This window comes from Lepidochelys kempii, chromosome 2 (assembly GCF_965140285.1).
Source record: "Lepidochelys kempii isolate rLepKem1 chromosome 2, rLepKem1.hap1, whole genome shotgun sequence".
NCBI classification, from domain to species: Eukaryota; Metazoa; Chordata; order Testudines; family Cheloniidae; genus Lepidochelys; species Lepidochelys kempii.
Window position 1 is genome coordinate 262,460,589 of NC_136381.1, and position 558,668 is coordinate 263,019,256.

A 558,668-nucleotide genomic window follows, 5' to 3' on the forward strand; every position below is an offset into this window, starting at 1 on the left:
CCTGAGCCTTACACCTTCAAATACAACCGGTTCCTGAACCAAGATGGCACCAAAAAAGATTTCTACAAGAATGGGAAAAAGCTGAAATACTTTAACATGCCCTGGGGGGCAGGCACCTCAATCTGTCCTGGACGGTTCTTTGCTGTCAATGAAATAAAACTGTTTGTGTTCCTGATGTTGTCTTACTATGAGTTGGAGCTAGTTAACGAGAAAGAGGAGATCCCTCCGATAGACGTGAGCCGATGGGGATTTGGTTCGATGCAGCCCACTCACGATGTCCAGTTTAAATACCGTCTGCGTATTTAATTTGAAAACATGACCCCCTTCTGCTGCAGCCCTGTTGCGTACTGGCTCCATAATTCAGTCAAGAGGGATTGATTTGTCAAGCTGAATTGCAATAAAAGTTACAGAAGAGATTGGTCTGTGTAAAGATCTTCCATACCTGTTAGATGGTTATTATAACCTGTCTCTTTATTTGGCAACACAGCACTGCTCAGAACGTTAATGTTCACTCTACATGTTGCTCTCACCTTGGAACTCTCCGACTCACTGCAGAAATTCCCCTATCTCCTGTTACAGAATTGTAAGGGGCTGTGTAAGTGAATGCTTGCTGACATGCAAAGAAAACAAGAGTGTTAGTGAATTTCCTGAAGGAAAATAGGAATAGGGAGAGTTTCCTTAGCATGGATTTATGGGTTTTTATTTCTTCCACTCTTCTTACTGTAAATCTGAAATGTCTGACTGTGCATTTAGATATGGGGGGAGGGATAGCTCAGTGGTGTGAGCATTGGCCTGCTAAACCCAGGGTTGTGAGTTCAATCCTTGAGGGGGCCATTTCGGGATTTGGGGCAAAAATTGGGGATTGGTCCTGCTTTGAGCAGGGGGTTGGACTAGATGACCTTCTGAGGTCCCTTCTAACCCTGATATTCTATGTTTCTATTAAAATATATATTGAATGGACATAGGACAAATACATTCTTTATATAGGGATTAGGAACAAGGATACCAGAGATTAATTTAAAATTGTCTTGACTATAATCCCGCTGTACTTTGCTAAATTTTATTTTTATTAAAAGAATGCTGTCAGCCTGTTTAGGTCCCAGGAATTATTATTCTTTAAAGCAGAGGTTGTATTTGGAATGAATCTGGCAATTTGGCACAGTGACATTTTCCTAGGACTTACTTCTCTCCTCCCAATACTCAGCTTGATAAGAAAATGGAACAATCCAGAGGTCTTGCCTGTTTCATTTGGCTGCTCCACTTAAGTGAGCAGGAAAAGGACTTTTACAAATATATCAGAGCAAAAAGTAGTATATGTACAATTTTCAAAAGTGCCTAATTCCCATTTTCAGTGACTTAGTGACCTGTGGACAGATTTTTAAAGGTATTTTCAAAAACGTAGCTGCTTTTGAAAATTTTACTCCTAGAAAAGTAGTTCCATTAATAAATTAGGAGGGAAATAAAATTGAGGAATCACAAATACGTGAGCTATTCTGTTCCTTTTCTAAATCTAGCCTCAGGAGTAAAAGTCTGTACAATTAGGAAGCAATGAAAGACAAGCTTTGTAAAATACCTCTTGATAAAAAATTGGAAAATTTGAACATACATAAATCAGTCAGTCCAGATGACAGGAAAAATTTTCACCCAACTGCCCTCAGCTTGTGTGTTACTTATTTGGGCTTTGATTTAACATTTCCCCATGATTTTACTGGGAATAGAAGGGAAGCTTACTGGACATGTATGGTCAGACTAACTCTTCTTGCTCCTTTGCACTCAAACAAAATTTTACATGCTGTGTCCTAGGCTGTTAAAGGAATGAACTATAAAGCTTCGTGAACAATTGACAATTGGTTTTAAGAAGTTATGAAGATCTGGGGAGGTGACAGAAAACTGGACAAAAGGAAATATGGCATGAGGTAAGAAGAGTGTTCCTGACCATTCATGTTTAGTAAGGTTAACTTTTATTTCTTGTAAAATAACAAACACATCTTAAGAGAAGAATCACCGATCATCTACAGGCAATAAGAAGAAAACTTTTGGAAGGAATGAGAGAGTTGGTGGAGGCAGGGCTTGACTTGTGTTTAGAAGAACTTACAATTCAGAACCATCAAGCTGTGCCCATAGCTACCCCTAGGTAATCATGTAATCTTATTACTTTTATCACCAGCATCCCATCCCACTCCTCTCCTCTTGTTTGTTACCTGGGCTGTAATTTAACAAAGCTGTTAAGCAAGTACTTAACTGTAAGTCAAAGGATTTAAGCACATGCTTAAGTGCTGTGCTGAATCAGGGCTCACTTGAGTAACTAACAAGAGAGGAAAGGAGTACTTGTGGCACCTTAGAGACTAACCAATTTATTAGAGCATAAGCTTTCGTGAGCTACAGCTCACTTCCTCAGATGCATATCGTGGAAACTGCAGCAGGCCTGTTTCCTCTTGTTTTTTCCTACCCCCCCCCCCAAGATGTTCTGGTTTAACTTGGATTTAAACTTGAAGAGTGGTCAGTTTGGATGAGCTATTACCAGCAGGAGAGTGAGTTTGTGTGTGTATGGGGGTGGGGGGGATGTGAGAAAACCTGGATTTGTGCAGGAAATAGCCCAACTTGATTATCATGCACATTGTGTAAAGAGTTGTCACTTTGGATGGGCTATCACCAGCAGGAGAGTGAATTTGTGTGGGGGGGTGGAGGGTGAGAAAACCTGGATTTGTGCTGGAAATGGCCCACCTGATGATCACTTTAGATAAGCTATTACCAGCAGGACAGTGGGGTGGGAGTAGGTATTGTTTCATATTCTCTGTGTATATATAAAGCCTGCTGCAGTTTCCACGATATGCATCTGAGGAAGTGAGCTGTAGCTCACGAAAGCTTTTGCTCAAATAAATTGGTTAGTCTCTAAGGTGCCACAAGTCCTCCTTTTCTTTTTGCGAATACAGACTAACACGGCTGTTACTCTGAAACCTAACAAGAGAGGGTAGATGATAGAACAACAGCAAGATTACAAGGTTAGGAAGGCACAATGGGATGCTTTTAAATCATGTATATTTCTATCTGCAGCCTCCCACTGACCTTCTCACGTCTCATCAGTCAGGCTCCTGAGGCCTTATCTACAAGAGATGTTACTGTACAGCAAGCCAAAGTGTGAACATAAGAACAGCCAGACTGGGTCAGACCAAGGCCCATCTAGCCCAGTATCCTGTCTCCCAACAGTGGCCAATGCCAGGTGCCCCAGAGGGAATGAACAGAAGAGGTGATCATCAAGTGATCCATCCCCTGTCGTCCATTCCCAGCTTCTGGCAAACAGAGGCTCAGGACACCATCCCTGCCCATCCTGGCTAAGAGCCATTGATTAACCTGTCCACCAGGAACTGATCTACTTCTTTTTTGAACTAGGTCAACTGAATTTACCATACAGCAGCCTGCCACACCCTAACTGGCCATGTGGTCCCTGCTACTGTGCACTAAATGTTCCGTAGCGTGCTTTGACTGCAGAACTTTTAGTGCACAGTAGCAGAGTCCATATGGCTAGTTAGTGCACGGCAGAGTTCTGGCTTGCCATGCACTAACTCACTGTGTAGGTAAGCCCTGAGTGTCACTTTCAGGTCCAAGTGACAATCACTATAATAGCAACTGATCTAAAGTTGTTTTTACAGTGTAATTCCTACTATGTCAGGGGAACAAACTATAATGCGACACTCCCCTGACCTGGGTAAAAAATGTGATTCAGTCTTGACCACATAAAGGGAACTGAACTGTGTTTCAGGTGTGTCCTGGGCTAGGCTAGAACCTTGGATGATTCATATGATTAAAGAACACAACATGGTTCAGTCTAACAGCAGGAGCAAAGTATACTTTATCCTCATCAGGACACACCTGTGTTGTGTCTGGGGCCAAGGAACCAGCTATTAAGTACAATCAAGCCTAGGCAACAGAAAATATTAACTGGGAAGAAGTTCTAAGGAGATCCTAGAGTATCACCTGCAAGGAAATCTGATGCATTCCAAAGATATAACCAAGCACATAGGTGCACTACATTTAATTGGACCATAGCAGCAATTAACATTCTCTTTAGCCAATGCAACTTTCTACCTCTCTCTCGCTTTTGTTACTCTTTTTTCTCTTCCTTCCCCTGTTTGCTCTTCGGTTTCTTCCCTACCAGAGATCATATGGTATGTGTATGGTAACACCTATTGTTTCATGTTCTCTGTGTACATAAAATCTCCCCACTGTATTTTCCATTGAATGCATCCGATGAAGTGAGCTGTAGCTCACGAAAGCTTATGCTCAAATAAATTTGTTAGTCTCTAAGGTGCTACAAGTCCTCCTGTTCTTTTTGTAGAGATCGTACCTGTATCTTTTCCCATGTTGTTATCTGTGTCAGTTGTGAGAGCTCCTTGTTACTTTTTCCCCTTATACCCAACAACACTATAGAATTACACAGAGAAGAAGCAGGTTCTGTTTTCTGAGCTGAACTGCTCCTGAAACAATTAACAGAGCCTCACTATTGCCAAGTGGGAATGGGAGAAAGCGTTTACCCCTTGGACTTAACCCACTACTGTAACAAGGTTCTTTTTAACACCACCATGAGGTGGGGTCTGACTCAATAGGATAATGGGCAATGTAAAAAAAAAAAGAACATCATGCTGGGAGATTTAGGTTGGACATTAGGAAAAAACCCATTGCTGTCAGGGTAGTTAAGCCCTGGGACAAATTACCTAGGGCTACTGTGGAATCTCCATCACTCATGGTTTTTAAGAAGAGGTTAGACTAGTGGTTCTCAACTTGCAACCCATTGGCCGCTTGTGGCCCAGTCAGCACAGAGCTGCAGCCCATGTGACATCCTCAGGGCCATTCAGGTAGTATTGGATGCGGCCCACAATGGTAAATAGGTTGAGAACCACTGAGTTAGACAAACACCTGTCAGGGATGGTCCCTCAGTGTGGAGGATGAACTAGATGTCCTATTGAGGCCCCTTCCAGTCCGACATTTCTATGATTCTATGACAGTGATCGATGAATACACCCCGCTCCCCCAAATTTCAAAGTTCAATTGAGTGCCCTATATTTGGATTCTTAGCCTAACTTCTGGTGTTTGCAAAAGTGGAGTGAGAATCTCACAAGAATCGGTTTCTTTGCAATGTGTCTGGCGCAACGTTGCCAACCTCAGTGATTTTTTGTCGATTGGGCTACTTTTGAAAGGTCTCAACGACAAAAAAATCTCGAATCGATGATTGGGCTAGACCTCATTTGCATTTCAGTTATGTGACAGTTTGGGCTATTTTGGTTAACATACAATAACGTTTTGAGTTTGGGGGCAATAAAATGCTCTTAATCCTGTTGGGAAAGGAAGGCACAAGAGGCTGATATCACATATGCCTGATATCACATAGGGGGTCACCCTAACCATGTTTGAGTCTTACCTAATATTGTTAGTTTGTAAATTGTAGCTCCCCCCCCCCAGTTCATTCTGTTGTGTCCCCTTTATTAAAGTCCTCTTGGTTTCAAATGCCTGGACTCTGGGCTTGGGGGTGGAGAAATATTGCCCTTTGGGGCACCCAGGATGGTGTATAGTTTCCCAGGTCTCCGAAGGGACTTGAGCTGGTGGTTTGTAAGTCATTAGAAGGATCCCCTGGAAAATTGAACCTGGCCCTTTTTGCTGCCGACAACACCTGGCAGAAGGGGGGGGTGGAGTGTGGGTGGGGCCACACCTGTCTGTTTGGGGAGGCACCACCTCCCCTGCCCAGCGCGGTCGGTCCCAGAAGTGATGGATTTGTCACTTCTGCCTCGCCCCTCTAGGGACGGCCCTGTCTGTAATAGACCCCTAACCTCTGGTTGAGTTACTGAAGTCCTTAAATCATGATTTAAAGACTTCAAGTTACAGAGAATCCACCATTTACACTAGTTTAAACCTGCAAGTGACCCCATGCTGCAGAGAAAGGTGACAAACCCCAAGGGTCTCTCTGCCAATCTGACTTAGGGGACAATTCCTTCTCAACCCTAAATAGGTTAGGTCCAGGCAGCGAATCAGGCACACAGAACAACTGTGTCTACCTTGGAACCTGGAATGAGCCCAGCCTGTGGAGAGTTGCACTTACCAGATACAGCAACGCATGGTGATTCCAGTGTTATTGACAAGTTCTCAGAGAAACTGAAAAGGTAACCACGGGGGCCAGGCCCAATGGGGGGGTGCCACGCCCACGGGGGCCAGAGGCAATGGGGGGGTGCCACGCCCACAGGAGCCAGGGAAATGGGGCTGCAACTCCCACAGGGGCCAGAGGCAATGGGGCGTACCATGCCCACGGGGGCCAGGGGAAATAGGGCTGCTACGCCCACATTACCTTTCACTATCATGGGAGCCAGGGGGGCCAAAATATACGTTTGCCCAGGGCACCATTTCCCCTAAGGCCAGCCCTGCTGCAGCATCTACTGAGCACCTGGACTCATTTCCCAGAACAGCTGCCGCAACAAAGCGTTGCTCCTGGGAAATCCTGGAGTGGTGCCACTCTAGACCCAGGGGTAGAGATCACTTAGAAAGATTCCTTTTTTTGCATTTCAAAAGCAATCTCACATCCCTTTAAATCACAGCGCTTAGGCTCTGGGACAGAGTTTGTGGGCATCGTGGAAGGGGCGGCGGGATTGGAATGGGGCCCACTGAATGCATTATCTTTGCATGGACATTTCCTGATATGTTGCTTCTGTGTTCTGCACCCAGCTGTCAAGTCTGAAACAAATAAAATAGGATTCCCCCTTTCCCCCAGCTCTTTGCGAAAGGAACAGCCACAGGTCACGAATGTGAGTCATTCGATATGATTGGTTAGCTGGATTCCTGATTGGGGTTTTGCCTGCTGATGTATTTCCCAGTTGCCTTCACGTTTGAATGTGCTGGAAACCAATTCCTGGGTGGAATAAATATTAGCGAGACAAGGTGGGGAAGGTAAGATCATTTATTGCTCCAACTGCCGTCGGTGACAGACACATGCTGTCCCGTTTACACAGAGCTTGTCTTCAGATCTGGGTGAGAAGAGCGCTGTGCGGAAAACTTTCTCTCTCTCTCTCTCTCTCATCAACAGAAGTGGGGCCAATAAGAGATATTGCCTCACCCACCTTGTCGCTCTAATATCTGGGGCCCAACGGGGCTGCAACAACATGGAATAAACATTGGATTTGATGCGTCAATCACCTGGCTGACTGGTACGACCTTTAACCAGAGCTGGACTAGATTAATGATCTACTTCCTGCAGTAACCCAGTGGAGTGATCTCTGATGCATTGGGAGGGAAGATGCTGCACCAGCGATTGGGCAAGGACCGTGGGCCAGCCCCTGGCTTTGGAGGTGCATTGGCAGGGCTTCTCCCAGCACCACTTGCTGCAGGGCCCTTCCCTGGAGTGGGGCAGGGCAGGGCAGGGGGAATTCTGGAGCAGGAACTGAAGTGAACCAAGAGGTTGCACGGGGGGGAAGCGAGCAATGAGCCGCTGGACTCGAGCGTGTGTGGGCTGCCCAGCCCAAGAGCTGAGCCTGGAGTGCCCTGGACCTGAGGAGGGCTTGGCAGAGACTCTCCCGCAGGTCCAACAGCCGCTCTGGTGCTCCCGGGGACCCCCAGCTGGTGCCTCCCTGCCCCGATGCCCATCCCCGGAGGATGGGGATTTGCTAGGGCAGGTGCTGGTTCCCTCTGCCCACGAGCGGTGCTGCCTGTCCAGGTGAGGCGGGGGGGCGCTGGGAGCCCCCTGGCCCCATGGGGTGCAGCAGCAGGATGGGGGCCGAGGTCTCAGAGGTGGAGGAGGGCTGGGCTTTCCCATGGCTGCGGCTCCTGTGCAGCCCAGCCGGGCCCGCTCTGCCGCAACAGAAGGGAAATTGACCGAGTCTTCAGGCTGGCTGCGCCCCACTTGCTTCCTTCCCTCTATTGTCTCCCACGATCCCCTGTGTTCCTTGGCTTCCCCTCCTCCCTCTGTCCCTGCTCCCTGCAGGAGCCTGTATCCTCTGGTGGATATTCCCCCACATCCCTGCCCTGGAGGATTGTTTCCCATGGCACATAGTTTTAGCCACGAGATTGCCCTCAGGTCTATGGCTTCACTGCAGGCTCAGGAAAAGGAGCCAGAAAGGAGCATGAGTCCTTATTTCAAGCATATGCTGTGACTTGAAAACGAAACAAAACAATGGGGTTCGGGGCTGGTGTCCAGAGGCATTGCATCACGCAATGGGGACTTGGTAGTACTTCTCTCTCTGGCAGTGGAGAGACCAGTACGGTGTATTCAGTCTGGGCACCGCGGTATGTGAATGATGTTGATCCAACAGAAAGAATATGAAGAGGCGCAACCAAAATGATTTGGAGGCAGGAATCGTCCTAAGTAAAGAACTAAGTATGCATCCAGCTAGGATGTGTTTGTGCTGTGCCTAGAACACAAGGGCCCTGAGTCTGATTGACACACCTGAATGCTACAGTACTATAATTATAGGAAAAGAATAACAGCAAAAACTATGGTCTAACTTCTTTGTCAACATAGTTTATTTAACAAAACAGTATTGAGTGCACAGACTTCTGACATGTTCAAAATGCATGCAAATTAGGGAAGCAAACTCAGTTAATTTGAATTGCATAAGAAAGAGAAAAGGGATATGAGCCCAGGTCTTGATATATGTTAACCTACATTAAGAATCTTACTCTTAAATGGGTTTTCCCTTCACAAACTGACCCCTCTCCACCTTAAAAATCAAACCAAAGCACGAGACTGTGCCAATCTAAAGCACATCTGATTGCTATGATATTAAGTTGGAGGGAAGACAGCATCCTGAAAATCTATGGGCCAGATTCTGATCTAAGTAACACCAGTATCAATCCAAAGTAACTCCTCTAGCTTCAGCGGAACTCAGCTCAGAATTGGGCCCTAAGACCTAAGCACCCTCTCCTACACTGGACTATGGCGACAATGTAACTTTGAAATTCAGAGCTTCATAGTCTGTTGAATCTGTGTCTGCTCTCCCCAGTCTAGTTAAACGTCCTCTAGTTTCAGCCGCATTTCCTGTGCTGCTTGCTGTACAAGCATCATAAGGAACCTTACTGCTGTGCATTTTAGGATCTTACCAATGTGCATTAAATATGACTGGAAAGGCTGTCACCATTTAAACACGCTCACTCTTTCACGATCTTATGAAACGGTAGCACATGAGGAACTGATTTCCTGCTCCCATCTCCATTAATGCTTCTGGATACAGAACTATGAGCAAAACACCGTTTGTAATGAAAGTCACCAAATGGTATTTGGTGAAATAAACCGACCACACCAGAACCAATAGACACATGAGTCATTTCACATAAACGCAGAGATTATATTCACAAAAGAAATACAATGCTAAGACCATCAAATGTAAATGAAAACAATCCTTGACAGTTTTTAGACACAATGGAAGACACTAAACTCCAGGATGTTGTGGCCTCTATTTAAAAATCAGACTGAAATACATTTTCCAGTAACTCTGTTCCCACATCTCCCAAATATATCAGAAGAGCTACAAATCAACAGCCCAGGCGCCCAAGTGGCAGAATGCCTTTAGACATGCAAATTCTGTACTTAATGAGGTCAAGGTCATTGTTGTGACATGTGCCTTTGACTGCTGTACAGCTAGTACCAACAGAAGCCTAAGTTAAAGCAGGGGTTAACCCATGTGATAGTGGTATTACAGTGTACCTATTGAGCTGATGATTTTCTATTAACATCTTTCATAATGGAAGAGTTAGCATGGACTCGGCAGTACAGTGGTGAGTTCCACCTAGATACACCTAGAACATTCAGCAGCATGGGGGTGTTCCACCTAGATACACCTAGAACATCCAGCAGCACGGGGGTGTTCTGCCTAGATACACCTAGAACATTCAGCAGCATGGGGGTGTTCCGCCTAGATACACCTAGAACATTCAGCAGCATGGGGTGTTCCGCCTAGATACACCTAGAACATTCAGCAGCATGAGGGTGTTCCACCTAGATTCACCTAGAACATCCAGCAGCACGGGGGTGTTCCACCTAGATACACCTAGAACATTCAGCAGCATGGGGGTGTTCCGCCTAGATACACCTAGAACATTCAGCAGCATGGGGGTGTTCCACCTAGATGCACATAGAACATTCAGCAGCACGAGGGGTGTTCTACCTAGAACATTCAACAGTATGAGGGGTGTTCCATCTAGATACACCCAGAACATTCAACAGCATGGTGGGGGGTGGGGTGTTCCACCTAGATACACCCAGCACATTCAGCAGCATAACGGGCACATTCTAACTAGATACATCTGATACATTCAGCAGCACAGCAGGTGTGTTCTACCTAGATATACCAAGCACATTCAACAGCTGTGCTCCACCTAGATATTTCCAGAATTCTCAGCAGCTTAACAGGTACATTCTGCCTGGATGTGTCTCGTACATTCAGTGGCACGACAGGTGCATCACACCCGGATGTACCTGGCATCGCCAGCAGCAGGCAAGCACTGCTGACAAACGGTCTAGCATAAGTGATCTTTGCTGTGTAGAAGAAGCATAATGGAAAACATTGTGCTACTTTGATTGCTTCAGTGAAAAGGCGTGTGTTGTGTGTGGTTGATTTAAAAGGCTATGGTTGGCATTAAGGAAAAATGACCCTAACTTCATCACTGCAGATTCCTGCGGTTGTCACATCTCCCCCGAGCATCTGTGGAACTGGTGTTTGTCCCGGGGAAGAGCTGTTCCTATGAAAGCCACCCCATGAGTGGGCATTTCCTCTGTACCCACGGACACAGATCAGTGCAGCCAACAAAGGTAGCATGCAGAGGTCACTTTCGACAGCAAGCCAGGCAAAGTAGAGTTCACTGCAATGAACCACTCACTCAAGGCCCAGAGTATGGCCCTTTGCAGTTTCAGAACAGTCTCTCCCAGATGTGGACAAAAGTTTTCTTTCTGAGAGTGCTCATTTGAGAGAGAATGCCTCGCTCTAAAATCCTAATTGTGCCAAGTCTCTACCTGCAGGGGCCACCTACCCTACAGAAGCCGTATCAATATATCATGGCAGTGACCTGCAAAATCGGCATAAAACTCCTAACAGAGTGTTTTACATTTTTAAGACAACAGATTCAGATAAAGCAAGTTGGGATTGCTTTAAGCTACTAGGTGTCTGATATATTTTCCCTCCGATCATAAAGACTGGAGACTTTAAATACCTGTCCCAAAGCTCATATTCACTGTGGTTATAATCACGGTAAGGATCAATCCTTTGAGGATTTTAGTCCGTGCTGCATATATCACAATGCACAGGGGCATGTGTAGACCCCCCAATGATGCATGCTATACATTCTGCCACTCTGTTAGTGCATAGCAGAAGAAATTGGCTTGTGTCTGAGACGGCATGATCTGGGCCATCCATAGGAGTAGCATACAAAGGGCTAATTTGGTCTTCCACTGAAAAATCAAGACTATATCAGTGCCTTTTCTCTTGCACGAGCAGGAAGATGGCCACAAATGGCTGTTCTTGAACAGGCAAAACCATGTATCTCCTGTCGTACAAGGTACACGCAAGACTGACTTCCATTGGAAACAAACGTAGCATGGCTCATTCTGGCCTGGTCAGAGGGAGGCTTACCTGGGACAGTTACTGTCTAGGCACCATGAGACTCCCGGTTACAGTCTTGTCTGCGGTAATGTGCAGATTGTGCATGTAACACTCCTGTATTGAGTGTGTTCGTGCCTCCCTCTAGTGGCAGGCTTAGCAGCCCGCTACTTCCAGAGGAAAGAATTCTTTTTCAGTGTGCGTGGCAGAGGCCTGTGTTTTGTCTTGGGTTCAGTCCTCACGGATGACTATGGTGGCTGTACGTGAACACGGCCCTGGTACGTTACACACTGGGTCCAGTCACTGTTGCATGCTGATTGTGTATGTCAACTCTAGCCCCTGCTACTATGTGACAGACACATCAGATGCCCTATTGAACAAATGTTATTTATAGCTCCAGTTACCTACAACTCTGCCTAGAAGACACACACACAAACACACACACACACTACACATTTCATCTGATAGCCACACAATGGATTTTTTTTTAAACAGTGAAGATGTATATAGTCTGATTCCATCCTGGGGCACTATCATTCAATAGCCTCCTCTGCCCCAGCTCAGTGCTGCATTCCAAGGGAAATCTTTTACTTACTCCTTATGGTTTTGAGAGACAAACTAGACCTGCATATCACATGAGCACAGGTGATCAGAAGCTGAAGCTGCTGTTATCGCAGGGGGTCTGTTTAGTAATGTCCGAAAGGCTCATGATGTGGCTGGGGGTCTGGTATTTCTGTGCTGCTGCTGGACCTTGTGGGGAGGTCACTGAGCGGCATTATGTGCAGTCTTGGAACTCTAAGGGAAGGATTTTCAAAGCAACCCAGAGATCCAGCTCCCATTCACTCATGTCTAATGGGACCTGCTCACTCAAATCTCTCTCTAAGGCGTCAGGGTCACTGGTTTACTGCAGCAGGTCTGTAACCAGATACGACACTTAGGTTCCAAACCCCCAGTGCAAGTATTTGTCGGGGTGGGGTGGGGCAGGGGAGGGGAATCTATTCTTCACTGGGCTACCACCCAGTTCACTGAGCGATCATCAGCCCATACTTTGAACACAAGAGGCTCCTTTTCTTCTCCCGTTCTGCTAGGAAACTCCTCAGCTTGGCGGTGGAGAAAGTGACTACCACTTGCTGTCTGCCATCCAATCCCGTCTCCTGGAGCCATGGAGCCTGAAGGCATTCCTCTACCGATGGCCTCCCCCTAGGATAGGAAGAGAGCTAGAGCGTCAACAAGAGTCTGGATCAGAGGGAGACACGCAGTGAGAGGAAGTTAGGTAGCTGGCTAGAGAGAGAGAGAGAAGAGAGCAGTAACTGGGCCCTGCACAGGTTTGCAGGCTGGAAAGCAAACATCCTCTTACCAGGGATTTGCGCACAGCGTGCTTTGAAGAAATGTCACGGCCCCCCCGGACAGACCCGCGTAGCATCTGGTAAGTTTCACCTTCCCTTTCTTGGTGATTCTCAGAAAGTCACAGGCTACATCAGAACTGAGGGGGTAGTCGGCACTCAGCCTAACACAAAAAAGGAGGGTAAATCGACACGCGAGGGGAAAGGCCTCTTTGTAAATGCAACTGACTGTTCCCAGTTCCTTGCTGAGCACTCCTGGGAAGTGCTGGGCCAGTGCGAGGAAGCAGACCCCACCTGTGCTGTGAAGCATTGTATGGGAAGAGGAAATGGAAGACGAGATGATTTATTGGAGGAAGGGTTCATTAGAATGCTTTGTTTGCCTTTTTACTTCCTGTAGTTTTAATGTGCTCGTGCTGGCTGAGTTTTATTGGAGAGCCGAGCCATGCACGAAAGGTGGGTGTGGGTTGATTCTGTGTTGCAACATGGCCCCTTGACACCAATCCTGCTGTGCAAAGAGCCTATAAAGGCAGCCCATCGGGGAGTACTCCTTTCACCTCAGACAGTGTGGAGCCAGCATAGACAGCTTTAAACCACTCTATTTCACAACCCTCGGTTCTGGGTGTGTGGCCAGGGAGGAGGGACGTGGCTGGAATGCCACTGTACTCTGGCTATTCTGAGCTGATGCAGTAGGCCCTTAGTGCATCTCTGCTGGTGGATCTCCTTTGAAACTCTAGTGGATTTAAAGCTGCCTTCCACTGATGCAATCCACAATTACAGAAATGCAGGACTGGAAGGGACCTCCATAGGTCATCTAGTTCAGCCCCTGAACTGAGGCATGACCAAGTATTATCTAGACCATCCCTGAGAGGTGTTTGTCTAACCTGTTCTTCAAAACCTCCAATAATGGAAATTCCACAATGTCCCTGGGTAATTTGTTCTGGTGCTTAACCACTCTGACAGTTAGCAAGTTTTTTCCTGATGTAAGCAGTGTCAGGATGAGCTCCACCCTGACATCTGGTGGTGAGGTGTGGCAAGGTTACACTAATGTGCAACCTAAATCTCCCTTGCTGCAATTTAACCCATTACTTCTTGTCCTATCCTCTGTGGTTCAGGGGAACAATTTATCACCCTTCTTTTTATAGCAATCTTTTAAGTACTTGAAGACTGTTATGTCTTCACTCAGTCTTCTCTTCTACAGACTAAACAAACCCATTTTTTTCAATCTTTTCTAGACCATTAATCATTTTTGTTGCTCTCCTCTGAACTTTCTCCAATTTGTCCACATCCTTCCTGAAGAATTGGACAGAATACTTCAGATTATGCCTTATCAGTGCTGAGTAAAGGAGAAGAATTACTTCTCATGTCTTGCTTACAACACTCCTGCTAATACATAGCCCTGGTCTACACTAGGACTTTAGGTCGAATTTAGCAGCGTTAAATCGATGTAAACCTGCACCTGTCCACACGATGAAGCCCTTTTTTGACTTAAAGGGCTCTTAAAATCGATTTCCTTACTCCAACCCTGACAAGTGGATTAGCACTTAAATCGGCCTTGCTGGGTCGAATTTGGGGTACTGTGGACACAATTCGACGGTATTGGCCTCCGGGAGCTATCCCAGAGTGCTCCATTGTGACCGCTCTGGACAGCACTCTCAACTCAGATGCACTGGCCAGGTAGACAGGAAAAGAACCACGAACTTTTGAATCTCATTTCCGGAGACCCACTGGGAATTGTGGGATAGCTACCCACAGTGCAACACTCCGGAAGTCGACGCTTGCCTCGGTACGGTGGAAGCACTCTGCCGAGTTAATGCACTTAGAGCATTTTCTGTGCGGACACACACACTCGAATATATAAAAACGATTTCTAAAAAAACAACTTCTATAAATTCGACCTAATTTCGTAGTATACACATACCCATAGAATCACAGAAATGTAGGGCTGGAAGGGACCTTGAGAAGTCATCGAGTCCAGCACCCAGCACTGAGGCAGGGCCAAGAAAACCTAGACCATCCCTGATGGATGTTTGTCCAACTTGTTTTTAAAAACTTCCAAGATCTCCTGATTAAGCCACTGTGGTGTTTTACCATAATCCCTATCTCTCCTACACTTTGGGGTAGTTTGTTCTTGTCCCCTTAATGTCTCTTTAAAAAACTGCTAGCTCTCCTGAACTCTTTCCCCTTTTATTTGCTTCCCACAGGATCTTAACTACCAATTCTCTGAGTTTGCTAAAGTTTACCTTCTTGAAATCCATTATCTTTAGTCTGCTGTTTTCCTTCCTATCATTCCTTAGAATCATGAGCTCTGTCATGTCATGATCACTTTCACCCAAGCTGCCTTCCACTTTCAAATTCTCATCCAGTTCCTCCTTGTTCGTCAGAATCAAATCTAGGACAGCCTCTCCCCTAGTAGCTTTTTTCACCTTCTGCAATAAACAGTTGTCTCCAATGCATTCCAAGAATTTGCTGGATAATCTGTGCCCTGCTGTGTTATTTTCCCAACAGATGTCTGAGTAGCTGAAGTCTCCCATCACCACCGAGTCCTGCGCTTTGGACGATTTTGTTAGTTGTTTAAAAAAAGCCTCATCCAGCTCTTCTTCCCTGGTTAGTTGGTCTGTAGTAGACCCCGACCATAACATCACCCTTTGTTTTTACCCCTTTTATCCTTATCCAGAGTCTTTCAACAGGTCTGCCTCCCTCTTCTATCTCAACCTCAGTGCAAACATACACATCTTTGATATACAAGGCAACTCCTCCTCCCTTTTTTCCTGTCTGTCCTTCCTGAACAAGCTGTATCCTTCTATACCGATATTCCAGTCGTGTGAATGATCCCACCACTTTTCTGTGATGCCAATTGTGTCGTCATTGTGATTATTCACTTGTACCTCTAGTTCTTTGCAAGGCAACAACTTACATGATGAAAGCGGTGATGCCGACAGCCCAGATGTCAGTCTGCGGGAGGGCTCCTTGCTCTGACAGCAGTTCTGGAGCTACAAAGGCACAGCAGTATGAGTTGAGTTTCCTTACAAGATGGAACATTTATTCTAGCAGAAAAGCTCAGTGTGATAGTTTTAATCTTTGCTATGCTCCCAAGAGTCGAGGAAGAGAAGGTCTGTTACAGAGGACAGGTTGATGCATGACACCCCATGAATATCCTGAGTCATTTAAGAAGCCAAACAAATGGAGACCTACAAACACATCTTCAAAAAGCTTTGTCTTTACTAGGTATATATTGCAAATCTAGTGCTGTGTTCATTGCTTTTGCCCATGCAGTGACTGCATGATGAGACATTGTGCTTCACAAGGGTTGTCTCACATTTTAAATCAACCAATGTGATATTTATGAGTTACAGTCACTGAGTCAATGGAACGAGCAAGCTGGGAAGGCTGCTGTTTCCACTCAGTTCTAGCCACTGCACCAGCCAACCGCAGGCCAGGGCTAGCACACAGGCAGACTCAAAACCTTCTGAATTCCAGCATCATCCAGACCAGGAAATTCACGGTGAATTCTGGACACTGCAGAAACATCCAGTTCTATAACCTCCATTATAGCACAAGTGGGAATAATTTAAGAGAATTGAGGCCGACCTCAATTTCCTGTTAGCTGGCAACCAACGGGAGCATCTGCCAGGCAATGAATGGGAGCATCTACAAACACATCTATGAAGTGTCGCTCCCACCATTGTCCCAGTTTGACCTTCCATCTAGCAGGGGCCCGAGGCCATGCTGACGTAGCACTGACATACCGTACTCACCCATGGTTTCTACGTAGTCAATGCACCTATCCATGGTAATGACTCTGTCTGGCATGTAGAACTGCGCGTTGCCAAAGTCCAGGAGTTTAAGCAGGTTGGGTTCTGTAATTATCATGTTTTCAGACCTCAGATCCAAGTGCAGGATGTGGTGTGCGTGGAGGAACTCAACTGCACTGAGGATCTGCCATAGATAGTCTCTGACCTCCACCTCTGAATAGGATGTCCTGATAAAGGAAACAGTAAAAATCATAACTGTCCTTCCTGTGTATTTTAATGGCCTGTTCCTGTTCCACTGAAGTCAATAGGAAAATTCCCATTAAGTCCTAATAGGATCAGCACTTTTCATCAGCTTCAGATACTTCACAGTCATTAATAATTAACCCTCATGAAGCTCCACTGGGGGAAGGTAAGTAAATATTGTTATGCCTGTATTACAGATGGACACCTGAGGCTGAGAAATTAAGTGACTGGGCTGCAGAGGGCGTCAGTGGCAGAGTGGGACCAGAATGCAGCTCCTGTGGTTAGATCATGGGCTTAGCCTTCCCTTCTTACTCATTAGATGTCATCTGATCAGTTTTCAGCCATTAGGGGGAGGCTGAAGGAGAAATGGGAATAGGTGGAAAGGCTGCCTGAACCACACACAATCACCATGCCATCTATTGTACATTTACACCTTAAAGGTAGGATTTACACTCGGCCAGAACGAGCAGCCTCTTTATGGCCACTCGAGAGCTGGGATTTAACGAGAGACTGTGGGAATCAAGGCAGCGAACAGACGCATTCAAATAATTGATGCCCTTCATCTCTGGTGGTGCTCCATAGGTACTGGTTTTGTGGCTGATCCACGGAAGCCGAAGATCCAAACAAGTCTCAGGGGAGTAAAGGAGATGTATCACAAGTGTAGTACGAGATTAGACTGGGGGAAAACCTGGTGGAAGAAGATGCTCCAGAATGAAGAGGTGGGCAAAAATCCACAATACAGATGCTTCACTAGCTACACCAGCCTCAAAGAAAGCAGGTACAGTGGGATGTGTACCTTTCAGCCAAACAATGGAGTAGCTCTGGCCCCACGCACAATTCCAGGATCAGCACTAGGTGCCGTGGGCTCACGTAGGCTCCTTGCAGCTGGACTATATTTGTGTGATGAAGCTTCCTCAGGACTTGATATTCCTGGAGCACAGCCTGCTTGTCTTCTTGCCGGTAGGGGATAATTTTGGCTGCCTGCGCATTTCCGCTTAATTTTTCCCTGCACTGTTTGACGATGCTGAAACGCCCCCTGGAGCAACAAAAGCACAGGGGCAAGTTAAACTTCTCCTGCTGCTCTTGGAACAAGGTAGCCTGAGCCAGGTTCTGCCCTACCTTAGGATCAACAGCATCCTACTGCTTGTTTTGCATCCAGACCCTGGAGTGAAAACTATGATCATGCTGGGCTGGCATGAGAGACCGTAAGTCTGCACTTCCTTAAAGTGAAAGTGTATGGCTACTTTTAATGGCAGCAGCAAAAGCCTGACCTCTAGTGCCTGTGAATAATATCCGCCATGCATAGGTGTAATGATGGGTATGTTTACATGTTATGTTTGGAGCTGGGGGTGTGAAGGAGCTAGCATGCTAAAAATAGTAGTGTCTTCGGAGTATCACAAGCAGTGTCAGCATGGGCTAGCCGTGCCGAGTACAAACCTGCCTGAACTCCATGGGGACGTACTCAGCATGGCTGGCCCATGCTGCTGCTCATGGCTGCCCTACTATTCTAGCGTGTCAGCTCGATGACAGCTAGCACCAATCCGTCTCAGTGAACTGGGACTCGTCCTCGAGCTCACAAGCGTAAAGGTAGCCTAAGAGAGAATCCTTTACCAGCCCAGAGGATAGCTGGGCTGTACATTATTGGGCTTCTTAGCAAGAATCCAGTGTTTAGACCCCACATTCTGATTCAGTGTCTTTTACCTTTTAGGACACTGGCTAATTCCCAGATGTGAAATTCCTTGGGGATGGGCTAGTTCCTAAGTGTTGGAGGGGGGCCTCTACAAGGTGATGGAGACTCTTGCCCGGAGTGAGTCCTGAGTGGCCCCATCTTCTCCTCCGTCCCACCTCTTGGAAAGCCCCTCTCCTCTGCCACAGTGTGGGATACAGTAAGGACAACGAAATTCTGGGGGCCTATGGATCTGTTACAGTTGATGTCTGGCTATTGGATTTGAATTGCTATGAACCCCAGGCGCTCAATGGCAAGCTTTATCTACCTGGAAGGAGTGGGATCTGCCCTGGTTGGTGAGTACGTGTATGGAGTTAGTGAGAGACCTACACATGTCCATTTGAGCAGGGTCTGGCTCAGGATTCATTTAATGATGGCAATATCAAGTCAGACAAGAGGAGGGCAACCAAGCAATGCCCAGTATCCTGTGCTACTGGAGATGTTTTCATTAAAACAAAGTGGTAAATGGGCAGGTAACAGGTGGGTGGCCGGTAGGTTTATAAAAGTGACATTTCTGAGTTTTAGGGTCCAAACTGAAGCATTTTCCCCTGAACATTTGAGTGTTTTAACTGGGGGTTTCTGGCCTTTATACCTTTTGATCTCTGTCTGGAAGGCGTAGCTTTGCTGGGTTGGAAAAGGCTCTGCTGGTGCCATTATTTCACTCTCACCCTCTGTAGCAGCTGGGAACGTCTGCTTTGCAGATTGAAACGCTAGAGGGAAAGAGAGACATGGATGTATAAGAGAAAACAACACTAAGTTCAGTTCAAATCCTTGCTTTGTCATCCCTGGGTATCTTCTTGTCAATAGAGATGAAGACAGGCAGCTACCGTATTTCAGACGTCAGCAGGCACATTTGTGAAATGTCTCACAATAGAGGCACCAAATCACATTCTAGTGCAACGGTTCTCAAACTGTGGGTTGGGTCTAGGTTGGGCTTGCTGGAGCCCAGGGCTGAAACTGAAGCCCTGAGCCCCACCACCCAAGGACGAAGCCTGAGGGTTTCAGCCCTGCATGTTGGGACTCAGGTTACAGGCCCCCCACTTGGGACTGAAGCTCTTGGACTTCAGTTTTGTCCCCCCTCCACCGCCCGGGTCAGTGGGGCTGGGGTGGGCTCAGGCTTTGGTCCCCACTCCTGGGGTAGTGTAGTAATTTTTATGGTCAGAAGGGGGTCGCGGAACAATGAAGTTTGAGAACCCCTGTTGTAGTGCAAAGAAACACCTTCAGGATTGAACACAGGGTTACTGACACTGGAGCTGGAGGTATAATTTCCAGCTCGGGTGGACATTCACAGGTTAGCTCTGAACAAGCCAGCGCACTAAATCAGCAATGTAGCTGCCATGACACAAGCCACCCCAAGTATGTACCTAGGTCTCTGACAGGATTGCACTCAGGGCAGCCAGCTCGTCATACCGCTCATGGGCCTGCAGCTACACTTCTATGTTTAGCGTGCTAGCTCAATCAGAGCTAGCATGGGTAGGTCTACCTGAGCTGGAAATTCTACCTCCGGCCCCAGTGTAGACATGTCCCATTACGAGTTTCCTCTGGACTAGCCTATGACATAGACAGGTTAGAGGACCAGTGGATCTAATGGAAGAACTTGCTGCTCTGTCTCACTGCAAATGGCAAGCAATTAGTCTATATTAGCCTAGGCCACTGGTTCTCAACCTGCCACCTGGTCACAGCCCTCAATGAGATGGCAAGACATTGCCTGTGGACCGGTAACCTGCTTCTACTCCATGTTTCGTTTTATCAGCTGAAGCAGAATTTCTGCAGTCACTTGCCATTGGTTCTTCCTGCATATTCCTCTGGAATAGGAGCACCGTATGAAACATGATGGCACCTCCTTGGAAGCACTGTGTGTACTGGCATAAAGAAATTTGGATCATGGCTCAGGAGAGATTGTGAGATCACAGTATAAAAACGGTTGAGAATTCCTGGCCTAAGGCAAGCATATAGGGCGAGGGTTGGTAAATTACATTGAGATGGGCAAGGCTATTTCTCTGGTGTAGTGGAATCCTTTCAATTGTCCTGGTGATGTCAAGCAATTATGACGTGATTGGAATAACAGAGACTTGGTGGGATAACTCACATGACTGGAGTACTGTCATGGATGGTTATAAACTGTTCAGGAAGGACAGGCAGGGCAGAAAAGGTGGGTGAGTAGCACTGTATGTAAGGGAGCAGTATGACTGCTCAGAGCTCTGGTACGAAACTGCAGAAAAACCTGTGTCTCTGGATTAAGTTTAGAAGTGTGAGCAACAAGAGTGATGTACTGGTGGGAGTCTGCTATAGACCACTGGACCAGGGGGATGAGGTGGATGAGGCTTTCTTCCGGCAGCTCGCAGAAGCTACTTGATTGCACGCCCTGGTTCTCATGGGTGACTTTAATTTTCCTGATATCTGCTGGGAGAGCAATACAGCGGTGCACAGACAATCCAGGAAGTTTTTGGAAAGCGTAGGGGACAATTTCCTGGCGCAAGTGCTAGAGGAGCCAACTAGGGGGGGGAACTTTTCTTGACCTGTTGCTCACAAACCGGGAAGAATTAGTAGGGGAAGCAAAAGTGGATGGGAATCTGGGAGGCAGTGACCATGAGTTGGTTGAGTTCAGGATCCTGACACAGGGAAAAAAGGTAAGCAGCAGGATACGGACCCTGGACTTCAGGAAAGCAGACTTCGACTCCCTCAGGGAACGGATGGGTAGGATGCCCTGGGGGACTAACATGAAGGGGAAAGGAGTCCAGGAGAGCTGGCTGTATTTCAAGGAATCCCTGTTGAGGTTACAGGGACAAACCATCCCGATGTGTCGAAAGAATAGTAAATATGGCAGGCGACCAGCTTGGCTTAACGGTGAAATCCTAGCGGATCTTAAACATAAAAAAGAAGCTTATAAGAAGTGGAAGGCTGGACATATGACCAGGGAAGAGTATAAAAATATTGCTCGGGCATGTAGGAATGAAATCAGGAGGGCCAAATCGCACCTGGAGCTGCAGTTAGCGAGAGATGTCAAGAGTAACAAGAAGGGTTTCTTCAGGTATGTTGGCAACAAGAAGAAAGCCAAGGAAAGTGTGGGCCCCTTAATGAATGAGGGAGGCAACCTAGTGACAGAGGATGTGGAAAAAGCTAATGTACTCAATGCTTTTTTTGCCTCTGTCTTCACTAACAAGGTCAGCTCCCAGACTGCTGCGCTGGGCATCACAACATGGGGAATAGATGGCCAGCCCTCTGTGGAGAAAGAGGTGGTTAGGGTCTATTTAGAAAAGCTGGACGTGCACAAGTCCATGGGGCCGGACGAGTTGCATCCGAGGGTGCTAAAGGAATTGGCGGCTGTGATTGCAGAGCCATTGGCCATTATCTTTGAAAACTCATGGCGAACGGCGGAAGTCCCGGATGACTGGAAAAAGGCTAATGTAGTGCCAATCTTTAAAAAAGGGAAGAAGGAGGATCCTGGGAACTACAGGCCAGTCAGCCTCACCTCAGTCTCTGGAAAAATCATGGAGCAGGTCCTCAAAGAATCAATCCTGAAGCACTTACATGAGAGGAAAGTGATCAGGAACAGTCAAAATGGATTCACCAAGGGAAGGTCATGCCTGACTAATCTAATCGCCTTCTATGACGAGATAAGTGGTTCTGTGGATGAAGGGAAAGCAGTGGATGTATTGTTTCTTGACTTTAGCAAAGCTTTTGACACGGTCTCCCACAGTATTCTTGTCAGCAAGTTAAAGAAGTATGGGCTGGATGAATGCACTATAAGGTGGGTAGAAAGTTGGCTAGATTGTCGGGCTCAACAGGTAGTGATCAATGGCTCCATGTCTAGTTGGCAGCCGGTGTCAAGTGGAGTGCCCCAGGGGTCAGTCCTGGGGCCGGTTTTGTTCAATATCTTCATAAATGATCTGCAGGATGGTGTGGATTGCACGCTCAGCAAATTTGCGGATGATACTAAACTGGGAGGAGTGGTAGATACGCTAGAGGGCAGGGATAGGATACAGAGGGACCTAGACAAATTGGAGGATTGGGCCAAAAGAAATCTGATGAGGTTCAATAAGGATAAGTGCAGGGTCCTGCACTTAGGACGGAAGAACCCAATGCACAGCTGCAGACTAGGGACCGAACGGCTAGGCAGCAGTTCTGCGGAAAAGGACCTAGGGGTGACAGTGGACGAGAAGCTGGATATGAGTCAGCAGTGTGCCCTTGTTGCCAAGAAGGTCAATGGCATTTTGGGATGTATAAGTAGGGGCATAGCGAGCAGATCAAGGGATGTGATCGTCCCCCTCTATTCGACATTGGTGAGGCCTCATCTGGAGTACTGTGTCCAGTTTTGGGCCCCACACTACAAGAAGGATGTGGATAAATTGGAGAGAGTCCAGCGAAGGGCAACAAAAATGATTAGGGGTCTGGAACACATGACTTATGAGGAGAGGCTGAGGGAACTGGGATTGTTTAGTCTGCAGAAGAGAAGAATGAGGGGGGATTTGATAGCTGCTTTCAACTACCTGAGAGGTGGGTCCAGAGAGGATGGTTCTAGACTATTCTCAGTGGTAGAAGAGGACAGGACAAGGAGTAATGGTCTCAAGTTGCAGTGGGGGAGGTTTAGGTTGGATATTAGGAAAAACTTTTTCACTAGGAGGGTGGTGAAACACTGGAATGCGTTACCTAGGGAGGTGGTAGAATCTCCTTCCTTAGAAGTTTTTAAGGTCAGGCTTGACAAAGCCCTGGCTGGGATGATTTAATTGGGGATTGGTCCTGCTTTGAGCAGGGGGTTGGACTAGATGACCTTCTGAGGTCCCTTCCAACCCTGATATTCTATGATTCTATGAAACAGAATGCCAGATAGGCCATTATCTCAGTTCTCAGAGGGATGCCTTCAGCTGCTGGGAGAGTCCTTCTCATTTAATGGATTTCTTTAAAAATAAGCAACAATACAAACAAACCATTAAACTATAGAGAAAAACTATGGGATAAGTTTGACTCGCTAAGCAGAGAAATAGCCCAAAATGAACAAAGGGAATTTTACAGACGCAAACACCAATTCACATCAATGAACTACTGAGTTGTGTCTTGTAGACGGCACCAGGGCCATGGCATTTCAATGGACTTTTCACCACTTCCATAGGTGTACTATTAAGCCTACGCTTCACTCAACTGAAACACATTACTCTGATTCTGTTCCCTGGGGATCGCCAGAATTAAATGAGCATGCTGGAGCATTAAGTGATCTCACTTAAATGAGCATTAAGTGGTCTTTCCTGTACAAGTAATCTACAGTTTCAATCCCAAGATGCCAAGGCTAGGAGTTCTCACAACTCATCCTGCTGTCAGCTGAGGGACTATCTATGAACAACAGCACCTAGGATTCAAAACCCTAAAACACACTGGAGGCAATGGAGTTCCTCCAGGTTTATGCTTCATTTCCCCTGAGTGTACACACAAAGAAGGTACGATAGTGTAGATGTTCTACCACCACCCAATAGCTTACCTGTTTGGTCTTTTTCACCAATCTTTACTTTGGCCGACGGGCTGCTGTAAGGTCCCATTCCAGCTTTACTGATGCAGGCTGTCCGGAAGGCATAAACCAAGCCCCTGGAGAGATTACTGGCATAGTAGCAGCAATCAGCCATGTCAGTAACAAGGGTCTTCCATTCACCATCTTGGCCAAGCAAAGAGAGACACAGGTTAGCACTTGTTCTAGGGATTATCGGGTGTCTTTTGTGCCACCAATTACTGCTATTCTGGGAGTGCAGAAAATTGGTGGCATATTTAAACGAACCAGCTGGGGCTGAAATTATAACCTCACGTTGCCTTGTCATGTTTGAAGTGATCTCATATTTTCACTTCTGAAGCCAGATATTTTATATTAGAGCCATGCAATGCTCATTGCAGGGGGTGGCTGTGAATGCGTTTGTAGTTTCAGTTCATGTAATTTCATACCTATCCTCCCTGAGCTCCACTTTGAGATTTGAGGTTCAAACATGAACCCCAAACTCAAAGCAAAACCCTGCTCAAAAAAACGCTGTACTTTACTTAGCTTCATGATGAAAGCAAGGAAAACCGAAAACATCGCACAACTATAATTAAGAACCATAAATAAATCCCCAGAATAATTTAAACCTGGGCCCTAGATCACTCAAGGTTTGTTAGGTTGGATATTAGGAAAAACTTTTTCACTAGGAGGGTGGTGAAACACTGGAATGCGTTACCTAGGGAGGTAATCTCCTTCCTTAGAGGTTTTTAAGGTCAGGCTTGACAAAGCCCTGGCTGGGATGATTTAGTTGGGGATTGGTCCTGCTTTGAGCAGGGGGTTGGACTAGATGACCTCCTGAGGTCCCTTCCAACCCTGATATTCTATGATTCTAAGCTCAAATGACCTTTCAAGGACTCTAGTAAGGGTTTTAGATTTGTAATGGAATCCCGATCCAGATGAGTCTCATGTGATTCTGAGTTTTGTTGAGAACATTTCACATAACTCTACTTTTTATACATTCCGGTTTGCATACTGCAGTTACACATTGTGTTATATAGTATTGTTGTGTCAGCAGGGAAATGGATACACCACAGGCCCAGGGTTAGGGAACAACAGGAACAGATTTATTCAGGTATAAACCCTCATAGAGGAACAACTCCTTACCTAACTCATGACTATCCAGAATGAACTACATATGTATTCAGTGGTTCTCAAACCTATATGATTGCACCCTGCTTCTTTGTGTAGTAGTTTACACACACACCCCGTGACACAAGTACATATACTGATAAAAAAAATCAACATGCAACTCTCACTAAACATTAAAAACAGTAAGGCATTGATTCAAACAGAGCCATTTAAGTACATAGCAATGTAAATTTTAAGTGAGATACTGCTTACTGGCATCACATTCTTGTTACCAGTGTGATGGGTTTGCCTATTTTTTGGAGCACAGCAATTTCCATCCTGGGTTGGATGCTTGAAACAGCTCTCCAGAGATCCCCTTCTACCTTCAATTAAATGGGCACCCCGCGTGGTAGCAAACAGTGGCAATGACTTTGTGTAATGCTGTGCCAGCTTAACAGAAATCCGCCAGAATGCACAGCACCATCTGGAGTCCAATACACAGCATCATCCGAGGACCTGATATGATTCTGGCCGAATCAGCGTTGCTAGTTATTCATTGCTGTGGGCAAAATGTGTGCAGTATGTTCTTTTCCCCGAAAGTTTCTCATGCCCACCCCTCCCAGCAGAATACCTTCCATGCCCCCCAGTCTGAAAACCTCTGATATACACAGATCTAGAGGAAGGCACATAGGACAACTGGGCCCAACTACATTTGGGTGAAATTTTTCGGACAAAACTTTTTTCCTGACAAAAAGTGCTGAATGGTGACATCTAAATGTTTCATGAATTGATGTTGATTTTACTGAACTGTTTCAACTGAAAAGAAGCTAAAAAAATCAGAAAAGCTCAAAACATTTTATTTCAACATTTCAAAATCAAATCCGCTGACTTTTGTTCAAAACAATTTTGCCTTTCAAAATTTTATTTTGGCCATTTTTAAGCATTTTTAATTAAAAAAATGTTTTAAAATGGTCAAAATAAAACCTTTCCATTTAATTAATGCCAAAACAGTGTTTGACCTGAAATTAAATTAAATTTAGTTTACTCTACAATTCTCCCAAAATTTCAAAATTTTTTGCTTTGGGTTGACCCAAAATGATCTTTTCCCCCTGATTTTTTAGAATTGCCATGTAACCAAACATCCGTTAGTTGCACAGCTCTAGGCCCAATGTGGGTGACCTGTAGGTGCTACTGCAAGGTAAATATTTAATATTATTAGTAATAATAAAAGGAACTCAGAGAGGTCAGGCGCTAAAGGCTCTGATCCAAGGCCAGCTGAAGTAAATGGAAAGATTCCCAGTGACTTCAGTGGGCCTTGCATCAATCTCTGAATGAGTCAGGCAACCCAAATAATATATGACTAAAGGTATAATTATCTCTGAATCAAGGAGACTGTCATTGCACAGATCTTGTACAGGATACTGATGGGAAACTACGTTCTTTGGCACATGGACTGTCTTTTTATTCTGTTTGTACAGCACCTAGTACAATGAGGCCTTGATCCATGACTGGGGCTCCTTGGCACTATGATACTACTACGACTGGACAATCATGATAACAATAATGAGAAGTGGAGACTATCTAGTTCTGCTTTACCTTCGCTCTTGCACTGTACAGTATACGTAACCACGGTGTTAGATTCCACAGGTTTCCAGACCACTTGCACTCCATCCTCATATACCTCCACAATATCAGGGGCGGGGGGACTAGCCAGAACTTCTGTGAGGGAGGCACGGAAAATTAAGGATGTCATAGACAATAGACAGACATGAAGGCCTAGACCCCTCTTCCTCTAACAGATGAGTAATTTTACAGTTGTAGATTTTCTTCCATTCCAAACAGCTGATCCCTTTTGGAATGGTAAACTCTGTTTGCCTGATTTCAAACCTATCAAAAACTTGAAAGTTGGATTCAAACTAGAGTGTTATTGACTTTCCATTCCACTTAGGAGAGACTCTGAAAAAAGGAGCAGAGAGAAAGAACTCAAGGCAAACTGCAGCAAGCATGGCGGAAACAAACACATATATAAACTCCTCTATATAAGGAGCAGAGATAGGGAGGAGAGAAAAATTCCATGGAAAATATAAACACAATCTGTCAGATGCATGCTTGGTGTAAACTCCATTAACTTCAACAGACTTACATCATGGAAGAATCTGACTCAGTATATACAATGAATACAAGCTATGCATTTGCACCAACCTAGTTCTGGGAGATAGGTGAATTCTTCGTAGGTAAAAACATATTTTGGTTGTTTTCTAAAACAGAATAATCTTTGAAAAACCCAGGAGTTTGAAAAGGTATGCAATTTGAACTAGTTTTGTGAACATCAGTTTACTAACCATCACATTCTATCAGATCCGCCTATCCTTACTTCTGAATGTCACTTGCTTTAGTTTTTATAATGATCTTACTTGCTAAAAAAAAATGGTATTTGTATTTCCAGCCTCTATGTTCCAAGGTCTTCCAGTTCCAACCATCTAAATTAAGGTTTCTACACTACGGTCAATGCGTCAGCTTTCACCAAGGCACCTTGAAGCATCTGTACTATTGGGGTGTTGAGGCTAAAGTGCAAATGGAGACGGATACGTCGCCTTTGCTGCCTTCCCATCTGGAACTTTCTCTGTGAGTTCCCAGAAAATGAAGTATCCCTCAGTGGAAGAAAATCTATTATGCAACATGTCTGCTAATTCTGGATATAATCCTCGAGTGAGAGCTGTACAAACCAGGCATCTACTTCCTTGAATTACTTCCAGTTCTTACCTGCCTTCCTTATTACACAGGAGGTGGATGCTGTACCCAGGGAGTTGCTGGCCGCACATGTGTAAATACCAAAATCCTCATCCATAACCACCAATATGGTTAAAAGCTGAAAGTTTTTGAGTGTGGCTGAGATCAGTATCCTACTGCTGCTGCGAATGGGCACCCCATCTGTAAGGCAGAAGGAATAAGTCCTTAAATTCTACTGAGATGGCTAAGCCCTGGTCTACACTAGGACTTTAGGTCGAATTTAGCAGCATTAAATCGATGTAAACCTGCACAGTCCACACGATGAAGCCCTTTATTTCGACTTAAAGGGCTCTTAAAATCAATTTCTTTTCTCCACCCCTGACAAGTGGATTAGCGCTTAAATCGGCCTTGCCGGCTTGAATTTGGGGTACTGTGGACACAATTCAACGGTATTGGCCTCCGGGAGCTATCCCAGAGTGCTCCATTGTGACCGCTCTGGACAGCACTCTCAACTCAGATGCACTGGCCAGGTAGACAGGAAAAGAACCGCGAACTTTTGAATCTCATTTCCTGTTTGGCCAGCGTGGCAAGCTGCAGGTGACCATGCAGAGCTCATCAGCAGAGGTGACCATGATGGAGTCCCAGAATTGCAAAAGAGCTCCAGCATGGACCGAACGGGAGGTACGGGATCTGATCGCTGTATGGGGAGAGGAATCCGTGCTATCAGAACTCCGATCCAGTTTTCGAAATGCCAAAACCTTTGTCAAAATCTCCCAGGGCATGAAGGACAGAGGCCATAACAGGGACCTGAAGCAGTGCCGCGTGAAACTGAAGGAGCTGAGGCAAGCCTACCAGAAAACCAGAGAGGCGAACGGCCGCTCCAGGTCAGAGCCCCAAACATGCCACTTCTATGATGAGCTGCATGCCATTTTAGGGGGTTCAGCCACTACTACCCCAGCCGTGTTGTTTGACTCCTTCAATGGAGATGGAGGCAATACGGAAGCAGGTTTTGGGGATGAAGAAGATGATGATGATGATGAGGTTGTAGATAGCTCACAGCAAGCAAGCGGAGAAACCGGTTTTCCCAACAGCCAGGAACTGTTTCTCACCCTGGACCTGGAGCCAGTACCCCCCGAACCCACCCAAGGCTGCCTCCTGGACCCAGCAGGTGGAGAAGGGACCTCTGGTGAGTGTACCTTTTAAAATACTATACATGGTTTAAAAGCAAGCATGTGAAAGGATTACTTTGCCCTGGCATTCGCGGCTCTCCTGGATATATTCCCAAAGCCTTTGCAAAAGGTTTCTGGGGAGGGCAGCCTTATTGCGTCCTTCATGGTAGAACACTTTACCACTCCAGGCCAGTAACACATACTCGGGAATCATTGTACAACAAAGCATTGCAGTGTATGTTTGCTGGCGTTCAAACAACATCCGTTCTTTATCTCTCTGTGTTATCCTCAGGAGAGTGAGATATAATTCATGGTCACCTGGTTGAAATAGAGTGCTTTTCTTCAGGGGACACTCAGAGGAGCCCATTCCTGCTGGGCTGTTTGCCTGTGGCTAAACAGAAATGTTCCCCCCTGTTAGCCACAGGGACGGGGGAGGGTTGAGGGGGTAGCCATGCGGTGGGGGGAGGCAAAATGCGACCTTGTAACGAAAGCACATATGCTGTGTATGTCATGTTAACAGCAAGGTTTACCCTGAAAGAGTGTAGCCACTGTTTTATAAAATGTGTCTTTTTAAATACCGCTGTCCCTTTTTTTTCTCCACCAGCTGCATGTGTTTCAATGATCACAGGATCTTCTCCTTCCCAGAGGCTAGTGAAGATCAGAAAGAAAAAAAAACGCACTCGAGATGAAATGTTCTCCGAGCTCATGCTGTCCTCCCACACTGACAGAGCACAGACGAATGCATGGAGGCAAATAATGTCAGAGTGCAGGAAAGCACAAAATGACCGGGAGGAGAGGTGGCAGGCTGAAGAGAGTAAGTGGCGGGCTGAAGACAAGGCTGAAGCTCAAATGTGGCGGCAGCGTGATGAGAGGAGGCATGATTCAATGCTGAGGCTGCTGGAGGACCAAACCAGTATGCTCCAGTGTATGGTTGAGCTGCAGCAAAGGCAGCTGGAGCACAGACTGCCACTACAGCCCCTGTGTAACCAACCACCCTCCTCCCCAAGTTCCATAGCCTCCACACCCAGACGCCCAAGAACGCGGTGGGGGGGCCACTGGCCAACCAGCCACTCTGCCACAGAGGATTGCCCCAAAAAAAGAAGGCTGGCATTCAATAAATTTTAAAGTTGTAAACTTTTAAAGTGCTGTGTGGCATTTTCCTTCCCTCCTCCACCACCCCTCCTGGGCTACCTTGGTAGTCATCCCCCTATTTGTGTGATGAATGAATAAAGAATGCATGAATGTGAAGCAACAATGACTTTATTGCCTCTGCAAGCCGTGATCGAAGGGAGGAGAGGAGGGTGGTTAGCTTACAGGGAAGTAGAGTGAACCAAGGAGCGGGGGATTTCATTAAGGAGAAACAAACAGAACTTTCACACCGTAGCCTGGCCAGTCATGAAACTGGTTTTCAAAGCTTCTCTGATGCGTACGGCGCCCTCCTGTGCTCTTCTAACCGCCCTGGTGTCTGGCTGCGCGTAACCAGCAGCCAGGCGATTTGCCTCAACCTCCCATCCCGCCATAACGTCTCCCCCTTACTCTCACAGATATTGTGGAGCACACAGCAAGCAGTAATAACAGTGGGAATATTGGTTTCGCTGAGGTCTAAGCGAGTCAGTAAACTGCGCCAGCGTGCCTTTAAACGTCCAAATGCACATTCTACCACCATTCTGCACTTGCTCAGCCTGTAGTTGAACAGCTCCTGACTACTGTCCAGGCTGCCTGTGTACGGCTTCATGAGCCATGGCATTAAGGGGTAGGCTGGGTCCCCAAGGATACATATAGGCATTTCAACATCCCCAACAGTTATTTTCTGGTCTGGGAATAAAGTCCCTTCCTGCAGCTTTTGAAACAGACCAGAGTTCCTGAAGATGCGAGCGTCATGTACCTTTCCTGGCCATCCCACGTTGATGTTGGTGAAACGTCCCTTGTGATCCACCAGAGCTTGCAGCACTATTGAAAAGTACCCCTTGCGGTTTATGTACTCGGCGGCTTGGTGCTCCGGTGCCAAGATAGGGATATGGGTTCCATCTATGGCCCCACCCCAGTTAGGGAATCCCATTGCAGCAAAGCCATCCACTATGACCTGCACATTTCCCAGGGTCACTACCCTTGATATCAGCAGATCTTTTATTGTGTGGGCTACTTGCATCACAGCAGCCCCAACAGTAGATTTGCCCACTCCAAATTGATTCCCAACTGACCGGTAGCTGTCTGGCGTTGCAAGCTTCCACACGGCTATCGCCACTCGCTTCTCGACTGTGAGGGCTGCTCTCATCTTGGTATTCATGCGCTTCAGGGCAGGGGGAAAGCAAGTCACAAAGTTCCATGAAAGTGCCCTTACGCATGCGAAAGTTTCGCAGCCACTGGGAATCGTCCCAGACCTGCAACACTATGCAGTCCCACCAGTCTGTGCTTGTTTCCCGAGCCCAGAATCGGCGTTCCACAGCATGAACTGCCCCATTAGCACCATGATGCATGCATTGGCAGGGCCCATGCTTTCAGAGAAATCTGTGTCCATGTCCTGATCACTCACGTGACCGCGCTGACGTCGCCTCCTCGCCCGGTTTCGCTTTGCCAGGTTCTGGTGCTGCATATACTGCTGGATAATGCGTGTGGTGTTTAATGTGCTCCTAATTGCCAAAGTGAGCTGAGCGGCCTCCATGCTTGCCTTGGTATGGCGTCCGCACAGAAAAAAGGCGCGGAACGATTGTCTGCCGTTGCTCTGACGGAGGGAGGGGCGACTGACGACACGGCTTACAGGGTTGGCTTCAGGGAGCTAAAATCAACAAAGGGGGTGGCTTTACATCAAGGAGTATTTCAGGCAGGACTTCATGGAGGGTTCCAATAAGAAATGGTGCACCTAAGTTATTGTTCTTATTGGAACAAGGAGGTTAGCCTGGCCTCTGATTGATACATGGCTAGATTTACCACGCTGCACCTTCTCTGTAAGTGACTGCAGTGTGACCTAGAGGAATGAGTCCCCTAGACGGGGGAGGGGAGTACAAAACAAATCTGGTCTATTTCTTGTTTTGATCCACTCCATCTATCTTTTACATCTTTGGCTGGCAGCAGACGGTGCAGAAGGACTGCATGCCATCCACATCTCATGGCTGCTCGGCAGAAGATGGTACAGTACGACTGCTAGCGATCCTCATCTCTTGCCTGCCCGGCAGAAGATGATACAATACGACTGCTAGCTATCGTCATCTCTTGCCTGCCCGGCAGAAGATGGTACAGTACGACTGCTAGCAATCCATATTGCCTGCCTGCTCACCATAAGACAGTTCAATAGGACTGACTGCAGGACTAAAGAGAATGACCTGGTCAAGTCACTCCAAATTTAGTCCCTGTGCCCATGTCTGCCCAGGCGCTCCCAGCTGATGTGGCCAGGAGCACCTCGGACATGACGATGACGGCTACCAGTCGTATTGTACCGTCTGCTGCCAGAAGGCAATGGGTTGCTGCTACTGTGTAGCAATGCCGTACCGCGTCTGCCAGCACCCAGGAGACATACTGTGACGGTTACCTGAGCGGGCTCCATGCTTGCCCTGGTATGGCGTCTGCACAGGTAACTCAGGAAAAAAGGCGCGAAACTATTGTCTGCCCTTGCTTTCATGGAGGGAGGGAGGGAGGGAACGGGGGCCTGATGATATGTACCCAGAACCACCCACGACAATGTTTTAGCCCCATCAGGCATTGGGATCTCAACCCAGAATTCCAATGGGCAGCGGAGACTGCGGGAACTGTGGGATAGCTACCCACAGTGCAATGCTCCGGAAGTCGACTCTAGCCTCAGTACTGTGGAAGCACTCCATCGAGTTAATGCACTTAATGCACTTAGAGTATTTTCTGTGGGGACACACACACTTGAATATATAAAACCGATTTCTAAAAAACCAACTTCTATAAATTCGACCTTATTCCGTAGTGTAGACATACCCTAAAAGTCGCTTCTTATCCACTCCCCTTAACCTTCTCCTGGAACTTAGAGTCTCAATCATCTTTATTGTGCTATAACTCCAGATCCTATCATTAAATTGTCCCAAGTCCTCAAATGAGAGTTTACATCACCTCTGAACCAGTCAATGTGCAGAGGGAAATGGGCAGACGTTTGGCAGGACAGAGTCACAGACTGCCCCAGGGCAACATCCTGATCCGTGAGCTCTTCTACAAAAGAAGGTGCTGAAAGAAAGAGGGAAAGCAGCATTTCAGATAGATTAAGACAATTACATATGTAAATCACAAGCAACATAACAGACAGCGTCTTTAATCAGACTAGCTTTCAAGGAGCGCCGATGGGAAAAAACAAACTTCTTTCACGCTCTTGTATGCATTATGCCATCCCTCCTCTTTTTAGGCCCCAGTGACCACATAGTAATGTGACAGTTCAAAAAAAAAAAGTCCTGCACGTCATTCAATGTCTTTTCACGGTGTGCCGGCCCAGACCCTGGAAGGGAGATTACATTACAAGCAAGCTGCCTAGAGAAGACCCAATAGCTTCAGAAGGTAACACAGATATAGTAGTGATATGCAGCATACTTTTTCTTTAGTAAGTGTAGCACTTGTAATCAGTTCAACAGTTCTTGGAAAGTACGTTAGTGCTTTGATAGGACAGTGATGAGTGCTCTAGAAATTAGCTGATGATAGATAGAGAGATAGGCAGACTGACAGATACAGAAGCCCTCTCTTTAGCCAGTCAGCAGCTATACCATAGGCAGCAATGGAAAAGTTTCCTCCCTATAGCTTTGCCAAACGTCATATGTCTCAGGAGATAATTAATGTTAGCCTTCTGGCTAAACTAGAGGACAAGCTAAAAGAGCCAAGAAGGGCTACTGAAGGTCTGAATGTTCACAAAGTCCAGTGAAGGAACTAGAAACTCTTACGACTGTGCTTATTTAAGTCCTGGATTTACCCCTACCCAGCTTGGAGGAACCTTCTGAGTGGCAGCTGGCCACCACCCTTGCCACTTCCAAAATACTGTGCAATTTAAAAGCTCCCAAACAATTCAGAGATGAAAAGGCAAATCAGGCCCCTTTGAAGTCCTTCTTTAGAAACATAACTTTTGTGGCATTTATGGTATCCTTGTCCTGCAGTCCACAACTAAACAAACCTTCCATTGGCTTCAATGGCAGTCTTGCCTGAGTAAGGAAAGCTGGATTTGGGCCTTCATTTGTAGACATATATTCTACAAAAGGACATTTAACAGTAGATGCCATTTTGCTTTGAAATGTGTTCATCTAAAAAAGCCCTGGACACCATGGCAGTTATTTTTTCCACCAAAAAAAATGATTTTGCATTTCAGGTCAAGAGCTATACTTTAAGCATCTGAAAACCGCACAAGGTGATGGAGTTGCTGCAAAGATGGAACAAAGAGAACTGCTGGAATTCCTGCTAGTGTGTGTAAATTACCAAGGTTTTCCTCTACACAATTCTTACAAATCTTGCAAGTTACATCTCTCTCAGCTTCTCAAATACTAGCCTGGTACAATTATATTCCTCTGTGATATTTCACAATAAAACTAACTGCTAACTCATGCCATAAAGGTACCTTTCTCCCTTGTTTTGAGGCTTGATAATTTCATTGATTCTAAGGCCAGAACAGACCATTGTGATCATCTGATCTGACCTCCTGTATAACACAGGCCATAAGAACTTCTGCCAAAAAACTACTAGAGCAGATCTTTTAGAAAACATCCAATCTTGATTTAAAAAGTATAATGATTGAGAATCCATCATGACCCTTTGTATATTGTTCCAATGATTAATTACTCCCAATTTAAAAAATGTATACCTTATTTCCACTCTGAATTTGTCTAGCTTCAGCTTCCAGCCATTGAATAATGTTATCTCTCTCTCTTTGCTAGACTGAAGAGCCCATTTATTAAATATTTTTTCCCCATCAAGTCAGCCCTTAACCTCTTTGTTAAGCTAAATAGATTGAGTTCCTTGAGTCTATCACTATAAAGAAAGTTTGCTAATCCTTTAACCATCCTTGTGGCTCTTCTCTGAACCCTCTCCAATTTATCAACATGCTGCTTGAATTGTGGGTACCAGAACTGGACACAGTGTTCCAGCACCAATCGCACCAGTGCCAAAGAGAGGTAAAATAACCGCTCTACTCCTACTCAAGATTTCCCTGTCTCTGCATCCCAGGATGGCATTAGCTCTCTTGGCCACAGCATTGAACTGGGAGCTCATGTTCTCAGAATTAAGGGAATGGATGGATGGATGAATGGATCAATGAAGTCCTGATTTTCTCTTTTAATACCCTGCAGCCCCATTTAGAGACTCTCTTTCTGGTATGTCACTTCCCTGCTTCTCAATGCCTATTTCAAAGAATTTAATAGTAGAAGCCAGTCTACTAAATCAATGACATTTTAATTGCAGCATATAATTACTATTATCTGTGGTTCATGTGATTAGTTTAGCAGTAAAAATGCCATGAGTTTCTTATTAATGAATTGCCAGTTAATACCAAAAGTCATGGCAAGTTTAATAAAAGGCCCTGGGGCGAGGATGATATTAAGCTGTAGTAGGGCGGATGATCTGTGGCAGAAAGACACACTATATGGCACAACCTAGGTGCGGGAAAATTGAGCGTATAGACAGATTCTATTCTCCAGATTCTGGTCTCATTGATGTAGGTATAAATCTGGAGTAATTCCACTGACTTCAGTGTAGTCACTCCAGATTGACATCAACTTCACTGAAGGTCAGAACTGTGCCCCATGTTTTACATTCAGGGCTAGAGAGAATACCAAATATTATACTGAAATAAAACACTTAGCCGCAGAGGATGGAGGGAACTCCACTAGTCAGTACAGCCGGATCCTATTCCTATTGATGTTCCTGGGTGTTTTGCCACGGGGATCAGGATATGAAGGATTACCCCTCTAGGTAAGTGGAGCGGCTGATGTTATTTCATACTTAAACCTAGCTTAAAGCTTTTAAATTGCATCTGCACTTGATTATTGCACACAAGTCGAATGTATAAACTGATGAATATAAGAAGTGTGGAGGGGAAAGAGGAGAGAGAAGGGGTAACAGAGCCCATGTATATTGTTAGGCCCATTTACACCCTCAATGAGATTTTTACCTTCCTTTTGCTCCGGTTCAGGGGCTGGCTTTCCTTTCAGGATTCTTGAAATATGGGCAACAGAAGCTTTTACTTTCTTCTTCAGAGTCTGCTCTACTGACTGCTCCATTGAGTGCGATCTGCCATAGAGTTTAAAGAGTCCTGATTTGCTGTGTGTGGAGCTTCTCTGCTTACCATCTGAGTCCTTTTGGAAACCACACATTGTCTGGGGTTCAGTTGTCACATGGCCCTCAGCTCCTTTTCCCGTTGGTGGTTCGGAACCTTTCCCCAGCCTTCGAAGGGGTTGCCCGACATCTTCGGAAATGTCCAAAAGGTTTTGTCTGGTTTCCCCCGTCGTGGCATCTTGTGAGTTATCTGAAGGGGATTTAACGTCCTCCTGAATGCACAGTCTTTTATACTGATGCAAATGTCCTTTAGTCGCAGGAGGTAATTTAACCTTTTCGCCGAAGGGCATAAATCTTTTACCGATTGGTTTGGTTGGGGGCTTCTTGACGTTCATAAATTCAAATGGAAAATATACAATATCGTAGAGATCTGATAGGTTCAAATATGCAGGCTCTACCTCAGAGATATCAAATTTTGAAGTCCCGCTGCCAGTGCTAGGCATCTCTTCTGAGAGGTCTTTAATCTTCACTAAGGAAACTTCAGAGTGTTTGTCAGGTTCCTGGCTATCAGAGATATGACTAGATCTTTTTCCAGAACCTGAATGATCAGACGGGGATATGCTTGCTTTGCTGGAACGAGTGCTTTTGATTGCTAAATCCCCTAGATGTTTACATTCATGAGAAGCCACCTTTCCCTCCTCAGTGACTACACTCAACAGAGCTGGCATACTCAACTTATCTTCCACTGCAGGAACTGGTGCAGCTGATTCTGTAAGATCAGCCTGGTAAATGCCCTCTTCTCTTTTACTCCATGGCACAAAATGAGTGGGATGTCTGGTGGCTGTATGACCAGCTGGACCTTGGTAGAACATTTCTTTTGGAGGGGAGAAGTGCTTTTCACATCCCTCTTGAGTAGAAACGGACTCTGCTAAAACATTCATATCTTGAGAAAGACAAACCATCTCTTCAACCAAGTCCTCCAGGACAGCAGACTCTGCCTTGCTGTAAACAGAAGGCTTCTGATGTGAGCGTTCCTGGCTTTCACCCTCGACAAGTGAAACAGGGGAAGTCTCTAGAATAGCTAGGCTTTCACTCTCTGAGTCTGCAGATTTCACCTCGCTGCAAACTGAAGGCTTCTGAGGTGACTGTTCCTGGCTGTCACTCTCATAGACTGGAAGCGGGGCAGTTTCTCGTTGTGGAATTGTGAGAATAAAAAGGCTTTCACCCCGTAGAACAGCAGACCCCACCTTAATGTGAACAGAAGGCACCTGACAGGAATGTTCCCGCCTTTCACCCTCACAGTCTGAAACTGGGGCACTTTCTGGTGGCGGTGTTAGAATCATTGGATGTTTTCCTGCCAAAACAGTGGAGGCTGTGCCCAAGTAATCAGAAGGCTTCGGATGTAAGCATCCCTGGGTTTCACCCTGGCAGACTGAAAGTGGAGCAGTGTCTGGTTGTGGAGCTGTTAAAATACTTGGGCTTTCACCCTTACAAGCTGGAATTTGGGCAGTCTCTAGGAAAACTGGGCTTTCACCCTGTAGATCAGGAGACTCTGCAGCACTGTGAACAGAAGGCTTTGGCTGCTGATGTGCGCATTCTCTTCTCTCACTCTCGTGGCCTGATATTGGGGCTCTCTCGGATTCGGGAACAATCAAAACGGAGCTTTCACCCTGCAGAAGTGTAAACTCTGCACCACTCGGCTTCAGTGTCAGCTTTAAATGCTCTTCACTTTCACATGTGTGAGCTGACACTGGGGCTGTGTCTGGCTGCTGAGCAGTTAGAATCAGGCTTTCACCTTCCAGAACAGCTGGCTCCACATCCATGTCAATGGAAGGTTTTGTCTTTTGATGTAAATGCCCCTCACTTTCACCCTGGTGGGCCGACACTGGGACCTTCTGTGGTTGAACAGCTAGACCCGGGCATCCTTCATCACCACACTGTGCAGAAGGGACTGGCTGTTCTTCTGAACAATCCTTCCTAGCTTCCCTTGAGTCCTCCTCCATCAAATGCTCCTCAGGCCAAACCTTGCCAGAGTCAGTAGATATGTCATGCTGCTGAGCTAGTCCAGGATAACTCCCCTGTGACGTTAGATCACAGTCTTCTTCCAGAATGTCTTGCTCCTTGGCTAAACTTACGGCTCTTAGTCTGTAATCATCCAGGGAACGGCTTCTGCTGGACACCTGAAGGGTGTGACGTGAGGGTTTCCTCGCAGTATCAAAGGAAGCCGATTTGGTCAGAGGGCCTGTCACACCTTCTCTGCTTTTTCCATATTCTTCATCACCAGACATTCCTTCTTCTTCTTCTTCTTCCTCCTCCTCTTCTTTCAATTCAAACTGTTCTAGAAGGGGTTCCCGTAGACCACTCAAGGGTACCTTTAAATACCCTGCTTTCCTGAAGGCTCTTCTTGTTCTGTCAAGGTACCTTCTGTAGTCTCTGCCTGGTGAGACAGGTAGACGTGTAGGAGCCTCAGACGCTTGGCTGTAGAATGTGCTTTTAATGACACTCTGTCTGGGGACACACAAGGGTGGTTTCTCCATTGCAGCTCCAGTCTTTACGATTTTGTCTTTGTCCGGTAATAACGTGTCTGTTTTTCCTTTTGGTGGTGCCAAGTCCGATGTATCTAAAGTGGCTGCCTTCACCAATGAAGGCTGTTCTGCATCACTCTCTTGGGACTGATCTTCTTTTTCATCTTTGATTTCTGAACTGATCACCTCTGCTTTCTGAGCAAAGGCACCTGCCATTAGTACTTTGCTTTCTGTAGGTGGCTTATCATCCAGCTCACTTTTCACTAAAGCGTATTTCCGTCTCATGGGTTTTACTGGCGGCACCAAGACCTTGGAACGTTTCTCTTCTGCCGCATAACTTGGAGGTTCTTGATACCTTGGTGAATCAAACACAGGCAAGTGCAGTTCTGGTGTAGAGCCAAAGTGCCCTCTCCTGGGGAAGGATGCGTTCTCATCGTCTGAAGAGGAGCCAGGAGTAGTGGAAGAACTACTTTCTGCAACCAGGTGTCGGGAGATGCCTAGCGACGTGTTTTTGTGAGTTCTCTGTAGGATTTCTGGAATGGATCTCATTACCAGTATAGATTTATAGCACATGAGCGAACGCTGAAAACAGAAAAAAATACAACATAACCAAAAAGCAACCTAGTGATGAGAGTGGTGTAAACATACACGGCAAGAATTATGCTATATATCCTCAGAATTGTTAACACACATAAGAGCTGCACAGCATATTGGCATTATTTCTTTCTGTGCAATATGTTTTGACAGATTCATTTCTGGGCTGAACTCTCCTCTCATTCACTGACTTCAGTGGAGGTATTGCTAACTTACACCTGTGTGAGTGGAGAACCAGGCTGCTGATTGACATTTTCAAAGCAGTGCAGGGGATTTAGCCACAGGTCACTTATTTCTATTGTTTCACTGAGTTTCTTAATTAAACATACAAGGCCAGATCCTTAGGTAAAGTAAAATGGCATAATTCCACTGCAATCAGTAGCACTCCACTGACATACATCAGCAGAGAAGCTGGACCCCGGCGTGCTTCCTTATGTTATTATGTACTTCATTGTTTCTTTGGGAACCTTTTTGCTTCTGTGTTGCTACTGATTGCAGGCCTTAAAATGAATAAAACATTTAAATAGATGTAAATACCCATATTCCACATGTGTTATATAATACAAAGGGATATGGGGGTATTCAAAACTACTAGGCCTGGCCCAAAGTTCAAAGACAGATTATCAGAGGTTTCCACTAATAATAATAAGCACTCACATAGTACTGTTCATCTACAAGGTACTTTACACATATCAGCTAATGAGTTTATCACAACATACCCTTGAGATAGGCAGTGTTATTCAATTTGTGCAAATGGAACACGTGCGGCTGGGAGGCAAAGAACTTGTTCCTACTGACAGAATGAATCAGACTCAGAGAGGAGATCAGCAATCAGAAGTTCCTGAGTCCCAACCCCATCCTCAGACCAATCTTAAGAACACACTAAAATACAGGTATCCAAATTGTTGAGGTAAAATCCTGGCTCCAGCAAAATCAGTGGCAAAACTCCCATTGATGTTTATATGGGGATTTCACTCTTGGTCTTTAGTATTCTCAGCATTTTGTGCATCGAAGCACAAAGTCTTTTTGTAGATTACGAAACAAGTCATCTAATATTCAGAAGTCATTGGTGACCTCAGGCTAAGCTATTACCAGCAGGACAGTGGGGTGGGAGGAGGTATTGTTTCATGATCTCTGTGTGTATATAAAGTCTGCTGCAGTTTCCACGGTATGCATCCGATGAAGTGAGCTGTAGCTCACGAAAGCTCATGCTCAAATAAATTGGTTAGTCTCTAAGGTGCCACAAGTCCTCCTTTTCTTTTTGCGAATACAGACTAACACGGCTGTTACTCTGAAACCTGTCTTTACTCAATGTCCAGAAGGGGCTTCCCTCTTTCATTGCCCTGGGCTGGATCATGCCACAGAAGGCAAAACACTGGTGAGAGCTGGAAGACCTGTATTTTTTCAGCCTGGATATCTTATTTTTGCCACATCCACTGAACCTTTGCCCTTTGACCGTATTCCCTTCTCAGAGGCACACTGAGGAGACCTCTGCTGCACACCCTGCACTTGCGCTGCAGTCTTGAAAAGAAGAGACTTTTTTAAAAAAAGAGCAAAATAGACTGAGGACTGCTGACCTGCCACTTGCTTCGAGCCACAATGAACTTCAGCTGTTTTGTGTTAATAAAATGAGCCTCTTCTAGCGGGAGATTATGCTGCAAAAAAGAAGAATGAGGGAAAAAAGTGTTGGTCACAAAATCTCAATGACATTTTCAATGGCGTTTAAGATTTAGAAACACAGGTACATAGGACTAAAAGGGACCTCCAGGATCTTCAAATCCAGTCCCCTGCTATTGTAGGAAACCCCTTCCTATCATCCTGGTCAGATTTCACTCTCCAGGGGACACAGCATATTTTAATTCAAGGAAAGGTCCAGTTGTTTAGCTGCAATGGGCCAAATCTTGAACTCCTTATTTAGTGTTGGCTCTATCTCTCATTGTGGACCAATAAGAAGACATCTTGAACAAATTTCCAATGAGACCAGAATCAGGCCCTCATCATATATATACAGACACAGTGTCAAGGACTGCAGGTCCCAAACCCAGGGTCACAGGGCGCTTAGGCATCAGTAAGCGCCAACCTGCCACCCAGTGACCTATTAATGGTTGCCGGAACTACGAACTCAGCACTGACAGAGGAGTCCAGTGCTGGGATCTGACTGGTGGAACTCTAGGGGTCCCGACTCATTCCCTGCTTCTATTTAAACCAAGCAGAGGAAGAGGAAGTTGTCTGTGCAACTGGGTTTCCCCTACTTAGACTGCTTCAGTTATGCTACCTGCTCCTGCTGCCTAATCCTGATCTCCCAGTATACAACCCAGCCTGCCTCCTGACCCTCAACTCATGCTCCAACCACTAGGTCAGGCCGCCCATGTCCCAGTCATCACACATACACACACAAACGCACACACATACACACAATAATTCGATTCTTCATTCCTTTCAGCTTTTCTCCTTCATTAGGGGTTCCAGGCACCCAAATATGAATTTTAATTTCTCCTTCCGCAAAAGGGCATAATCTCCTCTCAGTGCAAATGTGTTTTGCCTATTAATGTTAAGGGGAGTTCTTTACATGTTTTGAAAAGAAAAGACCTGAATGACCATAAACCAAAATGCCGCTTATTTCTGCAGGATGGTTCCCCAGCATCTATATGTACAAAATAGCTTCTACAAGAGAAACACAGTTGCTAGCTGACTGGGAGAGAGACTGGGTAAAATCCAAACAAACTTACCAAGAACCAGTTGTGTGAGAGACATTCCAAAGCACTAGGCCTGGTTCTGATAATAGAAAAGATACACATTTCAGCTGTGATCATCAGCATGACAAACCCAAAGGGATGTAGCTTCCTTGAAGATCAAGTGCCACCCAGATTGCTCTCTAGCTAGGGCCTTAAGACATCTGAGCCTGGAAGTCACTTTAAACAATACCAGCAAGGTTCTACAGATTGCCCTCTACCAGGCAGGCTCTGTTATGGGGCAGTAAAGCCAACCAGAATGAACCTTTTTAAGCCAATTTTTTCTCCTAAACGGTAAAACACGTTTTCTCTTTTAATCTATAGTATATTTCCCAATGCTCAGACTTCTTGCAGGTCCCTCAAGTCAGGGACGATGGCAGTTACCACAGCATTCTGCAGGGCCTGCAGTGCCTTCCTTCATGATACCACAGGGGAAGACCAAGCTTCATGTCTCTACACTGCACCTGACTCGAGTCTCTGCAGTGCAGTCTTGACCAAAACAGAAATGACTGAAGTGTTTCTAATAAGGAAGGCTGCATTAGAAGTCACAGAAGGCACCTTTAACTGTGGGTTTGGCTTAGCCTTCCACACTGGTAGCTATTTGGGATAAGCCTAAATAGTGGAGGCACCAGCCATTCAGAGCAGAAAAAGAAGCTCCCAGTTTCTGGCCTTCTCCCATGCTTGGAATATTATTATTATTTAGCTGTGTTCTAGAACAACCAAATTAACATGGTATGATATTCTAATTAGGTTCTTATAGTGCCCCATCACCATAGTAACCAACTTCTCTTTCAAATAATTTCTGAACACCCACCTGTCTATGAGTAATAACATCAAGACACTTTGCTCATTCGCTATACACATTCTTATCTTTTGATTATAAACTCTTCAAGGTAGAGTTTTCTGGTGACTATATAAAGATGGATTTGAACTCAGCTGCATTCAGAGGTGAAAGGCTGATACACTAACTGACCATACCAACTTTTCCAAATTTTGTACTTCTCAGAGTGAATGTAGGTCTGATGAGCTGAGAATTGGCAGCTCATCCCACAAACATCTGGTACAATATTTTTGGAAAACAACAGAAATGTACTCACTCAGGAGAGAGCTGTAGGATCTGTCTGATAAAATCCTTCGCTTCTTCACTTAGGTGAACAAAGTCAGGGATAGTCCATGAAACTGTCCCGTTCTGGATATTTAGAAGGGTTGCTCTGTCATTTTCCCCAGCAAATGGAGACTTGCAGGTTAAACTTATTGTATTAACATTATAAAATAAAAGGAGACATGATCTGTTAGTATTTTATTGCTACTCAACCCTCCAAAAACATAAATGCATGACAAAGGTTTTAAAGTGGGAGGCAGATTCAAAATGAGAGATGCACAGCACAAGTAATAATAATATTTGCACTTTTATAACATCTTTCAGCCAAGGTTTGTGAAGCACTTTGCAAAATTATTTATCTCCATTTTACAGCTAAGGCACCTGAAGAACAGAAAAATTAAGGGTTTGATTTTCAAAACCGCCCTTGCAATTTAGCTATGTAGACGTGGACACATGCCTTTACATTAGGGAAGGCCAAAATATGTATCCATAAGATTGTATCGGTCATTGTGAAACACTTAACTCAAAGCTATGAACTGACTGTTACTGACTATAATATTCATAGAAGCTGTCAGCTCTTTGGAACAGGGACATCATCTTTAGAACTGAAAGTGCTTAGAATATTGTTGGTAACACACACATTAAATAAATTATTAAATAACAATCACCACCACCTCACTCTTTACTCACTCAAAGCTCCCACTGAAGTCATTGGAAGTTTTGCCTGAGTTAGGATTAAGGAAAGGGGGGGAGGGATAGCTCAGTGGTTTGAGCACTGGCCTGCTAAACCCAGGGTTGTGAGTTCAATCCTCGAGGGGGCCATTTAGGGATCCGGGCCCAAAATTGGGGATTGGTCCTGCTTTGAGCAGTGGGTTGGACTAGATGACCTCTTGAGGTCCCTTCCAACCCTGATATTCTATGAAAGCTAAATAGGGCCCTTAAAGCAGATTATTTACCTTAAATAGCTGATGACTCCAGCAGCCCTGGGAAGAAAAGAAACATACTTATATCAGACAGATATTCTTGCTTCTCCCCCTACCTCACCGTATAGCTTCCCCAATTTCAGATGACAATAATCCAAATAACTGTACAATAGGATCAGCTTTACCTGCCCTATAAGGATTAGCTTTCTAAAGGTGAATTCTCACTGTTCCTTTGCATTAGTCCTGATTTTATCTTTACAAAACACAGGAAACAGTTTTTGCACAATTTATTTAAAGGTGACTTAGGAAGGATTTAAAACAAAATCAGGTTTGTGTGCATTTTTCTTTTTTATTATGTATAAAGAAGAAATTTTTGTTAGTTTTTATTTATTAATTTAAAAAAAAATTTTTTTACTGTAAACATATCAGGAATGTCAATTCTGGCTGTCCCTGGCTTTGCGGGACTACCCATTGGATGTCTCTCAAACAAAGATTTTGTTTTCTAGTTTGCCATTAGCGTTCAATAAATTATATCAAAAACAGACAAAAATCAGAGTTTTTAACATTGTGGCTCAAGTCCCCTTACCCTCTAAATTGCTCATCTTTCATTTTTAACTCTAAATTGTCCCGATCATTGTACCAGTTCTGCAGTAAATCACTGGTAGAAATTCCCCTACCATCCTTTTTTTAAAAAAAAACCACTTCTTTATACTGCATAAATAGATTACAAGCCCAATTTCTTTAACCCTTCAAGCAATTAGCCAGATGTTGCATTGAAAACATTTTGTATATGATCAACAGTGTGTATTTCTACATATCAGACATTCAGTACTACACCATGACTTCAGCAGAACTGAGGATGCTTAGCAACTCACAAGATAAGGCCCTTCCAGAGCAAAAGTGTACAGCAAAATTAAAATACATAAATATTTGCAATAGACAATGTGTTTATCCCTCTACAGTACATGCTTCCAGTGTATCAATCAATTCATCCTGAAGCCCCAAAGTTATGTTGTTAGGTGTTATAACTTTAAAAAAAAGTGACAATTTACCAAATATCAGATGCTTTTGACACCGGGGACTGAGAGATAATTTCTGGGGATACAAACTCTGGAGATCCGTATTTGCTGTACTGAGGCTCAGATGGATTTATCTTTTGAGCGAACCCAAAGTCACAGATCTTAATGTCTTCTCTTTCTGGATAAATCATCAGGATATTTGGAGGCTAATGAATCAGAATACATGGAGAAGGTTTATTTGCAAAAGGGCATTATTTTTAGATATAAGTAAATCTTTAATATATAGTCTGAATAAAGCACATCAGTCTCCTGACCGACATGCAATAATGGCTAAAATAAGGTAGATTTTCCTTTGCGGGTTACCTTAATATCCAAGTGAAGTACATTATTGTCATGGAGATAGCGGAGTCCTTCCAAAAGTTGCTTGATGTATAATTTAACCTTAAAAATCAAAATCAGTTACAAAATATTTTCATTTGAATTGTACAGTGGGTCTACTTAAAAAGTTAATTCACGGTTCAGAGGGATTACCAATTCCAGAAATATTCCCTATAAGTAATATGGGAAACAAAAGTTTGAACTGATCATTAACGCTAACTGGAAAACAATTTCATTTTGTGACAAGTTTCCAGGTTTCAAAAGGTTTTTTCTTTTCAGTGCAGATTAAAAATGTGACCTTTTGAAGTTTTTCACAAAACACCCCACAACCCATATGAGAAAGCTCCAGCCACCGCAGAATAGCGAATAGCCCAGTGATTAGGGTACTTGGAGGGAGTACGTGAACCTCAGTCTTCCATGTTCCATATCAGTGTCCTAACCTCAGGTCTCCTGGCTATTCTGGAGTGGGACCTGGACATGGGCCTATCCCCACCAGTGAAATTCCATTCTAGATCTCAGAAATGGATATATTTAGTGAAAAAATTTCCAACCAGCTCTAATGGTAACACCTCTACAAAAGAGAATAAACTTTTTAGTGAGACTATTTAATGTGAAACAGATGGGGAACCAAACATTAGAACATAGAATTCAGACACAGCGGCTAAGGGGATGTCTACACAGCCCATGGCAACAAGCCTCCCAGCACAGGTCGACAGACTTGGGCTAGCAAAGCTCATACTAGCTCTCTAAAAACAGCTGCGTAGACAGCGCTTTGTAGTTGCAGCTGATGCTGGATTTTGGGCTCTGAAGCCCATCCCCATTTCCTAGGCTTCCGAGTTTCTTGATCAAGGCTTGGGGGCTTGCTGACATGGGCTGCACAGACATACCTTCCACACCAAAGTTTTCCATATGTTAGGGAGCCTGAACTTGAAAAACAGAGATGCACTTAACAGGGGAAATGAACACCCCGAAACTTTGGGGGAAATTCCAATCCAGATTTCAACAGTATGTCTCAGGGCCTTGTTTAACACAGTTTGTTTGGTCTGTGTAGACCAGGCAAGCACATTTTTAAATAGTGTTAGAAAGCCATTTTTTAGATCAAGGACAGATCCTAATACGAGTAAAATTTCACCATGGGTGGGGGTTTAATATCCAGACCCAGTTAGAAGATAATTTAGCCTTGCCTCCACAGTTTTATCTGATGTTTCCTCCAAGACCTGAGGAAAATAAAAGTAGCCCCTGGAATGTAGGAGACTTGTGTTCCAGAACAAGACAGACTATGGGGCTCTTATATTTTGAGCTAGAATGGACTGAAAAAAACTCAGAGGACACCATCTCAGTTCTTGGCTTGGGGAGCGCAAGGAAGTGAAGAAAAACACAATCCCTAGTGAACATGAAATTATTACACAAGTCAAAACACATGGAAGCTACATGACAGAAGTTCTGGTGGGGGAAAGTGGCAGAGTTATGGAGACAATATGTTCTTGGGTCTAACACGGAAATATAGAATTTGGCTGAGCACGTGTATCATCAAAAACCATCGGCTTCTCGTTTCATTCCCTTGAGAAGCTATCATTGGGAACGAAAGATTCAGGGTGGGCACTTAAACAATTCATTCTGGTTTGACGGACTGAGAAAATCCCCATACTTAAGATGGATAGTATAAATAAAGCTGCCATATTCTGTAGAACCAGAATGAATTTTGGAGTGCACCTACTATACTTTGAAATTTTAAAATGACAAGAAATTGGTACCTCTGCTTCAGTAACAACACTCTTCCTGAATAAACGGTCCAAGAGCTCCTCATTGGAGCACCTAGCAAGGACATTAAGGAAAACTAAGACCATTGGTTTAGTATCATAATTTACTAGCATTCTGCAACAAATACAATCTTTGATAAAAAAAAGAACAGATCAAAGAGGGCAGCATATCCTTGGTGATGTTAAATCCTCTCTCTTTGCCAGGAATTGTCTGAAGGTCTGTTATAAAAAACCTCAAATACAGAAGGAGCTAGGGCAGTCCTCCTATGGGAAATGGTAAACTCAACAGCTGAAAATCTTTGCTCCTTAAAAATTAAATGAAACCCATGGAATTAACAAGCTGCTCTGTGCTAAAATTCTCCCATTAGTCATGTTGGTTGGTTGCTCCTCACCATCTTTCCTCTGTGCTTGCATATTGTCCATCTAGACTATAATCCCATTGGGGCAGGGACCTCAGCTTTCATATATTTCAGTAAAATGCTTTGGCGCTATATAATCAATTGGTGCGAGAGGTATTTTTCTAAAACAGCTTTTTCTATTGTGAATCCACCCATCCTTGGTACTTATATGGCCCCCATTCCGATTGTATCTGAGCACCTTCCAATCTTTAATATGTTTATGTTGTACAAAAGTGTACTTTTATCTCAGGTGAAAAATATAAATGCTTATATTTATATTGACATGGGTTTCCCTTAACTGGCACTTCCCAGCATTATCTGAGAAAAAGAAGGGAAGAAAAGGATACAACTCCAAAATCAAAACCAAGGTTTTCCTTGTTTCAAACTCATCCAGCAGCTGGGTGATTTTATCATGGGAGAGAGTGGCTAGGATGTCCCTCTCTTGATAGGACTGGGTTCTTGTTTTGCTTCGCAGAGGTATGAACTTGGCAGCACAGGATACTCTGTTCCCTTTGTGCACAACCCGTTTCACAAAGCTGAAAGAGCCCCTGTACATAATCAAAAAATATACCACATTGAGGTTTTGCCCTGCATCCCCTTGCATGTCAGATTCACAATGCTTGCGTTCATTTTCTACCCCCATGCAATCCTCTCTCAAAGCCTTCCCTCCACATTCACCTTAAACTCAGTCTAATGTAACGATCTGACTTTATTGTATGTGAGATCATGTCTCCCTCTGTTGACTGGCCCCCCAAAACTGAACAGCCTGCTATTCACTGCCAGTTAACACTTACACCTTTAGCTCCAGTGTTAGGGGCATGTGCTGAAGGCCCGAGGTTCACTCTTGGTGGACAGACAACATGGTGTCTGTATGTACACATTCATGGGTCTGTCACAACAAGATAATGCCAAAATAACGTATCTGGGGCAAAATTCTCCTCTCCATTACACCTGTACAGCCTCACTGAACTCAACAGGGTTGCACAAGCGTCAAAGCAAGTCCATGGAATTGCACGGGGTGTGACCAAAGGCAGAATTTGCTCTATCAATGCTGTTTTCTCTACACGGTAATACTTCACCCAACTTTGGGGTACACCCTGAGATGGTTTTATCGTCCCTTCCATCCTTTATTAAAAATCTCAGGGAACACCCTGCACACATGGAGCAGGGATGACCATCCCATCAACTCCTGTGCTTTAGACATGTCAAAACTTGACAAAACTGGGCACAGTTCTGCCCTCGGTTACTTAGGTATGAATACCATTGACTTCAATGTGTTTAAGTGAAATCCAATCAAGTTGCAGGCATAGAAATGAAGGAAAAATGCAGACCAGTGCAATTATACTGCACTTGCGGAAACCACTGAGATCCCACAATACCAAAGACATGGAGTGAACTCCTGACTCCACTGAAGTCAATGGGAGTTTTGTCATTGACTTCATTGAGACTAGGATGTCAGCCATGGTTTTTACCATACTAACTACTATAGTGCAAAGTGGACAAAAAGAAAAGGTGGATCAGATTAAGTCCTGGGATAAGTGGGCTCAGCAACAAAGAAAGTCAACGAGAGCTCTGCCCACTTGTGCCAAACCTGAATGCAGCCTGGATGCTTAACTAAAAATAGGAATGAATAAAAGAAGATGTGAACAACAACATAGTGATAGCCTAGGGTGATGCGCAGAATGGGTCCGCACGTGTTTGGGAAGGCCTGCACCATTCACTCATGCCTCCTCTCAGAAGTTAGGTGGTCACCCCAGACTCGGGTTTCATAGCTCCTCACACCATTGTGTATTCTGCTTTGTTTCTCCCATTAGCTGCATTATATGAATTTTCCTGTGAGTGGAAGGGAAACACCTTCCCTGTCACAAGACTGGGATTAATACTGCTTCATGAACTGGCTACCACATTGCCCCCTCTTCCCTTGAAGAAAAACTGTCCCTGCTCCCCTTTCCACTTTCCATATGGGGAGTGAGATACCCAGGATGCTCCTAATCTGATACACTTCCACTGCAATGCAATGTGTCCTCCCTTTTTATTGCATATGCCCTCAAATGTCCATGTCTTGGAGACCCTCCTCCTGGTCAAGTGAGGGATACAACTTCTTCAGGAGTGCAGTAGTCCTGGTTCCATGCTCTGGCCAGAGAGCCGGGATAGAAGCTCCCTTCCTTAGAGTTTGTGGAGCATGCCGACTCTCGATCAGTAGTTCTCTTCATATTAAAAGAGATCAGACAGGCACTTATACATTCCCCTGAAAGGACATTTTAAAAGTGAAAAATCACACTTACCTTCCTATCTCCTGCTTCACCTCATAGAAGGAATGGAGTTTCCTTCGGGTGCTCTGTTTCTTTGTCACTTGGTCTTTCTTAGCTTTGGTAACCAAAGAAAAAGTTTGTTATAGTGTTCAGACAACACGGCCATGGCACAACATGCAAAACTATCATGCTGACAATGTTCTGCGGGAAATAATATGATCCATTTTCTAAGCTTCTGTTTAGAATTAGGCACAGAGGGCTATTGAAGGTTTTTGGCACCATACACAGGGGCCCAGATTCTCAGCCGGTGTAGATAGCATATCTAGACAATATACCACCAACCAAGCCCTAGCGTGGCTCCAGCTAGCAAGGTGCTAATAACCCTGGAATATGGCTCCAGAAGCCTAAGCGTTAGACATGAATCAGTGCACCACAATTCTGGATGTGGCTAATGGTCATGGGGAGCCAATATAGCAAACCTAAGAAATGAAGTTACCCTCATGTACAACAAGCTCTGCTTTGCACAAGACCTCCCCTCCTGCATTTTTGGCAATGCAGGTATAGACGCCACCATCTTCTGAGGCAACATCTTCCAGGATCAAAGAGTATGTTGTGCCTTCTTTCACTTGATGGATCCTGTTGCTGTCAGGCAACAAGGAATTATCCTGGAAGAATGAGACACTACTTCAGTATTAAAGTGCCAGGGTGAAATAGGTCCTGGTACACTGCAAGGATTTAGATCAGTGATATTCAGACCTCAGTGGTTCAGGAGCCAAATTAGCGATCAACATTACCCAAAACAGCCATACTAGTGTGAATTCATTGTTTCATTTACACTCTCTCTCTCTCTCTCTCGATATTATTCTCACAGCAAATAAGTTAATAATTTAGTGCAAGTTGATAAATTAATTGGTTAATAACATAGTAAAAGCATCCTTATTGGTCAATAACTTAGACTGGTTATAATTAAATCACACAGCGTTTTAATATCATGTGCTGCAAAGAGCCGCAGGAAACGCATTACAGAGCCATTTGGGACTCGCAAGCCTTAGTCTGAGTATCCCTGATTTAGGTAGAACAACAGTAGCTAAAATGGAGATCTACTGTGCACTTAGAATATAGAAGTTGCTTATATTTCAGAGAAAATTTTCTATGCCCTGGTACTGATGTTCTGTTTTCAATAGCAACTTGGACAGAGTAAACCCAGTGCAGATAAAATAAGAATGAACTCAAACCTTTGCCTAAAAATCTAAATCTGAAGCCTTTTTTTTTAAATTCCCAACTTCTCAGTTTTAGCCAAGACCAAAAGCAGAAATACCACAAAAAAGTGGAGCTCTAGGTATTTTCCATTCATGACCAAGTAGTAATGGAAGTCTCATAATACAAGCTTTTTGTGTGAGATTTCCAACTCAATTTCAAGACCAAAGAAGTCTGAATAAGCAGGGGTTTAGTGGTTAGAGTAGAGGGTTAGGAATCGAGACTCCTAGGTTCTATTTCTTATTCTGACACTAGCTTCCTTTACTCCCTTGGTCTGACCCAGTCTGGCAATTCCTACATTCCTATATTTGCATTATTCTTTAATTGACTTAACAGTCAGAAGTTTTAACCTTGGAAATTCATCACTTCTTTGCCGGCAAATAAGACCAGCCATTCTCGTCCCAACAATAAATACAGGAGGCTATTTGAGCCTATTATGGCTGAGAAAAAAGTCCCCTATGGCCAACTGTTTTCTAATTTCTCCGTTATTTGTTAATTTCGCCACACCCCATTCTTTTCTGTTGCACTCATCCACTATGGGAAACATCTTCTACCTACCTTATACCATGCAATAGTAGGCTGGGGATTTCCTTCAATAACCGCATGAAATTTGGCAAGCTCCCCAGACTGAACCTGCACATCCTCAATGGTCACTTGCATATATGGAGGGCCTGGGGAGACAAAAAGGTTTACATTGCTCAAAAGAGAGTTCAGTTTTGGTAGACTCAAGCTGGGGCTCAACGAATGGGAGTTTTGGTTACATTTTGTGAGATGCTCAAAGATTACCAACCCAAGATGCCCCAAAAGTCATGTGAGTGGCTTAAAAACCATGAGATTTTAAAGATAATACATCTGCACTTCTTTTTGTTGGCTTTTGACCCTTTGGGCTTCACATTTTCAAGCTCACCTGAGCTGGAGCTTTAAGAAAACCACCAAACGTGATAAATTTGCAACCATTGGCAAAATAATGAGACAACCATGGGAACTGAGACAGAAGGGTAAAACGATGCAATTTCTTACTTGCTGCGCTCTTCTCCTCTGTTTTATAAACGCAGGTTCTTTCTGTGGTCTCAATATAAATTTGACTCTGGACATCCCAGACCACGTCTGCCCCTTCTCTTTTACACCAGTCTGCTCCTTCTGTGACTGCTGATGTTCTTTTCACATAAACCAAGAGGCAGAGTCATTACTCAGACATCCTTCACCTCAGACAATAATAAGTACGATCTACAAAGCAACTTAAACAGACCAGGCCACAGCATCCTCAGATGCCTCCCACTCACTAACTCACTGCTCATAATGAAATCTTAAAAGACATCCCCACCAGCTGGAGTATAGAATAATAGTAATTATAGCCAAGTGGTGCTACTATTATTCACTGATCATGGACATTTTAGGATATAAATTATGGCAGAGAAAAACCCTGCTTTGTTGTGTCCTTGGCACAAACAACCAGCTACAACATAAATGTGTTTGGAAACTCTAGCTGCTCTGTACTCCTGCAATGTGCATTCATGTCTCCAAAAACAAGCAATGAATTTCACACACGAAACAGAAGGGATAATACAGCCATCTAGGATTATATCCTGCCATTGTTCTGAGTGTTTAACTACCAGTAAGTTCAATATTTACTTAAAACCGATTACAGGATAGTTTTGATTTGGGGACTTAATTACTCTCCATGTAGTGTACCTCTCAACTGTCCTCTGTCTTGTTGACATATGACAAACATGCACGACACTTTAAAGATAATGCTAAACCCCAGTAACAGTAATGGGGGATTCGATTATTAGAAATTTCTATACTATCTAGTTGGGTTTGTGATGACCAGGAGAACCGCATGGTAAATTGCCTGTTTGGTGTGAAGACTGAGGACCTCTCAAGACATCTGGATGGACTTATGTGCAGTGCTGGGGCAGAGCCAGTGGTCGTGGTACATGTAGGTACCAATGACAAAGGGAAAGATAGGAGGAGAGGACTTGGAGGCCAAATTTAGGCTGTTTCCTGCAGCTCTCATTGGCCAGGAACGGCAAACCACGGCCACTGGGAGCTGCAGGGGGCCGTGCCTGCCCACGGTCAGCAAAAACAAAATGTCTCACAGCCCGCCAGTGGATTACCCTGATGGGCTGCATGCCAAAGTTTGACGACCCCTGCTCTATAGCCTACTAAAAAGGAGAGGATAGATGTTAAGAAAGTACAGGTAGGAACTGAAGAGAAAGTCAAACAAAAAGAGTCCCATTCAATTACATTGCACGAAGGCAGATAACTAAATATTGACAAATTTTATAAGTGCTTGTTTACAAATGCTAGATGTTTAAATACTAAGATGGATGAACTTGAATGCCTCATATTAAATGAAGATATTGGTATAACAGGTATCACATAAGTTTGGTGAAACTAAGATAATCAATGGAACACAATAATACCAGGGTGCAAAATATATAGGAATGGTAGGATTGGTCACACTGGTGGGGAAGTGGCCCTATACATAAAAGAAAACAGAGTCAAATATAGGAAAAATCTTAAATGAATTAAACTGTACCACAGAACCTCTATGGATACAAATTCCATGCTTGAATAATTACAGCATGTCCATATGCATATACTACTGACCACCTGACCAGGATGATGACAGTGATTGTGAAATGCTCAGGAAGATTAAGGAAGCTACAAAAACAGAAAACCCAGTAATAATGGGAGATTTGAGTTACCCCCATATTGTCTATACATGTCACCTCAGGAAGGATGCAGAGATAAAAATTTTAGACACCATTAATGACTGCTTCGTGGAGCAGCTAGACCTGGAACCCACAGGGGAGAGGCAATTCTTGATTCAGTCTTAAGTGGTGCACAGGATCTGATACAAGAGGTGAATATACCTGAATCGCTCAGTAATATCAACCATAATGTAATTAAATTTAACATCCTTGCAGGGAAAAAAATACCAAAGAAACCCAACACAGCCGTATTTAACTTCAAAAAGGGGAACTACACAAAAATGAGGAAGCTAGTAAAATAGAAACTAAAAGGAACAGTCACGAGGGAAATGCCTGAAAGATGCATGTAAACTGTTTTAAAACACTATGATAGAGGCTCAAACTATATGTATACCCAAAATGGAAAAAAAAAAAAAAAGTCAGAGGATCAAAAAAAATGACACTGGGTCTAACCAAGAGAGTAAAAGAGGTGGTTAGAGGCAAAAAGACATCCTTTAATAACTGGAAGTCAAATCCGACTGAGAAAAATAGAAAGGCACATAAACTCTTGCAAGTATAAACACATAATTAGGCAGGCCAAAAAAAGAATTTGAAGAACAACTAGCAAAAGACACACAAACGAACAGCAATTTTTTAAAGTACATCAGAAGCAGGAAGCCTGCCAAACAATCACTGGGGCCACTGGATAACTGAGGTGCTAAAAAAGCACTCGAGGAAGATAAGGCTGTTGCAGAGAAGCTAAATGAATTTTTTGCGTGAGTCTTCACTGCAGAGGATATGAGGAAGATTCCCACATCTGAGCCATTCTTTTTAGGTAATAAAGCTGAGGAACTGTCCCACACGGAGGTATCAATAGAGGAGGTTTTGGAACAAATTGATATATTAAACAGTAATAAATCACAAGGACCAGATGGTATTCGCCCAAGAGTTCTGAAGGAATTCAGATATGAAATTGTAGAGCTACTAACTGTGTTTTGTAACCTATGCTTAAACCAGACTCTGTACCGGAGGACTACATCATAGCTAATGTAATTCTTATTTTAAAAAAAAGACTCCAGAGGTGATCCTAGCATGCCGGTAAACCTAACTTCAGTACTAGGCAAATTGGTTGAAATTATAGTAAAGAACAAAATTATCACACATATATGAATACTGTATGTTGGAGAAGAGTCAACATGGCTTTTGTAAAAGGAAATCATGCCTCACCAATCTATTACAATTCTTTCAGGGAATCAACAAACGTGGACAAGGGTCATCCAGTTGACATCGTGTACATGGACTTTCAGAAACCCTTTGACAAGGTCCCTCACCAAAGGCTCATAAGCAAAGTAAACAGTCATGGTATAAGAGGGAAGGTCCTCTCATGGATCAGTAACTGGTTAGAAGACAGCAAACAAAGGGTAGGAATAGATGGTCAGTTTTCAGAATTGAGAGAGGCAAATAGTGGTGTCCCCCAGGGGTCTGTACTGGGACTCATACTGTTCAACATATTAATAAATGGAAAAGGGGGTGAACAGCGAGGTGGCAAAATTTGCAGATGATACAAAATTACTCAAGATAGTTAAGTCCAAAGCTGATTGTGAAGAGTTACAAAGGGAACTCACTAAACTGGGTCCCTGGGCAACAAAATGGCTGGTGAAATTCAATGTTTGTAAGTGAAAAGTAATGCACATTGGAAAACATCATCCCAACTATACACACAAAATAACGAGTTCTGAATTAGCTGTAACCCCTCAAAAAAGAGGGCATGAAGTCAACAAGCTAACAGAATCTTGGCAACTATTAGAAAAGGGATAGATTATAAAATAGAAAACATTGTAATACGCCTCTGTATAAATCCATAGTACAGCCACACCTTGAATACTGCGTGCAGCTCTGGTCGCCCCATCTTGAAAAAGATCTATTAGAATTGGAGACGGTACAGAGAAGGGCAACAAAAATGATTACAGGTAAGGAACAACTTCCAGGTGAGGAGAGATTAAAAGGACTGGGATTGTTTAGTTTAGAAAAGAGATGGGGGGAGGGGGAGATAGGACAGAGGTCTATAAAATCATGAATGATGTGGAGACAGTGAATGAGGACACGTAATTTACTCCTTCACATAACACATGAACCAGGGTTCACCTGATGAAATCAATAGGCTGCAGTTTTAAAACAAACAAACAACTACTTCACACGATGCACAATCAACCTGTGGAACTTGTTGCCAGGGGATGTTGTGGAGGCCAAAAGTATAACTGGGTTCAAAAAAGAATGAGAGAAGTTCAAGGAGGATAGGTCCATCAATGGCTATTAGCAGAGATGGTCAGGGATGCAACCCCCATGATCTGGGTGTCCCTCCACCTGGGACTGCCAGAAACTGGGACTGAATGACTGGGGGTGGATCACGCAATAATTGCCCTGTTCTGTTCATTGCCTGTGAAGCATCTGACACCGGCCACTGTTGGAAGACAGGATACTGGGCTAGATGGACCATTGATCTGACCCAGTATGGCTGTTCTCATGTTAAATCTACTCAGGTCACTTCAAGCTACCAGCTACAACATTCAAGAGAATGGATTGTAGGGCAGCTTTTTCAAGGACAAAGACACATTCAGAATTCCATTCAACACTTTGAGCGTCATGATGTTTATGCTTACCTGGTAATGGGAATAGTGCGTTCCTGACCTCCTGCAGCTCCAGCAGTCGTCTCTTTTTGGGAAGTGGTTGGGCTTGACTTTGTTTCACTCAGTTTCTCATCCGGAATTTTCCCAGTGCTGTCTCGCACTTCACCTGAGAGTGAAAACAGGACCTGTTAGACTAGTTACATAGGACAACATGGCTGAAAACAAGGGCTGAGATCAATTTCTGCTCTGAGTTCCAGCAGAACATCCCATCAGACTTCAGTGGGGTTCAATCACCGTAACTAAGAGGAGAATTTGGCCCTTTTCAGAGGATTATGTGAAACGAAGTGTTCTCAGTGAAATAAAAATCATCGATGTTAGAATATGGCTGACTGGGCAAAAGCATCAGGATTTTTGTTGTGAGGAAACACCCAGGCATGAATAGGAAAAGTACAAAGAAAATTTAAATAGAAATGAAAAAAACCCCAGCATGTGTGAAGCAAACAAGTTGATCAATTACATACATTCACGGAAAATAGTTGGCTGAGTGTTCTCCAGCTTGCAGATTGAATGAAAATGACAAATTTTGGCTCTGTTGATAAATTTCAGTGCTTCCATTATTAGGGTACACCAACAATTACTGGACTGATTGTCAACTCACACTGGTATAAATCAGAAGTAGCTCCAGTGAAGTCAATAGGGTTATACTAATGTAAAACCAGTGCATGGGAGATAAAAATCAGGCCCTAATACGTGCTACTACTGTCAAGACGGCCTAGTTGTGCCATCACACCTTTTACACTGTTATAACTCCCTTGACTTCAATGGACGTTCTCCTCACTTACACAGCTATGAGTGGGACCAGAATCAGGTCCAGAATCTCTTTTCCAGAAATATTACGAAATGAAAAGATGAGTGGGTTCTTTAACCAAGCTGTTTCCTCCAGAATGGGCTTGATGTTCTATTCCAGCAAGAACTAATCACCTTGTGATACGTACCATCAGGGTTACCTATAAGGGTGAAGAATGCCATTTCCTGTGCAATGTAAGCATGCAAAGTGCAGAGGAAGAGAAGCATTGTCATTCTTTGGTAGGATGGTTGGGAGATCATTAGTGATGGCTTGTATTGGAAAGAGAAGTGACTCTTCCTAGTAAGCTAATTGGGCAGCTTTACTAGAGAGCACTGTTATATAATGGCATCCAACAAAAGACCACAGTTCACCGATGAGTAAGATCTTCATTCAATGATTTCTTACTGACAGTGCTATTGAAATATTTGCCTTCTTGTTCTTATTCAAAAGCAGGTGATCAAAGGGACACATGTCAACATAATAAGCCTCTGTTTTTAAAAAACACATACCCATGTTAATAACGTCTAAGTCATTGAAAATGAAAGAACTTTAAAAATACTTAAATTTACTTTTTCACCTTTGTATGCCGCTGGTTTCCTTTTTTCCACTTCCCTGAGCTACTGTCAAGGAACTAAACTATTCTGTTTCACTTTCTGCTTACAGTCATTTTCTGGTTCTCCTACACTGGCAGAATGCTACTGTTTTGGGTTTCCAACACTGCAGCGGAAAGACTTTGAATAAATAGCACCCAAACTTTTTCATGTAATTTATTTTGTTTGAATCCATGAAATGTTTGCATGCTCATTATGTTGTGTAACAAAATATTTTTTTAACAAAATCTAGATTTGGGGGCCGAAAGGTACTAGACAGTGTCCCTTTAAGACCATACTGGATTAAGAACAATTATTTGACTTGACACAAAATGACAATGGGCTAGACAAAACGGTTCTCTAGTTATTATGGCAGCTAGTAAAGATGAAGAATGAAAGGGCTGTAGTATTTACCAGGCTTTTTACAAGATTTAAGAAGTGAAATGTATTTCCCATTTTTAAAAAATAACATACAGTAACACAAATATGAAAGCTTTTGTTCTCTTTGCAAGACATAAATTGACTCTAGTTACACAGAGCATTATTTTTACTCCTGAAAAAAAATGTCCCAAATTCTATTAAGGCTACAATGTTAATCGAATGCAAATAAATCCTTAATACCCTTATAGCCTAAAAAGTCTGCAGCACTTAGCCAAGGAATGTCAAGTAGAAAGGCCTGAATCACCATGTTGTTTATGACATGCAGTAAACATAAACAAACAACATATTCAGGGTCTAAAATTCAAGATGACCCCACGCTAAAATCCCAGACATGGAACCATCCCCCATCCATGAACTCTGGAGACATTCAAAGTCCAAACTGAGCTTCAGATCCAAATTTGCCAGTGCCCCCCATTTACATCAGGAGCCCTGGTATTATTTACATCATGATACCCCCACAATTTGTGGTGTCTGAATTGTGTGTCTTGGACACATCTCTGTTTAGAACACAAAGAAATATAGAATTGAGAAGAGCTTCATTTTTTGGTCTTGGCAACATTTGTGTCTAACATCCACATGACATTTCCCAAACTCAACCCAAACCTACCATGACCTCCAGCACTTTGGGTTTGCGTGCTGACTTCATGAACTATCACAGGATGTCTATTTTCTGTATCTGAAGCTGTGGACTCAAGAACGCCAAAGCCACCAGCCTTTCCTCTCATACTTGGAGGAAGAGTCACATGCACTGATGTGGAATCCACGAGTTTCTTCAGGGCTATCCTTATCTCCTTGTCTGCACGTTCAAGCGAGGCCCGGACAGAATTCTCCAGCTCTGACTGTGGTGAGACCTCTCCTACAGACAAGAAGAATAGCTTTTCTCTCTTCAGAATAAAACAAAAAAGTTCAGTACTGATCGACCCACAATGTGATTCGGAGCAAACATTTGCATTCAAGTCTCCCCCCCCGCCACCTTCTCCAGTAGAGAATGTGCAAATGTTTATTTCCAGGAAGATGGAGTCTAGCTAGACTTCACAATGAATGTCCAGTAGACTCTGCTCATCGTGCTGCAAATGGCTTAACACACTATGTACACTCACATCTTCTCACCAGATGCGACGGAATTTAAGTGATACATAGTGGTGGAGGTGACCAAACTGGTGACTCAAGCTAGGGAGGATGAGTGAGAGGAAAACCACACAGTGCTAAGTTCATCAGATCAATAGAAGGAACCCTGGTTTGACTCCTGTGCTAACACGGTGTTTTATGCAACAAAACTCAAGTTATTATTTTAAATGAAAGCTATACAACTGGTTTCTTGCATGGAGAGAAAGAAGGAGTGAATAGGTTACAGGATGACTTGTGCGTTGAGAGAGGAGAGGAAGGAGAGAGGTAAGGGTATGTGTCAATGTCATTACTCCATCACACTAAGAGGGGCATGGCTGGGGGAGCACGTGGAACTGTCCCCAATACAATATTTTGATTATTTCTTAGCTTGTGATATCATATTTTATGTTACCATTTGCCTCAGGGAAACCTGAGAGGAGCAGTGGGCTTTGCACTAAGGGACATCTGAGAGTTATTTTTAATTTATTTTTATTAGATATGTTTCTAAAGCAACATGCCTGTGCAACACACTGCAGGGGATGGGCAGTACCGAGGGGCAGCACAGGACTTAAGGGAGGCTCTGTGGGGGAGCAGTCCTTCAGAAGAAATGTAGAACCCAAGTCCCTCTGTTGCTGGTGGCTGGTCTACTAGATTATTTGCTGAATGGCAGCAGAGTATGGAGGAAGACCTGGCGCCTGGCTCAAGGAGCTCACAGGCTAGAAAGATAGGCAGAAGGTAAAAATCTCCGAAAATAGCCAAGATCTTTCTCACTCATTTAAACTGGCTCTCAAGCCCAAGGCTCAGTTTCTGAGCAACAGCTAAGTACATAGTAGAGTTTCCTTTCACAGTCACAGCACAATCAGTATCTAACTCAGTTTAAATCTATGAGATTGTATGGGTATGACATGCTGTACAAATGTTTCCAAGGCGTAAAAGAAGGGACAGGCTCCTCCACTCCCCAGGTATCTGCCAGAGGTCGGTCAACGAACCCAGGAGAAGGCTAGACACTGTGTCTGCAATTTGACCCCCATTTTGTAAGGCACACTAGCATGTCTCAAGTGTAAAATGAACAATGCAAACCAAATGATAATTTACTCCACGCTAAGGTTGCCTAATAGTCTTTATTAAAGCCAGGTTTCAGAGTAACAGCCGTGTTAGTCTGTATTTGCAAAAAGAAAAGGAGTACCTATGGCACCTTAGAGACTAACAAATTTATTTGAGCATAAGCTTTCGTGAGCTGCAGCTCAGCTGTAGCTCACGAAAGCTTATGCTCAAATAAATTTGTTAGTCTCTAAGGTGCCACAAGTACTCCTTTTCTTTTTATTAGAGCCATTCATTTTCAGTTGCTCATCACTTCGTTATTCTAAATATACTTCCCACCTTTTAAAAAATTCTATTCCTATGAAACTGGTGCTCCTGTGAAAAAGAGTAATTTACAGGCAGGCCAGGCACCAATCCTGATTGGTCACTACACAATGTAGACCCTACAGAGAATGATCTATAAATGACAGAAGGGCCAATCCGACTAGCCCACTGGAGTCAATGTGTAAGGACTGCTTTCAGGTCAGAGTGAGAGAAAGAGAGAGAGTGTGCTCATGCATGAAGTAGGAAATACGATTACTAGTTTTATCAGACCAGCAAATATTTTTACCAATAAATATGACTCCTGTGGAATGGAGAAAAAATTAACTGTGTTAAGAGCAAGATGGTCATATCACCAATATCAACAGCTCTTTACCGCTAATGGACTGTACCGAGTGTCCACCTCCATACAGAGTCCCCGCTGGAAAATGTCATTTTCTTCAGTCTATCTTTTCCTGTGAATTTCTCCTTGCTTCATTCACGGGGAATTCCAGGCTCAAAAATGGTTTTATTTCCCCCAACCCATGAATTCAATTGTTTTTAGTATTGCTCAGGAGTGCGGATGTGTTTTATTTCATATTCACAGAAGAAGAAACACTGCAGCTTTTGTTCTGATTCTGCTCCCTTCCCCTCTTACAGAAAATCATTAGGGCACATGAACTTTACACACAAACCTCAGGGAGAAAAAAGGCAGGTCCCATCTTGGCTCAGCCCTCTTTGATGGTGTCGCCTCTTAATTTCTTTTTAATTTTCTTCATGTGAGTATAGCGGTTATGAAAGGTGCTAGACCTGAAGACCTGGAGACTGAAGCCCTCTGTTTATCCACAGGACAGTCAAGCTTCCCTCAATTGCATACCATACCACCCCACCTGTGTGCATTAACACTGATCTAGAAGCACCATTTCTGAGACTACCCACCAATTAGTGTAATGTTGGTTTCAGCACCCACCTGAAAGTGAACTGTTATGAAATGAGTGGAATATACTTAGTGGTGAACACTGTCCCTTTAGGAGAAAATTTACTCCGATTTAAGTAGGATTAATTTCACAAGGATAATTAAACATGATCAGACATAAACAATGGACACTGTAGACAAAATATACCCAATTCTTCAGCAGGACAAGCTTAAATCTTATTACTTCACTGCTGTGTTAGCTCAAGGGATAGCTTGAGTGTTGTCGCTAACGCAACTTCAATGCGCACCCAAAAGTGTCTAGCTCCTGTAAATGGTGCTTTACACTTAAGCTAACTGGCCTAAGATATTGGTTGAAACATGAGAGCTGCTGACTAGTAATGCAGTGGGAACTCATCACTCTGTGTTGCTAATACAAACACTGTGCAGCGTGAGTGTTCTGCAGTGTGACTGCTCTCACTTGAGCGAGGCTGACCCAAGAGAGTTCACTCTCGTGCACATAACCAGAGCTAACAATGCAGTGAAGACAAACTCTTAATGCACCTTCTATTTCCCGGTTGTAAAATCCTGAACTATTGATTGTAAACCTTAAACCTGATGTGTCCCTTTCAGTGCCCTGTACATTTAACCTGATAAGGAATGGCAGTAGCTCAAACATGTTGAAGTTCAAATTCAACTCAGAGAAGCCCCTGAGATGCTGACACAAAGTTCCCAAAAATTCTTCACTTCACAAAACGGCTCTCTCACAATACTTCAGCACTTTTCCAACTCAAGTGCAGTAGCCCTGAAATACTTGAGTGCAGTTGGGGTCCCAACTAACTCCGACTTATGTTCATGGGCTCTCATTGACTTCAAGAGAGAGCCAGTTACCATGAAGAAACAAAAACACATAAGCAAGTGAGATCAATGATAGCTGATGCAAGACATTTATTGATATGAACTTGAGCATCCTATAACATCTTGACTTAGATTTATTTTAGTTTTTTGTCTCTCAAACAAACTGAAGTTTCCACCTTTTTCACACCCTTTTGCCTGGGGGAATTACAGTAAAACATTCTGTGTGTTAATTTTAATACAGTGTTATGTCTTCATCTACAGGAAATAAACCCCCACGCATATCCTTAGTTATCTACAAATTTTAAATCACTTACAAGCATACTTTTTAACCTCTGGGAAAATACTTTGAAAATAAACGAAAAGGACTTTTAATATTTTTTTCATTTTTTTAAAATAGAGTACCGTGATAGGATTTTTAATTCCTTTTTCACTTATATTTTTTGTTTAAATTTCCAAAGAAAATGTAAACAGATGTTATTTACTTTTGGTTGATCACCAGAAATATAAGTATTTCTTTGCTACAAGCATTTGAAATGCAACTCTACTTCATTAACAAAGTCATTACTAAGCAAAAACCAGGTCAAGAGAAAATTAATAACTCCACATTCCGTTGTATATCTTGACAGACCTAGATCTCTATTTTATTTCTGCTTAACGATGGCTATGGGCTAAATTCTTTTCACAGTTGCATCTGTGTAAATTTGACTTCAGTGGAGGTATTCTGGATTTACATCAGAGTAACTGAGATCAGAATATGGCCCAATAAAACAGAAATATTTTCAGTTCAAAAATATTTCCTCCCCTTGTATGTCTGTTACTCTCCAATGTACAGTAGTGTAATATTTCTCATAAGTGAAGAACTAATATATAGCCATTGTATAGCTTAAATATAAAAGATACAGTATAAACCAATGAGGTGTTATTGAAAAAATGATAGTACCATAAAAGAGGTTTTATTTCTTTCACCACCTGTAGTCACTGAGAAATTTTAAAACTTCAAAAATGTAGTGCATGTCTGTATACAAAATATATCCTTTAGATACTGAAATGAAAAAGAACGTTAAATTACTGAATTAATTTTAGCCATCACATGTTCCAGGTTCAGCTCTTGAAACAAGAATTGTAATTTTTGTGAAGGCACCTTTTTAAAGTTAGCTGTACCTTTTCTAAGGCAGTGCCCTGCAGAACACTGGATCAAGTTTCATACATTATCTAGTTAGGTAACATCAAGACTGAAAACACTGGCATGTGATATTCTAAGAGAAAACTCACTTAATCCTCTTTAAGATGATTAGCAAGCAAACTGTCTCTTAGCATTCTTGTAACATCCTGATCTGTATTTCATCCAGATAAAAGTTATTGTGTTTTTTTAGCAACATTACCGTACGACTCAACTTACATAAGGTTTTGTTTCTTTTTCTCATATCTTCTGTCACATAGACAATGTCAGACACCCAGGGCCAATTCCTGGTCCTATTGGTATGTCTACACTGCATTTAGAAATTAGTGGCTGGCCCGTGACAGCTGACTCAGGTTTGTGGGGCTCAGGCTAAAGTGCTGTTTAACTGCAGTGTAGATATTCAGGCTCTGGCTGGAGACCAGGTTCTACAAGTCTGTGAGGTGAGAGGGTCCCAGAGGTCGGGCAAGCCCGAACGTCTACACTGCAGTTAAACAGAGGCTTAGCCTGAACCCTGAGTCAGCTGGCACAAGCCAGGGGTGGGTTTCTAATTGCAGTGTAGACATATCCATTGAGAACAATGGCAAACTTTAACTGACATCAAGTGGGACAAGAACCTAGCTGTAAGGACTCAGTCTCATCAAGGGACTGAGCACCTTCTGAAAGTGCTATGCAACATCAATTTTCACTGAAGCTAGTGAGAGCTGAGGGTGCTCACCACCTCTCAGAGGCACTCAGCACCTTGCAGAATTATACCCTTACTGGATTAGCCATCATCATGCATTTGAGATCTCTCTGTCAAAGCTCTAGAGAAACACAACTGTCTATGATAAAGGGTGACCTCTACAACACAGCTAAACCAAAGTGGCTACAGTATAATGGTACATCTTGCACTGGGAGTGTATTCAAATGGCATAGTACACTAAAACCCCATAAACAAGTTATTTCTGGAAGAAGGTTTTAATTGTATTAGTACTCCTGCAATTTTAATATGGTTCATGGGTAAATTTTCATTAGGAGATTAGGAAACTTTAACCACTAACGCACTGGTGGCGAAGCTTAACCATTAACATGTACAGGAGACCTAATTAACCATTCTACTCACATAGTAATTATTCATTTATGAAATAATTTATTTGTGGTTCTACACATGTTTTTAATCTGGATTGTAGATATTGTATTAGCCTGTCCATTCCTTTAATCAATACTCTTTTAAGTGTAGATAAAGCAAACCTCTATCATAATTTAGGATGATTTATAGCGTTACTGAACTTGAATAAAGAATGCAGAACCATAGAAACCCATACGTCTTAAAGGATTAACAAGAAGTAGTTGATTAACAATGATGGCCTTTTTAATAAAGGTGGAACGTAGTTGTACCCAGACTGGGCTCTGTTGAAGTCAATGGGAGTTTTGCCATTGACTTTGGTAGGGTCAGAATTTCACCCAAAATGTTTCAGCAGTCTCTTAAGTCAGCAGTGTTGCCTAATAAGTGTAGTACCTTCTGTAGGTTTCACTCTCTGGAAAAATATAATAATAATTTAAACAGAGTACACAATCTGAAAGGTTTATGAACACATTTTTGGTAGAGCTAATTTGTCCCATCAGCATTTAGTAAAAGTAAAGCAGCGCAAACTATTTTGCTGGCTGTCTGGCATGTACAGTGACAGAAGATATGCTTACATGAAACTACCCTCCCTTCTCTCGATGGCTGGAAGGTATTGCCAAGCTGAGATACCTTAAATGTCTCACCACTGAGTGACTTCTCAGTCTGAGAGCTGAAGTAATTTTTAAACTCTCGAAGAAAAATGTGTTTGCTTATTTATATTTTTGTCACAAGTAAGAGAGGCAGGTCACCCTAAGTCTATTTGCCTCTCACTCTTTCTCTATGGAATGATATGCTTTCACCAGGATCAATTATAAACTGAACTGACAGAAGTGTTCCCTTTAAGACTGGAAAAGCTCTACATATCACGGTCTATATGTTTTCCTTAAGGTATTTTTCTGTTAGGTGTTTCCCTAGAATTCTCACCACCAATTTCACCCACCCTAGAATGTTTTTGTTTGTTTATGTATTTTTTTATTTGATTTTAAGAATGCTGCTTGTATCTGCTCAGCTCTGGGAGGGGTCTTCCGTGCTGATGTGCAACATAACAGGCTCGCCGATAGTTCCATAGCTGAGGGTTCTTGTGGAAACTTCAGTTTTAAAGCTGGACTGTCCGTTGTCTGCTGAGAGCTGGACTCCGGTACAGAAAGACGGTTTCACTTGGAAGGAAGGTCCAGGTGAGGCTGCTGGTGCCGCTGCACGCACACCAGGAGCGGCTGCTGTGGTGCATGTCTCACTCACATGGAAAGAAATGTTAGACGGACCCACGGACTGCACTCCTGTTACTCTGGATGCCGACATGAACATTCCTTCAGGACGGTGCTCCTTGAACTTGCTGAAAAAGCTTTGCCTTGGTTTAGGAACAACAGGTCTCCCGAGATTTAGCAACACAGGCTTCCCCACCGTCGGTTCATTAATTTCTGTCTGGAGCACAGAGATCTCACAGGGTTTGTCTTCTGTGTAGTTTTGATCGTCACATCCATAGGTCTCACCTTCTTCAGGAAAGTAATCTTCAAGGTCTTCCAGAGTTAGCACTTTTCCATTGTGGGTCAGGATTTTGGGGTCTCGGTTGCCAATGTCATCTGTCTCTAGCTCCTCTGGCTCATCAGTTATAACAGTATCTTCCTCTGGAAGATCCTCATCTTGTACTGTATCAGGTACTCCCCCTTCAGCAGTCCAAGATGTATCTAACTCATCAGCTTCTTCTTTAACCCCTCGGCTCATCGGTGAAGGTGGAAGTTCAGGCTTGCCTGTATCAGCTGTCTCCAAGCTAAAGACAAAGGGTTCACCCACACAGGCAAGCAGTGGGGAAGTAGCTTCTGAAACATCGTCATTGCTTGCTTCCTGCATGCAGCTCTTTCCGTCAGTCCCACAGTCAATGAATGAACTACTTCCTAACTGTTCAGACCCACACTGAGAACTTATGTCTTCTTCACTGTTGACTGGAGCTCCTTCCTGGTCAGCTCCATATGCAAGGGTTGGGATGTCGACATCTGAAAGATTGTCTCTAGGCAGGGAAGACTTGGCCTGCTCCACTAATTTATTGTTGGAGTTGTTTGTGTTTGGGTCATCTTCAGAGGAACGCCTAGGTCTTGGGTCAGGCATAGTGAATGTCAATACTCCTGAGTCATCTTTTTCTGGTTTTGCTGGGGAAGCGCCTCTTTTCTTCGCAGGCTTGGGTGATTTTTTCACCTTGAATTCAATGATTTCCTCCACTTCGACCCATTTGGGTTTTTGTTCTTCCGCCTTGGTTTCTACGACAACAGGTCTAGCTGCCGCTCCTTGTCTGTCCTCTGGCTCTGTCACAAAGAACGTAGGGATGACAGTCTTCCGTGTGGCCTCCGGCTCATGCCTGTGTACAGGCTGCCTGACCTTTGTCACATAAACTGGCTCTGGGGTCAGCAGCTCTGATCTTGGAGAGCGGGAGAGAGAGTAACCTGAAGGAGGACGGGCGGGAGACATCTTTCGCTTTTGCCTTGGGGTCTTCACCACAGTTGTTATCGTTTCCTCTCTGATGACAAAAATGGTTGAAATGGAGTTTGCGTGAAGCCAAAAATCGTTCTGGGATCCACACTCCCTCAGCACATGCCCATTGTGGACAAAGCCACCCAGGTGGGGTTAGTTTTGTGAGCACTCAATTTTGTGAGCATTTAAGTTTCAGAGGGACACACACATACTCAACTCACTTTCAGAATCAGGTTTTCTGTCAAGAGAGCTCTGCACTGTCCCATCCAAATGGTTTCCAAATCCATTAACACTTGGAATGCACAGAAGCATGTTGGGTATGTCCAGCTAAGGAGCTCTCTTTTAGATGCCTGCTATATTGCATGCTGCTTCACTGACTATTATCAATGATTTTCTTAGAACAGGAACAGTGTTACTTTGCAGTCATATAGCAGTTTCATCCAAAGATCCCAAAGACAGTCAGGAGCTCAACCCATTCTCCCTGATCCAGTCTCCTTGGGTGAAATCCTGGAGCCAGTGAAATCAATGACAAAAATCCCATTGACTTCAACGGGTCAGGAATTCACCTCTTATTTATAAACATATTCTCTCTTTTTGTAGGTTAAAATGAATGGTCACAAAGAAAGGGTTTGTTTACCTATCAATCAACAGCGTGGACTACAGACCTGCATTTTCACACACACATAAAAGCAGTGTTAGAAGATCGTTAAGCACATGGGGAAAACCAAGAAAGGAAAGACAGCTGAAATATTTCCTGAAGAAGCTATTCATGCCAAGATATTAGTATTCCCTCTTGCTATAAGTGTGTGTGTGTGTACGTGTGTGTGCATTTATTTTTCTCTTTATTTTTACAGTAAAAATGATGATGGGCTAGCATACTGCACGGAACCGGATCCTACCCTCAGTGTGAGTTTTACCTAAGAAGTACAGGATCAGGCCCATAATGCATGTTCACTATTTCTCAGAATAATTCTACTGGCTTTGCTGTGGGTACGGTGAGGTGCCCAGAACAACAGGGACTTCTGCACATTGAGGTCTACATTATCTGCACTTGGATACATACACACTGATGTCAATGGGATGCACCTATCCCAGGGCAGAATTTGACCTTAAACATGCTGCAGTACAGATTGGGATAAATGTCTGCTTCCCCAGACTTCTCAGACAAATAAGTCCTTTTCCCTTGACTTTTTCCTGTAGACATAACATTGAAAAAGCCATAATGAAAGTCACGTGTAAAAATGTACATTTCAAATAGCACAACAGCCTGCGTTTAAAGAGTCTCATCCCCAAATTTAGAGGTGGCTGCTCCAGGGGAAACAGAAGAGGCAAAGCCAAGTTTGTTTTTCACTGAGCTACAGCCTCTAGCATCAAGTGCAGAGCCAGAGGCCGAAACGGAAGCAACCGAAAGATCAATAAAGAGGACTGGACCCAGGAAGGAATGAATATGAATTCATATTTCCAGCCTCACTCCCCAGCTCCACATGGCAGTTCCATGCCTCAGTCTATAGCCCCAGCAAGATGGGCCTGCCATCCACAGAACATTCCTTGCACAGGAAATCCTCCTATCTCCTCCACCCTTCTCATAGGCTGTTCTGCACAGGGAGATGGGAAAGGATCAAGGACTCTCCACTAAGAGAACTTCTTCTGCTCTTGTTTGGCCAGGACAGGGACTTAAAGATTCAGAGATCTGATCTACTTCTCTCTTCTAGCATCACCCTATCACGATGTGATTCCAGCACCTCCTTCCATGAGAATGTGCCCATGCCAGTATCACCCTCTCTTACTGAGTATATATTTCATTGCAGCATTAGCCTCTTCCATTGAGAATGTGCCTATCCCCGTACTTACACCTCTCACATTGAAATGATCTCACCCAACAGCACACTTTCCCACTGAGAGTCTCTCCCCCTAGCCTCAGCGCCACTACCTTCTCACCATGCCTAAAGCTATTTCTCATGTTGGGATTGCTTGCTTCCAGCCAGGGGTCACCAGCCTTCACTGTTGGAGAGTCTTTAAGGTCTACATTGTATGTGCATAACTCTCATCAATGCCAATCAAAGGTACGTGTGAAAATCTCTGGCAACCGAGTTGAGAATTAACCTTTATATACTTGCATTAGATATGGGTTTGAGCCTGAGCTGCAAAGTTAAGACCCACATATGAGTACGCTCAAGGTTTGGGGGTTTGCACAGCCTGGATTTTGGTTCTGTTCCATCTCAAATTTATGCATTAACTTGCTCCGTGTTGGTAAAGTTTGAACATTGCTATCCTCATAGATACATACTTAGGGCGTGACTCATCTCCCATTGAAGACTTTAGTAATAGTTGGGTCAAGCCCTCAGAGGTTTAAATCAGTACTCTCTGTAGAATTTACTTATGAGGACCTTAGTAATCAGTTTACTGAATGGCACTTTGTGTTTGCTGAATGATATTTAACAAAGTGTATGACTGCTGGAGAGAATTACAAGACAATTTTAAAAAGAAAGAACTAGAACAAGATTGCTGACATCACCAGATGACTGAGAAGAAATCCAAAACAAAATGCTTTGTCCTTCTGTCTACTGATTTATTGCAGCAGAGGCTCATAAAGGTAAAAGCTTTAAACTTTAAACTGTTGCATGGCCTGACCCCGAGCAACCCCTGGAAGAGCAACAAGGACTCATTTTCCTGGGCTACTTCTGAATCTGTTCTCTAAAACTGTGTCTTGCATAATCTTTAGCTAACCCACTTGTATTTTACACACAGCACACAACAATTTGGTATGGACAGTAACACCAGGGGTTCTGCTCTTTGCAGAAGTAAAACTTTTTCACAACTGCCCAAAGAGCCCAATCTAGCTTCCACTGAGGTCAAAGGAAAACAGCAAAAGGCAGCACCTCTTCCCCACTTTACCCTTGTCTGCCAATTGGCTATTTAGTTTGAAAACTCTTAGGTGCCCGGACCTGTTGTCTTACACACCTACATGGTGCCATTGGGACCCAATGTGCTATATAAATGAATAGAAGATTATAAGAATATACAATAATAAAACGAGTAAAAGATGGTATTCAGCTTTTGTTTCTATGTATATTTCAGTTGTTGTTTCATACACACTCATCATAATTTAACAAAGGTACAAGGAAGTCAATTATCAGTATCTGCTTCATGTCCAAGCCATGAACTTGCTTCTAACAATGTCATGTGTCGTGTTATTGAGCCAGATTCTACCGTCTCAAACTCAAGTGCAATTTCCATTGACATCAGTGGGATCTGTGCTCATATATCTGAACGAAGAATTTGGCCCAGACTGAGTCTAAACTCTAGTGTTCCTGCTTTTTGAGAGGGATGGCTACATTTTTCAGGTTGTTACATTTCATAACACAAAATACCAAGAAATCGGATGGGATGGGAATGAACACACTTGCATGGCCAACAAACACAGGCTTGTTATTGGATCATGCATAGGCAGCAAGTCAAAACATGACTGTTTAAAAAAAAAAAAGCACTTACATGATGATGGTTTTCTTGGGCACTTTAGTCTCTTGTTCAGTGACTACAAAGAAAACAGTATGAACAGCATGGGGTTAAAGAAAGGCAAAAGCTGAAATGATTAAATTAACTTTGTTAAGTTAATCAAGAGAAACTTGAGTGAAAAAACGCACGTATCATCCCATCCGTGCTTTCTGTGGTTATCTGCAGTGATATCCTTAGTGTCTCTGATCAGTACTGAGGATTCCCAGTGTGGCCTATTTTTTCCCACTTTGATAACCTGGCATTTGTCTTTGGAAAATCAAAACTTCTGCAAGCTACCATGTGAGAGATCAAAATATGTCTCTATAGGGAATATTCAGCAGAGCTGGAATCCTTTAACCTATGATTGTCATGTTTCTGGAAAAGGAGTTTCCCGGACTAAATAATCGGTCAGTTTTCAGGCTTCTGCAAACTGGATTCAAGATCCAAGCTTCTCAAAATGAAAAAAAAAATTATAGAAAATTAGCACAAAAAAGCCCCACAAAATGAGAGTCCATCTATATACCTACAGTATGCATATGTCTGCTCCATCCATGCATATTAACTCTGTATAGCTCTCTTTCTATGGCCCAATAATATAAACTACTGCTTTAGAGGTGACTACATAAAGATTTCAGATAGGATTTTTTTAAGTTAGAGATTTAATAAAAAAGGAAAAGCAAAGTGGTATAACATTTCAAAAGCTAATAGAGATTTTCATCATTTTTTCTACCAATCTGCTGGTACAGCGTCATGACACCATATGAACTAGATTGTATTTAATGCACTCTGAACTGCTGACTATAAGTGGGATTTTGCAAAACAAGACCCCAAGCCCCTCTCTTTGTTCAGTGACAAGTTAGTGAGCTTCTAAAGGGCTAAGTTTTCCTTTGAATTATATTTCCAGCAACCAGCTTAATAAAGCAAATAAGCTCCAGCATTGTTGTTATTTAGTTTGTATAATTAAAAAAACACTTAAAAAGTGAACTGCAAAATTTTCATTGTTGTTTTTGAAATAAAGCTGTTTCTTGTCCCAAGTCATTATCTCTACAGTAACAGTGGCTGCCGTCCAAAAATTACAGTTACCAAGAGTTACTACACAGCAATATCTGAGATATCACAGATAGTTCCTGTTCAAAATATGAGGGGGACGGGGGCAGGGGAATCTAACCTCTGTTACATCTTTTAGCAAATCCTGATTCTTTAAATGGTCACCAACATATCTATAGACTAAAAAATTCAAAATATATTTACATTATAAGACAGAATATTCGAAATTTAATTTCACCTTCACTTAACTTACAAGGGCCCCATCCTGCCATTATGCTAAGCATGGAAATCCCACTGGGGTGAATGAGAATTTTGTGCAGAAGTTGATGTCAATATCTCAGTTGCGTATAGAGTTCCATGTTTTCCCTGCTGGAGTGCTAGTTTCACAAATGCCTGAAAAAAGAGAGCAGGTGGCTGTTCCATGTTGTCTTCCAGTTTCTGTTAGGCAAACACAGACGGCCAGATTCTGCTCTCAGTTATACCTAAGTAAAACTAGATTTTTTTCATTAAAGCCAATGGAGTTACACTATATTTACACTGGTTTAAATGAAACCAGTGTCGGACCTAGAATCTAGAATTTAGACTGTAGCTATTAAATATAGGAAGAAATTATTTGCAAAAGTTTTGTCTTCAAAATTAAATAAAATTTTAAGCCTATATAAATACTTTGTTAGTAACTTGGAAAACTTTTGAAACTATTTAAAATTTGCTTTACATGGAAGTTGGACTGGGCCCTTAAACAGTATTTTGCTTTTGCATCCAGGTTAGAAATGTTCATAAAATCAGGAACCCTTTAAGTCAAGATTCCCAAATAGATAAACAATGTGGATATAACAAAACTAACAGAAATACTCCTCCAGATGGGACCTATTCTTCTCATGTCAATGGGGTTACTCCTGATTAAACCAAAGTAAGCAAATGAGAATCAGGCCCAATATATTTATGAAAATTAATTAGTGTGCAATAGATATACTATGTAGATAAAAGATATTTTATGAGGTTCTTTTAACAGTTACTGTATGTTGAATACTAGTTGATCGTTAAAAATGTATTTAGTGAATATCCAAAATTGTCTCACAGAAAAGAACTGTATCAAATGTTCAGTTAGGAAATATCAATAAATATGTGTCATTAGTAACTGGTATTTTATTGAACTGCACCTTATTAAACCTAAATAAATATACTGCCAAACCTAAATACACTGTTCTCTGTCCTTGCACACAATTCCCATTATCAAAGTCTGATCTTGCACTCCTTCCAGCTGACAACAGTCCCAGTTGTTCTGCATGCATAACTCCCAACTGATGTCAGTGGAGATTTTGTATACAAAAGTTCTGCAGGACTGGGCACAAGAGCGCCAATCATAAATTAAATGGGGTATATGGGCCCTAAATATTTAAATTAAAACTTTAATTTAGTGCATGGCAGTTTATATAGACTCTCCGAGATATGATAGGTTTGAAGCAATCCCATATGAAGGATAGAACCACATGAAAGTAGGATGAGGGAATTCAGGAACTATTCGTAGGATTTATCATTTCAACTTTTTTGTAGCATTTTAGAAAAACAGCTTTGCAAAGCAGAAGATCCTGATAAGCAGATTAACAGCTCTAAGCATTAGGTTCAGCCAACGAGTCTACGTTTTTTGTTAATATGTTAAACCAACAGCGCACACATTATGAAATGATTACAAGAATGCGTTTGAAGGCAAATAGAACCCTCAGAACTTTGAGATGCATGAAAGATGATGTCCAATGTGATTTTTCTTACAATCTGTAAATCCTACCTTGTCCCCCTCAGAAAACCATAATATCCCATTGCACAGTATGCGCTGATCATGTATATCAAGGAAGATGATTACTGAATTTCCCCCCCTTGATCTACCAACTGTTGAATCTAATTACACTGCAGACAATTCACAAACAGAACAGAATTTTCTAAACTGCTCTGTATGAAATACAAGTATTCTACTTTTTCTGTAAAGAAAAACAACTGTGGTTGGAAAAGCAGTGTTATAGCTTTAGAAGCCTTTACTTGGAAACAATACTGTGTGTTTGCTATGACTGAGATGGACCTAAAGACGTTCTTGTGCACAGTACTGTGCTGAACACATTGCCAGCCCTAAACTAAAAATAAACATCAATAATAATAGTAAATTAATAATAAGAGAACAATGAAAATATAAATAATATCCTGATCTTCACCCTAAAAATGGAACTATTAAAAAGTCTAGGGAGCAAACCCACATTCTCTAGCTCTTCGGCAGGATAGTGGGAAAAACAGAACTAAAAATACTGTGTGCTTCTTCAGCAATCTTGCCTTCGAGGATCTCAAAACACTTAATATTATCCTGTGAGACAGGTATTACCAGGCAAACTGAGGCACAGAGTGATTAAGTAACTTGTCAAAGGTCTCGCATGGAGCCAGTGGCAGAGGTAAGAACGGAACCCAGGAAGCCGGATTCCCATTTTCCTGCTATAAACACGCTCCATCCCAGTGTTCAGTCTTCTGCAAAATCTTGCTTATTTCCACTTGTGCTACGATTATTCCTGCTAATAAAAAGCTTTACATTTGTCGTTTCCTAGTCTGTACCATGCCAGTCAGAGATGATGGGAATTCAATAACTTTCAGAAATGTTGCCATTTTGTTTTTAAAAGTGAGTTGATTGCAAGTTAGTGAACCTGGGTTGAATAATTTGCTGAATTATGATGTTAAACATGAAAGCTAGAGCCATGACGAATCAGCATGTCTTTAAAGATTTGCGACATCTAAATTAAGCAGCAAGGAGATTGGTTGCAAAGCAGATATTCAACTTGAACTCAAATAGAAAGGTTCACGCTCTCTCTCTCTCTCTTTAACCCTACAAATAATTGTGTGAAAGTCCTAAAATTCTTCCTGAATTTGGATTTCTGTTTTTAAATCAGTTCTCAGTTGACTTCAATGCCAGGTGCTAACTGAGGGCAGAATTTAACTCTACAAATTGCAGGCTTGGTGCCTGGATTGCTAATTGTGGACAACAGGATTTACTAATTTAATACTGTGAGTAATAAACAATGTTTGGCTCAGTGAAATAAACTGAGAGGTAACAGTAAAACAATGGCAAGGAAAAAACCAATAGCAACAAAAGTCTCTGTGAGAGTCACAGGAAGAACTGGCAACCATCACACCATACAGCCAACAGCAAACAACTATTAAATAGGTAAAACTCTCAGAAACAGTGCTGGTGTGTGGGAGCGGGCCAGGTCCAATGCCTGTTCTCCAGTGTAATAATATCACACTGTGATAGCTTATCTTCCTGCTGAAGTCATAAACAATAACATCGCCACCAATATGCAGAATCATAAGGATGGAAAGAGATGGCTCTCATCAAGTCTGTCTGTCCTTCTGTTCTTTGCCAGGGGAGCCTGGCTTCCCAGCAGATATATCCAGATAGATTATTGGATGTTAAATAACCAATAGTTCTTTTCTCAGTTACACGTATTAGGCCAAATTCATCCTTGGTGCAACTCCATCGAATGCAATGAAGCTATTACAGGGATGACTTCGGCTCATTTTAACATTTTGCTCTGGAAGGCCCTGAACCATCTTTCACTGACTAACTGCAGTTGCATTGGGACCGTATTTCCTTCGACAATGCCAATTTGAACCCAATAACCACTAGTCACAACCAGTATCTCTCCAGTTTAAACAACAAATTGTTTTATTTCACAGTACTTCTGGTGCCCGCAGGCAATTGCCGTGTTAGATTTCTTCAATCAACGCCACAAAATAATTTCTTTTATATGAACTATACAAATGTATGATATACAAACATGAGTAATTCCAACGTGAATTTAAATGCTCACAACGCTATAAACTAAACAACACTTTTAATGCAGTTTTGCAATTCTTACTTTTTATTACAACATCTTCCTCTAACTTGCTTTAAATGATAATAAATTGCAGTTTAGCCTCCTACAAGGTAAATGCACCAAGATATGCCACGCTGGTGGTGTTTTGTACATTTTTATCAGCATTCTGGGTTCAACATATTCGCTCCCTGAGTAGGGCATATTACGGAAACAGCACCCCTCCAGCCGATTAAGTTATGGTATTGATAATCCCAATAAAGTTCTCCCCTGCAGTCCTCAGTGATTTGATCACCATAATACAAAGCCACAATGGAAGTGAGCATAAAGCAGAGGAAAATAATTATGTGTGTATGTATGAGATTATCTGGGTTTCTATAAGAATTCAGGTTTCAGAGTAACAGCCGTGTTAGTCTGTATTAGCAAAAAGAAAAGGAGTACTTGTGGCACCTTAGAGACTGACCAATTTATTTGAGCATGAGCTTTCGTGAGCTACAGCTCACTTCATCGGATGCATACCATGGAAACTGCAGCAGACTTTATATACACACAGAGAATATGAAACAATACCTCCTCCCACCCCACTGTCCTGCTGGTAATAGCTTATCTAAAGTGATCATCAGGTTGGGCCATTTCCAGCACAATGGCCCAACCTGATGATCGCTTTAGATAAGCTATTACCAGCAGGACAGTGGGGTGGGAGGAGGTATTGTTTTATAAGAATTCAGAAGCTTAGGGGGAATAATGAATAAATTCCAACTTTTCTAGGTCATTAGAAACATATAACGATTCCAAACAGGCTAAATAAATTATAGGCCTGGACACTAATCTGGGTAGTCTATGGTTTCTGACTCCCAACATTAACACTAGCTTCAAGGCAAAAGTAATTGTCAAGAGTACACTTCTCCCAGTCATGGCCCCCATTGAAATCCTGAGTGCTGTCACTATTCAAATGCCAGTGACGTGAAAAAGTGCTTACTTACCTGTACAGTAACCCTTGTTCTTTGAGATGCGTTGGGCACATATACATTCCTTTACAGCTGCATGTAAGCCCAATGCACTCGAGCCAGAGACTTTTGCCAGCAGTACCAATGAGCATTGAATGTGGCCCTACTCTCGTGTGATCAGAGCAGAGAGCACAGAAGGCATACGGCTATCACCTCCCTCTCCATTACTTTGCACCGCCATGTATCTAACTCCTGAAGTAGCGGTGAAGGTCATGGACTGTATGTGTGCACAACACATCTCGAAGAACAACCGTTATTGTACAGGTAGGGAACCATTTTTTCCTCCCCAAGTGATTGTGCTTGTATACATTGCCCAGGAGGTGACTCACCAGCAGTTTTCCTACAGATGGTGGGACTGCAGATTACTAGAAAAGAGACTGCAACACCAAGTTGCCGACGCTGACATCCTCTCAGGAAGCCTGTGTAATAGCATGGTGTCTGGGGAAGGTATGTACCCATGATCATGTTGCTGCTTTGCACGTCCCATATAGGAATGTTGCTCAAAAAGGCTGATGAAGTGGAATGAGCCCCAGTGGAGCACAGTTATCCTGCGTGAAAGGGAGACCTTAGCAAGATCAAAGCAAAGCTTGATGCAGTCAGAAATCCATTATGAGATACACTGAACTGCATCTGATTTTCCCTTGATTCTTTCACTATAGGCTACAAAGATTCTGGGGCAGGATCTGAAAGATTTGCATAGTCTATGTAAAATGCCAAAACCCTACATACATCTAAGGCATGAAGCTTTTCTTCAGCCTTAAAAGGATGAGGTGTTGGGGAGAATATTGGGAAATGAATTATCTGATTAAAGTAGAATCATAGAATCATAGAATATCAGGGTTGGAAGGGACCCCAGAAGGTCATCTAGTCCAACCCCCTGCTCGAAGCAGGACCAATTCCCAGTTAAATCATCCCAGCCAGGGCTTTGTCAAGCCTGACCTTAAAAACCTCTAAGGAAGGAGATTCTACCACCTCCCTAGGTAATGCATTCCAGTGTTTCACCACCCTCATAGTGAAAAAGTTTTTCCTAATATCCAATCTAAACCTCCCCCAGTAGAAGGTTGATACCACCTTTGGCATAAACTTAGTGCGCAACCTAAGGGAAACTTTGTGTTTGTGGAAAACTGTGAGAGGAGGGTCAGCTAAAAGTGCTAGCAGCACTAGACTCACCTAGTAAGAGGTAATTGCTAACAAGAATGCTGTTTTCACTGATAATAGTGAAAGGGATGATGTTGCCAGAGGTTCAAAGAGGGGGGACCCATTCAATGGGTCAGAACTAGATTCAGATCCCACAAAGGTACCCCCAGATTGGACATGAGAAGATACACATTAACGAGACCCTTTAGAAATCTGGAAGCCACGAGATGCAAAAAGATAGAAAAGCCAGCCACTACAAGGTGTACTGCAGAGACAGATGCCAGATGGATTCTCAGTGAACTGAGAGATCAGAAAATGTTAGATGCAGTAGGTAGTCCAGTATGTGTCTAACCACTGTAAGATTTGGTGATAAATGGTGAGATTCTGCCCAGATCAAAAACCTTTTCCATTTCACTGCATATGTCACCCAGGTGGAATCCATTCTCTTGCTTACCAAGATCGCTTGGACATCTTGGGAGCATAATCTCTCCTGATTACTCAACAAGAGATCATCCATGCGGAGAGGCGGAGAGATTGCCAGTTGGGATGCAAAGACATTGGTTTTGAGCCGGAGATTGTCAACAAGGGGTAAAGTTATGAGTGACCAAATGGAGAGTTGGTGTAGGTACATGAACCAGTACTATCTTGGCTAGGCCGGCACTACAAAGATTATGGTTGTCTTGTCTTTTTTTAGTTTCCTGATCACCCTCAAAATGAGAAGGACTGGAGGTAATGCATACAGCAGATGGCTTGACCAGGGAAGAAGGAAGGCATCCATGACAGAGCCCAGGCTGCGGCCTGCTCTGGAGCAGAACTTCCTGTACTTGTTGCTCAGGCTAGTCTATTACTGAGTATTCCAGGCAGGGATGCCCCGTTAGCTGGGGCTGGGTTTGTGAGAAAAGGTTCCTGACTAACTGTGGCTACGAGGGAGACAGGGTCCCCATTCTCAGGGGCTGCTCATTTCTCTGGCCTCGAGCAGTGTGTCGTCCTCAAGAGACAGTAGGATCCAGGAGGATGACTCCAGGTGGTGAGTTTCTTGCCTTCCTTCCATGTTTCTTTCTCTCCTCTCTAGTGCTTATCTGTAACTAGGATTACGCCTTGTATACAGGGGTGCTGGAACAATTTTTATAGTGGGGGGTGCAGAGAGCCATTGAACCAAACTGTAAACCCTGTATATAATGGAAACCACTTCAAGCCATCAGGGGGTGCAGCAGCAGCTCCCCTAGTTCCAGCTTCTATGCCTGCATATGGCACATTGTTTGAATCTTGGGGATTTCTCCATACTAAGCCCCCAAATGAAAGAACTAACTATCTAATAAACTAAACCATACTAAACTATCTTAAGCCTAAACTATCATTAGAACCATATGCATTTAGAGAAATCTCTGTCTAGAGATCGGCTAACTGAAGCTAAGGAGCCACAGGGAACTCCCAACTCTCGCCACAGAAGTAACTGAGAAGGAGGCAGCAGCCATGCCCCTTTTATGCCCTCAGGTCTGAGCACAAGGGAAGCAGGGGGCATGTGCCCTCTAGGGTACTGCTGGCAAAAGTCTCCCACTTGAGTGCACTGAATGCACATACAGCTACAATGGAATGTATCTATGCACAATCACTGGAAGGAGAAAAATAACTTCCTTAGTTGTTTGCAAACCTCTGACATTCAGTGTTGCCTAAGCACACTTAAGAAGGGTGTAGTTTGTTTTCTTTACATATTTATGGTAGAAATAATTCAAAGAACAAGATAACTTAGGACAACAGCCCTCTTAAGAAATGAAGAGAAAGACCTCTCCACTGGATTCTTACCAATTTAAGTTAAATAAACAAACCAAAAACACTCATAAAAAAGGAATGGATTCCATGAACATGTGATGTTTAATATCAATATATCTCTTGCTAACAGATAAATTAATACTTATTCACACACGTGCTTGGAAATACAGCTGATCCATCAGATGTATTTCTTTGACAATTCCACATATTCTCCTGTGTCATTTTAGAGACCACCGTATTTCTGCTGTGCTTTAGTTATTGAGTCCGGTCTTTCCTCAGTGTAGCTCATATCACATTCTGCCTCTAGACTGAAACACTACTATTGCTAGATCAAATGGAAAGAATCACAAAATCACCAGACTTAGTGGCAGCAAAATAAGCTGCTCCTCCTTTGCCATTTAATGGATTCCATAAACATTATATGGTAAGATAATCCATTGATTTCATCGGCTTGGAAATGAACTAAGTACGTGATGGGTATACATGATCTGCAGTATACGCATACACACATAGATGGACATACAGACACATGTACGCTGACAATCAACATGAATAAGACTGTATGATAAGATGGCAAATATATTCAGCCCTCAAGATGACGACTTTAGGGTAATTCAATGATATACTTACAGAGCTGGCAAAGGGTCATACCTTCTATAGTAATGGCTTGGTCTCCTCTCTTCTCCTGGGCCAGTAATGCTGCACTCTGCTGGCAAAGATCCGCTCCACTCCTTGCTGAACCTAATCTGTTCGTCAGCTAACAAGAATCAAGCAATACTCAGTAAAATGTAGGATAATTTTATACAGTCAATCCACACTTTACCCTACTGCAGCCAAGGCCATATGTGCAATACAGGACTGCATAAATGGCTGAACTGAATCCAAGGGCAAGATTCAAGTAACTTCAACAGAAGTCAGCTGGATCCCGCAGTAGAAGAATCTGGACCTTGGGAAATATACTCATGAAGCAGATCCCTTGAGTGTGCACATCCCAGTTCAGTGCAATTTATGTTACTTATTTCCTACTGGTTTCAGAGTAACAGCCGTGTTAGTCTGTATTCGCAAAAAGAAAAGGAGGACTTGTGGCACCTTAGAGACTAACCAATTTATTTGAGCATAAGCTTTTGTGAGCTACAGCTCACTTCATCGGATGCATACTGTGGAAAGTGTAGAAGATCTTTTTATACACACAAAGCATGAAAAAATACCTCCCTCCACCCCTGCTGATAATAGCTTATCTAAAGTGACCACTCTCCTTACAATGTGTATGATAATCACGGTGGGCCATTTCCAGCACAAATCAAGGGTTTAACAAGAACGTCTGAGGAAGGAGGGGGGGTATGGAAAACAAGGGGAAATAGGTTACCTTGCATAATGACTTAGCCACTCCCAGTCTCTATTTAAGCCTAAGTTAATTGTATCCAATTTGCAAATGAATTCCAAGTCAGCAGTCTCTCGCTGGAGTCTGGATTTGAAGTTTTTCTGTTGTAATATCGCAACTTTCATGTCTGTAATCAGAAAAATTGAAGTGTTCTCTGACTGGTTTATGAATGTTATAATTCTTGACATCTGATTTGTGTCCATTTATTCTTTTACGTAGAGACTGTCCAGTTTGACCAATGTACATGGCAGAGGGGCATTGCTGGCACATGATGGCATATATCACATTGGTGGATGTGCAGGTGAACGAGCCTCTGATAGTGTGGCTGATGTTATTAGGCCCTGTGATGGTGTCCCCTGAATAGATATGTGGGCACAGTTGGCAACAGGCTTTGTTGCAAGGACAGGTTCCTGGGTTAGTGGTTCTGTTGTGTGGTATGTGGTTGCTGGTGAGTATTTGCTTCAGGTTGGGGGGCTGTCTGTAGGCAAGGACGGGCCTGTCTCCCAAGATTTGTGAGAGTGTTGGGTCATCCTTCAGGATAATTATCTTTGAAAACTTGTGGTGAACGGGGGAAGTCCCAGATGACTGGAAAAAGGCTAATGTAGTGCCAATCTTTAAAAAAGGGAAGAAGGAGGATCCTGGGAACTACAGGCCAGTCAGCCTCACTTCAGTCCCCAGAAAAATCATGGAGCAGGTCCTCAAAGAATCAATCCTGAAGCACTTACATGAGAGGAAAGTGATCAGGAACAGTCAGCATTGATTCACCAAGGGAAGGTCGTGCCTGACTAATCTAATCACCTTCTATGATGAGATTACTGGTTCTGTGGATGAAGGGAAAGCAGTGGATGTATTGTTTCTTGAATTTAGCAAAGCTTTTGACATGGTTTCCCACAGTATTCTTGTCAGCAAGTTAAAGAAGTACGGGCTGGATGAATGCACTATAAAGTGGGTAGAAAGTTGGCTAGATTGTCGGGCTCAACAGGTAGTGATCAATGGCTCCATGTCTAGTTGGCAGCCAGTGTCAAGTGGAGTACCCCAGGGGTCGGTCCTGGGGCCGGTTTTGTTCAATATCTTCATAAATGATCTGGAGGATGGTGTGGATTGCACTCTCAGCAAATTTGCGGATGATACTAAACTGGGAGGAGTGGTAGATACGCTGGAGGGCAGGGATAGGATACAGAGGGACCTAGACAAATTGGAGGATTGGGCCAAAAGAAATCTGATGAGGTTCAATAAGGATAAGTGCAGGGTCCTGCACTTAGGACGGAAGAACCCAATGCACAGATACAGACTAGGGACCAAATGGCTAGGCAGCAGTTCTGCGGAAAAGGACCTAGGGGTGACAGTGGACGAGAAGCTGGATATGAGTCAGCAGTCTGCCCTTGTTGCCAAGAAGGCCAATGGCATTTTGGGATGTATAAGTAGGGGCATAGCGAGCAGATCGAGGGACGTGATCATCCCCCTCTATTCGACATTGGTGAGGCCTCATCTGGAGTACTGTGTCCAGTTTTGGGCCCCACACTACAAGAAGGATGTGGATAAATTGGAGAGAGTCCAGCGAAGGGCAACAAAAATGATTAGGGGTCTGGAACACATGACTTATGAGGAGAGGCTGAGGGAACTGGGATTGTTTAGTCTGCAGAAGAGAAGAATGAGGGGGGATTTGATAGCTGCTTTCAACTACCTGAGAGGTGGGTCCAGAGAGGATGGTTCTAGACTATTCTCAGTGGTAGAAGAGGACAGGATAAGGAGTAATGGTCTCAAGTTGCAGTGGGGGAGGTTTAGGTTGGATATTAGGAAAAACTTTTTCACTAAGAGGGTGGTGAAACACTGGAATGCGTTGCCTAGGGAGGTGGTGGAATCTCCTTCCTTAGAAGTTTTTAAGGTCAGGCTTGACAAAGCCCTCGCTGGGATGATTTAATTGGGGATTGGCCTTGCTTTTGAGCAGGGGGTTGGACTAGATGACCTCCTGAGGTCCCTTCCAACCCTGATATTCTATGATTCTATAGGTTGTAGATCCTTAATAATGCGTTGGAGGAGTTTTAGTTGGGGGCTGAAGGTGACGGCTAGTGGCGTTCTGTTATTTTCTTTGTTAGGCCTGCCCTGTAGTAGGTGACTTCTGGGAACTCTTCTGGCTCTGTCAATCTGTTTCTTCACTTCCGCAGGTGGGTATTGTAGTTGTAAGAATGCTTGATAGAGATCTTGTAGGTGTCTGTCTCTGCCTGAGGGGTTGGAGCAAATGCGGTTGTATCGTAGAGCTTGGCTGTAGACAATGGATCGTGTGGTGTGGTCAGGGTGAAAGCTGGAGGCATGTAGGTAGGAATAGCGGTCAGTAGGTTTCCGGTATAGGGTGGTGTTTATGTGACCATCGTTTATTAGCACTGTAGTGTCCAGGAAGTGGATCTCTTGTGTGGACTGGACCAGGCTGAGGTTGATGGTGGGATGGAAATTGTTGAAATCATGGTGGAATTCCTCATATCTTCTTTTCCACTAACCCAGAAACCTATCCTTGCAACAAAGCCCGTTGCCAACTGTGCCCACATATCTATTCAGGGGACACCATCACAGGGTCTAATAACATCAGCCACACTATCAGAGGCTCGTTCACCTGCACATCCACCAATGTGATATATGCCATCATGTGCCAGCAATGCCCCTCTGCCATGTACATTGGTCAAACTGGACAGTCTCTACGTAAAAGAATAAATGGACACAAATCAGATGTCAAGAATTATAACATTCATAAACCAGTCGGAGAACACTTCAATCTCTCTGGTCACGCGATTACAGACATGAAAGTTGCGATATTACAACAGAAAAACTTCAAATCCAGACTCCAGCGAGAGACTGCTGACTTGGAATTCATTTGCAAATTGGATACAATTAACTTAGGCTTAAATAGAGACTGGGAGTGGCTAAGTCATTATGCAAGGTAACCTATTTCCCCTTGTTTTCCAAACCCCCCCCTCCTTCCTCAGATGTTCTTGTTAAACCCTTGATTTGTGCTGGAAATGGCCCACCTTGATTATCATACACATTGTAAGGAGAGTGGTCACTTTAGATAAGCTATTATCAGCAGGGGTGGGGGGAGGTATTTTTTCATGCTTTGTGTGTATAAAAAGATCTTCTACACTTTCCACAGTATGCATCCTATGAAGTGAGCTGTAGCTCACGAAAGCTTATGCTCAAATAAATTGGTTAGTCTCTAAGGTGCCACAAGTACTCCTTTTCTAATTTCCTACTAAGGATTTACTACTGACTTACTACAAAAAATGAAGTGCAATTTCTTTTTTGAAGTAATTGAAATTGCCTGCCCTGACATATATGATTTGATTTTCTTAGTTACTTCCTGCTAATCTTTTGAAATAAAAGAGAATTTCAATGGTTGCCCTTTTGGCTGAAGCCCAAAAGTGCTTTTTCTTGTCTGGATGTTTGTCTGGATCTCTTTCATTTAGTGATGGGCCCAAAGCAAAACTCCACATCAGAACATTTGAATGTTGCCTGGGGTAGATTTGGAATCTAAACTCAGCTCTGACTCTGATTTCCAAACTGCCTCATTGTTATATTAATTGATGAACCAAAATCTCAGATCAGAGTATCCCCGAACAGTTGGGTCCATCCCTCCTTTATTTTGAGCTTCTTGGTACGCTGTGTGTAACACTTCAGATGCAATAACACAGTCAAAAATCTGTCCCCAGAGAGAAGAAATTCTTACATTATGATGAGTCAAACAGCAGCTGTTGAAATCTGTTTGAACTTACTTCACATTCATAGTGTCCCATGTCTTCCTTAGAAGCATTTTTGATCACCAAGACTAACACGCCACTCCGTGGCTCACTAAAAGTCTGGTATTTATTGATGTCTGTCAGCAGGGCACCATCTTTATACCACCTGTGCATGGAAAATAGCAAGTCTAAGGCAAAACGTGACATTTCAACGAGTCACTCGCCCATCAACCCAGTCGGCAGAGCAAAACACTCCCAGGCCGGAGATACAAGTTTAGGTCCCAGCTAAAACTCATGCTCTCTGCATTTTCAGGGATGTGAATCACTGTGGAGGGAGCACACTCATCCCCCATGGAAAACCAGAGTCTTACGGTGTTCTCATGAAATGCCTCAAGCCAATGCATAGAGCAGCATTGCCAGGCTTCAGAGGATGCTGTACTGAGTTTCCGCTGCTAGAAAGAATGTCATGATGGACTGCCCAGAACACTTGGTTGGTGAAGTGAATGCATGCTGGGTGAGGATAGTTAAAGGAACCCCAAAATATACATCAGCACATTAGATCTGATAGAGTCCCATATCAATTATTATTTGAAGGTTTTTCCCTCCCACACAATTGCTACAATAAATTTCTTGAGGAAACCACCCAAACATTTGGTTTCTGTCAAGAAATAACTCCAAGAACTGACCTGCTTTGAGGATACGGTGCTCCTTCAATGGTGCAGGTAAACTGAACATCTTCATCTTCAACATAATAAGCATTTCTAACCTTGTTCACAAACCTCGGTGGCACTAGAAAATAAGAATAAACTTAATAAACACGACAACAATCAAAACATACAACACAGGTCTGTGGCCTGACTGCATCCCTCCCATTGGTAGCAGACCAAGAAAGAGATTTGACTTTCTGATTCGCTATTCCTGAGCTATCAGAGGGTGCTTCAAAGAGGACATGCCAGGAACGTAATGCAGAACTGCCTGCATGTTTTAATGCACATACCTAATATAATACACAGCAGGGAAGTGGTGAATAGCACTTTAAAACAATGTATCTGTATAGGACTTTACCTTGAACAAGGATCTTTCCTAGTGTACTGGCATTACCAGCCGGACTGGTGGCAAAACACATGTACTGTCCTGAGTCAATACCCGTCAGAGTGTCCAGGATCAATGTACAGGAACCATCAGGATCTTCTATTATAATGTGATGGGGATCCATCTCCACTGGTTTGCCATCTTAAAAATAAAAGAAAGAAAAATCCCTCATTAAACGCAGCATCAGTTTACATCCTCTGTTTGGGAACTGTACCTTTTTCTTCCACTTTGGACCTTGGCTATCCCCAGGATAGAGAAAGGCATAGAGATAAGGGGGCTTAAGGCTGTATTTGCCTTTCTAAAAACAGCTACACATTGCATAAGGTCAGAATGGCTGAAGAATGAGCTCTTCATCTTCCTTCTCTGCAATGCACCCTGAGAACACAGCTGAGGAGACATTGTATCCACCATGAGCTAAATCCTGATCTCAATGGGCACTGCAGGTGCTCATCACCTGTCATGCTTTGTCCTCGTGTAAACACGAAAACTCTCCTGAAGTCTCTCCTGTGTGGTGAAGGATCTTGTTGATTATGGTGTGTTCTAAAAGGATGTAAAAGATGGCCTACAAGCTAGCAGGAACAGTATCCCTGATAATGTCACGGCAAACCTGGTGGCTGACCTTAGTGACTTTGTCCTCACCCACAACTATTTCACATTTGGGGACAATATATACCTTCAAGTCAGTGGCACTGCTATGGGTACCCGCATGGCTCCACAGTATGCCAACATTTTTATGGCTGACTTAGAACAACGCTTCCTCAGCTCTCGTCCCCTAACGCCCCTACTCTACTTGCGCTACATTGATGACATCTTCATCATCTGGACCCATGGAAAAGAAGCCCTTAAGGAATTCCACCATGATTTCAACAATTTCCATCCCAACATCAACCTCAGCCTAGATCAATCCACGCAAGCGGTCCATTTCCTGGACACTACTGTGCTAATAAGCGATGGTCACATAACACCACCCTATACCGGAAACCTACTGACCGCTATACTTACCTACATGCCTCCAGCTTCCATCCAGACCACACCACATGATCCATTGTCTACAGCCAAGCTCTAAGATACAACCACATTTGCTCCAATCCCTCAGACAGAGAAAAACATCTACAAGATCTCTATCAAGCATTCTTAAAACTACAATATCCACCTGCTGAAGTGAAAAAAACAGATTGACAGAGCCAGAAGAGTACTCTGAATTCACCTACTACAGGACAGGACCAACAAAGAAAATAACAGAACGCCACTAGCCGTCACCTTCAGCCCCCAACTAAAACCTCTCCAGCGCATCATCAAAGATTTACAACTTATCCTGAAAAATGATCCCTCACTTTCACAGATCTTAAAAAGGAGTACTTGTGGCACCTTAGAGACTAACCAATTTATTTGAGCATAAGCTTTCATGAGCTACAGCTCACTTCATTGGATGCGTACTGTGGAAGATACAGAAGATGTTTGTATACACACAGACCATGAAAAAATGGGTGTTTATCACTACAAAAGGTTTTCTCTCCCCCACCCCGCACTCTCCTGTTGGTAATAGCTTATCTAAAGTGATCACTCTCCATACAATGTGTATGATAATCAAGGTGGGCCATTTCCAGCACAAATCAAGGGTTTAACAAGAATGTCTGAGGAACAGTGGGGGGCGGGGGAAGACGGAATAAACAAGGGGAAATAGGTTACCTTTTATAATGAATCAACCATACCCAGTCTCTATTCAAGCCTAAGTTAATTGTATCCAATTTGCAAATTAATTCCAAGTCAGCAATCTCTCTTTGGAGTTTGTTTCTGAAGTTTTTCTGTTGTAATATCGCAACTTTCATGTCTGTAATCGCGTGACCAAAGAGATTAAAGTGTTCTCTGACTGGTTTATGAATGTTATAATTCTTGACATCTGATTTGTGTCCATTTATTCTTTTATGTAGAGACTGTCCAGTTTGACCAATATACAAGGCAAAGGGGCATTGCTGGCACATGATGGCATATATCACATTGGTGGATGTGCAGGTGAACGAGCCTCTGATAGTGTGGCTGATATTATTAGGCCCTGTGATGGTGTCCCCTGAATAGATATGTGGGCACAGTTGGCAATAGGCTTTGTTGCAAGGACAGGTTCCTGGGTTAGTGGTTCTGTTGTGTGGTATGTGGTTGCTGGTGAGTATTCGCTTCAGGTTGGGGGGCTGTCTGTAGGCAAGGACTGGCCTGTCTCCCAAGATTTGTGAGAGTGTTGGGTCATCCTTCACAGATCTTGGGGACAGACCAGTCCTTGCTTACAGACAGCCCCCCAACCTGAAGCAAATACTCTCCAGCAACCACACACCACATAACAAAAACACTAACCCAGGAACCTATCCTTGCAACAAAGCCTGATGCCAACTCTGTCCACATATTTATTCAAGTGACACCATCATAGGACTTAATCACATTAGCCACGCCATCAGGGGCTCATTCATTAGTCTCTAAAGTGCCACACGTACTCCTTTTCTTTTTACATCTACCAATGTGATATATGCCATCATGTGCCAGCAATGACCCTCTACCAGGTACATTGGCCAGACCAGACAGTCTCTACGCAAAAGGATAAATGAACACAAATCTGACATCAGGAATCAAAAACCGGTAGGAGAACACTTCAACCTCTTTGGCCACTCAGTAAAACACTTAAGGGTGGCAATTTTGCAACAGAAAAGCTTCAAAAACAGACTCCAACGAGAAACTGCCAAGCTTGAATTAATATGCAAACTAGATACCATTAACTTGGGTTTGAATAGAGACTGGGAGTGGCTGGGTCATTACACATATCGAATCTATTTCCCCATGTTAAGTATCCTCGCACCTTCTTGTCAACTGTCTAAATGGGCCACCTTGATTATCGCAAGAAAAGTTTTTTTTTCTCCTGCTGATAATAGCTCATCTTAAATAATTAGCCTCTTACAGTTTGTATGGCAACTTCCACCTTCTCTGTATGTGTATATATATATCTTCTTATTATATGTTCCATGCTATGCATCCGATGAAGTGGGCTGTAGCCCACGAAAGCTTATACTCTAATAAATTTGTTAGTCTCTAAGGTGCCACAAGTATTCCTGTTCTTTTTGTAAAAGGAAAAGACTTAAATGCAGTGAGAGGCACGTGAAACGGCTTTGTATTGGGTGTCAACTTTCAGCAAAGATGTTTTCATTGCAAGTAAAAACTAATTATAATGTTGCTGGGAAAACATGCAATTCAGTTAAATGATCAGCTACCAAGAACTTGGGATGGAGCAGTGTGAGTGCCACATAAACTAGGAGTACATATCTCATGACAGCACAATGCTGACTATACCTTTATACCAAGCGACTACTGGCTTAGGAGCTCCTGTCACTTTGCAAGCCAATTTGACAGTTTCACCCAGCTCAGCTGTACAGTCAGCCAGTCCTTCCTCAAAATCCGGAGGAACTGAAAGAAAAGAGATTTATTAGGCATTTTTAATGGTTCTGTCTGAAGAATGACTAATGCAATGAAGGAAAAGGACACGCAGGATGGCTGAGTTTTGCAAACCTTAAAGTTTCAACATGGGATACCTGAAATGGAGAGTTTATTAACCAACGGGTACTAATGACTTCACGGTGTTGCAAATTGTTTGTGGATAAACAGAGATCACCATGTGTTGGCTAGTGATTTTAGACCTGGGGGACAGGAATGCTGAGTTTTATCCTTCGTTCTGACTCACTCTATAGCCTTCGCAGTTCCTTCGGCCAAGATTTTCAAAACTGACTAGTGGTTCTGGGAGCTTCCATTTTTGGCTGCCCAGTGTGAGACACCTTAAAGAATCCTCTTTTTCAGAAAATGCTGAGCACCCAAAATGTATTTCTGCTTCTTTCCACACTAGTTTATTCTGCACTGAGTACTGTCAAAACACTTTAAGTTTTGACCTTTATGTATATCAAGAAGTTATATAAAAATTAATTTGGAAGGCTCACTTTATAAGAACAGGTTATTAGTAAAAGTTAAAATACACAGCCTTATTTTCTGTGCAAATGTAGTAGAAATAGAAGCCAAATTTTCTTAGGCTTTATCTGTAATATATGCAAGTGTAGGTGCTCACTCAGTAGCTTACTAAATATGCTATAAGCCCATTGCATGCAATTACCTCTTTGCACCTGTGAATGCATATTTTCTGAATACAATCTGGGTACTTGGGATCTAATTCAAAGTCTTTGTTATAGAGGTTTTAACAGCCATATTTCCTCACCCAGCAACAAAAGTTCTCTTGATTTCTATGGGACTATTCAACTGTGCTGGAGAATCATAGAAATATACGGCTGGAAGGGACCTTGAGAGGTCATCTAGCCCACCCCCTGTCCTGAGGTAAGACCAAATAAACCTAGAGACCATCCCTGACATGTGTGTGTCTAACCTCCTCTTAGAAACCTCAAGTGACAGAGATTCCACAAAAAGAAAAGTTGTACTTGTGGCACCTTAGAGACTGACAAATTTATTTGAGCATAAGCTTTCGTGAGCTACAGCCCACTTCATTGGATGCAGCTATAGCTCACGAAAGCTTATGCTCAAATAAATTTGTTAGTCTCAAAGGTGCCACAAGTCCTCCTTTTCTTTTTGCGGATACAGACTAGCATGGCTGCTACTGTGAAACCAGAGATTCCACATACTCCCTTGGAAGCCTATTCCAGAGCTTAACTACCCCTAGAGTTAGAAAGAGTTTCCTAATATCTAACATAAATCTTATTTGTTGCAGATCAAGCCCCTTCGACTTGTTCTACTTTCAGTGGGCATACAGAACAACTGGTCACTGTCCTCTTTATAACATTCCTTAACACATTTGAAGACTGTTATCAGGTTACACCTTCAAATCTTCTTTTCTCAAGGCTAAACAAGCCCATTTGCTTTAGCCTTTCCTTACAGGCCAGGTTGTCTAAACCTTTTATTGTTTTTATTGTTCTCCTCTGGACTCCCTTCAGCTTCCTAAAGCATGGACACAGTTCTCCAGCTGGGGCCTCACCACTGCAGAGTAGAGCAGGACAGTTACCTCCCGTGTCTGACAGATGACACTCCTGTTAAGACACCCCACAATGACATTAGCGTTTTTCACAACTGCATCACGTTGATTTATATTGAGTTTATGATACACTATCATGCCCAGATCCTTTTCAGCAGTACTGCTGCCGAGTCAATTATTCCCCATTTTATCATTCCCCATTTGTAGCTGGACATTTGATTTTTTTCATTCTTAAGTGCAGGACTTTGAACTTTTCTTTTTTGAATTTTATCTTGGTGATTTCAGACTAATTAGGCTGAGCAGTGCAAAGTGCCCTCTGTGTAAATGAGAATTAGGCCCACCGTGTAGTGCTTTGTGTTGTCTACCTAATGGTACATAGCAAACAGGCAGCTTAAAGTCTGACCCCTGTGAATTATTATGTTCAAACTACCCTCCTTGGGTCAATGATGTGCGTCCTCATCAGGAGACCGTCCACCGACCTAAGAGGGGCAGTGGTGGGAGCTCAGAGCCTGGTCTCTCAGCTCTGCTGGCAGCAGCCTGCCGGGAACCTGGCAGGCCCCCACAGGCTCCTGGAGGGCTGTCCCCCCACCTCCACTCCCTGTTCCCAGTGGAGAGCTGGGGGAAGCTTCCCTGGGCTTCTTACCCCTGGGGAGAAGGGTCCAGAGGCCCTGGCTTCTCCCACTCCCCTCTCCCCCTGCTCCCAGACAGGAGCAGGACAGCCATGTCAATTTTACAGCTCAGGGAGCCCTGACATTAACAAGGCTGCCTGACTCCTAGCTAGAAGCTGGGGTGGGGAGAAGTCACCTGAGCTTCTTGCCCCGGCTCCAAGCTGGGTCCAGCTGCCCAGGCTTCTCACCCTGGCTCCCAGCTGGGAGAGGGATCCATTCTCCCCCTGGCTCCCAGCCGGGAGTGGGGTCCCTCTGCCCAGTTCTCTAAGGGATCTGGGGGCAGCAGGGCCCTAATTGCCCGGTTTTCTTGTGAATTTCACAGGTCCTGCTGTGAAACTGACGCAACAGTCAACAGTCAATGTAAGGGACAGTGTCTACACAGACCCTGTGTCACCCTAACTACACCAACTAAGACTTACACCTCTCATGGAGGTAGAGTTATGATGTCGGTGTAGTATGGCACTTACATCGGTGGGAGGAAGGCTGTAGTGTAGACCCTGACATAATTAGGCCAGCCCTTAGTTAAGCGTCAGAGGTATAACGCTGGCCGTGATGGCTCTCCCCTCCTTGCAGAGCTAATCTTAGCAACAAAGCCATTCATCACTTGCACTTCTGAACTGGAGAGGCATCAATTAGTTTTAGCAGAGGTTCAATCGATCTTCCTGACTATACTCACTCCACACAGGCAGGCTGATACGTTGCTGTATACCACAGATTTCCTTCACCCAGGAGTTCTTGATGATGACCGTACGAGCTTGAAGTAGGTACTTGCGGACAGAGTCTTCTCGCTCATGCCAGATCTCAAATGCCCGGTCATCTCCTTCCACCAGGTCGTTCACATCTATGTGGGACAGCTGGGTGACCAGGAGGACAGTAAGAAAGTCAATTAAGTGTCTTCAGTCGCATGACAGAAATTAGACACGAGTCTGAACCAAAGCCCTGGCTCCTAACAAAGCCCCAACATTTAGGAAAGTTCAGATCTAGATCTAATCTTTGAGAGTCAGAACCACCTCCATAAAAATGTAAGAGGGGTCAATTCTATTAGGTGTCATCTAATCCCCCATTGCCAATGCAGAGTTGTTGCCTAGAACACAGTGGCCCTGCTTCTCATTTACATCAAAAGGGCATTAAAGTGAGTGTAAATGTAATTTACACCCTCTTGAAGGTCCCTTTCCGCTGCCTGAGCCATGCAAAGTGGCCTATGTGTAATTGAGAATTCAGCCCACTATGTAGTGCTTTGTGCTATTTACCTAATTGTATATAGCAAACAGGCAGCTTAAAGTCTGACCCCGGTGAATTATTATTTTCAGGAAAAAGAATTACTTAATGTTAAAAGAATATTCCACATGATCTACAAGCCAGCATCAACAGAACAGCAACGCTGAGATCTTTATTCTAGAGGATGATTCATAGCGAGAAACAACACAGGCTACTAGTAGCAACATGAAGAGAAACTGCACAGCAGATATCATACGGAGAGCAAGACAATCCAGCTGGGAAACACAGACCGTGCATGTGATTGTCAAATAAGAATGAGATGGGGATTTTCAAAGGGGCCTATGGGAGTTAGACCACCCAACACCCATTGACTCTTAGTAGGAGTTGAGCTCTAAAAATCCACTCTGAAAATCCACTCTGAATTTCTTATAATTATACACACAATTAACCTGTGGAACTTATTGCCATTGTTGTGATGGACATGGAGAATAAGGCCATCAATGGCTATTAGCCAAGATGGTCAGGGATGCAACCCCATTCTCAAGGTGACCCTAAACCTCTGACTGGTAAAAGCCAGGAGTGGAAGACAGGAGCAGACCATTCCCGAATTTCCCTGTTCTGTACACTCTCCCTGGAGCTCTGGTCCTGGCTACTGTCAGAGACAGGATACTGAGCTGTGTGGATCATTGGTCTGACCCAGCATGGCAGCTCTTATTTTCTTATGTGATGTTCTTATACTATGGGGACAAATGACTTAAGATGGGCCTGCCCAATTCTTTTGTTGGCAGAGGACAATTATTGGAAGTACAGCATTAGACTGAAATGGAAACTATTCCAATTTACTGACTTGAATAAACTACAGAAACCGCCTCAGTCCAAATTTGCCACCTGGCTAATTTCATTGGCTTCAGTGGGCTTCCTGCTGGGATGACCATAACATCTTATATGTATCCTCACTACTGCGCAGTGAAAGCCTGTTCGTTTGCTCTCTGGTGGTTTATGACATATATTCTACCTGACTTGGAGAGCTAACAAATGTATTTCAGTAGATAATGCAGGTTCTATCTGTGTTGTAGGGAAATTTGGAAACAAAAGAACAATTTGAAAGGATAAGTGAAATGTCATGTTTTCTGATGACCAGCAACTGCATATCAAGAGAGAGAGAAGTAGACTGAAAAAAAGAGAGCAATTGTACTAGTGGGGAGGTAAAAGTAATGGTTAGACCTTCATCATGTTCTTGAAGATGTAGCTGTAGGTGTCTGTCTTGGTGTCTCGCTTGGGTTTGCAGATCAGGATATAATTCTTGAAGAGGAAGACATGTCGGTTGTGACCTTTCCATGCCATTCTGGCTCCTGGAGCTCCTTCCCACACTATGAAGTGACCCTGGAAAAGAAAGCAGGAAATAATAAGTAGAAATGATTGCTGAACTACTTTCATGGTGTCTCTCTATCACTGAATAGCAATTGTTCTGTGTTTCATCCTCCATCCCATCCACCTTGGCTTTTATTGCAGCATAGCAGATGATCGTTACCATTACATGTGATGCATTCAAAATGGCACTACTCCTAATCTGCGTACAGTTTTAGTCCCAACATTATCTTTTAAATTACTCCTTTGCCTACAAATAAATACCCGATATAAATCTCCAGGATTGCCAGCCAGGCATCTTTCACCAGGGCTAAAGCTACTAAAAAAATTAAATATAATTTCAAATTATGTCCTATGTGGTATCTTGAAATCCATCCATTCATTTCTAAAGAAACAGGTAGAGAGGCAGACAGAGCTTCTGAAATTATATGGATTGTGAGGGCTAAGATATCGAGAAACAAATCTTATGATTTCATATAAAGCATATACAATGTTACCCACGTTGACTTGAATGGATATGCATTTTAAAACTGAGCTTTAAAAACAAAAGTGTATTACTTGGGGAAACATATGCAATGAAATCTTAAGGCCAAATTCTAGTTCCATAAGTGTAATTGGAAAAGTCTCATCAACTTCAATGAGAATAGGATTTGGTCCATATATTTTTGACAACATATACTGTGGACAGCTTAATCAGCACATGGGTGCACGACATGAGCCATTAAACATGCCCCAAACAGGATTTCCTGCTGTTTGGATGGTGAGTTGTGAAGACAAACACCTATATACCCATGGGGAGGGGAGTTACTTTCTATGCTCAGAGGCTCTCAAGCTTAGTCAATTCAGAAGGTCCATCTCTGTCACATTCTGCAATTTATTATACGCAACAACACAGAATTAATGATAATCACTTTGGTGGGTGTTAAGCTGATTTTCTGTTTCAAATGACAATTTGTATAGAAGCCACTAAAGAATATGGACCACTTAAGGCCTATCAAAGGCAGGAAGAGCATTAAGCACTGACTGTCCTCATTCAGAGTTTCTAATTACCTGTCGGATGGGTTCTCCTAGAATTTCCAGGGTCCCTGGATAGTTCTCAATGAGTGAGATATGGAGGTTGTTTTCTGCACGCTGGGTGAGTGCGGACACAATGGCATAAGCCTGCTCCAGCAATGCACAGTTTTGGCTGTTTCTTGCTTTATTTCGGATTAATTCCTACAAGTGAACAAAGCAGCTGTTACTGGACATTTCCAAGAGTTTGCATTCTATTGGTATCCTCATGCAGTCCAGACATCACCCTGTGGGAGTCTGTGATCCAGCTCTCCATGCGGGGCCACCTTTGCCCCACTCTTTCACCACTTGTTGGTCAGTTTCTTTCCATTCCACATGCATGGCCTCTTTGACTAACCATGCCACACCGCCCTTCAAATAGTTATTACTGAGTGGAGACATGGCTGAAGTGAAGCCCACAAGTAGGATACTTGTCTGGCTGACTGAAAACTGAACAGTGAAGAGATCCACATACTTATCAGCGTATTTCTAATTTAATTATTACAATGGTATCAAGGCACCACAATGAGTCAAACAAGGGATGGTGCTAAAATACAACCGTCAATGCAGTGAAAGTAAGAAGGGAAGGGCATGCAGCAAATATCTATCAACGTCAACCTACACTTTTCTGCCAAAATGAATGTAAATATTACATTTGTTCTTCTCTTTCATTTTCAGGTAGTGTTTGTACAGTGGCTCCGAACAAGCATCAGGAGAACCTTCAAAAATGTTGGTGTGTATGACCAGACAGGTGGGCATAATTCAAAGGCATGTTTGAACCTTCTCCAAACTATTTAAATCTCTTAAATTTGTAAAATCTGTATTTGTAAAAATTTAGCAATTTTGGGGGCTCCTGATATTATTTCCTTCTACTCAGACTGAAAGAACTACAAGAAGGGGTATTTTGACACTCTGCTTCTGGTCCTGGCTGGAACATGGAAGCATAGAAGAAGCCCAAAAATAGAATCAGGGCATCTTAGAAATGTAGCGCTGGAAGGGAACCTCAGGAGATCATCTAGTTCCTCCCCCCAGGTTGAGGCAGGACCAAGCAAACCTGATGATCCATCACAGGTGTTTGCCAAATCTGTTCTTAAAAACCTCCAGTGACAAAGATTCCACAACCTGTCATAACCTATTCCAGAGATAAGCTATCCTGATAGTTAGAAAGCTTTCCCTTGCTTCAGATTAAGCCCATTACCTCTCATCCTATCTTCACCATCCTCTTTAGAACAGCCCTTAACATATTTGAAGTCTATCAGGTCCCCTTTCAGTCTGCTTTTCTTATGACTAAACATGCCCAGTTTTATGTAGTATATAATAAACATTACAACAAATATTATGTATGTGTGTATGTATACATATATATATAAATTAAATCCTCAGATAGTGAAATGTTTCAGAACCTTTAGAAATGATTTGCTTTGGGCTCAGCTCTTGAAACAGCAAAGATTTGCAGTAGGTGGGAAGGTAGCTCTTACATTATCTGCCTTGTCTTACCTTGAATTCTGCCTGAAAAAACAGGGAGGGAAGTTACCTCTGTTGACAAGTCAATGACTTATGCATTGAAAACTAGTTGCTTTTATAACAGATATGTTGCCACACGTGGCGAATTTATATTCTTCATGGATGTAACCATTTTTAGAGCATTCAGCTAAAGCTGGGCAAACCGTGTGGTGTTTGAGACTTTGTGAACTTCTCAAACGACTTAAGTCTACAAAACTATTCAAGTGCACGAACTTTGGCCCTGATTCTGATCTCCCTTGCTCGAGAGCAATTCCAATGGTGTTATACTAGTGTGAAGCCAGGGTAACTGATCAGGTCCATTTTCTCCAAAGGCTCTCCAAAATGGAAGGCAAATCCATCACACTAGGAGTGGTAAGAATCTATTGGAAGCTCCTTACCTTGATTATAATTTGATACTGCTGGATCCTGTTTATGGGTCTCTCTAAATAGTGCTGCAGTGGAGGTATAGGTGGCTGGGACGGATCCTCACTGGCTAATGTTTCCTCTGTATATCTCTGGGGGAAAATATACAACTATAAAGAATGCTGTGATGAAAAAAATGGCCCAAAATGACAAGATCACACAACACTGACCTATATACCTTAGTCTTCCCAGCAAGTCAGTCTGAGCATAAGAAGAAAGAGTAAATCCCACAAGCCTTAATCCCCTCCAAAACTGTGAAGCCTCACCACTCTACCCCTTTGCTTTCTTGTTGCATCCCTTCCCTGTTGGTTGTCGACTTGGTAAGCTGCTTGGGGGCAGTGACTGTGTCTTTTCACTTGCCTGTAAGGCACCCAGCACACTGTTGATGCTATAATTAATAATAAAATGCAATATGCTGCTTAGAAAATGGCACAATATGATGGGAAGGAGCAACACTTCTTTCCTCTACCCGTAGACATCTGGTTAACATTGTACCCTTGAGTCCACATACAGTGCACGTCTTAAAGGCACCATAGCTCTCGTCAGATTCTGTTAACTATTATTGCAAAGTCTCTGTGTATTGATCAAGACTCCCAGTACTGGCTGGCCTAAGACAGGAACAGGTGGATCATTACTAAGATCTAAAGGAGCTTGTGCATTTTCAAATGAAACGTCCTAGGTTTGATCCTCCTTGACAATATGCACGTATGTGGCTATGGCTCTTTACAGTAATATTACTCTGAATTTTTCTGCCACTAATGAGAGCTTCATCCCACTGTGAAGATTACTAAACCCTGTTTTTTAATAATTTCCTACCTATCTAATAATCCTATTATATTATATTATATATGCAACTCCAATGGAATCCCTAGATATTCAGTGGTATGACCCACCATTGGGCTTTGCATTTCATAAAGCAGTGGGGTTATACAAGGCTTCATTCCCGATGTGTGGCATGTACTTTGGTTAATATGCTACCTTGTAGAACTCCTGAATGGCTTTGCTGAGAATGACAGACTCGGCCTGTATCCGCCCCACCAGGTACTGGATGTACTTATCAAAGTCCTCCTCATTCTTAATGAAGCACATAGCTACGTCGTCATCAGTGTCACATTTCTGCAGCTCTGGGAAGAAGGAACTGTGGAGGTGGAGAAAGAGGGACATCTGAGAAGAAGCTGGCACAGAGAAAATAGAACACAGACGTGACAAGAACCTCACCAGAACGCTACACCTAAATACATATTCTCTCAGTTTAATCCAGCTTGATGAAGTGATCTGTGTTGTCAGAACTGCAATTGTACCCAGAGGTAAACTTTTAAATGCCATTGGGCAAGAATTTAATCACACCTGAAATTTAGACAGAAGACCCTCCTGGCCGGCTTGAATTTAAGGAATGCTTGGAGACAAAGGAAGAGAAGTTCTTAGGGGCTCAGACTGAAGCAGGGAGTTGGAACCTTCTGTCCCTGTGCTTCAGTTTGAGTGTCCCTGAATTCCCATGTGCGGGTGAGTGGAGATTTCCCCTCCTCTCTCTATACCAAGAGAAGAATTTGGCCAGGATGAAGGGAAGTTGTTTTGTGAGCACTGCATCTGAGGTAAATCTCTCCTCAATGGAGCGGGGCTGTGGCTGAGTTTGATGGCTAGGTATCTTGGCTACATTTGAAAGGAACATTGTGCGAGGGGTTGAACTTTTAGCACATTTTATGCCCCCTTCTGCTCAGGCTGCTGGGAGGAGAAATCTGTGCTGACCGTGTGCAAGGCTTTTGCAGGATGGCCAGAATGTAAGTCCATTGCAAGCATGATTTTTGGCCCCTTTTGACTGTAAAACAACAATGTGCCACATTTTGTGAATACAATTGGGTCATTCAAAGTAGGTATTGGATCTACACTGGCTATCTCCATCCTTAAATACAGCGTCGGAGTCTTAAAGAATCATCTCACCTGAGAGAAGGGGCTGTGTATTTTATAGGAATTTTATAGTTATTCATTGAAATTCGCCTTGCAGGGCAAAAAATGCTCAGCAGAACAAGAGGAATTTCAAGACTCTGGGATTGTATTAACACTACTACTTTCTGATTCCCATTCCTGTGTTCTTGCTCTTGGCTCCTAAAATTCTCATCCACCCCCTTCAATCTTAGCATTTTCCACGGCATGCCTCATAACCAAAGCAATTCTGTCACTAACACTGGTAACGCGTCCAGGAATACCTACTTGGAATGGAAGCTCGCAATAGCACTGACATTTCTGAAGATAGTAGATTTCTGACTGGCAACAGTTTCTGGAACATCCGGACAGCTCTCTATGTACTGGAGGTGATGGGTCTGGAGGAACTGCAGATCTTTGACAAACTCCTCCTCAGAGTTCAGCAGTTCCTGAATAATGACGCTACAGGAAAGACAAACAGACAAAGGGAAGAGCAATTACAAATATTGTTCTTGACATGCTGATTTCCAAGAGGGGCAGGCTCTGTTCCTTCAGGGCCCCAGCTGCAGTGTGCTGCACACCTCGACTGGCCCTGAAGTTAGGCAGAACTCAGGGTGTTCAGCACCTCATAGACTCAGGCCCTCAGAGAGGAGACTACATAAATCAGTGCCCAGCATTAGGGATGTAACCAATAACCAGAATGAGGCTGCGGCTGCTTTTCTCCCTGTTAAGTCTGAGTTAACAAGAGGATTTCAAGAAGAGTGGGTAACTGCAGCACAGTCCCCAGGCTGCGGTGTGGCTGCTGTGTAGAGGCCATACAGGTAAATATTTTTACCAAGGAGATGAGCACTCTGTTGGACCACCCTGGCAGTGCGGGAACACTGCACATGGCCCTTATATGCTACCCTTCAGCTCTCCCTTTAAGTTATTATATTATGACCCAGAGCACCCGCAGGGCAGAACTAGTTATACTGGAAGGGACCGCAGAGCCTTCTATGAAATCCCAAGGAGTTAACTACTCAGCCATAGGACAATATGCGAGGAACAAGCAGGTTGGACAAGAAAACAAATCTTGCTCCCAAGCTGGTTTAGATCACATGGCATTTCCCCCAAACCTAAATCAGTAGAGACTTAGAATTCAAATGTTTAAACCCTGCTGTAGGTTGGAAGCCTCAAGAGCTTAGCGGGACTCTGGGGGAGGGGAGCGGGTGAGATTTAGCAGCAAAGAAATTGGGCTTTCATCAGACAGTCCTAGAGGCGCAAATGGAATTTGCGGATCCTTTGGGAGAAGCCTCAGACCCAAGCATCCCTGTTAGTTCACATGGCACTATCCTGAAAGGCAGCAGTGCAAATCAGAAAGTGCTCACCTCAGCTTCCTTTTATATTCATCTTCTGAAACAGATTCGCCGGGGAACTCGGGAGCTTCCGACGTGCCCCACTCTGGTGACAACTAACAGACAAACAGGAAACATCAGTTCTCTAAGGAACAGAGCGGGAATGCCTGTATCATGTAACTGAAGCACGTGTGCAGAATAACTTCAGGCATGGCGCTGTCACATGCAGCTTGTTTCTGTCCCTAACCAACAGCCACAAAAAACCATTTTTGTAAAGGTTAATAATCTGCCAGTAACAAAGCTGTAGATCACTGCCAGACAGCAACACCAACAGGGTTTCAAACAGTGTTACTTGGGGCAGGGCTTGCACTGGGAGACTCTTCTGGCTCTGGGAGGGAGGAGAAAGGATAGGGAAGATGTTTTACAGAACAGTGAATCCACATGTCCGTGACTGAGTGTCTGGGATCATCTTGCCCGCCTTCTGGTAGCTGGACCCATCAAGAATAGCAGACTGGTACATACAGCTGATGGAGTTAACCTCTGAAGCTCATCTGGTAGGGGTTTGTGCTTTTTGGTGCTGAAGGTCCCTGGTTTGGGTTCCACTGACAACTGAACTGGATTTGTTCCATGGGAACCTACACTCTGTCACACACCACTGTATTAACCTGAAAGTGCTTAAAGGCCAAAGGGATAATGGAAGCAGAGATTATGGTGATGGGGTGCCAATATAAGAAACTAGATGGATGGACTTTGGGGTTCTAGCTCCAAACATGTGATCTTTTCATTGAACTGGGCACATGTGTTATTTCAGACTGAAGAACTCTTGACTCTTATTGTAAGGAGCCTTAATTCGGTGTAAAAAGCAAATAGCACATCTCATGAGACTAGACTAGTTTAATACACACATTTTTAAAACAACATTAAATTAATAAGTATATGGCAATACAAGCTAAAGAGAGGGCAGTGGCTACGCAAGTGTGTAGCTGGGAACACAGGGAAGCTCAGGGGAATCTACCATTATTAGGAATGATAACTTGTCTTACAGAGATGATAAAACAGGAAGGGGCAATTAGCAAGGGCAGCCTGTCTCCAAGAAGAAGGGCTTAGTTTGGAAGAAGGAATACTGAGCAATGTTGTTTCTCTGCATAAAACATCCCAAACTGGGGAGACCCATGTTTCCTTTGGGGGCAATGGAGCACTGTTGCTCAAATGCAGGAGGGCTGAGAATTTAAAAGTATCATTATACCATGACAAACTACTGTGTAACAAGACATGATAGGATGCCGAGTGTATTATATCTGTGACTCCCGGTCAAACGCACTCTATTTACAAATAAAAATATGGCCTTTCTAACTGCCAGCTCTGCAAATGCAACATTCATAAACCAGTCGGAGAACAGTTCAATCTCTCTGGTCACTCAATCTCAGACCTAAAGGTCGCAATATTAAAACAAAAAGACTTCAAAAACAGACTCCATCAAGAGACTGCTGAATTGGAATTAATTTGCAAACTGATACAATTAACTTAAGCTTGAATAGAGACTGGGAATGGATGTGTCATTACACATTACAATGACATTACACTGTCATTACACAAAGTAAAACTATTTCCCCATGCTTATTTCCCCCCCTTCCCCCACTGCTCCTCGGACGTTCCTGTTAACTGCTAGAAATGGCCCACCTTGATTATCACTCAAAAGGTTTTCTCTCCCCTCCCCTCCCCCCACTCTTCTGCTGGTAATAGCTCATCTTAAGTGATCACTCTCCTTACAGTAAAAAGAAAAGGAGGACTTGTGGCACCTTAGAGACTATTATTAATCTAATAAATTGGTTAGTCTCTAAGGTGCCACAAGTCCTCCTTTTCTTTTTGCGAATACAGACTAACACGGCTGTTACTCTGAAACCTCTCCTTACAGTGTGTATGGTAACACCCATTTTTTCACGTTCTGTGTGTATATAAATCTCCTCACTGTATTTTCCACAGTATGCATCCTATGAAGTGAGCTGTAGCTCACGAAAGCTTATGCTCAAATAAATTGGTTAGTCTCTAAGGTGCCACAAGTACTCCTTTTCTTTTTGCGAATACAGACTAACACGGCTGCTACTCTGAAACCTGAGATCTGACTGTCAAGCTGGGTTCTTTTCTTCTTACTCACCATCCACTGGGCTTCTGCAGGGAAAATCAGCCCATGAGTTACGTCGGAGCAACCCCAGCATAGCCAATACGACCAGTGGTTAGGGCACTCCCCTGGGATGTGGGAGAGCAATGCACAGGTCCCTGCTCTGCCTGATTTGGGTCTCCTACCTCTGGGCTATTGGCATTCTCAAGTTTTGACCAGAAATTCCATCCTGGACCTGAGGCTCCTTCTCAGTGAAAATTTAGTCAAAACTGTTATGCTTCTGCAAAACATTTTGTTTTTGATGGAACAGAATTTTTGATGGAGGAAAATTTTGCTGACTTTTTTGACCCGCTTTCCTTCCAGTTATGCCCTCAGTGACACCTGTACAACCTCTGGGGAAAGGCATGGGGGGCGTGGGTAACACAAATATACATGATTGGATTTTGGTAAATAATTCTATTAATGATACACAAACCAGACTAGATACCAGCTCACTTCCTCGTAGCTGTGTTGTTTCCAGGGCCAATTGCAGTAAAAACCAACAACCACACACAGTTGTCATTGAAGTCAGAGGACAGGACTCTAGCTAGGTACAGGGAGCAGAGCTGATGAGTACAAGGGGCCATTTTTACATACTCCCTTTTCAGAGTAGAACTGCCCCTCATGGAAACTCAGCGACAGCCAAGGCAAGCAGGGAACTGCTCTACCATGCAAAGGAAACAGTTTCCATAAAAAAAATAAAACAAGGAAGATCAATCACCTTTAACTTCTTGTCCAGATAAGCCGGCGACACCCATCCCTGCCGAGAGGGGCTGGATTTAGTGGGTTTGGTCCTGACTAGCCACTTTAGAGGATGAGCAGAGTCAAGGACTTCCACATACTGCCCTTCTTTCAGAGTGATGGCTTCCCTGTCAGCTCCAATGGGCACATAGTCAGCCGTGACCATGTAGATGTCAAAAATCTACAAGCATGAAAAGAGAGTTATTTGTGTGCATGAAAGCAAGGTTCTGATAATAGCAATAGCACGCAATTAACACGTTTTACCAGTGTTAAATACTTCATCCCCACCACCCCTGGAGGACAGAAGAGAATCACTACCTCCATTTTACAGATGGAAAACTGAAATTCAAAAACGTTAAGGCTGAATTAAAAAAAAGAAAAGTCCACTAACTTGAGTGGCCCAACTTGAGATACCCAGGCCCTGATTTTCAGAAGTGCTGAATTCCTGCAGCTCCCGTTGACATTACTTGGTGCTGTGAGGGCTCAGCACCTTGAAAGTCAAGCCCGGAGCGTCTCAAGTTGAGTAACTAAAATTTGAGACCCCCAAATGAACAGAAGCTATTGAAAACATTGACCTACGCAACCTGTTTGAGACCATGCACTGCGTGCGAAAGCGTGACTTTATACCCTTAGTCCTGTGTTCCATGTATTAGACCATTCACCTTAAACCACTGACCTCCTTTTAAGATGGAAACCCTTAAAATACCCTAGATTTGTTTACTCAGAATGATTAATCCTTTCGCCTAGTAAACACTTGTGTGACGTTTATTCGTGTGTGCACTGTACCTCCCCTCTAGAATCCCCATCCTCAGATTCAGAGGAAGACTCCTGAACAATTGAGGAAGGTCGAGATCTGCCATGGCGTGGAGATGGGGATGGCGTCTTAGATTCATCATCACTGTCTGCTCCAGGCACTCGAAGTGTGGCTGAAATGAAGAACAGTGGGGAAACAGGTACACAGATGAGAGACTGCTCTCTTGTGAAAATCAAATAGGGTTCAAATCCATAGGATTTTTTTAAGTCTTCACAAAATCAAATATCCCCAGGACAGACCTTTTGCATCATCCAGTACATAAGCTCCTGTTAATAATTGTGACGGCATATGCATATTGGGCATCTGAAGTCCCTGAGATTACATGATTTACTTCAGTTGGATTGTAGAGAGATAACACAGCAGGATGAGGGCCCATACCATCACTGTAAATTCAAACACTGCTGAAAGAGCAACAGGACTATGAAAGATTCTAACTTTCATATGGACCTAATTCTCATTTACATGAGACCACTTTATATCTCCCTAGTCATATATATGGGGCCTGAAAATGCACGTAAATATAACCTATTGCCATTCTGAGGCCTATTTATATTGCCAGAGTGGTGTGGAGCAGTTTTTGTGTCAATGAAATTTTGGCCGACATAGCTTTGGTAATAATAATCAGTAGTTAGTACTTACATGGGGTTTATATTATTCACAGCGCTACCTGATTAACCCTCACAACACTCTGGTGAAGTAGATACACAAATATCATTAACCCCATTTTACAGGTGAAGAAACTATGATTAAGAGAGGATAAATGATGTGCCCAAGGCTACATGGCAAGTAATGGCAGAGCAGAGATTAGTGCTCAGGAGTTCTAGTCCCCTCAGACACATGCTTATTCCACTGGATTAATCCTCTTTAGCCTAGTAATTCACAAGCATGGTAAAACATCTGAAAAATACGTGAAAATTTATTCAATTTGTATTTTCACTAAAACAAAACTGAAAGTTTATGCCTGTATGGAAAAGTCCCTTTTCAACTCTAGATACTAACTTTCCTGGAAAGAAGTTCCAGAAACAGCATAAAGAAAAGTCAGGGAATTGATCTCTACCTGATGAATCTCTTATTAGTGTTATATTATTATTGTTGTTATTATGTGCAAAACAATTGTTTCATAGATGAGATTTAAAACTCAACCCAAACCTGATGATTGACTGCTCTGCTTTGTATTCACACTTGCCAACTACTTATGTAACGCTAGCAGACCCCGGTCGGTGGCGGGCGGGACTGAAACTTGGGCCTCTGGAGCTTAGTCCATGAGCCTCTACTGCATGAGCTGAAAGCCAACTGGCTGTTAGCCAGGCCTGTAGAGCAGATTCATTTTATCTCTCTCTCTCTCTCCATGGTCTCAGTGCCACTAGATGGGACAGAACACCACACCCAGAAGGTGTGTGGGTTACACTTACCCTGACTTATTTTTGCAGACACCATTTCTGTGATATGGGAGGTGAGTTTCTGGAGGAATTCTTCTGTTCCAACATCAGCTAATGAAATGTGACTTCTGGACGCACCTTCAGCCTCACCTTCTACAAGCTCTCCTAGAAAAGGGAGAACATGCTCTCAAGCCTGTAGTATGCCATCTGAAAGTCCACTCCAATGAACCAGATATGACTGACTTGTCCTTCTGAAACTGATGTCAGTGATGCTGTGGTGTCCAGACAAGAGCAATTTGGAGTTTAACTCCCCACAGACACAGTGGAGAGCCACCTCGACAGTGAACCCAGCCTCTCAGTGGATTGGATGGGTAGCATGTAGTGACTGAGGCAGGAGTCCACTCACTGAGCAGTAATGATAAAAAATAAATATTGAACAGTTGCTTTATCCCCTGTGGACAATACAACCTATGCAACAAATGATACACTGTCCTGATCATATAATTAAGGACCAGCTGATAATGCAGAAGGGGGCAGAGTTAAGGTTGTACAGAACAAGTGCTCAGATTCCAGGGTGATCGGTGTGGTGTAAAAACCTTAACTCTTCTCCCTTGTGGGAATGAACTTTACCTGTGCATTCCTATGGAGTCTTGCCTCCCTCAGGCTGAAATTCACCCCTGTACAGTCGGCATGAGGCCTAAAAACCACTTAAGTTCCATTTAGACTCTATTTTGAAGAGTTATGTGGGATTCAATAGCTGAACATTCCTTATGCTAGCCTTCTGCATAGAAATAAATTGTACCCTCAATGTGCAAACCTAGGGTACATTTTTGAGTCCACAGCTAGACTGGCCAGGATTGCCTGGAGCACAGCCTGATGTCCTTCCAAACCAAACCATTGTTCCAAAAAAGGTGACAAAAGTATTTTGTGATGAAAAAATGTGTGTGTATATTTTCCCGCCCAAAATCATTCATCCTTGGCCTGAGACCAGGCCTGAAAAATTTCAATCTGATAGGTCAGAATTTCAAAAAGTTCTAAGGAATTAAAAACAGAAGGTTACAATGGAAACACATTGGCAACCTTAACTATAGATGTGTGGGCTTCTCCTACCTTTCCTCGGTTCAGGAGGGTGGATAGAGATACCAACTCTGAAAAAGAGAAAGGGGGAGTCAAAGGCCAAAATGACAAGTGTGATCATGGGGGCTATTTACATCAGGGATGAGTCAGAACCAGATGCCCTCTCACTCTTCACATGGTCTTGGAGCATATCTGGATTTAGGACCCAGATGTGAACTTTAAAACAGATAAACTCTGAACATGGAAACCACAATAGTGCCACACTCAAACCAACGGCGTGGCATAGGTATGGTTATTCCTCTTGCATGAGGTTTAGAATAATAGAATCATAAGGTTAGAAGGGTCCACAAGGGTCATCTAGTCTAAGCCCTTGCCAAGATACAGGATTTGTTGTGTCTAACCATCCAAGACAGATTGGCTTATTTTAACATGGAGTTTTAGAGGACCGTATTGCCCGGGGTATAGGTAATGGAACATGGAACCATTCATCTCTAGGACACTGGTTGAAATATAGCCCAGGTTATTAGTGAGTGAAAGAGGATTGAATAGTGACTTATGTCAAATGAGAGTCTAGTCTCAGTTCCAGCTCTCAGTGAATTTATGTCCCTATCGCCAACTATTGCCCTGGTTTGTAGTTATAATAGAGAAACCAAGGACTGAGGGATATGCAGACTGTCTGTGGACCTGCCCACAGAGGAGGTCCCTGCAGATCAGGATTGAAGTATATTGGTGGGACAGTTTGGGGGGTAAACTACCACTGCCAGTGCTGTAATTATTCTGTGAGTAAAAAAAGTTTTCAGGCTATGCAGGGCTGCTAGTCTGACACCTTTCACCAGCACAAAATTCACTCAGCCCAGGAAAAAAACAAACCCTACATTTTAAATTCTGAATGAAGTTGGTGTTCATGAGAGTGAAAAACCAACAGCTCTAGGCTGAGTCAAGCATCGCATGGAAAGACACTGTGCAAGGTTTTCCCACAGCACAGCTCTGCTAATGAACTTCTGTTCTGACATGCAACACCCCTGCTTTCCAGCGTCAGTTCTTTCTGAGACAGAGATTTCCATTTGTGTCAAATCATGCCAAGTTGTGTGGTGTGCAGATCCTGGGTTCTTTCTAAGACTCATTACACATCTTCATTTTCTTAAGGAAGCAATGCTGGAGCCTTCTTACACTAGGAGAAGCAAAACTAGGAAATAAATATAGTTACAGAGCCTATCAGAGACATAGTCTTGACAAGCAAGAGATATTGACATTGTCCCTTTGATTGAATGATTTTTAAGTTGAGAACCACCAAATTTTATTGCCAATGTACCAGACAGGACTTTTAAATAAAAATTCCAGCTGTAAACCTTTTAAAATGTAATGACTAGTTACCGGTATTTATTTTTCTCCTACCTAGTATGTAAGATCAAGATGGCAGAGTTGGAGAATTACGTTTCAGTTAAATTTGTAAACAAGCGGTTTAGTGGTCATCCCATGTAAACTCAGCGGTTGTACCGTCTGACTGGAGAATTGCTAACATAGTTCCTATTTTTAAGAAAGGGAAAAAAAGTGATCTGGGTAACTACAGGCCTGCTAGTTTGACATCTGCAGTACGTGAGGTCTTGGAAAAAATTTTGAATGAGAAAGTCATTAAGGACATTGAGGTCAGTGGTAACTGGGACAAAATACAACATGGTTTTACAAAAGGTAGATCGTGCCAAACCAACCTGATCTCCTTCTTTGACAAGGTAACAGATTTTTTAGACAAAGGAAATGCAGTGGATCTAATTTACCTCTATTTCAGTAGATATGGTTCCACATGGGGAATTATTAGCTAAATTGGAAAAGATGGGGATCAATATGAAAATTGAAAGGTGGATAAGGAACTGGTTAAAGGGGAGACTACAACGGCTCATACTGAAAGGTGAACTGTCAGGCTGGAGGGAGGTTACTAGTGGAGTTCCTCCGGGATCAGTTTGGGGCCAATCTTATTTAATCTTTTTATTACTGACCTTGGCACAAAAAGTGGGAGACTGCTAATAAAGTTTGTGGATGACACAAAGCTGGGAGGTATTGCCAATACAGAGCAGGACCAGGATATCATACAGGAAGATCTGGATGACCTTGTAAACTGCAGTAATAGTAATAGGATGAAATTTAATAGTGAAAAGTGCAAGGTCATGCATTTGGGGATTAACAACAAGAATTTTTGTTATACGCTGGGGACGCATCAGTTGAAAGTAACAGAGGAGAAGAAGGACCTCAGAGTATTGGTTGATCACAGGATGACTATGAGCCGCCAATGTGATATTGCCGTGAAAAAAGCTAATGCGGTCTTGGGATGCATCAGGCGAGGTATTTCCAGTAGAGCTAAGGAGGTGTTAGTACTGTTATACAAGGCACTGGTGAGACCTGGAATACTGTGTGCAGTTCTGGTCTCCCATGTTTAAGAAGGATGAATTCAAACTGGAACAGGTACAGAGAAGGGCTACTAGGATGATCCGAGGAATGGAAAACCTGCCTTATGAAAGGAGACTCAAGGAGCTTGGCTTGTTTAGCCTAACCAAAAGAAGGCTGAGGGGAGATAGGATTGCTCTCTATAAATATATCAGGGATGTTAGATGGGTGGGATCTGAGTTACTACAGAGAATTCTTTCCTGGGTGTCTGGCTGGCGAGTCTTGCCCACATGCTCAGGGTTTAGCTGATCGCCATATTTGGGGTCGAGAAGGAATTTTCTTCCAAGGCAGATTGGCAGAGGACTAGGGGTTTTTGCCTTCCTCTGCAGCATGGGGCACGGGTCACTTGCTTGAGGATTCTCTGCACCTTGAAGTCTTTAAACCACGATTTGAAGACTTCAGTAGCTCAGACATAGGTTAGGGGTTTGTTTCAGGAGTGGGTGGGTGCAATTTTGTGGCCTGCGTTGTGCAGGAGGTCGGACTAGACAATCATAACGGTCCCTTCTGACCTTAAAGTCTATGATTCTATGATCCCTGTCATCCATTTTTTTCCTCAAGCTGTTACTATGTTTAATCCTATGCAACTGAAATTCAGAATTTGAGTATGTGAATTTTGCCTGCTTTGGAGGTGAATGAGGCACACTGTACGAGAACAAGAGTTTTCATACAACTTTACCCATGTCCTTTTCTGTCCTTGTCTTCATACCTGCCAATCAAGAAGAAACTTGTTACTATTAATACACTCACTTACATATTCTCTTTTATTGGAGGATCTTGAAGCATCTAATAAACCTTCAGAAATTACCACATGCCTCTAAGGTATTTAACTAAAGTATTAGCCCCATTTTACACATGGCAAAGTTGAGGCACAGAGCGGGTACAGCCAACATTATCAAACTTTAGTACCCCAAATTAGGTGCCCAAGTCTATAATTAGGCTTCTAAGTGAAAGTGACCTGTTTTTCAGAGGTGCTAAGCAACTACAACTACCATTGACTCTGAAAATCAGAACATTTTCGTTTAGATGCCTGTTTTAGTTCCTAAAGTTTGACATAAGAGAGTTTTCCAAGCCTAGGCAGAAATTCCATGTCAGGACTAGGAATAGAATCTAGATCTCCTGACTCTCTCGAAAAAAACCTTCATGCATTATGCAAGCAAAGTGCTACCCTTTAAAACACAGATACTGGCAGTGTGCCACGCACATATTCAGCATCCTTTGGCTCTGCTGAACTATCTCACGAGAAAACCTTCGTTACGCTCTTGGCCACTCTGTTTACAAGTCTAATTCTGTACCTGCCCCACGTGAGAAACCCCATTAACAACATGTCTTGGAAGCAGTTGCAGAATGGGGATCTATATGAATTGGCTGGATTATGAACTAAACTAAGTCTAAGAATTTTTTAAAAAATCCTTTATTCTTAACCTTAAGTACAGCTCAATATTCAGATGTGAAATGGAGCTAAAGTCACATTGTTCCGAAGAAAACTATTACAAAATTAACGAGGAGTCTGCTGCGTTGTTTTTGTGGATACAGACTAACACAGCTACCCCTCTATTACAAAAGTAAAATTAAATATAAAATAGAGACACCAGGTGTTAGTTCAGAATACTGGGTCGGATTCTCCACCGCCTTGCTTCTTGTACAGCCACTTATACCACTGCAAATGAGTGCAAAGTGAGTGTAAAACACCATCAAATCAGAATTCATCACTCATTTACACCAGAAGAGGCATTTTACACTAAATCTGCACAGGTGTGATTACACACAGTTCCACGGGTGCGCGTGGCAGTGAAGAATTAGGAGAATTTAACCGTAGAAGCTTTGGCGGTGATACAGGCTTTAGCTCTGGTGGAGAACTGGACAATCTTCCTAATCAGAAAAGGAGGGAGAGGAAATCTGACTGGATTGGAGAGTGGTTTCCTGCAGTGAAAGGCAGGCCACTAGCTCACTGCATCATTTTGTCCCTGGAAATAGTGAGCTTTCAATAACCTCTTGCATTTAGCTTTCCGGAGCTAGACTCAGGATTTTAAACACTTGTAATCAAACAGAAGATTCCCTCTAGTTAAGGCTTCAGGCTGGGGCCAAACCTTTTAGTTGAATACTGGGGGACCTTCCCAAACAAACCAGCACCATGACTCACACACTTCCAGATCTTTGGAGAGCTCAGTCAGTCTCCCATCCGATCGGAAATGTGGGACTGAAGTGCAATACATTCTGTAAATCCATCTCAGTGAAATCTAGAGGACTCTTGTACACACTCTTCTGGCTTAACATACGCTGCCCTTGCTTACCCCAGCGTGGTCATTATAACATCTGTCACCATCATGCGCTCGCGGGTCAGAACTTCAGCCTCTTTCACTGCAAGATCAGAGTCTATAATCAGAGGGTCTTCGCCAAAAGAAGGTATTTGCTAAACACTGAGGGGCAGATTCCTCACCCTGCCAAACCCTGCCCTGGTACAGTGGAGATGGGGCCTGCAGCTCTGTCAAGGTTCCTCCCCCACTCTGAACTCTAGGGTACAGATGTGGGGACCTGCATGAAAAAACCTCCTAAGCTTATCTTTACCAGCTTAGGTCAAAACTTCCCCAAGGTACAAAATATTCCCCCCGTTGTCCTTGGACTGGCCGCTACCACCACCAAACTAATACTGGTTACTGGGGAAGAGCTGTTTGGACGCGTCTTTCCCCCCAAAATACTTCCCAAAACCCTGCACCCCACTTCCTGGACAAGGTTTGGTAAAAAGCCTCACCAATTTGCCTAGGTGACTGCAGACCCAGACCCTTGGATCTTAAGAACAATGAACAATCCTCCCAACACTTGCACCCCCCCCTTTCCTGGGAAATGTTGGATAAAAAGCCTCACCAATTTGCATAGGTGACCACAGACCCAAACCCTTGGATCTGAGAACAATGAAAAAGCATTCAGTTTTTACAAGAAGACTTTTAATAAAAAATAGAAGTAAATAGAAATAAAGAAATCCCCCCTGTAAAATCAGGATGGTAGATATCTTGCAGGGTAATTAGATTCAAAAACATAGAGAACCCCTCTAGGCAAAACCTTAAGTTACAAAAAAGATACACAGACAGAAATAGTTATTCTATTCAGCACAATTCTTTTCTCAGCCATTTAAAGAAATCATAATCTAACACATACCTAGCTAGATTACTTACTAAAAGTTCTAAGACTCCATTCCTGTTCTGTCCCTGGCAAGAGCAGCATACAGACAGACACAGACCCTTTGTTTCTCTCCCTCCTCCCAGCTTTTGAAAGTATCTTGTCTCCTCATTGGTCATTTTGGTCAGGTGCCAGCGAGGTTACCTTTAGCTTCTTAACCCTTTACAGGTGAGAGGAGCTTTCCCCTGGCCAGGAGGGATTTCAAAGGGGTCCACCCTTCCCTTTATATTTATGACAAGCTCTAAATTACATCAAGGCAGAATAAGGTTTGGTGGAGCAGAGCTCTTCCAGGCCCCTCCCTGCCTTGGCCATGCCCCACCCCCAGAATGCCCTTAACATGTCCCTTCCCTCCCCTCCTCTCACACCAGGGAGTGGGGGAGAGGAGGCTGACACAAGAGATGGTGGAGAATTTCTCTGCGCAGCAGAAATTCTCCACTCGCCTGCCTCAGGTGCTTTAAGGCATAGATGTGATGCAAAACAGACTTAGCAGAGTGAAGAATCCAGTGTTCCTAAAAAAGGTAATGTTTGGGGCCTGTTTTCTTCCTTTTTTTCCCCTCTTGATTATTCTTTAGTCTCTTGTTTTGTTTATGCAAAACCTTACCACACTTTTAATTTGACGCATGGACCAAAGCCCTAGACAGTAAACGTTATTCTTATATTAGGGGCATATAATCATTTTCTATCAAAAAAAGTAATAGAGATATACCGGAATCTCTGTGAAATGTATGTACTTGAGTTGTAGTTTGTTGAAATTCATTGTATTTTCACATTTGCTCTTCATTCAGCAATTATAGACATATTATAATGATGAGATACCATTCATCTACACTATATTATGTTTAATATTATAGGGAAAGTGTTTGTAATATTGCAAAAATTTACCATCCAGAACTTCTAGGGAGGCAGTGCAGATGGATTGTCCAGCCTTGTTAGTAGCAATGCAAGTGTAGGTTCCACTATATTCCTTTCCAACATCCAGCAGGATTAGACTGTGATGCATGTTGGAACTGGCGAGCTTGTAACCAGGAGTCTCTGGTTTGATCCACAGAACATCTTCATGAGATTCTTCTTTCAACCAGGTAATTGTGGGTGCTGGATGTCCTAAAGAAAAGAGCAATAACCTCTTTAATTGTCCCACTGGTGTTCCTCCCTTCTTAAAACCCTGTGTACTACATTGTGAGTGAATCCTACTTTCGACATGTTTGCTGATTCATTTCCAATAACAGTAATAAATCATAAATGAATACTTGCACTTCTAGAGCATCTTCCATCTAAGAACTTCAAAGCACTTTACAAAAATGAAAGATTAGCCCTCACAACACCCCTGTGAGATAAGAATGTGCTATTATCCCCATTTTATACATAGGAAAATTGATGCAACAAGAGTTACACGTCTTGGCTAGGAGCATCCAAAAGTCTGTTACAAAGATGGGAACAGAACCCAAATCTTCTGACTCCTGCAGTAGATAAGGCCTTCAAGATTTGGCCCAATGAGAAGACAGGATACACTGGGAAGCTCTGCAAATTAAGTAACACAGAAAGAAAGTTGTGTTTAAGCTCCATTTACCTTCAACCTTCACAGAGAAGGTGATACTTGCACCTTTCCTGACACTTTTATTGGTAAATCTCTCCAGGAACCTGGGTGGCACCAGCTGTTCTTGAGCATCTGAAAATTAAAAAGTTCATGATGAAGTGGTACAAGTGAGGCTAAGACTATTGAGAAGTTATTCGTAGTTCTATTATCACTGATTGTGCTGCTCCTCTCACCTGTTTCTGGCAGTTCTTCCTTCTCACCAGGACCTGTAACACAGAAAGACAAATCATCCCACTATGAAACTACATCTATAGAAAGGACAAATGTCTCCTTTCTGTGAATTGTGCACTCAAGCATGTGGTCAGGTGATATCAATGACTTACTCAATACAATATGGACTACACACAAATTACATTTTTATTAAAAATTGTTATTCATCTCTTTAGTAGAATATATCTAAAAGCCATTTTATAATATAAGTGACATGTACATGTACAGTAACTCTGCACAAGAGTGACTAAAATCTGTTTTAATCTTCTATTAATATATCATACATTTGAACAAAGATCATTTTGATAAATTACACCACAAAAACATTCGGCCATAAATTACTAACTCCATGAGTACTGATATTTATTAATAAATAAAGAAATTAATTAACCAAACATCATCATCAAAACACCACACTGGCTCTATACCTATCTGCTTCTACAATTGAGATAAACTCAACCCTTATTAAAAGTACTGCAGTATTCTGCAGTTATGGCCTCAGATATGGACCATATCACACCCTTAGTTTTTAAGCACAATTCCCCAGTGAAGGCATTAAGGACAATGGAGTTAGAATGCATGTGCAAGTAAGATCAGAATCAGGTAAACAGAGAGGTGATACGACTTCCCTTAAGAACACAGTGAAGATCCATGGAAGATTAGTCAGGAATAGAACACAGGTTGCCTGATTCTCAGTCCAGTGCTTTAAATACAAAACCATCCCTCTATCCTCAGTTTATGGCCCATTTTATTTTCCAGAATATCTTGCTGTCTATAGGCTTTATCAGGAAAAGTAAATATTTAAACCAGAGATAGCCACTGGCAGAAAGCACCAATAACTTACCTTTGACAACCAAACTGGCCGATGAATATGCAGAACCTGCAGAGTTGCTAATAAATACTGAGTATTGACCAGCATCCTCCTTAACGACATTGAGGATTTCGAGTGCATGAAATTGCTTCTTCTCAGTCTTCAGGATTCGGTCTGAGGCCTGTAATGGTTGCCCATCTTTGAACCAGTAAAGACGAGGTTCTGGGTACCCTACAAGAAGCAATGTAAGAAGGGGTGACTCACTATTTTGGAGCCTCTCAAACCAATCATACACTTCAGTGTAATCAAAGAAAGGTCCATTCTTACCAATGCTGTTTGTTCAAGGTTCTACAGTGTCCACTTGGAAACTAACCCACATACAGAGAGTAGTTTGATTCTGATATTTGTGAATGCTATTTAAGAATTAAAATTCTATTATGTACTTTTCAGATTCTAATTCTGCCCCATCACCTTGGTATCTGAGTGCCTTCCAGAGTTAGAACATTGATATTTGGATCTGATTTTCTACAAATACAAGGCCAAATCCTAAAATCCTTACTCAGGCAAAATTCAGACTGAAGTCACACTTTGCCTGCATGGGGACTTCGAGATTGGTCTCATGGCCATTTAAGCCAAAACAGTCCCCACTCTTTCCATGAGCAGGAGCAGAACAACCCAGTAAAAGTGCTCCAGGAAAGCACAGATGGGGGCAGTGACATCTCTGTAGTTTTTCTCCTTTATCCACCCAGATGTTGTAGACGTTTCACTGTGAGGTCAGGGATACACACAGGTGGAATGGGTGGGCCAGTGGAGGGAGGGTCTAGGTCACAGAGGTGGGTTGGGTACACATCTACTGTGTAGGTCTTCTACAGATAAGGGACAGGAGATGGGACAACAAGAGATCCCAGAGCCGGGGCGGAGGCACTGGGCCTTTGTGTGGCTTTTGGGGAAATCTGCTGGTTCTGGGGGGACAAACGACCTTTCTGCTTTTTTGGGGGGAGGGGTAGGGATGGGATAACCCCCTTCCCCCCACACACACACTGATGGAAAGATCAAGAAGAAAGCACCATGATTTAGCAAGGCTTTCTGTCCCCTATATAGGCTTATCCCAAGTAGCAGACAATTTGGGCCTTAGCTACTGTCACTTGAACTAATCATTACATAGTACATCTACCCTGAAACACTAATGAAAGGCAGTGGTTCATATTTGTAAGCATTATTTTTAAAAACTAGCATGCCCACACTGTACTTTTCATTCCTGGCAACACAGCAATTAATGCATTTAGAGACTAGTTGATCTTCATGACCGAAAACCTAAAAAAAAAGAGTTATAGGACTAGATTTCCAGAAATGTGTGCATGCAATTAATCACTGAGGATATGACCACACAACTGAATACTTACTTTGCATGAACTATTGCCCAGTTAGGTGCTGGTCATCTATGCATACACACACTTGTGACTGCTATTTCAAATGTGCTATTTGAGTGCACAAATTACGAGCACAATTGCATGCAAAAGCATATGAGAAAACCTTGTCCACACACGTTCACAGATATCAAGATGGGACTGATGTAAATGTCATAGGTCCCCTTACCTTTGACCTTCAGGTGAAATTTAGCCAAAGATGCTCCAGGGGCCACGTGAATATCATGAAGCTCATCTAGGATTTGAGGCAGCTGCTCCTCTTCTGTGGTGGATTCTACTCCCTCTTGTTCTCGGCTAGGTATAGATTAGAGTCGGAAAGAAAGGAGGAGTTGGCATATTCCATTTTAGGCTCTACAGAGGAATGCACTCTAGTAGGCACAGACTCTTCTTCGACTCCCCCCAGGCATGATCCCTTCTGCCCGATCTCCTCCAACCTACCCCTGTCCCAGTCTTTTCTCTTTTCCACCGAGGGCCCACCCTCCCAGCCACATTCTCCTCAAGCTTCTCATCCTAGTCCCAGTCTCCTTGTACAGTCAGTCTATGTTATCTCCTTCCTGACTCCTCATCCAATCTGTTTCTCTCTTCCACCCTGCCTCCAGATGCCTCCCCCTTTCTCCACCCCACTGGCTCCCAGTCCTAATCTTCCTCTCCAAGCTCTTCAGCTAATCTCAGGGTCAGCCCTTTGGCTCCTTATCCCAGTCTCCTTCCCCAGCCACTCCCAGTCTCCCCCACCCCAACTTCCAGTCCCCTCCCTCCTTCTACACTCCTTGTACCAATCTACTCTCCCCAAAACAAGTCCAACTCTTGTCCTCACTGCATTCAAATCAGGCAGCTTCCTCCTCCACACCACCTGGGCCCATCAGGGGGGTCATTTAGAACATAGGAGAGACAGTCTTGCGGTTTTCAATTCAGGTGCCCAGACCCAACATGACCCACAGCAGCCTAGGGCCCAAGTATGGATGGAATCTTTATTGGCTTTAGCTGGTAAATTCCAAGGAGTCTCTCTTGAGCCTGTGTGAACTGGGATTTTTCAAAGGCTTATCAATTGGTCAAATTTGGGTAGATTTTCATGAGGACTGCAAAAGACACATCCCTGACAAAAGGGAAACACCCCACCCTCTGCCAAATTTCAAGTTCCTGCTTCGAATCATGGGAACACTAGAGCTTTTAAAAACAAAGGTAGTCAGAATTTTTTTAACATCATCAAAACAACACCCCCCCAAGCCCCATTCTCAGAAATGACAGAACCATTTTGGCTGCAATTTGGGGGGGGGGGGGGGAAGAATCAGGCTGAGCAGACATTTAGGACTCAAAAATTTTAGCCCAAACGATAAAAGTTTGGTAGAGTCATAAGCAGCTGAAAACAGGGTCTTATAATGGGAATTGGTGGGCAACCTGAAAAACAGGCAGTGTTAACAGCCCCATTCACAATACAAGCTTTTTATCTGTACATCTCAAAGTGTTTTACAAAGGTGGGAAAGCAGCGTTATCCCCACTTCATAGATGAGGAACCTATGGCACAGAAGTTAAGGAAACTGCCTGAGGTCACACAGCAGATCAGTGCCAAAACAGGAAACAGAACGCCAGGATTCCAGCCATTCTACATGTGGCTGAAAAGTAAAATCAGACATGCGTTAAATCCCATCGAAAACAATTGGCTAAAATCTCAATGATACACCCGGCACTGCTGAGAGGTTGGGGACAAAGAGGACTCTAAGGTATAAAGGTGATTCTGGATTGGATCTCAGGAACAGTCAGAGCCATCTCGGTCCCTGGTATAATTTAGAGAAGCCATGAGCACCCAGCTACCAATGACCCCTAATGGTCATTCCTGAAGGCAGTGCAGCAGTTTCAGCTTCACTTTCTTTTCCTGGCCACTCCCAGTCCCAGACTCAGACTGAGGAGTTCATTACACCAGGAAGGAATTCCCATGGGGCTGAAGCAGCCAGGCTGCTGGCTGTTTTGCACTGAGGGAGCAGCACAAAGCAGACACAAGAGGGCTGATATTTCACTGTAACCAAGCCCACTATAAGCAGGTAGCACTGACATGAAATTACATTCACAGATTACACAGCCTTTGCTTTACCACTGTAATGATTGTCGTTGTCTGATTCCCACTGAACCCATCTAAATCCAAACACTCATGAATAAAAATGAGCATTGTGCCATGTTTTCCAGTCACCGCGGCTCTGTCATTCATATTTTACCTTGAGAGATATCCTTTGGCACTGTAATATGAAGATGTCTCTGTCGCGTCTGCTGCTGTATCATAATCAGTACTGGTCACTGATAAAGGAAAAATGGAAATTCTCCATGATCCACACTTTGTAACCACTGCTGTTCGTAACAGTTACAGCTAAAGGTCCTTGCAGGATCTGAAATTTCATTATTGGGAGCAGCAGCCTCCGTGATTCCCCTTCTTAATACTCATTCATCTCCCCCATTTGACCTGATGCCCCCTCCAGACAAAGGACAGCTAGATGTGTCTCCCTTTGAGCCCCACCAATGCTACTGCAAGAGCCAGCCAGAGGGCATTGCAAGAGAGAAGCCACACACGTTTTTCCCCAGGAGTGAGTGTGCTGTCTCCGTAAGGCTTACAGCCTTCGTGGAGAGAGAGGGAGCTGGGAACTCAATCTCAGATCGCAATGCACTGGGTATGGCCCTATGGTGCATTTCTCATGTGAGATTTCTCCGACCATGGGGAATGAATGTGCTATGCTCAGCAACTAACTAATACAGTTACACTGGTGACAACGTTGCCAAAAGCTGCATCACCCTCAAACATGGGTCATGATAATGGGAGAAAATACACCCCACAAAATCATTAAGCTTACGGCTACTTCATCTACATTTTAATTAACAAATGATTTTCCTGCCAATGAGATTCACTTATTCAGATCAGCCAGAATAAATATGCATCTTTATTCAACACCCATTCACACTCCCCTACTAATATTATGCATAATATTATAACAAATGTGCAAATATGCATCTTATTCAAATACCACTCACACGCCCCATTAATATTATAAAACATTTTGTTTCATAATATTCAGTCTTTTCAATCATTCCTCAAGACTCACAGTCCACTCGCAGCTCCGCCTTGCTTGAAGAAACTCCCATGTTGTTTTCAGCAAGGCAGCGGTAGACACCCATGTCAGTAGGAACCACGGCGGTGATGATCAGTTGGTGGCACCCTTCCTGGTCCTCGTTGATCATATAATGGTCATCTTCTTCGATAACTTTCCCATCCTTGAACCAGCGCACCGTGGGTAAAGGTTTGCCAATAACAACACAGTCAAAGCTGACTGGGTAGCCGTCTTGCACCTCTTGGTTTTGAAGCTCAGTTATGAACATGGGAGCTGAATATGGTACAGTTGGAAGAGAGAAAAGGAAACAACCAGCTGTGTTAATTGGTAAAGATGCACTTCAAGAACGCTGCTGTGCGGTGTGTCAGAGGAAGGGACTTGCAGTGATGCTGATTGGCACATTTTAAAATAATAGAGAAGTGCCCTTCCTCCATAATATAAACAGTGAAGGAGTAGCCTAGGTTGGGTATTTTCCAGTGAAATGTTTTTTCATCAGCAAATGCCACTTCCTCAAAACCAAAACTTTTTGTGTGAAAGGGTCAGTTTTGACATGTTTTATGACTTGGAAAATGTTTGAATTGTTTTGAATGGTTTAGTTTCAACATTTTCAAAAAGACAAATTCCAGTTTTTCAATTCTAAATGGCGTTTTGTTTCAAAATGTCAGTTAATTCTAGTAAAAAAAATTGAAAATGGTCAAAATCGAAACAAAATGTTTTGAAATTATCAAAACAAAACATTCCAAAATCATTGAAAGAAAATATTTAGATTGAACCAAAAGGATTTTTTCCCCTGATTTCCAGTTCATAAAAATTTTCAAATATTTTGGCTTTTTGCCCCAGTTCAGGACTGGAAAATGTTTTGATATCTTGAAATCTTCAAGGAATGGGAAAACCGCTTTCCACCCCTTCCTTTCCCAACTCTACTCAGTAGAATTTGCCTTATAAAAAGGACTAATTTATTCTCCAAGAGCTGTTCCAGACACTGCAGCATCACCACGGTAAAGTAAGGCTTGGGTCAAGTCCCTCCCTCTGTAAAACGGGGCTGAGAATGCTTTCCTATCCCAAAGGGCTGTTCTCAGAACTGCTTAGTTAACTGATGCTTTCAAAGCATTGTATGAAAGCGATTGTGTGTTTTGTTATTAGGGTGAGTAAAATTTTTTCCCTCAAAACATTTTTACAATGCAAAAAGGATTGGAAATGGAAATTTTAGTAAAAGATAAAAATTTCTGTTTTCAGGTTTTCAAACCCCCAAACTTTAAAGAAAATTGTTGTGGTGAAAAATAATTTCCAAGTGAGCTCTAAATATGATTATTAAATAAGAACCTAGCAGGCCTTGCTAACCTGTGTCGGAAGTCAGTAAAGGTGGTGGAGGTCTTTTCACCAAGGGTTGAATCTGCCCTGGAGCAGGAGATGCTGCTTTCCCTATGCGAAGCTCTATTTTTTTAAGGCCTTGGTCCAGGATGTCAATCTCGACTGGGATACCCAGTGCAGCAAACATCTCTCTGAACCGGCCGGCTGCTGTTTTTGCTTCCGCCAAGATTTCAAACTTGATGTAGATGTATTGATCATCCTCGCGATACGTCTGGTGATCTACCACCTCCACCTCCCCTTCATCCGCGCTGACAAAGAGTTCCTCCTCCACATCAGACATTTCCGTTGAGATCTTGGACTTGAAGAGCTTGTGAAGCCTCCTTCCCGCTTTACGGAACGCATCATCCAGTTCGCTGCCAGAAGAGCTCTCTGTTTCACTATCAGTGAGGCGTTTCACTTGCTTGTGCTTACGAAGACCATCCGGTGCCCGGGTACCAACCACCACCTTAGCACTCTGGGAAACCTTGCCAAACTTATTAGATGCCTCACAGGTATATTTTCCCGTGTCTTTCATGTCCAGGCCAGTGATAATCAAGGAGCAAGTTCCATCACTGTAATTGTCTATATGATAATGGCGCCCATCTGAAAGTTCCTCATCGTCTTTCAGCCAACGGATCTTCATATCAGTTTTGCTGAGAGCCACACACTCAAGGTGGAGAGTGCCTCCTGGCTCACCACAAAAATCTTTGAGGGTATCACCAAACACGGGACATTCCTGCTGTTTGATCTCCTTCCTCACTTTGTAGCCTTTGAAAGCAGCCTGAATTTTCACAGCTGCTTTGTTCATGGAAGGATCATCTAAATCTTCCATGATTTCTGGTTCAGCAGGCTTGGCAGGGAGTGCAGATTCACTAGTCTCGACGCCCGACTGATCCCAGTGTTTCCAGAATTTACTGGTGGAGACCGTCTGAACCTTGCTACCAATGCTAACAGTAGATTTCCCGGCCTTTTTAAGGTAGTTAACTAGTGAAGGCGTCCCAGCCCTAGACTCATCGTCTGAGCTTGTGAAAGAGAAGTCTGCTTCTCCAGTTTTAGTCAGCTCATCACAGGTGGAGTATTCTTCTGAATAATAATGAGACTCCACTTCTTCCTTCTTCAGCTTATGAAGTTTATCATCCTCTTCTGGCACTTCACTGATGGAATCCAGGGTTGGCTCCCTGCTCATTCTTCGCTTCTTGGCAATAGCCTCCCACAGGAGGTGAAGGTCCCCCTCCTGAGCAGCTTCGGGTGGCAAGCTGGGCTGGAGATGTCCATCCACCATCTCTTCAAGTTGAATCACGTCACGTGCTTCCTGGGCTGCCTCTTTTGGCAGTGCCACTGTGGGAACTAATTGGGATTCAGTTAGTAAGATGGTAAGAAGGAGCATGTGAATAAGGCAAGAGAAATCACCTGAAAATGTTACTCCAAATCCAGGCAGTAAAATATCACTGAAATTAAAATTAACCACTGCATAAAGCACAAATCACACACGTTAGAAAGAAAATATGGCCAGTCCTTGAACAAATTCCTCCCCCTCCCCCATGCATAAAAGTGATGGGCCAAATCCTGCCTTTGTTTGTTTATGCATCCCCCAATGTCTGACTCAGCTTCTTATATGCAGTCACTTTATGAAACTGAAAGCTGTCTAGCTTTCTGCTGAACATACTCCATGGAAACAATGCCCCACAGAACCTGCAGTGAAGACCATAGGAGGTGGTAATAACATCAGAATGGCCATACAGGATCAGATCAATGGTCCATCTAGCCCAGTATCCTGTCTTCCACCAGTGGCCAGTGCCAGATGCTTTAGAGAGAATGACCAGAATAGGGCAATTTATCAATGATACATCCCCTGTTGTCCATTCCCAGCTTCTGGCAGCCAGAGGTTTAGGGACACCCAGAGCATGGGGCTGTGTGCCTGATCAACCTGGCTAATAGCCATTGATGGACCTATCCTCCATGAACTTATCTAATCCTTTTTTGAACCCAGTTATATTTTTGGCCTTCACAACATCCCCTGGCAATGAGCTCCACATGTTGACTGTGTGTGTTGTGAGGAAAAAGTACTTCCTTATGTTTGTTTTATGTTACATCCTGGATCAACCTGCAGATGATCAGTGAAAACATGTATTGTAAGAACACAACGATTCTCACTGGAGAATTTGAGAGGAAGTCATACATTCTTCACCTGGCTCTACTTTATGCATTTGTCTGAGGGCGCAGAAAAAATATTTTCAGCCCAAAAGGTTTTGTAAACACTATTTTTACCTACATTATCTGTTTTCAGCTTTACTAATGCCATTAGGAAAGTGTAGCATTTTTTAAGAGGTGCCCTGGCACTGAATGGGGAAAGTCTAAATTGCAATGTAAGAACTCTGCCTCTTTGCCTCAGAGTTGCAGCAGCCAGTCCCAGAGGAGATCCAGGCCCTGTGCTCTCTCTCTTTAAGTTTGCTTTCTCAAACTATTTTTCCTAACAGGAAAGTAATTCAGAATGAAAGCATATGGTTGCCTCTTGTGTAGGGAATAAATACACTTACTTTGACTTTGATTTCCCTCCCTCTTGAGGAATCCAGTAAACTCAATTTTAATTCTTTCCCACCATCCTTGGTCTCAAGTGAGGATGTGGTAAAAAAGCATTTGAGAAATTTTCTAGTGTGGTGAACACCATTTTTCTTATAGTGTTTTAATTTACCCACAGCTTATCTGATTAAGCTAGTTTTTGTGAAACAATTCTCTTCCTTGCATTGAGAATCCTCTCTTATCCATTGGATTGCACTGAGAGCTCTATCTCTGCATGGAAAAGAGCTAGAGACTTATTTTCTTTCTTTAAACGAAAGCTTACCAGTAGGTCTCCAGTAGTCATCTGGTGACCCTTTTTATGGCTGTGGGAGCCAATGAGACACTTGGACATCACCATTTAAAATATTAATGACTTACAATTAGAGTTTAATCAACAGTCTTGAGCACTAGGATGTGGCTATATTACTCCAGTGAACTAAAATGTCTCACTTCTGTTTTTGTGTGTGTTTTGGTTTTACTCTTCCCTATAAAGTGGCAACAAAGTTTTGGACTCTGGTGAATGTGTCCATTTTTAAATGTATCATTGATAAGGAAATTCTTGTCTGATCACTTCAAAACCCATAGACAAATTGTATCTCGACAACAGACATGATGTCCTAATTTTGAGGCTTATACGTCTTTGCTTGTGGATTTGCATGAGGAGAAATATTGAGTTTATAATGCAAACTGAATTCCCAATATTAACAATGGAGAGGCTATTGAGTGTCCTTAATCTGAACTAATAAAATCTCTTAGATACACATTTTCTGTACCTTCAAGAGACAGAAGGGCAGAGGATCTGACATCGGGAGAGATCATGCAGGTGTACAATCCTTGATCCTCAGGTTTAAACGCACGAATAATGAGTATCTGCTTCTTGCCATCAGACTTTATTTCATATCTCCCTCCAGGCTGTAGTTGTTCTTTTCCTTTGACCCAGATTGCCTCTTGGGTCTCTCTTGAAAATTCACACTCCAGGACAGCCACCTCCCCTTCCAAGACTGACTTGCCTTCTAAGGGACGAGTGACTGTAAATGGAGGCTCTGCAATTATAAAAATTAGGGCATTAAAATAAATGAATGCACCCGTCTGCTGTATGGACCCCAAAACGGGTGGAAATTAGAGCCTGTGAAGCATCCAAGCTTTGAATTTTGGTGTTTTAAAATTTTTGTTCAACTGCTGCAGCCAATCATTGGAAGGTAAATGGAAAAAGTGCTGTAATTTAGAGTTTACAACTTCTAAAGCTCTCCAAGAAGATTAGATCACATTAGTTTACAGCTATATGCAGAAGCCATTGCACTTTCCCCCCTTACGTTTTTGTGCTTATAGGTCATCACTAAGGCTACGATTTTGTCATGGAGGTTGTGGAAGTCACAGAATCAGTGACTTCCAGAGATCTCTGTGACTTCAGCCTGTGGCAGTTGGGAGCCGCAGGGTCCCCCCACTGCCTACGGTGGTCAGGAGCTGTGGGGACCCCTGGGAGTTCTGGGCCACCGCGGGCTGTGTGGTGACCCTGCAACTGAGCTCCCCATTTTGGCACAGATATTTTTAGTAAAAGTCAAGGACAGCTCACAGGCTTCCGTGAATTTTTCTTTATTGCCCGTGACCTGTCTGTGACTTTTACTAAAAATATTCGTGACAAAATCTCAGCCTGGTCATCACCCACTTTTGCCAAGTCTCTCACACAGTCTCATACACCCCACCAAGACCTAGCCCATAGTAGTCTCACAATTCCTATATGCTCAAAGTGTGAATTAGAATCGTAGAGCCAGCTGAAGTGGCGCTCCCTTAAGCTTTTGAAGAAAAGATCCAACATAGAAAAAAGATTTTGAAAGCTGCCTCCATCTCAGGTTTTGAAAAACATGATGAAACCTTCACTCTTGTTACTAATGACTGAGCCAGCAACTCTTAAATAGTGAGAAAATTTCTTGTTATGTTCATCACTTTGATAGATGACCTTCTAATAACATGACAATTGCATGGCACCAGTATTTAAAGTGCACCTGAGTTCAGCCAGACTTGACCGAAGAAAGAAACATGGGCAAATATGTTTTTTAAATGTTCTTTTTCCCGTCTTAGGAATTTAACATACCAGGGGTTTTCAAAAAAAGATAAGAAGAAATTATATAAAGCAAACACGCACCATTGCAATAGAATGTAGAGAGAGGCTTTACAAGAAAACAACTTAGAGGAAACTGAAATGATGGTTCCCTATCTCTCCATGACCACTGGGGTTTCACAAATAGTCACTGGAGCAATTGTGAATTGGTACCCACAGATACATTGTCAAGGTGTTAAATTACAAGAGATATACAAATATCAGAGAGAGAGAGAGAGAAAGAGACAGAAAGAGGCATTTTAAGGAGGAAACACTGCCTCTCCCTTGCATGCACACTAAAAGTCTCGGTTGCCATCAGTCACAGTAATATAGCCATTCCAGCATGCCCTGCCTCAGTCATTCCATCTGGTCTTCATGAGAAAAGAATCTTATGTTGATCAGACAAAACTCAGAGATGCATTGCAAGCCACGAGATTGAGTGCTACGGTATGGAGAGAAAGATGTCAAGCAGATAAACAACACAGCAGGTTTCACTTTGCTTCTGCTCAGAACAATTTACCAACCTTCTCTCCAAGACTCAGTATTTTGTGTTTGCTACAAAGCACCGAAATATGCTCTAGTGTGGACCCTTAGCTCTCATGTGAGGTCCCTTGAATGTGTGAAGCGGACATGCCATGTGAAATACAGGCCTATAACAGCTCTTAGTGCATAATGGGACTTCTCTAGTTCTCGCCTAGCTGAACAGCTTGAGGTAAATGCACTGGTTCACCAGCACCAACTTTGTTTACAGTGGAAATGTGGAATCTGTAGGGTTCGCCTGGTGAGAGACTGTCCCCAACAAACTCTGTGTTTTGAATAAGTTCCTTGTTGCGTTGCTGCCAGCCACTACCAGGCGTTTTCCTCTCAACATTGTAGCCTATGATGGCACAGCCATCATCACTCAGCGGTGTGAACCAGGACAGAGTTACCGAGCAACTGCTCTTACTTAAAATCTCTGGATCTTCCGGGGGGTCAGGGAGGGCTGAGGGCACAACAGAGTTCCAATGATGTATAAAATAAGTGCTGTCGCTTTTTAGTGAGATTACAAATAAGCCCTCATTATAAACAATAAGGAGAAATCTAAGTGACACTTTCAGGATCTCTCTCACCATGAATCGGAGCTGCGTGAAAATCAGACACATCTTCACACAACTGACAACTCTCTGCAGACCTGTGCTGTACTGTAATCTACGGTGGGGGTGACATATAGAGCAGGGTCGAATTTTTGGAGTGAATAATTTATTCAACCAAAAATGCATTTTTGCCTGATCCGAAACTACTGGCAAACATGACTTAATTAATACCTTTGGGAAAAAGTTTTTTTTTTCTCATCAGCAAACTGTGTGTCTAAATCTGTCCTTAGCCCAGCGGTTAGGTCACATGCCTAAGATGTGGGAGACCCAAGCCTGAATCCCCACTCTGGAGCAGGTCTCCTCCTCCCAGGTAAGCAGCCTGGCTATAAACTATTCTGGGGTATGGCTGCTCTCAATCTCTCCTGTTGAAGCTGTTCCACTTCATATAAACACTTACATAGTCATTGGGCCAGAGAAATAGTGTGAGGATGACTATACCTTGCTGATCAAAGCACCTAGGAGGTAGGAGACATGGCTTCAAATCTTCTGTTTGTGTGATTCAGAGCAGGGATTCAAACCCCGGTCCCTCACAAGTGCCCTAACCACTGGATTAAAGGCTATAAAGGGGACACACACATATTTGCCTGCCTGAAACCAACTTTTCTGATTTGCCGACCATTTCCGAAAGTCTTCAGAATGAAACTGAATATTTTCCCTGATTTTGCGGTTTCCAGGCCAAACCAAAAAAAATTAATTATTCACCCAGCTCTAATGACAAGCAATAAACTCACCGCAACCACAATAGATCTCCTAACATTTACCAAGAAACCTTCCCAATTCTTGTGATTTTCAATGCCACCTTGTCCAATCAAAGACAAAGTACAGATGAGCCAAAAGCTCCAAAAATCAGGTCAGAATGTGCCCAGAGTTCAGGGATGGTCAGGCCCAAACTTTAATTACAGTCCATCTCTAATGGAAATGGAGTGATCACAGGATTGCACAAAAACTCTCGTAAATCTCATGGAAATTGCTCCAATGCTTGTGTAACTATGGTGTCGCTCTCCACGTAAACCAGCAAATAGAGCATAAACGCACGAAAACATTGGAACCGTGTCCCTGCAGATTACTTGGGGACTGATAAGTACTCTCAGCATATCCATAAGGATTTATCATGCAATATACACTCTGGTTTAGAAGACAGAAATAGCTCTCTTAGAATCATAGAATATCAGGGTTGGAAGGGACCTTGGGAGGTCATCTAGTCCAACCCCTTGCTCAAAGCAGGACCAATCCCCAATTTTTGCCCCAGATCCCTAAATGGCCCCCTCAAGGACTGAACTCACAACCCTGGGTTTAGCAGGCCAATGCTCAAACCACTGAGCTATCCCTCCCCCCTTGAGTCTGACCAATTTATTTGAGCATAAGCTTTCAATGAAGTGAGCTGTAGCTCACGAAAGCTTATGCTCAAATAAATTGGTTAGTCTCTAAGGTGCCACAAGTCCTCCTTTTCTTTTTGCGGATACAGACTAACATGGCTGCTACCCTGAAACCTCTCTTTAGTCTGAAACTACATGGGCATTTTCCAAGAAAATTACTTTCCACTAGGTGGCATTGCAGTGTCTCTTACTATGAAATTAAGGGCCAAATTAGACTGTAACCTAGTCTTTAATTTTGGGCACCCAAAACCTCCAATTTGACTGTCCAAGTCTTGGATTCACAATTTATCAGCTTCTTGTTTGGGTTTACATCTACAACTCCCAAAGTCTAATAACCCTTTCTGCATGCACAAATGCTGTTTCCTTACACACCCCAATAATGGGGTTCCTAAAATTTAGAAGCCATTACTGAAAATTTGTCCCATAATGACAAACAGGACCTAAAAGGTCAACAGTTAATTTGTTATTAAATATGAGCAGCAAGATACCCGTGCACTGTGAAGTAAAGTATTGCTATACATCAATCAGATTGACCATGAAAATCTAGAATCAAATATCAGAGGGGTAGCCGTGTTAGTCTGTATCCACAAAAACAATGAGGAGTCCGGTGGCACCTTAAAGACTAACAGATTTTTTAGGGCATAAGCTTTCGTGGGTAAAAAACCCATTTCTGAAGAATAAATCTGTTAGTCTTTAAGGTGCCACCGGACTCCTTGTTGTTTTTGTAGAATAAAATAGCACATTTTCAAGTGCTTTTATTTTCTTGGTAATTTTTCCTCACTGACTGTAATTCAATTTTCCCTAAGGCTGGTAAGTTTGCAGAGTATTGTTTTAAATAAAGATAGAGAGAGCTTGCTCAGAAAATTGGTTTCTTCACAAGTATGTACAGTTCTAGTTAGTACTTCACAGAAGCATCGTAGGTTACAAAATGGTGGATTTCAGCTAAGGAAACACTGAAAAAAAAATCTCTTCACTAGTTGGTTTAAATTTTCATTTCATGAAACAGTCAGAGCAGAATAGCACAGCAGCAATTTATCTAACCTGGGGAAGCTGGTGTGCGCATCTGTGGGAAGGAGAAACAGAAAACAGCACAGATGTAAGAAAATCAGAGTGATACAGCTCGATCCTGTAGGCTGAGAAGCATAGAATCATAGGGTTAAAAGGGATCACAAGGGTCATCTAGTCTAACCCCCTGCCAAGATGCAGGATTGGTTGTATCTAAATCAACCAAGACAGATGGCTCTAGCCTCCTTTCGAAAACCTCCAGTGAAGGAGCTTCCACGACCTCCCTAGGCGTCTGTTCATTGTCCTGCTGTCCTTACAGTTAGGAAGTTTTTCCTGAGATTTAATCTAAATCTGCTCTGCTGTAGTTTGAACCCACTGCCTCTTGTCCTGCCCTCCGTGGTACAAGTGCCAATGGACAGAATTTGCAGAAATGTACACCGGATAAACCTACCTATTACAGATAACGTGGCTGATGCAATTGCATCCCTTGCAGCAAAAGTCACCTCTCCAGCATGATGTGGTTGGGCTTTCTTCAGGATCAGTCTGTAGCTGTCTCCATCTGCCTGTATTTCCCAGTTCTCGTCTGGTTGGATATCCACGTCATTAACATACCAGGCAACTTCGCTGACTGGTACTGCTTCACTTAAAACGCAGCTAAGTGTAGCTTGGTCCCCAGCAGTGACTTCAGTGTCAACCAAAGGCTGCAAAATTTCCAGGCGCCATCCTGCAGGTAAAAATATGTAATCAAACCCCAAGATTTAAGTGTCAAGGTTTATCCTTAATCTTCTTGCTGAATCTTTTGGCAGCTAGACCACATGGGCTGGCAGAAGAGCCTGATGAGTTTTCTAAGGTCTAGGTTATGCAATCTGGTTAAAGGTGACAGAGATCTTAGAAGCTAGACTGCCAAAGCTATCAGGAGATCTCCTTCAGATCTGTGTGCTGTAACCTCCTGTTTTGGTCCAGCTTTAGCCCTGATTCTGCATGCTCATGTGTAGGGGGATCCCTTTACTTGTGCAGAACCACATTAAAGTCACTGGGGCTCCGTCCTGGTGCTAGAGTCCATCTGTGCCAACAGGCTTCAGGAGAGGGGTCTTTACTGGATATAAGGGCCCTTTTCCCAGTTTAGGCAAAAAATTCAAAAGCACTTTTCTCACTTGGAGCTTGGGGAGTTTTGCACAAGCAAATGGCAGTTGTCTCTGAAAAAAGATGACTATTTCCTGACATTTTATGAAAATAGCAGCAAAATTCATGAAATGATGGTGAATTCTTAACACTCCACATGCTTGCTGGTGTTGTGGGTACAACATCTGTAAAGCACAAACTAAAAAAGCTTCTAAGCTTTAGTAATCTCCCTTCATGCCCACACTTACTTCACTGGTTCATCCTCACCCTCTCTTTTCCCCTTTTCTGTAATTTAATTTGGGATTCATTCCCTCGCTGTTTTCCACTCAAGGAGAACACATCACAATTGTTTTTTGTCTCTGTCAGCAAATAAAAACGACTGAAACAATGTCTTCCCTTTACTCTTTTCAAACAGAGAAGAATATCCATAGAATGATATTAGGGGGTTTCAAATGGTTTCACATTTTGCTCTTGAATTTCTTTTCCACCTGCAACCTACACTATTTCCATGTTTTCCCTATTGAGTGGTTTGTGAGTGCTGTCAAGAGCAGAAGACGACGGACCTTGAGTCCTTTGAATTCAGCTCCTCTCTTTCCTACTTTTTACTCTACTGTACTATTTTCCCTCAATGAAATTCAGTGAAGGACACTGGGTGAAGTGACATGACTGGACATCCTGAAGATATGTTGGATTTCACTTTTTGTGCAAAATTATTCACATACTCTGGGTTTAGCTGGTAACGTACAACTAAGGGTGACTAACATAATTAGGGTTTGCTCTGGATCAGATCTTCAGTTTCTTTCATGGAACATGCCATTGGGCACATATCACTGTGAGACACACGATGCCCAGATACGAAATGGAGATTGTGAGAGTGTAGCCAGACAGGGGCACTAATGCTCCTAAGAATTATAAAGAAATGTTGAGTAGATAAATGAATATGCTCCTCTTTATATCTAGTTGAAATTATTTGGTTGGACAACTGAGATTGAGATAGGTACTTTGTACAACTGTGAGAGCTGTGACTGTGAATCCATTTCCCGCTCACAAAAAACTGATATTTTGTGTATGTCACGAAGATAAAAGATTTATCTGAGCCCCGAGTTCCCAAAACATTATTTTAACTCTACATCCTGTATAAAGAGCTTGATTAATTTCTGTCTGCAGGAGAAGCAGACGGGGGGAAATGATGGAAATGTAGAAGGCATGGAAGATGCACTGCTAAGTTTACAGAAAACATCCGGTTCAATCACAATAGAAAAGAAGCGAAGATCACCATAGACAGAAAAGAAACCTGTCATAGACAGAAAAGAATTAGGAGCTGTTGGGGAGTATAGCTGTTAGGATATAGATATTCAGGCCTGTCTGTAAAGGCCTGTACTTTAAGAATTTAGGTGTATTCTTATCACTTGGCTAGTTCTAGAGGTATAAAAGAAAGAATCAAAATCACTGTCTGCTGGTGTAAGGGCCTTCTCTTACTGTGACAGTCTGAGGCCCTGTTCTTAGGCTAAGGCCTTTGGCTAAGCAGCAGAGGCAGCCATAAGCTGGGAAGCGAACAGTCACATCCTCACATTCCAAACTAGTCACATTGAAATAAGGTGCTATTGGGCTGTTAGGCACTATAAGGACAGGATTGTATTCCTATCACCTCCAGAGGAATGGAAGTGCCTAGAAAATGTAAAAGGAAACTTAGTTTGATAGCATCCTGTCTGGCAAGAACTCACTTATCAATAGCTGGGATGTGAAATCCTCTCTTCTGTATTGTTTTGTCATTATAGTTCCCACTTTGCTATTGTTTGTCTGTATAATCTCTGTCTGGTTCTGTGATTGTTCCTGTCTGCTGTATAATGAATTTTGCTGGGTGTAAACTAATTAAGGTGGTGGGATATAATTGGTTACATAATCATGTTACAATATGTTAGGATTGGTTAGTTAAATTTCAGGAAAATGATTAGTTAAGGTATAGCTAAGCAGAACTCAAGTTTTACTATATAATCTGTAGTCAATGAGGAAGTGAGTGGGCGTGGGTGGGAGGGGATGGGTGTGTGGGTGGGGGGATGGGAACAGGGAATGGGGGTGCGGAAATTGGAATCATGTTTTGCTAAAGGGGGAAATGGGAACAGGGAATGGGGGTAAGGAAATTGGAATAATGTTTGGCTAAGGGCAGGAATGGGAACAGGGACACAGGTGTAAGGCTCTGTGGTGTCAGAGCTGGGAAGGAGGATACTAAGGAAGGAAACTGGAATCATGCTTGCTGGAAGTTCACCCCAATAAACATCGAATTGTTTGCACCTTTGGACTTCGGGTATTGTTGCTCTCTGTTCATGCGTGAAGGACCAGGGAAGTAAGTGGGTGAAGGAATAAGCCCCCTAACAATAGCTACCCAGCCCAACTGAGAGATGCTATTCCTCACCAAGAAGATAGACTGGAGGGAAACAAAACTGTGGAGAACCTTTGAAAGATAGAAGACACAGTTCCACCTCTGTTTAAAAATTAGATTTTCGACATTGGTGTACCACCAACCCATGAGCTGTTACACAAACACTACAGCAAGAAGGTTTGAAGAGCAAGCTGGACTGTGAAGCATGGGAGGAGGTATGCATGGCTTATATGGAAAAAATATGAAAGCACATAAATGGATAAGAGAAAAAAAACAAGATGAAAGACCAGTTGAAAACTCTGATGAATCAAAAATAGCATTGAGCTTCCAGTAGCTGAAATATAAGGCAGGCTGAAAGACATCGTATACTTACAACTGGCAACCGAAAGATGAAGATGGAGAGACATGTTTGCAACCTATGTGGCTACATTTAACCAAGAAGCAGCATGTTTGTCAATGCCATGAGGCGATGCAATCGCTCAAATACATAAGCCAGGTTTTATTTAATATATATTATGTATGAATAAAGGTTTCTTATTACATGTAAATTTGACATACCATTGTCACAATTTAACCACTTTTTCCAAATGTTGACTAGCAGTAGACAAGGCAGTCCCAAATAATTCTTCAGCCTGTACTCATTCCCTACAGGAAGAATTTTCTAATGGTGCCATAGAAGTCTTGCTAAAAGACTATCAACAGATGGAATTTATACTAATGACTAAGTAGCCACAGTAAGAGAGAAGACCCAGATGTCAAAGTGTCGTGAGTTAATTTACAGTGCATCTTTAAATGTAACTCAGTTATATTATCAGCTGTGATTGTAAGATACTAAGCCATACTACACCTGATAAAGAATTGTAAAAAATGTAACAAATTAAAAAGAGTATGATGAAATAGCCATAGTTTAGATTGTTAGAAGGAAAGAAAACAAAAATTAAATTAAATTATATTAAAAGTTCAAACTCAGTAAAGTAGAGATTGACCAGATCCTCAGAGGTCAAGGGTGGCTTTTGCTTTGGCTTACTATAGGAAACACGTCAGCCATAAAAGTCAGATGTAGGTTCAAACTCTTCTGAAATTCTTGGGCGTTTAGGATCTGGGCCAATCTTTACTGAAAATCTCAGACCCTTTTGCAATTACCATTGTTCATCCTTTGAGTTCGAAGATGACCATGACATGGTCTGAACACAGAGTAGCTGATCAGGCCAATTTGAGCTTTGAACTGTCTGGCACATTGAACAAGAGATGCCATCCTGGGTTGCTTGATTTACAGCTAACATGCTGCTGTTACGAAATTTACGCTGCAGGTACTTCTGCTCTGCCTCAGCAGTTCTCCTCCACTCACAGACTGTTGCTCTGGTATGGGTGACATTTCGCCAAATAGAACTACCATGAAGAAGGTCTTCCCAGAACTCGGGGTCTGTGCTGAAACCCTCCAAGGATAACTTGAGGGAGTTTTTGAAATGTTTCCTCTGGCCTCCCTGAGAGCACTTTCCCTCCTTTAGCTTGCCGTAAAAGATCTTCTTTGGCAGTCACTCATCTGACATTCTGGTGACATGGCCTGCCCATCTCACCTGTGATTTCATCAATGGAGTATGGATGTTTGGAATGCCTGCCCATATGAGAACCTCAGTACCTGGAACCTTGTCTTGCCATCTTATCCTCATCAGTTTCCTCAAACAGCCCACGTGAAAGTGGTATTTTGTATAATTATCATAATAGGCATTTGACAGTGGCTCTTTTTAAAGCCAGCTCACTAAAATAAAGGCTGTTTTCTAACATAAAATCTAGAGAGAGACAAGAATGTATCTGCCACAGATTATCTTCTCTCACTGGCATTGAATTGAAGTAGGTAGGTAAGGACAAAAGGGAAGAACAAATTAGGAATTATCAGGGAAGGCAAACAGCTGATTGAGTTTGTACATAGTCCTGCACTGGTTTCCAAGACACAAGAGGGACAAGCAGCATTCACAGAGGTTACAGATGAATGCAGGGAAGATGAAGATCAGACTAGTTGTACAATGGAATTCAAGGGAGGATGGATTGTTTGACAGATAACTAGCACAAAGGAGTTCACATACCTGGGCACCCCAATTAGCATAGATGGAGAGGTAGTACATGAAATAAATACATAAAAGAGCCACATTTATTCCTAGTGCAATCATGGGCAATGACATTGGTTTCAATAGAGTTGCATCTGTTTACAGCAGGGCTGAATTTGTTTTAATAATTAGCAGTAGATGCATGTAACTGATTCAACAAGATTGGGCAAGCAGAAAACCGAAGCTAAAAACTCCAACATCCTGCAACCATAATTTCATTATGTTGCATGGCTGTGAGATTCTGTGTCCGATTGAAAAATGGAAGCATTCCCTCATAGGAAGAATGCTTTGCAAAGCTCATGAGTATAATATCGTAAGATAAGTTAAGGTGCAGTTCAGGAAAACAGTACACTGGAAAGCATACAAGAATAGAGGTTATTCTGGTTGGGCCACATCAATCAAGATGTATAATGAGCGAATGTAAAAGCAAGTCCTAAAATATGGGAACACAAGTGATGGATAGTCAGACCACAGAGAAACGGATAAAGCATGTTTGAGAAGGATTCACCTCTGCTGAGTAGCAGAAAGAAATGTTAATGGTTGTGTTCCACAGTCAACAGAAGTTATGCAAAGTATACTCACCTCTGCCATGATGCCTGCAAATCAGTCAGCAGTGGCTAGGCTGTTTGGCCTGCTGCTATTTCTACTTAATAGGGTTGCCAACTCTGACTGAAGCTATTCCAGGAGATTTTTTTTCCCCCAACATGCCAATGTCATTTTCTTAAAATATCCTATTAAAATCTCCCGGATTGCTTTCCAATAGTCACCGGCAGATCAGTGCCGATTCCGGAAGACTCCAGGCCAAACATGGAGGATTGGCAACTCTATTACTTAACCTAATCAGGACGGTTTCACTGTTTACCTTGTTGTCATCCTCATTTGTTTGTTTAATACACCCTTTGTTGTCTTGGTATGCTAATAGATTCAAAGCTCTTTGGGGCAGTGGCTGCTTTTTATTCTATGTCTGGGCATTGCCTAACTGACTGGGGCCTCTAGGAACTAATGTAATTAACAGTAATAATTATGATGATCATGATGTACATTGTAATCTATGAACCCTTGAAATATCTATATCTCTGACCCACTAGAATACTTACTCTCTGAATGAATGTGGCTTGTTTCTAGCTAATTTGCACAATTTATAAGCATTATATGAGACGTGGCATATGTCACTTCCTACACATAAGTGCTTGTCACATGAAACATAACTAGTAAAGTATAAAATAAAAGATTTCTCTGTGTGAAGCAGAAGTAATGCATGGAGCCCCATGACCTATGCTACTCATGAACTATCCAGCTCTGGCACGCAACAAATATTTTTCTGGGTTGTCCAGCCTTTCAAACCGGAAAGATAGCACTCCAAGCACAGGTCTGTCATTGTTACCTTTCACAGTCAGGAATGCAGATGTCACAGCATCACTAGTCAGGAAAGTCACCCTGCAGTTGTCCTGGGGAGTGAGGTTCTTCAACAGGAGAAGATGCCTGCGTCCATTTTCAAAGTAAACCATCTCAATGTTTTCTGTGGTTTTGGCAGGCTCATCATCAATCAGCCAGTTGTAATTGTAGCACTCTGGTTTGGAAAGGTAGCACTCAAACAGAGCTTCACCACCTTCCATGGCTTCCACATTCTCCAAACCCTTGACAATACTGTTCTTGGCTAATGGAAAAGGAAAATGATCAACAACATTAGCTATTTTGCTTACACACTTCTGAGTAGTAGCGAGCCTTAGAGCACACTATATAATTCCCATCACCCGGAAGCTGATATGAGATCATATGGGGAAAGTTAGCTTGTGGTTTCTCCTTTTAAATTTCAGTGGCATCCAAACACAACATGATGTTTAAAATACATCCACAACAGCGATGTGGTCTAACAAGTAGTAAAATAACTCTAACCCGGTGTTTCCTTCTGGCTTTATTCAACATTTATCCAATAACCTGACCTATATCTTTATAAATGAAGGACGAAATCACATTGTTTGTATGAACTGAATAATTGTTCAATGGAAGCGAATACAACAAGCCTTTCACAGTCCAAGAATATAGAGTATAACCAGTTTCCATTTGCGTACAACAGGAATCCTCTTGCCAACCTCCTCCATATGTATAATTAACATCATAGCTAGAAAGATTTGAAACTGATAGGGAGCTCATCTTAAAATCTTACCACCTTTTATACAAAACATGTCCTTATCCCAGCAGCAGACTACTGTTGGTCAATGCAATGATATTTGAAATCTAAGCCAACAAGAGATTTTTAAAATTGTACTATTAAAAGCCATTTGCAAAATTACAATTTATTGCATCGGCAACACTTTTTTTAGTAGTAACTTTCTAATTATTACCAAATTCTTCTGACATATGTCCAGGACCTGATTTTCTAATCTGAGTGTCGGGGGCTGGGGCCATCGTGTGTGCAAAAATGTGCACAGATGTGCATGACCCATTTGCACACAACTACTGCAACTGCATGCACCAACTGATAATTGCACACAACTAACCAATTTGATGCACATATCCCCAATTTGTGTGCACAACCAGGTTAATTGCATAGACACATTAGGCACACACTACTGTACACATTTATGTATGCTGAGTTGGGTGAGCACAGTTTAGAAGCTGAAACCCACAATGCTCACATGAGTTATACACCATGGTCCTCCTGATCAACGTTCTAATATAGCACCAGAATAATGGGCCAATCAATCCTGTTTAGTAACCACATCAATCATTGTAACTTCTAACCCACGTGCAATTGCTTGTCACCTAGAAAATGTATTCCCTAGCAAAGCCAAATCAGTTTTTCTGAGGTTCCAGAATTTTCCAACTTGAACGTTTAAAGAGAACAATGGTCTTGTGCCTAGGGCAAAGGACAGGAGTCAGCGGCATGACTGCATTCCTGTGTGAATGTATCTATGTCATTTAATTTCTCTGCGCTCCACTTTCCTCATATATAGAATGCTGATACTTACAGATCCCTGCCCTCCCCCCCCACCAGGGCGTTTTAAGACTACATTCATTAATACTTGGTAAGTGCTTTTAGACCCTAAGATGGAAGGAGCTACCAAAGTGCAGAGCATTATAATCAATAATAATATGGCTTTTTAACTGAGCACAATCTCACAGTTCAGAAACCAAACAACAGCTCAGAAACCAAATATTTCTAACCATAATAGCGTACCCAGTAATTGAAAACAAGAATTCCATGTGCAAATAGCAGAAACCTAGTTATTAAAACATTATATCCGCTATGCTCTACTGTTGTTTGCTTTGATCACTTGGATATTTTGGTTCTTTAAAGGCTTTAAATGGCAGGCTGTGGGTCACGTTCTGTAGTTGCTCCCACTGAAGTCAAGGAAAGTTCCTTACATGGAGCAGCTGCAGGTCAACCCCCTCAATTAGTTAATACTGGCAAACGTATGGTAGTTTTCTTGGAAGTATCCTACGCACCATCAATTCTAAGACTGAGATCAGGTGTCTTTCACCTTACATGGGACACCAAACGCTAGATTGGTCTTTATGTATCTCAAAAACCCGTGGAGGAAGATTTTCAAAAATGCCTACAGGTTACAGTATCACAACTCCCATTTAAGGCCAATGGGCCTTGTGCTACTAAATCTATTAGGCCTTTTTGAAAATCATCCCTGTGATGTTTGGACAATTATTTTTTAAAATATATTCATTTCCACTCTGTCCTAAATTGAAAATAAATAACTATAATAAAGACTGTGTGGCACTTGCATAGCACAGTAATGGAGGGAATACAAGTACCTAAGATAGAGACAGAAAATAGTGACTCTTGAACGCAGACTCCGAGCAACTGAGTCCAAGACATATATAAACACGGCTCTGTTAATTAGACCAAGAAAGGTTACATATGGGGCCAGATCCTGATCCTACTAAAATCAACGGCAAAACTCTCATTAACTTCATTGGAAACAAGATTTAGTCTTTGGTGGGAAAAAATATAAGAACAGGATACAACAAACCTTGAAACACTGTTTTCTGTAAACCTAAGAATCAAGCTGCTCTCCTCATCTTTTCTATCACAGACACTTAACTACACGTAAAATAATATTTCTATTGTTTTTCCACTTTTTGTCTCTCAGGGACACTTACAATATCTAATTTCAAATTACATGAGGCTTTAGAAATTATTATTTTAAATAGATATAAAACTCAAGGAAGGTGAACTGTAGATTAGATTAACTGAAAATAAAAAAATACAATGCCATTTTATCCTTTAGTTAATTTTTTAAAGCACTTTGTATGTGAAAAACACTATATAAAAGCTATTATTTTTCAAGTCCAAGAACGCCACATCTGCAGCATGACAATAATTCAGCAGAACATATCCCATTTGATTAGTGCTACCTCCAAATTCAGTTAATTGGAGAGCAGGCATGATTGCCTATACGCGTTTGGAACCGTTAGTGGGCATTAAATTGAACTAGTTGCCAACTGAATTTTGTGCATTTTCACATTCAACTCATGTTAACACCAAACATGTTTCTCATTATTATCGATATTGGAATGAACACCCAATGAATAGGTAACGATTTGCCACTTATTGTCAGATGCGACTGTGATTTGCCACTTGGTTGCTATTTGGTCCCCTTAGTAGTCTTCCTTCTGTGCTGGAAGACCTCACCTTGAACATCAAGCATAGCCACAACTTTAGTGCTTCCAGCTTCACAAGAATAGATGCCACTGTCTTCTGGAAGGGCAGGTTTAATTTTTAGCTTGGCTACATTCCAGTCCTGCTCGATAATGACTCGTTGCCCATCTGCAGAAACTTCCTGATCATTTTTCTTCCATGTGGCTTGCACTGGCCTAGAGTACTGGCATATGAGCTCTGCTGTGCCATCTTCATCAACGGTAATGTCCTGCATGGGACTGACCACCTCAATAGTTGGATCTGTCAACCAACATGTCAGGAGGGACATGTATTAGTGGATCCTTATGGAAAGGGCAGCTTAGATATTGTCAAGCACAGAGCCCGCGTGGAATGGGAAGCAAATGAAATGAAATTACAAGCATAAGGCTGCCCAGATGCGCTACAGGCTAGCAGGTTTAGCGTTTGCTTGTGTCAGCATCAAGCCGCGTGGAAGCAAACAGGGTATATTAGGATAGCTGTACTGTCAGATAGTTCAGACCAGTGGTTCTCAAACTTATTTGATTGGGCCCCGCTTCTCTGTGTCTGTAGGTGCTTGCGTGCTCCTTCCCCCGACCCCACAAGAAGGCAGAGCGGAGGCAGAGCGGAGGGCAGCAGCACCTGCGCCAGCAGAAGTACGGGTGGCCGCGTGAAAGGTGATATCTGTCAACATCACTTTTCACAGCAGACTTAGTGTCCCATTGCCACCCTTACTTCTGCGCTGCTGCTGCCACCCCAGGTGAGGGATTGAGTGGAGGGGAAGGAGAGCCCAAGCCTAGGTGGTGTGGCTCCAGCTATCAGCTCGGGGCTTCCAGCTGTCCCCTTTATTCCTGCCTCCCGGGTGTGCACGGCCCTTCTGCACCAGCCCCAGCCACCCGGGGCTGACAGAGCTCTTAAATAAAATCACACAGCTCACACCTCCCTTGACACATTTGCCCCATAGTTTGAGAACCCCTGGTTTAGTCTAAATAACTAAGATTTATACAAAGATTCTTGAAGGCTATTTTTCTTTGGAGAGCATCCACTGGGATTTTCTCCCTCTCCGTCATTTCCTCCCCACAATGACACATATCACAGGAGCCCTCGTTCCACCACGGAGCACTGAACGTGGCTCACTCTCAAGTATGTCAGGGCTTCTCAGAATCTGTCAGGGGTGGAGATAGCGAAGTGGGATGGGTGAGCTGCCTTGAGAAGACGGCTGAGTGACTTAAAAACAGAAAAGTCAAAATGAACATATTCAGCAAGATTGGCTGGGGTTTAGCAGGGTGACTCCAATTAAACTGGGAAGTCTGGGCTAAAAATGAACCCCAGTGTGATTATATGTTCATCTGATTAAATCTGGCCAGGAGTTTTCCAGCAACAAACCCACAGCTTCTAACAGGATGTGATATGATGGTGCCTTTACTATGATACTTCTGAGGCCCAAAGGAGAGCAGCAGTGGTACTCAGGACTGTCTGGAAGTTCATAGGAGCCTTTCTCTACGTGAACAACCTGTGAAAGCTACTTGAAATGAAATGTATAATTACATTAGGCATTCCGGCTTGTCACTGGTCATAAAGTCTGTCAGAAACCCACACGCAGTAAGGCAAGCATGGCACTATAGCTGGGCCACCCTATTCTGGACCTTCCAAAATATCATGGAGAGAGCACTCCACAGAAGAGAAGTGCCCAGTTTTTGACTGATCTTGTGTCTGCCTGTGTATACAACAAACGATTGCATGTAGCCATCTAACTAGTCGATTTGTAAAGTCAATTGTGTAACTACAGTAGAACCTCAGAGTTACAAACACCAGAGTTACGAACTGACCGGTCAACCAACACCTCATTTGGAACTGGAAGTATGCAATCAGGCAGCAGCAGCAGAGACAAAAAAAATAAAATAAAAAGGCAAATACAGTACAGTACTGTGTTAAAAGTAAACTACTAAAAAATTAAAGAGAACGTTTTAAAAAAAGATTTGACAAGCTAAGGAAACTGTTTCTGTGCTTGTTTCATTTAAATTAAGATGGTCAAAAGCAGCATTTTTCTTCTGCATAGTAAAGTTTCAAAGCTGTATGAAGTCAAAGTTTAGTTGTAAACCTGAAAAAACAACCATATCGTTTTATTCAGAGTTACAAACATTTCATTGTTATGGACAACCTCCATTTCCGAGGTGTTCGTAACTCTGAGGGTCTACTGTAGATAACTCAATGCTACCATTAGTTCCCATGGCTCATTGAAATCTTGAATTGAGGAACCCAAGAAATCCTGGAAATGGTCCTGGTAGCTGACTGCTCCCGCTGAGAAAGGTGATACCCATGCCCCTGCTGTTGAATTTTGATGGTCTTTACTTTCTTTTAAAATACCACTGCTGAAGATAGCTGCTATGGTTATAGGCATAATACAATAAAGTAAAGAAAACAAAACTGAAGATTTTGCAAGCTTCAAAAGCAGGCATAGGGCATCCTCCTAGATGCTACTTTGTATTCCCCCTCCATGAGAGTATTTGCAGGCGATAATATTTATTGTATATATTTGACCAAAAATCTGAATGGCAATTGAAATAGCAGCCTCTCAGCAAAGCCCTTCTCCCTGGGAGCACAGCTATGCTACAAAGGACTTGGTAGGTGCGAAGCTATATAATCAATTAGGTTAAAAAACTAGTAGTCATTGAAGGTCTAGACCAGAAGGAGCCTTTATCTTAAGAAGCAGAACTCATTGCAGCCTCGCTAAAATCAGGTAAACTGGACCTGTGAGAAAATGCTCCTCTCAACAACGTGTGCATTTCACGGACGTTAATGGAAATTATATGCATGCTTTGGCATGCAAAGGCAGCCCAAAGATGTCTGCTGAAATCCTCCTGCTCAGCTCAGTTCTGTTCCCTAGGGGCTTTATTATGGCTTTTAATGGCACAGCTCCCCTTGTGAGAAATGTGATGGCAGCTCCTGAGGCCATTCTTGCTGCTTAGGGCTGAGGAGTTGATGGTGTAACAGAAAATTGATGAAGTGAGCTGTAGCTCATGAAAGCTTATGCTCAAATAAATTGGTTAGTCTCTAAGGTGCCATAAGTACTCTTTTTCTTTTTGCGAATACAGACTAACACGGCTGTTACTCTGAAACCAGAAAATTGATGGCCATTTCAGATTGCGATTACACATCTCTGACTAGTCCTGTTTTAGTTAAAGGACACAGCTACCCAACAAGACAGAGGATTTTAATGGAAAGAGTAGCTAACCTGCTATGCCTCTTGGGATGTGACTCCCTTCCAATAATACAAGAAAGACAAAAATAATTTTTTTCTCCATGCAAAAGCAAAGTAAAGTCTCAGCTTTTCCCGAGAACTCTAAAGGATGGTGTATGTGCAGGGGATTTCTTTATTGTAAAGTCTGGAGTTCAGCTTTATTTGCAGTTCATGGCTACCTTTACCAGATCTAAAACAGCATCAAGTCAACAGCCACAGAACGTTCTCACTACAGTACTAACCAGCAGTACATCGGTAACAAATTAGTGGGCCCAAGTCACCATTGTGTTACTGCAATTTTAGGCCTGTGTTATTCCACTGCGATCCATCCAGGCACCCCGACTCGTTCTGCGTTCCCATGCACAAGAGCTCGCTGGCATCGATGTTGATGGAGTTATGCCATGTCCACACTCCAGCCACACACTGATGAATCAGGCCCAATATCTGCGCTCGCGTTTCTTGTGGAGCAGTAGCAGGGTGATGGTTATATGGTATTGAAGTGGACACAGTGGCAAAACGAGGACAGACACATGCATGGAATTAAGCCGCAGGCTGCAACTTTAATTAAACTTTAAGATGGGGAGGGGCGCTATCCACCCATCCCCCACGCTCTCCTATATCATGTGTTTAATTGGTTCCAGTGCCGGGGTTCCAGGGCTTCCTACCATATGACCCATAATGTGTGGTATGTTCTCCTCAGCCTGCCCCCCAGGACTCAGCTCATTGAGTTCTAGCACCCTGCCCTCCTTGACAGGGTAAAGCAGGGTGGGGACCTCAGTGTGCAAGGGCAGTGAGGTCTCTCCCTAGCACAAGCCCAAGGCTCATCACCAAAATCCAGGTCTTTTACCTCTGGGAACTGTTCATTTTATCCTTTTTACCACACTGGAAACCAATCGCAAGTTGCGATGAATAAACACCACCACTCCAGTACCTCAGCTGGGTACTAAAGGTTCCTACTTAATCCACTGTGCCTTGAACGTGCTGCAAGGAAGGCAAAAAACTCCCTGGTCCTACACTAGTTGGCCTATGGGAGAAAAATTCCTTCCTGACCCCGTAAATAGGCCATCGGTTAGACCCACAGCATCTGTCAGGCCAGGTTCCCATGCCTAGTTTGAGTGGGTAGGGTGGGCTGCTGGAACGGAGCCGAAAGATGCTCCACATGGCCCCCACACCAGGTTAAATAATGGACACTGGGGAATGCTGGCCAATCAGCACTCCTCTCTCCTGGCTGGCCAATGGGTGCCAAAGTCTCACGGGGGTTGGGGAGCTACCTATTGTCTATTGGCAACTGTCTCCCTCCCTTGCTGCTGGGGCTGTCCCCCTTTCATCGCTGGCCCCATCAAGTTCTCCCACTTATTAATGTGAGTGGGTGGCATTTATGGTAATATCATTCTCGTATGGTCCTGGGGAGGACAAACACCCAGGTACCACAATGGTAAGATTAAATCCTCACCATCTGTTTCCAGAGTTTGAACAAATCCTGACTGTGCTGCCCGGTAAAAGCCACAGGCCTGATCCTACAACCCTTACTCAGTTGAGTCACCCTTATTCACAGAAGTAGGTCTGTTGAAACCAACAGGTCTACATGCATGAATATGGACAACTTGCATGAGTAAATATTACAAGCCTGGGCCCTATCCTAGAGTCCACTAGTTATGAAAATTTTATGCCACTGGCAGAATACTAACAACAGTATTTTGGAGGAATTTCATACAGGTAACCAGAAGGCAGGAGTGCTAGTATGGAGAGTAATTTGGGGGATGGACATCTGCATCTTTCTAAAAAAAAAATACCTTTGATTAATAATTTAGCTGAAGATATGAGGGACCCAGCTCTGAAAGTCACAATCCCCGAATCATCAGACCCCAGGTTCTTTAGGGTCAAAGTGTGGATTTTTCCATCTCTCACAGCAATTTCATTCACAGAGCTGTTCTGAAGGGGAGATCCATCAAGCCACCACTGTATGTTCTGCACCCCCGGGTGCGAGAGCTCGCAGGTGAAGGTGGCCGACTCACCCGCAAAGACATCCATGTTCTTTAAACCACAAACTATCTCTGCTTCCTCTTCTGTATAACAGAGCAAGAAAACGGGTACACCAAGGGAAAACAAAGGACAAACATATACACGTTCCTTCCGCAGAACTGATCTAAAGTACAGTTCTTAGATTCTGTGAACTACATTCAAACTGTCCTGCATAAATAAACTTGTCACACTCATTCAGATAAACAACGCATTTGCCGACAAACATAGTGGGTTTGTTCGGACATACTATTTCAATATGAGGACAGTCTACGAATTTCGTGATCCATTCATGATTTGGTGTCCTGTATGGTGTCATCTGCACTGATATTGTAAACAATTTAAGCCAGGGATCTTCCCGGTGATTTAAGTACTGTGTATACTTACAATGCTATAAAATAACATAATAATAATTAACAACATGGTATTCAATATCTTCATAGCAGTCACCCTAAGCAAATAGCTATTTAAGCAGGTGCTGTTATACCATTTTACAGACAGTATGGTCATTGTTTTTGAACTCCATTATATGATAAATATTGGTCCATATTCACGCTTGGTATAAAAGTGTGCAACATCACTGAAATCAAGCCAGAAATTGGTGGAGTCGCACCTACTTACACCAGGGCTAAATCTGGCCTGTTGACTGAAGAACTGCCTGTTTGAACTCAACCAGAAACGTGAGGTCATTTGAAATGATTTATTCTTACCTTGCACGTACACAGAGCCTGTGGTCAGCTCATACCCAGTGCTACAGGTGTAGGGTCCGCAGTCCTCAACCTCCAAGTCATGAATAATTAACTCCACTTCGGTGCCGTTCTGACGCATCTCATACTTGTCACTGGGCTGAAGTACCAGCGCTCCTTTCCTCCACTCCACCAGGGCACCAGGTCTGGAGGTCTCGCACCGGAGGACAGCTGTTCCCCCTTCTTCGGCCTCGATGTTCTGCAGCTCCTCTTTAAAGAACACTGATAGCACTGCAGTGAGAATGCTCAAGCATGAATTACTGAGGCCTACCGAACCAGTCCATTAATCACAGCCCCCCCTCCCCCCGGGCCACCTCTCTCTGGGTAGTGGCTAGTTGTGGCCGAGAGAGATGGAAACCTGTAAATGCCATCCCAATACAGTGCTTCAAGTTGCACTATGGCCAAAGCCCCATAGGGACTGGCCACTGACAAAACAGTAACAGTAGATCATGGTTGTTCAGTGCAGGGCTGCTATGAATTATGGCTTTTTAAGGGGCCTGTATTTGGCCTTTGTTTTCACACCCACAGTTTGTGGCTACAATCACCTATAAGCACAAAGATGCAGGTGCAAATGATAGTACTTGGACATCTAACTATCTGAATTGCATGTGTAATGCAACACCCCTGGGTGTGTCATCAGTAACAGACACTGAACCCAGCACTTCTGGAGCTGGCAGCTTAAAGCCAGTAGCAAACTCAAACCTCTAACGGCTTAGCCATTAGAGGGAAACAGAGCGTGACACTGCATAAGCGTGGGTTGTTATACAATCAGGGGATACTGGTGGCCATTTCTAAGTCAATATTTGCTAACTTTTAACATACAGCAGTATGTCATATGCAGCAGTATTCCCCCATTCTAAGTACAGGGAAATACTCTTATCTCAGATAATGTCACGTAGTAACAGTCAGCAAATCTCAATTTCATAGAAGCTATAGTTTATGCCTACTGTCAATAGCATCTGCAATTTTGTTCCAGTATCCAGTTGTGAGATTGAAAATGCAAGTACAAGAATAGAAGTGGTTTTTAAAAAAGTTTGGTCCACCAGGTACAAATAACTGTGTAGTGATACCCTGTATCATTGTTATAGTAAAAGGAGATTTGCTGGCGGATAAACGTTACAGATAATTCTATTTTACCAATTTTGGAGGACAGCCAGGGCCTTTATGACTATTTACCACAAATCAAACCTTTTCCTACCTTTTACTAGCAGTGCTGCAGTGGTTTGTTGATCTCCTGAATCACATGTGTACTCCCCAGCATCCTGAAGTTCCACGTCATAAATAAACAGCTCAACAAAAGTCCCCTCTTGCCTGATCTCATACTTGTCACTTGACTGCAGCACCACATCTCCTTTCCTCCATTCAATTGGAGCACTCGGTTTTGTCAGCTCGCAGCGCAGCGCGGCCGTACACCCTTCCTCGACTTCCTCATTTTGGAGCCAACGTTTGAAAAGCACAGGTAGGGCTGACAGCATGAATTAAGCAAAACAAGAGAGGAGGTTTGTTTTGTTAAAAAATGAACTGATAACAGCTTGAACAATAATGGAATTCCTGAAGACAACAGGCCAAATTCTGCCTGCATTTACTCCCAGTCAGGGTGTAGGAATGCAAACAAGGATAGAACCTGGCCTATAGTCATGTCAGAATTGTTGATAGTTCTCTGGTAGAGCAACTATTTGTTGTTAGTTAGTAACAAAGTTTTGCAAAGTAGTTTGTACTGGGGGATCATTTAATACCTGTGTCTTTACAATTCAAAATGATGAAGGGATTCCAATGGGAAAGGGGGGTTTGGTTTTACATAATATTGGTCAGGCTTCAGTTCTGTAAAAAATCAGAAGAATGTCTGATTCAAATCCAGGTTCAATTTATCTGAACCTCCAAAGTTTGGGTAGTGAGGTCTGAATTAGTCGCTCCAGTTTTGACCCATCTCTATTGGTCAGATCTCTACTAGCTAAATGTGGTTTGCAAAGTTTTGTCAGTCACATTTGGGGTGATAACCAAAATAAGACCCAGGGGCATTTTGGACTGGAGCTCTATTTATCTGAAACACAAGATAGTTTTAACCACTTTTTTAAAAAACGGAGACTAAAATTGTCCAACAAACCATCATTTCATTTATAGTACTTATAAGAGGCTTATTTTTAAATGAGTAATGCTGCAATCTACATGTAGTCCATTTTCAAGGTAAGATTGATGATTGCCTATACATTCAATAATCTCTACCACTGCAGATGAATAATTACTAGAGATGAGCAAAGATCAGAATTTCTGCCCTGTGGCAAATTCTGATATTTCAACATTTGTTTTCATCCAGAATTGGAGTGCAAAATCAAAACAGGGACTCGTGTACAACAAAAAATTCTGAAAAAAATTGATTTGGAAATATAAAAATGTTCATTTTGACATTTTCAACCAAAATGAAATGTTTTGACATTCCCAAATCAATATGTTTTGTTTCAAGTCATGTCAGCATCGAACTGCATCTGTGTTAGGTGCCAGTCAATTTTGTGCCCTCATTCTTCCTTATTGGCCGGGTCTCTGGCTTGACTACAGGTCCCATGTTTCACTGGAGTCTTGTGACTCATCCTGCACTACTCGGCTAAATTAGAGGGGAGATCATGGGAGATGTAGTCCAGTTAGGGAGCCCAGCCCATAGGAGAGAATGGGAACACAGTGCAGCCAAACTACACCACAGCACGCTAGGCAGATGCAGTTTAATGGTGACCCAACCTGAAACAAAATATTTAGTTTAGATTCTCCCAACAGAACACCCAAAAATTTCATCAAATTTTCCTATGGAAAAATTCCCATTTTGCAGAAACCGCATCTCTCTCAAAAAATCATTTTGACAGAAAATTCTTAACCAGCTCTAACAACAATTATTAAAGACAAGATTGTTTTTCACCCCCAAAAAATGAAATCCTTGAAGGCAAGAGGAGTGATCCCAGAGCACAAACACCTCCAGACATAAAAAATATAGCATTTTATGAATGGCTTCAGTGCATGGCACTCTCGAGACACCTTCTCACCTTTAATATCTAGTCTGGCAGTGGTCTTCTTGTCAACTGTATTACAGCTATACTCCCCTGAGTCCTCAGGTTTTAAATCATGGATGATCAGAGTATGTACGTTCCCTTCCTTCTTGATTTCAAACTTCGTACTGGACTTGATCACAGACAAAGCTTTCTTCCATTCCACTGGGATGTTAGGCTTAGATAGCTCACACTGTAGTTTTGCAGTGTCACTCTCTTGCAGTTCCTGGTTCTCGAGCAACTTTACAAATATGGCTGGAGCAACTGTAGAAAGGGGAATAAAAGCATTTTGCACATGTATAATCAGGCATGTAGATAGGAAACTCTTTAATACAGGTTATCATAAGAAATGCACAGCAGCTCAAGATTTAAGTCTCAGATTTCACGTTTTCACACACAGGATCACATTTTAGAAAAGCTAAATGTAAGGTCATACCTACAGAAGAGGGAAATGTATCCTGGAAAGCGGTGACTCTAAAAAGGATTTAGGGATTGGTCATTCAATACTGGAACACTGTGTCCCAGTTCCAGTGTCCACGTTTTAAAAATGATATTGAAAAATTGGAGAGGGTACAGAGAAGAACCCCAAAAATGATTCAAGTGCTGGAAAAAACCACCTTTCAATTAACGACTTCAAGATAAGTTGGTGTTGGTCCTGCTTTGAGCAGGGGATTGGTCTAGATGACCTCCTGAGGTCCCTTCCAATCCTTATATCCTATAATTGTAAGAGCTCAATCTGTTTAGCTTATCAAAAAGAAGACTGGGAGTTGACTTGATTAGAGTGTATAAATACCTTCACTATAAGAAAATACCTGGTGCTAAAATGCTCTTTAATCTAGGCAAGAAAGACTTAACACAAATGAATAGCTGGAAGCTAAAACCAGACAAATTCAAATTGGGAATAAGGCACAAATTTAACAGTGAGCGTGATTAACCATTGAAACAAATTGCCAAGAGAAGTGGTGGATTCTCCATCTCTTGAAGTCTTCAAATCAAGACTTACCTTTTTGGAAGATATGCTTTAGTCCCACACAAGTTATGAGGATCAATATAGGAGCAACTGGGTGGAATTCTCTGGCCTGTGTTATAAAGGAGGTCAGACCAGATGATCTAATGATCCCTTCTGGCCTTAAAATCTACACATCTATGATTCTAACTCTCCTACTTGTTCCCACCTGCTGGATGCAAGAAAAGAAGCTAACCACTTAAATTAAATAACTTTCCTAGTATTGATTTTCCATGTAGGCACTTGCTCTTGTTGCCGCAGTAATGTTATACTATGGTGAACTGGAGAGAAGGTTTTCACAAGACAATCTATCGGTTTGGATGTGGTCCGTGCTATAAAAAAAGATTGTGAACCCATGGAGTATGATAAAAGCCCCTCGCCCTTCCAATGAAAGATTGTTCCCTACATTTGCTAGTATTTTGTCTCATGAAGCATGGATTTGGGTGTAGAGGAGAGAGAAGAGTGAACGGGAGGAGACTACACAATGGCCCTGATTCTGATGACCTAGCATAATTTTACACTAATGTGTTGTGACTTCAGAATCAAACTCTATGAAATAGAAGTTTTGGAGGGAAAAAACCATAAAAAAATAATGGATCTGATTCTGCACTTACATCAGTGTAAAACTGGCATAACTGAAATCAGAACTGACTCCTATATTGGCACTGTAAAATGAGATAAAAGAAAAAGAAACCGGTGGCACATGGTGCTGACCAACCCTTAAGATTATTTTTTATTTTGTACCATCACAGCTTGTAAAAGAACAAGCAAGTAGTATCCAATGCCATCGTAAGTGGGAGGTGTCTAGAAAAGTGCTTGGTTATGATGGTGACTGCACAGAGAATTTAAAACAAACAAACCTCCTATAGAACTGAAGCAATTGTTATCTCAAAGGGGTTGTTTACTTACCTTGGACTGTTAGCTGTGCCTCTGTGGTATTTTGCCCTACTCTGATACTGACAGACCCAGAGTCTTCTAGGGTCACCCTCCTCAGGGTCAAAGTGTGAAGCTTCCCTTGAACTGTTATCTCGTTCATTTCATTGGGCTGGAGCGGTACGCCACCCAGGCACCACTGCACGTCCCGAGCTTTCTCCCGAGAAACCTTGCACTTGAACACTGCGTCTTCTCCTTCATATAAGGTGACGTCCTTTAGCACCTCCACTATGCTCGCTGCTGGTTCTTTGGTAGAAAAAGTCACAACTGTTTTAAATCCATTTTCAAGCACCTTACCCCATTTTTAGACATTATTATTATATTATTATTGGTAAGGCAACTCATGCCCAAAGGATTCTGGGTACTTAAAACAATATTATAATACAATATACAAATATTTCTAACAGAAAGATTACACACTGTAGCTAAGTAATATTAATGTGAAGCCCTCTAATCCCTGAAGGCCCTGAACCCACTGAAATCGCTGACCAAATTCCTCTTTATTCTACCAGGCATGGGACCAGGTATAGTGGGATTTCCCTCGACACTGCTATAGAACTCTGTTTTGTCATGGTGCCAGGATCATGATTTTAAACACAGTTCAGATACTTCCAACGGTATTGACCAAAAAGGAGTTCAAATCCTACCTTTCACATATACAGCTGCTGTGGTTTGTTGGTCTCCTGTATCACAGGTGTATTCCCCAGCATCAGCCTCATTCAGGTTATGGATTGCCAGCTCAGTGACAGGGCCAGTTTGTTTCATCTCGTACTTGTCACTTGGTTGCAGAACTTTCCCTGCTTTCTTCCATTGCACGGGGGCATTGGATTGAGAGACCTCACAGCTCAGGGTGATGATGCCACCCTCTTCTGCTTGCTGGCTCTGGAGTGGTCGTATAAAAAGTACTGGCAAAGCTAAACAAAGATAAACAGGGAAACACATTTGCACTTCATTAGTGACTGTCTTTTCCTGACTTTCTGATATGAACTTGCCCCTGCTTTACAGCTGGTCTTCTATTTTTCATATACAGTTGTGAACATTTTGACTCGTTTCCCCACCAAAATTACACACCGACAGACACAATGTACTAATTCCTTTTACATCACCATTAGCAGCAGTCTCTTGGAAGCCTTCATAGACTGGTAAGTCTAAGTGGAGTTTACATGAAATCATGGCACCCTGTAAGATATTTCTTTAGCTCATGTTGCAAAATACATTTTTAAAAACCCACATGGGGAACAAATGTAGAGCGCTTGATTTTCAGAGGTGCTGAATCGCAACAACTCCAGCTGAAATCAAGGATGACCTTAGCAGCATCTCACAGTGCCCAGTAGCAGGAGCCCATTTTAAAACGTGAGCACTGAAGTTTGACACCTAATTCTCCATTTGGGTGCTCAAGGTGGAACTTAGATGCCTCAGCTAGGGATTTAGGGTTTTTTTTTTATTTGAATGCACAAATGAGGAAATGGGCATCTTCCTTTAATCTGCCCAGCTTTCAAAATCAAACTCCAGAAAGAAAGGAGAACTAGAATTATTTGTATTGATTTAGAGCATAGATGGGTACATCTGTATGATTCAGAGATGAGCTTTTGGGTTTTGGTTTGGAACATCACAAAGTTTGGGGGCTCAGCTCCCGAGTTTTGGTTCAGCCTGTTATTATGCGCTAGTGGCTCCACAGTGAAAGGGGAGATTTGCATGGGCAGGAAATATGGTTCTGAGTGTGTATGGAGAGCTAACAGGGATGGAAGGTGGCTGCCTGTAAGAGGGGAGGGTGGCTTCTGGAGGTGCCTGGGGTGTATCTGAGGAGGGATGGTTGCCTCTGAGAGGCAGCTGGGTAATGGCTGGGGTGAGGTTTTGGGGCAGCTGTGTTCGGGGGTTGCCGGTGGGGACAGGAGAGTGGACTGCTCTCATCTTTTGCACTGCTCCCTCCTCCTGGCCACTGCTCCATGGAGCCAGCAGAGGACCAGGGAACAGTTGGTGGGGCTGTGTAACAGACAAGCTGCTTGCAGAACAAGTGACACAACAGCCCCAGAATGCCGTCTCTCTGCCTTCAGCACAACTGGACGCATGGGAACCCAGCTGGACTGCAGGAAGGCAGGCTAGCATGTGGTGTGGAGTGGGGGCTGCAGTGAGTGTCATGAGAAACGCATGACACTTAACAGCGTTCAGCTCAGGGGGACTGGGCTCACTGGTCCAGTGTCCCTGAGCCTAGCATCATGTGGAGCACTGACACATTTATCCTTTTCCATAATTCAGGAAAATCCCAAAGGGATGTAGCCTCCTCACAGATTGAGTGCCACCTGGATTGATGTCTAGCTAGATCCGTAAGACTGGCTGGTTGGTCTAGCTCAATCACTATCAATCTTATCACACTACCAAAGCTTTTGGTGACCACATGATCACTGGACAGGTAGCAGCATTCCTTGGTTAACATGCTTCATAATTGATTGGTCTTCCATCCCAGTAATATGACTGCTACATTTAAACTAAACTAGAAATAGCTACAATTAGGAGAAATAATGTTTCGGTCACCTTTTACCAACAAGGACGCTGTAGTCTGCTCATCGCCAGAATCACAAGTGTAGTCTCCAGAGTCTTTCAGCTGCAAGTCATGAATCAGGAGTTCCACGGCAGATCCCTTCTGTCTCATCTCGTACTTGGCACTAGCTTGGAGCAGGACTGAACCCTTTCTCCATTTCACTGGGGCATTGGGTTTGGAGAGCTCAGCGTGTAGGGTGACAGGGGAGCCCTCCTCAGCTTCTTGGCTCTGGAGTTTTTGTTCAAAAAGTGCTGGAATGGCTAGGTTCCATAGAGGAAAAAAATAGGGTCAAGTATCATGCCATTCAGTACATCCCCTCACAGTACAACTGCATTTGGATTTGCTTGGTATCACAAGCAACAGTTGGAATCTGGAGTTAATATTATAGTCGGGCAAAACTAGTGAACACTTTTCACGGGGAAAATTTCCATGTGAAATTGGAAACATTTCATTTCTCTTGAACTTTGAGACTGACTCTTTGTTGTAGCATATCTAATACTAAAGGTAAAATAATACAGATGCAATAGCAAACTATCCCGATAAGAAGGAAAAATAGGAAGAATAACAAGAAGCCAATGCGGCTGTATGAGAAGTTCTATAATGACTTGAAAATCATAACAGAATCCTACAAAAAGTGGAAGCGTGGACACATCGCAAAGGATGAATACAAAAATATAGCACAAGTATGTAAGGACAAAATCAGGAAGACTAAGGCACGAAATGAATTACACCTAGCAAGGGACATAAAAGGTAGTAAGAAGAGATCCTATAAATACCTTAGAGGCAAGACAGAGAAGATGAAAAGTTGTAGGTCCATTACTTAGTGGGGAAAGAGAACTAATAATGGATGACACCAAAAAGGATGAGGTGTTTAATGCCTTTTTTGCTTCAGTCTCCACTGAAACAGTTAATTGTGACCAGATACTTAACACAAATAATATTAACAATAATGGGGAAGGAACACAAGTCAGAATAGGGAAAGAACAGGTTAAAGAGTTGGGGCCAGAGGCTGGCCAGCAGCTGGAGTCCCGGGGACGGGGCCAGCAGCCAGGGCCAGAAGAGGAGCTGGGTAGTGCTCCCTCCCCGTCACCCATGGGGGCTGGCCCAAGCCGCAACCACACCTCCCCCAAACATTCCTCCATGTTCCCTAGTGGAGCACGCCCCACAGTTTGGGAATCTCTGGCCAAACTCATGGAGGATACATGAGGTCCCAGAGAACTGGAAAGGGCAAACATAGTACCTATTTTAAAAAAAAGGGAACAACGAATACACAGTCAACTAGAGACAAGCCAGCCTAACTTTGATACCTGGAAAGATACTGGAACAAATTATTAATCAATTTGTGAGCACCTAGAAGAAAACAACAGAGTAATAAGTCACAGCCAACACGGATTTGTCATGAACAAATCAAGCCAAACCAACCTAATTTCCTTCTTGGAGAGGGTTATTGGCCATGTGAATGGGGGAAGCAGTAGACAGGATATATCTTGATTTTAGTAAGACTTTTGATATAGTCTCACAAGGCATTCTCATAAGCAAACTAGGGAAATGTGGTCCAGATGAAAGTACTATAAAGTGGATGCACAAGTGGTTGAAAGTCCATACTCGAAGAGTAGCTATCAACGGTTTGCTGTCAAACTGACAGGACATATCTAGTGGACTCCCAAAGGGATCAGTCCTGGTACTATTCAATATTTTCATTAATGACATGGATAATGGAGTGACAAGTATTGTTATAAAATGTGTGGGTGACACTAAGATAATGGAGGTGATACTGCTCTCTCTTATGCCAATGTAAATCAAGAACTCCACTGAAGTCAATAGAGTTACACAGATGTAAAAATGATATGATCACTGTTAATAGCTTTAGCTATACATTGGAGCCTGGACTCTGGGACCTTCCCCTATTGCTGGGGTCCTAGAGCTTGGGCTCCAGTCCTAGCTTGAATGTCTATATAGCAATTTGATAGGCCTACAGTCTGAGTCTCACAAGCCCGAGTCAGCTGACAAGGGCCAGCTGAAGGCGTTTAATTGCTGTGTAGACCTACCCTAACTGTACAGTCAGTTAAGTAACGGAATATGCTTCCAAAGGCGGTTGTCAAATCTCCATCATTGGATATATTTAAGAACAGGTTAGACCAACTCTTGTCAGGAATGGTCTATGTATATTTGGTCCTGCCTTAGTGCAGGGGGCTGGGCTGGATGACCGCTTGAGTTCCCTTCCAACCTTCATTTCTATGATTCCATATCACACATTTGAGTCAAAATGGTATGTGTTACTCACTCTTGGCCCAAAATATTAATAATAATATTGCAATCTGGATATGGAAATTTTCCCCACTGAAATATTATTTCTATTTTAAGAAGAGGAAACATTAAGGGTTTAGGTGATTGGCCTTTGTGGCGCTGTAGTTTAGTGGTGGAGACAGGTGGATGAGAATCAGATTATCTGGTTTCTAATATTCGTCTAACAGTGTTTTACTATGTGAGCATAGACAAGCCATTTAGGCCAGTTACTTCAAAAGAATTCACTAATCTAGGGTGTCTCAATGTTTGGGTGTCCACTTTAGACACCTTGGGTCTGACTTTCACTAGTGCTGATCTCTAGCATCTCCCATTGACTTCCAGTGTCTAGCTAAAGCTATTAACAGTGATCATATCGCTTTTTACATCAGTGTAATTCTATTGACTTCAGTGGAGTTCTTGATTTACGCTGGTGTAAGAGAGAGCAGCATCAGCACCATTATCTTACCTTGCATAATCCTTTTTTTGGTGTATATTGACTAAGGCCAATGCAACAGAGAACTCTGAATGTCAGGACTGAGGTGACAGAATCATCACTGGGCTCAATAGAGTGTGACGGTGAAATTCTATGGCCAGTGTTATGCAGGAAGTCAGACTAAATGGTCCCTTCTGGCCTTAAAATCTATGAATCTGTGACCAGGGTTGAGGCCCAGAGCTGGACTAGAAGGGGGCCTCTCAAGTCAGGAATGAAGTTCATTGACAGAGATGTACTGGAGTAGTTTGCAAACATTTACTCAGAGTAAAACTAGCTCTGTAGCCAGAACCTACTAGTCCCTCACTTTAAAAGTTATGATAGTAACCAAATAAGATATGAAAGCGGATGTACATACACAGTAACAAATTTCCATAATTTTTGTAGATGTTCACAGAGAGAATTCATTATGGGGCCATTACCACTTTCATATGCAACATCCAGTGGAAATAACGTAACTACTAAAAACAGAGGTCTAGAACCTCAGCAGTATAAATCAGAATAGCTCCCCCGAATTCAAAGGACCAACTCTGTCCCAGTGCATCTGATAGAAGTAGGACTGTGCTTGTTAACTAGAACAAATACGTCCTTTAAAAATCATTCAAAAACCTACCTTTGACAGTTAAAATGGCTGTAGTTTGCTGATTTCTGTTATCACAAGTGTATTTGCCCGAATCTTCTGGCTTTAAATTATAAATCTTTAATGTATGGATTGTCCCCTCTTTCCTGATTTCATATTTGGAGCTCGGAGAAATCACCTGGGAGCCCTTCCGCCACTCCACTGATACATTGGGCTGAGAGACCTCGCACTCCAGAGTGGCTGTAGCATCCTCCTCCAATTCTGCGTTCTTGAGAATCTCTTTAAAGACTGGAAGCGGTACTGAAATTATAAATATATGGAGGATGGAATTGCAGGAGCTTGTAATTACCCTAGTCTAGTTTTCAAGATTCTGCCTTTGGCAGTACATTGTCAACCACTCAGCTCTGAGCCCCTTACAATGCTATGTCAACATAATAACTGGCGTGCAAATGATGCAATGGAACGTTTAAATACTAAAAAGTGTTTTAACTTCTATGCAGGTTTTGTAAGGCTATTTTTGAAGCAAAAGCCTGCCTTTTGGACCTCAGCTACTTGACAACATCTCTTAAAATATCATATTGTAATGAAGCATTAATCAGTATTTTGGCTGGCTCAATGTCATGATTAATAAGTACAGGAAGGGAATACGGTTTGATTTTGCAAGTGCAAATTTCTTTGCAGCTATGAAGGGGCATTCAGGGAGAGAATGGCACTATGAAATGGAGAGAAGAAGGTTCTATCAAAATCCTGATCCTAATCATCCTTGGTAATTTCATTTGATAACAGTACTGCCATTACTGTATATGGATGACACCTTGAGAAGCTGCACTCTACCCACATCAGCTTCTCACTCAGGCCATGGATCTTGTTACCTTTTACTGTGAGCTCTGCTGTGGACACGTAGGGTCCCACTCTGAAAGTGATGGTGCCCGTATCCTGCTGGGTGGTTTTCCTCAGCCTAAGTGTGTGAATCTTGCCTTTTTCAACAGAGATCTCATTCATTTCATTGCTCTGCAGTGCAACATCCTCTAGCTTCCACTCCACATCCCTTGCGTTGTCATGTGAAACCCAGCACTGAAACATAGCATCTTCCTCTTCAAACACCACCACGCTCTTCAGGCCACTGACTATGGTCACATCAGGCTCTACAAATGTTGCAATGTCCATTAGTGAAAGAATAAATGGCTGCACATGGACCAAAATCGCAAGAGCAGCTCATCATAATTCTAGAAAACTGTTCTGTTTTATGTGGGTTCTTATAACATGTCCATCACATTGGTATCTGAGTACTTTCCAGGTGCATTAAGTGACATGGCTAACATCTTTCACATGTGGTTCTCTCTCTCTTCCTCTCTCCAAGGATAAAATTGTATGTGCCTCTTTTAAAATAGCGCACCATGTGCTATCATAAAATCATAGGACTGGAAGGGACCTCGAGAGGTCATCTAGTCCAGTCCCCTGCACTCAAGGCAGGACTAAGTATTATCTAGACCAGTGGTTCTCAAAGCCGGTCCACCGCTTGTTCAGGGAAAGCCCCCGGCGGGCCGGACCGGTTTGTTTCCCTGCTGCGTCCGCAGGTTCAGCCGACGGTGGCTCCCACTGGCCACGGTTCACCGCTCCAGGCCAATGGGGGCTGCAGGAAGGGCGGCCAGAACATCCCTTGGCCCATGCCACTTCCCGCAGCCCCCATTGGCCTGGAGCAGCAAACCGCGGCCAGTGGGAGCCGTGACTGGCCGAACCTGCGGATGCTGCTGGTAAACAAACCGGCCCGGCCCACCAGGGTCTTTCCCTGAACAAGCGGCGGACCGGCTTTGAGAACCACTGATCTAGACCATCCCTGACTGGTGTTTGTCAAACCTGCTCTGAAAAATCCCCAATGATGGAGATTCCACAACATCCCTAGGCAATTTATTTCAGTGCTTAAGCACACTGACAGTTAGGAAGTTTTTCCTTATGTCCAACCTAAACCGCCCTTGCTGCAATTTAAGCCCGTTGCTTCTTGTCCTATCCTCTGAGATTAAGAAGAACAATTTTTCTCCCTCCTCCTCATAACAAACTTTTATGTATTTGAAAACGGTTATGTCCCCTCTCAGTCTTCTCTTCTCCAGATTATGTGTTTATATTATTGAAAGCAATGTCAAAGAAGCTTGACTTGAACTTGGCATGGAAAGTAGTGAGGTGGGAGGTAGTTTTCAGAAACTGTGGGAGTTGGTTCCAAGGTCTTGGATGAACCCACAAGAAAACTCTGTCTCTCGTAGTAACACTTCAGTAACTTCACACTTGCCATACTCTATTACCTTGTGACAACTCTTTTAATCATTTTTTGAAGATGAAACACTGTATTATATGCAGTAACTATTATGATGTTGTGAAATCTCACCATCTTGTACTGAAAAGCAACCGCACAGTAAAAGGCTCTTACCTTTCACAGTCAGCATTGCAGAGGTTGTCTCATCCCCAGCAATGCAGGAATACTCGCCGGTGTCTTTAGGCTCCAGGTGTTGAATACATAACTCATGAATGGTCCCATCCTGTCTGATTCCATACTTGGAACTTGACTGAAGCACCCTGCCATCTTTCCTCCACTCTACTACAGCATTAATTATTGTGACCTCACAGCGTAGCTTGACCATTCCTCCCTCTTCCACTTCCTCATTCTTTAGCTGTTGCTTGAACAGAGGTTTAATGGCTGTGGAGTCAAGAACAGTCAATAGACAATCCATTAGCTATGTGCTTATATGTAGAAAGATGAACCCAGCTACACACAAGGAGGCTGGCTGCCTGTGGCCTCATGCTGCAGAACAAATATGCATTTAATAATGTCAGAGGTAAATAAACCACTTGTGATCCCAGTATATAAAGAAAGGCAATTTCAGTGCAATTTCCCTCAAGGTTTTATTGCACACAAAGTTCAGCGTTTCTTTATCAGAAGGAGCTCTATTATGAGCCTTCTTGTGATGTAGAAGATAGCATTAGGAGTTAGGATGCACTATTGGCATTCATTCTAAATACAGAGTATACTCTTCTTACTAACACCAGTGTAACTCCATTGACTTCAATGGAGTTATTCCTGATTTACATCAACTTGAGAAAGAGGAGAATCAGGCCTTAAACACACATTCTGTTGCATCACTGTCTTTCCAAAATCCTTAGACTCGCAACAATAATCCCTCGCAGAAGATGTAGCACTATTGTACGAGAACAAATTCCATCCAACTACTTGGACAACAGCCACTGAACTGTTGGGAGGGTAGTTAATTATGTGACTAGCCACCCACTTTATTTTTGTTTTGTTTAAATGCTCATGCCTTTCACTGCAGTTTATTAAAGACGAAAATCAGTAGGTAATCAAAGTGATTCTATAACTTGCTTATGCATGATGATTCTATTACTGCACTGGACTAGAAAATAACCCAAACTACCAGATCTGAAAAATTAACATTTGTTAAAATCATGGAATCTTCATCCAGTGTGAATTTTCTTGCAACTGTTAAGGGACACATGGAGGTCATTTATATGCAGTGAATTATGCATCCTAACAGGCATTCTAAAAATGTCCCTCCACAATCCACTTTTGTGCATTCTGATTCGTGGTTCTGCATCTGCTTTTCTCTTATTCAACTTATTACTAATTTGTTGTATTCACGAAGAAATTCAGAGTAACTTCTCTAACATGTCACTGATCATGTTTTTAAATTGTGCCCCATTTAGGGTGATGCTAACCATTCACTCTGAGGTTGGCTGTGCTCCGTTGATCTCCAGTATCACAGGTGTAATCCGACGTGTCCTCTGGTTCTGTGTTATGGATCACAAGTTCAGCTATGAGACCATCTAATTTCATTTCATATTTGGCACATGGAAAGAGGTCTATGGTGCCTTTCCTCCATTGCACAGAAGCCGCGGCCTTTGTCAGCTCACACTGGAGTTTTACTGTAGCTCCTTCTTCCACTTCCTTGTCCTTGAGCTCTTTTTTGAAAAGAACTGGGAGGGCTAAAAGGAAATGAAAAAAAAAACAGGGGCTTTTATTTAACCCCAAATCAAGTACCTGTTAACATAACCAGACACTGACGTTGTGGGAAAGGTAGCGCCTGATTTTTAAAAATACCCCCCAAAGTCACTATCATAGAACGTATACTGCCAACTTGTACATTATAATGGTAACTGATTCCATTATCTTCAAAAGAGGCTGTCTGCAATTCTGAAGTTTCCTTCAAGTACTCTTTGACCTTACGTCTTCCCTTGGTTGAGTTCTTTGAGCTAAATTAACTTTGAACCGATCCCAGAGATATGTCTGTATTCAGAAATGAATCTTCCTAGGGCCAGACCCTGGGAAAGTCCCACATTGGTCTCATTCCAGTTACTAGATGGAGAACTTTGTTTTTGTTTAATATTGGAGAGGACATCAGTGGTGCATCAAGACAAATGTCCAGTGACATTAAGTTGAATCATTGCGGAGCTTCCCTCTCAAACTCTTCCCAAATGTATGGGAAAGTTACTCATGTTACAAGCAACACTCAAGTGCTCTGTGACAGAGCTTCCTCTCTGCCTCTGTGGGTCCCACGCTTCCATTTAGCGGCGGGCTGGGGTATTCCTCTTTTCCCTCAGAATTTTCCCCATGCCCCTGGGTTTACTGTCCACACCCTGTCAGAGCAGGGTCCCTCCCTGATGGGGCGGGGGGGAAGGAAGGAGAGCCCCTCAGTCTCTGGTAGCCCCTCTGGTCATGGTGGCAACAGACCAGACACTCGGTTCAATCTCTCCGCTCTGGCAGGGTCTCTTCCCTCAGACCTCTGGAGCCCAGAAGGGCCATCCACCCTGTTAGGCAGGGATTCTCCCACTCTTCACCTCTGTACCTGCGTGGCTTCTCTCCTAATGCTTGTCAGCCTCTACACTGCCCAGCGCTCCAGTAGCTTGCCCTCCCCACTCAGCTCCTATTGCATGCCCTATCTGGCTGGAGGGAAGGCTTTTAACAGGTTCTGGCAGGCCCTTGATTGGCCCCAGATGTCCTAATTAACTTAGAGTAACCCCTGTTCAGCTACCAAGGGAAAAGGGACCTGCTTATCCTGGGGCTAATATATCTGCCTTCCAGCACTCTCCTGTACTGCGGGAGGCTCCTACACCTTCCCAGAATCCAATAGGAGCACACTCCTGTAGCTGTCTGGCCCGACCCTGTCCCAGCTCCTAAAAACAAATACGATCTCTTAAAATAAAGTACCATCTCCTCTTCCATACCACTGTTCCCTTCAGGATAATGGTGCCGGGCGACTTTATTTTTAAAGAAAATCAATAAGATTGAAGGGAAAAAATCATTATACCCCAAAATTATATAATTCAATCATGTTACTTTTGTGTGCTGAAGCAAATCAATTGTTTCAGGAGCGAAGTCAGCGAGGGACTCTCATCACCTACCTTTCACATATAAAGAAGCCTTTGTTTCCTGTTCCCCAATATCACAGCTGTATTCTCCTGTATCTTCGACTTGGAGATTATGTACTAAGAGCTCCACAATGCATTCCCTCTGTTTCATTTCATACTTATTGCTAGGCTGCAGCCCCAGGCCTCCTTTCCTCCATTCCACTGGAACTTTTGGTTTTGACAGCTCACAATGTAATGTGGCTGTACCTCCTTCTTCAGCCTCCTGATTCTGAAGGGGTTGCTTAAATACAATGGGCAGGGCTGTAAAAATTGAGAGGTAAATATTTTAAGTGCATGTTAGTCCCCAGATGAAGATATCTACCAGGGACCATAAAGAACAAGCTAAACCAGGGTTTCTCTAACACTGGTCTGTAGACCACTTCTTGTCAGTCTGTTTCATGAACCGTTTCTGAACCTAGAAACGGTGGTGGGGTGGGGGAAGGACTGTGGCATTAGGAGCAGAGTTTCTTCATGAGTAGATCTGTCTCACAAAGTAGTCCACAAAATGAACAAGTCTGAGAGCCACTGATCTAATCTGATCAGACTTTTCTATGGAAGCATCTCTACAAGAACAGAAGAGGCTGCATTTGAAGAACACAGTACCTGAAAGCAAGGGCTGAAGTGGTAGTGAATTTGTCCTCCTATGTGGTCCCTTTCCCTCCTATCAGGTTTTAAGATTTACAACAGCCTGTTGTGTTTAGCTTAGAGAATCTTCTCCTTTAGATTGTAAACGAATGCATCCGATGAAGTGAGCTGTAGCTCATGAAAGCTTATGCTCAAATAAATTTGTTAGTCTGTAAGGTGCCACAAGTCCTCCTTTTCTTTTTGCGGATACAGACGAACACGGCTGCTACTCTGAAACTTGGGACAGAGACTATCTTTTTGTTCTGTGTTTGTACAGCACAAAGCACAGTGGGGTCCTGGTCTGTGACCAGGGCTACAGTAATATAAATAAATAATACTAGTAGTAGATAAATTCTCAGCCAATGCATAACAGGCAATGTTAAGTTTCAAAATGTGACAGTGGTTAGTTCAATGGGAGATGAATGTAATACGAATGGAATTGGAGAAAGTTTCAGCTTTCAGAAAGGACCTAGTTTAGTATGACACCGGGGGCTCAGGCAGGCAAGTCGAGCGACACTAATTGCATTCAAACTCTACCGTCAGTGTGCAGCACTGACTACTCAGAACATTTAATAAATATCTGTTTCCTACAACTCTACCTGCCTGTCCTACCACTTATTATTAATGAAAAAATAAAAAGAACAGCTCGAAAAAGAAAAGGGAATTCAGCAACAAATAACTCATCTTTGGGTTTTCTCTCATCAACACTTAAGTTATATGGTAGCTATAGTCAATATTTGATTGACAGCAAAGTTTCTTTCACCAGATAGAGCTTTTCCCTTCTGGGCAAAATCTTCTTGAGCTGAAAAGGCCAACAATTTTTGCAAATAAATTTTCCTGTCGCCATAAAAAAAACCAGCTGCTCATGATGAAAAGTCAGCTAATTCTGCCACATAAACTGCCTTTCATTTGCATAAAGTAATTTGAAGCAAAAATAAAATTAAAAAAAAACTTTCAATTTTCACAAACCCATAAACATGGCACTTTTACCCATTTCACTAGTAGTGGTCATTCCCTGCCCTATGGATTCAGACGACATCTGAAGTTGGACCAAATTAATTATGAATGAAACTCCACGGACTTCAGCTTGGGTTACAAAAATCCACTTGGGAGCATTCAGCGTGAGAAACATTTTAAATATGGGGTCACCCCCACAAACAGCAGTAGCTATAATGCCATTATAGAAGAGCTCACCAAATTCTCATTTGCTGTCAACTTCACTCACTCAGACGGCTTGGGTGCACCAGTACCTTTACATCACCAGATTGTTTAACTGCTTTGCTGCTGCTTAAACATTTCAGGTATGCCAGGCAACCCCCTCACCCCCAAGACTGGCACATGTGCCAGATCTGTGGGAACAATCCATTCAGATTTCAGTGGAATAGGCAGGAGTGGGTGGGTGAGATTCTGTGGCCTGCGTTGTGCAGGAGGTCGGACTCGATGATCACAATGGTCCCTTCTGACTTTGGTATCTATGAATCTATGAATACACCAAGAGCACAGCAGAACATACACTGGAATAGAGGACCAGCAGCAAGGCAACTAAAGCAAAATTCGAAGGACCTTATTTCATAGCACATTTATGTGGCCACTGTTGCAATGTTCTGCCTACCATGTATGGTCACTGCAGCTGTTGTCTGTTGATCCCCAGAGTCACAGGTATATTTTCCTGTATCGTCCAGTTTTAAGTCATGAATGACCAGCTCAGCAATGGGCCCTTGTCGCTTCATCTCATATTTCAGTCCAGGGTAGAGAGTTGTAGCTCCTTTCCTCCACTCTACAGGAGCACTAGGTTTGGTAAGCTCACACTGCAGTGTGACTGTGCCACCTTCTTCTGCCTCCTCATCCCGAAGCTCATGTTTAAAAAGTGCTGGTAGGGCTATGAAATAAAAACATAACGTGCATCATACCACAACTGGGCTTTCTTGGGGGAGAGACAATGTAGAAAGAGTTTGGACTCTGTAACCCTCTACAATGAACTATTTTGGTGTGTCAAGACCTCAGGAATCTACAGTAGTAGATCCCAAAGAGGTAATGTGCATATTTTCAGAACCAGAAGGTATCTATTTCAGGAAGCAGCTCTTGCTATGTATTTTGCTCATTCTTAACATGAACCAGGACCTACAGGGGGCAGGAGGCTTTTATTGATACAAAAGTAACAAATGTGCTGGGTCCGCCCCATGGTCTTGGAAAAGTTCTTGGGGCTGAAGAGTTGATCTGAACATCTGCAATAAGGAGTAAGCATTTCAATATTTTTTCCTAAAGGAGGGTTTTACGGACAAAATTAGAGTTACATGGCCCATCTTGGGGCCTGCACAGGATTCTGTGTTGCAATTCCCTTTTGCTGCATGGCCACTCTGTTAGGCCATTTGGGCTATGCTCTTGTGCTCCCCTTGCGGATTTAATTGTATTCCTGGCCCAAAACTGATGCAAGCTTGTCTGAAACTTGGCCCAGTTTTGCCAAAGAGTTTGTGAAGCTCAGTGAACAATTCAGTTCACCTGGGCTGCGTTTTTTGGTTTGTGTGATGTACTTGTACAATGAATTGCTCTAGATCTGTTTAATATCTCCTAAATTGCAAACATGATCCATCACAAAAGACTGTCCATAATAAAAATTACTATAGTACACCAAGGGTCAATTCAAAGTAAATGGAGGAGAACCTGAGTCACAAACATACATCCCAGGCTGGAAGTACAGAATACAGCACACCAGAAAGGAATATTGGTCAAAGGCTTTGCTCATACTAGTCTTCTTAATGAATCTCAAGGTAGCTAGCAAAGGATGCAGGATTCAGCCAAAAATTTGCATAAAACCACACCTCTCACATAACAACAATAAGAAGCAGTATTCCTAAAAGAGCAGAAGGGGACGCAGGGAAATTGCAAGAGGCACTTATATAGGATGCCCAGATAATGTACAGAGATAAAAACATGTCACTTTCAGAATTAAAAAGGATGATGAGTCATATCCTTCTTTCATTTTAGGAGACTTTTAATCCCTTCTCTTAAGACATCTTCTCAGTTTAAAATGCATGAGGACTCTAGCACAGTATTATTGAGAGCTATTTTAAACAGAGTCCCCCAGCCTTATAGTTGTTGCGTGCTGGAGCATTACTGTATGAGTACAAGCCTTAATAGCAAGCTTTGCATCCCATGACATTATTTCAATAAGTAAAGCTGGTATTAAAAATACTTCAGAAATTATTTTCTTTTCCTTTTTACCATGCACTGTTAAGGCAGCTGTGGTCTTCTGGTCTCCACACACACAGGTGTAATCTCCAGCATCCTTCAGATCCAAACCATGGACCACCAGCTCCACAATGCAACCTTCCTGTCTCATTGTGTACTTGTCATTCGATCTGATCACATTGTGACCCTTCTTCCACTCCACTGGGGCAGCGACCTTGGTCAGCTCACAGTGCAGGGTGACTGTTCCACCTTCTCTGGCTTCCTCATTGCACATTTCTTCTTTGAAAGATGGAGGCAGAGCTGAAGGATGCAATATATACACTGCATTACAAACTGATGGCAATTAGCTGCTGTAGTTGAAAAAACAGGAGGTGGAGGGGAAAGCAGAAAAGAGTGAAGGAGGATAGGGCTTGAGAGGAACGGAGAAACAGCAGAGAAGTAAAAAGTGATATTATATCCCAATTGAAATGTATGTCTGAATTCTTGTACTGTTTAGTCTGATTTTACACTAGTGAAACGTCACTGACCTCAACAGATTTACTCCTGACTTACATAACATAAGAACAGCCATACTGTCTTCCAACAGTGGCCAATGCAGGTGCTTAAGAGGGAATGAACAGAAAAAGCGATCATTGAGTGATCCATCCCCAGTCATCCACTCCCAGCTTCTGCAATCAGAGGCTAGGTACATCCAGAATATGGGGTTGCATCCCTGACCATCTTGGCTAATAGCCATTGATGGACCTATCTTTCACGTCAGGAGGGGGAACATTAAGACCATAATCTTTGGTATCCTCCACCTGGATCCGAGACAATTAGCTCTGTAATGGCCCCCTTCTGTTTCATTTGTATTTCTCGCTTGCTTTTAGTTCCTTCTGCCCCCTTCTTCTACTCCACTAGAGCTGCTTTGGTTAGCTAACAGTGAGGCATGGTTCCTTGCTTTGGTTTTCTCTTCATTTTTTAGTTCTTCTTTTAAAAATGCATTCAAGGCTGATGGGCTCACCATGAGCAGAGGAGTAATCCAAACTCCACAGAACTTTTAACCCTAACTTGTCCTCCTTCCCCAGGATATGATTTTTCTGTTTACACGTTCCTCATTTATCTGCTTCAGATATCTGTCTTGATACATCTCACCCACCCTCTAAAGATAACAATCCCCTCTAAACAATGTCTGATAACATTTTCATGACTATTGTCTCCGATTAACTACATGGATTAGTATCTCAACTTTCAAGTTGTAATGGGCACAGTCTCAAATTGGAAAAGAAACAAAACATTAAAATGTAAAGGTTGGGTCAGACCAAAATTCCAAATTTGAATCCCATGTCCAAACTATGGGCCTAAATCCAAACTCCTTGGATGTGATGTATTTCCCACTTAAACTAGTTTGAAACTGAGGTACCAACTTCAACCATGTGACCCCTGATTTTTATATTAGTGTGAAAATAGAATAAGATCATATCAAGAAATCATCATTATCTCCTCAGAAAATCAGACTTCAAAGCAAAGCCATCTGAATGGACAATGGCTGCAGGAACAGAACCCTAGTGCAAAACAGTTCTTACAGTAGATGTTTTGTCTAAATTATTCTTGTGATCAGAGTAGTATTTATTTTCCTATACAAATAGTAGACAGACGGGGAAAGAAAATGCCAGAAAAGGAAGACAAAAGAATTGTCAGAGTTGTGTTTTAGGAAAGGAAATGGCAGAAATTGGATGTGTTAGATGTTCATGAGGATGCAGAATGGGATTTTTCTATACAGGTAGCCTCCAGTTTATCAAAGCTAAGGAATGTTATTCTAAAAAAATGGAGCTGCAGTGAATGAAGCAGACATGACAGATAAAGGAAATGTGGACACAGAGCCAAGTTTTCCTACCAAGGATGCAGGTGATAAGAAAAATTAGACATAGTTCATGACAAAATATTATTACCATGTACTGTTAAAGCAGCCGTGGTCTGATGTTCTCCACACACACAAGTATAATTTCCTGAATCCTTCTCATCTAGATCATGGACAACCAGCTCTGCAATGGCACCTTCCAGTCTCATTTTGTATTTCTCACTTGCTTTGAGTACCTTGTGCCCTTTCTTCCACTCTACTGGAACAGCCTTGGTCAGCTCACAGTGCAGAGTGGCATTTCCACCTTCTTTAGCTTCCACATTCTTTAGTTCTTCTTTAAAAAGTGCTGGCAAGGCTGAGGGATGCAACATGGACAAAGTGGGCATCAAAATTCCAGAGTTTGAACCCTAATTTCTCTTCCTTTCTCATGCTATTTCCATTCAGACATTTCTCATTTATCTTGTTCTAATATCTGCTTTGATATGACTGACACACCAATCCTTAAAAGAAAGCAACTCCTGGTTCTGTTTGACCATGTTTTTACTTACTGTCCCTAATGAATAACCTCACCTCTCACAAGAACATTACAAATGAGATGTAGTGCCTATTGACAACTTACACTGCTAGATGTAATCTTATTCTATCTATATGGACATGATCTCTTGGAGGCTGGTCCACCGATAAGTTTTCAGACAACTTACAAGCTAAAATAATGAAAGAAACTAGACAGCAAAACATAAATCACACACTTCTGGTTTTAAATCGAGGTGCATGGGAAAGCCTCTAAAACATGCCCAGAGAATGTTGGCTTCTCACTTATCTTCTCAGGAATCTTACCCCAAAATAAAAACACCCACAGGAGACACAAACAAGGTCTATAGAAACAAACCATAGTGCAAATTTCAGTCAAACCCGCCCCATGCATAACAACTGTTAACTAAGGAAGGAGGACAGGAAAAGAACATGGCCTAGAAAAGAAGTCAGAAGAAAGGATAAAATCCATGTTTCAGGGAAGGACAGGGAGCATTAGGATGTGGTCGGATAAAGCACAATGAGACAGGATAGGATAGGATCTTTTTGTATAAACAACCTCCATGTCTTCAGAGCCAAGGAATGTTATTCCAAACAAAAGGAGTTGCAGTAAATGAGGTGGAGAGCAGTGAAACAGATTAAGGAAATGTGAACACAGAGCAAGGATTTATTTCCAATTTTGTTGCAAAGGAGGCAGCAGAATAAAACAGAATAATCACTGATAGTATATTAGCTGACAGTTTATTTTTACCATTTACTGTTAAGGTAGCTGTGGTCTGTTGGTCTCCACACACGCAGGTATAATCTCCGGTGTCCTTCACCTCCAGAGTGCAGATAGCCAGCTCTGCAATGGCACCTTCTTGTCTCATTTTGTATTTCTCACTGGCTTTGAGCACTTTGTGCCCTTTCTTCCACTCCACTGGAGCAGCCTTGGTCAGCTCACAGCGCAGAGTGGCTGCTCCATTTTCTGTAGCTTCCAAGCTCTTCAGTTCTTCTTTGAACAGTGGAGGCAGGGCTGAAGAATACAAAATGAATGGAGAATGCATGAAAGTTCACACTGGCAGATGGCTGGTGTGTTGGGGAGAAAGTTGAATCCTACAGTATGAAGGCCTGGTCCAATGTCCATAGAATGCAATGGAAAGCCGCCCATTGGCTTCAGTGGGAAATGGACAAGGACCTTAAGAAGGATATAAAGTAAAATGGAAGGAGAAAAGGTAGCTAAGAACATTTGCATATAGACAATTCTTTTCCCCATTATAAACCATAGGAAGAGTAAGGCAAGCAAATTATAAGGGCATGTAAAAAGACAAACTAAAACCATGGGAAAAGAACACAACAAGCTAATAAAATCCAGCTAACGAAGAGCTTGCAATGGAATAATACTGCTGTCATAATAAGACAGTAAATAAAAATGCATACATGTGGTGTCTCATAGCTATTTATTTTACCATGCACTGTTAAGGCAGCTGTGGTCTTCTGGTCTCCACACACACAGGTGTAAACTCCAGCATCCTTCAGGTCTAAACCATGGACCACCAGCTCCACAATGCAACCTTCCTGTCTCATTGTGTACTTGTCACTCGGTCTGAGCACTCTGTGCCCCTTCTTCCACTCCACTGGGGCAGCAACCTTGGTCAGCTCACAGTGCAGAGTGACTGTTCCACCTTCTGTGGCTTCCTCATTGCACATTTCTTCTTTGAAAGATGGAGGCAGAGCTGAAGGATGCAATATATACAGTGTGTTACAAACTGATGCAATTAGCTGCTGTAGTTGAAAAAAAGGAGGTGGAGGGGAAAGAAGAAAAGAGTGAAGGAGGATAGGGCTTGAGAGAAACGGAGAAACAGAAGAGAAGTGAAAAGTGATATTATATCCCAATTGAAATGTATGTCTGAATTCTTGTATTGTTTTGTTTGGTTTTACATTTGTGAAACGTTACTGACCTCAGTAGTTTTACTCCTGACTTACATAACATAAGAACGGCCATACTGGGTCAGGCCAGTATCCTGTCTTCCAACAAGTGGCCAATGCAGATGCTTAAGAGGGAATGAACAGAAAAGGCGATCACTGAGTGATCCATCCTCAGTCATCCACTCCCAGCTTCTGGCAATCAGAGGCTAGGTACATCCAGAATATGGGGTTGCATCCCTGACCATCTTGGCTAATAGCCATTGATGGACCTATCTTTCATGTCAGCAAGGGGAGCATTAAGACCATAATCTTTGTATCCTCCACCTAGATTGGAGATCATTAGCTGTCTTAATGGCCTCCTTCTGTCTCATTTTGTATTTCTCACTTGCTTTCAATTCCTTCTGCCCCCTTTTTCCACTCCACTAGAGCTGCCTTGGTCAGCTGACTGTGAGGCATGGTTCCTTGCTTTGGTTTTCTCTTCATTCTTTAGTTCTTCTTTTAAAAATGCATTCAGGGCCAACGGGCTCACCATGAGCGGAGAAGTAATCCAAACTTCACAGAACTTTTAACCCTAACTTGTCCTCCTTCCCCAGGATATGACTTTTCTGTTTACGCATTCCTCATTTATCTTCTTCAGATATCTGCCTTGATACGTCTCACCAACCCTCTAAAGAAAACAATCTCCTCTAAACAATGTCTGATAACATATTCATGACTATTGTTCCCGATTAACCACATGGGCTAGTATCTCAGCATTACAAATGAGATGTAGTGCCTACATTAATGGAATTGACAATTTACGCTGCTAGATATATTACTATTCTATCTATATGGACATGATCTCTTGGAGGCTGGTCTACCGATAAGTTCTCAGACAACTTACAAGCTAAAATAATGAAAGCAACTAGATGGCAAAACATAAATCACACACTTCTGACTTTAAATTGAGGTCTACAGGAAAGCCTCAAAAACATGACCAAAGAATGTTGGCTTCTCACTTATCTCCTCAGAAATCATATCCCAAAATAAAAACATCCATATGAGACACAAACAATGGCTACAGGAACAAAACCCTAGTGCTAAACTAATTTTTATGATGCAAATTTCACCCAAATCTGCCTCGTGCATAATGAGTGTTGACTACGAAAGGAGGACAGGGAAAGAATACTGCCCAGAAAAGGAGGAGTCAGAAGAAAGGAAAAACCCATGCTTTAGGGAAGGACAGGGAGCATTAGGATGTGTCACATAAAGCAAGATGGGATAGGATAGGATTTTTTGTATAAACAACCTCCATGTCTTCAGAGCCTAGGAAAGTTATTCCAAACAAAAGGAGTTGCAATGAATGAGGTGGACAGAAGTACAACAGATTAAGGAAATGTGTACACAGAGCAAGGATTCATTTCCAAATTTGTTTCTAAGGAGGCAGCAGAATAAAACAGCATAATCACTGATAGTATATTAGCTGACAGTTTATTTTTACCATTTATTGTTAAGGTAGCTGTGGTCTGCTGGTCTCCACACACACAGGTATAATCATCAGTATCCTTCAAATCTAGATTGTGGATCACCAGCTCTGCTATGGCACCTTCTTGTCTCATTTTGTATTTCTCACTGGCTTCGAGCACCTTTTGCCCTTTCTTCCACTCCACCTGAGCAGCTTTGGTCAGCTCACCGCGAAGAATGACAGCTTCACCTTCTGTAGCTTCCTTGTTCCTCAATTCTTTTTTGAAACATGCAGGTAGAGCTGAGGGCACAATAGATCAGATGTTAACACTTATGGAAGAATCACAATTGGCTGGGGTCAGCTGATGAAATGGAGGTGGAAGAAAATGAGAAAAATACACAAGATGAAAGAGCTTGAGAAAAACTGAAAGGAACTTCCTTTACTTTCTCCTTGTTGAGGGGTGGGTTGGCAATGCCCAGGAATTCTGACCCAAAGTATTATCCCGTACAAAGAAATGAATAGTAAGTAGGATGGAAGAAGCAACAGAGAAATTGCAAATTAATATCGAGTCATTATATGATTCCAGTGTCTGACAGTTTGAGTTTCAGGAGTGATACTAGAAAATTAGTATTCATATTAGTATTGAATATTGACAGGTTTTTTTTTACCATGTACTGTTAAAGCAGCTGTTGTCTTCTGATCCCCAGACACACAGGTATAATCTCTAGCATCCTTCAGTTCTACATCATGGATAACCAACTCTGCAATGGCACCCTGCTGTCTCATTTTATATTTGTCACTTGTTTTGACCACAATGTGCCCTATTTTCCACTCCACAGGAGCAGCTTTGGTTAGTTCGCAGCGCAGAGTGACTGATCCGCCTTCTGCAACTTCCTCATTCTTTAGTTCTTGCTTGAAAAGTACAGGCAGGGCTGGGGAATATGAGGTAAACAGACAATGCATTAAAACTGAAAAGTCTGTGGTAACTGGCTGGTACCATGAACTAATTCTGTAGCCTTTCACCTCTCATAACTTAGGATCAAATCTGGTTAGTTTGGATTTCACTCTGGCCAGTCAGATTGTGGTCAATATCATTATGTCCTGGAAAATAAAGTTCATATGACAATCATGGCACAGAGGAAGCTCAACATACAATGGATCAGCTTGGTTTGAGGTGGATTGTAAAAAGTGTGTGGGGAAGTGTATATAACATAGAATCATAGAATATCAGGGTTGGAAGGGACCTCAGGAGGTCATCTAGTCCAACCCCCTGCTCAAAGCAGGACCGATCCCCAATTAAATCATCCCAGCCAGGGCTTTGTCAAGCCTGACCTTAAAAACCTCGAAGGAAGGAGATTCTACCACCTCCGTAGGTAACGCATTCCAGTGTTTCACCACCCTCTTAGTGAAAAAGTTTTTCCTAATATCCAACCTAAACCTCCCCCACTGCAACTTTAGACCATTACTCCTTGTCCTGTCCTCTTCTACCACTGAGAATAGTCTAGAACCATCCTCTCTGGAACCACCTCTCAGGTAGTTGAAAGCAGCTATCAAATCCCCCCTCATTCTTCTCTTCTGCAAACTAAACAATCCCAGTTCCCTCAGCCTCTCCTCATAACTCATGTGTTCCAGACCCCTAATCATTTTTGTTGCCCTTCGCTAGACTCTCTCCAATTTATCCACATCCTTCTTGTAGTGTGGGGCCCAAAACTGGACACAGTACTCCAGATGAGGCCTCACCAATGTCGACTAGAGGGGAACGATCACGTCCCTCGATCTGCTCGCTATGCCCCACTTATACATCCCAAAATGCCATTGGCCTTCTTGGCAACAAGGGCACACTGCTGACTCATATCCAGCTTCTCGTCCACTGTCACCCCTAGGTCCTTTTCCGCAGAACTGCTGCCTAGCCATTCGGTCCCTAGTCTGTAGCTGTGCATTGGGTTCTTCCGTCCTAAGTGCAGAACTCTGCACTTATCCTTATTGAACCTCATCAGATTTCTTTTGGCCCAATCCTCCAATTTGTCTAGGTCTTTCTGTATCCTATCCCTCCCCTCCAGCATATCTACCACTCCTCCCAGTTTAGTATCATCCGCAAATTTGCTGAGAGTGCAATCCACACCATCCTCCAGATCATTTATGAAGATATTGAACAAAACCGGCCCCAGGACCGACCCCTGGGGCACTCCACTTGACACCGGCTGCCAACTAGACATGGAGCAATTGATCACTACCCATTGAGCCCGACAATCTAGCCAACTTTCTACCCACCTTATAGTGCATTCATCCAGTCCATACTTCTTTAACTTGCTGACAAGAATACTGTGGGAGACCATGTCAAAAGCTTTGCTAAAGTCAAGAAACAATACATCCACTGCTTTCCCTTCATCCACAGAACCAGTAATCTCATCATAGAAGGCAATTAGATTAGTCAGGCATGACCTTCCCTTGGTGAATCCATGCTGAGCCTGTGCCCTGCTCCACATCTACATTCAATCCAGCCAGTCTCCACACTGGATGATCACGAACATTGAATACTTTTTTAAATTTACCATCTAAGTCATATGGAAACAAGAAGTTCTCCTTCTTCAGCTATACACAAATTAATAAGAGCCCAAGAGAATTAGGTGAATCTTCTGTGGAACAATAATAAGTTTCACAGGAACAAATGGTAAAGTATTAAGCGTTAATTTGGAATATATTATTTACCATTTACTATCAACGTAGCTGTGGTCTGCTGGTCGCCACACATGCATGTGTAATCTCCTGCATCCTGCAGACCTAGATCATGGATCTCCAGCTCAGCAGTGACACTATCCTGTCTCATGCTGTATTTTTCACTCGCCTTGAGTATCTTGTGCCCTTTCTTCCACTCCACTGAAGCAGGCTTGTTCAGCTCACAATGCAGAGTGGCTGTTTTGCCTTCTGTGACTTCCAAGTTCTTCAGTTCTTCTTTGAAAAGCGCAGGCAGAGCTGAGGATCACAGAATGGATGGACAGTACATTAAACACTGTAAGTGCCAGGTGGCTGGTGTGATTGGGGGAAAATGGACAAAAATTACACTGTAAAGAGGAAACAAGAAAAGCAGCATGAACAAAGGAAGGTGAGAACTCTTTGCAATCAGCTCCTTTCCTCACAATATATTTCAGGACTGTTAATGCACCCAATGAAATTCCAAGAAATAAGACAAGCGATAAAGAGCAAAGTAACACAAAAATTATAAATGCATATAAACAATCAACTACTAAAAAAAAAAAAAAAGCCCCAGACACAGATGCAGGTAAAAATTATAGCAGATGGGGTGGTAGGCAATTGAATTTTGATTTTTTGCTTTACCATGCACTATCAAGCCAGCAGCTGTCTTCTGGTCTCCACACACACAGGTATAATCTCCAGCATCCTTCAGTTCTAGATCATGAATAATCAGTTTAACAACAGTGCCCTCCTGTCTCATTTTGTATTTGTCACTCGCTTTGAGCAAACTGTCCCCTTTCATCCACTCTACTTGAGTGGCTTTGGTCAGCGCACAGCGCAGAGTGGCTGTTCCACCTTCTGTAACTTCCTCGTTCTTCAGTTCTTCTTTGAAGAGCGCAGGCAGAGCTGGAGGATGTAAAAGACAGAGCATTAAAATGGAGCTCTGAGCACAACCACCAGAGAATAGGTGGAAGAAAGGGGCGTAGAAAACATCACAGGCTGGAAGAAGGTGATAAAAAGAGAGAGCTGTCTTAGGGCATGTGATGGGGTATACTCCCCACACTGGTGCTGCAAGAGCTGAATTGGGCCAAGTGGGTCCAATCAGCCAGTTAGGCTGCAATCTGGGAGCATTAGGCCTGGGAGGAAAGCCCTAATTAGGGGAATCTCGACTGTGTGGGAATGGGAGGGATTTATAGAAAGACAGGAACTTGGAAGCAGAGGGGGCTGCAGGGAGGTAGTCTGCAGTCACTCCCTGGGAGAAGGGAGGTGTGCTGGGTGGCAGGGGGGTGGGGATGACAAATACCTGCTGGTTACACCTTGGGAGGAAGGAGTTGAGAGGCTGGCAAACCCCAGGGAGTGGGGAGGGCCAGGAGGAAAGGAAGAGGCTCAGAGAAAAGCAGCAAGGTGCAGGAAGGAATCACACTTTGGATGCTGCTTAGAGGGTCCCTGAGCTGGAACCCGGAGTAGAGGGTGGACCTTGGTTCCCTCACCAGCCACAGAGGGAGTGGCACCTGGAGCAGAGAATGGGAGGACTGCCTGAGATTGCTAGTGAGCAGGGACTTTGACACACATCCCCAGAAGGGAAACCACACAGTGGCCTGGCTGGACAGCTGAGTCACAAAGCAGAGGCTGCAGTTCCTGGAGTCAGAGAGGGACCACAGAGGGAGAAATAGACAGAGTGTAACCCCAAGAAGGGGCATGGGCTGCACAGAGCTAATTCCCAGAACGGGCAGGAGGGGGACCGGCCTGCCGTGACCAGAGCACCCTGTCACATGGCCTGATCCCACACTTATTCTGTAATGAGTGGTAACTGGATCAGGCTGTTAACACAGATATTGTATTATGGAGTTGGGGTTCCGGGGAGGGAGGCTCAACAAAAAACAAATTAATTACTATGACTCCTATATGCAACAAATATAATAAAGGAAAAAGTACAGAAATGACAAATTACACAAGGACAGATGTTTGAATCCACTGGATGAACCTGAAAATTATTAAAGTTATTAGAAAATTATTAACTTCATTATGATACTTGTAATTACCATGTACTGCTAAGACAGCTGTGCTCTGCTGATCTCCACACACACAGGTATAATCACCAGCATCATTGTCATCTAGATTGTGGATCTCCAGCTCTGCAGTGGTATCCTTCTGCCTCATTTTGTATTTGTCACTTGGCTTGAGCACCTTGTGTCCCTTCTTCCACTCCACTGGGGCAGCCTTGGTCAGCTCACAGCGCAGAGCGGCTGCACCACCTTCTGTAGCTTCTTCATTTCTTAATTCTTCTTGGAAAAGCACCGGTAGGGCTAAGGAACAAAGAGTGAGGGAACATTCTCACAACCTCCAGAGATGACAAATAAATTCAATTGATGGTCACAAGCTTCTGTCCATGTCTAAATATTCTTCCACTCATTACGGAATTGGTCACCTCATAAGAGGTTCAAGACTGGAAGAGCAAATGTCTTGTTGGTCAGGACGATGATGGAAGGAGGAGAGTCAGGCAAGAACAGAGATTCAGGAGATCTGAATTCAGTTCCTGGTTCTAGAACAGAATTTCTTTGTGACCTTGGACAAGTGCCCCATGGGCACGATGATAATACTTCCCTACCCGACAGGGAGATTGTGCAGATAAACCTGAATAATGTCTCAGATACTGAGGCGACGTGGGCCAAATAAGTAGACAAATATGCAGGATGTATTGTTAGAATTGTAAGAAAGACTGCACAGAACCATCGCTTGCTTGCAGTATTACTATCCTGAGCCCTTAAAACTGTCAGCCAAATGTTAAATTATAACCAAAGACCTCTCTTCTCATTTAAGAAATATAAAAATTCCAGCCCCACCTTCTCTCCTGGCTCATTCTGAAACAAGCAACACAAAAACAATGCAAGTAAGTGAAATCCTTCCAGAAGAAGTATAATGTAAGCACGAAACATGCACAGATTAGATGGAAAATAGAAAAACACACAGGGTGTTAAGAGCTAGTACAAGAAATAGGGCTCCAGTGAGTTAGATGGAGATCAGGAAAAAGGAAGGAAAATGTATTATAGAAGAGTCCGATTATGGTAAGATGAGAATGGGAGCTTAGTGGCTGTCAGTATTGAGTTTTCCAAAGGGGATGGTAGAAAAATCACAAGTTTAAAAAGAAAATTCTGATTATTTTTTTTTACCATGCACTATCAAAGCTGCCATTGTCTTCTGGTCTCCACATACACAGGTATAATCGCCAGAGTCCTTGACTTCTACATCATGGATGACTAGTTCTGCAATGGCACCTTCCTGCCTCATTGTATATTTGTCACTTGGTTTGAGTGCCTTGTGCTTCTTTTTCCACTCCACCGAAGCAACCTTGGTCAGCTGACAGCGCAGAGTGGCTCTCCCACCTTCCGTGGCTTCCTCATTTGTCATTTCTTCCTTGAAGCGTGCAGGCAGAGCTGAGGAGTTCAGAATGGACAGAGTACATGAACATTCACATTACGGCAACTACCTGGCACAGACATCAAACACACTAACCCACAGAATTATCAAATTGTGATCCATGGACCACCATTGGTCTGCAAAGCCTTCCCTGAAACAGAATTAATCATACTGAGGACCACATAGTGGTGGCTTGGGAGGTTCAGAAAAGACCCTATCCTAAGGCAGATCTCTCTTTTTATAAGGTGCCCCACAGAATGAAACAGCTAGAGAACCATCCTCGTCTTTCAGATCCCCTTCAGGGCAGGGACCTCCTTTTTACTGTATTTGTATCGTGCCTAGAACAAATGATTCCTAAACCTGATTGACGTTTCTAGGAGCTAGTGTAATACAAATAATAAATAAACTAATAGGGTCACAAATGAAATGGCACTGGCTGACATGTCCTTTCTCATTTAGATGTGTCCTTGCAATATGCCTAGTTCAATATAACACGACTGTCAGTACCTCCCCAAGGAAATTCTTCTTCTTCTTTCGTATGGCTTGGGTGAGTATAAATTTGTAATTGTTGATATCTAGATTTGATAGCCAGCACATTGCTGCAGCAGTGTGCTGGTGAATGTCCTTCAGGCCCCTGGCAAAAGAACGAAGGAGACATTCAGATATGATGTGCTCCATTGCTTATGCCTGGTGACCACAGTCGCATACAGGTGTTTGCCTCATTTTCTATTTAAAGAAAGTTTCAAAGAGCAAGACAACAACCTTCACACGGTGCTCCTGTTAAGTGTTGGTGGTTTTCGTGCTTTGTGCAAATTCACTAACATACCAGTGTCATCAACTAGCCACTGGATGTCGCATTACCGACCTCCCAGAGAGAGTAGCAACGATTATATTTCCTGCCAAGGAAATTTAATACACTGTTCAAAATTGATAAGGAAACATGTCTCTTATCATGGTGTTGGCTGTTATCATGATATCCCCCGTTCTTGGAATGTAACATCATAACATTTATCGTGATAAAATTAACGTTACTGTTTTAACACCTACTATTTAACATGAAAATCAGAAGGATTTGCCGTTGAAATTGAGGTGTATTTCCCAACTCTCTGTGGAAATTTCTGCAATGAGTGCATGACCAACATCTGGTCCAAACAATGCCAACAGTCTATTTCTATTTCCGCTAAAATTTTGCTAAATTCATCAGCAATATTTAAGAAAATTATAGCATATGGATTTTAACTTTTTAGATATACAGACTAAATTATCGCAGGCTGAAAGTAGGGCTGTAATCCAGTTGATGATACCATTATTTTTCACAGAACAGATAGTAGAAAATTATGCACTTAATTTGGGATATATTATTTACCATTCACTGTTAAGGCAGCTGTGGTTTTTTGGTCTCCATACGTGCATGTATAATCTCCAGCATCTGTCAGATCTAAATCATGGATCACTAACTCAGCAATGGTGCCTTCCTGTCTCATTCTAAACTTGTCACTTGGTTTCAGCACTTTGGGACCCTTCTTCCATTCCACTGGGGCAGCGACCTTGGTCAGCTCACAGCACAGAATGGCTGCTTCACCTTCTCTGGCTTCCAAATTCTTCAATTCTTTTTTAAAACGTGGAGGAAGGACTGAGGAGCATAGGATGAACAGAGAGTGCATTAAAATTCAAGAACTAATTGCAGCTGGGTGGCTCCAGGAGATTAGTGTATTAATCTTCAGTCTCTAGTAATTTGGGTTACAACATACAGTATCTAAAAAACAAATTAAAATGATTTCATGGGTCTCATCTGAGTCCTTGGTTGACATTTTTCCAGTGCACGAAGTTCAGCGCATTACAACCAAACTGGCAGTCTGTTCTCTGAGACAGTCAAGCTCAGTGTTAGAACAGCTGCAGTGTAGCAGGTTAGGACTGAGAGGCATCGTCTGACATATACAATAAAAGAAAGCTTGCCCTGAACTTTCAAGAAGGTACGCCTAGTCTACTTGTGCTGTTATTAGGTTAGCATTTAAAACGTATCCAATGTACTATTTAAAATTGCAAGCTATTGTGGGTCAACTTGGTTTCCCACTCATCTTCTCTCAAGTTACCTATTAAAATAAATGAAATCTCAGTAATATGATTAAAGAAATTAATTAAGGGGAAAACTCAAACTGTTGCATGTAATTTTGCCATGACTTAATTATTTACCCCCAAATTCTATTAACATGACAAAAAGGAGCAGAAAAACCTCCATAACGTTGTACCAAACCCAAATTATGGACTTAAAGTGAAGAAAATGCATAGTGGTTGTTATAAATACAGTAGCAATATAAAATGACAGATGATATCAAGATCAGTTTGTGATCCTAATCGCAATCATAGAGGACATTGTAGAAAATCTCATATTATTTTTTGTTTTACCATGCACTGTCAAGGATGCAGTGGTCTTCTGGTCTCCGCACACACAAGTGTAATCTCCAGCATCCTGTTCATCCAGGTCATGGATTGTCAGCTCAGCAATGGCACCCTTCTGTCTCATTTTATATTTGTCACTAACTTTGAGCACCTTTTGAGCCTTCATCCACTCCACTGGAGAAGCTTTGGTCAACTCACAGTGGAGAGTAGCTGTCCCACTTTCTGTGGCTTCCTCATTTTTGAGTTCCTTTTTGAACAGTGCAGGCAGAGCTGGGGGATGGAATAGGGACAGAAAGTGCATCAAAATCCATAAACTCAGACTTTAATTTATACCTTTCTTTTAAATTACTAGATCTTGATTTATGCAGTGTTGTGGTAGCTGTGTCGGTCCCAGGATATTAGAGAGAGAAGGTGGGTGAGGTAATATCTTTTATTGGACCAATTTCTATTGTTGAGAGAGACTAGCTTTCAATCTTACACAGAATCTCTCTCACCAACAGAAGTTGGCCCAATAAAAAAATATTACCTCACCCACCTTGTCTCTTTAGATATTGATTTAGCAGCCTAAGCATATGTATGGCATTAAGACATAACTTCCAGAACATGATAATTGTCAGTTCGGTATCAAAAATACCTTTCTTGAGAAGTATTCAAACAATCGGTAATAAGGTTTTTAATGGGCTTATAAACAAATGTGCAGAAGATTGTTTGTGAGGAAAAGGAAGCGTGGGCTTGGTGTGAAAGAGAAGACTGCGTTTGGGAGAGAAGGAAGGAATAAAATGCAGGGAAAGGGGACAGGACATAGATGTGCTGCAAAGGTTGAACTATGATTTCAAAAGCATCTGAACTTTGAGATTTATCTAAACTGAACAGGGTCTCTTAAGATTTATCCATTGATCAGCACTATAAATAAATTAACACCGCTGATAGTGTAATTAAGACTGTTTTGTATCACTCACCACCAGGGGTGCTGGAACAATCTTTATAGAGCGGGTGCTGATGATGAAAACTGTGGAAACCATGTATTTGGCTTTTGACTTCAAGCCAGGGGGTGCGGCAGTACCCCCAGCACTCCTAGCTCCAGGACAACGGCTCATGACAGCAAAACTAACAATAAAATTACCATCGGCACCCATCAGATTGGATGTTGTAATTTCATCATTAGCACATATCATGGTTACCCCCAAGAAATACTGGGAACCATTTAATCCTGAGGGTCTGATTTCTCCAAAAAGTCCATAACCAAATGGAAGCCAAAATTTTCAGATATGGTTTCCTCAAGTCAGGCACTGAAATCCATTGACTTCAATCAGAGTTGCGAGTATTCAAATCTTCTGAAAATCAGGCCACTTTTATTTAGAAGCCTAAGTACATTCTTGGGGCCTAGAAAATGTTGGCCTTACTAAGTACATATAAAGTTTTTACTCTGTAAAAACACAAAATGGATCTAGAAAAGGAAGGCATCTGTACCCCCTTTTAGTTCACAATAAGGAAGATTATTTTAATACCAAGAGACAAGGTGAGGTGAAATGAAATACAGATGGGCACTATAGAAAGAAAAAAAAGGAAAAGTGAAAACTAACAGTAAAACAGGTCAGGAAGGGAATTCCAAAGGGAGTGAAGCTCTCTGGAATATTTCTCTTGTAAGGTGGAATTTTTGTTTACCATGGACTGTCAAGACAGCAGAGGTCTTCTGGTCTCCACACACACAGGTATAATCATCTGTATCTTGTACATCCAGGTCACGGATCAACAGCTCTGCAATGGCACCTTCCTGTCGCATTCTGTACTTTTCACTGGGTTTGAGCGTTTTTTGCCCCTTCTTCCACTCCACGAGGACAGGGACTTTGCTCAGCTCACAGTGCAGAGTGGCTGTTGCACCTTCTGAGGCTTCCTTATTCTTCAATCCCTCCTTGAAAAATGCAGGCAGGACTGAGGGACAGCAATAAGGACAGTTGGATTTAAAAATGCGAAAAGTAAAAACTAAATGTTCCCCTCATTTTCCAGTTAATTCCTCCTGAGTTATCAGAACTGGACCATCAGCTGTCATTAGATCAGCTTCACTGCTCTCATATAATCAATATGAGGAACAAATAGATAATCAGATAACCCCCATGCCCAGAAATGCAGTATTGGTAGAAAGGAGCAGAAGCCTCACAATCGTCACAAATCATTACAGAAGGAAGTGGACAAGAGGATCAGAAGAGCAGGTCAAAAAACCATGTTTTCCCCCGTGAAATTTCAAATGAAAAAATCTTCATTCAAAACTTTTCAGTTGAAACATTTTGGTTTTCCCATGAGAAGTTTCAAAATGATTTTTTTCTTGTTTCAACCTGAGATTTCTACACAAAACGAAATGACATTCTACGTCAAAACAAAACAAAGCCTCATTTTGAAATGTTAATTTGAAAAGGAAATTTTGTTTAGAAATATCCTGAAGGAAACAAAAAAAAATTTCACCTGATTTGACCTTATTCCCCATAAAAATAAATGTCTGTTTCAGCAAAACTATATTTTTCAGTGGGAAAACTTTCCACATGAAAAGTTTTGACCCGCTCTCATTGTGAGAGCATGGGAACTCTACAGCAATGCCCTTTACATACAGGACTGTATGTAATCACTTTTCTGTCTCAAAGCTGGAGCACAGGGAAAGAATCAATTTTTCTTAAGGACAGAATGGGATGCAACTTTTCGGTTTGTTGTAAAGCCTAAATATGAGTCAGGCTATAGGCCTTACTAAGCTAACAGCTTATTGGGAGCATGAGGAGAACAGTAACTCCAACAAAGAAACTTCCAGTGAAGAAACAATGGCCTGGAAACAGAAAAGCAGCAGCAGTTCTGGCTATGCAGGGTCCCATTCTTATCTATTTTCACTGTTTTGTGTCTGTGTAAGAGCTTGATCCAAACCTGACTGAAGTCAGTGAGCACCTTTTCTTTGACTTCTATGAGCTTTGGATCAGGACCTTAGCGAGGGATGAAAAAGGCCTATAGGTTACATCAGGAAAGGAGTGAGTCTATCCAAAGCAATGGAGGGGAAAATGGAATTATTTTTAGCATGCTTCTTCTTTTACCATTTACAGTTACAGCCGCCATGGTCTGTTGGTCTCCACACACACAGGTATAATTTCCAGCATCTGTCACTTCTAGGTCTTGGATTATCAACTCAACAACAACACCTTCCCGTCTCATTTTATACTTGTCGCTCAGTTTGAGGATCTTGTGTCCCTTCTTCCACTCCACGGTAGGAGCAACCTTGTTTAGCTCGCAGTGCAGAATGGCACTTTCACCTTCTGTAGCTTCTTGATTCTTCAGTTCTTTGGTGAAAAGTATAGGCAGAACTGCAGAATGAATGTGATATGGACAGAAGGGTATCAGAGCGGAGAAACTCAGAACTACAAATGCTCTCCTCTGTTAGTTATCTAAATCAATGCTGTCACTGTAGCCCCAAAGACTTTTTTTTTTTTTAAAGAAAAAGGTCTCAGTCGGGCTTCTGATTTTGTGCCCTCAATTGCGTAGGGTTATTTTATAGCATTTCAACATCTATCAATCTGATCGGTTGATAAAAATCAGGTGATTATATATCAAAATGCTACATAACCATTAGTATTTGTCTCAGCAAAATCACAGGAGTATAATCAGAGACCGCTTTTCAATATCAGGCCCAAAATGTTTTCCCTTGACATAAATAATACCCATGCAGATTAGTGTCTGTGTTCTCTCTAAAACAGAACTCTTTAGAAGGGAACATAACTAGAAACCATGGTGTCAACTTTTTGCTGCACTAAAATATTTTAGAGGGGCCAAGAAACAATTCAAAATAAGTGACAGAATCTACAATAGCATAAAAAAAAGTCGATCATTTTCACTAAACTATCCTCTATGTAATGGCATAAGATGATGATTACCATCTGGTCACCGTAGGAACACAGACCCAACATTCCACGTAATCTGAAGTGAGATAATATAGTCCCATTTTATAACACAATCCCTAAGGAAAAACTTTCAAACCACCACATATATAGACCAAAAAACTAGACTGAATTTGTATTTGAGTTGGGGAAAAGAAACATTTAGGTGTCTGTACTGCCTTTGATATTTGCACATATAATGCCTATGAATGCAATTACATGCAGCTCTCAAGAGGGAGAATGCAAAGAAAGATAAAGAAATTAAATACACAGGGATACCGGGGGTGGAATGAAGGTGAGGATAAAACATTATATTGGAAAAGGAATTTTAAAGGGGAGGAAATTATAGAGTTATATCATTTTATCTGGGACATCTGCTGCGTGTTTCTTTTTACCATTCACTGTCAAGGTCGCTGTAGTCTGCTGTTCTCCACACACACAAGTGTAATCTCCAGCATCCATCAAATCCAGATCAAGGATCAACAGTTCAGCAAAGGGACCCTCCTGTCTTATTTTGCATTTTTCACTTGGTCTGAGAACCTTTTGTCCCTTCTTCCACTCCACTGGGGCGGGCTTGCTCAATTTACAGTGCAGAGTGACTGTCTCACCCTCTGAAACTTCCTTGTTATTCAGTTCTTCTTGGAAAAATGCAGGCAAGGCTGAAGAATGCAATATAGACAGAGACTGTATCAGAACCAGAATGCAGTGAGTAGGATTTTTTTGTGTTTTTTTTGTGATAACCCATTTTTTTCCAATCACACATTTCAAAGCCCTAAAAGAAGGAAACTAAGTAAAATATACAGTTAAATACATGTGCATCATTCTTAGAATGGAGACAGCTTGTAGCAATAAGGATGAGAATAAGTTGTGCATAAAGAAGGAAAAGAAATGAGGGAACATAGCTGGACTGTGGCAAACCAATACCACACGGGGGAATGTTCTTTATCAAGGTGACCCAGTGTCACCACAAAGCTGAGGATATGAGTCCTCTTTCCAAAACTGCAGCGAACAAGGGATCAGAGGAGCAGCCATGGATCAGTGTGAATGCTGAATGCCAACATCTTGAGTTCCATAGAGGAGATAAATATAAAACAACCTATTTAATTTTGGGCACATTTACCATTCACTGTTAAAGCAGCTGTTGTCCTCTGGTCGCCACACACACAAGTGTAATCTCCAGCATCCGCCAAATCTAGGTCTTGGATAATCATCTCAGCAAAGCGGCCTTCCTGCCTCATCCTGTATTTGCCACTTGGTTTCAGCACCTTTTGATCCTTCAACCACTCAACTGAGTCAACAGCCTTGGTCAGCTCACAGTGCAGTGTGGCTGTTCCACTCTCAGTGGCCTCCTCATTCTTCAGTTCCTTTTTGAAACGTGTGGGTAGGGCTGAGAGACACAAAACAAACAAATATTTCATCCAAATGCCACAAACTTGGAACTGTGAAGCATCTTCCTCGGACAATGAGTGAACTGTAATTTATTTTTTAATGCCATGGGCCTCACCACAACACTCTTACACCAAGCATGATCTACCATTTGTCTAGCTGCAAACAACTGAAACCCAGAGAACAAGCCACCTGAAAACTAAGTCCCCAGTAAAGCAAGGCTTTTGTGACAGTCAACAGAGGAAGTGATTGACTGTACTTAATCCCCTTAACAGAGAGGTTGATAACTGCCCAGGGGGTCTCATGCTTCAGTACCAATTCAGTAAAATACACACACATGCTCTTTGCCTGGTTAGCGTTCTTTAGAAGACTTTACACTGTGCGTACATGCACTGAATTCTGTCAGGGTAGAGGACAAATGGACATAGGAGGCACAGCATGATGTGCAAAGAAGAACAAAGAAAAGACAAGTAGGACACAGGTAAATTTTGTTCGGAAATAGGTAAAAGGGGGAGGGGGGAGACTCTCAGGAGTGTCATTTTTTTTATGACTTTTTACCATTCACTGTTAAGGTTGCTGTGGTTTTTTGATCTCCAAACACACATGTGTAATCTCCAGCATCCTTCAGATCTAGATCATGGATGACCAGCTCAGCAATGGTGCCTTCTTGTCTCATTCTGTATTTGCCACTTGGCCTGAGCCCCTTGGGCCCCTTCTTCCACTGCACTGGAGCGGCTTTGCTCAGCTCACAGCGCAGAGTGGCTGTTCCACCTTCTGTGGCTTCCAAGTTCTTCAGTTCTTCTTTGATGAGTACAGGCAGGGCTGAAGGAGGAAACAGGCATTTATATGATGTGCATCCACGTAATATGGTTGCACTGTATATGGCATAGACTGAGACAAGGAACAGTTACATGACTCTCTTTCAGTGCCATGACTTTATAAGGATATTGACAAGGATGGCATGGGCGAAAGGCTAAATAAAACGGGAAAGTGAGCTGGGACGTAAGGAAATGCCTGGATAAATGGCGGGGTCTGTCTCCAGAGCTGATAAATTGGCATATTCATTCGCACACAGTTAATTTTTGGGGGGCGGGGAAAGAATTAAACACAATTTAAAATAACTGTTGCCAAGCAGTTACTTTGCCAAAGAACCTGCTTTTTAACTCCCTGCAAAAACTCCCTGTTCTTTAAAATCAGACATCTTGCCCCACAGGGCCTTTCAGCTAGACTGTCAAGTTCAGCCTAGTGCCTTACTCCAGAGCAGAAAAGAGGTTTTACTGCAATAATTATTTCAAAGCCATTGACAGATATTATGTCGTCAACAAAAGATCATTTGACTGATATTCCTGGATAGGAGGGTTACCTAGAGAACACAACAGAAAAGCAGGACCAGCCTGGGCTGCCTCTCCCTCAGACCCTCCACCCGACCTCCAGATCCCGAACTGTGCAGGGAAGGCCCCCTGCTCTGGGGCCCATTAAGACCCTATACAGTGGCCCTCCTCCCTCCAGATATGTGGCTTTGGTGAGAGAAATTGCAGGGAGGAGTTCGCCAGAGACTCAACCTGTTAGGACTCTTGAGAGCCTCTGCAGAAGCTGTTTAAGCCGGGGACTTTGAACACTGGCGATGTCATCAAAATACTTTTTACAGGTTTGACTGGACATTTGCTGCCTTGTGCTGATTGGCGGTTTGCTCCAGCCCTCTCTCACGGACTCCTCACCTCAGCATCACTCCACATCTGCTCCTCATAGTCTCCCTCTTTCCTTCCTTGCCCAACCATCCCCTTCCCTTCAATATTCCCTCTCCCTTCTTTTGTCTTTGTATTTTTAAAGCTGCCAACTAACCTCTCACATCCCTCCCAGAAAACCTTGGAACTAACACGATGTTTGCCACCGATTGCTCTGCTCATGTATTACATCCTTACCCCCAACCCGTCATCAGTCTTCTCTATCTAAACCATCAGCTCTTTGGGGCAGGGTCTATTGGCCCCTCTGTGTTTGTTCAGCAGCTTGCACAATGGTGCCCATTTTAGTCAGCGCCTAGGCATTACCATAATAAACATGATTAACAACAACAACAGAAAGTGATGAAAAAACCTCTACCGTGGATTTTGACTTGAGCAGTCGTCTGCTGGTCTCCAGTATCACAGGTGTATCTTCCAGCATCCTCCAGCTCTGCATTGTGAATGAGCAGCTCTGCCACACAACCCTTCTGCTTCAGCTCATACTTGGCACTCTCCTGGAGTATGGCTCCTCCCTTCTTCCACACCACTCGGGCATCGGGTTTAGTGATCTCACAGTGCAAAGCTACGGTGCTCCCCTCTTCCATTTCTGTGTTCTGCAGGTTTTGTTTAAAAAGGACTGGCAGAGCTAAAATATACAACCAGAGGTGATCAATATTGTGTACAGACCATGTCCACCACTCCCATATGATAATGCTCTGATATGGTCTACCCTTTCAACAGCAGTCAAGAAAGATGGCCAGTATGTTTGAAACTAAGAGGAAGTATTATTATTATTATTATTGGACTTGTGACTGGCAGTGTGGTGTATTTGGGTGTGAAACAAGTGCAAATTCCTTTCAGTTGTACAAAACAAACAAAAGGAAGAACTTCTTTGCACAATGCACAGTGAACCTGTGGAACTCATTGCCAGGGGATGTTGTGAAGGCCAAAAGTATACCTGGGTTCCAAAAAGAATTAGATAAGTTCACGGAGGATAGGTCCATCAATGGCTATTGGCCAAGATGGTCAGGGATGCAACCCTATGCTCTAGGTGTCCCTAAACTTCCAAATGCCAGAAGCTGGGACTGGACAACAGGGGATAAATCACCCACATTGCTTTAGTGTAATGTGAAACTGCACTAAAGTAATACAGATATTACTGAGTACATATATTATTGTTAAACCTTAACTATGGACCCATAACTGGCCCCTCTATAATAAAGAACTGCCGTTAAATTATAGCACACGTATTAAGTACTGCATAAGTAAAATAAATTGAAATCTACCAGCTCTGCCTACCATTTACTTTCACCCGAGCAGTTGTCTTTTGTTCTCCAGTGCTGCAGCTATAGTCTCCAGCATCTATTGATTTGGCATCTTGAATAATGAGCTCTGCAACAGTGCCGTGTTGCTTTAACTCATACTTGTCACTGGGTTGTAGAACTGTATCTCCCTTTGTCCATTTCACTGGGATGTCAGGTTTGCTCAGCTCACAGGTCAGTTTGACTTGATTTCCTTCTTTAGCTTCCTCATTCTGGAGTTCTCGTTTGAAACGAACTGGCAGAGCTAAAAATGTAGAATTGCAGAGTGTGACCATTGAAGAAAACAAGAGTGCCTGGAAATCACTTTTCCCCTTTTTGCTTCATCCCACATGAGCCCTTTCACGTAAGATGTAGAATCACAGAATGCCAGGATGAAAAAGTGCTTAGATTCTAATAATCCATCTCCAGCTGTCAGTGCAATATATTATTAATAACACCACAAATATTATTTAAATGGTTTAAACAATTAATAGCATGAGATCTTGGCCTCTCGTTATGTGGAGACTCTCTACGGGCCCAATCGTGAGAGAAACTGGACACCTTCAACTCCCCTGTAACGCTATTTGCATGCCTGCCTCATGCTGTGAACTACTGAATACACAGAAGAGGGGAACTGTTTTATACCATTTTTGTCACTGCGGTTAGTTAAAGGTATCCTTTCTCTAGTACCACATTTTGCAGATGTCAGTCAGGGATGTGAGAAGTTGGACTACACTTCGGACAGGTGTTCAGAGCTAGCCCACTGCCATATAAAAAAAGAGAACTAGCAAGGTAAAATAATACATACAGAAAGAGAACACAAGGATAGGACAAACAGCATGACAAACAATAACTGACACATTAGTTTTCCCAGTCAAGGATCCCTTCTCCTTATAGGAAGATGGACACATTTTTATCAGACATGAAGATGTACTAATGTAGCAAACACTGCAAAGCATACACAGAGAGAAAGGTGAGCAGATAAATAAAAGAGTCCCACTGAAGATTCCCACACAGCCTCTGTCCGAAACAGTGATTTCAGATTGCAAAGTGAATTAGTGAAAAGTAGGTGGCATCCAAAGTTTCTGTTAGTGTTGACTGTGGAAGAGGAAAGAGGAAACATCTGGTGGGGTTTCCTGCTTCAGATCAGTCACAGTAGAAAGTGCTGTTGCTTGACGGTCTCTGTTTTCACAAATGTGTTCACTACTGTCTTCTAGCACAAGGTTATGAATGTGTAGCGCGGCACTTACACTTTCTGATTCATCACACACTAGTTGCTTGGCTGAAGAACGACAGCTCCTTTCCTCCATTCCACTTTCAGCCCTACTTCGGTGCACACACACCTTTCACGGGGCCCTGCCTTTATCTACCACTTCATCATTCTGGAACTCTTGAGTAAACTTCCTGGGTTCATAGCTGGACGGGGCATGGCAGTACAATGTGTTATAGCATGTGTCCTTATCCCATGGGCCATCTACATCTACTGTTCCACTGGGGATCTCTTAAATCCATTTGCTTAAATCCTTTAACACTCAAGAGGAGAAATTTCAAATCTATTGTAGTTGCTATGTAACATAAAACATTGCATTTCTTTTTCTTGATAAAAAAAATCCTCTCCCCCCAAGTGTCAGAGCCAGTTCCTATTGAAACCAATGGGAGTGTTTCTATTGTCTTTAATGGGAGTTGGATCAGTCCCCTAAGTGTGGTAGAAAAGCATAACGAACAAATGAAGATGAGTAACAACTACAAAGCTCTCCTTCGTCACATTGTTAAGATAGTTCTTCCTTCCATTCTTAGGGCAAAATCCTGCATTCCCTCAGTTCTAAATGGTGCTCTCCCCACATACCTGGAGGACTCAGTGACATTCATGGGAGATGAGCACACATAAGGAAGCTGACTGAAAATCAATGTGCATAACTGAGAAGGGTATTTTCCTTTCAGTTCAGTAAACTACACCCAGCTCCAGCCCCTGCCTATCCTTGCACTCCGAAGCTCATTTCAATCTCAGAATAAATGTTTTGTCTATTTTACACTTTTTCACCTGCCTGGAGGCTGTCCAGCTGAGTTAGTCAGAACATATCTTGTATTACAGTGTGAAGAGATGGAGTTAATTTTCAGTTCAGTTGCAGCCAGGTGTTAAATTGTTATTTTGACCTTTATGTTAGGCAGCATCACTCCAAACTTCCTTACCCTTGACAGTGACAACTGCACTATTTTTAGCTGTTCCAGCCTCACACTCATATCTGCCACTGTCTCTCTCTTCTGTCCCATGAATGACAAGCGTGGCTTCAAATCCCGACCGGCTGATCTTATACTTAGAGGAGTTTCTAAGGGTCTTCCCATCTTTGTACCACTTTACCGGGCTGTCTGATTTGGAGGTTTCACAATGAAGAAAGGCATCCTCTCCCTCAAAGATTTTGGCATCAGCAAGCTCCTTTGTAATGATGCAGGGTTTCTCTAGAATCACATAAAACTTGTCTGAGATTTTCAGAGGGAGGGGAGCAGCACTTTCCTTACATGTGATTATTTATACCAAAGATATGGTTCAATATTCTGCAACGTCATTATCGCAAAAGAACAATTTGGGGGTGGGAGGCATTAAGCCCTTATAGTGGGGCTTTCTACCTGTAGACATGGTTTTGAAAATGCCTGGTACAGTATGGCAAAATCCAGGGGCCAAATGTCTCTGTGGAAGAATATGAATCAGGGATAAGTCATCTAGAACAGGCATGGTTTAACATTAACTAGGGAGAAGCATGAATTTCACTACTTCAGGAAAATTCCCCTAGATCCTCTTCAATATGAAAAATGCACAGCATGATGCTTCTGCCTAAACAATAAGTGTACATGTGCACAGTGAGAAAACTGATCCGATACAAAGCACATGGCAATGCAAATTTGTCAGAACCAATCAACTGTTGACTTTTGACTTCTCAGTGGTTTTTAAAGAAGTGAATCAGAAACTGGTTTCTGCCAGCAGATCGTCACAAGTTTTTCCCACTTAAATGCCAGGGTTTTGCTAGTAAAAGCGGCTTTTTGCTTTCTGAAAACAGCTGCCCATTCTGCAGAACAATGTCAATTTTATAAAACGGTGCAAAGTTTCACCCTTCCAAAACTGTTCATGTGATTCTTCAAAAAGTGTTCAATTTGATGCAGCAGAAACCAAGTATTTTACTCAGCTCTGCATACTGAAGAATTATTTTATGACTCCAAAAGGTACACAGTATGGATCCTGAATTCATAACATTCAGGTCATGTGGCCTCATTGACGCTCTCCATTTGCCTCTCTCTCTCTCTCTTCCTTGTTTGTCAATACTGACTTCTCTAACTAAAGAACTCATATCACAGGACCTAATTTATAGCATTTACTGCTATCTATCCATCTGCACACATATACCACTACCCAGTGCTGGCCTGTACTCTTTATCCTTTCCTGTGGCCTTTATGCTTGAATTACCTTTAACAACCAAACTGGCAGATGTTTTCTTATCACCAGCTTCAAAGGTAATGACCCCCGAATCCTTCAGTGACAGTTTTTTCAAGGTTAGCAAGTGATATCCTCCAGGATGAGACTGGATGTCATTAAGTTCATTGGTATGGAGTGGGGTTTTATCCAAAAACCACTGCACATTGCTATATTCTACTGGAGAGATTCTGCATTTGAACATGGCAGATTCTCCTTCTACCACATCAACATCTTCCAGATCTTCAATTATTAGTATTTTCTGGCCTGAAAGGAACACAGACATATCAATTGCTGGACTCCTTTGCTTCTATCCCTGTGTTCAAATAAAAGCAAAGGGGAATGCCAATGACATGACCTCCAGCACAAGTGCTTTTGTGAAAGGAACACGATTCTTGGTACAGAAGGTTTAAATACCATTCCACTGTTATTGATCAAAGAATTCAGCGAAAATAAACATTTACAGGACACACCAGAACAGGATGAAGACAAATTCAGGGCACTAGTCTACATGTCATTGATTTGTAAAGATTCCAGTACACACTCAGGGGAAAATTACAATTCTAATATTTTAATCTCCCCAGAATTTCAGAAATGAAATCCACTATATGGACCTGAGAAAAGAATGAGGCCCTCAATATGCCATGTGTTCTGGACATCTAGGTTCATTGAATGGATGTTCCCAAAACCCCTGTCTGGATTTATCATATTTTGCTAGACCACATACAACTTTCTTCTTTAGCGGTGCTACCAGCCAGATTCCAACTTCTCTGTAAACAGCCAAATGACAAACACACTGATGAATGGAGATTTAATTTGGGAACTATGTTAGTAATTTATCTGTCAAAGGAAAAACAAGAAGCAGTCCTGGAAATCAGTCTAAGAACAAGAAAAAAAAGATTATATATACATAAAGATATTCCGGATGTCAATGTGAATTACAACACAAATTCAAGAAGTGTTACTGAACCACAAAAACCAGAGTACTCCCATAGTTTTCATGGACTAAGCTTGTTCCACATTTTCAGTCATATATTTGAGCTTAATAACATTGTCCTTTCTAGTGGTTAAATCAAATATTTTATAGGTCAACAAAGTTGTTTAAAGCTGGCATTAGAAATCTTTCACACTGTGCAACAGATGCTGTACGACATCTTAGGCAAGACCCTGGGTCCTCCCTATTTTAGGGTAATTTGGTGCTTTTGGAAAGCTAGAAGGTTGCACACTGTTTCTTTTGTAAGCTCAACTGGCAGATAATGGGAGGATGTAGTGCGGCAGTTGCCCCACTCCAGGAGAGCAGGGGTTAAAAGCAGCCCTTGGAGAGGGCTATGGCTGGGACCTAACTAGAAAAGGGGTTAAGGGCAACCACAGCTGTGGCCACACCCAATCAGGTCACAGCTGGCCTTAATATAAGGGCTAACAGAGGAGCTGGGTCAGTCTCACTCCAGCCTTGGAGTGGGAAGGACCTTGCTGCTTGAAGGAGCACAGGGTACCTGAAGCAGAGCAGTGCTGGGGAAGGGCAGGCAGAGCTGGGGAGCTCAGGCCTGGCACGTCCCCAGGCTGAGGCCTTGCTGAAGGCCAAAGGAGGTACTGGGGCTGCAGGGAGACAGCTGGGCCAAGAAAGGCAGCGGGTCCAACCCCCTTGCTAGTGATGTGTGGCCATCACAGACTGCAGTTTCCCCAGGGAAAGGGGGCTAGATGACGATGGGCAGTAGCCACTGAGGCAAGGTGGGCTTAGAGGGTTGGGAGTTCCCCTGGGAGGAAGACCCAGAGTGTGGGGGCACTGCGGTGGGCAGAACCCCAAGGGAAAGGGGCACCAGGGTCCAGGAGGGACACAGGGCCTGAGGCAGGAGAGACACCAGCCAGCAGGGGGTGCTCCGAGTGCTGGAATCGAGCTAATTCCCGGACGACCAGCTGGAGGCACTGCGCTGGTGAGTGCTTGATCTGCTACAGAGGGGCAAGAATGCAGTGTCTATCCCTGAATCCGTAGCAATTTTACAAGACACTGCCACGGAACCTAAAATTGTACTGTTAAGTCATCTGAGCTGTTCCTCTTCTTCTCTTTGTTGTTTCATCAGTTTCATTTCAATAACAATTTCCCCCGGATAGCGCCCTTTTGGTGTTGCAATCAGAGGTGCGTGAGGTCCTCTGAACATTGTGACATCAGAGGTAACTCAACCAATCACCATTCACTCCCTCCAGTAACCCTAACCCTAACCTGAAAACCTTAATGCTGCTGCTTGCCTTGGTCACCTTTCCCATTGACAGTTGTTATTTGGTGCTGAGGAATCCCTCTTCCTGCCCCACCAAATGGGCACCGTTTAGATTAACTAAAACAGTTTTGACTGGGCAAAGGTACATAATCTTGCCTGAGGCAGGAGTAGTGTGGAGGGTGTCTCAGTGCAAATCTGCAGCCTCACCTTACCTCGGTCAATATAGCTCCAGATCTGAAACAGCCCCTGCTATTCCAGTCCTGAACCCCCACACCCTCCAATTCTGTCAAAGCACCTCAACCCTGACCTGCAGTTTCATAGAATCATAGAATATCAGGAATGGAAGGGACCTCAGAAGGTCGTCTAGTCCAAACCCCTGCTCAAAGCAGGACCAATCCCCAATTAAATCATCCCAGCCAGGGCTTTGTCAAGTCTGACCTTAAAAACTTCTAAGGAAGGAGATTCTACCACCTTCCTAGGTAACGCATTCCAGTGTTTCACCACCCAGCTAAATCAACCCAGCCAGGGCTTTGTCAAGCCGGGCCTTAAAAACCTCTAAGGAAGGAGATTCCACCACCTCCCTAGGTGCTTCATCACCAGTGCTTCACCACCCTCCTAGTGAAAAAGTTTTTCCTAATATCCAATCTAAACCTCCCGCACTGCAACTTGAGACCATTACTCCTTGTTCTGTCATCTGCTACCACTGAGAACAGTCTAGAGCCATCCTCTTTAGAACCCCGCTTCAGGTAGTTGAAAGCAGCTATCAAATTCCCCCCTCATTTCTTCTCTTCTGCAGACTAAACAATCCCAGTTCCCTCAGCCTCTCCTCATAAGTCATGTGCTCCAGCCCCCTAATCATTTTTGTTGCCCTCTGCTGGACTCTTTCTTATTTTTGCACATCCTTCTTGTAGCGTGGGGCTCAAAACTGGACACACTACTCCAGATAAGGCCTCACCAATGTCGAATACAGGGGAATGATCACGTCCCTCAATCTGCTGGCAGTGCCCTTACTTATACAGCCCAAAATGCCGTTAGCCTTCTTGGCAACAAGGGCACACTGTTGACTCATATCAACCAATTCATTTCAACCAATGGGACTGAAGCATGCAAATTAACTCGATGGAGGGAGTGATGATTGCTTGAATTACCTCTGATGTCACAATGTTCCTGTGCCAGCAGCACCAAAATGAGCACTATGTGGAAATCAGGCTTTCCCCAAGTTCTGTTGTTTTTGACTATCTCCAAAATCAGTAGAGCTCATCCTAGCAGCGCCTAGAGCATTCTCTGAGATGTTAGACTTGATCAGAGGTGATATTCAAAGGTTATTGCATTACTGACATAGACACAGAGGAGTTTTAGGCCTCACTTTGTTTGGCCACCTGGAAGGTCACACAATTCATTGCTTCTGTAGGCTAAACTCATTGCACTCCTGTGGAGTGTTTAGATTTTGACGAATCAGGATATTCTGATGGAAAAATCTCCCATCTCCCCATACCTAGGGCTCTGTGAGTTCCCCATTTCCAGCTGCCCCCTTACTAAGGTTCCCACTGTCTCCTCCCACTCTCTCCGCAGGTCAGGAGATCTGTGTGTGCCCCGTCTCCCCCATGAATGTTATCACATTACAGACAGACAAAGAAATGCCACTGAGTCAAGCATTAGGCCTCACTTCACCTGGCCAATTCATATGCATTAGTGCACAACCGACACTAAATTACAGAAGGGTACAAAATTAATTCAGCTACTTGAAAGCGCAGAATAAAATGTACCAATGGGCCAAAAATATGTACCTTATGCCTGGCCCAAGTGCACAGGTTTGGGACAGAGGTTTGCCACAGGGCTCAAGAGAAGCAAATCCTTCTTCCGTGGCAGCAGAAGGATTCTCCAGCTATTACCACTTCCTGAAGACTGCAGCAGCCACTCTGCATACAGGCCCTGTGCTGAACTAACCACACACACACCCACACCCCGCCACCACCCCTTGGCTCCACAAATCCTATCAATCACATATATACACACACATACTCGTGCCCATTTTTTAAATTTCACCCACAGCATTTCAGGCCTAAATTTTCAAAAGTGAGTAGTGATTCTGGGTGCCCAAATCAAGTCACCTTAAAGGGGCCTGATTTTCAAGGGTGAATGCTCAGGCAGTTTCTGAAAGTCAGCTTCCTTCAAGGAGTCTCAATCTGGGCACCAAAAAAAATGGAGGGGCCAAAAATCACTAGCCACTTTTGAAAACATGAGCCTCTAGGCTGTAATCCGATTGGCATCCCTTAACTCACGCTGCTCAGCTGCCAGTAAGTTGAGCTCAGAATTATAACACACACACTTCCTGCCATCCGTCAATCGTGCAGTACTTGGTCATGCATTCAAGCCGTTCATACCTTGCACGATCAGCTTGGCTCTAGACTGAGCCTCGCCAACGTCACAGGTGTAGGTGTCGCTGTCACTTTTCTCTAAGGCATTAATAGTGAGCTGCAGGATGTTCCCTTTCTGGACGATCTCATATTTCTTGCTTGTCTTGAGCTCGACCATCCCTTTCCGCCAGGTCACTGTGGGTGCGGCTTTCTCAGTCTGACACATAAAAACAGCGACTCCTTTTTCATCAGCTTTCAGATCTGAAAGCTCCTTCAGAAAGCGATTGGGTTTTTCTGAGGAAAGTGACAACCAATGGTTAGCCCAACATAGTCCTCAAGAACATTCTAAACACCCTAGACCGAAATCTCCACTGCTTTGCAATCATTTACAGCTGTCCGAAGTGAGATCCGATCAGAACGGTAGCACTTTTACATCTACCATGCACAGGTGTGTACACGACTGTACAAGGAGCAAAGCTGTTGAGAATCAGATGCTTGTAAAGAAACAAAATGTCATTAGTCTTCCTTCTCTGTGGCCACCTGTATTAGGTATGCCCATAGTCTGTTATAGAATTCATAGAATCATAGAATATCAGGATTGGAAGGGACCTCAGGAGGTCATCTAGTCCAACCCCCTGCTCAAAGCAGGGCCAATCCCCAGCTAAATCATCCCAGCCAGAGCTTTGTCAAGCCTGACCTTAAAAACCTCTAAGAAAGGAGATTCCACCACCTCCCTAGGTAACCCATTCCAGTGCTTCACCACCCTCCTAGTGAAAAAGTTTTTCCTAATATCCAATCTAAACCTCCCGCACTGCAACTTGAGACCATTACTCCTTGTTCTGTCATCTGCTACCACTGAGAACAGTCTAGAGCCATCCTCTTTGAAACCCCCTTTCAGGTAGTTGAAAGCAGCTATCAAATCCCCCTTCATTTCTTCTGCAGACTAAATAATCCCAGTTACCTCAGCCTCTCCTCATAAGTCATGTGCTCCAGCCCCCTAATAATTTTTGTTGCCCTCCGCTAGACTCTTTCCTATTTTTCCACATCCTTCTTTAGTGTAGGGCCCAAAACTGGACACAGTACTCCAGATGAGGCCTCACCAATGCCGAATAGAGGGGAATGATCATATCCCTCGATCTGCTCGCAATGCCCCTACTTATCCAGCCCAAAATGCCGTTAGCCTTCTTGGCAACAAGGGCACACTGTTACTCATATCCATCTTCTCATCCACTGTAACCCCTAGGTCCTTTTCTTCAGAACTGCTGCCTAGCCACTCGGTCCCTAGTCTGTAGCAGACAATGAAAGACAATGTACTAAATTCCACAGCAAGAAATTCTCTCTCTCCCTGGTGAGAAATGCAAAGATTTCCAGATGTAGTTCACTAGCTCCTAGTACTGAAAAGAGACATGTACAATGAGTTTAGGGATAAATCCGGGCCTCCACTTGAATTATAACTGCTGGCCTGATTTTCATAGATTTCAAGCCGCTCTGAAAATCAGGTCACATGATAACAATATTACCTCTTGAGACCTGGATTTTGGATTGCCTTGGAATTGGTTTGATACTTTTCAAATCATACAGCACTGAACACACTGTCAGAGCTTGATGTATTATTATTTATCATTATTAACATGAATATTTTTTGCACTTATTCAACACCTCAAAGTGCTGTCCAGAGATGGAGAGGTGTGTCTCATTCATCTGTTACATTTTGGTTTTTAGATTGCAAACTCTTTCGGGGAAGGATTGTAATTTATTATCGGTCTGTTTTGTGCCTGGGGTAATAGTTGTGGCCTTTAGGTGTGCCGTAAATATAGAGGGAAGTGTAGCATAAAATCCCTCCTTGGCAGCTGTACTGAATTGCCTTATCTGTAAGCAGTTAAGCAGTTCAAATAAACTACTTGGGCACCTGACCAGAAGGACCAATGAGGAAAGGAGATACTTTCAAATCTGGTGGGGGAAGGATTTGTTTGTTGCTCTCTTTTATTGTTCCCTCTCCCGGCGGAGGGAGAAGCCAAGCAGGTACAGCATCTTCTGAAAATAGACCTGGAATAATCCATCTAAAACCACAGAAATTGTAAGTAGGGCAAGGAAATGCGTTAGGTTATCTTTTGTTTTAGCTTGTAAATTTTCATATGCTACAGAGGTAATTTTATTCCTGTTTTTGTAACTGTGAAACTGAGCCCAGAGGGGAATTGCGGGGGGAGGGATAGCTCAGTGGTTTGAGCATTGGCCTGCTAAACCCAGGGTTGTGAGTTCAATCCTTGAGGGGGCCATTTAGGGATCTGGGGCAAAAATTGGGGATTGGTCCTGCTTTGAGCAGGGGGTTGGACTAGATGACCTCCTGAGGTCCCTTCCCACGCTGATATTCTATGAATCCTACGTGTTTTAAATCTTTTTATTACCCTGTAAAGTTACCTTCCATCTTGATTTTGCAGGTGTGATTCTTTTACTTTTTTCTTTATAATAAAGTTCTTCTTTTAAGAACCTGATTGATTTCAGCGTCCTGAAGACAAAGGTCTGGTCTGTGCTCACATTGCTAAGGCAATTAGTTGGTATATTAATCTCAAGCCTCCCCTGGAAAGGGGGTGAAAAGGCTTGGGGGTATATTTTGGGGGAATAGGGATTCCAAGTGACCCTTCCCTGAATTTTTGTGTAAATCACTTGGTGGTGGCAGCAAAACCGTCCAAAGAAAGGAAAGGAATTTGTGCCTTGGGGAAGTTTTAACCTAAGCTGGTAGAATACAAACTTCAGGGATCTTTCATGCAGGTCCCCACTTCTGTACCCCAGAGTTCAGAGTGCGGGGGAACCCTGACAATGTGCTACTGTAATATAAATGTTAAATAATAATAGTAATAATAATGGTGGGCAAGTGTTGTTATTTCCATTGTAAAGATAGGGAAACCGAATCACAAAGAGGTTACCCAGAGAGTCAGCGGTAGAGATGAGGATAGAGACAGTTGCTTCTAAATCCCAGTCCCCTGTTCTAACCCCTGGACTCCTCTTTGGCATAGATTGTGGTCTTATTACTCTGGCGTTTAGGGTACAATTAACATTAATAAAGTTCAAATAGTTTTTCATTTATATCATTTTCAGTGTGTGTTTGGGGGCTTTCCCTCGCCATCGCCCATGCAAATCAGTCAGTTAAGTCACACAGTAAGATTCTGCAAAATTGCGAAGTTTTTTTCAGAAATTACTAATCTAAAAAAAAAGAAAGATAGATAGATCTGTACGAAGTTTGGAAAAACAAAAAAATTGGTCTGTTAAATAAGGCCAGTGGAATAATTTTGCAGTTTTTTGCCCTACTCTACATACTTTCAGGCTCCCGGGTGTTTGTCCACTGACCTTCTACTGTGACCGATGCTTTAGTTTTAGATGTCTCTGTCTCACACGTATATTCCCCAGTATCCTTGGTCATGGTATCATGGATGACAAGTATGGCCCATGTTCCCTCTTGGCGCAAGTCATATTTTTGGCTTTTCCGAATCGCTTTGCCATCCTTGTACCACTTCACATTTGTGTCAGGTTTGGACATTTCACAGCTCAGGCTGATGTCTTGTCCTGCTGCTGCTGTCTTATTCTCCAGCTGCTTTATAATCTCTGCTGGTTTTTCTAAGGGAAGCAACAATATCTGTTAAAAATCCATGTTCTGGAACTTTATCATTTTTTGGAGCATTAGGCTTCCTTCTATCTAAAAAATCATTTAATATAGATTCACATAACAGAATAAATTCACATTACATTACTGATTTACTTTCAGATAGAACTATCTGGGGAAAAAGCAAGTGCTCATGTTTAGTGGACATTAATTTTGTTTATTGGATGTCAATGAGCAGCAATTGGGAACTGACAATTAATTACTTACAAGAATGACAGAATGGGACTTATTTGTAACAAAGGCATTCACTTTGATGGCTACCATTTTTGCATCCATAGTTAATTATGGATGCTGTTACTGTGGGTGCAAATTGAGTGGCTAGTCATCTAACTGCATTTGCACCTGCAATAATCTGCACCCATAATTTTGGACCTGTAATTAATAGTACTGAGAAAACTGCAAGCAGAGATGAAGCCACTTTAAATAGTCCCTTCCCTCCATAAACATTTATTTTAAAAGCTTTAAAGCAATATAAATGTTTCAATATTTCAAGTTGTTTTTAAGATCAGTTCCTCATCCAATTGAATTCAATGGAAGAGTTGCCATTTACTTCAATGAGATAAGGATTTTGCCTTAACCAATTTTTTGACATTGCTCCAACTCTGAAATATCTCTGCATTCGTTACCTTTCACAACCAGGGAGGCCTTGGAGTTTAAGTTGCGAGCAGTGAAGACTACTTCCCCAGCATCAGCAGCAACCACATTCCTGATGTCGAGGGTGTATTTCCTCCCTTTGTTAAAGGTCTTAAATCGTCCACCACTGTGCACTTCATTCCCCTTCAGCATCCAGTGGAAATCGCCAATGCTTTCATGGGACAAAATACACTCAAAAGTACAATTCTCCCCTTCTTGAACTTCAGTGCTCTTCAGGCGTTTAGTGATACCAATGTTCAACTCTGGAAGGCAAGAAGGCAGGTGCTACATTTAGGATTGGAGAAATGTGGTATTGTATAGCAGTCAGAGGCCTAAGAGGGCAACCGACATATATGGAAAAGCTTAAAATTCACATGAAGAACAACACTGAACACTTGCTATCTGAAGGGTTAGGAGAATGAGAGATGGAAAAGCACCACATTCTTCATTTGCATATTCAGTATTGTGGAAGAACTACTACTAAGTTATCCCTTAATGCCCAGTGTAACCCCTCCTCCTCCACTGAGTTGTAAGGATGGGAAAGGGACTTGACAGAACCTGGACAACTTGCACTAGAATGAGCATGCTCAGGAAAAACAAGCATCCTCTGTGAAATGGAGTCAAGATTTCATGAAAGCTGGAGAGAAGAATGTCAGTCAGGAAGCCTCTACAACTGGGCATGCGGTGAAGGTCTCCGCTCACATTGGCTCTGAGAAATGGGATGTTAGTGATTGTTTGCCATGTTGTGACCTGCCCAAGTCCGCTCAGAACACATAGGCATTTGAAAGACTTGGGACACTTTCTTCCTACAGATAGTAATAAGGACTGAGGAACAGGGGCCTGTGGGTATTTTTTTCAGATGGAGGATATGTTTCCTCAGAATAGACTCTAAGCTAACATCTGAAACATGTTAAATTCCATGTTATTTTCTTTAAAGAAACCCATATTTCTTCTCTTTGCATGCATATGTACGATCAATATTTTTATTAAGGAGTTTATTTGTCATTTTGGCTCATGATTTTTATTAATAACAGAAGGTTCGGAAGGATTTGCTCCATAGCTCAGTCCAATAAACAGCTGAACCCAGCAGAGAGGTGTGCAGCAATTTGCACCTCTGCTATACTAAATGCCTCATAAACTAAACGAATGATAAATACGAGGGGAAATGATTGGCCACCTTATGAAAGTTAACCATAAAATATGCCTGACCTAGGAAGAAAATGAGCAAATAAAGTTCCTGAAAAATGTGCAGGTCTACAATGTCTGCCACTAAAATGTTTTGAGCTGCCAACAGGTACCATTCAATGCTATTTGAGATGTCATAGTTTTTCCCTATGCTTAGAATAGAGAATAACTGTGATTGCAGAGACATCTATGTATCATTTGGTAACTAGTGACATCTTGATTTTAAAATGGAGACTACTGTGCCTCATGAAGGAGAATATGTGACTCAAAAAGAAGAGGCAGGCAGCACTCATTCATAGCACCATTTAAAAGAACACAGTCATTTTCAGCTGCACCTACCCTGAATGCTGACCCGTGACTTGGCAAGGTCAGTACCAATATCACATGTGTATAAACCAGCATCATTCTTGTCCAGATCGTGAACAATGAGACACAGTGTCTTCCCAGCTTGCATCTGCTCATACTTGTCGCCAGGGGTGAGCTCCACATTGTCCTTCTTCCAGATGGGGTTGACCTTTGGTTTGGAGAGCTCACACTCCAGTGTGATCACACCACGCTCCTCCCCAACAACATCATCCAAGGACTTCATGAAGACGATGGGCTTCTCTGAAGGAAATTAATGTGGGGGGAGAGGTGGAGAAGGAGAAAAAAAACCAGGACATTCAGACAAAACAACTTGCAGTATATTCCAGTTGATTGAAGAGGGCTTAATCAAACCCTTGTCATGCTCAGTGCAGCCATGACCATATACATATGGAATTGAAGGCACTCTCACACCTCATGTCCCTGGAATTTATTTTGGAGAGAGGGGGACCACAGTTTTCAATAACCCCTTTGTTGTGGGAGGAGGGGTGTAGAGATGAGTGGGAGCAGCTGATCTGCATCTCCATGCCATGGACAGTTATTTGCAGTGCTGAGGTCCCACGGAATCGTGGTGCTCCTTGAGGTGTACTGTGGCCGTTATGAATCATATTTCTCTCTGTAGTACAGTGCCTTTAACTGGGCCTTGGGGTACAGGTGCACACCCCCATGGACCTATTATGGCCCTTGGGCCCTTTAAAACTGGAAGTTGTAGCCACAGGACACATGACTGGGAGCAAGCATGTCGTGTCCATGCAGGAAACCAGCTATAAAGCAGGGGTAGCCAACAGGAGAGACCTAGGGTCAGGGAAGCCCTAGTGTTGGTCTCTCCATTGTAGCCAGGGAGAATCAACACAAGGGAAGGGAACTGGAAAGAGTTCAGATTGTTAATACCCAAGAGTGTGAGTTGATTGGTTCTGGTTTTGAGTTTGTGGTTTAGAAAGAAAATGAGCCCCGGAGAAAAGGATGTGACTTCATTTTTCCACACACACACCCCCAGCTGGAGAGACTGCATATCACTCAACACTCAATGCAGCATGTTAGCAGCAGGAGAGAAACATAGTGTGCTCTCTCTCATGGAGATTCTACTTCCCCCTCCAACATCTTGTTATTTTCCTTAATCTAATTTAAAATACATTTTTACTAAAAGTGCATCTTTGCTCTTTGTGTATAGAAAAACAGAACAACGTCTGACTGTGAGGGGACAGGGGAGTAAACCCTTCAGCGTCTCTGAGGGGACATGGGAAGTAAATCCCTCAGACGCTCTGAAGAGGACATGACGGGGGGGGGGGGAGAATATCTCTCAGATTCTCTGAAGGGAATTGGGGACTAAATCTCAAAGAACCTTCAGTTCCAGCTTCTCCCTCTGTTGTCTTCTTGCCAAAGGTACATCCATAACCATGACAAAATATTTCCTTGCTTTTGAAACAGTCTAATTCCAGAATAGGTTTCTTGAAAGGAAGGCGTGGTCTGCTGTGCCCCATTAGATACACACTGGAGTTTAGCTACAAATAATCAAAGGCCAATACAAGATAATCATCTATAGATTTTTGAAGGGTGGTAACATTCAGCAGAGGAAATAATTTTTCAGACTGATCCAGGTCGCAGCAGTGAGAAGTAATAGGATAATGCTGAACAAGGGAAATATTTGGCAGGATACCGGGGTCGAATTTCCTAATCATTTCAGTTGGACTACAGTATTCACACCTAAGGGAAGAGGTAGAATCCATGTTTATTAACTACTCAAATTCTGGTAGAGAATCATAGGGCCTATAGGGAGCTACACTGCACTGGCAGGGAAAGGATGGGGCAACTGAATAACTCTTTTCCATTTCTTATTTACATTCTTAAATAATTCCATAGGATTGGGGCCATTACTCACCTTTCACCTTCAGCTGAGCGCTTTCTGACACCTTCTCTGTCTTGACAGTCACCGTTCCTGCATCGTCCGGCGTGACTTGCTTCAGTGTCAGAGTGTGGTACTTGCCGATCTTCTTGATCTCATTACAGCTGTTGGTGTAGAGGACAGTGTCATTCAGTAACCATTCCACTTCCTCGTCGTCATGGGACAGCTCACAGGAGAAGACAGCGCAGCTCTCCTCCTCAGTCTCCACATCCTGCAAGTGTTTGGTTATCGCCACCTGCCGGGCTGCAAGAAACCAAAGTTGCATAAATAAACAAACGAATAAGTCATCACAACAATGATGATAATTAATTAATAAAATCATTAACAGAATCACAGATCTGATAGCGTTTAAGGCCAGCAGGGACCAATAGATCATCAATTCTGACCTCCTGTACACCACAGGCTGTTACATTGCCTCTAGTCACTCATGTATTGAGCCCAATAATAAGACATCCAATGCAAAAGCCCCTTCTCATATTGTGCAGCACCATCTATTCTCCTTGCAATATACAAAACTCTTTTTATTAAAAAATAATTAATTCCTTCTCAAATGATAGGACCTCTCCCCTCCCCCACATGGTATAGCCACATATTATAAAGTAATATTATTACATCTAAATGTGCCAACTGGGATCTAGCTCTCACTGTGACACACACACACACACACACACACTAAAAATCAGCCTTTGCTTCATAAAGCTTACACTCCAAACAGATAAGGCAGATAAAGGGTGCAAGAAAGAAAATTTAATTATCCCTATTTTACAGATGGGGAACTGAGGTATACAAAGATCAAGTGACATGCCTAAGGTCACACAGGAAGTCTGTGACAGAGATGGGACTTGAACCCCTTTCTTTTGAGTTCCAGATCAGTGGCTTAACTAGAAGATCACCTTCCTGAAAGCCAACAGATCGTTGAAATGTTATTCTTCACAGGACTGGCTGATTAAGGGGATTGATTAGCAATATGGAACCTTTAAACTGTAAGCCACTAGTACGAATCTGATTCTGGTCAGTAGCATCTAGATGCTATCAAGTGATGGCTATATGACTATTAAATTAAATTAATCACAGGCCTAATTTCCATTGTTAGTGGAAAGGTGCCATGTTCCTCCCCCCTCAAAAAAATCACAACAATCACTCAAGACTGCAGTTTCATAGACAATGTGCTAACTGGACAGAGATAATGAGTTACCCTAGGTTGCACCTCTAGGTCAGGGATGAAGCCTATCGCAGGGGAAGCATGGTGAAAACACAAGAACATAAGAATGGCATAACCGGGTCAGAGCCATGGTGCATCCAGCTCAGTATACTGTCTTCCAACAATAGCCAATGCCAGATACTTTACAGGGAATGAACACAACAAGGCCATTATCATGTGATCCATCCATTGTTCAGTTTCTGGCAGTCAGAGGCTTAGGGACACCCAGAGTATAGAACTGTGTCGCTGACCAACCTGGCTAATAGCCATTGATGGACCTGCCCTACATGGGCTTCTTTAATTTTTTTGAACCCTGTTATACTTTTGGCCTTCACAACATCCCCTGGCAATGAGCTACACAGATTGACCGTGCATTGTGAGAAAAGGACTTATGTTTCTTTTAAACCGATGGCTGCCTATTCATTCCATTGAGTTGCCCCTGGTTCGTCTGTTATGTGAAAAAGTAAACTCACTGTCTCCATATCATGCATAATTTTATAGACCTCTATCATATCCCCTGTCTGAACAGCCCCAGTTTTTTGAATCCTCATAGGAAAGCTGTTCCATACCCCTAATCATTTTTGTTGCCCTTCTCTGTACTTTTTCCAATTCTAAAATATCATTTTTGAGATGGGGTAACCAGAACTGCATGCAATATTCAAGATGTGGGCATAACATGGATTTATATAGTGGCATTATGATATTTTCTGTCTTATTTTCTATTCATTTCCTGATCATTCCTCACATTTTGTTAGCTTTTTTGACTGCTGTTAAATATTGAGCAGATGTTTCTGAGAACTATCCATGATGACTCCAAGATCTCTCTCTTGAGTGGTAACAGCTAGTTTAGACCCCATCATTTTGTATGTATAGTTTGGATTATGTTTTCCAATGTACTTTACTTTGCATTTATCAACACTGAATTCCATCTGCTATTTTGTTGCCCAGACACCCAGATTTGAGAAACCCCTTTATAACTCTTCCCAGTGAGCTTCAGACTTAACTATCCTGAGTAATTTTGTATCATCTGCAAACTTTGCCACCTCACCATTTACCCTTTTTCCCACATCATTTGTGAATATGTTGCACAGCACTGGTCCCCTAGAGATCCTTGGGGGACCCCACTATTTACCTCTTTCCACTGTGAAAACTGACCGTTTATTCCTACCCTTTATTTCCTATCTTTTAACCAGTTAATAATCCATGAGATGACCTATCCTCTTTTCCCATGGCTCCTTACTTTGCTTAAGAGCATTTGGTGAGGGACCTTGTCAAAGGCTTTCTGAAAATCCTAGTACAGTTTATCTACTGGATCACCCTTGTCCACATGTTTGTTAACCCCCTCAAAGGATTCTAACAGATTAGTGAGGCACGATTTCCCTTTACAAAAGCCAGGTTGATTCTTTTCCAACATATTGTGTTCATCTATGTATCTGATATTTCTGTTCTTGACTATAGTTCCAACTAATTTGCCTGTTACTGAAGTTGGGCTTACCAGCCTGTAAATTGCCAGGACCACCTCTACAGCCTTTTAAAAAAATCAGTGTTACATTAGCTATGCTGCAGTCATCTGGTACAGAGGCTGATTTAAGCTATACGTTACATATCACAGTTAGTAGTTCTGCAATTTCATATTTGAGTTCCTTCAGAACTCTTGGGTAAATACCATCTGGTCCTGGTGACTTATTACTGTTTAGTTTATCAAGCTGTTCCAAAACCTCCTCTACTGACACTTCAAATCTGGGACAGTTCCTCAGATCTGTCACCTAAAAAGAATGGCTCAGGTATGGGAAACTCCCCCTCATCCTCTGCAATGAAGACTCACACAAAGAATTCATTTAGCTGCTCTGCAATGGGCTTGTCTTCCTGGAGTGGTCCTTTAGCAACTCCATTGTCCAGTGGCAATTCATCATGCAGTTCTCCAGTCACCACAAACCCAACTATCTAATAACCAAATCCCCCATTACTATTACCACTCTCTTCCTAATAGCTGCCCCGCCAGGGGTATCCTCAAGTGCGAGAGGATACCACTACATCATCTGGAAGGAGCATTCCAACTATGGGATAATTTCCCTCCACTCCAGCTTGATGTTCTCCTTTCCTGAGACTTTCCTCCTCCTCCACGCCACTGAAGCTGTCAGACTGAGTGTGGGACTGCACTACTGTGTCCCGGAAAGTCTCGTCTACCTACCTCTGTCTCCAGACCCTGTACTTTTTGAATAATGAACCTCTGGCACGTATAAACAGACACTGCACTGGTCATTGGGATAAAGCCCAGGACCATCAGCGCCCAAAACAGAGCTTCTAGGACTTGACTTAAGAGACTTATTTAGCTGAAAGTACCAGATACTCTAGTCCCTCAGACTAGCCACTAGAATGACATGATCACATGTATAATGCCAGAGCATTGCACAAGCACTGCCCCTGTACATGATTTCCCTGTTCTGTGGATAGGAACTATAATTCTGTCTGCTGGACTATCAACACAGCACCATTAAAATGCACTGTAATGATTTTGAAAAATAGCACTTTTCACTAATGATTATTTACATATTAAAATTGCAGAGGAGAAATATGCGAATTTCTCTGTGGTCAACAAAAGAAACCAAGCAGAGAATCTTCAGAGCCAAAGGTGCATATCAAACCATACAGATATGTGCTGGGCAAATGAGAAAGCCATCCCTACTGCAAACCACATACCTTCCACTGTCAGCGTGGCTTTGGTTTCTGCATTTCCTGCTCGGCACTTGTATGTGCCGGAATCTTCAGGTGTCAGTTTCAGAATTTTGAGTTCTGCTGTGTGCTTCTCCCACTTGGGTTTGTATTTTTCAGAGGGCTCAATGAGGGTGTGTCCCTTGAACCACTCTACAACCTTTGGAGAAGGCCTAAAATCACAGGACAGGACAACTGAATGGCGTTCTAAGGCAGTCTTATCCTCCAGCTTTCTGGTAATCTGCACGTTAATATCTGTAAAAGAGGGTTGTGAAGGAGGAACAGGTAAGAACAATTTGAAAATAGAGGTGCAATTTTATCTGTAATCAACGGCAGTTAATACAAGGACCACTCTGAATTTCTGTTAGAGGTTTGACTTGCCAAGGGGCCACGGGTAGCAGAATTTACACCAGGAATTTCTGCTGATATGATTCCCCAAGGGATTGTTGAATATTTACCACCAAATGCAGAGCCAAATTTCGAAAGTTTTGATGCGTTGTTTATTACTCAGCAAAATTCTTACTGAGGATTTTGTCTAAATAAGGGCTGAGTGGGGACTTCAGGATTTAGCCCAGGGTATTTAGCATATGGAAAAATTAAGTTCAAAAGACTGGGAACTTTTTCTCAGCTAGAATCTACAAAAATGTTGCTGGTCTCACCAAGCTTATCCAAATTATATTCAGCACTTATGGCACACAACACATTTCATTTTCAAAGCACTTTACAATCATCATCATCAACTTAATCTGAACAAAGAAAAGGAGTACTTGTGGCACCTTAGAGACTAACCAATTTATTTGAGCATGAGCTTTCGTGAGCTACAGCTCACTTCATTGGATGCATACCGTGGAAACTGCAGCAGACTTTATATACACACAGAGAATATGAAACAATACCTCCTCCCACCCCACTGTCCTGCTGGTAATAGCTTATCTAAAGTGATCATCAAGGTGGGCCATGTCCAGCACAAATCCAGGCTGTCTCACCCCCCCCCACCCCCATACACACACACAAACTCACTCTCCTGCTGGTAATAGCTCATCCAAAGTGACCACTCTCCCTACAATGTGCATGGTAATCAAGGTGGGCCATGTCCAGCACAAATCCAGGCTCTCTCACCCCCCACCCCCATACACACACACAAACTCACTCTCCTGCTGGTAATAGCAGGAGAGTGAGTTTGTGTGTGTGTGTGTGTGTGTCCCTGGGAGGGAAAAAAAGGGGGGGGGGCGAGAAAGCCTTTCTACTGAAACTTTTCCTTTCTAGAAATGGGCCTGGAAACCTGCAAGAGGCTTTACTGGAAGGTTTCAGCCTTTTTCTGTGCTTGGGTGAGTAAAACCACATTGGGAGCAGCCTCTCTTAGTATTTCTTTATTTCTGACCCTGACCCAAAGCAGGAAGTATAGAGGGTATAGACTACCAGAAGCTGAGAGTGGAAGACAGGGTTGGCTCACTCCATAGTGGCCCTGTTCTGTACAGTTCTCCCGAACTTCTGGTATGGGCCACTGTAGGAGACAGGATACTGGGCAAGCTGGTCCATGGTATGAATCAGTATGTCAGCTTTTATGTTCTTATGGGATCTTACTGTGACTGTCCTGGTTTTACATTCATAGATTTTAAGGCCAGAGGTTCCCTTGCGATCATCTAATCTGACCTCCTGGGTAACACAGACAATATAATTTCACTCACTGATTCCTACATTAAACCTAATAACTTGTCTTTTAGAAAGACATATCTTTTAGAAAGACATCTCAGTTTAAAGACTCCAAACGATGGAGACTATACAGAAAACAGTTGCAAATTAGGCTGAAATTATTTTTGGGTGCGTGGGAGAAGGTTCTGAAGGAGTCTGGGCCATGCTCTAATTAATTCTCACATCCAGGGCACATCAAATTACCTCTTACAAGCAGGTTTGCTGTGGATTTTGATTTGCCAATTGCAAACTGAATGGTGCCTGTCATGTCAGAATTGGTCTTCCACAGAATCAGCCGATGGATGGTGCCTTCTTGCTCTATAGAAACGTTTCTACCAGTCTGTAAGACCTCTCCACCCAGAGACCATTTGGGAGGCTTCACTGATGGAATGGAGATCTCACATTCAAACTTGGCTTCTGTGGGCTCTGTCACATCCACATCACTTAACTGCTTTACAATATTAATGGATTGCTCTGGGATGGGGGTGGAAAGCAAGAAGAGGAATATATTAGACCAGCGGTTCTAAGTTCTCAAAACTTTAGCAACCCTTAGGATCCTCCCTTCCCCAAGCACGCCCTGTCCCCACTCCCTCCCAGCATCTCCTGTACACTGGGGAACAGCTGTTCCGTGGTGTGCAGGAGGCACTGGGGAGGGGGGGGAATTTATCAGTGGGGCCAGAGGCCCCGCACATGATTCCACCCCCTCCCTCAAATGCACCCCATTCCTGCTCCTCCCACTCCCTCCTAGTGCCTCCTGCACACCGCTGAACAGCTGTTCCCTGGCACGCAGGAGGCAACGGGAGGGAGGGGGAAGAGTTGAGGAAGGAAAGGGGAAGAGTTGATCAGCGGGGCCTGCGGACCCCCTAGAGTATCCTCGCAGACCCCAGTTTGAGAAACACTGTGTTAGGCCATGCATTTAGGAATAGACTTTTTCATATTAATTATAATACTTCATGCCCAGAGAGGTCAACAAAGTTAACAAACATTAGTGAATTAAGCCCCACAGAACTCCTGTCAGGTAGGTAAATATTATTGGTTCCTTTTTATATATGGCAAAACATGCAACTGGTGAATGGTCAGACAGCGAGCCTGGGACAAAGGCCAGAATCCAGGTCTCCTGACTTGCAGTCGTATTCCTTAACCACAAGACCATCCTTTCTGTTCTGTTATCAGAAACCAAGAAATATAAACCGAAATAGAAGGTTCAGAGAATTAAACCTTCCCAGTGATGGGAAACACATCGGGCATCCAGTTGAAATCCCACTGCAAAACTAGCCTATTGTAGGGAATAATTCTTTCTCCACTCTAATTGGAAAGGTCTCCAGAATGGGGATTCTAACACTTCCCTTGGGAGGACAGATCACAAGTTCATATTCCTGGATGCGCCTGCCCCCCATAGCCTAGGGGCTGCAGAAATAAAAAAATGATCAAATGCTAATTAAGTTACATGTGTAGATTAAATTTCAAATACTTTCTGGAACTATCCACTCTCCTTCCAACAAGTTGAAAGAAAATAGTCCAGTACCTTCAACATAGAAATGAGCACAGCTTGTGTCATCAGTAGCATCACATGTGTAAACGTCCTCATCCTGAAACTCGGCGTCGTTGATGATGAGTTTCCTATAGACACTGTCACTCACCAGCTCATATTTCTGGCTGGGAAGAATCTCAACGTTCTTCTTATACCATTTAACTTTGGCAGTAGGACGAGACACCTGACATTCCAGGACACCCCGGTGCTTCTCAATAGCAATCTTATCCCGCAGAGGCTTCACAAATTTTACAGGCAGTTCTAAGGAGGAGGAATAAAAAACAAATTGTGTGGTTGTAGTGGATGGTGCCAGATGAAGCTCATTAGTAACATTTCCTTCATTATCATCATCAATTATTTGGAAATGATTGGATGACCTGCAGCCGGTTTACTTCCGAACCGCACCAAGCACAAATCTGTACATGCTCATGCCCCATACTCTCCATTTCCTCACCCTCGTGTCCCACCCCAATATTAAGTAGCAGGAACTATTGCCACCCGTTGAGGGTGAGGATCCCCGATGGACCAGTCTGTATTCCACCTTGGTCCCATGGCCCACCGGGGATATTAGTTGGCGGCTCATTCATGGCATCATGAGCATGGGCGTGTATCCGGCACGGTTCACCCCTATCCCAGATGCCTGTTCCTTTTGCGGCATTAGGGAGGTCCTGGCACATGCTTATCTTGAGTGTGCCAGGTTGTACCTCCTCTTCTGGCTCCTCCTGAAGCCTATTTTTACGGTTCTGGCTGCACTTCTCCCCTCACCTTCTTATCTACGCACATCCCATGGTCCCTCAAAGTCGCAAGACCTCCTCATCAACCTCCTAGCAATGGCCAAAGTGGTCCACTATAACACTAGGGAGAGGATGTTGACCGAGGGGGCACTATGCAACTGTTGGAGCCTATTTCCATTCCTCTCTCCATTCACATAGCTGGGCAGAGTTCCTCTGGGCGGCGTCCGCTGGCTCCCTTGACACATTCAAGGAGCAGTGGGTGGTGTCCAGGGTTCTCTGCTCAGTGTCCCTTTCAGGTTGCCTACTTTTGACCCTTTGACCTTCACACCTGTCCTTGTTTTGGGTTTTGTTGTCCCCCGTATTTATCTGAGTCCTGGACCCAGTGGCTTGTCCCCTTGCGCCCACCCACTTCCCGGAACCCAATAGGACCACCCTCTTGCAGCTGCCCAGTCTGACACATTGTCACACAACTTAAGTGTAAAGTAGCAAGGGACAGTGCTCACAAGGCAGAAATGGGGATGCCTTCTTGAAAGAAAACATTTCCCTCCAAAATCTACACATGGCCCTTTTTGTCTAAAAAAGGAATAAAAAAAACTGTCCGTATCGAGAGGAAGACTTGTATGTTATTTAGCAAAGGTAAATACCCAGCAAGGAGGCTGATTCTTGGTACAGGGAAACCCAGACAGTGGTGTTCCATTTTTTCCTGTTCATTTCAATGTAGCGAGGCTGGGATTTTCAGAAGTGCTAAGCAGCAGCTTCGCACTGTTCCCACTGAAGTCAGTGGGAGCTGGTTAATTTATTACAAAAAACTGTTTTAATAATGCTGTCATTACTGTTAGACTTACCTTTAACTCTAAGTTGCGCTCGAGATTCTGCCTTTTCTGCTACAAATTTGATCTCTGCAGCATCTTCCACATGGACACTTTTGTAAACTAATGCATAGGTTTTTCCTGTGAATAAAAATACAACCATACACAAGCCGCTGTGAGCAGATGGTTTTATCTTCCGAGGTTAAATGCTGCTGGTATAAGCAGCCACTATTCCATTAGCTCTAACAGACCAATAGCCACTTTTGATAGTGGTGAATCTGACCCCCAAGTCACAGTAAGTGCACGTTCCTGTAGTGGTTAGAAAAGTAAAACTGACTCCCTGTAGGACTGTAATGGCTCCCCCATTCTGAGTTTCCATCTGGAATATGGATAGGCAGACTCAGGTACATTATCACACACTCTAACTCCAACCCAAATCCTTGTGCCTTCGAGGGACTGAACTGTACTTAGAATTATTTAATAGTAGGGATGGTTGAACTCATCTGGAGTCTCTCTCTCTCTCCCACACACACACACACACACACATCCACACATTTTCCCTTTTTCTGTCTCAAGAAAACTGAAAGCCCCTCTTGCATAAGTGATAGGCACCCTTGCTGGAGAAAACTGGACACAGCTGCTTCCAGAGTCAATCAATGCGAGGTAACGGCTCACTCCCTCAAGGAACCAAGTGCATTGCTCCTGCCTTGGAGTGCCATGAAGGCAAGTGATCCATACTCACATCCCCCTTCATGTTGCCACTACACTGCAATGCTGCTCCTCTTCCCACTTTTCTCTGCCACAGACTCATTAACAATACAGCGTGCAACACCCTACTTTTGCACCCTACCTTCTTGACGCATCTTAATGTTTTCTCCAGCCCTCAGCTTGGTGTCATTTTTGTACCACTGGGTTTGGACTTCATCATGTGAAATCTCACAGGTGAAAGATGCACTCGCCTTTTCATTCACTTCCACATCTTCCAGGGGCTTTATGATCTTGATATCTCGGGCTATGGGATCACAGAGACATGTTTATATTTGATTCCTCCATAGCTTTATGAAGTTGGTTTATTTTTCACATAATCCACACTTGCCCACCTTTCTCTGTACAAATCCTTCCATAGCATATTAGACACATTTTACTCTTTTAAGTGTCTGTGGAATTACCAATGACTTCATACTAGTAGCTGTGCATTCCTAGGGCAAAACTGTGCATATAATAGGATAAAATTTGGTGCGAAAGCAAATTTGGCCAGTTAAGTATGATTCATCTGAAGCCTTTTCCAATCTGCCCTGGCCACTGAGAATTCCTCAGAGTGTTTTATTTTAAAGACACCATAATAGCTGGGTTTCTATCAGCCACCTCAATCTATTCCCCTCTCAGAAACAACAGCTGGAAAGTTCACATTATCATAGGTAATTTGTCATGATTAATACTCTCAGGAGGAGCCTAGGATTCATCTGCCAAGAAAACATAATCAACTAAGTGTCAAGCTTTAAGATGGTTCTCCTTGATGGTCAGGGTTAAGTCAAGCATTAATTGAGCAAGCTGAGGAAACTTATACCATGCGACAATGGGTGCCTTAACCAGTCACTTGCTAAATACACAGGCCCTGCTCCTGGTTGGCCTGCAGCTGTTTTGTACTGCTAGCATAAAGCAGCCCTGAACATGGCATAGCCAACTATGGGATGATCCAACTCAGTATGGGGGTGATGGGGAATCCTCCAGCATTGCAGAGCCAGTGTAACAGCTCATTCACCACCCCCTTTCTGCAGCTACTGCAAGGGGTTTGGTCCAGTAAAAGTGGGCATGGACAAGGCTTCCCTGAACCCCGGCAATCCACAGCCCTCAGGACAGCCCCCGTGGGCCAATGGCAGCCAATACAAGTTAGAGCAACCTAAGTTATGCCAGGGGACTGGACTGACACACAGCAAGTCCCAGCACTGGGACAGAGCACTGGCAGCTCTCCGGCTCTGTCTCTGCACTGTCCTCTTTGTGCCTGGCCACAGCCAAGGATCAATGGCACAGCCTCTGTTTGTGTTTCACAACCACAATAAAAAACATAATTTCCACTTAGAGAGGTTACAGTCATTGGAACTTTGCAGCCCAAATTCAGCCCTGAGGCCTAGTTTGAAAGTCAGCTGTGCAGGCTTTACAACCACAGGTGTTACTGTAACTTCATGACGTCACGTCTGTGTTACGGTCTACTGAAATCAGAATGAGGTCTCTTCTGTAAGCACCTGCACAAGTCCATTGACATGAGTGGAGTTGCAACCATTTACACCAGCTCTGAATCTAGACTGGTCTATTTTATTGGAGCCTTTCACTACCCAAAGGGAAGCACCTCATACAGCCTGCATTAATCTCAGAATTGCCTGTGACTATATTTCTATCCTTATATGTAAATGAACCAGCCTCCAAAGAGCAACAAATCCAAAGTGCTAACTCAAGAAGAAAGGGTGAGTTTAACGAAGGGCAGGAACGGGACATTGTCTAAAAACATTTCTGCAACTTGACCTGGAGTGGCTGCCAAATGGCAGCATAGAACAGGAAACAAAAAAGGGCGGTTATGTTATATTTTAATATGACTGATTATAGCCCAGACCGCTACTCAACGCAGTTCCAAAACCTCCTTCAGCACTGCTAAGACCTGAAACTTCAGAGGAAGATGAGAAATTCTATCAGTATACAGCAGTGGTGCACTGCTGTACACAGAGGACAAAATCTGGTCTTGACATCTATGGCAGTAAGCTAAACTAATGAAGCATCAGAGGGGTAGCCGTGTTAGTCTGGATCTGTAAAAGTGGCAAAGAGTCCTGTGGAACCTTATAGACTAACAAACGTATTGGAACATAAGCTTTTATGGGTGACATGCATCCGACGAAGTGGGTATTCACCCATGAAAGCTTATGCTCCAGTACGTCTGTTAGTCTATAAGGTGCCACAGGACTCTTTGCTGCTAATGAAGCATGAGATTTTATTTTCCCATTTTAGCATTTGTAGCTTAAAGTGGAACAAATACTGGGACCCCAGCTTAGTTTTATCCACTCCTGACTCTGGCAAACTCTCATTGACTCAATGGTAGAGTCTAAACTAAAACTTGGGAGTTCTAACCATTTGACCATGATTGTCTACCAAGCAGTACTGTACCTCGTCTCTTGCCAATCATTTGTCATAATTTGTTGGTTATTATACAAATCGATAAACAAAGTTTAAAAGAATAAGGAAAATGATAAATTGCCATGAGCCCTGGAAAAAAAAGTTGGCATTTACTTGCAAAAGTACCTACAGAAGAGAAAACCGAACGAGGCGGAATTCTGAACTCTAGGCAACTTATTAGCAGACGAGAAACACAGAAATCACCTAGGAAATACACCTCCAAAGCAGGGGACCTTTCCTCTATCTATCAAACATACCGTGGACAATAAGGGTAGCGGAACTCTTGTCGTCAGCTGCATCGCATACATAGGTTCCTTGGTCGTCATAGTCACACTTGTGAATAATGAGGCTTCTCTTAATCTCCTGGGAAATAATTGCCATTTTTTTACTTGGCCGGAGCTCAGATCCATTCTAGAAGGAAAAAACCAAAACAAGATAGTCACTTATTACCGTTATATAAGCCTTGATTCAGCGCAGCATTCACACGTGCCTAACTTTATACACATGCTTATGTCTCGCTTACGTCAATGGGACTTACCGTACGTGTGTGAAGTTAAGCACGTGTGTGAATGCATCACCAAATAGGGATGGACTTAAGCATGTACTTAAAACTGTGAGGAACTGGAACCGTAGTGTACTCATCCAAGGGCCTCAAAGATCTTCACAAACAGTAAATAATTAAGCCTCACAGCACCACTCTGAGACTTGTCACTATTGTCCCCATTTTACAAAGGGATGAACTGAGGCCCAGGAGAGGCTATCTAACATGCCCAGGAGTGCAAATAGAACCCAGGAGTCCTGGAACCCAGTCTTGTATTGTAACAATTTGACAACATGCCTCATAGTTAAATGAGTCAGGAGACTGGACCAATAGTCATCAACAAGCCTTACCTAAAAGCAACAAAAATCTGGAAGTTTACTGTAAATTCCAGAAAAGTTGAAATTTGGGACTACCTCCATGAAAACACCCTTAAAGACCTGGTAAATAAATATTCTAGGCAGAGGTAAGGTAGACTGTACGAGCTAATGGACACAAAGAAAACTGGGGAGTTTTGATTAATATTGGATAACCAGAGCTGCATAACAGCCCATATCCATCTCCTTTTGAAGTTAATGGAAAGGTGCCCACTGACTTCAGGAGAAGTTAGATCAGGCCCTAAAAGAGAAATGAAGATGTTATTGTCTGCTAAGTTTTGTACCTTAAACCACTTGACCTCCGCATTAGGCCTGGAGAGCTCACACTCGAATGTCACCTTATCCTTCTCAGGAGCTTTGATGTCAACCAAAGGCTTGCTTATTTTCACAGGCAACTCTGCCAAAAAGAAAATACAGTAAGAAGAGGATTGGGTTTGGTAGGAGTACAAGACTCAGAGAATAATCAGTAAATAGATTACATCTTAAGTGATTACTATATCTTGTAAGCAAAAAAGAAAATGAAAAATTTGTTTTGCATATTCTGCCATTGGCTCACAGCCCATATTTAATTTATTCAGTACATAATGTCATTATTATTAATTATTATTTGTTCCTGGTAGCAGACAGAATGTGCTAAGCACTGTATAAATAAAAAGGCAGACAAAGACCCTGCCATGACATTCAGATACAGACACATCAGAACATACACAGTTTTAACGACAGCATATACATTATCTATATAAAGAGCTAAAGACAGTCATAAATTACCCTACATGTATACCATTATAGTTACTGGTAGGCAACAGAGAAAAGGCAGGTCTTTGGGAGGGATTTGAATAAAGGAAAGACCAGCTCAAGAAGGGAGTTCTATGCACAATAAGGGAAAGGATTGCCTTCACTTGGTACCTTAGACAGCACCAAGCAAATTGTCAGTACTTAATAACAGATAATAATCAATCATAAATAATAATAGGTGGGGATGTGTGAAAGGGTATATTTATGTCAGTTTTCTCTGCTGTTTTCTTGTGCATCTCAACAGTAAATACAGAAGCGAGGTATGAACTCCACAGTATGAGCTGCAGAATATTGACATGCACGGCTCTGAAAACCTCAGGCATTAACAACTAATCAAAGACATGCCCAGATGAACTGCGTCATTGGCAGTCAACCTATGGCATGCACTGTCTGTTCTACAGGAACACATCCCAAGTGGAGTTCCAAACTGCAGGGTTATATACCTGTTACTATAAGCCTCCCTGAAGAATGGATGCCTTCTGCCTTGAAGGAGATGAGTCCTGAGTCTTCTAGCTTCAGGGATGAAAGTGTCAGTGAATGTTTCTTCCCCAGGACGCTCATGTGGCAGTTCTCCCCTGGTTTCAGTTTCAGGCCATCCTTCATCCAGCTTCCTTCCACATCCTCATGAGACAGCTCCAGCTCGAAGGTGACAGTCCCCTTTTCACGGGCTTCCAGCGACTGCAGGCCTTTCACCAGTTTGATCTGCCTCACTGAAAAACAAACGATATTGAAGGGTTGGAGACATTGCATTGGGAAGCAAAGATAACTCTCCACCCATTCACTTGGAGTAAATGTAACAGATCAGTCACTTCAAACGAACAAACAAAAGTGAATCAAACCACTCACAGATACTGGCCAGTACCAGATGCTCTAGAGAAGGTAATTTTTGTTATTTATTGGTAGTGCTTAGAAGCCTCTGTCATGGACCAGGACCCCACTGGGCGAGGCACTGTACAAACACAGAACAAGGAAACAGTTCCTAACCTGAAGAGTTTACAAGCCATATACAAATGAGAAACAACAGGTAGGTACACCAGACAGATGTGGGAGTGCAAGGAACAAGGAATCAGTACTGATCAGCATTCCAAAAAGGATAAACTATGAGGCAAAAATAGCAGGTAAAGAAAGAAGTGAAAAATTTGAATAACAAAGTCTCTCAGTACACAGTACAGTGCCTAGGACATGCACTTGAACCAGCCTCGCTTGAGGGGAGTTTTACTTACCCTGAATGCACAGCGCCAACAGCCCATCAACTAGAAAGATCAATTTAGTATTTAAAACTGAATCACCCTTAAAAATGGATTAAAATAACAGAAAAAAAATTAGGATATTTAACTTCAGTAAAACCATGAAACACACACAAAACTTTAAACTCCACAAGGCTGAATTGGGAATAGTCCAGCCTTCTTATGTATCTTCAGAAGAGATGAACCCAAGCCACAAAGTTCAGATATGGATCCAGATATCCAAGCATTGCCAGGAGTTCACATGGGTGCTCAGTTCCATGGTTGTGACTTGGGCCCGACTCTTACTCTCAGGTGTCCACTGTCTTCTTCAAGACGCAAAACCCTCCAGCCATTGATGTACTCCTCCCCATAGACTCCAGAGCAACTGCGGAACTGCTCCATGGAGCCGCTTCTGAAACTACGCCTAAGTAGTTCTATGTGGCCACAACCCCTTCTGCCTCAGGAATAAAGCCAAAGAATCCATACAATGATGGATCCTTTGGCTCTTCCTACTGTGTATTGCTGCCCTGTTCCTCCACACAGCAGGGGATGTGCAGTACCCACAACAAATCTCTAAATCTTACTCAATCTCTGTCCAATGGAACTGCACTGGTTCCTCTGCCAAGGCATCTTTTCCACGGCCACTGAGGCAGAGACAAGATTTGTCCCCCGGGACATTCTTTGCACATGCCCCACGAGGGGAGAAGAGACATTTTCCCAGGAGTTTGCACTGTTGCTTCCCTCTCTCGGACACAGATTCTGAAGTCCATTCTCTCTAAGGCTGCATTAGTCCTTGGCTCTTCATCTAAGTTTACAGCCATTCCCTCCCTGCTCTGTGGTGTCTTATTCTTTAAGCTGAAAGATGTTTCCAAAGAATCCGGTGTGCCTGCTGCTGTGATGACCTTTCCTCTGGTTCAACAGATACTTCAGCATTTTGAACAGGGAATGTGCTGAAGTTGCTGGGGATGAGCTAGAGGGGAAGGGATTAGCAAAAAAACACTAACTCAAGAAACGGAGCAAGTTCTCAGCAGACGCCCTCCAGCCATATAGTACAGATAGGCCTGGGACAAATTTCTTCTTTTGCAAACATCCTCCCCCATGAGGGCAGCTGGGGAAAAGCCTTTAAAGGGTTTCCTTTAAAAGAAAATATTACAGGCTGGAATTATGTCAAGAGATCTGCAATCTTCCCTCTCAATATTAATATTCTAGTCACTGCTCTCACACTGCTTTCACAATGGTATAACTCAATTGACTTTACGGTGACACCTCTGCATTTGCACTAGTGTAAATGAAAGCAGGATCAGGCCAAATGGTATCAGTGCAGATCAAGATTTTTAAAAATGGCTTCCTAAAATCAAGCTTCTTAGCCCAGTGCAAAGTATCTAAATAAGTGCCCCAATTTTCAAGACTACTGAGCACTTAAACTGACTACTGAGCACTGTTAGGTGTGAACTGGGCAAACAATTTTTGGCTGAAAAAAAAATGTGGCCAAAAAATGCAGAATCAGGGACTAGGTAATTGCCATGCTTATACCTAAGAGCCCAGAAGTCAGAGATCTCACCTGGGTTGTGGGAAACTGAGGTTCAAAACCCTGCTCTGGCGCAAGGACTTGAACCCAGTTCTCCCACAATCCAGTTGAGTGCTCCAACCACTGGGCAAAATTGGATATAAAGGGTGGTGGAGTGGTAACCACCAGCAGCAGCAGCTTCTCATAGATCCAGCCCTTCATTCCCTCTGCTGTTGCTAAAATGTTCACAATGAAAAATTTTGTTCAACCCAAAATTAAATTTTTCTGATTTCCTGAAAGTATCAAAAAAGTTGGTTTCTCTTCTACCCAAATCAAATCAGTCAGTCATTCTCACAGCTCTATCCAGCACTTTTAAAAATCAGGACATTTATTTAGCTACCTGAATATGGATTTAGGAGCATAACTTTAGGCCTCTACTTTTTAAAATCTTGGCTCTGGTGTAAAACCAGCGTGATATCAGAATTAGGCTTATAATCTTTGCATTGTGACGTGTATGACTCTTATAAACATTGCATACCGTATAGCTGAGATTTCCTTAAAATGGACACCTTTCCCTATGCCTTCTTATAAATAAAGCATGGCTGATCATATGCAAAGAGAATCCCCTTGGTTTTCCTCTGTAAAGTCACAGTTTGTTTCAGATCACCTTGTACATTTTAAATCTCATTGTGCATTCAGTTCCAGCACTCACTAATCTGTAACCATTAACATCCCTATTTAGAGCTATCTCATGTAGAGAAGCTAAGAATAACTTTGTTAGTCTCTAAGGTACCACAAGTCCTCCTTTTCTTTTTGCGGATACAGACTAACAGGCTTGCTACTCTGAAATAAGTGATGAAAATGCAGCTAGATATATGGGAAGCACAAGGGCGGGGAGGTGAGGGGGGATCATCCGGCACAGAAATCACCTCTTGTCTTCAGAACGGGAAGTTAAAAAAAGAGAGACATGAAATTAGCCTTGCACAGTACAAAGCATGCAAAACCCTAAGGAGTAAAACCCTTTTTGCAGCCATTAAAAGTAGCCAAGTCATTACAATATAAGTAGTGATCGGGATGCCAGGGCTCTTTTGTTTTTAACAATTGGCCATGATAACTAGCCAGTGTCTAGAAAAGAAGTAACAGAAGCCTGAGCTTCAGAACAGTGGAAGTGACAAACAGACTTGTTGGAAGGAATGCTGAATGTTTCCTATAAAGTATAAAGTGTTTTCAGGCACATTGTGTGAAAGATGAGAGAGGAGCAGACTGTATTGTGTTCCACTGCATTCTACCTCTCTGTATAATATTGTGTTATATTTTAAATTTACTATGGGCATGGAGCTAGCCAAACAGTCTAGTACAATTAAGACAGAAGGCTGGGGATTTCTGTACATAACTTCTTGAGTTATAGCTAAGTTCCACAGTACAGGTTTTCTAAGTGTCATAGAATCATAGAATAACAGGGTTGGGAGGGACCTCAGGAGGTCATCTAGTCCAACCCCCTGCTCAAAGCAGGACCAATCCCCAATTTTTGCCCCATATCCCTAAATGGCCCCCTCAAGGATTGAACTCACAACCCTGGGTTTAGCAGGCCAAAGCTCAAACCACTGAGCTATCCCTCCCCCAAATGTGTCATAAACACTGATTTTACATTATAAATATTAAAGGGACACTCGGGTTAAAGGTTGCTTAGTTTTAAAAAGTTACTAATAATGTTTACAAAATAGATTTTAAATTGTTACTAACAATGCTTGAGATTATTTTAATTGAAACAATTTTTAAATACCTAATTTACTGCCTACTATTTATATAAATTCCGGCTCTAATTTAAATGTGAATTTACTTTGTCCATATTCTCACTGTTTTTGTGGGGGGTTTTCCCCATGAGCATGCAAGTAATCTAAGTATATTAGCACAAATGTTCATGGAACATGAAGGTTAAGTTTAACCTTACAAGTGTTCATGGAAAGTGTTCATGAATTTCCAAATATTCTGTGCTTATTTATAACTTGTATTATTAGAGTGCCTATACAACCGAACTTAGATCCGGGCCACGTTGTGCTACACTGTACATACACATGGCAAGAAACAATTGCTATCTCTAACAGATCACAATCTGTTTAGACAAGGCAAGGGTTATTATCCTCATTTTACAGATGGGGAACTGAGGCAAATGAGATTAGATAATTTGTGTAGGCTCACACACAGGAAGTCTATGGTAGAATCAAACACAGACTCTCCTAAATCCTAGTCCAGTATTGTAAATACAAGACCATCCTTTCCCTTGCATTTGTGCTGAAAACCTAATTGCAAAGAGTAATGTTCATCCAGTCAAAAACAGTGTAATGTCATGTGATTGATGTGAACAACCCCAACTAACACAGAAAATTCAAACTTGGAATACCGTGTACCAAATATTTTTTGCATGTCTACTGTCTGAATCTCTTACACTGTACATCCCCTTAATGAATAGGTGGGTTGAAGATTAATCTTCAAAGTTAACAAAATACAAAATTTCAAATTAAAAAATCCTTCTTTTAATAATGAATAAATTTGAGGCATCACTATTTGCTTGCAGATGTACTAAAAGCAGGAAAACGAGCCAAATTCATTGTGATGCATTCACGCAACTCTATTTATGTGGTTTATAAATTTATAGCAGCTTGAGCAATGAACATGCTAATCAGTTTCACTTTTAGTTAAGGTTATTTCACATACAAGTTGTCCTGTATTATTCCAAAGTTACAACGCATGGGTTGCAAGCACTGATTTAGTTGGGGATTAGGTCCTGCTTTGAGCAGGAGGTTGGACTAGATGACCTCCTGAGGTCCCTTCCAACCCTGATATTCTATGATTCATGATATGTTTATGTGGCTTTGAAGAACTGTTTCTGCTGGAATTTATTGTTTAAGTCATGGGAACATTTCTGTTGGTCTGAGGTTTTGTAAAACACATTTTTACAAAAGCCAAATTTTGAGCCAAGTTTGATTTGACAATGTTTCCCTTTCCAACGTATTCTCAATAAAAAAAGATACTGGTCCAGGGGACTAAAGTGATGCTAAACTCTCAAAGCCTGTAAAACTCAATATACTCCTGGTAATATATCAAAAGCTGCTCCAAAGAAGGATGCCTTCTATTGTATCTAACTGCCTTCTCCGACAGCTTGAATTGTAAAGGTTAAACTACTGAAAAAAGTCAGCTTCTGAAAAAAGATATATGGTACTTGCAGAAAAAACAGGTACTGCATACATTTTGTTCTTTATCATTCTACCACTGCATGGACCCACTAAATATCCCTGCCCTCTAACTGCCTGGTTGGTACTTTTTATCTTCCTCACCACAGCCAGAGTCTGCTGTTTCCCAGGGCTAACCAGTTTGGTGTCGGTTGGATGAGCAGCTGCCACCAGAGCTGATAACTCTCCTGTATCTGGATATTAAAACAGTGGCTCTTGCCAGAGGACAGCAAGGAAGACTCTGAAGAGGAAGAAACTATAGAAACAGTGTGTGAAAGAGATTACACAGACCTGGCTTTTTCTTTTCTTTTTTTTTTTTAAATACATTTGGGCATCAGTTTCTGATACCTTTGATTGCTAATCTGGTCTTAAATGCATGCAAACAATACCAAACAGCATGCGCGCACTAGTGTTGGTATACAAAACAATTGGTGTGCAATAGAAATATGTTTGTATAAACCAAGGAAGTTATAATATGGATTAAAGTGAGGGAGAGTAGAGGGGGTGGGTGACATGGGAAAAGACAAATTTGGAGTTGTAGGCCAGAGGGGTGCTATGCAGAATTACAATGGGGTGAAATCCTGACCCCAAGAATGTCAATGGCAATTTTAGCATTGACTTAATGTGGCCAAGATTTCACCCCTAATAATTAAATCTGATTCAGTGTATAAAGGGGAACCTGTGGAGAGATCCAAAGAGGAGGGGATTGGTGATGTGGCCACGGTACAACAAACAAAGCTTTGTATCAAACAGAGAGCTATATCAAAGAACCTGTTAGTGAAGATTCTGCTTGTGGTATGTACAAAGCTATAAAATAAAAATTAAAATGGAGGCCCCAGTTTGTATAAGGACCTTTATGTGACCCAAGGACCTCTGGATGGCAATTGGCCATCTCTAAGGAAAGCCTGTGTCACAGTGGTCATCATCATTATTGCAAAACATGTATGGCTGTTGTGTAAGGAGTTATGTATATATACTGAAAATTATGCTCTTAAGGTCTGTGACTAGGGGCTGGTCACGAGAAAGGTGAAAAGCGAGTTTTCTTTCTGGTAAGAAATATTTATCTGTCTGTCTGTTTACATTAAATTAAGTATTGTATGGTTCACAATGGGTATCCATTTACATTCTGAGCCTGCTAATGAACAATTGTGAAATCTTCTAAGAAAGGAAATATACAGGAAGACGTGAAACAGCAGGGCAGAGCCCTGTTTACAAATAAGGACAATGAACTTTTGGGGGGCATAACAAAGGGGTACAGAGGTATAACCTCATTCCTTCCACCTGCGAGGACAAGCCACCAATGGGCTTGGAAATGCTGGGGAAAGGACATGGGTAAGCTATCTTGTAGGGGATAGGGGAATGCACTGAGTCAGCAGTGTGCCCTTGTTGAGTCAGCAGTGTGCCCTTGTTGAGTCAGCAGTGTGCCCTTGTTGCCAAGAAGGCCAATGGCATTTTGGGATGTATAAGTAGGGGCATAGCGAGCAGATCGAGGGATGTGATCGTTCCCCTCTATTCGACATTGGTGAGGCCTCATCTGGAGTACTGTGTCCAGTTTTGGGCCCCACACTACAAGAAGGATGTGGATAAATTGGAGAGAGTCCAGTGAAGGGCAACAAAAATGATTAGGGGACTGGAACACATGAGTTATGAGGAGAGGCTGAGGGAGCTGGGATTGTTTAGCCTGCAGAAGAGAAGAATGAGGGGGGATTTGATAGCTGCTTTCAACTACCTGAAAGGGGGTTCCAAAGAGGATGGCTCTAGACTGTTCTCAATGGTAGCAGATGACAGAATGAGGAGTAATGGTCTCAAGTTGCAGTGGGGGAGGTTTAGATTGGATATTAGGAAAAACTTTTTCACTAAGAGGGTGGTGAAACACTGGAATGCGTTACCTAGGGAGGTGGTAGAATCTCCTTCCTTAGAGGTTTTTAAGGTCAGGCTTGACAAAGCCCTGGCTGGGATGATTTAACTGGGAATTGGTCCTGCTTCGAGCAGGGGGTTGGACTAGATGACCTTCTGGGGTCCCTTCCAACCCTGATATTCTATGATTCTATGAATGCCTTGCTAATTAAATTTAGGACCCAGAAAGTGTGTTATGATTTTGTTTTATATGTAACCATTTGTTTCCAATATTCTGACTTTCTCTCGCTAGAATCCATGTTCTTTGTTCTTATAGTTTTCACTACACATCTTTGTGTGTTGTGTGTTAAGTCAAGTGGTCCCCTTGAGTTGAATCTCACAGACTGGTGTGTACTACTCCTTTGGGAATAGCAGGTCTAAGAGTTGTGTGTCCATTGGAACAGGGGCTGGACGCTGCAGGGGGTCGCTCAGAGGTCTCAGAGGTTGGAGTGTGTCTATCGCTAACCTGTATAGAGAAAGAGCAAGGCCCGCAGAAGCCTGGCAGGCAGTGCTTGTGTTGCCAGAGGCTGGCGGTTTCAGGGCAGCCACAGCAGGCACAGAGAAGACCTGCTCATGCTAAGGGCTGGTCTTAGCTAGGTGCCTCACAACCCTGGGTACCCCTGGGAAGCATCACACTTTATAACTTTGGGATCTATCCTAGCTAAAGCTGCTCTAAGGCCAGACACCTTACGGATGTTTCACAGCAGCTGCTTTGCTTTTGATCCATGTCCATTTGCAACCTCTAAACTCTGGGTCTGAACAAACCCAAAATCTCCACAAGACTGAACGTCACCTGGCTTTCCACTGAAATAACTGAAATCACAAATTTCACAGGATTTCACTGCAAAGCCATAAACTGGCCTGGGTTTGTTCAAAACTGGCCTGGGTTTGTTCAAAACTCACCGCAAGGTTTTCAATCTTTCCACAGAGATCACCTGAGTTTTGAATTTTAACAAAATGCAAAGCCAGGTGAGTGTCACATGGTTTCTGGTCCTGGTAAGAATATTTCTCACTGCTGAACTCTTATCCCTTTGGATGCTATGGATTTCCTGTATACACACTAGATACAGACATGAGCCAGAACACCATATCCAAGTTCAGCAGAACTCGCCAAGTTCATGTGCGGGTCTGAACCATTACTTAAGGGCTCAGCCTCTCTAACATATCTCTCCATCTGTTAGATATTCAAAAGGTGCCTAAATATCATGCATTATTTATATAGCACCCCAACTGCTAACGGTGCTTTACAGACATATAACTAGACAGATCCTAGCCCTGAAGCACATACACCCTAAATGAAGATATGGCATTACAATGAAGACAAAGGGAATGCGGGGAAGGAGGCTGAATTACAGAGGTTACAGACTGAAGAGCGTTAGTTTATTTGAACACTCAAACACTTGTTGGTAGAAGATTTGTTATTTTAACGTTACTTGCATTTCAAGAGCTGTGTTGTGGGGGGTACTGTAAGGAAGAGAGGTGGAATATGGAATGGTGGGAAGAGGAATGATTTCACATGAGCAAACGCATGGGGCAAAAGACAGAATGAAAAGGTGTGAGGGAATTTGAGGGGAGAAGGGACAAGCTCAGAGGTGTAATGGTGAACAGGGGGAGTGAAGCCAATAGACACGGGACTGTGGTAGATGGAAACAATAGAAGGGGGAGGTCAGAGCAAACAACCAGTCAGCCCCTGTGATAGCTCCAGGGCTCACGTTCTCCCACACAGTCATTTGACTGGCAGCATGCTAAGCGGAAAGACCCGCATTTCCCAAACCAGCCTCCTAACATTGGCTACAGCACAGGTGGTCATTCAGCATCAGCTTACTTTGCACATTCAGCTTGGCCTGGGTCTTATCTTCGAGAGTCTCACAGCAATAGAAGCCCCGGTCGGCAAAGGTGATGTTCTTAATCATCAAGCTGTGTTTCGGCCCCTCGGCCTTGATCTCAACGTTGTCACTGGACTGCAGCACGATGCTGTTCCTCATCCATTTCACCTCCATGGAAGGCTTGCTCAGCTCTACCTCCAGGGTCACCGTGTCCCTCTCCTCAACCGTTTTGGGCTCCAGTTTCTTCTTGAACGTCACCGGCGCCTCTGGAAAATGAGAGGAGACAAGAGTAAAAGTTGAGTGACTCCAGAAAACTGGCTCTAAAGTAAGATTAAAACGGTGGCTTCTGAGGAAATCAAAGCTGGGGAAAATCCACATGAACAGAAGCAGCATCTCCAGCACTGCAACATTCTGGGCACTATTCTAACATGTGGAACACATGCCTTTTGCATCCCCATGGCCAAGTCAGAAAGTTAGTAGAAGGAACGTACAAAACAACACATCCCACAGTGTGGATGACAGTCAGTCAAAGGGACCTAACTCCCTCACCTCGGACTGTGAGGGTGGCTTTGCTTTCCACACCCTCTGCATTGGCTGAGATTTCTGCTGCATCCTCCAGAGTCAGGTCAACGATGGTGAGGCTGTGGTTGGTGTCCTTCTGAGAGATCACGTGTTTCTTACTGGCTTCAATTTTGACACTGTTTCTGTGCCATGTAACTGCAGCATCGCTGGGGGAGACGGTGCATTTGAATGTGGCCTCTTTTCCTTCTTCAGACACCACGTTGTGAAGGCCTGTAGTGAACTTCACCACTCTAGGAGCTGACAGAGAAGAAGGAGACATTTTAGAAGCACATGCATGAGAATCCCCCATACTGTGAGCACCTCCAGAGGGCAGACTGGCTTAGCAATATTGTCAATGGCATGGATCCAAATGGCTTTGCCATGGATATTTCATTGTGTGACAGTGTGCTCATGGTAACATAGTCACATTACATCTCACTGTCCAACTTTTAAATAGGGAGGTGCCATCTCTATGATAGGAGCACGCGTGTAAGGGAAAATCCTGGGTCTAGATTCAGGATCCTTAACCCCAACCTTACATGCAATATCAGGGCCAACAAGTCCATGGCCTATCTAACATGAGACCTCCAACTCAGTTTGTCTCAAAGTCACAACAACATTCTTTGCAAAGAGAACCTTCACCACTTTTGCAGGAAGGTAGCAGAGTTCCGCCCTTCACTGTATATGAAATCAATTGAAAACAGAGCATCCAAATGCAGAATCTGAACAACCTCTTAAACTGCCATAGTTCAAATTGGGTCCTAGGAGGAGACTTTTTAAGGCTCACATATAATTTGGACTTTAAAGTGGACATGGTAAGGTAACAAACTGTGGCTTCACATATACTAATACCAAGGTTGCCCGCAGGGATTGCCCCTGGGACTTTCACCACCAAAATCACAGGGCTCTGCCACGTGAGAGAAAAGAGAAACTTGGTTAACTCTGCATAAGCAGCAAGTTATATCGCTGTGGCTTCATCCAGTAGAGGGTGATACAATCAACCCATACTAAGCCCACATATTACTTTAGCAGGACACTGCACTAGCTCTTATTGTTGCTGCTAGTTAAATTTATAGAGTTGTATCATTGTTTAAATATTATTTAAATATCATTTCTAGGGATCTTCTACCTACAACATACATTGCATTTCTCTCTTTCAGAATGGCAGTCATGCTGTCTATTCATTAACCTCAAGATGGTAGCTCTTATTTTCCCAGCTATAACATACATTTCTTCATGCTAGCGACAATGTCCCCTGCCCTCTTAACACAGGCAGAGTTTTTTTAATGCAGCTCTTTAGCACTGTAATGGAAGGAGAGGGGAGCAGAATGTCACAAGTAATGTCATGGATCTGGCAAGGTACCTTTGGGGGTGACCTGAATGCTGCTTTTGTCATCCCGGGATTCACAGGAGTACTCTCCCTTGTCTTCGGCCCGGAGTCCCTTTATGGTCAGGGTCCGCTTGACACCATCCTCGCTAATCTGGAAGCGCTTGCTGGGTTTGATCTCAACTCCGTACTTGTACCACAGCACATCCCCCTTGGCCTGGCTCAGCTCACAGGTCAGAGAGATGGTCCCTCCGATCTCGGCACTCACCGCTTCTAATTTCTTTGCAAACTTCACAGGGATTTCTGAGAGTCATTGGAAGGGAAAGAATGAAAGCAGAGCAGATCAGAAGATTGTTTTCTTATCCCCCACCTCCTTTTTTTTTTTTAATAGGAGCGTTTTTGGATCAGAGGAAGGAGGGAAATTCAAGAGATTGTCAGCAATAGAAACGACGTCACAAATTCTGACTCGGTAATAATAATAACAACATTTCATCTCCCGTCTCAAAACACGACATGAACATGAGTAAGACACAAAAAAACCCATTTTACACCGGTGGACACTAAGATTACAAAGCAGGTGAGTGACTTGCCCAGGGTCACACACCACAGTAGGTCAGGCATAGAGCCCAGGTCTCCTAACGGCTGATCCAATGCTCCTATGGGCTGACTGCCTATCCTGAGAGAGTGGGAACGGACACACAGCCGAAAGCATATTTATCAAGCGACAAATCCATCAGATTCTTACAGACCATTGAGTTGGCAGCTTAGAGTGAACCCTTTAAAGTAAAATAAAATACAAAAGAAATCTTAGACCCCTTTTAATTCTGGAAGGACAGGTGTCAGAATGATGCCTTAAAATGCCTGGTTTGGGGATTGTCCTCTCCTTTTTCCTTTTTGTTCTCCCTTCCACCTGATAAACCAAACTTACCTGCTGAGCTATCACATCACGTGTCTCCTTGACAGGGGGATGTTGGCATAGACTCCCTACCATCATTGCTTTGGGGTAGGAGATGATACAGCCTTTGTTCTGTGGCCCCAGGATGTGAAATTCACCCTCCACTCCCAGGTATCTCTCTCCACAATCTCTCTCACCTCTTTGACATCTATCTATCCAAGGCCCGTATATCGCCCCCATTACGTGGGTGCCTCACCCTCTTTAATATATTTACCCTCACAACTCACCTGTGAGGTTGGGAAGTAAAGTGGATGGCCCTCAATAGCAACCTTGATATTAACAACTTCCAGTTCATAGCAATATTGTGCTGGGAATCCATCCTGTCCCATCGACTTTAATTTTCATGGGATTGGATATTGGCAACGATGTGCCGCTTACTGAGAACTTTTTCTAGAAGCGAGACCCCCTGCCTCAGGCAGGTTTGCGGGGTGTAGCCAGGGGACGAAGCGCTAGGATGGGCCATCCCTGGATGGCCCCACCAATCTGCTTGCAGCCCGTGCTTGGCATGTTCCAGTGCTTCCTTCCCTGGCTGCAGCCCCGCAATCCTGCCTTCTGCTTATTGGCAATAGCCAGACCATAGCTACGTTTTGCTGGCAGCTGAGGGGTTGCTAATGAGTAGAATCTCAAGTAAACGGGGAAGTGAAGTACAGAGAGACTAAGTGACTTGCCCAAAACCATTGTTAGAGGTTAAAGTAAAGGGGTGGCCAGGGGAGCAGCAGCTGCCCTCCTCTCCCCAGCCTGGGTAAGCAGAGCTCTCCCCAGAGCTCCCCAGCTACAAATCATTCCCATAACTCAGCCCTGCGAGGTAGATGGGAGAATCCATTTGTTTCTGAGCCCGCGCAACTCCACCACTCTAGGCTAGACTGTCATCTTCTACAGTCTGCCTTGATAAAGGGACACAGAGAGCAGCCCAACCCCAGAGACACGGCAAGGGCCAAACTGTGTCTCAGAGCCACGTTTCTGTCCCTGCTTTCTCCATGGGGAATTAAGCTATCCCCTACACCCTTCTCCTTGCACAATTTATGCCCACCTCCAAGCTGGCCCGCACCCCACCCAACTGTGAACGCATTGGAATAGTGCTCTCCCCCCGTACAGCTACCTGTAATATGGATAGCAAGCCCCGAGGAATAGGGGGCACCTTATGACTCCCTTCCCCCGACACGAGCATGCAATATGGGCCAAGAACTAGCCCGGTGGGAGTAGGAAGCATCTTGCTTTGCTCTGTGTGGACATTTAGGGAAATGGATCCGCTGGACCTTGGAGCCAGAATCACAGCAGCCACAACACAGGGGCCCTGAGAGCTGAGCAATGGTGAGGGGGTGGGGGGTGGTTTTCAAGTGCAGCCCCTTGGCCCCCACTGGGAGGAAGATCCATTTGACTTTGTTGGGAACGAAGCTGACACGCCTGCTGCTGTTCCTCTCACCTTTCACCTGCACGTTGAACTCCTGCTTGTCGCTCTTTGTCTCGCAGGTGTACACAGCACTGTCTTTGCCCTCAGCCAGCTTCACAGTCAGAGTCCTGGAGGCCCCGTCAGCCTTAATCTCATACTTTTTGCTTCCCTTGATCTCAGTTCCATCCCTGAACCACTTGACTTCGGCTGTTTCAGGCATTACTGAAGTGGACAGCGTGATGCTCTCATGTTCCTGAGCAACAATCGGTTCTTTCTGGTCAAGTTTCTTTTGGAATTTTGCCTCCGGTTCTAGAGAAGTAATGAAAATAAAAAAACAGGCTGGTTTCCTGCTCCCTAGAACAGTGGTTCTCAACCATTTTTTGCTCCATGACTCACAAAATGACCCCAAAATTGTCCTGTGATCCACCATATCCAAGGGATATGGCTGAATGTTTGCAACCTGCTGTCTCTTTTCTCTTGGATTGAGTGGGAAATGATCAGTTGTTCCTTCACAGAAGTAATTTCTTATAGAATCAAAGATAATGAAAAAAAAATACACATGCACATAAACATGCATCTGGGATCCTCTAAGATTCTTGTTTCATAGTGTATGAAAATTACTCTGTCACCATGGTCCTAATTCAAAATCAACTCTGTGGACGTGCTGCACCCTCAAAAAATTTCCTTGTTTGTACCTACTACCCTATGGGCTCACTTTTCTCCTCCTCTCATGGCCTCATCTCTAACTCCCATAACGCATCACAGCCCTTTAACACATCCTGCTACTCCATTTAACTAGCACCATTCTTCCAAGTCACCATTTCTCCTCTTTAAAACCCTTCCACTTCTATCTCACTTTCAGCCCATTATCTCTGTAAAACCTTTGAGATTGTGTCTGTGGAGGAGACAATGAAAAAATAAACCATGTAGCACCGTGTTATACAACGTAAAGATTATCAGCCAAATTCTGCCTTCAACTACACATACCCAACACCAACAAAGTGAATAGGATTAATTAATCTGTGGTATAGCTTATTTGAAGTCAGTGATGTAACAACCAAGCAGATCTTGGCCTAGTTGCTCCCAGGCATTAAGAAATAAATTCACTCCAAGCACATGTTTTACAGATGAAAAGTCTGACCTCAATTCTTCCCAGAATGAGTGTGCAAGAAAACACTCACCTACTGCTTCAATTTTGAAGGCCAGTTTCTGGCCGGCAGCCTCACAGGTGTACTCTCCAGCATCCTCCTTCTCCACCTGCTCTACTACCAGACGCCGGGATTTACCCTCAGACTCTACTTTGAGTTTCTTGCTAGGGGTGATCAGTTTCCCGTCCTTGTGCCATTTCACTTCAGTCTTGGCATGGGCCACTTCGCAGGACAGGATGGTGCTCTCTGTCAGCACAGCTTTCACCTCCTTCTGCACCTTCTCCTGGTTTACAAATGCAGATTCTGGCTCTGAGTGGGAAAAAGAAAAGAGAAAAATGACTGATTAAAATAAAATTAGCCCATCTAACAGGTCTTAGCACATCCACGTGCACCAACTTTGGAAATTCTGAAATTTGTCATTTGCCAACAATAGCAGTCACTGCTGGAGAATGTTTCTATTTATTTATTTGCTTGTTGCTAATTAGGCCATACAAGGCAGAAGTTCTTCCTTCTTTGATCATGTTTCCCTCATAAACCAACACGATAACACAGTCTTCCAGAACGGTCTCTTAGTGATCTTGCCCATGGTCATTCCCAGCAGGAACCTCTCTTTCCAAAGAATACTGTTACTAGTACAATACTCTGATCATTAAGGACCTGATTTGGCAAGATACACAAGTGTACACATGTTTAATTTAAAGCAACTGGCCGTCCCTTTGACTTCACATGCTTAAAGTTACCTAAATTAAGCACCTTGCTGAATCAGGTCCAATCTTGCAAATTGCAGGCAACTTTCAGGAGAAGAGGGCATTTAATATATGGCAGGTGGCTTGCAGCATCTCATTGGATCAGAAGCAAAAATATACTATGAAAGGACCTCAGAAAATTCACAGCTTTAGATCAGTTTGGATGAGCACTCAAAAATATGGATGATTCTCCAAAAAACACATCCCAGCATCTTCAGTCTTCAAAGCCAGGCTGGGAATCTTGCAAGAAGAGGTTTTTGTTACTTCTGGCTTCCTCTGAGGCTGGAAATGCCAAAGCCTAATTCAGGAAAGCACTTAAGCATATACTTAAAGTTAAGCATATGCTTACAGGCTTTCCTGAACAAGGATGCTGTCCAGTGTCAGGCGCTAGAAGAAGAACCTGTTGTGATAATTAGGTACTTTACACCTGAATATGGGAAAAGCAGCAGCAGCAAGCAAATGAAACACACCGTCTGATTGTTTTTTAAAGTCCAACATTTTTGAACTTCAAAAAGTTTGGTCCAGATTCGGTTTGAATTCTGAGTGACAGTTTGGGCCAGTTTCCGCACTGCTTCACCCATCACCAGTTAGGACTAGCTTCTCCACTAGTGTATATCACTAGGGCTCCACGGACTTCCAGCTCACCAGTGTGCGTGCAAAAGCCATCTCCTCTGCAGATCTTGCCAGCTGGAACAACCCAACTGTGCCTCTCTCCCCTGGCCTCTTTTCAAATCTCAACTGAGCAGTTTTCTTTATTCCCTTGTCTGTGCTTCTTAAATTTACTTCTCCCTCTGTGACTCGGCCACTCCCATATATTATGCATTATATATAAAAGTATCATGCTGTTCTGCAAGGAGTATATAATTTTTATTACTTTATCATTATATCTCCAATTTAATAATCTGATGCACTCTTATCACATACTGATACACCCTGATATTTTGGTATATGCAAAACATTAGGGCAGACCCTCCGCTAGCATAGATCAGCCTAGCTCCTAGCCTGCAATGGAGCGACACTAATTTATGCAAGCTGAGGGTCTGTCTCACTGCACACATTTATTACTGTTGTTGTTAGACCATTTTCAGACACGACAGTATCGTTGGGAATTCAGGAGGGTCTTTCTCCCACCTGTGACATTAAACTTGAAGGTCAGTTTCTGGCCTGCCGCCTCACAGGTGTACTCTCCAGCATCCTTCTTCTCCACCTGCTCCACGAGCAGACGCCGGGATTTGCCCTCAGACTCCACTTTGAATTTCTTGCTGGAGGTGATTAGTTTCCCGTCCTTGTACCATTTCACTTCAGTTTTGGCCTGGGCCACTTCGCAGGAGAGGGTGGCGCTCTCTGTCAGCACAGCCTTCACCTCCTTCTGCACCTTCTCCTGGTTTGCAAATATGATTTCAGGCTCTGAAAAAAGAGAACATTTCAAATTAGGGGAACTATAACCTGAAAATTGCCAAAACTTGTATCAGGGCCTAAGGGGAACAGTTAAATCCACGTCTCCAATCTGACAACATGCATTTAAAGTTCTCACATCACCACGGAACACATTTTCAGGTTTTCTTATACGGTAAACTTCCTGTTACTGTTTCACAGGAGCTATGACAAGACAGTTAAGGATCTGTGTTAGCATGCCAGGAAGGTGGCCACATTGCTGACCACCACAGTATGCTCTCATTCCCAGTCCCATCAAGGCAAATCAGATCAGCTGGGCAGTTCTGACTAGTTATTCTAAGGATCAGACCAACTGCAGTTTTCAGCAGCAGGGCCTTGACTATGCTATTCCCTTCCTGAGGACATGAGCTAGAATCCCACGGTGACTGCAGAACTCCTCATATTTGTTGTTATTAGCAGCAATGGTATTAAAGAAGCACCTAGAGGCAGGACCAAGCTAGGTGCAGCACAAATATACTGGAGGAGACAGTCCCTGCACCAAAGAGTTTACAACCTAAATAGGCAAAGGGTAGCAGGGGAAACAGACACACAGAGGGAAAATGACTGGACCAAGGCCACACAGCTGGTCAACAGCAGAGTCAGGAATAGAACCAAGCTCTCGCGAGTCCCCAGTCCAGTGCCCTACCCATTGGCTCACATGCCCTCTGTGCAGTTTGGTTTGCTTGAATGATGACTGTTTAATCTCCCCTGTTCGCACCTGCATGTCTCTGCAAATTTGGGAGAAGGCTGTCTCCTATAGCTAGGACAAGGTCTGGTGGACTTTCTAGCTGGCCCACCAAGCTGAATTTATGATTCAATTACTGAATTTGCTTAAGGCACAGCACCAAGGGGTGACCGGGTAACAGGTGCTTAATACATTGTTTGAAGTCTTTCTGTATATTGCTAGAGGGCTGAGATCAGATGGTATACTCTATACACAAGGCTGGATTGTGGCTTTGCAGCCCTGGCTCCACTAGGATATGTCACAGAGCTGCACCATCTGAGAGGCAGATGCCAGAGCTGTCATCCTTGTAGCCTACAGAGACAGAAAGGATGCTTCCCCGGCACCGGGGTGCAGACTGCATTCTCACCATGCTACTGGTCATCTGGCTACACACCATCCCCTTCCAGCCAGGACCCCTTTGGGGCATGGAGCATCTCAGACTGTACCAGCCTGCCCACCTCACACACACACAGCCTTACGCTCGGGATGAAATGCTCATCTCCCACATAACGCTGGAGTAATCAAACTGACTGCAAAGGACCGTGGATGAGCTGGGCAGGTGAAATCCACTCTCCCAATCAGACGCCCAGGCACCAGACCTCAGCGCACTTCACCGTCTGCCCCTCCGTGCCACTCGCATGGGGCGTTAGGGCCACTGCATTTGTGTAAAGGCAGATCCCCATCCCTGTGATGTCCTTCCCCACCAACGTCTCTTGGGCAGACACGGAGAGTACCCATCCATGAGGGGCAAGGAAGTGCAGATACCCCCGCAGGGCCGCTCTACCATGCCCCCCTCTGCAAATTCACTAGGGTTGAGAGTGGCGTGGAGAGCCATGTGCTGGCTCTCTGGCATTCTGGCTGCATCGATGGATTTACGGGAGGGGAAGGGATTGCGGCACTATTATTATTCATGTATATTCGGGAAGGGTTCACAATATACTGGGCATTTTCCAAACATACTGAGAAGAGGCTCTCCCTGCCTTAAAGATCTTGCAATCCATTACAAATATATACATTTTCTTAAAAGTCCCCCCAACTTCTGCACCAAAGCAACAGCCGCCACTCTCTGACCCATAATTTGCTCCTAAAAAGGTGGACAATATTCTTAATAAAATAAAATCACTTTAGTCTCCTAACAAAAATTTAAAAAAAAAGAGTTTCTCCCACCTGTGATGACAACCTTGAAGGTCAGTTTCTGGCCTGCGGCCTCACAGGTGTACTCTCCAGCATCCTTCTTCTCCACCTGCTCCACGACCAGCCGTCGGGATTTGCCCTCAGACTCCACCTTGAATTTCTTGCTGGAGGTGATCAGTTTCCCGTCCTTGTACCACCTCACTTCAGTATCGGCCTGGGCCACCTCACAGCTCAGGGTGGTGCTCTCCGTCAGGACAGCCTTCATCTCCTTCTGCACCTTCTCCTTGTTTGCAAACACAACTTCAGGTTCTGAGATTGAGGGAAACAGTTTAAAAAGTTAACTCCCCCAACTTTGATCTTCATTACCAGCAGGCAGGTTTATGAAAATTTTTCCAAATTCATATCTCCGGAGTGCCCATCTCCTGAGTCATTTAAACTAGACCACATCAACAAGTGGTAGGAGGAACACTCCTTCACTAGCAGCGGAGGATGGGCTAGGTGACCTACAAGGGTTTTTCCATGTCTAATTACCATGATTTTCTAAAATCTGCAATGGAAGAAACTAATGCATTTGTTAACATTTGTCTATCAGAACTTCACTGAATATCATCAGTTGGATGACTGTGCTGTAAGAAAATACACACTAAATCATACAAACAAGAGGAGAGATGCATTTTATCTTGCAATCCAAAATAAAGGTGGTTTAAGGGAAAAAAAAGAGTCTACATTCTGGATTTCATGGTTAAACTTTCCAAAATTTCACAGGTGTTCTCTAATTAAAAACAAAAAAAATAAACCACCCACCTCTGTTACTTTTCCAGAATTATGCCAGGCCAGAATCAAAGACTAGTCTAATGCATAAACTCCTGAACTTTTCAGTTGGTTCGTTGGTTGGTTTCAATTTATCATAAGCCAAACTGGCTCTGTTACTGGCTACCTGAACAACAGGTCACTTAACTTTTCTGTGCGTCAGTTTTCCAATATGGAAAATAAGAGAGAAATCAGTCTCTCTCACCTGTGACGATAACTTTGAAGGTTAATTTCTGGCCTGCAGCCTCACAGGTGTACTCTCCAGCATCTTTCTTCTCCACCTGCTCCATGGCCAGCCGTCGGGATTTGTCCTCGGACTCCACTTTGAGTTTCTTGCCAGAAGTGATCAATTTCCCATCCTTGTACCATTTCACTTCAGTCTTGGCCTGGGCCACCTCACAGCTCAGCGTGGCGCTCTCTGTCAGGGCGGCCTTCACCTCCTTCTGCACATTCTCTTTGTTTGTAAACACATCTTCTGCCTCTGCAAATAGGAGGATAGGCGATAGTCAAGAAACAAACCTTCCTTTTGAAGCAGGGGGTTTCAGATTCCCCATTAATGACTGCAGCTGGTTTAAAATAAATCTAGGTTTGGCCATTTTAATGTAGCGATAAGATGGCAGAGGTAGTATTGTTTACTGGACCAACTTCTAATGACTTCATTTAATAGAAAAGCTGGACAGAACTCTGACCTCGGATCTTTTAAATGACAGAACCTACCCTTAGCAAGAACTGCTTGGGGGGAGAACTATCCATCCTGTCAAAATATAAAAATATAAAACCTAGCTCAGATCTCTTCTTTAGTATTTAAACTCTGCCACAGTGCCAGGAGAACTACAATCGAAAGAACGATAGGTCTGAATCAGGACACTGGATCCACATCCCCTTGAATTTGGGGGAATTTTAGATCAGAATCCAAAATTTCATGTCACTGGAACTCCAGATTCAAAACTTCCTTGAATTCTGTGAATGTTTGCACTTTAACACAGCTCCAGAGACAGGTTTTGCAGTTGCACACCATCTCCAGAGTGAAGGAATAAAGGCGATTGCTCATTCAAGATCCAATCCCAGCAAGATGCTCGAACTTCAAAAAAAAAAAATTTTGGAAGGGCCATGAACTCTCATGCAAAGCCAAATTCTAACTAATTGGGGTCAGAAAGAGACTTCCCAAATGGCCAGGCTATTCCATAATTGCCCACAGGTCAATATGCACCTTCCTCTGAAGCAGCTGGTACTGGCCACTGCAGAAGACCAGATACTGGACTAAATGGACCATTGATCTGACCCAGTCTGGCAATTGCAATAGGCCTGCCATCATAGCTCTGTAAAACGATCACAAGGAAACCTCATACCACATGCCTGAACCTGATCCAAAGTCCACTGAAGTTAATGGGATTCTTTCTATGGACTTGTATGGGCCTTGGACCAGAACTCAAGCTTCAGGTTTTGTGATAACCTTGAAATTCAGTCCAGATTCATCCAAAAGGTTTGCTGAGATTTACAAAACTTTTCAGCAAAGCTGGACACAGTTTTGGTCAAGCCTGGGCTGCTTTGTAGCTTGGCACCCAAATGCACATTGTTTTATGTTTTCAGTGGGAAATCAAGAGAAATATGGTGGGTTTAAGCAAGCAGCACTTTTAGATATTGAGTTGTTTCAAACCCAAAGCTTAAGGCAAAACACAGGTGGAGAAGGGATGAGGCAGACCCATCCAGACTGAAACCATGAGAAATATTCACACAAATGCCTGTTATATGAAACCACCTAGTTTCGCAGAGCTCGGGCCATGGTGATATCCAGTGCTGTTCACCATTGTGAGGCAGGGCCTATCAATTATTTAGATGGTTCTTTCCATAGCTCCTAGAATGGATGGGATATAATCTTGTCATATGTGATGCATGCAGAGCTTCCTACAGCACCTGTAAATCAAAATGACAACTGATTCTCCTTGGAATTAGAGCCCTCTAAGTTCACTGTGTTTTCGATAAGCATTTGGCCCGAAAGGTTAGGCACAGAGTGATTTTCCAGTGCGGGTAAAGGATGGCTGACGTGTTCTGGACCCTCTACAATAAAGAAGATCCACAAGGCTCTTTGTGTCACACCTATGAGTATGCTCATTTCTCTGCAAAGACCATGAGGGAAGAACAACTGTATTCCTCTGGACTAATTCGTCCCCACTGGATCCTGTCTTCTGAATCTTGGGAGAGGATTTTATATGCTAAAACAAACCCAACATAGCCGCTAATATGTACAATTCATGTCATTCCATTATTATTATTTGTGTTATCGTAGAGCAGTGGTGCCCAACCTTGTTACACAGGAGGACCACATAAAACCTAAGCACAACCTTGTGCAGGCCAAACAGATTCTACATATTTTAATATGATTTAAAGGCACCTGTATTGATTTATATTTTAAGTTCAGCTTGTTTCGTATGTATTTAGATAGGCTGTTTCTATGTACAGTATTATCTATTTACACACTTGTGTGAACTAAAATGATGTAAACATGGCAACAAAATGCTAATGAATCAGCCAGTAGTATACTGTGTTGAAGCAGGCTGTGGGCCCTTATGAAATGCTCTGGTTGGCCATGTATGGCCTGCAGGTTGGGCACCCTTGTCGTAGAGCCTAGGAGTCCCAGCCCTAGACCAAGAAGCAACCGTGCTAGGGGCTGTACAAGCAAAGAACAAAGAGACAGTCCCTGCCCCAGATGTATGGAACTTAATTTTAAGTGATGGAGTTCTTCCCAGTTGCAAGTTTCAGTTGTTTGGATTTACCTGAGTGGCATGGCACTTGCTCACACCAATTCTCTTTGGTGAATTCACTTGAATTTCACCACAAATTAATACCAAGAGATGTGGAGGAAGGACGATCTTGGAGTTAAGGCACAGAAGGAGGAGTCAGAAGACCTGGTTTCCATTCCTGACTCTACCACAGATTTCCCTGTGACCCTGGGCAAGTCACTTAGGATGCCAAAACTGTTGCCATTGAAGTATTTGGCAAATCTCCCATTGATTTCAATGGGAGCAGAAGCACATCCTGATTCTCCCTGTGTTTCAGTTTCCCCATCTGTAAAATATGGATAATACCACCTATCTCACAGAGGCTCAACTAATTTGTGCTTGTAAGACATGTTAATAATGTATCTAAGCTACTTATCTGGCCCCTACTACTACAGCGTCTGAGCATCTCACAATCTTGTATGGTGTTTAGCCTCACATGGCAGAGCCCAACCTGGTTTGCCCGAGTCGCAGGCTCCTGTCTTAGCCCCTGGACCATCCTTCCTAGCAACATGCATAGAACAGGTAGAGGAACCTTTGTAGGTAAATGGCACCCTTCATGTGAGGATTTCAGAGCCCTTTGCACACACCAATTAATTCTCACAATGCCCCTGGGATGTAGGGAAGTATCAGCATGCCCATTTCCAGCTGGATTAAAGGCAGTTACATACAGGTTAAGTAACTTGCCCAAAGTCATGCAGGAAGTGAGCAGCAGAGTAGAGTGGAGCCTAGCACGTAACCACCAGACCCATTTACACAAACAAACCTATCATGTCTCAGCCTTATGCCAGAAGCCTTGAGTAGCGGAAAATCCTTAGGCTTTCATCCAAGGTTACAGTATGTACTCATGCAAAGCTCTGGTATTTCAGCCAGAAGCACTTCATCATCCATCATCTTGAGAAAACCTTTGTGCTAAAGCTATGGAGCTCTCTCGTATACATAGATGCAAACAATCAATGCCTCTTGCTGGAAGTATTGCATTGTTGTGTGCACTGCCCAAGTAGGAAACGGCAATTAGCTCCTGGCTTTAAAACAAAAAAAAACAAAACAAAAACAACGATGATCCGCCACAGGAAGCTAACATGAGCTCTTGTTTCAAAGAGTGTAATATGATTCTTGGCCAATTTCTGCCTCTCAGTCTCGTATTTATAATCTGTCATAATTTTCCTCTCCCACCTTCACTAATCACTAAAGATTGCCTTGTCTAAAATAAAAAAGTGATCTGTGATCTCACACCCTCCACCTGCACCTCCTACTTAACCCTGCAGCCAAGTCAGAAGGCTGAAATGATGTTACAATCATTACCATCATTTTCGTGGAGGAAGTGTGGGATAACACAAACACAATATAATGACCCAGATTTGGCCCTGACTTACTCCCAGGACAATTCCAGTCACTTACAGCTAGAATAAAGATATGACATAATAAGTGAGGATAAAATCCAGTAAGCCCCTACAATGCACAGAAAACGTTTGGCAAGTTTGGGAACTACGGTGGTAGAATCTAGTGCTGGGTAAATCAGTTCAGATAAATAAAAGAGGAACAGAAACTTTGCCTTAAACACCAACACAATTTTCTGTCCACTTTTTGTTATTTAAAAAAAACCCCACAGGTAACTTTTCACTTTCTGGTTCAGACAGCAAATAGATCAAAAATTACCAGAGCACAATGAGATGGCCTATTCTCACTGTACTGCTGACCTTGCCAAAAGCAGGAAGCACCAGAAGTGTTGTGAGATAGCCTGTTTTTGTGAGATTTTAACATGACTAAATAGCAGAAAGAGACTCAAATAAATCCTCTTACGTTCAGAGGAGCTTCTGAACTACTTGGAGGTTCATCTGAACCCAAACGCCAAACCTCAGACTTTGCATTTCACCAAGACCACCATTCAGCAAGCTACTGCAGGACCTGCATAACTTAACGGAGAGGAGCAATCCCACTGAAGGCAGCAGGACTACAACTGAGCTGGAAGTTATACACACCCAGAAGGCCTAGTTGCACACTGCAGTAGAGTGCTTATAGTGGGGCGGCTGCCCCACTCCTGCAGAACAGGGGATAAAAGCAGCCCTGGAGAGGGCTGCAGCATGGAAGAAGCGTGAGAACAGCTGGGGGAAGCTGAGTGAGTAGCTGACCACAGCTGTGGCCAGCTCAATCAGGGCCCAGCTGGCCCTGATAAGTGGGCTCTGGGCCAGAAGCAGAGGAGTCTCACTCTAGCCCTGGAGTGGGAAGGGCTAGCTGCCTGGGAGTAAGGTACTGAAGCACAGCAGGGCTGGGGAATAGGGCAAGGTAGCTGGGGAGCTCCAGCCTGGTAAACCACTAGGCTGCAGGCCTTGGTAAAGGCCAAAAGGTACTGGGGCTGCAGAGGGACAGCCCAAGGACAGGCAAAAGCAGCAGGTCCTACCCCCTTGCCAATGATGTGTGGCCATTACACTGCAGTCTGCCCCAGTGAGCGGGGGCTAGATGATGACTGGCAGTAGCCACTGAGGCAAGGTGGGTTTAGAGGGTTGGGGGCTCCCCTGGAAGGGGAGATCGAGTGTGTGGGGGTACTGCTGGGGCAGAACCCTGAGGTAAAGGGACACGGTGCCAGCGGCAGGCAAGACACCGGCCTACAGAGGGTGCTCCGTAAGCTGGAAAAGAGCTAATTCCCAGATGACCAGCAGGAGGTGCTGCGCCGGTGAGTCTTCGCTTCACTACAGTGCCAGAGGACCATATATTGCTTATTTAACATCCCATAACTCACAAAGAAACGCTCCCAGAAGAGCGGACAATAAAATAACAAATAAAAGTAAGCGTCTCTCTCACCTGTGATGATAACCTTGAAGGTCAGTTTCTTGCCTGCGGCCTCACAGGTATACTCTCCAGCGTCTTTCTTCTCCACCTGCTCCATGACCAGACGCCGGGATTTATCCTGAGACTCCACCTTGAATTTCTTGCTGGAGGTGATCAGTTTCCCGTCCTTGTACCATTTCACTTCAGTCTTGGCCTGGGTCACCTCACAGCGCAGGGTGACATTCTCTGTCAGGGCGGCCTTCACCTCCTTCTGCACCTTCTCCTGGTTTGCAAACACCTCTTCAGGCTCTGCAAGGGGGAGGGGGAGAAGCCATTTAAAAACCTAATGCCCAGTTAGAGCTGCACAAAGTACTCCCAACACAATGTAAAGCCCAGGAGCGGAGCTGCGTCACATTCCATGCAATTTTGAAATGGGCCCCATTTTGTTCAATTCAAGCCCCAGATGCAACACTTCTCCTTCCACCAATCAGGTGTTTCTGATGCTACATCATCCAGAAGAAATGAAAGGCTCCAGAAGAAATACAGTGCCTTGTATATGTAACCCCAGCCAGCTCAGAGTGCCACTTTGGCTCCCTCTAGTGGTGGCTAGGCCAGCTAGAGATGTGTTTTTTAGGTGAACAGGAGAGGCTCACTTGTTTAGCTGAAGAGGTCTTAGGTTTGATCCCCAACACAACGAATGACGTGGTCAGCGTTACACAGATATAATGGGCTTGAACAAATGTGCATCGAATTTGAGAACACAGCTGGCCCAGTTGCTCACACATCGGCATTTCTGAATGCCATTGATCAGTTAGACTCACACCTAGCCACCACGGTGGTAACTGCACTTATGAATTCGGTACGCAGTTATAGCTTCCAAATCAGATAATGTCTGTATTGTCAGGTGATCTCAAAATCCAAGAACATGAAATTTTGTGTTTTCATAAAATGAGGGTCTGATTTCTCTCTCACATACGCCTGCACATCCAAAGTACCTCCTTTGAAATGAGTGGAGTTACAGTGGTGTAAACTCAGTATAAGTGAAAGTCGATTCACACCCCATGGTTATTAATTGGGCCTCCCCTCCAAATGCTGTCCTTGTTTATACCCTGACGTCCATTCACAAAATAACACCAAACTCATTGAAATTCATCCTTATAGACCTGATCCTCTGCTGGTATAAACCAGCATTGCCACACTAAGGTCAAGACAGCACTGCTCATTTACACTAGTTAGGGATTGGGCCCCCATCTGTCTTCCGTTCAACTGTTCAGAATAAAACAGCAAATAATATCACATCGTTCAAATTAACTCAAAATATTTGAAGAAGAAAATCAAAATGGCAGGTCACAACAGAGAATAGCAATGTAAACACCTCTCTCTCACCTGTGACGATAATTTTAAAGGTCAGTTTCTGGCCTGCAGCCTCACAGGTGTACTCTCCAGCATCCTTCTTCTCAAGCTGATTCACGACCAGATGCCGGGATCTCCCCTCACAGTCCACTTTGAATTTCTTGCTGGAGGTGATAAGTTTCCCGTCCTTGTACCATTTCACATCAGACTTTTCCTGGGCCACCTCACAGCTCAGGGTGGCGCTCTCTGTCAGTTCGGCTTTCACTTCCTCCTGCACCTTCGCCTTGTTTGCAAACACTTCTTCGGGCTCTGCCAATGGAAAAGGAATTACAGGGTGAACTCTGTCACTGATACAGTGCCATCCAGAGACTATTAAAGGAGAAGGCGTGGAGAAGCTGACAGCTCTTCTTCCTGAGACAGTATTAGCTGCATGTCTCCCCCACTTTGCCTGAAATTTCAGCCTTAACTAAGGAGCTTGTATGGTATCTCCTTCCTAAATCAGCCAACCTGAATCCTCACATTCCACATCTCATGATTGCTCTGGAGAGTGATCATTCCCTAAGGAGTGCTACACTGGCATTAAGGAGAAGCCAGGGTGGCTCATATGGATGCCATGAGACGTTCAAAATCCCAACCTCAAAGGAAAATCTTACACTGCTGCTGCAAAACACCCACCGACTACAAAGATTCAGGCGCCTTCCCCATTTTACCTGCTTACTCTGAGAATTTATTCTTAACATTGTGGCAAAACGCAACATCTCTCCAAAAGTTCTCTGGACTCAGAGCCGAGGTGCCAGCAGGACAGGAAATTCAGCTTACTCTAGAATGTTTCAATCAACAATGGCAGCAAATCAGTCCTTAAGTTGAAAGAAAATACTCTCTCCTACCAGTGACAAGAACTTTGAAGGTCAGTTTCTGGCCTGCGGCCTCACAGGTGTACTCTCCAGCATCCTTCTTCTCCACCTGCTTCACCACCAGATGCCGGGATTTGCCCTCAGACTCCACTTTGAGTTTCTTGCTGGAGGTGATCAGTTTCCCGTCCTTGTACCATTTCACTTCAGTCTTGGCCTGGGCCACCTCACAGCTCAGGCTGGCGCTCTCTGTCAGGGCGGCCTTGACCGCCTTCTGCACTTTCTCCTTGTTTGCAAACACATCCTCTCTCTCTATCGTGGAAAAGGAATTACAAGGGCTTAAACTTCGTCATTGATGCAATGCCACCCAGAGAACAGAGAAGGAGAAGGCAGGGAGAAGCTGACAGTTCTGCTTCCTTAGGCTGCTTCCTGCACGTCTCCCCCACTTTGCCTGATCCCAAACAATATAGCGACAAGTACAATTTCAACCTTAACTATGGAGCCTGTAGGGTGTCTCCTTTATAATAAACCAACCCGAACCCACACATTGAAACTCTCAACTGTGCTCTAGAGAGTGACCTCAGATCCAGATCTGAACTTATCGGCACAGGGCTCCCTTTAGTTTTTCCACCAACATCTTCCTTACAAACCTTTCCCTCCTCTTAGAAACCTGAATGGACACTGATCTTCTTTCCTTTAAGAAGCACTGTTGGTTTTAAAAAGTCATTCATTGTGTATCACTCAATAGGAAATGTCTGAGCCAAGATACCACCAGTGCAGGATATTCAATTTATTCTACAATACTTAAACCAACAACAGCAGCAAACTGTTGAAAGAAAATATTGTTTCTTACCTGTGACAACAATCTTGAAGGTCAGTTTCTGCCCTGCGGCCTCACAGGTGTACTCTCCAGCGTCCTTTTTCTCCACCTGCTCCACCACCACACGCCGGGATTTGCCCTCAGATTCCACTTTGAATTTCTTGCTGGAGGTGATCAGTTTCCCATCCTTGTACCACTTCACTTCAGTCTTGGCCTGGGCCACCTCACAGCTCAGGGTGGCGCTCTCTGTCAGGGCGGCCTTCACCTCCTTCTGCAACTTCTCCTGATTTGCAAACACATCCTCTCTCTCTGCCAGAGAAAAGGAATTACAAGGCTTATACTCTCTCACTGATGTGATACCATCCAGAGAATCGAGAAGGAGGAAGCAGGTAGAAGCTCACAGCTCTGCATCTTAGGCAGCTTTTGATTCACATCTCCCACCTCTGCCTGACCCCTCCCAACATCAGTGCAAGTCCACGTACAATCTTGACTGTGGACCTGCCAGCACCTCTCCTTTGTAATAATCCACCCCAAATCCCCAGACTCCGCTTCTCATGATTCCTCTGGAGCGATCTCAGATCCAAATATGAATGTACCACCTCAACCCTCCCTTGAGCTTATTTGGGCTGAGATGTTCCTTGCAAAACTTTCCCACCCCTCTGATAGCTGACATGACCAACATTTGTTCCCTCTGAGGAGCACTGTTACTTTTTAAAGTAAATGAAGGCATTAAAGAGAAGCCAGAGTGGCATGTATGGATGCCCTGCAGGGTTACCACCTGGCAGATATTTGACAGGCCTGGTCATTGTTTTATGGATTTGCCAGTTGCCAGAAAAATAAATTTCATTTCCCAGGGTTTTTTTACATGGGTCTAAAGATTTGCATTATTATCATAACACAATGGGAGATCTAATGTTAAAAGTTTCTGTGTCCAGCTAAAGATGCTGCAGTGTTCCCAGTTCTGCCGTTTAAGCGATAACAGGTCAAAGGTGTTGAAAACACAGCAGCTGGCTGCCCACCAACACACAAGTGCACCGGCCGTGGGTAAGAGAGATGGTTTGAGTCACGCAACAGTGAGGAGATGTACGATGTTATCAATCTTATCTATATGTGTTACTATAGAAACTATAAGCTGCTGTTGAAGGGGGACTGTGAAGTCGCCTTGTGGTTGGAGTTACAGGGGGTTTGCCCTCTGTGTGGGCGGGTGCCTTTTTTTTTTTTTTTGCTTTTCAAAGGTGGTAACACTAATGCCATGCAGAAGTTCAGAATCCCAACCTAGTTTGGAAAATATTACGCTACTGCTGTGAAACGCCCACCGACTAAACAACGATTCAGTTTCCTCCCCAGTTTATCTGCTTGCTTTGTTCATTTCTTATCGATATCATGGCAAAACCTAAAATCTCTCCAAGACGCTACCAGTGTAGGAAACGCACTTTATTCTACCATATTCAAACCAGCAACGGCAGCAAATCAGCCCTTAAGCTGAAAGAAAATACTCTCTTACCAGTGACAAGAACTTTGAAGGTCAGTTTCTGGCCTGCGGCCTCACAGGTGTACTCTCCAGCGTCCTTCTTCTCCACCTGCTCCACCACCACACGCCGGGATTTGCCCTCAGACTCCACTTTGAATTTCTTGCTGGAGGTGATCAGTTTACCGTCCTTGTACCATTTCACTTCAGTCTTGGCCCGGGCCACCTCACAGCTCAGGGTGGCGCTCTCTGTCAGGGCGGCCTTGACCTCCTTCTGCACCTTCTCCTTGTTTGCAAACACATCCTCTCTCTCTATCGTGGAAAAGGAATTACAAGGGTTAAAACTCCCTCACTGATGCGATGCCACCCAGAGAACAGAGAAGGAGAAGGCAGGGAGAAGCTGCCAGCTCTGCTTCCTTAGGCTGCTTCCTGCACGTCTCCCCCACTTTGCAGGACCCCAAACAATAAAACTACAAGTACAATTTCAACTTTATCTATGGAGCCTGTAGGGCGTCTCCTTCATAATAAACCAACCCGAACTCCCACATTCAAACTCTCATCATTGCTCTGGAGAGTGACCTCAGATCCAGATCTCAATCTATCGGCACAGGGCTCCCTTTAGTTTTTTCACCAACATCTTCCTTACAAACCTTTCCCTCCCCTTAGAAACCTGAATGGACACCGATCTTCTTTCCTTTTAAGCAGTACTGTTCGTTTTTAGAAATGAATGATTATTTATCACTCATAAGGAGAGGGGCATGGATCAGCGTTCACGTCACACTCCCCAGCAAGTACCTGGCCCAAGCTGGCGAAGCAAATGATCCAACCAGAGGACTAAATTTGATCATGAATCCTGGTCACATGCCACAGGAGGCATGTTGTGCATATACTAAGAAGAAGATTCATAAGGGAATAGCAGGGTTTGATTTACCTGTGCCCTCTCCCTTTAAGAATGGAAGGTCTGCGGATGGATTCTCAGGTGGTGATGGCTCTGGTTGCAGCAGCAGACTTGTGTGTACCCTGAAAGGACTCAGCAGCAATGGGGCTTGTGCAAGTTGTGTTTGTTTTTGGATACCCAGCTTAACAAAAATCCAGATTTAAAACTGTCCCTGAGCCTGGCTCACAAAATGTTCCGCTCCCCGGCCAGGGACAGCTTCAAATCTAGGGGCTTATTACACACAGAATCCAAAGACAAACAAACCCAGCTTGCACAAGGCTTTCTGCCACACAGTCCTTTCACACCAGATTTGACTGCTGCAATCAGAGCTGTCCCCTTTGAAGACCTGGGCAGACCATCAATCTTTAAAGGGACAGGGCACAGGTAAATCAAACCCTGACATTTCCCTAGGAGTGAAACAGTGGAATTAAGGAGAAGCCAGATGAATGCCAAACAGACATTCAGAATCCCAACCTCGAAGGGAAATCTTACGCTGCTGCTGCAAAACACCCACCGACTACGAAGATTCAGATGCCTTCCCCATTTCACCTGCTTACTCTGTAAACATATTCTCAATATTGTGCTAAAACCCAACATCTCTCCAAAAGCTCTCTGGACTCAGAGCCGAGGTGCCAGCAGGGCAGGAAATTCAGCTTACTCTAGAATGCTTCAATCAACAATGGCAGCAAATCAGCCCTTAAGTTGAAAGAAAATACTCTCTCCTACCAGTGACAAGAACTTTGAAGGTCAGTTTCTGGCCTGCGGCCTCACAGGTGTACTCTCCAGCGTCCTTCTTCTCCACCTGCTCCACCACCACACGCCGGGATTTGCCCTCAGATTCCACTTTGAATTTCTTGCTGGAGGTGATCAGTTTACCGTCCTTGTACCATTTCACTTCAGTCTTGGCCTGGGCCACCACACAGCTCAGGGTGGCGCTCTCTGTCAGGGCGGCCTTGACCTCCTTCTGCACCTTCTCCTTGTTTGCAAATACATCCTCTCTCTCTGCCGGAGAAAAGGAATTATAAGGGTTAAAACTCCCTCACTGATGCAATGCCACCCAGAGAACATAGAAGGAGAAGGCAGGGAGAAGCTGACAGCTCTGCTTCCTTAGGTTGCTTCCTGCACGTCTCCCTGACTTTGCCAGACCCTGAACGATATAGCTACAAGCAAAATTCAGTTTTACCTATGGAGCCTGTAGGGCGTCTCCCTCATAATAAACCATCCCAAACTCCACATTGAAACTCTCATCATTGCTCTGGAGAGTGACCTCAGATCTAGATCTGAACTTATCGGCACAGAGCTCCCTTTAGTATTTTTCCAACATCTTCCTTACAAACCCTTCCTTCCGATTTTAAAACTTAATGGACGACTACTTTCTTTTCCTTTAAGAAGCACTGTTGGTTTTAAAAAGTCATTGATTGTGTATCACTCAGTAGGGAATGTCTGAGCCAAGATACCACCAGTGCAGGATATTCACTTTATTCTACAATACTTAAACCAACAAGAGCAGTAAACTGTTCAAAGAACATATTCTCTCTTACCTGTGACAGTGATCTTGAAGGTCAGTTTCTGGCCTGCGGCCTCACAGGTGTACTCTCCAGCGTCCTTCTTCTCCACCTGCTCCACCACCAGACGCCGGGATTTGCCCTCAGACTCCACTTTGAATTTCTTGCTGGAAGTGATTAGTTTCCCGTCCTTGTACCATTTCACTTCAGTCTTGGCCTGAGTCACCTCACAGCTCAGGATGGCATTCTCTGTCAGAGCGGCCTTCACCTCCTTCTGCACCTTCTCCTGGTTTGCAAACACATCCTCTCTCTCTGTTGGGGAAAAGGAATTAAAAGGCGTATACTCTCTCGTTGATGTGATGCCATCCAGAGAACAGAGAAGGAGGCAGGGAGTAGCTGACAGCTCTGCATTTGAGGCACCTTTTCCCTCATGTTTCCCCACCTCTGCTTGACCCCTGCCATCATCAGTGCAAGTACACATGCAACCGTAACTATGCACCTGCCAGCACCTCTCCTTTATAATAATCCACCCCAAATCCCCAGACTCAACCTCTCATGATTCCTCTGGAGCGATCTCAAATCTAAATATGAATGTATCACCTCAAGCCTCCCTGTAGCTTATTTGGGCTGAGATGTTCCTCGCAAAACTTTCCCTCCCCTCTGATAGCTGAGATGACCAACATTCCTTCCCTCCGAGGAACGCTGTTATTTTTTTTAAGTAAATGAAGGCATTACAGAAAAGACAGGGTGGTTCGGATGGAAGCCCTACAGACGTTCAAAATCCCAAACTAGTTTGGAAACCGTTATGCTGCTGCTGTAACAATGCCATCCAGAGAACAGAGAAGGAGAAGGCAGGGAAAAGGTAATGATTCCTAAGGCCGTATTAGTTTCAGGTCTCCCCCACTTTGCCTGACCCCGAAAAACATAACTACAGGGACAATTTCAACCTTTACTGTGGGGCTTGTATGGCATCCCCTTCATAATAAACCAACCTGAACCCCCACATTCAGATGCTCATGATTGCTTTGGAGAGTGATCTCAGATCCAGATCTCAATTTATTGGTGCAGGGCTCCCTTCAGTTTATTTCATCTTCCGTCCAAATATTTCCTTCCCCTTTGAAACCTCAAGGGATGAATATTTTCATCCCCTTTAAATAGTGCTGTCAACTCCATAAAGTCCGTGATTGCATATACCTCATAAGGGAATAGCAAGGTTTGATTTACCTGTGCCCTCTCCCTTTAAGAATGGAAGGTCTGCGGATGGATTCTCAGGTGGTGATGGCTCTGGTTGCAGCAGCAGACTTGTGTGTACCCTGAAAGGACTCAGCAGCAATGGGGCTTGTGCAAGTTGTGTTTGTTTTTGGATACCCAGCTTAACAAAAATCCAGATTTAAAACTGTCCCTGAGCCTGGCTCACAAAATGTTCCGCTCCCCGGCCAGGGACAGCTTCAAATCTGGGGGCTTATTACACACAGAATCCAAAGACAAACAAACCCAGCTTGCACAAGGCTTTCTGCCACACAGTCCTTTCACACCAGATTTGACTGCTGCAATCAGAGCTGTCCCCTTTGAAGACCTGGGCAGACCATCAATCTTTAAAGGGACAGGGCACAGGTAAATCAAACCCTGACATTTCCCTAGGAGTGAAACAGTGGCATTAAGGAGAAGCCAGATGAATGCCAAACAGACATTCAGAATCCCAACCTCGAAGAGTAATCTTACGCTGCTGCTACAAAACACCCACCGACTACAAAGATTCAGGCGCCTTCCCCATTTTACCTGCTTACTCCGAGAATTTATTCTTAACATTGTGGCAAAACGCAACATCTCTCCAAAAGCTCTCTGGACTCAGAACCGAGGTGCCAGCAGGGCAAGAAACTCATCTTACTCTAGAAAGCTTCAATCAACAACGGCAGCAAATCAGTCCTTAAGTTGAAAGAAAATACTCTCTCCTACCAGTGACAAGAACCTTGAAGGTCAGTTTCTGGCCTGCAGCCTCACAGGTGTACTCTCCAGCATCCTTCTTTTCCACCTGCTCCACCACCAGATGCCGGGATTTGCCCTCAGACTCCACTTTGAATTTCTTGCTGGAGGTGATCAGTTTACCGTCCTTGTACCATTTCACTTCAGTCTTGGCCTGGGCCACTGCACAGCTCAGGGTGGCGCTCTCTGTCAGGGCGGCCTTGACCTCCTTCTGCACCTTCTCCTTGTTTGCAAACACATCCTCTCTCTCTGCCATGAAGAAGGAATTAGAAGGGCTTAAACTTCCTCACTGATGCCATCCGGAGTCCCCAGAGGGAGAAGCTGACAGCTCTGCCTCCGAGGCACCTTTCACCGCATGTTTCCCACCTCTGCCTGACCCCTGCCACCATCAGTGCAAGTCCATGTGCAACCTTAACTATGGACCTGCCAGCACCTGTCCTTTATAATAATCCACCCCAAATCCCCAGACTCAACCTCTCATGGTTCCCCTCGAGCGATCTCAGATCCAAATTTGAATTTATCCTCTCAAGCCTCCCTGTAGCTTATTTAGCTGAGATGTTCGCTGCAAAACTTTCCTTCCCCTGTGGTAGGTGAAAGGACCAACATTTCTTCTCTTTGAGGAGCATTGTTATTTTTTCCAAAGTAAATGAAGACATGACAGAGAAACTAGGATGCACTGATGGATACCACGTTCAGAGTTCCAACCTAGTTTGGAAAATGTTATGCTATTCCTGCAGAACACCCACCGACTAAGAAGATTCAGCAGCATTTTACCTGCTTACTCTGTAAATGTATTCACAATATTGTGGCAAAACCCAAAGTCCCCTCAAAAGCCTCCTTCACTCAGAGCTGAGATGGCAGCAATGTAGGAAGTGCATCTCACTCTAGATTGCTTTACTCAACAACTGCAACAAATCAGTGCATGAGTAGAAAGGAAACAATCTCTCCCACCTGTGATGATAATCTTGAAGGTCAGTTTCTGGCCTGCGGCCTCACAGGTGTACTCTCCAGCATCTTGCTTCTCCACCTGCTCTACCACCAGATGCCGGGATTTGTCCTCAGACTCCACCCTAAATTTCTTGCTGGAGGTGATCAGTTTTCCATCCTTGTACCATTTCACTTCAGTCTTGGCCTGGGCCACCTCACAGCTCAGGGTGGCGCTCTCTGTCAGGGCAGCCTTCACCTCCTTCTGCACCTTCTCCTTGTTCGCAAACACTTCCTCAGGCTCTGAGATGGGGAAATTAAAGAAGAACCACAGAAGGAATAAAACTATCATGGGCGATGGACTGTTACATATATCTAGTGTTTTTAAAATATAAAGTCATTCGTTTGATGAAACATGGTTCTTATAGTTCCATACTCCATTAACAGCATATTATCAATGAACTCTCTACCCCACACCCCCAAGGTTTCTCCAAATCCTTGGTATCTTGATACTCTCTTTAGGTAGGCAGCCCTGCATATTTTCCAGCTTTCAATATTAACATCCAAAAACTGTTTCTTTTGTTGTTGTTGTTGGGAGTGGGGGTTTTTTGGTTCATCTTCTTGGGGATAAGCCAACCCCATCACATTTGCAGTGCTGCTGTGGTCTAGTAATATGCCATTTAAATCAGCTCTCTGACATTTGAAGTCTTTAAATCAAGATTGGGTATCTCCCTCTAAAATATGCTCTAACTCAACCACAAAATATGGGCCTAATGTAGGAAGTAATGGGTGGAATTATTAATGGATGGCCTGGGTGATGCAGGTCAGGCTGGATGATCACAGCAGTTTCTTTCGGCCTTCAAAATCTATGAATGTTGAGACACACATGGTACATTCAGCAGTGTAGCAGGGGGATTTTACCTTAATGTATCTAATATATTTGGCAGCAAATGAAGTATTTAAACACCCTTACTTCCAAAGTAGAACCTTAGTACTTTTACCTCAGCAAATGAACTGGCATTGAAAGGCTATTATGGCTAATAAATGATAAACTAAATATACCCATTTAAAGGATATGGTCAGCCATCTTGCTAACCAATGACTAACCAATTGCCAGCTAACCAATTGCCTGTCTGAGAGTGGTTTATGTGGAACAGTTTCTTTCTTCCTGTATATTGTACTTAATGTTGTTTTATATCTTTTTATTTAAATGTTGATTTACTGTCTGCATTAATACATACATGAAAAGCGGTATGATTCTCCTTTCCCACCAGTGTAAATCAGAATTGATTGCATTGAAGTCTAAAGATTGCACTAGTGTAAAACTGATGTATGGGAAAGGAGAATCAGGCAGTAGGTATTTAGGGACAGATTTTTAAGCAGTAGTTTCCATTTTTGCATCCACTATTTGTGCTTAAAAATAACCGCTTATGCAATTTAGGTGATTCACATATTTAAATTGATTTACAGACACAGTCAGTGATTAGATATCGAAATGTATTACCATGGATGCAAGTTATTTGCACTCAGAATTACAGGGGCAAAAAAAAGCGGTCCAGTTAACACTGGTCTGAATGTTAGACTTTTGTGAATATGGACTGACTAGACATGTATATATTAATACAATAATTCACAAAACAGCTCACATAACTGGATGTCATCTATTTGAATGATCAAGTAACAGGCCATACATTACAGATGAATGATTTCACCTCCTAAGTCTTACTTTTCCCCTTTAATATTAGACATGTTATATATTGTGAATAAAGTTGCTAATTGCCAGTCAATATAATTGAGCTACTCTGCTAGGGTCAAATTTATCCCAAGGTTAACTCCGCTAAATTTATACTAGGAATGAATATGACCCTTACAATTCACAAAGGGACAGAAATACTTTTAAAGTTAAGCAAGATATTCAATTAAGCTGGTAAAATAGACATATTATAAGGTCCTCAGCTGGCATATGTCAGTGTAGCTCCATAGAAGTCGCTTATGATGATTTACACCAGCTGAGGACCTGGCCCCTCTATACTAGGATTTTATGAGCAAACACTGTGTACAATTAACTTTAAAATCATGTCGATTGCAGAACCAACTCCTTGGTGACCATATGTGGTCCAGCGCACAAGGTTGTAGATGCTCAGTTCTTGTTTCCCTCAACAGGACGGCGAGTGGCTACATCCCTGGTGGGTTTTCACCTTCTTCTGCAGCATAGGGCATGGGTCACTTGCAGGTTTAAACTAGTGTAAATGGTGGATTCTCTGTAACTTGAAGTATTTAAACCAGGTTTTGATGACGTCAGTAACTCAGCCACAGGTTAGGGGTCTATTATAGGAATGGGTGGGCGAGGTTCTGTGGCTTCCAATATGCAAGAGGTCAGACAAGATGATCATGATGATCCCTTTTGATCTTAAAGTTTATGAGTCTATCCCAGTGCGTCACACTGAATATTTACCCCTTTAAAAGGAAAGGTTTTGTGCTTCCAGTGGAGCCCTGGCACATAAGAACTGTGAAAACCAAGGTGAGTGCAATGGTAACCAGATAAATTAAGACCCAGAAAGTCACGGCACTTCTGGAGAATCCAGTAAAATAAAGATTTCTGCAACTAAAGCACCAGCCACTGAAAAAGAACTGATAAATCCCTCCTGCCTTTCAAGGTTGGATCAGTTTTCCAATGAGCTGCTGATGGACCTGCATGTCACGTTACAGTCACATGTATGTGAAACACAGCAATAGTAACTGCGTTGTGCTCTCTGGTTACGACAAGAGAGGGGTAAGATGCCGCATTATCCCGTGCAGCTCTGAAGTCACCCTGTTTGAAAGAGAACTGAAAACACTGGTGTTCTCATGCAAACAGCACTCCGTCATTCTGAGGCTTGACCAGGGCAGCCATTTTGTCCACTGGCTACATCTCCGAAATTTTCTGTGGCCTTGCATCTGCAATGGCAGACCACCAGGGTTTCTTTCATTTTTTTAAAATCAACTCCTGCTCTGCAATCTCCCCTCCAAAAGCTTCCTTCCTAGTCTGAGCCCCACTAAATTGCAACAGCGGCCATCTTGGCTGACACTGGGGACTGAACTAGGGAACCTCCTGAGCTAGAGGCACAAGCTGCTACAGCTTGAGCTAAAGAGCCAAACCTTTGTAGCTGAGCTCTGTAACAAACTCACCTTCTCTGAACACATAACACACGGGCCAGTGGATTGTGGGGCACTTGAAGCCACAGCAGTGTTAGCAGGAAGCAGAGATACACCATGTTGGGGCAGCAGGTCCCAAAGGTGTTCTGCTTACAGAAGACTGAGGCAAGCAGAATGTCTCCCGAGGCGATGAAGGAGCAGCAAAGCTTGCACTCTTTACGGTGGAGCTGCACCCCGTATTGGCTCGGACCCCTAGTGAGCACGGAAGTAGGAGGGCCCCTGGCCTCCCAACATTGTGGCTCCTTTGTGTGTCTAATAAAACATTATTTATTTGTGTTACATTCACACGCAAAGGCATCAGTCAGGATTAGTGTCCCATTGTGCCCGGTACAAGCACAGGGATCTGGGGATGAGACCTTCTTTATATAAAGTAAAAAGCAATTAAGCACAACTGCCTCTCTGCCAGGCGGAAGCTAGTTTTTGTCTTTTCAGTTTTAATTGGGGAGCAGACAAGGTGATCATAATGGTCCCTTCTCATCTTACAATTTATTAATGAATTGTTATTCCGTAGCCTAATTTCTACCTTGATTAATAACCACACTGAGCACATCATGTTTGCAAAGCACTTTAAGTTCCATAGCCTGTGGAGACTGATGCAGTGAGGGGCAGTGATTTAGCCCAGACACACACAGTAAGTCCCACTGGGACTCAAACCCAGGTCTCCCAAGTACTACCCCCTACGTCACTGGTAGCATTATAATTACACAGCACCTTGCCCCTGTGTGGCTTCACAGGGAGTCATCTACCACACCTGCAGAAGCACACCCAGAATCTGTCCCTAATCTAACCTAATACCAAATAAATCGCTGGAAGGTATTTGTTAATGTCCAAATTCCTGCTGTTTTAAGACAACGGGAACTGTGCTGGATTGGATCACCAGTAGCCTGCTTCTGGCAGTGGCTTATACCCGATACTTCACCAACAGGGGAAAAAGAGATACCATAGAGTAGAAGAAATGGATATGAGACCAAATAGATGAGAATAGATTGATTATATTGACAGATAGCAAGGGTCAGATTATGGGAGGGAAGTGCTGATATTCTTTGCTCCAGATTCACCTATAATCCAGAGCAGATGGTATTTCTGCTAAAATGATCAGAAATAAAACAGTAATGTTGTCATTCAATCCTTTGTCGTTAGTCTTCAGAATTAACACCAGAGCAGCTCAAACTGTTTATTGCAAATAATTTATCGGGCTAATGTATCCCTCTTTCAACGGGCTAATTATCCACAAAAGACTTGGGTTTGAAGGAATCTATTTGTTACTCATGTAAGCAGTGTCAGGATGAGCTCCACCCTGACATCTGGTGGTGAAGTGTGGCAAGTTGTGGAAAAGAACTTCAGGGGCCGATCTCATTTGCATAGGCACACCCACCCTGCCTAGAATGAGGCCATAGCTGCCCAAATGGTCACTTTGGCTGCTGTGGGATCCCCAGTGTCTCTGTTATTGGGGCAGGAAGAATAAATTGTTATTACCCTGATTATGGGAACTCTGCTTGGAACTGTACTTGGCTTTTTGTTATGATGGAGGGACTCACCATCAACTAAGTACCACTCGCTAGGCAAGGGTCATGGGTTCCAAAACTCTGTGAACTGAGAGAGACTGGGGACAAGTATTAATACTTGGTGGCATAGGCCCCTTGGTGAGGGCCTTACATGCTAATTGCACTTCCTCCTCTCTCCACTGTGGAATATCAGAGCTAATTTTGATTCCATCAGGACTCTAGTTACAGGCTGCTGAGCTCACTTTGGGCTAATGGTGCACCAGCACTGAGGCTCCCCTATTACAAGCTGAATTCACCAAAGAGCTGAACTGACTAAGAGCTGAAATCACTGAGCGTTGTGTTAAGTAGTGGGGGAGCCTGAAGATATATTGTGGAGCAGTTTGTGGGAGGGCTGGAGTGCCTTGTGGACAGGCTGGTGGAGCAGTTCATAGGACGGCGGGAGTTGCTTGTGGGACGTGGAGCGGAGCAGTTCGTGGACCAGCGGGAGCTGCTTGTGGGCCGCAGAGCGGAGCCAAGCGAAGCAGTTCGTGGGACGGCTGGTGGAGCAGTTCGTGGGATGGCGGGAGCTGCTTGTGGGCCGCAGAGCGGAGCCAAGCAAAGCAGTTCGTGGGGCGGCTGGCGGAGCGGAGCTGTGGGGCGGTCAGCTTCAGATCATGTAAGGTGCCCCTTACTTCTCTCTCCACCCCACCCCATCTCCACCCAGGTTGGGAGGTAAAGCTCTGCAGATAAACTTTCGAACTCTGGGGCTGCCCTAACCAGGGACAGAGACTTTTGGGTCATTGGACTTTTGGGACTTTGGGTGATTTGGGGTTGCTGGACTCAAGAACCAAAGGGAAAGGGCATGCCCCAATTTGCTTGGGGTGCGTTTTTTTGCTCATGGGTTGGGTTATGAATCCTGTGGGTGGTGTTTCCCCAACATAATGTCACATTGTGTCTCTGTTATTAAAAGGCTTTTTGCTACACTCAGACTATGTGCTTGCGAGAGGGGAAGTATTGCCTCTTGGAGGCGCCCAGCGGGGGTGGTATATATTTGTCCCAGGTCACTGGGTGGGGGCTCGACCCGGTTTTGCATTGTGTTATTGGAATGGATCCCCTCGATATTGAACCCGGTCGCTGCCAACTCTGATGGGCAGAAGGGTTACACTCAGAACTGTCCACTGAACTGTTTTATGAAAACAAAATTCAGCATCAGGGATTGTTTGCTGTTCTCATTATTTGGTAGTCATGGTGTGGGGCTCCAGAGGCTTCTGGAACAGCAAAAAGCTGGAGAATATCGGCAGGTGCTCGATCAAACCGCAAGATGTTCCCATCACTTCTACCCAATTGAATCTTATTTTCAGTTTATTTTGAAATGGCTCAGGATAGGTCAGGCCTGAGCTGCTATTTACTGGACATCTGAACCGCTTGCAAAATGATTAAGATACCAAAAGAAATCCCATCACTGTCAGAGTGACAGAAAAATCTAGCTCCTAAAATGTCCTGAGCCTCAAAATCAAAGGAGGTTTGAAAGAGAAAAGTCTGCTTGGGTCATTGCTTGTTGTTCCAAGAACAGAGCTGACCTTGTACAGACACCTTCTCTTAAGATTCCCGTGGGTCCCAGATCCATTTAGAGAACACACTCAATGTCACCGTCACTGGATGAAAGGAGGGTTGGGAGGAGAGCTGGATAAAAGATGTGCTTTCACGTGTTTGTGAAATCCAACTCACTGTTCATTCCAGCCACACACACATTTCCATTTTTGTTCACTTTGCCACACACTTGAGGACTTGGGGAGGGGATTTTTTGAACACAGTATGCAAAATATGTATTTTTTGCACACAGTATGTGTGTGCAAATGAGTATGTCTACTGCTGATCTGTTTGCCCTGCCAACCTGTAGGTGCCAGCTGTGTGTGTCTGTGTCTTCGGATGATTTAGTTGGTGTTGGTCCTGCTTTGAGCAGGGGATTGGACTAATATTTTATGATTCTATGAGAGGGAGGCTATTATGAGGAGAAAAGAAGAGAGAACAAAACAGGAGAGCTAGTGATTTTCAGGCTGAGCAGCAGTGGGGAGGACAGGGTAGATTATTGCGTGATTGCATTGGACGTGCTTAAACTGCTTTTCCTGATGACATTTTATACATGTTCCAGCCCCAGAATCTGAACCTCAGGAGACCTGCAGAGACCTTGTGTCTCCAGACTAGCCTCAAATCTGGTCCAGCCCTCCCCAGCCTCCATGGCAGTACAGCTCAAAGCAACAACAGAAGGAGATGAAATAATCCGTTTTATCATGTCAGCAGAGAACATGAGAAAAGACCCAGAAAGAGAAGTCAATGAAATACAAATCAGAGCATCTCCCTCACCTGTGATGATAACTTTGAAAGTCAGTTTCTGGCCTGCGGCCTCACAGGTGTACTCTCCAGCATCCTTCTTCTCCACCTGCTCCACGACCAGACGCCGGGATTTGCCCTCAGACTCCACCTTGAATTTCTTGCTGGAGGTGATCAGTTTCCCGTCCTTGTACCACCTCACTTCAGTCTTGGCCTGAGTCACCTCACAGCTAAGGGTGGCGCTCTCTGTCAGGGCGGCCTTCACCTCCTTCTGCACCTTCTGCTTGTTTGAAAACACCTCTTCCATCTCTGCAAGATGGAAACACAGTGACGTACGTCCTTTTGCAGTCTCCTATCAAGGGGCTTAGGTGACGTTCCCCATATCACTGTAATATTTTAGCACCTCAGGAATGTTAATGACTGCACCCTCACAACAGCCGTCTGAGATAAGGAGGTATCTTTGTTCCCATTTTACGGATGGGGAAGTGAGACATCGAGAGAGGAATATCTCAAAGTCACATGGGAAGTCTCCTGCAGAGCTAGGAATGGAACCAAGGTCTACTGATTCCCAACCCAATGTCTTCACCCCAAGACCATCAAAAACAAAACCTATCCTCTAAAGCTGCTGTAGGCTGGTGCACCAAATGTCCATAAAGAGAGATCACGTGATGACCCTGACTGATCACCACCACACTGCACTTTAGTCCAAGGATCACACACTTTCACAGACATTAACAGCTAGGCTTTGCTGTCAGTTACCCGGGTATAAATCTGGAGCAGCAGTGGGCAAACTATGGCCCGGGGGCCACATCCAGTCCTCCAGACATTTTAATCTGGCCCTCAAGCTCCCGATGGAGAGCGGGGTCCAGGGCTTGCCCCGCTCTGGCTCTCCAGCTGGAGAGTGGGGTCCGGGGCTTGCCCCGCTCTGTGCAGCTCCCAGAAGGAATAGCAGGTCCTCCCTCTGGCTCCTACACGTAGGGGCAGCCAAGGGGCTCCGCATGCTGCCCCCACCCCCACAGCTCCCATTGGCCGGGAACCCCGGCCAATGAGAGCTGCAGGGATGGTGCCTGCAGACAGGGCAGCGCACAGAGCTGCCTGGCCGTGCCTCCACATAGGAGCCAGAGGGGGGACATGCCACTGCTTCTGAGAGCTGCTTGAGGTAAGCGCCGCCCGGAGTCTGCATCTCTGACCCCCTCCAGTGCCCCAACCCCCTGTCCCAGCGCTGATCCCTCTCCCCCCCCTCCAAACCCCTCAGTCCCAGCCCAGAACACCCTCCTGCACCCCCAACCCCTCATCCCCAGCCCCACCCCAGAGCCTGCACCCTCAGCCGGAGCCCTGACCCCCTACCCCCACACCCCAACCCTCTGTCCCAGCCAGGAGCCCCCTCCCACACCCTGAACTCCTCATATCTGGTCTCACCCCAGAGCCTGCAGCCCCAGCCGGAGCCCTCACCGCTTCCCGCACCCCAACACCCAATTTCATGAGCATTCATGGCCCGCCATACAATTTCCATACCCAGATGTGGCCCTCAGGCCAAAAGTTTGCCCACCCCGATCTAGAGTAATTCCACTGACTTCTTCCAGCACCTACATGTTCCTTGGTGGCTTCCCATCCAAACACTGCCCTGTCTTAGTCCTGATTAGCTTGCGGATAGCTTTGTAGCAGGTGCCCTCCTGCCTCCTAGTTGTCAAAACTGGAACAGTGAGCAAGAGACTGTTTGGAACCAATGGAGGATTTCAAAGGACAGCAAAGCAAGATGAGGCCCACAATAAACACAAATGCTAGAACCTCAGAATTATGAACATCAGAGTTATGAACTGAGCAGCCAAACACACCCCTCATTTGGGACGAGAAGCACACAATCAGGCAGCATCAGAGACACAAACACACTCAAAAGCAAACAGTATAGTACTGTGTTAAATACAAGCTACTAAGAATAAAGAGAAAGTTAAAAAAAATTTGACAAGGTAAAGAAACTTTTCTGTGCTTGTTTCTTTTAAATTAAGATGGTTAAAAGCAGCATTTTTCTCTGCATAGTAAAGTTTCAAAGCTGTATTAAGTCAATGTTCAGTTGCAAACTTTTGAAACCCAAATGTTTTGTTGAGAGTTACGAACATTTCAAAGTTACGAACAACCTCCATTCCCGAGGTGTTCGCAACTCTGAGGCTCTACTGTACTTCTTAGCACTCAACCCCAGACAAAGCCCCGTCAGCTTCAAGATCCTGTTCAAAACTGCTTTTCGCAAACCTATGCACCAGACCCAGCCCACCTCACAGACTCTTTCTCTCTTTGCTATAAGTGTTTTCCACTCCATGCCTAGCATCAAATTCCTCTTGTCACTACACACAACCAGTTCATCAATGCTGCAAAAACCAGCTCCTCTTGCCATTTGGAAGAGCCTTTCTGTGTCACTCCACCTCACTGATTCCCATCTGGTTCCAGAGCTCTGCTGCAAACGTCCCTCATTGCTTTTATCTACATCTCTGTTTCTCTCTCTCACCCACTCCTGACTCTCTGCTATCATTCTGTGTTTTAATTCTGTGGACCTGATGTTGCAGGTGTGATGGCCTCTAATTTTACAGATGTAATGGTGCAGGCAGGTTGCTAGATATCTAAGAGCTACCTTCTGCAGCCACAACATGTTGCACGTGCAATTATTTGTGGACACACAATTGCACTTTCAAAAGTAGAGGCAGGTTTCAGGCTTAGCTGAAAATCAAGCCCTGTGGCAGAGTTATTTACACCAAAAAGTGTTTGGGGATGAACCTTAGATGCAAGACACAATCCAGGATTAAGTATTTTATTGCTCCTGAGATTTCATGCATCCGCTCACCTTTGACTTTGACTTGGAATGTTATTTTGTCATCCTTAGATTCACAGGTGTAGCTCCCTTGGTCGTGCTGTGTTACATTCTTGATGATGAGTTTTCGGTCTGTTCCCTGAGAGGTGACGGTCATTCTCTGGTCCTGCTTAACCTCAGTTTGATCCTTCTTCCACACAACAGCTCCACTGGCCACCGACACCTCACACGCCAGCTCTAGACCCTCAGAAGGACTGACTGAAATTTCTGGCATTGCTTTAGGCTTGTTGACAAACTTAACAACTTCATCTAAAAAAGAAGAAGGAAAAGTAGTTTGTGCCCCTCCATTAACCTAGAGCAACATAAGAACAATCCAGTTACACCCTGGCATGATTTCAATCTTAGTGACCTCCAGGGCCCGGGGTTCCATCTATGGAAGAATTTACATTTGTAACTTGCTTGTGTTTCATTCCCCTCTAGTAGCAGGTTCACAGATGATAACAGCCAACTACAGCTACCCACTAGTGGAATTTCTCCTTTAGCTCAAGTGTTAGAGGTCTGTGCTAATGGTCCCAAGTTCAAACCCTTCTGATGACCACTCCAGGGAGTTACTAAACATGGATTCCCCGACTTCCATGGGAGCTGTGTATACACTAACCATGTGCAGAATCTGGTGCTATGTATTTCAGCCTAATGCAGGAAGGATGAGTATGGTTACAGAATGTAAAGACAACATGGTTGTCACTAAGGGAGTTGCATATGAGTGTAGCTGAGGGCAGAAGTTGATAGGAGTGTCATATGTAAGACATGGGGGGTAATTGGAAGGGACCTTCTACTTGGCACTGGTGAGGCCTCAGCTGGAGTACTATGTCCAATTCTGTGCACCAGACCTTAGGAAAGATGTGGACAAACTGGAGAGAGTTCAGAAAAGAGCAATAGACATGATAAAAGGTTAAGAAAACCTGACCTGTAAGGAGAGATTAAAAAATTGGACATGTTTAGTCTTGAGAAAACAAGAAGCCTGTCCATGGAAATAATAAAATCTTTCAGTGTGCATTTAATGGCGTTTTCCTTTATCTCAAATAGTAGAGGCCTGTACCCTGGCACTGAAGGTTATGGTTCAAACCGGACTAATGATCCAGGTTGGGGGTTACTACAATGAGGGCTGTAGTTTTTGGGTTTTTTCCCCCAGGGGTTAACATTAAAGTGAAGATGACATAAGTAGCACTGAGCTGCATGGAGATAAGCACCTTATAGATTAATCTAGGAACAAACATGTATGACACATCCTATTGCTCATGCTAACAAGCAACAGTGAGTGTAACATGTATTTCATACCATGCACTCAATCAAGCTAGCCTGCTGCAGAGTAAGTTGATGGCTGTCAGTGATAAGTAACCTTAGTTTAACATTACATACTATTCTGCAGCACCTGTTGCTTTAGGTCGCCAAGTATCCCAAGGACAACTAAGATGATACACCCATGCCAACCATTTCTACAGCACCAAGGAACAAACATTTCTGTTAAAACTTATCTACCATTAGGAGTAATCTATTTTAACAAGAACTATTTGACTATGGAATAATAGTTTCATTGGAGTCCTGGCATTAAAGGTTTATGGGGAACATTCACTACCACAAAGGTACCTTATTTCCCAGTCTTAGTTCTGGTCCCTTGCCTAGCCGTGCTTCTGATTAGCACTCTGGACAATTTTTTATTATGAAACGTGAAACCTGTCTGGTTTAGGGTTTTCTTAGCCGCCTGAAACTCAGACCATTTGCCAAAAAGATCACTGAGGTTTCCAAATCTTTTGATAATCGTGGGTAGAGTTTGCCTGAGCCAGGCTACAACTTCTGATGGAAACAATGTGAAATTCAGTAGTTTTGACCATGACCAAATGAAACTTGGTAGTTTCAAGGTTTGAGATTTTGGAATCATTTGAGGATGAAGCTCAAAGCAAAATCCAGTGAACCAAATCCAGAAAAACTTCCCACCAATCCCTGTGTGTGGAGTCGCCTGGATTTCACAAAGCATGTCTCCTCAATACCATTAGCTCTGAAAGTAAGAACGGACATACTGGGTCCGACCAAAGGTCCAGCTAGCCCAGTATCTTGTCTTCCAACAGTGGCCAGTGCCAGGTGCCCCAGAGGGAATGAAGAAAACAGGTCATCATCAAGTGAGCCATCCCCTGTCCAGCTCTGGACTGGAATACATCAGTTCTAGGACTCCCCCTCATTCGGCCTGAGGGTCATGCACTCTCCCTTAGGTAGCTTGACCTATCCCAGAAGTAATGACTCACACTCAGAGACCGCAAACGTTCCACAGGAGCACAGAACTTGAGTTTAACTGGACACCAAGGCTTTCTCAGAAGGTAGCCCAAGACTTTCAAACCCCCTCTCACAGGAGAGAGCTCAAAGGGAGCGTAAATTGTTGAGGCAATGTGCTCTAGAAGGGACCAAACTACAGGATTCAGACCCAGATCCAGATGCAAACCTGTCCAAAGTTTGGGGTGTTTAGAGCTGTGGTTTTGGCTTGGGCCCATCTCTAGTCATTCCACTAGTGACCTGAATATTACTATTATTGTTGTTGACGCGTATTGCAGATGTGCCTAGAGATCGAGGCCTCACTGTGCTACATGCTCTACACACATAAAGATGGCAGCCTCTGTCTCAAAGAGCTCACAATCTAAGCGATAATATTCCTACACGAGCCAGGACTTCAGGACCCAACATAAGCCCTGCTCACACGTGCCTCATGAACTCACCGGAGACCTTTAAATTGAAAACTAGAGTGTCCTCTCCAACTTTGCACATGTACGTTCCCTCATCTTCTTTCGTTACAGCTGAGGCGATGAGTTTGTGCAGCTTTCCGTTATCCTCCAGGGTGAATTTCTTTGTGCGTCTGATTTCTTTGCCGTCTTTGTACCACTGCACCATGACATTGGCTTCAGAGGTCTCAGAAACAAATTCGGCCTGTTTTCCGGAGATGGCGATGACAACACCACCAGCTTTCTCTTTGTTTGTGAAGTGCACGAGTGCTGAAACAGAATGGCAAATGGCACTAGTAAGGAACTGGGTCCATATTGTCAGTTCATCTATCCATACAGCCAGCTACATATGCTTTAATTAGAAATCACAAAATTATAGAAAAGCAAGGGCTGGAACGGACCTTGAGAGGTCATCCTGGCCATCCCCCCACCGCACTTAGGATCTAGTAGGTTGCTCCTGGATTCCTGTTTTGGCTAATTACCTCAAATTGTTATTTTAGGATCTAATCCAGGAAGCCTTTGTCATATGCTTTATTTGTGCAAGCAGCTCTGCTAAGTCAATGGGACTACTCAGGTAAATGAGGACAGTTTGTGTAAGTAAAGGCTGCCTTAGAATGTACTCTACATTTGGGACTATGAATAAGAATTTCATGTTTCAACAGTGGGTGATTTTCAGTTATCATCCAAGATGCTAACCTGCAAAATAATCTTAATAAGGCAGGAAGGAAAGAATGGAAGAAAGAGAGGAAGAGAGAATGAACAAATATTAAGGGAAACATTGAGGCTTATTAACTCACTGTATTTATCTAGATAGCAAATAATTGTACCTTACAAGATATTTAAATGTAATCTGGATAATTTGAGTTGCACTGTACTATAAATCTACAGAATTACCAACGCCCTCTAAAAATGAAGAGACATCCCTTACAGGAAACTAACTAGAACACAAAAGAATTAAAGTAACTCAGTGATATACTAATTTGTAGTGGAATAATCAATTCACGAGTATAACCTCACCCCATTCAAGGTGTAGATCCAAATACACAATGGCAGCAATAATTATTAACTCAAAATATGTGCCTAAAGACATAATACTATTTATTCCAAGTAAGGGAATTAATGTCCTAAAATTCTGCCATGTCATTTTAAAAAAGTACAGCAAAAGTTTAAATCTAAATCTGCTTGTTGGTCCAGTATGATCAAAGCTACTCTGACAGAAGTATACATATATATGTTTTTACCCTTAATTTAAAGAAAAAATATCTGAACTACTTTTATACAGTTGTTGTGCTCTTATGTGCAGGGAAAGCAACATCGAATTGCTGGGCACTGAAGTGCTTGATACACTGTAAATAAATTCAACCCTCTTTTTACGATACTGACAACCTTTAAAAAACAAAAACAAAAAAAACCCTTTGTTCTTTCTAACAGAGATGAGCGTGCAGAACTTCTTTCACATCACCACTGGACAGAAGCACAACCTCTACTATCCAAGTTACTAATCATCCCTACTGAAAATAGCTACAGACCCTTTCAGTCACAGTCTGGAAGCCACAGAAGCTGACAGGGCACCTTCCAGTCTCTCCCCAGGCTTGGAAGAGAACATTAGTGTTGCTGTCAGTTATAACTAATGGAAGTTCTCCTTTAGCTCAGGAGCGGAATTGATGCTTTGAGATCTGGGCAGCCCAGTAGTAAGGAGGGATTCCCGATAGAAACAATCTTTAAAAACTTGATTAAACAATGATGAAAATTTGATTCATGATGATTTATACTGCAGTAGCATTTAAGAATCCCTAACAGGGATCAGGGCCAATCATACTAAGGAACTGCACAAACAAGTAAAACAAAGACAATCGCTGTCCCAAAGCTCTCACAATCTAGAATTAAGACTACACCCAGTGATTAAACAGACAAATGAGAGAATGGCTGAGAAAGGTGGGGGGTATTTTAGCTGTTCTGGTTTTTCTTACAGGACTCCATTCAGTCACTAGCTTCTGGTGTAAAGACTGCTCTGGGTAAAAAAAGAATAACTACAGCAACCTAAAAGATGCCAAAGAGGATACATTTGCAGCCAAAGTGTGAGTACAGCAGGAGTTTCAAATGCAACTCCCTCAATGCAGCACCAGAAAAACATTAACCCAGACCCCTCGTTTGAGAGCTACATTTAGGTGAAAACATTTGTGAATGTCTTCCAGCTAATCCAATACAAAGCTGTGGGCAGATCTGACAGAGTGAAAAAAATATACCGAGAGAGAGGCAGGGACAGCAAGAGAATGAGAATTAAATCATTCTGCAGCCAGGTGTAGACAGCAAAAAGCTCTCCACAAATAGCTGAATTTTTGAATGAATTCTTTTTATGTGTGTTCATGCCTGTTTTGTGTTTGCTCTCTGAAGAATCTAGCAAGCGAGCATTCATGTGTCAGTTACGTATGTTGCTTCCTCCCACGGGCATATGAGAGTTAACAGAGACTGCAATCTCACAGGCAGGTAGAGGTGGGTGGTGGAAGGGCAGGGAATCACAGCCTGAAGGAAGTCACAGGCCAGAAAATGCTGACAAGGTTGGGGGGTGGGGGGGGGGATCATAGATACACACAGTTAGGAGGAGCCAATCATAGGTTGGGAGAAAGCTGGCTAGGTCCCTATCTGTGTTACTGTGCTTAATATAGGACCCTGCACAGATCACTGCTCTGCATATTCTCAGGGTCAGAGACCAAATTGTTCTATGGGATATGTACAGACTTATATTCACTGAAATCAGAGCCTGGTGTGAAAACCTGAGAGCTGAATTTGGACCTCAGCATGGGATGATGAAAGAGAAAGGATTGCACTACCAATAATAGCTGTGTAAACTGCTCCTCATACACCATCAAAACAGTCAAGACTCTTCCCCCTCTCTTAACCCTCTGACCTCCCGCCACAAACACAGCTAACTTATCCTTCTTCTGCTCCTCCAGTCAGCTCCCCCTCTGACCTCCCGCCACAAACACAGCTAACTTATCCTTCTTCTGCTCCTCCAGTCAGCTCCCCCTCTGACCTCCCGCCACAAACACAGCTAACTTATCCTTCTTCTGCTCCTCCAGTCAGCTCCCCCTCTGACCTCCCGCCACAAACACAGCTAACTTATCCTTCTTCTGCTCCTCCAGTCAGCTCCCCCTCTGACCTCCCGCCACAAACACAGCTAACTTATCCTTCTTCTGCTCCTCCAGTCAGCTCCTCACACAACCATTCTCAGAGAAAAGGAGGAAGGCCAGGTCTGAGGCAAATGCACTGAGGGCACAGTCTTGCTGTCCTTTCTTAGGCAAAACCCACACTGGAGTCAACAGGAGTTTTGGCCAGGTAAGGTCTGCGGGATGAGGATCAGATGCCAAATGCCCTAATCCTGCCACATGAACTTTGAGTAATATAACTCCTGGTTTTGGTCTGACAACAGGCTACAATATAGAATCATAGAAGCGTAGGGCTGGACGGAATCTCGAGAGGTCATCTAGTCCAGCTCCCTGCCCTTTGGCAGGATCAAGTAAACCTAGACCATCCCTGACAGGTGTTTGTCTAACCTGTTCCAAAAAATTTCTAGTGATGAGGATTCAAGAGCCTCGCTTGGTAACCTGTTCCAGTGCTGAACTATCATTGTCAATAGAGAGTTTTTCCGTAGATCTAAACTGAATCTCCCTGGCTGCAAACTAAGATAATTACTTCTTGTTCTACCGTGGAGGGACATGGAGGACAATTGAACATTGTCTGCTTTACAGCAACCTTTCACATATTGGACCACTGTTGTCATGATCCCCCTCAGCCTTCTCTTCTCTAAACTAAACATACCCAGTCCTTTCAACCTTTCCTTGTAGGCCAGGCTTTCCAAACTTCTTACTAGAGTTTCTTTCCTCTGGCCTCCTTCCAATTTGTTCACATCTTCCTTAAACTGTGGTGCCTAAATGGGAACACAGTCCAGTACTCCCTCTGAGGCCTCACCAGCGCGGAGTAGAAAGTACCAGCTTTTATACTGCCCGCCTTATTAGACAACTGGATGAAAATCCAGCCAGTGCAATCAGGGGATAATTTGACCCTTTCAAGCCAGCTCCAGCTCTCATAGAAGTCAATGGAAACTCTCCCATTGACAGGCTGACTGAGCCTTAAGTTTCCCTGAGGAGGCTGAAGGTTTGTAAACACTAGGCCTATATCCATTAATGTTATGCAGCGGGTCAAAGGCTACATGGTAGGGGCTGAATGTTAAAGCAAACATGTAGCCAACATGCCTGTTAAATGAACAGGAAGCAAACCATAGGAAGGAGTGCAGCAGGGGATTACCATGAGCTGAAGGACAATACGAGCACGTGAAGACAAGCTGAACTTTTCTTACCTGTACAAAGCTTGGCAAACACCAAATAATAAACAGTTATGAGACTTTGCCTTTCTATTGTGCCTTCCATCTGAGTGCTTTACAAACACTAAAGGATCAAGCCTTACAGCTCCCCACACCTCTTCTTAACCTCCATGTACTCAGAGCAAACACTGGGTCCCAGAGGGCCTGACTCCATTCACTTTCATAGAATCATAGAATCATAGAATATCAGGGTTGGAAGGGACCTCAGGAGGTCATCTAGTCCAACCCCCTGCTCAAAAGCAGGACCCATCCCCAATTAAATCATCCCAGCCAGGACTTTGTCAAGCCTGACCTTAAAAACATCTAAGGAAGGAGATTCCACCACCTCCCTAGGCAAAGCATTCCAGTGTTTCACCACCCTCCTAGTGAAAAAGTTTTTCCTAATATCCAACCTAAACCTCCCCCACTGCAACTTGAGACCATTACTCCTTGTCCTGACCTCTTCCACCACTGAGAATAGTCTAGAACCATCCTCTCTGGAACTACCTCTCAGGTAGTTGAAAGCAGCTATCAAATCCCCCCTCATTCTTCTCTTCTGCAGACTAAACAATCCCAGTTCCCTCAGCCTCTCCTCATAAGTCATGTGTTCCAGACCCCTAATCATTTTTGTTGCCCTTCGCTGGACTCTCTCCAATTTATCCACATCCTTCTTGTAGTGTGGGGCCCAAAACTGGACACAGTACTCCAGATGAGGCCTCACCAATGTCGAATAGAGGGGGACGATCACGTCCCTCGATCTGCTCGCTATGCCCCTACTTATACATCCCAAAATGCCATTGGCCTTCTTGGCAACAAGGGTACACTGCTGGCTCATATCCAGCTTCTCGTCCACTGTCACCCCTAGGTCCTTTTCCACAGAACTTCTGCCTAGCCATTCGGTCCCTAGTCTATAGCTGTGCATTGGGTTCTTCCGTCCTAAGTGCAGGACCCTGCACTTATCCTTATTGAACCTCATCAGATTTCTTTTGGCCCAATCCTCCAATTTGTCTAGGTCCCTCTGTATCCTATCCCTGCCCTCCAGCGTATCTACCACTCCTCCCAGTTTAGTATCATCCGCAAATTTGCTGAGAGTGCAATCCACACCATCCTCCAGATCATTTATGAAGATATTGAACAAAACCGGCCCCAGGACCGACCCCTGGGGCACTCCACTTGACACTGGCTGCCAACTAGACATGGAGCCATTGATCACTACCCGTTGAGCCCGACAATTTAACTAAATTTGGATCAGTCCCTAAGGGTATGTCTACACTGCAGTAAAACACCCATGGCTGGCCCATGTCAGCTGAGTCGGGCTTGCAGGGCTCAGGCTGGTGGGCTATAAAATTGCAGTGTAGACATTCAAGCTCGATCCGGAGCCCAGCCTCTGGGACCCTCCCTCCCTCACCGGTTTTCAGAGCCTGGGTTCCAGCCCAAGCATCTACACTCCAAGCCCTGGGAGCCCAAGTCAGCTGACACAGGCCAGCTGTGGGTGATTTATGGCAGTGTAGACATACCCTAAGTGATGTGACCAAAGTCACACAGTGAATCTGTCTCTGGCAGGAATAGAGCCTATGTCTCCTAACTACCTGGCTGGTTTCTTAACCACAAGACCATCTTTCCCTTTCCTATAGCCCAGGCTCACTCAACTACACCAAGCTCCAGCTGACTTTCTCATCCACTTTCCGGGACACGAAGCAGGATGGATGATATGGCAGAGCCTCTACGACTGACAGAGCTCAGGGTCTGGTGTCAGCTTCCAAATACTCCTCACCTCACACACACCACCTCTCTCTAGGGAGGTACTTCTGCTTCCTATTGGAGCGGTGGGTGTCACTAACTTCCGTGAGCTCCCTTTCTGTCACATAAAGACCACACTGGCTGGGGGCAGGCCATTCACCAGGAACTGCCCAGCCAAAGTCACGCACCTTTCACTGAGAGTTGATAGACTATTTCATCCCCTTCACAGACACATTCATAAACGCCAGCATCCTCTGCTGTGACGTTGTGAATTTTCAGGATGCGTTTCTTCTCTGCTGTTTTCAATTCGTATTTTGGACTGGCCTGGATTTCCTTCCCATTCTTCATCCACTTCACGGAAGCTTCCAAATCTGACAGCTCTGCCCAAAGCTGTGCCTCCTCACACAGCCGAACAGACACCTTTTCTGTGTCTCCACTCTTGTTGGTGATTCTTACTGCAGCAGCTGGGAGGGAGGGAGGGAGGGAGGGAGGGAGGGAGGGAGAAAGAGAGAAAGAGAGAAAGAGAGAAAGAGAGAAAGAGAGAAAGAGAGAAAGAAAGAAAGAAAGAAAGAAAGAAAGAAAGAAAGAAAGAAAGAAAGAAAGAAAGAAAGAAAGAAAGGCTTGCTATTATATCATACTGTCCCACATATATGTCTGCGTTAGGTTGCAAGCTCTCCTCAGAAGGAACCTGCGTCCAGATCTTGGTCTCACTCCAGTGTAAATACGGAGCAACTCCATTTACTTCAGTGGACTTGGTCTGGATTTATACTGGTGTCAATGAGATAAGAATCTGTACCCTAATTTTTATGCCTTGTAGAGCACCATATATGATGCTATCTCCAAAATCTCATCATCAATTACACACATCTCTGAGCACTGAAGCCGTGGTTTTAAACCTTTTTCCCCAATGGAAGTCTTCCACAGGCAACTTGAATTCACTTTAGACACTAAAGCAGCCAGTGCCTCTCCCTGTAGGCAGGGATATTAAACCAGTCACAGAAGAAACTCATGGTTGGCTCAGCCCTGTTCATACCCAAGACAAGAGAAGAAATCCAGCAGAGTTCAATAAGAATCAGAATGTATCAGAAGAGTATCATTTTCCCCCCAGGTAAATATTTTCCCACTTTTTGACCTCTGTTCCCCCATGTCCATCTTTCCCTCTAAGGTGCAAGCGCCGGAAATGAAGTCACCTCACTTACTGCCTGCCGCCCGGTCTTAGCATCCGGCAAGCCTATATTCTGCAGCAGAGCTAAAATCAGAACTTGCCAAATTTTGTTTGCCTTAAGGGCAGGAACACCATCCTCAAACCAAGGGTCCCACCACATGCCACACCCTCCCCTTGCTAAGCCACCATTCTGCTTGGGTGGCTCAATGAATGAGTTCAGGTTTTAACTTAACAAGCCATTACGTTTAACTCTGCCCTTGCACCTGGAAAACCCAGACTCTCCAGACCCCTACACTCCACCTAACATTAAAGTTCCAACATGTCTTTTTATTATTATTGTTATTTTTAAAACATTTTTGTCATTTGTCAGAACAATCGCACACAACAAATATCCTTGGGGTGAAACTGCCCTTTGGCAAGGCTGTACAAACATTTAAACCCCATTTACACCCCCATGGAAAGGCTTAAGTGGGGGGTTAAGAAATGTTTAGGAAGTTACTTCTGCACTGCAGTGAATTTCACCATCAATATTTGCATTGTATGAGGCACGCAATCAGCTGTGCGCTCCCTTCTAATCAGGAATACTTTAAACATTCTTCCACAGGGATTTCTCATCCAAGGGTCAACAAGCCCTTTACCAATGTCCATTAAGCTTTGCCTTGTGAAACAGGTAAGTGTTATGATCCTCATTTCACAGAGAGGGAGTCTTAGGCAACTCAAGGTCACATTCTGATGCTCTTAGAAACACTGAATATTCCCTTAGTCCTCAAGTCATGCCGCTGGAGTCAGTGAGGTACTACTCAGGTATCAGAATCTGGCTCTGAAAGCTTAGGTTACTTGTCTAAGGTCGCACATCAAATCAGTAATGGAGCTCGCAATAGAGCCCAGGAGCTCCAACACTCAAGCCCCTTTCTAACCACAAGACCAGCCTGCCTCCCCCTTGACTGAAGGAAGAAATGAATGAGATCCAAGTAACTACCTTTTACTTTCATCTTCGTACTGGTTTCAATGTTCTTGGCAACAAATTTCACCTCTGCTCCATCATCATTCTTGGTGACGTTTCTTATGGTGAGGATGTGGGTGGTTTTGGTTCTCCGAATGATGTAGGTCTCACCGCTCTGTGTGGCTTTGCCATTAAGGTACCAGGTGCCAGAACAAGCAGTCGTGAGGTCAACAATAAAGGTAGCATCACCTCCTGCAGTAGCTTCAACATCAGTCAGGGGCGTTTTCACAGCCAATGCTGGTTCTGTCAGAGAAGAGCAAGCCATAAATCTGAAGCTAGGGGACACTGTGAAGAGTTGCCTCCTATGATCAGAACTTTTCGGGGGAGAAAAAGGAAACTGAAAGTAACAGACCAAAATTCCGCACCCATTGAAGGCAATGGGCATTTTGCATGTGGAAGGGCTGCAGGATTTGATTTCTACAGCAGCAGGTCGGTGCTGTTAGGGTACAGAGATAGGGCTTGTTCCTGCAAGGGTAGAATGCTGGGCATATTTTACTTACATAGCCCTAGATTCATAAAATAATAGCACGAGGTGCCTATCAGATCCACCTTGTCACTTCAAATAAATACTCAATACAACAGATCACCGACAAACAGCAGAGAACCCAGCAGCCCAGAAATAAAACCCAGTCCCTACATTTCTCCATAGAATTGGAAGGTTAAAAAGTGACAGAGTGGAGCAGGGTACACCAGGGAACCTGATCCTGTCTGCATGAGTGTGACTGCACAATCATCACATAAACCCCATCTAGCAGCGTGGCTGAGGTCCAAGACAGGAACACATAGCTCGCTGGCTCACGGACCTGCTCACGAGTGCCTTTAAGATCATGTCTCTTCAGCTACAGCTCTGCATTCTAGAGAGCAAGGGCCTGAGATTCAGTGCAGAGCTCTCTGCGCCTAGCACTTAACCTTGCAGGAGCTCAATGCATAGCCCTGCTCGCACGCATCCTGGAGCGCGGCCACCTTGCCTTGCTTTGCTGTGCACACGGCAAGGACTTGCAAGATCACGGCCCTATTGTTAGTCAACTGAGTGGCCTGAATCCCTTTGTTTGCGTGGCTCACCGAGGTGCAGGGTCCCTGGGAACTCTAGGTAAGAGCTCTGCCCATAGCTGTTGACTGCAGACACGCGGAACTGATAGTCTGCCTCTTCTGCCAGATCGCTCACTGTGAACTCTGGGATGGGGATGTGAGATTGGTGGCATCTCATCCAGCTAAAGCCGGTCAGCTTCTTACGTTCCACCAGGTAGCCATCGAGGAGAATGAATTGCTCCATTTTGGGAGGGGACCAGGCAAGCGTCACTGAGGTTTCTGTTTTATTTTTCACCACGGGGTCGGATGGGGGATGGGATGGGGGTTTTCTTGGAGCTGAAGTGCGATAAAAACACAGACAAAACCATATCACAGAATGAACACACCACAGCGCATGACAGACACGCCGGCACCTGTGCACGAGGGCTATCAGGAATCGGATTAGCGTTCTTACTCCTCTGCTGACGTCAATACAAGGAATGTTTCAGACAGTCTTAATCCAAGATGGATAAGCAAGGGGGTTTGAAGAAAAACACATCCTCAAACAGTACCGTCCATGGACACACAATCCATGTACACACACAATGCTAGTGTCGCCCTAGACAATCACGGAGATCACTGGCCCCACACAACACTACTGACCATCCACACACACAGCATACACAAAACAGCACTCAGTACCCCCGAAGTACTGACACCTCTAACACACACTACCATTAGACCCACACACCCAATACCAATAATCCCTATAATTACACACATCTTTCACCATCTGCTTTCCCACATACTGCCCTATCATGGACCCTACACACACGCACACACAGTATCACTGGTGTCCACTGACTGTACCCCTTTTCTGTCTCACACACACAAAATATTATAGACCCAACACACACCACTAATTCCATTCCCCAAGTACACGCACAAACTACCATTGACCTTTCACACATGTACACAAATTACCATTGACTCCTACACACATACCAATACTGACCATGTAAGAAGCTTAGATGGAGCCGGTTTAACTTATTTTATTTCATTAACGCTCAGCTAGAATAATGGATCACCCGTTTAGCATCACTACACACTGTTACCCTGGTGAGATGCATCTTAATTGGGATTCTTCAGAAGGTGTGAACATTGCTTAAATCAAACCCTTGTTCCAGCACTTCCCTCCCTGCATTTATGCAATCCCTTTAAAGTAACAGTGGGCTGTACGCACGGTACTACCAGATGGCTGCTGAGAATGCTGGGGAACTCCAAAAGATTCCTTCGCTAAAGGAGATGGTTGGTACATTGTACACACATAGGAGTTGGCCTTGGGGAGCTCCCTAACATAAAGTTGTTTGTTCACGATTCATCATGCTTAATTTTTCCATGGCAAGTGCAGACAGCCAACTTCCTGTAAAGATTTTGGGCAGTGTAGTGTAATGGACAATTTGCTGTATTACGCAGTACTATAAGTAGAATGACCCCATGAAGGAATTCAAAATGCAACGGACCAAAATTCCTCTCTCTGCTTCACGGGTGTAAACCCAGGGTAACACCAGCGACATCCCCACAATTGCTCTGGAAGAAGAGCAGAATTTTGCCCTTTGTACATACAGTGCTGCTACCCCACCAAAAAGCCGTACCTGAGGGGAAGTGATCTGTGATAAGATCAGAGAGCTGCTGATGTTACTGCTGTGTCAGCACCTCCAGCAGACGGCAGTGCACTGTAGCGGGGTGATCACCCGCTCCTGCCTGGAAGGGCTTAAAACAGCCCTGGGAGAGGGCTGGGGCAGTGGAAAAGCGGGGCTGATTGGGAGGCCACGCCCCAGACAGACCCAGCGGGCCCTCTAAAAGCCAGCAAAGCCAGGAGCAGAAGAACTCTCCCTCTAGCTGTGGAGGGAGAGGGGCCTGGCTGCTGGGAAGCTGAGAGAGTACCTGAGGTGGAGCAGGGCTGGGGGAAGGCCAAAGGAGCTGGGGGAGCTCTGGCCTGGAAACCCCGCAGGCTGCAGGCCTAGTGGAAGGCCAAATAGGTACTGGGGTTGCAGGGGGCAGCCCACAGGGTAGGCAGAGGCAGCAGGTCCAAACCCCTCTTACCAGTGATGAGCGGCGTTTACACTGCAGTCGGCCCCAGGGAACAGGGCTAGGTGATGACTGGCAGTGGCCATAGATTGAGGTGAGGTGGAGGTAGAGGGTTGGGGGTTCCCCAGGGAGGGGAGACCTAGATCTGTGCGGGGTACTGCAGGTGGCAGCACCCCGGCACGAAAAGGGGCACCGAGGTCCGGGAGAGACTCAGGGCCCAATGGCAAGTGGGACACCGGCCTGCAGAGGGCGCTCCGGAGGCTGGAACGCTAATTCCCTGGGCGACCAGCAGGAGTCGCCGCCCCGCCACATGCATCCTGTGCATAATATAGATCTATGCCATCTAGAGCAACCTGTGATGAGGGCCTGATCACTCCCTTGCACAGAGCAACATTACTTACCTAGAACCTGATCCAATAATGAAACTAAAATTTGGCCCAGATTTTCAACTGATGTAAACTGGCATCACTCCATTGACCTCAGTACCGATTTATGCCAGCCGAGGATCTGTAATTCAGCCAAGCTCAGACATTAATGCTGGAGAGACGGGATAGAGAAGACTGGGACAGAGAAAATGAATGAATAATGCCGTCTTTGGGGTCACACTGTTTGTGCTGATCTATCACTGGTCACACATGCTTTGCCTAGCTCTGAAGTGAACACCATTTCAGAGTCTTTCCTCTGTCCTGTCTCTGACAGCCAATGATATACCAACCTCAGCACATCATGGCATCCCCATCCACATGGCCCTTTGTAACATGAGCACCCAAGAGTCAGTTACTTGCTGTTCGTACCATCCACTGCGATTTCTAAGCCATATATTTGTTTAGTAATGTATGGACAGCCAGAGCCTTGTGTGTGGAATAATCTTGAAGAACTAAAATAATTAAATGAAATCAGTACCCCCCAAATGAATACAGCTTTGCAGGAGCCTGAGTTTTTGTTCTGATGCTCTGTCAGGGCATCTATGGAATCCCATCTATAGCTTTCTACTTCTGCAACTATTTGTGTATAGTAGGCTATCCGAGACTTATGTTTAAAACTTCCTTGGGTAAGCCCTGAAGTCTCTGGAGAAGGCCAAAGTCTGATCAAAATTGTTCACTACTTTAGAGGCTAAATACCTTCTGAGAGGCAGCATATCCTAGTGGTAAGAGCAGAGGTCGGCATCATTTGATATATTTGATTCCCATATCTGTCACTGATTTACTGAGTACCTTTGGGCAAGTTTCATAATCTACCCTGTGCCTCTGTTTACCCATCCACAAATTGAGTGTAATAATAATATGATTTTTTTAAAGCACAAACCGTGGAGAATGAGAGAGGTGCATTATTCTTTTAATGAGGGCTCATAAACCAGCCAACACTACCCCAGTATGGCTCAGTGAAAAAGGTGTGAACACAGTCCCTGGGATTTTCAAGTAGCTAACATGGCACTTTTCTAACACATGAAGCGTAAAAATAGGAAACCTTGGCATGATCCACTCTTCCTCCTTAGTTACATAAATATATATTCCAGTGTTATATGATACACTGTCACACTACCCATTGGGTTACTGACGATTAAACCACCTAGGTCAAAGTTCCTACTACTTTATCATTCAATTTGGGTTCAGAAGAACACTTAGCTACTGAAATCAGATCATTGGGCCTTACTGTTGTATATTTAACTTAATATATAATAGCAAGAGATATGCCTGTGGGAGGGCAGCTTCTTAAAAGTTTTCATCTCCATGGTTAACCAGCTACAATTTAATAAAATGAACAATCACTACAGTCAGATTTTGCTTGCAGATCATGTGATATTGTGTGCTTTGCCAGATACTGATAAACAGCTCAATAACTGTTACAGTGCTAATTAGGGGACTGATCCTGTTTGGTTCATTGGCTCTTAGCAGCCCCACTATACAATTTGTTCCAACGCCTCTGCTTGGGTGTTTAATGGATGACATGCCATTAGTGATAATGGGAATGAGTGACTATCTAGTTCCACAGCTTGAATGTTTCAGAATCTGAACTTCCCAACTTTTTAAATGCTTCTCGATAAAGAATTGTGTGTAAAGTGGAGGTACTAAGGCTGGGCTAACTGCTTGAAAAGAAAAAAGCACCATCCCTTTTCCTCTCCAAATCCCTCTTTAAAACCAACCTCAAATTTTCAGGTTTTATTCCAAATTGGAACAAAAACAAATTCTGAAATCTTGAACTCCCCCATGAAACATTCTCCGCTCAGCTCTCCTCACCTGGAGCTGTTCTTGGAGAGCATCACCTTTGCATATTCACACTCCCTGCCCACCTTCCCCACTTCTTTAGAGGCTCCAGTCAGGAATTCCAAAATTAGGGAAGGAACTGCAGGACGGCTAGGGCCACTCCCCCCATTCCTCTTATACCCTCAGAATCCTCTGCAGGGGGAGAAGGACAGAGGGACGAGCAACTCCAATGGGCACTGATCTCTAGAAGATTCAGTAGCCGGGAGATGCCAGTCCCACAGGTGGGACTGGGCAAATACCACTCAAAGAACCACCTAAGCATTTGGGGAATAGAGTTTCTAAAGCACTTGGCCCATTTACAGTGCTCTGTAAACAATGAACACATAGGCACTATAGGTTGCTTGTGTGAATTGCTATCTGTGTACTGATTTTTAAATGGAGAGAAGTCCCGAGCCCTAGTTCTGAATCACTACCTGTAGCGGTGCAGACCCACGGCTGAGGCCGTGCTGGGAAATAGCTCTCTTGGACCACCAGGGCGCCCTTTATTAGCGATGTCTCACTCGCCGTTACTTCCACTTCCTCCACCGTCTTCACCACCTGGACCCGTGTCACTCCCGGACCGCGGTGTCCTCTTTGAGACACAGCCCTCCGGCTATGCCCCAGCCCACTGTTTCCCTCCTTTTGGGGGACAGGAGGTCCTTAGTCCCTCCACTTGCCTCAGCAGCCAACTGCAGTCTCTAGTCTAGCCCCTGGCTTCAGGGCAAACTGCAGTCTGGATTTAGGCCACTCTCCTCATTAACAAATAGGGGTAAAGGAGTGGGGGGACCCAGGCCTGCCCACTACTCTAGATCCCGGCCCAGGGACCCTATAGCTGGCAGCCACTTACTGCCCCTCCTCCTATTCCTGCTGCCGACTTTCCCTGGGCCACTTCCCCCGTAGCCCTAGCACCTTCACTGCCCTTGCTTCAGGGCCTCAGTTTGGCCATGGTCAGCCATGAGCTCCCCTCTTGCCCCGCTACTCTGCCCAGCACTGCAGTATTGCCGGTGCTCCTCAGCAGACAGTCCTTCCCCTTTGCCCTCCAGGAAGAGACTGCCCCTTGCTCTGCTGAGCAGCCTTTTATGTATGGGCTGCTCCTGCAAGCCTTCTCCTGACTGGCTCTCCCAGTAAACCCTTTCCTGATTGGCTGGTTTCTGCGCAGCCTCTCCAAGGCTGCCTTAACCCTTCTCCTGCCTGTGTGGGGCAGCCACCCCACCACACAGCCATTTTGTGTTCAGTGCAGACTGTTACAGCAGAGATACACACATACACTACACTCTCACCCTGGAACTTTTGTTCTCTCTCATTTTGATATCATAATTTAACATAAAGTTCACTTTTATGGTATAAACTCTTTGGGGCAGGTATGGGGCCTTCTATTGTCTTTGTATAGCATCTAGCTTATCATGGCACTAGCAGGAAATAATTATACTGACTGAGAGTGAATTCTTGATCTCTGTGAGTGGATAATTCTTTGAAAACATCCGCTTAATGTGAAGCAGCAGTCAAGAAACTTAACAGAATGTTAGGAACCACTAGGAAAGGGATAGATAATAAGACAGTAAATATCATAATTCTACTATATAAATCCATGGTATGCCCACACCTTGAATATGGCATCCAGTTCTGGTCACCCCATCTCAAACAAGATCTATTAGAATTGGAAAAGGTACAGAGAAGGACAACAAAAATTATTAGGGGTGTGACAAAAGATTAATAAGACTGGGACTGTTCAGCTTGGAAAAGAGATGACTAAGGGAGGATATGACAGAGCTCTATAAAATTATTGAATCGTAAGGAGAATGTGAATAAGGAAGTGTTATTTACCCCTTCGCAAAACACAAGAACCAGGGGTAACACAATGAAATTAGCAGGCAGCGGGTTTTAAAAGAAACAAAAGGAAGTACTTCTTCACACAACACACAGTCAATCTGAAGGCCAAAAGTATAACAGGGTGCAAAAAAGAATGAGATAAGTTCACAGAGGATAGGTCCATCAATGGCTATTAGTCAAGACCGTCAGGGACGCAACCCCATGCTCTGGGTGTCCCTAAGCCTCTGACTGCCAGAAGCTGGGACTGGATGACAGGGGATGGATCACTCAATAATTGCCCTGCTCTGTTCACTCCCTCTGAAGTATCTGACATTGGCCACTGTCAGAGAGGCTACTGAGCTAGATGGACCATTGGTCTGACCCAGTATGACCATTCTTATGTTCTGATGCTCACTGTAATATAGAATAAAGGAAAGCTTACTGGACACAGTGAACTGGGTAGATGTTCTGCACTCATCAGCCAGGAATGCAATCTCCCCGGCGTCTTCCATCTTGCACTCCCGGATAATCAGCGTATGTTGCTTGCCAGCTGAGGTGATAGTGATTCGGTCATTGGGTTTCACTTCTTCCATATTCTTCAGCCAGCGGATGTTCTGGCACTCGTTGTCCAGCTCCACGCAGAATATGGCTGTGTCGTTTATGGGGACCGCAGTCTTCCGTGGCAGTTTTTTAATGATGTTCCCTGTATGAAAGAAAACTACTACAGTCATAATACAGCAGACACAGAATACTACGGTACACAGATCAGCTAGATCAAAACAGTGCCAAAAGCTCTAACTAAGGGCTTGTCTACACTACCACCCAGATCAGCGGGCAGCGATCCATCCAGTGGGGGTCGATTTATCACGTCTAGTATAGATGTGATAAATCGACCACTGAGCACTCTCCTGTCAACTCCGGTACTCCACCAGAACGAGAAGCACAAGCGGAGTTGACAGGAGAGCGCCAGCTGTCAACTTACCGCAGTGAAGACACCACGGTGAGTAGATCTAAGTATGTCTACTTCAGCTACGCTATTCACGTATCTTAGATCGACCCCACGTATCTTAGATCGTATCTTAGATCGACCCCACGTGGTAGTGTAGACAAGCCCTCAGTCACAACATATGGCTTCGATATAGGAATAATTGAGTGAGATTCTATGGCCTGTGTTATGCAGGAGGTCAGACTAGACAGGAACATAGGATCGAAAGGGACTTCCTGGGTCATCAGTTCTACTCACCTGCTATTGCAGGCAACCCCATCATATAATCCCATTGATAAATTTACCAAACTCCATCTTAAAATTAGCTAGCTTGTTTGCCCCCACTCCTCCTATTGTGAGGCTGTTGCAAATAGTTCCTATAGGCAACAATCCTGAATTGCCAGGGGAGGTAGGGTTCACTATGGCTAAGTATATGATTATGCCCTGGTGCACACTGTCATGGAACCCGTTAATTTTGCCATTTATTTCAAGTCAACCATGAAAGGTCACCACGATCGCGGAACTGTGAATTTTGCCATTGATATGGATCCTGCTACCCCACATTAACAGTTTGTTAGTTCACTTCCATCGGCTGTTGCGTATGAACAGTTTATTAGTTGCTTTGATCCAGTCCCACTCATAGACTATAAAGCCAGAAGGGACTATCATGATCATCTAGTCTGACATCCTGTGCATTGTAGACCACAGAACCTCACCCACCCATTCCTGTAGTAGGTCCATAACCTATGGCTTAGTTAGTGAAGTCTTCAAATCTTGATTTAAAGAATTAAATTACAGAGACTCCACCATTTACTCTAGTTCAAACCAGCAAACGACCTGTGCTCCACGTTGCAGAAGAAAGTGAAAAAACCCAGGGTCTCTGCCAATCTGACCTGGGGGTAAATTCCTTCCTAGCCCCAAATATGGTGATCAGTTAGACCCTGAGCATGTGAGCAAGTTCCACCAGCCAAACACCTGGAAAAGAATTCTCTGTAGTAACTCAGAACCCTCCCCATCTAGTGTCCTTTCTCCACCCATTGGAGATATTTGCTAACAGCAGTTGTGGATGGGCCTTATGCCATTGTAGAGTCTCATCACACCATCCCCTCCATAAACTTATCAAGCTCAATCTTAAAACAAGTTAGGCTTTTAGCTCCCACTTCTCCCCTGGGAAGGCTGTTCCAGAACTTCACTCCTCTGATGGTTAGAAACCGGCATCTAATTTCAAGCTTAGATTTATAGATGGCAGTTTATATCCATTTATTCTTGTGTCAGCATTGGCTCTTAACTTAAATAACTTCTCTCCCTCCCTGGTATTTATCCCTCTGAGGTATTTATAGAGAGCAATCCTATCTCCCCTCAGCCTTTGTTTGCTTAGGCTAACCAAGCCAAGCTCCTTAAGTCTCCTCTCGTAAGGTAGGTTCTCCATTCTTCTGACCATCCTAATAGCCCTTCTCTGCACCTGGTCCAGTTTGAATTCATCTTTTTAAACCATGGGAAGACTAGAATTGCACACAGAATTCCTGATGAGGTCTCATTAGTGTCTTGTATAATGGTAATAACACTTGCCTATCTCAATTGAAAATACCTTGCCTGAGCTATCCCAAGATTGCATTAGCTTTTTTCATGGCCGCATCACATTGGTGGCTCACAGTCATCCAGTGATCAACCAACACAACCAGGTCTTTCTCCTCCTCTGCCATTTCCAACTGATACTTTCCCAGCTTATAGCAAAAATTCTTGTTGTTAGTCCGTAAGTGCACAATCTTGCACTTTGCACTATTAAATTTCATCCCATTTCTATTACTCCAGTTTTCAAGGTTATCCATATCTTTTTGCATGATATTACAGTCCTCCTCCATATTTGCAATACCTCCCAACTTTGTCTCATCTGCAATTGTATTAGCACATGCCTACATTTTGTATCAAGGTCATTAGTAAAAGTATTAAATGCAATTGGTCCCAAGACCAATCCTTGAGGAACTCCAGCCCGACAGTTCACCTTTCAGCATGACCTGTTATAGTCTCCCCTTTAACCAGTTCCTTTCCCACCTTTCGAATCTCATATTAAAGCCCCATCTTCTCCAATTTAACTAATAACTTCCCATGTGGAACTATATCAAATGCTTTACTGAAAGCCAGGTAGATTAGATCTACTGCATTTCCTTTATCTAGAAAAATCAGTTATCTTCTCAAAGAAAGAGATTGGGTCAGTCTAGCATGATCTATCTTTAGTAAACCATGTTATATTTTATCCCACTTACCATTTACCTCTATGTCCTTAACTGCTTTTCTTTCAAAATTTGTTCTGAGACCATGCATACAATTGAGGTCAAGCTAACTTGCCCATAGTTTCATGAATCACTTTTTTTCCCCTTTCTTAAATATAGGTACTATATTCACAATCCTCCAGTCACAGTGTTGACCCTTCCAAATTTATGGATTCATTAAAAATCCTTTCTATTGGGCTTGAAATGTCATGTGCCAGTTCCTTAATATTCTTGAAGGGAGATTATCTGGGCCCTCCAATTTGGGCTCATTAAAGCTGTCTGAGTTTGGCTTCCACCTCCTTCCATATTCTTGTTCCATTAGCCATCTTGCCACTGCCCCAAGCTCCTCATTACACTTATTAAAAACTGAGGCAAAATATTAGTGTAGGTGTTGGGCCCCACCGAGATTACTTTTAATCTCCACACCATCCTCCATGTTTAGCAGTCCCATTTCTTCCTTCCTTGTTTTTCTTTTATTTATATGGCTGAAAAACCTTTTACTATTGGTTTTAATTTCTTTTGCCATGTCCAACTCTGCTTGGCTTTTGACCGTTTTGACTTTTTCCCTACACTTTCTGACCTCCAAAAAGTAGCATTTCTTGCTGATCCATCCTTCCTCCATTCCTTGTAGGCTTTCTGCTTTCTCCTAATAACCTGTTTGAGATGCTTGTTCACACACTTTGTTCTGCAACCCTTCCCTATGAATTTTTTCCCCCTTGCTTGGGAGACAGGCTTCAGATAGTCCTGTTTCAAAGAAGACTTGACCAAAGTGAACTAATGAACTGTTCATATTCATCAACAGGGTCCATAAAGTTGCCATTACCATAGTTTGAAATTATTCATTTTTATTGTGACTGTGCCATGAATTATGCATAATTTTACCATGACAAAATTGTATCCATAACCATGGCAGATCAGACAAGTACTCTATCACTAGTATTCAATATCCCATCTCTGGGATTGACCAGTATGCGAAGAATTTAGCTGGGTGTGCAATGCTGTGATATGGAGGGAAATGATCGTTTCTGACTCCCACGTGAGATCGGTTTACATCCTGCAGTGTGAACTCAAGTTACTTTTGTTTGCAAAGCTGCAAATGCGAATAGCTGTAATGATATTCAAGTCATGGATGGATTTTTTTTTCAGAAGAGGAGAGGAGGGGTATTAATAGGGGTATCTGAAGAAGTGAGGGTTTTTACCCACAAAAGCTTATGCCCAAATAAATCAGTTAGTCTTTAAGGTGCCACCGGACTCCTCAGTATTAATAGGGTTATCCTCTTTGTCTTGTTTGCCATACATACACCCCACTTGGGGCAATGAATACTACAGAAAGATGGATCAGATGCTCCAAAACATCTGTGTTAAAAATAACAAGCGATTTTTAAGTGTGAGGATTTCCTGGTCCTGCTTGCAAGTGAGGGGGCTCTGAGGGAAGCCATGTGATATGGGTCATCTGAGTAGGTCTGCAGCCACCCACTCTAGGGTAAAGTGGGGTGAGTTGTGCCTCTCCCTTTTAGGGAGCAGCCTGCTTTGTCGCTCTCTGTTTTGAGGTTCTTGGGAGTTATTCTGAATTCTGAGAAATAAAGCATTGTAACACAGCAACCTTTCAACAAGAGTATTTATTTTTTTAATCTAACTTTTTTGTGTGCATGCCATGAATATAATACTTTTTGTCTCTAAAGTTTATAATTTCACAATTAATCAAGAAATCCATAATATATTCCCAAGAGTAGGTTGTAATTTCCTTCATCAACTCCTGCATCTGTTTGGGTCAAATTTCCCATAATGCTTGCACCTCTCCATTTGCTGTCAGGTGTAAAACCTGCATTTGTATATACAAATCTGACAGGGCCCACCAGGTTTTACAGTGGGATACCTCCGTGGCCTTCAACTGAAATATAGTCAGACCGGAAATGAAAAGGGCCAAATTTACTTCTCTAGCTTTTACAACAGTGTATCTCCATTAGTTTCAGTGGAGATCATTATAATTTACATAAGTAGAATCAACATCAGAATCATGATCACAGCTATCGGACTTAGATTTCATGTAGGTGAATCAACAAACTTAAAATTAACAGACACTTCTGCAAACATGTCTCTGTGTTTGTGAGAAACCTACACTGGCCCAAACCCTCGATCTCAATACACATCAACCCTAAGCTCCCAAACTTTGGGGAAACTGGCATCTGGATTTGGACCAACATCCAGATTTTGCCCCAGGAGCCTAATCCATATTATGGGGCAAACCAAATCCCTGATGAAGAACAGCCGTAAGCTTCAGGAAAGTTTGGATCTGGCTCAATATCTGAACTCTGCAGCTGCAGCTCACATTTAATGGTAACTTTAGTCATACATTTCCTTTTTAACCCGTGCTCCCTATATTGTTAGTATTTATAAGGAGATAAAGCTCTATAGGGAAGTATGAATAGCATCAAGACTTCAGCACTTTTGAAAACCCCACCCCATAGTGCAGATGGGAAAACTGAGTCCAGGAATGCTATTTGCCTAAGTCTGTAGAGAAAGTCAGAGGCAGATCTGAGTTTACAGTGTAGGAGTTTTTGGCTTCCAGTCTATTGCTCAGGTGATGGGAGTGAAATTCACCCCTGTGCACACAGCCCACACAAGACTGATACCACTTAAGAGCTAACAATAGTGCTGAAGCAGGACTTAAGTAGTGCCTAGACCCTGGGCCACTCCCTGTCCTGGTGAATTTCACTCTGAGAGAAGTGTGATTGGTACAATCATTAATGTTAGCAACGTTCCTCCTTTCAAATATCCATCTGTGAAGTAGTGATGTAGTCACAGATTTGTTCTAGGGATGAAGTTCCCTGTTCTCATCACCTCGTGCTGCCTTTCGTGAACTTTCATCACAACCTCTTGAAAAAATGTTCATTGAGAAAAAAATGTTTACATTCTCTTAGCAAATCATCGCTTTAAGTGGTGAAATGTCACTTTCCTGCCTCAGAAAATGGCCTTTTGGTTTTTTGCAAAAAGTGAAGAGTGAAAAAGAACTCACTTTTTCTGTCAACCCTACCAAAACATTTACTTTCCCCACCAGTCACCAACGATTGACTTTTGGCCCTACTCTCGAAGTTGTGCTGTGCTCTAGTAACCTGCACCAGGACAGCGTGGCTTAATGTCCCTCCAGTGGCTGGTCCGCACAGAACGTTTCTGAGTTTGCTACTGCTTACAGCTAAAGGACTTGGGGAAGATTTTGGTCAACGGGAGACAGACCCTTAGGAGCTTTTGACAACCTCAGTAGGTGCCTATTTGTATCTTCAGGCATCTAACTACATTTAAAAAGCTGGCCCCAAATCCTTTCACCTAAGTGGTACAGACTCATGCTTACAGATTGGGGTGTCCAGGTTCAATCCCCGTTAACAACCCCTCAACGGGATCATTCCACTGTCCTAGTAATGCGGCAGGCCTTTTGAAATCACATTCCCAGTACACTGTGCACCACCCACCAGAGCATAAAATGCAGCTGCAAACGCTCATGTCAACTCCAGATGAAATCATCAGCGCCGTCAGGCAGGCTTTACCTTAGCCCACACAAATAAAAATCTTTAAGGAGTGTGAGGGAGGCACAAAAAGGGAAGGAGAAACCCATTGCAGTGGATTCTCTTACCCTGGACAGTGAGTTCTGCGATGGTCCTGCTCCCCTCCTTCATTTCACAGATGTAGACGGCGTCATCATCCGTGGTGACATTCTGGACGGTGAGCCGGCGATATGTCCCCTCTTCTTCAATGTTGTACTTCTTGCTCTGCTTGAGTTTGGTCTCCTCTTTGAACCAGGCAGTTTCAGTGCTAGGGACAGGCACCTCACACTGGAAGGTGGCGGATTCTTTCTCCTGAACTTCAACATCCTTCAGTTTTGTCTTGAACGGTATTATGGGCTCTTAGAAATGAGACAAAGGAACAAGAATTTGTGACATCGTTGGGGCACCTAATGTGCAAGTAAGTAAATAGAAATGTGTATGCATTATTAGTTATTATTGTTGTTATTGTTATTTGCACTGTAATGGTGTCTAGAGGCCCTAATCATGGATTATGCCCCGTACCCTGGGCGCTGTACAAACATGCAGTAAAAGACAGTCCTGGCCTTGCAGAACTTACATTCCCTGTTAGTGACAGGACACAACAGGTGAATAAAAAACACTAAGCAAGTGGGGATCTGGGGGAGATAGGACACGGTAACAGTAATAGGGGAATGTGAGCTGAGCCCACATGTGAGCATTCCAGCAGAGGGTGAGCCTATGGGAGGGAGTTGAATGGGGGACAGAGTAGTGGCTTCGTAGATTATTTTCAGGGAGTTTGTTCCACACACAAGGGTCAGTGGAGGAGAAAGCACCAAAGCGCTTGGAAGGAGACATGGACCAATGGGGGACACAGACTGGCACCACCAGTGGAGCAAATACCGCAGTCAACTCCACGCTAATCGATCTGACAGGTAGGGCAAGACTAAATTATTAGTGGTCTTTACGATAAGGCCAGTGAGCATGTGACTTGTGTGGCAGCCACGGGTGGGACTCCGAGCAGATGACATAGTCAGAACAATGGGCCGGGATGATCTTATGCAGCAACGCAGATCTGGAAATGCTTGCTGTGTGTGCTTTGGAAACTTGGCCTAATAAATACAAATCTGTCTGGTCAGCTGAAGCCAGACAAGATGACACAAACAGGTTTTGTAAGAGTCCACGCCATGTTGGGTCATGGCCTCCCAAGGAGGGCATAACAACTGTTCCTGCACATCTTTTGTATGAGGCACTCAGAGCACTTTATAAAGGGAGGGAGGGGTGAGTATTATTATCCACATATTATAGATGTGGAAACAGAGAATGTGGTGGAACAGAGAATGGCACACAGGTCTCCCATGCCGTAGGCTAGTGCTCTAACCACCGGACCATCGTTCTTCAGTGTCAAGACCAGAACTAGGAATAGGACTAGAACCCATGTCACCTAACTCCTCCATCACTGCCTTGGCCATTGGGCCACATTGTTCCTATTTAGGTAGAAAACAGGTTAGAACAGAAGTGCTGAAGCTGATACAGTGCCTTAAGGGGATACATTTTATAAACAAAACAAAGGGATTTATTCATACAGTTTCCACTGCATATTAACAGCAGCTATGTGGCTGAATCACCAGACAATGCTTTGAAAGTGCATCCCTAACATTTCCTAATATTCTGGTACACAATTGGGGAGAGATAAATTGACACCTGGTGAAGGCTGTAGGAACAGGTTCTGATAAGAGTAACTGTAAGAAACTCGGTGGCCTTGTGATATTGCTCGAATGGCTAGTGCATGCACATCACCACTTTCTCTCTCCTGGGTCGAACAGCAGTGCCCAGCAAGGGACCATTTAACGCTCTTGGGGCTGGAGGCCCACAAAGATTAGGCCCTAAACCATCCTGGATTTGTGCTTTGGCGGAGGGGAGCCTCCATCCTGTAAACTTCAGAGGCATGTGGAATGTACTTTTGGAAACGAGGTTATTCTACCCAAATGCCTTGCTTCTCAGCAAAGATGGCATAAAACAGCATCCCCTTTGGGGAGGAAAGGCTAATGTACACACCTGCCTGCTGTGGCGGGGAAAGAAGGTGAAAGCCTGTCTCAGCATGCAACACTGCCTCCTGCCTGCTGCACAGTGCACCTTCTAAGAGCAGCTCTACCAGTAACCCCCCAGTCACTGTCAGAGAGTGGAGGGGTGTGTGGAAGCTTCCTGTGAATGGGGGAGGGAAAGAGGGATAGGAGGGGGAGTGAAGGGAGGTACTGAGACTCAGCAGGGGGAGGGCAGTCAGCTCCAGGCTACGAAGAAGGGTCCCAGGGGTTCCTACCTGCTCCCGGGGCTGTTCCAGCCACTCTGGGTCCCACTCTCTGCCTCCACCCTGCCTAGGTGTGCATGGGTTTACACAGTACAGAGCCCCCCCCCCCCCCCGCAAAGGGCCTCATAGAGAGACCAGTCTAAGTTTACCTAAGTGAGTCAAACCTTCTCTGACCCATTCAGCATGTAAGTTACATTCCTCCCACTAACTGACATGAACCTTGCACCCCACGTCCTGTGACCTCTAAATCTGTCCCTCTGAGAGTGTGAGCTGATGTAACTCATACGCTGGGAGGCAAGGACAGAGGGGCAGAGCAGGGAAGCAAAAACCAGAGAGTATAAGACTCCATGAATCAAATTCAGTGATGATATAAATGTATAAATTTGAATTTGTGTATACAGAGACACCTGCTTCAGGAAAAATTCATCCGAATTAACTTTTAAAGAGGATTAAAGTGCATTAAATCCCTGTCTCGACACTCTTATTCAGAATTAAAGTGGCCTTAATTCAATTAAGAATAAGAATCTAAATGAAATTAAGGCCACTTTATTTCTGAATAAGAGCATCCACACAAGGGCTTTATGCAGTTGAACTAATTTACTTTACAGTAATACCTTTAGTTAATTTGCATACGTTTTCCTGCTTGTCCCCATGTACTGCGGGGTGTTAATGTAAGGGAATGCAATTTACATGCTGAAGGCATCATAAGAAAGTGTAAGATACACCAATTCCTATTCACTTCTCTATGTGAAGCTGTGAGTCAAATTCTACATCTTAGAACCATAGAATATCAGGGTTGGAAGGGACCTCACGAGGTCAGCTAGTCCAACCCCCTGCTCAAAGCAGGACCAATCCCCAATTTTTGCCCCAGATCCCTAAATGGCCCCCTCAAGGATTGAACTCACAACCCTGGGTTTAGCAGGCCAATGCTCAAACCACTGAGCTATCCCTCCCCTCTTTATCAGTTCCTTTTTCTTTACAATTGCAGAATAGTATCTAAAACAAAATAAGTGCAACTCCATTTGTGGCCCATCAGGCTCATATATATCCTCCAAAAATAGCATAGCATTGTATAGAATCATAGAAGATTAGGGGTGGAAGAGACCTCAGGAGGTATCTAGTTCAATCCCCTGCACAAAGCAGGACCAACTGCAACTAAATCATCCCAGCCAGGGCTTTATCAAGCCGGGCCTCAAAAACCTCTAAGGAAGGAGATTCCACCACCTCCCTAGGTAACCCATTCCAGTGCTTCACCACCCTCCTAGTGAAATAGTTTTTCCTAATATCCAACCTAGACCTCCCACATTGCAGCTTGAGACCATTGCTCCTTGTTCTGTCATCTGCCACCACCGAGAACAGCCGAGCTCCATCCTCTTTGGAACCCCCCTTCAGGTAGTTGAAGGCTGCTATCAAATCCCCGCCTCACTCTTGTTTTCTGCAGACTAAATAAGCCCAGTTCCCTCAGCCTCTCCTGATAAGACATGTGCCCCAGCCCCCTAATCATTTTTGTTGCCCTCTGCTGGACTCTCTCCAATTTGTCCACATCCTTTTTATAATGGGAGGCCCAAAACTGGACGCAATACTCCAGTTGTGGCCTCACCAGTGTCGAATAGAGGGGAATAATCACTTCCCTCGATCTGCTGGCAATGTTTCTACTAATGCAGCCCAATATGCCTTTAGCCTTCTTGGCAACAAGGGCACACTGTTGACTCAAATCCAACTTCTTGTCCACTATAATCCCCAGGTCCTTTTCTGTAGAACTGCTGCTTAGCCAGTCGGTCCCCAGCCTGTAGCAGAGCATGGGATTCTTCCTTCCTAAGTGCAAGACTCTGCACTTGTCCTTGTTGAACCTCATCAGATTTCTTTTAGCCCAATCCTCCAATTTGTCTAGGTCACTCTAGACCCTATCCCTACCCTCCAGCGTATCTACCTCCCCTCAGCTTAGTGTCTTCCGCAAACTTGCTGAGGGTGCAATCCATCCCATCATGCAGATCATTAATGAAGATGTTGAACAAAAGCGGCCCCAGGACCGACCACTGGGGCACTCCGCTTGATACTGGCTGCCAACTAGACATCAAGCCATTGATCACTACCCGTTGAGCCAGATGATCTAGTCAGCTTTCTATCCACCTTATGATCCATTCATCCAATCCATACTTTTTAACTTGCTGGCAAGAATACCGTGCAAGACCGTATTAAAAGCTTTGCTAAAGGCAAGATATATCACGTCCATCGCTTTCCCAATATCCACAGAGCCAACTATCTCATCATAGAAGGTAATCAGGTTGGTCAGACAGCTATGTAATGATATGTGCTTGTATTTATGTTATCCAGCCGCTAGGTATCTGTGTGTGCCATATAGAGTTCCAGACAAAATGTGATCTTTGGTAAATAAGAGGGACAAACCTGGAACTCAAGCAGAGTGGAAGCTGTTTTCATTAATAAATTTGAGACAGGCTGCAATTCTATACATCAGGACAATATAGGCCTACATTAAACCTTCTTTTCTCACTCAGCCCTCTACCCCAATTTGCTCATCTATCCAATCACCATCAATTTGGCATAATATACACACAATACTTTGCACTTCTGTTGCACCTTCCAGCCTGGGGGTCCTGATGACTTTACCAACATGCCTTAGAACACCTCTCTGTGGTACTTCAATATTATCACCTTCATTTTACAGAGGGAGAAACTGAAGCACAGAAAGGGTAAGTGACCTGCTAAAGCCGCACTGTAAGTCAGCATGGCAGAGCAAGGAAAAGAGCATAAGATTCCTGATCCCAGACCCAGCTTTAACCTGACAAGCCATTCTGCCTTGTGGACAGTGAAAATAGTCTGCAAGGTCAATATTTCCTCACAGGCATCTGGGGAGAGATGTCTAGAGCACTGGAGATTATTATCTAGGCTGGAGAGTGCGGGGGCGGTTATCCTACTTATTCTTGGGAAGGTATCAGCTGTCTAACTATCTTATCATATGATATTGAAATGAAAACGATCTGTTCCGAGAATGTAAAAGTTGCATGTCATGAGGATGCCAGAGCATGGGATGGGTAAATGATCAACACAACCTATTGACTGAGTGATTGCAGATTTCAAAAATCAAAATTAAAATTTAAATAAAAGAAATTTCTGATCGCTGTTTTAATCACACTGTTAAACAACAGAATACCAATTGAAATTTATTAAATATTTTGGATGTTTTTCTACATTTTCAAGTATATTGATTTCAATTACAACACAGAATACCCTGCTCACTTTATATTATTATTTTTATTACAAATATTTGCACCGTAAAAATGATACAGAAAAGAAACAGTATTTTTCAATTCACCTCATGCACGTACTGTAGTGCAATCTCTTTATCGTGAAAGTGCAACTTACAAATGTAGATATTTTTGTTACATAACTGCACTCAAAAACAAAACAATGCAAGACTTTAGAGCCTACAAGTCCACTCAGTCCTACTTCTCGTTCAGCCAATCACTAAGACAAACAAATTTGTTTATATTTATGGGAGATAATGCTGCCCACTTCTCATTTACAATGGCACCAGAAAGTGAGAACAGGTGTTCACATGGGACTTTTGTAGATGGCACTGCAAGGTATTTATGTGCCAGATATGCTAAACATTCGTATGCCCCTTCATGCTCCGGCCACCATACCATCTGGCATGTAAATATCTTGTGATGCCGGCTACAACAGTGCCATGAGAACACCTGTTCTCACTTTCAGGAGACATTGTGAACAAGAAGCGGGCAGCATTATCTCCTGAAAATGTAAACAAACTTGCTTTTCTGTATATAATTCAACATTTGTAAGTTCAACTTTCATGATAAAGAGATTGCACTCCAGTACTTGTATGAGGTGAATTGAAAAATATGATTTCTTTTGTTTTTTACAGTGCAAATATTTGTAATCAAAAATAAATATAAAGTGAGCACTGTACACTTTGTATTCGGTGTTAGAATTGAAATCAATATATTTGAAAATGTAGAAAACATCCAATAATATTTAAATAAATGGTATTCTATTATTGTTTAACAGTGCGATTAATCACAATTGATTTTAATAGCATGATTAATTTTATTAATCACTTGACAGCCCTATTCCCAACACTTGCCTATTTGGTCCACCTGTCCTCTCCTGTCTGACATCTAGATTCTCATTGGGGCTCTTCTTTATTATTTATTTTTACAACAACAAGCACAATGGGATCCTGATCCTTGATTGGAGTTCCTAGGCACTATTGTAATATAGGTCATACTTTAAATTATGTTTCCATTCATAAATGGTTAATAAATTATCACTAGATGTTATCAGAATGTTACAGACATGAGTAGCATTTGGTACAAAGGATTATAAACACATCACTAAAAGGTGCTATAGATGGTTAAATGTTATGGTTATAAATAACCAATTGGCCTGTCAGACTCTATAACAACTGATTAACCATTTTAAAAAAATCTATGAATAATTTATTCACCCTTTATAAGTAGAAACTTAATAGATAAAATAATAATAATATACTAGTGATCATGATGATGGCAGACTTGGCAAACATAATTATTTTCATTATTATCAGTTAGATATGAACATGGCTGAGAATGCCTAGTTTTGTGAGGACAACCAGAGTGCCTGGCAATTCCACTTCTTACCCACAAATAATAATTCAGGTGGGGTGCAGGGTGGCAAGTTTTCCCCACTGTTTCAGTGAAGAAAAGCCATCAATTCTTGAGTTTGGATTCTGTAAAAAATTAGAGCTGGTCTGGAATTTTCCATCAATTTTTTTTTTCAGTAGAACATGTGGATTCTTCTGCAACATCTACATTTTCCACAGGAAAATGTTGGTTTTGCTGAAATTTTTCAATTTCCCATTAGGAAAAGCTAAACTATTCATGTCAAGTTGACCAGAATCGAAACAGTTCAGTTTGTTCAACAAAATCAAAACCTTTTGTTTTGGCTCCGTTTGACATTAATCTTCATCCACCTGAGCCGCTGCGGTGCCACGTGGGAGTTGAAGTTCCATTGCTTCATTCTGCCATTCTCCCCATGGGCTGTGGTCTCCAGTTGGACTACGTCTCCCATGATGCATGGAGGGCTTCCTTCTGTCTGAGTCGCAATGACTGCAGTGCATCATGGGAGATGTAGTCCAGTTGGGTGGCTCAGCCCATACAGGAGAATGGAGGCACAAGGCACCTGTACTACAGTTTCCATGAAGCACCGCAGCAGCTCAGGTGGATGCAATGTAATGTCCAACTGAATCGAAAGGACATGTTTTGAAAGTTCCAATTAAAACATTTTCAGAACTTTTCATTCCACAAAAAAATTAATTGTTTCTATGTTTCATCTCAATAGGGGATAAAACACATGTCACAATATCAGAATTTCCTGCGGAATGAAAATTCTGATTTTTCATCAGCTCTAGTACAAAATTCTGAGAAAAATGACTGCTGTATTCTTATAGATTCTTTTACATTGTTTAACATTTACCTGCCTGTTTATAGCCAAAGCAGAGAGAGCCATTATAGACGCTGTTGAATTCAATTATAAATCTCCCAAAGAAAGACAAAATAATACTTATAAAATATGAGATTGGGAAAAAAAATCTGCCATTTAGGAAAATACTCAATGGAGACATCTTTCTAGATATGAATAATCAATAGTACGCATGCCTGAGACATAACATTGACGGGCCCCATAAATACGCCCGTATCAGCGTACATAGACATATTTGCAGGGTCTCGTTGGCCGAAAGGTGGACACTTGGAGAATATTATTGCTGCTTCCTGCCTTATCAAAATAAGGCCTGCTTGTTCAATGAAGATGTGCTGCCCAAATGCAAGGGTGTGGCACAGAGACGATTATATAAATAATATAAAGGTTCACTTCTTTGTTACATCTTTTGGGGATGTGTTTTTGGAGGGCCTCCTGGTGGTGCAAGGAGTCACTATCCAAAACTTAATTATAACAGTCACACACACATTTTCCATTCATTCCATCGTAGAGCAGAAAGCCTGAACAGAGTAACCAGAACAAAGAAACAAACCATAAACATTTCCACTTTAGCTCTCTGACTCACTTGTGTTGCTTGACAGTGAACACTGATAACTAATATTTTCCACTGGGGCTATGATCAGGGATTTGGCAGTTGCATACTCTCCATGTCACAGGGACTAATGCTAGAGCTTCCAAAAGGAATGTATGAGATGGACACCATTCTAAAACCCTTTTCAATAATGCTATTTCTAGATGTTTTCCAGCACATCTAAGTCTTTCCCCATCCACCAGAGAACGCATCATGGAATCATAAAACCACAGGGTTAGAAGGGACCACAAGGGTCATCTAGTCTAACCCTTGTTGGTGTTTACACCCTGTAGCTTTTATTTCCTTTATTATGTCTAATAATAAATGATAACACAACCTGCAGATGTTTTCTTTTTTAAAAAGTCTACTGGATCACATTCTTTCCTTCAATCTAAGATCATGTAGGATGAGTTATATGGGCAATGGACATAGGGTCTGATCCAAAACCCATAGAAGTCACTGGGAGTCTTTCCACTGAATTCAATGGGCTTTGGATCAGCCCCTAGAGGGCAGTATTTGTTACCTCTAGCTCTGTACCCAAAATTTCCTCATCCTCAGATACGAATGGTCAACAGTAATCCACATAGCTGCTAAAGTCCTCAAAGAGGGGCACCAGTGGGTGTCAAGTCTATTAGCAGGGTTTGTGTGGCAGGGCAGCTGTATGAAACAACATGCAGTACTTCCAACATGTCATGCTCCATCCCTTATCCTCTGTTTAAATGCCCAACAGATTCCAAATACGTGGCCAGTTATATTACAGTTACATTTTAACTTAATATAGAGGGCAGCGATGGCTGAATAACAGGGGGAACCCCACTATATTATGTAAGAATTGTTCTTTGAGGAGGGGGCTGTTGGTCAAAAATTTTGAATTTTTTAAAATTTTCCAACCGACTCTAAATAATAAGGTTGAGAACCTTCAAAATGATCCGCTCAGGCAGAACCTGTTTGGCTTGTATCACGGGAATGAGGCCTTAAGGGATTAAGTCCTAAACACTAAACAGTTTAAATATACAGACAGGAAAAGTGCAAAACTACTTGGACAGGTTGGTTCCCTGTTCTCCCCCCGCAACCCACCCACCCCCACTCCCACACCACAGACACAAGACACAGACAGAAAAGTGGGCTGACCTGCCTAACTGGTTTCTTTTCTTCCTTTTTTTTTTTTGTTTTGTTTTGTTTTTAAAGTGATAATTAGCCTATTTTTGGCTTGCTTCAAAAATGCGAGGGATTTGCATTTCTGGCACACTTTAGTGTAAAAAAAAGTGCCAGGGGAAGATTTCATCAACATTGCACAAAAGAAAAGAGAAAAAAAAAGGGGGGGGGCAATAAAATTTGCAAAATTGCATAAAAACAACTATCCATTTGCTAAGGGAAAGGTGTAGGATCTCTGTCTGCGTGACCTGGGGCTCCTGGTTCAGGAGAATTTGCAATAAAATCAGAAAGGCATATTTCCTTCCAGGTTCATAAAGAGTTTGATATTTTGAGGCCTGTCTCCTGCTTTCCTCCACATGGGCAACTCATCCAATAGAACATTTGCATTCATTTTTCAGTGAATTGAGTGCTGGTAACAGTTGGACATCCCAGGAGACAGCGGTAGCCTGTGTAGCCCACATAACGGGTACAACACGGGCAGGAGCAGGGCAAGCTGCCCCAATGCTATGCCTCTAACTGGGAGAGGCTAGTTCTAGGGGTGGAAGAGCAAAATGGGTCTCTGGACCTATTCAGGCCTTGTCCCCTCTGCTGAACCTGCCTGCAAGGGACCCAGTGATGCAGTCCTACCATTTGTGAGGACATCTGTTGACACAGAACGCAACAGAGGCTGGCCATCAGACAGCTAGTGGATTGAAGCAAGCTTCCATGACTGCCTGTTCCAGTGTCTGACACAGGTGAGCGGACTGGCCTCCAGCCAAGCCCCTTGCAGGAGGAGGCATTTCCCAGCATGCCCTGTGTGGAAGACAGGGCGAACAGCATGCTGCGCGCGTAAACAGCAGGCTGCTGTTGTGTGGGCTGGAATTTGGCCGGCAGCTTGATGTTCCAGGGGGGGCCACCCCTGCATTCAGGTGCATTGGCATTATGCTTGGCCTTGTGGGATGGATACCCAAGGCAGGGACTGCCTTGCACCTCCAAATTGAGCCCCTGCACAATGGTCAGGTCCTGAGTCCCATCCTGTGAGGTGCTGGCCACCTCCTGGGAGAGGCCAAGTGCCCTCACTGAAATCAACGGGAGCCAAGGACGTTCTGTGCCTTCCGGACATCGCTTAGCGCCTCATAGGACTGAGCTCCCGGGGCCTCCCCCCATCACAGTGAATGGGAGGCTTGCCATGGACCTCCATAGGAGCAGGAGTAGGCCCCATATGGAGCAGCAGCGATGGACTCTGGAGATGAGCCCCCTGGATTTTTCCTGACAGGAAAGAGAGTGGCTGTGACCCCAGGCCATAAGCTAAGTGGGTGAAGGGGGCACTAAATGCTGGGGACAAACTGGAGGCTAAAAAAACTAAATTGAGGCTATTAAAGGACACTGGGTAGAGAACACAAAAACCTTATTCAGTCTTAATTCCAGCAAATGTATTTTGTTGCTAATTCTTGTGGTTTTATTGTGTGCCTTGCTCTATTTGATGCTTTCCTGAAAGCCCCAGCTCCTGCAGTCATGTGATTATATTAGACTCTCCGCTTACAGGTTTGTTTGTTTTTTTAAAGTAAGTTTCTAGCCTTCATGGTGGCAAAGAAAAGCTTGAAAACATGAACCATAAAGACTTTAAAAAAAAAACCACAACCCACAGTGGGCAAATAAAAAGAAACCAACTTTTTTTTTCTTTTTTTTTAAATCTCGTGATTTTTGAATGCTGAGGGTTGGCGATGCTGCTGTATCTTTTCAAATGCTGATTAGCAAAATGCACTTGTGTTAGAATGCTGTCCAGTATTACAGATAATAGGGAATGTGCTGAAAAACTCTCATGTAGAATTTAATGTTCTATTGTTCCAGGCCACTTTTCTAGCCAGAAATCATTTTCCAGGAAATCATCATTTTTGCATTAAAAAAAAAAATACCAAGGAAAATTCTCACACGTAAATTCATTTTTCACAGGGACATTTTAGAGTGCAAATGGGTTACTCCGAAATTTTGGATGATGAGAGAACTGTTTAAAGATTCAAAACTGAGTAAGAAAACTTTCTTTACGGAGGAGTTCATTTAGTATTTGTCACACTCTTCTACCAGAATCTCATTCCATTTCCACTGAAGTCAATGGAAAGACCGTCAGCAAGGTTTGCTGGCCTTTTAAGGGAGTTCCCAGGTCCAGCTCTGCCCTGTTCCAGGTTTCTGCCCAGAACTAATGCATTCTGGGGATGGTAGTTCCAGGGGCACATGGGAATTGTAGGCCCTGCAGCAAAGCATGCTGGGAAAAAGGGCAGGAATAGTAGGTAATGGTGACAGATGGCTCCATTGAGAAGAGAGACCTAGGAAGGAGCCAGAGCTTTAGGGAGTCCAGGGTAGACTGAGGGGAAGACTTGGATGGAAGGAATTCCCTCTATAGCCATTTGGAAACAGTTGTGTGAGAGACTTGGATAAACCAAAGGGAGTAAAAACAAGAGACATTACTAGTTCTCCTGTCACTGAACCACATCCCCACTGGTTCACATCCCCACGGATGACAAAAGGGAGTACGAACAGGCCCCAATGGATAAGTAAACATAACCGCTCACCTCTGACAGTGACCAGCACGGAGCTGTAGGTCTGCCCTGCCAGGTTGGAGGCTGTGCAGGTGTAGAGCCCGTTATCGACCTGCTTGCAGAAAAGGATCTTCAGCACAAAGTTCTCCTGTTCATCCTCATACACAACATGCCGGCGCCCCTCTGTAATCACCTCGCCATCCTTCTTCCACACAATCTCCGGCTTTGGCTCTCCTGTCACATAGCAGCTCAGCTTGGCGTGCTTCCCCTCCGTCACGTTGAAGGTACGCGTCAGCACCCCGAAGGTGGCGTTGCGGGCTGATTTGGTGGTGAGACTGGCAGCCCTCTCGTAATCCAGAGAAAGGCTGAGACCAATACCAGACAGCCCCTCTGGGGCGGAGTACATTGGGGCAGCCATGGGATCAGCGGCTGCAAGCATGGACGTGTCCATCTTCCTGATCTCCTCCCGCCTCTTTTGCAAATGAGACAGCAAGGAGGCAGTCTTGCCATAGCCTGTGTCTAGATGGCTGCTGCTCGGACTGTAAGGACCATGCGTGTCCACCACCAAGGTGGCGGTAGCACTGGCAGAGCCAATGGGGTTCTCCGCCCGACACACATATGTCCCGCTGTCCCCCAACCGAGCGCACTGGATCTTGAGAGCATTTGACTCCCCGAGGGACTCAATCTGGAAGCGGCTGGAGTCGGACCAGCCCCTCACGTGCTTCCCATCTTTCTCCCAGTTCACAGAGAGGGGCGTGCTGCCCTGGACTTTACATTTGAACGTAACGTCGTCTCCCAGGGTCACTCTGATGGAGGATGGTTTCTGGATGAAGGAAGGGGCCGATTCCGTCACCGTCATCTCCTCCCCAACTTTGATACTGACAGCAGTAAAAGCTTCCCCAATGGTGTTCTTGGCCCTGCAGATATACTGACCACTGTCCTCTAAGCTCAGGTCATAAATTGTTAGCCGGTACAGATCACCATCTTCCACCATTTTAAACCTTCCCCCCGACTGGATCGGAAGCTTATCCTTTTCCCAGCTCACGAGCGGGACGGGGTTTCCCACAATCTGGCAGCTCAGGGTGACATCCTTCCCCACCGACACCATGAAGGCCTTAGGCCGAGTCAGGAACCTTGGGGCTCCACTGAAGGAACTGTAATCCATCTTGGTTTCCTAGGAAAACAGAAGGACCAAGAGAAAGCTGATATACATGGGTGTACACACAGTGTCTGCTTTGTCTTTATATAGTGATGCCAATACACGTATTCACATAAAGCAACAAGATGAGCAATAGCTATCAGTCCACTGCGTTTCCACCACCGATTTTGCATGATCAGTCAGCAAGTTTTAGGGACATTACAGGTCTTTTATGGATAATTCAATTTGGGCTCAATAGTATTAATCACTTATGTAAAATGGGCAAGTGATTCCCTCTACCATAGGAATCACTGTGTGAAATCCAAGGGCCTGTGTTGTGTAGGAGGTCAGACTAGACAATCGTAATAGTCCCTTCTAGCCTTAGAATCTATGCACTAGCAAAACAAAGCAGCACTAATGGGTTATAATTTGTGGACTGTTTTTTAACCAAGGACCATCAGATATCCATGATATATTTATGGATTGGTAGGAATGTGACATCAAGGATACTTCTCCCCACACTCTCTTCTTCTCTTCACACTCACCTTTGCATCTCTCTGTCTCCCCTTCATTTCTCAACTTGTTCTCCTTCTATCCTTTCATCAACATTTCACTTTCATCTCTCTTTATCCTCTTCATTCCCACCTCTCTCTGCTTTTCTCTTCATCCATTCCATGTCCCCCTCCCTCCCCTTCCACATGTCTTGTCCTCTGTGGGCAGCAGAGAACACCATGTTCATGGGCTAGCTCGGTCCTGAGAAGGACATTCCACCCAGCAGGGGGCAGTGTTTAGAGGGACAGACAGACAAGCTTAGTGTATTGTTGGTGATATCCTCTTTATTCCTCAATTGCTATTTAAGACAACTGTTTAACTCTGGCTAACTTCTCACTGAGGACAGTTAGCGAGTGACAGCCACTTGCACCTCTTGGAGAAAATGCAAAATCATGGCTTGAGCATTTCCAAAGGTGATTGCAAGTTTGAATCTAAATGGGTGTCAGGCTCCTCAAAAAAGTTTGGCTGAAAGCTCTCGGAAAGATTTCTCACTTGTTGCCTGCCTACTTTGTGCTGCCTTAAATACTTGCTGTGCAATAGCTCCCAGCTGTGCAAAGACAGATCAGCAAAGGGAAAATAATTGAAGTACTGCTTGGAACTAAAGGTCAGGACAATTCTGACACTGCCTTGTCTTGAGAAAGTTAAAAGCAATGGGCAGCAGTGCTAATCATTACTGTAATGTTCACACGTACGCCTCTGCAGAACTGAAAAGCAATGTTACAGACATTAACCCATTTGAACTTCCCAATGGATTCTGCACAGCACATGTCCCCTTGGGAGCCTCCTCACATTTCTTTACTAGCCCTGACATGGATTCCTGGCTGGCTGTTTTTCTGCTGCTGGGGTGGGATCTCTTTTCCCTAAGTGGGAACGAATGAAAGAGCTTCCTTCATGGATTTGGCTAGCATATACAGGGAGGACTACAGAGCTATCTAATGGCTGGCAATAGCAAAACTCCACTGGGAACAGGATTGGGCCCTGTCTTAGCATGCTGTAAAGAGAACAAGCTTGCCAGCTATTGCTGTAGGTCCCAATTCAGTTCGTTACTATATCTACTAAGTCCTATCATGCCAAATAACCCTTCCCTGTTGGGGATTCAAATACCCATTGAGCTATATTTGAGGCCTCTAATTAGTGATAATTGCCAATCTTTTTATATCCTTGATTTTATTTACCTTCAACTTCCCACACAAAGCAGTTCAATGACTGGCATTGTGGACTGCAGTTCATCTCAGTAACTCAGAAAGGAAACATTAGGCAGTCAGTGGGATAGAAATATCCTCTATAATCCTGCAGCAGTTTGGCTTCCCTGCCTGCCACCAACCCACCCACCAAATCACCCAATGACAAATGCTCTCAGGATTCCCCCACACACTCACACTGGAGATCAGTAGGATCAGGCCTAAAAACTGTTGAGAGAATGATTCACCATTTCTACAGCTGCTTTTTTCCCCTTCTCTCCTCTGACTCATATTTCAATGTTGACATCAGTTCCAAAATCAGCAAAACTTTCTGAGCAAGGAATCGGGACTCCTGGGTTCTATTCCCAGCTCTGCCACTGGCCTGCTGCATGACCTTGAACAAGTCACTTTGACACTCTGTGCCTCAGTTTCCCCTCCCACCCTTTTCCTTTCTTAGCTATTAAAACTGTAAACTCATCACTCTCACAATGTGTTTGCACAGCATCTAGCATCACTATACTACAAATAATGCTTAACAATAAAAATGAATCATCAGTATCTCTTTCCCTAGTTGGAGATCAAAACACCAGCCTCCCAGAAGCAATTAAATGTTGGTAAAGTACTAGAAAATCATTGGATAAATGTAGATTCACAATTGCAACAACTGTATTAATGTATTTACAATTATTATTATTATTGAATTATTATTATTGATATTTTATCGAAATAATAAAGCTATCCTTGAGACTCTGAGGAGGCCTTAGAAGCCCACCTGGATCAAATAATTAATGTCATCTTCCTTTCATACACAAACTTTATAACAATAATATTATTCATTAATAAAACATCATTTTCTTTTCCTTCCTGCAATGTGTCACTGTTCAAGCTCATTGGAAACTTTACATTTGACAGAAAATGGCTTTTTGACAAAACAGAAATTTTTGTGAAGATAAAAAAATTCCATTTTTGCTGAAAATGTTTGGGGTTTCATCAAAAACATCCAAAACCCACAAACCAATTTCACCTCCCAGGTTTTGGCCAGCAAAAACGGAAGGTTTTCCGTTTTAAACCCAAAGACGTCCATGTTTGCTCTCTCAGTGCCAAACAAGTAAATAAATATATAAACATTTTAAAAATAAAATAAAAACGTTTTCAGTTTTCATTTTTTCAACAAAAAAATTGGAAGAAAATTTTCACTGAAAATGGGGGGGAAAAAATGCATTTTCTGACCAACCATAGTCTCCATTGCTTTCTGCTCAACAGAATGTTGGACCAGTTCCTGTGCGCAGGACAGCCCCCTAGTGGCTGCAGCCTGAAGAGGATGTGAACCCTAAACACAGACACATCATAGGATTTATGCTGACTTTAGAAACCTGCTTACACTTCCCTCCTGAGATAGGGAGAAATGCAGTGTCAAGAAACATTGCTTGTCAACAGTAAACCTAGAGGACCATGTCCCACACTGGCCTGGAGGTTTGTGCAAGTATGTTTCGCGCATCCCATGGCTACTGTGAAATTCAACTCCTTCTCCACCACATTATTTTTTAATCTTTAAAATACATTTATCATAAATATTTATAAAACTACAAGTGGGAAAATTACAGCAGTGGTTAACAGATGTACATATGCACCCTGGGGGCAATCCAGAGCTCACTGAAGAGAATGGCCATCGGGGAAGGTCCCGGACGATTGGAAAAAGGCAAATATAATGCCCATCTTTTAAAAAAGGGTAGAAATAAATGGTAAATTTTCAGAATGGAGAGGGGTACCTAGTGGTGTTCCCCAAGGGTCAGTCCTAGGACCAATCCTATTCAACTTATTCATAAATGATCTGGAGAAAGAGGTAAACAGTGAGGTGGCAAAGTTTGCAGATGATACTAAACTGCTCAAGATAGTTAAGACCAAAGCAGACTGTGAAGAACTTCAAAAAGATCTCACAAAACTAAGTGATTGGGCAACAAAACTGCAAATGAAATTTAATGTTGATAAATATAAAGTAATGCACATTGGAAAAAATAAACCCAGCTATACATACAATATGATGGGGGATAATTTAGCTACAACTAATCAGGAAAAAGATCTTAGAATCATCATGGATAGTTCTGCGAAGACGTCTGCGCAGTGTGCAGCAGCAGTCAAAAAAACAAACAGGATGTTAGGAATCGTTAAAAAAGGGATAGAGAATAAGACGGAGAATATCTTATTGCCCTTATATAAATCCATGGTACGCCCACATCTTGAATACTGCGTACAGATGTGGTTTCCTTGTCTCAAAAAAGATACACTGACATTAGAAAAGGTTCAGAAAAGGGCAATTAAAATGATTAGAGGTTTGGAACGGGTCCCATACGAGGAGAGATTAAAGAGGCTAGGACTTTTCAGCTTGAAAAAGAGGAGACTAAGGGGGGAAATGACAGAGGTCGATAAAATCATGAGTGGTGTGGAGAAAGTGAATAAGGAAAAGTTATTTACTTGTTCCCATAATATAAGAACTAGGGGCCACCAAATGAAATTAATGGGCAGCAGGTTTAAAACAAATAAAAGGAAGTTGTTCTTCACACAGTGCACAGTCAACCTGTGGAACTCCTCGCCTGAGGAGGTTGTGAAGGCTAGGACTATAACAGGGTTTAAAAGAGAACTGGATAAATTCATGGAGGTTAAGTCCATTAATGGCTATTAGCCAGGATGGGTAAGGAATGATGTCCCTAGCCTCTGTTTGTCAGAGGGAGGAGATGGATGGCAGGAGAGAGATCACTTGATCATTACCTGTTAGGTTCACTCCCTCTGGGGCACCTGGCATTGGCCACTGTCAGTAAACAGCATACTGGGCTGGATGGACCTTTGGTCTGACCCAGTATGGCCATTCTTATGTCCTTTTGGAAAAAGGAGAATCTGGGGAACTACAGACCAGTCAGTCTCAGCTTAGTCCCTGGAAAAATCATGGGGCAGGTCCTCAAGGAAACCATTCTGAAGCACTTGGAGGAGAGGAAGGTTATCAGCCTTGGCTGGGATGATCAGCCCTCGGAAGGATGATTTAGTTGGGGATTGGTCCTGCTTTGAGCAGGGGGTTGAACTAGATGACCTCCTGAGGTCCCTTCCAACCCTGATATTCTATGATTCTATGATCAGGAACAGTCAACATGGATTCACCAAGGGCAAGTCATGCCTGACCAACTTGATTGCCTTCTATGATGAAATAACTGGCGCTGTGGATATGGGAAAAGCAGTGGATGTGATATATCCTGACTTTAGCAAAGCTTTTGATACGGTCTCCCACAGTATTCTTGCCAGCAAGTTAAAGAAGTATGGATTGGATGAATGGACTATAAGGTGGATAGAAAGCTGGCTAGATCGTTGGGCTCAACGGATAGTGATCAATGGCTCCATGTCTAGTTGGCAGCCGGTATCAAGCAGAGTGCCCCAGGGGTCAGTCCTGGGGACGGTTTTGTTCAAAATCTTCATTAATGATCTGGATGATGGGATGGATTGCACCCTCAGCAAGTTTGCGGATGACACTAAGCTGGGGGCGGGGGGAGGTAGATACGCTGGAGGGTAGGGATAGGGTCCAGAGGGACCTAGACAAACTGGAGGATTGGGCTAAAAAAAATCTAATGAGGTTCAACAAGGACAAGTGCAGAGTGCCGCACTTAGGACGGAAGAATCCCATGCACCGCTACAGACTAGGGACCGACTGGCTAAGCGGCAGTTCTGCGGTAAAAGACCTGGGGATTACAGTGGACAAGAAGCTGGATTTGAGTCAGCAGTGTGCCCTTCTTGCCAAGAAGGCTAACGGCATCTTGGGCTGCATTAGTAGAAACATTGCCAGCAGATCGAGGGAAGTGATTATTCCCCTCTATTCAACACTGGTGAGGCCACATCTGGATTTATTTAGTCTGCAGAAAACAAGAGTGAGGGGGGGATTTGATAGCAGCCTTCAACTACCTGAAGGGGGGTTCCAAAGAGGATGGAGCTCGGCTGTTCTCAGTGGTGGCAGATGACAGAACAAGGAGCAATGGTCTCAAGTTGCAGTGGGGGAGGTCTAGGTTGGATATTGGGAAAAACTATTTCACTAGGAGGGTGGTGAAGCACTGGAATGCGTTACCGAGGGAGGTGTGCAATCTCCATCCTTAGAGGTTTTTAAGGCCCAGCTTGACAAAGCCCTGGCTAGGATGATTTTGTTGGGGTTGGTGCTGCTTTGAGCAGGGGGTTGGACTAGATGATCTCCTGAGGTCTCTTCCAACCCTAATCTTCTATGATTCTATGAATGGGAATTTCCATTGAAATCAATGGGCTTTGGATCAGGCCCTTTGAAATTAATGCACCAGGAACTTTGGGAAAGGGACTGTGTTTTTGTTCTGTGTTTATACAGTGCCTAGCACAATGGGGTCCTGGTCCAGGACTAGGCTCCTAGGTGCTATTTTAAGATTAGATAGCTATACAGACAGACTAATGTCCTATCCTTCATCATTAACTTATCTGAGCGACAGGCTACAACATGTTAACAATGTACTTGTATCAAATGTAAAAAGCCATTGACGTGAGAGATGGAAATGACCTGTTAGGTCTTCTAGTCCTCCTCAGACCCCATACTAGTTCATGATTGTTCCTGACAATACGTTCAAGTGTGTTAACCTGGGTAACTCCAGAGCCAAACCAAAGATGCTTCACCCCTTATTCAAATATGAGTTTATATATCTACATATATGAAAAATGCTATTTTAAATGTTGGAAGTGAAGTGGGGTTGAGCTAGGCTGGAGAGGTTTGTGCTGTCAGCTCCACGCGTGGTGGGTCTGTGAACCCTGCATGGCCAGGCTCGGGGAGTTGGCCATGCACAGGGCTAACAGCCTGAGCCCCGCATGCATGGGGCTGACAGCTCACGACCCCCACATAATAACCTCATGACCCCTTGAGGGGTCATGACCCCCAGTTTGAGAACGCCTGAAGTAAACAGACAGTGCGAGTCACGTGGTGTGCCTGGCTTGGAGCCAGCCAGTGGCCCTTTCAGTGAACAACAGCTTCATCACCACGGCACATCAGGGTCCCTGAACACAGATTTTTCCCACCCTGTCACAAGCAAAAGAACACCCTTCTGTGGGTGTACTGTGCAAATGGACAATGGGCCTTGGGGACTCAGGCAGGAGTCCAGGGCAGAGCACCTGCCTGCTGGTCTGAAAAGGACTGCTTTCCGTGGGGGAAAGTTCAAGGACTGAGGAGTGGGCATAAAGACAAGAGTTTATCGGGGAGGTGTGGGAAGGCGAATGCATCTGCAGGCCTTGGCTTTGGTCTTGGGAGGAAGACTCTAGCCAGGGGAGGGACGCTGGGAGGTGAGTTTCTCTCATGGAATGAGGAGCACAAGAATTCTCAGTTCCTAATCCCCCTGGCATCCATCTCCCATCCCAAAGCACCCCGCTCCTTACCACTACTGGTGCTTTCCTGCTCTCACAGTCCACCTGCTTGGGCACGCGCTCCCATCTAGCCAGCATCCGAGATGCTGGAAACTCTCCAAGCCCTGCATGGGCCCCTCCCCTCTCAAACCCTCACACCATTTGGAAGTGGCTGTGTTCTAAAACCAGAGACCCTCCGTATTTCTCTTTTTATATTGGGCTGGGCTGGTGCCATGATTGCACCAGACTGGAGTGTGAAGTAAGTGTCTCTGAAATGCTTGACCCCCCCAGGCTTAAGGCTAACTGGGTCTGGCTCCACCAAAATTCAGTTCCCCATCCCCTGCAAGGCAGACTCTCCTTCCAGCCTCCCCTGGCTAGAGTCTTCCACCCATGCCCAGACCCAGTGGATTCTCCTTCTCACACCTCCGAAATAAACTCTTATCTTGTCTATATGCCGACTCCTGAATCCTTGAAGCTCCCCGCAAGTGAAGTAACCCTTTCCACCAGTCCAGAAGGCAAATGCTCTGCCCTGGACTACTGAGTCCATGTCCTCCTTCTATTGTAAGGCCAAGATCCTGAGGTTCCTGCCTGTTATCCACCCCTGCCTTGGCCTCTACCAGCATTCACTGATCCATCATTCTGAACTGTCCTTTCTCCATCACTACTATCAGGGCAGGATTCACACATTCAAATCTACAGACTGTCTTTATTATTTCAGATGAGTTTCGATAGCGCCTGTCACTGTGGCAGGAAGGAAGGACTGAGCACTCAGGAGATTTGGGTTCCATGCCCTGTTCAGCCACAGGCTTCCCGTGTGACGTTGGGTGAGTCACTTAATCTCTCTGGGCCTCAGTTCCCCATCTGTACAGTGGGGATAATAGCAATGCCCTGCCTCCCAGGGGTGTTGAAAGGATAAAATCCAGTTGTGATTGTGGGGCACGCAGTAATGAGGGGCTGTAACAGGGCTGGCAGCCACCCAAGCACCAGCTCATGGCCAGGGCTGCATCTGTGGTGTCCTGCTAATAATTTCTCCCTCAAAGAGCTCCTAACACAGACTCCACACACTTTTCTGAGGTCAAAACACCCCTCTTTGGAGTGTGGGTTCATTCACAGCCAATAACTCCAAGACCCAAATTAACGTTTTGCTTCCTGGCCCCCGGCCTCCTTGCCTGGAGAGCTTTCACTCTTTCCCTTGCTTGCCCAGGATCTCTTCTGTCTTAGTAGGCTACTCCCGGCCCTTCCAGACTGGAATCTTAGTCTCAAATCCCAGGACGCTGCTGGAGCCTGCTCATTCCTAGCAATCTTTGATCTACCTGAACATTCTCCCCCATTGCAGCCACCTGCTGTCCTTTACATGGATTTACCCAGGGGTGAAAGTAATTTAACGGACTTACCAGTACGCAGGGTGGCTGGGGTCCTGGGCGGGGGGGGGGGCGGCTCTGGGCCCCCGGAAGGGGCAGGGCCTCAGGTGGAAGGAGCAGGGCTGGGGCCAGACTCCCCCAGCCAGCCCTTCAGCGCTGCCCGGCCTGCGCTGCCCAGGGCTCCGGCAGCAATTTAAAAGGCCTTTAAATTGGCGGTGGAGGTAGCTGCCCCTTCCCCACACATCAGTGGCCCTACCGGTACGGTCGGCTGTGTACCAGCGGCCACTTTCTTACCGGTACACCGGATCGGACCGGCTTACTTTCATTTCTGGATTTACCTGAGCCCACTCAGGTGGGGCTTAAGTTCGAAAGCTGGTCTCTCTCACCAACAGAAGTTGGTCCAATAAAAGATATTACCTCACCCACCTTCTCTCTCTAATATCCTGGGGCCGACACGGCTGCCACAACACTGCATCCGTAAATACACATATACACAGATGACAGGCAGGCAGGCAGGCTATAACCAAAAAAAAAAAAAAAAAAATTGCTCTCACAAAAGCAGTTTCAGGGGAAATTAGCAGCATGCCAGGTACGCGCTGTGGGACACTGCATTAATGCACTGGTGATGACTCACCAATCAGGCCAGCTCGAAGAAATCCAGTGATTGAGAAAAATACTTAAAAGTAGCTGGGGGCAAAGGAAGCATTAAAAATTAAGATTTTCCCTATCCTAAAGGCTGCTTTTATGTACTAGATATAGTGTTTTGTGAAAGATGGTGGTTCTTTACTTAAAGAGTTAAATATTGATGTAAATCATTCAAAGGCATTTTGGGGGTAAGGAGGAGTGAAAGTTGAAATCGATTATTTTTAGAATTAGAATATTTGAAATTTAATCAACCACCAAAATATAATTTTTGCAAAAATCTGTTTGGTTGTCAGCTCTCTGGGACAGGGACTGTCGTTTTATCCTATGTTTGTACAGCACCTAGCACTGGAATCTGACTAGGGCTCCTCGGTGCTATGGGAATACAAATAAATAATAATACAAATATACTTGTGACTACAGTGGGGTGCCACACATCAACAGTTGCAGCTGAATTATCAAGGGATGTTCCATCATGTTGTTCCATTCAGGAACCTGCATGTGATGGAGTTAGGAAGGTCTGACCTGGGAAGTTTTCAGGGTGAATTCAGTACAGAGAGTGCTTCCAGGACCATATCTTTAGCTCCTTGGAGAAAGTATCAAGGGAACAGGATAGAGTGTATGTTTAATGCAAATTTAAAAATTTGGGAAGTTGTAAGCAGTTTTTCCTACCCCTACATTCAACCCTGAAAACACTGTCTCTGGTTGCACGGTGACGCTTGACAAACACAAATGAAGAGCATTAAGTGCTGCTACATCATCTGGCCAATAATATGCCATATATAGCGGAAACTGGGGCACTGTGGAAAGTATTAGCCTTGGGCTTGGGCATTTGCCTCCTGCTCAGCGTGCAACATCGCTGTCAAAAAAGAGGGCTGCTCACTAAAATGAGCTGGTGAGAGCAGATTGTCCCACAACGGCAGGCATCTTAGGGGATGGCTGAATCGATACGCAGACAAGACAGCATGTGCATACCCTACAGCACTAACGAGTGTGGTCTCTTCTACAGCCCAACCCATGACAAAGTTCAAACAGGCAATCTGTGGTGGAGCAGGATATGGAACCTGGGTCTCCAAGCTCGTACCCTACCTGGCGTTGTACAGAGCCGCACAGGAGGTAAATCCGCACACTCCCTCCATGCCCCACCCCCTTCCTCTTCTTCACCCTCCCACACACCGCCATTTTCCCTCGACTTTGATTTCTTTTTTTTTTGCTTTTTTGTTTTTGTGCGATATGTGCCATAAAAACCCTGGGTGCTGGAAATATTGTGATTAATACACGGGAGTCTCAGCATTGTGAAAATATCTTTGGTCTTTCCTTGTTTCCGGTAGCTCGCATTTCTGTGTCTGTTGTATCAGTTGGCACTGAGACTTTGGTTTGTTATAAGAAAAAAGATTGAAAAGCTTAATAAATATATACAAAGAAGATGTATGGGGCTACATGCGTGTATGCCAATTTAGGGCCCAGTCCAATAAACTGGTAAGCACCATCAGCTCCCATTGACTTTGCTGGAGGCACTAAGCACCTGCCAGCATCAGGCCTATAGGTAGAAAAAAAAAATAGCTTTGGGCTTAGTATATTTTTTTTTTAGCGATATACTTCATCCCAGCCTTGCTATGTAACCCACTGCAAAGGGGACAAAACTGGCATTAAAGAAGTTGGGTGGGGAATGCCTAAAGCAGGGGTCTCAAACTCAGTTTACCTTAGGGCCAGTGCCAGTCCGCAAATCCTCCGAGCGGGCCAATAATGTCACTCAGGCTGCCCAGAACCCGCCCCCCAAAACTCCGCCCCCCCCCACCTGCCTAAGGCTCTGGGAGGGAGTTTGGGTGGGGGAGGAGGTCTGGGGGAGGGGATTGGGGTGCAGGCTCAGGGAGGGAGTTTGGGGGCAGGAGGAGGTGTGGAAAGAGGGTGGTGGGGCAGGCTCTGGGAGGGGGCCCCGGGGGGGCAGCACTTACCTGGGGCTCCAAGGTGGGGCGGGCCAGGGAGCCTCCGTGCGCTGCTGCCCCCAGGCAGCGCCCCCGCAACTTCCCATTAGCCGCAGGGGCGCTCGGGGCTGGGGCAGCGTGCGGAGGCCGACAGCCATTGGAGCGAGCAGGCAGACGCCGCTCAGCTCTGCTGCGCTGCCGGGGTCCCAGGGCAGGGAGCACCCGGGGGCCGCCGGTGGGGCCAAGGGAGAAACCTGGCCCCAAAACTGCTAGAGCCCCGCGGGCCACATTGGGGAGGTTCGCGGGCCAGGGCCAGGAGTTTGAGACCTCAGGCCTAAAGGGAGTTAGGAGCACAATACAAGGTATTGGTTCACTACAGGAGACACTAGATACAATTCTCTGGCCTGTCATATACAGGAGGTTAGATTAGATTATCACCCTTCTAGCCTTCACATCTATGAACCTATTGAGTAAGTCCAAGCTAAAATCCAGGTACTTCTGAAACCGGAGACATTTTGAAACTCCTAGCCTTTGTGTGCATCATGCGAAGAGCACAGAAAAACTGAGGAAACACTGAGGGAGGGAGAGTGAAGGGTCCATGTGACAACCATATACAAGACCCGAGGTCTGCCCCAGAATTCAACAAAGCCAAAAGGTCTCTATCATAGTGACCAGGTACAAATTGTGAGGTGTGATTGTGAGGTGTGGTAAGGACTGGACTATATATCCAATAAAATTCATCGGGAGGTAAATTTGTGTATATGTTATGCACATTTGTAATCAGTAGCTTTAACAATGTTAGGCAGGTGTTAGGTGGATTTCTGAACCTAACTATGTAAGGTAAAATCTTAGCCAAAACCAGAGGTGTTGCCAGAAAATGGCACTTCCTGATGACCTGAGTCCCTCCATGCTGCCAGTTTGCTCTGTTTCCAGGTGCTGCTTTGTTTGATTGTTAGTCACACTCTCTTCCTTGCTGTCAGTCTCACTAGGCTGGCTAGTGCCACCACGTTTTATGTACCACATGCTGAGTAGTAACATGAGAAGACTTTGTGATTCTAAAACTAAACTGGCTCTTTATTAAGAGAACTATTTACGCAGGTGCTATAGCTGCAGCGAGCATTCTAACCATGTGCCCAGAGACTGACTTCCGGGTGCTTCCTCCAAACTCTTCCTTCCTGTAACCTGTGCTCCTCCCTCCAAGTTCCATGCAGATTGCTACATATGGGTCACATCCTGAAATTCTGAGTCAGCTTTCACTCTGTCCTTTAAAAAGACAATGGAAGTTAAAAGAAAAGGAGTACTTGTGGCACCTTAGAGACTAGCCACAAGTACTCCTTTTCTTTTTGCGAATACAGACTAACACGGCTGCTACTCTAAAACCTGTCATTATGGAAGTTAAGTTTGACTGAGGACAGCAATAATTGTTTTTTTCTTTACCACTCTATGTTAGAACGTACAACACTGATGACAATCCCAAACGTTTAAAAATCATATTTGTAAAATATTAAATTTGGTGCCTTTTTCTGTGCCTTCTAGCTTTTGAGACTTTGGAGGTAATATTTCCAAGCTTTACTCTGCAGTAATGAGGGCTAGAAACTTACTTTAAAAAAAAAAACAAAAAAACGATAGTGAGCTGTAGCTCACGAAAGCTTATGCTCAAATAAATTGGTTAGTCTCTAAGGTGCCACAAGTCCTCCTGTTCTTTTTGGGAATATAGAGTAACATGGCTGCTACTCTGAAACCTGTCATGTAATAACCTGAATCTGGGAGCTGGGCCTTTCAGAAAAAAACACCCCAAATGTCATCAGATAAAATAAAATAAAGAGAGTTGGCAATACTGTTATTCTGTGATTTACATGCAACAATTGTTTTATATAAAAGAAATGCATCATAAAAATATTGAACTGGGAAGAAAAGTTATATGGGCAACAAAGCAGGGAAGCACTAATTTCCATTGAAGTCTATAGAAGAGCTGCTAATGGCAAACTGCAGTGATCCGGCTGCCCTGTTACCTTTCATGATCTCCCAGGGAATGAGCTAGCTTTACTAAACAAACAGAGAGATCCCCAGGGCAAGCATTCCACGCCAGCTGCAAATTTAACTACGGAGCTATTCAAGTGGCTCCATAATCAATGGACATGGCCAAACATTACACCAGACTGAATGTGCAAGGATGACATTCACACTAGTGCAGACGACCTGCCAATGGCTCTGTATACCGCTCACACCCTTAGTTAAATGATGTATGCATAGATCATCTGACCTGGGCTGAATTTTACCCTAAAAGCCTTAAATGTTGCAGAATTCACTGGTGAACATTTCATAGCAGGACAAGCATCCATAACTGAGAGGCCGGATTTTCATCTCAGTTGCGCCAGTTTAAAATTGGAGTAACTCCACTGAAGCCAACAGAGTTACTACAGATTTACACAGTCGTAAGGGACAGCATAACCACCTGGCATCCTCAAAGGTCAGATAATGTGAGTGGATGGAATGTCCTTCCCCTTAGCTTTAATAACCTCTATTGCTGAGCCAGAGCAGCATGGACATTTCTGATGACTAATCGAGTGCAACTAAATTAAACAACAGATTACAAAAAACCCCAGAACTAACACAACGTGTGCACACTCCAGAAACAACACCCCCAGATCTCAAATCAGACATGCTCTTAAGTATGTGCTTAACATTAAGCATGTGAGCAGACCATAGACATCAATGAGATGATTCAGGTACCTAAGCTCATCTGCTGGACCAGGGCCCTAGATGGTCTTATTTTTTGAAAACCTCATCCCTCTCCATCCATTGTTCTTTCCCCCTCAGTCCTTCAACCGCCCTGATCCTGCAATAGGCTTCATGCAAGGGCAGGGTTCCACTCACACAGACCTCATTTCAGGATTGGGACCTAATTTGGAACTCACTCCTGCAAGGTGCTCAGCACCAACTCCCACTGACTTCCATGAGCGCTCAGCATCTTGCAGGACCAGGCCCTTAGCTTGCTTGTTGAGGCAGGATCCATGCCTTTTATTTTTCTGTACAGAATCATGCACTGCAGCCATCCCACATGCTGACACGATGATGCATAAATAGAAGATAATATATTGGAGCTTTTGGAGTTTGGGAATCATCATTCCTGCCCTTTGGCTCTGAGGAAAACAGGGCAGAGTGGGAGGAATGAGGAGAGGGATACTACCGTACCACACCTTGCCAGGGTCATAACTAGCAATTCATGGGAGTCATAATCCTCATAATTTTTAATCACAAGTCTTGCACTATTTGGTGTTTCCCTGCTGCCCCAGCTCCTGAGACAAGCTATTATTGTGGCAATTGCAGCTTTCATTTTTAAAAACAGTACTTTTCTAGCCCTGGTGGTTGCAGAAAAAAAGACTGAAAATGTGACCCTAAAGCACACTAAATATTCAGCAACCAGTAAACCAAGGAAAAGATCCTCAACTTTAAGAATGCCAGGATTTTTCTTTTGTGGATGATTCATGATTTTGGAATGCTTGAGGTTAGCAATACTGTAATTTGGCAATCACACACAAGGATAGGCCCAAACCAAAACCCTAGGTCTGAACAATCCCAAACTACTTTAGATCCACACCTTAAATTTACAGCTAACACCCAGCTGTAATGAGATCTCATGGAAATAACCTTTTAACATTTTTAAACAGCCAGGCCACCCAGAAAGTTTTATCATTCTCAAAACAAAACAAAAAAGACACACACACACACAAAGAAAAATCCCCTTTGTGACAATGGCATTACGGCTTCTCCAGAAACACGCCTGTATTTTAAAAGGTGGATGGCATTGCCATCGCTCCCGCTCCATCCCCCTGAGCTGTAGGTCCTAAAATAGCCCCAGCTGTCGGACTCCATCTCTCCTCAGAGCCATTTGTAGAAATGCAAGCCGAGAGTGGGGGGTTGCAGCTTGAATTGGCACCGACATGGGGACGGAGGGGAGCTCAGTGCAAAACTTACTAAAGAGAAAAGCAACACTTGGTTTATGCCTTGGAAATGAAATAAAATAAAATCACTCCCTCCCAACACCCAGCTTCCCCACCCCCAACATCAAGCCCATCTGTCACACAGGTTGACATCCACCAGCTACGAAGGTCAAAAATAATCCCCCGCAAGTAACCTCTCCAACCCTCTTTTTTCCATCTTTCCACAGCTCTTTTGGAGACTGTTCTTTAGTCTCCTGGTCACCCAGGTAAAATAATACAGTGAAACAATCCAAATACTGCTCAGGCCAATGTCTCTTTGACCTTCAGCTCTGTCGTCCTTCACCTCAAATGCCTTTAACAAGGCAGTAGACACTCAGATGTAATTAACGAGGACTCTGAAATCACCTCCTTCCTCCCTCAGCCATGAACAAGTCCCTCTGCCTACCTCAGATGAGCTGTTCCCTCCTATACACCCTCAGGACCTTACCTGAAGTCTTGTCAGAGTCTGAGACGGCAAGCGGCTCTCATCGGGGTGAGGGAAAGCAGATCCTTACTAAGACACACACGGGGAAAAGGGGGGGAAAGAGGTGTCGGGGACATGGGGAGACCATTTGGATTTTGGTCCCCCCTCCCTTCCAGCAAATAAAACAGAAACCTCAACGATGGTTCGAACGTGCAGTAAAAGGTCCCCCAGTCCCCCTGCAGTGTCTCCACTGCTTGGGGTGTAGGCTGTGTCACCCCCAGCCCCACCCCTCCCCCTGGCTGTCCTCCTCCACTCGAATTGCTGAAGTGCTTTGCTCTCCTTCTGCCTCCCAGCTCCAAAATAGCCCTGGGTGTCACTTACTGGAGAGATTAAATTTCATCTGGTAGAGAGGCGAAAGGGCATAGTTCTAGGGACTCAATTGGCCCATCCGAAGAGGAAAAACAAAAAAAATCGGCAGAGGTGTGAGTGTGTATGTGTGTGTGTCTGTGTGTAACAGGCTGTGGTGCCAGGATTCGTCAGGACTGCTTCTCAAGTGTGCGTCCTAGAGCCAAGTGAGAGCTGTTAAACAGAGACAGGAGAACAGGCTGTTGGCAAAGTGTATCTGTGTTACAAGTTTCAGAGTAACAGCCGTGTTAGTCTGTAAAAGCTCATGCTCAAATAAATTGGTTAGTCTCTAAGGTGCCACAAGTCCTCCTTTTGTGTTACAAGTGTCTCCTTAAAAAAAAAAAGAGGAATTCCCTTTCAGATACATCAGATCAGTAACAGGGTTTATGGGGAAAAAAGCTCATTTTAGGCTCGGCTTCCTTGACCAAGGACATTTGCAGAACAACCATGAATAAAAAGCAAATGAACCAAAGTGACTGTGCCACTCTTTCTCCAAACATTAAAGTGTGGTTCTGCTCCGAAAACTGACTCTGCAAAAATGGCATAGTGAGAGAGCAGGTTTTCTGCCTCTGTGACTCCTGCTCATATTGCCTCGCGGTACACGTAAAAACAGTTATTTTCCCAACTACCACTTCCTCAAACACAGCCTCGAATCCACTAATTCATTCTAGTCTCCACATTCCTGCTGATGAAGATTCCACAACTGGAACTTAGTCAATAACTGTGTTGACAATGCACAAGCCGGAATAGAATCCTGCTCACTCTCCCATAGCTGCTCCGGCCGAGCACGGGTAAACAGGAGAGACAAGTAGTGAATACTTATGTGGGGCAGTAAATTAAGCAGATAACATCCCAGATACCCACAGGGAACAGTACTGGTTGAGTAAGAATGTGCTACTTTTACATATGGAGTGTTGCTGTAGCTGTGTCAGTCCAAGGATATTAGAGGTCTTCTTCAGGACCTGAAGAAGAACTCTGTGTAAGCTCGAAAGCGGGTCTCTCTCACCAACAGTAGTTGGTCCAATAAAAGATATTCCCTCATCCACCTTGTCCCTACTTCTACATAGTCACTTTTCAAAGCACAACAATGCTTAAAAACAATAGACAAGAATTAGGCTAATGCCTAATTAGCTAATGCTAATGCCTGCTGTGAGGTTTCTGAAATTGGAAACAATTGCTTCAGGTTATAGTTACACAAACAATGACCCACGATGTAACAGGAATCACATAAACCACCTTAAGTTCAGTATTATTGTTATGGCCGGAGTCACCAGGGGGAGCTGTTATACATAGTTGTAAAAAAAAAAAAAAAAATTTTTTTTTTTTTTTGGCTTGTGAACAGTGTACGGTCTTTGAAAGACTCCCAAGAGCCCAACTAGAGGAACTTCTGTGAGAGTGAGAGCCCTTGAAGCTGTCAGGGATGAACCAGAGTCTGACACCATGCTTATGAAGAAACATCTGGCAGAACTCCAAAGGAAAGTAGCCGTCCTGTCCATGAGACCCCCAGAAAATAATGCGCCACCCTCTCAGATGACCAAAAGTTGAGGAACCTGTCCACCTGACCAAGAGAGAGAGAGACTATTTCCATAGAGGCTGAGAGCATGAGATGACCACTCCTGACAAGATCATCCTCCCTAGGATCCCTCACACTTCTGCTGTAAGTGTGGTAAGGATGTCCACCTTCTAAAAGTCTGTTACAATCGGGTGAACCCCAGGAAAGTCTCTAAAAGATTCAAGGCCCTGTACACTGAGCACCCACCAGAAAACTTCCAAGGGACCAAGAAAGGGAATATCCTGGGTCCTGAAACCAGAACCACTCCCACAACATTTAATTTCTGAAGTTCTATCCACAGCCTTCACCCAAGATCATGTCCCACATAAGACACAAAAGTAGAGAGGCCTATGAAAAGTTACATTGAAAAAAAGGGGAGTTAGCTGTTTGAACCTCTCAAATAAGATCTGATTCACACTTAAGCATTTAAGTGTTACATTCCTTCGCATGCATATGTTTGAACTTTAATGTTTTTCTATTCTATATCTGTTCTTGTGCCACCATCATCACCATAGTATCTGAACCACTTCCACTCATGCATGCGTAGGCTTGGCAGAATTCAATTTTTATTTGTTTATAATTTCAACAGATAGTACTGATTTATTTTTATGCATTTATTTTTTATCAATTTGAATTTTCACAGTTGCTTGACATTACGGAGGGGGGGGGTCAGGTAATTGTTTAATGACAGTAGATGCTGAGATTCAAGAAGTTAAAGCTTTATAACCGTTGAAACAAAAATTGTCAACATCACATCAAAATATACATCGTAAATATCCTTAAATCAAACTCTAAGAAGTTCTCTTCAATTGAAATTTTTTTTGTCACTTTGTGTGGTGAAATCAATAAAAAATTTACCGACAAAACTCAGATCTTTCCAAGCCTAGTTAAGTGACACGACTAGCATCAGTCATATAAGATTTGTTCTCTCATCCTCTCCACAAAGAGGGAAGTGAGTTGCCCAAGGTCATGCAACAGCTCAGTGGCAGAGGGAGAAATAGAAGCTAGCTCTCCTAACTCCTATTTCAGTGCCCTATCCACTAGGGGTCACTGCTAACTTTTATTAACATTAGTTAGCAACCTTTATTGAAAGGGTTTTAAATTAATAAAATTCCTTGTTTTTATAAAAATATGGGGCCAATGTGAAGCTAGGGAGCTTTGCAAAAATGCAACACTCCCATCTAAACTCTCTCTGCACTGAAGATTAAAGCAATTCCAAACTGATTCAAAATGCTTTGCTGCTCACCCTTTGGGGTCAGTAAGATTCCGTGTTTTAGTACAACCAGCAGGCTTTGGGTCCACTACATATGATTTGTGTATTGCTGTTTATTAGAGCTGATTGACATTTTTGATCAAAAAGTACTTTTGCAGGAAAAAACTGCTTTGCCCAAAAAAAAAAAAAAAATTAAAATTTCCACAAAATTTAACAAAAAATGTTTCCCTGATTTTCACCCAACACACAAAAGCCAATATTTACTTTGGTAAAACGTTTTTGTTTTCAAAAACACTGATTTTTTTAAATTAAAATTAAATGCTCAGGTTTTGGTTTTACATTGAAAACTGACAACTTTTCATGGGAAATTTTGATGAAAAGGAAAAATAAAGGAAATTTTCCCACAAAAAGGTACTGATATTTTTCAACCAGCTCTAATCTTTATTTGCGTTAGCACCCACCATGTGCCAGGTACTTTCCAAACACTCGAAGACATGATCCCTCCTCCAAGTGGCTCATAGCTTAAGGCAGCATTTCTCCAACGCTGCCACCGGGAGCTTTTCTTGTGGCCACAGCCTCCTAGCCAGTGGTTGGGGGGCAAGGCAGCTGTCCCTCCCCTGGGGCCACCAGCAGTGATTGGGCCCTGCCCCACTCTGGAGACACAAAAGCTGGAGGAGCAGGCAGCCAGTGAGTTCCCCACCTTCCCCAGGGCGGTGGGGTCAGTCTTCATCTCTGGGGTGGTGGGTGGCAGGCTCCAGCCACAGGACTTCAGCCTCCGTCCCTGGGCCCTATTCCCTGGGCATGGGCCTTTGGGCTCCGTTCCCTGGCTGCACGGTGGCGGGATCTTGCCCTGAGCTCCTTCCTCCCCCGCCATTACCCCGGCCACTGCTCCTCCGGCAGTGACCCATTGCACCTGATGCCTCTGTACCCACCTCCCCATCCAGTGCTTAATTTGTCCCTGGGCTTGCTGAGTAAGCCTGCTGTGAAAAGTGATATTTGTATGCTTGTTAATATCAACTTTTCACAGCAGACTTAGTAACTAACAAGTTTGGTTTTTTTTTAAAGGCAGCCATAAAAGCAAAAGAAACAAGAAAAAAAGACAAGAAGGTGGAAAGCACCTTATCTGTGTTTCTGTTCTCTTTATGTCCAGTAAATAGAGCCAATTGTAATTATTTTTATTATTGAATCTGCAAAAAAAACCCAACCCTACATAGATTAATTACAATGATTTGGACATGTATATGTGCATATTTATTTGTTTTCCCTAAAGTTAAGTAAGTATTTTAGGAAAATTGTCAGAGTGGCCACCAGCAAAAGTTGGTGGCCGCGCTCTGAGGCCACCAAAAAATTTGTTGTGAGAACCCCTGGCCTAAGGTAGCATTTCCCAAAGGATGCAGTACAGGTGCCTAGGAGCACAAAGGACTAGTTGGAGAAGGAGAGGAGCACAGAAGATGTATAAATTAAGAGGAATACACCCCATATTAGTGAGGCAAAAAGGGGATGGGAAAGAGATTGGCTGAACTTTTCTGAAGATGGGCTCAACTTTCAAAAGTTTGGGAAAGGCCGATTTGAGGACAGATAGAAGTAGACATTGGGAGGATCAACAGGTAGTTATATACAAGTCAATTCTATCAGCTGTAATGAGGTAGGTGTTTAAGAAGGACCTGGAGTACATCAGAGACTAATGTTTATTTTAGGGGAAGGGGTAGGGTTATCATCTCATTAGGATGCTGAAAACTCTAATGGGCCGTGCAGGCTGTTGATTATTTTGAGAGTATAGGTCAAATTCTATGCAGAATGACTTAACAGCTTTCAATGGAGTTGCACAAGTTATAAAAGCCAGCACAGAATCTAGCCTGATTGGATGGGTGGGGTTATTGGAAAAATATTTTTAATGAGCGGTGGGGGAGAGGGGGGGAATTATCAAATCATAATTTAAAATCATATATTTCAGCATGATTATTTTCAGAGTTCTCATTTATAAAAGGTTTTAAAAGGAAGCAATTCTCTCAACTTCGGCTTCTAGTTTGTTGCTAGATGTCGAGGAAAGAGAAGTGTAATGATGGCAGATTCATACCAGCAGGTGGATCCAATTAGCTTCACCCAAGTTATTAGAGGGATCGGAATCTCTCTTGGGCATAGGGAACAAAGTTTTGCGTTGTTGGGGTTTAGTACTTTTTGATGGGCAGGGTTTCACTATCCAACATGAGCGTATCTGTTATAGCAAGATTAATATTTAATGGTCAGTGAGTTATTACCTAACTCTAACATGGAGGTAGCCTCCATCTGTATGGCTATAAGCCATTCTTTGCCAAGAGGTATCGAAACATCACCAATCTCATCAAACTTTATCCAAACCACCCAAGACATATCTTTGATCCCACATAGTCATCAGAAAACGTAGAGGGGCAGGAAGATAGAAGGGAATAGAGGCCTTTTCTTTCCATACAAAAATCAATATTCAGATTAACGCTAGGACACAAAATGAAACAAGATAATTTATAATATGAAACATGTTATTACAAGAGTTAGGTCCCCATTCAGAGAGATACTTAAACACATGCCTAGTTTTAAGAGCATGTGTAGTCTCCATTAAAGTCAGTGGGATTACTCATATGCTCAAAATTAGGCACATGCTTAAATCCTTTCTTCAATCAGAGCCTTAATCAGGAAGAAACATTAACATAAAAGAAAGTCATCACCTTATCCTCTGTCAAATCTCCCCTGGTGATTCATCTCTTCCATGACTGCTTACAGAATACTGCTAGCTAGACCAGTGGCAAACTCAAACAAATGCTTATTATGCATTCTAAGAAATCAGTTGAAAGCAAAAAGGGTTGCAAATAAACTGGCAGGGTAGGAAAGGAGAGAGTCAAACTTGAAGGGTGCCAGTCTTGGTTACTTGTTCTGACAAACTTTCCTTTTGGGAAGGATTGGAAGTTTCCTTAAAATATATATTAGTTACACCTTTCTTTTATTCAGAAAGTTTGCTCTTTTGATGAGGACATACAAGAGCAATTTATTGTTGCAACCAGAAAAAACAATGCAAATACCACACACATTATGAACATATGTAGATTATCAGAGGGACAGGGTATTAATATTGGCATAGAAATGGTGTTCTGTTAGACAATCTGCAAATTCTGAGAGGCCAATTTAGCTCTAAGCCCATTGATTTAACTACGGAGCCATGCATTCTCCTCCTTTGTGGATAATGCTATGAAACACAGACGTGTGAAAGTTATTTCCTGCACACCATTTCTCAATCATTTGTAAACTATGTGACGGCTGTTTTAATTCTCCAAATGCAAAGGCAATGAACAATGTGGTGTAAGCTTGACTGCCTTTCATTAACTGCTGTTCATTTAAACTTACTCTTCAAAAGCATAAGGGAGTCTAACTTTATACCTTCTTCTGGCTCCTTAGGGCCATAATCTGCTTCCCCATCCTATGCAGCCCCACTAAACTCAATAGAGTTGCAGAGGGAGTAACTCAGAACAGCATTTAGGGCCCAAAAATAAATTGCACTACACCTTACATCTAGGTGTAGAATGGGTGTAAGTAGGTCGAAGTGAGTCTATTATCAGTTAGTATTTGTAGTGTGGTAGGAGCTAGGCTCTCCAGTAATGGATCTGGACCCCACTGTGCTAGGCATTGTACAAACACACACAACAAAGACAGTCCCTGCCCCAGAGGGCTTCCAATCTAAGAAAGGGAGCTTATTTCCATATCCTATTTGAACTGGGCCCAGTGGGCCTTTCTATTTTAGGGAGCTCTGTTTTTTCACAGATGAAACCCTTACTAGTTTTATCAAGCATCAAAAGCACATGAATGTGGTGCCCTCAAGGTCGTGTAGTTTATAAATGCATAAACCTGGAGACTAGAGTCTTCTTAGCTGCTGTCATCTATTTCTGTCTTCAGAAATTTAATTTGAACAGCAGAACCAAAATTAGAAACAACTGTGCCTAAAATGGAATAGAACTTCACTCCCTGCTCAAGAATCTCTGCTGAACATGGGGAAAAGGGAAGCTGTTGATAGCAGATGCCATCGGGCTTTATAGAGATGTCAGTTAAAGTAGACGCACTCCAGCCTGCAAGACACCAGAGGTAGTAGCATGAGAAATAAAGGAACATGTCATGGTGCTCAGACACCACACTGATAAGCATGGTACGGTTGCCTAAATTCATACCCAATTCATATGCATTTTGATCTATATGATGCCTTCTAAATGCAGATGATTAAGCGTGGCTAGAGGTTCCATTAAAATAAAAGGAGAACCTCAAAATTTCACACCTGTAAAAAAAGAGGAATAACTTACTTACGTGATAGAGATAATGTGAGGCATGACTAAATCCTGGTAATTACCACCTGCCTGGTCTCCATCCTCTCCTTAAAACACACTTTGTTCAGGAGGCCTTTAAATCACTCCAAGAAGTGCTAATGAAAAAATGTGGCATTAACACCACATGATGTACTTCACGTTTCATTCACTTGCTTTTGTTAAATCCAATCCCCCACCTGCTTGTTTTCTATTTTGGTGGTAACTTTTCTGGACATACAGTCTGGGTGTAGTTCTATAGCCTGTACTATATGCAGGAAGTCAGAGAGACGATCTGAATGGTCACGTCTGACCTTAAAATCCACCAATAAAAATGTACTGTGCACCAAGGAGGTCTGTGGGGATCAGGGATGGATGAAATTCTCCTCCAGGCTACGAAGACAGAATTGGGAAGGTGGGAAATACCCAGTGGAGGGAACTACACTCACCAATTCATCTGCCTTGCCCCTCAAAAGACCAGTGCACAAGGATTCCCTACAGAGATGTGTGGGCTCCCCATACCCTACCTCTGTTAATTTGTGGTTAAGGCTTTATATACCTGTGGAGGGAAATGGTAAGACTTTTCCCCTACTATATGGCTTATTAGACCCTAAAAATTACTTTTTTAATTTATATCCCCCTGCAAGAAAAAATTACAGTTCACTATTGCGTAGTTATATTTTGAACTGCCAACTTTTAGGGCGAAAATGATATTCTCAAATATTTGCAAGGTGCATTAAGATACAGTAGCTACTTCAATCATTTTATTCTACCTTTATTTTATGTTTTCACACAGCAAGTAAATGAACCATGCTGTCCATCTAGTAAATCTTTAGCACTTTTATTTCATAGTTTAAAAAAGCTGGCTACAATCTTATCTAACCTGGACATGAAGCACCATAGTCTGCTGTCACTTAAAACTGCAAAACTACATTGACTTACGTGTTTGAGTCTAATGAAGGTTTAAAATTTGGCCTGTACAGTTATTCCCGTCCAGATTTAGGATGGGGATTCCAAGGCGATATTCTCATGCCCGCTGCAGAGAATAAGGAGGACTCCACTGCAGTCAATGGCATTGCATCACTATAAGGTAGGAGAGAGATCACAATTAGGTCCCAAGAGCTAGAAAAACATAGATTTACAGAAAAACATTAACCATCCCGGAGTCACATAGTCAAGCTTAGCCTGGAGAAGGATAAAAACAAGTTTAATCCTTCAGAAGGATACAGTTTCTCTCTCAGAAGCCAGCTTAACCAACACAAAGGGAGGGAAAAGTTAACGATTTCTGAACATTTATATTATGGTAGCCACCAATGGTTCCATTTGGGATTGGGACCCAAAAAGAGGCAATCCCTAATTGCTTGTTGGTTGCTTAAACAGCTCGCAATCCTTTCCGTTAAGGAGACAGTCTTGTACATTAGTATGCATATTACTATCTTAAAAAAATATTGTTTCCTGTTACGTGGTCTTATTGTTTATTCATCAACAGAGTTTTTGAGGAAGTGGGAAATCCCTTTTTTCTAAATTTTAATATGCAGCTGTGCCTGTAACATAACATTATCCTTCAAGCCCTCCCTACAGGGCACAGAGGAATTATAGGATCCGGTCCATTAATTGCACAAGAAGGGCCCAATTCATCATTGTCCTGAACCTTTTGTATTTATTTATATCAGTGCAATGCAAATGTAAAACACTACCAGATCAGAATGATAACACCTTTGTGGCGTACAGGAAATGGGTAGTATCCCCCAAGTAGTTTGTGAGTTCTCACTGTCTCCTCCGAAAGGCAACAGAATCCTGCCAAAGCAGCAGTGTCAGTAAGTAGCTAGACTCTGCATGCTGTATACTAGTAAACACTGTTGATTGGACCTACTGTACATGTGTGGTTCCTTTCTATTATGTACACTGGCTAAAAAGCAAAAGACAATACAATGCCTATGCATGATGCAGGGCACTGGGGAACTGAATCCTAAATATGTTCATGCCACTAAGGGGGAAAAAAAATCAAATCACACATACTGCATGTTGAACAATCTCTAACCGGGTCACTGCAGCCATGGGAGGAACAAAACAAATCAGTGGAAGACCATCCTGTGCATGATTGACACCAGAGGGCGAGTAAGTATACTGTAGATAGGGTTGGAGGATGCATCCTCTTTAGCTGCATCAGCCACTTTGCTGCAAAGTGATTTTCATACACATTGTGAAGAGAGTGGTCACTTTGGATGGGCTATTACCAGCAGGAGAGTGAGTGGGGGGGGGGGGGGGGCGGAGGGTGAGAAAACCTGGATTTGTGCTGGAAATGGCCCAACTTGATTATCATACACGTTGTAAGGAGAGTGATCACTTTAGATAAGCTATTACCAGCAGGAGAGTGGGGTGGGAGGGGGTATTGTTTCATGGTCTCTGTGTATATTATGTCTTCTGCAGTTTCCACAGTATGCATCCGATGAAGTGAGCTGTAGCTCACGAAAGCTTATGCTCAAATAAATTGGTTAGTCTCTAAGGTGCCACAAGTACTCCTTTTCTTTTTGCTGCAAATGTTCTCTCTCTCTCTCTTTCTGTGTTGCATACCTATGTATGTACACACACAGCCAAAAGTTTCAATACAACCAAGCAGCTTTTTCTAGATGCTCTGACCTTACGACTTAGAGCCAGGGTCTTCTGCTGCTTTCATCTGTCTCCAACTCTTATTACTGCGGAGAATAAAGCAGCATTACTGATATGCTGCTCCTGACTCAAAATTAGCTTTTTGCTCTAAGAAAAGGCAATAAATAGGCCGATTAGTACTTGGCTTCCATTTGTTCGTCATCTACTTATTTCTTTCAGACACCCTAAGTGAAATGGCAAATGATGGGGAGTAAATGTGAGCTGTATTTAAAAGCTCAAACCCTGACTGGAGTTAACCTTGAACCAATAATCAAGTTTATAGTTTTTGAGAGAGATCTCTCATTTATATTTCTACACTCATGACTTGCCATGGCAGACACATTCTTTGGCCACTACATATCAGTAAGGTCAGTGATATCACATAAGCTCAACCAAAAGAGCTGCATTTGCCTGGCATTTAATATATTTTCCAGAACTTACTATCCGAGTCTGCATGTATCAGAGTGAACATCAGGAGCATTACTAAGCATACATCAATATGCCCAAAAATAACTCTAAAAAGCAAATGATTTAAGCCAAGCTTTACAAAATACTAGTGATTAGTGGTACGAGGAAGAAAATGTACGTAGTACAAACCACCAACTAGTTGGAAGGTTTATTAGTTTCCCAATAAAGGTCAATAAGTAGTAAATTAAAGACACTAAATACATTTCAGTCACATTAAATGTCATGTTTAAAACAAATGGATTACATATGAAAAACCACCACCCCGATAATAAACTGAAAAACATTTTAAAACTCTAAATCTACTTCTTCCCCATTTATGAGGTTTATCTTTTGCATTTCACTCAGCCAAGAAAATTAAAATAAGGTATTCAGTTTCACATTTATAATCCATTTCTAAACCCATTCCACTTTCATACTCCCCTACAATGCTGCAACATTTAAGTTGCCAAGAGTGCAAAGGACATTTCTGAGAATTTTTTTTTTGAAAAATACTGACCAGGGGAATTTTTAAAAATTCAGTGAAACACTTCTGTGTTTATAGAAGTTTTGGTTTGAATACAATCTGACAGTCTCTTTAAATTCACTTATACACAATACAATTCGTAGTTTACAATCAAAGGTTCTCTCAGCAACAAGCTACTGCAGAAATACATTGCACATATGGTGCCAGAGTTGAGTACGGGGCTTTTCAATACAAATCCAAACAGAAGAATAATTAAACTGAAGGTAAAGAAGGCATCATGCCAATAATGACGTGTTACAAATACCTTCAACCAACTTTTTTTTTTTTTTTTTTTTTAGTAAGAGGTCAAGAGAAGGTGCCAAGTGTCATCAAATCAGTCTACAGTATAATTGAAACAGCATGCCAAAACTTTCATTGCGGTTTCCCAGAACTAGGGCTTGTCTATACGGGGAAATTGACATGGAGTAATTATCCTGCTCACAGTCCCTCATGCAGCCACACTGGCTGCTGCTTTCTTCTTGCATCTTTCCTCTTCCAATGGGATTACAGTCTCTTGCACATTACTGAATGGATCTCTAGTGTTTTATTTTTGGACTTCCCCTGGAATAATCTCTTAACTGATGAGGACAGTCCAGGTTGTTGGAGTGCCAGGTACCAAGGAGGACATTGCCTGGTGTCTTACCTGGTATGAGGATGATACACATGCCGTCTCTGTTTTACAACCCCCAAGAACGGCACAAGCGGTGTGGGAGCAGGAATAAGTTGCAGCAAAGCTCCCCTTATTAAAATCAGTAGTTATAACCCATTTAGGAAGGATCAAGTAAGCAAAAGGGGAGGGGGAGTGGCACTTTACGTCAAAATGGCATTACCTGTTTCCGAGTCACTGATAACTCAGAAGACAATGATGTTGAATTGGACACTTATGGATCAGTGTCCAAACAGACAAAGCACAAGATGGGGTATTAGTTGGTGTCCGCTACAGACAACCAGATCACACCTGGGAACAGGATGACCAGCTCCTTATGCACCCATGTATAACGTGTAGGGGGAAAAAAGCTGTATGATCCTGGGGGACTTCAATTTGGCTGACATATGCTGGAGGTTTCATGGTGCCAGTACTAAAACATCCTTGGAATTTCAAGGCATTAGGGATGACAATTTCCTAAATCAAAAAGTGTTGCAGCCAACATGGAGGAATTCTTTATTAGTCTTCGGCCTAACAGATAGAGGAACAGATCACAAAACTAAAAACTAATGGTAGCTTAGGTACAACTGATTATGATTTGATCACATTTATAATGTGCAAGCAGAATAAAGTCCAGACCAGTAATACACACACCGCTTTAACAGGGCCAGTTTCACAAAGCTAAACACAATTATGAGCCAAATCAGCAAGGAGGAAGAATTTAATCAGAAAAAAAATGAATGACAATTTGGGAGTTGTTTAAGAACACCTTACTAGATGTCCCCAAGGCCACAATTGCGAAAGACGACCATGCTGATTAAAAAACCAACATGGTTGCGGGGGGTGTGGGGGGGAAAGAAGGCAGTTATAACAAATTACAAATGGAGGAAAGGGAAGAGTTGCTTCTCTTATCAATTTTCTGTAGTTTCTAAACATTGATTAGAGAAGCAAAGGGACATAGGGAGAAGTGTACGGCTAGCAGAGTTAAGGAGTTAAGAATGAGTTTTAGGAACTAAAAGAATCCTGACAATGGTATTATTGGTCCATTACTATGTGAAAATGGCAGAATTATCAGTGGTAATGCAGAAAAGGGAGAAGGGTTCAATAAACATTTCTGTTCTGCATTTTGCGGGGGTGGGGGAGAAAGAGAATATTGTCTCATTATATAGTGATAAAACACTTTCCATTCCACTAGAGGATGTTAAACAAAAGCTTCTAAGTTAGACAGTTTTAAATCATCAGGTCGAGATAACTTGCCTCCAAAAGGTTTTTTTTTTTTTTTTTAATCTGTCTGAGGAGTTCACTGGACACTAACATTGATTTTCAATAAGTCTTGGAGCACTGGGGAAGTTTTAGATGACTAGAGGAAACCTGTTGTGACAATTTTTAAAAAGGCTAAATAGGATGACTGGTAATTATAGGCTATCAGCCTGATTTTGATCCCAGGCAAAATAATGGAGTGGTTTATATTGGATCTTTAATTAAAAATTAAAGGACAGTAATTGAATTAATGCAAATCAATATGGGTTTATGGAAAATACATCCCATCAGACTAACTTGATATCATGTTTTGATGAGATTACAAGTTTGGACGATAAAGATTATAGTGTTGATGTAATATACTTAGATTCCCGTAAGGTGTTTGACTTCGTACTTCATGACATTTTGATTAACAAAATAGAACGATATAAAATTAACATGGTACACATTAAATGGATTAAAAACTGTCTGATGGGTCTAAAAATGTAATTGTAAACACAGAATCATCATCAAGTGGGTGTATTTTCAGTGGGGTCCCACAGGAATCAGTTCTTGGCCCTGTGCTATGTAACATTTTTATCAATTACTTGGAAAAAAAACCATAACATTATCAATGATGAAGTTCGCAGATGACGCAAAAATTGGGGGAGTGGCAAATGATGAAAAAGACACGTCACTGATTCAGAGTGATCCGGATTGCTTGATAACTGGGTGCAAGCAAATAATACGCATTTTAATATAGCTAAATGTAAATGTATACACCAAGGAAATGGGCGACTATTCTGGGAAGCAGTGATTCTTAAGAAGATTTGGGGGTCATGGAGGATAGTCAGCTGAACGTGAACTCTCAGTGTGATGCTGTGTCCAAAAGGGCTAATGCGATTTGCAGATGCATAAACAGGGGAATCTCGAGTAGGAGTAGAGAGGTTATTTTACCTCTGTATTTGGCACTCATGTGACTGCTCCTGGAATACTTTGTCCAGTTCTAGTGCCCACAATTCAACTGTGATAAACTGGAGAGGCCTCAGAGAAGAGCCACAAGAATTATTAAAAGACTAGAAAATATGCCTTATAGCGACAGACTCAAAGAGCTCAACCTGTTTAGCTTAACAAAGAGAAGATTAAGGGGTGACTTGATTACAATCTGAGTACCTACATGGGGGACAAATATTTGGGTTCTTCAGTCTAGAAGAGAAAGTTATAACATGATCCAAGGCTGGAAGTTGAAGCTAGACAAATTCAGACTGGAAGGCATAAATTTTTTTTTGAGAGACAGTGTAATTAACATTGGAACAACTTACCAAAAGTCATGGTGGATTCTCCATCACTGACAATTTTAAATCAAGATTACATGTTTTTCTAAATGATCTGCTCTAGGAATTACTTTGGGGAAAGTCTGTGGCCTGTGTTATACAGGAAGTCAGACTAGACAATCACAACAGACCCTTCTGGCCTTGGAATCTATGAATTTATGTGGTTTCTAAGAGAGTCTTTGTCACAGACACAGCACCTCTGGGCTTTTTGCTTTCCCTGCCTTGCTCTGATGTGTGGTGAGAAGCAGGGACAGGGTAGAGCAGGGGTTCTCAAACTGGGGGTCGGGACCCCTCGGGGGGTCATGAGGTTATTACCTGGATGGTCGTGAGCTGTCAGCCTCCACCCCAAACCCCACTTTGCTTCCAGCATTTATAATGGTGTTAAATATATTAAAAAGTGTTTTTAATTTATAAGGCGGGGTCACACTCAGAGGCTTCCTCTGTGAAAGGGGTCACCAGTACAAAAGTTTGAGAACCACTGTGGTAGAGGAATAAATGAAAAGCAGTTGCCAGCATGCCATTTGGGGGATGAAGCCCTGGATGAAGCCCTGGAAGTTTTGCTTCCCTGCAGGGAGGAAGAGTGAGAAAAGGTTTTGTTTGCTGCTGCCTCAACATAAGGTTTAAAAGCTAGGATGCCAGTAAAGAAGGTGGGAGCGTGCAAATGCCTTTGATTGTACAGACAACTGCCGAGATTTGTCCGCTGGAAGGAGCATGGCCAAAGCCCTGAGCCCCAGAGGCAAGTCTGAGTTGCCTCCAATTTTTACAAGAAGAGAGGCATAAATGCAACCGTCTTTGATCTGGAGAAAGACCAGCGCCCCAGGGAAAAAAATGGTTAGCGACCTCTCGTAATTGTTGTTCTTTGAGATGTGTTGCTCATCTCCATTCCATGTCAGATGTGTGTGCGCGCCCCCCATGCATCAGCGCCGGAAGTTTTTCCCCCCAGTGGTATCCGTAGGGCTGGCTCCAGCATCCTCTGGAGTTGTGAGCATATGCGCTGGTATGAGGCGTGCCGCCCCCACCCCTTCATTTCCTTCTTGCCAGAACTCCGACAGAGGGGAAGGTCGGTGGGTCATGGAATGGACATGAGCGACACATCTTGAAGAGCAACAGATACAAGAGGTAGGTAGCAGTTTTTTCTTCTTCTTCGAGTGCTTGCTCACATCCATTCCATGTCAGGCGATTCACCAGCAGTACCTCTGGAGGTGGGCCACGAGTTCATGGACACATTGATTGTAATACCACTCTGCCCAAGCCAGCATCATCTTGACCCTGTTGAGTGATGGCATAGTGGGTCATGAAAGTACGGATAAATGACCACTTTGGTGCCCTGCGGATGTCCTGGATTGGAACATGAGTCAGGAACGCTGCCGATGACGCCTGTGCTCTTGTTCAATGAGCTGTCAGTATCGGTGGTGGTGTGGCCTTTGCCTGCTCGTAGCAAGTTCAGATGCAGGCAGTCATCCAGGATGAAATTCTCTGAGATGACACCAGGAGTAGACCTACAGAAGGGCTTGGTTCACTCAAGGGAGAAAGCCAGGGCATGTCTGACATCCAGAGTATGCAGATGCCTCTCCTCGTTGGAGTTGTGTGGCATTCGGAAGAACACTGGCAGGAAGATATCCTGATTGACATGAAACTGCGATTCCACCTTTGGCATGAAGACTGGTGGGGGCACAGGTGGACCTTGTCCTTGTGGAACACTCTATAAGGGGGTTTTGAGGTTAGAGCTTTAATCTCTGAGATCCTTCTCGCCAAAGTGATCGCTACAAGGAAGGCAACCTTCTACGATAGATGTAGAAGAAAGCAGAATGCCAGGAGCTTGAAGGGAGGACCAGTGAGCCTAGACAGAACTAGATTGAGGTCCCATGGGGGGACTGGATCACAGACCTGTGAGAAACCTCTTTCCAGGCCCTTGAGAAATCTGATTATCATCGCATGAGAGAAGACTGATCTACTCCGGATGTGAGGGTGGAAAGCCCATATGGCTGCCAGGTATACCTTGATCAATGAGAGTGCTAGGCCTTGTTGCTTTAGATGGAACAAGTATTCCAAGATGGATTGTAAAGATGACTGAGCCGGAGAAATGTTACCTTCAGATACTCAGCAAATGAAGCATTTCCACTTGGCCAGGTAGATGGCCCTGGTGAAGGGTTTTCTGCTTCCCAGTAGAACCTGTTGGACCTGCCTGGAGCAGGCCTTCTCCTCGAGGCTTAGCCAGGCAGCATCCATGCTGTCAGGTGCAGGACGCGAGGTTTGGGTGTAACAGTCATCCATGGTCCTGTGAGATCAGGTCTGGGCAGTTCAGAAGTGTCCATGGGGCTGTCACCACTACGTCCACCAGCATGTCAAACCAATGCTGGCAAGGCCACATCAGAGCTATCATGAGGACCTGCGCTTTGCCTCTCTTGATCTTCAGGAGGACCTTGTGGATGAGGGGGATTGGCAGAAAGGGGTACATCAGGTTGCCTACCCATGGCACGAGAAAGGCATCTGAAAGCGAGCCACTGTGAAGCCCTTACAGAGAACAAAACCGGTGACATTTTCTGTTTTGTCTGGTAGTTAATAGATCCACCTGTAGAATTCCCCACTTTTGGAAGATGATCCTGATGACCTCTGGGTGGACAGACCACTCGTGGCGAGAGAAGAAGGACCTGCTGAGGTGATCTGCGCAAGTGTTCTGGACCCCGGGAGGAGGCTTCCAGGTGGATAGCAAGTTTGATGCAGAAGTCCCACAGGTGAAGGTCTTCTTGGCAGAGGGCTGATGACCGTGCTCCCCCTTGCTTGTTGACAGAGAGCGCTGATGATGTGTTGTGCGTCAATACCTGTACTGGCTTGCCCAGCAGCCAGGGAAGGAACACGTCGCAAGCCAGAGGGACAGCCCTGAGTTCTCTGAGGTTTATATGCAACGACAGTTCCTCTCGGGACCAAAGGCCTTGGGTTATGAGGGTACCAAGGTGGGCTCCCAAGCCCAAGTCTGAGACATCTGACACCAGGGACACCGTGGGTCTCAGGGCTTCAAACAGAACCCCTTTTGTCACATGATATGGGTTTGACCACCATGCTAGTGAGGTAAGTATTGGTGGCGGGATTGTGAGAACCATGTCCAAGTGACATTTGGTAGGGGAGTGAACTGACGCCAGCCATGCTTGTCAGGGACTGAAAAGTAGCCTTGTGTGCTGCACTACATAGCTGCATGCTGCCATGTGCCCTAACAGTCTGAGGCATACCCGGGCCACGGTGATAGGTGAGTTGTGACTTGGGCGACCAGTTCTGACATAGCCAGGAATCTGGCTTCTGGTAAGAAGGCTCTGGCTTGGGTAGAGTCGAGAACTGCCCCGATTAATTTTATCCTCTGTATTGGGACTAGTGTCAAATTCTGTTCATTTATCAATATGCAGTACCGCGACACTGTGTTGGACTTGTGCTCTCAAGTGACCCTTGATAAGCCAATCATTAAGGTACTGGTAAAATTGTATGCCCAGACGTCTGAGGTAGGCTGCAACCACTGCCATACATTTTGTGAACACTTTTGGTGCTGTTGATAGGCCAAACGGGAGCACTGCAAACTGGTAATGGCTTTTTCCCACCACAAAACATAGGAATCTTCTGTGGCCATGGAAAATAGAAATTTGGAAGTACATGTCCTTTAAGTTGAGGGTGGTATACCAGTCTCCAGGATCTAGGGAGGGGATGATAGAGGCCAAAGAGACCATGCGGAACTTCAACTTCTTGAGATATTTGTTGAGGCCTCGCAGGTCCAAAATAGGCCGTAGACCCCCTTTGGCCTTTGGGATCAAAAAGCAGCGGGAGTAGAACCTTTTCTCTCTCCGTTCTCGGGGAACTTCCTCTACCGCCCCTATCCGAAGGAGGGCTTGGACCTCCTGGATGAGAAGTTGTTTGTGAGAAGGGTCCCTGAAGAGGGACAGGGATGGGAAATGGAAAGGAAGAATGGAAATAAATTGGAGGGTATATTCTGCTGCTACAGTGCTGAGCATCCACTGGTCCAATGTTATAATGGCCCAAGTAGGGAGGCAGGGCAAAAGGCAGTCTGAAAATAAGACGGGGGTTGGATCCTGGGTGAAGACTGGAAGGTCGCCCTCGGGCACACCCTCAAAATCCTGTTTATTCCCAGGAGGTTAGCAGCTCAAGCCTGATTGGGCTGATACAGCCAGCGGTTGGTCCTGGTGGCATTTGTAGCCCTGCCCTTCTTTCTATAGGGCTCAGTCCTAGTCTGGTGTGGCCCTAGAATCTTTCAACCTGCTATCCATTTCCTCTGAGAACAGGGCTGAGCCACTGAAGGGGAGGTCCTGGATGGATTGCTGGACCTCAGCGGACAGGCCAGATGACTTGTAGCCACAATGCCCTTCTCATAGAGATAGCATATGCCCTTGTCCTGGTTGCCAAGTCCACTGTGTCACAGACTGCCTGGAGGGAGGCTCTGGCTACAGTTTTGGCCTCTTCAAGTATGGCCAAGAACTCCTGCGGCAGGGAGTCAGCAAACTTGGTCATGGAGTGCCATACATTATAGTCATATCTCCCTAGCAGAGCTTGGTGGTTTGATATGCACAGTTGCAGGCTGGCAGTTCAATAAACTTTCCTGCCCAAAAGATCCAGCCTCTTTGTGTCCTTATTTTTTGGCATCGAACTGGTCTGTCCTTGCCTGTACCTCTCATTGGCGGCTGAGACCACCAAAGACCCAGGAGAGGGATGAGAGTACAAATATTCAAAGCCCCTGGCAAAGATGGAGTACTTTCTCTTGGCACGCTTAGAAATAGGGGACAGAGAGGATGGGGTCTATCACAAGGCCCAACAAGTTTCACGACCCCCTTGTGGACGAGAAGGGCCACCTTAGATGGGGCCGTTGCTGCCAGGATATCGAAAAGGGTGTCGGTGGGCGCCTTGAGCTCCTCTGCTTCTAAGTCCAAGTTTGAGGCTACACACTTGATTAGTTCTTGGTGCACCCTAAAGTCATCTATGGAACTGAGTGTGAAGGTTCCGCCACTGCCTCATCAGGTGAGGAAGAGGGTGAGGCCAGAATGGGAAGAGGGACCAATTCTACCGCCCCAGTTGAGGCAGCCTTGGTCCCAGGCTAGTGCTAATGCCTGGGCACCTTGGTCCAATCCGTCATCTAAGTCGGGAGTGATGTGGTTGCATACCGCCCCTCTGATGCCCTGGAGATTGAGTGTTGCACATGGGATCCTGGGGCAGGGGAGAACCCCCATGGGACGCTAATGCAGGGTATGCCTGGCCCTTGGGCATAGTGATCTCCTCGCTCTCTGAGTCCAAGGAGGAAGAGTTCTCCCTTGGTGACCAAGGCAGTGCGGCTGCAGCCTCTGCTTCCCACTGTGTTGGGGGGCCCAGTGTTTTGCACTTGGGGAATATACCAGGGCTATATGGAGCGATGTTGTGTATCTGGTGACCGACAACGGTACTCAGGGGACTGGCGCTGGTATTCTGAGGATTGGCGTGGCAGCTCCAGGGACGGGCGCTGAGATTCCAGGGATGGGGATCCGGGGACTGGCGTCGGGATTCCAGGGACTGGTGCAAAGGTTCTGGGGACCGGTGCCGAGGGTCCGGGGACTAATAACAGGGTTCCAGGGACAAGTGATTAGATGCTGGTGACCGGCGTGGATCTTGGGAGTGGTGCTGTGGGGATGAAGACCGCTGCATGGGCCCCATAGTGGGCTTGGCACTAGATGGGACTACCACATCAGTAGCAACGAGGGTTCTGGATATCTCTCTTCCTGTGATGTTGGCGGCACCAGCAATGAAAGAATGTCCTTGGCTGCTTGTAAGGCCTCTGGCATAGATGGTAGTGTCAGGTGCTGGGCACCCCTACTGCTCCCCGGGGTTAGAGGCAGGTCCTGGGTCAGGCTCAGAAGTCTAAGGGGAGAGGCTGCTGCCTACCCGAGTTCCAGGGAAGATGAGCGGCCCAGCATGGGTCTCAACTCATCCCCAACCTTCCCTATTCCCTTGCGTGATGCCCGGAAGTGCCCTCTCCTGGTATGCTGCTCCTTATGCCTCTTGGTGGGTAGCAGCGATGGGGATCAGTGCCAGAGGGACACTCCTTACCAACACTGATGTACTTGGCACAGAGTACACGGTCTGTGGACTCTGACCAGCTTGGAAGCTGTTGTGAGAACTGACTCCATCAATAGCACTCTTAGTCTAATGTCCTGTTCCTTTTTGGTGTGCAGTTTGAACCCTTTACAGATGCTGCATTTATCCCCACACATGGGTTTCCCTAAGACACTTCAGGCAGCTCTGATGGGGGTCACTCACGGTCATGGGCTTCTTGCACAACATGCACGGCTTGAAGCCTGGGGATCGGGGCATGCCCCACCCCTGGGCTAAGACCTCGCAGGACTATCTACTATTTACACTTAACCAATGACTAAAACTAACTAATCTATATACACTAAATAGACGAATACTAAATGAGAGAAAAAACCACTGGTTTAAGAGCTTACTGAGGCAAAAGGACGTTTCAGCACCATCACCGTAAGGAGAAACTAACGGTGGGGGGGGCGGGGAAGAGCCGGCAGCACCCCTTATACCGGAGCACATGCACGTGACTCCAGGGGGCGCTAGAACCAGTCCTACAGATACCACTGGGGGGAAAACTTCCAGCACTGGTGCCTGGGGCGGGCACACGCACCTGACATGGAGTGGACAGGAACAAGCACTTGAAGAACTGAAGCTTTCTTTGGTAGAGTTCCCCACAATTGTTTTATGGGGGAGGAGCAAGGCAATGGTGGGGGTTTTATGCCCATAACAACATGATGTAATTCTGCCCCCCCCCCACACCTTGCAGATCCTGAGATCTCCACAAGAAACTAGGGCAATCTTAACAGACCTTATGCCTTCACAGTGGCTCTGGGATGTGACATTCCTCCTCTCCCATTCCCTGACGGTGCAGCTTCAATGGAGTCCTCCTATTCATAATATCATTTGTATTACAGGAGCATCTGAAGACCCCCAAGGACCCATTGGGCTAGATGCTGTACAAATAAGTAATAAATTCCCTTTGTGAATTTTCTTCTGATGACTGCTCTGCATTATCTGAGGGTCTCATGCAGGGCTGTTGCTTCAGCCCATTCCCCATTCACAGATCATAGAATCATAGGATATCAGGGTTGGAAGGGACCTCAGGAGGTCATCTAGTCCAACCCCCTGCTCAAAGCAGACCGATCCCCAATTAAATCATCCCAGCCAGGGCTTTGTCAAGCCTGACCTTAAAAACTTCTTGGGAAGGAGATTCCACCACCTCCCTAGGTAACGCATTCCAGTGTTTCACCACCCTCCTAGTGAAAAAGTTTTTCCTAATATCCAACCTAAACCTCCCCTACTGCAACTTGAGACCATTACTCCTTGTTCTGTCATCTGCTACCACTGAGAACAGTCTAGATCCATCCTCTTTGGAACCCCCTTTCAGGTAGTTGAAAGCAGCTATCAAATCCCCCCTCATTCTTCTCTTCCGTAGACTAAACATCCCCAGTTCCCTCAGCCTCTCCTCATAACTCATGTGTTCCAGTCCCCTAATCATTTTTGTTGCCCTCCGCTGGACTCTTTCCAATTTTTCCACATCCTTCTCGTCGAGTGGAGCCCAAAACTGGACACAGTACTCCAGATGAGGCCTCACCAATGTCGAATAGAGGGGAACGACACGTCCCTCGATCTGCTGGCAATGCCCCTACTTATACATCCCAAAATGCCATTGGCCTTCTTGGCTACAAGGGCACACTGTTGACTCATATCCAGCTTCTCGTCCACTGTAACCCCTAGGTCCTTTTCTGCAGAACTGCTGCCGAACCATTCGGTCCCTAGTCTGTAGCGGTGCACTGGATTCTTCCGTCCTAAGTGCAGGACTCTGCACTTGTCCTTGTTGAACCTCATCAGATGCCCCAAACTGGCCTTAATTTCTCTCTATATTTCCTAATCAGAAAAATGGGGATTCATATTTGTACAGTGCTCTGAAAATATAAAGCAGCACAGTAAGTATTGTTATATAAAGCACTTGCATGACACAGAGGCTAATAATGCCTCAGGACCACATCAGGCTCTGTACCTTCTGTGCTCCACCTCTAAGGGAGGGCATTTCTGCTTATGGAGTTGCATGTAATCACCCCAGTCTCCAACACATCTGTCCATGCAGCCTTGGATGCAGTCCCATGGGGAAGTACTCCACAGAATACAGAGGGTGCACAGGTTCCCACGCATACTACCAAACCAGTTCAGCTACCTTATGCAGCCATAAGGAGGAGCATGAAGCAGGGAGGGGAGAGCAACAGGGACAGAATTTAGCCACTGGTATTGTATGTTTCATCTATTGTATAATTAGTCATCCTGGAAGACCGTGGACTCTAATTTTTAAGTCACTTTAACAGTCAGGCAGTGATCCTGATACAAAACATCATTTTGCTGATGCACTGTTGCAGGTGGCTTGTAGACTCCTATGGATATAAGGGAAGTGAGAGTGTCTCTGTGGGAGAGGAGGACCTGGGATGTAGGCTGAACAGTCCTTGAAGAGAAAGTAGTCATGAAGTAGTCATGCTTATGCTTGACTTTGAAGATCATTTTCAGTTGCCTAGGAAATAAAACCACACCATAGGAAGGGATAGATGTTGACATCCTACAGCTTGCATGCACTGTTTGGAACGGAGTGGGAAACCACGTGGTCACAAAGCACATGTTTAATTTTTCGTACGTAAGGGGAGTTGAGAAAATCTTCCACTTCAGGGGATAGAAAGGGATTAGACTGAATTAAAGATTTTATTTTAGTTACCAGAAAGGAGATCACATGGAAATATTAATTCCTGACCCTAAAATCTTTTTTCAGGTGAGGATTGAGGTAATTTGGCACTATATTCCATGAGAAAAAACAGTCTGAATTCTTCCATTGATTTTACATTGTTTGGATTTATGACTGATAATATACTCTCAAAACATACTGACAGGTTTCAGAGTAGCAGCCGTGTTAGTCTGTATTCGCAAAAAGAAAAGGAGGACTTGTGGCACCGTAGAGACTAACAAATTTATTTGAGCATGAGCTTTCGTGAGCTACAGCTCACTTCATCGGATACAGAACACAATGCCATCCATAGCCTCAGAAAAACTCTGACATCATAATCAAAAAGACTGACAAAGGAGGTGCTGTCGTCATCATGAATAGGTTGGAATATGAAAAAGAGGCTGCCAGGCAACTCTCCAACACCACTTTCTATAAGCCATTACCCTCTGATCCCACTGAGGGTTACCAAAAGAAACTACACCATTTGCTCAGGAAACTCCCTGAAAAAGCACAATAACAAATCCGCGCAGACACACCCCTGGAACCCCGACCTGGGCTATCCTCCATCTGCTACTCAAGATCCATAAAACTGGAAATCCGGGACGCCCCATCATCTCAGGCATTGGCACCCTGACTGCAGGATTGTCTGGCTATATAGACTCCCTCCTAAGGCCCTAAGCTACCGGGACTCCCAGCTATCTTCGAGACACCACTGACTTCCTGAGGAAACTACAATCCATCGGTGATCTTCCTGAAAACACCATCCTGACCACTATGGATGTAGAAGCCCTCTACACCAACATTCCACACAAAGATGGACTACAAGCCGTCAGAAACAGTATCTCCGATAATGTCACGGCAAACCTGGTGGCTGAACTTTGTGACTTTGTCCTCACCCATAACTATTTCACATTTGGAGATAATGTATACCTTCAAATCAGCGGCACTGCTATGGGTACCCGCATGGCCCCACAGTATGCCAACATTTTTATGGCTGACTTAGAACGCTTCCTCAGCTCTCATCCCCTAATGCCCCTGCTACATTGATGACATCTTCATCATCTGGACCCAAGGAAAAGAAGCCCTTGAGGAATTCCACCATGATTTCAACAATTTCCATCCCACCATCAACCTCAGCCTGGACCAGTCCACACAAGAGATCCACTTCCTGGACACTACGGTGCTAATAAGCGATGGTCACATAAACACCACCCTATACCGGAAACCTACTGACCGCTATTCCTACCTACATGCCTCCAGCTTTCATCCAGACCACACCACACGATCCATTGTCTACAGCCAAGCTCTACGATACAACCGCATTTGCTCCAACCCCTCAGACAGAGACAAACACCTACAAGATCTCTATCAAGCATTCTTACAACTACAATACCCACCTGCTGAAGTGAAGAAACAGATTGACAGAGCCAGAAGAGTACCCAGAAGTCACTTACTACAGGACAGGCCCAAGAAAGAAAATAACAGAACGCCACTAGCCATCACCTTCAGCCCCCAACTAAAACCTCTCCAACGCATCATCAAGGATCTACAACCTATCCTGAAGGACGACCCATCACCCTCATAGATCTTGGGAGACAGGCCAGTCCTTGCTTACAGACAGCCCCCCAACCTGAAGCAAATACTCACCAGCAACCACACAACAGAACCACTAACCCAGGAAGTATCCTTGCAACAAAGCCCGTTGCCAACTGTGTCCACATATCTATTCAGGGGACACCATCATAGGGCCTAATCACATCAGCCACACAATCAGAGGCTCGTTCACCTGCACATCTACCAATGTGATATATGCCATCATGTGCCAACAATGCCCCTCTGCCATGTACACTGGTCAAACTGGACAGTCTCTATGTAAAAGAATAAATGGACACGAATCAGACATCAGGAATTATAACATTCAAAAACCAGTTGGAGAACACTTCAATCTCTTTGATCACTCGATTACAGACCTAAAAGTTGCAATTCTTCAACAGAAAAACTTCAAAAACAGACTCCAGCGAGAGACTGCTGAATTGGAATTAATTTGCAAACTGGATACAATTAACTTAGGCTTGAATAGAGACTGGGAGTGGATGGGTCATTACATAAAGTAAAACTATTTCCCCTTGTTTATTCCCCCCTCACACCCCCCACTGTTCCTCAGACATTCTTGTCAACTGCTGGAAATGGCCCACTTTGATTACCACTACAAAATGTTGTTCCCTCCGCTGGTAATAGCTCACCTTACCTGATCACCCTTGTTACAGTGTGTATCATAACACCCACTGTTTCAGGTTCTCTATGTATATAAATCTCCCCGCTGTATTTTCCACTGAATGCATCTGATGAAGTGAGCTGTAGCTCATGAAAGTTTATGTTCAAATAAATTTGTTAGTCTCTAAGGTGCCACAAGTACTCCTTTTCTTTTCTCAAAACATGTCACACAAGCTATACAAAATAAGCTTTTATATATTGTATACAAAATAAAAGTAGAAAGGATCACAGTGTGAATTAAAATGAAACAGGAACATGTAATTTAATAGATCTAGAACATTCTACATATTTTGCCTATATCCTCTCCCCTACCCTTTGAATACTGATTGTCATCTTAGGCCTGAACCTCCAAAATGCACAGACACACACCTGGGTCTATGCAGAGCTCCACCAACTGTGTGGGGCTCTGTGTGGGCCCAGGGGTCCACCTGCACATATCTCACTGCAGGATCAGGGTCTTAGGTTGTCAGCTCTTCTCTTAGGTTGTCAGTGAAGGGCCTATCTAGGTCTTCTTGTGTTTGCAAAGAACTTAGCCCAATGGTCTGATCAGGACTGGGGCTTCTAAGTGCTAACATAACAGAAACTGATTTGTGATGCTTTGTGAAAGAATTACAGCTAAATTGTACATCAACTTATCCAACAAGATTGAATTCCCTTGCAGTAATCTCACTCGCGCAGGGAGAAAAGAGAGGTGAAAAAAGAGGTGAAAGTTACTTAGGTTATTTACTAACCTCTTCTCCTTTTATGTATTATCAATTATTAGTTTATTAATTCATTTAAGTTTTGATGTTTAGAAAGATTCTGCACCTCATACATGTGACCTCACACCTGGAAACTGGAATAATGGATATTGCTCATTAACATTGACCCATGTAAAACAAGTATTACCCATTGACATCTGGTGTTCCCACCACCACACATAAATTTACTGAAATAATACAATCAGTGATTTAAAATACGAAATAGTTTAATTATTTTTACAACTGTAAGTGTTACCCAGAACATACAACAGGTCTTTTCAGTGAATTACAAAAAAACCCCAAACAAACAAGAAACACCTCGCATATAGAACAGCAGCTGAAAAGTAACATGAGTTGAACTGAATAAAACAATAGTTGTAACTATTTATTAGCCACATACATACAACACAACTGATTATTTAAATAAGGAAACAATCACATACATAAAAAAAATGCTAGAAAATTACACTGGCCATGATTTATTACAGGATTCTCATAAATCTGTGACTTTCATACATGTAATACAAACCTTAGCATCTCTTTCTACTGTTGTACCTTTTTCTTAATATAAACCATATTTAAGTGTACACATCATGGTAGGTTACATTACACAAGTGAACACAATCTAGCCGCAAGGCTCCCTGGTATTCCACATAAGAGAGCTGTCTAACCGAAAACAAAAAACGCACACCAAATTCACTAGTTAAGGTGTATCAACTTTCTAAAATAGCAAAGTATGTCCCAACAGAAATCTGTGTAGTATAAATAACCTTTTTTAAAGTTAAGTGTTACACAAGAGGTAGAAGTGATATTTTTGCAACGTTCATTAAATATCCAGTTATTTTACAGAAACACTGAAATAAGCCTAAATTGACTAATCATTAAGTATTAACAATTGACATCTTGCTTCTTTTAGTTAAATGTATACTTCCACTTATTTCTGTTGGGTCTACTAAATGGATTAACTCACAATAGCTTTCTTCAGTAATATTTCACTAACAGTGTAAAATTTGTTTTTAATTAAATGAGATTGACCAACATACATGTAAAAGATATACTTCAGACACTAAACAGTATATTAAAATATAGACACTATTAGTCTTTGTATATGTCATAAAAATAAAAGTAAACTTATTTTCCCCATATATATTGGAAATAGCCTAATTTTGTGGGGGAAAAAACCCTAGGTTCATTAAGTTATTACTGTGCATACACAAGTTTTAGACCAGTTTTATTTTGTACAGTAAAAAATGTAAAGCAACCTTTATCTGGAATTGATTTTTTTAACGTTGACACTGGTCTATCCTTGCTCTCATTAGTTAGCTTTCATATAGTATATGCAAACAATTTCCTTTTTAAAGCTTATCTGGCAAATAAGAAGCAGAGGATTTATAGTTTCAGTTCCCCAATTCTAAAAAAGTTGCTCAAAACTACTTTATTCCATACATTTTCAACTTCTAACAACAAAGGCTAAATAAATACATTATAATGCACCTTATTTTTTTGCACCTTTAATTGTAGTATTGCTAAGAAAGAAAAATGAGTCACCACGCTATAAAATTGACAGATTTGGTTGCACTATTAAAAAGTAAAAAACTAAAGAAAAAGAAAGTGCTTTTTAAAAGCAAATTGTAAAACAATTTATCATAAAAAAGTAACTTCATAGATACACAGTTTTTCCTTTTATAATTATTTATACGTTTCCACAAAACAGAAAAGTGCTGGTGATTGAGACAGATAAAACTGCACAAGAAACAAATCAAGATCTTAACACGGTTAAGGCTGTATTTCTATCCAGGCAAATCAGGATAAAACAAGGTGCAAATTTCTCAAAAGCCTATTGATTTAACTCAGCCAAAGCATCTTACAGTAGGTACATTCCTCAGCTTTAAATGAAAGCAGACTATTTCTCCTAACTCCAAGATGTTACTATGTTTAAAAACCTTACAATAAAGTTAGGAAAAACATATGTTTCGGGAGTTTCTTGGTACCTAATGTTCAATATGAACTGCAAAGCCTGTATATACAAAAAAAACTTAAATAGTAAAGACTTAGGTCAGTAAAACAGTAAACCCAACTGAAGTCAGTATCTGGCAAAACTATTGACTTCAGTGGAAGCAGGATTGTGAACAATTTCTGTGTAGCCTTAATTTCAAATGCATTCACATTTAAAGACACATTTGAAAGTCAGCTCCTCCATCATATTAGCCTAATATACTAGAGTGTGGTGTTCCTGCTCTCTTTTTCAGTTGAGGTCAACTCTTGCAGAGTTGAAAAAGAATCCTGAACTCAAGTCTTCACAAATTAGCGGAGACCTGCACATTTTACAAAAGCCCATTCTACTCAAATGTCCTGAACGGAAAGGAGAATTAATTTAAAGCTCACTTCTCAGACCCTACCAAAAAACACACCAGTCATCTTTTGGATTGCCTCAGAATCCATCATTTTGACATAAAGCTGCACAGAGCACAGATAGAAAATGAAAACAGCTTTCAGAGCAGGTCAGAAAATGGCATTGTGTTTTATATTATCTTTTAAAAATAATTCTCAAGGGTTTTACATTTTATTCATAGTAATACTGTATTGCAATTAAAAAAACCCAAACACATCCAACTTCCTATAGGCCATCTCCTTAGTTCAGTGAGAACCAGTAGCTGTGACTTCACAAAAGGATGTGTTCCGAAAATGTCACATTGAGTAGTGTTGAAAGCTATGGTTTCAGGCCGAGGGGAACTGAGATGAAAAAACCCAAACATTAGTTATGTGCTAAAAGCCCTTCACTATCAGGGACATTGAGCACCAATGAATTTTACTTCATTTAGAAAAAAGTATCCATCACTGTTTCCACAAATGGAGGACAGCAAGAGGCAGAAGATGAGGCCCTGTAGAAAGATGAGGCCCTAGTTTGTTGTAAAGACTTCTTGATCCTGGAGATCCCCTCTGTTGGGACATGGCACCATACAGAACAGCCACATTCCTGGACAATCTCACTTCCCTTAATGCTGACAAATTAATACTGATCTCATTAGTGTTAACTTACACCAGTTCTATCACAATAGCTTTACTATCATAGGGACTCTGGGGATGTAGAGGAGGAGAGGCAAAGGCACAGGTGCTAAACATATTGGTGGAACAGTACTCATTTTGCAGCAGGCCATACACTTTCTGTGGGGGGAACAAAAAAGTGGAAATAGGAAACAAGCACAAGCTTCCAGTCCACTATCGGGGGAATAACCCATAAAAGGGATGTTACCTTGTGATTTTTAAGTCTATACTGTATTGTGTTATCAATTTAGGATCTTAAAGTTTCAGCCCTATTCTAATAAAATAAATACAATTGTATTTTAACTAACATGATTTGAACAAAAATTCTTAAACATTCTGCACTCTTGGAACTGAGCTGACTAATATTGTGGACTAGCCACAGTGAACACTCAGCACCCTCATCCCCACACTTAACCGCACACCTGAAATGTGTGAGCCAATTAGAAGAAAAAAGGACAGGATGGGGTGAAAACTTTTTAAACAGAAAAATTCACCGTATACTGTTTGATTGCTCCACAAACTCAAAAACTCACACACCGCTATCCACTTTAATCCAGACTGCTAACTAATAACCCAGGTCTGCTTCCCCGGAAGTCAATGACATGAGACTAGGGTTAGGCCCTAACAAACCAGAGAAGGAAATGATATTTATTCACCTGAAGCTCTGAATGGAATATGTATGGAAACTGCTTTTCATTATCAAGTCAAACAATAGTCAATTAGGAACACTATATGACTGCACAGAACTATTGTAATCCCAAACTTACACTGGTAAACTTCCAAAAGACTGTATTTCCGCCCTGAAATATAGAAGAATGTGTAGCAAACCAAAAACAGAACGGAAGCGTCTTGAAAGAATTTTTGTTTTTACATTGCAATGATGTTAATTGTTTAAGTATTTCAAGAAATGGTCAGAAAAATTTCCATACTAAGAGGACCATCAGATAGTTCACATTTTAAGAAGAATACAGGCCGGTCAAGTCAAAAAGAATTAAATGTGCACATGTTGCATTTGTGGGCAACACAACTAAACTCTGTTATGAATACACTTGACTTGTGGCAACTCTCAACAGCTATGGTGCCTTACACATGTTAAAGAGTCCATAACTGGACAATCAAATATTATGCAAGAAAAACACTAATACCATATGCTACGTTAGCTATAGTCAAATGCAGCTACATTTAACCCCTTTAAATGTATTATTAAATTGCAACAGAAAGCTAAAGTGAGCATACACAGTTACTTACCGTTTTTGAAAAATAAGACTTTTAAAGGCACATTAACTATATTATGAACTGATTAAGATCACATTCCTGCACAATAACTTACATACAAACAATACAATAAGGACCTAATATGCCCAATACATTCAATACTACAAAACAATCCTGCAAGACTACAAATTATTCTGTAAATAGAAATGCAAATCAAGACTTTCAAATACTATGTTAACAGGAAACAGAAATCGTAACTTAAATTCCAACAACTCAAATACTGTAAACTCTGAAAATGTTTCAAACCACCAACTATAATTTCACAAAAACACATCTGACCTTCAGATATTAGTGCAAACAGATTTTGCACACACACACACACACACACACACAGACAGCACTGAAATAATTCTCTTCAGTACCAATTTTTAGTTTTAGACTAAGGCTTAAAAATATCCACTGAAATGGATTAAGTTTTCTTTAGAAAATGTGGAGCATACTTTTAATAAGATTCTGCCTTCTTATGATTCCTTTGTTTAATCAGTGGATCAAAATGAGGCTTTAGTGACTTCCTGTTCTACAAAATGATGCACTTATCACCTCATTACCATTAACAATGGTACGACCACTGGTACTATATTGGTACTAATAGAACTATAAGACTACAGATGTTCTAGAAACATTCACAGGTCCAAAATTACAGACTGTTTGGAATATTTAGCAAGTACATGTATATGCAAACAGAATTATATATTTATCAAGAAAGCGTCAAATTCAATATCATAACATCATGAAACACAGATAAATCTTCATTTTAAGTCTTTGAACTTTTTCTCCTGTCCTCAACATAATTATTTTTTAAAACAAGAACTGCTCTCCAAAGCCATTCATCAATATACTAACACCTAAGAACACACTTGGTAATTAGTACATTTTGAAAGACAATCTAACATTAAGACACGATTGATAAAGCATTAAAATACTCATAAGTAGTGTGATTAAGATCAAAATATGAATTATTCATCCTTTTCTAATTCTTACTCTGTACATTCACATTGATACGTAACACTTCTGATTGTCTAAGCCCCAGGATGAAGACTACTAAATAGCAATTAAACATATGAAATCTTCTCATGCTAAAACAAATCAATTCAACAGCTTTGGTAACCTAGTATAGTTAGCTTTGTGTAAATATCTTGCAAACATCCCTACCCCTCAAAAAACCCCTATATACTGTGTGTATTTATATATATAATATACATAGTTCCTGAGTAAATCATTAAATCTGATTATTAGGAAGGTTTGGCAAAAGACCCGACTGTATATTATTAAAATAGAATTTTAAATAAACATTTAATCAAAACATTAAAATAAATATGGAATGTTTCTGAAAATTAAAATACCATAAACATATTATTAACCATGTAATTTTTCATTAAGTGCATACTTACTGTTTTTAACCATTAGGCATCAGTAAATCTAATTTCTAAGTCAGAGTAACTATTTTATGTTAACTGCCAACTGTATTTTAATGCAATATACTGCAACTCTAAAAATTCCTTAAAATTAGTTCTTCATTTATTTATTATGTAAAAATTTTGCCACAAGGATTATACTATGGGAACTTTTGGTTTAGATTGGTCCAGCTGGAAACTTTTAATTGGCAGAACAAGCAGGTCATGTAACGAACATTAAACTCTGATTATTCCAGTCAGACTCTTGGCAATTACCTGAAAGATTTGACACCCTGTCACAATAGCAAAGCAGAAGTGTGGACTATTCAGTGTTGAGTGACAGTACAATTACATTTTTTAGCAATCATTCTGGCACTTAAAAGAATACATAATGGTGCAAAAACCCCAATAATTATGGAATACCCTTTAAAAATGACATTTCTAAAGAATGTTAAATTTTAAAACTAACAAATGAAGAAAAGAATCAAAATTAGCTTAGCCACTCACTGGTTTCTCAGATCATGGCTTGGGTCACAGCTGATACATAGCTTTGGCTAAGTGGTCAAGAAAATGATCAGCTATTGCCCAGTTCCCCTTATTAATAAAATCTTTATCTTACATAGAAGACACTGCAATACCAGCAATATTAAAACTGCAATAACACTATTACAAGAAATATTTGTCAACACCAGAATCACAGTAATAAAATTGCAGCACTGATCAGTTGAGTTATCCTTATTTTTTCTGATAACCTAGCAAAAAAAAGTTCTCCATAGCACAATGCAATTCACTTTCTTCCTTTTTTTTTTTTTCTCTGCACAGTTATTCAGAAATCTGTATGGGTTCCTCATGTTTCTCTTTTTTGCTTCCCTGGTCTTCAGGATCTGCACTATTTTTTTCTTGTGTGCTTGTGTTTCCTGGACAAAGCTCTTGCAATGCCCTTTCGACCTCCTCCTGTTTCACTGGAGTGCTTAAGGAGGTTTTTGGTAGAGTCATCTGCAGTGCACACCATAAAGCAGTACGAGCCTTGCGTGTGGAAACAGCTAACTCTTTAATGGCAGCTGCCAGAGCAAGAACATCTACAAAGACAAGAATCAGATTTCAGAGTAACAGCCGTGTTAGTCTGTATTCGCAAAAAGAAAAGGAGTACTTGTGGCACCTTAGAGACTAACCAATTTATTAGAGCATAAGCTTTCGTGAGCTACAGCTCACTTCATCAGATGCATATCGTGGAAACTGCAGCAGACTTTATATATACAGAGAGAATATGAACCAATACCTCCTCCCACCCCACTGTCCTGCTGGTAATAGCTTATCTAAAGTGATCATCAGGTGGGCCATTTCCAGCACAAATCCAGGTTTTCTCACCCTCCACCCCCCCACATAAATTCACTCTCCTGCTGGTGATAGCCCATCCAAAGTGACAACTCTTTACACAATGTGCATGACAATCAAGTTGGGCTATTTCCTGCACAAATCCAGGTTTTCTCACATCCCCCCACCCCCATACACACACAAACTCACTCTCCTGCTGGTAATAGCTCATCCAAACTGACCACTCTTCAAGTTTAAATCCAAGTTAAACCAGAACATCGGGGGGGGGGGGGGTAGGAAAAAACAAGAAAAAACATTCCACTGAATGCATCTGATGAAGTGAGCTGTAGCTCATGAAAGCTTATGCTTAAATAAATTTGTTAGTCTCTAAGGTGCTACAAGTACTCCTTTTATTATAGTAACGTAATTCCAAGAAACCGCGGGAAAGATTGCACCCTGTTATTAAAGAACCATATTTCCAATATTTCTTTAGTTATATTCTAGGCTTTCCAATGCACCGAAGTTATGAGATAAATTCAGACTCCAGAACACGGGCTGTTGGTGACAAATGGTGCTGACATATAAAGCAGGGGGAAAAAAAAAGAACTTTGTACTAAAAATTTCCTTTCCTTCAAGACAATGTGACAACTTACATGTTATCATTCAGTGAGTTCAGCCCATTCACAACAAAGGAATTATTGAACACCCTAAAGGAGATTTAATCCCAAACCTGCGAGTCCTATACCAGGGGTCGGCAACCGGCGGCACGCATGCCAAAGGCGGAACATGAGCCGATTTTTACTGGCACGCTGCTGCCAGCCGGGGTCCCGGCCTCCGCCCCTGCTCAGCCTGCTGCCAGCCTGAGTGAACAGAACCCCAGGCCGGCAGCGGGCTGAGTGGGGCCGGTGGCTGGGACCCCGGCTGGCAGGAGCCAGCGGACGGAACCCCAGACCAGTGGTGGGCTGAGCGTCTCAGCCCGCCCTCGGTCTGGGGCTCTGTCCGCCGGTGCAGTGTGTTAAATTTCTCCCCGTAGGCATGCGCTACTTGCAGAGCACCAGGACTGGCAGCCGTAACTAGTACACCGTCAGTAGCACATTCCTATGGAGAGAAATTTAATACACTACACTGGGTAGAGAAGGCTGTGCCCCCCTAAACAGCCAGCATGCTTCCCTCCCCCGACTGCCCCCCTCATAACCTCTGACCCATCCCACACCGCCCCTGCTCCTTGTCCCCCCCTCCTGGGACCTCCTGCCCCCTGACTATCCCCCTCAGAACCCTCCACCCATCCAATCCCCCTGCTGCTTGTCTCCTGACCACCCCCTCCGGGATCCCACCCCCTCATCCAAGCCCCCCTGCTCCCTGATTGCCCCGACCCCGACAGGCCCCTTGGGACGCCCACGCCTATCCAACCACCCCATTCCCTGTCCCCTTACCATGCCGCTCAGAGCATCAGGACGGGCAGCCGTAAGCGGTACACTGTAAGTAGCACATTCCTATGGGGAGCAATTTAATACACTCCACCCATCCCCGCTCAGCCCGCTGATGGTCTGAAGTTCTTAAAATATGTTCTCTCACCCCTTATCAAAAGTTACACTACAATTAGCTTAAAAACTTGAAAACTTAAAAACTTTGTCTGTATATTACAGAAATCATTAAAAATGTATAATGTTAATAAATACATAGGTTTGATGAAACAAAATAGTTGTACTTATGTGCCTGCGCTTAATTTGTTTTTTCAATGATTTACCTTCTAAAAAAATCTTGCATGTCTCGCACCCCCAGAAAGGGCATCCTGCACCCCCAGGGTGCGTGCACCCCAGGTTAAGAACCACTGCACTAAACTGATAAGATCTGCATTTTAATTTAATTTTAAATGAAGCTTCTTAAACATTTTAAAAACCTTGTTTACTTTACATACAACAATAGTTTAGTTACATAATATAGACTTATAGAGAAAGACCTTCTAAAAATGTTAAAATGTATTACTGGTATGTGAAACCTTAGAGTGAATAAATGACGACTTGGTACACCACTTCTGAAAGGTTGCCGACCCCTGTCCTATACTACCCTTCCTGCTTGGTTTTAAAAAAGTAAACTGGAGCTTCACCTGACGGAGATAGCCAATGCCTCACTCAGTGAGTAAGTCCACCCTTCATCCTTGAATCATAGACCAGACTGACCAACACTTAAGAAATACACCCTGGATGCACTCGAATTGGCTAGTATCCACTATGAAATCTTTAGGGTTCCCAGCAAGCTAGCAATAAATCACTTTCAGTCTCATTGATCTCAAACCAAGATATCAGCCCCTAAGCAATCTGGATTTACCCAAGAACATGGAGCAAAAACTGTATTATTGGCACAGATGGATGTTCTCTTGATGTAGATGGATGGAGGGCAGCCTTCCACCTTTATCCTGGCTCTCTCTGCAACATTTAACATGATCAATCACGATATACTGCTCTGTGTAAGATACTTATTCCTTGTGGATAATCATAACGATTCAAGAAATCACAAAGGAGAAAACACCTTGAAAGACTAACTCTTGTCTTGTCTCCTTGTAAGATCTAATCTTCAGTTTGCCTGTATAGGATGAGCGGTCTTTCTTGTTGCATCTGGACCGGTTGAAAGGAGATACAAGATTTATAGTATGTATGCTCTTTCTGGAGAACATGTGTGGAGGTAGACAATGACTTTGTCCTACTTGAAATTCTCCGCCATTCTTGTCTGGGTTACACAGATCACAATCACCATTACGAAAGTAGCAACTGCTTGCTTGAAAAATACAACCCACGGATGAAGCCAAAGCTGCCTTTTAACTCGTGCACTACCCACGAAGGGTCTGGCTGGAAATGTGATTGGGGCTAGCATGAATAAAACTGCCAGAGATATTTGTCATTAAAAAGCCAATTCTTTTGTCCTTGTTTGGGATAAGTTCCTCCAAACACGCAATTGCAGTGGAAGTCTACAAGAATCTGTCTACTAACTCAAATGTGGATTTTTTTTTTATTACAGCTTTTCCAGTCTGTCTGACATCTTTAAGAGGAAAAAGTCCACAGGATCAGGATGGTTTTATGTTTCAACTGAGACTATGGATTCCACTTTTGGAGTCTGGACATACGGCCTTTTCCATGTGGAATTTACTTACTTTCAATTAACTGCCGAATACAACTTCTGTTCTTGGCGGTGAACTCGAACTCTTCAACACCAAGATCTGGTGGTAAAGCCTGTTCTTTTCACTGCTAGCAGGGAAGTACTAGCCCACAATATGCTTAACCTTAGGATCCTGGGCTTCTATCTTACACAAAGAGTTATCCTCCTCTTCCTTTTTTTTTTTTTTTTTTAAACAAAGCAAAAACAAAGAAACCCAACTTTTCTTTTTCTTTTTTTTTTTTTGGTGCCTCCAAATTGGATAGATGGGATCCCAACAAAAGAGGTCTGGTTTTGATTCACCAGTGCACTTGACTCCTGTCATCAAACAGTCTTGCTTGCTATACCTCGGCAGAAGCTGCCAATCAGGCCAAATTTGTAGTGGTTTTGTGACAAACAAAACATCAATTAATAAGCAGTGTAAGACCAAGGAAATTTTCACTGTGTAAGCTAAGAAGGATGAAAGCCCACTCTCAATCACTATTAATGACGAAGCTCAATTTGTTAAAATGAGTACAACCTAATTAAGGATGGTGAATTGCTTACTTGGCAGATATTTTTGTTTGGTATCAATTCCCAGTCATAGGCTACCTTTTTACAGCGATAACTCTCATATCCCCTGCCTGTTAAATAGCAGCATGCATTGAAACAAGCAGGAATTCATCCAGAGTCTTTAACAAAATCTGATTATTTAATAGAGGGCTTTTTTTTTTTTTAAACCGAGAAAATATCTTGTGACAAGAAGGGGTCTAAAAATCAACAACACAAAACAGAATAAAGTCTATGCAGAAATTACCTGATACAAGTGAGGGGGATTTTTCTCTTTTAAAGTCAAAGGCACACATATAGAGAAAGTTTCTGTTTAAGGGAGTAAGTCTACTTGTTACCATTAAAACAACATTTAAAATGTGTTACAAATTGAACTGAATACAAATTGGAAAAAAAAAACAATTTTTAGAACTACAAAGCAATCAAAAGTATTTACCTTTTTCATTATTATAGCGAGGTGCTCCTTGTCTCTGTGGATTGGCAGCATTGACAATCTCATCTTTCCGCCTCGCTTGTGTAACATGAATGGCTTCTAAATGATGTTCCAGAGTTTTGGATATATTCCCATGGACAGGAGTACCGCGAAGCCTTTCCATTTTTCCTATTAAGGTGAGCACCTAACGAATATATTTCAAACACCAAAAACAGTTATTTTTTTAAAATCCTACACAAAATATAATAAACCCACAAAAATATAACCTGATGTTACTAATCCCTGCAGAAGATTCCATGCTGTAAGTATGCTTACTCTGGCCTGTTCTCGTAACTGGTCCACAATCAAACGATCCACTCGTGAAGGGTTAGCAGGAAGTCGAGAAACAGGAGTGTTATTTGAGCTAGATACCCGCTTTCCTGGAAAGTTTCTTGCAAGATCAGCTTCAGTCTGAAGAGAAAACACATACCTTTAAAATATTTAGAATGGAGTTTCATCCTATAGCCTAAGCTTTTCTATTTTTTCACTACTACATGGATGGATGAGATGTGTCTGCTGTTTAAGTCTCTGTTGGCATTTAAAACAATAAGAAGTCATGATTAAACTTTAAATTGCCAACAACTGGCTGTAAATATAAGGGTACTTCCAAAAATTCCAAGTACTACTTTAAAGCATAAATCTAGAATCAACATCGGTAACCAACAAACAAAATTACCTTTACAATATTAACCAGTCTTGGGTACAGATACAAGTAAATAGAAGGATCTTGCACCGTCCTTGAAAGGTTACACTGTAGCTTTGTCACACCAAATTAGAGATGTGAATTCCCAACTGCCTACTGATAACATTTTGTTAAGGACTCTCAGATGGTCAAATCCAGGAACTACTAGCAAGTACATGAGATGTCCTCAATTGCTGCAGTGGTTGTGTTTGAAACCCCCAAGGATAATCCCAGGTTTAACATATTGGCTTTGAGAAGATATCAGCCCTGAAAAGTCATCCACATGGACATGAAACTCACCTATGACTACAGGCCTAAGCAAAGCCCAATACCAGGCAGATAAAGATATATTGGACAAAGCCAAAATAATATGTTTTAGAGTGACATATCTCTTATATTTGAAGTCAGATATAAACAACCATCCTCTTGGCCCTCCCTCAGTTCATGCTGAACTGAGTACTATCCAAAAATAGCTGGACTAATAAAGTCCCTGCTTTATCAACCATTCAGGCTTTAGCTATACAAGTCACATCAGTGGCCTCTTCCACGATCCATGGATAGTGGTAACTATTGGCTACTAAACTTGCACTGAACAACATGAACCGAAGAATAGGATCCATGCCACCAGATAATATAAGACCTTTGGCCAAAGAGGGTACTTGGTTAAGCAACCACTGGTGTCAGGTGTAATTTAGTTCAAGAAAATTACTGCTGAATAAGCGGTCCTAACTCCTGTGCCGCTGAAAAATGAAAGGTGAATCTCAGTCTCACGCACAATTGTACGACATTCACACTGTTTGGTATCTTCTTACAATTTTGTATACTCAAAATAGATGGTTGTAGATGGGGCTCAAAATATTTAGAGTGGAATTAAAGTCACAATATTTCAAAAAGGCAGCAAGACTGGCTCCTTTTTACCAGTAAGATGCAGGAATTTCTACTCTACCTAGCTGTTCCTTTATAATCACCATCCTACATACAAGTCTATCATGGTATATATTATTACCTTTTTCCTCTCCTTCTCCAGAGCTCTCCACTGTTCATAACACTCCTCTAGTCGAATATGAAGCTCATTAGCAGGTCCACTGCGATTTCTTGGAGGCCTATACTTGTTAAAAGGAGTTGGAAAGGCAAAGTATGGTGCACTTAATTCCCCACAAAATAGGTCGTTAATGAAGGGATTCAAATGGTTAAAATCATCATAGTGAAAAAGATCAACAAGTTCCGAGAATGGAAATGGTGATGGAGGAAAAGCAAAATTATTTGCTGATGGAAAAGGATGGGGATTAAATGGAGTAAAATTGGGATTTTGCTTAAAATCAGACATTAATGGGAAAGAAGGAAGAAAAGAAGGATTGATGAAATCTGACGCGTTGCCACCATTCTGTTCTTGCTTCTTTCGGAACATGTTGAACTGTTGCTGATTTTGCCCTGCATACCCAGGATGGGGTATCCAATTCCTTCTACCTCTTCTTTCATCTTTATTACAGTTATCTTGGTTTTGCTTTTTGCGAAACCTATGATACTTTTCAGACTCATCACTTGCCGAATTCTGCTGTGTTAACCAGTTGTGTGACAAATTAACGGGTATTTTACGATACTGGCCTTTATTAGTCAATGAATCATGCTGGGAATGTCCAATAGGTTTAATTTGTTTCTGATTTTCTGCAAAGAAATTTGAACCCCCCAAGTTACCAGGAACACTATTTGATATTTGTATCCTTCCATCTTTCCTTGAAGAGGGCACTGGTGACAACTGTGAGTAATAAGAGGGCTGGGTTACAGACTGATGTGTTGGAGATCCACTGGACATAGTTGAAACCCCAGAAGAAGACTGTGGGCTTGTTACTACTTGGTTTTGCTTCCTATATGCAATATCTGATGTAGATGTGGGACTTAAGATTTTATCATCCAGCCACGTATGTCCACGGTAAGGTGAATGAAAATTTCCATTTTGTTGAGCAGTTTTTACAGATAAATGATATTCAGAAGGTTTACGAGAACATTCTTTAGGATTAATATGGCTCTTACATTCAGAGTTATTACAGGTTTCTCCCAAATTGAAGCTATTATGGCCATTTTGCAAGTGCGTTTCCTGTGGGTTTCTATTTGTTCCTCCAGGAAAACTATTTTCTTTAGTAAATGGTTGATTGAAAAAATAGAGCGATTGGTGAACAGATGGCTGTGATTTATGAGAAGTTGTAAAATCTTCATATCTTTTAGAAAACAAATGGTTGTCCTGGAACATTTTGCCCCAAGTGCCATTAGCATCATTGGAGTACTTTGCTTGCTCTTGTTTGTCATTTTTTGTAAGTTTGCCTCTTGCTCTGTCAGTTTCCCAATACTCTTTCTGAATACCAGTGCCATCTTTAATTCTGCATTGAGAAGAAAAATTACTAAAATCAGAGCAGTGCTTTTCACTGTCTCCATTTAAGTTCATCTTATCATAATTGCACACGTGCTGATTAAATTGTACATTCTGAAATGCTAATCCTTCTTGCTGAATTATGGCATTATTTTCAAAAGCAGAATTTTCAGGGTAAATGTTCAAGATATCATCAGATGGCTGAGTATATGGGTCAGAAGGAGAAAGCCAAGACTCTATAAGATGAAGGTCTTCAAATCCTCTGTGTAAAGTCTCTACATCAGGTGACTTTTGCAAGTGTCCTTGATAATAGCTCTGTGTGCCAATCAAGTTTGGAAAATCTTTACTTTGTAAAGGATGCTTAGAAGACAGACCTGAGAAGTCACCATTGTTTCCAATGTCAGATGCCCACATAGGGGGAAACAATCTCGACAGAGAATTCCTGTAACAAATAGAATTGCACGTTTAGGAATGACCAAACACATTTATGTTACATTATAGCTTTGTTCAGAGAATTTAGTGTCTTTTCAAAATGCAAAGCTACTACTAAAACCTTTGCTAAAGATATAATTTCAAGAAATTTTGTCACAGAAATCAGCAATAAAAAACTACTAGTGTACTAGACTGTTGACAGCCTATAATTATTTCCTAAAGTCTATTTTTTATTGTTTTTTCTAGTCACATTTTGGTGCTTCAATCACAACTATTTGCCCTTCGTAATCTTCAGAGACTTAATTATTTATTCTTTAAGAGTTTCTGTATTGACATTTGAACTTATATAGCACTTTCCATAGAAAGATTCCATAGTATTCTAAAACAAAATTAAGCCTCACAACATCTCCGCAAAGTCGATTCCATGTTCTGCAGTAATTCTTATTTCTTTAATTACATTTTCCTTGTTCAAAAGTGTGTTTTTGCCCCCAGCAAGAAAGCATTTATTTAAATTCCTTTCTATAAGGTTTTCTAATAATTGTTTTAAATATACACATCATCCTGCTCGATGTTTAACAATATTCGTAAGCCGTCAGATACAGATTTGACTCCTGTAATAGTTGAAAATGTCTGATGGCCTCCCCTCTTAGCAATCTTCTATGACAGGGGTGGCCCACATGTGGCTCTTTAGAAGTTAATATGCGGCTCCTTGTATAGGCACCGACTCCACGGCAGGAGCTACAGGTGCCAACGTTCCAATGTGCCGGGGGGTGCTCACTGCTCAACCCCTGGCTCTGCCCCCACTCCACCCCTTCCCGCCCCCTCCCCTGAGCCTGCAGTGCCCTCGCTCCTCCCCCCACAGCCTCCTGCACACCACAAAACAGCTGATCAGGAGATGCGGGAGGCGCTGATCGGCGGGGTTGCCTCAGAACATGTTAGTCTACAGGACCTTAAGTTTAAAATTTGCTTTAAAAATATTTCATTAGTGGGTTGCTGAAGATTATAAAAATCACATCTCTAAAAAATCCTTGCATAGATTTTTAGATGCACAATCTGAGTATTCATCTTTAGCCTTCAATGCTTGGCTCTTCAGACATATAGTTTTTTAAATAAATCCTTCAAAAGGCCACCCTTATCTAAAATACACATGTGAGCCTGGTCTGCCATCAGGCATAGGGACACCAGTTTAATAATATTGCATAGGGACCCATAAATCCTAAGGACAGCCCTGAGAGGAGGGCAACAAAAATGATTAGGGGCCTGGAGCACATGACTTATGAGGAGAGGCTGATGGAACTGGGATTATTTAGTCTGCAGAAGAGAAGAATGAGGCGGGATTTGATAGCTGCTTTCAACTACCTGAAAGGGGGTTCCAAAGAGGATGGCTCTAGACTGTTCTCAGTGGTAGCAGATGACAGAATGAGGAGTAATGGTCTCAAGTTGCAGAGGGGGAGGTGGTTTAGGTTGGATATTACGAAAAACTTTTTTACTAGGAGGGTGGTGAAGCACTGGAATGGGTTACCTAGGGAGTTGGTGGAATCTCCTTCCTTTGAAGTTTTTAAGGTCAGGCTTGACAAAGTCCTGGATGGGATGATTTAATTGGGTATGGGTCCTGCTTTGAGCAGGGAGTTGGACTAGATGACCTCCTGAGGTCCCTTCCAACTCTGATATTCTACGATTCTATACCCAAAATATGGGCTCTTCTTGGGGACAATCAAAATTATGGCTCTTATCACTATGCATTATCAATATATCATTGCTTCTCTTTATAAAGGAAAGACACTCCAAAATTCATGACAGTAATAAAAGGGAGTACCTCCTTTGCTGGTATATTCCCACAACTTTATGACATTGTCTTTTGAATAAGCATCTCATCAGTATAGCACTCAAAGTGCCATATTATTTTCTTCTGTTACATACAAATATTTTTTGCATTTGGAAAACAAAAATGGTAGAAATTTAACTTTCATGTTCCTACAATATAATTTGCATAGATCCCACTAGCAAACTTCATCACAGTTGTATAATTAAAAGTATTATTTAGTTAGGACCCAAAAGTATGCTAGGTACCTTGCAGAACATAAATCTGGTCCCTGCTCCCAAATAGTTTGCAGTCTAAAAAGACAAGACAGATGGATGATGTGGGAAGAGATACAACACTAATGTTTTGCTTCTGATGTTATCCCTGTAAGTTTATTGAAGAAAAAAAAAAAATACTGATTTGCAGGACTGGCTACTGTTCGGGGGGATATTTTTTGTTTTCTTAGATATTATAGTTCATAAATCCTGGAAATATATAAACAATTCAAAGCATTCTGAAATGTATTTGTATGTGTAGATATAAAAATCTTAGCATTTTATATTGATTGATCAGTGCTGCTAAATCATTTTGAGGAACTGGCCTCCAACTGAAGAATTTTGCCATAGCATTTGGTAAGATGCCTTTTCCACTCAACTAAAACAAATGCGGACGGTATTATAATGTTTTTTTTTTAATAGCCTTGTGTATATATCGTTAAAACCCCCACTATAAAACCTTCTACATTTGTCTTAGTTGAGTGAAAAAGGCTGCCTATGCTACAGCAAAATTCTTAAGTTGGAGGCCATTTACTCAAAATGATTTAGCTGCAATGATCAATCAGTTCAAAATCCTAAGATTTTTATAGTATCTAGAAATACAAATATATTTCAGAATGATCTGAATTATGAGCTACCTTTACCTTCAGATATATTCACAGTCATAATAATAAAGTTACTCTTAATAAAACTAAAGTAACAAAAGACATGCATTTCTCTTTCCAGTTGCCATCTGCTGGTAGAAGGATGAACAGAAGACTGCCTTTCTACTTTAGTTTATTCCAAGTAAGTACTAGTAACAGATCTTTCCCATTTAACTTGATGATAGCTTATTTAAATATCTTAAAACTCAGTACTATGTCAGACAACACATAAGTTGTCTTGTCAAATGTCTACTGTTATGTAAAATATATAAAACTTACTTTAAAATGTAAGACATACAACACCATGCAAGTTTTCAGTATAAACTTACCAATCTGTAACGGGTTCTGGCTTGTTTGGCTCCTCTAGGATGCTCGACACTAACCCAAACATATCTGGGCCATTGCCAGAGTAAGACAGATTTATCTGTGCCCTGAAAAATAATGACCCAGACAAATATGATCCTGTCTTCAGGAGAAAAAGCCACCAATAAAGAGAAAACACACAAAAGTTTACCTTCTGATTTCTTTAGCAGTAACATATTATAAATATAGGAGGAGGAGAAAAGGAAGCTTCCTCACCCACCAAAAATTAATGCAATAATGTTCCTTGCAGATGACAAGCTAAGTATTATCTTCTATCATACCTTTGATGGTAAACACATATCTGAGTAACTAGTATGTTTTAAAGCATCAGGATCATGGCCCCTTGTGCAGATCTCAGCCCTCATGCACAAAGCATTGTTTTTGGTTTCTAGAATGTTTACAGGGGAATGGGAAGGAAAAAAGATGGATGGGATGTCATCTGCCTCCTTGTCACCTTTTCCTCCCTCTTCCACAGAAAGCTGTTCTGGGGAGATAAGAGTGGGTGGGGACTGAGCAGACATGAAGTGGGTTGCAACACTCCTGTGAAGAGTGGGAGGAACAACACCCAACATCCTCCAACCAGCTCCATGAAAATTACTACAAAAGGATACATAGGAATTGCGATACTGGATCAGACCTAAAGTCAATCTAATCCAGAATCCTGTCTCTGACAGTGGCCAGCACCAAATATAACGAGGTGTAATAACCCTACTGTGTTCTGCGCCCCAGCACTCCCAACTTTAGGTCTGATTGTGATCTATAATAGTCAGAGATTGGTTTAATGTCTGTTCCACCAATTTTTAACCTAATTATAACTCTGGATATTCTTGATATCTGTGTTAAGTATCCAATCCTTTTTTTAATCTTGTTAAATTCTTGCCTTAACAACTTTCTGTGGTAGCGACTTCCACAGCTTAATTACACATTGTGGGAAATATTTCTTTTTTGGCCACTTAATCCTCAACCTGGCCTACACCTAAACTTAGGTCAATGTAGCTATGTTGCTTAGAGGTTTGAAAAAAAGTCACACTCCTGAAAAACATAACTAAGCCGACCTAAGCCCTAGTATAGACACCAACTAGGTCATAGGAAGAATTCTTCTGTCAACCTAGCTACCACCTCTCAAGGGAGTGGATTTAAAAAAAGAACCTTTCCATCACTGTAGAAAGTATCTACACCACAGCAGCGCAGGTTCAGCTGTAATATTTGCAATGTAGACATAGCCCTTTGCTTCCTAGCTCCTCCTCAGATTTTGATCCGTAACAATACTTCGCCTCTCAGTCCATGACTACTTTGTTTTTGTTTTTTTTGAGGGACCTGGTCAAAGGTTGTTTTGGTAGTTCAGATAAACATCAACTGTTTCTCCTTTATCCACTACTTCACTGACATGTTCAAAGAATTGTAAGACATTAATGAGACATTTTCCTTTGTAGAAACCATGCTGGTTAAATCCTATCATATCACGATCTTTCAGACATTTTGTTTTCCCTTTTAAATGATCATTTCAATAAATTTGCCAGGTACAGATGCAAAACTTTGTGAACTATAATTCCAGTCACCCACAGACCCTTTTTAAAATATATGTACAAATTTGCTGCCCTCCACTCCTGTGGAACAGTGGCTAATTTAGATACCATTCAAGCTAGCTTTGATACCTGGAAACATACTGGAACAAATTATTAAACAATCCCACTGTAAGCTCCTAGAGGATAATAGGGTTATAAGTAACAGCCTACATGGAGTTGTCAAGAATGAATCATGCCATATTAACCTAATTTCCATTTTTGACAGGGTTATTGGCCAAGAGGATAGGGGGAAGCTGTAGGTGTGAGATATCTTGATTTTATTACGGCTTTTGACACAGTCCCACAGGACATTCTCATAAGCAAACTAGGGAAATGATTAAATTACTATAAAGTGGGTAAAAAACTGGTTGAAAGACCATACTCAAAGAGTAATCAATGGTTCTGTGTCAAACTAAGGGATGTATGTAGTGCCTACAGAGCTTTGTCCTGGGTCTGCTGCTACTCAATATTTTCACTAATGACTTGGATAGTAGAGTGAAGAGTATGCTTATAAAATCTGAAGATGCCACCAAGATGGGAGGGATTGCTAACACTTTGGAGGGCAGGATTAGAATTCAAAATACTGACAAATTGAAGAATTGGTCTGGAATCAGAAAGATGAAATCCAATAAAGACAAGTGCAAATTACTATACTTGAGAATAAAAAAAGAGCAATAACACCTACAAAATGGGGAATCACTGGCTATGCAGTAGTACAGCTGAAAAGGATCAAGGGGTTACAAAGGACCACAAATTGAATATGAGACAACAACATGATGCAGTTGCTAAAAAGGCTAATATTCTGGGGTAGTATAAAAGACATAGTAGGTAATTGTCCCACTCTACTCAGCATTGGTGAGGCCCCAGGTGGAGTACTGTCTCCAGGTTAGGGCACCACGCTTTAAGAAAGATGTGGACAAATTGGAGAGAGTACAGAGGAGAGCAACAAAAACAATAAGAAGTTTAGAAAACCTGATATACGAGGAAAGGTTAAAAAAACTGGGCATGTTTAGTCTCAAGAAAAGAAGACTGACAGGAAGGTCTAATAATAGTCTTCAAAAACATTGAGGTCTGTTATAAAGAGGGTGGTGATCAACTGTTGTAAGCGAGACACAAGAAGTAATTCTTCTACTCTACTCCCTGCTAATAATGGCCTCAACTGGAGTACTCTGTCCAGGTCTGGGTGCCACATTTCAGGAAAGATATGGACAAACTGGAGAAAGTCCAGAGAAGAGCAAAGGTTTAGCAAACATGCATATGAGGGAAGATTGAAAAAAATGGGTTTAGTTTGAAGAAGAGAAAACAGAGGGGGGACATAACTGTTTTCGAAAAAAGGTTGTTACAAGGAGGAGGGTGAAAAATTGTTCTTGTGAACCTCTGCGGATAGGACAAGAAGCAATGGGCTTAAATTGTAGCAAGGGAGGTTTAGGTCGGACATTAGGAAAAACTTCCTGTCAGGGTGGTTAAGCATTGGAACAAATTGCCTAGAGAGGTTGTGGAGGTTTTTAAGAACAGGTTAGACAAACACCTGTCAGGAATGGTCTGTTATGTAGTCCTGCCTTTAGTGCAGGGGACTGGACAAGATGACCTATTGAGGTCCCTTTCAGTCCTACATTTCTGTCATTCTTCCCAATATTCTCACCAGTGAAGACTGATTTTAAAAAAATCATTTAGCTTCTCAGCAATGCCTTTATCTTCCTTAATCTCTCCCTTTAATCCAGTGAGTGACATCATCTGGAGTTCTTCACTCCCCATACAAGAAGATTCTTGGAAACACCTGAGGAACAAAGACTGAACTGGGGGAAGTGCTGGACCCAGGCTAAAGGGATTTCTAGCCTGTGAATAAAAGACCTGGGAATTCCAAGCTGTAAAGCAAGTGCTGCTTGCCCCTTAAGAATCTGCAGCTTGCTTGTATCATTTCTCCGGGTGAGAATCTGCTAATTCATATCCAATCTATTTAGTATATTAAGGTTAGTTTGCGTTTTTTAGTTATTTGCTAGGTAATCTGCTTTAATCTGTTTGCTAGCATTTATAATCTATCTTTTGCAGTTAAACTTGTTTATGTTTTAATCTAAACCGGGGAGCTTTGACTGGAGTGCTCGGGGAAAATCTCTGCTTGGTTACCACAAGTGTGCATTGTTCTCTTCACATTGAGGGAGAGGTGGACCGGGTATTAAACCCATATACTGGCCAGATTTGACCATGGCAGGACGGTACTGCTCTGGTGTCCCAGGCTGGGAAGCTGGTGGTTAGAGAGCCTGCGTGTAACTGCAACTGGGCGTGTCCCTACCTGGGTGAAATGCTGGTGTAAGTGTGGGAGTGGGTCTGCAGCTTGCCACAGCAGCACAGTGTGAGAGGGAGCCTAGGCTTGTGGGTACTTAGTGGGACCCCAGTTCCAGATGGCACCCCGGGGGGAACCCATCACAGCACCTATTCTTTCTTAGGCTTCCTATTTCTGATGTAGTGAGTTACAAATACTAAAATGAGATATTTATATTGAAAATGCAGATGATGTCATCATGGGTATCAAGTGCCAAAAAATTACTGTGGTAGTTAGCATAATACAACCCTGAAGTAAGAATGCATGCCATAGACCTCACCGGGAATAGAGATGAAAAGAGCACAGGGGGAGGGAGAGAGAGGTCTGCATTTATATAACTTCTCTAATTGTTAACAGCTGCCTATATATTTCTAAAGCTACCATAAAGATACACTAAATACTTCAACAGATGCACATATTTATCTTAAGATGACTAAGATAAATGTGAGATAGCATGAGTGCACTCATTTAAATGTCCGGTATATAAGGGGAAAGGAAACAGAACAGGGTAATAGGAATATGAAAGAAAATAGAAGTAGACAAAAGAAGGGGTAATACAGAGCCTAACAGCAGGCAGCTGCAGCAACAGTTTCATAAGCCTACTGAATGACTAGGGTAGGAAAGATTAGATGGGAAAAGTAGCCCAGGCCTAGGAGAGAGGGACCAGAGTGCAGACTGTGGCGTCCATTAAAAACTTTAATTTAATAGCTAACATGATTCCTGTCTATCAATACTTAATATAGGCTGCCCACCTTGATGGGAGAGTAAGTGGATCAAGTAAACCATGTTGAGACTGGAACATCCCGTATTTCAGATCTCTTCTGCCACTAATAAAAAGTTGCTCAATAGCTATCCTACACCACTGGTTGAGCGAGTAAATTTTAGTTACAATGTAACAATATCATCTAGCAGCGCTAAATCTGTGATGCAAGTAGTGAGGGCCCTCAGGGCTGCACAGGCATCTCTGGTGAGTTATGTAAACAGAGGGAGAGAGAGACTAGACTAGACTAGACTAGACTAGTGGTTTTCAACCTTTCCTGACTACTGTACCCCTTTCAGGCGTCTGATTTGTCGTGTACCCCAAGTTTCACCTCACTTAAAAACTACTTGCTTACAAAATCGGACATAAAAATACAGAAGTGTCACAGCATACTATTACTGAAAAACTGCTTACTTTCTAATTTTTTCTGTATGAAATTTTAGTTTGTATGGACTTTGCTAGTGCTTTTTATGTAGCCTGTTGTAAATCTAGGCAAATATCTAGGTGAGTTAATGTACCCCCTGGAAGACCTCTGCATATCCCTGGTTAAGACTATAAATCCCAGAAAGCTGGCATGTGCATGCTTATGATACGGGTGGTGGAGAAGTTCCACACACATATGTCCCCTAACCTTCATCCATTTGTACCGTTCAGTAACAAGAGGAAGAAACTGGCATTCACTGTACCCCTGCTGTTACAGAAAACAGCTCCCTCTGTCACCAAAAAGAGCCATAATGACGTGATGTAACAAGGAAGCTTTTTCAAAAGGTAAATATTTGTTATTATACAAAGATCAAGATTTGTCTGATACTTGACTTTCCCATTACGTTCCCTAATAAGGAAATCTTTGGTCACATATTAAAAAAGGTATAACCATGATTTCCAAAGTTATTTGATAAATACTACTCAATGCAGGTAATTTATTGGCCATGAGTTTCTGTAGTTATCCCATAACTTCTTCCTTTCAATACTCAAACACTCCTACCCAATTAAACTTTCAGTCTTACAGAAAACAGCGAACAGCATAAGATTATACTTATTTAGTACCTTTTTTTGGTGCAGTCTTGTAAAGAAGTTGCTGTGTTGGTATCATCTCCACACACAGACCAATTACTATATAACCGGGATGATTCCAGGGGTGGTGGTGTACTTGTGATCCCTCCTAACAATGGGGAGAATAACTGAGTGTCCATTTTTTGTTTCTTGCCGTTTACCTAAATTGAAAAGGGAGTGAACAGTTTTAAAATGTGAAGAGTTTATGTAGGTGAACAATAAAGGGCACCTCTTTTGAAAAAAAGGAAGTTTGTTTGTTTTTTAAAAGAGGTAATATTTTTTCTTTCTGAAAACTTTGTTTCTGCAAATCCATAACTATGGTTTTTTTTAAAAATCAGATGTGTTATTTAAATCAGATTTTTCTTTTTAAAAATAAACCTATTTAAAATTAAATTTGAAATTGTGACAACTTATGTTAAGGCCTAAACTTAGTATAATCTATCAAAATTAATTAACTAAATAATATTCAAGCAGCACATGTTTATGCTGAAATTTTAACGAAAGTCAAACCACTGAACTGGTGGAATTCACTGTGCTAAGCACCTGGAAGTGCATTTGTTGAAGTGTTAACCAGATTTTGATAACAGAAGCCACTTACACAGCTGCAGAGAGAATATTTTCTTTATTTCATTTTATTCAACTAGTTCGTTAAATGACTACTTCACTGAAAGTTGAGAAATGGATTCAGAATTTAAGAAAAGAAAAAAGGCAGGAAAACTTGCTTTCCTTTCCAGTCTATGCATAAAAACTAGGTGAGAAAGGACGAGAGCTATGGTTTCTAAAATCTAAAGGAAATGGTAACCAGAAACAATCAGTTCAATTAACTAACTACAGATAATACTTCCTTTGTTTATCAAATCAGGTTTAAATGCAGAATATATTTTGATAAAGTTACATTTTAAAAAGTATGCAGCACATTTAAAGGTAGCTTTACTTAACCAAAGATAATTTTAAAATGCTGTTTGGGGCATCGTAATTCAACTCCAGTTTCCATCCTAATGGAGCTTGACACAAATCACAAGTAAAAATAAACATGGGGCAAGCCACAACTCTTCAGCTGGCTCAAGGATACTCTCACCGATTGGCATGGCCAAACAGACTTGAGAGACTGGATGCAGAATATCAAATAATTTGAGAGAACTTTCCTGAATGACTTTGAGGATTATATCTAAGGTTTCCACCATCATTTTAAAGGAGGTCCTGACTTGCCTTGAAGTTAGGCTGTGGAAGGAGCAGATGGTGCTATAGCCTTATTTGGTGACGAAAATAAACTAGCCAAAGGAATGCATTGGTCCTTCATTGTCCTCCGTGAGGTTCCTGTTCAACTTCCTGGACGAGCTCCGGTCAGAGAGTTACCTTAGATGGTTCTTTAGAAAGAGGCGATCTATTCTCAGACATGAATCTAGATGAATAAGAAGCAGGAAAATGTTGAGGATTCCATGCTGACCTGCATTCCAAGACTGCATTCCATACAGGAAAGGCAGATAATGCCACAGGATGTAAGGTGCCTGAAACCTGTCAGAAGTATGGGATCTATGACAAAAAGGACTCCTTCTTAGGTCTCTTTCAGGAACCAGTCTAGGAGAATGAGGAGAAAATCTATAAGAAGTACTTCTACTGTCATAAAATGAAGATACAGACTAGCAGAACTCCATCCAGAATGGTACATACTATCTGAGGGGTTGTAACAGACTGTGGAGATCTAGACTCTAGTTATTGAAAAATAGATATTGGTACCACAGATAACTGTCTCAGGGAGATTCTTTCATAATCAATACCTTTGGTTCCCATACCAGAAGGGACTTGAATCCAGTAGATATTAGAGAATATCAAAGACAGGAGATTCTGGTATTGGAGTGATCACTATGTTCCTAGAGGTTGTAAAGGCAGCATGCATTGAGAGAGGAATCAGTACCAAGGTAGACTGAGCTCCATGGTACCAGTGTGGATGTCTCAGTAAATTGGGATCTTTTTATTAAGGTGTGGTACTGAAGAATCTGTGGCAGACAGCACCAGTGGTATCAGTACCGAAGAAGTAGTACTGGTCACTGAGAACTGTCAACACAGTACCAAGTGGAAGAAGGCCTTTCCTAGTCCCTGAAGACTCACGGTGCTGATCAGATTTGGAAGGAACGAGCTTGGAGACATCAGAGCAATGAGTCTTAGACCTCTTCTTAGCTGGTGCCAAGGACAGTGACCAGTGCCAAACACCATCTGAAGATCTCTGCTCCTTCCTATCTTGAGCAGGAGGAGTCAGACTGACTGACCTGAAGAGGACTGAAGAGAAGGCTCAGCATGTTTTTGAGAAGCATGAGGTCTCTTAGAGCAGTAGGCATGCTATCCAATATGAGTAGCATTGCTGGTAGCTGAAGCACTACCAGAAACCAGCTTTAAAACAGCAGATTGATTTTGATGAGGGACTTCAAATTTGGGAAAACTCCTCACTGACCTTTCCATCAGAAACATTTTTCAAAGGGTATCTATAGCTCCCTGCATGCACGTAGAAAAAGATTTGCAAACTGAACATTTGTCCGTAATAGTTCCCCTAAACAAAAAAAAAAAAGGCACTTAGTACGTCCATTATTTGCAGGCACAGGTGATTCACAGGCAGTGCAGATTTTAAAGCCCAAAGACAGTGTCAGCCATCAGACTTGCACCTCAATACCAAGTACCAATCGAACAAAAAAATACATTTTGCCTTTTTTTGGGGGGGCCAATGGGCACTAAATAAAAATTTATAGGCTACAAAGCACAGTAGTTAACTCACTAAGTAACTATCCTAAACAACCTAAGAAACTACAGGGAGGCAAAAGGACACGATGTAGTTCTGTCTTGCTGCCATTAGCAGCAAGAAGGAACTGAGTGGCAGCTGCGGCTGCTCCACTCTTTATATCCTTGGGAGGGGCATGAGGGAGTACAGGATGCATGAGCAGCCCCAATGAATACAGCTGGATAAAAGATTCTGGGCTTGCACACATGGGGTACACACACCTACAGTGGGATTCAGCTGCTTTGAATTTCTCTATTAGATCCTCAAGAAACCAGAACACTAAAGCCCTGCTTGTTGCAAGACCTAGGCCTCAGTTTGATTTGGTGGTAACCACCATACCTTTTTCTTAGTAGGTCTCTCTTCCCCACTCTGACCCAATCAGATAGATGTAGCTTGGCAGAAAAGGCACCTAACCTGAATGGACTGGACAACATTTTGATGTTATAGGGCACTTTAATAAAGAAAAAAATGGTTACTAACTTTTTGTAACTGTTGTTCTTCGAGATGTGTTGCTCATGTCCAGTCCAGGCTAGGTATGTGCACGTGCAGAGTTGCAGGAGATTTTTCCCTTAGTGGTATCCTTAGGGCCAGCTCTAGCACCCCCTGGAGCCTTGTGAACATGAGCCGGAGGCACCCCTTATACCGGTTCCGCACTCTCTCACAGTTCCTTCTTGCAGGTAATGCCAACAGAGGGTAGGAGAGTGGGTCAGGGAATGGACATGAGCAACGCTTCTCGAAGAACAACTGTTACAAAAGATTAGGAACCATTTTTTCTTCTTCGAGTGCTTATTCATGTCCAGTCCATACTCACAAGCAGTATCCCCGGAGGTGGGCTCCAAGTTCATGTATGTGCCGATCACAACACTGCTCTCCCAAAACTAGCATCGTCACGGGCCTGTTGGGTGACGGCATAGTGGGATGCGAAGGTCTGAATTGGTGACCACATTGCGGCCCTGTAGATATCCTGGATTGGTATCTGTGTGAGGAATGCTGCTGATGAAGACTGGACTCTTGTAGAATGAGCTGTCATGATAGCCGCTGGTGGAACGTTCACCAGCTCATAGCAAGCTCAGATGCAGGCGGTTATCCAGGACAAGATTCTTTGGGATGACACCAGTAGACCTTTCATCCTGTTCACCACGGCCATGAAAACTGTGTAGACTTGCAGAAAGGCTTAGTTCTTTCAATATAGAAGGCTAAGGCCCATCTAACATTTAACGTATGTAGTCGACATTCCACAGCGGTGCTGTGAGGCTTCGGAAATAAAACAGGCAGAAAAATGTCCTGGTTGTTACGAACTGCAACACCATCTTTGGAAGGAAGGCAAGATGGGGGCGCAGCTGGACCTTGTCTTTGAAGAACACTGTATACGGGGGTTCTGAAGTCAAAGCTTTGATTTCAGAGACCTTTCTGGCCGAGGTAACCACCACTAGGAAGGCACCTTCCACAAGAGAAGTAGGAAAGAACAAGAAGCTAACGGCTCAAAGAGGAGACCCGTGAGCCTTGAGAGGGCCAGGTTTAAGTCCCATAGGGGAATCAGGGCACAAACCTGTGTGTAGACCTTTCTAAGCCCTTGAGGAACCTGATCATCATCTCATGGGAGAAGACTGATCTGCCCCGGACCAGAGGATGGAAAGCTGAGATGGCTGCCAAGTGAACGTTGATTGAAGACAGTCAGACTCTGGTGCTTCAGGTGGATCAAATACTCCAAGAGGAACTGCAGCGAGGGCTGAGATGGAGAAAGATTCCACTCACAGGCCCACAAGTGAAACGTTTCCCCTCAGTCAAGTAGGTAGCCCTGGTGGAGTATTTCCTGCTACTTAGCAAGACTTGCTGGACCTGCTTCGAGCAGGCCTGCTCCTCGGAGTTTAGCCACACAGAAGCCACACCATCAGGTGTAAGGAGGCGAGGTTTGTGTGAAGCAACTGGTCTTGGTCCTGTGAAATCAAGTCCGGATGTCATGGGAGCTCTAACAGAGTTGCCACCAAGAGGTCCAGAAGTGTGCCGAACCAAAGCTGGCATGGCTATGCCGGAGCTATCAAGATAACCTTCGCCTTGTCCCTCTTTTAGGAGGACCTTGTGAACCCCACGGGGATCGGTGAAAAGGCAAACAGCAGCCTGCCCACCCACGAGGGCAGGAAGGCGTCTGACAGAGAGCCCTCACTGAGCCTGTGCACTGAGCAGAACCTGAGGCATTTCCTGTTCTGTCTGGTGGCAAACAGGTCCACCTGGAGAGTCCCCCACTTCTGGAAGATAGCACTGACTACCTCTGGGTGAAGGGACCACTCGGGATGAAAGGAAAAGGAAAACCTATTCGACATTGGTGAGGCCTCATCTGGAGTACTGTGTCCAGTTTTGGGCCCCACACTTCAAGAAGGATGTGGATAAATTGGAGAGAGTCCAGCGAAGGGCAACAAAAATGATTAGGGGACTGGAACACATGAGTTATGAGGAAAGGCTGAGGGAGCTGGGATTGTTTAGCCTGCAGAAGAGAAGAATGAGGGGGGATTTGATAGCTGCTTTCAACTACCTGAAAGGGGGTTCCAAAGAGGATGGCTCTAGACTGTTCTCAATGGTAGCAGATGACAGAACGAGGAGTAATGGTCTCAAGTTGCAGTGGGGGAGGTTTAGATTGGATATTAGGAAAAACTTTTTCACTAAGAGGGTGGTGAAACACTGGAATGCGTTACCTAGGGAGGTGGTAGAATCTCCTTCCTTAGAGGTTTTTAAGGTCAGGCTTGACAAAGCCCTGGCTGGGATGATTTAACTGGGAATTGGTCCTGCTTTGAGCAGGGGGTTGGACTAGATGACCTTCTGGGGTCCCTTCCAACCCTGATATTCTATGATTCTATGATTCTATGAAAAGGACCCGCTGAGTTGATCGGCCAACGCATTCTGTTCTCTGGGAAGGTGTTCCGCCTCGAGGCGGACGGCGTGGTTCACGTAGAAGTCCCACAGACGGAGGGCCTCCTGACACAGGCCTGAGGAGCAAGTTTCCCCCTTGCCTGTTGACATAAAATAATCAAGGCTGTGTTGTCCATCGAGACCTGCACAAACTTGCTGGACAGCTGGGGAAAAAACACCTAGCAGGCCAAATGTATCGCCCTGAGTTTAGCTCTTCCTGGGACCAGAGCCCTTGGATCCTGAGCCATGGTGGGCTCCCCACCAAGTTCTGATGTGTCCGTAACCAAGGTGTCTGATGGATACGGACCAGCAAAGGGCACCCATTTTATAACCGAACGCGGGTCTACCCATTAAGTCAGAGATGCTAAGGCAGTTGATGGGATTGTGAGAACTGAGTCCAAGTGGTGTCTGCCCAGGGAATAGATCGATGCCAGCCACATCTGTAGGGGTCTGAGGTGTAACCTCACATATTGCACCATGTAAATACACACTGCCATGTGACCTAGCAGCCTGAGGCATACCTGGGCACTCATAAAGTGGATGAGCTGTGATGTGGGCAATTAGATCTGACATAGTTTGGAACTGGGCTTCTGGTAGAAAGGCCCTGGCCTGGGTAGAGTTGAGCACTGCCCCATAAGCTCTACTATTTGCACTGGGACTAGCATTGATTTCTATTTGCTTACTAACAGGCCCAACAGGTGGCCTGTACTATGCCAACACTGTGCTGAACCTGAGCTTGCAAATGGTCTTTGATCAGCCAATCATCGAGGTACGGGTAGATTTGTACATCTCGACGTCCCAGGTAAGTTGCAACCATCACCATATACTTTGTAAAGGTCTGTGGGACAGCTGACAGGCTGAAGGGGAATGCAGTGAACTGCTAGTGACATTGGCCCACCACAAACTGAAGGAATCTTCTGTGTCCATGGAAGATGGAAATGTGGAAATAAGCATCCTTGAGATCAAGGGTGACATACCACTCTCCCAGATCCAGAGAGGGAATGATGGAAGACAGGGAGACCACGCGGAACCTCAGTTTCTTGAGATATTTGTCGAGGCAACACAGGTCCAGGATGGGATGCAGGCCCCCCTTGGCCTTCGGGATTAGGAAACATCAGGAGTAGAACCCCTTCCCTCTCAAGTCTCGAGGAACTTCCTCTACTGTTATGTACTGTAGCATGTTATGTGACACCATGCAGTACAGAAGGGAAACAGGAGGTCCAAAAACAAAAGAGGGGGATGGATCCTGACTCAGGTCTGTTATATTGTCCTCAGGCATACCCTCAAAAGGCCTGCCTGGAATCACTGGGTATCTACTTGAGCCCTTCTGGGAGGCTGAAGTGGAAGGTAGGGTCTGGTGACGCCTGTAGCCCTTTCCTTTCTTCTTACAGGAATCATGTCTGGGAGGCCCCGAGAATCTGGGAGGCTGTTGAGGCTGGAAATGCTTCCTGGAGGCCAGGGGTGTGTACAGAGCGAAGTGTAGCCCTTGAATCTTTGAGACCACACAGCTTGGAGTCCATCTGTTCAGAGAACAGAGTGGTGCCCTTGAAGGGGAGGTCCTGGACCAACTGCAGCACCTCATGCGAGAGGCCCGATAACTGGAGCCACAAACAGTGTCTCATGGTGACCGCATACGCCATTGTTCTGGCCGCCGAGTTGGCCGCATCCAGAGCTGCCTGTAAGGAGGCTCTGGCCACAGTCTTGCCCTCCTCCAGGATGGCCATGAACTCGTGCCTCGACTCCTGCTTCGGAGAGTCTCTGAACTTGGCTATCGAGTCCCACAAGTTAAAATCATACCCCCAAGCAACACTTGCTGGTTAGAGATACGAAGCTGGAGGCTTCCCATGGAATAAACCTTTCTGCCAAAAAGGTCCAGTCTCTTGGCCTCCTTATTTTTTGAGGTGGCACTGGGCTTCCTCTGCCTGTCCCTGTCATTTGCGGCTGACACCACCAGGGATCCCATGGGGGGATGTGAATACAAGTACTCGAACCTTGTGGCCAGTATATAGTACTTCTTTTCTACCCATTCTGAGGTACGGGGCAGAGAGGAAGGGTCTGCCATAGAGCCCTGACTGGTCCTACAACCCCCTCATTGACTGGGAGGGTCACTCTGTAGGGAGCCGCTGCAGCCAAGACATCTATCAGGCTGTGAGTGGACTCCTTCAGCTCCTCTATCTCCAAGTTTGTGGTGACCCTATCAGGACCTCCTGATATGTCCTGAAGTCATCTGGCGGGACCAGGTTAAATAATCCTACTACCACCTCCAGTGAGGTCACTTCCGTGACCTCGGAGCCAGGGTCGATGCCGGAGGACAAAGTAGTGGCTCCCCTCTCAGACGCGACTGAGTACGACTACTGGGAAGGGGGCCCCGGTAGCAGGGGAAACCCCCATGGGTTCCAATACTATCACTGCATGAGCCAGTGTCCCGGTGGCCAGGCAGCTGCTGCAGGTCCAGTATCAAAGTCTGGTGTGTACGACAGGTACCAGTACTTCTTTTGGCAGAGCGAAGAACTCTTTTCCCAGAGACCGGGGGAGGAGGGGCCATGCCCAGTTCCATGGTTCCACCTCCAGGTAATGCTGAGGAGGCAGTGACCAATGCCAGGTCAGGGACCCTTGTGGGGGGGGTGGGGGGGGGCCATGCAGCACTTCCCCCTGGAAGGTGCTGCTACTGTCGGTGCCACAACTGTCAGTGCCGCAAAGAAGCTTGCTACGCTTTGCACCCTTTTGTCCCTGATAAGCATGGGACCTTGGGGGGTGGGTGGCATCAGGAGGGGCAACAAGTCCTTTGCAGCCTGGAAGACCTCTGGAGTTGAGGGGGCCCGCAGGCATGAGGTACCACAACCACTCACAGGAGTGGGAGGTGGGTCCCGAACTGGGCTCGACGCAGCTCTGGGGAGGAAAAGTGGCCTGGCACAGATCTCACTATGTCCGCTGCTCCCCTCCTGTCTCTCTTCGGTGCCGGGGAGAGCCCTCTTTCAAAGCATTGTTTCTTGTGCTTCTTCCTTGGCACCAGGGATGGAGAACGGTGCCAAAAAGAGCCCAGTGCTGGTGGTGCACTTCATACACAGGCCGAAGTACTTAGCACTGATTCGGAGCGGGACGGCTCCGAGGCCAGTCTGAGGGCTGCCTCCATTAGCAGAGCCTTCAGGCGAATGTCTCTGTTTTTCAAAGTCCTTGGTCTGAAGCCCCTGCAGATTCCATACCTCTCCTTAACGTGAGCTTCCCCGAGGCACTTCAGATAGGCCATATGTGGTCGCACACCGGCATAGACTTGGCACCGGATGAGCATGGCTTGAAGCCTGAAGACTGGGGCATGCCCAGTCTCTGGGACAACATCCCTCTAAGACTGGAATAACTATCTGAACTACACTATAATATACACACACTAAGACTTGTAACTAAACTCACTAACTACAAAAATTATATATACCAGATCTGAGTCCAAATCACTGTTAGGAAAGCCTTGCTAAGCAAGAAGGCATTCCAGCCAGCTGGCACTGTTGATAAGAAGGAACTGAGAGGGTGTGGAGTCGGCGGTGCCCCTTATACTGGTGCATGTGTGCAGGGCTCCAGGGGGAGCTAGGGCCAGCCCTATGGATACCACTAAGGGGAAAATGCATGCAACCCCTAGCCCCATTCACTTCAGTGGGGCCATGATTTCACCCAGTCTCTCTTATCAGCTAGCAGGGGATACAAACCTCTCCTTCTTCAAAAAACAATATCTCTTGTTGTATCCAATTGGTAAAGGAAATGTAACAACAACGTACTCTGGTGGAATACCTTCTCTCTTAACGCACACCATGACAAACATTCAGCTCATTTTTAATAAGCTGAAATAAGGATTCACCAAGGGAAGGTCATGCCTGACTAATCTAATCGCCTTCTATGATGAGATTACTGGTTCTGTGGATGAAGGGAAAGCAGTGGATGTATTGTTTCTTGACTTTAGCAAAGCTTTTGACACGGTCTCCCACAGTATTCTTGTCAGCAAGTTAAAGAAGTATGGGCTGGATGAATGCACTATAAGGTAGGTAGAAAGCTGGCTAGATTGTCGGGCTCAACGGGTAGTGATCAATGGCTCCATGTCTAGTTGGCAGCCGGTATCAAGTGGAGTGCCCCAGGGGTTGGTCCTGGGGCCAGTTTTGTTCAATATCTTCATAAATGATCTGGAGGATGGTGTGGATTGCACTCTCAGCAAATTTGTGGATGATACTAAACTGGGAGGAGTGGTAGATACGCTGGAGGGCAGGGATAGGATACAGAGGGACCTAGACAAATTGGAGGATTGGGCCAAAAGAAATCTGATGAGGATAAGTGCAGGGTCCTGCACTTAGGACGGAAGAACCCAATGCACAGCTGCAGACTAGGGACCGAATGGCTAGGCAGCAGTTCTGCGGAAAAGGACCTAGGGGTGACAGTGGACGAGAAGCTGGACATGAGAGTCAGCAGTGTGCCCTTGTTGCCAAGAAGGCCAATGGCATTTTGGGATGTATAAGTAGGGGCATAGCGAGCAGATCGAGGGACGTGATCATCCCCCTCTATTCGACATTGGTGAGGCCTCATCTGGAGTACTGTGTCCAGTTTTGGGCCCCACACTACAAGAAGGATGTGGATAAATTGGAGAGAGTCCAGCGAAGGGCAACAAAAATGATTAGGGGTCTGCAACACATGACTTATGAGGAGAGGCTGAGGGAACTGGGATTGTTTAGTCTGCAGAAGAGAAGAATGAGGGGGGATTTGATAGCTGCTTTCAACTACCTGAGAGGTGGTTCCAGAGAGGATGGTTCTAGACTATTCTCAGTGGTAGAAGAGGACAGGATAAGGAGTAATGGTCTCAAGTTGCAGTGGGGGAGGTTTAGGTTGGATATTAGGAAAAACTTTTTCATTAGGAGGGTGGTGAAACACTGGAATGCGTTACCTAGGGAGGTGGTAGAATCTCCTTCCTTAAAAGTTTTTAAGGTCAGGCTTGACAAAGCCCTGGCTGGGATGATTTAATTGGGGATTGGTCCTGCTTTGAGCAGGGGGTTGGACTAGATGACCTCCTCAGGTCCCTTCCAACCCTGATATTCTATGATTCTATGATTCTAAGCTGTAAATACTGGGACATAACAATAAGAATTCTGTCCTCGACATCACAGTCAGGCCATGCATGTTTGAGGAGTCTATTTGCTTAACCATTAAGAGCCACATCCTACTCTCGGATATGGAATCACAGCTGAAGACTAAGAGCATCCTTCTGTTTTCAGACAATAGCAGCTGCTAGCACCTGCTAGGACTCCCACCATTCTGTGATGCCCATCTTTCCTTAGCCTTTATAATCTGATTGCCATCAAGGATGCATAGTGTCTATTGTATTGATGATCTTTTTATGTGGATAACAGTTAGCTGGGAAGTGGACTGAAAATTAATTCATTTCATATTGCCACTGAGCACTTAGCAAGTGGTAACAACTTCTTGCAACTATTTTTCAGAATATTTTGCCAAAGAAGCTCATGAGATTATCATCACTAGAGTCACTTGAGGCCAGACTAGACATGGAATTGTTGATTGCTGTAGAAATCTAGGATTACTCTTCTGTATAGTGATGCAAATGGAGACACTAGAGAGATCTTTTCCACCTCTAGCATATAAGAAACCTAAAGACACGCCTAAAGATAGGGTTAACGTATACATTTCAGTCTGAAAAAAACCGAACGAACACTAAGAGAACTCCATTTCTATTCATCTAAGCAAGCAATTACTTTGGACTCACCCGTGGCTCATAATGACTGAGAATGGCACTTTGTTTGACCATGTCCTCGCTGTCAGAATATAAATTCTCTTTTCCCAAGTTTGTTGCATTGCCGAATATGCAGAAATTCAGAATCTTAAGCACAGGTGTAGCCTATTTAAAGATAATTAAACATGAAAAGCAATGGTTAGCAATTTTAACCAGAAACATCAGCGTTTTAAGAAAAAAATAGTATATATTATTCAGAAGGCCAAAAAATGAAACATTAAAGATGATTAACTTGTTATTAGTTGAGTAAATAAGGTTCAGCCAAAATGACAGTACTATATTCCAATCCAAGGCTTGAAAAATCCACTCATCCAGCACAAATTGGAAAATTTCCCTGACAAATGCCATAACTTCCTGCAGAATTTACAATTTCATTAAAAAGAAAAGGTACCTTCCAAATGCAAACAGAAATTAGTAAGACAGCACCACACTGGTTTAAGTTTTCAGGCAGATACTCCCAGTGTCTCCCTGGCTTCTCAGAGCTTCTGCAAGATGCAGAAGAGTGAAAATTGACTAGGTCTGTCAGTTTTCACCTACATGGTGTTAATGAGTTCAGTGTCATTCACCAACAAACAGCAAGTGGGTAAACTGAAGTCTAATTTCAAAAGGATGAACTTAGTGATATTAGACTTCCAAGTGCTGTAATTAAATAAAGAGCAGTCGACTGAAGAATAACATGGGCAATATTTAAAAGCTTCACATTAGTCAGTTTTTTTCCAAAACATCAACATTTGTAGGGCCCTTAACAATATGTCAAGAAAAAAATTAAACCTGTCTCATAGGCTAGTCACAACATGGCTACTTCACCTCACAGCCAGTTTTGCACTTTCAAGTTAAGATTCCCAACAAACAAGATTTCCCAGAGTAACAGTTTGGCTCTTGGAGAATGGGTTGAAAAAAATAGAGCTGGCCATATGTACATTTATAAAAGATAGCGTGTAAACTCTGCGATTATCAGCAATGACTTACAATCAATTATAGAAGTAGGACTTCCCAGTGAAGACTTAACAGGCTTAACCACAGAAGGTGACTATTAATTTGCCTCTATGCAGCCTCGTAATTTAAGTTTGCATGCTTGCCGTTTCTCCACCTTCATCTGTCTCTGGGTTTGATTCAGCAGAACAACGCCCACTAAAAATCCCTTGGAAAAGTGAAACTCTTAGGATTTATCCTCAATGACAGATTTTTTTTTTTAAAAACAGGATAACAAATGTGCAATAATTATCTCACTGTAAAATCCTAAGTGAAGACAAGTCATTTGTAGTGTTTATGCCAATGTAGCTAGGCAATGTCAGCACTATAACTTGGACGGTGGTTGACCTTGCCTACTGTCTCTCAAGCTAAAACTAAGGTCTTGTCTACACTTGAAAGTTAATTTGGATTAAGATAGGGTGTGAATTTACAGTGCAACAGCTGTTCAACTAAACAGAATGAGTGTGTACACATGAAGTTATTCAGGACAGTTAATCAGGAACAAATGAGTTTTAATGAGAGCCATTAAAAGTTTGTTAGCCTATTCTAAACGCTGATTCATTCAAGCTTTTCAGACTAGATTAAGGCCAGGTCTACACTACAGATCTTACAGCGGCACAGCTGTACTGATACAGCTGGAAGATTTCCCAGGTAGCCGCTCTATGTCGAAGGGAGACAGCTCTCCCATCGACATAATTAAACCGCCCCTAATGAGTGGCAGTTGCTATGTTGGTGGGAGATGCTCTCCCGCCAACATAGCGCTGTCCACACTAGCGTTTTTATCAGTGTAATTTATGTTGCTCGGGGGGGTAGGGGGGTGTTTTTCCAGTTATACAGACAGAAGTACTAGTGTAGACATAGGAAAAGACAGAAAACTAAAAGGTTTCAAAAGAAGTTTCTTCTCTCCACACTTTTCTTACGTACATATCATTAAGAGAATAAATAGTTATTTTACAATCGTTTTCTTTTGACTAATTTTATTCTGTTTTAGTTCATTTCAATTCCTCTGTTGATTGGTATTTTCGATATACCCAAAACAAAGAATTTACTGAAGCATTCTCTCCATTAAACTGCCTCCCACAGTCCCCAGCGTGGGCAGACAAGTTGCTCCACAACACCCTGTAAATGGGAACACAGAGCCATGTTGTGGTGTCAGCAGTCTTGAGATATGCTCAAGATATGCTCAGATAGTTATATTGCCTGTCATGGCCAGATACAGAACAAGTGTGGACACAAGGAGCGACAGCACAATAGGTGTGGATGCACTCTCATGGGTTAGGTTACCACTGGTTAATTAACCTGTGATTGCTTACCCTATGATAGGCATGCAGTGAAGATAAGGCCTTACTGATCTGTTAAATAACATGTATACGATCAATATGGCTCAGCTATTAGCACATTCATCTGTGTGTAGAAGTACACTTACTGAAAGAGACCCAACAGTTCATCTAATATATCACAACAGCTATCACATTGTATTATACTGGATATTTCACAGGAATACAAAAGAAACAATACTGCATCTGACCAGGTATGCAATTATGAAGTGGGGAGGGGTAAGCATTCTATTGCAAGCAGTTTATGTCCTAGAACAGGAGGCAACTGGGGAGCATTTCAAATCACTGGGTGATACTCCACGATGCCACGTATGTAGGTAGGTGTCCAAGTAAAAGTTAAAGTCTATGGCAGCTGTTTGAAAAAGATTATGGAACCACCTTTGTGTCCTAGCCAACATTCTCTCTCAGTAGAATAGATTTTCAATGTCCATGGCTTTCTCTGAGCTGTTGCTGAGCACTTAATGGCTAATATGCATGCACACTCATTGCACTAGTAGTAAATAATTCACTGTTTGAAATGCATTTTGGGATATCTTATGTATAGAAGATGCTTCCATTATAGCTTTGACAGAAGCAAATGCTTTAGTTACAGGAAAACTGACAGCTTGCATTTTATTTGACTAATTTTAAAAAATTCATGTTTCTCACAAAGCACCTTTAATAGTATCCCCTGAATTATTTTAAATTTATTTTTTTTAAATTTTAATTGTTTATCTCTTTCATCTGCTATTGTTTAGCAGGATTTCTCCCATCCCCATCCACACTTCTGCTACGGGTTCTGGTTCTTCAGTAGCAGCAACATTGAGGCAAAGTCTCTTAACTTAAAAAAAATTCTTGGATTTAAAGTCATGCCAGGAAATGAGAGACAAACTTCCTCCTTTTGCCCTCTGCCCAACTACATCTGGTCTCCAGTCACATGGAGAGGATAGGGGCCTCCTTCACCCCTGCAACTAAGTGCCTCTTCTGATCTCAACGGAAGGGTGGGGGAGCGTATGCCTCAGCTAGTACCAGGTGCTCTCCAGACCCTTAACAGGATTTGAGAGTAATGGATGACCCACCAACACTTGTTCATCCCCATCTGACCCCATAGAGAAAAAAATATTCACTAACTCCAAGACTCCAATTGCTTCCTCAGTCAGTACACGGGTCAAGGGAGGGAAGAATCCATCAGTACCCCAACCCCAGGTTTTAAGTCACTCCCAAGTTCTATGCAAGGATCCAGGGAAGTACTCTCTATCCCCGCTACCTAAGGCATTACCCATAACTATAACAGGTATAAAATTTTTCAGACAGAAAAATGATTTTAAAGTTGACAGTATCCTTATAAAGTTGCTAGATGATTTTCATTATACCAGTTTCCCCTACCTAAGGCACAAAAAGATTCTTTTTGGGATGAAAGCAATCCATGCTTTGGCTCAGCCAAAAGGTGAATGTTTTTGTGGAAATTCATTGGGCTATTTTTGAGTTACCTGAGGTATGTACGTGTGGAGAATGCAGGGAAAAAACAATTTCCCATTATCTTCTTGCATGCTTTAAAAAAACCACCACCAAAATTCTGAAACCTCAAATTTAGCCAATAAATTATCTTCACTGAGGAATGGGAATTTGTCTAACAATAAAAAGAAAAGAAGTACTTGTGGCACCTTAGAGACTAACAAATTTATTTGAGCATAAGCTTTTGTGAGCTACATGCATCCGATGAAGTGAGATAAATAAATTTTTTAGTCTCTAAGGTGCCACACATACTCCTTTTCTTTTTGCGGATACAGACTAACAGGGCTGCTACTCTGAAACCTAACAATATAATTTTCAAATAGTCACTATATTAAGATTTGAAGGAGCTTTAGCACGCACACAGATGTTTTATTATGCCTTTCTAGTCAGATGCAGTGTGTATGTGGGTGCCACTACAGAGAAGTGTAAAAATTTCACTAGTTCTGGGGCTCTGCACCTCAGAATATACCTAGGCCTCCAGAGAACAGGCAATTTGAAATAAATATTTTGAGGTGACATGAGAAAGCATGGTAAGAGGATTGGCAACCTATCTGAAGTCCAGGAGTGAAGGCCAAATTCAACAATTCAGGTGATGTGGAAAAGGCACTGAAAAGTCTGGGGAACTCGCTTCCTTCTCAGACCACCTACTTTGAATCTCCTTCACTCTGGAGGCCCATGTGCATTCCGGGTTGCAAAGCCACAGAGCATAAAAAATTTGAAAAAATGACTGGAGAACAGAAGTCTCCAATCCACTCCCTGGCTAACACCAAACCGGTACCTTTGAAGTATGCACTACTGTAGTTCTTTTCCTAATAAAGATTAAAAAATTAAATACAGAAACATTAATGCAACTTTAAGGTTGCAGATTCAAAACTCGGACAGCAAGAAATGCAAATGTTAAAGCTCTCTTGGCAACATTAATGTATGTGCAATGTGAGCAAATAAATGTGGTCATAAGAACCTTAATTTTGTTATTTCTGTCTGTCAAATTCAGTTTACAGCCTTATTACTTAAAATACAGTAAAATTAAACTAAATTAAAATGAAAATAGGTTACAGACAAGGGCCTTGTTTCCACACCAATTTTTTCCAATCTTTTGGAATCAGACATGCTCCCAAATACCTTCAAGAAAAAAAATCAATCTAAAAAGTACACCTGTTGCCAGAAAACTTCTGTACACAGAAGTACCATTGATATAAATAGCTGTTCCAGGTGCAAAGAGTTTGGAGTATCTTGCCCCTGCTTTCAAGTTTTGGAAGCCAGTCTTTGTATAATGAGTTATAAATTATTTCATAATAGTATTAAAGAGACCCAAAGTGCAGAACAATCTTACTGAAAAAGATTATTTTACTACAGTTCAGGACTTTATAGCTCTGCTCTCCGATTATTAAAACATAACAAGTATTCCTTACTTTCAAAAACTCTTCATGAAGCATTCATATAAAGTTGTCAAGTATTAGAATAGTCTGCAAAATTCAATTTAAAAGAATCTTTTCCAAAAGGCTCTGACTCAAATTAGGTGTCTATTCAAGAATATTTCATTTAAGGGAGGGAAAGGGGAACAGACAACTTTTATTGGCCCTATCAATAGGCAAACTATAAAATTCATAAGATTTGTAAGTGGCCAAACCACTAATAAAGCATTTAATTATAAGTCATTCATTGCAGATTCTACTGAGCGGTAACGAAGCTTGATACTATCTAACGACACTTCCTCCACCTTTTAATTCATACCTCTGTCACAATCCATTATCTTCTGGTAGAGCAGGGAAACAGGAGGGACTATCAACTCTGACCCACTAAAATGTCAACAAAACCAAGTCAGTTTAAGTGGGTTTCAATATTTTTATAAATCACATATTACAGATCATAAGATAAAAAATATTTTTGAAAGGGTTAAAAAGGGACACAGTACAAAATCAACAAACCTGCCATTTAAAAAAATGAAAGTAAAAGTGAAGTTACCATATATTGTTCCAAAAGTTTTATTCAAAACAAAAAAGATGATTTGGGCACTACTTAATACCTACTAAAATTCCATTTTTTGTCCTTCAAAATGTATTCTCACTTTTAAATAGACTAACAGATACTTATAAAAATATTCCTAACATGTTAAGAAATTGACTGGCACTGAATGTCTCAAAAGGAGCTGAAAGCAACAAGCCAATGTTTGTTATCAAGTAAGAGAACTCTCCCCTCACCTGTGCCAAGATTTAAATGTACTAGGTAGCTCATTATTACATTCATACAAGGATTTATTTCTTATTTATATTAGCCTACTGTGATTAGATTCAGAAACTGCTTCTTTCTGTCGGCAATTTTTAAAATTCCTACAGAAAGGAAACCCAGACAAAGATCTCAAAAATATCAGATTGAGGTAAACATTGTGTCATGCTATTTAACAACACAAGCCATAAAATACAGAAATGAAAGGAAAAATTATCTGGCTGGAAAGTTACTAAACTGTTTGGTGTTTGTTTGATTAGAGTGAAGGAGTGATAGATGGTGATCCCTCCCTGTCCTCCCTACTAATAAATTTGTCTTTTTCCCCTAGTAGAAGGCTCCTTTTGAGCGACCAATAACATACAACTGCGGTTTGGAGTCTTGGGCTTTTGTGGTAAGTGTTAATAATAGCAATTTCCGAGGTGATTTATAAAGGTTGGGCACAGCCAGGCAACTAGGTATCACAGCTTCTTCTAAGCAGGCCACCAATCTAGCTCCTTTAGAAAATATTATTCTGAAAAAAATGCTTTGTTAGACTGTATTTTCCACTCACTACAACAGCAATATTCATACAGCCTCCAAACATCGCCCCTGATCTAGATAATGCACATATAACTGAATTCCAGGTGTGAGAATCAAGTTCCACCAAAACAAAACCTGCACAAACGTTACCATCAGCCGTTCCCTGAGTGCGTTCCTCCCACCGACACAAGCCACTGGGGAAGCAAAAGCAGCAGAGGTGTTAAAACATACCAACCATACGCACTGCAGCACCAGCTGATCCCTGTGCCATGAAGTCTAGTGGCGTAGTCTTGTACCTTGCTGAACCTCGTCCACCTCCCCTAAACACCGCTGCCATGGGACACACACGCACACTGCACACCTCCGATACTCCTTGCATATAGAAACTGTTGCCAGGCTATGGCCAGCGTCTCTCCTCCACCCACTGAAGCAGCACAATACACAAACAGGGGAGAAAGGCAGGCACGGCTTGGTCTGCGCGCAGCAAAAAGCCCCTAGTATGAATTCAGAAGGTAAACTAGCAGCATTAGCATTAAGCACTTACTCCTCACGGCTTGCCCTAGACAGAGTCGCCGCAAATCTGCGCCTACTAGGAGAAACACTGCGAACTGCCTACACTTGAATGCCACCCACCCCACAGCCCCTTCAAACACTTTCCCCGTTTAAATGCATCCGCTGCAGCAACAGCAATCCCCTCTTCTGTACAAGGATTTCAGGTTGCCCAAGGCCCTGCTACAGGAGTAAAAAAAAAACAACCGAGCTTACATTTTCGTTCCTCTTGCTATACAACCATTCTCAGCCCTGTCATGTGTGATGTCACTGTAGTACCAGTATGTGGAAGTACTATGGGAATTGTAGTCTTCTCCCTATTGTGTAACAGCTACAAAGTACAGGGCTCAAGGTAATGTACTGCAAATGTGAGAGCCCTGGAAACAGCCTCCTTACTACATTTTCGGAGCTGCCTGGGGGAAAAGGCTAAAGTCTAAACCGATATGGGCAGGATGAAAAAGGGAGAAGTGCTGCAAAACTTAATTCTTCTTTCTCTGCTCCCCACTTTAGATTAAGCAATTTTAAGGTGATCACATGCTTTCAACAGGTTTCAGAGTAACAGCCGTGTTAGTCTGTATTCGCAAAAAGAAAAGGAGTACTTGTGGTACCTTAGAGACTAACCAATTTATTTGAGCATAAGCTTTTGTGAGCTGCAGCTCACTTCAAAGGTGCCACAAGTACTCCTTTTCTTTATGCTTTCAACAGTGATTTAAATTGTCGTCAGAACGCATCACTCACTAGGAAAGCATTACTAGCTGTGGGATTTAATTATTTAAATTAATTTTTTTAATGGAGTACAAGAGTTCTGATCATAAAAGTCCCATATATTACTGGGTTGGGGGGAGTAATTCTCCATAAAGAAGCAATTCACTGACCATGTGTTATGTTTGTTACGGTGAGTGTGACAGACAAAAGAAAAAAGACTATTTCCTCCACAAAGACGTTAGTCTAGTAAAAAGAACAGGAGTACTTGCGGCATCTTAGAGACTAACAAATTTTTTAGAGCATAAGCTTTCATGGGCTACAGCTCACTTCATCGGATGCATAGAATGGAACATATAGTAAGATATACATATAAACATACAGATAAGTTGGAAGTTACCATACAAACTATGAGAGGCTAATTAGTTAAGATGAGCTATTATCAGCAGGAGTCCAGTAAAAGACATTGCCTCACCCACATCTCTCTGTTTCCAACACAGAGGGTCATGGTTTGTGTCACCCTAGCCAGCCCACTATTGAGTAAGACTTAAAAAGGTGAGGTTTTTAAAATAATTTTATTTTTAGAAGAAATTAAATTCTCAATTTGAACATCCTGATTTTGAACTTTGAAGGCTTAATAGTGTAAGCTCTTTAAAACTAGTTTGCAGGGATCTTAGCATGCTACTAGCCAAGCATTTAAAATCTTAGTTTAAAATCTAGTTTTTAGAGGGCTTAGCATTGTTAACAGGCTAAGCATTTTAAAATCTTGGTCTAAAATCTAAAGTTTACCCAGATCTAAAACGTAACTTGATCAGAGAGGCTGAACTGGTGACTCATAGCCCCCTTGGAGGTGCTAGGCACAATGGCAGCTGAGTACTACTCACTTATCAGTGATAACCCTTCATCACAGGGGTAAATAGTAGAGGCCAGGACCCAAATATCAGGAACTCTATCATTAGAAATAGATAGAAATCACAGAAATGTAGGATTAGAAGGTACCTTGACAGGTCATTTAGTACAGTCCCCTGCACTGACATAGGACTAAGTATTATCTAGAGCAGTGCTTCTCAAGCTATCTGATGTGGGGGACCGGAAATATTTTTTTTCCAATGTGCGCACAGACTGGCAGCCAATGGATAGTCTGCGGACCACCACTTTGAGTAGCACTGATCTAGACCACCCTGAGAGGTATTTGTCTAACTTGTTCTTAAAAATCTTCAGTGATGCAGATTCTATAGTCTCCCTAGGTCATTTATTCCAGTGCTTAACTACCCTCACAGTTAAGAAGTTTTTCCTAATGTCTAACCTAAATTTCCTGTGCTGCAATTTAAGCCCATTACTTCTTGTCCTGTCCTCCGTAGTTAAAAAGAACAATTTATCACCTTCCTCTTTATAACAAATCTTTATGTACTTGAAGACTGTTATCATGCCCTGCCCTGCAGTCTTCTCTTCTCCAGCCTAAACAAACCCAATTTTGAGAGGTCTTTTCTCACAGGTCACATTTTCTAGACCTTTAATCATTTTTGTTGCTCTTTTCTGGACTTTTTCTAATTTGACCACATCTTTTCTGAAGTGTGATGCTTAGAACTCGACAGAGTACTCCAGGTGAGGCATGAACACTGCTGAAAAGAGTAGAAGAATTCTCATGTCTTGCTTACAACACTGCTAATACATCCCAGAATGATGTTTACTTTTTTTGCAACAGTATTATATTGCTGACTCATTCAACTTGTGATCCACTATAACCCTCAAATCCATTTCTAGGAAGTCATTTCCCATCTTGTATTTGGCCAATTGATTATTCCTTCCTAAGTGTAGTACTTTGAATTTGTCCTTATTAAATTTCATCCTATTCATTTCAGGCCATTTCTCCAGTTTGTGAAGATCATTTTGAATTCTAATCCTGATTCTAATCATATTTGGGTTTGTGATGACTGGGAGAACCACATAGTGAATTATCTGCTTGGTGCAATGGTATCAGATCTCATGAGACATCTATAGCCTTATAGGTGGTGCTAGTGAGTGCTACACATAGGTACCAATGACACAGGGAAAGATAGGGGGAGAGGTCTTGGAGGCCAAATTTAGGCTGCTAGTTAAGAAATTAAAGTCAAGGACCTCCATGGAAGCATTTCAGAGAATGCTACCAGTTCCATGTGCAGGGCAGTATAACAGGCAGAACTGCAAGGTCTAAATGCATTGATGAGATGATGGGGTAAGAATGAGATTAGGTTTATTAGGAACTAGGGGAACCTTTTGGGGAAGGAGTAGCCTTTTAGTATATGAGATGGACGGGCTCCACCTTAATCAAAATGGAAGCAGACTGCTGGCATGTAAAACTAAAAAGGTTGCTGAGGATTTCTTAAAGTAAGGGCTGGGGAAAGCCAACAGTTGAGGAGCAGCACACAATTTAGGTGGTGATATCCCTTAAGGATGAATATATTAAAGGGTGAACTCTGTATCCTAGTTTAGAAGTAGGAAAGAAATTGGTAAAATACAGGTAGGAGCTAGTGAGCAACACTCAAACATAAGAGTCCCATTTAAACACAATCCAAGCAATTAAACACTGACAAAATATATAAGTGCTTATATACAAATACTAGAAGTCTAAATACTAAGATAGGGGAACTAGAATGCCTGGCATTAAATGAGCACATTGATATAATAGGCAATGCAGAAACTTAGTGGAATGAGAATAATCAGTGGGATATGATAATACCAGGGGACAAAATATATAGGAATGACTGGGTAGGTAGCGCTGGTGGGACAGTGGCACTATGTTAAAAAAGTATAGAGTCAAATAAGGTAAAAATGTTAAATGGTTCAAACTGTACCATAGAATCTCGATGGATAGAAATTCCATGCTTGAATAATAAGAGCGTAGCAGTAGGACTATACTACTGACCACCTGACCAGGATGGTGACAGTGACTGTGTAATGCTAAGGGAGGTTAGAGAGACTATAAAAATCAGAAAACACAATGGATGATTTCAACTATTCACATACTGACTAGGTAAATGTCACCTCAGGCATGATGCAGAGATAAAACTTCTAGATACTATGAGTGACTGCTTCTTGGAGCTCCTAGTCCTTGAACCCACAAAGGGAGAGGCAATTCTTGATTTAGTCCTCAGCTGAGCACAGGATCTGGTCCTGAACTGCTCATTAATAGCAACCATAATGTAATTAAAGGTAGCAGCCTTGTAGGGGAGAAAACACCAAAAGACACCCCACCACAGTAACATTTAACTTTAGAAAGGGGAACTACAAAAGAATGAGGATGCTAGTTAGATTGAAATTAAAAAGAGCAGTCAGAAGGGTAAAATGCCTGCAAGCAGCATGGAGAATACTTTAAAAAACCATAATAAATGCTCAGATTAAATGTATAACCCAAATTAAAAAAAGACAGTATGAGGACCAAAAGAATTCTGCCATGGCTAAACAGCAGAATAATGTAGGCTATTAGAAGCAAAAAGGCATCCTTTAAAATTTGGAAGTCAAATCCTAATGAGGAAAACAGGAAGGAAGGATCACTCATTCTGGCAAGTAAAATGTAAAAGTATAATAAGGCAGGCCATGAAAACATTGGAGAAGCAACTTGCTAAAGACGTAAAAAGCTAACAGTAAAAAAATTTTCAAGTACAGAAGCACAAAGCCCGACAAACAAGCAATGGGGCCACTAGACGACAAAGGGGTTAAAGGAGCACTCGAGGAAGACAAGACCATTGTAGAAAAGCTAAATTAATTATTTGCATCAGTCTTCACTGCAGAGGATGCGAGGGAGATACCTTCATCGGAGCTAGTTTTTGGGTGACAAATCAGCCATCCCAAATACTATCCCAAATTGTTGTGTCAATAGAAGAGGTTTTCCAACAAATTGACAAATTTAACAGTAATAAGTGACCAACACCAGATGGCATTCACTCAAGAATTATAGAGGAACTCAAATATGAAATTGCAGAACTACTAGCTGTCATATGCAATCTATCACTAAATTCAGTCTCTGTACCAGATGACTGGAAGGTTAGCTAATATAACATCAATTTTTAAACATGACTTCAGAGGAGATCCTGGCAATTACCGGCCAGTAAGCCTAACTTCAGTACTGAGAAAACAGGTAGAAACTATAGTAAAGAACAGAATTTTCAGACACGTAGATAAACAATTTATTGGGGAAAAGTCAACACAGCTTTTGTAAAGGGAAGTCATGCCTCACCAATCTATTAGAATTCTTTGAGGGAGTCAACAAGCATAGGAATAAGGGAGATCCAGTCAATATAATGTACTTGGATTTTCAGAAAGCTTTTGACAAGGTCCCTCACCAAAGGCTCTTAAGGAAACTAAGTAGCCATTGGATTAAAGGGAAAGCCCTCTCACGGATCAGTAACTGGTTGAAAGACTGGAAACAAAGGGTAGGAATAAATGGTCCATTTTCACAATGCAGAGAGGTGAACAATGGGGTCCCACAAGGATCTGTGGGACCTGTGCTGTTCAACATATTCATTAATGATCTGGAAAAGGGGGTGAACAGTGAAGTGGCAGTGTTTTCAGAAAATAAAAAATTATCAGGATACAGTAGTTAAAACCAAAGCAGACTGTCAAGAATTAGGAGCATCTCACAAAACTGGGTGACTGAGTGGCAACAACATGGCAGATGAAATTCAGTGTTGATAAGTGCAAAGAAATGCACATCAGAAAAAATAATCCCGATTATACGTATATAATGATGGTTCTAAATGAGCTGTTTCCACCCAAGAGAGAGCGAGACATTGGAGTCATGTGAATAGTTCTCTGAAAAAATATGCCCAATGCATAGCAGTGGTCAAAAAGACAATAATGTTAGGAACTACTAGGGAGGGGACAGAAAATATCTTAATGCCAATGTTTAAATCCACAGTCTGCCTATACCCTGAATACTGCCCAGTTCTAGTTGCCCTATCTCAAAAAGGATGTTGTGGAACTGGAAAAGGTTAAGAGAAGGGCAAAAACATGATCAAGGGTATATGGAACAGCTTCCATATGACGAGAGACTAAAAAGATTAGGGTGTTCAGCTTAGAAAAGAGATAACTAAGGGGAGGGGGGATATAATAGAGATCTATAAAATGGTATGAATGGTACGGAAAAAGTGGATAGAGAAGTGTTATTTATCCACAATACAGAAACCAAGGATCACCCAATTAAATTAATAGGCAGCAGGTTTAATACAAATAAGAGGAAGTACTTTTTCCACACAACCAACCTGTGGAACTCATTGCCAAGGGATGATGTGATGGCCAAAAGTACAGGGTTCAAAAAAAGAACTGGATAAGTTCATGGAAGATATGTTTTTATAATAGCCATTGATGGTCCTAAGAACGGCCATACTGGGTCAAAACAAAGGTCTGTCTAGGCCAGAATCCTGTCTTCCAACAGTGGCCAATGCCAGGTGCTTCAGAGGGAATGAACAGAACATAATTATCAAGTGATCCATCCCCTGATTAGCCAAGATGGTCAAGGACGCAACCCCATGCTCGGGGTGATCCTATACCTCTGACTACCAGAAGCCAAGAGTGGAAGACAGGAGTAGATCACTCCATAATTACCCTGTTCTGTACATTGCCCTTGAAGTTTTGGTATGGGCCAATGTCAAAGACAGGATACTGGGCAAGATGGACCATGGTCTGATCCAGTATGGCTGTTCTTTTGAATCACAGAATATCAGGGTTGGAAGGGACCTCAGGAGATCGTTAGAAGTTGAAGGGTTGGTTGACTTTTCACAAGTGCACACCATACCAAACACTCCACTATATATGGTAACTTGATGCTGAGTTAGCATGTTATTTTCTATGTACGGTTTGCAGTCCAGGAGGCCATAGATAATTTCTGTTCTTAATAAAAACTTTGGCAGCATCTACACTACCAAGTGTTTTGCCAATTTTCAGCAATAGTGCACCTGAACCAATGTAAGCACTAGTGTATATCACACTTGAGTGTTTCCAGCATTGTGCCCTGAACCAATACTCTGACCAAGAATTCATAGACTGTAAGGCCAGACAGAACCATTGTGATCACTAGTCTTACCGTCTGTATAATACAGGCCATATGACTTCTCTGAATTAATTCCTGTTTGAACTAGAGCTTATATTTTAGAAAAAAACATCCAATTGTGATTTAAATATTGCTACTGATCGAGAATCCACCACAGCCTTTGGCAAGTTGTTCCAATGGCGAATTGCCCTTTCTGTGAAAAAAAAACTGCACCTTATTCATTATTTACTGTGTATTACTGCAGCTCTTAGGAGCCCTAATTCCAGTCTAAATTTGTCCAGGTTCAACTTCCAGCCTTTGGCTCTTGTTACACCTTTATCTACTAGATTGTCCATGATCAAATTTCTGTTCCCCATGTAGGCACTTATAGACTGTGATTTAAGTCACTCCTTAATCTTCTTTTTGTTCAACTAAACAGACTGAGTTCCTGGAGTCTATCATTATACAGCATTTTTTCCAATCTTTTAATCATTTTGGTGGCTCTTCTCTGAACTCTCTCTGATTTATCAACATCTTTTTTTGAGTTTTTGACACCAAGACTGCATGTGGCAGGCACACAAGTGCCAAATATTGAGGTAATATAACCTCACTACTTCTTGTCACAATTACACATCCAAGGATCACATGGTATTACAGCAGGTGTTCACGTTCCACTGATTATACATCATGACTCCAAAGTCTTTTTCAGAGTCACTGTCCGCTGTTCTCCAATTAGGGCCTACGTTTTTTATTCCCAGATATATACATTTACATTTGGATGTATTAAAACACATTTTATTAATTCAAAGCACAGTTCTGCAAATGCTAATCTATATAGCTCTTATATAGATACTAAAAAAACAAGCATTAACTTAACTGGTGCAAACATGAGTGCTGATGGCTACAAATAAAGTTTGACAGCAGAATTTCATACCTGTTTGACCCCAGCACGGAAGGGGGGGACAAAAGATGAAAACATTAATCTACTAAAAAATCTATTCATTCAAATATCATAATTTCCACTGCATCATAGGTTTGAGAATAGTACTTTACAGAAATATAAGAAAATACACAGTCCCTGCTCTAAAGGGCTTACAACTTACCTAAAAGCAAAATAAAAACTTGAAACTGACAGAGCCATCAAAATGAAATTTGAGACACTGCAGTTGACACTAAAAATTTGCAAAAAGAAAAGGAGTACTTGTGGCACCTTAGAGACTAACAAACTTATTTGAGCATAAGCTTTCATGAGCTACAGCATCCGATGAAGTGAGCTGTAGCTCACGAAAGCTTATGCTCAAATAAATATGTTAGTCGCTAAGGTGCCACACGTACTCCTTTTCTTTTTGTGGATACAGACTAACACGGCTGCTACTCTGAAAACTAAAAATTTGATAAACTTTAAATTTATGAACTGGTGGGGAGTGTATTCCAGAGTCTGTTTTTTTAAGAGTGGATACTAGATTTATTAACGACACACAGACACTCCCCACCCCAAAACAGTATGCAAAGCCCCCTATTGGCTCTGCACAAGTAAGTAAACATAGTTGTGCTTCATCAATGATGGCTGTGAAAAAATCAGTCAAGAAATGCCAGCAAGTTCTACTGCACTAAGACCATAGGGAAGAAAAAAAAAATGCATGCCTGATGCAAAAGGTATCATGAACAGCAGAGAACAAACCACACTCCCACATTCTATATATAGTAGGTTTTATAGAATGCAAGCCTCCACTCATAATCTTGTCTAGCAAGTTAGTTGGCTCAAGATTTACAAATGCTTTAGCTTAACAGTAATGGTTGACTGAAATATTGAAATATCTACAAATATCTGAAAGTGCTTGTCTAGCAGTTTTTGTACCAATTTAAATCAGGAAAAAAACCTATTCAGTTAAATCGATTCAACCACCTAAACAATGAGGAGTCCGGTGGCACCTTAAAGACTAACTGATTTATTTGGGCATAAGCTTTCATGGGTAAAAACATGCATCTGAAGAAGTGGGTTTTTACCCACAAAAGCTTATGCCCAAATAAATCTGTTAGTCTTTAAGGTGCCATCAGAATCCTCATTGTTTTTGTGGATACAGACTAATACGGTTACCCCTCTGATACTCAACCACCTAGTAAACATGTAGTTATACCAATAGAAGAGTGATCATATTGTACTTAATCAGTACAGCTCCCTATTGTGGATTTAACTGAATCGGTACAAAAGCTATGTGTAGACACAGCTTTAACTGTTACCAGCAATCCTTAGATTTTCCTTGCTTTTTTCAACATTAGAGATAATGGAATGAGAACAGCCTTCCATTTTCTAACTGCAATATTTCAAAAGTGAATGTGAAGGATAAAATGCATTTAAATTTTTATTTCAGGTTCAGTAAATGCTATTTTATTCCCCTCAGCATTCTCTTAACATCTGATGTTTCAGCACAAATGACTCCTGCCTCCTTGTACTGTAGTTCAAGCTTTTGTACTTGTTTACTTCACAACTCTCCTCTGACATCCCTCTGTTCAGAAATGTCACTATTTTCTGTAGCCCACCACCTCTCACATTCTTTCACTTCTCCCTATAACCTCTTAACAGATTTTTGGCAGGAATATGTATGATAGAGATGGGGAAAGGAAGATGCTTCTTCATTTTCACATATAAATATATATAATTTACCATATAAGAACAAGTCACAGCCCTCATTTATACTGTTTTGCAATATCAATAAAAGGCACTAAGGTATCCTCTTGTCTTCAAAACTGCATAACATCCTTGAATGTTTAACATCAGTTCTTCATGAAACAGATTTTAATATTTATCCACACCCTAGTGATTTTAGAAATAATTCAGAGTCTAGGCTGTCCAACCACCACTAAATCCATATATACAGTAGGAGCATTTCACCCATATAGAAAAAGTGGTACACTATACCAGCAAAAAGAAAAGGAGTACTTGTGGCACCTTAGAAACTAACCAATTTATTTGAGCATGAGCTTTTCTTTGTGCGAATACAGACTAACACGGCTGTTACTCTGAAACCTGTCATTATACCAGCAAGGTGCTCCTAACTTATACAGGCAAAGATGCACTTTTACTGGTACAGCTTATTCCACCCCTTGTTTCTGTGAGCAAAACAAGCTATACCAATAAAACTGCACTTTCTGGCCAGCATAATTGCATCTGCCAGCAGCTACGTTAGTCAGGGACCATACCCCATCCCAGATGAACAGAGCTAGGCCAGCAGAAGTCTGTAGATAAACATGGCCTGAGAGACACTTTAAAACTTGTGGCAATAGATAACTTCCCCCAATTACACTTTCAATAAGATGGGAAGATACATCGTCACCCCTGTACAGCGCTTAAAGCGGTGTGAAAAAAGCATGAGAGGGGAAGAGTGCCATACTTTGGTAGCAACAGCTTCAGGAAGTGATTAAAGTGCGCCCCTCAATGACCCAGCTTGATTTTTAATTGCTTTTTCCAGGTCTGCAAATACTACCCCCAACAAACCCTTTCAGCACTATGGCAGGAAGGTATGAACAGGAGCTAGTGGGCACTAGGGCAGGGGTAGCAGGGAGGGTGGACGACTGGCAAAACCCCCAGCAGCGGGCAGAAAATTGGGTTACCCATTGCCACCACCAGTGCTGTTGGAGGGGTCAGTACAGCGTGGCAGCCGCCAGCCCCAGCCCCACGTAGATACCACAGTGATGGGCACTTCGAAAGCCCCGAGAGGACGCCCTGGGAGCAGGATGGGGAGTGTGTGTGTGTGCGCGGGGGTCACTGCCCCAAGAGGCAAAGGGAAAAGAGCAGCCCAGGCCCCCACTGCCAGAGAAAAGTGTGTGTGTGCGGTCACTACCCCAACAGGCAAAGGGAAGGGAGCAGCCCAGCCCCCCACTGCCAGAGAAGTGGGGGCGGGGTCACTACCCCAACAGGCAAAGGGAAGGGAGCAGCCCAGCCCCCCACTGCCAGAGAAGTGGGGGTGGGGTCACTACCCCAACAGGCAAAGGGAAGGGAGCAGCCCAGCCCCCCACTGCCAGAGAAGTGGGGGCGGGGTCACTACCCCAACAGGCAAAGGGAAGGGAGCAGCCCAGCCCCCCACTGCCAGAGAAGTGGGGGCGGGGTCACTACCCCAACAGGCAAAGGGAAGGGAGCAGCCCAGCCCCCCACTGCCAGAGAAGTGTGTGTGTGGGGGGTCACTACCCCAACAGGCAAAGGGAAGGGAGCAGCCCAGCCCCCCACTGCCAGAGAAGTGTGTGTGTGGGGGGGTCACTACCCCAACAGGCAAAGGGAAGGGAGCAGCCCAGCCCCCCCACTGCCAGAGAAGTGTGTGTGTGGGGGGTCACTACCCCAACAGGCAAAGGGAAGGGAGCAGCCCAGCCCCCCCACTGCCAGAGAAGTGTGTGTGTGGGGGGTCACTACCCCAACAGGCAAAGGGAAGGGAGCAGCCCAGCCCCCCACTGCCAGAGAAGTGTGTGTGTGGGGGGGTCACTACCCCAACAGGCAAAGGGAAGGGAGCAGCCCAGCCCCCCCCACTGCCAGAGAAGTGTGTGTGGGGGGGTCACTGCCCCAACAGGCAAAGGGAAGGGAGCAGCCCAACCCCCCACTGCCAGAGAAGTGTGTGTGTGGGGGGGGGGGTCACTGCCCCAACAGGCAAAGGGAAGGGAGCAGCCCAGCCCCCCCACTGCCAGAGAAGTGTGTGGGGGGGGTCACTGCCCCAACAGGCAAAGGGAAGGGAGCTGCCCAACCCCCCACTGCCAGAGAAGTAAGTGGGAGGGTGGCTATCACACCTGCCCCAATACCTGAGGCGAGGGGAGCACCTGCCCCCCCCCCCCGTCGAGCAGCAAGGCGCACCGCCCCCCCTGCCCTGGAGGAGGAAGCCGGACTCTGACCCGCACCCGCCCCAGTACAAAGGGGGAGGGGGAGCCCCTGGGAGAAGGATGCACCCGCTGAAGTGCATCCTATTTAAGCTCATGCTCAAATAAAGCGGTTAGTCTCCACGGTGCCACAAGTCCTCCTTTTCTTTTTGGGAATACAGACTAACAGGGCTGCTCCTCTGAACTACATCAGCAGGACACCCCCCCCCCCCAGCCAAATTGGCCTCCTGGCTCCGCCCACCGGAGACCGGGAGGCTCCTGTCCGATCCCTTCCCGGGGCAGAAGTGGGGCTTGGCCTCACCTCGGGCCAAGAGGCCTTCGCGAAGCGGGGAGCCCGCGGCTCGGCGCTAGCAGCCACCATCTTACCCCTCCTCCACCCCTTGGCCCGGGCGCGGGATGGTGGCGCCCGCCGAGCCCACTTCACCCACGGGCAGGTGAGCGGCTCCCCAACCGCCCCGCCCCGCCCCGCCCCGCGTCGGGCGCGAGGCGAGGCGGGAGCCAGGCTGGGGGAAGGTGGGGGCGGAGCAGCTAACTGTCTCCCTCAGCGCGCTCCCCTCTCAGCGCGCGCTCCTTCCCACCCTCCCGGCCGCCCAATCTGCGAGCAGAGCGGGATGAGGAGCGCGCGGGAGGGGACGGAAAAGCTCCTTGACAACCAATGGAGGACGGGGGTGGGGGGGTGGGGTGGCTGAGAGTGGGATAGGTCGCTGGGATAAATTATTGTGGGAGGCGGGGCCTGAGACGAGCAGGGTTCGAAGGGGGCGCAGTGTGAGGGGCCTGGGACGAACCATTTCAGAGTTAGAAGAGAGGGGGATTGAGGGCAAACCATTTCAGGGTTAGAAGGGTGTATGCGGCGGGGGGAGGGGCAAACCCTATCAGGGCTGGGAAGGAAAAGAGGGGGTTGGGGCAAACCATTTCAGGGGCAGTGGGAGGGGGAGAGAGGGAAGTGAGGGTAAACCATGTCGGGTCAGAGGGGCCGGGGTTTGGGATGACGCATTTCATGGTTTAGAAGAATTTGGGAGGGGGTTGGGGCAAACCATTTCAGGATTAGAAGAGAGTGTGGGGGAGTTGGAGCAAACCACCACTACAAAGGGTAGGAGCAGCGTGCCCACACCAGGAGTTACTTTGTGACCCAAGTACAGGGCCTGGGCTATGGCCTTGTTTCCTCACCCAGCTCCAGTTGTCATGGTGCTCACAGCTCCATGCCCAACTCCTGGTGTGAAATGAGAAGCGGGGGGCCCATTCTCAGCAGCCAAGTGTGTGCCTGTGAAAGCCACTGTCAGTGTCTGCACTAACTGGCCGCAGTGGGGCCAGGTGCAGGGCAGCCATCAACCTGCAGGCTGGGTTGATGCTGCACTCACCTGCTTATTGTGGAAAAATTACTTGGCTTTCTGTGTTTCTAAATCAAAAGCAGTCAAACCCTTAGATACATGTTCCACCCACATCCCACCCGCCAGACTTCCCCTTACAGCCGGGGTCACTCGGTGCAAAGACTGAAGGTGCAATCCATCCCACGCGCGGAGTGAGATTGGGAACCTGAGAGCCAGCTGTGGACCAGGACCCACAGCACAGAGATGTAACTGCAGTAAGAGTCCTGCTCGAGCCTATGATGAAGCATGCCAGTGCGTACAGAATCATCACTGAATTTAGCTGCTAAAATCTAAGAAATCTCTACTAAACTTGCATGAACTGTGATTGAAAATTTTCAAAGGCTTATATCTTGCACAAATTTGGGCAGATTTTTAGGGAGACAGCAAAAGGCACAACCTTGACATAAAGGCCACTCACTCCCTGTCAAATTTCAAGTCCCTGCTCCAACACATAGACTTTAAGGACAGAAAGGATCATTATGATAATTTAATCTGACCCCCTACACCTGACCGGCCACAGAACCTGACCCACCCACTCCTGTAAATAGGCCCATAACCTCTCGCTGAGTTACTGAAGTTCTCAAACCTTGATTTAAAGACTTCAAGTTACAAAGAATCCACAATTCATTCTAGTTCAAACCAGCAAGTGACCCCCTGCTGTAGATGATGGTGAAAACCCCCCACGGTCTCTGCCATCTGACCTAAGGGAAAATTCCTTTCTGACCCCAATTGTGGCAATTAGGTAGACCTTATCCTTAACTTCTCTCTCTTTCAGAATTTGTTCTAAGACCTTGCATACAGTTCAGGTCAAACTAACTGGCCAGTAGTTCACTTTTTTCCCCTTTCATAAATAGAGGTACTGTATTTGCAATTCTCAAGTCAGAGTAGAACCCCCGAGTTTAGAGATTCATTAAAAATCCTTGCTATTGGGCTTGCAATTTCATGTGCCAGTTCCTTTAATATTCTTGGAGGGAGATTATCAGGGCCCTCCAATTTAGTCCCTCTAAACTGTTTGAGTTTAGCTTCCACATCCTTCTTCCATTAGCCACTGCCCCCAAGTTCCTCATTACCCTGTTAAAAACTGAGGCAAAACATTCATTTAGGTGTTGGACCACACCTAGATTATTTTAAATCTCCTCACCATCCTCAGTGTTTAGCGGTCCCACTTCTTCTTTCCTAGTTTTCTTTATATGGCCAAAGACTCTCTTACTATTTGTTTTAATTTCCTGTGCAAGGTCCAACTATGCTTGGCTTTTGACAGTTCTCATCCCCCCCCAACTTTCAGACCTTTAAATGGTAGCTGATCCATCCCTTCTTCCATTCCTTATAGAATTCCTTCTGCTTTTTAATTAACTATTTGAGATGGTTGTTCATCCAATTTCATCTGCAACCCTTCTCTACACTTTTCTCCTTTCTTGGGTTGCAGGGTTTTGCAACTTTGACTTAAAGCAATTCCAAGCCTCCTCCACGTTAGTCCACTCCACTTCTCTAACTAATTTCCTTAATTTTCTAAAGGTTTACCCTTTTGAAATCCAGGACTCTAGTTGCCAACCTAAGTTCAACTGAATTAACTCATAATCACTCAAACTAAGGTTGTCTTCTACAAACAATTTTTCTATGAGGTCCTTGATACTTACCAATACTAAATCTAAAACGGTATCACCTCTTGTTGGTTCGGTGACTGTTTGGTGAATCAATCTGTTGACTTTCACATCGAGGAATATCTGGGCCCGACCATTATTAGAAGCACTAGTCCTCCAAACTATATCTGGGAAATTAAAATCTCCCATAATCACTCAATTCCCAGTAGCATTTATTTCATTAAAAATAGTAGAGCTCCGTATCCATATCCAAACAGGATCCTGGGGGGGGTCTGTAGGAGACCCCAAGCACTATCCCAGTAGAGCCTTTGTTATCTTTTTTCCCCATGGAGGTGCTAGATTTTAACAGGCAAAACAATGTATTTTTCCCTAGCATCATTCTTGGAAATGGATTAATTGTTGTGGCTGAAATTTCCGCAAACATTTAGTCGATACCACTGGCCACAGAAACCTGGCATGGAAAATTTCAGCCCAGACAGTAAAAGTTTGCAAAAGTTATAAGAAACTGAAAACAGAGTCTTATAATGGAAAGTGTTGAACAATTTTAATAATAGGTGGTCCTATCAGCCCTGCCTTTAATAATGTGTTTTAGTGGCAGTGTGCTTGCAGTGATGTGTTTTTCTCTCTGTAGTGGTTGTTTTCTTAATTTTTGGTGAGATTAGTCATTGAAAGACGTAGTGAGAAAACATCAAACATTTTAGTTCATGTGAAAAACAGTGGAGGGAAAAAGAAGTCCATTGGTTATTTTCCATTTTTTGACCACTTCAGGTTAAATTTAATTTAAATTACATATGTCTCCAGAGAGTAATAGAGTTATCTATTTCATTTCAGTCAGTCTAATAATTTATTTTAAGATTAATAGAGTACCTCTAATTATTTACCACCTGTAAGGTATATTTCAATGCAACCTCATAACAAGCAAAGCCATTTTTTCCTAACTTTGGTGCCTAACTGGAAGTGCTTAAGTGCATGAATAAGCAGGTAACTAAAGCAGTTAGATTTTCAGAAGTACTGAACACACACAGCTCCCTTTGATACCAATGGGTGTTGCTTAACATGTCTGACAATCAAGCCACTTTCAGTTAGTTGCGTATATTATGTGTTTAGGTGTCTAACTTTAAGCATCCACATTTGAAAATTGTGATCTGTGTTTATTAAAAAATATATATATATCCAGCCCTTGGTAACATAAAAGCCTTTCACATATTAAGAGGCAGTAAGAAATGTGTGTATGTAGCTGAAATAATAGATACGGCTCCCATGAAAAGAAGAAACTGTGTTTATTCCTGGTGCATATACAGTAGTACCATATAAATATTCTGAGAAGAGCTTGCGCAATTGGTGGTGGAGGGAAAAGCTTTTCTTGACAAACCAGCATAAGCATATTCTACACTGTCTCTCCTTTGTCACATTCAGAGAATCCAGAAAGTCTAAAGCACTACAGATTAATTTCTAGTTCAAGCTTAAAAAAATAAAACAAAAAACTCTATAAGCAACCTAAGAACTGACTGATACTGAGGAATCTTACATAATCTAAAAAGACTGCACTAAAAAGACTCTTCAGGGACTCATTCCTATGTCAATACCACAGCCAAACAATTCTTCAATCGCACAAAAATATCCTTGCCCAAAATAAATGAAAATAGAGGCCTTTTTTCATTTTTTCCCTTCGTGGGTAAGTAGCCAAGCATCACTTATATGTCTCATTGATCGATTTCATGATAAGACTTTCAGCAAAAATAGAGTAATTATTATTTGACTAAGTTTATTTGACCAAGTTTGGAAATTAACAGTCTGTTTGATCTCTCACTTAATAGGTAAACAAGAAGGTAGCCATTTCGAGCTGCGTCAACATTTTTTAAAATGTAACCCTAGAAAACAGTGTCTAACTTTTGCTGACTTTATAAACAATTTTATGTAACAGGCTAAATTGGACTTTTATTACCTTGGACAACTTGGAGTACTTCTGCACAACAGTACACTCATCAAGATTAACACTTGGGTTAAGTTTAGAAAAGCCTGGATGGAACACTTCAAATGGGAGCTGCCAATAAACATTTTAATAACAAACAAACAAAAAAGGTAACTTATTTCACAATGATAATTAGATTTTTAACCCTATCTGTAACTGAAGAATACTGGGACAATTGCTGTCATTGAGAAGGATTCCTTTTATCTTTTATAGTCCCAATTCCTCTTGTGCCTTAATAGATGCTTTTATTTTTAAATATTTAACACAAATAATATTACTACTTGGAGGGTTTTAAAAACAGGTTAGACAAACACATGTCAGGGATGGTCTCAGTGCAGGGGACTGGACTAGACTGAGGTCCCTTCCAGTCCTACATTTCTATGATTCTTTATCAATTTTCTTATATCCCAAAGGCATTTTAGTTTTGTAGCGTCAGAATGATGTCTGTCAGGCAAACTTGGCACTCATCATACACGGTTAATAAGACAAGTCTTCAAGATCAGTGCTAGTTAAAACACAGGTAGTTTTACTGGCATTAAGAAGGGAGGCACAACAGTGGCCAAGAGATTGCAGCTACCCTGCTCCTGTCCAATAGTAACGGGTAATCTTTAAAGAAAAACCGATTTTTTTTTTAATTAAGAAAAATGATGATCCCAAACTGCACGTGGAGATTTATATAAAAAGCACAAGGAGCTGCCTTACTGACCACCTAAAACAACCCTTCTTGTGCACCTTCTTGTTCTTTAAGGTATTAATGATATCATCCTTTGCAGGAGAAACAGCAGAAAGTGAACTTGGTCTTGACAGGTAACAAGCCTTCCAGTTCATCTTTAACTTCCTGTTCTGGTAGTTAGAGGATGCTTAATTTAACTTCTTGACATTGATCCAGAATGGGCTAAGACCACATTGACTACAGTGGGCATATGAGCAGAACCCTTCTGTGAAGACAAGCACATCTGCCAACATAACGTACTACTATCACTGAAAAATAAAAGACCTTTGTCTGTGCAACTCCACCTAACCTACAGGCCAATCACACAGAAGCACCAATATTAAATCATTGACATAGCTAACTTTTAATGAGTAATTCCACAGATTTCTTTTACAGCAAGCCTGAGGAGTTTTAACGAATATAAGCATTTTTCATACACATTTCACTTCACAGTAATGGCTACAGCAAGGCAACGATGAAATGCTCTTTGGACAATGGCTATTTCAAACAAATATTAAACAGGGCTAGTTCATCATCTTGGGCTCCTTCCAGACCCATTCAATCAGGACCCTACTCATTCATCCCCCTCACTCCTCTTCCCCACACCTCACTTCTGAGTTCACATTATTTACTTAAAAAAAATACACACAGCTTCTATAAATTAGTTTAGGGTTAGAGGGAGTGAGGAAGAGGAGGCCCTGAGTGGGGTGGGGGGGGGAAGAGGTGCAAAGATGGAAAAAGCAGCAGTAGCCAACATGAAGTAGCAGCAGTCAAAGGGGCCCCAAATTTTTGGGTGCAGGTTTGAGCACTCAGGAAGTAAGGTGGCTAGAGAAACCCTCAGTAAGAGCCAGCAGCAGGGACTAACCGGAAGCCCTTGTTTGGGGGCCACATGAAGCTGTTGGGAGGATGGGGGCAGTAGTGAAGCAGTGAGGAAAGTGCGGGCCTGGAAAACCCCCTAGTTTAGGGCAAAAGAGTTAGACAGCTGGGAAGAACAGGGCATGGAGTGTGGGTGGCAAGCAGGCCTCAGATCCATAGGGCACTGCACAGGCTCTACTCAGCATTTTCTTATCAAAGGCAGGATTGTTACTCCCTCATGCATATTTGTGGCACTGTCCCCCATCCCCCAGAGAGAGCCCTCTATGGGGCTGAGATTCATGTTGGCAGGGAAGGAGTGGACATCTCACCTTGGGGAGGGGACATGTCCCTTCATTGGCTTTGAAGAGATTGTGTGGGAACAGTCATACCGCCTGGGGTTTTGGCTGCCTCCTGAAGGTTTTTGGCATTTTATTTTTTTAAGAATCACAAGGCACATGGTCCTAATATTTTATGTGTTCTTAGTACCTTTATTTAGGCTTGTCTACACAGAAAGTTGTACTCTTTTAACTATTAACTATACTTGTATATTTAAAGTGGTACAACCTCCTTAGCATGGCTACACTTAGACCTGGTGTACACTAGAAAGTTTTGCCAGTGAAAGTTTCCTTTTGGCAGCACAGTTTTGCATACGTCTACACTCAGGCCTCATCAACACTACAAAGTTAGGTCAGCTCACCTACATCACTCAGGACTGTGAAAAATTTTACATCCTGTGCAACATAGTTAAGCCAACCTAGGCCCCAGTGTAGACAGTGGTAGGTCACCAGAAGAATTCTTCTGTCAAACCTACCTACCACCTCTCAGAGAGGGGGATTTACTACATCGATAGAAGAACCCTTTCTGTGGCTGTAGCAAGTGCCTAAAACTACAGTGGCACACCTGTATCACTGTAGCATTTCTAGCATATACGTACCCTTATTTGTGATTTCTGCCAACCAAAACCTCAACATTTGCTGACAAATTTAAACCAATTATACTGGTATAAAGTTTATATCAATATAGTTTATTCCCATAAAGGATGAGGAAGGCATCTTTATACAAGTATAATTGTGTGCAAACTAGGAGTTGTATCGGCGTACCTATTTCAGTAAATATCACACTCCGACATGAACTTGTGCATAGCCCAGGCCTTTATTACCAGTATCCTGGCCATGGCAGGGCAGCTGTGGGTATACTATTGACCATTGTGCTCCCTCTGCTGACCTTGCAACAGTAGAGTACATACTGATATTACATCATCTGCATACATTGCTCGCCCATGTGGTCAAGTATTAAAAGCAAAATTCTTATTTCAAATGCAGACAGAGTACAATCCATTCCTATTCCTTCAGAGAGAGTTAACAGTAATGACAGAAAAAGCTCTCATCAATCAGCAATTTAGGAGCGGTGCAGAAAGCCTGATGCAAGGAACGTTCACAGTGAACATTTTAGCCAGAGTGTAGCAAAAACACACGCTATTGAAATAAATGGGCAGCACACTGCTATTAAAAAGCCTTACAATACCACAAAAATAATCCGATATAAAAACATTTGACACATACTGTGATAAAATTCCTATTCCCACCTCCCCTTTCAGCATTTCAATATATGCAGCACTATATTCAGAATAAGTTTTGATCCATCCAATGGAGGGCAGCAGGTCCCAGATCCAGCACCACCCAAATAAACCCAGGGCACCTCACATAGAGTAGGGGCTGGATTCCTTAGCAGCCCCACTGGACTCCTTAATATTCCTCACCCATGCCAAGCCTCCTCCCTCTGCCCCAAAGAGACTCTTCAAGCTATATGTAACCATCCACTATGTCATGGGAGGAAACCAAAAATTCCCAGCAAAGCTCCCAGACACAGAGCTGGGGAGCAGTGTCTCTGTGACAGGCTCCTCTATGGTTCCAGAGCCCACAGAAGTCCCTCTCTGCAGAGCTGTGGGTCCTTGGTTTTGGGTGAGCTAATCAGCTAGTGGAAGTCAGTATAGAGATCTCCTCTGTACCATGCAAATTCCCATGGGACTGATACAACCAGCAATAATTGGCCTGTCTTCACTCTCTTTCAGAGAGGGAAGTATGGTACAGGTCACAGAGGGAGAGGATGGGCCACAAGAGTGCTGTGGCTGGGTCAAGGATCTTCAGGAACGGAGCCTAGTTGCCCAGCACAGCCCAAGTCTCCTTAATCTCCCTCCCCATACACCTCTCCCTTAAGGGGAAGCAAGCAGCAGAAACTCCTGCTCCTGAACTTTACAAGATTTTGCTGAATATTTCTCTGTTCTCCTATGTGCTTCTCCACTTAGCCCTTGATTTGTCAATGACTCGATGATGCATCAGGTTCCTTCTGCCTTTTGGCCCAGTTCCCAAGGACCCTTTTGTAATACACACTGCTTAAGTTCTGCAAATAAAAGGTAAAGACAAAGGAAGACATGATGGAAGGGAGTGAGAGAGTGAATGAATTTCCCAGCCTATCAGACAAAGTTTGTTAAGTAAGGCAGATGTGCCACACAGGATTCCTCATTTATTTGTTGGTAGTTTTTGGCCACCAGTTAGGTATAGATGCAGTAAGGTTCACACTAGTGTCGCCTGGTAAACTGATATGAAGTGGCTCATTTATGTTAGCTAATCGCAGCAAAGCTATGCCAAGTTCATCTCCACCAGCGCGGTACTTGCCAGCTGACTTTCCCGATTCAGTTAAGATTGCAGCACCCTCGGGAATGCTTCCCAATGGCAAAGGAGCTGAAAGCTGCACTGGCAATAGGCGTTTGCGGATGACACCCATGTGGTGGGTCCTGGCTGTTAACTCCTGCCCAATATAACAGCCTTTGGTAAAACTGATGCCATTCATGTAGGCCAGGTTGGATTCCAGTGGCAAGGCTACTCTTGGGGGGATGTCTTTTACACCTTCAGCTATTCCTGGGGGGAAAACAGAAGTAACTGGTAAGTTTTGTCAGGCTCTCACAATATATAGCACTTTTAGCATCCATCTTGTTCGCTGAAAACTGTAATTTGGAGAAAAAAAAAAAAAAAAAAGTAGAAATAGTTTTAAGTTATTGGTTTTTCAATACTTTGGTTGGAGACCCAAGTTGAAATCACGAGTCATAACTGAGCAAGGCTAGCAAATGCTGATTTAAAAGGTGAGCCAAAAAGCTGTATCAGAGCCTGATCTGCTGACGTTTTGAGCATTCACAAGCACACTACTGAAATGGAGGGCAGTCAAAACCAGGCAGTCAAAACCTGGACCCAAATGAACTTGTATACATTTAATACAAAGGGCCATATCCTGCTCACCTTAATCACATAAGTAGACTTTAGGGTAAAAAAAAGTGTTATTTTTGGTCAAAAGCTATGTAATAAACATAGGATGGTCAAATGAAAATACCTCTTCAGCAAACAGACCAATTATATGTTTTATCTTAAAAGTCAGGGCATACAGAGAAATAAAAAACATCAAATTAGTTAATAACAGCTTTATGGAAACATTAGTATTTTCTCCTTTTTGACAATATAAATAACTTCTGATGACAGATTAGTAAAGGAAATACTCAGTGTGGGTCCATTAAAAACTATGCACCCATCTTCATTATGACCACAGATTAATTATACTGTAGGAGCTCAGACTCTAATATATTAAATACTTAAGGTAAAAATATAGTTTAACTGAAGTACTTCCTGTTATTATCCAATAGTAGACTAATTTTCAGTAGGAGCTTCAGGTGCTCAGTACCTATGAAAATTAGGCTGCAAGTCCTCTTCTTTATTTTTTAAACCTAGAACTGTGGTTAAGACAGGCTCTGATACTGTCCTGTAATCTGATTTGGAAGGGCAGACCCTGTAAAATTTAAGGCCAAAAGAGGGGAATTAGATCATCTAGTCTGAGCTCCTGTATATCACAGGCTATTAAATATCACCCAGTTATCCCTGTATTGCTCCCAATAACTTATGTTTGACTAACGTGTATCTTCCAGAGAGGCATCCAGTCTTGATATGAAGACAACAAGAGATGGAGAATCCAGCACTTTCCTTAGTAGTTTGTTCCAGTGGTTAACCAGCCTCCCTCACTATTAAGTTTGTGCCTTATCTTCAATTTGAATTTGTCTGGCTTCAGCTTCCAGCCATTACTTCATATTATGCCTTTCTCCACTAGATTACAGAGCCCATTAGTACCTGGCATTTCCTCCCCGTGAAGATACTTATACACTAATTGTGTCACCTCTCCATCTTCTTTTTGATAAACTAAACAGATTGAGTTCTAGGACTCTTAATAGTAGACATTTTTCTCCAGCTCTCAAATCATGTTTGTGGCTCTTTCATGCAGTCTCTCTAGTTTTTCAAAATCTTTTAAAATATGTGGACAACAGTATTCCCGTGTTGGTCTCACCAATGCCAGACATGAAGGCAAAATCACCTCCCCACTCCTGCTCTCTCACTACTCTCCCTTATACTCAAGGATTACGTTTGTTTACTTTCCAGGATACAGTCCCCCATTTTGGAAATATGGCCTACATTCCGTTTCTCGATGTCTGACTTCATATTTGGCTGTTTTAAAATACCTTTTGTTTGAATGTGCCAAGCTTACCAAGTGCTCCAGATCCAGTCTGTATGACTGCCCTGTCCTCATCATTATTTATCTCTGTCAATCCTTGTGTCGGCCACAGCGATTTTATATTTACTTCCAGATCATTGATAAAGTGTTGAATAACACTGGGCCTAGCACGAATCCCACTAGGACCAACCCCATTTAGTGATGATTTCCCAGTGACAAATACTTTGCAATCTGTCTGTTTGCCAGGTCTTAAGCCATTTAATTAGTGCTTTGCTGACACTGTATACTGCTCACTTTTCTACATCAGAATATCATGCATTACTAAGTCAATTACCTTACAGAAGTCAACCACACTTGTAATCTCAAAGAATGAAATCAGGTTTGTTTGATGAGACCTGTTTTTCATAAAACCACATTGACTGGCATTAATTATATTCCTATCCTTTTATTCTTTATCAATTGAATCTCATTTCAGATTTTCCATTCATTTGCCTAGGATTTGTCAAGCTAACCAGCCTATAGTTATTCAGATCATCTTCCTTGCCTTTTTGGAATACTGGCACAACATCAGCACTCTACCAGTCTTCTGAAATTGCCCTGGCATTCCGAGATTAATTAAAAATTCACATCAGTGGGCAGAGCTCTTCATCCCACTGTTTTAGGACCCTTGAGTTCAAGTTATCCAGGCCGGTTAATATCTAGTGGATGATGATTAATATCCTCCTTAGTTACTAATAGAATGTAAAGTACTTCATCAGACGTATATGATGCAAGTACACCATTCTGCTTCTTTCCAAATACAGAAAATAATATCTATTGAACATTTCTGCCTTTTCTGCATCATTATTAATAATTTTACCATCTCCATCTATGGGCTTATACCATTTCTTGGATTTCTTTTGTTCCTAATATATTTGATTTTAAGTAAAATCTCCTTATTGTCCTTAGCCCTGCCAGCCATAGATTCTTCCCTGATGACTTTAACTCCCCTTATTATCCGCACTTAATAACAATAAATATAAATTAGAAGTTATCTATTCCTCCTTTTTCCTTTGGTTATATGTTGCTTTATTTATAATTACTGTCTTTGCTCTGCAGCTGAACCAGGATAGACTTTTGGCCAAAATTGTCCTTTTTCTTGATTGTGGAATCGTGGCTTTTTGGCCATCTAATATACTGTTCTTAAAGAACTCTCAATCTTAATTCACATTTCTCTGTCTAAATTTTCCCTTTCCATCAACTTCACTCATAATTTTCCTCAGCTTTGGGAAATTAGCCCCTTTGAAGAACCAAGAATATATACTACATTTCTCCCTTTGCCCACATTAAATGCAACTTCCTGTCCAGTGATTCGTTTCATCTGATGCCTGGCTAGAGTCCCATGGAAGTCAATAGGGCTCTGCATGGGCACAATGGTGAACCCACACACATGAGATTGCAGTATCTTAGTTACCAACTCAAAGCAAATACATATCGCTTTGATCGTAAATTTCTTTATGAATCCAGTCATACATTTTTACTAAACAGGCCAAGTTTGTTTGTTTTTTCCCCCCACAGCAACAGGCAAACAAGCAAGCAAGCACAGTTAATATTCCAAAAATAATCAAAATGACTCAAACCACAAAAATGTCTGACCATATGGAAACCAGTAATCCTATAGGCATGCCCACATCCATACATGTATTAAAAACCCCAGCAGCTGGATACTGTATTCAAAATATAGTTATAGTTACTAAATCAAATTTAGTCCAGAAGTATTAAACAAGAGCTGTATTTACTACCCTGTCAGCAAACACATTCAGACATCCAATAATTAGCATTTAACTTCTAGTGTCTTGCATTAGATCTTGAGTATGGAATTCTCACAGTAACATACATCTCCCTCATTTTGCTAATACACTAGGGTATAAAACTTAAATCGGCTTTACCTTGTTTGTACCTGTGCCTATGATAATCGCTAATATTTCCTATATGACTTCCAGGGATAATTTCTAGTGGATTTTCCTCTTTGTTTGTAATCAATCTCCAACCCATGACTTCTGCTCTGGGATCAGGAGTTAAAACCAAAGTTTTGTCTGCACATTTATCAAGGATACTGGAAACATCTCCAGACTGTTCCTCTGGGATGACTGCCCACAAAGAGAGATCAAGGCAGGGGGCTATATCTACTTTCCTCCGGATCTTGTACAATTTCAAATGCTTTTGAACAGAATCCAGCACTGAGCAGTCACACTCCAGCAGGATATTTGGTTCCTCTTCTTGACTTTCATGAAGCCTGAAAAAGTAACACATAAAACATTAAAAGAAACAGAAGAAGTAGTTTCAGCAGAGCTTTTTACCTTAATCCAGAGCCAAGTCCAATGATATGCAGAATTTACTGAATGCTACTGGTGCTGATATGGGCAGTACTCAACCTTTTGGACAACTATGAAATATTTGCACCATAATTTTTTCTGTTAAAAAAAAAACAAACAAAATTGTAAAATCATATAGGAATGGAAATCTAGACGTAGATTCACCAAGTCCCACCAAACCTATCCAAGTTATTCTATTATTGCAAGGTAAACTCCTGCCTTCGCTCTCAACGATGCCAGCCCTGAGCACCCAATTCTCCACTGCTCTGACAAATGTGTTTTCACCCATACCTGCCCCCCTTCAATGAGTGGGAAAAGACTCCCAGTCCCAGTAAGCCATCATTTTACCCTCCTTCAGAGGCGGATTTGCCATGAAACAAACAGTGCGGTGGCACGGGGACCCCCATGACAGGGGGGACCCCAAAATGCAGGATAAATCTCATCTGGCAACGTGCCCCCCAGTCCTGGCTGGCAGCACAGCAGGGCTCAGGCAGGCAGGCTGCCTGCATGCCGTGGCCCCACGCCGCTCCCGGAAGCGGCTGGCTGCTGGCACATTTCTGCGTGCCCCTGGTGGGGGGCGGGAGGTTCCACACACTGCTCCTGCCCCAGATAGTGCACAAAGACCTGCTGCCCCCCTCCCCAAAAGGGGCGCGCAGAGACATGCCAGCAGCATGGCTAAGGCAGCTCCCTGCCCGCGCTGCCTCCCTCCCTCCCTCCACACCACTCCACTCCCAGAAGCAGCCGGCATGTCCCTGCAGCCCCTGGGGGGAGTGTCTCCACGCATTGCTCCCGCTCCGAGCGCCACCTCCACAGCTCCCATTGGCTATGGCCAAAGGGAGCTGTGGGGGTGGCACCTGCATGCAGCAGCGTGCAGAAACCCCCTAGCCTCCCCTCCCCTGCCCGCCTAGAAGCCGCTGCCAGAGGGGTATGCATGTTGCTTTGGGAGCCGCGCTGCCCAAGGTAAACGCTGCCCCCTGACCCCTCCCGCACCCCAATCCCCTGCCCCAGCCCAGAGCCCGCACCCAAACTTTCTCCCAGAGCCTACACCCCTCACCCCCTCCCACATCCCAACCCCCTGCCCAGAGCCCACACCCAGCACCCAAACTCCCTCCCAGAGCCCAACCCCCACACCCCCTCTTGCACCCCAACCTCCTGCCCTAATCAAGATACCTCACTTTATTTTCATTTACTTCCTATTACTTATAATATAGGAGGAGGATGACGGAAAAAATAATGAAAAATGGGGTGGGGGAGATAAGAGAGAATGCCTTTTCCTTGACTGGGTCCCCAAGGGGGGCCCTCAAAAATGAGGGTGGCACAGGGCCCCACTAACTCTAAATCCACCACTGCCCTCCTTGAAGTCCCTCCTCAAAATTACGCCTTCCATAACGTGTAGATTAAACTGTAACCTGATAACAACTAGGAAGATGAAGCCTGTGATCACTACTACTGAATAGCTAAGAACTGCACACATTCTATTATATTAGTTATCCTGTTTCCCCTACCCTGGCCTGCCTGTTCATATCATCCACTTGTTATGGCAACAACTGTATGTTTTTGTACAGTGCCTATCATAATGGGGCCTGATCTCTCTATGCCTTTTATGCACGACCACAATATAAATGTTAAGTAATAAAAATAACTGAGCTGAGAATATCCAAGGGCCCAATTTGTCACTCCTTACAATTATGTTAAGGAGTTGTGAAATGTTGCCATTCTACTCTGGTAGCAGTTTAAACCAAGTTTGCACAGATGTAAATGACTGCATAAGGCAGTGGAAAAATTAGAGCCAATATGTTCGTATATCATCATAGTACATTTTTAGAGTTGGTGCTTCAGTACTATAGTGATTGATGCATTAGGAACAGGCACCTCATTATTACTTATTTACATTGTGCTAATGCGTACAGACTCCACCCGGCAATCAAGAGTCCATTGTGCCGGCACTATTTACAGATTAAAAAAAAGACATGTAACTATGATAAACTGCATGAAACATCTTGGGGGATTATTGTATGTGAAATGGGAAATACACAAAAATTCTTAAATACTAGTGACAGGAATTACCTCTGAAGAACAGAAGTGAAGGGAGAACAAAACAATACAAATTAATTTAAACGGGGAAAGATGAGACCTTTCATCCACCATTTTTTTTTTAAATGAACAAGAAAAGCTAAACTAATGCATGTTGTAGGACTGATATGGCCCGGATCCTGCAAAGACTTACACGTGCGCTTAGAATCATAGAATCATAGAATATCAGGGTTGGAAGGGACCCCAGAAGGTCATCTAGTCCAACCCCCTGCTCGAAGCAGGACCAATTCCCAGTTAAAAAGTCCCAGCTTGACTTTACACAGTTAGTGGTCCCATTGATTTTATCATAAAGTTGACCATGGACATAGGCAAGTTCAGGCCCTGTAACATTAGCTATACCTAGTTGACATTAAAAGACCACCACCATTTTTCAACAGGATTTTTTCCCCAACAGTTATGCATAATAAACCACCATTGCAAACGTGAAACAAAGGCATCTCTCCCTCCATGGCATGGGCCAGCAAGTTTATTATTGTAAAGTTGCTTTAATTTGCAGTGGGCTCATGACTTTAGTGACCTTTTTAAAAAAATCACACCAAATAATTTAAAAAGGCCCCAAATGAGCAAGATACTTAAACACAGGCTTAATTTAAACTGCACCCATTTCCAGGGCTTAATTGTTTTGCTCAATCAGGTCTTAAATTAACTTTGCACGCACCAAATCTGCCCAAGTTATACCATTAGGGACACTGCGTCCACATCTGACTTCACAGCAAGCAAACTCATCAGTTCCCCTATGAGCAAAATAGTGGTACTGACTCTAGCAATGGTCTCTTCCAAGTCTTGCCCATTCCTTCCCCCCCCACGCCCGCCTTGCATTGGTCTCACCTGTAGAGAATGATATCATAGAGGCACCGGCCCTGCACGTTGAGCGCATGCGTGTACTGAGCGCGTGGCGGGGGAGCCCCGCCCTCCGGGGGACGGTCCGCCCCACCCGACACCAGTCGCTCCACGTCATTGGTGAGCAGCCCCTGCAAGAAGGTGGCCGCCTCGGGCCCCTGCACGCGCAGGAGCGCGCGGCTGAGCGGGAAGCTCCGAACAGCCGCGGGTGGGGGAGGGGCGCCCCCGCTCAGCCGCCTCATCCCTCCGCCCCCACCTACCCACGGGCGGGGGCTGCGGGGCAGACCTAGCAGCGCCGCGCCCGCCCTCACCAACATGGCGGCGGAGGCCCGTCAGGGCAGACCGCCGGCAGCTACCTCTGTCGGACTCGCAGTCGCCATCTTGCGCGTGTCCGGTTGGGAGCGAGGCGGAGCGCGCGGCGGCGGCGGGGGGGGCGTGGTAACAAAACGCTCCGCCCCCCGCCCCATTAACTCCGCCCCTCCCCAGGTAGCCACGCCCAGTGCTCCTTGCGGGGTGGGGCTGTGGGGGCAGGACCCCCATCAGCGAGGGAAGGCCTCAGGCAACCCCTGCCCTCTGTCCCCCCCCCCCACAACTGGTTCACTTCACACCCCCACCCCGAGTCAGTATCGGGCCTTGGTGGCTCCCTGTTGCCCTGACACTGACCCCCACCTCGTGCAGCAGCAGCCTGCCTAGGTACCAGCTGCTGCTCTGGCGCCGTCCAGAGCGTGGCGGGTGGCCCCGGGAGAGGCTGGCAGACATCCATCGCATGAGCCAGTGTGGGGTGAGACTGCCCCTTCCCAGCAGCCCGGGGTGCTGTCCAGCCATACCCCTCAAAGCACTTCTCAAAGGAGCTCAGTAGTGCCAGTTGAGAGGTGGGGAAGCTGAGGCACAGAGGTGAGACTCGCCCGAGGTCACCCAGCAGACTAGTGACAGGGCAGGGTTTAGACCCCAGGTCTCCTGTGTCCCAGTCTAATGCTCAAGCTGCGAGGCCGCTAGGACCCAACTTTGGTATAAAACTTGGCACCTGGCCCATACGTAACCTCAACAAAGAGTATATGCTTGGCTTTCTTTGAGTATGTTTGGTTTTTATGTAGTCAGGATTAAATGGCAAAGCCTGTCCTGAGTAGGTGAAGTTCTGACATATACACACTATGTAGAGTTTCAGAGTAACAGCCGTGTTAGTCTGTATTCGCAAAAAGAAAAGGAGGACTTGTGGCACCTTAGAGACTAACCAATTTATTTGAGCATGAGCTTTCGTGAGCTACAGCTCACTTCATCGGATGCATACCGTGTAGAGCCATCTTCCGACTAAAACGGCTGGGATCATCTGTTTGCCATCTTTCTCCTGCTCTCTGGGAATTGATCAGCCATGTGGCAGGGCTTCGAAGAGGAGGATGTGGTTTGGACCTGGAGATTTTTTTTGCGGTTGTTATTCAACATGTTTCTACGTATCTGCTAAGGAACTCAGACATTGATTGCATTGCTAGTAACTCTAGAGCAAGGATATGTGGTTGCTGGGCTCACATAAAACCTACATTATTCTCCAGCTGTCAAGGAATTGAAGATCGGGTCCTATTTATATGTCATAGTGCACATATGGAACTGAGGTACGTCTTCTCTAAAGAAGCAAAGGGAAGTGCCTCAAGTAAAATCAATGTAATATTTGTGCTATGATTCCTGTGCGGTCAGGGCCTCTCCCTGCTTGTCCGTTTCCATTGTCCCTCTGGATCTTCAATGTATTGCTTAATCTTTTCCAGACCTCTCTGTTGTTCCTTTTAATCACTGGAGCAGGTACATACAAATCTTCCTAAGTACTCAGTCACTAGTACACTGGAAAATGCCATCATTCAGAGGGTTAAGCTTTTCCAATGGTTTTTTTTACTGCTCCCTAGCTCTCTGCTGCTGCTTTTCCCTTCTGTTGGGGTCTCTCCCCACTATTCTTTTAAACACCTCTTCCTCATATGCTCCCTGAGCCTTGTTTAATTCTCTCTTTGATTCTGCTTCCTGACTTTCTGCGTTTTAATGCTCTGCAAGTTGCCTTCCTGGATGCCTGACTCTTCATGCTAGTTCTCCGGCATTTCCCAAGCTTTCTGCTGCACTCTAAGCTCTTTGCTACTCCCCCAGGCTTAAATGAAAACTGAGGTTGAACATTATCAACAGCTTCTTTGCTAACACACAGTGGTATTTGATGGTAATGTACAGAATGTTTAATAAGATTGGAATTTGAGTTATGTTACTTCACTCTGAAATAAAAAAATCCCCTGATGTATGCGTCTTGTCAAAATGATTTGCCAATGTGAAGGTGAGAGCTAAAAATCACCATTCCCTGGCTCATTAATACTAGACTAACTCCAGGGGAAATATATGCGAGGAGCTATGATAGCCTTGCTTTAAACTCCAATGCATTACAGTGGAATTCATCTCCCAGATTTAAAAAAATGTTATTGAGTCATCTCTAAAGGCTTACGCTCTGTTCCTCCTCCCCCTGCCCCAGAAGCTTATTCTCTGTTCTTCATACCAAGGCTCAGAACACATATGTTTAACTCAAGACAGCAAAAATTACCTGACTGAAGTTTTGCAGCAAAAGTTATTCCTTGTGATCTCAGCTGTATAATGAGAGGAAAAAATTTCAAAACTGGAAAAAAAGACAAAATTAATTTATTAGAACTATCAGAAGCAACTGAAAAGGAGGACTTGTGGCACCTTAGAGACTAACAAATTTATCTGAGCATAAGCTTTCATGAGCTACAGCTCACTTCATCGGATGCATTCCGATGAATTCCACGGTATGCATCCGATGAAGTGAGCTGTAGCTCACGAAAGCTCATGCTCAAATAAATTGGTTAGTCTCTAAGGTGCCACAAGTACTCCTTTTCTTTCTGTGGAAGTGAGTACACAAGCCAGCACTTTTCTTTTACCAGTTTACTATCATGTTGAAACTGACAGCGCAAAAACTCTGCAAGTGTAGACATAGCCGAAGTGTCAGCTTCACTCTGCATTTCCCAGCCTTCATCTCTTTCAATCAACCTCTTGAATGCGATGTTGGCTGAGTTAGTTTGTATTTAAATGTAAATTATGTCGGTCCCAGCGTGAATGCAGAATCAGCTTTTACAGTTACACTACAAGAGCCTTAGCTCACAGTGTCACCTGGGACCTTGTGGAGTTGATAGGACAGAGTCCCACAAACTGTGGGGTGTGCCCCCCTAAGGGGGAATGGAGGAATGTTCAGGGGGGCCTGGGCCAGCCCTCACAGGGGGCAGAGAGGGAGTGCAATGCTGAAAATTGTGGGGACCACTGTGATAAGAGGCATATCAGGGCTGCAGCCACACGTGAGCTTCACAATGCTAGTGTTCCACTGAACTCAAAGGCATAAAAGAGAATGATCCTGCAGGTGCTGAGTGCATCTCCCTCCGCTGCTTGATGGGGAGCAGACCTTGACCTTAAATGGTGCATAGCCCTTGTATTGGTGTAGGAGCAGGATTTTATAATCGTACTGTGAGAATTAACGTATGATATGATTTCATCCTTCCAGCCACCCTTTTTGAATAGCAGAAAGGAATGACCCTCTGGGACATTGGTAGAAATGCATCTGACAGACTGCCAGTGTCTATACTGATGTTAAGGCAGGGACAGACCAGAACAATCCTTATGACTGATTATGGTCACCCTTTTGTTTTAGGATAAGTTATAATGTCTACTATGAAAAGGAGTACTTGTGGCACCTTAGAGACTAACAAATTTATTTGGGCATTAAGGTGCCTAAGAGCATTAAGGCTCTAAGGTGCCACAAGTCCTCCTTTTCTTTTTACGAATACAGACTAACACGGCTGCTACTCTGAAAAATGTCTATGGTTTCCTATATGTATTACAAATTAGGCACTCTAGTTAAATATACATGTCTTGGTTTAGTAAGTAAGAGACAAGATCTTGTATTGTGTCTATGTTAAGGAGATTAGAGGAACGTTGAAGGCCTGGGCCCCTATATGAATTGTTTTGATTATAAGATTTAGGAAGGCTTAATTTACAATGTCTTGCTCAAAAAACTGACACTATGTGTATTCTCAAAGGTCTCTGTAAAAGACTGTTTGTGTGAATGAGGAATGTATGCATCAGGAAAAGATAAGGTGTGAAGGCCATTGTTATAGCCAGATGGTCAAGGAAGGATGAAGAGACTTAACAACACCACAGAACCATCAATGTGCATCCATAATGAAGGAAGGGCAGACTGATGACCCTGAGGTGGAGGCTGGCACCGCTAAAGACAATTGATTAAATCAAAACCAGGTCAGGATGACCCTCTCAGAGGTGTTTTGGAATGTTAACATAGAAGGATACACCAATTAAGATTACAGACCTAAAAGTAAAAAGAAAAGGAGTACTTGTGGCACCTTAGAGACTAACAAATGTATTTGAGTCTCTAAGGTGCCGCAAGTCCTCCTTTTCTTTTTGCGAATACAGACTAACACGGCTGCTACTCTGAGACCTAAAAGTGAAAAGAAAAGGAGTACTTGTGGCACCTAAGAGACAAACAAGCTCACTTCATTGGATGCAATTCTTCAACAAAAAACCTTCAAAAACAGACTCCAACAAGAGACTGCTGAATTGGAATTAATTTGAAAACTGGGTACAATTAACTTAGGCTTGAATAAAGACTGGGAGTGGATGGGTCATTACACAAAGTAAAACTATTTCCCCATGTTTATTTCCCCCCCACTGTTCCTCAGACGTTCTTGTTAACTGCTGGAAATGGCCCACCTTGATTATCACTACAAAATGCCCCCCCACCCCGCTCTCCTGCTGGTAATAGCTCACCTTACCTGGTCACTCTTGTTACAGTGTGTATGGTAACACCCATTGTTTCATGTTCTCTGTGTATATAAATCTCCCCACTGTATTTTCCATTGAATGCATCCGATGAAGTGAGCTGTAGCTCACAAAAGCTTGTGCTCAAATAAACGTGTTAGTCTGTAAGGTGCCACAAGTCCTCCTGTTCTTTTTGCGGATACAGACTAACACGGCTGCTACTCTGAAACCAATTAAGAAGTAACTGGTCCCAAACTGACACAGCAAAATCCAGACTATCAGAACAGGGTGCTTGGCCATGGGACTTTGGGTTCGTCTTGCCACACTCCAGGAGCATCAGAACGCGACCGACAGAGCCCTGCTCCCCTCTGCGACCAATCTGGCTGGCCACTAGATTGATCCAGACTCTGGACTGGTAACTATAAACATCAACTGGCAGGACTGTGTGCATGGTGGGTGGGTGTGATTGAAAAGCATATGCTAACTCTTGTATTCTCAATAAATGCGGCATGCTGCTTTCTCCCCTATAAAGATCCTGTGTGCTTCTTATAAGTATAACATTGGCCCTCTGCAACAGGGGTGAATTTCCCTCTAGAGTAGTTGCCATTGTGTGCCAGCATTAGCAACATAACGGAGCAACATCTTGACCATGACCACAGGCCACAGCTTTCTCTGGCATGCAGCCTTGTCCGGTTGCAACAGATTTGTAGCTATGATGGTTTTGACTCCCTTTTTAAATGGCTAGCCTTGAGCTGCAGCCAGATTCCTCCCATTGCCCATTTTTGAAGAGCATAGCTTTTTCCCTCCCTTTCAATGAAATGTTATCTGGCTTTTAATTCTGGTTAGTGTACGGGCTGTTCCCAGATGAAAGCAGACACTTGTTAGGCAGCTGTGTAAACAGAAAAAAACAATGTTGAGAAGAAAAAAAACCCCAGCCTGCGGATGTGATTTTAGGTGACCTTGGACACTCCAACAGACACATTCTGCTGGGTTATTAGCATGAGTTAGCAAGGTTCTAGCCAATGTGGAAATGCCAGCATTGGTAATGAGGGTGAACACTGGCAAGGAGAGGCAGGATGATGTGTTTAAAGCACAACATGAGAGCTGGACATACATGAGATTTTTTTTTATGTGACTCCTTGCCTCAGTTTCTCCACCTGTAAAATGATGTTCACTGGGGGCATTTTGAGTCTTAACTGAGGGCAAAGATCCAGATCTTCAAAGTTATTTAAGCTCCTAACTTCCAGTTGAGCTGAGCCAAAGTGCTTCGGGCTCCTTGAATGGAAGGTGCTAACTATGTACAAAGTGTTATAAATGTTGGCAATTGAAAATAGATGGTTCAATATGACCTTGCATGTACCCTCCCCCTTTCTTCGTAGTGAAATGTGTTATGAGCTGCCTTTCTTTTCAGGGATGAAGCTAGGTCTTTATTTCCTACCTTGCATAGAGCTGGGAGAGGGCTTTCTAAAGATTTCAGCAAGCCATAGGAGGGGGAGGAACCCCCTTCCTACAGTTTGCGTTCTATAGTGATGGTGACTTCTTTGCCGCTGCCCACAAGGTGCTTCATCTCCTCCATTGCTTCAAAGCCATCAAACAACCTAATCCTGCAGGGTGCTGACTCCCTCCACCTATCTCTGTTCTAGAGAATGGCAGGAGCAAATCCTAAGGGACTGCAATTACAATTGACTCTCCAGAAGCCAGGGCAAAGGGGGAATGTCATATACTGTATTTGGAATCACTATCAGTCTTAAATGCAAGGGGTTTATTGAAGAACACAGCTCTAACTACTGACTCTAAGTCTCTAAGGTGCCACAAGTACTCCTTTTCTTTTGACAAACACATTGTCCTTAGAGGCTAAAATTTATTTGGGCATAAGCTTTCATGGGCTAAAATCCACTTTACCAGATGCATGGAGTGAAAAATACAGTAAGCAGTATATATATCACAGCACATGAAAAGATGGGAGTTGCCTAACCAAGTGGGGGTCACTGCTAACGAGGCCAATGCAATCAAGGTGGATGTCACCCATTTCCAACAGTTGACAAGAAGGTATAAGTATCAGCAGAGGAAAAATTACTTTTTGTAGTGACCCATCCACTCCCAGTCTTTATTCAGGCCTAATTTGATGGTGTCCCGTTTGCAAATTAATTCCAGTTCTGCAGTTTCTTGTTGGAGTCTGTTTTGAAGTTTTTTTTCGTGAAGAATGGCCATTTTAAAGTCTGTTATTGAGTGTCCAGGGAGGTTGACGTGTTCTCCTACTGGTTTTTGAATGTTACAATTCTTGATGTCTGATTTGTGTCCATTTATTCTTTTGCGTAGAGACTGTCCGGTTTGGCCAATGTACATAGCAATGTACATGGCCGGGGTGCTGAGTCAGGGCCACACCTTGTGACTCAGCCCCACTCCAGCACTCCGGACTGGGCTTAGGGTCAGGGGCTGCACCATGCGGCTCCCAGAAGCCACAGCATGGCCCCGCTCCGGCTCCTATGCGCTCCAATGGCCCCCTCTGGCGCTCCAGTGGGAGCTGAAGGGGCAACACCTGTGGACGGGGCAGCATGCAAAAGAGCCGCCTGGCTGTGCTTCCACCTAGGAGCCTGAGAAGGGACATGCAGTTGCTTCTGGGAGCTGCTTGAGGTAAGCACCACTCAGAGCCTGCACCCCTGAGCCTCTCCCCATGCTCCTGGCCCAGCCCTGATCCCCCTCCCGCTCTCCGAACCCCTCGATCCCAGCACAGAGCACATTCCTGCACCCCAAACCTCTCATCTCCAGCCCCACTCCGGAGCCAGCACCCCCAGCTGGAGCCTCCAATTTTGTGTGCATTCATGGCCAGCCATACAATTTCTATTCCCCAATGTGGCCCTCGGGCCGAAAAGTTTGCCCACTTCTGCCCTAAAGGCTCAATCCTGTTAGGTACTGAGTGCCCTCAACTCTGACTGAGATCACTGGGGACTTAGAGCACCCACTCCCTCGCAAAACTGTCCTCTAAAAGTGAGTTGGTTAAAGCAAAAACTGATCTAATCTTGAGACACAAGTGCCAAAAAACTTTATTGCTGGGGTTACTCCAGCGATTTCAGTGGGATTAATCTGGCAGAAATTGGATTAGTATAGGTGAGAATCTGCCTTTCAGTATTCTCTCTCTCCTGTCCATGTGCATAAACCCTAATTCAACCCTGCATTGCTCCACTTGGTTTTAATGGCGTAATGCAGTGGTGAATCAAGCCCACAGATTTTTCCCAGCCATCTCTCTTTTCCATCACCTCTCCAGAACACTAGAGAGCTAATGGGGGAATTATGGTAAGCAACGGGCTAGGATTTTCAGCCAAGTAAGCTGATGGCATTTGATTTACTCAAATGCAAAACCTACTTGCTGCACCAACCCTTATCGTCTGTTACCACTTTGATCGTTCCTCCTTCTTGGCTAGGAGTGACAGGAGAGCGCAGTCCTTCCCTGCTGGGGCACTTTCCTGTCAGTGCTTGCCATCAGCTCTCATTTTTCATCCTGCAGCACGTGCCTCAGCCTTCCAGTTCTTGGGGACTTAAAAAAAAAAATGGATTCACCTTTTTTTTTCTCTCGGGTCTCAGCCAGCTCTGAGCCCAGAGAGAATCATGCTTTGCTAGGGAGCTGTTCTGCTGAATACTGATGTTTCTTGGGCTAGATACTGCCACCCTTACTCACGCAAAGTAATACCTGACTCTGCAAGTACGCCATCTGATAATAATATACTACACTAGGCCAGGTTTTGCCATCAATGTAGAGTTTAGGCCTGATCCTTTATGCTTCAAGCAATAAGCATGGCATTATATAGCCTTAAAGGGGGTCACTTCCTTCCATGTATGAAACAAACCCATTGAAACTATTTCCAATCCTTTCTCTTTTGCTGCCTTTGAATTCACTGGTTTAATGCAACATGTACAGAACACATGCCTGATTGACAGAAATGCCTGACTGTCCCTATGTAGCTATAGTGTCTGGTAGTGTTCACCAAGTTAACAATATTATTTGTTTAAAAGACCGCTGTCATTGTCCTGTGCTTAGTGTGTGTGGGAAAATGAAATGTACCAGTTGTTGGAATCATACTGGCTAAGCCATGTCTTCCCGTCGTCTGTCACTTTATACGCATCTCTTTAATAAAAGACAACTGGCCAAATCCATCTCTCGTGTAATTCACTGAAGTCAAGGCAAATGCATTGGGGTGAATTTGAACAGTTAGTTACCATTTAAAAATTAAAAAATGGTGGAAATACTCCACTTTTTATAACTCCAAACCAAAGCAAATACTATAAATGCTGCAGGCTGCCTGTCCTACTAGGGATTATATTGCTTTGATGGCAGCCAACCTTTCACAATTCTGTATTCGGGATATAATGGCTTCCAGGCTCGTAATGCCAGTACAACCGCCTGTAGCTTCAACCACCAGGGGTTCAGCCTCCAGGTTTGGTCCTACTAAAGGGGCATCTCAATACTGGGCTCTTGGCAAACCACCCTCCAAGTTTTCCGCAGGCAGTAGGGTAATCTCCAGATGTGTTTGTTCTGTTAGTAAATTCGTCTCAGGATTTGCCACCTCAAACATGTGGCTGCTAGTTTAGACTGGAGAAGAAGGGGGTCTACAAGAGTGTGGAAGAGGCCCACCATCTGTGTTTTAGGCAAATTCTGCTTAGTTACACTGGTGTAAATCAAGGATAACTCTGCCTTAACAGAGCTACCCACTTCTTAATTAGCTGGAGGACAGTGCAGTGACTGAATGATGGGAATTTGCAGCAGCATAAAGCAGCCTGTAAAGCAATGTCTCTCTAACTGGGGAATAGTGCCTGTGTGAGAAGGTTCCCTATCTGTGCTCAGGCTGGCAGAAATGCTCTGGAGTGCTGGGGATCAGAGTCAGGTCACCTGTTGACTCTCTCCCAGGCACGGTACTTTGGCTGCATTGCTGTCAACAGCAGTGATTTCCTCTTTAGCCCTAATCTGAACCATGACACGGGCAAAGTTTATTTTGGTTCGGGTCTGTTTGCACTGTAGACTGCAGTAGACCGAGCAAAATGCAACAAGTACCTACATGTCGCCCCAGAAAGTTACAATAATGATTTCTGAAAGAGCACACAAGCCGGTCATTAGCTGCAAACAGCTCCTAAAGTGACCATAGCCAAGGGAAGGAGCAATGGGAGCTATTCCCATTGTGAGGGAGAGTTTTGTACCTAGAAAAGATTTGTAAATGGAAGTAATTCAAGGACCAGATTCTTGGCATAGATCAACATTGATCCATTGACTTCAGGAGATCAGTGCTGGTTTACCCCCAACAGAAGATCTGGTCCTTAGCAAATATCTTCATTGTAGTTTTAGCCTGCCATAATCTTGGGAAGAAGAGATTTAGTGTTACTCATCATGCATTAGTTCCCCTCCACTGTGATGTCATTTCTGTGAAGAGCAACACAGTGGAACTTTATTTCACCTCTGGTAACTTGCCACGGCCCAGATGTGAGACAAAGATCCCAAATGAGCATCAGTGTGGGATTATAGCCCTTAATGTGGCATACAGGACACTCCCTAAAGGATTAATTTGTAAAGGCTATAGCTAATGACAGCATCAAGGATATGCAGCCACTGAAGGTTGGTTCTGATAATGTATCACTTGTAACTTGATGCCCTGCTGGTGACCTTAGTTGACCACTGGACTTTTTATCTCTTAGGTTTTCCTGTACCACCCATCACTGTTGTAAATCAGCGTTGAATGAGTAAATGCTGATGTGCACAGTGAACTTCATAAAATATTCTTTCCTGGTTCTAGGAAGGTTTACCTGATGGGCTTATTTTGTTGTTCGGGTTGGAAGAGTGGGAAAGTAACACTACAGCTGGTCAAAAAATGGAGAAAATAGTGGATTTTTCCACCATGTTTTTCATCAAAATTTTCCAGTCAGCTATAGAACTGATCAAAGTTTGTGAGGAATCATTGGAGGTTTCCGGGATACAGTTTGCGGGTGATCATCGTTTTAATGGGAAGGGCAAAGGTAGTAAATGTTTAACAAAGACAATATTCCTCCCAAGTGTTTTCCATGGATTTGAGTTCAACCAGAGGGTCACAAATAACTAAGAGTTTTAAGCAGCCTGAATAAATATAAATTTCCCTGTAATGTCGCTAGATTCTGCTCACTCAGTACCTCCGAAGTCCTATCTCCTCCTAGTTGTCCAGCTGAGGAAAAACAGGAAGGACAAGATCTGAATTTCTAATATAAAACATAAGCAGAAACATTTATATGAAGGAAGGGGGGAAGTTGTTAACTTAAGCTTTTCTCCCCCTTTACTGGTCACCTTTATGCTAAATCAACATTTGGCTTAATGTACTCCTCTATTCCTTTTCTATAACCTGCAAAAAATTGTATTTCTGGCTACACAGAAGATCCATCCAGTGGCTTAACTTTTCAAAAGTGATTTGTATGCATCAGTTTTTGGTTGCTGAACTTGAGCCACCTTGAATGGGTCCAATTTCTAAATCAGGCCCCTTTAATATGTCCCAAGTTGGGTCCCCAAAATCACTAGTCACTTTAGAAAATTTAGGCACATTCCACATTACTTCAGCTCAATGCCTAAAGGAGTTGTAGGAAATGCCTCTTCGCACAAAGAGAGAGAGAGAGAGAGAGAGCAGAATCCAGATAACCAGAAGATCACAGTAAGGCAAAAGTACTTTGCAGGTAATGCACAGTTGGAAAAAAATAATCCCAACAATAAATACAAAATGATGGGGTCTAAATTACCTGTTACCACTCAAAAAGTGAGCTTGGTGTCATTGTGAACAGTTCTCTGAAAACATCCGATCAGCGTGAGGTGGGGCAGACAAAAAAGCTAACGTTAGGAACTATTAGGAAAGGGATAGATAATAAAACAAAATATCTCCTAATCCCTCTGTATAAATCCACAGTAAGCCCACACCTTCAATACTGCATGCAGTTCTAGTTGCCCTGTCTCAGAAAAAGATCTGTTGGAATTGGAAAAGGTACAGAAAAGGGCAACAGAAATGATTGGGGTACGGGACAGCTTCCAGATGAGGAGAGAGTAAAAAAGAGTGGGCCTGCTCAGTTTAGAAGAGAGACGACTGAGGGGGGTGTGCTAGAGGTCAATACAATCACGAAGGGGGGGAAAAGGGGAGGAGAAAGTAAATAGGGAAGTGTTATTTACCCCTTCACTTAACACACAAACTAGAAGTCAAATGATGAAATTAACGGGCAGCAGATTAAAAAAAAAAAAAAGTTCTTCACACAACACACAGTCAACCTGTGAAAACTCGTTGCCATTGGGATGTTGTGATGACCAAAAGTATAACTAGGTTCAAAAAAGAATGAGATAAGTTCATGGAGGATAGGTCCATCAATGGCTATGAGCCAAGACAGCCAGGGTCACAACCTCCAAATGCCAGAAGCTGGGGATCACAGGGGATGGATCACTCGCAATCGCTCTGTTCTGTTCATTCCCTTTGAAATACCTGGCACTGGCCACTGTCAGAAGGATACTGGGTTGGATGGACTATTGTTCTGGACCCGTGTGTGTTCTTATGTATTTACAGCCATGAAAATATATGGTTGAATTGGCTACCAAATTAAATTTAAAAGTCTCCACCATGTCTCCCCACCAACATCTTCCAAGTGATCCTTGCCATATAAATATACCACACACTTTGCATACTGTAAACAATATATGGTTTATTCCATTTTATTAGTATTGGAAATTGAATATCCAAAGAGCTGGGGTTTGTTTTGTTGACAAATATGTGTAACATTCTAACTACATTCCAGATGTAACATTTACACTGAAAAATATTTACAGGTTCAATTTCATACACAAAAAGTTTCAAATACAAATACAGTTAATACAAACCCCCCCAGAAACTCTGTGACCGCACAGATTTGTTATGGCCTTTAGTTAAGTTCAAGTATTTTCCAGTGGAATGGAATGCAAGCAACAAGGTAATTTGGCTTCTACCTGGGACATTCCAGGCCCTGAATAAAAAAGATGAGCACTTTATCTGACATGGTTTAGTGAATATATTCAGCATTTAGGATTAAACAAACTACACAACTAAACCCATCTGCTCTGTAAATGAAATGACTAACCTGTACAAGAAGTGAAGCATTAAACACATACCATATAGTGATCTCTTTCAGGAAGGATGCTGCATGTGAATTAGTTACAATTGTATGAGCAGTCAGACGGTTAGCTCCTGATGGATTTTTACCTAATCTGGGACCCGACTTTTTGCCATATTGCTTAAGATGGTTATGTTTATTGTGCCTCCTAATATTTCTCCTTCCCATAAAAAAACGGGATTTCTTTTTTGAGAGCGGCACAGATTCATTTACGAGGCAGTATTAAATCCCGGTAGCCTGGTGCAATGATGACCTCTGAAGGCCTTAGAGGGTATAACCAACAAAAGAGGGAGAACTGCTTGGGAGGGCCCCGAGGGATCTGAAAGGAGTAATGGGAGGGCATTCAGCAACATAACATAATAATACTAATGTACATTTCTCCGGGTCAATTCTGTCCCTTGCTTTGGCTCCTGCATGCTGCTCCCATGGCAAATAAGGGCTGTAATTGAGTCAAAGGGGCTGGGGAAGAATTCCCCTAGTGTAAGAGCAGCTATAAGTGTGCCTAGGCTACCCAGTGTGGGACTCTTGCTGTGCTGGTTGTGAGTTGAAAGGGAATCCTCCATAGCAGTGAGTGCCACAGAGATTTTGGGTCACGGGTCATCCCAAAGGCTGCTGGAGGGTAGAGAAGCTCTGCAGAGGTGCAACACAGAGCGGGTCTTCTCACCTGTAGGTCTCAAGGTGCTTTACCAAGGGGGGTAAATGTTATCAGCCCCATGTTACAGATAAGGAAACAGAGGGTAAGTGACTCAACCAAGGTCACAGAGATTATCAGTACCATGGTGGGGAACAGAACACAGGTCTCTTGATTCAGTTTTATCACCAACCACTCGGTCACGCCTGCCTTACAGGCTGAATAGCAGGAAAAAAAAATCTCCTAATCACGAATGCTCTAAGACAGTGACATATTCTCTCAAGGGAAGTGGTGGAAGCCCCATGCCCGGGTCTTTGATAAGTTAACATGAGACTGGACAGAGCCCTGGACAATATGCTGCAAGAAATGAGCTAGTACTGGCCCCTGTGGGGCTGGACCAGATGTGACTTCATAGCTCTTTCCCGACTCTAACTTTCATGGGTGAAATGCTCCGCCGTTGAAGTCACTGGCAAGACTCCTATTGACTTGAATGGGGCCAGGATTCTGCAGTCTACTATTATCACATTGCCACTGCCTAGCCATGCAGGCATGCTGTTCAACACTGCAATGCAGATGCATTGGGGTATATGGAAAACATTGGGTTACGTTCTGCCCCATCTTATGTCCCATGCAATTTTGCTGATCGTACGGGTTCACTTGACTGGGGTAGCGAATTAATCAGGACAGAATTTGGACTATTGTGTACAACCCTGACATGCTCGCAACCATCATCTGACCCGTTAAGCTCACGTTGTAGAATGGGGGGTAAGGAGAATCACACAATGAGACATTCAATAGGTACCGAGTACCCAACTTCCCTACAGTTTGGGTGTTAATTTGGTGTCCCTCCAGCAGAAATACAGATCATTAATCACCCATGGTAACACTAAGAACCTGGCATAGGCTACCTAGAAGGGTCAGGAAATTCAGAGAGGCTTCTGAAATCCCATCTTTAACTCACTCCCTTTTTAACAAGGCATCACAAGCAAGTCCTCATTCATGGCTCTCAAGTCATCTGCTTTTCACCACAGCAAGTGACACCAGGAAACCAAACCAAACGCCCAACACAATCATCTTGGAACAGAAAATGTTTCTACATGGAAAACCTGTATGCCACATATTGGGCTGCCTAAAACAGTGAACTGGAGCCAAGAGGTTGAACATGGGGCTTGAACTGCTGCAGTCTAATCCTCTCTCTGACACTGACCTGCTGGATGCCTTGGGTAAGTGTCTTAACCATGCTGGATAAAGTGGGGTTAATAATAGGTGTGTTGCGGGTTAGTTAGCTCTTTGTACAGCATTAGGCGTGGGTGATAAGAGATTATAACTATAGACCACTCAGAAAGGAGGTTATACTAGAACTGACAAGAGAGTATTAACAGCAAAATCCTGCAATCGCTGACAGTCCTTAGCCCCAGGGATGGTGGCTGCAATGGCCCTCACAGACCCAAAGAGGTTGTGCATCCCTTCCTAATATAATAAACAATAAGGGCCAATTATACATTTATTAGACCGAGCTCATGTGATGGACTCTGAGATGTCTGATTTAAAGCTTGTTTCTCTGCCTCCTGGGCAAATGCTCAGCATTAGCCACACTTACAAATAAAGTCAGAGCCAAGGGGCTGGCTCTGTTTCTCCAGCTGGCTATTCTTGGTGCAGCAACAGCAATCAAAGCAGGATTGAATTAAACAACAGCAACCGAGGCACACAGAGCACTCCCTGAAGATTAATGACTAGCTGATGAGGCCAATGGAAACCTGGGGTCAATTACAATCCATCAGGAGTTACACAGGAAATGCTGAGGGATGGAGGCTGTTGTGTGTTTATCCTGGTTATAACAGCAACAATCCAAACTCCCCCTTGCAGCGGAGAGTCACTGCTCTGCTCCAGCGGGACATGTTTCAATGGGCCTGCTGCATTGTGAGTCATCTCTAAGGAAAAAAACATGCAGCATCCGACCCTCAGTCTACTCAGAGCTTCCATCAGAGTCATCATGGGGAGCACAGGGTCAAAGCTAAACCAGGGAGATTCACATAGATGTGAAATATAAACGTCCACCCTGGGCAGCATAATACGTAAACCAATAGCCAGCTGTGGGCCTGACTTCACCACGGCATCTCTCCTCTTCAGAATATGCACCAGAGTCAAGGGATCGGCAGCACACTGAATTTTTAATGGAACCCACCATTATCAAACAACCCCTCTTAGATTTTAGGTATGGCCCAAGTTTAACAGGAATAATTTAACTCCATGCAAAATGCAAAGTCGTTCCATGGAGTAAAGAGAAAGGGCTCAGCCATGAGGAGCAGACAGATATGTTTCTTCCACCCTCACCATGTTGTAAATATTAGGAGCCTTTTGTGCAAAACTCACGGCTAAAGTGAGTTCTTCCCTAAGACAGACACATGGAGTAATCCTGACCTATCCTGTTGAGGAAATCCACTACACGTGCCCTTTAAGAATAAAGCTGCATTCCTTTAAACCAGAGGTGGGCAAACTACGGCCCATGAGCCACATCTGGCTTGTGGGACCCTCCTGCCTGGCCCCTGAGCTCCTGACCCGGGAGGCTAGCCCCTGGCCCCTCCCCTGCTGTTCCCCCTCCCCCTGAGCATGCCATGCCACACTCTGGGGAGCTGGGCAGCACAGTTGCAGAGCCACAGACTGACCCGGTACTCTGGGTGGCACGGCTGCAGCACCGCCAGCCACCGGTGCTCCAGGCAGCATGGTAAGGGGGCGGGGGGGTTGGATAGAGGGCAGGGGAGTTTGGGGGTGTGGTCAGGGGTGGGGGTTGGATAGGGGTCAGGGGAGTCAGAGGGTGGGGAACAGGGGGGTTGGATGGGGCAGGGGTCCCAGAGGGGCAGTCAGGAATGGGGGGGGGTTGGATGGGGTGGCGGGTCCAGGGGACAGGGAGCAGGGGGTGGTAGATGGGGCAGGAGTTCCAGGGGGGTCATCAGCGGGCAGGGAACAGGGGGGGGTTGGATGGGGCAGGAGTCCCCGGGGAGCCGTCAGGGGGTGAGACGCAGGGGGGTCAGATAGGAGGCGGCGGCCGGGCCACACCTGGCTGTTTGGGGAGACACAGCCTCCCCTAACTGGCCCGCCATACAATTTTGGAAACCCAGTGTGGACGTCAGGCCAAAAAGTTTGCCCACCCCTGCTTTAAACAGAACTGATGGTTTGTGATCAGTCCCTTCGAGTCACTCATTCATTTTCAAAAATCGTACAGAGTAGATTCTGCTTCCAGGAGATGTCCTCCAATGGGAACAGGATCAAACTCTAAATTACGTCATAGATGGCTAAGCAAAATATATTAAACATTTTTGCCAGACGCTCTCACGAGCTGCTCATTGTATTCCTTTTCAAGCAATCATTTGCTCAGTCACGATCACTGATGATGTTGTAGGGCTTTGGAAAGTGCATTATTAGGTCCTGCCTGAATACAGCACTTCAGCACGAGTCGGCCCATAGGGCTACTTACTTGCTTAAAGTTAAGCACATTCTTAAGTGCTCTGCTCATTCAGAGTCTTTAGAGGTTTATCATGGACTGAGATTTATGGGTCTAATCCTGGAAGCTCTTGAATGCACCCTGCAAAGTCACAGTAGGAATTGAGGACATCTAGGCACCTGGCAGGAACAGGCTCTCCGCGAGAGCAACAGAGCAGAAAATGGGGCAGTTATTCATTTACTTTTTTACTTTAGCTGGTCCAGTGACACCTAGGCCGATAAATCACTCAGCCATGTTCCCAGGGGTCAGGATTACATTTCTGCTCCTTGTTACCAGAGTTCATTCCCAACAAAGCCACAGATGCACTCAGTTTTGTACAAGTCAGATACATGATGAAAAAAACACATTGCCAACGTATTTCTTACACAGAGTGTTTGAAAAAGAGAAACCCTTCTAGTTGGAGCCACACTGTGTTTAGGGTCCTAGCCCGGCTTGCCTCACTGACATGAATAGCCTCATGGAAGTCAATGGTGATGTCTAGCCCGGGCTTCTTTTCTTAAGATTTCCCCACTTCTCCCACCATCGGGTCACTTTCTCCCGCAGACCTAGAGCAGACAAGGTGCCAGCAGCCACTGGCATTGTTAAGCACCATGTTGCATAGACTTGGTCTGCATTAGCATTGCATTGTGGGTATCTCCAGTGGTAAACTTTAGCCAAAATAACCTGGTGTAGACAAGTCCAGTGGAACTAGTTGTGTGAGCAAGGCAAGGGGATTTGGTCCTTAAACTGCCTTTTTGTGAATGGTCCCTCTCCTGTCCCCATTAAAGTCAAGCGGGCAGATTCTCAGCTTGGGTCAGATGAAGTAAATGAAGCTGAACCAAGTGACACCAGCTGAGGATCTGGCCCAAGGGCTGGCAATTTGACTTCCAAGAGAGGAAGATCAGCCACCATTCTGAGTTGGTGGGTTTTTTGGTGGGGGTGGGAAGTTGTAAAAATCATCGTGTGGTTGATATTACATTATATATATCTGTAGCTCACACAATATTTGTATGTGTGTGTATATATACTTAAATATACATCTCCACACACACGCCGTACACACTATGCATTGATCTATTTGTCTGCAACTATTTCTAAGCTTTTGATTAAAACAAAAGTACTTGATAACAAAATTTGTCAGCACTGGTCTTCTGATCTCTACCAAGAGTTAACACAGACATTAGAAACTTTGAATTTCATTTTACTGGTTGCTTAAAGGCACTTTTGCTTAAGATGTGCAGTAGCAGTGTTAAAAAACGTCTAACTGCTGCAATTCCCACCAGCTCTGGAACGAATGCTACACTGCAGCATCATTACAATGCAAATTTACTGCAAATGCTATGTAGCAATTGATCCCGGTTGCTTTGCAGTTCAACACTGATTGGGGGAAAGAAAGGATACAACATTTACCTCAATGCTAATCACTCAGGGTGGCGTACATTCTTTAAAATATGGCTATTGTGCTTCTGACTGTCTTCATGTTCCGTTAATGCATGGTTAGAGCTCCTGGCTGCAACCTCTGTTGAGTTCATCTCCAATGACTGCTTGTTAGTGCATGTAAGAATCCAGGCAGGAAACGAGCCAGCCCAGTGGATCGTGGCCATTTATGTAACATCTCACCATTTTCCCCTTTAACAGAGGAATTCAAATTAATTGGAGGAAGGACATTTAGTAATTAAACAGTTCTCAACACAAGTACAGTACTATAGCCTCATGATGCAGGACAGGAGCAGCTCAGGGTAGTCAAGACGTTTCTTCTGAATGATCAGCAGAGTCCCCTTCCCACCAGCCAGCTCGCTTGTCAGTCCAGTCTCTGTCGCAGAGAGCTGGCAGTGGGTCATCCTGGGCAAACAGCTAGCGAGTGACATAAGAAGAAAGGCTGTTACTCCTGCCCCTAAGCAGTGCCGGGGACGGGGAGGCGGGGAGGGCGGCACCATACAGTTTAGCTCGATGGAGGTTCCCAGAGAGAATATGGACTAGGCAAGAAAGGGAATGTTTTTGTTAACACACCAGAAGACATTATTCAAATGTAATGTTTGAAACAACTCATCCTTCATCTATGTTGACTCCCACATACAAATTGTGCCTGTGCTCTGTGAATTGAATTCTAGACAATGCTGGAAAAAACCATGCCCCTACTTACGTTGCCCTGTCTGTGAGCTACGGTCAAGCACCTAATTATATCCATACAGAAGTCTTTCCATCTTTGCTGCTAGAACTGCCTTTTTCTGAACTGGCTTTGGGCTTAGCACCTTGTTTCTCGTGGGCAGTATTGACCCTGTTCTGTTCTACCACAGTCCCACCTGAAGGTGGGCTACTGGTTCTGGAAGGCTGCATGTTGGCCTGAGTAGCATTGTAGCTCTGGAATGCTATGTCTAACTGCTCCTGGGCCACCCTCAAGTGTTTATGAAGGGTGGACAGATCTGGTGGGATGTTCTCGTCTGGGCTTGTGCACTGTTGTTCTTGAGCAACATTAGCCAAGTTCTGCTCATGGGCCAACAAGCTATTTGGAACCTTTGCAGGCTTCTCCGATTTCACGACCAGGTTATACTCGGGAGGACAGGAGATATTCTTCGAGTAGGAATAGTTGTATGGAGGCTGCCTGAAACTATTAATCTTTCTGTTGCGAATGGCATCTCTAATGGTCCCAAACCCCAAGTGGAACATTTCACACATGTTGAGCAACAGACACAGGCAGCTCACAACATACATCACCAGGAGGAAGATGGTCTTCTCTGTTGGCCTTGACACAAAGCAGTCCACAGTGTGAGGGCAAGGGGCTCTGTTGCAGACGAAATACGCTTCCACCTCAAAGCCATAGAGAAAATACTGCCCAACCAAGAAACAAACTTCAAATGAAGCTCTGGCAAGGAGCTGGAAGACGTAAATCTTCATCAGCCCTTCTTGCTGGATGCGTCTCCTACCATCGTGCTTCTGCTGCTCCTTGCTCTTCTTGTTTGCTTTCGCTTTCTCCTCATTTTCCACCGTGTTATCGGAGATCATGGGCTCCTCTTCGTCTGCTTCCAAAGGGTCTTCCAAGTTACGGACAGCCTGCCAGTTCAAAGCAAACTGCTTCTTCTTTTTCTTGAGTACCTTAAGCCTCTTCTCCTCCTCGGAGGACCTAGCGATCCTGTGGATGGCATAGCCCAGGTACATGATGGAAGGGGTTGAGATCATGATGATCTGGAAGACCCAGAACCTGACATGTGACAGCGGTGCAAAGGCATCGTAGCAGACATTGTCACAGCCTGGCTGCTTGGTGTTACATGTGAACTTGCTCTGTTCATCTGAGTATATGGACTCCCCTCCGACAGCTGTCAGGACGATACGGAAGACGATCAGTACGGTGAGCCAGACCTTCCCCACAAAAGTGGAGTGATTGTGAATTTCTTCTAGCAGGCGGGTGAGAAAACTCCAGCTCATGTTGGTCATAAGGGCTAATCATTTATAACCTGCAAGAAAAGCAGGAAGAAAAAACATAACATATAAGTTCATGTAGCTCTGTTTGTTCATGGCAACAGACCTCATTATAATAGTGGCATTGGTACGTAGCAGGATGATATCAGAGTGAAGGCATTTTATTCCAGAGATCAGCATCACTATTATGAGAGACTCAGCATAAGGGGAATTTTAATTTGTACATTGCAAGGGACTGAAACAATTAAGAGTTTTACTTTACATCACTATATCCAAGCTCATTGTAAGTAGTTTCCATTATTTGCACAAAGAAGTACAGTACGCTGGATATGTTTAGGCCATGATCTTATAGTGATCTCCCATGGACAAACCCCTTCAGTCAATGGGACTCCGTGTGGGTTGAGAGGTCTGTCCATTCATTGCAGGATCAGGGCCTTATACTATAAACAAACTGATGGCCATTTAGGAATCTCACAATTGTCACTATGCTGCCACCAGTACTTTGAACTTGATGACGTAGGGACAGAGATCTGATTCTCCTACTCCAATAACACAGGTCCCCCTACCACTGGAGCTAAATGCTAACTGAGACTCTCTGTTAGCAATACAGATCCTATGACACAGCTGAAGAGCTATGATTCTATCAGTGGAGTGCCTAACATGCTAGTAGTCAATTACAATATATAAGAGATAGTCAATAGGTACATAAACACTGAAAGCAGGTATCTGTACACATCACACACACAAAAGCTACACTAAAAGAACATCATTAAGGTTGACAAAAACAATGAGGAGTCTGGTGGCACCTTAAAGACTAACAGATTTATCTGGGCATAAGCTTTTGTGGGTAAGGGTTTTTTACCCATGAAAGCTTATGCCCCAAAAAATCTGTTAGTCTTTAAGGCGCCACTGTACTCCTCGTTGTTTTTGTGGATACAGACTAACATGGCTACCCCCCTGATTATTAAAGTCGCAAAGTCAAGCAGTCAAAGGTAAGGAGATGCCAGAATTAAGGTCGCCTGTGTAACCTTAACTTGGCCCTCTTGTGCATATGCATTAAGACACAGGCTTTAATCAAAAGATCTCATACTATATTTTCCACAGAACCAGGGGTGGTGCTGGGGGCAGGGGGTTTACCAAGGAAATACTGTTTGAATGTAACCAGAGCAATCTATCTATGGCACCTGTAGCAACTGCCATTCTCTGACTGCCTCATTCTGAAGGCAGAGCAGAGAGAGCAGCAGCTGCTGCCCTGCCCGGGCTGGGGGCAGAGGTGCCCAAGAGCAGTCCCTGGCCTGTCCCCGCCCACTGGGGCATACTGCCCAAGGCAGCTCCCTGAAGGCTCTGTCAGCCCCAGAGTTGGGTCCCCCACCACTTGGGTGGCTCTTACCCATAGTGGCTGTGAGCACTGCGTGGCTCTGGCTTCCAATGGGCCAGGGGACAAGGCCATGGATGGTCACTACTTGGGTGTTCCTCATTTTCTGGAAGCCCAGTTTGAGACCCTGGAGTCTGATTTGCAGAAGTGCTGAGCACTCACAGTTGCAACTGAAGTCAATGGGCGCGGTGCCTTGAACAAATAAACTGCTGTATAATGCTGAAAAATCAAGTCCTCATCATCTCACCCAAATTTACACTTTTAATCTGAATCTCTCTGTGCCTCAGCCCTCCATCTGTAAAATGGGGATAACACCACTCCCACACCTCCCAGGGGTGTTGTGAAGATAAATTAATTAATGTTTATGAAGCACTGGATACTACAGTGATGAGCACCATAGAAAATCCCACAAGGAAATTAATAAGAGCAGGATTTGAATAGTGTGTGGTAAATAAGTCATGGGGCTGCACACTGAACAACGAGGCTAAAACAAAATACTGAATAGCGCTGCTCACTAAGTGGGCACTGTCCAGGCTGTTCACTGAATGAGGCAGATGTCCTGTGGAAAAAACAGTATGTGATCATGTCATTAAAGACGGTATCATAATGCGTGCATATGAGGGAACTGAAATAAGGTTGCACAGGCAACCTTAACTCTGGCAGTTCCCGACCTTTGCGTGCTTGACTTTACAACCCTAATAATGTTCTTTTGACAGGTTTTGTGTTAATGTCCTAGGTTTTTTAAAATGCAAACTGAAAAAAACAGAAATGTCATCATGTGGCGTCATATTGACACCCACCAGCCCTCCGCAGGGTTGGAACCTTTAGATCCATCGCACAGAGCTCTGCCATGTTAGCTAAGGGCGTAGTAGGTTGTCATGCGCTGTGTGGACCAGGCTCACAGAGGGACGAGATGCACACTTTGCCGGTGGGTTTCACAGGTATTGCTGACAGCAGAGGAATGGGGAGACTCAGGAATCTGGGTTCCAGTCCAGGCTCTGGAAGGGCATGTGCTCTCGTGGCTCAGACTCTTCTGTCCGTTCCCCACAAACCTGACCCCTTCTGCCCTGTTCCTCCCACCTGCCCCATCCCTGGCTCCTTGCCCCAGACTCATTCTCCTTGTCTACCCAGTCCCAATCTCTCCCTCTGGGCTAGCTATCCAAGTCCCTGTATCTCCTCCTCCCCACACACCCCTCAAATGTCCCCTATCACTGCAGTACCAGAGCATGCAAGAATTGTTATCCTCACAACACCCCCATGAGGCAGAACAGTGTTCTCATCCCCATTTTACAGATGGGGAACTGAGGCATTGAGAGGCTAAGTGACGTGCCAAAGGTCATGCAGGAAGCCTGTGAAGCAGCAGGGAATTGAACATGGCTCTCCCAAGTCCTAGTCAAGTACCTTAACCACTGGATTGTCTTTCCTTCTCTCCCACATTTCTATCACTGGTTCCCAGACCCAGTCTCTCCCAGCCTGCAGTCCCAGTCTCCTTCCCCAAGCTGTTCCAGCCTCCCCTCCCCACAACTACCAGTCCCAGCCTCCCCACCCAACTAATTCCAGATGCCTCTCCCTCCCCCGCTCTGTCTCAATCTCCTTTCCATTCCAGTCCCAGCCTCCTATCTCCTCCCCACTCCAGCTCCCAGTCCCAGTCTCCCCTCCATCCTATGGTCCCCAGTCTCCTTGCCCAGCCAGTCCCAGTTTCTCTCCCATCCAGTCCCAATCTCCCCCCCAAATCCCAGCTGCAGTACCATAGATAGATTTCTCTGGTTACATTCAAACAGTATTTCCTTGGTAAACAACCACTGCAAATCCCTCAGGGCAGGGACCCTCTTTGTGTTCTATATTTGTACAGCCCCGAGAGTAGTTGGGTCCTGGTTCACAACTAGGGCACCTAGGCACTGCTGGAATATAAACAATAATCATGGTTGGATGCATGCATCAAAAGATGCAAGTACTCAGAACCAGCTGCAGTGAGCTTGGGGACGTCAGTTTATGGCGGTGGCATGCCTGTTGGTTTTAACTTCACTTGCATCAGACCAGTGTCTTGAAACAGGCTGCAAGGTAACAGCGAGTTTTGGGATCCTATATGTAAGCAGAGTCAGGATGAGCTCCACCCTGACATCTGGTGGTGAGGTGTGGCAAGTTGTGGAAAAGAACTTCAGGGACTGATCTCATTTGCATAGGCACACCCACCCCGCCTAGAATGAGGCCATAGTTGCCCAAATGGTCACTTTGGCTGCTGTGGGATCCCCCTGTTATCGGGGCAGGAAGAATAAATTGTTATTACCCCGATTATGGGAATCAAGGACAGTGGAACTGTACTTGGCCTTTTGTTATGATGGAGGGACTCGCCATCAACTAAGTAGCACTCGCTAGGCAAAGGACTTGGGTTCCAAAACTCTGTGAATTGAGAGAGAGAGGTAGGCTAGGGATAGGTATTAATACTTGGTGGTATAGGCCCCCTGGTGAGGGCCTTACATGTTAATTGCACTTCCTCCTCTCCACTGTGGAATCTCAGAGCTAATTTTGATTCCATGAGGAGTCTAGTTACAGGCTGCTGAGCTGAATTCACTTTGGGCCAATGGTGCACCAGCACTGAGGCTCCCCTACTACAAGCTGAAATCACCAAAGAGCTGAACTGACTAAGAGCTGAAATCACAGAGCGTTGTGTTAAGTAGTGGGGGAGCCTGAAGATATATGGTGGAGCAGTTTGCGGGACGGCGAGCAGAGCGGCTTGAGGAGCAGAGCAGTTTGTCAGATGCCTAGAGCAGCTCATGGGGCGGCTGGCAGAGCGGAGCTCCATGGAGAGGTGGGGCCATCAGCTTTAGACCACGTAAGGTGCCCCTTAACCCTCCCCCCCCAATCTCCACCCAGGTTGGGAGGTAAAGCTCTGCAGATAAACTTTTGAACTCTGGGGCTGCCCTGACCAGGAACAGAGACTTTTTGGTCGCTGGACTTTTGGGACTTTGGGTGATTTTGGGTTGCTGGACTCAAGAACCAAAGGGAAAGGGGCATGCCCCAATTTGCTTGGGGTGGGTTTTTTGCTCATGGGTTGTGTTATGAATCCTGTGGGTGGTGTTTCCCCAACATAATGCCACATTGTTCCTCTCTGTTATTAAAAGGCTTTTTGCTACACTCAGACTAGGTGCTTGCGAGAGGGGAAGTATTGCCTCTTGGAGGCGCCCAGCGGGGGTGGTATATACTTGTCCCAGGTCACTGGGTGGGGGCTCGAGCCGGTTTGCATTGTGTTATTGGAATGGAACCCCTAGATAGCGAACCCGGCCCTTGTTGCTGCCAATTCTGACAGGCAGAAGGGTTACATTTTCATTACTATAGGGCAGTGGAGAAAGTGGGTGTGTCAGAGTTCCCCGTATTCTGAACGGACAGCGATCCTACACTATCCTGCTCGCCCGTGCCACTCAGTCAGCAGTTGATACAGGAAAGAATGAATTATGGACCTGATCCCGAGTGGTGCTGCAGGGCCAGAGGATGTTCAACATCCTGCAGAATCCAGCTCTGATTCCTGAAGCCCGTTTTGTAAGCAAGCCAAGAAACACAAAACCAAGCAAACAAGAGCAGGATTATTTTTTTCCCCAGAGTAATGGAGCTTTTGAAAACCCTTTGAAAACCAGGTGCTTAAGAAAGTTTAAATCAAATACAAGCCCTTTAAAGAATCAATCACACATAAAGCATGCGAGTATTGTAAGAGGCAGACGACTGGGAAGGAACAATATATTATTATTATACAGATTTGGGGTTAGCATTAGCTTTATTTTTAATAGGGCTTCCCCACTTCCCCTTTTCAGGGCACAGCTACTCAGACACACAGATAAAGGCAAGTAGACATTACTGCCTGATTTGCAAGCACACCTCATTAGGGTAAGCTCCGGACCTCTACAAGAGTAGTGCTCACAGCATCCACTTTGCTGTGCCCTGCTATTCACACCCCCTTGGTCTGAACTGTGAGGCAGCGTAGATGTCATTTGGTCCGGCACTTTGTGTCCCCCCTCCCCCCCGGGTGTTTGGGCCAGAGACAGAGATTGATGAGCCAGCTAGAGCCTCAGTTATCAGCGATGGGTTTCTTAGCTCAGGCAGGAGCAGCCCATGCATCTCAAACGAGAGATTCAATACATTCTGCTGACGACCCACCCAGGGGAGCGGCATAACATCTACATGCCTTCATTGGTGCCTGCAAATAATTGCTCCATAATTATAGTGCAAAATTATTGACAGGCCCAAATTGCAGATGCAACATGGGAAGCTGTTTGTTCTGTTTGCTTATTATAAATCAGGATCTTCTGAACCTGCTTTTAAAAAAAAAAATTGAGAGCAAAATGAGATTGCTGTTTTCAGACTCCCAACTACATTACTGCCATTTACAGAAATGTGCTTTGCAAGGAATCCAGTTTGTATGAATTACTTTTGCTCTGCACCAAGCCCCATCAGCATGCTTGGTACCGTCTGCGACCCAAAGGAAGACACTGTCCCTGACCCATGTAGTTTGCATTCTAAAGCAGGTCAGCTATACACATCACACACATTGGGCCTGGCTCGACATCACAGATGTCCAGAGGTGAAAGTAAGCTGGTCTGGTCTGGCACAGCATACTGGCAAGAGCCAGTACGCCGTGCCGGACCGGACTGGCTTCCCCAGCGGTGATTTAAAGGGCCCGGTACTCCTGCCACTGCAGGGAGCCCCGGGCCCTTTAAATCACCTCCGGAGCTCCAGCAGTGGGGCTCGGGCGGGGTCTCCCCGCAGTAGCCGGAGCACCGGGCCCTTTAAATCTCCACCTGAGCCTGGCTGTTGGAGCCCCGGGGCTCGGGCAGCTGGGCCCCAGCAGGGATTTAAAATGCTTGAAGCTCTGCGGTCACTCCTGAGCTCCCAGCTGCCTCTGCAGCGGGGTGATTTAAAGGCCCCAGGTCTCCCAGCCAGAGCCCCGGGGCCTTTAAATCGCCTCTTCCGGTTGAGGCCACGCCCCCATTCAGGACTCCAGCTACCAGTAAAAAGAAAAGGAGTACTTGTGGCACCTTAGAGACTAACCAATTTATATGAGCATAAGCTTTCGTGAGCTACAGCTCACTTCATCGGATGCATACTGTGGAAACTGCAGAAGACATTATATACACAGAGACCATGAAACAATACCTCCTCCCACCCCGCTCTCCTGCTGGTAATAGCTTATCTAAAGTGATCACTCTCCTTACAATGTGTATGATAATCAAGATGGGCCATTTCCAGCACAAATCCAGGTTTTCTCCCCCCCCCCCCTTTTTTTTTTCCAAAAACCACACACACAAACTCACTGTCCTGCTGGTAATAGCTTATCCAAAGTGACCACTCTCCTTACAATGTGTATGAAAATCAAGGTGGGCCATTTCCAGGACAAATTCAGGTTTTCTCACCCCCCCACCCCCATACACACACAAACTCACTCTCCTGCTGGTAGGTTTCAGAGTAACAGCCGTGTTAGTCTGTATTCACAAAAAGAAAAGGAGTACTTGTGGCACCTTAGAGACTAACCAATTTATTTGAGCATGAGCTTTCGTGAGCTACAGCTCACTTCATCGGATGCTGGTAATAGTTCATCCAAAGTGACCACTCTTCCTACAATGTGCATGATAATCAAGGTGAGCCATTTCCAGCACAAATCCAGGTTTTCTCACCCCCCCCCCCCCCCACACAGACTCACTCTCCTGCTGGTAATAGCTCATCCAAACTGACCACTCTCCTTACAATGTGTATGATAATCAAGGTGGGCCATTTCCAGCATAAATCCAAGTTTAACCAGAACGTCTGGGGGGTGGGGGGGGTTAGGAAAAAACAAGGGGAAATAGGCTACCTTGCATAATGACTTAGCCACTCCCAGTCTCTATTTAAGCCTAAATTAATAGTATCCAATTTGCAAATGAATTCCAATTCAGCAGTTTCTCGCTGGAGTCTGGATGTGAAGTTTTTTTGTTTTAAGATAGCGACCTTCATGTCTGTAATTACGTGACCAGAGAGATTGAAGTGTTCTCCGACTGGTTTATGAATGTTATAATTCTTGACATCTGATTTGTGTCCATTTATTCTTTTACGTAGAGACTGTCCAGTTTGACCAATGTACATGGCAGAGGGGCATTGGTGGATGTGCAGGTGAACGAGCCTCTGATCGTGTGGCTGATGTTATTAGGTCCTGTGATGGTGTCCCCTGAATAGATATGTGGGCACAGTTGGCAACGGGCTTTGTTGCAAGGATAGGTTCCTGGGTTAGTGGTTCTGTTGTGTGGTATGTGGTTGTTGGTGAGTATTTGCTTCAGGTTGGGGGGCTGTCTGTAGGCAAGGACTGGCCTGTCTCCCAAGATTTGTGAGAGTGTTGGGTCATCCTTCAGGGTAGGTTGTAGATCCTTAATAATGCGTTGGAGGGGTTTTAGTTGGGGGCTGAAGGTGACGGCTAGTGGCATTCTGTTATTTTCTTTGTTAGGCCTGTCCTGTAGTAGGTGACTTCTGGGAACTCTTCTGGCTCTATCAATCTGTTTCTTCACTTCCGCAGGTGGGTATTGTAGTTGTAAGAATGCTTGATAGAGATCTTGTAGGTATTTGTCTCTGTCTGAGGGGTTGGAGCAAATGCGGTTGTATCGCAGAGCTTGGCTGTAGACGATGGATCGTGTGGTGTGGTCAGGGTGAAAGCTGGAGGCATGTAGGTAGCAATAGTGGTCAGTAGGTTTCTGGTATAGGGTGGTGTTTATGTGACCATTGTTTATTAGCACTGTAGTGTCCAGGAAGTGGATCTCTTGTGTGGACTGGACCAGGCTGAGGTTGATGGTGAGATGGAAATTGTTGAAATCATGGTGGAATTCCTCAAGGGCTTCTTTTCCATGGGTCTAGATGATGAAGATGTCATCAATATAGCACAAGTAGAGTAGGGGCGTTAGGGGACGAGAGCTGAGGAAGCGTTGTTCTAATTCAGCCATAAAAATGTTGGCATACTGTGGGGCCATGCGGGTACCCATAGCAGTGCCGCTGATCTGAAGGTATACATTGTCCCCAAAAGTAAAATAGTTATGGGTAAGGACAAAGTCACAAAGTTCAGCCACCAGGTTGGCCGTGACATTATCGGGGATAGTGTTCCTGATGGCTTGTAGTCCATCTTTGTGTGGAATGTTGGCGTAGAGGGCTTCTACATCCATAGTGGCCAGGATGGTGTTATCAGGAAGATCACCGATGGATTGTAGTTTCCTCAGGAAGTCAGTGGTGTCTCAAAGGTAGCTGGGAGTGCTGGTAGCGTAGGGCCTGAGGAGGGAGTCTACATAGCCAGACAATCCTGCTGTCAGGGTGCCAATGCCTGAGATGATGGGGCGCCCAGGATTTCCAGGTTTATGGATCTTAGGTAGTAGATAGAATATCCCAGGTCAGGGTTCCAGGGGTGTGTCTGTGCGGATTTGTTCTTGTGCTTTTTCAGGAAGTTTCTTGAGCAAATGCTGTAGTTGCTTTTGGTAACTCTCAGTGGGATCATAGGGTAATGGCTTGTAGAAAGTGGTGTTGGAGAGCTGCCGAGCAGCCTCTTGTTCATATTCCGACCTATTCATGATGACGACAGCACCTCCTTTTTCAGCCTTTTTGATTATGATGTCAGAGTTGTTTCTGAGGCTGTGGATGGCATTGTGTTCTGCACAGCTGAGGTTATGGGGCAAGTGATGCTGCTTTTCCACAATTTCAGCCCGTGCACGTCGGCGGAAGCACTCTATGTAGAAGTCCAGTCTGCTGTTTCGACCTTCAGGAGGAGTCCACCTAGAATCCTTCTTTTTGTCATGTTGGTAGGGAGACCTCTGTGGATTAGTATGTTGTTCAGAGGTATTTTGGAAATATTCCTTGAGTCGGAGACGTCGAAAATAGGATTCTAGGTCACCACAGAACTGTATCACGTTCGTGGGGGTGGAGGGACAGAAGGAGAGGCCCCGAGATAGGGCAGCTTCTTCTGCTGGGCTGAGAGTATAGCTATCACCAGCAGGAGAGTGAGTTTGTGTGTGTGGTTTTTGGGAAAAAAAAGGGGGGGGGTTGAGAAAACCTGGATTTGTGCTGGAAATGGCCCACCTTGATTATCATACACATTGTAAAGAGAGTGGTCACTTTGGATGGGTTATTACCAGCAGGAGAGTGAGTTTGTGTGTGTATGGGGGTGGGGGGGTGAGAAAACCTGAATTTGTCCTGGAAATGGCCCACCTTGATTTTCATACACATTGTAAGGAGAGTGGTCACTTTGGATAAGCTATTACCAGCAGGAGAGTGGGGTGGGAGGAGGTATTGTTTCATGGTCTCTGTGTATATAATGTCTTCTGCAGTTTCCACAGTATGCATCCGATGAAGTGAGCTGTAGCTCACGAAAGCTTATGCTCAAATAAATTGGTTAGTCTCTAAGGTGCCACAAGTACTCCTTTTCTTTTTGCGAATACAGACTAACACGGCTGCTACTCTGAAAGCTACCAGTAAGTCCTTTACGTTACTTTCACCCCTGCAGATGTCACAGATGCACTTCCATCCGTGCAGGTTCTGGCCCCTCAAGCACGAGGAGTGAAATAAATCCTAGTTCCACTGAGCAGTGTGTGCATGTTAATAAAAACACAAAAAGCCCAACCAAGGCAGAACACTCCACCACAACACACACTTCTCCTGGGGAGATGATGAGAGAAAGAACGAACCCATTTGTAAGAGATGGGAGTTATGTCACTTAAAGCATGACTGGAAGGTGCTCAGAGGTGCGATGAGGAGGGCAGTATAAGAAACTATGCCAAACAGAAGTCAATGGCAAAACTCCCATTGACTTGAAGGGCGCCAGGTAGGTTATCAGAAGATTGTCTAATCCAGAGCTCCCCAACCTGTGAGACATGCCCCCTGTGGGGGGGAGGGGGGCAGCCTTCACAGGGGGCAGAGAGGGATCTCTACCCAAACCCAGTCCACTCCCAGTTCTGCTCTGGCCCCGCCCCCAGCCGAGGCCCCGAAACCTGGCCCCAGCCGAGGCCTCTGGCTGCAGCTCTGTTCCCAGCCCCGCTCCCGCCCCCAGCTGCAGTCCTAGCCTCAGTCTCCTTACCCCTGGCCGTGTCCCCACCTCCCCCCCAAGAGCCGCGGCCCCGCTCCCAGTCCCAACTCGGGGGTGAGGGGGGCATGGACAGGCAAGGGGAGGGGCGCAACCCTTATAAGTCTGGGGACTACTGTTCTAATCTCTTAGCAGAACACATGTCCTTCTGCCCTTCCCCCTGACTCTCGCACACACATTTCTTTTGGAGGACTCTTGTGTTTTTAAAGCCACCAGCTGCCTTCTCATTTCTGCTAAAGACCATATTGGTCTTGAAAGAGTCCAGGACAAAGCGCCAACTACCTGCAATGCCTATTGAAGGCAATGGGAGCTGCCGGGGCTCAGAAGCATGCAGGATTTTGGTCCTATTTGGATACCCCCATTCAGCCAGCAATACCCCTTAGGCAGAGCTCCCCCATGTAGATCGTTCACACTCCTGGCCAGGAACCATCTGCCTGGAGGGGGCAGTGTATGCAGCTGCTGCTGGCTGTAATGTAGGGCACATTAATGCTGCTGGTCAATGGAATTATGCGAGGGATGAATCCAGCCCATTTTGTTTACTCACCTATTGTATTTAAGGGCCAAATCCTGAGTGTTTTCCTGCAGTAGAACACAATGCATTTTCATGCCTTGCCCCATGCATTTTCAACCAAAGATGACCAAGCGATCCTGCTATACATGATACAAGTAAAACTGATGGACCCAGTTCTGATCTCATGCACACTAGGTTTGCCGTCGAAAGCAGAATCAGGCCCCATTGGTTTTGGTAATTCCTTTCTAGCCAGAGGGATGGCTTGAAATTCTCATCCCCCTACCCTGTACATAGATCTGGGCTAGAATCAGCTTTCCAAAAGCTCTTATCATTTTATCTGAATTACTGATGTTTTCCTATAGTCTTCCTTTCTAAGGACCCAGTTCTGGATCATTGAAGTCAATGAGAGCTTTCCCTGAACCATTTGAAATCAGTGCATGTCGGATTGGGACCAATGTGACGTTTGTTTTTTTGTTTGTTTTTGTTTTTTTGACATCTAAATTCTGTCTCTTTGCAAAGACTCCTCCATTTTTTCTACTGATGTTTCTTAGGATATGAGCCAAATACAACACTGCTGCTCGCTCAACAAACAGCCTTGATTCTACCACAGAAGATAACAATCAGATCCAGGTCTTGAAATATAGTGAAAATTCTTTTACTGTCCAGAGGTCTGGTGTAAAGTCAAATGGAAATTTCCAGTGCTACTATTTTTATACATAATAAGCCCTTTATAAACACAGACCCACCAGTCTTTAAAATCCTACTGGCTGCAAGACTCCTAATAATAATCATCATCTAGCACTTTCCATCAACAGAGCTTTACAAAGGAGGAGAGTGTTGTTATCCTCATTTTACAGATTGGGGAAACTGAGGCAAAGAGGCAAAACAGTTACCCATGTTTACAAAACAAGTCAGGGGCAGAGACGGGAGTAGAACCCATGTCTCCTGTCTCCCACACCACAAGTCTAGCTGTTGAATCCCAAAGTCTCTCAAAAGCCTTCTTGGTCAAATTGTGCATTTCCAGCCATGAACGTGAACCAACCTAAAAGGGTAGATTGTAAGCTCTTCGGGGCAGGGACCGCCTTTTTGTTCTGTGCTTAAACAACACCTAGCCCAATGGAATTCCGATCCATGATTAGGGCTCCAAGGCACTCCACTAATACAAGTATGCACAGGTAGGGGAAAGAGCTCTGTTGTGAGTTACTGTGAAATGGTGCTTTATAAGGACTAAGCAGTGGTAATTACATAGTGCCTTTGTTGGACACAAGCGTAATTAAGCTGTAACTCAAGAAAATGCTATCACATTATCCTGTGATAAGAAAAGGAGGACTTGTGGCACCTTAGAAACTAACAAATTTATTTGAGCGTAAGCTTTCGTGAGCTACAGCTCACTTCATCGGATGCATTCAGTGGAAAATACAGTGGGGAGATTTATATACACAGAGAACATGAAACAATGGGTGTTACCATACACACTGTAACCAGAGTGACCAGGTAAGGTGAGCTATTACCAGCAGGAGAGTGGGGGCGGGGCGGGGGAAACCTTTTGTAGTGATAATCAAGGTGGGCCATTTCTAGCAGTTGACAAGTATGTCTGAGGAACAGTGGGGGGGGGTGGGGAGGGGATAAAAATGGGGAAATAGTTTTACTTTGTGTAATGACCCATCCACTCCCAGTCTCTATTCAAGCCTAAGTTAATTGTATCCAGTTTGCAAATTAATTCCAATTCAGCAGTCTCTCGCTGGAGTCTGTTTCTGAAGTTTTTTTGTTGAAGAATTGCCACTTTTAGGTCTGTAATCGCGTGACCAGAGAGATTGAAGTGTTCTCCAACTGGTTTTTGAATGTTATAATTCTTGACGTCTGATTTGTGTCCATTTATTCTTTTATGTAGAGACTGTCCGGTTTGACCAATGTACCTGGAAGAGGGGCATTGCTGGCACATGATGGCATATATCACATTGGTAGATGTGCAGGTGAACGAGCCCCTGATGGGGTGGTTGATGTGATTAGGCCAAATGATGGTGTCCCCTGAATAGATATGTGGACACAGTTGGCAACGGGCTTTGTTGCAAGGATAGGTTCCTGGGTTAGTGGTTCTGTTGTGTGGTGTGTGGTTGCTGGTGAGTATTTGCTTCAGGTTGGGGGGGTGTCTGTAAGCAAGGACTGGCCTGTCTCCCAAGATCTGTGAGAGTGATGGGTCGTCCTTCAGGATAGGTTGTAGATCCTTGATGATACGTTGGACAGGTTTTAGTTGGGGGCTGAAGGTGATGGCTAGTGGCGTTCTGTGTCTCCAACGAGAGACTGCTGAATTGGGCTTAATTTGCAAACTGGATACCATTAATTTAGGCTTGAATAGAGACTGGGAGTGGGGGTCATTACACAAAGTAAAACTATTTCCCTATGTCCCGTCCACCCCTCCCCCCTCAGACGTTCTTGTCAACTGCTGGAAATGGCCCACCTTGATTATCACTACAAAAGTTCTCCCCTCTTCCCCCCCCCGCCCACTCTCCTGCTGGTAATAGCTCACCTTAAGTGATCACTCTGGTTACAGTGTGCATGGTAACACCCATTGTTTCATGTTCTCTATGTATATAAATCTCCCCACTGTATTTTCAACTGAATGTATCCGATGAAGTGAGCTGTAGCTCACGAAAGCTTATGCTCAAATAAATTTGTTAGTCTCTAAGGTGCCACAAGTCCTCCTGTTCTTTTTGCAGATACAGACTAACACGGCTGCTACTCTGAAAATTATCCTGTGACAATGCAGAAAGCAACTCATGCCACTTCTGGATTTCCTGAGTTGAACAACAAGAGCAAGAAGGAAAAACACCCCAAATTCATTACAAAATTTTTGTTTGCAGTGTTGTTGTAGCCATGTCAGTCCCAGGATATTAGAGGGACAAGGTGGGTGAGATAATATCTTTTATAGGGCCAACTTCTGTTGGTGGAAGAGACAAGCTTTTGAGTTTAAACAGAACTCTTGTTCTGGTCTGGTCCGGGAAGGGTACACAGATGTACTCCCCTAGAATATATGTTAACTACTTATGTGTAACAATCTGTTCCACCTTGTATTTAGCTGTAAAACTCTGAGTACCTTTCCCAGACCCAAAGAAGACCTCTGTTGAGCTTGAAAGCTTGTCTCTTCCACCAACAGAAGTTGGTCCAATAAAAGATATCACCTCACCCATCTTATCTCTCTTACATGATTTTTGTCTGCTCTTTAAACTCTAATGGTTAAAATTTTAAGGGCTCTTTAACACAGCATCTAGTTTGGGGTCAATTGTGGGCAAAATTACAAGCTCGGTTATTTGCAGGCATAAATTCCGCGTATTCAGTCAACCTTTAATGGAGGGAGGGTAGGAAGAAACTTCCCTTCTGAGCAGGCTATGTTATAATTGACCACTTCAGGCTTTCTTGCATCTTCCTTCAAAGTACTTAGTGCTGCCCACTGGTGGTGACAGGATACCGAACTAGATGGAGCAGTGGTCTGATCCAGCTCATACTTAGACATTATTTACCTCTGCAATTCATTGCAAGCACAAAATTAGAGGCTACTTCAAAAATCGGGCCCCAGTTTGGATGGTCCAACCTCTTCAGTGACGTAGGCTGCATGCACAGTTGTGTGACACCTCCGCGGGCCACATACAGAAAGAAAACGGCGTCCTCCATGTGGTGTATCCTCGCACGCACCATACATGAGAGGTCACGCCGTGCGGAGGACACCATTTTGTGGCACGGGTCTCTGGCACGTGCCACATTTCACTGCGATGCTCCCTATATTCCAGGTAGCTGCCGCTGTGGGAGCAGATGCCTTGAGGACTGGAGTGAATTGTCCTGTGGGCTGGATGCGGCTGCTGGGCTGCCAGTGGGACTCTAGAGTATTGCCTTTTAGTTCACTGTTCATTAAATGGGATTCAGGCTTTCAGTCAACTGTGGTTTACCATCAAAAATATTCCTCGTGCCCTTCCTCAGTCAAATATACACCCTTCCTAGCAGGGCTGGCTCCAGGCACCAGCTTTCCAAGCAGGTGCTTGGGGTGGCAATTAAAATGGGGTGGCAGCAATTCGGTGGCAGGATTCAACCAGTATGGTTACAAGGTCAGACTGCAGAGCAAGGATTTAAGGAATTGATTCTGTTCTCTCTGAAGTCATTGGCAAACTTCCCATTAATGCCAGTGGAAACAGATTTGGGAGACTTAAACTCTTTTAAATGTTCATAAGCCAAATGGGTGTGTGTGTGTGTGTGTGTGTGTGTGAGGGGGGGGGGGGAGATTGCAAAGTAATTGAATTAATTAAGGAATAATGGTTTCTGACCACAGGCAATTAACCCTCTTATTTGATTCCTATAATAGTCAATGTAAACTTTTAACAAACTATTCAGTTATCAGCAAAAATTGAGCCCCGTGTATTTTAAAGCTCCTGCAAACCCTTAACTCCGTATGTAAATGTATGCGGGATTAGGGACTAATTTTGCATGTAGTAGCTTCTTTAATTCCCAGTGCAATACTTTTGCCTCCATCATGCTGGAAGAACCAGGCAAATTCATACATCCCAACAGCCATGTTATAATGCTATGAGTCCACCCACCTTTCCAGGCAAAATAGCTGTGAGTAATATAACCAGCCCAGGAGACAATGAGAAGAGACACTTGGAACATTTGATCTCCAGTTGTAATGCTCAGTTTAATTTGGGGGCGCTTTTTGCAACTGTTCAACCGAGGAAACTATACAGCTGCCAAATATAATTGCGAAGGCTTTAATCATAAGGTTGTTTCTTTAAATATTCCCTTTACATTTTCAAAGAACTTATAAGATAAAACCCAGTTTCCATCGTAGGATATGATCACATCAATTTAGCTTAACAAACAGGACAACAGTCTGAAAATGTCATGTACCATCTTCCAGTGATGCATGCTGTCAAAAAAGAAAAACAGTACGTATTTTCCATATAGGCACCTATGTATCTTCACTGTACAATATAAGAGCCTATGTAGTCCACTCACACTGGACAAAAAGAGTAAGGAACAATTCTGCACTGGTGGGTAGGAGGAATAGATTACATAGCTTCCCTACTATTGAACTCAGACTAGATCATCGAATGGTCCCTTCTGGATTTAAAATCTATGAATCGAAAATCAAATTCAGCCTACAAAATGCACACAGAGTAACTGTTTCATTCCTAGATAACTAAACACAGACTGGGGGTCAGATTTTACTCCTTTAGGGCCTGATCCAAACCCATTACAATCAATGGGAATCTTTTCACCAACTTCAATGGACTTTGGATCAAGCCCTTATGTGGGTGAAAAAGTAACTGAGAGCAAGGGCTGACTTGAGGGTTCAGATTCTCCTCTCGTTTACACCAGTGCAGGCTACACTGTGGGGTCATACAGTGTAACCAAGAAGAGAATTTGGAACTAAAGGGGAACTCTTAAAATAGATGCTAAAATAAGTGAAATAAGACAAATGTTTCTGCTAGCCAGAGTTCTCTCCTGATTTTCCAAGCCAATCTTTTCACCCTCTTGCTCTTTTCCCGTACACAAAGCATTGTACAGTCGTTTAAACTGAAGGGAAAGTGCTATGGAAAAGCTACTCACGGAGACATTGTGTTTCTTGCTGAGGGCTCTCCCAGCAACCAAGGATCAGAAAGTTTCCTGCTATCCGTGTCCTTTTCCTTTCCTTAGACAAACGTACTGACGTCTCCCCAAACCTATACCCTGCCAGTTTGGAAGGAGACTTTATGGTAAGTATTTAAACATCCTGTCGGTCTCCGCCTCTCTGACAGCTAAGCGCCCATCCCCCGAGAATCCTGCCTGTACAAGTCAGGAAAACAGCTAAAAGCAATGTCCTATTTTCCCTCCTCCCCCTTCTCTGATATCTATAGGAAGGTCTCGGAACAAAGACTGAATAGAGCATGTAGGAATGAATTCCAGTGTCCTCATTCACAAGGGACTCCAACGGTGCGAGGAGGTGGAACATGCTACACAAGCAGGAGTAAAAACATTTTAAAAAATCCATTGCCCAGTGCTTTCCTCGGGATACTGCCTGGAATTTCGCTGTGTTTTCTTAAGCAAGTTAATTGCATAAGTTCATGGCATCAGTACCAGATTTGTGAGATAGAAAGCATGACTAATAAGGAACATATGGAAAACATATGTCGATGAAAGATCCATGTGTGGAAAACAAAAAGACACCTTAATAAGAAAAACCCATTTCAGGCCATTCTGCACTGTGCTAATGACTTAGGCTTCCTCTGAAGTGAGCACTGCATTTGTCTAAAAGCTCACGCTGTTTGAGATCTCAGTATTCAAGCAGAATGCAGACTTTTTCCATTCCCTTTGTAGGCAGTACCAAGGATTCTAGGAGACTTTGAAAACTATGCCTGGCTTCTTGGCTTATTCTCAGAAGTGGGTGGGTGGGGGGAAGGTGGGAAATCAGAGTTTATATGAAATCTAACGCAAAGCTCCAAATTAAAAAGAAACCAAGCACTGAAATCCATCATACTGCCCATCTCAGGGCTACATCCTTTCCCCACTGAAGTCAATGGGACTTTTGCCATTTTGTCTTCAATGGAATCAGGATTTGGTTTCACTATAGTAGCTAAGAATAGACGGAAAGGTAAGGCAGAAAGTTTGCATAGAAGGAGTACTTGTGGCACCTTAGAGACTAACCAATTTATTTGAGCATAAGCTTTCGTGAGCTACAGCTCACTTTATCGGATGCATCCGATGAAGTGAGCTGTAGCTCACGAAAGCTTATGCTCAGATAAATTGGTTAGTCTCTAAGGTGCCACAAGTACTCCTTTTCTTTTTGCAAATACAGACTAACACGGCTGCTACTCTGAAACGTTGCATAGAAGGTAATTCCTGTGCAGAAGACAGGAAGCAACAGTGAGAGTCAACAAAGAATTAGAGAGGGGAAAAGACACTCCAAAATGCAATGCTAGCCAGAGAGGGAGATAAGTAACTATGGGTACGACACAGCTTTGTAAATCCAAGTCTGTGAGATCCAGGCTTGTGGACTCAGTGTTTCCAAGCCTGTGCTTGAGTGTCCACACTGCAACATTACAAATCCCCCAAAGAGATATGAAGGTTCCATTTATGTTAACACATTCTTTAAAAGTAAGAGCACCTTTTGGAACAGTTCAAGGAGATGGCATAGTGGTTTCAACTGATAATATTAACAGTATAATGCACTGTCTAGCATAAACGTGCACCACCATCCTCTACTGGATGGTGTTGGAAATTATTGTCTGTTTGTCATAAGCCCTCTACTGCTACCAGGGATTCTCCTTTAGCTCTTCTCAGCACCTGTGGTTTTGCAGCGGGAGGATGCAAAGTCTTACAGTATCTTATTGTGATTTTCATGCAGAAGGTCTCAGAGTCTTTACAGTTAAAATAATATACACACTACACACAGGGATCATTTAACCCATCTCTCAAATGCAGCCATCTCCAGGGACACAAAGTGAAAAAGAACTCTATATCCAATTGACAATACAGGGGAAATGTGAGGTGCATGAATGTAAATATGACCAGGCCACTGGGGTAAACACACTTAAGTTTGAGAAAAAGTCCATGGGATCTTTCATGATCATAAGTAGTCATGGCCTTGGGTTTAGGTCTCATCTGGAAGGCAGCACCCCTAGAAGCACATTGTCCCGAAGCATCGTGCTGGGGTATTGGGTCAGTTTCAGAAGGAAGTGGGCCACATACTGAGTCAACCCCCCAAAGCACCTCACGGCTCCTTGGATCACTCATCCAAGTACTTATCAGGCCAGCCGTGCTTAGCTAATGAAACCTAACTGGTGCACAGACCAAGGCTGTAATGGCTACCAGAATCCAGTCTGGATCCCAAAAGAGCCCATGGTCTTGTCTGCAGTTACCTGAATACAGGAGTCTGTGGGCTGATAAATGCTGCAAATCATTGGTGATATGGCCAGTGGTGCCCCCAATAGCTAAGTTGCCAGGGAACAGAAATGAAACAGGCCTAAGCGGCTAGAACAGAACGCTGCTTTGATTCGACAGCCACCGCACTCTTTCTTACAGAGGCAGAAGTGGGGCTACATTCTTTGTACTGAATAGCAATGCTTCAAACAATATAATGACCCCTCATGTCTCAACAGGCTCCAAATGGAACCTTTTGTGACAGATCTGACATGCCTGGATAGGAGCTCAGCTGAAAGCAAGAACACGAACAACACGACAAACCCACTTTGCAACATGCCTACAGCCAAATTCTGCCCTTGAGTGCACATGCCTGGTTCCCAATGAAGGCAACATGGGCACCAGCAGAGTGAACTCCCCCCTGCCCTGGGATGACTTGTGTGTGTGTGTGTGGACGCGTTTGGCCTGTTATTATGTTTGCTCAGACTGTTGCTGACTTAGCCGTTTCATGGTTATTATATGTTTTGATTGACCACCTCCCAGCGCATCTTGCTTCGATTTCCTTGTGTTTGGGGATTGTGCATCAGACCGTAACATGTCCCCACTGCTCTCCGAATGAGCCTCAGTCCCGAGCTGGAGGGACCAGCTCTAGGGATGAGATGGGAGTTCAGTCCTTGGCCCACATATTCTGGCAATGTGCTGAGCATTGGTAATAATGGTGGCGTTGTGGTACAGTTATAATGGGACACCTATCCACTGGCAGCTGAACAGAAACCCCAAACTCATTTCACACAGACCATCCAATATCTCTCTTCATTTAGTGCTTTGAGATCCTCAGATGAAAGGTATGATTGGCATGCTCCCACTTCCACTAAAGACAATGGCAAAGTGGCCATTAACTCCACTGGGGGCAAGACCCGAGCTGTACACAAGCAAAAAGTATTATTAGTTATTTATTAATAGCCACCAGCTGAGTATGACTTCCAGTCACTACAGATCCTGTTGGAGTTGAAGCAGTGACCTAGAGATGAAAGGCCTAATAGCCTGGCACCAGTCTCCTGTCTTTTCACCAGACTAATAGTGCTCCATCAATTTATACTAAGGGTATGTCTACACTAGGAAATTAGGCCACTTTTATAAAAGTCGATTTTTAGAAACCCATTTTATACAGTCGATTGCGTATGTCCACACTAAGCGCATTAAGTCGGGGGAGTGTGTCCTCACTACCGTGACTAGCATCGACTTACAGAGCGGTGCACTGTAGGTAGCTATCCCACAGTTCCCACAGTCGCCGCTGCCCATTGGAATTCTGGGTTAAGCTCACAATACCTGATGGGGCAAAAACATTGTCACGGGTGGTTTTGGGTACATGTCGTCAGGCCCCCCTCCCTCCCTCCTTCTGTGAAAGGAACGGCAGACAATCGTTTCACGCATTTTTTCCTGGGTTAGCCGTACAGATACCATACCACGGCAAGCATGGAGCCCGCTCAGCTCACTGTATGTCTCCTGGGTGCTGCTGGCAGATGTGGTACTGCATTGCTACATAGCAGCAGCTCCTTGCCTTCGCAGCAGACGGTGCAGTGGGACTGATAGCCGTTGTACGTCTCCTGGGTGCTCCTGGCAGACCTCGGTGAGGTCGATCGGAGCGCCTGGACAGACATGGCTATCCTCTTCTTAGATCACCAAATGGGAGCCAGAGACTCCAGGTCATTCTCTTCTTCAAGTTTCATCTCATGGAGATTCAGTCCTGCCTGGAATATCATACGAGCTGGAGGCTTCTGCCTCAGGCTGCTCTCTCAGCCAGCAGCACCGCGCGGTCGCACCTACCCCAGCCTACCCCTTGCTCCCATGGCTCATGAAGCCTGGACAGTAGCAAGGAGCAGTTCAGCTATAGGCTGAGCAAGTGCAGAATGGTGGTAGAATGTGCCTTTGGATGTTTAAAAGCCCGCTGGTGCTGCTTGCTGACTATGTCAGACCTCAGAGCAACCAACATTCCCATTGTTATTGCTGCTTGCTGTGTGCTCCATAAGATCTGTGAGAATAAGGAGGAGTTGTTTATGGTGGGGTGCGAGGTTGAGGCAAATCGCCTGGTGTCCGATTTTGAGCAGCCAGACACCAGGGCAATTAGAAGAGCACAGCAAGGTGTGCTGTGCATCAGAGAGGCTTTGAAAGCCAGTTTCATGACTGACCAGGCTTTGGTGTGACAATTGTGTGTGTTTCTCCTTGATCCAAACCCACCCCCTTTGATTATTTTAATTCCCTGTAAGCCAACCACCCTCCCCTCTTCGAAATAAAGTAACTATTGTTTTGAAACCATGCATTCTTTCTTTATTAATTAAAAAAAAATGAGATAATGGACAAGGAAGTCCGGATGGGGTTGGGGAGGAGGAAAGGACAAGGCCACATTGCTTACTGAAGCCACACTAAAAATCAAACTCTTTGAATGACAGCCTTCTGTCATTTGGGCCATCCTCTGGAGTGGAGTGGCTGGGTGCCTGGAGCCTCCTGCCCCACATTCTTGGGCCTCTGGGTGAGGAGGCTATGGAACATGGGGAGGAGGGTAGGCAGTTTGTGGTGGGGCAGTGCCCCACCCCTATGTCAGATTGGGCTACAACAGGCCAGAGCGGCTGCACAAGGCGGAAGCCAATCAGGGAGGGCCTGTTAGAGAGCCAATCAGGGGCAGTATTACAGCCAGCCAATCAGGGCTAGGCTAGGCCCTATATAAAGGCTGCCCAGGAAGGGTGCAGGTAGTCTCTCCTAGGCCTTTAGTGTTTGAAGGTCTGTCTCCTGCTGGAGGAAACTAGCGGGCTGGGCTGGGCTGCGAAAAAGGACCCAGCTGGTGCAAAGGGGCTGTAGGGGAAATGGCCCAGGGAGAGAGATGGACAAAGGGAGAGAAGGAGGGCAGGCAGGAAGGCTGCTGCCAAAGGGTCCCTGGGTCGGGATCCAAAGTAAAGGGTGGGCCTTGGCCGCCCCTTGCACTTCCACCTGGCCGTTAGGAGTGGCCATCACGGACTGCACCAGACCCCTGCCAAAAGGGGTTAGACTTTGGGGATGTGATTGGCCATTGTGGCTGGGGTGAAGAGAAGGACTACTGATAACACCAAGCCCCTGGAAGTAGGTGAGTCCAGAGTAGTGGGCACTGCCGGAGGGCAGTATCCTGAAGAGGGTGCTGGGAGCAACGCGGGTCGAGACGCCAATCTAGGGTGAGAGACGGATGGGACACCACCGGCAGAGGGCGCTCTGCATGAACTGAGCTAATTCCCGGAGTCAACAGCAGGAGTGAGTGAGTCCCAACCCCGTCACACTGAATGCAGCGGGGGTCTGTGCTCTTGTTGGCTTTCCTGAAGCTCCAACAGATGCTTCATCATGTTCGTTTGCTCCCCCATTAGCCTCAGCATCGCGTCCTGCCTCCGCTCTTAACACTCACTTAATTCTTTCCTGGCCTCTGCCACTGAATGCCTCCATGCATTAAGCTGTGCCCTATCAGTGCAGGAGGACTGCATGAGCTCGGAAAACATGTCATCGTGAGTGTGGTTTTTTCGACTTCTAATCTGCAATAACCTCAGGGACGGAGATGATGTGGGGGAGCGTAGAAACATTCAACGTGCTACGATTCGGTGGGGACTGCATGGTCCCCTGTGCTGCTGAGTTCGCCAGGCTGACCAAACAGGAAATGAAATTCAAAAGTTCCCGGGGGTTTTCCTGTGTACCTGGCTAGTGCATCGGAGTTCAAAGTGCTGTCCAGAGTGGTCACAATGAAGCACTCTGGGATAGCTCCTGGAGGCCAATACCATCGATTTGCGTCTGCACTACCCCATATTCGACCCAGCAAGGTCGGTTTTAGCACTACTCCCCTTGCTGGGGAGGAGTATAGAAGTCAATTTTTAGAGCCCTTTAAGTTGACGGAAAGGGGTTGGTTGTGTAGACACGTTCACTTTAAAATCAACCTAACGCAGCTAAATTTGACCTAACCCTGTAGTGTAGACCAGGGCTTAGTCTTTCTGTGCAGTATGTGTTGCCATTTACATCTGTGCAAATTGAGTGCAAGATAGGTGTAAAAGAAATCAAAATGACAGTGTTTTATAGCCATTTTGTAGTCACATGGCACAAGAATACATGACTACCCAAGGTGCAAGGCAATGGGAAAATCAAGTCATTATGCTTTCGCTCGATTCATATCACCAAAAGCAACAGGTCTTATGGATACCACTGATTTTCTGCTTATATCCAGAGATAAGAACTGAGAATGCCAGAAATATGCATACTGCTGTAAACAGTTTGTGTCGTCTTTCGTTCACGGCAGAAAGTAAAGACAAAACAATGCAGACCTGACGCCACAAGGCTTCGCTTTTCTAGCCATGAATAAAATACACAAAGACCGAAACAATAATAGGCACCTTTTGTCTGTTCAATTCTTCCATGTTCTGGGCTGTAATTAAAGCTTGGAATTAAATAAAAAGGAAAAATAAAAAAGGGACAATGAATGTACTGAAAGAGTGGCTGTCATCTGTCCATCCATCCCACCACTGTATTTCTAAAGCACCAATCTATAGGTATTTATTTTAGGGTATGTCTTCTATGGGGAAAAAAACAAAGGTGTGTTCTTAGCATGGGTTAGCTAACTCGGGTTAAAATAGCAGTGAAGACACGGCAACTCGGCTTTTAACTCGGGCTGGCAGCTAGAGTTCAACCCCGGTCTGCCTTGGGCTTTAACTCAAGTTGCTAACACAAGTTACAGGTTGAGTTGCCATGTCTTCACTGCTATTTTAACCCATGTTAAGAACACACTTTCTTGCTTGGCAATGAAGAAATACCTTTAGATAACTAAGCACCTTACCTGCTATGGATAACACATAAAAATGGCCATATTGGGTCAGACCAGTGGCTCACCTAGCCAAGTATCCTGTTTTCTGACAGTGGCCAGCGCCAGAGGGAATGAACAGAACAGGGCAACGATTGAATGATCCATCCTCTGTCATCCAGTCCCAGCTTCTGGGAGTCAGAGGTTTAGAGACACCCAGAGCATGGGGTCAAATCCCTGACTATCTTGGCTAATAGCCATTGGTGGACCTATCCTCCATGAATTTATCCAGTTCTTTATTGAGCCCTTTTATACGTTTGGCTTTCACAACATCCCCTGGCAATGAGTTTCACAGGTTGACTGTGCATTGTATGAAGAACTATTTCCTTACATTTGTTTTAAATTTGCTGCCTATTAATTTAATTGGGTGATCCCTGGTCCGTGCGTTATGTGAAGGGGTAAATAACGCTTCCCTATTCACTTTCTCCACACCATTCATGATTTTGTAGTCCTCTATAGATTCCAATTAAACACTAATAGTAATTCAATTACTATTCTCTATGGGAGAAGAATAAAACTAATTCTCTGTCCTGGTATTATGCTAGAGGTCAGAATAATGATCATAATAATCCACTCTGGCCTGAAAATCTATGAATCTCTATATCACGTAGCTCACATTAGAAAAATATATTAATTTTTATAATCTTCTTCTGGATTTTCATTCATTCCAGTTACATGTGTTAAGGACCCTTTCATCAAATCTTCACTCAAATAACAATCCTACTTATCAAATGAAAGCCCATGAAATTTCACCTGTTTCGGGGGGAGGGGGGGAAATTGGATCAGTTTCACAAAATCAAAATGAAATATGAAAAACTTGTGTGAAGGTTTGTTTTAATTTAATTTTGACCAAGGCTTAGGTGACAATGGAATTTTATGGCAGTGGAACAGGTATTCTTGAATTCAAACAGTTGAGACAAATGGAAAAAATTGCCTAAGATTAGAAATTTCCCTACAGGGATTTTATTCTATCACTGGCCTTTACAGGTATGTCTACACTAACCCCAACTTCTGACTCAGGTTTCAGCCCAAGCTTCCCTTCTGTCCATACACACAGCCTGACTCAGGTCAGCAAGCACTCAGGACCCAAGCTCTAGCACCCTGCTAGGGGGATGGATAAGAGCCCAAGTCCCACTGTGAGTCAAGCCCCGCCATTCTGCAGCCTGGATGAAGGGCATTTTATCTGCCTGGAGAGAGAGTCAAGAGAAACTGGTGTTTTTATCGTAACATGCTCTTTGGAAGACTCCCTTGGCAGAGCAAATGTTCTGCACAGAGGCGACTACTGTCCCTTCCAGGTGCAAAAAGAGGCTAATATTCTGAGGTGTATTAATAGGGGTGTCATATGTAAGATGGGAGGTAATTGTCCTGCTCTACTCAACCCTCGTGAGGCCTCGGCTGCAGTACTGTGTCCAGTTCTGGGTGTCACACTTTAGGGAAGATGTGGACAAATTGGAGAGAGTCCAGAGGAGAGCAACAAAAATGATCAAAGGTTTAGAAAACTTGACCTATGAGGAAAGATTTTTTTTTTTATAAAAAGGACATTTTAATCTAGAGAAAAGGAGACTGAGCAAATATGTAAAGGGCTGTTATACTGAGGGCTTGGGTTCAATTGTTCTCCATGTCCAGTGATGGTAGTATAACACCAACAGATCCTGGCGGGATCGAACCGGGGACGTCTGGAGCTTAGTGCGTGAGCCTCTACTGCATGGGCTAAAAGCCAACAGCCTGTTAGCTAAGGCTGTACAGCAGACTCATTTTCTCTCTCTCTCTCTCAGTGGTCTCAGTCCCACTAGATGGGACAGAACCCCACACCCAGAAGGTGTGTGGGTTACAAGTAGGACAAGAAGTAATTGGATTAATCTGCAGCAAGGAAGATTGAGGTTGGATATTAGGAAAAACTTTCTAACTCTAAGGGTAGCTAAGATCCAGAACAGGCTTCCAAGACAGATTGTGGAATCCCTGTCATTGGAGGTTTTTAAGGACACTTGGTCCTAGGGGCTGGATATAATGACTTCTTGAGGTCCCTTCCAACCCTACGTTTCTATGATTCTGTGGTGTACAGTGCCTAGCACAATGACGCCTCGAGGAACTCCCGGAATAGACACAGTAATAATGATATCACAGCACTGACTCATTGTACATGGTGAACATAAATAAATCAAGCACATATTGAGCTAGTCGGACTTCAGCCATAGTCTTGTAAATTTCATGTCCCTCTTTGAAACTGCGGACATGCAGTGCCTTAGTTGAACTCAGGAAACCACAGCTGTTTCTTGGAGGCATTGCTGTTCCAAAAATGGCTTTTCAACAGAGATTTTCTTCGGATGTAAACATGTGCTTTAGGGAACTGCAGTATCTTCCTGAAATACTTCCTACTTTTCCTGAACTCATCTCTTCCTGGCAGTATCCTTATTGTTTCAAGAACTGCTTCTCATGCAAACACAAAGGGGTGTGCATGATTCATAGAGTTTAAGGCCAAAAGGGACTATCGCCAGGGTGGGCAAACTACGGCCCATGAGCCATATCCAGCCCGTCAGACCATTTAATCTGGCCCTCAGCTCCAGCTGGGGAGCGGGGTTGGGGGTTTGCCCCACTCCGGCGCTCCAGCCAGGGAGTGGGGTTGGGGGCTTGCCCCGCTCCGCTTGGCTCCCAGGAAGCAGCCGGCATGACCCCCCTCCAGCTCCTGCGTAGTACATGGAGGAGTTGCCAGGCAGCTCTGCGCACTGTCCCGTCTGCAGGCGCCACCCCCAAAGCTCCCATTGGCTGCAGTTCCTGGCCAATGGGAGCTGCAGGGGTGGCGCCTGCGGACGGGACAGTGCGCAGAGCTGCCTGGCTGAGCCTTGGAGCCGGAGGGGGGACATGCTTCCAGAAGCTGCTTGCGGTAAGCACTGCCTGGAGCCGGCACCCCTGATCCTGCCCCCCCCATGCCCCAATCCCCTGCCACATTCCTGATCCCCCTCCCACCCTCCGAACCCCTCGATCCCAGCCCAAAGCCCCCTCTTGTACCCCAAACCCTCATCCCCAGCCCCACCCCAGAGCCCTCACTGCCCCCCACACCCCAACCCAGAGCCCCCTCCCACACGATGAACTCCTCATTTCTGCCCCCACCCCAAGAGCCTGCACCCCCAGCCGGAGCCCTCACCCCCTCCCGCACTCCTACCCCCAATTTTGTGAGCATTCATGGCCCGCCATACAATTTCCATACCCCGACGTGCCCCTCAGGCCAAAAAGTTTACCCACTGCTGGACTAACAGGTCTTCTAGTCTGACCTCTTGCATATGACAGGCCATAGAATTTCACCCTGTTACATTTGCATTGAGCCCAATACCTTGTGTTTGGTATCTTCCAGAGAGGCATCCAGTCTTGTTGGGAAGACATCAAGAGATGGAACATCCACCACTTCCCTTGGTAGTTTCTTCCAGTGGTTAACAATCTGTGCCTAATTTCTCCTTTGAATTTGTCTATCTTTAATTTCCAGCCATTGGTTCTTGTTCTGCCTTGTTTGCTAGATTAAAAAACCCTTTAGTATCCAGTACTTTCTCTTTGGAGGTACTCATACACTAATCAATTCTACTCTTGATCTTCTGATTCATAAGATAGACTGAGCTCCTTAAATCTCTCATTGTAAGACTTTTTTGTGGGTCCTGTATCTCCAGTTTTTAAATATCCTTTAGAAAATGCGGACATCAGAACTGTACACAGTATCCTAGTATTGGTCTGTCCAACGCCACACACACAGGCAAAATCACTACCCTGCCCCTACTCACTACTCCCTTCCTTATACATCCAAGCATAGGTGCTGGAACTAGGGGTGCTGCTGCATCCCCTGGCTTGAAGTGGTTTCCATCATATGCAGGGTTTACAGTTTGGTTCAATGGCTCTCAGCCCCCCACACTATACAAATTGTTCCAGCGTCCCTGCATCCAAGGGTTACATTAGCTTTTTGCCACAGCATGGTTCTGGGAACTTATATTCAGTTGCTTGTCTACTCTGACCCATAAGTCCTTTTCAGAGTCCCTGCTTTCCAGGATACAGGCCCCCATTCTGTAGGTCTGGCCTGCAGTCCTCATTCCTAGATGGATGAAACTTGCATTAGGTTTTATTAAAATGCAGTTTGGCCCATCTTGCCAACTGATCCAGATCGCTCTCTGTGCGATTGCCCTGTCCTCATTATTTACCACTCTGCCAACCTTTATGTCGTTCTCAACTTTTGCCATCAGTTGTTTTATCTTTACTTCCATCTGGCTGGTGACAATGTTGAATAGTATCGGGCATAGCACCAGACCCTGTGGAACCGCACTAGAAACACCCCACTAAGGGATAATTCCACATGGACAACTACTTTTTGAGACTGGCAGTTAGTTTTAAACCATTTAACATGTGGTCTGTTGATACTGTACCGTGCTACTTTTTAATCAGAATGTCATGCGGTACTAAAGTCAAACGCCTTACAAAAGCCTAAATATATTACTTCCATGCAGTTACCTTTGTCAACCAAACTTGTAATCTCATCAGATCTCATGATCTCGTTTACATGTATCTATTAATGATTGCATGCAGAGAGGGAGGGGGAAATATGTTGTGGCAACATAATAAAGAAAAGGTTTTCGTTTGCTGCATAAGATTTGGAGGAGGTTTTGTATTAAGGACTTCTCGGAATGCAGGCCATGGCAACATATGCTCAGTGATGTGTAAGGTGGTAGCCTACAGAGTCTAACTGAATCAGAGCTGGTATGACTTACCTGTCCGGAGGAGAGATGGGTAGTGGAAAAAGCAACTAATAAGTGGTTGGAAAAGAGGCATATGTTAAATTAGGCAACTCCTCCCTCCCCCACTAAGGCCATGTCTACACGTTCAGCGTGTCTGGTGAAGACGCTCGATGCCGACAGGAGAGAGCTCTCCGATCGGTATAATAAAACCACCGCCGCCACCAGCAGAAGCTATGACAGCTCTCCCACCGCCATAGCGGTATGCACACGAGCACTTAGGTCGCTGACACTTATGTCGCTCAGGGCGGTGGTTTATTCACAACCCATAGCAACATAAGCTGTAGTGTAGACATGGCCTAACGTACAACTTCTTCTGGGCCCCTGATGTGTCAATTACACCAGTTTAAACCACCACAGACCGATTCATTGATGTCTATTTTACACCGCCTCCCATGTCACCTCTGAATCTGGCTCTATGGGCCAGGCTCTCAGTCGGTATCAATCAGTGCACCTCCACTGACTTCAATGAAGTGATGCTGATTTACACCAGCTGAGGATCTGGCCCATTTCTGTCCCTACACCAAGGTAACTCTCTGGTTGATTTTATTTCACTTCCTTCTGTTGGCAACTGCCATTGTAATAAGTTGTCATGATTTTTACATTAGTATGTAGTTCACCTACAAAAATTTGCACTGGAGTTAAACTTGGCAAGCAAAGCCTCCAGCAGGAATGTTTGGAACTTGGCAGGGGAAAATAAAGAAGTGGCGCAGACAAGATCCTGGATTTTAAAAGGAACTTGATATGCTCTCTGAACGCTGCCTCGGGACAAAGCTATTTAGACAGAGCAAGATACCATCTTGCTGTTACCTAACTGGCCTCCACTGGGCCCTGTTGCTGGGACAAGTTTTCTTGCATTTGCCAGTTTGCCACATAAGCTTAAAATGTTCACTCGCTACCCTTGTGAACAACCAGAAAGGGCGCCTAGTCATACAGGTGTAAATGCAGAGTAATTCCCACTGACTTCCATAGATTTAGACTAGTGTGTACGAGATCAGAATCAGGCCCAGGTTGTTTAAGCAAAGCGAAGTTTTAGTCTGGGTTAGGCTCTGCCATGTGGACAATTTTATTGGCACCGGTGATCACAATTCCTTGCTATAAAATATAAATACTGTGTTATCATGAAGAGGATCATCCAGACACCACTATAAGCAGCAATCGCGTTTGTGAAGAGGGTTATACATTGCATTGGCACTCGGTGCTTAATAGACAGTGCTGCAACCAATTCTGGAGCAGACTAGTGTGTGCAGATGTTGCTAAAGCAGCTAACTGACACAAAATTAGGTCAGATTCTTGCTCCCTGTGCAGGTGGGAAGGCACTATGCCACTGGAATTGGTACAGTTCTGCCGCCCGGGGCAGGAGGGCAGGCTGCAGAGTGTGTCCAGGGAAAAGGATTTGACTCCCTGGTGTAGCTCTGTGTAGCTGTGGAGTTTAGCAGGCGCGGACGGGGGTGAGCATGTTTCCGGGGTAGTGACAGCAAGTGCTAATGCAGACAAGGTGCCGGCAGCCCCTGGGTGTAGTGAGCACTGAGTAGACCTGCTCTGAGCAGGGCTAGATGACGTGATGGTTAAAACACCAGTGGCTGCCTCTAGCCCCGGCTCCCTAGCACTCCCAGCAGTGAAGCTGCACCAGTGATAGCAACGGTGGGAAATATTGGACAAAAAGCCTAGTGTAGAGACAGTAACGTCGCCCAAATTCAGGGTAACCCCTGCATATCTTAGCTCCATCCTAAGCCTATCCTTGGGATGACAATCATGATCCCACCCCATCTTGATGGCAGGCTTCTTCGGGGTTCCCAGCTTCAGAAAAGGGGAGCCTTTTTAATCTATGACAGTGGAAAGGAACTTTTCTGCCTTAGCAGTGGTTGCCTTCCCTTCCCAAGGGCCTGGAACTTCACTTGTATAACTGGGCCTTGTGCTGTCAAATCCAATGTGAAAGTCTCCTGCAAGAGTCGTTAAGACCCAGATTCTCTACTTACTTTCTGCCACTTTGTGCCAGTCATGCAGTGCAAAGGGGCCAGGAACAGTTGGATCTGGCCAGCTGACTTGGGGTAGTTTGCGGAGCCAACACAACTTGCCTCTGACACTCCTCAGACCCAGACCTGGCAAAATTGGTGTGCTGGGGGCAGGAAGGGGTGTGGCTGGAGTGCAGTGTGTTAGCTCCCAGCTGGGAAAAGGTCCTTTGGGGACAACCACCAGCTGGTGCAAATCAGAGCAGCCCCTTATATTGCGAAAGAACATTTTAAAGAGAGTTCAACAACTAGGAACACTTTGCAGGGCAATTAAACAACTTGGAAGCATTCATAGGTCTCCTCCACAGGAGACTCCAGTCATGGCTAACGCAGCAGTATAGCAAGATGTTTTCCATCCCAGCCAATATCCTGCTGGTGTTTACAGGCCCCTTGGAAGGTGCTGAGAGCTGTTAACTCCCATTGACCTCCTATCAACCTCCTCAATGCAAGTGCAGGGCACTCAGCACCATCCAGGAGGTGGTTGCAACTCACAGGATCAGCCCCTTAGGCCCAGACTGTGCAAGTGGCTCTGTGCAGCAGTCCCCTGAAGTCATTGGGGCTCAGTAGTGGGTGCAGGAGTCTGCCCCATTGCAGGACTGGGGCCTCAGTCATTTATTTTGCCAGTGATTTGGGTATTTCTGAGGAGCACTATCCTGCAGCCTTCAAACTCATGTCAATCCCAGTGAGATCAATTGCTGCTATGGCTGTAGGATCAGCTGCCAATGTAACCCACACACCTTCTGGGTGTGGTGTTCTATCCCATTTAGTGGCACCAAGACCACTTAGAGAGAGAGAGATAAAATGAGTCTGCTCTACAGCCTTTGCTAAGAGGCAGTTGGCTTTTAGCTAATGCAGTAGAGGCTCATGCAATAAGCTTCAGAAGTCCCAGGTTCGATCCTGCCCTCCGACGACCGGGGTCTGTCCGTGTTACACTAAGACTCTGGAGTTCAAGGTATTGTCTATGGAACAAAAATCCCTACCAAGGGATAATGAACCAAAACACTTTACAAGTATTTTGTCTGGCACACAGCTAAACATATATTGTAGGAGAAGCTCAGAAGCCTCCCTGGATAAACAATAATTAGCTATGGTGCATTAAGCTGTCAGGAAGATTTTATACACAGAAGTCTTCTCCCAGCAGGACATACACAATCTGAGGGAGGGTCTATAGGGTTCATGCTGTGGAATTAAAAGAACAGAACCCCAAAGCACCAGCAGCATGGCTCCACCGACGCCCGCCCCACCAGCCACATGACCCCACCTGTGCCAGCAGCTGGATGAGTGGAGGGGGTGCATGGGGATTATAGAATCATAGAATATCAGGGTTGGAAGGGATCTCAGGAGGTCATCTAGTCCAACCCCCTGCTCAAAGCAGGACCAATCCCCAACTAAATCGGGGATGGAGGAGGGTGGCACAGGGACACATGGGGACAGGGGCAGATCTGTCCGACTGAATGGGAAAGGCTAGGGATCAGCCAGGGTCTGTATGGGGGAGGCTCCCTAACAATCCCTCCCGCCCATCCCCCCTAACCCCCCGCAAAAACCCCTGATCCATACTTCTCCCACCCACAGCCAGCAACCCTCCAGGTTCACTGCCAGGCTCCTTCCAGCAATTATTTCCCTCCCCCTCAGCTCTTCCATTACCCCTGACTCCTTCAAGCCTTTGCACTGCTTCTGAGTGCGGGAAATACTTTTCTGTATTGTCGTTTAAATGAATTATTACTCAAGGTTCTGTATTAATACACCTAGTAAGGCATCTATTTGTCAGAAAACATTTCCTGAATCTTTTTGGTTGTCTGTTTTGTTACAGACATACTTGTTGATAGCTATTTTGAAATAAATTACCAAAATAATTGAAACTGGTGTGATTATGTAGTGTTATTTTGACAAATAAAATATGCAGAACTGTGCAGAATTTTAAAATACCGTGCACAGGATTTTTAATGTTTTGGTGCAGAATTCCCCCAGGAGTAGTATGTGCAGTGCCTAGCACAATGGACCCACTGAGCCATTGTGCGACACATGTGAATAGTAATAGTGACCCTCCAAAGGGGACTTGACTAGCTTAGGGGATTGGTGATGGACTGCAGCACCTTATACCTCTATCGTACTGGCCTACAGAGATGGCTGTGCTTTGCCATGCGGGAGATCCTCCGTCTGATGACAGCACAAGAGGGTTGGCGTTTGGAGGTGCTGCCCTGAATTTCTGAATGTCACACAGGGCTTTAGCATCAAGCCTGCCCCTCACTTTCAATCTCCCCGCTCAGCATTCTCTCTAGCTTACGTCCCACTTTGTCTCCCCAGGGCTTTGCAATGAGGTTTGCTATGTACAAATAGACTGTATCATGCTAGGGCAGTTCACGCTGCTCCTCATCCATGCTGAACAGGTGCTGGTGGAGGGAAGTTAGGATGCCCCTCAGGGATTCAGGGCTGCCTGGGATACACTGAGAAAACCTGCATGTCAGCTCCAAACCCACCAAGAGGCTGCGATACAAGCCCTAGAAAACAGCCATAACATTTGGGGCTGTTTGTTCGTGCTAATACCACATAGTCGACCAGTCTGAGTAATGGGAAAGACTGATGCAGCCTTAAGTAATGATTCTCTTTGACTGCTTGGAAAACTCTTGATTTTGTGGCCATTTGGGTGAGAAACCACTGGGTTTGGCCTTAAAGTCAGAAGATGAAAAGTCAGAGAAAGTGCCATTTTTAAAAAAGTGCTTCACTTAGGAACTCCTTTAGCATTGGTGAGCATCCCTCAAGGGAGTGTGAGGCTCTTAGAGAAGGTAAAATTTCCGTTCTCGCAGAGATAATAATTAAAGATGTATTTGAGCTGCAAAGGGAGGGTGTGAATCCAGACTTCTCCAAAGTGGACGGTGCTGGGAATTTGACTCTGGCCCATCTCCGATAATGATACATACCCACCTCGTCGGCGCGTGGTGAGTGATAGTTCATTCATATCGGTAATGTGTAGGGCCCTACCAAATTCACGGCCATGAAAAATATGTCATGGACCATTAAATCAGATCTTCCCTGTGGAGTCTAGCTATTGGAGGGTAGGGGAAGGGGCAGGGCTGGGGGCATCCCAGCCAGGGGCTCCTACCGTGCACTGGGCTCCAGCTGCTAGTCCCGGGGTGGGGAAGGATGGGACTTCTTCTTCCCCTGCACGGCTGCTCTTGGCAGGAGATCAGACCCACCTCTGGGTACCTAATTGGCTGCAGGAAGCTCCGTGGCTGCGGCTTTCAGCCCAGCTCTGAAGGCGGCGCAGAAGTGAGGGTGGCAATCCTGTGACACCCTCCTCCCCCATGACTCCCTTTTGGGTTAGGACCCCCCACAGTTACTACACTGTGAAATTTCAGATGTGAACACCTGAAATGGTGAAATTGGCTAATTTTAAAGACCAAATTGGACCGTGAATTTGGTAGGGCCCTAGTAATGTGCTTTGAGATCCACTGATGAAAGGTGCCTTGGAAATGCAAAGCATTATTATTATTAGAGCAGCAACCTCTCTGGATGCTATGTATTCCTCACCCTTTGTACCTAGCCCAGGGGTGATTTATTGGGTGATGAATCAGACCCGCAGGGGAGATTTTTGGAACCACAGCAGCAGGAGGTGCAGAAATAGCATTTTGCATAGTTTAACTTTGGGGGCACCGTTCCTGCACTGACAATGATTGAAACCTAATTAACTGAAACACCAGATTAACAGGATGCTGGTAATGTCCTCTGTGATAGTAGGATCCAGCGCAATGTAAGAGCTTTAGTTTCGGGCCGGTGGTGCACAGCTGCAGCTCCCAGTTATCCAAACTACCCATTATCCAAATGTCTGGATGTTCTTCAAGGCTCTGGGATAATGAGGATTCATGCTAAGAGAACATGATTCAAAGTCCTTAGTCAAAACTTCAGGATCATCTGAATTTAAAAAATCCACAACATAAAAGTTTACCCCATTTTGGGATCCACTTTCTCATGATATCTTTTCACAGTGCAAAAGAGGAAGAGGGTAGAGCAATTAACTCTTTTTAACTAGAGAGAGTGGCCGAAATCAAACCCCCATATCTGCACAGCACCAGTCAACACCACATCATTTGTTGTTTTCAAGTCACAACCTTGCACCCCTCAGTACTCTTTTGATGAAACTGAGGAAAGTTTTACTCAGCTCAGAACTCTGTAATTGGCCGCTGGTTCTTTAAAGGGCCCAACCAAAAATCCTGGACCCAAAAATTTTCATAAGTGACTCATGATTTTGGGTGCCCAACTGGAGAACACACAACAGGGGCATGTGTCTGAAAACCAGGCCCCTTTAAAGGTGTATCAAGTTGTACATCCAAAAGCACTCTGAAAACGTGGGCCCTAGATCTGGATTTCCTGAACTCTGGGCAAGTTCCAATCAGGATCAGAACCTTGTGTCTCTATTAGAGCTGGTTGGAAAAAGGAATTTCCATTCTGCAGGAGAATCCAACATGTCTCCATTTGGTTCGTTTTAGAATGAAAAGCTGGAATTTCTAAATTTCCCACAGAATGAAAATTCTGAAAAACTTCAATTCAGAACCAACTAAAACATTTCGCTTGGATAATGCCAAAACAAGAAATATTAAATATACTATGTATATGTTACATTGACAATATTTTTAATATTAACTGTCTATACACAATTAACCAAAATGATAAAGTCAAAATGAAACGTTTCAATATTATCAAAACAAGGTAGTCAAAATGATTCATTTAGCCTTTTTCCTATCAATAATTTCATCCAAATCTTTACAGTCCCATGAAATGTTTCAATTTAGACAAAACTGTATTTTCTGACAGAAAACTGATCCATTGACAATTTTCTGATCAGCTCTAGTCTCTAATGATAACGGCTAGTTTAATCAAAGTTAGTGAAAACTGGTCTCCAGGTGAGAGACATGAAATTCTGAGGTCCCTTAAGAGGGAATATTGTGCACATGGGTGACATACGGAGGGCCTCCGGCAGTTCAGCATAATTGTTCACTCCATTTCTCTCTTTGTCTGTTCCCACTCCAAAGAAAGCACAGTAAAGACAGAGAGAGGCAAAGGCCAAATAAAGTAATTAGTTGCTTTTCAATTTGTTTCCTTTTTCTGAGGCGGCCAAAGAAGGAAAGAGAAAAAATATATGGATACATTCTGTCCCTCCCAAGCACTTTGGTGCAGTCCCTGGAATTAGGGCTGACCTTGGTTCCTCCCGAACAACCCACCATGGCTCCCTGAACCCTCATAACAGGAAATAATAAAATTTCCATCCAGTTTTTCCAGCACTGGCTTTTTTAAAGAATGCTTCTATGAAGTGAGTCCAGAGCCTGAATTGCCGCAGACCTTCCTGAGCTTCATACAAAATCAAAGGAAGCGGATGCTCAACAACAGGGATCATGTAAGATGCGTTTGCTGCACACCTCTTGCTGCTACTCCACGCTCCACTCCCAGTGTAGCAGTAAACATGGCAGAGGCACATTAACGCAAAGGAAGGCAGAGGAGAAGATCGAAGGGCATGGGAAAGAATCGGGAACATTGAAAGGTCAAGCAGCATTGTGAAGAGCCAGACCCCTGGCTGCTCCACAGAGGTGTTTTTCTAACACCTGCAAATGGCCAGCTCTGACACATGGAGCAGAAGATTGGACGAGCACCAAGAAAATGGAGCAGAAACAAAAAGATGGAGAGCAAAGGGATGGAAAGATTCTAAGGTCAACCACAAGCTATGGGCTTGATGTGGGAATCACCGGGTGAGGTTCTGTGGTCAGTGTTATGCAAGAGGTCAGACTAGATCATCAGAATGGTTCCTTCTGGATGTGAAAATGTATGACGAACCGATTCACAGTGTCAGAGGGGAACCAACAAATCAGTAAGATTCCAAGAACCAAAATCAAGGACATCTTGATGACTTTGCATAAATGGTATGATCTACATTTGGCCCAAATCTCGTGTGTCAGGATGTAAGGGGAATTGGTAAGGATCAGCTATGTACAGGATTGCATATCTGGTCAGATGTATTATGGGTTTCCCCACAACCTTCCTCAGAAGCAGGCATTGGGCCACTGACTACCAGCAAGCATTGGTCACTGGTCTGGGCAGACCAGTAATCAGAGCTGATGCTTGTTTATTTGGATTTATACAAGACATTTGTATATGGGCCCTCATCCATATGCTTTGGACACTCTAATTTCAAGATACAGCCAGGGTAACACTCCAGCAGGATTATAATTCAGTATAATCCAGGAAATTTAATAGCTCCAAACACCTCCCTCCCCACCTTCCAATCCCAACCACACTCCTGTTTTCATATGCCTGGGAACACATATATGCCTTGCTGTGGTATGGAAAACTCTCTGTTCCAGGACTGGGAGATATGCGATTCCAAGGGAGCAAGGGAGTGAGTTTACTCTTGCAGTGGATCTAATAAGAGGAGCAGTGGTGATGACACAGGCATTATGCACATTGTCCATCAACAACAGATGGATTAAAGCAGCTGGATAGTCAGACCTGTCTACACACACAAGTTGCACCAGCTAACAATGCGATGTTAAACTGATTTTGTTACACTGATGGGCCAGAGTGAGCTAAACTGAATTAATTTATATTGGTTTAAAACTGGCTAATTCACACAGGATTTAACTAAACTGGTTTAACTAAACCAGGGCACAGAAGCATAGGACTGGAAGGGACCTCGAGAGGCCATCTAGTCCAGTCCTCTGCACTTATGGCAGAACTAGGTATTATCTAGACCATCCCAGACAGGTGTTTGTCTAAGTTGCTCTTAAAAATCGCAATGATGGAGATTCCACAACCTCCTGAGGCAATTTATTCCAGTGCTTAACCACCCTGACAGTTAGGAAGTTTTTCCTAATGCCCAACCTAAACTGCCCTTGCTGCAATTTAAGCCCATTGCTTCTTGTCCTATCCTCAGAGGTAAAGGAGAATTTTTTTTTCCTTCTTGTAACGACCTTTTATGTACCTGAAAATTGCTTTCATGTCCCCTCTCAGTCTTCTCTTCTCCAGACCAAACAAACCCAATGTTTTCAATCTTTCCGCATAGGTAGGGTGACCAGACAGCAACTGTGAAAAAACGGGACAAGAGGTGGGGGGGGTAATAGGTGCCTATATAAGAAAAAGTCCCAAAAGACGGGACTGTCTCTTTAAAAATGGGACAGCTGCTCACCCTACTCATAGGTTATGTTTTCTAGAAGAGCAACAAAAATGATTAAAGGTCGAGAAAACATGACTATCCTCATCACACAGAAACTGAGTCAGTTTAACATCACACCTTCAGTTAATACACTGGGGTGCAGCTCTGTGTGTTTAGACCTGATCTAACTTTAAGCACCTGCAATATCCATGGTTGCAATTAAGCTAACTAAGCTCTTCGGATCTCTCTGTGCTGCATCTGAGCAGCTCCCAGCACACTGGGGTTGTAGTCTCCTGGTGCTACTGCAATGCACAAGTAAACAAGAAGAATTCAAGAGGGACTTCACAGATAAGGTCCAGACTCTTTCCTCAGGTGTGGGTGAACAACTCCCACTGACTCTGCTGGTCCTGGCCCCACCCTCCCAGCCCGTATGTGGGAGACGGGATTCTGGCTGGGCGCAGACCTACCCCTTCCTGCTCGCAAAGGGCGGTTTCTGCTGCCTACAGAGCACCATCCTCCTCGCCCCGGAGTAAGAGGGCACTCTCAAGGTTGAGAGCCAGGCACAGGAAGTGGCAAGGTCTAGTCATGTAGGGGACAGAGGCCCAGATGCACATCATTCCCCATGCCACTAGCCCTGTACAAGGCGATACAGCCCCACCCCTTCTGCACAAGGCCCCACTGCATTCCCCCGTGGCGCAGCCCTGAGGCCCCTCTGCCCCCCCTTCTGCGGCTGCAGAAGCATCGGGCCCACTGGAATCCAACTCCCCACCCCGCTGCTGGAGGAGCCCCGGGCTGGCCCCAGCCTGAGCAGCCCCAGGCCGGCCCGAGCAGCCCTGGCCCAGGGTTGGCCCAAGCAGGGCTGGCCCTAGCTGCCCAGGGCCTGGCCTGAGCCATGCCAGTCGACCGACCCAAGCCCCGGGCCAGCCCCAGCCACGCCAGCCCGAGCAACCCCGGCCCGGGCTGGCCCCAGCAGCCCGAGCCCTGAGCTGGCCCCAGCCGCACCAGTCCGAGCAGCCCCGGCCCAGCCACGCCAGCCCCAACAGTGCAGGCCTCGGGCTGGCCTGAGCTGTGCTGGACGGAGAATGGGAAAGGCAGCACGCCTCCCGCAGCTGCCCAGGGGAAGAATGCTGAGCTTTTGATATGCGCCATGCAGGTTCCGGGGCGGCTGAGGAGGCGGTATCTGCTACTCTGTTTCCCGGGTTCATCAGCCATGAACCCAGGAAGCTGAGTAGCAGATACCTCAGCCGCCCCGGAACCTGCATGGTGCATAATAATAAACACACACCCACAAATGGCGTCCCGTGGCAGCAGCTGTGCCAGCGAAAACTGAGCCTTCCCTGTCCTATTATACCCGCCGCCTATGGGGATATGGATCCATTACAGCCCCACCCGCGGAGCCTTGGCTCTAGCTCAAGCTATAGCAGCTCATGTTTTAAGCTCTGGAAGTCCCTGGTTTAATCCCCAGTGTCAGCTAAGACGGCGGCCATCACGTGGCACAAGGCATAGCGAATAGGGCCCTCCGTGAGGGGAACCTCACAGAGATTTCCTGGGGTGTACTGTGGGAGGGGGCAACATGAGAATCTGGAATCAAGATTTCAGTCTCTTTTCTCATTCCCAAATTAATCCTAGATATGCCCGCAAACATAAAAATGGGCAGACTACAACAGCCACATCCCAACCCCGGCAAAATCGTCACAGAGGGACAGGGAAGATTTCCAGTGGGAAAATCCCCTGCAAATCAGCACAGACCAGCTTCCTGATGGGAAAAGTCTGTGCATTCCCGGGGTGATGATGGGAGTCTGAGCAGCATGGCCCTGTGCTGGTTTGCTTGTATAAGCAACACGCTGTACTGGCCTTAAGATATGCTAAAGGTATGCTAAAGTTTGCTAAAGTTGGCACACCAGGAAGACTTTTTAGCTACTATAAAGTCCATGCCTGCATGGGACCTTCGGTGAACAGGATCAGTGCCTCACACAAAGAAATGCATATTTCAAGAGACTGTTTTGTTAAAAGCCAGGTGTGTTTAGTTCAGATGCCTCGCTCTGTTTGAAAAGAGATTTGAAGAGCAGATAAAGAAGGAACAAGAGGAAGCTCTTGCTGATACATTCTCTGGTACCTTTTCAAACCATCTTCTTCCATTTAGTTCCCCTCTTAAATGCAGCCAGCTACAGATGACGAGGCGGGAAGATGGAGTAACTATAATGACAACCAATTTACACCTGACAGCATCAAATCTTGAAGTCTTCATTCAGCCGTTGCCCCGGGCAGAACGCTCATTGACGTTAATGGCAATTTCGCTTGAACAAGGACCAATGGAAACTTAGGCAAGACTTGCAAAAACAGGAATCTAGAGTTAGGCTCCAACATCCATATTCAGGCACCTGAATAAGTGGCCTGAGTTTTAGACGTGCTGAGCGCCCCGTGACCCCAGTGTCAGCGGCTGGGTGGTTGGCATTTTAGAAATCAGGCTGTTTACTCAGGTGCCTAAAGTTAGACTCCTGGGCAGGATTTACAGAAGTGCCTAAGTGACCTAGAAGCCAAACTCCAATTGATTTTCAATGAGACTTGTGCTCCCAACTCACTTAGACGCTTTTAAAAATTCCACCCCTCAGGCTGTAGTTAGGCACCTGCTTTTGAAAGCCTCGACTTCAGAAAAGACGTCAGCATTTGGACCACTGTGTATTTCTCACACTAGGGACCCAAACCTGCAGTCTCAATCTGGAAAAATGACCACTGAAGCCAATGGGAGTTTTGGCTGACTGCAGGATCAAGCGCTTCATTTCATAGAGCATCCTGGAAAGGCAGCCACCTCTGAGGTACAATGCAACAGCCAACTGGTTCAGAGAAGGGGACAGAACAGTGGTGGGTGGGGGAAGGCAGGGAGAAAACACTGCACTATCCAGCATCATGATTTATCTAATTATTATTGTCTGGTGCTATATGCTTACATTATAGTCTGATCCCAAGAGACAATTCTTAATGTCATATTAGCAGCGGCAACAACATATGGACATAATTATCAAAGCCGCTAATGTAAGCCTGATTTCAGAAAGGTTAATGTGGCAAGGAAAGGCAGAAAGGAAAGAAGAGCCTTTGCGGAAGAACCTGCCAGTTGACAAGGGTGAACACCAGACATCGTATTTCAGGAGTCCCAAACCAGCTAAATAAGAATGCCAGAGACACAAAGGCAACAGCCAACATGAAATTGCCAGATGCTTAAATCCAACTTCATGCCTTGTTTTTCCACTACTACTAAGGCCTGAATATAGGAAAAAGAAAACCAGAATGTGATAAATGAGGAAACAAATGGGTTGAATGTGCCTTTGCCAACTGCTCTTAAATCTACAAACAACTAAAAATTAAAATAAAAGGAAACATTTACTACAAGCTGCTTCTTATTCTGCAGGCCAGAATCCCTGCTTGATCTTCATGAGTTTCTTCAGGCAGCTTTATTTTAATACATTAACCAAGATTTAGCATTCTTGTGTAGCTTTTGCTACTAAATATTTAAATAGCCTATATTATATATAGATACACACACACACCCCCCATCTTTATGCACATTCAGACAATTACATGCACAACAGCCCTGACAAGGTACAATACCTTCCCCTTCCAATCAAAGAGAGGAGCAGCGTTGGTGAAAGCTGTGCTGTCACTCAGTACATTTGTTAACGGCTGGATGGCAAGTCTGATTTGAAGGAGAGAGCAGACTGCTGTAGAAAATGAACAGCGGGCTTCCTGAAAGTGTTTACATAGATGGATACTGACCCCTCTGACATTGGATAGGTCAGCTGTTCTCAGGTCAGGGCTTACGTATTTTTTTTTTTTTTTTGCATCACACCTCACATCAAGAAGCTATTGATTCCCAGCACCAAGGAGAGGTACAATAAAAATCAGCACATGGATACCGAACTTTTCATCAGCAGATCTTAAAGCACTTTATAAAAGGTGGGTAAGTATCAAGGCCTGCTTTACAGATGGGGATACGGATGCAAAGAGGCTGCATAGTACCTCACTGTCCCAGGTAGGAATGGACCCTACCACACCCCCTCACCATGGTCATATTGCTTTGCCCAGATAAGTGTAACGATCACCTTTGGAACATCTTTACTGGTTCAGATCTCAGCAGGGTAGGTTCATCTTTCCAAGACACAGACTGAAATCAGGTCATCCAGTTCCTCTGGTAGAGAGACAGATTAGCTATCAGAGAGTTAGTTTACTCTGTGGACAGTTTTGCAGATGACACGTGGAAATCTCGAGGGCCTGTCTGCTCTGCATGGACACTCTAATTCGCAAGGCAGTTTTCAAACAAGACTTGGCTGGGTATATTGGTCAACGTTCCCCCTCCCCACAATGTGCTCTGCCCAGTAGGCTTCCTTACCCATGGCAAATATCCTAAGTAGGCTTGATCAACATTGTTTCACGCAAATATTTTTTTCCCGATGGAAAAAGGCCTTTTTTCGAAAATGGAACTTTTCACAAAATTTTTTGAAATCTTTGACATTTCCCAGTTTTGTTTTGACATTTCAAAATTGAAATTTTCATCAAAATTGTCTTTGAAATAGGTATTGAATGTTTCTGTTGATTGAAAGGGTGAATTTTGGTATATGAAGACTGCTCAATAATGATTTTGAATGCAGTTTTCATTTATGGATAATGCAAATGTTTAAAAATGAATTCAAGCATGATTACACTAAAAATATTATTAATCAATACATTGTGAAACTTTCACCACAGATGGGTCCAATTTGAACCGTGTGAAATGGAAACAGTTTTGAAAATTTCCACTGATCAGCTCTATCGCCAAGGAAGATACTGAACATTATACGCTCTGTAAACTTCCTCCTGAAAATGTATCGAAAATTCTGCTGCAAAGGTTGTCTTCCTCTCCCATTACTCTGTTCATATGAATCCATCCCCATCAGGTTCAACCAATGAACACCAATATAAGAACCTAGAGAGAGATCCCTCCTTCTTTTCCGGGAACTTCTTCCTACCTCCTCTTCCACCAGAAATCTCTCTATAAGTGTCCCTTGTTCTGCGTCTTGTAGGTTTTTTTGCTCTAGCATAACTTAGGGCCTGCCTCTGCCCCCTACTGAAATCAATGGGAAATCTGCCCATTGGATAAAGCCCTTATGCGTTTTGTTATGTGTAAACAGAATACAGTCCAAACTAGTAATATAAGCACTTGGTGCTTTAAAAGGATCAATTTCAGAAAACAATTAGGAATCAAATCATATGGGAGACAGAATAGAAACAGAAAAATGTTACTGATTTTACTGGGAATTATTTAATAATGTTTTACTAAATGTCCAAAAAGTCACAACCTCACAATTGAGAAAGAATGCTACACTGGTTTAAAAAAAAATAGCTGGGCTGAGAGGGGAAGAGAAAGCAGCTATAATTAGATATATGAAAAACAAATGGGAAAAGAGGGATGTTGATAGCAATGAATACAAATTACAAGCTAAAAATTGTAGAAAATCGATAAGGAATGCAAAAGGACACTAGGAGAACTCCATAGCCAGCAGAGTTAAGAAAAATTGAAAGAAGTGTGGGGTTTTATTGGGGGATGGGAGGGGGGAGGTGTTGTTGTTGTTTTAGATATATCAGGAAGAAAGGGAATCCTAATAACGGTACTTGTCAAGTACCAGCTGGAAATGGTAGAACTATCAATAATAATGCAGAAAAGGCAGATATGTTCATTAAATATATCTGTTCTGTATTTGGGGAAAGCCAGATGATGTAGTTACATCATACATTGATGAAAAAATATTTTCCATTCCAAATAATAACTAAAGAGGATGTTAAATAGCAGGTACTAAAGAAAGACATTTTTAAAATCAGCAAGCCTTGGTAACATGGAGAAGAGAAATATGGTAATGGAGGGCTCTCTAATTTAGCAGACAATGGTATAACAAGATCCAATGGCTGGAAGTTGAAGCTTGACAAATTCAGACTGAAAATAAGGCACACATTTTAAACAGTGAAGGTAATTAACCACTGGAACAGCTCCTGAAGGGTTCTGGTGGATTCTCCATCACTGTAAATCTTCAGATCAAGAGTGGATGTTTTTTCTAAGAGATATGTTCAGGTTCAACTGCAGCTACTACACTTGAAGCAGGAATTAATTCATGGGAGTCCTATGTCCTGTGTTATACAGGAGGTCAGACTAGATGATCACAGTGGTCCCTTCTGGCTTTAAAGTCTATGCGTCTACGAATCTTAGACTGTAAATTCTTTGGGGCAGGGAATTGCTTCCTCTGGGTTTCTAAAGTGCCATGCAAATCAATGGGTCTATATGAAGGAAATCCATTAATAAGAACATTATGCCTATATATCCCAAAGGGCTTCACTGAGGCCAAACACTTACTGGAGTCAATGGGGACCAAATCTTGATAATTATTGTTCATTACCCTGAGGCCTCAACAGAGATTATGGCCCCATTGTGATACACACTACACAAAAACACAAACATGCCCAAAGAGACTGTCCCTGCCCTGAAGAGTTTACTGTCCAACTAACTAGCCAAGAGAGTTATATAACAGAATATTTTTATCCTTATTTTACAGGCGAGGCATGGGAAAATTAAATGACTTGCCCAAGATCAAATAGAGTCTGTGGCAGAGGCAGGAATAGAATCCAGGTTTCCTGAGTCTGATGTCAGCACCTTCCCGACACGACCATGCTTCCTCTCTTACTCTGCCTTTACTCAGCCAAACTCCCACTGACTTTAATAGCATTTTGCCTAAGTAGGGACTGAATGCTCATTTAATAAAGACTTCAGGATTCGACCAATCATAATCAATTACCACTGGGAAGAATCCTTGTGTGTGCCCTTTGCTTCATTGAACACAAAGGGCACAGATCTATTTCTGTCATCACCACGGGGCATTATTTTTCTATTTGTTTTTTACAACTGCAAGGCCTTTCAAATATCTGCTTGTGCAGTGAGTTTTTGCTTTGACTCACTGGCTTCCCAGTTCACCCTACTTCAGACAAGTTTCAACCTCTTCTGCCTAGCTGGAAGCTGGCAGGGTTTTTTGTTCAAGCATGGAAACACGAGCGCATACACCGCACTAAAACAAGCCATTCCGGAGAATGAGCTGTAATAAAAAGCAGAAAAGAAAAAAAAATCCAGCTGTGAAAACAAAGATTAAAAATGGAGATCCTACCATGTTCCTACCTTGGCCTGAGTGCGGAAATGAAGCAAGAACATCAGTGGAAGCCAGTTTTCCCCCCTTTCAACACTATGGGAATTTTTTCATGAATGAACATTTATAAGGCAGAGGGATGTGGTGTGGAGGAAACCAGTCAGCCCTTCCCAAGCTGTTTAAAATTTGTGATGCTTTTGCAACTCAGTGTGGGACAATGCAATGGGGTAGGGGTACAGGTACTATGGGGCTGGGTGCCAGTGTACAGCTCTAAGACAGACAGACAGACAGAGAGAACAAAAGAAAAGGAGGACTTGTGGCACCTTGGAGACTAACAAATGTATTTGAGCATAAGCTTTCATGAGCTACAGCTCACTTCATCTGATGCATCCACTGAATGCATCCGATGAAGTGAGCTGTAGCTCATGAAAGCTTATGCTCAAATACATTTGTTAGTCTCTAAGGTGCCACAAGTCCTCCTTTTCTTTTGCGAATACAGACTAACACGGCTGCTACTCTGAAACAGAGAGAACAGAGATTCTCCATCTGTTTCATGCTGTGGACCAGTCCTTAAGGCATAAATCCTCTCAAGACATATCCAAGTGTGCACACACACACGGGTGCAGGTTAATAATGTGTTATTAGCAGAGCTTGAGCAGTGAACAGCTTGTGTACCCCAGCATCTCTTGCACTAAACTTCACTACTGACCATGCAACCTTCCTGGGTTCCAACAGATGCATGATCTTAAAGGGACAAACTGGGCACCTCAGAATCCCCGGCCTCCACACTTCTGCAGCAGCTCTTGGGTGCAAGTTATGTAAAAAAACAGTATTCGTTTGGTGTTATGGAGAAAACTGACAGCCATCTTAGTGAGCGCGTGTGTGCATTGCCTAGTGCACTGGGAACCCAATCCTCACTGTGGTCTTCAAGTGCTACTGTAACACAAATAAATCAAATAATCGACTCTCTTTCAGGACAATGGCTGCTCCCTCTTGGTTACATTGTGTATCGGTGCTGATAACTTCCGACCCCTGGGGGATCAGATTTTAGTCCCAAATCCTGCAGGAACCCCCATTCTGATCTCAGGTCCTCTTGCTGATTGTTTTGTCTTCATGCACACTGGCTACCCCCTTTCCAATTTTGGTGTGGTCTGCAAATTTGACCATAGCTGAATTCACACCAAAGAAGCAACAGATAAATAAAAGCCTGAAGAAACTGGTTTTACTTTAGTTTGTTACAAAAAGCTCCGAGGAAACCTAAAACAGCGTGGACTGGGCTACAGCTAGCAGAAAGTGTCTCTGGGCTAGATCCTGGTATGACTCAAAAGAGTGCCATTCATTTCAACGGAACAATGTAGATTTACACCAGCTGAGGATCTGACCCTCTGAAGACTGAGGGGTGCTTTGTTGTTACAGAAGCTACACCGAAGTGCTCAGTGGAGAGCTGGGGTTTGAAAACGTCTGCAACAGAGAGATTCACCCTGGGCAGGAAAGGGAAGGGTAAGGATGATGTGGGAGGGAGTTCTTGAAAATCCAGTTTTTCAATCTTTGGTTCATCCTTCCTTTAGCTCGTTTATACAAAAGCCTCAGCATGATCCATGTGCCAGTGGATAGTGAAGAAGTAAGAATGGAAACCCCTACGGGTGTCATGTTTTATCACTCCCCTTAGAGAAAAAAAACCTACAGTAATAATCCAAAATGTGACAATCCATGCAATATTTTGGACCAATAATATAGAACAGCACACTACTTTTCAATGTAAGGCCCGTGGGTAGTTAGAAACAGCAGACACCAAAGTCCCCCGGTAACAAGCATTACACCGAGCAGTGATTGCAGTATATAGTATTGGATATTAATAGCACCTGCATCTTTCATTCACTACTACAGTGAATGCTTCATCTGTCATTCATACACGATGGTAAAAACCACATGGCCGTATTAAAAACCCCCATAATGTAACAGCCTGGCCCTTTTATAGCACTTTCCAAGTGAGGAGCTCAAACACGAACGAATTAAGCCCCAAAATGCTTAATAAAGGGTCAGGTAATATTATTCCCATTTTACAGATGAAGAAGCAAAGACAAAGGATGACCCCACTGAAGTCAATGGGAGTTTGGCCACTGACATCAATGGTGCCAGGATTTCATCCAGAGCATATAAGTGATTTTCCAAAGGTATGGCAGGAAGTCAGGCATAGAACCAGGTATAGAGCCCAGGTCTTCTGAAATGCAGGCTAGCACTTTAACTACTAGGCAATGCTCCCATAACATTACATATTATTGTATATTAAGGTAGCACCAAAAGACTCCAACCAACAGCACAGCCCTATCGTGCTAGGCGCTGTACAGGCAAATAGTGAGAGACTGTCCCCGTCCCGAAGAACTTATGATTTACCTGGACATGACAGAAGACAGGTGGGAGGAATAGAGTATTACAGTCCCCATTGTACAGATGGGAAACTGAGGCACAGAGTGGCTAAGTGACTTGCCCAAGGTCACTCTGGAAGTCTGTGGCAGAGAAGTGACTGAATCCAGATTTTCTGACACCCCAGTGCTTAAACCATAAACATTGTTTTTTTTAAAGCAGCTACAGCTAACCCACCTGGTTGTAATGCTGCGTACCATACCGAGACTCTCCATTGTTTATCCCCTGCCCATGGCATAGTTTTGCTCTCCCTGTAAGGGTAGTTTTACTGAATGCCACTTGCAACTGATGTTGCTCTCATGTCCTTTGTCTGGGCATCTCCCCTTGAATCCAGGTCTCCCAAGTCCAAGGCTAGGGCTCTTGGGCCATCCTTCCTTTCTATTTAGCGTACCTCCAAAAAACCGCTTAGCATCCTATTTGGCCCTAATACCAGCTACGCCTAAAGGCAAACCGTGTGAATGAGGCCCAGGGCTTCAGCTCTCCACCCAGTTCTCTTGGTAGCTGAGGCAGAGCAGCATTCAGCACAGTTTGCCACGGGTGGAGGGAGCAGTAAGAGTTGAGCAGGGCGAACGGGCCTGGCGTATCGTGTTGTCTTTGCTCGCCGACGCTGATTCATGTTGACATTTTAATGGGGTCCTTACAGATTTGCCGTTGTTAACAATGCTCTGCCTTTCTACTGCCCCTCCATCTCAGGATCGCAGAGGGCTTTACAGAAACTGATTAATTCAGCCACAGTGCATCCCCACGGAGGTGGTAAACCCCCATTTTATAGATGAGGACCCACAGGGACAGATGTTGAGTGACATGCCTGAGGTCACACACAGCCTGGGCCTACTCTTATTAGTGGTCCCAACAAAGAGCAGAGCCATCCTGTGCTAAAAGCTGTACACACACATGATACAGGACAGGCCTTACCCCAAAATGAACTTATGATCTAAACAGACAAGACACAGGGGTGGGAGGGGAGACACAGGCACAGCGAGGTGAGGAGATGTGCTAACGGAAACAGTGGTCAAGTTGGGAACAGAAGCCAGGTTTCAAGTCCCCAGTCCAGCACCCTGTCCATTAGAGCACCCTGTCCCCTCTTGTAGCTGAAACCAGTTTTTCACCAATGACGTCTGTGGAGTTGTTCCCAGTTCCCACCAGTGTATTTTCTCCATCCTCTTCCTTTTTCTCTACCCTCAGTCCCGAACTCCCCCATCTCCTTTTCCTTCTCCTCTCTTGGGTGAGGAACTTTCATGCTGGCCAGCCTTGCCCTTCCACCTGTGCTCCCCGTGGGCATTCAGTTCTGCACTGCAGCCCCTCTGGGCCAGCTATATTGGCACAAAAATGCTGCCCAGCCCCCGCCCCTGGTGAATTCTCTTCTCTCGGGCAGGAGACGCCTCCTTGGATGCAGCTGTTTCTTTTGTCCTGTCTCCGTCTTTGACACAGATTTTCCATCTGGTTTTACTTTCCATCCACTGACCATTATCCTGCGCGCTTTGAACTCTCCTCCTCCCAACACCGTGGCACACCGCTCGCGCAGCTCCACCCATGCTAACACCCTCAGGCTTCTCATCTTGGTTACTGCAGGTCCCTTCCCTGGGTCCTCTCCAAGACTCAGCTCTCCAGACGTCACCTCCTTCCCCAAATACCACACTGGCTCTCCAACCATACCAGGAGCAAGTTCACAGTGAATTATTGTTATTGCCCTTGTTCTTTGCCAAATCTCCCATTTGTTCTCTACTCTGCTCATCTAATTCAGATCCCCGCTGCTCCCCTCCAGACGATGTCACCGTGCCTGGTGCAAGGACTTTCTGATCTGCAGATCCTGCCATCTGGAAAGGCCTCCAGCTCCGCTTTATTCCATCACTTCATCTACACCCCCTTTCAAAATGGAGTTGAAAGCATGTTTTCGCCCATGGCCAACACAGTTACTTTCTGCTCCTCGTTTAATTGCCCATTCGCAATCTCCAAGAAACATTTTCCAAAGCCTAATGGAAAATTGAAGGATCGGTAGAACAGCACCATTGTCATTGCCTTTGAGAATGCAGATTTCATTTCCTGCCTCCATCTGCCAGCCCCTCCTTCCATGCATCAAGTGAGAAAAACCTAGAGCATTTCAGACACTAAATCACTTTGTTTGACTACACCTAGTTCCAGCTATTGAAATGAGGGCAACCTTCTCCAGCCCATGGGAACTGACCCCTTTATTGTCGCCGATGCCTGGGGAAGTTATGATGACATATGAGTATTATTGTCTGTTATTTCTTTCCAGTATTATTTTGCTGAGACTGGAATTCCAAAAATTACAGGGAGTGGGGGGTGGAGGAGGGGTGATGGCTCAGGGGATTGGTGATGGGATATGAAGAGTCTCACCTCAGTAGAGAGGCCAAGGATTGGATGGAGAACGAACCACTGTTTCACCTCCAGAGCCACCTCAGCCTGTTACGAGAGTGCTCTGTCTACACATATGTCATTAGTTAATTAATTGGAAGTGTGCTAGTAGAGGGTGCTAAAGAATATGAAGCATTCTTGATGGGTTTTGTTGGACCAATAAAGTTGGTGATTGTGCATTGCAAATGGCTTCCTTTATGCAGCTCTTTACAACAGCTCTGTGAGGGAGCAGAGAAACCGGCGCCTGGCACAGCAGGGGTTGAAGAAAACCGATGGGTTCAGCTAGCCCCGCCCCACTATACCTCCAGCCAATGCCAGGACTGCAGGGGGAAGAAAAGAAGGGAGCCTGGCTCAGTTGGGGGCTGACTGGCAAGGAGGCAGGAGCTCTCTGTGTGCCTGAAGGGATGGATCAGCGACCTGACAGCCAGTGCAGCCACTTGAGGCAAATAAGTCTTTCCCTGCCAAGGGGAGTCTGCAGATAAGCCCCAACTGTGGGGCAACTGGACTAGTGAGGCCATGCCCCAAACTAATGAGACATGTAGGAAGTAGCCCAGGGAAACTGGTCTTGACCCCCACCCCAGCCCCTGCCAGAAGGAGACCCATCCCCTCTATTTAGGGGTTGAACTACACAGGGCCCTGTGCTGGGACCCAGTGGAGAGGGAGGGCCCGGGTCTCCCTACCGGCCCCTTTGGCCTGACCGACCAACGATCTAGCCACTAGGCTGCCCAGCCACGAAAGGCCCCATCACAAACTCTTAAACAAGGTCTGGATGGCAGCATGTCCCATACACCTGCTTGATTGCTGGTGAACCACCCTGGTGCCCCATCTGACTCTGAAGCCACAAAACCAAGGCAGATTATGAACCACCTAACTGCACTCTCCCTGCTCCGTTTGGAAAGAATTCCGATTTACAATTGCTTAACGTGCATCATCTGCCTTTGCACTAGACCTGGGGATTGTCAGCTCCCTAATCTTTCTTGGACATCCGTGCAAACTACCTCTATTAAACCATGGAAGAAAGAACTCCTGTCCAAAGCAACACTAGACTCTCTAGGGTGCAAAACAGATTAGGCATCCCCGGGTGGGTCTGGTTTTGCAAAATGATTCCCTGCTCCTGTTGCAAAGCTGGCACACAATAAAGTGACTCCTGAATTCCTTTCAATGAATGAGTTCAGGGTCTTGTCCCACACAAGGTTATGTCACCTTCCTGGCTGCCGGCAGAGGCACATTCCTGCATCCTCCAACCCCCTTCAGACAATCCCTGCCTATGCTGAAAATATTTATTTTGGCCTGTTCCTTGGAAGCCTCCCATTCTGGGGAGCCATGAGAGGGTGGACTCTTCAACTGTTGCGCCCGTCTCCACCCTAGTGCATTACTCAGACGAAGTCACGCCAGCCAAAACCCCACCTTACTGCATGTAGCAGCAATGGCTATTTTCTCCTTTGCAAACTAGAGCGAAACCAGCTCAGAGGTGGATCAGTAAAACCCAACTCCCCTTAAAGCGGAGGGTCAGCTTCTCCACTACACCAGCATAAACCTGGACTCACTCCATTGCTGGCAATAAAGTGATTCTGGGTGAGAGCTGGGTGGGAAATGGTTTTCCCGCCCCATGAGATTTCAAAACTTTCCCCGTTCTGCTTTGGGACAAAAACCAAGAGCTTTCAAAAAAATGTCACAAAAAGCCAGGAAAAGAGAGACCCATCCCAGAATAGCCTGGTGGTTACAGCACTCACGTGGGATGTGGGAGACACACGTTCCAGTCCCTGTGTCTCCCACATCTCAGGATGGCCTAAAGCCTCAGGCTAGAGGGTCAGTCTCTTTCTCTCTAGCCCAATGGATATGTAAATTATTTATACAAAATGGAACAGCTCCAACAGGGAAGACTGAGAGATGCTCACCCACAATAGCCCATCGCTTGGTGATTGGGGCATTCACCAGGATTGTAATACCTGAGTACCCTTCACTTATGAATCACAATGAACTCAATGCACACTAATAAATGGGACCTCACAACAATCTCTCTGAGTCTTGCCTTCCAGAAGCAACATAGCCCACTGGGGAGGGCATAGAGAGACCCAGGTCATGTCTTTCCTCTGAAGCAGGGACTTGCTCCTGGATCTCCCATATCCCAGGTAAGTGAGCTAACCGCCAGCTTATTGGCTTTTTCTAAAAGAGCTGCTCTAGGAATTATTTCAGGGAAATTCCACAGCCTGTGTTATGCAGGACATCAGACTACATGGTCACAGTGGTCTCTTCTAGCCTTGGAATCTAGCTATTCTGGGGTTTTTCTGTCTCGTCGTCTCTTTCTGGTTTTGACTGTAAATTCTACCCCTGGATCTGAGAACCCTGCCAAGTGAAATTTTTGTCATGACTGCCCCTTTCCTGTGAAAAGTTATGGTTTTGACGCATCAGCATTTTCTGACCCCCAAAAAAAAAAATTGTCGAAAAATTCCCAACCAATTTCACTCTGAATTTATATCTGTGTAACCTAGATCAGAACCTGACCTGTAAACTCAAAACAAAACCGGCCCAACAAAAGAACCAAAGAGGAGCCATTCCCCAGCTGGCCACCCAGCCCAACACCAGAGAGCACTCTCGCCTCACCTGTCCAACCAGAGCCTGCGAGCTGTCTCACCTGCCGTCACTGCTGCTAGCAGAGATCTCAGAACAACCCACCTGCCCAGATAATGCTGCAAGAAACAGCTGCCGAGAGGGGAATCTCAATGGCGGTTCTGAGGAGAAGCCTAGAGGTACCAGTGAGGAAGGATGATGGACGTGGGAGTGGGGAAGAGCATGGAACCGATGGGTTTTTTTGGCAGGAAAAGAACTGGAATGATTCAGTTTTAGGGGGAAGGAGGGAAAACAAGGCTATTTGACCCAGGCAACGCTGTACTCATCACTGACTTAAGCCAAAAAAATTTGAGGGAGCCCCTGGTGACAATGTTGGTGGCATATCACGGCTCAGGGTCCTTTCAGAGCTCTACTCTGCTTCCCAGTTGTTCTACTTCTAGGGTTCTAACACCGAGGGGTCTACGTGTGCGGTGCCTGAAATGAGTTTGGCTGACAGGAGTCCACAAATGGACAGGCATTTATACTACTACAGCGACAATGTCCCCCTCCCCAGTTAGACTGAACAGGCCTGTATCTATTGTGTCCTGGGCGGTGGTTGCCCAGCTCAGAGTAGAGACCCTCTGGTGGGGCAACGTGCATTGCTGCTATTCCTACTATCTCTCTCCTGTAGCTAGACGCCTTCACCCTACAGGATGTTGAGTGCAATGGCCGACATCAATGGGCATTGAGGGCCATCTGCACTTCCCAAAATTGGGCCAAAACAGTCTCAAGGGCTGTCTAGGTTGGTACTTCTATTTATCACTGTAGTATCTGAACACCTCGCACTCATTAGTGTGTTTTATCTTCACCACGTCCCTGTTAGGTAATGAGCCATTCTCTCATTTTTAAAGATGGAAAAGTGAGGCCTGGCGTAGATTCAGTGATTTGTGTGAGGTCACCCAGGGAGTGTGTGGCTGAGCCAGGAACTGAACTAAACTGAGGTCTTCAATATCTCAGCCCCGTTCCCTGGCCACTAGACCATCCTCTCTCTTAATGCAGGGGATTCTACCACTGCTAAATTATTTTAAAATTCATGATTTAAGGGAAAGTTTAGAATTTAAGACAAACTATTTACACTCTCATGTAAACACATTAAACATTTTGATACAAGTCATAGAATATTGATCTGCACTGTTTTCATTCTCTGGAACAGGGGAATTGCTAAGAAATGGGAATACTGAGGACAGCAATTAAGCTGCTAAGGACATGAGACCACAGAAAGGAGGAGAAAAAGACTGATCTAAATCCTGTTCCAAGCCAACACCTTGGGTTGTGATGTTTACATCTTTGGTCATTTTAGCGCTCCCAGAACATGCACAGCCCAAGCAGCATTAATTTAATTCATCCATACATAAAGTGTTTGAAATTCTGTTCATACACGTCTGGGACCCAACAGCTCCGAGAGAAAACCCTCTGCCTTTTCCAGCTCAGTTCTAGCCATGAGCTGACCATCTGGAGAACCCTTCCATTCACAAATGCTTAAATATATACACACACACACACACACAGGCGTACACACCAGAAATGTCAGATGCTTTTCAGAGAAGCTGTCTCAGAACTCATAGTAGCACATCAGCAAATCTCAGGTGGTTGAGTTCACGAGAGCAGCAAACTAAAGAGCGAGGACACGAGAGTGTGGGGAGAGCCCCTAGTTAGTGCTCACCATTTGGGTTAGTCACTGCACATCGTTCCAGGCAGAACCTTCCGTTTCCCTTCGGTAGGTCCCATTTGACAGCCTTCCAAGCAGCAGGTTTTAGAAAGCCTTAGTCAGCTCCCACCACATCTGGAAAGTCCAACTCAGCCTTGAACTCCCACTCTAATTCCTTGTGTTTACACTTTGAATCAGTTGGTTACTTATGGAAACTTTAAACTCCATAGCCAGGTCCTTCTGCTCTGGGTCTGGTGGAGACAATTTCAATGATGCACATCTAAAATATGTCTCTGCACCGCACCCCAAAACCTTCCAGTACCAGGCAATGAATCAGTCCCTCTCTTGAATTTGCCTCAATCAGTTAGACCAGTCTGGTCACCAAGACCACATCTAACCTTTAAGTAACGTCTTTTCCCCAGATCTGACAGAGCAGCAATGATCCAGCAGCCTATGTTTAGTGCAGCATCCACACGCTTCCGCCCACCATCCGTATTTCAGAACCCCTGATTTAGTTGAGGGTGGCTCAGCCGGGCTGCAGCCTTACACTTACACATGCCTTTGGCTCTCCCTTTCGCCCCTTTGTTTAGAAAATGCTTTATGCCAGAGGGTTGTGGTCCGACTGTAGGCACCTCTAGCTGTAGCCAATCAGGGTGCAGCGCCTTGTTTTAATGCAACAATGCTTCATTGAAACTCAGTCTCCCAGCCTTGTGCGTCTTGCACGTTATTCTCAGCACTAGACGCCCTTGGAGAAATAGTTACATCAGGGGGAGAGAAGATACTCTCTTGAACAGCAAGCGAGCAGCACACTGCTGATAAGTGAATCGCTGTGTGTGCCCATTGTCTTCTAAATACAAGCCCTTAACCCTGACATTGCCATCAGATCCACCGTGGATTTGCTTCTTCAGTACAGACAGCTGTAAGATTTCACAACTGAGGAGCACTCTCTGTATCCTGAATGCCACTGTTCAGACAACATAATGGGTTGTGTGAATTTGCACGATACATCACAGCATGGGACAACACAAAGCTGAAATTCCTCTGCCCATAATAATTATTTCAGGGATAAAGAGGTTCACTTTCTTTTCAGGGGACTAGGAGTTAGAATGACCATCCTGGAAAATGACAGCCACCATTTATCTGCTGGTCGGGTACCCCTCAAGCAACAACAATGTTGGATTGCCCACACTGTCCTCCGCTTCATCGGAGGAAAGGAGAGTTGTGTCGCCAGGCCTATTCCATCCTTGGCCAACAAAGGAGCTGATTGGTTCAACTGTACTAGTGGTTTCAGTGATGCTTGTCCATTAGGAAATGAAATGAAGCTCTCAGACTCATTTCACATCAACCCAGAAATCCGTCATTGGATGGATCACTATCATCCTGCGTTGGATTCTAACCAATGTCCTAGAAAAGTGCTACAACCTGGCAGCTGTAAGGAATGATGCTTATCCCCTCTATAGAGTTTTTCTCCCCTGGATCTTAAAGCGCTCTACAGATGTGGGCAAACACTGTGTCACCCCGCACTATGCAGATGGGGAAGCTGTGGGATTGAGAGGTGAAGTGACTTGCTCAGTTCACACAAAAAGGATGTGGCAGAATTGGGAACTGGTGTATATAGCTTGGTATTCTATGTACCTGAGCACATTGCCTTCCTAGAGATCACATGCAGAAGGGCTCAGACAGTGGCAGACAGCCCTTGGAAAGTCATGTTGACGATGGGTACATGAGCCCTGTGGACTAGAGCAGAGGGGGAGGGGGGGGGGCTAGTAATAAGGCTACACAGAGCTGACAAGGCCTTGCTCCCATGAGGGGAACCTCATGCACTTTTCCAACCTCTCTGGCCCTGTGGCTGGTTCTTGCTATCAGGGGGTGACCTGGTTCATTGCTACACTGACCTACTGTGCAATGCTATTTAAGAAATACATGAGTTCAAGAAGGCTGGTTAAGGCATGGGACAGGGACTCAGGAGAGCTGGGTTCAAGCTCTGGTTCTGCCACCGGCTTCCTGTCTGACCTTGGGTAGCTCACTTCATCTCTTTGTGCCTCAATTCTCCATTTTTTTTCTGGCTTATGTATTTAGACTGGAAACTCTACAGAGCAGGTGGAGGGTGAAGAACCCTGGTGGGACAGTCTGTACAGCGCCTAGCACAATGGGGCCCAGATTTCAGTGGGGGCCTCTAGGCGCTACTATAATAGAAATAGTAATAACTGGAAAACAAACAATTCCGCGGTTGAAGGCTGTGGATGCTATGGCAATGAGTGGAATCACGTAGATTAGCCAGACAAACGAGTCACAAACCTCCCGTACAAATTAGTGCCCGAGCACTACGGCAAATTGACCACACATCCTCCACACCCTCAAAACTTGGGGAGCTCACTTCAGCAATTTGTAAGCACTTCGTGGGGGGGAAAGAACAGTTGCAGCAGAAAGGAAATTGGAACTTTAACATGTGCAGGGGACTTGGTTAACTAGCGCTGTCTGCAGTAAGCTGAGGAAATAGCTGGGCAAAACAACAAGCAATAGCATTGTCCTGGACAGGAAAGAGATGACAATAAAAGTGTGTCTGAGAGGGGTCTGTTTAAATTCAAATTTGATCAGGCATCAGTGTTTTGAAATGTAAACTCTTCTGGTAGCTCACGGATGGGAAGCTTTAGAAAAACACCTAAGCCCAATTGAAGTCAATGGAAAGACTCTTTGGACTTCAGTGGGCATTGGATCAGGTCTTTATTGTCTCTGGTTGTTTAGAAGATGCTTTTCCCTCCCTTTATCTGAAGTAGACACTTGTAAAACTCGGAACTCAGCAAAAGTTGACATGAATTTTAAGACTAACACAGTCAAAAGTTTTTTTTTAAATCTACCCTCAGGCCTTAAGTAAAAGTTCCTCAGTTCTAACTAGCAATAACCAGCCACAGGGCTCAGTTCTAACTGTCTCAAGCAACAGATTAAAACCTGACCGTACAAGTTTAATCATATATATTAGTACCTAGATACTATGTCAATGAGTGCAGTGAAAATGCATATAACTTCATCTAATTTCTCATATATATTATATATAAGATACATATAACAAATTAGGTTTTTAGACTTGGGGTTCTGGCAGCAAGGACTTCCCCAAGGACCTTAATTGTTGTGTCAGGATCCACAGCAGAATTCGGAGACAACTGAAAAAAGCATCTGTAAACATTTGTTCAAATGAAAACCATGGGCCAGATCTGCAGCTGGTACAAACTGGCAGAGATCCATTGGCATTAATGGAGCTATGCTGCTCACATCATCAGAGGAACTGGCCCCAAGACCTCAGTTTGGAAGGATGTGCTATCCCCCTTTTATGAGTTTTCCATGGCAAGTAATATTTTTGGTTCAGGGTTCGCACTGGAAGCACTCAGCAGCCCACGTGGAAATCTCCCCTTTTTCCTTCTCCCATTTGTAAAAGTTTCAGTCTTCAAATCTTGGAGAAAAAAATACCAGCTGACACCAGTGGTCAATTACACACTGCGAAGAGCCAGCAGTCAAAGGGAATAGATCACCGTGTACGGCGAGATGCATGCTGGGCTGAAAAATTCCAAAGGAGCAAGAAAGTAAGGAAAATCACAGCCTGCCCGAGGGTAATTTATGAACAGAAAAAAAGGAGCTAAATTCATTGAGGGCCAGATTTACATGTGTAAGAACAAGGAGAGACGCTGAGTGCTAGTTGCTGAAAATCAGATGCATTCTCTTAATGGGTAACTGAGAGTCAAAGGCTTTTGAAAATCTGCCCACTAATATATGTACCTACATGGGAGCTCTTGGGAGCAGAGTTATTTTGAACATCTGGCCTTGAATATATTATTCAGTAGTCCACCTCTCCTCAAATTAAGAATAGACACACAGACTGGTTGGTTATCTATTCCCTCAGTTTTCCATCTTTTTGAAAACCACCTAAGAAAGCATTTTCTAAAAGTAAATTTGGTGGCTTGCAGAATTATAAAGCACAGTTGCCATGCCCCTTTCCCTAAAATGCCCCTTTCCCTCCATGACTCACCCCAGCCCTATTAAATTGGATTTACTGAAGTAGCTTTGCACAAGGGAAGTTTTTTAACCGTGCTCCTCTTTTCAGGGGAGGACAGTGCCCCATCTAGTGGTAATTTGGGGTTAAATGAGAATAAAGCCTTCGCTCTGGCACTCTGGAACAGCACACATCTACCTAGGAATCTCAGGGAGGGCTCCTTTGCTTCCCTTTGTTTGGGCAGTGGTGTCATTTTATTTCCTCGCTGCTCTAGGCTCTGGGGTGGTTTTGACCACAGTGAGTGAAGAGCCCATTTCTGCATCCCGGAATGGACACTGGAGAGTCGAATCACACCCCTGCTATCCGTCTCTGGTCGGAGCAGAACCTGCATCTCCCTATTTTGTTCAGCTAGCAGGAGATTTTGTGAGTTTGCCAGAAGAGTTAAGACTCTTTGCATATCTCACCCCAGTGCCTGCTGTTATAAAGTCTGTGGTCTTCTCTGACCAGTCCCCATGCCCTCTTCACTTGTATTCCTGGCATGCCAGCTGGGTGGTTTCTTTGCACCCTAGAGGCCATTGCATTCACTTGGCAATAGAGGGGTGTCAGTGGCATGCAGAAGCTTGCAGGGAGGGCTGTCCATGTGGGGCAGGTCAGACAGGGCCCTGCATTGGAATGGAAGGAGCAACTGTAGTTTGCATAGTGCCCCAGTGCACAGCCTGAGCCAGTGACCAACCCCTTCATCTCCTCCCACGTGCCTTCTTCCGTACTGCTCCCCGGGACTGACTCACTCTGCTGTGGCCCCTTGCTAGGCCCCGCTACTCCCTCCCTAACCACCACCCCAGCATTTCAGTTACTCGTCCTCACCGGTGGGTGCCAATTTCGACTCCACTTAGACCACAGCAGCAACTCTGGGAAAGGTTTGTGTTTTCCCCCCACCACGCTCCCAGCTCCACAAAGCACTTAAGTGTGCACTTAATTTTAAACGCATGCTTAAGGCCATCTCTATTCAGCACAGCTCATAAGCATGCGCTTAAGCCCTGAATAGTGAGGGACTCAAACAGGCACTTAAATAAGCACAAACTTGATTACAGTGCAGGTGATTAACCATTGAGCAGACTACCAAGGGAAGTGGTGGCTTCTCCATCTCTTGATGCCTTCAGATCGAGACTGGATGCCTTGCTGGGAGATATAATTTGGTGAAACACAAGTTATTGGGCTCGACACAGGAGTAACTGGATCCAACTCTCTGGCCTGTGTTATGCAGGAGGACAGACTAGAGGTTCTAACGGTCCCTGCTGTCCCGCAAATCTATGAATTTGTTTATGTAAGTGCTGGGCTGAATCAAGGCCCATGTCAGCTGAGCTTCAGACTATAACCTTCAAGCATCACAATCACAGCACTTCACTTCACCAGAGTACTGCCTTCTTCATCTTCAAAAGTGCTTGACAAACGTCTAATAACAGCTACCACACCTGTGAGGCAGACACCTCTCACTATATTCCTTTTGCCAGCTGCTCGGTTCAAGACTGAGCATTGTAAGATAGGACCTGAGATCTCCACGGGCAGCCCTTCCCCATTAAAGAGGAGAGCTGCCATCTGGCTCTAGACTTCATGCAAACGGTATGCGGGCCTCAGGCTCCTGGCAAGTTGCCATGGCCACAATCTGCAGGGCAAAGTGTGGACTGCAGTGAAATGGGCTGGCTGCCTGTTCTCAAGACGTAGCAAAAAGCTAACACAAGACTGGAGCAGTGTATCACCGAAGTGCTCCAGAAAGAATGCCTCAGTGCTTCCAAGGTTATAATGGCTAGGAAGGAGGTAGATTACTCACTTGGATTATCTGGGAGTAGTGAAAGGAGGAGGAGAAATGCCTATGCATGGAAAGAATCCAGATTCACTCTATGGAAATACCTACGAGCTCTCATTGCTAAGACACCGGCAGAGATTACTACGGTTCAAAAAATGTGGAAATGACCCAGGGAAATACACTGCAAGAGGCAGGAAGCCTGGCTGTCTGGAGGACCCAAGAAGTCATTTCTGGCAACTACAATCGCTGGACTCGATGCAAATCCAGCTTCTGGCCCTAATGTACATATGCACACACCTCCCATCAGGCCAGAGTTGTCCTGGGGGCATGTGTCTAAGACAACCATTTGGTCCACATTTAGATTTCTCTCATTTTCTCCTCAAAGTGAATTCATAGCACCGGGGAGAGATGCTGGACTGATGGCCCTGAGGCGTCGAGAACATGTACAGAACCAGAGATAGCACTGTAATTTTCACCCCGATGCCCTGCCAAAGTGTCTCAACTCTGACCTGCATGGATCCTCTCTCGGGATCAGGGTAGTCTAGGCTCCGTCAGGATGGGAGGGGAGACACTTAAAGCTAGCTGTGGAAGTGCTCATTACACAAGGATTGCGAGAGGCTCAGACACTACATTAATAGGGGCCACATACACACCTATAAGCATCTGCAACTTCCACTTTACTTTTCTTCATGTCACCGCCCTGTGCCTCGGTTTCCCCATCTATAAATGAGGATAACAAAATTTAACTCCACTACAAAGTGCTCTGAGATCTACTGAAGAAAAGTGCTATGTAAAAAAACTAGTACAATCAAAAAAAAAACCTTATGGAAAAGGTATTTTTTTCTATTAAATTCTGTCGGTCTTTTCCATGAGGGTTAAAGAGACCAGTACGGAAGTGGTATTTCCTGCTGTAATAAGGTGCATGAGCTCTCATCTCTAAGACCTGCACGGAGCCCGGGGGAGCCAGAGGGTTTAGAAGATAGCTAGCTATTCGTCTGCCAGAAACCGAATAGAGGTCCATCATCTCATTGAACAGTAGTCAATGAACACCCTTCGGCTGGAGACAGACTTCAATTACTGCCAATGCAAGCTGGGTTTGCACCAGTGACCTAGAGATTAATTAAATGCTTTGAAAACCCATAATTTGTCTCCCTGAGCAATTCATTCCCTTACATGGTGCCCCGTTTAGCAGTGATCACATATTACAAGGAAAGAAGCACATGATACCTGTTCTGTGCACAACAGGACCGCACGACTTCTTTAAATGTAGGTCACTAGAATCTGACCCAAAGCTCATTAAACTCCTGGATCAGGTCCCTAATACATAACTGAAAAGTCACATTGTTCCTTCCAAAGACAATGTCTGCTAATAAAGGATTTCTTTCCTTAAAGGAAGTTTTAATTGGCATGTAACCAATAGGATTCTACAGAAATGTAGTAGGGTCTATAGAATCAACTCTAAACTCCTCCAGAACTGAATAGAGAATGAAAAATATAATAAAGAATAAGATTCCTTCTATAGATTTTGGGAGCCATCCTAAAGAATCCTATAGCTGGGATAGAATTTTCTTTGAATCCTATACAATGTTTTTTAAAAAGGAGGCAGTGTGATCTCGTGGATAGAGCACTGGACTGGGACTCAGCAGATCTGGGGTGTATTCCCGCCTCTGCCGCTAGCCTGCTGGGTGACTTGGGCAAGTCACATCACTGCCCCTGTGCCTCAGTTTCCTCATCTGTAAATGGGAATAACAATACTTAACTCCAAGGCAAAGTGCTTTGACATCTACTGATGAAAAATGCTATATAAAAACTTTATTAATAAAAGAAACCTTTTGCAAAAAGGTATTATTTTCTATTAAATTCTATAGGTCTTTTCCATGAGGGTTAGAGGAACAAGCTAGGAAGTGGTATCTCCTACTGTAACAGATTGCATGATCTCTGGATTCTTTACAGATGACAGTTTCTAATGTGCATTCCTTACTGCTTAAAAATGCAAAGCGTAAGCTGAGTCCCACAAGGAAAAAAATGTCATGACTGAAGAGAAAAAAAGCATTGTAGCTTTAGGAAACTTCATGGTTACCACTCCATAAACCTGGGCATCTTTGGGCTGAGTTTTTCCACCATCTCACATTAGAGAAGATAACACTGGACACTTGTGGGTAGCATGGGCTTATTTTACTTTATGATATGCATGTTTGCATATGGGCGTGCTTACCACTTCTCCAGAGAGCAAATGAACCTAGCACCCAAAGGCACAGATGGGGCGGATTCCAAGGGGCTGGTTTTGAGAGTTGCTCACCATTCAGAGTTCTCATGGTCTTGTGACTGCTCAGCACATCTCAAGATCAAGCCCTAAATACATTCATTGGTCCTGATCTCACGTTGGATGCATGTGGGTCACCCCCGGTGTCTGGACAGAGCCCCAGTGAAGTCAGTGGGGCAGATCTGCAGGTGGTGTAACTCAGCGCAACTCCACAGAGTTACACCAGTTCATACACCAGCGGGGGATCTGGCCCATTGCTTTCAATGGGGCTCAGAATGGGGAAAGGCATCCACTCGTGGATCCAACTCCAGGATCTGCGGCTGATTCTGACCTCCCCTGGGTTTTGCCTCAGAGCAGCTCAATTCGACTGAGTTTCCTCTGCCTTACCCTAGTGCGAGGGAGATGACAAGTTTGTGAGCGATCACACTCACTGGGGCACTTCGATTCCCTCCCCCACATTGATTGGAAAGTGCAGAATTCTTAACAATATCTCGCTGGGGGGAATGAAATCCACAGGGGTTTCTGGGAGGGCTTTGTGTTACTAGCTTACAAGGCCTGTGGCATCTCACCATTTCCACGGGAGAGCCTCTTTTAACACGTTACCCTGCCCAACCCTTTCAGCACTAGGTCCGCTTGCCAATGGCTGTTCTGATGGCCTGAGGCTCCAGGACCTCCCGACCTCTAATCAGAGCTCCAGACACGGACACCCCGTGGGCAAAATGGGGCCCACTGAAAGCAGCGGCAGTGGTGGGTCCCCCGCAGCAGGAGGCGGAGGAGGCTGGAGCGGGGGGCACCATAACTGCACTGTGGCAGAGCTGGAGGGTCCAAGGAGCCGGCGGTCAGGCACAAAGCTTCTGCATGGTGGGAGCCGCAAGGTCTGCACAGAACACGGGGAGGGATCCCCAGGGTTTAGAAGCTGAATTTCCAGCTTCGTCCATGGTGTGGGAGAGAGGAAGGGTCTGATGGAAGGATTCAAAGGCCCTCCTTGCAGGGTCCCCCAGGCCCAAGTGCCACAAGTGGATTTTCCCTCCATCTCATCCACTTTCCCTCTCAACTCTCTTCCCCCCTGAATAAACGTCTTCCCCACCCCCACCAACGTCTGCGCCTCTGAAATCCCCTCTCCCACTGAGCTCTGTCACTGCATTCTGTGGTGCCCCCCCTCCACACACGCACTGCTCTGGGATACCAGCTCTGGCAACACCCCCAACACACGACACTCCCAGCAGAAATGGGATGTGCAGAGGGCTAGGCCCATCCCTGCACCTGGAAGATGTTACACGGCACACCCGGACTGGGCCAGCTTCTTGCCTGGGGTAAATCAGCATCGCGCCATGGAAGTCAGTGGAGCAATGTCAATTTACGCCAGCTGTCCATCTGGCCCATTGTCTTTAAGGCCACATTGGAGGGATCTGTCCACCACTTTCAAACACAGGAGCGGCCAGTTTTCAGGGGCTGCTTCTTTCAAGCCGTCCAGTCACAGCTGCACTTTGTTATCTCACAGGACCCACAAGGAACAGTTCTTTGTACAGGAAGAGGTGAAACTGTGCATAGCAGCCACCACATGAATCATGTTATTCAAGGAGGAAAACAAGCTGCTTCTTTAAGCAGCCATTTAGGCTTCTCTGCCAGGGACAATTACGGGCCCTAGTTCAGCAAAACACTTAAGGGCATGCTTAACTTTTATAATAAATAATAATACCTAGCTCAGTTTGCCCAGGGATCTCCAAGTGCTTTACAAAGGAGAGTTGTATCATTATCCCCATTTTACAGATGGGGAAACTGAGGCACAGAACAGTGCAGTGACTTGCCCAGGGTCAGCCATCAGGGCAGTGGTAGAACTGGGAATAGAGCCCAGCTTCTCTGAATCCCAGGCCAGTGCTCTGTCCACCAGACCCCCTGTGCTTAAGTCCCAAGGACTTAAAAGTTAAGCAGATGCTTATGTGTTTTGCTGCACAGGGATGGGCTGCTTGACTGGAGGCAGCAGTGCATGCCAGTGACTCAGGACATTCGGACTCACAAGGACCAGCAGAAAGCTCCTCTAAGGCCCTGTCTGCACAGGGACACTCAGGAAAGTTACGGTGATTCAAAGTGTGCTGGACTCCAGGGGGATGATCTCATTCTAGAGAAGGTGTCCTTATCTGACTATAACTTATTTTTAACCCTCCCCACTCCAATCCCAGTGCTCTGGGCAGCCCCTGCACAGCTGGGATCAACAGCATGCAGGGGGCACCGGGCCCCTTGGTAGCTTCTCAGAGTCTCCTCCCACCTACCCCAGCAGCGCTAAAAGCCAGTTCTCTCTCCCTTTGCCAGCAATGCGGGACGCTCTGCTCCTCAGACTGAAGCATTTCAAACCCAACAAGCCGTTACCAGCTAACAGAAAAAGACCTTTGAAAGCTAAGTGCTTCCAGATGCATTTCTAGGTGCGGAAATCTAACGTTACAGAGCTGCTGGGGCCTCTTCCCGGGACCATTCTGTTAACGGGCAATTCTGCGGCGAGAGGGTGCTTTCTGTCTGCCTCTCCTCCTGTTTGGTAATAGTTCAGAATTAACTGATCCACCCTCCTGACCACTCCTGCGGCTTCATTGTCCCTTGCAATCAGTGAAGTCACAATCTGCATTTGTGTCTGAAGTCACTGGAGGTCATTACTTCTAGCAGGAAAAAAAGACCCAATTTTATAGGGACAGTCCCGATATTTGGGGCTTTTTCTTATACAGTCTCCTATTCCCCCCCCCCACCCCCAATCCTGATTTTTCACACTTGCTCTAAGCAGGGAACAAGTACCAGGCCCAGGGCCTGATCCAAAATCCCTTGAAGTCAATAGGAGTCTTTCCATTGGCTTCAGAAAATGCCAGATCAGACCCCAAACGCTCAAGGGCTATGGGAGTTGGGGACACTCAGCACTTGCACCTGGAGGACCCACTATACAGCAAAGAAATGGGCCACATTTCTCATGCCCTGCACCTTGTGGAGGTGATTATACCAGGGCAAACTGCGTATAAAATGTTACCAAATTGGAATGGTTGCATTTTGCACTGGTGTAATTGATGGCACAAGGTGCAGAGCAATGGAGAATTGGGCCCTCCGTTCCCATGCAGATGTCCCAATGAGAGATAAAAGGAAGTAAAATAAAGACAGAAGATAGGAGATGTCTGAGCACTGGCAGATCTGGCTCAAGAGGGGGATCATTTTCAAAGCTCCTGTAGAAGAATCAGCAGCACTTTCAGGCTAAAAGCAGCATAAGAAAAGAAAATCAACATACTGAGAATTCTTGGACTCAGCGCTCTGCAAAACCGTCCCATCCTTCTTGGCTTTGGTATCTTCATTCCCAGCAGGGAAAGAATCACACACTTTCCACGGCTTGTTCCCACTCCCTGCCCGCTTCATGGACTCTGCCGGCCCGGGAATTTAGGCAGGAACAGCCAGCAAAGGCAGAGCTTCAAACCGTTTCTTTTCCTCCCCTCCTTCAAATCAATCTCTCTTCCCGCTACACAAGCCTGGAGACTCTAATGCTGGAGCTTGGCTGGGGAAAGTTTCCTGAGAGAGATGGTCCCTCCAATGGGAGCGGGGCATGGGAAGGCTGACTCATGGACTGAGTAAACATCAAGAAGACGTGCTGCAGATTCCTTTGGGGGGGGGGGAAACGACGACGACAAAGGAGTCTTTTTTTCCTTTGCCAATTCCCCCCAAGAGTTTTATTCTGGTCTGAAATTCATCCAGAAAAATGACAATATGACGACTCCAATTACAGCACAGAGCCCTCTGTACCTCAGAAAAAATCAGGCCACTTATCTAGGTGTCGCACTAAGGAAGTAGGGCCAAGTTATTTTAAAAAAAACCCAACAGCGGGGACCTGAAGTTAGGCTCCTACATGCACATTCAAGCACCCAACTAAGGTCCCTGATTTTCCAGAGCCCTCAATGCACAGCAGCTCCTGTTGTGCAGGAACCGGATTTTTCATTTGTGGAGGAATTTTACTATTTTGAAATTTCTTCCATTCTGGAATGGAAACAAAAAACGTCAACATTTTCTCTGAACCAAAATTCCACACGCACAAAAAAAGTTGTATTTGGGTCCATCAGAATGTTTCATTCTGATTTGACACTGGTTTTGTTTTACACCGCCAGATGTCAAATGAAAAATCGAAATGAAAAGCCATTTAGAGAGGGAAAAATCAAAACGGCCCCGTTCTTAAATGGGCAAAATGGAACCTAGCGCCCTGATTGAAAGGCTGGTTTTCATTTCCAAATGTGTCATGGTCAAAGGCGACACGTTTCTGTGAAACTTTTCACTTTTATCCAATCAGCATTTTCCGATGGAGAGACATGCCACCCAAAAGTGACCAGCCAGCTCTAGCTCCCACCGAGGCCCCATTCACTTTCCCATGGCTCCATTTTGCACTGTGCAATAGCCAGGGGTTCCCGGCTCCGCTGTTGGCAGACAAGACCTGAGCATTGGAGCCAGGGTAGCCAGTATCTGGAGAGGGAGCATGGAGCCCCAGAGCTGGTGAAGAGGAACAACTCCCCGTTGGTTCTACAGCAGGAACCCTGCCCCTTTTCCCCTGTAGCTTTCCATAAGGGGAAAACAAACTTTACATTCCTGTCAGGTCCTGCCTGTGTGGCTGCCTCATGCCATGTGGCAATTGGCCATCTCTGCAAGGAGCAGGGCAGATTTTATCCTCTTGGCATTGACAGAGAGGGATCTCGGTGCTTCACCCTTGCAGCCAGCACTGGGATCACCACAAATTATCAATCACAGCCAATTGTAATGACAGAAACTTTGTCTCTTGGCTCCTAAAACATGCATCTGTACCATCTGGGCTAAAGGAGAATCTCCATCAGCTGTCTGTAGTACTAAGGTTTATATCCTTTCCATGGGCCAGCCTCTCTAGGGCCCACATAATCACCTATGAACTATGGCCCTAATCCTGCAAATGTATCCCAATGGTTAGATCCTTACATCTGCACAGCATCCAACTAACTTCCACAGACCCTGAGTAAGCATAAAGCTCTCTGTGTGGATCCTGTTGCAGGATCAGGAACTCAGCCAATACATGATAGCATCCTTGAGCTCTAGCATGTGTTTCCATCCCAGATAACATCAGACAAAGGAAGTCTGTACTGAAAAGCAGGGCCAATGTTGCAGAGATAGTGGATTCTCCATTCCCAGGCACTGGGAATTCTCCATTCCCAGGTGTCATCATTTATCTCAGTGCAAAGTAGATGTAAAACGCTGACTAATCGCTGAACACCCACTCTGCCCAAGTGTAAGTGACTACACAAGTTTCAAGGTGGTGAAGAATCAGTCCCTGCACTCTCAACCGATCTCCCATTGGTTTGTTTGTTCTCTACACGGCAGGAGTCCGAGGATTTTACAGCGCTTTTGACAGCTGCTGGATGACAAATTAGATCTGCTTCTGCCGGAAGCCAAGCCTTGAAGCAGTTGTAAGAACTGACTGCCTTCCTGGCTGCATTCAAACAAAAATATCTTTAGCTTTTGGAAGCTGTTGCACTGCGGAAGGAACCACAGCTGTCATGAAGAGAAAGCAGACACTGTGCGCTACCAAATGTAGCGATGCCAATTACACTGCTCAGTGGGTGCGACCTGGAGAAACTGAGCTAATGTGTTTTCAACAATAGTCACTACATTTGGGGGGCTTCAAATTCTGAGTGCCCAGCTTTTTAAGGGGCCGAATATAGAGAGGTACAAAGCACCTGCAGCTCCCATTGACTTGAACTGGAATTGTGGCCCGTGGTGTTAAAATGAGCTCCCAGTGCTCACAATTAGTAGCTGCATTTGAAAATTTGGGCCTACATATATTTGCAAGAGGTATATAATGATCTGATGACCGCACCCTCATTTCTAGGGTCCATGTCACCAAAAAGCTCCTTTTGGCCACAAATCCTATTTGGCAACACAGATGCTGCATCTCTCCTAGGGACAGTAACACACACAGTTGTAAGAAGAAATTACGTGGCTTGATCCAGTTGTAAGCAACAAGCATTTGTAATCTGGATGCATCATTTTCCATTTGCACTGCGCGTGGGCTGTGGGCAGCGAACCTCGGACCTCTGGATCTGAATCCATGAGCCTCTACTGCCTGAGTTCCAAGACCCACCTGGGTTAGCCAACGCGATACAGGGCTGTGTAGTGGAATGCTAATCCATATTATGCCACACAGCCACTAGGAGGCACTGTGTGTAAAATACCTCATTTAAACGAACTTCAGCTATACCTGGCAGAGCACTAAAGGATCTTATGGTGAACACATCTGGTGTGTATAAGCAACGACTGGAGTTAGTCTTATATCTGATACAGAAGCATGACAGACTCAGCAACTTCTCTGTGGCCTAGCCATCACCAGAGGGGTTAAAGAAGATAGAGTCTCATGGATCACAGGGGCCCTTTTTGGGTTTGTGTACACAGCATTGTAACCCAGGGTCTGTGGGACCCAGGCTCATGAACTCAATGTTTCCAAGCTTGTGCTAGTGCGTCCACACCACACTGGGTTTAAACTGCTGGACCTGGATTTCAGAGGCACAGCGGAACTCAAGGTCTGTCCCCCTGTAGGAGCAGAATTTTATAATTGTACTATGAGAAGTAATGTATGATTTGATTTCATCCTGCCAGCCACCCTTTTTAAATAGCAAAAAGGAATGACCCTCTGGGACTATGGGATTCTGTTTCCCATATGCATTACAAATTGGGCCCTTTTAGTTTTTTGTTTTAAGGTTTAGATAGTAAGAGAATCCTGTATTGTGTCTATGTTAAGTAAATTAAAGAAACGTTGAAGGCCTGGGCCTCAATGTGAATTGTTTTGGTTATAAAATTTAGCAAGGTTTAATTTACAATATCTTTTCGCTCTATATGAAATACTGCTGTGTGTATTCTCAAAGGTCTCTGTAAAAGATTGTTTGTGTACATAAGAAATGCGTGCATCCAAAAAAAAAAAAAAAAAAAAAGGTGTAAAGGCCATTGTTAACTAAATGGTCCAAAAAAAAAAAAAAGAAAGAAAAAACACTTATCAAAACTTATTAATGAAAGAAGAACCATCAACGCACACCCATAATTAAGAAATGGCAGATTGACGACCCTGAGGTGGAAGCTGGCACCCCTAAACACAATTGATTAAATCAAATCCAGGACAGAATGACCCTCTCAGCGGTGTTTTAAAATGTTAACATAAAAAAATAACACCAATTAAGGAGTAACCGGTCGTAAACTGAAACAGCAAAATCCATAAACTTCAACAACAACAAAACCCTATAAAAACAGGGTGCTTGGCCATGGGACTTTGGGTTCGTCTTGCCACTACTCCAAAAGCATCGGATTGTGACCAACAAAGCCCGGCTCCCCTCTGCGACCAATCTGGCTGGCCACTAAATTAATCCAGACTCTGGACTGGTAACTATAAACATCGACTGGCGGGATTGTGTGCGTGGTGGGTGGGTGTGATTGAAAAGCATATGCTAACTGCTGTATTCTCAATAAATGCGGCATGTTGCCTCTCCCCTATAAAAGATCTCGTGTGCTTTGTTTAAGCATAACATTTTTGGTGGAGAATGCAGGCAGTAGGAGGAGGACTTAGAGATCCTTGCTCCAAACCGAAAAATCCTAGGGACATACACCCTCAGCCGTAGCAAGACTGAGCTCAAGAGGAGAACTTAATGTTTCTTGCTCTAATCCTGGGAGGGATTTTTATATTTAGTGTATGAAGCCTCGGTGGTAGTAGTCTGAGTGATACAGAGGGAGGCTAAGCGTCTCTCCCTCTGGCCCAGAGAGGGTTAAAATTGTAAGTCCCAGCACTTTGACGGGTAACAGAAATAAAAAAAAGAAGTTATAAGCCCCGGCACTGGCACGGGCAAACACAAAATCTTAAAATAATTTAAAAATAACAATTGAATATCTTAAATACAAAATATTCAAACGAAAAGAGTCCCCTACGGACAATACGCTGGCAGAGCTAAAAAAGCTGCCGTGTGTGCAAAAGATCACCCCTTTTAAACAGATCTTGCAAAAATTTGGCCACAGCCCATGGACAGAACAAGCAATAGCCAATGTCCACACAATAGCCGATTTAGAAGACAAATTGGCAAAATATTTGTTGATTTATAAACCTTCAAACCCATCAAAAAGGGATCTGGCTGCACTCTGGCTATTATGGGAAGCCTGTAACGAGGCATTCCTCCAACTGGCCAATTGCCAAGCAAAAAAGACCACACTGCGTGAAAAGCTCAGCACAAAAAAGCAAAACGCAAAAAACTGGAAAGCAGTAAGTACGGGAATCCATGGCCAATTAAACGTGCTTAAAAATACTATAAAAACATTAAAAACAAAACAAAAAAATTATAAAACAAATTTAAAAAATTATAAAAAAAACCCCAGGTCCTACAAAGCATAATAAAAAGCCTAATATTAGAGCAGGGTAGAGCTCCTGCAAGCCATAATCGCTGCGAATCAATTATTAAGCAGCCTAGCAGAAGTTAGGGTTTGCAACCCACCAGGTTGCAGCAGTTACAGCAAAAAAATGGAATCAAACACTGTCCAAAAACATCCCAACTTTAAAAAAAAAAATAAACACCCCCCAAAAAACAAAAACACCCCTATTTAAAATAATCCGCCAAAAATGTCTACACTATGGGTGCACTCCCACTCCCATAGCCCTGACAGCAGCTATCCAAAGATGTATGGTGACAACCCCCGTAGATGGTGGGGGTAGCACGACCGTTACCACAGTCCCAGTGTCAGCCACCGATTTAAAAGCAATTGCTAATTATTTGGGGACCCTGAACCAAAACACCTTTTCTAAATGGTGCAACAATGCAGTTTTACTGGCAGGCAAAGAAGGGCTAACTACCCCAGAAGTCTATCGATTCATGGGGGTATGTGCAGCCCCGGAAATTAGAGCCACCCTGGATAAAATAGCAGTCATCAATGCCGATGGCCTCCTGGCCCTGATGGCGACATTTGGGAAACAAATAGGCAGGCGTAACTTTATAGCACAAGCTGTAGCCTCCACTCAAAAGCCTAACAAGGACCCTGAAAATTACTTAATCCGATGGGCTCTAATGCAAATAACGGCTGGCCTGGTGGCAATCGAGGGTACCACCTTGATAAATGAGTTAGCATTCAGTGTCTGGTCCTTAAGGGATTGCGCTGCCTCTTTGGCCCTGTATTACTCTGGTAAACTTGCAGTTTGGCAAAATAATCACCCAGCTAACCTGGGGGAACAAATAACCACTCACTCTGGACCGCGACCCACCATTAAAAAAAAAATGGGTCTCTTATATGGCGGCAATAAAACCTGCAGTTACATATACAGATGAGAGCGCTACAAAAGGGACCATCGGGAACCAGGAAGGATATGCTAGGGGTCGCTCCCAAGGACGAGGGAATAGGGGTAGGCAAAGGGGTTGGGCATACCCAAATCTCCGGCAATATTAGGCTAATGCCTCGAAACAAAAAAACAAACAAACAAAAAAAGCGCTAACTAATAATAAGATCTGCCAACTAGCCTGGTGAACCCTGATGCAGTACGGAGCAAACCGTACAGAGTGGAATGGGGGGCAAACATCTGACTTGGTTAAAAAAGCTACAAGGTTACAAAATACCCATAAGGGAGTAGCCTATGTAACCCTCAGCGCACTCCCACCATCAGCACCCCTGCAGCTTCTCCCCGACGCATACCCCCGTCCTGCGGACGAATAGAGAGGCCCGCTAAACAATGAACTTCCACTATCTGTAGGGGCTAATCTCTGCCCCAAAGAGTTCTTAGTCTAAACAGACTAGACAGACAAAGGGTGGGAAAACAGCTGCAAAGTGATTTGCCCAGAGTGACACAGTGTGAGTAGCAGAGCCAGAAACAGAAGCCAGGCCTTGTGACTTCCAGGCCAGTGCTCCTAACCATTAGAACACACTGCCTGCTGCCTGTATGAGAGACAGCAGATTTCTGAGAGTGCCTGAGTCTAGCAGACTCAAATTTGATAATCTTTAAAGCATAATCTCTTTTTTTCAGCATTATAAGAAAGGATGGAGAGGGACCCACTTGTGAGACAGTCCTGCCCCAACCCAATCTTGGTTAAAGACAAACCCAGTGGATGAAATGGACAAATGGGTGAAAAGGGTATGCCTGGCTAAGGGAGAGTGAAGGACTAGTTGTTTTAGGGACTGTCCTTCTCTCTTTTGCCTCTGAACAGGTACAGATTTGCAAGTGTGTTTAATCAGTTCTGTTTCTATGCCCTTAGCCACAGGGCGGAATTTTAGAAATTTGAAATAAATAACGGAAAACCAAGCATATACAGGCATGACCCAACACCGTGATTGAAATGGGAGGCTGAATGTTCAAAGAACACAGGATCTGGCCCTATCCACAGCACGCCCTTCACTGCTCATGATTTGATGCAGCAGAAACTTGGTCCGTTGGAACAGAAGCCATGGGCCAGGGCACGTCTTTTTTTCATTTCTGCTTTGGAGAGAGAGCTGACAAAGCCACAAACACACCCTAATGCAGGGTTTTCCCAACCAATGCATGAGCACTCACATTAGAGACCTTTAGTTTTATTTTCACAGTACTGCAAGACAAGCTAAGACCAAATGAATACAATCACCCTCTACTTTTTCCCTTATGCAGCCACGGTTGGTCCAAGGGGAACTGGGGAAGGGAGGAGAGGAAAAGAGAATGGGTTTTTGTCTGGGAGAAGGATGATCCAGTGATTAGGGAACTGGTCTTGGGAGACCTGGGTTCAACTCCTGCTCTGCCACTGGTTTCCTGTGTGACCACATGGGCAAGTCACTTAGGCTTGCTGTGCCTCAGTTTCCCATTTGTAAAACTGGGATAATAGCACTGCCCTACCACACTACGCTGTGGATAAACACATTAAAGACCATGAGGTGCTCAGATATGACAGTAATAGGGGCCAGATAGGAACTTTAAATAGATTTAGTTGGAGATTGGTCCTGCTTTGAGCGGGGGGTTGGACTGGATGACCTCCTGGGGTCCCTTCAAGCCCTGATATTCTATGATTCTATGATTTCCAAAAAGTCATTGAGTAATTGACTGAGCACCTGAAATTCTCTTTTTTAAAAATACCCCTAGGCTGGTAGAGTTATTCTGCACCTTGACATTACAACAAATGCAGACTGAATAACTGGTACAACTAATATGCCGTAACCTCGTGGTTATCATCATCTATGCAGTGTTGCCAGTCCACCTCGTAGTTTTATTGCTGGTCTCATGAGAATTAATGTTTCTCTTAAAGCTTCAGCTCCTGGAGTCATGTGGTTACATGAGACTCTCAGCTTGCATGTTTTTAAAAACAGTAAATTTCTAGCCCTCATGACGGTGGGGAAAAGCTTATAAATGCAAACCAAGTGCACCCTGAAGGCTCAAAAACCTCAAGGTAAACACAAACTACCCAAAATAGATGATTAAACAGCCCAAGTGATTTTTAAACCAATGCCATGATTTTTGTGGGGCCTGACTCGTGATTCCTGACTGAGGTTGGCAATGCCATATCGATATCACAGTAGCACCTAGGGTATGTCTACACCCTACTGGCAGTGACCTTCCCAGCCCAGGGAGACAGATCATGCTAGCTCCGCTCGAGCGTGCTAAAAATAGCTAGTGGGAATGTTACCGCACAGGTGGTAGTTCAGACTAGCCAGCCAAGCACAGACCCAGGGGTTAGTCGGGCTTGGACTCGAGTGGCTAATGCCGCAACGGCCACACTGCTACGTTTAGCGCACTCGCACGAGTGAAGCTAGTGCCGGTTTGTCTACCCGGGCTGGGAGGCTGTAAACATATCTCTAGTGCCCCAACCAGGCCAGGTATGTGCGGTACAGGTACATTTACATTCCAGGCCCTGGTGAACTTACTGTCCTAAAGATGTGATACAACAGGTGAGTCTCTCTCTCTCTCTCACACACTCACACGCAGTTTCTTTGTGCTCTGCAGCTCAACTTCAGCAAAGTTACTGAAACCTCCAAGTTTCAAAAGGACATTTTCAAAACCGTTTAATTTTCAAAATTCCTTTCGTTTATAAATGGAACCATTGATATGAAGCCTCGTCAACCGAACAAGAGGAGTTAAAAATAGTTTCACGCACCTGCCCCTGTGGTTTTGCAATCCAGCTTTCCTGCTTTTAAAACTTTGTTTCTTGCCCCAGCTGATGCGTGGGAGAGAGAAAATGGAAAACGTACTGACTATACAGGGTAGGGGAGCCAGACCCATGATCTTTTTCCATAGAAAATTGCTTGTCGTGTTTGAAAGCCAAATTTAGATCCAGATCTCAATTTTGCAAACAGACTTCAGTAAAAAATGTGTAAAGCTTTACGTTTCAAGCAGAGTTAGGCTACTAAATTACTCAGGCACTTTTGAAAATCTTACCCACGTTCTATTTCAGATCTGGATCAAGTTCCCACCCATCCTCATCTTTTTAATGGGCTGAACAAATACAGCAGATCCAAATTTGGGGGTATTCAAAATACAGACTGGCATCTCAGTTCTACAGCTGAAGCTCATCTTTAACATAAAGACTTTGAAAGTTGGCATAAGGGAAACCAGAAGGTAAGCCGAGTTTCACTCTTCCCAATCTTGTCCATATCACAAGGGTCAACACCTTGGAATCCCGCAAAGGCAAAGGTTAAAGTGTGAAGTGACCCCTTGCTGTGAAAATCGTATTTTATTCCTGCCTGAGATGCACATTGAGCTGTATATTATTAACCGAATTATGAGGAGTTCCCTACCTTTCACGGAGAGGAAAAAAAAAAAGCTGCTTCGTAGCTGCAGATCTTCACTGCATAGCCGGAAAGTTTGGACAAAATCGCTGCTGCTGGTGGCTTCAGTACTAAAAACAAAAAAAAAGGAAAGAAAGACAATTCATCATTCTTTGGGTTCAGGCAGGCAGCTCTCCCCACCAAGCACTATGAGGCATCATTTCAGATTCTGCTCTCAAGGGTCTCATTGTTCCATCTGCAGAACTGCCAAGAATAGTACACATTTTTCAATCAAAGGTTTTGCCCCTTGCTTCATTCACTTCTTCCTGACAGAAATACCACCCCATGGGCATGTGATCATGGGCAGCTACTACAAAGGCACCATAACAAAACACAAAGGCTGGGCACCAGTAAAAGAATATCCTTCTTGCACTTCTGTCAAATGACCTTCAGAGAATGTTATAAAAACACAATATACGTATTGTGGAGCAAAGACAAAGGAGAAGGACAGGACATCTGGTTTTTACTCCCAGCTCTACCCTGGTTTGGTAGGAGTCGGATTCTGAAACCCATACTCCCATTCAGAAGAAGAGAGCAGCTAGACAACTCCAGACTAGAAATAAGGTGCACGTTTTTAAGTGAGGGTAATTAACCATTGAATCAATTTAACTAGGGGTGTGGTGGATTCTCTGTCACTAGGTCTTTAACTCAAGACTGGATGTTTTTCTAAAAGACATATTCTAGCTCATATAGACTGGGTGAGATTCTTGGGACAGTATGTGACAGACTGTACCCTTATGTTCACCAGTTTTACAAGACTATGATAAGTTGTATACAGAGTAGGCATTGTGAGGTATCATTTGAAAATTCATAATTTGCTGATCATTATTGTCCTGGTAAAACATGTGTGGCAACATTGTATGTAAAGTTATAAGATTCTACTGTATAACATTACTAAGACATGCTCCATGTTTAGAAAAGCTGGCACAAACCAGTTCCTCAGAGAAAAGAGCAAACTAATGCCTCAGCCAGGCGGCAACAAAATCAATTGGACAATCACCCAGTTAAGCAGCCTTTGGCAGGAAGAAGGGTGTGAGTGAGAAAGTTACACCTTGGCAGACAGACTTGCTGTCACCTGACCCCCAGCCTGGAGATGATTCTCAGAGAGGAGAGAAAGATATAAAAATGAGGAACAGAGGATACAAATCACCTCTTTCCCTTCATCTCTACTCATGGCATCTCTACTCATGGCATTTATATGAAAGATAAAAGGAGCATCGTCAAATTGGGGGAGAGGTCTTGCCTGAAATATCCAGCCAGACTGCTGTGAGACCAGTGGTGAGACCAGTGGTGAGCCAGACCTGTGGTGAGAAAAACCTTTTTGCTTTAAGTCCACTTAGCTTGATAAGTTAGGTATTAGTTTGTGTTTTACCTTTTACTTCTTTGTAACCAATTCTGACTTTTATGCCTCATTACTTGTAGTCACTTAAAATCTATCTCTCTGTAGTTAATAAACTTGTTTTATCTAAACTAGTGTGTGTTTGGACTGAAGTGTCTGGAACTTCCATTTGAGATAACAGGGTTTGTGCATATAATTTTCTATTAATGAAACAATGGACTTTCTATGAGCTTTTAGTGCAGGAAAACAGAAGGAAAGAGCTAGGCAGTACAAGATGCACTCTTCTGGGGATATGTCTGGGACTGGGAATTTGCTGGTGTCACTCTGCAGTATAATTCAGGAGCGGGTGGCTAGAAGCAGTTATATAATTCAGGTAGGAGTGATTTTGCATGCTACAGGCGGTGTGCAAACAGACCAAGAGTGGTTATTCTCACCGTGAAGCAGTGTGAAAGGCACCCCAGGTTGAAGGGCTGAGAGGACACAGCTGTTCAACAGTCCAGATTGTACCCTGGGGACTGTCACACTGTGTTATGCAGGTGCTTACATCAGATGGTCAGAATGGCCCCTGCTGGTTTTATAATCTAGGAATATTTTACTCCAATCACTGGGACTCAGTGGTGATTTTAGAGTTAGTGGGGCCCTGTGTGCAGCTTCATTTTCGTGCCCTCCCGCTCCCCCCAGGACCCAGCCAAGAAAAATAAAGTCAGATCCTTGTCCACCCCAGGTGCAGGTCCAGACCTGGACACAGGCCATGGGGTGGCAGCTGGGACCATAGGCAAGGGAACTAGGGGTGCTGGCAGGGTTCCAACAGAATTGCCGGCCCCTGGGCAAGGTGTGGGGGCTGGCTCTGGGCCCCTGGAAGGGGTGGGGCCTCGGCCAGAAGAAGCAGGGCTGGAGGCTAGCCTCCCCCAGCCAGGGCTTCAGTGCTGGCCGGGCTGCACCCCCGGGGCTCTGGCAGTGATTTAAAGGGCCCAAGGCTCCAGCCACTGCTGCCGCCGCCGCAATGGCAGGGGCCAGGTCGCAATGGCAGGGGCCAGGAGCCCCGGGCCATTTTAAATCGCCAGGCCCTGGGGCAGCTGCCCCTTTTGCTTCCTGCACCCCCAACAGCGGCCCTGGGTGCAGGAGGTGCTGCAGCACCCCCACGTTTTATGCAGGGCTCTGCTGCCACCCTGCACCACTTATGTTAAAACATATTGTTAGAAGCACAGAACCTCCCGGGGTCCTGGGGAGACAAGGAGGTGCCCAAGCTCAGCCACAGGGGCTGCAGCCGCCTGCTTCGCAAGGACCCAGCGGCCAGGGGAGGCGAGCAGAGATTAGCCCGTGGAGGCAGCTGGGCACTCATGTGGGTGTTCAGCCCAGGTGGGTCTCTGCCCACTTCTTCAGGGCAGCAGCGGAGCCCGCAGAGCCCCGGGCACCCCAGAGGCAGCGCATGAGCGGAGCCACCATGGGGCTGGAGAAGGAGACAGGAGACACCAAGATCTTCATGGCCGAGGACAGCTTCGGGTGCCCGCTGGCCAGCCCAGAGAAGCGGGTAGAGACCCATGTGGGCTGAACACCCACCTGAAGGTGCGGGGGGAGGGGGGAATGGCTCCATCGGCGGCCCCCAAGGTAAACCAAGTCCCAAACCATTTAGGGCTTCATCGGTTAAAGCCAACACCTGGCATCCCATTTGGTGGTGCTCAGAACAGATTATGGAGCACCGGAGCTGGGTGCTCTTCGGATAATGTCCTACTCAACAAGCAGCCGGACTCATGCCACAGCAATAACTGTCCATGTTCTAAGGCAGTGTCAATAACACAAGACCCTTAAAACCACAGATCTCAGCACGTCTAGTACAAGGGTGGAAATCTGTTTGACTGTATCCAAGTCAGAGGGAACAGCATTGGTCTTGTGATCTATTCTGGCCAAGTCCAGCCTGTTTATTTGTACTTAGCGATCTTGGTATTTTTGCCTCATGTATTTTTTTCTTGGAGCCCTGCAGTAACTTTTTGCCCTTTTCACCCCTTTTCTCCAAATTCTGCCTAAAACAAACATGACTAGGCTGAACGTGTGCCGAAACATTTAACACTTTGTTTCCCTTAACCCAGCCAGATCAGCACTAGCTCCATGACTTCCTGAAGAGCTGTTTCAATTCTCCCATGTCACACTTCAAAGCTCCCGCTGCGCCAGGTCCTGTCCCACACAGAAAGTCCTGGCCCAGCCTTCCAGTGCCCAAATTCTGGCCAGCAGCTGATAGCGTTCAGGTCTCATCAGCACTTTGGTCACTTAAGCAGACGATTGGCTTCATACCTGTGGCTCTGCAGTGTAAAGACAGATTAATCCTCAAGCCACAGGAGCAGCAGCAGCCCTAGGAGAACCAAAGTGAGTGGGCTCTAAATGGCCATGGCAGCAGCTCTGGGGCTGATGTTTCTCTTCCAGGGGAACGGAAAGAAAAATTTAGAGAAACGACAGTTCCACATGAAGATGTGTCCCAAGTGTACCCAGCTTCCAAGGAGACAAGGAGCGCTTGCCATGCTCTTTAATTCAGGCGTAGGCTGGCTACCCTCAACACTGTTCACCTGCCTCTTTTCACATCTGTGGGACTCAGTGAAGCTGCATAGCTCAGTTTGCCCTTTTGATTTCCTTTGTTTCAATGCAAACAGGGTCCTGCGTCATTAGAATTAGCAGATCAGCCACTGCACGAAGCATTTCACACTCCCATTCTAGAGCAAAGGAAATCCTCCATTTCTCCCCAGGACACAATGCAAGCTTCCCCTGTATGCTTCCAATCGCGTGCCTCAGGCCTGACCTGAAAGCACAGCCTCTATGAGTAAGAAGGTAGCTTGCTCTATTGCCCGATCAGTCCATGGCCTCCCAGCTGAGACTCCAGCAAGTGCCAGCTGGCTGGTGATTGTTTTCAGAGATGTGGGAACACTGCTTAATGAAGACTCGGCAATGGTAACTAAGCTGAGTGCATATAAACCCCTGAACAGCAACGAAATGTTAACAGCCTTGGATCATCACTCTCTTGGGATGGATTTTCAATCAGTGGCTTGAAAGACTCTGTCCTATTAATAAACCCCATTGCAGTGGGTTAGGCTAAACATTGTTATGGATCAGGTCAGTATCAGAGATACTGAACAAGCTGAAGGAAGGCAGACTGGGAGAGATGTGGGGACAGCCTGAACAAGCCCAGTGCATGAGTCTGCAGAAGCTAGAGAAAGGACTTTGGGGTCAGGTGCTGGCTAAAGAGGCTGTAAGCAAAGACGTTCACCTCTGTTTTGATTTCTGCAGCATTCAGAGAAGCAGGACTTTGTACATTCCTTGTAAGTCGACAAGATTGCATCAAAGAAAATACCAGGCTCCATTGTCAATTTCTATTCCCAACTGGAATGCTGTTGGGACCACAGACTTTGGCTAGCTGTTCGGGTCAGAAAGCGGTGATAATATTTTAAGTGTCCACTTCTGTCTTGATCAGAGCAGCATTAACAAGGGCTAGTTCTAGTGCCAAGGCATCAGACAGGCGCACATCAAAATACCCTCCAGGGCTGGTCATATTTTGATAAACCTGCTGGTTTTTCTACTAAACAATTTGACTAACCAACTTGGGCGTTTTTTGAGAAAAGTGTCTGTTCTCCACAGAAAGTTTTGATTTTTTGTTGAAAAAACAAATGCCCAAGAAAGAACTAGCCACCTCCATTCAAAGTGACGATAGCCTTGGCTTATAACAAATACACGTATAATGCACACGTAAGGACAAAAAACTGCAAAGGGGGTTTTCTGTATATAGCAGCGCTGGCTGACATTTGAATGTTAATAAAGAAACTAGCAACAATCCAGCACAAATTCCAGTTTGAGCCATCCCATCGGGCTTGGCTGCTCCTAGGGTTTCTTTCTCCAGACTGTTCAGCCCAAACCCACCATCTTCTCTCTGGGGAGTCACTCCCACCTCCCTCACAGCAAGGCTGGAGTGAGTGAGTTATTTTCAACAGCAAGTCAGCAAGGCTCAATCACCAGAGCCAACACCTATTGCCAGGGTGGGTGCGTCAGGCACTGATCCAAATCCCTGCTTGGTGTTGTAATCTATTTCCACTCTTCTCCATAGGTGCAAGGATCTCTTCGCTAACATGAATGGCAGGTTCTGACCATAGAATCATAGAATCATAGAATATCAGGGTTGGAAGGGACCCCTGAAGGTCATCTAGTCCAACCCCCTGCTCGAAGCAGGACCAATTCCCAGTTAAATCATCCCAGCCAGGGCTTTGTCAAGCCTGACCTTAAAAACCTCTAAGGAAGGAGATTCTACCACCTCCCTAGGTAACGCATTCCAGTGTTTCACCACCCTCTTAGTGAAAAAGTTTTTCCGAATATCCAATCTAAACCTCCCCCACTGCAACTTGAGACCATTACTCCTCGTTCTGTCATCTGCTACCATTGAGAACAGTCTAGAGCCATCCTCTTTGGAACCCCCTTTCAGGTAGTTGAAAGCAGCTATCAAATCCCCCCTCATTCTTCTCTTCTGCAGGCTAAACAATCCCAGCTCCCTCAGCCTCTCCTCATAAGTCATGTGTTCTAGACCCCTAATCATTTTTGTTGCCCTTCGCTGGACTCTCTCCAATTTATCCACATCCTTCTTGTAGTGTGGGGCCCAAAACTGGACACAGTACTCCAGATGAGGCCTCACCAATGTCGAATAGAGGGGAACGATCACGTCCCTCGATCTGCTCGCTATGCCCCTACTTATACATCCCAAAATGCCATTGGCCTTCTTGGCAACAAGGGCACACTGCTGACTCATATCCAGCTTCTCGTCCACTGTCACCCCTAGGTCCTTTTCCGCAGAACTGCTGCCTAGCCATTCGGTCCCTAGTCTGTAGCGGTGCATTGGATTCTTCCATCCTAAGTGGAGGACCCTGCACTTATCCTTATTGAACCTCATCAGATTTCTTTTGGCCCAATCTTCCAATTTGTCTAGGTCCTTCTGTATCCTATCCCTCCCCTCCAGCATATCTACCACTCCTCCCAGTTTAGTATCATCCGCAAATTTGCTGAGAGTGCAATCCACACCATCCTCCAGATGGCGCCTTGACCCCACAATTGCTTATACCCAGTGTTTTCCATCCATTCTTTGTGAATGGTGGTTTGCCAATATGGTTGATACCAATAAACATCCATGAACTATTTTCCAGTGCAAAACTCACAAAGTCCAAGTCTTCAAGTGGCCGGGGTTGTCTCCCTTGAAGTCAAGGATGCAGAGGGGGTTTCTGAAGAGTGCTTTCTGAGGGAGGCTGTCAAGGTTCCTTCCCCACTCTGAACTTTAGGGTACAGATGTGGGGACCTGCATGAAGACCCCCTAAGCTTATTATTATCAGCTTAGGTTAAAAACTTCCCCAAGGTACAAACTTTGCCTTGTCCTTGAACCGTATGCTGCCACCACCAAGCGTCTTACACAAAGACCAGGGAAAGAGCCCACTTGGAGACGTCTTCCCCCAAAATATCCCCCCAAGCCCTACACCCCCTTTCCTGGGGAAGGCTTGATAAGAATCCTCACCAATTTGTACAGGTGAACACAGACCCAAACCCTTGGATCTTAAGAACAATGAAAAAGCAATCAGGTTCTTAAAAGAAGAATTTTAATTAAAGAAAAGGTAAAAGAATCACCTCTGTAAAATCAAGATGGTAAATACCTTACAGGGTAATCAGATTCAAAACATAGAGAATCTCTCTAGGCAAAACCTTAAGTTACAAAAATACACAAAAACAGGAATATACATTCCATCCAGCACAGCTTATTTTACCAGCCATTAAACAAAAGGAAATCTAACACATTTCTAGCTAGATTACTTACTAACTAACAGTTGTAAGGCTGCATTCCAGATCTGTTCCCGGCAAAAGCATCACACAGACAGACAAACGCTCTTTTTCCCCCCCTCTTCCCCCCCCCCCCCCAGATTTGAAAGTATCTTGTCTCCTCATTGATCATTTTGGTCAGGTGCCAGCGAGGTTATCTTAGCTTCTTAACCCTTTACAGGTGAAAGGGTTTTGCCTCTGGCCAGGAGGGATTTTATAGCACTGTATACAGAAAGGTGGTTACCCTTCCCTTTTTATTTATGACAGAGGCCTTTCTACAATAAAGGGGTGGGATTGTCACCTTGCATCTGCTTCTTCCTGGACCCGCTTCTAATCCTAGGGAGCTGTATGGGAGGAAGGATGCACAAAGACAGAGCCAGAGGTGACATACACTGTGCCACAAGGTTGCATTACCTTTACATCATTTTCTCCTCCAGCTCACCCCCCCCCCATGGGACCTCCTGTAAGAGCAGGGCAGCTGCCAACAGTACACTAGAGCCATGCTGCCTCGGAAGGGGAGATGATGGGGAGGAGGTAACATCAGAGCTGGTCCAGGGCCATGGGGTGGATAGTCCTGCCATCTGCAAGGTGCAACCCCTTTCCAACCATGGACATGCTCCTTCCAGACGAACATTCAAGATGTGGCTGCCATGTGAATGAATTGTAGCTCATGTCACTTTTCATTTACAGACACCACTAGCATAAGCCAAGCTGTCCCCCGGATCCCCAGCACTGGATAAACCCAACACAAGCGAAGGTCACGTCTACCGAGTGTTTAAATAAATCAGTGCATACGCACTGGGTCAGATCACTGGAAGTATAATTGCTTGCTGGCCTCTGCAGGGCAGCCTACCATGTCACAACATAATTAGCAATCCGATATCAAATCGATAAAATATGTTAGATCATACCCCTGGCCAAAGGGAAATGTCCCCAGTGCACACTCTGGATAGCTTTAAAATGATCCCCTTCTACACAATGAAACAACGCAGTCATGGAATTTAGCCACTGTGAACAGCGCTGTTGGATTATTTTGCCATTAACCAGCCTTAAAGATGTGGCCTGCCACCAAAAAGGTACCCAGCAAAATAGACAGAGGACCAATACATACTTAGCTATTTGGTTACCATTTATTCAATATGTTGTTTGCAGAAAAATGATAAACGACAAAAACACCAGATCGTTCATGGGCAAACACTTTTCACAAAGTGATCACTCCATATCTGATCTTTCCATACTTGTCCTCAGGGGAAACCTGCACAACACCTTCAGAGAAGGCAAGCCTGGGAACTTAAATGTATAACTCTGCCATGGACATAACAGAGACACTGGTTTTATGGCTCATTACAACAATTTGTAACATGCCCCAAAGCCTGCTACCTTTAACTATCCACTTCAGACCCTTTATGCATAACAATCTAACCCCCAATGACCCATTTCATTTCAAGTGACCACCTCTCACGTTACCGCTTCTGCTTAACAATCTGTTCCAACCTGTATTTATCTCAAGACTCGTGTACACTAGGAAATTAGGTCGGCATCACTACGTTGCTCAGGAGTGTGAAAAATCCATACCCCTGAGTGGCATAGTTAATCTGATCTAAGGCCTGGTCTACACTAGGACATTTGGTCAATATAGTTACAGCGCTCAGGGGTGTGAAAAAATCAACACCTCTGAGCAATGCAGTTAAACTGGCCTAACCCCTGGTATAGACAGCACTAGGTCGATGGAAGAATTCTCCCATCAACCTAGCTACCGCCTCTTGGAGAGGTGGAATACGTACACGGATGAGAGACTCCCTCCCCTCGGTGCAGGTAATGTCGACACTGAAGCATTTCAGCTGCGCAGCTATGCCACTGTTGTGTTTTAAGTGTAGACACGCACTCAGACACTCTGCTTTCTTCCCCAGATCTGAAGAAGAGCTCTCAGTAGCTTGAAAGCTTGTACCTTCAACCAACAGCTGTTGGTCCAATAATTATCTTGCCTACCTTGTATCTCATTTATTCAACACTCAGACAGAGAATATTCACCTGCAAACAAACCAACCAGCACACCTGTCCAATTTTTGTGAATACTAGCGTTTGATACACATGCCTGGCCTATTAAATATGTGTAATTAAAGAGTTCACTCAGTTTAACAAAATCACCAAGAACAACATGTCATGGGTGTTGTAATGATGCTTATACTGTAATAGGGTAACACCATGTTAAACAGAGAGATGATGACTATATTATTGTATAATGTCTTTAAACAAAACCTCATTGTTGTAATGATTCTTTTGTTCCTGATATATATATTGCAAGGATTTGTAACCCCATAAAGACTTCCTAACTAAACAAATCGTATAAAAAAGGTGTCCTGATTAGAATCGCTGCACAGCTGGTGGACACAGCACATGCCAGGCTGTGAAAGAAATTGCAAATGAACTTTAATTATCCGATGAAGGGCCTGGCAGCTAGGGGTAGTCGCCATGGGGGGCCAGGATCAATTTGGTGCAGCACTGCCTGCTAATCAAGATTACTAGGTTTTCCACCACTGCCAAAAATAAATAACACTAAATCCACATGAAGAGCTCAATCCTGAACTGAGGGGAAAACTCCTGTTGATTTGAAATGTGTCCCCAAAACAGACACAGCCGAGGCCGGAAAACACAAATGTACAGACCAGATTCTGAGAGCTTTACTCAGCCTGTTACGAAAACTCCACTGAAGTCAAGGTCCCATCCTGCTCTTGTTTACACTGATGTAAACTCCATGAATTCAGTGGGAGTTTTGCCTGCATCAGGACTGAACAGAAACTTTAGATTAGCACCTGACGGCAGCTTGTAGACAGAGACGGGTTAAGATTTATTGGGGCCCTGGGCACAAAGGACATTGGGGAGACCCCCACACCCCCCACATGGCCCCACCCCCTGCTCCTCTCTTTCCCCCCATGGCCCTGCCTCCTGGCCTGGCCGGAAGTCGGCCTGTGGTAAGAGCTGCCTGGGGAGCCGGGGCTGCTGTGGGGAGCCCTGAACCCTCCACCTGTCCTGGACGACTTGCCCTGGAGGGCAGGGACATGGGCGAGGGGCTGGTCTCGGGCACCCTGGCTCCTCGCCCAGGACAGGTGGAGTGTCCGGGGCTCCCCACAGCTGCCCAGAAGGCACAGAAATAAATATCAGTGAAAATAAATGGTTCAATGCACTAAAAATGTGGCTATCTTAAAGTTTCGTCTTGTCGATAAATTGTTTGGTTTTGAATTAATAACCCTGCTGATCCTTGTGACAGTAGTTTTGGAGCCTGTAGTTTCAGGTGACTGAGTGTAGACAGCTGCAGCTGTCTGTGCACATAACACAGCGTTATGCCAGAGAACTCTGCCTAAGGGCCAAATATTGTAATAGCTGAGACATGAGGTTTTCTATTAAAACAGTGTTGTCTATTGGCAAGTGTTGGAGACTGGGAGTCAGGACTCTTGAGTTCTCTAACTAGCAGTGATACTTGATTCACTTTGTGCTTGGCTGTAGGCAATTCACTTAACCGCTGTGTGTTTCACTATACCCATGTGTAAAACGGGGGGAAGGAGAGGGGCAGTTCTGCATGGGAGAGAGAGGGAAGCAGAGGGGCTGGGGGGGACCCAGCTCCGTGAGGCAGAGGGAAAGAGAGGGGCTGGAGGGGGGCAGCTCCACCCAGGAGGGAGGGGGAAGGAGAGGGGCTTGGAGGGCAGCTTCACGTGGGAGGAATATGCTCAGTGCTCAGCCTACCACAGCTCCCCTCCGGCCTGGCCAGGGCCTGAAGTGGGTGGCGGGACCCCAGGGGGAGGGAGAGGAGGAGCGAGTGTGCAGGGCTGGAGTTCCGACCTACGGGGGGGCCCAATTGGCCGGGGCCCCTGGGCACAGCCCCATGGGCCTGTACGGTAATCTGCCACTGATTGCAGAGAGAGAGGGGAGCCAACTGGTGAGGGTGCTAGTTTGGGACTTAAGAAACCCAGGTTCAATTCTCTGTTCCACCAGTCTTCCCTGGGGCAGGTCACGAAGGGCTTGTCTACACTTAAAATGCCACAGTGGAACAGCTGTTGTATTGTTTCAGTATAGACGTTACCTACACCATCACTATTAGACGGACACCTGTCACAGATGATCTAGCCTCAGTGTGGGAGGGCTGAACTAGCTGACCTCTCGAGGTCCCTTCCAGCCCTACATTGCTATGATTCTGTGTGCTAGATACAAAGAGTGGGAGTGGAGACCCAGGCACAGAAAGGGAACTAGAATTGGGGTCTCCAGCTGGCACCCTTATTCATTATTGTGACGTAGAGTCTCTTGGAATGCTTGTGTTGAGGATAAACCCGACCATGATGTGCGTTAGTCAAACACCAGCTATCGGGCCCAATACAGGGGTAACGGGGTAAAATGTAATGGGCTCAGGGATACAAGAAGTCAGACTAGATGATCTAATGGTCCCCTCTGTCCTTAGAAATCCAAGAAAAGTCCAAGGCCAAGCAAACAACATGAAAGGGAAGAGTCGCTGCTCTTAAGGAAGATCCTGGCTTTTGGTCCTGTTGACCTGGGCAGTGGATGCTCCATGACCTGCCTGCTTTCTTATCCCACATTTCTCAGAGATGACCTGGGTCGGACGTAGAGGGAAATTAAACACCAGCAAAACATCCTGCTCCTCGTTCTCTTTGTGTCCCTGGGAGAGAAGGGAAGGGAAATCAACTGAAGGGTTTTTTTGTTCCAGATCTCACAGACGTCCTGCCGTACCAGTTACTGCTGCCGAGAATCTGAACTGCAGACAGCTCATGGCCAGCTGCAGCATTTACAAAGGTGCGGACAAGTGCCAGACAAAGGGAGTCACGGGAGCCTGGATGTGCTGCACGTCTGCCCCTGAGATTCAGGCCTAATACACCAGTCCAACAACATGACTATTGTTAGGGGAAGTACAGGCTGAGCTTCTGGTGTCTTATCCCCTTTAAAAAGAAAAGGAGTACTTGTGGCACCTTAGAGACTAACCAATTTATTTGAGCATAAGCTTTCGTGAGCTACAGCTCACTTCATCGGATGCATACTGTGGAAAGTACAGAAGATCTTTTTATACACACAAACCATGAAAAAATGGGTGTTTACCACTACAAAAGGTTTTCTCTCCCCCCACCCCACTCTCCTGCTGGTAATAGCTTATCTAAAGTGATCACTCTCCTTACAATGTGTATGATAATCAAGTTGGGCCATTTCCAGCACAAATCCAGGTTTTCTCACCCCCCGCCCCCCAAACCCACTCTCCTGTTGGTAATAGCTTATCTAAAGTGACAAGAACGTCTGGGGGGGGGCGGGGGGTAGGAAAAAACAAGGGGAAATAGGTTACCTTGCATAATGACTTAGCCACTCCCAGTCTCTATTCAAGCCTAAGTTAATTGTATCCAATTTGCAAATGAATTCCAATTCAACAGTCTCGCTGGAGTCTGGATTTGAAGTTTTTCTGTTGTAATATCGCAACTTTCATGTCTGTAATCACGTGACCAGAGAGATTGAAGTGTTCTTCGACTGGTTTATGAATGTTATAATTCTTGACATCTGATTTGTGTCCATTTATTCTTTTACATAGAGACTGTCCAGTTTGACCAATGTACATGGCAGAGGGGCATTGCTGGCACATGATGGCATATATCACATTGGTGGATGTGCAGGTGAACGAGCCTCTGATAGTGTGGCTGATGTTATTAGGCCCTGTGATGGTGTCCCCTGAATAGATATGTGGGCACAGTTGGCAACGGGCTTTGTTGCAAGGATAGGTTCCTGGGTTAGTGGTTCTGTTGTGTGGTATGTGGTTGTTGGTGAGTATTTGCTTCAGGTTGGGGGGCTGTCTGTAGGCAAGGACAAGTACTCCTTTTCTTTTTGCGAATACAGACTAACACGGCTGTTACTCTGAACTTATCCCCTTTAGGGACTGCAGTCAAAGCTGAACTCACTGGGTCTACACAGCAGCTACCAATAAAAGGCTAACCAGTTGGTACTTCATGGTGCTGTCTGAGACTCTCAACCATGTCCTTTATCCTTACAGTAGCAAATAGCTGCCCTTGTGTTCTTGTACTATGTGCTGTCCCAGAAATCTCTTGGGGTGGTTGTGCGCCGTTAGCTCTTCAGCAGCAAACAGAATTATTCCAAGATTTGAGCAGACATGGTAACTGTAACTCATGCAAACGCAGATGTAAGCAGGGTCTGAATGAACTCTCCCCTGATAGCTATCTGGGCGGGGAAAGAGACTTCAGGAGCAAATTGTATTTACATGAACACACCTACTCTGCTTAGATAGCCAGGAAATAGAGCACTGTGTTGCTTAAAGTGATCAACTTTGGCTGGTGTTGGGTTACAAATCACTTTAGTACTGAATGCAGGGGCAGTGAAATCTGTTATCAATGTTGTTGTCTTTATTGTATGAGTAAAGGGGAGCAGAATTGTGCTTAATCTATCCCAAATGAGGGGGTTACCCTCAGCTGAAAGGACCTCGTTAAGCCAGGGGCTCAAATGCCAGACCCCTGTGAAAGTAAGAGGTGTGAGGACAGTGTCCCAGCCAGAAGATGTGGACTCCCCCTAAGGGTCCCTGGTCTGGTTTAGCCTGTTTCTCCCCATTGTTCAAAGATAGAATTAAACAGACTTCATTAGGAGCCTTTTTGTTATGTTAAGTACTCAAGAAGAGCTGAAATCACTTGTAGTGGGGCAGTGTTTCTGTCCAGCCTGCAAAGAGCTAAAAATCACTAAGAGACTGACCTATAGAGGTCACAGCAGAGAGGCAGGTGGCAGTAGAAGGTGACTGACAGGTGGCCAGCGGACACGACCAGCAAAAGTGGTGAATAATCAGCTGGTGGGAGACAGCGAGAAACAGCAGCTGGCATGGCAGCCAGGCTGCAAGGAGCAGTGGCTGGCAGGGCGGCCAGCAGAGAGGAACACCACCTAGCGGGGTGGTCAGCCAGAGCAAGTGCTCAGATGGCACAGCAAGCCAGGTGTCTTCTTCCTCGGGTGGGAGATGCAGTGACACAGATGCACCTCTGAACCCTGAGTCCTCACTGACTAAGGAAAACCGCTGTGTGTGGGGTGTGGTGAGGGACCAGAGAGAGGCACAGTAAAGGAACTTTTGGTTATAGAACTCAAGAACATGAGGCAGAAGACTCTGCCCCTCACTCCGGGGTGGGCGTCCTGCTCATAGTTTTAGGTTTATGAATCCTGCTTGCAGCATTTTCCCTAATTAATGTCGGGTGACTTCCCTCCTTTCATTAAAAGTTTCTTTCCTACACTCAGACTCTGTGCTTACCAGTGGGGAAGTATTGCCTCTCAGAGGCGCCCAGGAGTGGTGTGTAATTTTCCCAGGTTACTGGGTGGGGGCTCAAGCCCATTCTGTGTTGTATGGTTGAAAAGGAACCCCTAGATATTGAACCCACCCCAGCTGCTGCCAGCGCCATCTGGCAGAAGAGTTACACAAACCAAGGCTCTGTCCAATTCAATGAGACTTTACTAGCATGGCAAGTTACACTACTGTTAAAAAGAGACAGACCCCCTTCAGGTATTTGTCAGAGGTGTGCAAGAGCTGCCCAAGGTAGGGTTACATGCTGTGTCTGGGTCTGATCTCCTGCATTCGTGTGTCATCGCATCCATTCTTCATTTGGTTGCTACATAACGTAACTCTGATGCTTCCTGTGTCTCCCCTTCCTCCCAGCATCAGGCAATATTTTTTCTGATCACTTTCTCATGAGAAGTCTTTCACAATTCCCAGTGTATTGGGTCCATTTATACTATCTAACACCATCTCCTAGTGGTCTTCATTTTAAAGTCATCAACATCTAAATAATCAACTTTCCCAGAAAGTCAATTGTAACTGATGCTGATGCCAAGCAAGCCAATACAAATGTTTATAACCATCCCTGGCATTGGGCTGGCAATTCCGAAACTCCAGGGATCATAACAAACCTGTCCGAGTACAACCTGTCTACATAACAAACCAAGGGCAAATAAAACTGCCGCATGACCTACTTCAAGCAGAATACGCTACTTAGTTCCGTCTCCTCCTCTTCTGAACTTTTTAAGCCTATGGATTTACAGGTGAATATATCCATAGACCTTTCTTCGTGCTGCTGTACCTCTTGGCCTTATCGCAGCAGCTCCTACTTACTGCAAAGGGCTGATAGCTCTGTCTGTCGCAGATGAAGGTTGGCCAAGAACCGGAGCGGCACGATCATCCCTTGTTCTTCACTCCTTAAGTTTCCTGGGTCTTGATATTCAGATGATTTTGGCCTCACTGCCATTGCTCCATTCTCATAGCACCCTGTGCCCTTGCTCCTGCACAGAATCACATGGAAGGCTAAGCGCAGGCTAACAGAATTCCACATATGGATTCAATGCAGGAACCACTGGGAGAAATTCCCTGGCCTATGTTAAGCAGGAAATCAGATGAGATGATCACAGTGTTTCTTCTGGCCTTAAAGCCTATGGCTATGTGTATTTGGCAACACTACCAGTGTGCCACAATCTCTCGCATGGCTTGGCGCACAAAAGAGGAGAGCAAGCGTACTGTTACTGGTGGGGGGGGGTCAAAGGGGACATTTATTCCACCCTCCTCCAAAACTCACCTTTAAGGGGCTCCAAATTATTGCCAGAAAGGCCAGGATCTGTACAAAGTTATCCAGCATTAAGCAGTGGAACGGCAGCAGATTGCAGCATCTCCATCCTTTATGATAGGTTTCAGAGTAGCAGCCGTGTTAGTCTGTATCCACATGTACTCCTTTTCTTTTTCCATCCTTTATGTAAATCATAAATCACAGCACAATACTGACCCAATAGCCAAATATTAAGTGTTTTAACTCTCAGAAGTGGAGATTTTTCCAGGGGTCCAACTAGTCTCTGGACTTCTGGAAGGTCGGTGGTTTTTTTAAGTCGTGACATCCAGGGCCTGCCCACTAATCACCCCCTAAATAATGGGACCCGAGAACTGGCTCTGGAGGAGACAGCTGGGCCATAACTGGCTGTGGTGTTGGAAAATCCATGGTAACCACCAGGGCAGACTCTTCCCTTTGCCTCTCTTTGCACCTTCGGCGTCCCTCCCCCAAGAACTCCAGTGCAGCGCAGAGTTGCCCTGGGTGGTTGACTCACTTTCTCAGCTGCTGCAGTATAGACCTAGCCTAAGCCTCATCTCCTCAAATTCTGCTCCCACAGCCATGGGTGATTCCCATGTAGGGTGACCATATTTCCCAAAGGTAAAATGGGACGCCACGTGGGGCTAGCCTCATTTCCCCCACCCCTCGCTTCCCTATGCGGGGCTGGCCTGAGCCCTGCCCCTCCCTCCCCATGCAGGGCTGGTGTCTTTGCTTGCCGGAGCCCTGCCTGCCCCCCGCCCGAGCCCTGCCTCCCCCACCAGTGCGGGGCTGGCATCACTGCTCACCCCCCCTTCTCCCACATGTTACTCTGCACTGATCAAGTTGGCAAGAGCAAATGGGACAAAGGCCCACTTTTGCCAAAAAAGTTGGGAGGGCCTGCACAGGGCTTAAAAAAGGGACTGTTCCGGCCAAAACAGGACATAGGGTCATCCTACTCCAATAAGACTGATCCACTGCCAGCTTTCACAAGTGTCACCATGGGCTTGCCAGCTACATTGTCTCAGAGAGCTGCAGACAGAGAGGCCGTGCAGTGGAGGCCTTGAAAACTAGTATCCCGTACACTGTTCTCTCTCTGTGTGAGAGTGAAACCATGGAAAATGGCTGTTGAAAAGCAGCCAAGGGCAGTAAACCAAAGCTAGTGCAGAATCAGTGAACTGTTATGGGGCTCCATCTCAAATTGATCCCTTGTGACTAAGGGAATCTGGACACGCTATCTGAAGAGCCCGGCTCTCTGCCCTGAAGAGCAGGACCATTTCCCCAAGTCATTGCTTACCAATGATCGTTCACGTGTTGCAGGAGGAGCCAGGAGAGTGGCTGGTCCACTGTGCATGACATGCGCTCGCTCCCTGAGGGGCAGACAGGGGCGGAGGAGGAGAACCAAAGCCAATCACACAGCGGGGAGATTCACTGCCTCCTTCCCCTGCTCCCCCAGGCTCTGCCAAGCTGAGTGGGTGGGGAGCACGAACAGCACTCAGCCCTGGGGCGAGCAGAGGCCCCTGCACTTATGCTGTGATCAATCCTTGGCTGGATAACAGGGAGAGAGCATAGTTAGAGTTTCAATACAGCATTTAGCCATGGTAACCGTCTGATGCTGGCAGCTTATTGCATGGCGCTGGAGAACCACTGAGACCTAGCGGGGCTCGCTGACACCACCGAAAATATCCAGGAAGCACTCAGCAAAGCTCGCTTCCTCTCCGCCCTCCAGAAAAGGCTGTTTCAGGCTCTGCCGCGGCTGGGCTTCACTCTGACTTATAGATCGGTGTCCTGCTGGGCCAAGGTCAGAGGCACTTTGTCTACCCGTGGCACTAACAGGAAACATGACTGCTGTACGGGAGAGGCTCTCCCAGCCCGGCCATGCCACAGCTCTGAGCCACCGTTCTAATTGGTCAGCGGCCTGGCTGGCTCCAAGCATAGTGTAATGCCACACACCACGTTTGACACCTGATTCAAAGCCCACACTCATCGGGGGGGAGCCTTTCCATTGATTTCAGTCAGCTCTGGAGTGGGCCCTTGGGTAGTAACCACGGCTGCCAGCCATGCCTCACCCCTGCTAGAGGCCTAGGCTGGGCCACGAGGGCCTTTCTGTAAGCTGGCATGCGGCATTTTGCCACATGGGCAGGCTCCCCTGGCTGTGCCCATGGCATCAGGTTGGCATAGCATCCTTCCTCTGTGCAACTGGAGACTCTAGAGCAGGGATACTCACACTGAGGCTCGGGAGTCCCAAGTGGCTCTGTAATGCGTCTCCTGCAGCTCTGTGCAGCACATGATATTAAAATGCTCTCTGTGATTGTTCCATCCACTATAGTGCTATATAGTCAATCCATGCACACGCCTCTGGCTCTGTTGGGTAATGCGGATTGCTAATTCGGCTCCTGAACCCTTGAGGTCTGAGTATCATGGCTCTAGTGTGTATGCACCTTGCCCCGCTATACACACGCCGCTGGCTCCAGGTTCTCTGTCAGCCGCTAGTGCACTATGGGAGAACTGACCAGCTTTTCCCACAATGCATTGCCGCAGCTGCCCTGTAGCAGCTGAGCTGCGCGTGGATACACACAGTCAGGAGGCGGAAAGACTGTGGGATGGACACAACTCACCATGTGTTTGCTGTAACCAGCTTGGGTGACAGAGGGTCATGGAAAGGTTACAGAAACACAGCTGGACAGGCAGCGTGGAGAGCCCTTTTGTCCTTGCTGAATGAGAACGCGTGCTGGAGCCATCACTATGACGGGCTCCTCACTCAGACAGCCCACAACAGGAAATGACAAGTGTCCTCAGCAAACAAACAAAAAGCCGGCAAGGAGCTTGGATGGCTTGGGGAGGGGTTGATAATGGGGTCTAGGACCCCTCTAGTCTGGCAGGTTGCTAGCTACACTGAAGGCAGTTACCATCCAAAGGCTTTTTGGTACCCTACAAGAAACAGGCAGAGTCATTTCAGTCTGGTTCACAAGGAACAGGTGCCCACAGGATGCCTCAGCAGAGATGCAAAGGATTAAATAGAGGCTAACCTATCCTCTCAGCCCATAGGGCTAGCTTAACAGAGCTAGGCTTTTCCCGCATCCACATGGGTCCCTGTCCTGCTGACAGACGGGAGGCTTTAGTGTCCAGGCTGGCAATCCGACACCCTTCTCTAGTGGCACCCTTCTCTAGAAAAAGATCTTAAAGACAACAACAATGGTGTTGGGGCAACATAGTCGCTTTCCAAAGACTTTTGCTATACTGGCAATTGAGCTGATTGGGAATTTTTCGACTAAGCTTTTTTTCATCCGAAAATGCAGATTTAATTGAAACTGAAAACGTTTCTGAGAATGTATCAGTTCCGACTGAAAGGTGTCTCAGGTCGAGGATGGAATTTCTGGTCAAAACAAGAGCAAACCTGCCTTAGGATACCAAATAGCCCAGTGGTTAGACCACTCTGCTGGGATTTGGGAGACCCAGGTTTCAATCTGCACTCTGCCTGATTTGGGCCAGGCACTTGAATCTAGATCTCCCAAGTACCAGGTGAATGTCCTAACTAATTGGCCATTCTGGGGTGGGTCTCCCTTGTTTTTTCCATGAAAAGTTTCAGAAGTTTTCATTCTGATGAGAAATGAAACCCAGATGCGGATACCTTGATATTTTTCATGAAACAGAGCTCTTGTTTTAGCCCTCATTGACAGATTACAAATAAATCCCCAGCAAATATTTCCAGCCCCAGCATGCCCTGCTTTTTATGGCACAAGTGCCTCCATACAGCTATGCATATTGCCCTTGCCTAGTAACAACCTAACCCATGCACACGCCTCCATTGGGAAAAAGTGTGATGGTCACCATTTTGGCTGACACCCTGGCAATTTACCTGTGGACCCCCAAAGCTAAAAAGCACAGGCTGCTACAGCTTGAGTTAGAGACCCAGGCTCTCTAACTGGCCCAGCAGCAGCCCCCTATCCTCTGCAGATTGGGCACAGAAGAAACCTTGTATCACACACACATCGGGGGAGGTGGGGTGTCACACGAGCACAAACCGCCATGATCATGTGGCCCGTAGCGCTAGTCAAAAAGTTTTTCATTCAAATGATTTTCTGATGAAAAATGCTCTTCTCACAAAACAAAAAATTTTCAGGGGAAAACTTTAGTTTTGCTGGAAAATTTTCATCAGAAAAACCATAATGACGTTCCCGGCTGACCGCCAGGAAGGTTCACCTCCCGTAAGGGAAATTGACAAAAACTTTCCTGGCCCAGGTTGATCACAGAGACACTCTGCAGCTTAGCCTTCCACCGAGCTCCAGGAGCTGTAAAGGCAGAGAGCTGGAGCTCTCAGCCTTGCTCACTCCTCCGCAGCTTGCGGAGCCAGAGTCTCTGCCTCTCCATCTCTAGAGATTAGAGGGACGGGAAGGGGGAAATGGGGAGATTAGCACCCCACCTCTTTGGCTCCTGGAGCTGCAGGGGAAGGGAAGGGAAGGGAGGCTGAGTAGCTAGGCCCTCTGGCCAGGGAAGGTTCTGGTCAGTTTCAGAACTGACATCGACAAGAGCCTTCCAGGAGAAAGGATGAGAAATTCCATTTGGTTCTTCTGAAATGGAATTTCTCTTTAAAATTTCCCACAAAAAAAATCTCACCTCTGACTTTTCGTCCTAATTCAAAACAATTTTTTTAAGTGAAGTTTTTCCGGAAAAGGGATTTCCTTCTTCCAGCTCGTCCAAAAAGCCCTAAATTAAACACATGCTATAAAGGACAACAATACTGGATGTTTACAGAGCGACTTCCGATCCCAAAGATTCCAACGTGTGTAACAAACTGCGCTTCCCCTACCAATGAAATGCAGCCACCTCTGAGGTGGCATGCAGCAGCATTCAGCATCAACAACCAGGAAAAGTAATTGGGAGTCCCTGGTTTTGACAAAGCTTACCAAATATGGCATTAAAAAGCAGCTACTCACACCAATGTCTCAGTTCTTAGGCACTTGCAAGGAATTGACTGTTTCTCCTAAGCAGTCTGCTACGAGTGATATTCCCAAGAGTTCTAATGTACCTGGAAAAGTCTGTTCACTGTGGATTCAATTTCTCTTTTCATTAAACACTACAACTGTATAAAGAGCTGCATTATGTAAGATAAAGGATGTTAAGCAAGCCAGATGCAAATTAAACTGACATGTCTGTCATTGGGTGGACGGATATAACGTGGCAGCTGCTTCCCCAACATTCAGGCCCCATCTCTGTCTCCAGCAGGATTCTTCTGCCCCTGATTTTCCTCACTGTGATTAAATGTTGGAGTGTTTTTGTGTGTGTGTGCATGAGAAAGAGCATGCAGGTGTGTGATGTGGGTGTGCATGTAAGTCTGTGGAGTGTTCTGAGTGTGGGTGTGTACACACTGCTGTGCATGCATGGTGTTTGTCAGCAGGAGTGCTGCAGAGAGTGTGTGTGGTGTTCGCGCGGCACACGTGTGGTGCTGAGAGCGCACAGGAGTAGTTTGTAAGCATGACTGTTGTGGTGTGGTAACACAACCTGCTGAATTTGTGTATGCAAGGTGTACTTAGAGCATCCGTGTGGAGTTCACATGCACTAAATGGGGTGCGTATGGTGTTTGTGCCAGCATTGTGTAAATGCTTGAATGTTTTGTCTATTAACCCTGCTCAAAAACAGTTTTTCACCCTCGATCTTATGCCAACTTCCCATGTCTCTGCATGGGCCGGCAGAACAGCGGAGGAGAGATTTTGTTAACAATCTACAGTTCCAAGAGAAAATGAGCGAGATCAAACAAGCTGAGAAGTAGTATATGTCAGAAAACCTGTTCTTTTTGCAGGCAGGCTAGGAGAGGCAGGTTCTTTGGCCAGCTGGAGTGCTGCTTTATGTGCCAATGTGAATACTACTAGCTTGGTGTGGGTCTCTCTCGGCTATAGACACTGCAACTCAATCTCCATCATCATCATCTTATTCCGGCACTCTCAGCCAGGAGTGATGCTGCCATATTTCTGTAGGATTTCCAGAGTCTCAGCTCCTGGAATGTGCTCAGTACCTCTCCCAGAGCCTCTGCTGTACTGTAATGTAACTAATACGGTGCGTTTGAGAGAGAAATCAATTCTCCCCTGGCACCTTGCTTCCCTGTGACTGAGCTTCCCCCTAAAATAGCCATTGACAATGAAGACATCATGAGCCAGTCTCCTCCATGCCCCTGCTGGGTGGTAAAAGTTAGCTGCTATGGCTTGGATCTGTCCCTAGGTTCCATTAGGACTGGGTCGTCCCCATGTTCCTCCCTTAGGGCATGTTACAAATCTGGTCTATTTCAGATGGATTATTCTTACGGCCCTTGTGCCGGTATTTGACCCTCCCTTTGGTTTTTCCCATTCCTCCCTCTGGAGTTGGGAACTGGTCCCTTTGTGGGTAAAGTGCTGGCTACTGGCTTTGTGCCAGTTCTTCTTTTAAAGGCTGACGGCCCGTGGCTGGCTGTTTCATTTGGGGCTTGCATTATACAATCATTGTAATATCGGGCCTAACATTTCACACAGCCCCACAAGGGGGATGGCTCTGGCTTCTCTCACTCCCTGAGCTGAGCACATGGCAGACTCAGTCCCTCTGTGGAGGCTGCAGCATCCTGCGTGGTAGAAAACAGACAGGACTCTGTTATGCTGAATATACAAAGGATTATTTACTGAAGCTGCGGGACATTGACACTAACTGTTGTCCTCCCTGGCTCTCTACCTCCCAGCCTGACTGACAGAACCTGTGCTACCTACCATTATCACATTCGTTCTCACTAAGTCCCAGCTTGGATCTTGCAATCACAGAAGGGACTGCCACACCACATTAGACTCCTGCCTACCCCGGCACATATTGGACACTACAGAGAGAGGGCCAAGGACTGCACGCTGCTGTCAGACTACAAGAGGTGCTGGTGGGACCTCCATCTTTGGGACAAGGCAGTGTGTAGTGATGTGGGGCGTTGCTGACTTTGGGCCTGACTGAGATGTCCCAGCATGCAATGGATTGGCGACATCACCGCTGACCAGTGCTGGAGCAGGGGGCAATCTGGCAGTGGAGCACGGAAAGTCAGTTTGATTTTTATTCAGTAATGGGCTGCTCTTTTAGGGTCTGAAATGTTCTCAGAAGACAAAGCAAGAGGAATATGAAGTTGAGAGAACAGATGGATAGTGACTAAAACAACTTCCTTTGGGGAAGACTCTCTGCTCCAGGACAGAGCAGGGGTACCAGACTCTGCTAGCACAGTATGCACTGGGATATCTCAGCACAAGGAAATGTCAGCCATCATGGTGCATTATCTGTGTGTGCCTGGAAAAATACAAAATGTGACATTTTAAACAATCATTAAGAAGGCTGCCATAAGTCTAGCTCCCTGGGAGTATGGACGGATCCTTTCTTTGTGCCTCTCTGCAGAGACCAAGAACAATGCCTCTAGGAACAGCTGACAATGCACAACCCCACCACAGCCCACCACACAAATAAATAAATGGCTTAAAGCTACAATTAGATTAAGGTCAATCTGCATAACTAATGGTTTATTCAAACACATTCCGCCCCTTCTGTTCCTAAATTGTCCATGAAGAGATTGCACTTTGTTCAAACTTATTTCTCAAACAAGCACTTTGGAAAATTTTACTCAGAAGCTAAGCAACTTAATATGATGATCTGGGGACTGCGTCTTTACAGTCTGCGGTGTACTGAAAACTGTGTACAAATTGTAGAGCTATCACTTTAAATTTCTAAGGCATTTCCTTGCATTTCCTTTGCAGGCTAGGTGGTTCTTTAATGAACCCAAAGGCAGCACTGTTAAATGCCATTCTCCATTCACCATACAGTGAAACGTTTCTCTTGCCTCATCTAAAAGACCTTTCAGCTCAGCAAGTCATTCTGTTTCTCTGGTATTTGCAGTACCTGTATATAAAGTGCAGTGAAAAAGTTAGTATGAATTTTCCTGGCATGCGCTCTCCAACCATAAACCAGATTATGGACTGGATGTGCCTGTTACTAGATGCTCATTTTACAGTTGTCGTGACGCTACCAGAAGCAAAAGGATTACTTTTTAGCTGTGATCAGAGTCAGCCTGAAGACAGACAGCCTTGAGTAAGGTGGGGTGAATTGTGCCTGTGTCTGTCTGTCTGTCTTAGAGAGCAGCCTGCTTTGTCTCTCTTTGGTTTTGGTTCTTGTGTTATTGTTCTGAATTCTAAGAAATAAAGTTATATTTCACTGCAACCTTCCAGTATTTTATGTTTTATCTAATTTCTCTGTGTGTGCGTGGTGAAAATAACACTGTTTATGAGTTGCGTGTGAGATCATGGTCTCTGTATGTATCTTTGCCAAGCTGCAATCTCCATTTTGAAAGTATAAGCCTCCTGTCTTCTTTATTATCCTTTCACTTCCATGTTGGACTGAAACTCTAACTGGGGAACTGGCAAAGGCCTAACAAAAGTGGACTGTTAAATCTGGATGGAACTCTATTAAAAAAGAAAGCACCCTAGACGAACAGCTGGCACCTACCTTTACGGTTGCTACCTTTCTAATTGCTGGTAACTGGACCCCCAAGGCTCCCCCACTCTGCCCCTTCCCCCAAGGCCCCGTCCCCATCACTTGCTCCTCTCCCCCTGCACCCACCTCCGTCACTCGCTGGATTGTCTCCACCTCCCTCGCCCCCTCAGCTGGGCTCCCTCTGCTTCAGGGCTGGGATGGGACCTATTGCGGCCTGACAAGGAGCCTGCCTGCAGGTAGGAGGCAGCCCTGGCTGAGTGGGGCTGGCACAGGTTAATGACCCAGCACCTTTCCCCACCCTGCGGTCACCAGACTTTTGGTATCTGGTCAGTACCAACTGGATGCTGCCAGGTCCCCTTTTTGACCAGACTTTCTGGTCAAAAACCGGGCATCTGGCAACCCTAACTGGCACCCATGCACAGAAGCCAAAACCCGGATGGCTGCAACCCTACCTACCCTGGAGAACTGATTTGTCAGGGAAGAGGTCACCTAGCAATGAGGTGACCTGCCAGAACTCTGGTCAGCTGTTGAGGCCAACCAGGGAGTCACCTGACAGAGCAGGCCGGAAGATTAAAGAGGACCAGAGTGGCTTTAGATGATGGCTCCTCAGCCATTTTTACTCCTTAAGATGAGGGAAGCAACTGCAGGAGCCAGATGAGGCAAGGGAAGTGCAGGACATCCTGCCTCCCTGAACACAGGGGAAGGGTCAGCTGGAGAGGGGAAATGCATGTATGGGGTATTATTTTTGTAACAATCTGTACATTTCTCATACAAGTAAGTAAAGAGCACTAATGTATTAGATGCCTGTACAAAGTATCTGTATATGCCATATGCCCCGTGAGACAGCTGAACTGTGTCCCAGAAGACTCATACCTTCGGTGGGATTGTAGGAGAGAGTATGTTTAAATTACAGGAAAAAGAACAAGGAAAAAGAACTTGTGGCCCTTTAGAGACTAACAAATTATTCCCCTTGCTTATTTTCCCTCCCCCCCCCCCCACTGTTACTCACACCTTCTTGTAAACTCTTGGAAATGGGCCATCCTGATTATCACTACAAACATTTTTTTCTCCTGCTGATAATAGGTCACCTTAATTGATCACTCTCGTTATAGTGTTGCTACACCCATTGTTTCATGTTCTCTGTGTGTATATATATATCTTCCTACTGTATTTTTCACTCCATGCATCCAATGAAGTGGGTTTTAGCCCACGAAAGCTTATGCTATAATAAATTTGTTAGTCTCTAAGGTGCCACAAGTATGCCTCATTCTTTTTGCTGATACAGACTAACATGGCTACTACTCTAAATTACAGGAGCAGCACTGGTTCCAGGGGCAGGACAGGGATTGCATGGATGCAGCTCTTGGGAGTGGGAAGGTGCTAGACAGAGAGTCTGCACCCAGGCAGTGTGTCTGTGGCCCCTATGACTGGGCCAGTACCTGGGCTGTGTTCAGACTCCAGAGGCTTGGTCGCCTTCCAACAGTCTGGTGGGTTGCCAGCAGGGGAATTCCGGTTCAGACTTTAGGAACCTAAAGTCCCACTGAAAGTCAAGGGGACTTAGACTTCTAAGGCCAGGAGTACACAAGCAAAGGTTGCTGGCTATACTGGTGAAAGCCATAGCAGTGCACCCTCTTAGTGCAGATGCAGTTTGTACTGGTAAATGGTTCTTTTGCCGGTATAACTTATGCTGGTTCCTGGAGCAAAATAACTCACACCACCAAAAGCATTTTTATGGCCGTAAAACTGTCTCTAGACTAGAGCTTTTGCAAGGCTATAAAAATGTCACAAACACAGATCACACCTCTAAATGATACTGCTGTATCAGCAAAAGTTTTTACCCTTGGCCTTAGTCACTTAAGTGCTTTTGAAAATGTGGCCCTCTATGAACAATTCTTAGTCAGTAGTTTGATTGCAGACAGCTTGTGACAGGAATTCAGAATTCAAGATGTTTTAACTGGACACAGGTCCCATGACGTTGCGGTTTGCTGAGTGGATGGAGCGTAACGTAACTCTTCAGATCAAGTTGCTACTGCAAATACTTATGATCACCAATCTGAAATTGGCTCTCTGCATTTCTGCACTATTGACTTGAAAATCTGTTTCTGCAAACATTCCTGCCAGTGAACCCATTCACTAGAATGGTCACGGAAAGCAAACACGAATGGAGTATGGACACTGCTAAATCAATTTACATAAGCATTCAAATCAACATTTGTTGAGGAGTTTTTCAGTAGTATACACCCAGCTGTAGCTAGTCTTGCCCAATATGTATGCTTAAGTTCTGTGCATAGGCGCGGGAACTAGCAGTGCGGGGGGTGCTGCAGCACCCCCAGGTTTTACACGGGGCTCTGCTCCTGGCCCCACGACCAGGGTCCCGACTGCTGGCCTCACGGTAAGGGCTCTGTGCCTGCCCCTGGCTGTGGCCTCAGCCTGGGCCCCCTTCCCATCCTGTCCACGTCCTCCCATCCTGAAGCCATGGCCCTGCTCCCGGCCCCAGCTCTAGGGGCGGCAGGGAGCTTAGCCGGGGGCAGTGTGGGGATGCAGCACCTCTACTTTAAAAAGTCTTCCAGAGTCACTGTGTTCTGTGCATCATGATTGGGGCACGTTGGTTCTGACTTACATGCTTTTCACATCTGAAGAGATAAACTTACTGCGTTATCGTCTGACTATTTTCAGTCAATTATACCCCCCAAAATCCTGGCATATAATGGTCTTTTTTCTGTCCTTTTTAAAATCTCTCAGTGGATGCTAAAGTCACCATGTGGTCCACAGTAAAACCCTAAATGTTTGTGGTGTCAAATAAACAATCATCAAAAGTAGACAAATGAAAAACAAAGTTTAAGAGAGATTATATAATGCAGCCTATGATCCGGAGAGAGAAAGTCAGATTGAAAGGAGTGAAGCAAGCATTTGGTGGAAATACACACGGGTTTACAACGGAAGTGCAGATTTTTGCTGTCGGCACAATGTATGCAACCACTTGAAGAATTTTAATTGTGGCTTATTTTGTACATGGGTCTAAGCGGGAGCCAGGAGCTTTTAATACCAAGAAAGCAATTTTGTATGCAATGCCAGCTCAAACAGGAAGCCATCAGAGGGGCCATAATTAGGCAATAAGACACTCCCAGGCAATGGATTTTAGGGGATCTGTTGGACGCCTTGAGTGGTGTTCAGGGACATGAGGCCGAAGGGCATGGGACTTTCAGAGAGCAAGAAGTGCAATTATTTCCAAGGACTACGCTGGCCCAGAGTGCCTGCTTCCTCTTAGCAAGAGAGCATAGAAAGAACTCTAAAAGAAATAAAAAACGTTAGAGCTGCCCATTTTAGAGGGGCTAGAAATACAGCTCTCCAACTCACGAATCATGGCAAACCAACTAGAATGTGGCACACTCATTCTCCCACCTCCATATGTGGAACAGTGTCCTGCTTTCAGACTAAAATGCAGTGTAAGTCAAAAGGCATCTTCCAGCTTTCCATTTGCCTGTGTAGATCTGCTGCACTGCTGTCCTGGGTAAAGGACTTCCACAGTGGCATCCGATGCATCATGCACCAAGGGCAGACAATTGTAACCCTGTCCGCTCATCACACTGTCTCACATACAGTTTGGTGGCCTGGGACGGGTTCACGGGGTACAGAAGTGGTTGGGGGAAGGAGGAGTTGCTGGGCACTGCACAGCGGGATTGGAGCAGGATCCAATTTCTCATAGTGGGAGGTAAGAAGCCAATCAAAAACATGCTGCTCCCTCCACATTGTCACACCAAGGGTTACCCTGGGCCCAGCTCTTCTTCGACGGGGGCAGTCTCCTTTTCCAGTCAGTGGCTAGTCAAAGCAGCGTGACTCTGGGGAACCACAGTTACTCTCAGCCAGCTGGATGAGAGTTCAGACCTGCTCCATTTGTGTGTCAGGAGAGGATGAGCCAAATACAGAGAGGAGTCTAAGTTGGCAGAATTCACCCCCCAGACCTTGCCAAGAACGATTTTGCTCTCACAGTGGTGTAGGTCAGGGTAACATCATAAAAGCCAGCGGTGTAACTGGCACCAGGACCTCGGTACACACCTTACAGCAACTTAGACATCACCTCCCTGCCCGCCAACACATTCATCTCTGCATTTGTCCCAGTAAGCCAGCCCAACGCAGCATGACTCGCAGAGAGGGGTGTAGTAGGAAAGGCAGCTAACCGGAGAGTGTAAGAGTACGTGAGGGAGGCCATCCCCTATTGTAACTTACCTGTTCTCTTGCCCCATCCAGTCCATAGAGAACGCAGCCACTCAGCTCAGCTCCCCTGCCCTTGGCTCCGACTGCGTCACTTCTTTTTCAAATCCTTCCTTCGGCTCGCCTGGCTCCACTGCACCAAATTCAAGCCCTCTGCAGTTGCCTTCAGTGCCCTACATAATTCTGCCCCTCGCTACGCCCTGCCGGGCTTACTGCATGGGCCTGCATCCCCATCCGGTCTGCCAGCAATGCCCACTCCAGCGCACTGTTGGTCCACCTCTCCCCTGCCCTTCCCTCCACATCACCCTCTGACCCATGAAACTCCCTTCTCAAGCTGGCCCACAAGGTCGCTGCCCTGCACTCATTAAATCTCTCCCAAAGACCCACCGCCTCCAAGAAATGAGCCGATGATGGGCCGGAGCCAAAGCCCTCTGCAGGCCACGAGAGGCCTTCCATTAACTCCAGTGGGCTTTGGATAAGGCTCTAAGGCATCTGTTTATCTGTTTCATCTCTTCACACTCGAGGGAGCTGCCCATTTAGGGACTGAATGCTGACAAGGAGAGGCCTAGAAGCACCGGCAATAAGTCTGGGGGCCGCTGTCAGGGGAGAGGAGCGGGTGACTGCGGAAAGAAGATAGGCACTTACTGACTGTTGACATTCCAGCCTTAATGTTAACTCGGGGTTATTTTTGTACCTACACACAGTGCTGCAGAGCATGCACATTACGAGACAGGCAGACACCCGTATTTACCGCTAATCTTGGCTCAACGAAGCTTCCTGTCGGGGAGACGAGGAACATCTGTGCGGGATCTTGAAGGCAGCACAGCACATCTGTCAAGGTGGTGGCAGCTCCCGGCGGGTTTGCAGCCGGTTTTGCACAGATAAGTACTCGCTGATGTTACAAAGTTGCTCCGTTCACCGGGACCGTTTCAATCTGGGCAAACCCTCTTTAACCCTTGTTCTACTCATCACCCTCAGAGACTGCAGCGGTGATCCAGTTGGCAGAGGGGACGTCACACTCACAGCAGAACTCAGCCCTCCCTGCCCTGCAGCCTTGGATAATCATCGCACATCACAGCAGGAGGTGCAACCTGGAGGGGGAAAGACATTGGACATGGGTCTGCTGGACCACTGCACAACACGAAGGGCTAGATTCTTTTCTCCTGTACCCTGGCCTTACTTCAAACAGTCACTCCAGATTTACACCAGTTTAAGTGAGGCTTGGTCTACATTGAAGATTGGCCCCAGTTATAGCCCAGAGGTGTGGCTGCACAAATGCAAGCTACAGAATAGACAGACTACTGTATATTGGACGCTGTGATTTGCACCTGCTTGAAATCAGGATGAGATGCACTGGCTTATATTGGCTTTGCCTGCTTACATCAGAGCAGCCACACTAGTGGCTGAAACCCCCAAGGTGGACAAGGCCTGAGCTCTAGATCTGGACCCATCTCTCTCTGCTCAGGGGCCTGCCAAAATGCTCCTCTTGTGTAATTCAGTGCTTACGTAATGCTTTGCTGCTTCTCGTATTTTACTGCTGGAGGCAAAGGCCGAACCAGCCAGACAAGTGCAGGATGTACCCCTGGCTCCAGTTTGGCAGGCAGAGTGAGCATGAATAGGTCTGAATGAATGCTTCCCAGACAGCTAGCTGGGAGGGAGGAAGAGACCCTGGGTGTGATTATGTAAATACAGTTTGCTCCTATTTTGCTTAGGTTTGCTATATATTCAGCTGATGGAGCGGTGTTTTGCTCACTGTAATCAACTTGGCTGGTGTTGGATCACAAATTGTCTTAGAACTGGATGCCGGGGTAGTGACATTGTGGTCACCAATGCCCCCCACCCAGGCTGGGAAGTGAACTCTGCAGATGCACCTCTGAACTCTGGGTCTGCACTGACCAAGGACAGCAACTGTGAGTGGGGTGTAAAGAAGGGTCGGGCACATGAAGGGTCGGGCACATGAAGGCACATTTTGGGTTGCTGAACTTAAGAACCTGAGGGGAAAAGGGCACTGCCCAACCTACTTGGGGGTGGATTTTTACTCATGGTTTATGTTTATGAACCCTGTTTGTGGTGTTTTCCCAAATTAATGCCAAGTTACTTCCCTCCTTTTAATAAAAGTTTCTTTTCTACACTCAGACTCTGTGCATGTGAGTGGGGAAGTTTTGCCTCTTAGAGGCACCCAGGGGTGATGTATAAATTTCCCAGATTACTGGGTGGGGGCTCGAGCCGGTTCTGTGTTGGAACGATGGAGAGGAACCCCTAGATATTGAACCCGGCCCTGGTTGCTGCTGGCTCCACCTGGCAGAAGGGTTACAGACCATTTACTGTGAGTCGGTGAGGTGGGAGGAGGAAATCATTCGCCGCACTGTGCATCAGGTCAAAGCCGAGTCTGCGAGAGGGGAGTGATCTAACTGGGCTCCTGCGCTCCCGTCGCTGGTCACAGGAGCGACTCTCTGCCACATTCCCGTGCCCAGCCAGCCTTTGAAAAGCAAGGCAGGGACACAGCCCTTGTGGTTAGCGAGAGCTGCCTTCTCACCCTGGCGCAGGGACACCAGTCGGCATCCTGGCTGAGCCGGGAAAATCCTGACGAGAGGCAGAGCCCAGTGCTCTGAACTCCTGCCCTTTCCACAGCTCTTAGACCAGTCCTGTTCCTTGCCAGCCTCACAGCCACACCTCTCAAACAGGCCCCCACGAGATCCCCCCTCAGCCACAACAGCCTCCTTTCTGTTCTCCCAGTGCACACACACAGATGTTGCCTCCCTTCAACCCATACAAAATACAGCCACTCAGGTCATCTCCCCTGCTCAACCAATTGACCAGGTCCTTCACCACTCCCAGTCCCTCCACTGGCTCCGCATCTGTTAGCCCGGCAATTTTAAGCTTCTGGTCACCCCCACCCTTACAGGTGTGTCCCTCCCTTATCCTTTAACCACCAGCCCACAATGCCGCCGAGCCATATCCCCTAGCGCTCCACCCCCTCTGCACCACCTGCATTCTCGCCCTTGTCGTCTCGCTCGTCATCTTCTCCCACAACTGCCTCTGCAGTCTCGTGTGCACGGTGCAGGCTCACCGCGCCCTGCCCGCACGCCACGCCCTCTTACAGACCCACTCGTCCTGTGCAGCCCCAGTGAACCTAACTTCTAAAATAACCATCCGACGGAGCGGGCTGTAGCTCACGAAAGCTGATGCCCAAATAAATTGGTTAGTCTCCACGGTGCCGCAAGTCCTCCTTTTCTTCTCGCTTCTCCTTCCCGTGCCCTCTGCCTCATACCGTGAGCTCTTCAAGGTGGGACTGTCCCCGCTTCGCTGCCTGGAAAGCACTAGTACACACTGCATACTAACTCACAAAGCGTAACAACACTTCCTAGGTGTGTAACACTAGCACATAGGGGGCCCCGCTAACATCAGAGCCCCCTGGGGGCTAGTGCTGTCCAGACACACAATAAGAGAGAGCTCCTGCCTCGAGAGCTCACACTTAGCGCTTAAGCAATGCTTTCCATCTGTAGGGCTCCAAGTGCTTTACAGAGGTGGAGATCATTAGAGCTGGTTGAAAAAAAATGCCTGTTATAGGTCAGGGAAATTTTTTGAAAGAATTGTTCTGCCAGATTTCCCCAGGATACGTTTTCCAGGTTTTAACTGGAACTGAAACCTACACATTTTTTGTTTTTTGAAAGCTATTTTGGTAAAAAATAAATGAATACAAAAAACAAAACAAAACATGGCACCTTAGAGACTAACAAATTTATTTGGGCATTCAGGGCCCCAGTTCCGAAAACCAACAAAACAGAACCAAATAGCACTCCGGTTCTTTTTTGCTGGTTTTCGGAACTGGGGCCCTGAACGCCCAAATAAATTTGTTAGTCTCTAAGGCGCCATGAGTACGCCTCGGGTTTGTTTGTTTTTTTTTTCTGGCTGATGCAGCCTAACACAGCTACCACTCTAAATGAATACAGTTTAGTTTTCAATAAAATACATTGGTCAAATTTTTCCCAGTTTTTTAAAAAATAAACTAAAGTGAAAAACATTCCAAGACAATTTTGGTGTAGGTTGAAAACCCATTTTGTGTCAGAAAAATTTCAGGTAGGTCTATTCAATTCTCCCCATTGTACACATGGGGGGACAAGGAAGCAGGGTCAAATGACCCCTTACTGGCCTTGGCTGAGACCTAACCTCTCTGGACCTGATTCTCCGTTACTCTGTGCCTGCATTTGGAAAAGATATCACTCTTGGGGCAGCCATGGACTGACCCAAAAGGCAGCCTTGGGGCTGCTCTAGCTTATGCTCCAGCTGCAATAGTTTTCTAGGGATTGTCTGCCACTTTACACTAGCGGAAGCAAAATCTTTCCCTGTCACGTCTCATCTCTTCTCTTCCCCAGCTCAGTCCCTTCACCAGGGGAACTGAGAGAGAGGCCGGACTAGCATAGATCTGTTCTGGGAGCCCTACACCAACAGATAGAGCAATAGGTATTACCTGGGAGCCTCTTCCCCGCCTTTATGGCCTCATTACAAAGAGACAAAGTACAAGAGCAAAGAGACAGAGTACAAGGGAGAATCGGGTCCTCAGTCTCGGTTACCCAGTCTGTACAATGGGTTTATCAGCCCCAATTAGGCCCCAAGGGCCACAGGTTGAGGGGATCCTCAATTCACTAATTTCCCTGAACCTCACAGGAAGGGGCAGGAAGATCAGCCATCTCCATGGCACTGCAGCTTGCCACGCTCAGATCGAGGACATTTTAAATACCCTTCCTTACACCCTCCAAAAGTCTGTGCAGCAGATTTAAATGATCCGTAGATCACTCCAGTAGTTAAGAGGACTCTGTCAGGTCACCCTCCCTCCTTTTGTTCGACCCATTTGTCCTAGATGCATAGATCCCAAAGCCAGAAGGGTCCATTGTGATCATCTAGTCCAGTGTTTTTCAAACTTTTTAGGCTGCCTACCTCTTTCCAAATAATGTAGCCCGTTGTGTACCCACATCTGAGATAGGGTCAAATATACCTATGATTAGATTACCAAGTCTTAGTAAATAAAGTGCATTGTCCGCCATCACAGGATTTTTCTCGTGTACCCTGTGACGACAGCTTGCGTACCACTAGGGTCCGTGTACCCCAGTTTGAAAACGACCGATCTAGTCTGACCTCCTGTCTAACACAGGCCAGAGAACTTCCCCCAAAGTAATTGCCAAAGCAGATATTCTAGAAAAACATCCAATCTTGATTTTAAAACGATCAGTGATGCAGAATCCACCATGATGCTTGGTAAATTATTCCACTGGTTAACTACCCTCACTGTTAAAAATTTACACCTTATTTCCAGTGTGAATATGTTTACCTTCCACCTCCAGCCATTGGATCACATTAGACCTTTCTCTGCTAGATGGAAAAACCCATTACTAAATATTTGTTCCCCGTGTATATTCTTACAAACTGTAATTGAGTCACCCCTTAGCTTTCTATTTGTTACGCTAAACAGATGTGTCTCATCTTCAGTTTGACTGTACACTCCACTGTCACACTCTGAGCACACAGCACCCCGAGCAAGGAGAGACAGTGCTTATATACAGACTGTTAGTAGGGGTAGGCCTCCCTCACCCTCTCTACCCCATGAATCTACATTTAAAAGTTTGGGTTAAACCTGGACCCCTTCCTTGCCCTCCAAATGTCCCCATGTGAGCGCCAATCAATTTAACCTGGGGTCTTTGTTGCCCACATCGTGCCACTGGCTGTTAGCCAACCTGTAAATTAAAGGCCTCCAGCTGGCACCCCATCATCCTAATGACACAGTGCCACTTCAGTACCACCTGCCTTTGCTGGAGGACCCACGCCTTATGCTCAAGCAACTTCCTCCGTGCTGTGCTTGCTACTGTCACCCACATTAACACAGTGTGGCTCTGTCCCCCTCTGCTGTGTGTCCCTACCAGGGCACTGCTCCCTGCTCTGTGCGAACAGCCCTCTGGGTCAATTAGTGCTGATCCTAAACACAGCAACGTGATGAAATCCACATTGAAGATGCAACATGAAGTGAGCATCAGTTCACTCAGGTTAGGAATAGATTTTCTTCCTTTCCTTCTCCTCTGTCCTCCCCCAGCTCAAAAGAAAAATTATCAGCCTCTGCCTAGAGGTTACCAGCTTTCATACAACATCCCCTGCTCCCCCAACCCCACTCCAAATCACCTTCAAATCGCTACTGCATTATTCCACTCATTTTTAAAAACTCTAATTAAAGACACACTCAAATCAGAGAGCCTATTTTTAGAATAATGGCCTGGGACCAGCTCTGCCACAGAGACATGCTGTGTGACTTTAAACACCAGACTGATCCTCTCTGTGCCTCAGTTTACCTACCTGCAGGCAGTCATACTAACGCACCTCAGAGGGATGCTATGCAAGTTGATTTATGTCCATAGAGTGTTTTAAAGTTTTCTGTTGAAAAATGCTTGTTAGATTAGACTGTATTGCTTCTTCACTTCCTACATTCTGTGTCCCACAGAAGCCAAAGAGAAACAGTGTTTGCAGTAATACTGCTCCCTGGTTTTGCATGTCGTTCCCATTAATTTCCAGCACGACATACAGTGTCCATAGACTATCTACACATAATGCAAAACCCAGCAGAAATCTTAAGAGACACATGCACTCTCTTCTCCGTCTCCCACACATGGAGACACCCCATGCACAGATATTACATTGTCACACGCATGGTGCACAAGTCTCAGACTGCCCTCCCAGTACGTACACACACACACACAACTGACCCACATACACCGCACGGACGCTACACACAGATATTATGCATGCAAACAAACCCCAACAAATACCTACACCTCACACGCGTGTGCTCACACACAGATACACACAGAAAAAAATACCAAGACACACCACATAGTGCACACTCACAAACTGCGCTTCAGAGTCACATACACCACTGAGACCGTTCTGGGTCAGTCACTGCTTCCCACACTCACCAAGCCAGATCCACTGTACATCAGGCAAAACTGTCAGCAGCTACTCACCCCTCATGGCCCGTTCCTTTTGCTACCAGCCGCGATGGACCGTCCTCTGCTCAGACAGCATCACAAAAGGCCACACACATGCACAAAACCGTGGAAGGGACCAAAAAGAATCCCACCTAGCTACACAACTGTATTTGTCTGGCTCTTCACAGGAGAGGAACAGAGTCATGGGTCAAAGCTGGTGCCTGACAGGAGCAAAGCGCACAGCTTCGGCTACTGTATAAGGACTGCAACAGCAAAGAGCTCAGAGAAGAGGAGGGTTTGTCCAGGCTATTCACTCTATGCAGAGTTCCTCGGCTTACCCAGCGCTGGGCTCCAGCCATGCACTCACTAATACATCCCAGACGTCAGGGGCAGGGGGTGGGCTCTGCTTGTTCTCTCTGGCTGAGCAAAAATGCAGAGACGTTGGGTGAGCGCATAGAGCGCACATCTCTGGCAGGCTCGAGGGTCTGCTTTATGTTACCGGACTTGTAACTTAAGTGTAGACATGCGCTTACATAGCATCACTAGCATAAAATGCGTCATCATATTTTCACTTTTTATTTGCCTTGCTGATAACCTCTTCAAAAGTTTTACAGACTCTCTTAAGTATATTTGCATAGCTACATATATTATTTTAAATGCAAAAAAAAAAAAAAAAACCATTGAGGCAATACTAGTTTTCAAATTTAGAAGTCAGGAAATGCAATAGCTAATGTTTCCATAACATTAGTTCACCCACATTGTACATGTGTAGTATTTCAGAGGACTAGTTAAGGCGCATTATACATCTTAACATAAAATTATTGCAATATTTTTATTAAAATTTACCAAGTGAGCCATGAAGTCTATGTATTCTCACCATGACATTAAATATAATTGGGGAAAAGTGATATTCACTGATTAAAACAAAAACAAAACCATACACCTTTTCCTAGATAAGTGTTTATGTAAATATTGGCTATGTTGCTTTAGATCTATAGATAGGGCCCTACCAAATGCATGGTCCATTTTTGTAAATTTCACGTCCATAGCATTTTAAAAATCTTGAATTTCACCGTTTCAGATATTTAAAGTTTAAGTTTCATGGTGGTGTAACAGACCATGAATACGTATTTGAAAACGGCAAAATATAAACATGTAAAGCCCTTAAGACTCAACGTTTCTCAGACTGGAGGTCTCAACCCAAAAGGGTGGCGCAAGGCTATTGTAAGGGGGTCACGGTATTGCCACCCTCACTTCTGCGCTGCCGTCAGAGCTGGGCGGCTGGAGAGCGGTGGCTGCTGGCCGGTGCCCAGCTCTAAAGGCAGTGCTGCCACCAGCCGCAGCACAGAAGTAAGGGTGGCAACACCGTGACCCCCTACAATAGCCTTGAGATGTTCTTTTGGGTCGGGACCTCCAGTTTGAGAAACCCTGTGTACTTTTGTATACTTCTAACCCTATAGTATAGGGTAAAAGTACATAAAAGACCAGATTTCACAGTCCGTGACGCATTTTTCACGGCCAGGAATTTGGTAGGGTCCTGTCTATAGAGTATTAAGTGCAATGTGGCTCAGCTAAGCCAAGCTAATATTGTCATGAGCATGTTTCCTCAGCAAAAGTTAATAACTATTATATTGAAAACAATTATACCGAAGACTCAATGGGCCTACGGTGACAAGTTGTTACAATAGAGTTGGAGATGAAATTCAATCAAGTCCAGCCCCAAGTGGGAAACAGAGATTTTTAGTCCTGCCTTAATTGCAAACCTTATGCAATCTTAAATACAGAGTCATTACTGAGACTTCCAAATTATTATTACTTATTTTTATTACCCTAGTGCCTAGGAGCCTTAGTCAAGGACCAGACCCCTCCCCCCACTCCTCCCACTGCGCTAGGCACTCTACAAACACAGAACAAAAAGCAGGGGATCTGCCCCCAGAGAGCTTACAATAATGGTGTTATTATATTACCAGTATTATTTTCTATCCTATTCTTTATACACCCCATATTTTGTTTGCTTTCTTAACCACTGCTGCACCTTGAGCAAAGGTTAAGCAGAGTGGGATCCTGGGCAAATCTGCAAACTATCGCAATGCAAATAATAAATTAATTAATAAATACTAATAGAGCCCTCCACAGTGATGCCACGGCAAAGATTTTATTCCCTGATTTGGTTGCAGTTCATTCTGAACACAATTCCACGGAGCAGTTCAAGCTGTTCTTTCTAGTAGGTATTCCTAAGGCATTTGTCGACTCAATTGATATCCACGCTCCTAGCTTTGTTAAATCCCTCACAGCCATCTCTGGTCTAAATAACATTGGGTCCATCTGCAATATCTGCCAGTTCGCTGTTGACCACCTCCTTTCCAGCTCGTTAATAAACCTAACACCAGAACTCTTATGGATCCTTGTGGCTGTTAGCCTTTTGCCATGCTGAGGATGGACTGTTCGTTTCCACTCTTTGTTTTCAGTCTCTCACAGACAGGAAAGATTGCCCAGTGTTTAAGGCACTAGGGTTAGAGAACCAAGATTCCCTCCTCTGTCATAGGCTTCCTTGGACCTGGGGCAGATCACTTGGGCCTGGTCTACACTAAAAAATTAGGTCAGTTTAACTACATCAGTCAAGGGTGTGAAAAATCTACACCCCTAAGTGGTGTAGTTAAGCCGACCTAAGTCTCTCCGTAGACAGCACTAGGTCGATGGAAGAATTCTGCTGTTGACCTAGCTACCGCTTCTCAGGGAGGCAGATTACCTACCCCGGTGGGAGAATCCCTTCCATTGGCATAGGCAGTTTAGTGCTTCCGTGTAGATAGCAGCACGGCTCTGCCGCAGTAGCATTTCAAGGGTAGACTAGCCCTTAGGGTGTATCTTCACAGCACAGTTAGCTTGAGGTATAAGCCAAATGTTAACCATAACCCAACTCAGTCCACACACACAAGTCTCTAGCTCCAGTCAAATGGGGTTTAAACTCAACATAGGTGGCCTCTCAGGGACTGCTGGTTGGTGCTCAAATGCCACTGAAGCGGAAGCCAGTAATGCAGTAATGCACTCAGCTATGGTCTGTCTGTGCCTCAGTTCCCCATCTGTATAATATCCCTGCCTGTCTCGTAGGGGTCTTGAGGATAAAAGACTCTGAAGATTGTGAGGTGCTCAAGTACCAGTGATGAGGGCCCGATAAGTACCTTAAATCAGTGGTTCTTAACCCGGGGTATGCATGCCCCTGGAGGTACGCAGAGGTCTTCCAGGGGGTACATCAACTCATCTAAATATTTGCCTAGTTTTACAATAGGCTACATAAAAAGCACTAGCAAAGTCAACACAAACTAAAATATCATACAGACAATGACATGAGCCACATTCTCACTCTTCCAACACAGAGCCAAGGAGAAGCCATTCCGACCTCACTTAAATAAGAAACAAAATCATGCAGCAATCAACAGCGTGAGGGGGTTGGAAGAAAGAGATGAGAGAAGGGTGCCTTACACCATCTCATGGACCTTCTCCAGAGCTTGCCCTGACCTGTTCCCGGGCTAATTGTATCCGTCCTTCGTGGGAGAGGTTTACATCAGTGCACTGACATGTGAAATTAAGACACAAGCTGAGCTTTACGGAACCACTGGCATTGCCTGGGTATTCGCACCACGTTGACGAAGTAGCCGACATGCAGTCTAAGAGTTCCTGGGATCTCTTCACAGACTCTGTCTCATGCAGAGCTTTGCAAAAGTAGCTGACAAGCAATGCCGTCCAGCACCATCCTTGGGGGAGAAATAGACCCTTCCTCTAAAGGGACTTCTTCATCAGCAGTCAAGGAGGCTGAAGCTGCTCTGGAGGACAGCTTCAAAACCTGCATTCCCTGCCTCTGTACAAATGTTCAAATAATAATTTTGTATTCTTCACATAGGTCATGTATCTAAGTCTTTGGAGATTAATGTGCAAGGACTTGGTCACCATTGATGTTAATAAGAGTCACATGGAACACTTCAGTGAAGCTACACTGAAGACAGAATGACTATTTTCACGTACGACTGATCGCTTCACCACTGGGCCCTGCTGCCGATTCTGGGCCAGGGCAACAGAACACAGTGTGGGCTCTCGGAAGTATCACCATTCCACTGGGATGTACCATTCCAAAGGGGAAATGCAGTGTGCTCGATGTTGCCCTCTAGGGGTTGGTGGAGAGAAGATAAGGGACATCTCTCTGCGGCCAGTCAGAGCAGGTCTCCTCTAGCACAGATACCAGAAGCCTGAGGTTTCGGAGCCAAAGGACCAAGGTTCTCCTCCCAGCTCCCTCAGCTACGCCCCTCTCTGTGATTTACGTGGTGTAACTGTAGCACATGGATCTGGCACTGTACTGGAGACAGGGCTAGTGGGCTGCGTTGCCGGATGAGTACTCGGGGAGCACAAGAGGTGCATTTTGGCCCAGGCACAAAGTACTTCAGGCACCAAGGAAGCCGTTAATTAGCAAAGCAGAATGTGGCTATTTTTAATTCTGGTTTAAAAAAAAAAATCAAAAGCACAGTTGCAAGGAAAGTTACTCATTAGAACCCTGCCTGTCTTTACAGCAGAGGCCAGGGGGAAAGTTACATGAGCCCCAAGGCTTCCATCTGCCCCCGACATAAACTAACATTCTTGTTTTCAGTTGATTCCCCAAATGCTCTCCAAGCCCTGCCACCCTGACTACCCGGGCCAAACAACTTGCTTTTCACCTGCTGGTGTCCCACCCGCATCACAAGAGCTCCAGAAAACTCCAGCGGGGCTCTTTTAAAGGGGCCAAACCCTGAAGGACTGAGTGCTTACTTAGTCTGTACTTGGGCTAGGTGTGTCGAAGTAAGATACCGCTCTCCCTGAGGAGCAGAATCCTGCTTGTAGGGGCTATCTGGGGACACAGCAACGTAGGTCAGAATCAGAAGAGAGAAACTGCTCCGGTGGAAAGAGACCACCCTGAGCAGGGCTCATTTTCCACCCCATTTAGAACTGCCAGACTGTCTAGACATCAGAGTCATGTAAGGAGCAGATGGGGCTGTGCTCTGTTGTTTTCACTCACAGGTAGAGCCACCCAACTGTCTCACCAGCTGGAAATACGGATGAAGAGTTCGAGCTTGTTAGGAGCAGCAAGCTGCAGGGAATGAGGGTGGCTCTGCGGAGCCCACTGCTCTGCTTTGGAAAAGCCCGGGAAATGACAAGAATGGGGAACTCTGGCTGGATAAAGAAACTCCCTCTTTCTGGGGGAGCTGTTCAGGGAAAACAGACTGACATGCAGGACTTGCGAGGGTGTCTGAAGCTGCTAGGCCTGTGTAGGTTACCATCAGAGCATGGTAAGCTGTTAGGTAGAACAGACTGTTTAATGTTTTAAAATCCTTTTTCTCTTACCTTTTAACCGTAGGAACAAAGCAAATACTTCAGTTTAAGAAAGGCCATGCTTGCTCGCTATATTCAGTGACCTGCTGGGTAAGCACGGTAACACACCGGCTGCTGTAGTCCAGGTCTAGCTAAGAGTAGGAGAATTGTGGAATTCCACCCTGGGACAGAGAAAGGCACGAGTCCTGAGCGGGCGCACTCAGAGACACTGCAAAGGGGACAGAGGTGCAACTCGCCCTGAAACCGTGACATTCAGATTCCGGTTCAGTGTTACAGAGCATTGGTTTTGGCCTGGACCAATCTCTAGGGTTAAGTGATGCATTTAGGAACAGAGGATGGGCCAGACTGGATCATCAAACCCAGCCCTTAGCTTTCAGCAATAATTGTACAGGATGGGTAAGGGACCAGTGAAATGCCACATCCCTTTTGCCCCTTTTTTTTTAAATTAAGCTAGATATACAGAAGAAATTCCTTCCTGGCCCTGGTAGACACACCGGTCAGCACAAGATCCAATGGCCTTATTTTAACATGCATCTTGTTACATGGGTCTTGTTATGGACCATACATGTCTCCAGCCCATTGCACGTGTCCAGCCCGAGTAACTATTGCCATCTGCAGCTGTGAATGCCACACAGCCACAACACATTGGCTTGGATCCCACCTCTGAGTTCATTTCCCCCTGCGTTCCACCCCACTCCCTAGGCTCTGAATAAGCTACTCTCCATTTGCCGCCTCTTCTTCCTCCTCCTGACTTTGTACCTGGATCAGCCTCCCTCTGAGCGTTCCCCCAGGCCTCTGCCTCTCCTCCTTCTGATCAGTGCTGGATACCTGCCGTATGCTGCATCTCTGGCTGTAGCACTCAACCAAACACCAAAGGGCGAGATTCTGCCAACCTTCCTCCGGTTGCACGGCTCTTCACTGCACAAGTAGTGCTATTGGGTTCAGTGAAGCTACATGCAGAGAAGGTACAAGTCTGCGTCAGTAATGTTAGCCGAATCTGGCCCCAAATAAGCAGGACGGGTACCCAGCCAAAGCAGAATTTGGCCCCAGTTCAGCAAAGCTCTGAAGCACGTGCTTCATTCTGAACAGGTGAGTAGCCCACTGAAGTCAATGGGATGACCCACATGCTTATGTACCCACCAGAGAGACTGTTTTAGAGGTGTCCTGCACCTGATCTGCGGAGCATTTGAGCATGCTACAGTTCTTTAGCTCAAGCTTTAACAGCTCATGCTTTTAGCTCTGGAGGTCCCCAGTTCAATTCTGGTGCAGACAACAGCCCCCCCCACACACACACACACACTTACACATACTTATGTGTTGAAGGGCTCTGCTGGACCAGGCTCTGTCATGGACCCGCCCCATTGAATTCACGTGATAGAATTACAGAAAATGGCTACAGTGCAATCAGAGGTGCGACTGCAGCACATGTAGACCTACTTGAGCAAGCTACAGTACCTCAAATAACAACAACCGCCAAGGTGGGGTAGCAAAGACAGGTGCATACCCATACTTTGTACAGCCCCTGCTGCTGCAGCTTCACCAGCATTGTTATTCAAGCTTAGATCAGAACTAGCTGGGGTATGGCTACACACACATGGTACAACAGCTGTGACTGCAGTGTTGACATGCCCACAGCAAAGTTAACGGAACATCTAGAGGCAGAACACCCTTTTGAGACCCAAATAATGCTTCTCATTTGAGCTGTGCTTTAATACAGTCTCTGGCAGGGAATCTCTAACATAGAGCATCTAGTTCTGAAGCATTGTTTTGACGTTTGTGACCATAAGAACAAAGACATATATAGATACTGTGGGGGGAGATGCTGTAGAAATGGTTGTCCATAGCTACGCAGACATAGGATTAAATAATAATGACTCTTACCAAAGAATCCCAGGGTCACCATAACCAGCAAGTTTCAGAGTAACAGCCGTGTTAGTCTGTATTCGCAAAAAGAAAAGGAGTACTTGTGGCACCTTAGAGACTAACCAATTTATTTGAGCATAAGCTTTCGTGAGCTACAGCTCACTTCAAAGTGAGCTGTAGCTCACGAAAGCTTATGCTCAAATAAATTGGTTAGTCTCTAAGGTGCCACAAGTACTCCTTTTCTTTTCATAACCAGCAAGTTTTTGTCCTAGGGAATGATTCCACTGTGTTCCTGCAGCTAAATGCCAATAGCCAAGCACGGTCTATTGTGCTGATTATCACACAGCTGGGTGCTTTCTTGCAGCTTGGTACTAAAAAAAGTAATAATAATAGTCATTGTACTGGAAAGGACTGTGAAAGCTTTGTGAAGATGGGCCATTTGCTTCAATATTCCTATCGCAGGCCTGGATGGAACCACAGTGCTGCACTCAGAGCAGTTTTTAAAAACCTTGATGGAATTTTTGTGATCAAAATCTGAACACATTCCGGCCCAAGGAGCAGGGCAGAAAAATACAGCCCACTATTTTTACGTATATATAATGTATTCTAAAAGGTTTATCAAGCACAGTATTGTCCAGCTTCCATCCCTGTAGTATCTAAGCACCTAATGAATACAAGTGGACCAGGTTCATTCACTTCTCTCTGTACTAGCAGGGTAAAGCACATCATGTACATAAGCAAGACAGAACTGACATTAAGCACTTCTGTACCTGACTGCTGACTCTACATGATTATTGCTACTGGGTAAGTTGCTTTAGTGGTACCTGAAGGTCAAGGGTAAACCGAAGAAAGAAATGGAGACCAGGGCGAAAAGCAGAGGATAAGAGGAGAAAATAGATAAGAAAGTGGATAACTAGGTTAATAAATAAATAATAATAATCACTTTACACACTAAAGCTCTGGCTAAAGCCAAAGCCGTGGTTAAGTACCTTTCTTAAGTGCATGCTTCACTATCTCACTGAACTAAGGCCTAAATCCGATGTTCATATTAAAGGAAAGCCACAGGTGCACATTTTGTAAAAAAAATGCAAATCAGCATCACGTGGCTTCCTCCTTAGAAATGGATCTGCTGGATTCATGGGAATACATTGTTCTGGTCTTAAATGTATTGAGTAAATTCCATCTTCACTCACACTGTTGTGCAAATCCACATAAGTCACCAGGCTTAGAGAAACTCTGAGGAGAGAGAATTTGTCCCAAAGATTTTACCAAAGGTCCTAGACTTGGACAAGGTGAGACACTGAATGAGCAACCTTTGCAGACAATACCACTTTGTTTTACTTCCAGTGTAGTAAACTAATGATAGACCAACTATAGTCAGACCTGATGACTTTTAGGTCCATTAATGTTTTATTTAGATTGTAGAGTGCTGGGAAAGTGGCCAAGCTGTTGCTTTTGTTATTGTACGCTCCTGATACATCATTGGTGTTCAGACTCTATGGTAATGGGAGTCTCACACATACTTACCTACATACAATTAGTAGTTTACATAGAATGGTGCCATGCACTGCCAAGAGGAAAAAATGCATTGTTTACACAATTGACATTTCCCAGTTATATTATTTTTCCCATTATTTTACATTGATAGAGCAGCTAAAGGACCGAAGTGCCTCATGAAAAATGTACAGACACCATCACTGAAAATGCAACTGCTTCTGGGGTAGGGAACATTTGTACAAGCACACTGGACAACAGTGAAAGGGAGGGAAAGTTTTTTTGTGGTCAGCTAGGCCAGAGCTAACATCTCTGCTCCTGGGAAGGCCATGAGATCCTGAATGGATACAAGCACTCAGTTCCTTGGGTTTACACCTCATACAAATGGAGAGATCAGATTAATGCCTCAGATTAGGCCTGACCTAAGACCCATTGAAGTCAGTAGAGAACTCCCATTGGCTGACTCTGGAAGGTCCTCAACAGGGCATTAATTCAGTGGGTGTAGCGGGAGCTCAGTGCCCCATCAGAGTGACTCCAGATCAGCTCGGGATAGTCTGGTATTTAGCGTGGATTTCCTCAAACAGCAAAAAGTTTCTCATGTGTCCCCAAGTCTTCTCTAGTTTCTTCCAAGCTCTGCATGGAAGGAGGTTTAAACTGGACCACAATGCTGGAACATAGAGATAGAGGGAAGGGGATAGACAGTATTCCCAAGGATGTTCCAGAGATGGATTTCCAGTTGAGGAGAGGTCAGCTCTGCCTGTTTCCCTAGGAAGGTTAAACTGGCAGCGAATGGCAGTAATTTGATCATATAGGCAAGTGACTAATAGATCCTGTGGTGAGCCATTCTCTGCATTCAGACTGGCTCAGAGTGATTGCTGCTGACAGGGCTGCAGAGCACTGTTAATATATATTCTAGCTCCGTTAACATGCCATTAACTATCTCAAATAGCATCCCCCCTGAGGTTCTTCTTCACCACATTAACAGCCACTATCAGTGGATAACTCTCCCGCCCCAGTCTTTCCTATTCCGCTTCTGCTCCACCAATCACAGCCATGACCCAGCCTTGGTTTCTTTCTCCAATGCCCACTTTTTGGGCCTTCGTTCATGCTACTCCCTAAGCATGGAGTCCAATTTCCAAGCCATCTCCTTCTCCCCATTCAGTGTCCTGCTAAACACTCACATCCGGTGTTGCTGCCAAGGAATGAATTAAAAAGAAAAGTCTAACAGCACCACGGAGGGGAGTACATGCCTTACTAAGGGATGGTGTGTGATGTTATTGTAACTCTTTTCCTTCCTCCTTACATCTTCCCTGTCTCCCTTATTCTTGTCTGTTATCCTCGCTTGTTGCATCCTGTCTGCATTGAGGCCTTGATCCTGCACCAAGACCTTGATGCCCAAACAAAACCCAATGACGTCAGTCAGGCTCTGCACAGGGACAGGGGTCTGCCCGTGCAGTTCTGGGTGCAAGATCCAGGATGCAGGCCCCAATCCTGCAAAGACCACACACTATGTCTAAGATTTCCAAAGGGGTCCACACCTCCATTCACATTTTTTTTAGGGGTCTGCAAATGAAAAAAGGTTGAAACCACTGCATTAAAGTCTATATGCTTGAGGGTGCTAACCAATATTTTGGTATATTTCTTGTCCACTAAAGTACAATTCAGTGTGTTGTCCCATTCAGATTGAACTCTGCATCCATTTAAAGGAGAAATGTACTCACTTCTAAAAGATTTATTATAGAAGCAGGCGCTTTCTTTTGGAAACAGGATTGATTGCCCTTTAGAACAAAAATCTTCCCTTTCTGCTACGCAGTGTTAATAGCTCCACAGAACTGGGATAGGTTGAGAGGGGTGAACAAGCTTAATTTAGTTTTGCTTCCACTGTTAAAAATTAGATTCTCCCAGTTAAGAACCAAAAACCTTTGACTTAAATTGTACATGCTCCAGTAAACTAACCACTAAGACATAAATAGACACAGATGTGTCCTGATTTGACAGCTAGTGTCACAACTGGAACGTTGTTCTTTAGCACATTCGACGTTTAACCTTCTTTCACAACTTCGCGTTATTTGCAATATTGAGTAATAAGCAATGCAAACAGGGACAGCAACGTTGAAAGTGAGTCATTTGTAAAGCAGGCAGGACGTCTTCCATTCAGCACGTCCATTCTTTGGGGGCACGTTCTGTTAAACTAGTGAGCTAAGCTAGCCACAGCTGGCAGGTTACTCGGTTGGATTGGCAGATCAATCCACCTGACGTGGTGGTTAGGGTGCTGTACAGTCACATTGACTCAGCTGTCGCTCACGATAAAGAAGGGCTACAACAGTCTGTAGGTCAGAGCTTGTGGGAAGCCGTATCAAGAGGTGTAGCCTGGTACGTCAGTCTCCAACGCTATTTTTCATTGAGGCACAGCAACAACTGTTCTCATCTAATCTGCTTTAATAATTAAGGGTTTGAGGACCACAATAAATACCAGGAAATATTCTGAATGCAGAAGAAAACAGTGTGATGAGTCTAGCAGGAAGCACAACCAGCAGACATTTAATGGGGAGGGGTACTGCTTCATGACAGCTCTGACTTCTGATGCTTACGCCCCTGGCATATTTGTGTCTGTCAACATACAAAATGCACAGTATAGTCAGCAATCACACGCTGAGTCCCAGACAGCAGGGGCCAGCACTTACGGGCACCCAAACAGGACAGCGATAAGTGCCCTAGAAACACACATACACAGGAGACAAAACCAATTGTGTACTGTGCCCGCTAGGAAGATCGAGCAGTTTATGAATCCTAGCTTCAAGCTACCACAGAAGGATATTGCTAAATACAAAGAGTGAAATTCTGGCTCCACTGAAATTAATTGGAGTTGGGCCATGGACTTCAGTAGAGCAGGATTTCACTCCAAACATGGAGAGAAATGTTTGGATTAACAGAACCACATCAAGTATGCTGGTACCAACCTATGAACCGCCTTAAAAAAGTGTGATGTTATTAGCCTTTAGCTTCTGAAATCTTTCTGGCTTTGTTATCCACACATTGCTGAGATTCTCGTGTTAAAAAGTCAGTAGCCATGATTAGAAAGCGACCCTACAATTATTCCCCAGGTGCTGCTGCTGTGGAGGCAGAGGGAGCACAAGCTGCACCCTCTCCTGCATTGCCCAGATATCAGGGAAGACGCAGACTTAAGAGAAAAAGAGTACTTGTGGCACCACTCTGAGACTTAAGAGAGACGTTAAACCTGTGACTTGCAAAGCCTCGGTGAGAAACCCACGATGGAAGCCTCCCCAATTTTTGTTAAGATACCTAGAGCAAATGGAATTGGTTTGAAATTAGAGGGAAAGGAAGGAAGTGGGGGAAAGGTATTGTAAGAAGAGTACTGGGATGTGCAATGTACCTAGCTGAAGAAAATGGAGAAATAATGAAGCTATAGAGCAGCTATATAATACTAATACCTACATAGCTCTTTTTGTCAATCGATCTCAAAGTGCTTTACAAAGAAGGTCAGTATCACTATCCCCATTTTACAGATGGAAAAACTGAGGCACGGAGCAGTAACATGACTTGCCCAAGGTCACCCAGCAGGGCAGGGAAAAAGAACCATGCTCTCCCAAGTGCCAGGGTAGCACACTATCCACTAGGCTGCACTGCCTCCCACCTGTGCCACCCCATTGACATCAATCATAGTATTAATATACAACCTGAATCTAAAAAATGAAGGTGGTACTTTAGAAAAAGACCCTGTAAATGAGGAGTAAGCGATGACCACTCTCCCCGCCAGCCACAACAGAATCAAACTCCCAACAGACTTAGATTCTTCTTCTTCCAACCTGAGTCCCATCTTCAAGTCCTCCTCCTCCATTCCAGTCCATCTTGAAACAATTCCTCCGAAACACCACAGCTTATCAAATCCTTTTGTCTGACATCCATCTGTCTAGTTTGGGGGCTTCCAACCCTTCTCTTACACTCTACTTCTAAAATTAACACCCTGCTTCCATCTTATTTTCTGGACTCTCTTTCTGACCACAGACATTCACAATGATGCAGTAGCTCTCATAGAAGGTTGATAAGCTTCCCTTGCAAGAAACGCTGTATTTCATGGAGGGAGCTATTATTTTCTGTATGCTCATTTAGACCCCACAACAGGGGAGGGCTCAGAATCTAGGCTCTAGCCCAAGTGCCAACATCTGTACTGCAATTTTACAGCCCCACAGCCTGAGCCAGCTAACCTGGGCTCAGAGACTCAGTGCCCCGGGCTTTCTAGTGCGGGAGTGTTGAGCACCTAATGGCTCCTATTAAGGTCACTGGGAGTTTTGGCTGAGTAAAGATGGAGTAAAAATGGAGTGAAAACGGCAGAGCTCTCGGCCTTTTGTTTTTAAATGTAATTTTTCCATTTTGAAATGTAATGCACATAAGCGTAGATGTATTAATGTAAAAAAAAACCCCACAGGTGCAAAGGTGCAGGGGTTGTCTATTTAGGATTTTTACTGGTGGCTTTAAGCATATTTCCCCCCCAAAGTCTGTTTAATTTTCACTCCAGCTCAGGGCCTCAAGCTTTCCGCTTTAGTGCGGGGTCACTGCTTAGCTGAGCCTTGAAGTGGGTCTTTTATGCCACAGCAAACATGAGAAAAGGAACAATAGTATTGACAGAAAGGTTCTTTTCCAGGAACTACCCAGCTTCCCTTTTCCAGTCTGGAAAATGTTTCCTTTTGAATATTTGACTCTTTCCACACCCCTGCTCTCTTCCCACAGCAGCTCCAAGCAAATGCCCAAGTACATCTCAGGCCCCTGCTACATTTTATTATTTAACTACCAGTTCCCTTCAGTGCTCTCAGCCCTCTTTCCTGGCTGCTCCCTGCAGGCTGATCTCTCTTCTGTCTAGGATGAGTTGCACACACATGAACTGTGCCTTCTCAGTCTGCAGCCTAATCAGGCCAAGGTGACTTGCCTTTTCCCCCCTTGGTTGCTGAGGTAACTGGGCCCTCTGGCCCAACCCCAGAAGTTCACCCCTTCTGAGGTCATCAAAGTCCAGCAGGAGGTGCCTTTCTTCCACTCCAGCCCCATGCCAGGCACACAACAATCCCTTCTTCCTCCCTTTCATATCAAGAGTCACTACTTCCCCTTCCCAAGTGGCAATACAGGGGGACCCTACAGTCTCCTTCTTCTAAGGGTTCCTGGCCCTGTAAGCCCTAAAGATTTGGACACCCTACCACCAGAGCCAAACCTGGGGGAAAAGAGGGAGCGGAGTCTCTTCCCCAGCACATCCTCCTGTACGACCTGACTGGTTTCATGCTCTTTGAAGAGCACCTGCTCCTAGGACTCCTCCCCTTCTACAGCAGCCCCTCCATCTTGCTGCTGTCTCTTCTCCCTCCTTTGACCCCAAAAGCAGTGCTCCCCCACAGCCCTCCTCCAGTAGCTGTGCACCCACCCAGCTATGCCCTGTACTGTCCCAGACCCACCTCCTGGTTGCCTGACTCCTTCTCAGCTGACATCCCCCATTGCCTCCAGTTGGGGAGGCAGGCCAAACCTGGCCCAGGTGCAGCTGAGCCATCATCAACCCTCTGAAAGGGCCAGCTCACCCTGTGAGAGCCTGCAATGAAGTCCATAGCCTGGGTTTATGACACCATGCGGCACGGTTATGGAAGTGACTGTGACATCACATATGTGGAATTAGGACTCCACTGAGAGCCAATTCCTGCTGCTCCCCTCTCTCATGCAGAGCCCTGTTGGCCATAATGGAATTGCTCACATCAGTAAGGTGAGCAGGACTCCACCTTGACAGAATGAAGGCCTCTTCAATTGACTGTAGACCCAATCCTGCAACTGGATCTGCCTGGATGGAGCCTCTCCCCATGTGGAGCGCTAGTGACCTCGGTAGGACCCCACACCAGAGCCAGGGTCTGCCTGCGTGTATCTGTTTACAAGATTAGGGCTCTGATGGCAAAACACTCAGGCCCACATCCACAAAGATATTCAGGCACCTAAACCCCAGACTTAGGTGATCCACAATACTCCCTTGTGGCTGCCGCCTAATCTTGTAGGTGCTTAAACTTACTTGGTGCCTAATTTGTCAGGGTAGAAGTTCCCTAGGTACCTAAGTTTCTGCCTCTGGACATGCACACTTCAGAGACATCAACAGTGCAGGATCAGGCACTTAACATCCACTCCCAAGGCCCTTCCTAGGTTGGAATTAGGCCGTACCATGGCAAATGGCCATTGGTAACATCGCTGTGTTAGTTAATGGTTGCACATGCCTCTTTACATTTTCACAGTGCTCCACAAGTGCCAAGTTTCTTTCCCCTCCATCTCTCTCCAGCCTCACTTCTGTAGCACATAGCTGCCAGGCTCATAACTGAGCCATTTCCATCCCAGCAGAATCTAAGATGGTCAGGGAGGCCTAAGCCTGGAACACACATTTTGGATATTTCTGCTAAAATGATCCGTGGTGAAATAGTTATCTATGTTAGCATTGGAAATGCCATCTGTAGGCTTCAGAGTCAACACCCCATTGAGATGCACATCCAAACTCTTGTTTAAGGCTGTCTGCAGACTCAGGAAGATGCTGCAGTGGTTTACACTCGGAAAGTTAATTTCTTTTAATGAAAGCGGAGATGCTAAAGAATCTGAATACTTTCCACAGGCCCCATAAATACATTAAAACAGGCCAGATCCAACCCACAAACCAGGTGTTTGACATCCCTGCTCTGAATAGCCAGTTTCTCCAGAACTTCTTCAGCATTTTAAAGGCACAAAACACGTACTCTGTCTGTTGGGTTTATTTCTCCTGTTCAGCTGTGTCACCTCCATACAGCGGCTGCCAGCAGCTCAAGAGGTTGGAAAGAGACACTGGGCTTTAATTTGACAATCACGATATATAGGCATACGAAAATCCTGTGCTCTTACATTAGGGTTTCTGTCTACAGCATCCATGTCTCTTTCGTAATGAAATACAGTCCACCGCCTAGAGACGCAAGAGCAATCTAAGCTCGTTTTCTTTTTCTTCACGCATCATAATCCTGACACCGAGCATGTCATTTTCCATTAGCATGAGAGAATGAAGTGTTCATTCTTTTAGTCCACCACACAAAGAGATGGAACTATAAATAACATGCTTACCAATTTATTTCATTGGGGTCATTTAAAGAGCCCATGGCACGGATTTAAGGGTGGGCTGTTGGGGCAGAATCTGAGATTATTTTAATTCCCTTTGTTCTTTCACTAGTCTTCTCTGCTCCCTTTTCTAAGATGTTCTATAGTGTCACTATGAAGTGTTAAATAACTGCTGCCTTCCACCCCAGAGACAGTTGCATGTCAATGCTGAATGAAGCAATCCCTATCTGCCACTTATCTAGCCCAGGGGGACTTTCTGAGGATTCAGTAATGCTTGTATGTCACACTGGCTGCAGTGCCTTCCAGAAGTCAAGGGAGCCCAGAGGAACGTCTGAGGATGGAGCTTGCTAAAGGACAGTCACAGGTGCAGCTTGGTGCATTTTCAGCTGGTAATGGGCACAGAATCTTAACTGGTACAAAGAACGATCCCGAGAAACACCAGTTCATCCAGTGTACTACACAGCT

At 44.2% G+C, this 558,668-nt stretch overlaps 5 protein-coding genes across 17 annotated transcripts in view; 1 reads left to right on the top strand and 4 right to left on the bottom strand.

Annotated features, from left to right (window-relative positions):
* Positions 1 to 4,303, top strand: part of CYP8B1 (cytochrome P450 family 8 subfamily B member 1) — a 5,555-nt gene extending 1,252 nt beyond the window's left edge. Inside the window, exons 1-2 of the mRNA XM_073334806.2 lie at positions 1 to 1,916; positions 3,055 to 4,303. The exon at positions 1 to 1,916 is cut by the window's left edge and continues 1,252 nt beyond it. Coding sequence (XP_073190907.1) covers positions 1 to 306 — 306 coding nt within the window. The 3' untranslated portion in view covers positions 307 to 1,916; positions 3,055 to 4,303. The remainder of the gene's footprint in view (positions 1,917 to 3,054) is intronic.
* A 4,218-nt stretch (positions 4,304 to 8,521) lies between these two features.
* OBSCN (obscurin, cytoskeletal calmodulin and titin-interacting RhoGEF) lies at positions 8,522 to 300,362 on the bottom strand. Its single transcript, XM_078851342.1, has 105 exons — positions 299,641 to 300,362; positions 299,231 to 299,541; positions 287,244 to 287,513; positions 280,803 to 281,063; positions 274,272 to 274,574; positions 273,186 to 273,452; positions 271,230 to 271,505; positions 264,939 to 265,211; positions 259,407 to 259,682; positions 252,391 to 252,666; positions 251,413 to 251,688; positions 249,493 to 249,768; positions 247,051 to 247,326; positions 245,580 to 245,855; positions 236,200 to 236,475; positions 234,006 to 234,281; positions 232,162 to 232,437; positions 231,014 to 231,289; positions 228,672 to 228,938; positions 227,297 to 227,566; positions 226,747 to 227,013; positions 217,506 to 217,772; positions 216,552 to 216,664; positions 215,610 to 215,763; positions 212,227 to 212,331; positions 210,642 to 210,908; positions 209,321 to 209,590; positions 207,413 to 207,679; positions 203,488 to 203,754; positions 201,585 to 201,851; positions 200,054 to 200,323; positions 199,115 to 199,381; positions 195,797 to 196,063; positions 191,194 to 191,466; positions 189,927 to 190,193; positions 185,273 to 185,536; positions 181,086 to 181,352; positions 179,427 to 179,690; positions 175,646 to 175,909; positions 173,619 to 173,882; positions 169,006 to 169,272; positions 168,309 to 168,572; positions 165,220 to 165,486; positions 161,368 to 161,634; positions 159,685 to 159,951; positions 158,384 to 158,650; positions 156,834 to 157,106; positions 150,043 to 150,312; positions 135,841 to 136,113; positions 129,301 to 129,573; positions 126,030 to 126,317; positions 124,011 to 124,280; positions 121,613 to 122,025; positions 120,670 to 121,567; positions 119,323 to 119,601; positions 118,447 to 118,525; positions 116,409 to 116,533; positions 114,846 to 115,043; positions 113,965 to 113,997; positions 113,765 to 113,863; positions 113,080 to 113,298; positions 111,315 to 111,381; positions 106,618 to 106,655; positions 105,541 to 105,672; positions 104,101 to 104,240; positions 103,295 to 103,495; positions 100,449 to 100,531; positions 99,370 to 99,543; positions 98,140 to 98,299; positions 97,137 to 97,253; positions 95,236 to 95,400; positions 94,042 to 94,200; positions 92,276 to 92,453; positions 89,257 to 89,370; positions 85,900 to 86,067; positions 85,521 to 85,623; positions 84,871 to 85,000; positions 80,380 to 80,485; positions 70,917 to 70,959; positions 66,232 to 67,470; positions 52,277 to 52,413; positions 51,815 to 51,927; positions 50,496 to 50,664; positions 50,033 to 50,114; positions 48,095 to 48,295; positions 47,344 to 47,404; positions 45,575 to 45,652; positions 45,245 to 45,417; positions 44,226 to 44,252; positions 43,265 to 43,417; positions 42,165 to 42,210; positions 41,013 to 41,090; positions 38,112 to 39,423; positions 36,213 to 37,487; positions 34,665 to 34,703; positions 33,188 to 33,298; positions 27,981 to 28,148; positions 26,814 to 26,936; positions 24,105 to 24,275; positions 19,224 to 19,341; positions 17,702 to 17,941; positions 16,666 to 16,889; positions 15,825 to 15,900; positions 12,925 to 13,074; positions 8,522 to 12,767 (listed from the first exon to the last, which is right to left on the bottom strand). Exons 1-105 carry the CDS (start codon positions 300,360 to 300,362, stop codon positions 12,590 to 12,592), a joined length of 25,500 nt encoding a protein of 8,499 aa, XP_078707468.1. The 3' UTR covers positions 8,522 to 12,589.
* A 41,767-nt stretch (positions 300,363 to 342,129) lies between these two features.
* LOC140907864 (meiosis-specific coiled-coil domain-containing protein MEIOC) lies at positions 342,130 to 396,030 on the bottom strand. 11 transcript variants are annotated; one of them, XM_073334814.2, is made up of 10 exons: positions 384,146 to 384,199; positions 382,370 to 382,434; positions 377,802 to 377,973; positions 376,806 to 376,937; positions 365,374 to 365,540; positions 359,648 to 359,749; positions 354,808 to 356,608; positions 353,396 to 353,530; positions 353,084 to 353,264; positions 342,130 to 348,713 (listed from the first exon to the last, which is right to left on the bottom strand). In XM_073334814.2, the coding sequence occupies exons 4-10, from the start codon at positions 376,845 to 376,847 to the stop codon at positions 348,457 to 348,459; spliced, it is 2,685 nt and encodes an 894-aa protein (XP_073190915.2). In that variant the 5' UTR covers positions 376,848 to 376,937; positions 377,802 to 377,973; positions 382,370 to 382,434; positions 384,146 to 384,199; the 3' UTR covers positions 342,130 to 348,456. The 11 variants fall into 11 exon arrangements, with proteins under 11 accessions (XP_073190915.2, XP_073190916.2, XP_073190913.2 ...); XM_073334815.2 differs by lacking the exons at positions 377,802 to 377,973; positions 384,146 to 384,199 and adding an exon at positions 395,800 to 395,816; XM_073334812.2 differs by lacking the exon at positions 377,802 to 377,973.
* Positions 396,031 to 399,727: 3,697 nt separating this feature from the next.
* On the bottom strand, positions 399,728 to 412,243 carry IBA57 (iron-sulfur cluster assembly factor IBA57). The gene is made up of 3 exons (XM_073334820.2): positions 411,830 to 412,243; positions 408,482 to 408,828; positions 399,728 to 404,923 (listed from the first exon to the last, which is right to left on the bottom strand). Exons 1-3 carry the CDS (start codon positions 412,156 to 412,158, stop codon positions 404,529 to 404,531), a joined length of 1,071 nt encoding a protein of 356 aa, XP_073190921.2. The 5' UTR covers positions 412,159 to 412,243; the 3' UTR covers positions 399,728 to 404,528.
* A 12,019-nt stretch (positions 412,244 to 424,262) lies between these two features.
* On the bottom strand, positions 424,263 to 536,619 carry GJC2 (gap junction protein gamma 2). Of its 3 annotated transcripts, XM_073334823.2 has the most exons (4): positions 536,165 to 536,619; positions 506,932 to 507,032; positions 506,292 to 506,351; positions 424,263 to 432,338 (listed from the first exon to the last, which is right to left on the bottom strand). In XM_073334823.2, the coding sequence occupies exon 4, from the start codon at positions 432,316 to 432,318 to the stop codon at positions 431,065 to 431,067; it is 1,254 nt and encodes a 417-aa protein (XP_073190924.1). In that variant the 5' UTR covers positions 432,319 to 432,338; positions 506,292 to 506,351; positions 506,932 to 507,032; positions 536,165 to 536,619; the 3' UTR covers positions 424,263 to 431,064. The 3 variants fall into 3 exon arrangements, with proteins under 3 accessions (XP_073190924.1, XP_073190923.1, XP_073190925.1); XM_073334822.2 differs by lacking the exon at positions 506,292 to 506,351; XM_073334824.2 differs by lacking the exons at positions 506,292 to 506,351; positions 506,932 to 507,032; positions 536,165 to 536,619 and adding an exon at positions 497,450 to 497,666.
* Positions 536,620 to 558,668: the final 22,049 nt, after the last annotated feature.

Coding starts and splice junctions, on each gene's coding strand:
- LOC140907864 (XM_073334808.2), bottom strand. CDS start 383,759: ATGCAAGGAGTATCGGAGGTGTGCAGTGTGCGTGTGTGTCCCATGGCA. Junction 356,609..359,647: donor CCAGAACCCGTTACAGATTG/GTAAGTTTATAC, acceptor TATTTGTTACAG/GAATTCTCTGTCGAGATTGT. Junction 353,265..353,395: donor AGTTACGAGAACAGGCCAGA/GTAAGCATACTT, acceptor TATATTCGTTAG/GTGCTCACCTTAATAGGAAA.
- GJC2 (XM_073334822.2), bottom strand. CDS start 432,318: ATGACCAACATGAGCTGGAGTTTTCTCACCCGCCTGCTAGAAGAAATT.
- OBSCN (XM_078851342.1), bottom strand. CDS start 300,362: ATGGATTACAGTTCCTTCAGTGGAGCCCCAAGGTTCCTGACTCGGCCT. Junction 271,506..273,185: donor TACGAAGATGAAAGTAAAAG/GTAGTTACTTGG, acceptor CCTCCCTCCCAG/CTGCTGCAGTAAGAATCACC. Junction 98,300..99,369: donor ATTGCGAGCTTCCATTCCAA/GTAGGTATTCCT, acceptor CCACCTCCACAG/TTCCTTCTTCCCAGAGCTGC.
- IBA57 (XM_073334820.2), bottom strand. CDS start 412,158: ATGTTGGTGAGGGCGGGCGCGGCGCTGCTAGGTCTGCCCCGCAGCCCC. Junction 408,829..411,829: donor TATGATATCATTCTCTACAG/GTGAGACCAATG, acceptor TTACTTTTTCAG/GCTTCATGAAAGTCAAGAAG. Junction 404,924..408,481: donor TAGGCACAGGTACAAACAAG/GTAAAGCCGATT, acceptor TTTTCCCCCCAG/GAATAGCTGAAGGTGTAAAA.